Genomic DNA, 504,107 nt, shown 5'->3' on the forward strand with positions numbered 1-504,107 from the left:
GGCCAGTGGTGGTGCAGTGGATAGGGCCTTGACCCGGAATGCTGAGGTTCTACGTTCAAAACCCCAAGGTCACCAACTTGTGGGCAGGCTCCTTGGCTTGAGCATGGGGTCACCAGCTTGACTGTAAGGTTGCCAGCTTGAACACAGGGTTGCCAACTGGAGCGCAGGATCATCAACATGATCTAAAGGTCACTGACTTGAGCTCATACATCGTTGGCTTGAGCCCAAGGTTGCTCAGCTTGAGCCCTCCCAGTCAAAGCATGTATGAGAAGCAATGAACAACTAAAGTGAAGCAACTATGAGTTGATGGCTCTCATCTCTCTCCTCCCTCCCTCCCCCCCAAAAAAGCAAGTGTTCTTATAGAAAGCTTTACTAATTCTCCAAAAGTCTTTTTTTTTTTTTTTTTTTTTTTGTATTTTTCTGAAGCTGGAAACGGGGAGAGACAGACAGACTCCCGCATGCGCCAGACCGGGATCCACCCGGCACGCCCACCAGGGGGCAATGCTCTGCCCCTCTGGGGCTTCGCTCTGCGGGCGACCAGAGCCACTCTAGCGCCTGGGGCAGAGGCCAAGGAGCCTGGGGCAGAGCGCCCGAGCCATCTTTGCTCCAATGGAGCCTCAGCTGCGGGAGGGGAAGAGAGACAGAGAGGAAGGAGGGGGTGGCGGTGGAGAAGCAAATGGGTGCTTCTCCTATGTGCCCTGGCCAGGAATCGAACCCGGGTCCCCCGCACGCCAGGCCGACGCTCTACCGCTGAACCAACCGGCCAGGGCTCCAAAAGTCTTTCTTTTCAGACCACTGTGGACCCTGGCACAGTGTTTGTGTTCTATCTTCCTTTTTTTTTTTAATTTTATTTATTCATTTTTAGAGAGGAGAGAGAGAAACAGAGAGAGAGAAGGGGGGAGGAGCTGGAAGCATCAACTCCCATATCTGCCTTGACCAGGCAAGCCCAGGGTTTCGAACCGGCGACCTCAGCATTTCCAGGTCAACACTTTATCCACTGCGCCACCACAGGTCAGTGTGTTCTATCTTCTAAAAAGTATCTTCTCTGTAGAGTGGCATGGGTACACACAAATCGAACCCACAAATGTATTTATACAATAAATGAGTCTGCTGGCATCTCCCAAAGGAAAGGCACCTACCACCACAAGGAGGCAAACATGAGGGCTGCTTTGTCAGCATAGTAAATTCGGGCATCAGCCTTGGCCAGTTGGCTCAGTGGTAGAGCATCAGCCTGGTATGTGGATGTCCCGGCTTCAATTCCAGTCAGGGTACACAAGAGAAGCAACCATCTGCTTCTCCTCCCCTCCCCCTCCTCCTTCTCTCTCTCTCCTCATCTCGCAGCCATGGCTCTGTTGGCTCACCCCAGCCCCAGGCGCCGAGGATGGCTTTGTGGGCCTCAGGCGCCAAAAATAGCTCGGTTGCGAGCACGGCCCCAGATGGGCAGAGCATCAGCCTAGACGGGGGTTGCTGGGTGGATCCCAGTTAGGGTGCATGCAAGAGTCTGTCTATCTTCCCTTCTCTTACTTGGAAAAGAAGAAAGAAAAAAAAGAAAATTCAGGCATCAGATTGCAGCCAACGTTCCTTTTGCTTGTTTCGTGTTTTCTCTGGTGCCCTATGTACTTAAAGAAATGGACCTCGTGGTCATCAGTGTAAAGGTCACAGGAGGCTCAGCACTTCATATGCTTTAAGTTGCTTCTGGGTGTGTCTCTGAGGGTGTTTCCTAATGAGATGAGCATTTGAACCCATAGATTCAGTAGATAGAGTGCCCTTCCCAGAGCAGGTGAGCATTGTGTAATTCACTGAAGGCATGAATAGGACAGAAGGCAGAGGGAGCAGAAAGTCGCCCTGCTTTCTTCCTACCTGCCTGCTTGAGCTGGGCATTGGTCTTTTCCTGCCGTTGGGCTTAGGTTGACACCAGCTAGCCTGGTCCTGCCTGAGGCCTTCAGTCTCAGAGTAGAATTACCCCACTGGTCAATCCCTGGTCAGGGCACACATGGGAAGCAACCAAAAAAATGCACGACTGAGTGGAACAACAAATGCATTTCTTCCTCTTCCCTTCCTACTCCCTTCCTCTCTCTGTCTGTCTAAAAAAATCAATAAAAATTAAGCCCTGGGCAGATAGCTTGGTTAGTTAGAGTGTCGCCATGGAGGACAGAGGCTGCCAGTTCGATTCCCCAGTCAGGGCACATACAGGATTAGCTCGATGTTCCTTCCTCTTGCTGCCTGCCTCTCTCAAAAACAAACTAACAAACAAACAAAAAAAGAATTAACTACTGGTCCACTGGTTCTCCAGGGTCTTCAGCTTATAGACTTCTCAGCCCCCATGATCATGGATCCTATTCCTCACAGTAAACGTCTCCCTCTCTCCCTCTTCTCTCCCCCATCTCTGTTGGAATATATCACATACAAATATATACAGAGATATATAAGAAAATATAAGGATATAAGGATACACACACATGTATATATTATCTCCTATCGATGCTAATACAGACAGATACTAGATACATATAGAGATAGACCGATATTACCAGACAGCATTTCAAAGCAGACCTGGGCAGCAATAAAAATAATGGTGTAGCAACCATTGACTGAGTGTCTCCCATGTCCAAGCACTTTACATACATGCACTGGGGTTGCAGCTGGGCAGGAGAATGGATATAAAGGTGCTGGCTGTGGAGTTAAAGATTTCACCCTTTGAGAGCCTTCTGGTGCACAAACCAGCCACAGGCTCTTTGCCTGTATGGAGTACCAACTCAGTTTTCCCTGAGCTACATGAGAGAACTGACTCCCTGTCCATAACTTGCATTCAGACATGGGTAATAAACAAGGGTGAGAGCCAAGAGAAGATCCCCACTAAATGAGGAAGAAATATAGGAAAACTAGCTTTCTGGGGACTGTCTGGAAGTCCTGGAAAGGAAGAGTTATGGGGTAAAAATAAAAATAAACCGTGTCACTAAAGCCCAGTGCATGCTCTTGGAAGCACCATGTCCCAAGGAGGTAGTAAGGTGGGTGGTGAAAGCTGCCAGCACTGTGGGTCCTGCTCAGATGAGACAAAAGTGGCAAAAGGTAGTTTTCTCCTGGTTGGAGAGAAGAGTTTGGTGGGAAGATGGCCAGGTGTCTGGAAGAAAGGCACAAAAATAACTGTCATGTCAAAAAACACTACATATTCAGAAGGATGAGATGAGGACAACCTCAGGCCCTGCCAGGGGACCCCAAAATGGCCACAAGAACAGGGAGGCTCAAAAGCCTGCCTAGGTGACATTAGAGGCATCAAGCAGGAAACCCTGTTTCATACTATGCTGGTCAAGCCTGGAACATAAAAGACACATATGTTCTCTGCCCTGGCTTCACTACAAATTCATGAGATAGGTACTCAAACACCCATTTTACAAGCGAGGAAAACTGAGGCACGGAGAGGTTTTCCAAGATAACAGTCTAGAAAGAAAAGTCACAGTGCTGGGATTAGGAGCCAAGACTATGTTTTCAAAGCCTTCTCCTTACCTTGCTTTGCTGCCCAGCCACTTAGCAGCATTTGGATTATCTAGACAAAGGCCCAGACATGCACAGGGAAACAAGTGATGTGTTAGTGTGACCCCCATGCTCTCAGACCTTATTCATGAATAGCAGGGTGGGGTCTGGCATCATGGCCATCCGTGAGCCTTTGTATGAGATATACACCCCACCCTGGGCATGAGACTCTGGCTAGCTGCCTTTTCGTCTCTGAACTGCTCCAGCAAGTTCCTTGGCAGCACTCTTGTTTGACCCTTTCTGAAGAGACTGCCCTATTTATTTGCCCTGCTACCTTGGCCATTGGGTGACTGGATGCAGCTCAGCCTCTAAGCTGGTGTGGACCAATGCCAGCCTCTTTGAGTGGTGGCTGAACCATAAGACCCTCTCTCCTAAAAGGTCTGCAGAAAGGAGTGGTTAGCAGAGGCATGAATGAAGAACGGCATTCAGAGACAATCGAAACAGAGAGGACTCAGAGTGGCCAGGTGTGGGTGGTTGCAGAGAACTCTGTCCACTCTGTGAAGCCCTGATACTGACGAGAGATGAGGGCTCTGCAGCCAGAGTCATGAGGCATCCTGACTGACCTTTTGGGGACTGCACTAGTTTCTAGACTCACGAAGCCTGGTTGCCAGACTGTTCCTGGGTCCCCACCGGCCGGCAACGTGACTGCAATCTGCATCTGTTTGAATCCTCAGAGTGAAGCCACACACTCACAAGTTAGTCTGAGTGAGTCTTCTACTCAAGCAGTTCGCAACCATCAAAAGAATTACACTGTTAAACCAACAACCAACCAGGGTCAGGTTCTATTTCAGTGAAAATATTTTGGAAAGGGTCACTTCTTCCAGTACAACCTTGAGACACAGCAGTGGCAAAGCCGGAAGCAGACGGTAGCTGCAGACAGCATGGTGCGTGGGGAACACGTAGGGCTTGGCTTTTCCATCCATGCTGTCATTGCCCTGTTAGTGTTCCTGGTCCTCATCCTGAATCTCACAAGCACTTCTCTTGAGCTTTCATGTCTCCATCAACTTATTCACACTCCTCACTTTGTTTCTATCTGACAATGAGATTCTGACACTCTTAGGAGCTGGGCAGCAAAAAGCACTGATAGAAGTGTGTCCATCAGCTGAAGCCTTCTGCCACCACCTCTTTCTCGAGAACACTGCAATGTCTTTGTAGCTTGTGTCTACTTCCCTGGGCAAGGCTGTGACTGAACAAAGGCAAGAGTGGTCTGGCCCCCTTTCCAGATGCTATAGAAGATCCCATGCTTGTCAAGGTTTGCCACTGAGTCTTATTGCCTTCTGAATTTAAACAAACACGACTGCACTCCCACCTCCAAGGCACATTGCTGGCCTTAACCAAAAATCGCTCTGTGCTTTTCTCATGCCTGGGACTTTAGATGGCTGTGGGGCTAGGAAAATCTCAGTGAACCCTTAGCCTGGACTCCAAATGCTGCTATTATTAGGAAGACCTGGTCTTGACAATGCCTATTACAGAATCTTAGTGATGAAGGTTTGTAACATACAAACTTGCCTACTCATTAAACCATATAATATCAAGGTTTTATTCATCTCAGTCTCCCCACCACAATGCCTGATTCATGAAAAAGGCTCAGGAATAAATGATGGAGGGAAAGAGAAAAGGAGGAGGAGACATTGTTGAATGAATGAGGGAATCAATCAATCAACCTTAGGACCATACATCTGCACTGCGAATTTCCCAGTATACGCTATTGTGAGCACATCCCCCACCAGGAGACAAGGGGATGAAGAACAGACTGCCTGTCTGCATCATGACTTTTCCTGACCACACAGTCTTCTTTCTGGTCAAATTAACTTGTGAACATGTACATTTTGTGATGTAAAAGATAGACTAACTCATCAAAGTCCTCAGCCTCCAAGCAGAGGACTGACCAGTTTATGTCTATAACAATGTGGCTATTCTCTTCATGTTTTTAAGAAAATGTTTGGAGATGTCACTGGGTTGTGTGGTCTTACTGGGTGTCTTCTTAAATGCCCCCCACTGTGAGTTATTCTAGAAAAAAGCTACTCTGGCTATAATAAGCACATGAATTACTTTTAAGCTAAAATTTGAATGCTAAATTATGTAGCTGAAACTTCTAAAATAAATGACTCTTACTAGCCAAACAAACTCTATTTTAAGAATTGGCAGCATCATTATCTAGTTTTTCCGATGTGGTTGAAAATTTGTACGTACTGCACTTTCAACTCTTTCACTGAAGTTCAAAATCAACATTATTGATGTGCAAAATAAAAGCTAATTTTTATTGAGAAGATTTCCACCGAAGTCAAATGTCTCTGAACTGGGTTTCCAGCAGAAATGACCTTGGCGAGGTGGACTCTAAGAACTTTACTCCTGATAGCTAATAGCAGGATGACATTGTGTAGGTAAAGTCATCTCTGAGTGGGCAGAATGCCGGTGTAATTTACACTGAGAAGGAAACTAATTCTTCACAAGTGAAAGACAAATAGATCACCCTCCTGGAGTTTATGTTATGGAGAGAGGACACAGGAAATAAAATACAAATTTTAAAAATTATCTAATGTGTTGAAAGTTTACAAAATCAGTTAGGAAAAGAAAAATTACTGCAAGATCAAGGATGGGAATTGGGTTGGGAAGAGGAGCACAGAGCAGCTGAGGTCTGGCTTTGTTGAAGAAGTCATAGTTGAGCAAAGATTCGAGGAGATGAGCTTTGAAGACAAGCTGTGAGTTTTTTCATTAAAGGAGTCTTGCCACCATGACCTCAGCATGCAGGATAAACTGGCCCTCGGGATAGCAACGGATACATTGAGGGTAATAACAAAAAGAAAGGCAAACAATCCTAGCATCACTCTGCCCCTCAGCAGGGTGAGATGGGGCCCTGGTTTTGCATCATCTATTTAGCAATGTTCCCAATCACTTCAGAGTTGTCAATGAGAGGATGCAAGCTGATGTTCTAATGACAGTGTTCCTTCTTTCCACTGCGCAGGCTGTCTCTCTAGTACTTTGGGGTCCCTAGCATCATCCTCCATGGACAATTATGAGAGAAACTTTATAGTAGATTCATATGTATTAAATACATTTCTATATTCATATTTGAGATATAGTAATGATGATAAAAATTGATACCAGAACATGTTTCCCTATGCACAAAACTGAACTTTGAGAATTTTACCGTTGAACAGACTTAAATCATATTCACTATTGAAAATGGTAAGTAGATCGAGTGATCACCCAACACTATATACCTTAGTCAGTTTGGGCTACTGTGAGCAATTGCCACAGACTGGGTGGCTTAAACAACAAACACTTATTTCTCACAATTCTGGAAGCTGGGAAGTCAAGATCAAGGAGCTGACAGATCTGGTGTCTGATGAGGGCCCAGTTCCTGATTTGGAGAGGGCACTAATCCAATTAATGAGGGCCCCAGCCTCATGACCTAATCGCCTCCCCAAAACCCCAACTCCTAATAATATCACACAGGAGGTTAGTATTTCAACATATGAATGGGGGTGGTGGACAAACAATCAGTCTATAACACTAAAAAAATCATTTTTAGCCTGGCCTGTGGTGGCACAGTGGATAAAGCATCGACCTGGAATGCTGAGGTCACCAGATTGAAACCCTGGGTTTGCCCGGTCAAGGCACATACGAGAGTTGATGCTTCCTACTCCTCCCCCATTCTCTCTCTCCTCTCTCTCTAAAATAAGTAAGTAAATAAATAAGTAAATCGTTTTTAAAAATTTTGTAAACTTGGATTGACAGCAAGTCTATAAATGTCTATACTTTGGATTTCATTGTATTACACATCGTTTGGACATTGTTTCACTTTTGAATTTTAAAAATCCTCTGTAATGTTCTCCTTTCCCTCTGGATATTCATCAAGGCTACCAGATCTGGCTCACCCTGGCGCAAACCCCACTGCCACGGGCTGGAAGAGCCCAGCCCTCCACTTCTCTCTAGGTGCTCTTGCAGTTTTCTTCCTCTCACTGACCCCCTGATCTCTGTCTGCCCCAGCTGACTTCTTGAACCCATGTGCATTCAGAGCCCAGCCCCGCAGTGAGTGTGTGTGTGTGTGTGTGTTAAAATACACAACATAAAATTTACCATCTTTGTGGGTTTGCCTATTCTAGATATTTCATATAAATGAAATGATACAAAATGTGTCTGGCTTCTTTCACAGAGCATAGTGTTTGAATAGTTCTTCTCTACTGTAAAGCGTAAGAGCGTGTCACTCCTTTCTATGGTTAAATAATATGCCATTGTATGGATGTACCACAGTTTATTTTTCCATTTACCCTCTTACGGACATTTGAGTTATTTCCACATGTTGGCTGCCATGAACAGTGGTGCTACGAACATTTGTGAACAAGTTTTTTGTTTGGACTCCTGCTTTTGATTCTGTTTAACATTAACTTTTTTTTCTTTTTTAAAGCTACTCATTCTAAGCATGATACGAAGTTGGTAAGCTCACTGAATATTGGGGGGGACCGTAAAGAGGAGTGAAGAGGGGTCGCATTACAAAGCAAGCTGACTTCCACTACGTCTCTGGCTCCAGATCCTTGGTCTCCTGCAGGGGGCTACAGACAGATCTCACGTATTTTCACTCAGGTCTGTTCTATTCCCAGTGAGGTCCCTTGAGGTCTCTTCTTTTTCTTTTTTCTTTTTTTTTTTTTTTTATATATCCCAAAAAATTTGTCAAGGAAATTCTTCTGAACAAAACCTCCGTCATGGTGAAAGGAATTCTGCTGAATATAATTTCCTTCATCTAGTTACATAAGGACCTTTGCAAAAGTGGCACAGGGCAATAAGCTGATAAACCCAAGAAGCCAGAAAACACACACCAACATGCTGTCCTGTGATGGGAGAAAGGTGCTCGCTGGCAGCACAGGTAACTGGTTCCTGCCCCTCTGATGGCCAATCAGTTCACTAGGTACTAACAGTCAAAGAAATTAGGACCTACATCTTTTTAAAAGTATCTTTGGGGACTCTGACAAAAATAGAAAGTGACAGAGTATAAAGCTCCCAAACAAATCAAAGCAGTGGGATAGTGAAGCTGTTTTATTTGGGCCTAAGTCACCAGCATATTTCACAAGTAACCTCTCCAGAGGTCCCCAAACTTTTTACACACGGGGCCAGTTCACTGTCCCTCAGGCCGTTGGGGGGCCGCCACAAACAGTGCTCCTCTCACTGACCACCAGTGAAAGAGGCGCCCTTTTCCAGAAGTGCGGTGGGAGCTGTATAAATGGTTTCAGGGGGCCACATGCGGCCCACGGGCCGTAGTTTGGGGACGCCTGCCTGTCCTGTCTTTTCATACAGAACACCAAAAAATAGGCCAGATCACCAGAAAATCTAGGCTCTAGCAAGAATCACAATGGAAGAGTTACTCAGCTACCAGGAAGGAAATGTTCTAGCAATTGTATGTTCAGCTACAGAGGATTTCAGCAGGGGCTATAGCGGCAAGAAAGAGAGGAGAACGATTTTCCTGTTGAGTTTAGTACAATGGACCTGTTGATGCCTACTATATTCTAAACGCTGTGTATGAAGCACTAGGAATACGCTAATGTATCGGACTCGGCCTGTCTCTCAATGGATTCCCGTTTAGTAGAGAAAGAAGGATATTCAAACAAATAATTATAAGGTTATGCGATACCAGACTGAACAGAAGTCAGTGGAGGAGGAAGAGAATAGCAGGGTCGATGAGAGAACAAACACACGATGCCACGTGACACTGGATTATGCATTAGTCTTTGAGTCCATCCCTTCCATCACCTGTTTTTTTGTAGCCTTATTTCAAGTCTGCTCATCTGATCTGAATGTAGTTGCTAAGTGGCCTTCCAGTCTCTTAAGCTCTCTTTCCCACAGGCTCTCTATCCTTCACTCTGTCACCAAGCTTACTTACATAAAATTCAATTTGGATGATAATAACTACTCACTGAGCATTTTCTATGGGTCAGAAATTGGGCTAAGCATTTTGCATACATTATTTCATTTAATTCCTACCTTACAAATGAGGGAAATGAATTATAGAGTTAAATAATTTGCTCAAATTCCCCTAGCTAGTAAAGGTAGTGATAACGTAAGTGAGAGAACTGGGACTCAAACTATTTGTGTCTGAATTCTATTTGTTTGCCCTTTACCACTACCATACACTGTCTCCTCTGTCAGCCAAAATTCTTAGTTGTGCTGAACTGATTTAAATTAAAAAATGAGTTTATTAAAAGACTATTAAGTATAGTTTTGCTTCCACTTAAGATGTAGAAAACTACAAGACACCTTAACATTATGGAAAACTGAATAATTTAGTGTACAAAATTTTTTTTGTTGAGCCTATGAGATGACAAGGGCCCACTAAAAGTAGCAGGCAGAGGACATACAATGAGAAAAGTCCTCCAGCATCCTGAATAACTCATTAAGTATAAGATAACATCAGCCCACCAAGATAGGAATTTGATGGTGTACTGTAGGTAATCATAGAAACAACAAAATTCAAACCCATCTAAACTACTGACTAGATTGACTTAACTCTCAAACAGAATGACCACACAGAGTGAAAAGTGTGCCCATTTCTGATTTATCTCATTCTCTACTGTTCTGTACAGTGTCCAGCATCTAGTAAAACAAAAATTTAAGAGTATTACAAAAAAACAACAGCAACAAGAAAATACAACCCATTTTTGAAATACAAAAGAACAAACAGAACCAGACCTATGAACAAAAAAATGTCAAAAGTATGAGACTAATTTTTAAATAGCTGTAATCATCTATTAAAAGACCTAGTGGAAAAGATGAACAACATGCATAAACAGATGGAGAATTTCAGCAGAAATGGGAATTAATCTTAAAAATGAAATGAAAATTCTAGAAGTAAAAACGTGATACGAGAGATAAAGTATTTCTTTAATAGGTTTATCAGTAGACTAAACACAGCTGAAAAAAAGAATTAGTGAACTTGAAAATAGATAAATAGAAATCATGCCAGCTAAAGCACAAGAGAAAGAAAGAGTGAGGAAAAAAAAGGAGCATTCATGGTATTGTGAAACAATATCAAATAGAAGCAATTAAAGATGCAGAAGGAGAAGAGATAAATAATGGGCAGGAGAAATATTTGAAGGAATATCAGTCATACATTTTCCAAAATTAATGAACCACAAAACTAAAAAGCTCAGAGACTCCCAAAGAGAATTAATACATTTAACACACATACACACACACCCCTTGACACATCCAAGTCAAATTTCTGGAAATCAGTGTTAAAGAGAAAAACTAGATAGCAGCCAGAGAAATAAGAAACCTTTTATAATAAGGATGAATGATAAGATATACAGCAAACTTTCTGTTAGATAATATAAAACCTTGTTCTGTTAGAGGATAACAGAAGTACAATTGTTTGTGCACTGAAAGACAATAAAAAGGTCAGCTCAGAGTGTTATAGTCAGCAGAAACTTTTGAAAATAATTATTAAGACTGTTCAGACTAACAAAAAAACAGAACTCACTGCCTGCTCTGACGCACTGTGACTGTTAAAGGATGTTCAGGCAGAAAGACTGAAACCAGATGGAAATTTAAATTTATGCAAACAATTGAAGAGTCCTGAGGATGGTAAAAATAATTTTTAAAAAGTTTTTCCTTACTGGCCCTGGCCGGTTGGCTCAGCGGTAGAGCGTCGGCCTAGCGTGTGGAGGACCCGGGTTCGATTCACGGCCAGGGCACACAGGAGAAGCGCCCATTTGCTTCTCCACCCCTCCGCCGCGCCTTCCTCTCTGTCTCTCTCTTCCCCCCCCCCCCCCCCCCCCCCCCCGCAGCCAGGGCTCCATTGGAGCAAAGATGGCCCAGGCCCTGGGCATGGCTCTGTGGCCTCTGCCCCAGGCGCTAGAGTGGCTCTGGTCACAACATGGCGACGCCCAGGATGGGCAGAGCATCGCCCCCTGGTGGACAGAGCGTCGCCCCTGGTGGGCGTGCCGGGTGGATCCCGGTGGGGCGCATGCGGGAGTCTGTCTGACTGTCTCTCCCTGTTTCTAGCTTCAGAAAAATGCAAAAAAAAAAAAAAAGTTTTTCCTTACTTTTAGGCCCTGGCCGGTTGGCTCAGTGGTAGAGCGTTGGCCTCGCGTGCAGAAGTCCGGGGTTCGATTCCCAGCCAGAGCACACAGGAGAAGCGCCCATCTGCTTCCCCACCCCTCCCCCTCTCCTTCCTCTCTGTCTCTCTCTTCCCCTCCCGCAGCGAGGCTCCATTGGAGCAAAGATGGGCCGGGCGCTGGGGATGGCTTCTTGGCCTCTGCCCCAGGCGCTAGAGTGGTTCTGGTCGCAAAAGAGCCACGCCCTGGAGGGGCAGAGCATCGCCCCCTGGTGGGCAGAGTGTCGCCCCCTGGTGGGCATGCCAGGTGGATCCCAGTCGGGCGCATGCGGGAGTCTGTCTGACTGTCTCTCCCCGTTTCCAGCTTCAGAAAAAAAAAAGAAAAAAAAGAAAGAAAAAAAAAAGTTTTTCCTTACTTGTAATCTTTTAAAAAGATTATCTAAAGCATAAATAAAAACTAGGTATTAGTTTATTAACACGTGGAGAAGCAAAAAACTAAAACAGTAATGCAAAGGATGAAAGGGAGGAAATTAAAGGTACATTGTATAAGATATATTATTTGAATGTTAAGTTAAATAGTGGAGACAAATAAAGTTATTAAAAATACCCAACAGGCCCTGGCCAGTTTGCTCAGTGGATAGAGTGTCAGCCTGGCATACGGGACGTCCTGGGTTTGATCTCCAGTCAGGGCACACAGGAGAAGCAACCATCTGTTTCTCTTCCCTTCTCTCTCCCCCTTCTCTCTCTCTTCCCCTCTAGCAGCCAGTGGCTCTGTTGGTTTGGGCGTTGGCCCCAGGCACTGAGGATAGCTCAGTTGGTTCTAGAACATCAGCCTCAGGCTCTGAGGATAACTTGGTTGATTTGAGCATCGGCCCAGACAGGGGTTGCCAGGTGAATCCTGGTTGGGGCACATGTGAGAGTCGATCTCTCTATCCCCTCCTTTCACTTAAAAAAAAAAAAACCCCAACAAACTTGAAAGAACGCAGAAAAACATAGTAAAATCAGAAAACAGATGGAATAATTGGGAAACAGCTAGCAAGATGATAGATGTGAGTCCTACCATATCAATGATTTACATAAAATATAAGTGCTCTACCACAATTAAAAGGTAGAAATTGCCAGACTGAAAGAAAAAGCCATCTACAAGGATGACAATTCAAATATAAAGACCTAAATATATTAAAATTAAAAGAGATTCTGGCCAGGTGGCTCAGTGGATAAAGTATCAACCTGGTGTGCCAGAGGTCACAAGTTCCACTGCCAGTCAGGTCACATACCAGAATCAATCAATAAGTACACAATTAAATGGAACAACTAAGCGAAACAATGAGTTGATGCTCTTCTCTCTCCCCTTCCTTCCTGCCTCCCTTCCTCTCAAAGCAATGGAAAAAAAAAAAATAAATGGAAAAGAATGCAAAAGATATACATACTATAGAATGTGAACCTATTCAAAAAGGAGCTAGAAAGGTTATATTAATGTCCTGAAAAGTAGACTTCAGAACTAATACTTCAGAGGTGAGAAGCATCATCTATAGATAAATGGGTCAGTTCATCAAGAATACAGAACATTCCTAAATATCTTCACACCTAATAACAGAACCTTTAGCCCTGGCCAGGTAGCTCAGTTAATTGCCCTATACAACAAGGTTATTGACCCTATACACCAAAGTTACGAGTTTGATCTCCCGTTTGGGCACATACAAAAGTCAACCAATGAACGCATAAATAAGTGAAACAACAAATTCATATTTCTCTCTCCCTCTGTCTCTTTCTCCCTTCCTCTCTCTCTCTCAAGTCAATAAATTAAAAAAAATACTTAGACCCTGGCCGGGTAGTTCAGTCAGAGCATTGTCCTGATATGCCAAGGTTGCAGGTTCTATCCCCAATCAGGGCACATACAAGAATCAACCAATGATGGCTTAATGGGTGGCTTCCTTCCTTCCACACATTCCTTCCTTTCTTCTTTTATTCAGGCATAATTTATTGACAATAAGATGCACCCTATTATAGTTCAATGAGTTTTCACAAGTATATTTAGCTGTGTAAACAATACCACAGATACAAACTAACTCCATTATGCCAATAAGTTTTCTTGTGCCCCTTTGTAATCAAACCTTCTCCCCATTTCCAGCCCTTGATCTGATCTTTTTGTCCATGGAGTTTTGCCTTTTCCAAACACTCACTTCAATGGATCATACATGAGGCTTTGTGTCTATTTTTTCCACTTAGCATACATAAATGTTTTTGAAATTCATCCATGTTGTTGTGTACACCAGTTCATTCCTTTTTATTGGTGAATAATATTCAAATAATATTTGGTTACATCATAATTTGTTTATCCATTCACCAGTTGATGAAAGAAATGGTTTCTTTCCAGTTTTTGGCTACTATGTATAAAGCCTGTGGACATCCATGTGCAAAAGCTTCTGTGGACATATGTTTCCATTTTTCTTAGGTAAATGCCTAATAATGAGATTATTGGATCATATGGTTACAATAAGTTAAACTTTATGAGAATCTGTCAAAGTGTTTTCTAAAGTGACGTGAATACAAAATGTGTAACCAAAGTATGAGTGTTTCAGTTGTTCTGCATCCTCAACAGTACTTGTCAATCATATTCAGTTCAGTCATGAGTAGGTATGTAGTGGTATCTCATGGTAGTTTTAATTTTTTGTTTTATAATGTGCTTGTAAATGTTATTCTTTCAAATTTTCAATTATTTGTGGCTAGTATATACAATTGATTTTTTTATATTAACCTTGAATTGTGCAACCTTGTTAAACTAAACTCACCTATCAGCTCGTGTAGCTTTTTAAAAATAGATTTTTTGGTATTCTCTAAGCAGGTAATCTTGTGAATAAAGATAGTTATGCTTACTCTTTTCTAATTTGATGCTTTTTTACTTCCTTTTTTAAAAATATCTTTCTTTAAAAATTTTATTTGATTTTAGAGAGAAGAGAGAGAGTAAGAGTGGGGGGAGGAGCAGGAAGCATCAACTCATAGCAGTTGCTTCTCTTGTGTGCCTTGACCGGGCAAGCCCAGGGTTTTGAATCAGCGACCTCAGCATTCCAGTTCGATGCTTTATCTGCTATGTCACCACAGGTCAGGCTTTACTTCCTTTTCTTACCTTATTATTGCTCTAGCTAGGGCCTCTACTTGATAGTCATTAAATGGAAGCAGTGAGAACAGACTTAATATTAAAGGAAAGGCAGTTAGTTGGTCTTTCATCAAGTATGATGTTAACTGTAGGTTTTCAGGTGCCTTTTACCAATTTCAAGCATGCTATTTACACTAGTTTGCTGAGAGTTTTTATCATGCATGGATGTGGAATATTGTCAAGTTTTTTTTTTCTTTTCTGCATTTATTGAAATGATCATAGGATTTTTCTTGCTATTTGTTACTGTCAATTATATTGATTGGTTTTCAAACATTGAGCCAATTTTGCATTGACCCTACTTGTTTATGATTTTTTTTTTAAATAGTGCTGAATTCAATTTGCTAATATTTTATTCAGGACTTTTCATAGCTTTCTCTTCGTATAATGGTTTTGGTATCAGGGTAATGCTGGCCTCATGTAATGAACTGGGAAGAGACTGCAGAGAAGTAGTATCATTTCTTCCTTAAATCTTTGGTAGAATTCATCAGTGAAAGCATCTGAGCATGAAGTTTTTTTTGTGTGGAAACTTTTAAAAACTAGTGCTCTGATTTCTTTCATAAACATAGGGGTACTTGGGTTGTCTATTTTTTAAAGTGAGCTTTGGGTAATTTGTATTTTTTAAATAAGTCATCCATCTTATCTAAGTTATCAAAGTTATTGGCCTTCAGTGATTCCTAATTTTTTCTTATTATCCTTTTTAATATCTGTAAGATCCATAGTGACATTTCTTCTTTCATTCTTTATATTAATAATTTGCATATTTCTTCTTTTTTCTAGATCAGTCTCACTAAAGGTTTATTTTATTGTACTTTTCAAAGAACCAGCCTTTAGTTTCATGAATATTTCTTTTTTCTATTTCATTGGTTTCTGCTTTTTACCATTTGCTTCCTTCTGCTTATTTTGATATTATCTGCTTTTATTTTCCTACTTTTTATAAAAACTTAGATCATTGATTTAAGACTTTTCTAATATAATCACTTAATGCTATAAATTTCCTTTTAAGCATTGCTTTAGTTTCAATCAACAAATCTTGATATGCTATATTTTTTGTTTATTTGAAATACTTAATTTCTCACATAATTTCTTCTTTGGCTCAAGGGTTATCTAGGAATGGGTTGTTTAGTTTCCATATCTTTGGGGAATCTTCCAGACATCTTTCTGTTATTGATTTCTCATGAAATTTAAATCTAGGAAGGGAGGAAAGGTGGAAGGAAGGGAGGGAGGGAGGAAGGAACCAAGACTTAAAAATGTCCACTACAGCCTGACCTGTGGTGGCGTAGTGGATAAAGCACGGACCTGGAATGCTGAGGTCGCTGGTTCAAAATCCCGGGCTTGCCTGGTCAAGGCATATAGAAGAAGCAACTACTATGAGTTGATGCTTCTTGCTCTTCCCTCTCTTCTCTCTCTCTCTCTCTCTCTCAAATCAATAAATAAAATATTTAAAATAAATAAAAATGTCCACTATAGCTCTCATATTGCAACTCTCATAAAGAACTGTAGATAACCGCCCCATGCTTCATAAAATCTGAACTCTTGACTTGCATACAAGCCTGACTCTGATGTGTCTTCCTAACTTCAACTCCCATCGTCCCACCACCTGACTGGCTCTGATCTCTCAAATCCTTCTTCTGCATGGCTCTGGGATGCTGCCGCACTGGAAAGGTCATCATTCCCTACCTCCACCCGAGGACTGCCTCCTCATCTCTCAAAGCCCACTTTAGGGAACCCTCACCCAAATCTCTGGCAACATGAAGCAGGCCCTCTCTACACTTTGCTCCACCACAGCAGTTAGTGGACACTAATGCTTGGTGGATAAGAATTGTCCTCCCAAATTGAAAAGAGAAGTACAAACTTTAAAAATAAAATAAAACTTAAAACTCTATGCATATAGTCAAAAGTTAACAAATTTTTTTATGTTATCAAAAATTCCGAACCAATAGATGAACTTTGGCCCAATACCCCTACTCCTCACTGTGTCCTGAAGATTCTCTCAGAACAAGTGAGTCAAGTTAAGACATATCTGAGCATTCTCACTAAGCCAAGAAACACAGAGAAATAAAACACCCTTAGATCCCAAAGGGACCCGAGCCCAGGTCCAGCCTCAGCCTGGGTCTGAGACGGGAACATGGCAGGCAGCTGAAATTTGTTGTGAAATGCTTCTTGCTGATAACTAAATTACTCCCTGCAAAACAAACAAATGAAACATAACTGCTAGATACAGCTGACCTGAAGCTGAAATGACTGCCTTGGTTTTATTTCTGTCCCTTCCGACCACCTGAGCGTGAGGTGGTGAGGCTCAGAGCAGTGCCCTGGAGCTGGCATGGAGGACAGAGCCTGCGGTTCCCACGCCAGGGCCCAGGCGCTGGATTTGTGCTAGGTGAGAATTCAGGACTGACCAGCTCCATTTCCCCTGTTCTCAAGTCAGACTGTCTTCATCTCTTGTTTGGGTATTCTTCCCCTACAAAGGGTCCCTTCACAATAACTTATTCTGCCTTCCTTGTTTAAGATGGCAGTGTGCCCTTTGCTCTCTTTCATCTTTGCTTTTCTCTCGCCAGTAGCCTTCTGAGCACATAAAGTTTTCGAATCTCTTATTCGTGGACTTCCCACTTTTCCGGGTCTCTGGAAGTCTGTAATGGAGCCCCCTAGCGCCCCCAGGACATGCGGCTCGCTTTCCAGGTGGGAAAGCAGTAATGCTAATTTCCACCAACTGACAGGCCCAGTGGAAGCTGATGGCCAAGAAAACAGTAAAGAAAAAGGAAATCAGAGAGAGACATGTGTTCAGCCCAGGTTAACCAAGTCGTGGTGGGCACCCAGAGAGGACCCAGCACAAGGGCAGGAGCTGCAGGACACAGGGAAACCGTGCCACGTCTTGTCCCACCTTCAGCAAAGGCACTCGGGGGGCCTCACTGGACCACCCCACCCATTTTACTCATGGGGCCTGAGAACACCTCTCAGAGGCAAGAGAAGCGGTCCAACTCACCCAGTTCCTAACAACTATTCCTAAGAACATTCAGAACAGACTGTTTAAAAAAAAAAAACAACCTTTTTTTCCACAAGGGAGAAAGGCTGAAGTCATTAGCAAAGGAAAATCCCAAGAGAGATCACTGCTTTCCCAAACAACCTCTCCAGGCTAAGGAGCACGTACCAATACCCATTCTGTACCCAGGGAGAAAAACTTTTTATAACCTTACAAAAAAGTTACATAAACAACACTATCCCCTTTGTTGGTTTCTTTTTTTAAAGGGATTGTTTTGAAAATAGATAATTTTACTGATCCAGGAGCCAAGAATTGTTGCTCTGTCTTGAGGAGCTGTTGGATGCCCCTTCTGGCAAGACTGTTTGTTTGCCTATGATTATGCATGCTTGCTGGGGACACAAAACAGCTCCTCCGGGCACTCAGGATTGGACGGAGCGGCACCTGCCTGGGCTTAAGGCCGGGCTCTCGCTGAGTACCAGCCTGCTCACTCAGCCACTCACCCAGGGTTTCCTCAAATCAAAGCTCTCCCTTATTGAGGGTACAAAGGCGGATGGGACTGAAGGTTGAGAATGTCTTTACAGGCAAGATGACCAAGTAAATGATACACTGCAGGCAAGGGGGAAGAAAAGATGAGAGAAAGGTACACTGCCAGATAAAACACACCAAGATAGAACTAAGTCTCTTGAATGTATTATTTCCAGTAAAATGACATACCAAAAGGAAAGAAAGAAAGAGAAATGGAGAAGTAAAAAGGAGGGAAGTCGGAGGGAGGGAGTAAGGAAGGAAAGGAGGAAGGAAGGAAGGAAGGAAGGAAGGAAGGAAGGAAGGAAGGAAGGAAGGAAGGAAGGAAAAAGGGAAGGAAGGAAGGAAGGAAGGAAGGAAGGAAGGAAGGAAAGAGGGAAGGAAGGAAGGAAGGAAGGAAGGAAGGAAGGAAGGAAGGAAGGAAGGGAGGGAGGGAAAAAGGAGGGAGGGATGGAGGAAGCCCAAGAGAACAGTGGCTTACAGAGGTATACTCCACAGAAACCTGTGAAGTCTGCTTCTACCTTCCCTACTCAATCTCAAAGGAGATGTTGCAGATTATCTTGAGGAAAAGCTTACAGAATCAATGCTGCTCTGAGTCAAGTGACTTTTATGCAAAATAATAGGATACAACATAGCAGGAAGGGACCTTGAAGTAAATAGTTTGTGTATGTAAATTTACTTGAGATAGAACTAAAGAAATGTCTACAAATGTATGCTCCTCAATCCAAAAATATAAAACCAAGTCACTTTAGGGGAGAACCAAAACTCAGCTTCCTCAAATAAGGACGCGTCCCATGCATGTTCTCTGTAAGGTGGGTATCTGAATCCTCCAGCTATAATCACACACCTTGGCAGTTTGAGTTTTCTTCCCTTTAGTTATGGCCACTCAGAATAGTAATTTTGATATTAAATGTTTTTCCCTAACAAAAGGATCTAAAGGAAGTGTTTGAGAAGTTACATATATTGTATAATGCAATAGAACGTTTTTAAACCCACATTTTCAATGTTCAATTTTTTATACACAATACCACTTCAGAAATAGCCAAGTTCTTCCCTTAAATATGGAAGCTTCCCAGAGGGGAGAGACCTGTTCACTGCTCTGACCCCAGGACCAACTCCAGAGCCTGGCTCAGAGTGGCGCTCAATAAATACTGGTTGAATTATCACTAATATGAACAAACATGCCCAAAGTTACAACCACCGACTTCCACCTTCTGGAGAATGCCCTTCCTACAAACACTGTCAGCACAGTAATTTTCTGAGAGGAGAATGTTTTTAAATTGGCACATCAACATTTAAAGAATGAGCTGAGGGTCTGTACTTGTTGATTTACAAAAACACATCAATTTAATTCATTTTGAGCTGAGAATCAGCTTGGCAACATGAGAGGAGGCAGCAATGTGGGCATGTTGATTCTTCAGCGACCCCGCCAGTCAGCAACTCCTGTACCTCAACACAAGTGCATTCTTTGCTATTTTTCTTGGAAAACTATGAGTGTGCAATGAGTGTGTCTTATCAGCTTCCAGGTGTAGGCAGGCCGCCCAGTCACTTCAAACAGGGAAAGGGGCAGGGGGAGGGACCCCAAGTAATGGAACCCAGGATGTGCCTGCTGGGGCAGAGCCTTTTCAGATACAATCCCGGGTTATTTCCATGTCACCTGGGCTTCCCACTGCTTTCCTTGATTTTTTTTTCTTTTTTTGAAGATCCTTAGTAATACACATAATGAAGGGTTTTGTTTACCCTTGGAAAGGAAATAAGTGAATATAAACAAACTGCATTACTTCTCACTCTATCAAACCTATGTTTAACCCTTTGTGATCACAATGATCGAAACAAACAAATAAAAGAGAACCACTGCTCTTCAGTCTAAGCAGATGTGCCTTCTGTGAGGATCTCATACTTACCAGGTGTTGAACAGGCTGTTTTACGTTGATCTGAAAACAGCCACCTCTCCCTTTCTTTTTTTTCTAGTGTTCAGGATTATTGCTCTCTTCCTGGGTCCTGTCCACATGCGGGAAATTGCCTGGGGAAGGAAGGCACGATTCTGACTCTTCCCTGTCCTCTCAGGCTGACTCTGGCCCTTCTTTCTCCATCACCACCACCAATGCACTGGCTCCTCCCCCCACCCCCAAGACGGCTCTTCGGAACGTATTACTTTTCTGACACCTTTTCAGTGGCTGTGCCCTTTCACACAGCAGGACACCTGTTCCTGAGGCCCTTCTCCCCAGCGGCTTCCAAAATCTATGGCAACCTTCTGAAAACAGCAGCTTCCTTGGTAAATCAGTAAGTCGAGTTGACTCTAGCAGCGACTCACATATGCCCTGAATTGGGAGCTGATGATTTCCATGTGTGCTTCTGCGGAATTCTGCTCTTGAGTTCTCAGACCTGCTTTGCTCTTTTCTGCAATGTTGAGAAGGGCAGCCCCCTTTCAACACCAGTTAAATACTCGGAAGACACTGGAATTCATGCTACTTTCCTCTCTAAAAGCCCAGGAAAAAGACTCCTGGATTCGTTTGTCACTACCAGTGGTTGAGAAATATTCTGTAGCTTCAAACTACAAAATAGTTGGGGCCCCATGATCTTTGCTGCAAAACAAGCAGATGGAAGTGGCAAGGAGCAACATCAAGACTATATGAAAATTTCTGACACAATTTGTAGAACTAGACTTTGAGAACAAATTAAATTTGTTAATTTGTTCACACATCTATTCACATACATTTTGAGTGCATGTTCATTGTTCCCATTGTGTTAGGGGCTTCGGGAACAGCTTCTACAATTCACTTGCCACCATGAAGATCTTCCACAGTATTATCTGACTGCATGTGTGAAATTTAGAGTGCTCTAGCTTCAACACAACATTGTGATATACAATGTTTATTGAATAAATGTTATTTCTGGGAAGCACAAGTTTGCACATTTGTAAATACCAGGGCAACAGCTCTCTCCTAAACCCATTGAGATTGTCAACACACCCTAACACTGCCTTGTTTTGTTGACTGTATACAGACTGAAATATAAACAACTAATCCAGACCCATTGGGTGCGTTTACTCGGTAACAAGGACTGAAGCTCAAGGCTGGTGATGGTCACCCTGCACCTAGCTCACGTAAGGACGTGGCCAGCATGCTTTCTGGTAACACAGAGCTAAACGGCATCACTAAACTCTGCTACACAGGCAATACTGTCCAAACACATGGGTCATCCAAGAAATACGAAGCCAAATTAAGAAGGCCAGAATTCCCTTTGAAAGGCCAGCAGACAGCATGGCGCCAACATGACATCAAGCTCCAGACCAACATCAACTATTATAAATCAGTGGGAGCATCTAACCTTGTCGAGTACACACCCACCACAGAAGCCACAACTGACTTCTTCAGCAGTTCTACTAGTGTCCCCTTTCAGCACTTCTGAATATTAAACTACCAGGACAGAACCAAAGTCACTTAAGTCCTGGGATCTGATTAGTCTACCAAAATTGAAACCACATTTATTATAGTGTGAGTCCACCGATTAGACAGCCACCACACCAGATCACACTAGCAGGAACCTCTGGGGAGTTTTTGGATGGGAGAGGGCAGAGGAAGCCTTCTGGGTGGTGGTTACAGATGTGAGACACACACATCAGTGTCCAACTAGTAGAGCATCAACTTTACATTAATTAATTCTTAGAACGAGAACTGGAAAGCTTGGGTTAGCTTTCTCGGTAGATTTGGGGAAGGGTGTGGACAAATCTTAATCTTTTACGGTACTAAATACCATTATTCTACTAAATAACTCCCCATCCTCCTTTATATCTCACTGAAACAGCTGGTGAGTCAAAGCAAACACTGAGCCAAGCCAATAATAACATCAAATCATGTAAACAAGAGTGTAAGAGCATATTTCACCTGTGAATTTTCTTTGTTGAAGTAACTGGAAAATAGTCACCTACTTACAGTAGCAGAGCAAGTGTCCAGGTCTTCACCCAAAGGCTCTTCTGCTAGATAAGGACAAAGAAAAGAGATTCAAACCTAAGCCAGGCTGAACTACTTTACTGAAGGATCCTTCCCAGTGATGCCTGCAACCCGTAACATTTCATCGTAAGCTACAAACTAAGAAATTAAGTACTTTCAGCTCAGTGTTATGGGGGAGTGGAGGCATGCACTAATTAAGATGTGATACTCAATTACATTCAGGTGCTCTATTTAGAAATCACAGTCCTTAATCAAAAAGTGAGGGGGATTTATTTTTTTTTAAATTATCCCAATAGAGTGAAGATCAGTACAGAAAAGAGATGAGGAAAATGTAAAATAAAAAAGTCCCTAAGTTTGGTGCTTTTAACTTATATTGAATTCATAATTTTAAAAAACCAATGCATGACATTTCAATAATAAACCCCCAAAAGATAGCAATGTTAATACATAAGTTCCCAAGAAAAAGTCCAGAGGTAATGATGAGATGTAACTTCCATTAGAGTTCATATAGTTCATCCATCCCAACTGTATAGACGAAAAGAACGAAAGTCCGATCTATGGACGAGTGCAAACCACAGGTAATGTGACCTGTTGTCAAGCAAGCACAGCAACCCTAACACTGCCCCAAACCCCAGGACCTGTGGCACAGCCTCCCCATGCCACTGCTGTTGTCATCTTTCCAAAACTACATCTGATTTGAGGAAGGCTTGAAGATGGTCCAGAGAAGAGAACAAAAGTTCCTGCAAGAATGGAAAGAGGGGCCCTGGCTAGTTGGCTCAGTGTCGGCCTGGCGTGCAGGAGTCCTGGGTTCGATTCCTGGCCAGGGCACACAGGAGAAGCGCCCATCTGCTTCTCCGCCCCTCCCTCTCTTCTTCCTCTCTCTCTATTCCCCTCCCGCAGCCAAGGCTCCATTGGAGCAAAGTTGGCCCGGGCGCTGAGGATGGCTCCATGGCCTCTGCCTCAGGTGTTAGAATGGTTCTGGATGCAACAGAGCAACGCCCCAGATGGGCAGAGCATCGCCCCTGGTGGGCGTGCCTGGTGGATCCCGGTCGGGCGCATGCGGGAGTCTGTCTGACTGCCTCCCTGTTTCCAGCTTAAGGGGGGAAAAAAAAAAGAATGAAAAGAGGGGCCTCAGACAAAGATGAGAAACAAATGCAAGTAGAGCAAAGAACGCTATAGATAATGATACTGGACAACGGTTTCCTTGACACCCTCACAGGGCAAAGGTGGGTCTCTGCGCAGGCAGGGAATGTTGTGACCATCTTCACTATTTGTAAATGTGTGCTTCAGTAGCAGTAAGCGCATTTATATTGTTGAGCAACCATCACTACTATCTATCCACAGAACTCTTTCCATCTTGCAGAATTAAACTCTGTATCCATTAAATCACTACCTCCACCACGTATCCCTCCAGACCGTGGCAACCACCATTTTCCTTTATGTCCTTTGAGTCTGACTACTCCGGGTACCTCACAGAACTGGAATAATCAATTGCAGGTTTGGTTCCAGACCACTGCAATGAAGCAAATTTTCATCTTTTTGCTGGTGGAGAGTCTAGCCTTCAATTTGTAAAAAAAAACAAAAACCAACATTTGTGAAATGCAGTAAAACGAGTTATGCCTGTATCTTTTAAGAAGGCATTTAGTATCAGCTGAAGGTGCTGACCAGCTGTTTTCCTTCTTCCATAAGAACAGAGAGAACAAGTTTACACAGCAAGGGTACGAAAAGCTGTCAGATGCTGGAATAGAAACTCTCTTAAAAAAGAAATTGCCTTTATCACTAACAGAAATGCTATAAACAATGTGTTAACACATATTAAATTGACTTATTTCCTTATGATAAGATCTCTTAAAATATGAAATTAATTCACAAGCTCTAATCAGGCTTCTGACTGTGCTGTGGGAACTATTAAAGAAATTGAACATATTGCCCTTTTCCTTGAAAAACACAATTTACTACCTGACCTGTGGTGGCACAGTAGTAGATAAAGCATCGATCTGGAACGCTAAGGTTGCCAGTTCGAATCCCTGGGCTTGCCTGGTCAAGGCACATATGGGAGTTGATGCTTCCTGCTCTTCCCCCCTTCTCTCTCTCTCTCTCTCTCTCTCTCTCTCTCTCCCCCCCTCCCTCCCCTCTCTAAAATGAACAAATTTTTTAAAAACACATAATTTACTCTAGGAAACAATCAATATTATGTACTTCAAGTTCTTATGGTACTCACCACATTTACCATAAACCAGGGATGGCAAACAGCTCTGAACTCAAGTGTCATCTCTTATAAAATGTTAAGGCTGCCTGAAGCCCTGTGATGAGTTCTGAGCCCAACATTGGGCTCAGAACAGTTACTGTGATTAGTTATTGCTGTTTGTCATGGTCCAGAAGGGACAAGCAAAAGTAAGAGTGTCATATTCAGACCATTCCTGTCAAAACTCTTGTACTTTGTCATGCATTATTGATTCTTAGAACTGATCAATATTTGTTTTGTGCTTGTTTCTGCAGCTAAAATCGGCTTCACAATAGTCATCAGTACTGTAGACTACACTTAGACTAGCACTGTACTAGGAACTGTATAAAGGCACAGTAATACTACAAGGCACAGGGAACGGCTTCCGGGAAGATGGCAGAGTGGAAAGCACTGGGGATGTCCCCCCACCAAAACAACAAGTGCACTGGCAGACTGTCTGATGTAACTATTTTGGAACTCTGGTGTCTGTTGAAGGCTTGCAACATCCAGGGGAAGACTTAGATGGTAAATTGTGGTTAATTTCAATCCTTTCCAGCTCTTGCCCCAGAGGCAATTCCCCACCCCCCACCCTCAGCAAAGTGGTGGGCAGTTGCCCTTGTTCCTGGAGCAGCCTGCCCACAGCCTGCCCACAGCTTGGGCGGCCACAGCTACAGGGGTCTGTGCTCTGATTGCGATTGCTGCTTCTGATGACAGAGGTGCAAAGAGGCAGGAAGCCATTGCCATTGTACCTCCCCATTGTTGCAAAACCCTTTCTGTAGCTGAAGTGATTCCCCTCTAAGTCTAAAGGCTGGTTCCCTTTGCCCCATCTCCAACATTTTTCTCTTTTATTCCTTTTGGGAACCAGACATTACAAACTAAGTTATTCAAAAACAATTGCCTATATAGGGGAAATTAGAAAGCGACTATACATGCCCAGGGAAAGACTCAGAACTGACCCAAGATTATAAGAGAAAAAAAACGGGGCTGAGAGAATAGTTGAAATAATTGCTGAGAACTTCCCAAATTTGATGAAATACATAAATATAAAAATCCAAGAATTTTGATGAACTACAAGTAAAATAAACTCAAAAAGACCTATAGCAAGACACATTATAATCAAACTTTTGAAAGACAAAGAGAGAATCTTGAAAGCAGTAAGAGAGAAGCACTCATCATATACAAGGACCCCTCAATAAGATTATAAGCAGGTTTCTCATAAGAAGCTCTGGAGGCCACAAGACAGTGGGCCTATATATTCATAGTGCTAAAAACAAAAACAAAAACAAAAAAACCTGAACTAAGAATCTTATTATCTGGCAAAACTGTCCTTCAAAAGTGAGGGAGAAATTAGGACATTCCCAGATAAACAAAGGCTGAGAGAGTTCTTTACCACCAGACCTGCCCTGAAAGGCAAGCTCAGCACAGCTCTGCAGGGTGAAATGAAAACCCCAGACAGTAGCTCGAAGCCATAAGGAGTGAAGCTCTTAATAAAAGTAAATCCTGGGTGATTATAAAACCTAGTATGATTATAACAACATTTGTAACTATTTTTTCTTTCCAAAATGATTTAAGAGACTAATATACTTTTTTATTAATTTTAATGGGGTGACATTGATAAATCAGGGTACATATGTTCAGAGAAAACAGCTCTAGGTTATTTTGACATTTGCTTATGCTGCATTCCCATAACTCAAAGTCCAATTGTCTTCCGTCACCTTCTAACTGGTTTTCTTTGTGCCCCTCCCCTCCCCCAGGCCCTCCCTCTCCTCCCCCCCACCCTGTAACCCCCACACTCTTGTCCATGTCTCTGAGTCTCATTTTTATGTCCCACCTATGTATGGAATCATATAGTTCTTACTTTTTCTGATTTACTTATTTCACTCAGTATAATGTTATCAAGGTTCATCCATGTTGTTGTAAATGATCTGATGTCATCATTTCCTATGGCTGAGTAGTATTCCATAGTATATATGTATCAAAGCTTTTTAATCCACTCGTCCTCTGACGGACACTTGGGCTGTTTCCAGATCTTCACTATTGTGAACAATGCTGCCATAAACATGGGGGTGCATTTCTTCTTTTCATACAGTGCTGTGGTGTTCTTGGGATATATTCCTAACAGTGGTATAGCTGGGTCAAAAGGCAGTTTGATTTTTAATTTCTTGAGGAATTTCCATACTGTTTTCCACAGTGGCTGCACCAGCCTGCATTCCCACCAGCAGTGCAGGAGGGTTCCCTTTTCTCCACATCCTCGCCAGCACTTATTCTGTGTTGTTTTGTTGATGAGCGCCATTCTGACTGGTGTGAGGTGATATCTCATTGTGGTTTTAATTTGTATTTCTCTAATGATTAATGATGTTGAGCATTTTTTCATATGCCTATTGGCCATCTGTATGTCCTCTTTGGAGAAGTGTCTATTCATTTCTTTTGCCCATTTTTGGATTGGATCGTTTGTCTTCCTGGTATTAAGTTTTACAAGTTCTTTATAAATTTTGGTTATTAACCCCTTATCAGATGCATTGTTAAATATATTCTCCCATTGTGTAGTTTGTCTTTTTATTCTGTTCTTATTGTCTTTAGCTGTGCAGAAGCTTTTTAGTTTGATATAGTCCCATTTGTTTATCCTGTCTTTTATTTCACTTGCCTGTGGAGACAAATCGGCAAATATATTGCTGTGAGAAATGTCAGAGAGCTTACTGCCTATGTTTTCTTCTAAGGTGCTTATGGTTTCATGGCTTACATTTAAGTCTTTTATCCATTTTGAGTTGATTTTTGTGAATGGTATAAGTTGGTGGTCTAGTTTCATTTTTTGCAGGTAGCTGTCCAATTTTCCCAACACCATTTATTAAAGAGGCTGTCTTTACTCCATTGTATGCTCTTACCTCCTTTGTCAAATATCAGTTGCCCATAAAGGTGTGGGTTTATTTCTGGGTTCTCAGTTCTGTTCCATTGATCTATATGCCTGTTCTTATGCCAGTACCAGGCTGTTTTGAGTACAATGGCCTTATAGTATAACTTGATATCCGGAAGTGTGATACCTCCCACTTTATTCTTCCTTTTCAAGATTGCTGAGGCTATTCGTGTTCTCTTTTGGTTCCATATAAATTTTTGGAATATGTGTTCTATATCTTTGAAGTAAGTCATTGGAATTTTAATCGGTATTGCATTGAATTTATAAATTGCTTTGGGTAATATAGACATTTTAATGATGTTTATTCTTCCTAACCATGCGCACGGTATATGCTTCCACTTGTTTGTATCTTCCCTGATTTCTTTTATCAATGTTTTGTAATTTTCCAAGTATAAGAGACTAATACACCTTTTAAAAACTATTTGTCTAAAAGCTAGTATTACTGTAATTTTGGTTTGTAACTTCACATTTTGTTTTCTACATATTTTAAGAGACTAATGCATTTAAAAGAAATATTAGTTTATGCATTGGGAACACAATGTATAAAGGTGTAATTTTGTGATGTCAACGTAAGTAATGTCCAAACCTGTAAGAATTTTTATGAGTTTATTTGAGCCAAACTGTCGACAATTTCCAGGAAGCAAAGTCTCTACGAATCGAGAAAATGCTCCGGAAAATGGCAGCTTTACCACTTATTTTATACATCAGAACCAAAGGGGAAGATGTAAAGGGTGACATGAAATTGACCCATGACAGATTAGAGTGCTGGGAGAAAGCAAAGCAGGGAATCTCTGGGATTGCATAAAAAGTAAAAATGTATATATTGAAACTTCTTTTACATAGGCAGGCATAAAGTAGTTAACAGTTCATTGATATGATAAAAATAACAATAAGAGAGTTTGTTGGTGCAAAGGCATGTTACCAGGTACCTTATATAGATGTGAAAGACAACAGACAGGCTCAAGTAGGGTGAGCAATGACCTTTGTTAGAGAAAAATACCTCCCTAGGACACAAAGAGCCCCATGAACTGCTTTTAGTTGGAAAGTTTTCATTTTAGACCATCCCGTGTGGTTACTGCAGCTCTCTGAGTCTGTACGGTCACCACGCAGGCCTTCCCTAGGATTGGCAGGTCCAGCACTGCGGCCCCTCTTCGTCCACAGTGATGTCAGCCACTGAATGGAACAGGGACGGCTGCACAGGAGCACACCTTCTGTGTATTATTGAAGTGAAGCTGGTATAAATTCAAATTAGAGTGTTAGAACTTTAGGATATTAAACATAACCCACGTGGAAAACACAAAGAAAATAACTACACAATATACACAGAAGTAAATGAGAAAGGAATTTAAACATTTCATTAAAAATAATTAACTAAACACAAAAGGAGACAGTAATGCAGAAAATGAGGAACAAAAAAGCTCTAGGTATATAGAAAACAAACAGTAAAATGACAAAAGCAACTCCTTTCTTTTTAGGAATTACTTTAAATAGGTTAAACTCTCTAAGCAAAAGGCAGAGATTGGCCACACAGATGAAAATTCATGATCCAACTAATGCTGTGGACAAGAGACTCACTTGAGCTCCGACACAAATAGATTGAAAGTGAAATAATGGAAAAAGATAGTCTATATAAATAGTAACCAAAAGCGAATGGGGTGGTTGTACTAATATCAGGCAAAATAGACTTTAAGTATAAAAAGTTTACAGAGACAAAGAAGGATATTATATCAATATATTAATGAAAGATTCAAGACAGCAAGAGATATAACAATTATTTGACAAGAGAGCCAAAACCATTCAATGGGAAAAGGACATTCTTTTCAACAAATAGTTCTGGGAAAACTGTATCCACATGCAGAGAAATGAAGTTAGACCCTTAAATTGACACCATATTCAAAAAGTTAACCCAATATGGATCAAAATTATTGAGACCTAAAATTATGAACTCTCAGAAGAAAACCTAGGACAAAACTTTAGGATATTGGATTTGGCAATGATTTCTTGGATATAATATCAAAGGCACAGGCAACAAAAGGAAAAACCAAATTGAACTCCATGAAAAGTTTTAGCAGCAAGCAGCCTTTTTTTTTTTTCCCCAGAGACAGAGAGAGAGAGAGTCAGAGAGAGGGATAGACAGGGACAGACAGACAGGAATGGAGAAATGAGAAGCATCGATCATTAGTTTTTCATTGCGCATTGCAACACCTTAGTTGTTCATTGATTGCTTTCTCATATGTGCCTTGACCGCAGGCCTTCAGCAGACCGAGTAACCCCTTGCTCAAGCCAGTGACCTTGGATCCAAGCTGGTGAGCTTTTGCTCAAACCAAATGAGCCTGCGCTCAAGCTGGCGACCTCGGGGTCTCAAACCTGGGTCTTCCGCATCCCAGTCTGATGCTCTATCCACTACACCACCACCTCGTCATGAAAAGTTTTAAATGTTGTATGTCAGAAAAATAAAAAGGCAACCCACAGAATGGGAGAAAATATTTGGAAATCATATATTTGCTAAAGGATTAATATTTAGGATTAACATTACTTCTGAATTAATATTCAGAATATGCAGAATTATAGTGAATGCCTAATATTCAATAACAAAACCAGTTCAAAAATGGACAAAATACTTGAGTGCACATTTGTCCATAGAATATATATAAATGGTCAAAAATCACAGGAAAATATGCTTAATATCACTAATCATTAGGGAAATGTGTCAATTATTAGCAAAATAACAAAAAGACAAATACTGTAAAAATTCCACTTCCATGAGATACTGGGAGTCATCAGAATGATAGACAGACAGTGAAGGGGGCAGCTAAGGGCCAGGAGGAGGAAGAGTAGGAGTTACTGCTTCACAAAATGAAAAGCGTTATGGAGACAGATGGTAGTGAATTATTCATTATGAATGTATTTAATACCACTGCATTGTACAGTTAAAAATGATTATAATAGTACATCTTATGTTACATGTATTTTAACTCAATTTTTAAAAACGGAAGAAAGTCAAAGAAACAGGCACCAAGACAATAACCTCATCCATTACTCATCCATTAACCTGTTCTCTGGATCCCATCCTCCACTGCATCATTTTGGTCCTTGCACCATCAGTATCTCTTTTTAATTTTTAACTTATTTAATTTTTAATTTTTTAATTTAAATATTTTTCATTTTGAGAGTATGTTTATTAAAGCTGGGACAGTAGGCCCTGGCCGGTTGGCTCGGCGGTAGAGCGTCGGCCTGGCGTGCGGGGGGACCCGGGTTCGATTCCCGGCCAGGGCACATAGGAGAGGCGCCCATTTGCTTCTCCACCCCCCCCTTCCTCTCTGTCTCTCTCTTCCCCTCCCGCAGCCAAGGCTCCATTGGAGCAAGGATGGCCCGGGCGCTGGGGATGGCTCCTTGGCTTCTGCCCCAGGCGCTAGAGTGGCTCTGGTCGCGACAGAGCGACACCCTGGAGGGGCAGAGCATCGCCTCCTGGTGGGCAGAGCGTCGCCCCTGGTGGGCGTGCCGGGTGGATCCCGGTCGGGCTCATGCGGGAGTCTGTCTGACTGTCTCTCCCCGTTTCCAGCTTCAGAAAAATACAAAAAAAAAAAAAAAATCTGGGACAGTAAAACTGGGAATTGTTAGGCTAGAGGAAGCAACAGGAGAGATCCTAGACAAGGCTGCTCTGGCTCACTGAGAAGGCAGAGAAAAGGGGGCCACTGCAGACAGGTTAAGGGGCTAGCCCGGGACAAGCTGATACTGCCTGCTGCTCCCCTGGTTGCAAGTCTTGCGGGGTCCCTTAGAGTTTAGGAGAGGTATGCCTGCGGGGGGAAGAGAGGAGGAAGGCAAAGGCAAAGGTGTTGCCATCACGATTTCTTCTCTTCATCCTTCCCTGGTTCGGTAACACTCTCCATAGCGCAGTCTTCGTCTTTTGCACAAGTGAAAAACAACTACCACTCTAGGCTATTTCTTCTCCTGTCCTTCACAGTGAAACAGAGAGAGAGGGGTCTACAATGGCTACCAAGAGGTCCTTTTCTCCCCTCCTCTTCGGAGCTCTGCAGCCTGGGCCTCTTCTTCATGGCACCTCCTGAAACTGTTTTTTGCACTGGCCACCAGTTATTCACTAGTGGGCAAATTCGATGCACTCTTTTCAGCTCTTATATCGGTTGCCTAGATATATCGGTTCCCTAGAATATCAGACGCCCGTAACCTCTCTATCCTTTTTAGAATTATTTCACTTCTTGATTTTGGTTATTACATCCCCATGGTTATTTCTCTTTTCTCTCTGCTTTCTGACCACAGTTTAAATGGCTGTGTCTTTGAGGGTCAGAACCTTTTCTTCTCTCACCATACAGACTCTTTCTGAGCTCTCTCTTCAATAACCGTGATGTATGTCTGATTATCCAACTGCCTTCTGCATAATCCAACCGAAAACCTCATGTACCTTTACCTCTGCACACCCAAAACTGAGCTCATCATCTTTCTTCCCATTGCCCTCCCTCCCCACATCTATTCCTCCACACACACATACCTTATTTCCTACCTTAATATTCAGCACCTTCATCCATGCAGCTGTCCAAGCCAGGAACCTGGGAGCCATCCGGAGTCCTTCCTGTTCTCTTGTTCTCCCCATCAGCCACGCTTCCGCACTGTGAACTCTTCTCCTGGGGTTCCTCCTGTCCTCTCCCCCCTATCCTTGCACACTCTCAGTGTCCCAGCTCGACCTTTACCCCCTCACCCGGACACATGTGACTGACCTATAACTCGTGTCTTCGCCTTTACTCTAATTCCTTCATGCTGCCTTAGAACAGATGTCCTAGCCCACAAATCTTCTCATCTTTCTCCCTGGGTCAGAATTCTTCAGTGGCTTCTCATGGCCTACAGGATAAAACCTAAACGTCTTAGAAGAGCAAGTAAGACCATGATTTGGTCTGCATATCCAGCCTCATCTCCAACCTCTGCCCCTGACTACTTTAGTCCCCACAATAATAAAGTCCTTGCCTTTCCATGAACACACACCTTTCTCACTCACTTCCATGCTCTGTACCTCACACCTGCTCTTCCCTCTGCCTGGACCATGGACCCTTCCTTACTCACCTAGGACACAGCCATTATTCTTCAGATCTCAATGCCTACGAAGTCCTCTACATTACTAAGACTCTTGAAGTGGCAAGTGATAGCAATACATTTAGATTAGCTTAAACTCAAAGGGAATTTACTGGAATATGGAGCTAGGAAGGATCTAGGGAAGATTGCCAATGTGGTTTAGCATTTTTTCAAGCCCATTCCCCAGCCTAGCCACTTAACCCAAAAGATTATTCACTTCATACTCCTTCTTTTTAATTCTGTCTTAATTTTGATTAAGTTAAGATTCTTCTTTTTTATCTTTTTTTTTTTTTAATTCAGTGAGAGGAGGAAAGGCAGAGACAGACTTTCTCATGTGCCCTGCCCAGGATCCACCTGTCAAGCCTACTAGGGGACGATGCTATGCCCATCTGGGGCGTTGCTCCATTGTTCAGCAACTGAGCTTTTCTTAGCACCTAGGCAGAGGCCATGGAGCCATAATTTGGCCCCTGGGGCCAACTCACTCCAGTTGAGCAATGGCTGCAGGAGGGGAAGAGAGAGAGAAAAAGAGAAATGAGAGGGGAAGGGGTGGAGAAGCAGACACCTCTGTGTGCCTTAACCAGAAATTGAAGCCAGGATATCCACATGCCAGGCTGACGCTCTACTACTGAGCCAACCAGCCAGGGCCTAGTTAAGCTTCTTAAAGAGTATTTTTAAGCCCTGGCTTGGTAGTTCAGTTGGCCAGAGCATCATCCCAACACACCAAGGTTGTAGGTTTGGTCCCTGACACATAGAAGAATCAATCAATAAATGCATAAATAAGTGAAACAACAAACTGATGTCTCTGTCTCTCTCCCCCCTTTCTCTCCCTCTAAAATCAATAAACAAATAGTAATTTTTTTTCTAAGAGTATTTTTTTAAAGACAACAGCTATAGCACTCTAACATGGACATGAAGTAGAGGAGACGTTTTCCTTAGCTGGCTGTCCTATTACATCTGTCAATAACTAGTATCATTTCATGGGCTCCTTCACTGTAATAGAGAAGATAAGCACACAAAATTTAAACTGATCAAAACGTACTAATGAAATAATCAAATAAATAGTAGTTCTGTGACCTCAGACTAAACACACACACACACACACACACACACACACACACACACAGACATACTCAATAATGAAAATTGTTCCAAAGGTGAAATTCTGAAATTCTCTTTTAGTTTTAAACACATCAAAGATGCTTTTCTCACAGTAAAAAAATAAAATTTAAAAAAGAAAGGGACAAATAACCCCTGCAAAATCAATCAAATGATCCACCCAGGGTAATAAGCCAAGCCCAATTGTAAAACATCTGTGTAGGAAAAGTATAAAAGCCTCTTCTTTTGTCCAAAGGCACTATAAAAACAGATCTTCCCAAGAATCTCCTCTTTCTTCTACATCAGACAACTGCAAACCAGAGCCTATGGGCCAAATTCAATTCAATGCCTGTTTTTGTAAATAAAGTTTTATTAGGATACAACCATGCCTCATCCTTGGGCCTGTCCACAGGACTGTGTAGCCTAGTTTTAGAAATAATTGTGCCAATCATTTTAGCAAAAATCCCCACTTAATATCTGTTGACCCTCATTATCTGATCAAATTCCCCATCCCAACCGTCCCCCAGGGGATGTCTGGTTACCCTGGCCTGCCTTCAGCAAGAATCCAGTTCTGTTTAGTGAGAAATTCTCCTACGCTTGATGTTTCCTATTAGCATTTTCCATCCACCAATTTCAGCCCCACCCCCAACCACCACAACCTGCTCCTTAGCTAAAAGTCTCCACAAGTCCACTCTGTATTCAAAATTATGCTCAGTTCCATACTAAGTTCTCTTTTCCCTTATTGCAACAGTTCCTGAATAAAAAATGGTTTTATCACTCTAACTACTATTTGGTTCTAGTTTTCTTTAAGAGAAGCCAGTCACAAAAATCACATATTGAGTCCACTTACATGAAATATCTAAAATAGGCAAATCTGCAGAGACAGAAAGTAGATTAGTTATTGCCTAGGGAAAGGGGCCTGGGGGTTCGGGAAGAGCTAATGGAGAGTCTGCTAATAGATACAAAGTTCCCATTCGAGGTGATGAAAATGTTCTAAAATTGTGATGGGTGCATAACTCTCTGAATATATTAAAAGCCATGGAATTATACACTTTAAAATGGGTGAATTGTGTGATATATAAATCATATTTTTTCCTTCTTCTTCTTTTCCAAGTGAGAGGAAGAGAGATTGAGAGACAGACTCCCACGTGCACCCTGACCAGGATCCACCACGCAACCCCCATCTAGGGCTGATGCTCACAAATGAGCTATTTTTAGCACCTGTGGTGGAGTCTCCACAGAGCCATCTTCAGTGCCCAGGGCTGATGCTCTACCACTGAGCCAGCCGGCCAAAGCTAAATCATACCTTAATAAAACTATTTTATGAAGAGTATTGATTATGTTCTTTGGATGATGGAAAAGGATAAAAATTCAACTACTTTATTATGAGCAAGATTTTTAGGATTTTCTAAAACTAAAATAGGATAATATATTACAGTGACAATTATGGTTCCAAAAAGTACTAAGTACGTAGTACTAAAATATATTCTATAGAATTTAACAGTTTACAGAACATTTCCAGATCTTTATATGATTGTGACAACTAGTAATTACAACTTCTGTTTTTGAGCATATACTAGGAACCAGGCAATATGCGGGTGCTTTGCATACATTATCTTTTAGCACAGCCCCGACTCCCAAATCGATACTGATTATTCCTACTTTACACATGAGATCATACTTAGTTTAGGGCTTGACATAAAATGAGCATTCAATAAATGTCAGTCATCAATTGTTGTTGTTGTTTTACTTTTATTAGCACTTATTTTATGCTTAATTACTCCTGCCCATAGGCTTTCGTTTCTTCAGTCTTTCTGGGATATCTTTTTCTTCTGTGTAGCCTCCTCTACTTTAGAAACAATCTGCTCTTTTTCAGTAAGGACCGTCTCTATGGGGCAGGGAGGGCTCATCTAGGGGTTCATCTGCCCGGGAGCTCTGTAAATTCCACACCACATCTTGGGAGCTTGTTCACCTGGATGTGCTGAATGGCCAGAGAACCTACATCTACTCCCTTAAGTTTGGCATTACTATCTGCATTTTTAAGCACGTGCAGCAAAAAATTCAGCACTCTTTTTGGACCACCAACCCCCCATCTAGCCCCACTGTTTGGTACGGGCACACTTATCAACTCCACTATTGTAATGACAGAATGGCAGCGTTGTTTCTCTACAGTGACATCTTTCAGATATTTGGTGGCTTTACAGATTTGCATATCCTTGATGGACTAAGTAGTTTCATGAGTGTTCTTAAAGTGACCACGATGATTTGAAACTCTTGATTTGCATGATTTTATGTTTTTTTCTGGTTCAAGTGAACAGTAAACCATTCACAGAGGGCCCCTCAGCCTGCTTACAAAAAAAGCTATTACATTATTATTCTCCAAATATAATGATCTTGTTTGCCTAATTCATCTTTTATGAAATTTTTGCAGGTTTTGGCACTAGCGATTATCCTTTTTCCCCCCTAAAATTTGCTATTCCCTAGGGTTCCAGAACACAATGCTTTCCTGGTTAGCTTCTTGCCCCTATGACAGTTCCTCAATTTCTTAGGTGCAACACCAAAAGCGTGGTCCATAAAGGGAAAAAATGATAAACTGGACTTTATGTTATAAACATTTGTTCTTCAAAAGATATCATTAAAAGAATGAAAAGGTTGAGAAAACAATGTTTGCATATCCCACATCTCATAAATGATGTACAATCACTATGATGTGTGCATGTGTGTATGTAAACTTACAATGTGATAACATGATGGACAACCTATGACAAATGGGTAAGATATATAAATAGCTAAAAAGTATATGAAAGGTGCTCAACAGCATTTGTCATTAGGAAACCACAACTTAAAAGCACAACAAAGCACTATTACTCACTCACTAGACTGGCTATAAAGAAACAGTAACACGTGTCAGCAATAACAAGGAGAGTGCTCCTCCATCCCTGTAGGAATGCAAAATGGTAAAGCGGTTTTGGAAAAGAGCTTGGCAGTTACTTACAAAGGCAAGGACAAACTCAGTGCTACTCTTAAATTATCTACCCCATAGAAACAAAATCATTCATCTACAGAAGACTTTTACACAATGATCATAGCAGCCCCAAACTAGAAATAATTCAACGCCCATCAACTTGATGAATGAATGAATGAACACTATATGGTGTACAATCAAATAGTATTCAGCAATAAAAAGGATTAAACTGTTGATATTTATACTGATAATGGAACAGCATGGATGAACCTCAAAAACATTGTGTTGAATGAAAGAAGCCAAATGCAAAAGACCACATATTTCATTTATGTAACTTCATTTACATAAAATTTCTAGAAAAGACAAACATAGAGCCAGATAGCAGGTGAGTGGCTGCCTGGGGCAGGAGGCAGGGTGAGGCCTGACTGCAGGGGACTGGAGGCGCTTTTTGAGGCGATGGAAATGTTCTGAAACTGGGTTATGGCAATGGTCCCACAACTATATAAATGTCCTCAATATCACCAAATTGCACATGTACAGTGGGTGAATTTTCCCATCCAAGTACTAACCAGGCCCGACCCTGCTTAGCTTCCGAGATCAGACGAGATCGGGAGCGTTCAGGGTGGTATGGCCGTAGATGAGTGGGTGAATTTTATAGCATGTAAATTATGCCTCAACAAAACTGTTAAAGAATTTATTAACAGTTTTATTAAAAAGTAGTTAGAGCCTGACCTGTGGTGGCGCAGTGGATAAAGCGTCGACCTGGAAATGCTGAGGTTGCCGGTTCGAAACCCTGGGCTTGCCTGGTCAAGGCACATATGGGAGTTGATGCTTCCAGCTCCTCCCCCCTTCTCTCTCTCTCTGTCTCTCTCCTCTCTCTCTCTCTGTCTTTCCCTTTCCTCTCTAAAATGAATAAATAAAAAAAAAAAACCTTTAAAAAAAAAAAAAAAAAAAAAGTAGTTAGAATTTTTTACCATTGTATGGGCATTTTAATTACTAAACTATTTCAAGGACTAAAGTGACCACAGGACTTTTTATTACCTGAAAATAACTAGAAAAGACAGGAAAGAACCTGTGATTATATCTAAGGGACAGGGAAGAACTAGTCCTTCACAAAATATCATTATATTTCAGAACAAGGAGAGAGAAAATGGAGCAGAAGCAACATTTGAAGATATAATGACTGAGACTTTTCCAAACCAACAGAATTTGGGATGTGCAACCAACCCCAAAATACATCTTTATAAAACTTCTGACAAATAAAGAAAATCCTCCAGCCTGACTTTCGACCCAGTGGATATAGTGTCAACCAGGGACAGTGAGGCCCCAGATTAGAAACCCTAAGGTCTCTGGCATGGCTCAAGTCTCGACATGATCCCATGGTTGCTGGCTTGAACAAGGGGTCAGTCGGCTGGAGTCCCCCCTCCCTGGCCAAGGCACATATGAGAAAGCAATCAATGAACAACTAAGGTGCTGCAACTACACACTGATGCTTCTCATCTCTCTCCCTTCCTGTCTCTCTAGCTTTCTCTCTCAGAAAAAAAAAAAATAATAATCCTCTTAAAAGCATCCAGAGATTGCCTGACCTGTGGTGGCGCAGTGGATAAAGCGTTGACCTGGAAATGCTAAGGTCGCCGGTTCGAAACCCTGGGCTTGCCTGGTCAAGGCACATATGGGAGTTGATGCTTCCAGCTCCTTCTTTCTCTCCTCTCTCCCTCTGTCTTTCTCTCTCCTCTCTAAAAATGAATAAATAAAATTAAAAAAAAAAGCATCCAGAGATATAAATTCAACAGGTGACAAAACTTAACTATATTTTTAGTGATGCATACATAGGTAGTGTAACTTTTTTAAAAAGCAAATAATTATTATTTTAAAATTTGAACTGTCATTTCTAGAAAGGACGGTGGGGATGTGATCAGGAAGAGCCACACAGGCTTGTTTGTGCCAGCGGTATTCAACTTCTTCATCTGAAAGATGGTTAACTGAGTTGATGACTTATAATTATTCATTAAGCTGACATGTTGCACAATGTTGTGTGTACTTTTCTGTACTTTATTTTGCACAGTAAAAGGAGAGTATGTTAAGTAGTGCCCTTAAATGTTTTATAAGTGGTGCTGTTGGTTTTTTCCTTGGAGAGATTTTGATGACAAAGAGCACTTTCTTGGGACATGTTTTTCATGTTGGTGGTTTCATTAGCATCATCACAGTTTTGTTTTGACCATAGAAGCTTTTTTCCAAGAATTTAGAAATATCCACTTCTTGCAGATCAGATCACCCAATAAAAAAATTTGACCAAAGACAGTATTTTCAAAACTAAGAGAACAGTTAATTAAAAAATGACTACCAATTATAATTGCAGAACCAATAGAATCATATGTTATATATATGGAATAATATTTTGTGGTGAGTGGGTGGGCGATTTATATATATATATTTTGGCACTTAAATCTGTTAATTAGAGTGTCTGCTTAAGAGCTATTTATTTTTAAAAATCAAAACAGATTTTAATGCATAATACATTTTTGATATTATTTGAGCCTACATAATTAGTCTCCTATTCTTTCTTTCTTAGGCCAGCAGAAAACTGCTTTTGTGTAATATATCTTCACACTCCATATATAAACATCCCATTTGAGCTCGTGCTGTGGTGATCACAGCATAGTTAGTGACTTTTTATTTTACTTCCAAGTCTGATCTGGCTCTGAGCTAGCCCTAATCCTTGAGGTCTGCCCATTTCTGAGTCTGTCCAGTTCATATGGCTTTGGTGATGAAGTCAGGATTCCAATACTCAGTTTTGGTTGGGGCAAACAGAAGGTAGAAAATTATAATATTTCAGAAGCCACAGAGTTAGGGTTGTCTTTATATCAAAACAAGGATAATTGGACCTGGAGAATTATCAGTTTCATGGAATTCTTTTTGGAACTGACTATACCTTGAAATGTCAAGGAATAAATAATCCATGGCTTGCCTCTTAAACATATATGAAATTCAACTACAATTTCATGAAGCAAACTATTATTATTTCTACAGTCTTACTCCTTCCTCAACACTGAGTTCTGCTTTCACTGGGAAGAATATTCCCCAAGCATCCCAAACCACTTGGTTAATTTTAATCTGCCTCCATTGTGTGTATAAGGGTCTACTAAACTTCCTGAAACCACCTCTTTGGTGTTCTGAGGAAAAATATTTTATAGGCAAAACTTGGTTTAAAAAAATAATAACACACCTGTTGGGCAAATGAGTTTGTAAAATTTGTATTTTTTTAGTCTGCTAACTTTTATTGTTAAAAAAAAATGGCACTGGGAGCCACATGTGTGCTTGCCCTCAGAGCAGGGCAGTTGATTGCAAATTGTGGATTGCATTCCTGCTTGGGAAGGGCCATTGTTTTGCTAATGTTTGCTGGAGGAGGGGTCTTTGTGGGTCCAGCTAGAGAGGAGAGAGAGAGAGAGAGAGAGAGAGAGAGAGAGAGAGAGAGAGAAGGTGCACAGATAAGGAACTAGAGCTGAGGGGCTTTTGCGAGCTCTGAGCTCTGCTGAAACTGGTGAGGCCTATGATTCCAGGAGGAACCAGAGCAGATTCTCCTGGTTGTGGAACCGGAGAATATGTCAGGGCTTTGGGAGCCCTGAATGAAAGGGAAGTGTTTTCCTTGCCTGTTTGCTCGTTGGCTGGTGTGAGACTTTAATGAAGGGATGGCCCACCATTCTTTGGCTCCACTGTTTCTTTACCGTCTTATCTGAATTCAATGAGAACCTGCATGGCCATGACGATGGCAGCCACTGGCCATAGAACACCGGATTTACTGAGAGTGTGAGATAGAGGAGACACCACATATATTGTTCCAATGGTTCCCAAGTGCAAGTTCTCAGATCTGCTTTAGTCAGATATTTCTCACAAGTGCAGCCCTTAGAACAAACCATCCTTTATCCTATGATTAGAACCTTCTAAATTTATGTTTAAAAAGGTCTTTTTGATTGAAACCAGAATAAAGGAGAGAAATGGCACTGTGAGGGGTGCTCCCAATACCTCTTCCCAAAATTTCAACAAATTCAACAACTAGAGACAGAAAAAGTCCCAGAAGCATCTGAAATACAAATACACCAAACAAAGTGTTATTAACAAAACCACCCTCAAATGCCATTAAGGAAGAGGAAATCAAATATCATGGATACAAAAGACAGAGATGGAGCACAGATAGATGAGGAAAAATCTATAGAAAAATTTTTAATAGATTGGAAACCTTGGAGTTAAATGAGAGAGAATTTAAAATAGAAATCCTAAAAATACTCAGAGATATACAAGAAAGCACAGAAAGGCAATTTAGGGAGCTCAAGAAACAACTCAACAAATAGAAAGAATATATTACCAAGGAAATTGAAACTATGAAAATGAAACAAAAGAGATAAAAAAAACTCAATTCATTAACTGAAAAATTAGGTAACAAGCTTAGCTAATAGAACAGGCCAGATAGAAGAGAGAATTAGTGACATAGAAGACAGGCACCTAGAGGCACAACAGAGAGAACAGGAGAGAGATTCACAAATTTAAAAAAATGAGAAATCCCTACAGAAATTGTCTGACTCTATCAAAAAGAACAACATAAAAATAATAGGTATATCAGAAGGAAAAGAGAGAGAAAATGGAATGGAGAACATATTCAAAAAAATAATAGACGAGAACTTCCCAAGCCTATGAAAAGAAATAAAACCTCGAATTCAAGAAGCAAACAGAACACTGAGTTATCTTAACCCTAACAAACCTACTCCAAGGCACATCATAATGAAACTGGCACAAACCAACAACAAAGAAAAAATTCTCAAGGCAAGCAGGGAAAAGAAGAATACAACATATAAAGGGAAGGCCTATTAGATTATCATCAGATTTCTCAGCAGGAACTCTACAAGCCAGAAGAGAGTGGACCACAATATTTAAAGTTCTGAAAGAGAGGAACTTCCAGCCAAGAATACTATACCCATTAAAGCTATCCTTCAAATACGAAGGAGAAATAAAAACATTCAGAGATACAGAAAAGATGAGAGAATTTATCACCAGAAAATGCCCACTTCAGGAAATACTAAAGGGGGTTTTCCAAAAAGATACAAAGAACAAAACAAAACAAAAACACAAGTAGGCCCTGGCCGGTTAGCTCAGCGGTAGAGCGTCGGCCTGGTGTGCGGGGGACCCGGGTTCGATTCCCAGCCAGGGCACATAGGAGAAGCGCCTATTTGCTTCTCCACCCCCCCCCTCCTTCCTCTCTTTCTCTCTCTTCCCCTCCCGCAGCCAAGGCTCCATTGGAGCAAAGATGGCCCGGGTGCTGGGGATGGCTCCTTGCCTTCTGCCCCAGGCGCTAGAGTGGCTCTGGTTGTGACAGAGCGATGCCCCGGAGGGGCAGAGCATTGCCCCCTGGTGGGCAGAGCGTTGCCACTGGTGGGCATGCCGGGTGGATCCCGGTTGGGCGCATGTGGGAGTCTGTCTGACTATCTCTCCCCATTTCCAGCTTCAGAAAAAATACAAAAAAAAATACAAAAAAAAAACCACACAAGTAAAAGCTCCACCAAGAACACAATAAAATCAAATTTATACCGTGATGACAAAAATAAAAAAGGGGAGAGGACGAAGATTAACAGTAGCAAAGAAGGATGGAGTGCAGAAGCACTCATGAGACAGTGTACTACAATGAACATGGTAGGTACCCTTTCCATTAGTTAATGGTAACCACCCCTAAAAAAACCACCACAGAAGCACATGACTTGAAAAAGAAGTAACAGAGGAAAGAAGTATAGATTACAACCAAACAAAAACAAATGATAGAAAAACAAAAGAGAAGAATCAAACAAGATACAAAACTAACAGAAAGTATATATATATATATATATATATATATATATATATATATATATGGGCAATAGGAAACCCTTAAGTGTCAATAATTACACTAAATGTAAATGGATTGAACTCACCAATAAAAAGACACAGAGTAGAAGAATGGATGAAAAAATAAAATCTAACTGTATGCTGCCTACAACACATCTAAGCTACAAGGATAAAAATAAATTCAAAGTAAAAGGCTGGAAAATAATACTCCAAGCAAATAACATGCAAAAAAAAAAAGCAGGTGTAACAATACTTATATCTAATAATGCTGACTACAAGACAGCAAAGGTAATCAGAGACAAAAACAGTCATTTCATAATGATTAAGGGAACTTTGAATCAAGAAGACATAATACTTCTTAATATATATGCACCAGACCAAGGAGTGCCAAAATATATAAGAGAGCTACTGACTGACGTAAAAACAAAAACTGACAAAAATACAATCATACTTGGAGACCTCAATACACCGCTGGCTCTAGATCGTTCATCCAAACAGAAAATCAATAAAGAAATATTGGCCTTAAACGAAACACTAGAACAATTGGGTATGATAGACATCTAAAGGACATTTCATCACCAAGTGCCAGAGTATTCATTTTTCTCTAGTGTACATGGAACATTCTCAAGAATTGACCATATGTTGGGCCACAAAATAACATCAGCAAATTCAGAAAAACTAAAATTAAACCAAGCATACTTTCTGATAATAAAGCATTGAAACTAGAATTCAACTGCAAAAAAGAGGTAAACAAACACACAAAAATGTGGAAACTAAACAACATACTTTTAAAAAATGAGTGGGTCAAAGAAGAAATAAAGCCTGACCTGTGGTGGCGCAGTGGGATAAAGCGTCGACCTGGAAAGCTGAGGTTGCCTGTTCGATACCCTGGGCTTGCCTGGTCAAGGCACATATGGGAGTTGATGCTTCCTGCTCCTCCCCTTTCTCTTTCTCTCTCTCTCTCTCTCTCTCTCTCTGTCTCCTCTCTGAAAATTGAATAAATAAAATCTTTAAAATAAATAAATAAATAAAGTCCTTTAGGGAAAAAAAATCCCCCCCCCAAAAAAGAAGAAATAAGCGCAGAGATCAAAAGATACATACAGACACACAAAGATAACAATACAACATATCAGAATCTCAGGGATGCAGCAAAAACAGTAATAAGAGGGAAGTTCATATCACTACAGGCCTATATGAACAAACAAGAGAGAGCCCAAGTAAACCACTTAACTTCACATCTTAAATAACTAGAAAAAGAAGAACAAAGACAACTCAAAACCAGCAGAAGAAAGGAAATAATAAAAATCAGAGCAGAAATAAGCAAAATAGAGAACAGAAAAACTATAGAAAAAATTAATAAAACAAGGAGCTGGTCCTTTGAAAAGATCAACAAAATTGACAAACCCTTGGCAAGACTCACCAAGGAAAAAAGAAAAAGAACTCATATAAACAAAATCCAAAGTGAAAGAGGAGAAATCACTACAGATATCATAGATATACAAAGAATTATTGTAGAATAATATGAAAAACTATATGCCACTAAATTCAACGATCTAGAAGAAATGGATAAATTCCTAGAACAATAAAATCTTCCTGGATTGAGTCATGAAGAAGCAGAAAAGTCTAAATAGATCCATAAGCAGGGAGGAAATAGAAACAACTATCAAAAACCTCCTCAAAAATAAAAGTCCAGGGCCAGATGGCTATACTAGTGAATTCTATCAAACATTCAAAGAAGACTTGGTTCCTATTCTACTCAAAGTCTTCCAAAAAATTGAAGAAGAAGCAATACTTCCAAACACATTTTATGAGGCCAACATAACCCTCATACCGAAACCTGGCAAGGACAACACACAGAAAGAAAACTACAGACCAATATCTTTAATGAATACAGATGCTAAAATACTAAACAAAATACTAGCAAATCGAATACAACAACATATTAAAAAAATAATACATCATGATCAAGTGGAATGCATCCCAGAATCTCAAGGATGGTTCAACATACGTAAAACGGTTAACGTAATACACCATATCAACAAAACAAAGAACAAGAACCACATGATATTATCAATAGATGCAGAAAAGGCATTCAATAAAATATAACACAATTTTATGTTTAAAACACTCAATAAAATGGGTATAGGAGGAAAATATCTCAACATAATAAAGGCCATTTATGATAAACCATCAGCTAACATCATATTAAATGGCATAAAACTGAGGACTTTTCCCCTTAAATCAGAATCAAGAAAGGGATGTCCACTCTCTCCACTCTTATTTAATGTGGTGCTGGAAGTTCTAGCCAGAGCAATCAGACAAAATAAATAAATAAAAGGCGCCCTGGCCGGTTGGCTCAGTGGTAGAGCGTCGGCCTGGCGTGCAGAGATCCCGGGTTTGATTCCCGGCCAGGGCACACAGAAGAAGCACCCATCTGCTTCTCCATCCCTCCCCCTCTCCTTCCTCTCTGTCTCTCTCTTCCCTTCCTGCATCCAAGGCTCCATTAGAGCAAAGATGGCCCGGGCGCTGGGGATGGCTCCTTGGCCTCTGCCCCAGGCGCTAGAGTGGCTCTGGTCACAACAGAGCGACGCCCCAGAAGGGCAGAGCATCGCCCCCTGGTGGGCAGAGTGTCGCCCCTGGTGGGCATGCTGGGTGGATCCCGGTCAGGCGCATGCGGGAGTCTGTCTGACTGTCTCTCCCCGTTTCCAGCTTCAGGAAGAAAAAAAAAAAGAAATAAAAGGCATTCATATTGGAAAAGAAGAAGTAAAGGTTTCACTTTTTGCAGATAATATGATCCTATACATCGAAAACCCCAAAGACTCCACAAAAAGATTACTAGAAACAATGAACCAATACAGTAAGGTTGCAGGATACAAAAATAATATACAAAAGTCCATTGCCTTCCTATATGCCACCAATGAAACATCAGAAAACGAACTCAAAAAGTAATCCCCTTCATGGTTGCAACAAAAAAAATAAAATACCGATGAATAAGCATAACAAAGAATGTAAAGTATCTATATAATGAAAACTACAAAGCATTGTTAAGGGAAATTGAAAAAGATACAATGAAATGAAAAAATATTCCTTTTTCTTGGATAGGAAGAATAAATATAGTCAAAATGACCATATTACCCAAAGCAATATACAAATTCAATGCAATTCCCATCAAAATTCTAATGGCATTTTTTAAAGAACTGAAACAAATAATCACCAGATTTATATGAAACTACAAAAAACTCCAAATAGCCAAAGCAATTCTAAGGAAAAAGAATGAAGCTGGGGGCATTACAATACCTGACTTCAAATTATATTATAGAGCCACAACAATCAAAACAGCATGGCATTGGCAGAAAAATAGACACAGACCAATGGAATAGAATAGAAAGCCCAGAAATAAAACCACATATATATAGTCAAATAATTTTCAATAAAGGGGCCAACAACACACAATGGAGTAAAGAAAGCCTCTTCAACAAATGGTGCTGGGAAAACTGGAAAGCCACATGCAAAAGAATGAAACTCAACTACAGTTTGTCCCCTTGTACTAAAATTAATTCAAAATGGATCAAAAACCTAAATATAAGACCTGAAAGAAGAAAACATAGGTACTGAACTCATGGGCCTTGGTTATAAAGAGCACTTTATGAATTTGACTCCAAAGGCAAGAGAAGTGAAGGCAAAAATAAATGAATGGGACCACATCAAACTAAGAAGTTTTGCACAGCAAGAGAAACTGACAACAAAACAGATAGCCAACTAAATGGGAGATGATATTTTCAAACAACAGCTCAGATAAGGGCCTAATATCCAAAATATACAAAGAACTCATAAAACTCAACAACAAACAAACAAACAATCCAATAAAAAAAATGGGAAGAGGACATGAACAGACACTTCTCCCAGGAAGAAATACAAATGGTCAGCAGATATATGAAAAGATGCTCATCTTTATTAGCTATTAGAGAAAAGCAAATCAAAACTACAATAAGATACCACCTCACGCCTGTTAGATTAGCTATTATCAACAAGACAAGTAATAACAAGTGTGGGAGAGGCTCTGAAGAAAAAGGAACCCTCATCCACTGTTGGATGTTCTTTAAACATCCACTGTTGGTGGGAATGTAAAGTAGTACAACCATTATGGAAGAAAGTATGGTGGTTCCTCAAAAAACTGAAAATAGAACTACCTTATGACCCAGCAATCCCTCTACTGGGTATATACCCCCAAAACGCAAAAATATTCATACGTAAAGACACATGCAGCCCCATGTTCATTGCAGTATTGTTCACAGTGGCCAAGACATGGAAACAACCAAAAAGCTCTTCAATAGATGACTGGATAAAGATGTGGTACATATATACTATGGAATACTACTCAGTCATAAGAAATGATGACATAGGATCATTTAGTGTAGGTAGAGCGCAGAGCACATTCCTAGCAGCTGTGGCTGATGCAATACTGTGAGAACACTCCAGCAGGGTTAAACCCTCCTAGGCACACCCAGGAGGGAGCTCGCCCGCTGTAGGGAAGTGACTTAGCGCCAATCAGGCAGCTCCCTGATCTTTTCAGCCATTGGCTTTGAAGAACACGCTGTAACACCCTATAGGCTGAACCTGTGTATATAAGCTAGCTTACTTTCTGAGTAAAGCGGATCTGCATCACTGAACCTGGTACCTAGAGTCGGGTCTTTGCATCTCCATCGTCCTCACCCCTGGAAGGACTTATCCACAATTTACAACAACATGGATGGACCTTGATAACATTATATTGAGTGAAATAAGTAAATCAGGAAAAACTAAGAACTATATGATTCCATACATAGGTGGGACATAAAAATGAGACTCAGAGACATAGACAAGAGTGTGGTGGTTACCGTGCGGGGGCGGGGGGCGGGGGGCGGGTGAAGGAAGAGAATGAGGGAGTGGGGGGAGGGAGGGGCACAAAGAAAACCAAATAGAACAGTGGTTCTCAACCTTTCTAATGCCATGACCCCGCAATACAGTTCCTCATGTTGCAGTGACCCCAAACCAAAAAATAATTTTGGTGGCTACTTCATAACTGTAATTTTGCTACAGTTATGATTCGGAATGTAAATACTTGATATGCATTATGTATTCTCATTGCTACAAATCAAACATAATTTAAACATAGTGATTAATCACAAAAACAATATTTAATTATATATTGAGAAATATTTATTACTAATGGACCTCCTTACCTAGTGTATTGGGGCTACCTTTCCGTAAATAGCTGCTTAACTAATGGATCTGTTTTTTCCTGATTAGTGGCAAGTTTTATATATAGAACAGTGTGAACTACGTCATAGGATACACTGCAGTTTCTGCACAGCATGGTATCTTTCAGGGCTCTTTCACACTATAAAGCAGCGGTTTCTGCGGTGGAATCCACATCTCATTTATTTCAATAGGAGACCCGTGGATTCCGCAGAAGAGAGATCCCCTGTACGGCAGAAATGCAGTTCCAACACATTTCTTCCTCTCCTATTCAAGTCAATGGGAGGCCGCAGCAGATTCTGCTCAAATATAGAGCATGTTGCTTAATTTTTTCCACGCTAGAACTTTTCCTATAGACTTCTATAGGAGGCAGATCTTTTACACTGCAGAATCCGCACAGCAGATTCCTCAGTGTGAGGCCTCTTTCAGTCTATTGGGCGTGGCGGATTCCACCTTTGGAATTTTTCTGCTCTAGGAAAAGTTCTAGAGTGGAAAAAATTAAGCAACATGCTCTATATTTGAGCGGAATCTGCTGCGGCCTCCCATTGACTTGAATAGGAGAGGAAGAAATGTGTCGGAAACTGTCATTTCTCCGCCTTTTATTGAAATCAAAAGGCGACTGGGCGGATTGTGTGGTAACCCGAGATTCTCAGGAGCTCTCTTCCACAAAATCCGCTGCACTCCCAATGAAATCAATAGGAGGCAGATTCAATGCAGGAAACCGCTGATTTCAGCAGTTTCCTCATTCAGAATATGGGGAAATAGTGGGAGATATGGGAGATAATTATACGTTGGGGAACAGTGTGAACTATATCTTACAGTGGTCTCTTATAGTATAAGACCGATGTAGTTCACACTGTGTAAAATGTATGGTGCTTTGTGTAAGTGAAAGCTGCTTTGTGTACTGTGTAATGATTACTCACAAAGCACCTTACACTTACACAGTATTGTGTGTATGGTGTGTGTACTGTTTTTACATTATTAACCTTTTTTACACAGGCTGTCTCGCAGGCTCTCTTGGCTCTCCACCTCTTGCCTCTCCACCTCCTAGGCTTCTGTCCTCGGGTGCTTGCTGCACCCGCCCCTGATGACGTCAGCAAGCACCAGACACACGTAATGCACCGCTATGGACTGTGGAGCGTCCCCCACCCCCCCACCCCGTAGGCCCTGGACAGATGATGCAATCACGTCTGCGCATGACCGCAGGCATTCAGTTTGGAACACACGTCCATAACAGCGTGCGTTCAAGCTGAATAGCGCTGCTGCAGACGGTAGCGCGGCTTCTCAGCGGCTAAAGCCATCGGAAATATGTATTTTCCGATGGCTTTAGGCGACCCCTGTGTTTTGGTCGTTCAACCCCCACCAGGGTTGCGACCCACAGGTTGAGAACTGCTGAGATAGAAGGTGACGGAAGACAATTTGACTTTGGGTGATGGGTAGGCAACATAATTAAATGTCAAAATAAGCTGGAGATGTCTTCTCTGAACATATGTACCCTGATTTATTAATTTCACCCTATCAAAATTAATAAAAAAATATAAATTATTCAATAAAAAAAGAGCTTATTTTTCCCATGTATGAAAATGAGGTTGATAAGAGATTGGGGTGTTTTGAATGATCTTTTAAAAATACTTAAATATTTTTTGAGATATTGTTGGTCTGTGAAATCTAAAAGCATTTAAACCACACTTTCAAAAAGATCTCTTTTTAAACCTAATGAATTTTGTTTTAAGTCACAGAATATTACAACTATCCAGTGCCAGCTGACATCCTCTTTAATCAACATTATTATATTTAACACATTTAACCATCCTCTTTTTCCTGAAACAACCCTCAATGAACAAGCTTCAGTGGCAAAAAGCAAACAAACCCAAGAAGTTTTTGCTCCTCTAATTGCTCCTTTATTGCTTTCCTTGTTGGTACTTCTATTTCACCAAGTGAAAAGTGGTAAGTCTGGGTACTTGTAAAAACACTGTCTCTCTTCCCCCCACCCCCATTTAATTGTGGTAAGAACACTTAACATGAAATTCACCCTCCTGACACATTTTTAAGTGCACAATCTCTGTTTGCTCTTCTCTTTATTTCTACTCATTCTTATGGGAACTGCTGTCTTCAGACTTTAATTACCATCTCTGTGCTAATGACTTTCCGCACTTTAGATGTGAGAGCTTCCAGCAGTTTACCACAATTCCAACAGTCTAGAAACCATCTGCACTGGGATGGCCCACCATCAAGGCAAAGTTTCCTTCTTCCACAATGAATGCATTTTGTTCTCCACCAAACTAGCTTACCATTGCAAATTTCCAGTTTCCATCAAGTACTTTACTGGCAACCAAAACATCATTGTTCTTTTATTCTTCCTTCTCTTTCATCTTCTAAATACAATCACCCTTCAAGTTGTTTTGATCAAGATTTCAAAATTTCAACACAAACTCTGGAGGAAAGAATACCTAATTTTTTTCCCTCATGTATTCCAGGTATGAACCAGCACAGGCACAGACCAAAAACCGGGCTGGAATAAACAAGGACTTCCTTTGTCCCTGGCTGATATGAGACAAGCACCACCAAACCAGGTGCCACTCTACCCCGGGCAGGGACAAAAAGAGAGCTAAATTTGATTGCATGGTCTGGCACTTATATCTATAAGAACCTTGAATAAATGATTTGATAGACTAAATGTTTATGCTGTCCCACCAAAATTCATATGTTGAAGCCCTAACCCTTAATACAATGGCCTTGGAGATGGGAACTTTGAGAGGTAATTAGGGTTCAATTAGGTCATGAGGGGATTAGTGCCCTTAACAGAAGAGACTCCAGAAAGCTCTTGTCATGTGAGCACATAGTGAGATGGTGGCTGCCTACAAGCCAAGAGAAGAGGCCCCAGAATGAAACCTACCCTGTCTACACCATTATCACGGACCTCCCAGCCACTAGCGCTGTGAGAAATAGTTTTCTATTGTTTAAGCCATTAAGTCTATTGTATTTTGTTATGGTAGCCCAAGCAGACTAAAGCACATACCTACTCTGTACCTTTGTAAAATGTGATCAGTAACACCTACCCTGCTGGAAAATATTAGTTCTTTCTTTCTCCATCTCCATTACTACTGCTCATCCTTGGCCCTCAACTGCTAACTGCTAGACTGTTGAAACAACCCCCTGAGTTCCCTGTTTCCACTCTTCCCTATTCCAGTCTACCCTGCACACCACAGTCAGAATAACATCCAAAGAGATCAAATGAACCATGTCACTTCAATTCTTCAGAGTTGTGAATGGTTTGTCACTTAACTAATGGATAAGATTTAAATTCCTAGACATGGCATTAAAGTATCTCAGAGTACCTTTAATACTATCTATTCAATTTTATAAAAAACAAAACCCTGCTTCACTTCTGCAGGATGGCATTTACCGATCCATTTCAAACCCGGGCGGATAAAGTTTCCTCCATCCAGAAGCCACGTGACCTCGCTCCTGTCCACCTAGATTTGTTCTTCAAGTTATCCCTCCTCCAGCAGATCTCCAGCTGCTCCAGGGATTCTGATTTCCAAGCTTCTACTCCTTGTTTTGATACATCATTACATGCTAACTTTCACAACTTAACTGCTTCAGGTAAGGATGTGTTATTTCAGCTCAGAAGGCAGACTTCTGGGAAGCAAAACTCATGTCTTGCTTGACTTCTCTGTAATCCTGCACACCCAGCACAACAGACACACAGTCAGTTCTCAAGAAGTATTGTTAAATGAATGTGGCATAAATTTGATATACTTGTAACTTACATTCTTTTTGTTTTTTAATTATAAAGTGATCCAAATAATATATCGCAAACTCTAGGGAATGATGAATGTCCTGATTTTTAAAGTTAACATTCTGTTATGTTGACTTCCAAATTTTTAAAGGAGAAATGCTATTGAGGTTACTTTCTGGTCTCATTTTCTCTTTCTGATCCCATTTCCCACCCTCTTGCCCTAGAGCTACCCATTTAGACATGTCTTCACCATCAATGTTTTACTATTTTACTCATATATGTGACCATACATCCTACTTTTATTTTTAAAATTTATATAAATGTTTAAAGCATATTTGTCCATCTACAAGTTGCTCTTTTCAACTCATTGTTAGATTTTGAGAGCTTTCACATAGGTAATGCAAGATCTAGTTTAGTCATTTTACTGTTCCACAATGCCTCATTGTATGACTATACCACCACGTATTTATCTATTCCTTTATTAATGAACACTTAAGTTGTTTGCAATTGTTTGCTGTTGTAAGCAATATTATAATGAAAATTCCTGAGAATGTGATGCAGCCTACTTTCAAAGCAACTAAACCCACACATAAAGTATTTAATTCCTCAACAATGGTTCACATGTGTTCTCTAATTTTAAACTTTCAAATATTCTAATCAGGCCTAAGCTCATTGTTAATATTTCACAGCTGACATAGCATAATGACAAGGACCCAGTCTCCCAGCTGCAGGATAGTTACTTTTTCTTGATGTCCATCAACTCTAAATATTAGTAATTACTATATTTTGCACTCAATATTCCACAGCTAATATCCACCAATAATGTAAAAATAAGTACACTATGCTTAGGTAAGCATTTTTCAACCCAGCCCTAAGCTGGTTAATGTCTGATCAGTCATTATTGAAGAAATATTTATTGACCTCAGTAATGCCAGAAACGGAGAATGAAATGGTGAAGCTAACCCCACAGAGGTTGCATTTTGATAGGAAAAGATAAGGGGGTGGGGGAATGAACAAATAAGTGAGCATAAAATATATCACATAGTGATAAGTACTATAATAAAAATGTAAATGGTGGTATGATAGAATATAATTAGAAAGGTAACAGTTACTGTCCTCACACACACACACAAAAAGGTAATTATGTGACATGCTGAAGGTGTTAGATAACACTATGTGGTAATCATTTTGCAATATATAAGAGTGACAAATCAACATGTTGTACACCTTACACTCTTAAACTTACACAATGTTATTTATCAATTATATCTCAATAAAGCTGGAAAATTAATTAAATTTTGTAAAACTTCATAAGGATAAATTAAATTTTTAAAGAAAGAATGGGAAGGCCTTACCAGTGGTGGTACAGTGGATAGAGCATTGACCTGGGACGCTGAGGTCCCAAGTTCGAAATCCCAAAATCACCAGCTTAAACGCAGGGTTGCCGGCTTTAGCATGGGATCATTGACATAATCCCATGGTTGCTGGCTTGAGTCCAGAGGTTGCCGGCTTGAAGCTCAAGATTGCTGGCTTGAGCCCAAGGTTGCTGGCTTGAGCAAGGGGTCACTTGCTCTGCTGTAGCCCCCCTCATTAAGGCACCTATGAGAAGCAATCAATGAACAACTAAAGTTCCACAACTATAAGTTGATGCTTCTTCTCTTTCTCTAAAAAAAAAAGGGGGAAGAAAGAGAGAAAGGAAGGAAGGGTGGGAGAGTGGGGCTACTCTGGAACCCTGGTGCCCAGCAGAAGTCTCTGCAATGATGGCACAGCTCTCCAGTTGCACCATCCAGTGTGGCAGCCACCAGCCATATTTGAAACATGGCTAGTCCCACTGAGGAGTTATTAATTTTATTTAGTTCTAATTAATATAAACTTAAATGTCAATAACCACATGCGGCTGCTGTCTTGGACAGGATAGCCTTCTTAAGATTACAATACAAGTAAGTGGCAGAGATGAAATTTGAACCCAGGAAGCCTGGCACCAGAGTTTAGATTCACAACCACTGTACATTATTGCCTCTATTCTCTGATAGGAGAGATTCTAAGAGTTTATACTGATTTGTTAGTTTGATAATGGAGGCTGTTTTTATGCTGATGGGAATCAGTCAGTGGAAAGTGAAAACTGATGATGCAGAAGAGAGAGAATGCAGAAGGAGACATCTTGAACACATGAGAGGGATGAGATCCAGACACACTGAAGCAGTTGGCCTTTGATGGGAACAATGAGTTTAATTCTTAGCAACACGGGAGGGCAGAGACTGGGACTGACATGGTGGGGAAATGTGGAGGGAAGATAATAAAGGAGTTTCTGCTCTTTCCTTTTTCAATAAAACATGAGGTAAGATTTTCTTCACTGAGAGCAAAAAAAAAAAATGGAGAGAGAAAAATAGAAGCTTGAGAAAAGAAAGTGTGATAGAGTTAATTTTAAACAGTTATGTGTAGTAGAATGTTGGACAATTTTGAATGCCTATTTGATATTTGTGGTCATAAATTTTTAAATAAAACTACTCAGTATAGTTAGTTGTTTTTCTCCAGCAATTTTAGCTGGTTGGGTGCAGGCATAGAGTAAGCAATTATGTATGAAAGTACACAGATGAGAGAGAGGGACAGCAGAGTTGAGGGTAGTTGCAAGGAAGCCTTTATACATAGAATCCAAGTTGGGTGAGGAAGGAAATGAGGACATGAGAGTGAGTGACAATGAAAATATAGTGAAGGCTGTAATTCCAATCCAAACATGAATGAGGGGTTGTTTGTTTTGTTTCATTTTTATGGAACCTGACAGACTGGTTCTAAAATTTGTATGAATACACAAAGGGTCAAGAAGATGCAGTCAGGGCAGTCCTGAAGAAGCAGGCTGGTGGACTAGTTGTAGATCAGATTTTTTTTCAAGATATAGAAATTTAAGCAATATGGTATTAATCACAGCGACCAATGTAGCGCTGGTCACAGACAGCTAACAGAATAGAGAGCTCAGAAAGAAAGCCATGATTATATGGAAACCTGATTTAAAGCAGAGCTGACATTGCACATAAGGCTAAAAGGACATACAATAAATGAGGCTAGTAAAATAGATTATCCATATTAAACAAATGAAAAGTGATGCTTAGCTCACACCCTACTTATGCATTAATGACTTCAATATGAAAATAAAAACTATAAAACTTTTCAAAGAAAATAAATAATGTACTTATAGCTAGCCTGACCGGTGGTGATGCAGTGGATAGAGCACCAAACCAGGGTGCTGAGGTCCCAGGTTTGAAACCCCAAGGTTGCTGGTTTGAACACTGGCTCACCAGCTTAAACATGGAGTCACCAGCTGGAACATGGGATCACAGACATGATCCCTGGGTCACTGGCTTAAGCACAAAGGTCGCTGGTTTGAGCAAGGAGTAACTAGCTAGGTCAAGGGTCGGAAACCTATGGCTTGCAAGCCAGATGTGGCTCTTTTGATGGCTGCATCTGGCTTGCAGACAAATATTTAATAAAAAAAAATAATAATGTTAAAAATATAAAACATTCTCATGTATTACAATTCATTCATTTCCTACCACTCATGTTCATGGTTGTGGGTGGGTGGAGCCAATCACAGCTGTCCTTCGGGACAACATCAAATTTTTATTGGATAATGCGTAACGTACACAGGTTGTTGTATGGCTCTCATGGAATTACATTTTAAAGTATGTGGTGTTCATGGCTCTCTCAGCCAAAAAGGTTCGCGACCCCTGAGCTAGGCTGTAGCCCCCTGTCAAGGCACATATGAGAGGCAATCAATGAACAACTAAAAGTGCCACAACTACAAGTTAACACTTCTCATCTCTCTCCCTTCTTGTCTCTCCCTCCCTCCCAGCCCCCTTTTTGTATGCGCTAAAAAACATGATGATGTCCAATTTCCCTCCCTTTGAATCTAGGCTGACTTGAGCAGCATAATACAGTGAAAATGAAGCCCCAGGACATCGACAGCTAGGTCATAAAAAGCCTTGCAGCTTCTGCCTTAAACAGTATGCTCTTGGCCCCTTCTTCTTAGAGCCCTGAGCCACCAGGTAGTAAGTCCAGGCCACTCTCCTGAAGAAGTGTGTGGGGGGAGCACTGGGGTACCAGACACTGAGTTGACTAGTCAGCCCAGTCAAGCCTTCAGGTGACTCCGGTGCCAGCCCTGATCTGACACAACTGCATGAGAGATGCTCAGGAGAGAACTGCTCAGATGACACTACATTTTAGGATGTCAGTTACACCAGTGTTTTTCAACCATCAGTCTGCGGACCAGTCCATCAGAAGTTTTGTGCCGATTGGAGAAAGAGTTAACCACTTGATGTTGTATGAATAGACCCAATGATCTTAGTAGAATTTGCTCCCACTCAGGGTGATTTCTATCTCAGTGGTCCCCAAAACAATTCACCTATTTTCACCGGTCCCCAAGCGTAAAAATGTTGAACACCACTGGGTTACACCATGACAAGTAAGCAGACAACATGATTTTGACACCCCCCTTGCCATCCTCTTCATTCTGTTCTAGTCATGTCCTAATTTTTATCATATAAGTTAATGATGTTATAGAAATATATTTCTTTATAATCCAGTCTGCTTTCCAAAGAGCAGGAATCCTATTACTCAGGGGAGTTCCTTGTTTTGACAAGTGCCTCAATGGACTTGAGTATATAGAGTTGGAGGTAGAAAGTAGTCTCAAGTTGAATTGCTCTCCTTTATAAAGGAACTCAAAGTGCCTGGGGGAAATCGAGGGGAGATGAGAAACTAGAAATGATGCTGAGCAGAGAACCAGAAAAAAAGTGAAGAGAAAGAATTCTCAGTGGTGTCATAGCAGCAAAGACAATAACACTCAGGAAAGTCTGATGGAAGGGCTAAGTGGTTAACTTTGGAGTATCTAGTGTAAATCCTCTTCCCTGATAAAACCTTCTGTGAAATATACATCAGTCAATCTCTGATGTCAGTGGATTCTTTAGCAAAATTTAATGAGGTAATACATCATCATGCAAGCATGATAAAAGGGAAGAAGAGAGGCTAGCCAATATCTGGGTTACATTTTAGAAAAATGTTGCCTAAAACAGGTATTCACTCCTGCAACCTGATATTCAAGAACTCCCTGAAACTAGAATTAATCCATTAATAATAATTTTAGGGAAAAGTTGTACAATAATTTTGAATCATTATACTTACTCTTTTTTTTTTTTTTTTGTGACAGAGAGAGAGAGAAAGGGAGAAGGACAGATAGGGACAGACAGCCAGGAAGGGAGGAAGGGAGAGAGATGAGAAGCATCAACTCTTCACCGTGGCACCTTAGTTGTTCATTGATTGCTATCCCATATGTGCCTTGACTGGGCAGCTTTAGCAAACCAAATGTCCCCTTGGTTGAGCCAGCGACCTTGGGTTCAAGCTGGTGAGCTTTGCTCAAACCAGATGAGCCCGCGCTCAAGCTGGCATCCTCGGGGCTTCAAACCTGGGTCCTCTGCATCCCAGTTCAATGCTCTATTCCCCTGCGCTGCCGCCTGGTCAGGCTCATTATATTTACTCTTTTCTAACCTATCTCTCCACATGTTATTTCAGAGATTATCACAGGAAATAGTTATACATTGTGATGAAATCTAGATGCCACATAAATGCCACTCCTCTCTGCCAGTTTAGCATCCCTGTCAGAAAAGAAAAGTAATTAAACTCATCTTACATCATAGGTTCTTATAATTATGCAGCTTCCATATGTGCTTACAAACCCATCCTTTTAATTAGTCATTCTATAATCTTTTTTTTTTTTTTGTATTTTTCTGAAGCTGGAAACGGGGAGAGACAATCAGACAAACTCCCGCATGCACCCGACAGGGATCTACCCGGCACGCCCACCAGGGGGGGGCGCTCTGCCCACCAGGGGGTGATGCTCTGTTCCTCCGGGGCGTCACTCTGTTGCGACCAGAGCCACTCTAGCGCCTGGGGCAGAGGCCAAGGAGCCATCCCTAGTGCCCGGGCCATCTTTGCTCCAATGGAGCCTCACTGCGGGAGGGGAAGAGAGAGACAGAGAGGAAGGAGAGGGGGAGGGGTGGAAAAGCAGATGGGCGCTTCTCCTGTGTGCCCTGGCCGGGAATTGAACCCAGGTCTTCTGCACGCCAGGCCGACGCTCTACCACTGAGCCAACCGGCCAGGGCTGTCATTCTATAATCTTGACAAGAATTAGTATGATACCCACCGCCTTTCAGAAAGTGTTCACTGCTGCCTGAAACCTGGAGTGCTTATTAATGCAACCGGGTTTGGGAGAGAATGTTTGCAAAGCAGGGTGCTCCTGGACTTTCTCTGATGATTCTGGTATACCCCTGTGTATTGTACCATTGGTCATATGTAAAGATACGTGGCTTGAGTTTGCATCTTAGAGGTGTTGCCTCCCTCCAACTCATTGGCTACCTGTAAGGATCCCAAATTCTGATTCTGAATAAGGCAGTGTCCTAAGACTAGGTATCCCTGGGAAACATCTAACCCTTGGATTAGAGAATTAGTGGTTTTGATACCTTTAATGTCAAAGGCTAGATACCCATTACTAGTTTATCCTTGCAAGGTTTTAAGAAAATCATAGTGGTCAATCAGCATTTTTGTTTAAGAGCAGAAAAGGGAAAAGCTAATGTGACAAAGACCGGAGTTTGTTAATAGAGCAGCAGAGTACCAGTTCAGATGTGCGCCAGGAACAAAGGGAGCTTACCAAAGCTGCTGGTCTAAGAAGTTTGACACTGAAATAAAGCTGCAAAGGTTTATTTCTGAATAAAGGTTTATTATAATAAAATAAAGGTTTATTTCTGAAATAAAGCTGCAAAGGATCGGGGCAACTATATTTCTTAATATAAGAATAGATGTCTGGACATGATGACAGGTTTATAAATTCAAATGAAAAGTAAATAGAGGAGCAAAAACTAAAAACGCCTGGCATTAAGGCTAGGAATGTCCCTGCATGTCTGGAACTTCCTTCCTGTTAACACCAGACACTGTTGATCCTTTCCTTACGTCTCTTATTACTTTCTGAGGATAAACTATTTCACACAGTTTGGCTCTGTGAGTGGTAAAGTGAATAAACACGCCTCTCAGCTTTAACAAAGGGATAGGGACTATGGAAAGTAAATTGGAGGTTTAAAAGTTGCACATACTCCAGTATTTATAAAACAATGTATTCTAAGTGGGTTGCTCTGTAACTCTGGAATGACTGCATTTGTTTTAGGTGCTCCTGTGAATCTTTATGAAAGAAGATGTCTCAGAATACACAGGATGGCTCACCTACATCTATCCCCAGCTCCCTTCACTTCTATAGAGGAGGATATTTAAGTTAAATAATATCTTTTCAACTCTCCCTTGCAACAAATGTGTGTTTGTGCATAAACACACATACACATGTGCCATAAACTAAGAACTGGAGCATTCTTCAGTATGTAAGTTGTTGGACAATATACAACAGAGGACACAAATTCTTATTGTTTACTCTTAATGCATTCAACCAGAACTCATTAAACTTTTTAAAATATTACTACATGGTGTCCTGGCCAAGTAGCTCAGTTGGTTAGAGAGCATCATCCCAGTACACCAAGGTTGCAGATCTAACCCCAGTCATGACACATAACAAGAATCAATCAATGAATGCATAAATAAGTGGAACAACAAATCCATGTTTCTCTCTCTCTCTTTCTTCCTCTTTCTCTCTCTCTAAAGTCAATCGATAATTTTTTTAAAATAACAAACTATAGAAATGATCCCTGAAAGTATAGTCTTAATTTTTTAAAGATAAAACATTACTATATGGCAAATGGGGGAGCTCAAATGATGAGCAAGACAAAGTCCCAGCCTCAAGGAACTCATAGTTTATTCTGAAAAACGGAGTTGTGAACGTTAGGATAAAAGCAAGCAGAGAGGACTCTGCTGGGAAGGAGGAAGGAAGGCTTCACAAAGATAATGACAGCTAAGCTGACTCCCGAAAAAGGAATCCAAGTTCACCAGGTGAACAAGAGAGGGTGTGGCTTTTGGAAACACCATAGTCAAGCTGCATTTGCTCAATGAGTAAAACTATTTTTCACTTTTGCTACTTACTGATTTTCACAAACCAGGTTAATATCTCACTGTAGTTCATCACTGGATCATTAATTCCTGCATTATTGCTGCATTTACTCTTATCTACAGAAACTTATATTTGTCTCTTTTACCAAAGACAATATGGTTTGGCCTTCACATATTAACACAACCTTTGGGATGGTTGTCATTGACCTCAGGTTCTTCTGCTTAGGCACAGTAAGAGACACTGACAAAAAAATCATTGGCTAATGAAAAAGAAATATGGAGCCTGACCAGGCAGTGGTGCAGTGGATAGAGTGTCGGACTGGGATGCAGAGGACCCAGGTTTGAAACCTCGACACGGGTTCATACCAACTGGGTGCAGGCATACCAGCTTGAGTGCAGGGTGACTGGCTTAAGCATGGGATCATAGTTATGACCCATGGTAGCTGGTTTGAACCCAAAGGTCACTGGCTTGATGCCCAAGGTTACTGGCTTGAGCAAAAGGTCACTTGCTCTGCTGTAGCCCCCCAATCAAGGCACATATGAGAAAGCAATCAATGAACAACTAAGATGCCACAACAAAGAATTGATGCTACTCATCTCTCTCCCTTCTTGCCCGTCTGTCCCTCTCTCTGACTCTCTCTCTGTCTCTGTCAAAAAATAAAAATAAAAAGAAATATTCTATCATTCCTTTTTCATTCTGTTAGTTCTGAAAAATTCTATAACCAGCCTGTAGCTATATTTAGACAATCATTGTATAGTCTACACAAAAAAAACTAGAATCCTAATTGATCAAAATAACATTTTTCTATAGTGGATATAAAATGCAAACAAGCTAAGTATCTAACAATTTGGTTTAGTAAATTATGGTACATCAACATAACAGAACATTATTCAGGCTCTAAAAATGGCAATTAAGGTAATTATGTATGATATGTGAGAAAAGGAAATGCAAAATATACATATGATTGTACTAATGTTATGCTTGTGAAATGTTACCTGGAAATAACATGAAAAATAATTAAATCAGAAATTGAAGTGATAAATTTTCTGGCAAATTTTCTTTAATGCTACTGATGGGTCATCTTTTTATTTTTACTTTCAGTGTGTGTGCATTTTGATCTGGAGTGGGTCTCTAATAGACAGCATATGCATGGGTCTTGTTTTTTTGTTTGTTTGTTTTAGCAAGAGAAAGACAAAGACAGAGAGAGGAACAGATAGGGACAGACAGGAGAGGAAAGAGATGAGAAGCATCAATTCTTCATTGCAATACCTTAGTTGTTCATTGATTGCTTTCTCATATGTGCCTTGATGGGGTGGGGGAGGGGGCTATAGCTGAGTGAGTGACCCCTTGCTCAAGCCAGCAAAGTTGGGTTCAAGGCAGTGACCTTGGGCATCAAGCCAGCGAACATGGGGTCATATCTATGATTCCATACTCAAGCTGGCGACCCCTCACTCAAGCTGGTGAACCCATGCTCAAACTGGATGAGCTCATGCTCAAGCAGGTGACCTTGGTGTTTCAAACCTGGGTCTTCTGCATCCCAGGCCAACACTCTATATGCTACACCATCACCTGGTCAGGCTCGTAGGTCTTGTTTTTTATCTATTCAGCTAACCTATGTCTTCTGATTGGAGCATTTAATCCATTTACATTTAAAGTGATTGTTAAACCTGACCTGTGGTGGCGCAGTAGATAAAGCATAGACCTGGAATGCTGAGGCCGCCAGTTTGAAATCCTGGGCTTGCTTGGTCAAGGCACATATGGGAGTTGATGCTTTCTGTCCCTCCCCGCTTCTCTCTCTCCGCTTTAAAATGAATAAAATCTAAAAACATAAAAATAAAGTGATTATTGATAGGTGCATAGTTATTACCATTTTATTATTTATATTTATGTTCCTTTTTTCTTCCTAAAGAAGACCCTTTAACATTTCACATAATATTGCTTTGTGGTAATGAACTCCTTTAGCTTTTTCTTGTCTGGGAAGGTCTCTAAATGTCCTTTGGTTCTAAATGAGAACTTTGCTGAGTAGAGTAACCTTGGTTGAAAGTCCTTGCTTTTCATCACTTTGAATATTTTGTGCCAATATTTTCTGCTCTGCAAAGTTTCTGTTGAGAAATTAGCTGACAGTTTTATGGGACCTTCTTTGTAGTAACTAACTGCTTTTCTCTTGCTGCTTTTAAAATTCTCTCTTTGTCTATAATCTTTGGCATTTTAATTATGATGTGTATTGGTGTGATGCCTGTGTTTGGGTTCATCTTTTGGAATTTCTGCACTTCCAGGATTCATATATCTATTTCCCTCATTAGTTTAGGGAAGTTTTCAGTCATTATTTCCCCCAAATAGGTTCTCAATTCCTTGCTCTCTCTCATCTCCTTCTGTCACCCTTATGATGCAGACATTGTTATGCTTCATGTTGTCCCACAGGTCCCTTAAACTATCCTCATTTTTTAAATAATTTTTTCTTTTTTCTTTTCTGATTGGGTGTTTTCTGCTACCTTGCCTTACAAATTGCTGATTTGATCCTCTGCTTCATCTAATCTTATATTGTTTCCTTCTGGTATATTCTTCATTTCTGACTAGTTCTTTTTTTATAGTTTCTATGTCCTTTTTTATGCTGACTGTTTTTAAGTTCTCACTAATTTTATTCATTTTCCCCCTAAGTTCTTTGAGTATCCTCATAATCAGTGGTTTAAATTCTGTATCTGGTTGATTTCTTGCCTCCATTTCATTTAGTTCTTGTCCTAGAGATTTCTCCTAATCTTTCATTTAGGACATTTTTCATTGTCTCCTCATTTTTACTGCTTCTCAGTGTTTGTTTCTATGTATTAGATAGATCTGCTATGTTTCCCAGTCTTGTCAGGGTAGCCTTATGTAGTAGGTGTCCTGTGAGGTCCAGTGACACAGTGTCCTTCACCACCTGAACTGAGTGCACCAAGAGAGTCCCTTGTATAGGTTGTGTGTACACCCCTGTTTTACTTGAGCCTTAATTGCTATTGGCACATCTGTAGGTGGGATTGACTCTCAGGATGACTGGCTGTAAGAATTGGCCACAAACATAGCATATGAGCTGCTGTATGAGGGTTGAGCCCAAAAAGCAAGATTCACCCCAGAGGACTCTGGTGCTTGCTGAGATCTCTGTGCCTGTGCATAAACTCTTCCCATGAAATTTTGCTTATTTTTAAAAAAAAATCAATATTCAGGCCCTGGCCAGTTAGCTCAATGGTAGAGCATTGGCCTGGTATGTGGATGTCCCAGGTTCAATTCCAGGCCAGGGCACACAGGAAACGCGCCCATCCACTTCTCCACTCTTCCCCTCTCCTTTCTCTCTATCTCTCTCTTCCCCTCCCACAGTCAAGGCTCCATTGGAGCAAAGCTGGCCCAAGCACTGACGATGGCTCCATGGCCTCCACCTCAGGTGCTAGAATGGCTCTGGTTGCAACAGAGCAATGCCCCAGATGGGCCTCGTGGGCATGCTGGGTAGATCCTGGCCGGTCACATGCAGGAATCTGTCTCTCTGCCTCCCCACTTCTCACTTCAGAAAAATATAAAATAATAATAATAAATCAATATTCAGATTCTATTAAAGGAATAGAACTTAAAGGAATTATAACTTTAAGAAGTTGCCTGACCTGTGGTGGCGCAGTGGATAAAGCGTCGACCTGGAAATGCTGAGGTCGCCGGTTCGAAACCCTGGGCTTGCCTGGTCAAGGCACATATGGGAGTTGATGCTTCCAGCTCCTCCCCCCCTTCTCTCTCTCTCTGTCTCTCCTCTCTCTCTCTCTCTCTCTCTCTCTCTCTCTCCCTCTCCTCTCTAAAAAAATGAATAAAAAAAATTAAAAATTAAATTTAAAAAAATTAAAAAAAAAAAAGAAGTTATAATGAGAAAATGTTCCTTTGAAGAACTACTGTATTTTTTGCTCCATAAAATGCACTTTTTCCCCCCAAAAGTGGAGGGGGAAATGCCCGTGGGTTTTATAGAGCAAAAAGTATGGTATTTTACTGAATATCACACCATTTGGTTCAGAATATTTTTTTTCTTATTTTTCTCCTTAAAACCCTAGGTGTGCCTTACGGTCAGGTGCATCTTACGAAGCTGTCTCTGTTATTCTCAGGATCATTTTTAAATAATTTTTTGCTTTTCATGTTGTAATAGTACCTCCTGAATTTGACAGTGAGAGAATCATATATAGTCTCTAAGTATTTGAAATATAGTATAAAATAAAAAATTAAAAGAAGCAATAGTCTTTTTCTTTCAGACATAACTTGAATTTTTAAAAAAGCATTTGGTATATAGTATAAAATAAAAAAAAATTAAAATAAGAAATAGTCTTTTTCTTTGAACCTGATAACTTAAATTTTAAAAAGAAAGTGATTGGTAATTTAGATAAAGACCCTGTGAGAGGCTGGTTTTCACCAGTAGTTGTTCTTCAAGATTGGTGGTATCTTTAAAATATGGAAAATAAGCAATGTGAAAGGTAGTTATACAAGATTCTAGCAACTGGAAGTTTCTACCAGCCCGGTACCTCCGTAAACTTCAAGTACAATGATAACTGTTGTTCGTAACAGTCACATGTGTAACTGCAATCCTGAATCACCTCTGAGTAACCTAAGGAATATTGTGTTCAGTACATCATTTTGAATGTGTTATTAATTTTAAAGACTTTAGGTTTTCAAATTATGTGTGGCATATCTGATAATACATTATTAACCAGAATATTTCATTACTCAGAACTATCCGCCCTCCCCCATCTGTGTTGGTTTTGAAAATAGAATTTCCATACTACTCAGCCATAAGAAATGATGACATCGGAACATTTACAGCAAAATGGTGGGATCTTGATAACATGATACAAAGCGAAATAAGTAAATCAGAAAAAAACAGGAACTGTATTATTCCATACGTAGGTGGGACATAATAGTGAAACTAAGAGACATTGATAAGAGTGTGGTGGTTACGGGGGGGAGGGGGGAATGGGAGAGGGATAGGGGGTGGGAGGGGCACAAAGAAAACAAGATAGAAGGTGACAGAGGACAATCTGACTTTGGGTGGTGGGTATGCAACATAATTGAACGACAAGATAACCTGGACTTGTTATCTTTGAATATATGTATCCTGATTTATTGATGTCACCCCATTAAAAAAATAAAATTATAAAAAAAAAAAAAAAAAAAAAGAAAATAGAATTTCCAGACCCAAGGTATAAAATTTAGTCATTGAATATTTGTAGCAGAAAATTGTTAAAACTGATCACTTTAGAAGCAATCATTGAATTTCTATAAGGAATTTTAGAGATTATCTAATTTAACTCAACAAACATTACATTTGAGAAAACTGACACTAAAGAAGGCTAATACATGTAAATAGTAGTGGTAAATGCCCAAACAGAGTACTTTTGCCAAACTAAGGAAAGAAATGGTAGAATTCAGGCCCTGGCTGGGTAGCTTAATTGGTTGGAGCATTACTGCAATATGCCATGGTTGTGGATTCGATTCCTGGTCAGGGTACATACAAGAATCAACCAATGAATGCATAAATAAATTGAACAAAAAGTCCATTCCTCTCTCTTTCAAATCAGTTTAAAACAAGTTTTATTTTAATGATAGAATCCAAAGTAACTGAGGCTCCTGCAAGATGTAGAGCAGGGTCTCAAAGAAAAATGTGCTGAATAGAGAAGGAGCTCAGAAACTTAAATAAGATCCTTGAAGTTAGGGGCCAAATAATAAGCTGTGCATGTTCAGGATGAGATGTCACAAGGTTTAGGCTGAGAAGAAACACCAAGTAAAGAACATCTGGGGAAGAAACAATTACTGGGAACTGAACAAATGCTGGAGCTCACACAGGGCTGGAAGACTCTTAGTCTTGATCAACCAGAGAGCTGAGCCCCCATGGTAAGATGAGTGCTCTTATAAGAAGAAGACCATAGTTTTGCCATGTGAGGACACAGCGAGAAGGTAGTCATTTTCAGGCCAGAAAGAGGACCCTAACCAAGAAACAAATCTGCCAGCACCTTGATCATGGACTTCCCAGTCTCTAGAACTGTAAAAAAATGAATGTCCGTTGTTTAAGCAACCCGTCTATGGTATTTTGTTACAGCAACCTAAGCTAAGTCACCTTGGCTCACTTTTTCTGTCCCCTCTACAACCTCCACCTCCTTGACTTTGAGTTTAAATGTAGAGATCTTCAACTTTCAGTCCTAAACCCATGCTACCACTGTCTCAGCTTTAATCACAACGGCATCCCTCCTGGCCCCCTAGTCATGAAGCTCCCTTCCATCTAATTCAGGGCCTTTGTCATATTGTTCTCTCTGTTAGGAAAGTTCCTTCTTCTTTCTCACCAGCTTAAATAAATACACACACACACTTCTTTACATATTAGTTTAGTCATCACTCCTTCAGGGATGTCTTCTACTTAGCCTAACTAGGTCAAATCCCCCTATCATATGCTTTCATAATACGATGTTATTCTCAAGAGTACTAAACACAATGGTAATTTATGGGGGTTTTTTTAATTTAGTGTCTGTCTGTTATACTAGACTATGAGCTCCTGAGTAAATATTTATAAAATAAATGGATGAATGAATGCCCTCTGCAAATTATCATTTCATAAATTATTTACAACAAATTTTCCTAATGCTCAATAAGTATTTGTTAAAAGAATTAATGAATTGGGCCTGACCTGGCAGTGGTGCAGTAGATAGAGTATCAGCCTGGGATGCTGAGAAACCAGGTTAGAAACCCCAAGGTCACTGGCTTGAGCCTAGGCTGACCAGCTTGAGCCTCAGGTCTCTGACTCAAGCATAGGATCATAGACATGGCCCCATGGTTGCTGGCTTGAGCCCAAAGGCTGCTGGCTTGAAGCCCAAGGTTGCTGGCTTGAGCAAGGGGTCACAGTTTGGCTGGAGGCCCACTGTCAAGGCACATATGAGACAGCAATCAATGAATAACCGAGATGCTGCAACTGAGTTGATGCTTTTTATCTCTCTCCCTTCCTGTTTGTCTATCCCTCTCTCTCTCTCCCTCTTTCTCCTTCTCTCACAAAAAAAAAGAAAAAAGAAAAGAAAAAGAAAGAAAGAAAGAAAAGAATTAATGAATTGGATTTCCAGTCAAGATGGCAGCAGTAGGTAAATGTGGTATTTGAATCATCCTACAACCACATCAAAATTACAACTAAACTTCAGAACAACTGTCATTCAGAACTGCCTAAAATCTGGCTGAATGGAAGTCCTAGATCTAGGGATTTTTTATTTTTTTTTTGTATTTTTCTGAAGCTGGAAACGGGGAGAGACAGTCAGATAGACTCCCGCATGCACCCGACCGGGATCCACCTGGCACGCCCACCAGGGGCGAAGCTCTGCCCACCAGGGGGCGATGCTCTGCCCCTCTGGGGCGTTGCTCTGTTGCGACCAGAGCCACTCTAGTGCCTGGGGCAGAGGCCAAGGAGCCATCCCCAGCGCCCGGGCCATCTTTGCTCCAATGGAGCCTTGGCTGTGGGAGGGGAAGAGAGAGACAGAGAGGAAGGAGGGGGGGGTGAAGAAGCAGATGGGCGCTTCTCCTGTATGCCCTGGCCGGGAATCGAACCCGGGACTTCTACACACCAGGCTGATGCTCTACCACTGAGCCAACCAGCCAGGGCCGATCTAGGGATTTTAAAAAGCCACATCAAAATTGGTTGGAGAGGTGGAGATGCAGAACTAGCGGGTCCTACAACCATGTGCGGCAGTTTAAAATTAGGAGGATCTCTCAGATGGGGAGGTTCCCCTTGAGGAATGAGGGGTACCAGCCTCATGTCAGGCCTCCCAGCCCAGGGTTCCAATGCAAGAAGAGAAGTTCCCATAACTGCTGGCTGTAAAAACAAGTGGAGATCATGACTGAATGAGGCAGAGAGTTTCAGGAGTCCCAGGCAGCTCCTCTTAAAGGGTCCCCACACAGATTTACTCGAACTCATGCCCTCGGAGCTCTAGCACTAGGGCAACAGCTTGCAAGAAACCAAGGACATATGGGAAGGAACTGGATTGTAGGACATCAGGAAAGGAGCTAGGGGCACAGCTTTTTGCCAAACAAAAGTGCTGGCAGAGGCCATTGTTCCCTTTCTGAGACCCCCTCCCCCAACAAAGCCAACAGGTTGGTGCCCTATCTGAGTTTCTATCAACTTGGCTAACACTGTTTGTCCCACCCCATCCAACTTGCAGGCTACTCAGGCCTTTCCAGTGGCTTTTCCATACAAATAGCCTATCTTGGCTAATGCTTTGGACTATCCTAAAATCTCGCAAACAAGCAGCATCTGGCCTCTGCATATGCCATACCTCTTACTAAGTGGCCCCAGGCCTGGCCCTAGCAGCATCGGGCCTTGGTTCCCAGTTTGGCCTCTTCTGAGCACTTCTAAGTCCAGCACAAGGGCAGCCATTGCCACATCACTCTACAGAGTGGCCCTGTAGAATGCCCACTCATGCCAAGTGGCTCCAAGCAGGGCACTGGCAGTGGCTGATTTTGCATCTCCTAGGAGGTCCCTAGCCAGTGTACCTCTTTCATGCTGGAGTACAACCCTATCACCTCTGTGAGCAACACACTTAAGGGGCATGCTTGGTGAGCACCAAAGACCCACTGAAGCAAGTCTTCCTCTGTATGGTTGACTCCTGAACAGCAGCTCCTCTGTTGTAGTCACAGCCAGTCCTCAAAGTTGTACATCTGGAGGTCAATCCCTGCCAGTCATGTGAACAGCAAACAAGGCTCAACTACAATGGGACAGTGCGTACAGCCCACAATGGGGCACCCTTGGAGCACCTAGCTCAGTGACTGGGAAGACTGTGCCACTGGGCCCTATAGGACACCTACTATACAAGGCCACTCTACCAAGTCTGGGAGACATAGCAGCTCTACCTAATAACAGAAACAAACACAGGGAAGCAGACCAAAATCAGAGGCAAAGAAATGTATCTCAAATGAAAGAACAGGAGAAATCTCCAGAAAAAGAACTAAACAAAATGGAGGTAAACAAACTACTAGACACAGAGTTCAAAACAATGGTTATAACAATGCTCAAGAAACTTAGTAATAACTTCAACAAAGAAATAATTAGCATTAAGAAAGACATAGAAATTATAAAATGAAGGGTGCACTAACTGAAATGAAGAATAGTTTACAAGAATCAATAGTAGAATATACATTAAGCCAAGAATCAAATCAGCTATATGGACTATAAGGAAGCAAAAAACACCCATTTAAAACAGAAAAAAAAGAGTCCCCCAAAATGAAGATAGTCTAAGGAGCCTCTGGGACAACTTCAGGCATAACAACATTTGCATCATGCGGGTGCTGGAAGGAGAAGAAAGAGAGCAAGGAATTGAAAACCTATTTGAAAAAATGACAGAAAACTTTCCTAACTTGGTGAAGAAAATAGACATACAAGTAGAAAGCACGGAGAGTTCCAAACAAGATGAACCTAAGAAGGCCCACACCAAGACACATAATAATTAAAATGCAAAAGGTTAAAGACAAAGAGAGAACCTTAAAAGCAGCAAGAAAAAAGCAGTCTGTTACCTACAAGGGAGCTCCCATAAGACTATCAGCTGATTCTCTACAGGCCAGAAGGGAGTGGTAAGAAATACTCAAAGTGATAAAAAAAAAAAGCAAGGACCTACAACCAAGATTATTCTACTCAGCAAAGCTATCATTTAGAATCAAAGGACATATAAAGAGCTTCCCAGACAAGAAAAAGCTAAAGGAGTTCGTCACCATCAAATCAATATTATGTGAAATGTTAAAGGGTCTTCTTTAGGAAGAAAAAAACAAAAATGTGAACAATGAAATGGCAATAAATACATATCTATCAACAACTGAATATAAAAAAATGAATGAATAAATAAACAAGCTGAAGAGAAACAGATTCATAGAAACAGAACAATTTGACAATTGCCTGATGGGAGGGCGGTTGGGGGAATAGGTGAAAAAGGTAAAGTGATTCAGAAGTAGAAATTGGTTGTTACAGAACAGTCATGGGGATGTAAAGTACAGCAGAGGGAGTATAGTCAATAATATTCTAACAACTATGTATGGCGTCAGATGGGTACGATACTTATTAAGATGATCGCTTAGTTATATAATGTCTAATCATTGGCCTGTACAGCTGAAACTAATATAAAATTGTATATCGGCCCTGGCCGGTTGGCTCAGCGGTAGAGCGTCGGCCTAGCATGCGGAGGACCCGGGTTCGATTCCCGGCCAGGGCACACAGGAGAAGCGCCCATTTGCTTCTCCACCCCTCCGCCGCGCTTTCCTCTCTGTCTCTCTCTTCCCCTCCCGCAGCCAAGGCTCCATTGGAGCAAAGATGGCCCGGGCGCTGGGGATGGCTCTGTGGCCTCTACCTCAGGCGCTAGAGTGGCTCTGGTCGCAACATGGCGACGCCCAGGATGGGCAGAGCATCGCCCCCTGGTGGGCAGAGCGTCGCCCCTGGTGGGCGTGCCGGGTGGATCCCGGTCGGGCGCATGCGGGAGTCTGTCTGACTGTCTCTCCCTGTTTCCAGCTTCAGAAAAATGAAAAAAAAAAAAAAAAAAATTGTATATCAATTGCAATTGAAAAGTAAAAAGAAAAGTTTTAAAAGTTCATGAATATCTGCCTGACTTGTGCTGGCACAGTAGATAAAGTGTTGACCTGGAACACTGAGTCTCTGGTTCAAAACCCTGGGCTTGCCAATTCAAGGGACATATAGGAAGCAACTACTACGAGTTGATGCTTCCTTCTTCTCCCCACTCTTTCTCTTTCTCTCTCTCTTCCGTCTCTAAAAGTCAATAAATTAAGAAATCTAAAAATAAATAAATAAATAAAGTTTAAAAGTTAATGAATATTTCTATTCACCCACAGTTTTACCCTTAAAATAGGAGGAGCTCTCCCTGCTTACCATATGAGGTAAAAAAAAATAATTGTTTGAGATTAAAATTTGAAATGGTATCTGTATCATTTTGGACAGGCTAAATAAACTATTAAATTGAATAAATGTGGCTTGAATACAACAGAAGTTTGTTTTTTGTTTATATAATAGTTCAGAATGGGTGTTCAAGCCAGCAGGCAGCCTTTCTCTGTGCATTGATGTAGGAATTGAAATTCCTTCCATTCCATGGCTTCCCTATGATCTTATTATCATTTCCATTCAACTAGTAAAAAACAAATGAAAGAAGAATCCCTATTCTCCTAAAGTCCCAGCCTGAAGAGCAGCACACACAACTTCTATTCATCAGAGAGCTGACTTTAATGCCATTACTGAGGAAGAAAAAATTAAATTTTCAGGCAGCCAGTGGTCTCTGCTACTATCACCCAAATTCAAGGTCTCTTTATTGTTTTAGCTTTGCTGTGCTTTTTGAACATGTGGCAATTACAAGTAATAATACTTTGGGCTGAAACTAGGTCGAAGTGAATAGCAATAAAAACCCTCTCTTACCATTTCCTATTAATGAGAGGCAATGGTACCCCAACTTTGTTCCACAATAATTTGGTGGTCAAAGTTAAATATTTTCTCATTCTCTAGTCTCCAAAGTAAGAAAAGAAAAAGGAATCATTGAGGAACACACACCTGCCGTAATATTTAGTCCCAGGTATTTCATGTAATCTCTTCCAGTGACAGTTTAAAAGTTACTAGGACTAAAGGCTGGCTTACTCTTCCAACATAATCAGTTCTTAATTATTTATTTGCTGGATATCTTCTGTTTGCCCCTCCAGATCTACCCTCTACCCCTTTTTGTTCTTCAAGAGGCTGACTGTTTAAACTGAATGGACTAGTTCCCTTATGCTCTGGCTTCCTGTTGGGTTTAGTTAAAGAAAAGTACCAGCTGGGGATAGAAGCAAAGAAAGGGTCTCCATGAACTAGCCACACCTCCTATCAAGAGGGCCTCCGCATGAGCTCCCCCTCTGCAGGTGCTGGTAATGCTGGTGTCTTCCTGTTGACCAGACCCAGGGTACTGCAGTAACTCTTGTCGTTAGAACTCTAAATTCTACCCACACTTGGTAAATCACTTCATTATTAAAATTGCCTCAGATTACACATCTGTTTCCTGCTCAGATCATGATTTCTCAAGGTGGTTCCTGAAGAACTCTAACTCTAATGATACTACTCAGTCCTAAGAAATGATGACAGGCTAACAAGATGGCACTGGAGTAGGCAGATGTACCAACATCTACCTCCCAGAACCAAATTGGATTACAAACTAATTTTAAGAACTATCATCTAGAAAAACCAACTTTGGACTAAACTAAGAGGACTCTTCAAACAAGGAACACTGAAGAAGCCACAACAAGACTGGTAGGAAAAGCAGAAATGCAGAGGGGGCTGCCCAGCTCCGTGGAGCAAACGGCAGCAGGGAGAGACTCACGTGGTGGGAAGTGAGTTTAGCAGAGGGGGAAGGGTCCTGAGTCCCAGGAACAAAGCCCCAGCCTGCAGCCCCAGAGCCCAGAAGAGGTGTAAGGAGAGTATTTAGCTAGAAACAAGTCAGGATACTGTTTGTGAGAAAGAGTCTGATTTCTCAGACCCAGGATCCTTCTTAAAGGGACAGCGCAGAACATTTCTCTCACAACCAATCACCCGGGGCTCCTGGGGACGGGGGGAGAGGGGAGAGGACCAGAGTAACAGGAAGAGAGTGTAATCTAGGAGGCACAGGGAGAAACATTTTGGAAGAGAGCCACCCTAACCCCTGGGACGAGTCACTCCCCAAAGCTGCAGTGAATATTTCCCCTGGAAACAGCAATACCAGCAAAAAAAAAGCAGGAGAGCAGCCAAACAAGCTCCCCCGCGGCACTCAGAGCAGAGTCACATAGAAGGAGGGAGCTTTTGGCTCTACAGTAGTGAGTCTTAGAGTCCAAGCTGCAACACCCCCACCCACGTGGCTGAGGGCTTGCCGGAGGGCAGGTGGCAGCGGGAGACAAAAGCGCAGTTCCACTGGCAGGGGCGGAAGCCAGCTGGCCATCACTGGGCTCAGGTGTGAGCTCAATCTTGCCTGCTGGAAAGAAGGGGGCATGCAAAAGCAGTCAAGCTCAGCTGCTGGCAGCCTGTAATCCAGCCTGTGGGAGAAGGGTGGGAACCCTGGAAAGGGTGGAGACCAGCCACTGAGCAAGGGCACAGGAGCACAGCCTTGCCCTGCCTGTGCAACCCAGGCTTGCGGTCTGACTTGGTAGCTGGCTCCTCCCATGGGAGTGGAGTCAAAAGCCCAGAAGAGGCGGAGTTCTGCTACTGACCTGAGCTTGGGCACGCAGTCCTGCCCAGGCGGTAGAGCCAAGGCTAGCAGCCGTTCCTTGAGCAGGCTCCTCCTACAAGGGCAGGGTGAGAGCCCGGAACCAGGCAGAGACCCACAGCTGAACAAAGGTGCTCGCCAGTGCCATCAGGACCGAGCATAACATCACACACGGGGGCGGGGCAAAGGCCAAGGCCACTAATGCTTGTACACCTGAGCGCGTGATCACAGCCACTCCATGAAGAGAAAATGCGGAGGCAGAGAAATACAACACAAATAAACCAAGAGAAATCCCCAGAAAAGGACCTAAGTGAATCAGATATAACCAAATTACCAGAGGCAGAGTTTAAAATAACGATTGTTAGGATGCTCAAAGATATTAGAACAACCATAGATGGCCATCACGAAAACCTAAATAAAGAGATAACAAATATAAAAAGAGGACATTGAAATAATAAAAAAGAATCATTCAGAAAAGACAAATACAATATCTGAAATAAAGAATACAATGGATGGAATTAAAAGCAGGATGGACGAAGCAGAGAATCGAATCAGTGAGTTAGAGGACACGATAAATAAAGGCACAAAAGCAGAGCAGAAAAAATCAAAGAGACTCAAAAAGTCTGAGGAAACTCTAAGCTCTGTGACAACATGAACAGAAATAACATCCGCATCATAGGGGTTCCTGAAGAAGAAGAGAAAGAACAAGGGATAGAGACTTTGTTCAAACATATCATAGCGGAAAACTTCCCCCAATTAAGGCAGGAAAACATTTCACATGTTCAGGAAGCACAGAGAACTCCATTAAGGAGAAACCCAAAGAAACCAACACCAAGACACATCATAATTAAAATACCAAAGCTAAATGACAAAGAGAAAATATTAAAAGCTGCTAGAGAAAAAAAGACTATCACCTACAGAGGAGCCCCCATAAGGATGACTTCTGACTTCTCAACAGAAACACTTGAGGCCAGAAGGGAATGGCAAGAAATATTCAAAGTAATGCAGAACAAGAACCTACAACCAGACAATCTGACTTTGGGTGATGGGTATGCAACATAAGTGAATGACAAGATAACCTGGACTTGTTATCTTTGAATATATGTATCCTGATTTATTGATGTCGCCCCATTAAAAAATAAAAATTATTAAAAAAAACCCTACAACCAAGACTACTTTATCCAGCAAGGCTATCATTTAAAATTGAAGGAGAAATAAAAAGCTTTACAGACAAAAAAAACTCAAGGAATTCACTGCAACCAAACTAAGGTTGCAAGAAATGCTAAGGGACCTGTTGTAAACAGATCAAAGGAAAAAAAGAATATAGCAAAAGAGGAATACAGTTTTAAAGAAAAAAATAGCAATAAACAATTACATATCAGTAATAACCTTAAAGGTTAATGGATTAAATGATCCGATCAAGAGACATAGGGTAGCTGCGTGGATAAGAAAACAGGACCCATACATATGCTGTCTACAAGAGACACACCTTAAATCAAAAGATGCACACAGACTGAAGATAAAAGGATGGAAAAAATATTTCATGCAAATGGAAATGAAAAAAAAGCTGGGGTAGCAATACTTATATCGGACAAAATGGACTTTAAAACAAAGACCATAGTTAGAGATAAAGAAGGTCACTACATAATGATAAAGGGAGCAATCCAAAAGGAAGATATAACCATTATAAATATCTACGCACCTAATATAGGAGCACCTAAATATATAAAGCAGACTTTGATGGACTTAAAGGGCAAGATTAACAGCAATACTATAATAGTAGGGGATTTCAATACCCCATTAACATCATTAGATAGATCCTCAAGAAAGAAAATTAACAAAGAAACAGCAGACTAAAAGGACATATTAGATCAACTCAATTTAATAGATATCTTCAGAACCTTTCACCCTAAAACAGCAGAATATACATTCTTTTCAAGCACTCATGGTACATTCTCTAGAATAGACCACATGTTAGGGCACAAAAGTGGTCTCAACAAATTTAAGAAGATTGAAATCATATCGAGCACTTTCTCTGATCACAATGGCATTAAACTAGAAATCAACCACAATAGAAAAATTGAAAAACATTCAAAAACTTGGAAACTAAATAGCATGTTATTAAATAACGAATGGGTTAACATTGAGATCAAAGAAGAAATTTAAAAATTCCTAGAAACAAACGAAAATGAACATACATCAACTCAAAATTTATGGGACACAGCAAAAGCAATCCTGAGAGGGAAGTTTATAGCATTACAGGCATACCTCAAGAAGCTAGAAAAAGCTCAAATAAACAATTTAACCTTGCATCTAAAAGAACTAGGAAAAGAACACAAGTAAAGCCCAGAGCTAGTAGAAGGAAGGAAATAATAAAGATCAGAGCAGACATAAATGACATAGAGGCTAAAGAAACAATACAGAGGATCAATGAAACCAGGAGCTGGTTCTTTGAAAAGGTAAACAAGATAGATGAACCTTTAACAAGACTCACCAAGAAAAAACAAGAGAGGACTCAAATAAATAAAATTAGAAATGAGAGTGGAGAAATAACAACTGACACAACAGAAATACAAAATATTGTAAGAAAATACTATGAAGAACTGTGCGCCAAAAAACTAGACAACCTGGATGAAATGGACAAATTCCTTGAAACATATAATCTTTCAAAAATCATTCTGGAAGAATCAGAAAACCTAAACAGACCAATTACAACAAATGAGATTGAAACAGCTATCAAAAAACTCCCAAAAAAGAAAAGTCCTGGGCCTGATGGCTTCACAAGTGAATTCTACCAAATATTCAAAGAAGAACTAACTCCTATCCTTCTCAAGCTATTTCAAAAAATTCAAGAGGAAGGAAGACTTCCAAACTCCTTTTATGAGGCGAGCATTATTCTGATTCCAAAACCAGGCAAAGACAACACAAAGAAAGAAAATTATAGGCCAACATCCCTGATGAACTTAGATGCAAAAATCCTCAACAAAATATTAGCAAACCGGATCCAGCAATATATGAAAAAAATCATACACCATGATCAAGTGGGATTTATTCTTGGGAGGCAAGACTGGTACAATATTAGCAAATCAATCAATGTGATTCATCACATAAACAAAAGAAAGGAGAAAAACCACATGATAATTTCAATAGATGCAGAAAAAGCATTTGATAAAATCCAGCACCCATTCATGATCAAAACTCTCAGCAAAGTGGGAATACAGGGAACATACCTCAACATGATAAAGGCCATCTATGACAAACCCACAGCCAACATCATACTCAATGGGAAAAAGTTAAAAGCAATCCCCTTAAGATCAGGAACTAGGCAGGAGTGCCCCCTTTCACCACTCTTATTCAACATAGTTCTGGAAGTCCTAGTCACAACAATCAGACAAGAAAAAGAAATAAAAGGTATCCAAATTGGAAAAGAAGAAGTAAAACTATCATTATTTGCAGACGATATGATATTGTATATAGAAAACCCTACAGTCTCAGTCAAAAAACTACTGGAATTGATAAATGAATTCAGCAAGGGGGCAGGATACAAAATTAATACTCAGAAATCAGAGGCATTTTTATACACTAATAATGAACTGTCAGAAAGAGAAATCAAGGAATCAATCCCCTTTACCATGGCAGCCAAAAAAATAAAGTACCTAGGAATAAATCTAACCAAGGAGATTAAAGACTTGTACTCAGAAAATTATAAAACATTGATAAAAGAAATCAAGGAAGATACAAATAAGTGGAGGCATATACCGTGCTCATGGTTAGGAAGAATAAACATCATTAAAATGTCTATATTACCCAAAGCAATTTAGAAATTCAATGCAATACCAATTAAATACCAATGACTTACTTCAAAGATATAGAACACATATTCCAAAAATTTATATGGAACCAAAAGAGAACACGAATAGCCTCAGCAATCTTGAAAAGGAAGAATAAAGTGGGAGGTATCACACTTCCGGATATCAAGTTATACTATAAGGCCATTGTACTCAAAACAGCATGGTACTGGCATAAGAACAGGCACATAGATCAATGGAACAGAACTGAGAACCCAGAAATAAACCCACACTCTATGGACAACTGATATTTGACAAAGGAGGTAAGGAAATACAATGGAGTAAAGACAGCCTCTTCAATAAATGGTGTTGGGAAAATTGGACAGCTACCTGCAAAAAAAGTGAAACTAGACCACCAATTTACACCATTCACAAAAATAAACTCAAAATGGATAAAAGACTTAAATGTAAGCCGTGAAACCATAAGCATCTTAGAAGAAAACATAGGCAGTAAGCTCTCTGAAATCTCTCACAGCAATATATTTGCTGATTTGTCTCCACAGGCAAGTGAAATAAAAGACACGATAAACAAATGGGACTTTATCAAACTAAAAAGTTTCTGCACAGCTAAAGGCAATAAGAACAGAATAAAAAGACAAACTACACAATGGGAGAATATATTTGACAATGCGTCTGATAAGGGGTTAATAACCAAAATTTATAAAGAACTTGTAAAACTTAATACCAGGAAGACAAACAATCCAATCCAAAAATGGGCAAAGGAAATGAATAGACACTTCTCCAAAGAGGACACACAGATGGCCAATAGGCATATGAAAAAATGTTCAACATCACTAATGATTAGAGAAATGCAAATTAAAACCACAATGAGATATCACCTCACACCAGTCAGAATGGCGCTCATCAATAAAACAACACAGAATAAGTGCTGGCCAGGATGTGGAGAAAAGGGAACCCTCCTGCACTGCTGGTGGGAGTGCAGACTGGTGCAGCCACTGTGGAAAACAGTATGGAGATTCCTCAAGAAATTAAACATCGAACTGCCTTTTGACCCAGCTATACCACTGTTAGGAATATACCCCAAGAACACCATAGCACTGTTTGAAAAGAAGAAATGCACCCCCATGTTTATGGCAGCATTGTTCACAATAGCAAAGATCTGGAAACAGCCCAAGTGTCCATCAGAGGACGAGTGGATTAAAAAGCTTTGGTATATAGGCCCTGGCCGGTTGGCTCAGCGGTAGAGCGTCGGCCTAGCGTGCGGAGGACCTGGGTTTGATTCCCGGCCAGGGCACATAGGAGAAGCGCCCATTTGCTTCTCCACCCCTCCGCCGCGCTTTCCCCTCTGTCTCTCTCTTCCCCTCCCGCAGCCGAGGCTCCATGGGAGCAAAGATGGCCCGGGCGCTGGGGATGGCTCTGTGGCCTCTGCCTCAGGCGCTAGAGTGGCTCTGGTCGCAACATGGCGATGCCCAGGATGGGCAGAGCATCGCCCCCTGGTGGGCAGAGCGTCGCCCCATGGTGGGCGTGCCGGGTGGATCCCGGTCGGGCGCATGCGGGAGTCTGTCTGACTGTCTCTCCCTGTTTCCAGCTTCAGAAAAATGAAAAAAAAAAAAAAAAGCTGAAAAAAGCTTTGGTATATATATACTCTGGAATACTACTCAGCCATAAGAAATGATGACATAGGATCTTTTACAACAACATGGATGGGCCTTAATAACATTATACTGAGCGAAAGAAGTAATTCAGAAAAAACTAAGAACTATATGATTCCATACATAGGTGGGACATAAAGGTGAGACTCAGAGACAAGGACAACAGTGTTGGGGGTACAGGGTGGGGGGAGGAGAGGGAGGGGGTTGGGAGAGGGGAGGGGCACAAAGATCATGGCTTTTCAGCATTTGCCATATTCCCCCTTTAATCTATAGACAGACAGCAAATATTTACTTATGGTGTTTCCAGTATAAAGACTGCTGTCTTAGGGACAAATGCTGATGAACTATTTCACCAGTTCCTCCTTCTTCAAAGACTTATATGTCAACATAGAGCTCCATGTTTCATAGGACATACTCAAGCTCACTCCATGCTCCCTGGAGCTTTAACACAAGGGAATGCCCCCTTTTTCTTTTCTCTTTTCTTTTTCTTTTTTTTTTTTTTTTGTTCTATTTTTTCTTTTATTAATTTATTTTTTATATTTTTCTGAAGATGGAAATGGGGAGGTAGTCAGATAGACTCCCGCATGCACCTGACCGGGGTCCACCTGGCATGCCTACCAGGGTGGAATGCTCTGCCCATCTGGGATGTTGCTCTGTTACAACCAGAGCCATTCTAGCGACTGGGGCGGAGTCATGGGGCCATCCTTAGTGCCCGGGCTGGCTTTGCTTCGGTGGAGCCTTGGCTGTGGGAGGGGAAGAGAGAGACGGAGAGGAAGGAGAGGGGGAGGGGTGGAGAAGTAGATGGGCTCTTCTCCTGTGTGCTCTGGCCAGGAATCAAACTCGGGAATCCTGCATACCAGGCCAATGACTCCTACGGGTCTACCATATTATGCTTTTTACTTAAAAAAAAAAAATTTACATTTCTTTTGATTGCTGATGAACAGGAGACACCAAACCTTTTTCACCTGCAAACTACTACCTTCTTTATTAGATCCAGCTAATAACACTGTTTTGTCTTTTTCCAAATAGCTCCAGATATATGGAAAAGATTTATATAGGCGGATGGGGATCCTCAACCCCTCAGTGAGATCTTCTGAGCATGGCTTTTAAGATACCTGGAGGCAGAAAACGCCCAATAGAGATCAGGGGAACTACCAGCTTTTAGGATACACCCTTAAAGGCTCCAACGCCCCAAAGGGGTCTCATAGGATGCCATCTGGGTCCTGCTTCAATAGTGGAAAGGAAGGTCATTGAGCCAAAGCCTGCCAGGCTTACATGCCTCAGCTGTGAGGAAACAGGGACACTGGAAGGTAGGCTTCCCCCTCGCTCCTCTAAGGGAGGGTTCAGTCTCTTCCAGCCCTGCTCCAGCCACCTATGACCTAACCTTGCCCAGAAAGCTGGGGTTTGCCAATGAAGGCTGAAGGTGCCCAGGGCCATCAGCCCCATCTATGACACTGTTGATGAGCCTAGGGTATTTCTTCCAAGAAGCAGGTAAACTGATCTCATTTGCACAAGGGCCACTTAACTATGTTTTGCCTGAATAGTCAGGTTCTTTATTCTTCCCTCAAAGATCTCTGTTGTAGGTGTTGATGGTCCTATTTTCTGCTGCTTTGCTTAATATATGGTGTTTCCTTTGTTTCTCCTACCTCAATGCCCCACTCATATTTCAGGCTGGGACCTACTCCTAATTTAGAGCTCTCTTTCCCCCTTTTGCCAACTGCTATTATGAATCTACCTTTGCCACCCAGCTTAGTGTATCCCAAGGTTCTCTTTACCATGCCACAGTTGCAGAGCTCCAGGGAAGAGCAATCTGGTCTCATCTCTCCAGGCAGAGAAGAACAGAAGCTCCATATCCATGCATGCTGCAAATGGCTTTTCCAGTCTACCTGAATCATTACCAGCTAGAAGCAGCGGTCACAGGACTTGGACATGAGCTGCAAAGTATAGAATGGTGACAACAATTCCAGTGCCATGAGGACTTTTCCTGGATGTGGACTTTTCTGGACTCCTGCTCCCTGTGACAGCTCCTAACAGACTGAACTGTGGTTGGGTTGCATTTTTCAGGGTTTTGGCATGGTGATGGGGCCAACTTGGACTTGGTGAACATGTTAAGGACACTACTCTTTTATGGATTCTTGCTGTATTGGCCAAGAGTTTGCTTAGAGGCTTTTAATCAGTGTAAAAAAAAATAGAAGACTGGATAAAGAAGATGGGGCACATATACACCATGGTATACTATTCAGCTAGAAGAAATGATGACATCAGATCACTTACAGCAGAATGGTGGAATCTTGATAACAGTATGCAGAGTGAAATAAGCGAATCAGAAAAAAACAAGAACTGCAGGATTCCATACATTGGTGGGACATAAAAGCTAGACTAAGAGACATGGACAGGAGTGTGGTGGTTACGGGCGGTGGGGGGAGGGAAAGAGGGAGAGGGGGAGGGGGAGGGGTACAAAAAAACTGGATAGAGGGTGAAAAAAAGAAAAAAAATACATTTTATTGGAATCTCTTAAAAAAAAAAGAAATGATGACATATTGCCATTTACGACAACACAGATGGACTTTGCAAATGAACATTATACTGAGTGAAATAAGTAAATCAGAAAAAGCTAAGTACTATTTGATTTCACCCATAGGTAGGATATAAAATTAAGACTCATGGACTTAGATAAAAGTGAAGCAGTTACCAGGGAGAAGGGTTTGGGGGGAGGGGAGTAAAGAGGGACAAATATATAGTGACCGAAAATTATTTGACTTTCGGTTATGGATACTGTAAAGCCAGTATCTGCGGCCACCATGAAAGCCACCTGGCCAATGCAGGTTCAGGTTTGATTCAGACAGAAGGTAAGGAATCAACAGAGCCGAAAACTGGTGGTCCATTTTTCTTTATTCCAGACTTGCACTCGGAAAGGGAGTAAAAACACACACTGGGCTTCAAAACCCGCTCATTCAGTGCTCACAAGCTACTGACTCATCCCCGATTTCCTAGAATCAAGGGTTTCTACCTCACCAGTCTTATTCACCTCTGTTCCCCATCTTCTTCTCCACAAACCGGCTTTCCTTTCCTCATTCCACCATTTTGGCTGCCTCTTCCACATGGCTTCCCTGCCCTGCACCAGCCTGGGCTCCTCCTCCCTAAAGTAGGTGGCCACTCTCCCCAAATGGCCTCTTAGCTCCACCTTTTAAAACCTTTTGGCATGAAAGCCCGCCCCCAACACATATTAGCATAACCACTCCCCTTCCCAGGCAATTAATATTATCACCTAGGCAACACCCATCCACATGTGCAGTGCCATATTTTTTATTTTTATTTTTTTTTGGCAGTGCCATCTTTAACAAAGTGAGCAAAATATATCTTTTCTGCCCGACAGACACACAACACAATCAATAGTTCAAATGCTATAGAAATATTTACCTGAAACCTGTGTACCCTTATTTATCAATGTCACTCCATTAATTTTAATTTTCTAAATAAAATTATTTAAAAACATACATTAGATTTTTAGTTCACCTATCAAAAAATTTTGAAAACACTAGATGAAACAAAAAATAGGCTGTTTCTTTGTGTAATAGGTTGCATTTCCCAGGCCTGTTTGATCACAAACTTCTTCCTAATTTTAAAAGCATTTGTGGAGACTGGGGCTCCACAGAATATACTTAGGAAAATTCTGCTTTAGACTAATGAAATTAGAGAAGATGCATATAACTCTATACAATTTCTAAGAATGCTCAAAATATGGTCACTCACTCACTTGATGACAGCATGCATACACACTGTCACCCACCCTAGACATGCACACATCCTCCAAACCTGCCCTGAGTCCACTGCTAAGACCCCAGAACTTACCATTCTGACTTCAAAGTCATCAAGCTGGTCACTAAAATAACCCACCAGGGAAGTTTGTCACCAGAGACATGTAGTCTTGAACCACAACAGCTGATCAAGAGCCCCAATGGACAAAGGAAAAATAAATCAACTGTGGACAGTTTATTAGAGGGAAAGAACATGACAGCTACAGAATTGTTGGAATTATTGCATTTCATGATCTGCTCATGTGGTACCTCTACATAGAAAAGACTAATGTCAAATTGAGGATTTCAGAAACACTAAACTTGAAAAACTTGAAAAGTGACTTTTCTCACCTGACCTGTGGTGGTGCGATGGATAAAACGTTGACCTGGAATGCTGAGGTTGCCAGGTTCGAATCCCTGGGCTCTCCGGTCAAGGCACATATAGGAAGCAACTACTGTGAGTTGATGATTCCTGCTTTTCCCCCTTCTTTCTCACAGTCCCTCTCTTTCTTCCTCCCCTCTCTCCAAAAATCAATAAATTTAAAAAAAAAAAGACTTTTCTCACCTTCAAGTTTTCACCTGAATAGGCAGTAAGCCCTCTGACATCTCTCGCAGCAATATATTTGCTGATTTGTCTCCACAGGCAAGTGAAATAAAAGACACGATAAACAAATGGGACTTTATCAAACTAAAAAGCTTCTGCACAGCTAAAGACAATAAGAACAGAATAAAAAGACAAACTACACAATGGGAGAATATATTTAACAATGCGTCTGATAAGGGGTTAATAACCAAAATTTATAAAGAACTTGTAAAGCTTAATACCAGGAAGACAAACAATCCAATCCAAAAATGGGCAAAAGAAATGAATAGACACTTCTCCAAAGAGGACACACAGATGGCCAACAGGCATATTAAAAAATGCTCAACATCACTAATGATTAGAGAAATGCAAATTAAAACCACAATGAGATATCACCTCACACCAGTCAGAATGGCGCTCATCAATAAAACAACACAGAATAAGTGCTGGCCAGGATGTGGAGAAAAGGGAACCCTCCTGCACTGCTGGTGGGAATGCAGACTGGTGCAGCCACTGTGGAAAACAGTATGGAGATTCCTCAAGAAATTAAACATCGAACTGCCTTTTGACCCAGCTATACCACTGTTAGGAATATACCCCAAGAACACCATAGCACTGTTTGAAAAGAAGAAATGCACCCCCATGTTTATGGCAGCATTGTTCACAATAGCAAAGATCTGGAAACAGCCCAAGTGTCCTTCAGAGGACGAGTGGATTAAAAAGCTTTGGTATATATATACTATGGAATACTACTCAGCCATAAGAAATGGTGACATAGGATCTTTTACAACATGGATGGGCCTTGATAACATTATACTGAGCGAAAGAAGTAATTCAGAAAAAACTAAGAACTATATGATTCCATACATAGGTAGGACATAAAGATGAGACTCAGAGACATGGACAACAGTGTTGGGGGTACAGGGTGGGGGAGGGGAGGGGCACAAAGATCATGGCTTTTCAGCATTTGCCATATTCCCCCTTTAATCTATAGACAGACAGCAAATATTTACTTATGGTGTTTCCACTATAAGGACTGCTGTCTTAGGGACAAATGCTGATGAACTATTTCACCAGTTCCTCCTTCTTCAAGGACTTATATGTCAACATAGAGCTCCATGTTTCATAGGACATATTCAAGCTCACTCCATGCTCCCTGGAGCTTTAGCAGAAAGGAATGCCCTTTTTTTTCTTCTTCTTTTCTTTTCTCTCTCTCTCTCTCTTTTTTTTTTTTTGTTGTTGTTGTATTTTTTTCTTTTATTTATTTATTTTTTTGTATTTTTCTGAAGATGGAAATGGGAAGGCAGTCAGACAGATTCCCGCAAGCGCCTGACCGGGATCCACCTGGCATGCCTACCGGGGGGAATGCTCTGCCCATCTGGGGTGTTGCTCTGTTGCAACCAGAGCCATTCTAGTGCCTAAGGCAGAGGCCATGGGGCCATCCTTAGTGCCCGGGGTGGCTTTGCTCCCCGGTGGAGCCTTGGCTGCGGGAGGGGAAGAGAGAGACAGAGAGGAAGGAGAGGGGGAAGGGCGGAGAGGTAGATGGGCGCTTCTTCTGTGTGCTCTGACTGGGAATCGAACCCCGGAATCCTGCACACCAGGCTGATACTCTACCACTGAGCCAACCGGCCAGGGCCTAGGAATGCCCTTGTTGATCAAGCTACCCAAAAGAAAATTATAGGAGCAACCATGACAGACCGAGCAAGTCAGTCTCATGCTGTTCATCACCAGAACACTGCAACCCGGTGTAAACAGTTTCAACTTCTCGGGAAGCAGCATGGCAGATTGGGAAATCCTGTCCAAGGGGTCCTATACTGCCCCTTCATTTGGAGTTAACCCTCAAGGACCCCTACCAGGACAACTTTGGCAGATGGATGTTACTCATATACCTTCATTTGGCAAACAGTCGTATGTCCACATTACAGTAGATACAGATTCCGAATCTATAGTAACCTCTGTCAGAACAGGAGAGGCTGCTAAGCATGTTATAGCTCATTGTCTGTATGGATTGGTCTATTATTGGATTTCCTAAACTGGCTAAACTGAAAATGCTCCGGCATATGGAGCAAAAGCATTTACTGTATTTTGTCATACTTACAATCTTTAAAGTTAAGGTATTATTAAAGTGTACTCAGCAAACATTTTAAGGTCAATTAAAAAAAAATTAAGAGGGAGTAGTCATATCCCGGAACTCCTATGGGTCTACCATATCATGCTTTTTACTTAAAAAAAAAATTTAATTTACATTTTTTTGGAATGCTGATGAACAGGAGACACCAAATCTTTTTTGCCTGCAAACTACTACCTTCTTTATTAGATCCAGCTAATAACACTGTTTTGTCTTTTTCCAAATAGCTCCAGATATATGGAAAAGATTTATATAGGCGGATGGGGATCCTCAAACCCCTCAGCGAGATCTTCTGAGCATGGCTTTTAAGATACCTAGAGGCAGAAAAAGCCCAATAGATCAGGGGAACTACCAGCTTTTAGGATACACCCTTAAAGGCTCCAACGCCCCAAAGGGGTCTCATAGGATGCCATCTGGGTCCTGCTTCAATAGTGGAAAGGAAGGTCATTGAGCCAAAGCCTGCCAGGCTTACATGCCTCAGCTGTGAGGAAACAGGGACACTGGAAGGTAGGCTTCCCCCTCGCTCCTCTAAGGGAGGGTTCGGTCTCTTCCAGCCCTGCTCCAGCCACCTATGACCTAACCTTGCCCAGAAAGCTGGGGTTTGCCAATGAAGGCTGAAGGTGCCCAGGGCCGTCGGCCCCATCTACGACACTGTGGACGAACCTAGGGTATTTCTCCCAAGAAACAGGTAAACTGATCTCATTTACACAAGGGCCACTTAACTATGTTTTGCCTGAATAGTCAGGTTCTTTATTCTTCCCTCAAAGATCTCTGTTGTGGGTGTTGATGGTCCTATTTTCTGCTGCTTTGCTTAATATATGGTGTTTCCTTTGTCCCTCCTACCTCAATGCCCCACTCATATTTCAGGCTGGGACCTACTTCTAATTTAGAGCTCTCTTTCCCCCTTTTGCCAACTTCTATTATGAATCTACCTTTGCCACCCAGCTTAGTGTATCCCAAGGTTCTCTTTACCATGCCACAGTCTCAGTGCTCCAGGGAAGAGCAACCTGGTCTCATCTCTCCAGGCAGAGGAGAACAGAAGCTCCATATCCATGCATGCTGCAAATGGCTTTTCCAGTCTACCTGAACCATTACCAGCTAGAAGCAGCAGTCATTGGGACTTGGACATGAGCTGCAAGGTATAGAATGGTGACAACAATTCCAGTGTCATGCGGACTTTTCCTGTGTGGACTTTTCCTGGACTCCTGCTCCCTGTGACAGCTCCTAACAGACTGAACTGTGGTTGGGTTGCATTTTTCAGGGTTTTGGCACAGTGATGGGGCCATCTTGGACTTGGTGAACATGTTAAGGACACTACTCTTTTATGGACTCTTGCTGTATTGGCCAAGAGTTTGCTTAAAGGCTTTTAATCACTGTAAAAAAAATAGAAGACTGGATAAAGAAGATGGGGCACATATACATCATGGTATACTATTCAGCTAGAAGAAATGATGACATCGGATCACTTACAGCAGAATGGTGGGATCTTGATAACATTATGTGGAGTGAAATAAGTGAATCAGAAAAAAACAAGAACTGCAGGATTCCATACATTGGTGGGACATAAAAGCGAGACTAAGAGACATGGACAGGAGTGTGGTGGTTACGGGGGTGGGGTGGGGGGAGGGAAAGAGGGAGAGGGGGAGGAAGAGGTGGAGGAGGACAAAGAAAACTGGATAGAGGGTGACGGAGGACGATCTCTCCTTGGGTGATGGGTATGCAACAGAACTAAATGACAAGATAACCTGGAAATGTTTTCTTTGAATATATGTACCCTGATTTATTGATGTCACCCCATTAAAATAAAAATTTGTTTATAAAAAAAAAGTCTTCACCTGAGTCATTTCAGTCATCAATAATCTGTTTTTTAAATGTTAAAACTCTAAGCAGACACCAAAAAAACTGCTTTTTCAGGGGGACACATCCAGCGGGCTTGAAAATGGGCACTCCGAGGGGATTCATGGCCGCAATATGGACGAAGCACCAAAAATGTACCTCGTTAATGCATGTGCAGCATGAACAGTTGGAGGCTGTCTTTAGCCACACGATGTTTCCAGATAAAAATCTCCAGAAGGAACTTGCTTTGAAACTCAACCTACCGGAGTCAACAATAAAGACTTGGTTCGGGAACCGACGAGTCAAAATGAAGAAGCAGCAGCAGCAGCAGCAGCTACCATTAAAGCGACCAAATCAGATTCTTCCAGCCAAGAATGTGCCCACCTCACCCACAACATCAACCAGTCCTTACTCTTATTTTCCTATTGTTTCAGATTTCTATAGCTCCCTTCCACCTCAGCCCTTAGGCCCTTCAAGCTTGGCATGGGACTCTGTCATCACTGAGAGTCCCACAAGTGATGTCCACATGCAAGACCCTCAGTTGGAGAGTCTGGTGGCCACAGTTCCTACTTTGTTCCCTGATGCCTATGACATAGAGCAAATCATGGAACTGTACAGTTTTCCTGATGAGGATGAAACCTCCAACTCATTCCACTCTTTAGATCAGTATCTCTCACCCACAGGCCCCAGCTAGAAAGAAAAGGGTTCTTCTCTTAGTATCTTTGCTGATGCAACTTTAGGTTTATCATTTAGGCAAACCTCACTCAGTATGACAAGCTGAGGCCTTTCAGCCTACAGTCTAAGAAACAGCCTGGAGGCCTTGGCTGGGTAGCTCAGTTGGTTGGAGTATTGCCTTGATATGCCAAGGTTACAGGTTTGATTCCTGGTCAGGGCACATACAAGAATCAACTAATGAATGCATAAATAAGCGAAACAAATCAATCGTTCTCTCTCCTTCCTATTCCTCTCTAAAATCAATTTTTAAAAAATTAAGTAACAACCTGGAATTCCAGAACCACTATAGTATGTTAGACTTTGGATTTCTCTGATCAAAGTACTAATAAATACCAAATTGTACCAAAAAAAACCTCTAAGCAGAGCATACTGTTCTTTTCTTTTTTTCTCTCCCTGATTATATCCTCAAAAGCACCTGACACCCTGAACAGTGACTGTTACTGTAACCTTCTGTCTCTTGAAGCAGAGTTTGAAGAAAGAAAGCAGTTTGAAGGAAGAAACTAAGCCTTATTGTTATTAACCAATAACACAGTGTATGTTTAATAAACATTTTTGAGCAAATAGAAAAATACTGACTGCATGACCAAATGTTTCCTGGGTAACCTGTTTCACTATCAATCCTGTCATGAAGTTTTTCTTAATACCAACTTAAATACCATCTTCTGATTATAAAAATCCCTAAACGATACTAGAAGGTACCATTCTGGGCAGTTTAAGTGCATTTTAAAAAATAAACTTTTCCTGGCTTTTGTTCATTGTATTTCTTTTTAATCTTTAATGAAGAAACCTAGAGAACCATTCTTGCTAAGGTATTTCAATTTCACAAATGTTATAGTAAGAAAAACTCCTCCTCCTAGATCAGGGCAAATGTCTACAGGGGGTGGGTGAGCAAAGTCACTCAGTGAAGCTGGTATTTGGGTGGAAGACCCAAAGCTAAGGCCCAACATGTATGCTGCCTTGAGCTCTGGTGAAATCAGGAGGGCCTCACCTGGCCCAGTCAAAAGCCCCCTTCCCACTCTGCTCCCATGGATGAGGAACCCTTGCCAAACCACACTCCTTATCAAACTGACCAGGGACATATCTTGCTTATCCCTGAGTAGAGTTCCAAGTTTCCTGCTGGTTTGCAGAATTATTCAACAAGCCAACCGCATCTTCCCACCAGAACCAGTGGTGGTGCTTCCCTCTGTTTATTCAGTCTGTTCCTAGTGCAGCGCTCAGGTCACCCAGCATGGACTGCAGTGTCCTTGTCCCCTTGGGGCTGTGGGTATATGTGATCAATGCACTGCTGTAGATCTCATCTATCCGGTGTCAGGTGTTGAGTGCTCAGCCATCCCATGACTTTAGGACAGGAATCCTTCCTTCACCAATGGGGTGAATAAGAGGTGATCAGAACAGGTATGGACAGGGTATGGGAAGAGCAGCCGCCAGAGGAAGCACTGTAACAATACTGGCCTTATGAGCTAGGAAGTGGTGGGGACACGGAGGAATGGACAGGACGGTGGGCAGCTGCTATTCACCACTAGCCTGTTCTAGTCAGGCAAGAATGAGGGTTCAGATTGCCAAATTTTTAAGTTTTAAAAAAGCACTAGAAATCTGGATTTTATGTCTAATCTCCCACTTTTTAAAGGTCTTCTTTTCTTTCTTTCTACTTTTTTTCCTTTCTTCCACGGGAACAAAATCTTTTAGAGTGGTTCTGTCATTTTGTGAGGCACCAATTTGTAACATCTGTCCCTACTTCACTACTCAAATCCAACACCTGTGTGACATTCTGCCATTATGCCTTTTAACATCATGTGCTTTTCTCCTAACACATCCTACTAACATTACTAATTCAAGTTAGGTTTACCATACCCTTGATAATAAAAATTTTAGCCATATCTGTCTATAAGTCCCCATTATATATGACAGTATTCTATTTTTCCTCCCAGCAAGTGAACTGCACTGAATTTTATTCTGAGCACATTTCACATTCTTTTAATTACAAGGTCAGTGTTGGATTCTAATAATTCCTTCCAGGTACTTCCCAACCACATTCAGCTTGTGTTGTTCTCTCTATTACATCATTCCAAAGATTCATAAAAATATCAAAAATCATGGCTTAAAAATAAGACCTCTAAAAGACTTGTTATGTCCCTCCCAGATGGACATGACACAAATAATAACTTTCTAATTCCAGGAAATGGAATAAGCACATTCCCCACCCCTCAGGATGTCACTTTTCAAAGACTGGTACATAGTCATTTCAGAAGAATTAATAGAATTATTACGGGAAAAACCAACAGTTCTCCTTAACCATGCCACAAATACTTCTGAAGCATATTCATTCAACAAACTTTAACTGAGCACCTACTATATGCCAGTCACTATTTGAGACACTAGGAATAAATTAGTGACCAAAAAAGAATGAAATTTCCGTTCTCATTGAGTTTACATGCCATAATATTAGGTTAGACTATAAAACAAGTTACACCTATTAATTACAGCTAAGTATAAATATGGAAGCCAATGAACAAAATACCAAAAGAGAATATGTAAAAATTAAAATAGTATTTGGAGGCCCTGGCCAGTTGGCTCAGTGGTAGAGCTTCAGCCCCATGTGTAGAAGTCCTGGGTTCGATTCCCAGCCAGGGCACACAGGAGAAGCACCCATCTGCTTCTCCACCGTTCCCCCTCTCCTTTCTCTCTTTCTCTCTCTTCCTCTCCATTGGAACAAAGTTGGCCCAGGCACTGAGGATGGCTCCTTGGCTTCCACCTCAGGCACTAGAATGACTCTGGTTGCAACAGAACAACTGCCCAGATAGGCAGAGCATCGCCCTCTGTTGGGCATGTCGGGTGGATCCCGATCAGGTGCATGCAGTAGTCTGTCTCTCTGCCTCCCCTCTTCTCACTTCAGAAAAATAAAAATAAAATAGTAGTTGGGTATGTTAGAGGAATTATAGATTATTTCTTTCTCTATTTAATATAAATTTCATGAGTTAATTATGAAAAAAGTAAAAAATAACTCATTGGTCACCTATAAATATTACTAGTATACCAATCATTATTCTGAATATTGGTGAATAAATAAAATGGCCATTGTCTTAGATCATTCAGGCAGCTAAAACAAAATACCACTGACTGGGTAGTTTATAAAGAACAGAAATACATTTTTTAAAGTTCTAGAGGCAGAAGACCAATAAAGAGTACAAATAAGAGCAAATATGGCCCTGGCTGGTAGGTCCGTTGGTTGGGGCATCAGCCTGAAGCGCAGAGGTTGCCCATTGGATCCCGGGTCGGGGCACACACAGGAACAAATCGATGTTCCTGTCTCTCTCTATTTCTCGCTCTCTCCCTTCCTCTCTGGCTAAAATCAATCAATAAATAAAAAATAAAAATAAAAGAGGGGAATGTTTGAATGAAGGCTTTAAAAAAAAAAAGATCATATGTGACACATGCCTCCACATCACTGTAAACAGAGGATACTGTGAACTTCAAACCCTGAAAGCAGAGAAGCAGGAACCATGGGGGTGGACTCCTCTGGCCGCCAGGGGATTCCAGCACGCTCCCACCACCAGCACCAGCCTGCGTGGGCAGAGGCCGTGACACAGGCGGCTTAAGAAACTCTGCAAAGAGCACAACACCGTCAAGGACCTAAACAAAACACAAACAAAATTACCCCTCGAAAAAGAAAGTCCAACGTAAGTGCCAAGATGCTAATATAAAATAATATTGAATGTCAACTGTAATTGCAAGAATTTTTTAAATAATAACTGTTACATATTTGCTTCATGCAGTTTTTTATGTGTTACATATTACAATAAAAACAGTTTTAAAATATTTCAATATTATAAGAATGTGCTTGGAGAAATTCAGCAACTAAAATAAAAGCCAGAGTGATTACTGGCTACAGTAAGTGTTCTTTCACAAACGTATTCCTGCAGTGCTCTGCACTGCGCGGGGGAACTCCGGGAAGGATGGAGAACCAGAGAATCTGTGAAGTTCCTAGAGTTGATCACATTCGATCCAAACCTAGCAAGATCTTTATGTGCTCTTCCTAGCAAAAACTTTAAAGAAATGCCTTTTAAAAAGTTTATTGTTTTAATGTATCTTTCTTGTGGATCTTAGGACTTTGTAATAACTCTTCCTAAAATAAAAGAATGTGTGAGCATATGAACAAGTACATTTAAAATGCTTAATTTCTAAGGACGAAAGTACTATCGCTTTGTTACAATGACTTTAATAATTAACAAGTCAACAATATTACAACATAATTTTAGGAACCCCAAATATCAGAGAGGCGAAAACGGTCAGGGAAGGACACAATGGGAATCTCAGACACGAAGGTCTAGTTACCTCAACTAGACAGGCGTCTGTCTTCTTCCGCAGTACTTCAACTTTGCCTTCTTTTTGTTTTGTTTTAGGGTCTGTATTTGATTAATTTCGTGCCACAACTGATACGTTTGCAAATATATATATATATATTTAGTGGATATTTGAACTCAACAAGCTCTCTTTAACTTTCTGCCATTCTTATAAAATCTTTGAAAAGAAAGCAATAATTAGACTGGCACGTGTGAACGCTCAGTGAAATGAAAAGTAGAAGCCTTGTTAAAGGGAGACTTACGAGGGAAACGAATTCAACCATCTGGTACCAAGACAGGCTGCAGCACTCCGTCCTAAGTTTCAGTCAGATCTGGGCCCAGAAGCCCTCCCGGTTCCAACTCCAAATCACATCAGGAATTTAGGGATCACTTCTCAGTTTCCTGGCAGCAACAGGTTTCTAAAAAATTAGTTCAAAAGTTCTTCCAACAAGTTCTTCAGCTACCATAGCTGCATATGCCTCCCTAACAGCTGCTAACAATTGCTGAACATGCAAAATAGACCCAACTCCATTAAACAAATATTTTTTCTTTATATCAGCGGTTCTCAATTTGTGGGTCGCGACCCCGGCGGGGGTCGCACGACCAAAACACAGGGGTCGCCTAAAGCCATCGGAAAATACATATTTTAGGCGATCCCTGTGTTTTGGTCGTGCGACCCCCGCCGGGGTCGCGACTCACAGGTTGAGAACCGCTGCTTTACATACTTAGATTGTATACACACACATAAACATGCCATAGATAATGACTTAGGACAGTTATGCTGTCACTGTTATAAACGATAATTTTATTTACTGAGCTTTACTACATACCATATTCTATATTAAGGGTTTATATACATTTAAGTAAGATAAATAAAAACAAGCTAATTATTTTTCAAACCACCAGTTCAGGGTCACAGGTGGCCAGAGCCGATCTCAGTAGCTCAGGTTGGTAGGCGGGCACCTACCCTCCTACCCTGGACAAGAATCTCTTTCATCACAGGGCCACTCACACACACACACACACACACACACACACATTTAGACTGGGACCATTTAGACCAGGGGTAGTCAACCTTTTTATACCTACCTCCCACTTTTGTATCTCTGTTAGTAGTAAAATTTCCTAACCACCCACTGGTTCCACAGTAATGGTGATTTATAAAGTAGGGAAGTAACTTTACTTTATAAAGTTTATAAAGCAGAGTTACAGCAAATTAAAGCATATAATAATTACTTATCAAGTGCTTTATGTCAGCTTTTGGCTAAGTTTGGCAGAATAAATCTTTATAAAACAACTTACTATAGTTAAATCTATCTTTTTATTTATACTTTGGTTGTTCCGCTACCGCCCACCATGAAAGCTGGAACGCCCACTAGTGGGCAGTAGGGACCAGGTTGACTACCACTGATTTAGACACTCTAATTCACCTGCCTTGTACATCTTTGGGATTTGGGAAGAGAACCAGAGTCCCCAGAAAAAACCCACGCAGACATGAAGAGAAGGTTCAAACTACACAGACAGGGGCCCCAGCCAGAACCCTTTCCTTTTTTTTTTTTCTGAAGCTAGAAACGGGGAGAGACAGTCAGACTCCCACATGCGCCCAACCCGGATCCACCCGGCACGCCCACCAAGGGACGATGCTCTGCCCACCAGGGGGCGATGCTCTGCCCCTCCGGGGCGTCGCTCTGTTGCAACCTGAGCCACTCTAGCCCTGGGGCAGAGGCCAAGGAGCCATCCCCAGCGCCCGGGCCATCTTTGCTCCAATGGAGCCTTGGCTGCGGGAGGGGAAGAGAGAGACAGAAAGGAAGGAGAGGGGGAGGGGTAGAGAAGCAGATGGGCGCTTCTCCTGTGTGCCCTGGCCGGGAATCGAACCCGGGACTTCTGCACGCTAGGCTGACGCTCTACCACTGAGCAAACCGGCCAGGGCCCCTTTCCTTTTTGTAATAATGTTGATGAGGGGAAAAAAAATTTTTTCGGCCCTGGCCAGTTGGCTCAGCGGTAGAGCGTCAGCCTGGCGTGCGGGGCACCCGGGTTCAATTCCCGGCCAGGGCACATAGGAGAAGCGCCCATTTGCTTCTCCACCCCCACCCCCCTCCTTCCTCTCTGTCTCTCTCTTCCCCTCCCGCAGCCAAGGCTCCATTGGAGCAAAGATGGCCCGGGCGCTGGGGATGGCTCCTTGGCCGCTGCCCCAGGCGCTAGAGTGGCTCTGGTCCCGGCAGAGTGACGCCCCGGAGGAGCAGAGCATCGCCCCCTGGTGGGCAGAGCATCGCCCCTGGTGGGCGTGCCGGGTGGATCCCGGTCGGGCGCATGCGGGAGTCTGTCTGACTGTCTCTCCCTGTTTCCAGCTTCAGAAAAATACAAAAAAAAAAAAAAAATTTTTTTTCATCTATATTTTAGCAAAACATTATTGAGTGACCAGCTATCAATATCAAAAACCAATGAAGACATGCGCATGTTTTAGAAGTCCTCCAAGAGATTCAGATACTTTGGGGCACCAACTCCAAAGCTAAGAACTATTGAACAAGGAATATTAGAAGAGTTTTAGAGAATTTCTTTCACCTGTTTTCCGCAATACTGCATTTTTCTTCTAAACAGGCACTTGACTTGAGTATTGTCTCGTTTGCTGTGATTTCTGTCACTTGGATCCAAACTGTATTTTATCTGGCTGCAATTCCCAAAAGCTCATGGGTTATGTTTAGCATTATTTCTTAGCATGCACACTAAAATATATGAACCACGAATCAAATGCACTGTAAAAAGATGCTGTTGACATTATCAAGAAACAGTATGGTAGGAAAGAATCTGGTAGGCAGCACACCTAAAAATTCCAAATAGTGTTGGTCAAATAAGTTTGTAAAATATGATCTTTATGTTTGCTCGCTTACAATTTGCATTGGGGGCTGGGCAGCACCAGGTATATGTGGATCTGTGAAATTGCAAATTACCTTTCACCTTGGGGAAGGGCTATTGTTTTGCTAATGTTTGCTGGGGGAGAGGTTTTCTAGCCAAAATGTTTTGAAAAGAAGAAGAGGGAGAGAGAAGCCATGTTTTGCAGGGAGAGCAGAAAGAATGCAGAGTGCTGAAGAAGAAGCCAGTCTGTGCAGAGAGAGAGGATGTGCAGATGGAGGACCAGAATTGAGGGGCTTTGGGAGCCCTACTGAGGTTTTGGGGGCCTTTGATTCTACGAGGAACTGGAGAAGATGCTCCTGGTTGTGGAACCAGATAATGCGTCAGGGCTTTGGAAGCCCTGTGTGTTTGCTCGTAGGCCGGTGCAAGACTCTGATAAAGGAATGGCCCACCATTCTTTGGTTCCACTGTTTCTTTACCATCTGCCCGAATCCAGTGAGAACCTGCATGTGCATGGCCACGAAGGCGGCGACTGGCCATACATGGGGGCTAACTGATGGAAAATGTAAACCATTAGACTCTTTTTTGTTTGTTTCTTTTCTAAGAATTGGGTGCCAGTAACATATGGCCCCATTTAGTTCCCTGGTATAAGTAGCTGGCCAGAATCTGGGTCCAGAGTTGGACAAAAAGCAGCATTGTTGCTGAGGCCAGAGAAGTAACTACCAAAAAAAAAAAAAAGTTCGAGAAAACCAGCGGATTTTAAAACTTTATTCAGAATTGGTCATTCTCCTGCTCCACCCCATACTGTGCCACATTGAAGGCACATCCATCTGCTTTAAGCACAGTCTGACCCTGCCTGTAAATTACTTTCTTGCTCCTCAAATATGGCACACAGTTAAAAAGATGTCTTTTATTTTATTTTGTTTTGTGTCTGGTTTTAATTGTTTGTGGCAGAATGTCTAATACAGAACTTAATCGCAAATATCTGGCTATGTGAAGAGGATAGTGCTTAAGTACAAATGGGTGACACGATTTCCTTGAAATAATCACTAAACATAGCCCGCCCTGCAAGGTCCTGGGCTCTAGGCAGCGGAGCAGTTGGGCCGGTGGACCCGGGAGGACTGCAGGGTCCTCTCCCCTTAATCAGTGCATGGAATTAGGATGCCAGTCGTCGTGATCACAGAAGCCCATTCTAGAGCCTTCCCCAGCGCTCTGCACGTGACCTGGCTTGGCATTTCTGAAAGATCAATGACCCCCTAACAGTGAAGTGCTCTACGTGTCTCTTCTGGCCCCTGTGTTTAGGCGAAGGGGCGCACCTACATGGCTTTTTTCAGCTCTTCCTACAGGACTGGTTTATGGACTTCTGTCTTTTTGCAAATGCAAGGGCTCTTAATTGCATTCACAGCTGTGGCTTTCCCCATTCTAGAACACTTTAGGCTGCCAGTAATGCATTCTCTGTCAGAGCCAAGGGAAAAGCCTCTTTTTGCTCCTTTTTATGAAGTGACTTCCAAAAACTCTCAGACTCCGGCAGCACAAGAAATCTGGTTCCTTGGGTATTTTTTCAGTAAAAATAGGAAGGAAAAAACCAAAAAGTTATAGCCCCCAAAAGAACTGTCATTACTAACCAAGGAGAATGGACGATGACCTTGGTGGAGAAATAGAGAACTTACAATGAAACACACCCGTGGCCCCGATTTTAGAGCCCTAGGTTGCCTACCAGAAACCCTTTCTTGGGTGATTCCAAAGATGACGGAAACATTGGATTCTATAGCTTCAGGCATCTGTGAACTCAGATGGTCTGCAAAATGATAAGGACAGTGAAACTCACCTTTGGTGCCGATGTCCCACCCCTGCTCCCTCTCCCACCTCCAGGGAGCCTTCAACACCCACACTCAGTCAGTCAAATTACTCTACCTTTGCAATGTCTCGCTCATCACCTTGACCCAAATGTCTAAGGCTGGTGAAAACAACACTGTCAGGGTTCATAAATGTGCAATGACTGCTCAACTGAAAAGCGATAGTCTGTCACAAGGGAAACAGGGCTTGTCAGAGAAATCATATTAAAATTGAATGGCTCTCAAATTATGGGTTAGAGAACTTTATTTTTAGAGATAAGTTTTATACTTTGTACTATTTCTCAAAACCTAAATTTTAAAAAATGGTACTTCATTTAAAAAACCAGGACTAGACAGGGGCTCCCCCACCCCTCCATTATTGTAGAGGGCCTCTCCCATAAAAAAAAAACACAAAAAAACCAGGACTAGTATTTTACTATTATGTATCCATTAAATTTATATTCATCAATAATTAGAGATAATTTCTATTTTTGAAGAATTTTACTTTTCAGATTCTATTCTACTTACTCTTAAAATTGAATGACAGTTAACTTTTTGTCCTGTAAAACAGTTCATTCTTTTGCCATAGCTAAAAATACACTAATGCATATGTCTTTTCCGTTCAAATACCAGTCACTTAACAGTTGGTGAAATTAGATCCTCATGTTGCCATCAGTAAAGTCAACATTCTCAACATTGTTTAGCTATATCTTTGAATATATGTATGTATATTATAAACATATTTGAATAGCACATATATTCAAATATATGTTTTAATATCTTCAAAAATATGTCTTTGAATACTTGCAGGAGTCCAGTTTCCAAGTTTTCTCTTAGCTTTAATCTTCCTTCATCTCTTCTCTTTTTTGTTCTGTTTCTTCCTGACAACAAAAGGTCTAAGAAAAATAAACTAAGGGTGAAAATATTCACAGGGTGTATGTAATTCAGAGAATTTCCATCCGGGACTCCTACTTGAAAGAGAGTGTAAGATTCGGGACTTTACTAGTTCTGTTCTCCACCTTGCCAGGGGTGGCCGTTCACTGCTTTGTGTGGGAACCTCTGGGCTGCCCCAGGAAGGGGAGAACAATTTGTTTATGAAGACAGGTGGGAACATACGCCCCCAACAGTCTTGCCAAGAAAAGCAGACAGCAGCACCACCCCCTTGATCCCCCCTTTCCCTCTGAATGACACTATTGGATAATGGCTCGAGGGGTGGAGAACTTAGTGGATGCGTCCTGTCCTAGAAGAGGAAACATTTCCACCAAGATCTAATGAAAGGAAGGTCTTGTAGCAATGGGGCCTCCTAGCCTAGAGTGGGGTGTGCGGCAGCCAGCGTCCCACGTTTTAAGTGATTAGTAGTTTTCCGTCAGATGACATGAGGCCACCCTCAAACGCCCCAGCAGTGTTCAGCCCAGTGGCCTGAAAAGTAACAGATTGCAATTCTGTGATTAAAAAGGAAATCAGCACAACTTTCTGGGAACAAAAGACTCCATTACAGAGAAAAGAGAGGGCACCACAAAGACAATAAGAAGAAAGACCAACGGGGTAAAGTTCCAGAGACTTAGAAGGAAAACTGTAAAACTTAAAACTGGGAAAGAACAGAAAACTGTTTACAAGATATGGTCTATGACTTTTTAAAAGAGAAGGTGAAAAAATGAATGTGTTTAGGTCTTCTAAAATTATTTTACATTTTACTCAAAAAAAGATGGCCTACGGTGAAGAGTGAAAGCTTCAGGAGGTTTCAGTGGGAATAGGAGCCAGCTGACAGGAAAGGGTGATAAGCATCAAAATGAGTTATTGAATATTTGTGGAATTTAATTATTTAGAGAAGTATAAAAGATGATTTTTTAACAACCTTTGTTGTACAGCACCCATTCCTTGTTTGGCACTTTAGCTCCCTGCCCTGTCTGCCCTGCGGGGCTTGGACCAGCATCCTGTGAGATAGAATACCTGGACAGGACTGGGAAAGAGCTCTCCCAGTCATTCTGTTCAGTCAGACTTGTTGAATGAATCTCCCCACCCTCAACTGTTTTATAAATGGCTTCTGGTTTAACCCCCACGACAACCTGTGAAGTTGGTAGGAAACATAATCACGTTCTATTTTACACTAAGCCCCCTGGAAGCCAAGACTGCAGTCCTGGGTCACAGAGGTAGACACAAAGATGGTGTGAAGCATCAACTCCCTGTAAAAGCAGTTTTGAAAAATACTAGTACTGGTTTCTACTTCAGAAAATTTATTCAAAATAAGCTCTATTATAATAAGAGTGGGAAAGGAAAGAAACAGAAAAACTCTTTGATCTAGTCCATTTACTTGGAAGAATGTGTATATCTTTTAACATCGTCCTAACGTCCAAGAATCAGAGACACTGACTGTGTTTGGGAATAGGTGCCCAAGTGTTTTCGTATAACCACTCTCAACCCACAGAGCTGATAAACTAAAACGCGCTGTGTTGCATTACATTGAAACAAAAAGCTGCTTCTTCATCGTGACAGATAACTGAAATAAAATATTTTCTGAACAAATATTTTTGGTTTGCTTAGTCACACAGTCAGCTTTCATATTATGCATCAGAACAGACAGTCTCTTCCAAGTTAAAAAAAAAATCACAGCTATTCTGTAAATAAAATATTAGGCAAACATGAACCTGAGTATCTTCTGAAAGGTAGACTTGAGACCAAGCTTTGATGACTGATTCTGAATCTATGCATTACTATTAATAAAGGTAATATCAATAATGTAACTGAAAAATCTTATATAACTGTAAACTCTAGATTATTCACCTTTCAATTATTCAAGCCTATCAAAAACATTTCATCCAAGATCATGAGAGAGGGCAAAGGAAAGCAGTGTTAAATTGTCATGCAGGTAGACTACATCAAGAGTTCTGGATGAAAATGCAGGAAGATAAAGGGAAAAGGAAGCAGAGCGAGGAAGGGCCTGACACTGCTGTGGACCTGACACTTCAGTTCATTTCATCTGCATTAGTTTGTATAGCAGGTAATTTTACCCTTTATTTTAGTGAAATGGAAACTGATTCACAGAGAAATGAACTGATACATCCAAGAAAATAAGAGCAGAAGCCAAGATTGGAACCCAGTTATCTCGAAATTCCAAAGCTCGAATGAGCAGAGGGCCTAAGGTGCGCCCTGCCACTCCCTCTCCCAGCTCAGCGCCTCCCCCACCCACGCACTGCAACTTCAGGTGCTCCCACAGGGCAAGTTCCTTCCTCAGACAACTGACCCGTTTCTTCTCCCGCTTAGAAAACTCTTGTTACCACTTTATCTAGCTGGCTCTTTCTCGTCTTTCAGTTCTCAGCACAAATGTCACTTCCTCAGCAAGTGGTGCCCCAATCCAAAATGTGGTTCCTGGTGTATGTCTTCCTAGCACTCCAGTCTGTACCATTTCATTCGTCGTGTTTTGTAATTACACGTTTAATTGTGTTTCTTTTTTGGATGCTGCCTTTCCCACTAAACTACAAGCTTCTGTCTGCTCTTTATTCTCCATCCAGTGCCCAACACACAGAATATACTCAATAAATATTTTTTAATGAATGGGAAAGTGAGATATGAGAATTGTCTAAAATAATCTAAAGTGTCCCCCAATTCTAGACTGTCTAATATGGTTAAGTCAGCCAAGAGCATTTAGCATTGAGGGTGGTACAGGACTTCTTCAGGTCTTTCCTGGTGTGCCAAAACGGGATACTGACAAAGAGGAAAGAGATCATCTCCCACTTTATCAGAAACCCACTAATCAAAATACACATGAAAAAGCCATGGGAAATCTTACAGCCCTAAAGCCCCTCCCTGTGCTGGGAAGCCTGTATTGTCCTGGGTTTAATAGTCGCTCCCTTGACCAAGGAGCCATGGCTTTTCCTCACTGCTGTCACAGTCATCATAGCATGTCTGTTCTGAGTTCTGAAAAGACTGCCTGATTAAACCACATGCCTAGCCCAATTACCAACTCTTCAACACTAATTACTGCAAACTAACCCAAGCTAATCCTTTCAGGTTTTCTACTTAAAGGTTTTATACTGACAAGTTTGGCCTTCCGATATTGTTCCTGATTTTTATTTTGGGCTAGACTTACCACAAAATTCGCTCAGGTGACTGACTTCCGGTGAGTGGAAAGCTAACGCGTTCTAGTTAAACAAAGATTGAACAGCAAGTCAAAATTCCTCCATTTTCATCCAGTTCTGTTACTGCCTAGCCATGTGCACTTGGAGGCCAAATGATTTTAACCCCTCTAACTTAACTATCTTAACTTACTCAGTTGTAAGAGTATAATCATCAGTCTGATAGACTCATAGCTAGTCTGAGGACTTGGGAGAGTCTCAGAGACATCAGGGTGCCTGACCCTTGCTCTCACATCAGAAATTTCCTAGGCCAGCCTGTGCTAGCCTGGGGAGAGCAAGTACCTTAGAAGAGGCTGTGACGCTGCTTTCCGCAGCACATGTGCTAAAACTGGAAGGATCCAGAGAAGACTAGCATGGCCCCTGTGCAAGGGTGGCACACAAATTTCTGAAGCGGTCCATATTTTTTAAACTAGAAAGAAAAACAGAGTGTGTAAATGCTTGTGCACACTGTATTATACCCGTCTCTGTCGTCATAGGGTGAGCAACAGTACTGATGATCCGATCATAAAGACCCAGCCGGGCCTGGCTGGGGGCGGGGTGGGAATGGTTCTGCCCCTTGCTCAGGGACACTACAAGTCCCAGTGCCACCTCAGTCACTCAGACTTAATCAGACACAGTGATGCTGAAGCCCTCTTTGGGAAGCCCGGAGGTGTATACATTGTGTCTGTCACTGGAGAACACTGCTGATCTCCCTACTGGGAATCCTGATAGCACCTTCTTCCATCGCTATCGTATACACCTTAGCTCATTGCCCAGCTAACATCCGTGTCTGGCCTCTGTATCAGTCAGGCCTGCTGATGGTATTTGTCAACATGGTGGTGACATAGGTTCAAATGGGCTTTGGAAAAATAAAAAGGATTTCAGAAATATGAGTTATTATCACCAACTGCCTACAAAGGTAAATTTTTTGAGCTCTGATTTCTTTTCTGTGAGAAATAGATGCAATTTGGTATTTGCAATTGGCTCAAGTTCAAACTATATTGTCCTTACAGACTGTATCTCTAGAGAAGTAACCATCTCCCAGAACCTGGGTATCTTCCTCTGAAAAACAGAAACTCAGTAATAGTAGTATCTATCTTATAAGGTTGTGTGAGGGTGGAGGGGGCCAAAGTTTGCCACCTTGAAGCTGCCTTTGGGATATTGATTTTATACAGGTTATTAAGAAACAAAAGACTTAGAAGTTTTGGCCTTCCCCACTTTCCTGTCCAAGAGATTTAGATGGAAAGGCCTCTTCCCAAAAGAGACTCTTGAAATGTTCTCCTTAGCCTAATTTGAATTAAGTATGGTAAACAGGAAAGCTTCAGGCCTGTTAGCTACGAAAGTCCTGTTTCCAAGTTGCCTACCAAGAATTTGCCTGCCATCTGTGTTCTGTTCTTCCTCAGTCTTCTGTAAATCGCCCATTCTCACTTCTAAAATCTAAAATCCCGCCCCCTCCTTTTCTCCTTTGTCTAAAATGACCTATAATGCAATGATGCTTCACTGTCTTTGGAATTTTTATGCTTATTTGAATTCCCCAAATACATGAATTAAAATTTTATTTTCACCTGTTAATCTGTCTCCGTTAATTTGAATTACTAGCCCAGCTAGAAGAACTTAGAAGGTAGGAGGAAAAATATTAAATTTTTCTTAGAAAAGATAATACAGGAAATATCCAGTGCTGTCCTAGCACACTGCAAGTGCTAATATTTGAATCTGAAATCAGAAACCCAAAATTTGAGAAAATTAAATGAACTTAAAAGCTCTAAATCTATCAGAATATTTTGTTAAAAATAACAAAATTAAACTCACACTAGCTTAAATAATGATGGGAATTCACTGGCACCCATAGCTGAAACATCCACGGGAAATGTGAGCATCAGGCATTGCACAAGAAGGTCCAGCTTGACTTCTCCGCAGTTCTCCGAGCTTCAGCCCAGTCCTTACGTCACCTCTCTCTCGGCCTGGCTTTCCTCACTGTCGCAAGATGCCTGCCAGCAGTTACCAGGGCAAAACACTTTCTCCTCCACATGAGAAAAGAGAGAGCTTGACTTCTTACAACAAACCTTAGCTTCAGAAACCCTGAACTAGGGTGCCAGGCATCAGTGTGCAGAACTGGGGAGACTGAGCAGAGAGGTTGTACACAACAGGGAAAGGGAAGAGAACCGCAATGTCCACTATTGGAGACAATACATGCTTAGTGGGTGACACTGCATTCCAAAGTTTTTTGGGTTTTTTTGAGAAATAAAATACCAATGAAGGAGATGTTGAATTCTACAATTTCTAGGATCTTAATAAGCCCAGATGGCAGGGAGTGGGAGTGGGGGAAATGCTGGCAGGGACTCTCTGAACTGCCCAACAGAAACCCTAAGGTGTAACCCAGCTCAGGAAGGAAGTCTGCTGTCCCCTAGGGGCACGTGGGAGTTTGAGCATCACCATCTTCAAGGCTGCTCCAAAGCCTCTGGCAGTGAGAATCATGGCATAGTTCTTCCTTTCAAATCCTACAGATCTAAAATCAGCTGAAGAAGCAGAAGAATAACTTCCCAGTGCTGGAGAAGTTTTATTTTGTGTGCTTATTATTTTATTTTATTGATTGATTTGAGAAAGGAGAGAGAGAGAGAAAGGGAGAAGGAGCAACTCATAGTAGTTGCTTCTCATATGTGCCCTGACCGGGCAAGCCCAGGGTTTCAAACCAGTGACCTCACATTCCAAGTTGATGCTTTATCCACTGCGCCACCACAGGTCAGGCTGAAGAAATTTAAATAATGAAAGTTCCTCTCCTTCCTTGTCTACAGAAGACCATGAACACTCTATCATACCACTGGAAAGGCTGAACCGCTGACACAAATGCAATCTCTGCTCCAAAAGAAAAAGCCCAGGACAAACCTCTTAAGATGACTTTTATTTTTTGCCTGACCACGTGGTGGTACAGTGGATAGAGCAGGAGTCGGAAACCTATGGCCCGCCAGCCAGATGTGGATCTTTTGATGGCTGAATCTGGCTCGCAGACAAATCTTTAATAAAAAAAAACACGTTAAAAATATAAAACATTCTCATGTATTACAATCCATTCATTTCCTACCACTCATGTTCATGATTGCGGGTGGCTGGATCACAGCTGTCCTCTGGGACAACATCAGCTTTTTATTGAATAATGCGTAATGTACACGGGTTGTTGTGTGGCTCTCACGAAATTACATTTTAAAATATGTGGCATTCATGGCTCTCTCAGCCAAAAAGATTCCCAACCCTTGATATAGAGTATTGACCTGGGTTTCAAACTCTGAGGTCACTGGCTTGAGCGTGGGATCATAACATGACCCCATGGTCACTGGCTTGAGCCCAAAGGTCACTGGTTTAAAGCCCAAGGTCGCTGGATTAAGCCTAAGGTTGCTGGCTTAAACAAGAGGTCACTGGCTCAGCTGGAGCCCCCCACCCCCATCAAAGCACATATGAGAAAGCAACCAATAAGTAACTAAAGTGCTGCAAATACAAGTTGATGCTTCTCATTTCTCTCCCTTCCTGTCTTTCTGTCTTTTTCTCTCTCTCTCTCTTGCTAAAAAAACAAATGAGTTTCTTTTGCCTCAATGAATCATTTGATTGGGTCTTGGGGCTCCTTTGGTTGTAAGGAATTGAAACCCACCCAAGGTACTTAAGCAAAAAGGGACTTGATTAGATGAAAACCAAGTATTCCCCAGCCAGAAAAGTACAGCTTAGCTGTAAAGTGAATGCTCACTTGTTTTAGTTTTCTAACTGTCACAACCAGCTTTCCTAGCTTAATCTGTCCCTGGGTCAGCCCTGGCTTTACCTTTTCCATGTTCAAGAGCCATTACTATCACGCTGAGTCGCTCCCGTACACCAATTTCAAATTTCTAAGAGAAAGAGCCCGCTGTTGTATGTGTCTGTCCTTGGCCAGTCATCTGTGGCTGGGGGTGGGAAGGGTCATCAGGTTAGGTCTGCTGCACACCAGGACAGGTCGTATTATGGACTCTGAGACAGGGAGTGAGCAGGAAGGTCAAATGATTGATATGCATATGTTAGACATATTAATTCTTTCCTCCTCTATCACACTACAGTCAGTGTTACATGATTTCATGCAAATATAAGAAAAACAGAAACCAGTACAGTATGTTGACTAAGTAAGTCTACATAACTATTCTCTCAGCTTGACCCCATCCTAACACTTTATGTATCCTTTATACAGCACAGTTTCTTAGTGTTGCATCTTTTCCACCTGCCAAATAAAGCTAATTATACTTGTCCTTGCAACTCATAGGATTGTAGAAAAGATAAATAATTAACAGATGTGAGAAAAATTTAAATGATGTTATTTATACTCTGCGTCTCTTCTGAATTCTAAGTCAAACCCCACTGTTTCTATGGAAATACCTGAGTTCAAGGATTTTTTTGTAAAATATCCATTTTGAGTTCATTCTCCTCAGGGAACATGGATCTTATTTATGTCTACCATATAAGCGTGGCAAGTGTCTCACCGCTACATAGCTACACAGCATACACATGGCAGACACGAGAGAGCAGAGCTGCAAAGATTACAGAAAAGCAGAAAAGTAAAAACAAACAAAATAACAACAAAGAAAAAATAAGAACAAAAGCCCCTACCCCAGAGAAAACACAAATAGATAAGCTAATAACAGTCTGCAATGATATGTATTCCTTGTCTGCTAAGGATAAAAAAAAAAAAAAAAGGAAATACGTCGCGAATGTGGGATTTGGAATAGATCTGACAAGAATTCCTGGGAATGAGGGCTGCTAAACCTTCCTTACTAACAAAAGTTTTCGGTTATTCCTTCCCGTGCAACGGATGATGCATTCTTTGATGCACTGTTTGATGGCAGGATCTGTTGCACTCACCACTGATTCCGAAGTCCAGCATGGCACCTGCCCCTGCCGACCCACAGTTAATACTGTTGAGGACGTGGAGGCTCAGACACTGAGAATATAGCGATTGACAGCAGCCAGTCTTGTCTCTTCTCCGAGCAAGAAACAAGTTCCTGGGCACAGTTGAGGAGAAGGGGGACATTTAACCTTCTCTGTTGCAATATAAAATGCAACAATTATGAGAATGTTCTCATTTTTGTGGACTTGGAGGTTATCCCCCAAGAAGCAAGTGTCTCTCTATATTGTTATCTTTTTAGAGTGGCCTAACACAAAAAGGCGACCGTTTACTAAACAGCCTCCTGTGTATGTTTCACACTCTTGACCTGCCCATGAAATGGGGACCCAAATCTATTGAAAATCAGCAGTCCTTAGTGCTGTGAGGAAACCGAGCTTTCTGCACAGTGGGAGGCAGTGAGCCACATTGGAAAGTACCCCAGGGACTCAGGATAGTTCCAATGTTACTAGTAACTTTTCCTGATCTGTTTCCTCCTTTGTAAAATGAGGGAGTTAAAGGAGACACTCTCTCACACCTCAGTTCTGTTGCTGATTTGTTCCCGATGGGTCACTAGAATCTCAGTTACTGTACCTAGAAAAACAGGGAAGATGAAGCCAAGGATGGTATTTCTTGAGTTTTTTTAATTCCATGTTTTCAGCAACTTCTTAGTACATTTAATGTTTGAGTTTTATTTGATGCCTGAGGGAACATGTTTTTATCTCTGAGGGAACTGGTCTAACATCTTCATCTCCATACAAGGAGGCAAAATGGCACCACCAACACACAAATCTTAAAAATAAAAAGCCAACTTCACTACCAGAATGACTGGAAGGAGTCTATGAAAACAACTCAAACTCAAACAAACAAACACCCAACAGCAAAATTTCAGTTTGTCAAATATAGTAATACATGATTAACACATCACTGTGGGATTATTTAAACTCGGGTTCTAGCAGGTCCAAGCAAATAAACATCACTGAGTATGGAAATGACCACCTCAATCAGGCCACAAACCAAAATAATTTTTTAGACAGAGGAAATGTGTTGCTCCAAAAAACAAATCAGAATGGCTGAGAACTTTCTTCACCTTCTGTAGGAATAGATTAGGCTAGCAAATGTCCCTTTAATCTTACATCACTAGAATAATCTACAGCAGCTATTCCAAATCTATTCCTCAAGCCCTAATGTTCTAAAGCACCCATTGTGTATGATGAACCAACTTCTGTCCTTTGCATATAGAAAGGTACTTGGAAGAATTGAGGAAATGGTCTCTCAGATTATTTTCTGAAATCCAGTTCAGAAAGGCTGATTTACAAACTCAATACTCAGCACTTTTCACACTTCATATGCTCACAGTAGTTTGTGACCTCACTGGCCAAAGAAGTGTGCCATGCTGATACAAATGGGGTGAGTATCGGCTTCTATAGATTTATTTATTACATAGTCTTACTTAGCTCACTTAAACTTAGTATTACACACAGATACATATCTTTATTTTATTTGTTATTTGTTTTTTTTTTCTGGGGTGTTTGTTTGCAACTTGTCCAAAAACAGATAAACTTCCATAATGCCCAATGATGGTATCAATCAAAAAATAAATCTTAAATTGTGTATTGAAGTATTATTATTCTAAAATTATTTTCAGGCACTATGGGATATATCAAATTAGTAATTCGAGTAGCATCTTTGAGGTTTTAGGTATGTTTGAAAAACAATAAAGATATAAAGTCAATGAGTTTAGGTAAGTACCCTGTAGCCCTGAGACGGAATCAAAAGTACCCACATAACACCATGAGGTATTTCATAGAAAAAGAATTATCCTACCTAATCCACTAAAAGGCCTAGGAACAATGACCAACCCAGAGTCAATGAGTAGCCTTAGCACCTAGATTATGGTCTCTAAATACAATTTTCCACTAAAAGGAACCAGAATTCCTTAGATAACTAGCTAGTTCCATGTCTTGGGAACATGGAAATTTCCAAGATGAGCCTGAAACATTTTATACCAGAGAGGAAGAAAACTATAAAGACTACTAGAGTCAATGTCAAAGGGACTCAGGAGCCAACTAGAAAAGGTCTCACAGACCAAAAATGAGCCAATTTGAGCAAGAAGGAGGACAATATTTGCAACTGATTAAAATATATCAAATATGCTAACATCCATGAGTTCATAATACTTAAAACAAAAGAGACAAAACTTAACTCAGTCAACTTTGAAAGATGCAAGGGAACCAACCTATTTTCATTTTTATTTTTTTTATTTTTATTTTTTCTGAAGCTGGAAACAGGGAGAGATAGACAGACTCCCGCATGCGCCTGCCCGGGATCCACCCGGCACGCCCACAGGGGCGATGCTCTGCCCACCAGGGGGTGATGCTCTGCCCCTCCAGGGCGTCGCTCTGCCGCGACCAGAGCCACTCTAGCGCCTGGGGCAGAGGCCAAGGAGCCATCCCCAGCGCCCGGGCCATCTTTGCTCCAATGGAGCCTTGGCTGCGGGAGGGGAAGAGAGAGACAGAGAGGAAGGGGGGGTGGAGAAGCAAATGGGCGCCTCTCCTATGTGCCCTGGCCGGGAATCGAACCCGGGTCCCCTGCACGCCAGGCCGACGCTCTACTGCTGAGCCAACCGGCCAGGGCCGGAACCAACCTATTTTTAAATTTCATTGTAGTACTACATACATAACATAAAATTTACCATCTTAAACTTTTTTTTTTTTTTGCATTTTTCCGAAGCTGGAAACAGGGAGGCAGTCAGACAGACTGACCGGGATCCACCCGGCATGCCCACCAGGGGGCAATGCTCTGCCCATCTGGGGCGTCGCTCTGTTGCGACCAGAGCCATTCTAGCACCTGAGGCAGAGGCCACAGAGCCATCCCCAGCGCCTGGGCCATCTTTGCTCCAATGGAACCTCGGCTGCGGGAGGGGAAGAGAGAGACAGAGAGGAAGGAGAGGGGGAGGGGTGGAGAAGCAGATGGGCACTTCTCCTGTGTGCCCCGGCCGGGAATTGAACCTGGGACTCCTGCACGCCAGGCCGACGCTCTACCACCAAGCCAACCGGCCAGGGCTAAACATTTTTAACTGTGTAGTTCAGTGGCATTAAGTATATTCACATTGTTAAAACAACCATCACCACCATCTCCAGAATGTTTTCATCTTCCCAAATCGAAACCCTATACCCATTATTTAACAACATCCCATTCCCCTATCTCCCAAGCCCCTGTCAATCTATTATTTTAAATTGGTTAATAAAGGTTAAAATTGGAACATCCTGCATTTCTTAGATGACTTGTACCTCATGGTAACCAAATAAAGGGATTCTTTTTTTTAGAAGTATTCCAGCTAATAAATGAAGAATGCTAAAATCAAGAATATCTTCATTTGGGGTGGTGAACACAAAATACAGCGTACAGATAATGTGTTGTAATTGTGCACCTGAAACTTTTTAAATTTTTTTAACCAATGCCACCCCAAAAATTAAGAAAAAATTAAGAATGTCACCATTTTTGAACAACAATAAGTTAATCAAGACAATCATTAATAATGGCAACTAACATCACAAAGGAAACTTATACCTCCTGATGCTTCAAAGTACAAACTGTCACCTATAAAGTAGTACACACACACAAACATACACAGAGCAACAACAAAATTACCTGAGTCTGATCAAGCCTCTATAGCTAACTCCCAAATGTATAACAAAGACAGAGGACAGAGGGACATGTTTAATGACACCATCAAGAAACATTTAGGGCCCTGGCCGGTTGGCTCAGTGGTAGAGCGTCAGCCTGGCGTGCAAGGGATCCCGGGTTCGATTCCCAGCCAGGGCACACAGGAGAAGTGTTCATCTGCTTCTCCACCCCTCCCCCTCTCCTTCCTCTCTGTCTCTCTCTTCCCCTCCCGCAGCCAAGGCTCCATTGGAGCAAAGATGGCCCGGGCGCTGGGGATGGCTCCTTGGCCTCTGCCCCAGGCGCTAGAGTGGCTCTGGTAGCGGCAGAGCGACGCCCCGGAGGGGCAGAGCATAGCCCCCTGGTGGCCAGAGCATGGCCCCTGGTGGGCATGCCGGGTGGATCCCGGTCAGGCGCATGTGGGAGTCTGTCTGACTGTCTCTCCCCGTTTCCAGCTTCAGAAAAATACAAAAAAAAAAAGAAGAAACATTTAGGGCCCTGGCCGGTTTGCTCAGTGGTAGAGCGTTGGCCTGGAGTGCAGGAGTCCTGGGTTTGATTCTCGGCCAGGGCACACAGGAGAAGCACCCATCTGCTTCTCCATCCCTCTCCCTCTCCTTCCTCTATGTCTCTCTCTTCCCCTCCCTCAGCCGAGGCTCCATTGGAGCAAAGTTGGCCCGGTTACTGAGGATGGCTCTGTGGCCTCTGCCTCAGGCGCTAGAATGGCCCTGGTTGCAACAGAGCAATGCCCCAAATGGGCAGAGCATCGCCCCCTGGTGGGCATGCTGGGTATATCCCGGTCAGGCACATGCGGGAGTCTGTCTGACTGCCTCCCCGTTTCCAACTTCAGAAAAATACAAAAAAAAAAAAAAAAAGAAAGAAACATTTAGGCCTGACCAGGTGGTGGCGCAGTGGATAGAGCATCGGACTGGGATGCAGAGGACCCAGGTTCAAGGCCCTGAGGTCGCCAGCTTGGTGCGGGCTCATCCAGCTTGAACACAGGCTCACCAGCTTGAATGCAGGGTCACTGGCTTGAGCATGGGATTATAAACATGATCCCATGGTGGCTGGCTTGAGCCCAAGGTCACTGGCCTGAAGCACAAGGTCACTGGCTTGAGCAAGGGGTCACTCGCTCTACTGTAACCCTCTACTCCCATCAAGGCACATATGAGAGAGCAATCAATGAACAAGTAAGGAGACTAAGGAGCCGCAATGAAAAATTGATGCTTCTCATCTCTCCCCCTTCCTGTCAGTCCTTATCTCTCTCTCTCTCTTTCTCTCTGTTTCTGCCACACACTAAAAAGAAAGAAACAAAGAAAAAACTATATATCAAAAGAGACTTGAGACATATCAGATAGTTATAAACCTTATTTTTATTGACAAGTTAAGCAATGTAAACCCTAAGTAGCTATGGCATTAAGGAATTAGTTTTTAGATATGATAATAGTAATATGTGCTTATATTCAGGGTCCTTATCTTGGAGAAAGACCTCTAGAGAGTAAAGATGATAATATCTGAGATTCTTTCAAAATAATTCCTTCAAAAGTAAGGGCATGACAAATATACAAATGGCCATAAATTGATCATTGGTCAAGCTGGGTAATAGATTTAAAAGAGCATTTGCTATAATATTTTGTCTATTTTTTGCTTATGTTTGAAAATTTCCATAGCAATTTTTTAAAAAGGAAGAAAACTAAAACCCAAAATGCAATTCTTGGGTTTAATGTATAATTTGAATTAGATTTGGTCATGTGACAGCTTTTATTACAATTAAAAGACTATTGATCTTAATAGCTCTATCTAAAAACAGCTTACATTTGTGCTTTTCTTCTTCTATTTATGAAAATGACTTTCAGTACCAATTAAATTTCAAATAATTGCGGCTTTTTTGGGTAATATAAAGCTCAGCAAATCTCATTGCTATGTTTGTCATACTGGATGCAGCATTCCTATTAAACATGTTCTTTAGTGTGAAATATTGACTAAGCAATTTACATAAATTTCATTATAAACTTTCTAAAGAGATTGGCCAAATCTTCACTTATACTTTCTGCTTTCAGAGCTTGAAGAAATGGTTAATGAAAATGTCTTCATGTCAGGGAGATCTAAGATGTCAGCAGTTACACTCACCTCCTCCCAGGACCAAACTTCAGTTACAACTAAAATACAGAACAATCAACGTGGGTAACCAACTGAAGACTAGCTGAAGAGAAGTCCTATAACCAAGGATTTACAGAAGAAGCCACATTGAGATTGGTTAAACATACCTAAGACATTTTAATTCCATTGACAAAAAAAAACAAATGAAATTGATAGTATCCTGAAGAGACCTTATGTTACGTGCCAACCATTTTAGAAAACAGAAATGGAAATAATGGCACACTCTATAATGAAGATAGGAATTCAAGCTTTGTCCTTCCTATCACCAGATTATCTCCCCAGAGTATACTTACCTAACCAATTAACATTAGGTGGGTGGATATAAAAATACATTAGTGCCTGACCTGTGGTGGTGCAGTGGATAAAGCATCAACCTGGAAATGCTGAGGTCGCCGGTTCAAAACCCTGGGCTTGCCTGGTCAAGGCACATATGGGAGTTGATGCTTCCAGCTCCTCCCACCTTTCTCTCTCTCTCTCTCTCTCTCTCTCTCTCTCTCTCTCTGTCTCTCCCTCTCCTCTGTAAAATGAATAAATAAATAATTAAAAAAATACATTAGCATATATCTTGTGATTTCAAGAGAATTCTGTTCTTATTTTTTGGCAGCAGATAAAGTTGTGAAAAAATATGTATTCTTAATTTCAAAGGTAAAATAAAATAATTTTTCATTAAGTATATTCTTTTTTTAAATTTTTATTTATTTTTTATAGAGACAGAGTGAGTCAAAGAGAGGGATAGACAGGGACAGACAGACAGGAACAAAGAGAGATGAGAAGCATCAATCATTAGTTTTTCATTGCGTGTTGCAACACCTTAGTTGTTCATTGATTGCTTTCTCATATGTGCCTTGACCGCGGGCCTTCAGCAGACCAAGTAACCCCTTGCTGGAGCCAGCGACCTTGGGTTCAAGCTGGTGAGCTTTTGCTCAAACCAGATGAGCCTGCGCTCAAGTTGGCGACCTCGGGGTCTTGAACCTCGGTCTTCTGCATCCCAGTCCGATGCTCTATCCACTGCACCACCGCCTGGTCAGGCCCATTAAGTATATTCTTGGTCAAAACAAATGTTGCCTGGCCTGTAGTGACACAGTGGAAAGAGTGTCGACCTGGAATGCTGAGGTCACCAATTTGAAACCCTGGTCTTGCCCGGTCAAGGCACATACAACAAGCAAGCAATGAACAACTAAACTGAAGCAACTATGAGTTGATACTTCTCACTATTCCCCTCTTCTCTGTAAAATCAAGAAAATCTTTTTTAAAAACTGCTGTACTCTAATTTTCTTTAGAAGGTTTTATTTTACCCTTCTCTGTAAAAACTGATTTTTATCTTATGTTCTAAATTATAAAAGGTTGTATGTCATTTTGCCTTTTAAAATTTATCAAAAAATATTTTATTCATGTTGAAAAAGGAAAATCTTTCTATGTCTTCTTTAAAAATGTTGTAGACAATGTTTGCAACATTTTCTAGAGTTCTTTATATATGCTCAAATCAGCAATTTTTTTTATAATTCAGCTCCAGAAAATAGTTGGTCTTCCAAGAGGAATAAATCCTTTTAATCATTCAATAAATAGTAAAATGAATTTTCTTTTTTTTCTTTTCTTTTTGTTTAACTTTTCAGGAAACTCAAAGCTAAACGTAACTGCAACTCTGTCTTTTAATGTATTTCTCCTTTCCTCTTACAAGGCTTAAATATTTTTATATGAGCTATTTATTATAAAAAATATATATATCCTTTAGAATTAGTAATAACATATGTCATTTATGCACATTTTATTCATACTTTAACATCTCTGAACATTTAACCTTTATCTTATAATGAGCATAGCTTATCCAGAAGTATTTTTTTATTTAAATTCACATTAGTGTGAGCATTTGAGATCTTGCTTCCCAGCAACTGTCATCAGTTTTGGCTCAAATAAACTCTTATAAAAATTCTCCCCAAAAATTACATTACTAGTAATGTGTCTTATATTTTATTGCAGCTTAGATTTGACAAGATGTGAAAATATCTTCAACAATTATTATGTAATATGAAAATACTACTTCAGCAGAACAGAAAAGCTAAAAAAGGGGGATGAAATTAAGACCTATTAAATGATTCAGTTTATTTATAGCATATTTCAAAGAGCTTTCTCACACGCTCCACAACTTTTTAAAATTAATGTGTAATGAAGGAATTGACCTTTGCTACACAGAATTATTTGGAAACATTTTGCATTCAGCTTATATTCTTTGTTCCAATAGAAAATGTTATGTAAACTTCGCATTTTAGCAACACTATCAATCTATAATTCCCCAGAACCACATACATGTACCAGATATTTTATTATGGCTCAACCAAGCTAACTAAATCATTGACTTCACATAACCACTACCGCCAGTATCATTTGACCAGCACACCACAAATCAAGCACACATCTCCAGAGGAAGAGGAGAATAAATAATCCCTCCATATGTATATTATAAAAGTCACTGCTAGAGTGGACCCCTGGAGGAAAGGGTTTGGGATCAGCACTAATGCCCACTTACCTCACAAATTAACTGAATCACATTAGGCTTTTGCTCCATATAATATACTTTAGAAGTTATTATTTGACCTCAGTTTTAGGAATATGTGAATAGCCTGCTGCATTTGTGTTTAGAGTATATAATCATGTTTTCTAATTATCTGTGTTGACTTATGAACATGTACCTCTCTTGAGGATACACCACCTTATCCTGGTCCACACGTGCCTGGAAGATCTCACCTGCCGTTCCCATTCAGTGATTCATTTTTTTTCTTTTTTCATATTCTCATAGCCCTTGTCATTTTCATCACCTTCTGGCATTTATTTAAACCTTTCTTGTGGCTTTACTTAGGTATTATGAGAAAAAATACAGTACAGCCTGGTGGGTAAGGGCGTGGCTTTAGAGACCTAGGTGTGAATCCTGGCTCTGCTCTTGCTATGTGACTTGGGACATGTCTTTTAATCAATCTTGACATCAGTATCTTCATTTATAATTTAGGATGATATCCACCTTATTATAGGTATGTTATAAAAATTCTATGAGGCCTGACCTGTGGTGGCGCAGTGGATAAAGTGTTGACCTGGAATGCTGAGGTTGCCGGTTCAAAACCCTGGGCTTGCCTGGTCAAGGCACATATGGGAGTTGATGCTTCCTGCTCCTCCCCCTGTTCTCTCTCTATCTATCTCTCTCTCTCTCTCTCTCTCTCTCTCTCTCTCCCCTCTCTAATAAAAATGAATAAATAAAATCTAAAAAAAAAAAAGTATATTAAAAATTCTATGAGAACATGTATGAAGAGTTTGCTTGACACAATGTCAGGATTGCTATTCCTACTGGCATTTTGATTACACCTCGCCATACTAGCCCAAATCTCGCAGTGAGAAAAGAAGGATAGACCATCAGCAGAAAACTCCCAGCACTGAAAGCTATGAGCCATCCTTTTACAGTGGTGACTGAGCATCTACTGTGGACCCCAAAGCACTGCATAAGTCATGGGGAATATAGAGGAGCATACGGAATAGTCTCTGCCTTCAAGGCACTTACAGCCTTTTGGACAAGAATTGCCACATATAAAAAGCAAAACAGTTAACAGATAAATAGGGGAGAAGAGATGAATCTCCCTTGCATAAGAATTCTCAATAATTTATATAGCCACTATGGCCTCAAGAAGGTTGAACATGACCTCCCACTCCTTAAATGTGGGCTGTGCACAGTGATGTCCTTCCAAAGACAGCAGCGTGAAAGGAGAGACAAAGAGTACCTTGACAGTACAGAAAGCTGACAGACACTATCTCAGCCAGGTGACCAAGGTCAACATCAACAGTGATGTCATGTTGGTAGTATGTACCTTTGATATGATGTGATGAGAATGTTACTTCACTTCTTTGATCGTCCTCCCCAAAACTCCTAACCCCAGTCTAATGAAGAGAAAAACATCGGATAAATCCCAATTGAGAAATACCTGATCAACACGTCCAATTAAGGAAAATCTGGGAAAGTGTGGCAGCTGAGTGGACTCTAAGAAGTCATGCTAAATGTCATGTAGTATCCTGGGTACGATCCTGCAACATAGAAAGGACATTAGGCAAAAACTAAGGAAATCTGATTGTATATGTACTTTAGTTGATAATAGTGTATCAGTATTGGGTCACTCATTGTGACAGCTATGCCATACTAATGCAGGGTGTCAATAATAGGGGGAACTGGGTGTGGGGTGGAGAGGGACTACCAATTTTCCCGTAGACTTAAAACTGTTATAAAAGAACAAGGTTTTAAAAATCAATACAAGGTAACAAATGACAAGACAGAATGACTAATTGATTCATTCAACAAATATTTCTTGAGTGTCTATTATGTGCTAGACACCTCACTGGGAACCAGGCACAGAGCATTAAAAGAGAGCAAGATTCTTGACCTTGAGAGCTCACATGGGATGTAAGCTGGGCCTTGTAGAACAAATTTATGGTTTTTGCTTAGGAGGGAAGGCCCAGGGACGTTCCAGTGGCACCCTGACCTTCATTATTTCTTGTTAAAATATGGGACAGATGGGCCAGCCCGTAGTCTGGTGGAGAGAAGTGGATAGACAGGACGGGTGCCAGTGTTCCCAAGGCCTTCCAAATCCCAGGAACGAGTACATCCCTTGAAGCCCAGGAGCATTTTCTCAGTCACAGAATGTGGCCTGTGGAAAGTCCCTGAACTGTGTAGGAGAGGAAACTGAGACCCAGAAAAAGGAAATGGTTGCTAGTGGTCACATGGTTATCTCAGAACCAACTTTTAAAATCTTTACTCCTCAGACGCAGAGAACATTTATTTTGTAGCTAGAAATCATAAAAAACTGAAAGGCTAGCTGTACGCATCTGCTTAATATCAGATGTGAACAATGAAAGAGAATCCAAAAACTAGACCTATATTACACATCACTGTGTGTTAAATAACTTAGGTGATCGGAGTTTCTAAACTCATTGTGCTCTATAACTGATCGTGGAAACTTAGGTAATACTGCAGAAAAAACACACACTTCCTGAAAGAGAACAAATTCACTTTAAGGTCACTGCCATTGAAATAAACCCAGTTACTGGGTATTGCACTAGAGAAGTAACAGCTTGCAGTGGAGCTTAAATGGTATAGGGGGTGGGGATAAGTGATATTCCTTAAAAAACAACAACAGCGTCGGCCTGGCGTGCAGGGGTCCTGGGTTCGATTTCCGGCCAGGGCACACAGGAGAAGCGCCCATCTGCTTCTCCACCCCTCCCCCTCTCCTTCCTCTCTGTCTCTCTCTTCCCCTCCCGCAGCCAAGGCTCCATTGGAGCAAAGATGGCCTGGGCGCTGGGGATGGCTCCTTGGCCTCTGCCCCAGGCGCTAGAGTGGCTCTGGTCGAGACAGAGTGACGCCCCGGAGGGGCAAAGCATCGCCCCCTGGTGGGCAAAGCATCGCCCCTGGTGGGCGTGCCGGGTGGATCCCGGTCCGGCGCATGCGGGAGTCTGTCTGTCTCTCCCCGTTTCCAGCTTCGGAAAAATACAAACAAACAAACAAACAAATAAAAAACACACACACACACAAAACAAAGATCAGCAACAAAAACAAAAATTTCAGTGTAACACTGATTCATACTCAGGTAAAAACAGAAGGGACCCCTAAACTAAGCACTTATCTAGGGAGGTAATGAGCCAAATCCAATCAGATAACCGTGCATTCCAGAGAAAGTGTTGTAGGGCCCTCAGCAGCATCCTGAAGCCTGAAGATGCCACCCAGGCGATCGGTTTTAGAGGCAGCTCACTCCCTTCACAATGCCAGCCCTTTCTGCATGAAGTTAGAAATGTGACCAGATGGCACAGTTCAGGAGAACTTTTTGAAATTGAGTTTTCAACCTTTCTGTTAAAGATTGTTCTAAACAACCAGGTCAGGAGATGCTTCTGTGTTTTATCAGGGAAACACAGTAACATCTTTAAAGGGAAATTTCAAGAGTAGGATGATGAAAGAAAAATTAAAAATTAGCTTAACCTCTAACGTTGAGCTAAATGTTGTGCACCCTGCAGTGCATTAGAATCACCTGGAGAGCTTTAAAATGTTCTAATGCCTCACCTGCATCCCAGACCAATTACATTGGACTCTGGGGCGGGACTCTGGCTGCAGTGCCTCTTAAGGCTCCCCAGGTGACCCTCATTATGACTCCTCTGCTCTGTAGGGGTTAGTCTAAATTTTGAATATCAACTACTCTTAATCAAAACAGGATAAACTAGCCAGGCATCTTAGGAGTACAATACCCTGAAATGTCACCCAATTGAATATAAAACTCTTAATTTTAACAATTTGTCTTTTAAGCCAGACATACCCAGATTTCTTTGATTTTTTTCTCTCTTCAGATATTTCCACAGCAGAAGCAATTACCTCTTAAACTCAGCTATTTTCTTCCCTTCAATACACTTATGCGAGCATGAGGTACAAACTAAGTGAGAATGAGAAGTCTCATCCCTACTCCCCACCCTCCTTGGTTGACCTTTCAGAACAGAAAAATAAATAGAGTCTAACAAAATGTTTCAAAACAAAATATATCTTTGGGTAAATAACCATGAAACTCAATCAGGTATTTCCTGTATTTTTTAACAGTCACAGCTCAGGATCAATCATGGAAAGAGCTGCATAGTTTTGACCCTGCCAAATGGCTCCGTGAGATTACATCACAGGAGGACGGCGCCCTGCGGGAGTTCTGAAGCATCCACCCTCTGCCGTTGGGCACCCACCTGCTGAGCTGTGGAGTGGTAGCTTGTTCTTTTCCAGGACCTGCACTCTCCCTAATTTATATAGCATCATGACAATTTGTCATCCAGCCTAATTGAGGGCATTTATCTCTCCCTGATATTCCATTAAATAAACAATAATAAAAAGTCAGCTTTAATTGTCTTTAACACTTGAAATTTCCTTGAACCCAAGGAAAATACCAGGGATGGTGGCTGGATTACTAGTGAGTATCTAAGAAAAGGGTCACTCAACTCTACCATGAAAGGGATTAAATCTTTTAAAAGATTTTTATTTATTTATTCATTTTAGAGAGGAGAGAGAAAGAAGGGAGGAGCAGGAAGCCTCAACTCCCATATGTGCCTTGATCAGACAGATGCAGGGTTTCAAACAGGTGACCTCAGCGTTCCAGGTTGATGCTTTATCCACTGTGCCACCACAGGTCAGGCCAAGGGATTAAATCTTTAAAGCAGCCATGAAAACAAGAATTAAAAACCTCCCAGCCCACAAATGTTATTTAAGTGTCTTTCTGTCCCAAAGACACTCAGGTAGTAAAGGGAATGAAATCAATACTCCCTGGTTGGCCTGGTGCAAATATTGACTGATTCTAGAATAAGATAACCAGAAGACCACTATAATATTTGTTTTCCAAGTGGCGGTGGTGGTATATTTACTTCCTAATACAAAATGTATGGGCACACAATTCCGCAATGAAAAGGAAGTACTCATACATGCTAAAACATGGATGTACCTCAAAAACATGTGCTCAGTAAATAAAAAGCTATACTGTGTATCGGGCCATTTATATGAAATGGCCGTAAAAGGCAAATCTTTAGAGACCAGAAGTAGATCAGTGTTGCTGGGTGTGGGAAAGCTGACTGACAGCCAGTGGACAGAGGGAGGAGTCTTTTGTGTGGTGATGGAAATGTTCCACATTTGGATTGCAGTATATGTTGTACAACTCTGTAAACGCCTGGAATGGAAAACATTAGCCAAGCTGCCTCACCTGGATCTGGGGATGGTTCCTAAGATGCCTGCAGGTAATTTCTCTGTTACTTATACTCCCGGTGAATTCTGCTTTTTCTCTATTTTTCACCTGTAAAATGTTTTGGGGGAATAGAGAAAGAGAGAGAACCTCTCCAAGAAGCCTCCAAAAATACCTTATCACACTTGCCCAAATTAAGTTCAGATCCATCCTTGTGGTCAAGAAGGCAGGAAATAAATATTTGTACAATATTAATTGTGCCAAAACTTGTGGTCAAGAAGGCAGGATATACATATTTGTATTAATTGTGGAAAACTTGTGACTATGAGATTAGAAGAAAGGAGGAAATGGAAGCTGTGGTCCACCACAATCTGTAAAATATCTAGACCTCTTGCTGTTAAATGCAATATGTGGTTGAGGATGAAGAGTTTGGAGGAGTGGTCCTCTTGGAACGCGATGAAGAATTCAACAGACTAGGTAACTCCAAGGCACATTAGTGTAGTTCAGGGGTCCCCAAACTACGGCCCGCGGGCCACATGCGGCCCCCTGAGGCCATTTATCCGGCCCCCGCTGCACTTCTGGAAGGGGCACCTCTTTCATCCGTGGTCAGTGAGAGGAGCATAGTTCCCATTGAAATACTGGTCAGTTTGTTGATTTATTATAAATTTACTTGTTCTTTATTTTAAATATTGTATTTGTTCCCGTTTTGTTTTTTTACTTTAAAATAAGATATGTACGGCTTGACCTGTGGTGGCGCAGTGGATAAAGCATCGACCTGGAAATGCTGAGGTCGCCGGTTCGAAACCCTGGGCTTGCCTGGTCAAGGCACATATGGGAGTTGATGCTTCCAGCTCCTCCTTCCCTTCTCTCTCTCTGTCTTTCCTTTCTCTCTCTCCCTCTGTCTCTCCCTCTCCTTTCTAAAATGAATAAATAAATAAAAAATAATAAAAAAAGATTAAAAAAAAGATATGTGCAGTGTGCATAGGGATTTGTTCATAGTTTTTTTTATAGTACGGCCCTCCAACAGTCTGAGGGACAGTGAACTGGCCCCCTGTGTAAAAAGTTTGGGGACCCCTGGTGTAGTTGGATGAAGAAAATAAGTTAAATATTCCCAGAGCTGTTTCTTCTTTAGTGGAAAAAAAAAGTTATTATCCTGTTTAGTTGGGGTAATACTCAAACCTGTACTGTATATGCTTCAGAATTACCTTTCAAGCCTCACTCCAAGACTTCCTGAATCATAATGTTCAGAGATGAGGCTCAGGATCTATATGTTTAGTAAGCACTGCAGATGACTCATATAGTCAGATAGAAGGCTTTGGGAATCTATCTAAGGCTCATGCATGCTTATCTTCAGTAATAAACAGCATCACAGCTCTGGTCTGTGACTTCAAAACCAAGGGACAAAATGGCCTGTGGTCTGAGAGTTCAAGCTCTACCAATGTGAATGAAGATAAAAAATGTCAATGCTCCCTGATGGAATATCACTTTCCTAGCATATAATAAATACAGATTCTGAGATTCTATGCAATGACGACACCCGGGTATGAGAATTTGGAAAGGCAATGCAGCAAGAATCCTTCCCGATGCGGAAGAGAAGAAAACGCAAATGTAAAGGAGAGCTCGGGGCCGCCTCCCCGTTACAGTAAAGGGAGCCCGCTGGGGAAAACCCGACTCCAGCAGAAAACAAGTCAAATGTTGGATCCCTAAGGTTCAAAGAGGAACCAATCAGTTGACTGGGTTTCTAACGAACCGGGGCGTGCGTCTACCAAATCCAGGTCGGTTTTACTTTAGAAGTCGGAACTCTGTTTCCACCGGAGCACGAAGTTGGGAAGTTTTGTTCTGAGGCCGCATGGCCCCGGTGGCTCTGGCGGGGCCCAAGGTCTCCGGCCGGGAGCGGCCTTGCGCCACCGCAGCCGCCGTGGCCGCGGCAGAACCGGGTCCCGTGAGAGCCGCCGCTGCCACCCTCCGGGACTGTGCGTGGCGGACCGTCGGTCCCCAGCCCGGGTGAGGCTGTCCGCGCTCGCGGCGCGTCGGGCAGCCTCCCAGCCCCGAGTGCGCGGGTGTCACCCCGCGCGTCCCACACTCGTTCCCGCACCCCTGACGCCGGCTCCGGCGGCCCCAGGACTCTGACCCCGGCCTCTGCGCCTCCCCTGAGTATCGGTGGGGCGTCCAGGTGGCCGAGGCCCGCGCCGCGGGGGGGAGGCGCCTCGACGCGGGCCTCACCCCGGGGCGGGAGGGGTGAGGGTGGAGCTGGACGCCGCCGCCGGGTCCCGGGGGACAGGCTCCCAGCCCCCTCCCCGCGTGCCCCCCGCACAATGCTCATGCGCGCGGCCCAGCCTTTATAGCGGCCGCGGGAGCCGCACTTTCCGCACTCGGGCGCAGCAGGGCGGATCCGACTCAGGTGCCGGGCCCCGGGCGTACAGCGCGGGCGTGCGGGTCCCTGAGTCTGTCTGTGTGTCTCCTTTGTCCGTCTGTCTTCGTATTTCACCCCTAGCCCGGAGCCGGGGTTGCACACCGATTCTGAGTCGGACTCGGTGTGCAGACCGAGAGGGCGGCAGCTCGGGGCAGCGGTCCTGCTCCCTCCCACGTCTCCCCGGCCGCCCCGGGCTTCCGAGGGGCGCGAGGTCTCCGCGGCGGCGGGCGCGGTGGCGGAGCCCCGCTCTCCCACCGCCTCCCTCGCATCCTCCCTCTCTCCCAGGTCCCAGCAGCCCGCTCGACTACCATGGCTGCAGGCTGGATCCCCGTTCTCTGCCTCGGTGGGTACGCGTCCCTGGCCGCCCCCTTCCCCTCGCGCCGCGCCGCGTGGAGGCTGGAGCCGGCCCTCGTGCTGTCCTCTGTTCGCAGGTGTGGGTCTGCTGCTGCTGCCGGAGCCCGCGGGCAGCGAGGGAGCCGGTGAGTGGCGGGCTCCCGGCGGGGAAGCCGGGCTCGGTCCGGCGGCGGGAGGGGCTGCGGGCCGGCAGGTAGGAGCGCGCTCAGGTGGCGCTCCCGGACCGCGCCCCGGGCGGGAGCTGGGGCGGCCGCCTGGCGCATCCCCGTGAGGATCTACAGCCCATCCACGCCGCTTCCCCATTTCTCCCACGCGAGGGGACCCTCGGTCCGAAGGGGACGTTCTTTCCAAGGCGGGGAGAAGGAAGCCTACCCCCAATCCCCGTGCCCCGTTCACACCCACATCCCGGATCCCCTGGGCAAAGCCGAACAGCGACAGCGGAAGGTCAGGGCTGGGGATATTCCTTGATTTCCACGGAAGAGGCGGTTCACTGGTCCCGCGTGTTACGCAGCGTTTGGGGCCAGGGAGAAGCCTTCTAGACCCGACTTCAGATTGTCAGCTGACAGAGACAAAGACGCCTAGGTCGTCGTCCCGCTTTGAGACCATGGCTGTGTTCCTAGGAGTATCCTCTATAAAAAGCAGCATGTGAGAGTCTTTAGAGTTTGTTCCATGTCTAAAACCGAGTATGGGCGTGTGGTTCGGTGTGTGTTCTACAACCTAAAAGGCAAACTCTTTTCCAGAATCTATCCTTTGTTTTCCTTGATAGGAAAAATGAGTGTAAGAATTGCACTGGGCTGTATTCAGATTAAGGCTGTTTGATAACAGGCACGAGGATACTGTTTTTAGTAAGGATTTTCATTTCCCTAGCAACCTCGAGTGTTTCCGAGCTAGGGGGCTGGCAGTGTACCTGGCATCCTGCCCTCCCTTCCGGGGACATGTCCCATGCAGGGTACAGCTCAACACAAAAGGTTCTGAGACCGGGTCCTTGTTGGAGGCCAGCTCCTCGGTTAGGCAATATGACCACAGGGCATTCATTACTGTCTTGGGAAAACTTTTTTTAATTATCATGTTTCAAAAGGTTTGGATAACCATTATTTTCTGTGCTTGGAAAATAGCATTTAATAACATTATTCTAAACTTAATATTTACAGTGAATTGATGACATAACATGCATTATGGTATCTTTTACATGTTGCCAAGGGCTTGTCTGTGCCTGACATCTTATGTAGTAAAAATTTTGATTCCTTATTAGCCGGGTTGACCATGTAAAACTTGAGAGCATTATCAGTGTTTTCTAAAAATGTATTTGCTGCCTGAGATAGCTCTCTGGACAGAGCTGGAACAGATATAACAGGTTCCGTTAAGATAAAAATGCTCTATTCTGAAGGGCTTAGCTTCCCTGTTTCCTATCCTGCAGGAGTTGCTGAATGTCCCTGGAGCTGTGACGTTGGGCACATTTACCTCAACTTCATGGCTTTAATTTCTTCATCTCTGTAAAATGAGTGATTGAACTAAATGACATATAATAAAGTGTAGCATCTTTTTACTGATTTGCTCAAATTGGTATGATTTATTTTATTTTATTTTTTGTGACAGAGAGAGACAGAGAGGGACAAACAGGAAAGCAGAGAGATGAGAAGCATCAATTCTTCATTGTGGCACCTTAGTTGTTCATTGATTGCTTTCTCATATGAGCCTTGACTGGGGTGTGGGGGCCTTCAGCAGACCGAGTGACCCCTTGCTCAAGCCAGAGACCTTGGACTCAAGCTGGTGAGCCTTGCTCAAACCAGATGATCCCACGATCAAGCTGGCGACCTTGGGGTTTTGAATCTGGGTCCTGTGTGTCCCAGTCCAATGTTCTATCCACTGCGCCACCAGCTGGTCAGGATAAATTGGTGTGATTTAAAGGCACTGCATTTGGAGGAGAGCTGGTATAGTGGTCCTCTGAAACCAAAGATGACTCTGAGAAATTTTGTGCATGTGTCTGTGAAAATGTTCCTCACAGGTTCAACTCAGATTTAATATCAGCACCTCAAGCAGCTACACACACAGTTGTCATCAGAAGTAAAATATTTGTTTCTTGAATAAATTAACAAATGGCCAAGGACTGTTATTGTCTAGTTCTGATACAGTTCCAATTATGTATTTTCAAACTGATAACTGAGAAAATTCTCCCATTAGATTATTGGAAAACTGAGTTTTGGCTTGCTAACATCTGGAATGGTGTGGACAGTATATAGTCAAGAAGTATCTAAGTCAGGGAAGTAAAACATCAATGTCATCTAGTTTCCCCACCACCACTCCCCCAAAAATCCTAAGAATGGTTATTACATTCCCTCCTTACTTTTCAGTTCCCATTGCTATCACATGCTTTACCAGAGGCCTGGACATCAGGAAAGAGAAAGTAGATGTCCTCTGCCCAGGGGGCTGCCCTCTTGAGGAATTCTCCGTGTTTGGGAACATAGTGTATGCTTCTGTGTCAAGCATATGCGGTGCCGCTATCCACAGGTAAGTCCAACATGCCCAGAGGAGAGAAACACGAGTGTGATAATTTCCTTTCTCTCTCTAGCCATCTGGACCCTCTACCTTTTCTTTCTTTCGGTGCCACAGAATAGCAATATATATTTAAGGTTTTCCTGAAGTCCCTGAACACCAGCTACACAAGAGAAGCTTTCTGACCGAAGGCAAATTGCATTATTTCTTGATAGCTAGATTTCTGTGATTCTAAGACATTGCTAATCATGTATCACTAGGTTTCTACTACGTGCCATTGTTTTAACTTACATGACAACTCCATCAGTGTACAAGATGGGTACAATTTATTCTATTTTAAAAATGAGAGGACATACTACAAGTGTGTTCTTACCACGCTTAGGCTTGACAGCACAGAACCATTATCCCAGGCAGACTTGTACCTGTGTAAGCAAGTTTTTACAAAGGCTGGCAGCATCCTTAGATGGCTTTCCTGCTAAACTATTTTCTTGATTAATCAGAGTAACAGATGCAACATGGCGCAAGTTAGTCAGATGCCCATGGAAAGTATGGAGAATCTTGGCTGTTACTCTTGTGTTGCAGGGGAGTAATCAGCAGCTCCGGGGGACCTGTGCGAGTCTACAACCTCCCAGGGCGAGAAAACTATTCCTCAGTAGTTGCCAATGGCATCCAGTCTCAAACTCTTTCCAGGTGGTCCGCTTCTTTTACAGTGACAAGTAGGTACACTTATGTTGTTTTTAGTTTTGTGTAAGTTTCTGCTTTGCTCAGCCCAGCCTCTTTGACATTGATGAAAAAACTTGTGATCAAGATTAAAGGGGTCAGCTGTGGGTCAGAGAACCCTAAGGGTCAAGGACCTATTCAAGCCAAATATGGGTGATTGGGGGAAAAATACAGTAATCTTGCTGTCCGAAGATGACCATAGAAACTTGAACGGTCTGTAATCAGAATGCCCTGACATTTACCAAGTAATACTAAATCAAAAAACTAGTGAATGTGGGCCCTGGCCAGTTGGCTCAGCAGTAGAGCATCAGCCTGGTGTGCAGAGGTTCTGGGTTCAATTCCCGGCCAGGGCACACAGGAGAAGCACCCATCTGCTTTCCACCCTTTCCCCTCTCTTTTTTCTCTGTCTCTCTCTTCCCCTCCCACAGCCAAGGCTCCATTGGAGCAAAGTTGGCCCCAGGTGCTGAGGATGGCTTCATGGCCTCCGCCTTAGGTGCTAGAATGGCTGTGGTTGCAGCAGAGCAACGCCCCAGAGGGTCTAAGAATTGCCCCCTGGTGGGCATGCCGGGTGGATCCCAGTCAGGCGCATACCAGAGTCTTGTCTGTCTGCCTCCCCACTGCTTCTCACTTTGGGAAAATAATAATAATAATAATAATAATAATAAAATAAAACTAGTGAATGAATGTGAATTCATTTTTGGTGACCCCTTTAAAACATGACGTGTTGAATAAGAATCCATCTTGGTTCTTTGAAACCAAAATGCAGTAGTTACTCCTGCAGTTGCCACCATTCTATTGCAGTTATCATCCTATAGAACCCTAGATCAAGTTTGTTATACTTTTAAAATTTTTTTCCATTGATTTGGGGTCAGGGGGTGGGGAGAGAGAAAGAAGCATCAACTCGTTGCTCCACTTAGTTGCGCACTCATTGATTGCTTGTTATACATCCTCTGACCGGGGATGAAACCCACGACCTCGGTGCACCGGGGTGACACTTTATCCACTAAGCCACCCAGCCAGGGCCTACATTTGTTATGCTCTGATGAAAACGAAGGAAGAGAAAAAATTGCCTCTTCTTTATTTTAACAGAAGGCAAGAGCGCTGCCCAGGAAGCCACGGGACAAGCGGTGGCCACAGCACAGCCATCAGCAGGTATGAACTATGGAACGTGTAGTGCCTGATGCAGCATTGGGCTTCCCCAGGCCAGAAGATCACAAGGAAATTAATTTTCAACAACAACAACAAAAATGTCTTAAGAATGACACTCCTTGTCATGAGCTTTTCCCTATGTGGGCTTCCAAGTATGGAACTGTCTTCCTTTTGCTAATACCAGATGCTTCCTTTGTTTTAGGTAAACGTCTAAAAAAGACACCCGACAAGAAAGCTGGCAATAAAGGTAAGAGTCCAAAGATCCATTTGGGAAGAAAATATTCTCCCTCCCTCCATCCTCTTGAAACAGCTAATGAAATTACTTGCTTGGGTTTTTCACAGACTGTAAAGCAGATATTGCATTTCTGATTGATGGAAGTTTTAACATTGGACAGCGTCGATTTAATCTACAGAAGAATTTTGTTGGGAAAGTGGCTCTAATGCTGGGAATTGGAACAGAAGGACCACATGTGGGTCTTGTTCAAGCCAGGTACCAACCTTGTTATAATGGGAGGAGATCTGAATGCTGTCTTGAATGACAAATCAGTTCTTTTAGTGGGTACATTTATTTTATTTCAATATAAATTACTGAGTTGTGGATAATCCAGATTCCCTAACTATAAGGTCAGGATTTAAGACTGCCTGAGCAGACTGGGTAGGTTTCAGTGCTTCCTTTTTGAAATAAACAGATTTAGAGAATTATATGCTATTTGAGGACCAGAAGGTAGACCAAAAGGTCTTGTTGCTCATACAAAGTACTTCTGTACATTACTCTGTTGAGTTCCTAATTTCTATTCGCTGATGTCTATTCCTCCTCCCTTCTCTGTTATTCTTTTTAGCTCTTTCCATATTCCCTTGATTGGAGATCTGACCTTTTTATTTTTACTCATTTAAAAATAACATTTATTGATGTGCATTATAAAAAGCTTGAAAAACATACAAAGCAAAACAAAACAAATTTCCCAAATATATCCTCCAGAGACAATCGCTGTAGAATGCTTTATTTCTTTTTAGCATTTTAGGAAAATATTTGATTCTACCTATTTTGGTATTTCTTGATTTTCAAAAGCTCAGACTATGATCATGTCTTTTATCCTGTTTTATTTTCATCCCTGAGTCTTCTGAACATTTTACCATGTCACAAATATTCTTCAGAAAATAATGTTCCATGTTACTTGGCGTGATTATTTACTTAGCCATCTTCTGTTGCTGCCTTACCACTGCACTGACCTATAGTGAACATCCTCATGGCATCTGGGTGTCATCTCTTATTGGTCTAGATTTTTAGGTTTAGGATTGAATCAAAGGGTCTGACATTTTTAAGGATTCTGAAATAAAGTTAAATTGTTTTCTAGAAAGTTGATCCAGTTTAAACAACTATCAGCCATGTGTGTGTCACCAGTACTATTACTGATTTATATTTAATTTGTTCTTATATTATTTTTTACAATTGGTTCTTAATTTAGAATTATTTTGGTGTGAGAATTTAACTTTGTTGTTTTCTACAACTTAACCATTTGTTTTACACCTTAAAAAAAAATGAGCTGCTTATTCCATGGATTTGATATCTGTTTCTTTGATCCATTTGCTACTTCTTATATCTTTTCTCCAATGCTTTGATTATTGTAGCTTTATTATACAGTTTAACATCCTATAAAGCAAATTCCCCACAGTATTATTCTTTTTTTTTTGTTATTTTGATCCAGTTCTTTTTCCAGATGAAAACTACACTACCCTGCAGACTCATACAAAGACTAAATTTTCTATAAACTTCATGGTTTGTAATTTTTTAAAGAACATTAAAATAAACTGTTATCAAGAGTTTCTATTTAAGCAGAATAACAATAAGGATGCAAAAATAAGACTAATTTCATAAATCACAATTTGGATAGCTGAAAAGTGACCATAAAAGGGAAAAAGTTGACAATCCATAAAATCTGATTTTGTGACCCAGCATCCCACCAGGTATAAAGAAACCACAGCAACTAGTGCTGTACTTGTCCCTCAAAAATCTTGACTTAGTAGCAACTGATAATGCTAAGATTTTAGATTTTTACACCTATGAAATACTGAGTTACCTAAAAATTTAACACAACAGCCTGACCTGTGGTGGCGCAGTGGATAAAGCGTTGACCTGGAAATGCTGAGGTCGCCGGTTCGAAACCCTGGGCTTGCCTGGTCAAGGCACATATGGGAGTTGATGCTTCTAGCTCCTCCCCCCTTCTCTCTCCTCTCTCTCTCTCTCCCTCTATCTCTGTCTCTCCCTCTCCTCTCTAAAATGAATAAAAAAAAAACAACACAACAAATGTGCTTTAACTGTTTTTACTCAACATGGTCTCTGATGAACAGAGCGGTTATAAAAGGGAGCTGTAATTCTCTTACTACTAAACATGGAAATCTCAAACCTCTCACCATATGCATAATTTTAAGATTAGCAGATGTCAACATAATTTATTATAAGAAATATTCAATATTGTAATAATACTTTATAATTCATTTCCTTCTAAGTTTTCACATTTTTTAAATGTTGGCCTTAGTGTCATTGAAACTGCCTCTTCTGACTGGAGACCTGGGTTAAGGGACCCAGTCTGTCGGTGCTTCCAGGGTCCCCAGCGCAGCAGACCTCACCTCACACCACGCAGATTTCTACTAAGCCCAGTTCCCTGAGCCAAGCCTGGCTTCAGGTTGGCCTTTGGAGCCAAACAAATCTGAATTTAAAGTTTGGCTGTGTTTTGTTGAGAAAATTAGCTAAATTCTCTGAGCCTGTTTCTTCATTTATATAATAGGGATAGTTTCTACCTTTAGAGTTATAATAAAATGCTATTATACATAATATATAGCATATTACCCAGAATATAGTAAACCCTCGGGGTAGCAATAGTATTTTTTACATTTCTGAAAGATTCCTAAAACTTCAAGTAAGAATGCAATGTCTTAGTTGATGATATAATGTGGGATTAAGAAAAAAACTTGGTCTCTATCCACTTTAAAGACTTTTTTTTAAAGGTATATAATGTATATAATGGTGCTTTACTTTTCCAATTTTCTCTAACAGTTTTTTTCCACTTTTCCACTTAGTGAACATCCCAAAATAGAATTTTACTTGAAAAACTTTACATCAGCCAAAGATGTTTTATTTGCAATAAAGGAAGTAGGTTTCCGAGGGGGTAATTCCAATACAGGTAAGTAGACTTTCGCCTGGGACATAACACAGGAGGGGGTTATAAGTGATCAGATACGTAAAACAGTATTGTGCTACTTTTCTCCCTGACACTGGGATCTTGGCTGGGTGTGCATTTGATAGTCTGAGATCCCCTCCATTTTTATATACTCTCCATTTTTAATGGAAAATATACCAAAGGGTTAATTGATATGGCTTATTTTTAAATATATCCATGAAAAGCATTGTGACTTATAATCCTTATATCAAATGTAGCAGATGTTACTTTAGAGAAGTACATGTTTGGAATGCTAAAAAGGAACAAAGACCGACAGACTTAATGAATGTAGATGTGGTAGAAGGAACTCAAGTAGCACTGTGGCCCCTCAGAAGGAAGACTTCTTGTTGAGTCCTCACAGGTACCAGTCAGTCCCCAGGGGCGAGACAGAGCACAAGTACAGGAGTGGGAGTGTTTTGTGTTCCTGACGATTGATGTAAGGAAAGGAAATGTGAGGCTTTTGGGAGTGATGGGGTAAGTTGTGTGGGTTGTGAAGACAAAAGATAGGCCTGACAGATAATTCACCTTTCCTACCTTGTGCATCTATTAGAGAACCTGGTTCTATATAAGTTAAATTTTTAAACGAGGTGGTATCAAGTTCATATAGGAAAACAGAAATGTCATTTGAGCAGTGGTGCTGTTCCAGTTTTTCTTTTTCAAACCTAGGAAAAGCCCTGAAGCATACCGCTCAGAAATTCTTCACAGCCGACGCTGGAGTGAGAAAGGGGATCCCCAAAGTGGCAGTGGTATTTATTGATGGCTGGCCTTCTGATGACATTGAGGAAGCAGGCATTGTGGCTAGAGAGTTTGGTGTCAATGTGTTCATAGTTTCTGTGGCCAAGCCTCTCCCGGAAGAACTGGGAATGGTTCAGGATGTGGCATTTGTTGATAAGGTAAGGAGGTGAAGGATACCTTCTGTTAAGATAGGAAGGATGCAGTTTTGGACCTTGAGGAATAGTGCTGACTAGCCCATATACGGATTAACTTTGAGCATTTAAGATTTAATGTTTTCATAATTTTTAAGAAGAATGAGTTTTGATCTCTTTAGGTATCTTTTGTCTCCCTCTTCCCCCCACCCCCCCAAAACAGGCCGTCTGTCGGAATAATGGCTTCTTCTCCTACCACATGCCCAACTGGTTTGGCACCACAAAATATGTAAAACCTCTGGTACAGAAGCTCTGCACTCATGAGCAAATGATGTGCAGCAAAACCTGTTATAACTCAGTGAACATTGCCTTTCTAATTGACGGCTCTAGCAGTATTGGAGACAGTAATTTCCGCCTCATGCTTGAATTTGTTTCCAACATAGCCAAGACTTTTGAAATCTCAGACATTGGTGCCAAGATAGCTGCTGTACAGTTTACCTATGATCAGCGCACAGAATTCAGTTTCACGGACTACAGCACCAAAGAGAATGTCCTAGCAGTTATCAGAAACATCCGCTACATGAGCGGTGGAACAGCTACAGGCGATGCCATTTCCTTTACTGTTAGAAATGTGTTTGGTCCCATGAGGGATAGCCCCAACAAGAACTTCCTGGTAATTGTCACAGATGGGCAGTCGTATGATGATGTTCGAGGCCCCGCTGCTGCTGCACATGACACAGGTAAGGTCCTTCCTTGTCCTCTGTCTGGGAAGGGGAATTGAGGAGGGGCTCCCTGAATTTTAGAAATACAAACTTTAGCATTTATTTCTTTGAACAAACACCTGCAGTGCCACAGTCCTGTTCAAAGGCTTTACCCAATATTAACTGGTTTAATTGTCAAGGCAGCTCAACTAATCTTATTCCAGATAAGAAAACTTCCCCCAAATACACAGTACGTGATGAGGCCAGTATTCAAACCCAGGCAGTCTGGCTGAGTGTTGTTGGGGGAAATACTGGAAATGTTACAGGTTCTTACATTTGACTCAGACTTGGAACTTAGCCCCCCCATCACAATTTATCATAGTTTACTATGAATCTATTTATTTATCCTAACCTTCTTTAAGTTTTCAGGTTGGCATGAGTTTTCTAAGATAATAAGGTCACCAATAAAGATTTTAATTCTATTCTATCAACTTCTTTTTTGTGTGTCTTGTTTTTTCTTGATAACACATTGTGATATTATGAGTATAAAAAAGTTTTCTTTCTTGCTTACCCCAACCTTAATATTACTTTTGGCAAAGGCTACTAGTTCCTGAAGATGAGAACACATTGTGATATTATAAGAGTATAATGAGAACACATTATGATAATGAGTTCACATTGATAACAAGAACTCATTTTTTTCTTGATAATGAGAATACATTGTGATATTATAAAAGTATAAAAAAGGTTTTCTTTCTCGCTTACCCCAACCTTAATATTACTTTTGGCAAAAGCTACTAGTTCCTGAAGACATTAGCATGTGTTACTGAGCTCAAACAGGCCAAAAGGCTGAGGTTCCTGTTCCTGGGATGACACTGAATGACGGGAGTCCCAATATTTAAAAAACAAAAATGCCAACTTGGGAGGCGGGGAATTAGCTGTCTTCCATTTTTCTATACTCTTACGCACTCTTCTCTGTTTAATTGCTAATGACCTTATTTTTGTGCATTACCATCTCTGCTAATGCATGTACACATTTTTATAAATATTGATGGAATGAGTTTAAGTAAAACTGTTATATGCAACTTGATACTGGCTTATTTTTATACATCTGGCTTATTTTGTACATCAACAATTAACCTATGTTGAAGACCTGTTTGCTATCATACCCCTTAAGAATGTAGCGTACTGAATAAGTTATGGTTAACAGGATTGGATTCAGGCTGAGTAAAGTGAACTAGATTAAGTCAAATATATTTTCCCTACGTGATTAATTGAACTTCAGGAGGTTGGGCCACACTATTTTCATGAAAATTATCTTGTGATATTGTAGTGAGAGTTAACAAAAGACAGAAAATAGAGTAGGTTTATAACCATTTTTGTATTTCTGTTCTTTTAACTGATTAGGTATTGGGCCTAATGAAGAATTAAGGGGGGGGGGGGATCAAAGTGGGAATAAAATTTTAACGAACTTTTTTTTTGCCCAGCGGAGTGGCTGGATGGTGATAAATTAAAAATTGTTTCAAGTAGTTTTTACATCATCTAAATCTGTTGCCTTTATATTTTAAGCATTCACAACTCTGAGCACCATATACCACTGGAAGCAGGGTAAAGGTAAAACCTTGGACAGGAGGGAGTAGCTATTTCAGAAACTCAAAATGTTACGGGGAATTTTATCTGGAAGATAGATGGTAGTCTACACTAAGAATTCACTAAACCACTTTGAGAACTGGGACTGAGGTGAATCAAACTAAAGTAATAGCTCCCTGACCAAAATGAACAGTTGGAATAAAAGCCGCCTAGTAGCTCAAGTGAATGCAGGAAATTCCAGCTACATAGACATTTCTCCTTGGCTGTTTTTATCACCAGATTTTTGCTTTGGAATTAAAGACTGACAATTTATGACTATTGGTCAGTTTGCCAATGTAGCATGTAAAAACTGAAATGGAATAAAGTTATAATTATGCACACACTAGTCACCATTCCCCCAGACAACGCAGCCTTAGAAACTTGACCCATTTATGTATCTCATCTGTTGTGCCATTCTTTCCTGCTCTCTTTTAATGACTGGACACCAGTATAGTGGTTAAGTGAAGTGACAGCAGGCTTTACTGTTTCATACTAGTCTTGGAGAGAATGTTTTCATTTCGCTAAGTATGTTTGCTGTAGGGTCTTTTGTTGTTTTTTTTTTTAAAGATATTATTGGCCCTGCAGCTCAGGTTGTTGAAGCAGTTTCATAGGACAAGGTTTGATCCCCAGGCAGGGAAAACACACGAGTCACCAATGAATGCATAAATAAGTGGAACAACAAATTGACCTAAAACCAAGAATTATATATATATTATCAGGTTAAGAAAGTTTTAGTCCAGCTATGCAAAATTATTGGATATTAAACTTCAAGTATTTTTTTGTCAGGGGTCATTTACCTGTTAATGTGGTTTATCACACTGATGGTTAAGCTTCTGGTTTTGACCAAACTGTTCAGCTGTTATCACAGTAACTGTTAAATTCTACCTAACAATTGGCTACAGGGGTATAGTTCTTCAGACACTGCTAGCCAGTTTTCTCTGCAACTATGTCCTAATATATGAAAAGTATATACATGTAATTTTATATGTAAATTGGAACTTGGTTTTAATTCACTTAAAAATGTTTCCATTTTAGGTATCACCATCTTCTCTGTTGGTGTGGCCTGGGCACCTCTGGATGACCTGAGAGATATGGCCTCTAAACCAAAGGAGTCACATGCTTTCTTCACAAGAGAATTCACAGGATTAGAGCCAATTGTTTCCGATGTCATCAGGGGCATCTGTAGAGATTTCCTAGAATCCCAGCAATAATGGTGACATTCTGACAACTGAAAGAGTGCAAAGGATATAATGCACCAGTTATATTCTCATAATACTGAAATACTATAGTGCACACTAGGCTCAGACACAAAACTATTAAAGATGCCAACAGCTGTTTCAAGCAAATAAGCATTCATTTAAAGCTACTAGCTTCCAATAACAATTTAGACTTAATTGTTCACTCTGCTGAGGCTTCATAGTCATGACCCTTAGAAACTCAGGAAAGAGTATATATCATGGATTAAAATCTGAAAAGTTCTATTCTAAATGTATAGATATGCAAATTCCATAGTTCAATAAAAGAATCTGATACTTAGAACAAAAGCAACATTCCTTTTATTCTGTATTAAATATATAAGAAAAAATGACATTTAAAAACAGCTTTTAGTTAAAATACCAACTTGACCCCAGTAGATGTTCTCTTAAAACCAGTAATATTTATTTACTAAATTTTAATTACGGATGAGACGAAAGGGAATTAGGTATCAAGCTTATTTCGCAGTGCATTTTCCTAAGTTATAACTGAAAAATCACACTGAAAAAGACAGGACTGCCTAGGATTTTTCTATTTATATCCTTAATTTTTATATGTATAGACATATTTGGCTTATACTCTAAAAGTCATCTATGTACTAAGGAATGTTAAAGTTTTACTTATTTATATCTTAAAACATTTAGTTTTAAAGCACATATTTCAAATAGCAGAACTACAGGAAAAATATCATAGTCTGACTATACTTAAGCAATAAAATTGCTAGCAACTAAGCTGTCTTACTTTATTTTTCTAATGGTAATAATTCTACATTCAATAATTCATGCAGGGCCTGACCTGTGGTGGCGCAGTGGATAAAGCGTCGACCTGGGAATGCTGAGGTCGCCGGTTCGAAACCCTGGGCTTGCCTGGTCAAGGCACATATGGGAGTTGATGCTTCCAGCTCCTCCCCCCTTCTGTCTCTCTCCTCTCTCTCCCTCTCTGTTTCTCTTCTCTAAAAATGAATAAAAAAATAATTCATGCAGGAAGACCTAAATTTTTTTCCTAAAAGCATGCAATAAGATTGTGGCCCTGGCCGGTTGGCTCAGCGGTAGAGCGTCGGCCTAGCGTGCGGAGGACCCGGGTTCGATTCCCGGCCAGGGCACACAGAAGCTCCCATTTGCTTCTCCACCCCTCCGCCGCGCTTTCCTCTCTTCCCCTCCCGCAGCCGCAGCCGAGGCTCCATTGGAGCAAAGACAGCCCGGGCGCTGGGGATGGCTCTGTGGCCTCTGCCTCAGGCGCTAGAGTGGCTCTGGTCGCAACATGGCGACGCCCAGGATGGGCAGAGCATCGCCCCTGGTGGGCGTGCCGGGTGGATCCCGGTCGGGCGCATGCGGGAGTCTGACTGTCTCTCCCTGTTTCCAGCTTCAGAAAAATGAAAAAAAAAAAAAGATTGTGTATGTTTTTTTTCTTTCATTCAATGACTTATTGAATGCCTACTCTTCTAAGCATTATATACAGCCACAACCTAACAGTTAAACAGTACAACATGCATTGGTTACTTGGTTCTACAAAAATGTTTTCTAATTAACATTATTTTTACTTAAACATGTCTGGGAAGTTGGTTCCTAACAAAAGTGATCAGAATTCTGTTAATGTAGTTATCATTACCTCACCGAGAACTCTCCCCTCCCCTCGGGGTGCCGTCATCCCATCCTACCTGTCTTCTCTGAAGGGAGGTCCCATTCTCTCCCTCAGCCCGCGGCGCACCACATCCTGGAACACTCTCTCTGGTCAATCTGAATACATCACAACCAGATGACCAAAAATGGTGTTAACTGGCTGAAATATATGTACCCCAGTTCATCTTTTCAATCTGACAATTTTATAGACTATGTAAGAGGAATGAGGGGCATAACTGAAATGGCCTTTGACACTAGGTAAAATTTTTGATAAAAATAGAATATGGGAAGACAATACCCCACCCCCTTGTAACAAATGGCAAATAGGATAATTCATGTAACAAGATTATCATATAAAATGGGTTTAACATTTTTATAAGTAAACATAAGATAGTTAACAACTAAAAAGAGGATTTTTAAAAAGATGTATTATAATCCAACTTTTGGAGGCATGCCTAAGTTTTGTATATACTAGCCCTTTAAAAGTTTAAGTGTATTAAATGAGACATCTTCAGTGGATAACTTACTTTGAAATATGAGAAAAGTACATGAGTAAATAAACATGAAAAAAAAGCAAATGATTAAATATTAAAAAGCCATTAGTTTGTATATAAAATATTCTTAAATTTTATGTATTAAGTATCATTTAATAGGTTAAATGAATCTACATAATTTCCCATAAGTCACAAATGGAAGCAGACAAATAAAAACATTCTTTTTGTATCTTTTTAGTTTTTTTCCAAATGTTTAATATCTAATATAGAGAAAAATACAACCATAGATAAGAGAAAAATAAACATAGTACTAATTTTTCAGTTTTAATACATTCCAAGAGGTGAATGTTTATGCATTGCGATAATCACATTTCAGTTAAACAGTAATGCACTGATTTAGAATAACTGCCAGAAATGCTAGTAGCTTTGAAAAAGCTTGTTCTTAAATTTTAAAAAATTCAACTTTAATTTGAATCTTCAGTTCAGAAAGCTAAAAAACTAACACTTTAAGAAAATCTGAGAAGTTTTAGTCTTTCACCAGTAATGACTGAAAGTGCCACTTAGATTTTTATGCTAGATGACAAAATTCCTCGAAGCACATACAATGTAATTTTTATTTTTGCAGTAGGCATTAAAATACAATTTTGCTACATAGGTTTTCTAATGTTCTAATTCCATTTGCAATTCCCCTTTAAAAAAAAGGATATTGCCTTGTTGAAGGAAAAGTTTTTAGATATTAATACTTAACGTTATTTTTAAGGACAATCTTTAATTAATGAATAATGCAGTTTATTTTCTTGAACTTTTTTGTGGAAACATGTTAGACAGAATATCAACATTATTAATTGAAATTCAGATTTAATAAAGTAATAGGATGTTTAAAGAAATGATTTAAAACTGAATCTCCGGTGTTTTTTTTTCTTTTAATCTTTTTGAATTATCTAACTTAACAGAAAATTATATTATCCCCAATGGGATGAAATATTTACCAAAGTATCTTTAATAGTGTTAACTGTTAACACTATTTTATTATTAGAGTATCAATAAATAGTACAAAGTTTAAAAGAACAGCATAAAAATGAAGGACTCGCTGAGGAAATCATCTCTATTTCCTTAATGACGGTGAAGAAAGTATTGCACTTTATTATTCAACATAAAATAATGTAGCCAACAGTAACATACAGGTACACAATTTAATATTTATTATATGTATTTTATATACATTATTTTTCAACAGCTGTATGTTTGCTATGTGGTACAATCTTAAAAATTTGCTGATTCATAGTTTGTAAAACAAAAACCTTACAAAACTCGCAAACTGATCAGAAAAATTTTTGGAAGACTAGAAAAAATATTTTATTGTCTTAATCATGCATTACACAAACAAAATCTTTAGTTACACCATAAAATTAAGCACATCTGAAAAAATAAAACAGGGATAACTAGTCCAAACATAGCAGATTTCTGTATCCTGATTCAATAATTTGTATCCTATTTGTAATGCAAATAAAAATTTACTTCAAATATTTTTAAACAAGATAGCTTTGTTTGGAATCATGGTAAACCAAGATATGTATCTGGGAAGAATCACCCTGGTATGTAACTTAAACTATAAAATACTCCATTTTTAGTCTCTTTTAGACTATTCAAAGAGTTCCAAAATAGATATACAGATTCCTTTAGCACATTAATAAAAGGATATAAAGACCAACAAAAAGTGAAATAAATAATAAGCTATTAGCAAGATGGATAATCCTTGATAAATAAACTTGTAAATACAGTAAGATGTACAAAATATCACATAGTGATAGGATGCCAAGATTAGATTTTTAAAAATTTTTTAAGAGTTCATTTGGAGTACTAAACCCCATTGTTTCATTTTAATATACTTAATAGTCCTTGCTTTATGAAAACAATTATGTAATGATGAAGGTGATTTAGCATCTTATGGAAGGACTTAGCTGAGCTGTATTAGGCAAAAGAAAAGAGTGTGGTTACACGGCAGCGGGTCAGTGAGATCTCTGTGTTTTAGGGTTGTACAATGCAGAAAAACTTCAATACAATCTTGAGCACTGTTGTGACAGGCTAAATATATAAAAAGACTTATAAAAACTAGAATTTTATCCAAACATTTTGTGCAACTAATGCTAAAATATTTTAAGTTAAATTTTCTTCTTTTTTTTTTTTTTAAAGCAAAATAAGTTTAAAAGGGAATCTGTGGCATTCAACTGATAAACAGATCACTAAGAGATGAGAAAAAACTACTCTTGGAGCTCACTTCCCCCCAACAAGAGCACCACATTCCTAACCCTAAGGCAGCACACAGAGTCCAAAATAAAAGTCCTTTTGTAAGATCAGACTCCACATTGGCTTAAAGATACCTAAAAAACAGACGCTCAGTTTGTACTCAGTACAGGCCACAAATACTGGAGTCCTTTTTTTTTGTCCCACAAAATACAGTAATTACAATTAAATTAATGAACCTGACATTAAGATGTGGCTTCCACCAATTTACGCCTGCCCTAAGTAGCCTTCGTCAGGCGGCTGACATGTAGTGTCTTATCAGTAACCTTTTTTGATGGCAGTGATGCAGACCCTCTTTCTGTCCAAGCAATCTATTGTTATGATGTGAGTTTCTGTTGATTCACACAAATACTTTAGCAAGGGCATCAGCCCCCGCACTAGCAATATATGCCTTTGATGGATGAAAAGCAACATCATATATTGATTCATCTAATTTCTTCCTATGTGCTGTTATTTCTTGCACACATGTCTTGCTGTCCAAATTCCACAATCTAATAGAGCAATCATGGCCTGTAAAAAAACAAATAAAGTGTTACTAACAATTCTTTTATAAAGTTTGTGCACAGTACAGGACATTCAGACTTACTTCCAGACATCAAATAGATTCCATTAGGATCTACTGCTAGACTTGTAACAGCATCCAAATGAGCTACCATAGAATGGATCATTTTACCTAAAGAAAACATAACAGAGAAGATTAACTTTTCATAAATATTTACTAACTTCAGAGATACTTAAACCATAAAACAGCATTAACATAAAAGAAACAATCACTATAGCAATTTTTTTATTGTGGTAAAATATACCTAACGTAAAAGTTACCATTTTCACCATTTGAGAGGGTACAATTCTGAGACTTTTAGACATTGACAATAATGGGCAATTATCGCCATTATCTATTTCAGAACATTTTCAACATGCAAAAGGAAACTCCATATCCATTCGGCAGTCACTCCTCATCTCTCCCCTTCCCCAAGTCCCTGGTAACCACTAATTTACTTTCTATAGTTTGGACTATTTTGTATGCTTCTTACAAATAAAATCATACAACATGGGGGCTTTTTGCAACTGTTTTCTGTCTCTTACTGTAATGTTTTCAGGGTTCACCCACCATAAATTTTAAAGAGAATTTTAATTCTAATGTAAAACTTTCCCAGTACTTTTAATAAAGACGTATGTGTTACATTCATTTTGACAGCATCTGATAAGACAATGGAAAACATAATGAATACAGGGCTGCATCAAAGACTTCAGATTATGTAAACTGGAATTAAAATGAAAAAAAAAAAGGATCTTTTGAAAACATTTTTTCCCCTCTGGTCTTTATTTGCATTCTCCTGTGAACTATGCCAAACGTACTCAAGAGCAATGTGTTTTTTGTGAAATCTATCCTTTGTGCCATTTCATTTAGATTGTTCTTTGGGTTAATTTGTAGAAACCCTTCGTATATAGATGCAAATATTTGTCCCAATTTATCATCTGTTTCTTGACATCTTAAAATTAAAAAATAATTTTATATTGTATGAAAAAGGAAACATTATTTTATTATACAAGCTTAATTATAAATCACCACAGAATACACTTCTATCTAATGATTCTAGTATCATCAAATTCATTTATCCTTTGAAATGTCAATCATTTTATATATTAGAAACAAGAAAGAGAAGGGGATGAGGGAGCACATCAGAAAAATTATTTCAGATTTCCCCAGACAGGAACAAAAACACTATTCTGGAAAATGTAATTTACTCAATACCTTCACTGAAGATTTGTCAGGCAAATAGGATTCAAGAGCAAGTTTTTTATTTTTTATTTTATTTATTCATTTTTAGAGAGAGAAAGAAAAGAGGGGGGAGGAGCAGGAAGCATCAACTCCCATATGTCCCATGACCAGGCAAGCCCAGGGTTTCGAACTGGTGACATCAGCGTTCCATATCAACGCTTTATCCACTGCGCCACCACAGGTCAGGTGTCAAGAGCAAGTTGAAATTAAAAAGTTATAAACACAAAATTGTGTTGCACATATACTTTGGGGCAAGGGTATCAGCCTCTGCACTGGCAATATATGCCTTTGCTGGATGGAAAGCTACATCATATATTATTGATTTATCCAAGGAGGGAATAAAATAGCAAATACTGATATTTCAAAATTTTCCTTCCCTCTGTTCAGCAAAGAGTATTACTCAAATGCTTAGGTTGTTCCTAATGAGACATGGAGGCCTTCTCCAGAATTCTAGTTACAATTATTTGCTACGTATGCTTCTAGTCCCCTAATGACATGCCATACTGGACCATGCAATAGATTTACTTTTGTTATTAAACATGGGGCTATCGCTGTTGACTTGAATACTATATCAGAACATAATCAAGTGTGTGAAAGTTTCTCTGAAACAAAGTCCTATCACTTTCTGCTAATACAAAACACTTATCAGCTGAAGACAAAATTAAATGATGAGAACATCATTTCAAACCACACTTGTTTCTTCCTCATTAATACTAAGATTAACTAATAAAACAAGTGTCTTCTAGTGTCAGCCTGGCGTGCAGGAGTCCTGGGTTCAATTCCCGGCCAGGGCACACAGGAGAAGCGCCCATCTGCTTCTCCACCCCTCCCCCTCTCCTTCCTCTCTGTCTCTCTCTTCCCCTCCTACAGCCGAGGCTCCACTGGAGCAAAGTTGGCCCGGGCGCTGAGGATGGCTCTGTGGCCTCTGCCTCAGGTGCTAAAATGGCTCTGGTTGCAACAGAGCGACACCCCAGATGGGCAGAGCATCGCCCCCTGGCGGGCGTGCCGGGTGGATCCCGGTCGGGTGTATGCGGGAGTCTGTCTGCCTCCCCGTTTCCAGCTTCGGAAAAAGAAGGAAAAAGAAGGAAAAAAAAAGAGTAAGTGTCTTCTCTGCTATCCTGAGGAACAGAAAAATCACTCAACGTACTATCTTTAACTGCTTAGTCCAACATAATTCATCTATCAATTCTTTTTTTTTTTTATAAATAAATTTTTATTTTAATGGGGTGACATCAATAAATCAGGGTACATACATTCAACATCTATCAATTCTTGAATCCACTTTTTTCAGTATTCCTATTTAAAAAACAAAAAACACTTGACCAGGCAGTGGCACAGTGGATAGAGCATCAGACTAGGACACAGAGGACCCAGTTTCGAAACCCCGAGGTCGCTGGCTCCAGCGCAGGCTTATCTGGTTTGAGCATAGCTCACCAGCTTGAACCCAAGGTCGCTGGCTTTAGCAAGGGGTCGCTTTGTCTGCTGACAATCCCCAGACAAGGCACATGAGAAAGCAATCAATGAACAACTAAGGTGTTGCAATGAAGAATTGATGAGTTTCATCTCTCTCCCTTCCTGTCTATCCCTATCTGTCCCTCTCTCCCTGTCACAAACAAAACAAAACAAAGCAAAAGAAAACCCCGAGTATGAAATGATTGACCTCCAGGACAATAACCTCAAAACATTAGGGGTTAAGTAAGAAGCTCAATTCTCTCCTGAGAATGATCCTGTATGTCCTAAACTTAAGAAGCCTTAAACCAAATAATTTTTTTACCCAAATACAGGTCTACCCATTTCTTTAAGGGTACAATAACTTTCCAAGTTAAACTCCAAATCTCCTGCCTGTGTGTTAAATTAACCTTTACTGATACATTAAGTCAATTTAAAGTCAACCCTTCTTTTCCATCGTCACTTTGAAATGAGTGACTCCCCCTTCAGACTGCACCATGTATAGAGGTGCCCCACTGAACCAACCTGGCTGCTGGGCTTCCACTGGTAACCACAGGGTCACAAAGCTTCTAACCCCTCCCAAGAACTAAGACCCCTCCTTCAGCAACCCTTATTATAATTTCTCACATTTAACCAATTTCACTTTGGCCCATGCTTTGCTACCACCCCTCTTTCTTTACTAAGAGTAACTGTTTCCCCAATAACAGTCACCTATTTCTCTCCTCCCTAGCTCCTTAAGCCCTTCGAATTGGGCAATCAGTATTGTGGGCCTCTATGAACTGAAGAAAGACTGATGTAAAACATGTAGACTCTAGAAGCAAACTGCATAGGTTTGAATCCCAACCCTGCACAAATTATTTAACTTCTTTCTTTTTTAATTTTGTAGGTGAGAGGGAGGGAGACCATGAGGCAGACTCCCACATGCACCCTGACCAGGATCCACCTGGCAACCCCATGTGGGGCCAATGCTCAAGTACTGAGTTATTTTTAGCACCTGAGGCTGATAGTGCTCAGACCAACGGAGCTATCCTTAGCACACGGGCCATACTTGAACCAAATGAGCCACTGGCTGAGGGAGGGGAAAAGGGAGAGAAGGAGGGGAAGCACATAGTCCCTTCTCCTGTGTGCCCTGACCAGGAACTGAACCCAGTATATCAATACACCGAGCCGATGCTCTATACACTGAGCCGATGCTCTATACACTGAGCTACCAGCCAGGGCCATTAACTTTTTTAAGCCTTTTATTTCAACTGTAAATTGGAAATACTAACAGTATTATATATACCTTGAGTTATCAGAAGAGCAAAGATGTTAATACATGTAAATCAAATAGAACAAAGTATCACAGTAAGTAATAGACCATTAAGCTCCAAGAAGACAGGACATTTTATTTACCAAGCACTGAGAACTGTGCAAAGAATATAGCAGATAGTAAATCCTGCTGTTGTTAAAATCTAAGTATTTATTGAACAAAATAAATTGGTAAAGTTATAAATAATTTGAAAGGCTATATATATAGGCTCCTCACTTGTTAAGTAAATTTATTTCAAATTTTTCTTGATTTATGCCAGTAAAACAGTTCTAGAAACTCATGTTTGCTTTTACTACAACTACTAAAATTCTTAAACCTTCCCTTACAAATGCAAATCTTCAGTAATTAATAAAAAGGAATCTCTTTAGAAACACAATAAGGATATACCTATGCTCCTGCAGCAGAGGAAGATCTTCAGGCTTCACAAAATGTTCAAAGAACTGTTTATAAGGTTTTAAGTTGAGAGAGAACATTCAAATAAATATGAAATGGTCTTTTCTGTGAAATATATATTCCCTTCTCAACTGTTCTACTGAGTTAAAAGGAATCTCTTCATGTTTTGTAAACAAAGGGATTTATGTAAAACCTAAAGACTAAAAATTATGACCAGTCCTATATAACCTTCAAAGAAATCTGTCTTCTGATTTGCTATCTTGCTTGATACTTTGTTATCCTGTAACAATGCTGCAATTAAAATTTAAGTTTCTAGATCTGGAAGTCCTCTAATATCCCTGTTTTTTCTTCCCCTCAAAGAAGCTTTTCTAGCTAGAACCTTCCTGGAAAAAAGCCAGATGAAACAGGGGTCCTAAAGAAATCCTATGGCCACATTAATATCTGATTTGACTTCTATTTAAATTATGCTTTCTAATAAAAAATATAAAGAAGATGACAATAAAACACTTCCACTATATCATCATTTCATCTACCGAGAAATAATTTTAAGAACATATGTAAAATACCAACCACCATAAAGACACCTCTTCTGCTATATACTACATCACAACAGAATATGAAAGAAAGAACTTCAAATATATAAATTATAAGCCTGAAACACTAATTCCAAAGAATCTATGCACACCTATGTTCACTGCAGTGTTATTTATAGTAGCCAAGATCTAGAAACAGCCCAAGTGCCCACCAGTAGATGAGTGGATAGAAAAGCTGTGGTATAGTATGGAATACTACATGACCATAAAAAAAGGGAAATCTTACCTTTTGCAACAGCATGGATGGACCTAAAAGATCATATGCTAATTGAAATAAGCCAGTCAGAGAAAAGACAAGTACCATGTAATTTTACTCATATGTGAAATCTACTTTTTTTTTCTTTTTTTCCTGAAGCTGGAAACAGGGAGAGACAGTCAGACAGACTCCCGCATGCGCCCGACCAGGATCCACCCGGCACGCCCACCAGGGGAGAAGCTCTGCCCACCAGGGGGCGATGCTCTGCCCCTCCGGGGCGTCGCTCTGCCGCGACCAGAGCCACTCTAGCGCCTGGGGCAGAGGCCAAGGAGCCATCCTCAGCGCCTGGGCCATCTTTGCTCCAATGGAGCCTTGGCTGCGGGAGGGGAAGAGAGAGACAGAGAGGAAGGAGGGGGGGGGGTGGAGAAGCAAATGGGCGCTTCTCCTATGTGCCCTGGCCGGGAATCGAACTTGAGTCCCCCGCACGCCAGGCCGACACTCTACTGCTGAGCCAACCAGCCAGGGCCTCATATGTGAAATCTAATGAACAAAATGAACTATTGTAATAAGCAAAACAGAGACAGACAGAAAGTAAGGTGTGGGAGGAGGCTGGGAGAAGGTGGTAAAGAAATAGACTAAAAAAGGACAAAAGGAAAAAAACTCATCAACACAGACAACAGTGGGGTGATTGTCAGGAGCAAGTAGGTGGAGGACGGTATGGGGGCATAAATAGTAGTTTAAGAATTCTGTGAAGACTTGAGTTGAGGGCTGGACACATAATACGCTGCACAGAGATGTGCTGTAGAACAACGCACCTGGAACCTGTATAATTATGTTAACTAGTGTACCCAAATAAATTCAAATTAAAAAATATGAAAACAAGACAACCTACTTACCCGTTTTATTGTCAAAAAATTTGATATGTCTATCTTCATGAGCAGTTATTGTAACAGGAAGTGTGGGATGACTTACTACTCTGTTAATGTGAGTATTGGATTGTAAATCTGAAAAATAAAGGAAGATACAGCAATAAAATTCAAACCTTCAGATAGAAGCTGGATGATGATCTTTTGCTAAAAAATAAAATACAAAACTTTGGTATAAAACAAGAATTCTGAGAACTAAAACAAGGGCTCTAGAAATTCAATTTCTTAAAAAAATTATGTTTAAGCTATCATGTCCTATAATATGAATAGTACTAGGCTCAAGTTTAGAAAAAATTACATGGCCCTGGCTGGCGGGGCAGTGGATAGAGCATTGTTCCGGAGCACCAAAGTTGCTGGCTTCAGCCTAGAGTTGCTGGCTCAGCCGTTGGCCACTAGTTTGAACCTCGGTAAAGTCCCATATGAAAAGCAATCAATGGCACAACTAAGTAGAACAATGAAGTTGAGGCTTCTCTCTCCCTCCTTCCCCCCCCTTCCTCTTCCTGTCAAAAAAAAAAAAAAGTATTTAAATGTAGTTGGTTTAGAATTCTTAAAAAACTTATAATGGTTATTACTTTTAATAAACAGCCCATAAAATAATTATAAGTATTTAAGAAAAATTCATATGATAATTAGATGTTTGTAAGAAACAATCCCAGCCTACCCACACTGATAAAAAAATAAACTACTAATTTTCTTAGTCATAAGGTCTTTTTTCTACTGACAAGCTCCTCATTTCTGAGTAGCTATGAAGGAGAACAGAAAAGAATCAAAACAAATGAGAAAATATCAATATTATTAGACTTTAAGTAAATCAATCATTCCACATGAGTATAAGAACTCTCAAATGAACTTAAGACACATTACAAAACCCCCCAAAACCCCGATATAGTAGGGGGAGGTGAAGGAGGTATATGCAATCGAGGGGATAAATGGTGATGGATGCAGACTTGACTTGGGGGGGGGGTGAATACACAATACAATGTTCAGATGGTGTGCTGTGAAACTGTACACCCAAAACCTGTATAATCTTGTTAACCAGTGTCACCCAATAAAGTCAATAAAAAGGAAAAAATAAACCATATATGTGTTTGTATATATGTAATTACCTATGTGAGAGGGAGAGAAACAAATGAAAAAGGCACTGGGAAAGACACTTCTTTGAGTATTTAAATGTTTTATGTAATTATAAAATGATTAAAAAAAAAACAATCGTGACATGAAAAGTATAATTTAAAAAATGAATTTAATTATATATCCAGTTGATGGTATGAGCATAAATAAATGAACTTTCAAGTGAACTTTTAAAGTTTCAAGTGGCTTTAAAGCACAATAGTTAGACTGCTCATCCCTAGTGGAATATACTCAGAGAACAAAATATTTTCAGTAATCAAACTACTGGTGTGGTTTTGGTACTATTATTTTGAGATGACTGTATATGTACTATGAGATAAATAAAACAAAATATTATGATTTTTTTCAGAAAATGAGTTTTTGTATAGTTAAAATGACGGAAAGACATAAAAATTATTAAGAGCCTGCTTGGTGGTGGCGCAGTTGACGGAGTTATCGACCTGGGACACTGAGGACCATGGTTCGAAACCCCAAGGTCGCCGGCTTAAGCGCAGGCACACCATCTTGAGTGTGGAGTGATAGACATGACCCCATGGACACTGAGCCCACGGGGTCACTGGCTTTATCAAGGGGTCAGTGGCTCAGGTGGAGCCCTCCCGTCCCGTCAAGGCACGTATGAGAGGCAATTAATGAAAAACTAAAGTGCTGTAACTACAAGTTGATGCTTCTCATCTCTCTCCCTCTCAAAAAATAAATACATAAAAATCAAGATAAATTTGAACTAGAAGTATTTGCATGTATTTATCAATGTTTTTTCTTTTTAAAAATTGTATTTGTAGCATGATCTGTAGTGGCACAATGGACAGAATGTTGACCTGGAACAGAGTTTGCCAGTTTGAAACCCTGGGCTTACCCAGTTCAAGGCACATATGAGAAGCAACTACTACGAGTTGATGCTTCCCCCTCCTCACCTCCAACCTTCTTCACCCCCCTAAAATCAACAAATAAAATCTTTTAAAAAATCTGTTTGTAGCTCAAAGCTGTGAAAATAATATATTAAGGACCAACCCAATATCCCAGTACCTAGACTATAGTCTCTAAATGCCATTTTCCACTAAAAAAAACCCCCTGGTTTCTCAGAGAAATAGCTGATTCCAGATCTGGGGCACCAATGAACAAGATGAACCTAAACATCTTATTGTATCAGAGAATAAGAAAACTATCAATGTCCAATAACTACCAAGGTAATATCAAAAGGACTCAGGAGCTGAATGCTGAGGTCTCCAGTTCAAAACCCCGGGCTTGCAGAGTCAACCAGTCGAGGCACCATAATCCCTGACCCTTTCTTTCTCTCTGTCTCTCCCCTCTCACAAAAAAAAAAAAAAAAAAAAAAAAAAATCAATCAATATATATATTTTTTTTAAAAAAGGGACTCAAGAGCCAACTTGCATAAACTTCCACTGGCCAAAGATGAAACAATCTGAGTAGGAATAAATATAATATCGACAATGAATTGAAACACATCAAATATATTTATATGCAAGAGATATTATAATGACAGTAAAAACAAATAATATCCAATAGACTCACTGATAACCTATGCAAGGATGCTAGAAGCACCTCATTATTATTATTTGCTGATAAATAAAGGGGCAGAAATCAATAATTTATCTTGACTTTCTTAATCTAGCTCCAGAATAACTAAATTACTGATGAAGGGTATTCCTTTTATAGAAGTATTCTAGCTAATAAATGGAGAATAATAGAATTAGAAAATCACTTTTAAACAGTTAATAAATTAACGGACCCAAGACTGAAAACATAAGAAAAAGATAAACAACCAGACAATATTTACTTCTGGTAAAAGTTCACAAATTACTATGAATTAGTCTTGCCAAAAAACATTAAAAACTTTAAAATGAAGACAAATAAAAGCGCTGTACCTGAATTTGAATACGCCTCTAGATCTATAACCAATTTACGGAAAGTAAAATGTTCGAACAGAGGAGCTTGTTAAACGATACCCCAAGAATGCAACTCGACGGGCAAACTACTCAATTTTTTCAATAAAAAAATACAAGAAAGTACAAAGCATAGGAAACATAGTCAATACTATTGTAATAACTATGTCTGGTGCCAGATGGGCACCTGAAGTATCAGGTGAACACTCTGTCAAGTATCTGATTGTCTAACCACTATAGATGAAACTAATATAGGATAATATTGAATGTTAACTGTAATTTAAAAATAAATAAATAAGCATTTTAAGAATGCAAGGGAAACAAGATGGAAAGGGAACCTACAGACGAAAAGAGATTTGAAAGACCTGTCAATGGCAATACAGAGCTTTATATGAATTCCTATTCAAATTGTAAAACACACACTACATTTTATACTTACAACATTGGTCACTTATAACTTATACTTCTTTATTGGTGCTGCATGGTGAGCTCATCAGGTTTATTATATATTTTCTCTACTTCCACTGAAAATTTAATGATTTCCCTTGCTTTTACCTTTACATTGCTCAACTCACTTCTGTCCTCATATACGTACCCACTCAGGTTTTTTTGGTTTGTTTTTTACAGAGAGAGAGAGAGAGTCAGAGAGAGGGATAGATAAGGACAGACAGATAGGAACTAAGAGAGATGAGAAGCATCAATCATCAGGTTTTCGTTGTGACACCTTAGTTCAGGGGTCCCAAAACTACGGCCCGTGGGCCGCATGCGGCCCCTGAGGCCATTTATCTGGACCCCGCCGCACTTCCAGAAGGGGCATCTCTTTCATTGGTGGTCAGTGAAAGGAGCACACTGACCATCTCATTAGCCAAAAGCAGGCCCATAGTTCTCCTTGAAATACTGGTCAGTTTGTTGACTTAAATTTACTTGTTCTTTATTTTAAATATTGTATTTGTTCCCGTTTTGCTTTTTTTACTTTAAAATAAGATATGTGTGTGTGCATAGGGATTTGTTCATAGTTTTTTTTATAGTCCGGCCCTCCAACAGTCTGAAGGACAGTGAACTGGCCCCCTCTGTAAAAAATTTGGGGACCTCTGCCTTAGTTGTTTATTGATTGCTTTCTCATATATGCCTTGACCACGGGCCTTCAGCAGACCAAGTAACCCCTTGCTCAAGCCAGTGACCTTGGGTCCGAGCTGGTGAGCTTTTTGCTCAAACCAGATGAGCCTGTGCTCAAGCTGGCGACCTCGGGGTCTCGAATCCTCCGCATCCCAGTTCAATACTCTATCTACTGTGCCACCACCTAGTCAGGCCATACCCACTCAGTTTTTAAGTATAATTTGAGAAAACAGCAGAAATAATGTAATTAAGTTCAACTACAACATACTGAAACTATGTTTCCATCCTAAACTCAAATAGTCAAAATGTGAAAATTAAAAGATCAACCTTTACTGTAATTATCCTTTTTAAAGTTTCAAAGAAAGTCACAAAAACTTACCAGACTCTGTCTGTGATGAAAGCATCACCAATGACTGTGATGTTTCTAAATCATAAATTACTGTACTACCAGTGTTGAAAGAGGTCACCATATGAGCTGGATCACAGCCTATAAAGTCAACCGATGTAGGTATTCCATGCTCTGCAAGGGGCCCAAAAAGATACAGTGGAAACACAACAACTGAGAAATCTCTGCTTTGTTAATTAATAAACAGAATTAAAATATTCTTGAAATAATGTTAATAATTTTTTTAAAAGTAACTGTGTTAGGATGGTGAACTATAATAGATAACTTTCAATTATTTATAAAGTTTTAATAACATTTTATTTATCCTAAGAAAAAGATAGCTAGTGGGCTCTTAAAGTGAGTAGATATGTGCTTGCAAATTATATTTCTTACTATAAAATAATTAGCATTCTCACATCACTGTCTTGGGAGACTGTTCACCGGTCTGAAAACTATAAGCTTTATCAAGTAGCTAATACAAGTCAAATTTTCAAATTGTAAAAATAAACTGTGAACTTTGGAATCCACTCATGCAGTACTATCCCCTTAAGTGGCACGAACAGCAATTCCTCTCTTTAACATAATAAATTCAACTGGCCAGATCAATGCACAGCTAGGTGAAATCTGGAGTCAAGCAAGTAATTATCTGGATAAAGTTAGAAACAAATATCTAGATGAATTTCTACCTCAAAAGCTTAGTTAATTAAAAATTAATAGATCCATTAAGATATCTAAAAGATCCAACAAAATTAAACATATACTATTCATCTAAAACATCCTAAAACCAAACATACTTTTTAAAATTAAAGATAAAAGCCTGGGCCCTGGCCAGCTGGTTCAGTGGAGGTAGAGCATCAACCCAGTGTGTGGAAGTCCTGGGTTCAATTCCCAGTCAGGGCACACAGGAGAAGCAACCATCTGCTTCTCCCTTCCCCCTTCTCTCTCTCTCTCTCTCTCTCTCCCTCTCTCTCTCTCTCTCTCTCTCCCCGTCCCACAGCCATGGCTCAATTGATTCGAGTGCGTTGGCCCCAGGTGCTGAGGATGGCTCCATGGAGCCTCCACCTCAGGTGCTAAAAATAGCTCTGTTACGAGCATGGCCCCAGATGGGAGTTACCAGGTGGATCTCAGTTGGGGTGCATGCAGGAATCTTTTATCTCCCCTCCTCTCACTTAAATTAAAAAAAAAGGAAAAAAAAGAAAACAATAAAAAGTCTGATTTTTAAAACGAACTTAATATGACTCAGAAAATAAGGCCAATACAAGTGTACAAATATATGATTGTAAATAAATGTCACAAAATAAACTGGTTAAAACCTTCTTTGACAGAATAAGCTTTGAAATCATGCATGTAACTTAGTCTTTCCCAGTTCAGGGTGCTAGTTCAATGATAACACTGTATTTCTCAACCTGTGTGCTCATACATGGTTTATAGGTATGCTTGAGACTGTGACCCCTTCGCTTTCTGTGGGCACTATCTGGAGCAGGCCGGGAGCCTTGTGTTATCCCTATTAGAAGCCACATTTGTCTACTACACTATTACACAGAATAGTTTTATTTTTTAAATAGGACATGTCCTGAAAGGTTAAAAAAACCCACAACTACAGGGAATACTTGCAAACCATCTTTCTTGTTTATAAAAAGTGACAAGGTGGCTCTGGTTGGGTAGGTCAATTGGCTAGAGCAACATCCCAATACACCAAGGTTGAGGGTTTGATCCACAGTCAGGGCACAAATACGAATCAACCAATGAGTGTATAAACAAGTGGAACAAGAAATCCATGTTTCTATCTCACTCTCTTCATTCCTCTCTAAAATTAATAAATTAAAAAGAAAATTTTAATTTTAATGACAAAGTAAAAAGATTACCACAAGCTTTAAATGCTTTCAATATATGTAGCAGTAGCAAAGAAACAGTTTATCAATTGTCTGTCCTTTCTATCGTCCAAATTTTTTAAAAAATTAGTTTTTCAGAAACAGTATTTACTTACCCTTGTCTCCATTATAAGTGCAAATACATGGCAATTTTTCTTGTGGATTCCATAATCTAACAGTGCCATCTGCTGAACAAGACAGTAACTGATTTTTTATGCCACTATAAGCGAGACCCCAGACAGCGTCTGTATGAGCAACTAAAGTGCCAGCTAGAACATTTGGCTCTGGGAAGGGAAAAACAAATAAGAAAACAAAAATTATACAAAATAAGTATATAAAGATAACTTACCATATAATTAAGTATAAGACTACACATACCAGCTTTGAGAAAATAAACAGAAGAGTGTTATACAATGGATATATCTCTTCTAAGTAGTGAATTTATTTATTTACTTACTTACTTTTTACAGAGACAGAGAGAGAGAGGGACGGACAGACAGACAGGAACGGAGAGAGATGAGAAGCATCAATCATCAGTTTTTCATTGCGACACCTGAGTTGCTCATTGATTGCTTTCTCATATGTGCCCTGACCGTGGGCCTTCAGCAGACTGAGTAACCCCTTGCTCGAGCCAGCAACCTTGGGTCCAAGCTGGTGAGTTTTACTCAAACCAGATGAGCCCACGCTCAAGCTGGTGACTTCAGGGTTTCGAATCTGGTCCTCCGCATCCCAGTCCGACACTCTATCCACTGCGTCACCGCCTGGTCAGGCTAAGTTGTACATTTATAGGTTATTTTTACCCATCCCTCCCAACACATTCTTGCATTTTGCAATTTTCTGTGAAGAATTTAGGTTCTTTAAAAATAACAGCTTCATTGAGCTTTAATTCCCATTCCATACAACTCACAAACTTAAAGTGTACAATTCAGTGGTTTTAGTACATTCACATGGTTGTGCAATCACCATCACACCAATATCACTCACTAGCCACTTCACTCCAATTCTTTTTCCCTGCCCTTCGGCAGTCCTGCATTTCACTCAGCTACTTTGTTTCTACAACTCTGCCTATTCTGGACATTTCAAACAAGTGGAATTTTGTGACTGGCTTTTCTCACTTAGCATACTGTTTCCAAGGTTCAATCACGTTGTAGCATGTATCAGCACTTCATTTATTTTAAGTGTCCATTAACCAGTCTGACCAGGTGGTGGCACGGTGAATGGAGTATCAAACTGAGACATGGAGGACCCAGGTTCAAAACCCCAAAGTTGCGGGCTTGAGCACAGGCTCACAAGCTTGAGCTAGGGGTCACAGACATGACCTCATGGTCACTGGCTTTAGCCCAAAGGTCACTGGCTTGAGCCTAAAGTTGCTGGCTTGAGCAAGGGGCCACTTGCTCAGCTGAAGCACCCCAGTCAAGGCACATATGAAAAGGTAATCACTGAACAACTAAAGAGCTGCAATGAAGAATTGATTCTTCTCATCTCTCTCCCTTCCTGTCTGTCTGTCCCTATCTCTCTTTCAATAATAAAAAAAAAAAGTTGATTAACTGAATTTGATAAAGTGTTTCTGTTTTTGATGATTTGTTTTTCTCATCACATTGATTTTCATCCTGAGTGTGCTTTGACAGGTCACCCAGAGGCCTCTTTACCTTCTGGGGTTAGCCCTAGCATCCCTTTCTTTGTCAGCCCAAGATGTGGGTGAGCTACTATAAGAAGGAACCTTCCTATCCTCAATACTATTAGACCTCTTTCTTAGCAACATTTGAAAGTGCAAACTGCTTCCTTCTCCTCAACTGGTTTCTTCTTTCAGCATGTTTCCACAATTCCATACTCTCCCACACTCCCACCAATCTCAGGGGCTAGTCCGTTCCCAGTTTCCTTTTTGGCCTCTCTTGCTCTTGCCATCTTCCAGTGTCCGAGTTCCTTCTCTTACCTTACACATACAACACACCCTCCCTGTGTTACACCATCCATTCTCACATCCTGATATTAATATTACCTATTTGGTACTGCCATTTCTTAACATGTCTAAAAACCAAATTTCCCATCTTTTATCTTCTCACACCTCTTCTGCCCTCACTTCAATAAATGCTAGTCAAGTGCGCATATCAAACAGTGGTGATGAATTATTCTGAATTAGATAATGGTAATAGTTGTATAATCCTGTGAATTCAGTAAAAATTACTGAACCATATACTTCAAAAGGGGAAATTTTATTATATGTGAATTATATCTCCAAAAAGCTATTAATGAAATAAACAACAAAATCAAGAATCACTCATCTATTACTTCACCCACTCATTCCATTTATCAATAGATTCTGTTTATCCTATCCTAACCTCCTCAGTATTTAAGTCCGTTTTTCTCCAACTGCTTTGCTATCAACTGCTTGACCATCAATCTATCACCTGGTGTGCTGGTGAAACAGCTTTACCTACATTACATTTGTATTCCTCTATCCATTCTTCCCCCAGGCCCTTGCAACAGCCGGTCACCTTCTTAAGCCCAAAGTTTATAGGTCACTTCCTAGCTTAAATCTCTTTACAGTAGTCCCACCTTATCCATGAGGGATACATTCTAAGACCCTCAGTGGATGTCTGAAACCACAGACAGTACCAAACCCCATACATACAGTTTCCCTGTATATACTACTTATGATAAAGTTTAACTTATAAATTAGGCACACTAAGAGATGAACAATAACTAATAATATAGAACAATTATAACAATATACTTTTAGTTATGCAAATATGGGCTCTCAGCAAAATAGCACAATTTTTTTTTGGTAGGTTGCAGATTTATTATGCAAGGGAACTCACAAAAAAGACTTGTTTTGAGAGGTGGCAAAACAAGCAGACTCTTAAATAGACATGGAAACCTTAACTGAGTTCAGTAATGTATTAGTCCAGCTGCTCTCAACAATGCCTTACTCTCTTAAGGCTACATCCTTGAAAATGACTTCTACTATAGGAACAGTAGGCAAAGCATACACTGGAAGAACAGAGGAGAGGGTGAGGCACCTCCAATTGCCAGCTCAAGGTGAACTGTTATATTCCTGAGTCTCCTGTTATTAGAGGTCATTGAGAAGCCTCCCATTGCCTGGTACAGCTCAAACACAACTTTTTCCTTCTTTGCAATTTCATGGATAGAAAATTTGTTCTCATTTTTGTAACCACAGCATGTGACTTTTTTTCTTTTCCTGTTAAGTCAAAACCTTTCACCTTTTTACTTAAAAGAAGCTCTTTATAGGTTCTCTTTGTCATATACAAATTGCCAACATCACATACTCTTGTGCTTCAGGGCCATTACATAAAATAAGGTTATTGCAACATCAGCACTGCCATACAGAGCGAGATGATAGTCGAGGTGGCTACCAAATACCTAATGGGCAAGGAGTGTATACAGCGTGGATATGCTGGACAATGGGATGACTCACTTCGAGGGCAGAATGAAGCAAGATGGCGCTCGATATCATCACACTACTCAGAACAGTGTGCAACGTAAAACTTAGGAACTTATTATTTCTGGAATTTTCCATTTAACGTTTTTGGACTGCAGATGACCTCAGGTAACTGAAGTCGTGGAAAGCAAAACAGGTTCCGCCTGTTATTCTCTCAGAGTACTATATCTTCATAGCATTTACCACAATTTATAACCAAAGACTCCACTCCCTTGCTTATTTTTAATGTCCACTGTTTCCATTAGACTAATTCTTGTTTCTTGATGTAGTCCTTAACACTAAACCTGGCAAAGTTAAGCACCAAGTGTATACTGGTCACAAAAATTAGGGGATATTTCAAAATGAGTATGAATCAATAAAATATCCCCTAATTTTTGTGACCAGTGTAAAAAACACCAAACCAGATCTAGTTCTTTTTAAATGAACCAACCATTAAGTAGACCATTGTTTATTTAACCAGTCTCATATATAAAAATATATGCATATGTATAAAATATATATGTGTGTATATATACATGTTAATTAAATATACATATATATGTATATATATTTAAATACAAGTACAGGTACTTCTGTAGGACAGAGACTAAAAGTGGCATCTGTAAGTTTTCATTTTAATTAAGGAATTTTTTGTCCCCTGAAAAGTTGTACTGATACATGCCCTTACTGTCCCTATTTCTTTCTACCATCTTCAGCCAAATACTTTTGAACTACATAAGCTATTTCTTAAGTTTAAAAGATTGTTCCTTAAATTAATTTTTTTCTCTTTTTTGTAACTAGTACTGCAAATAATATTTTAATTAATAACAATTTTTTATTTTTGGACACCATAAGGACATTCATAGGCTTAAATATTCATGGCATATTTCTTAATTTTTCTCTTTAATAAAGCAATTATTAGTAAATGGAATAACTAAACGAGGGGACTAATACATGTTTAAACAAGCTTATACTGAGCTATTTACTTTTGCCAGTGTTCTGAACCTTTTACTCACCGTATGTGTCATATGGATCCACACTGGGGCTAGGCATATTCCACCACTGGATGGTTGCGTCCATACCACCACTAAAGCACTGCTCTCCACTAGAACTAATAGCTAATGATAGAACAGGGCCACTATTATAGGAAAGAAAAAAAAAAGTTACCTATAAAGCCTAAAAAACAATTCACATCCACATCCCCAACCTCTGAATTTGTGTGATATCTAAAAACTGTTTAAGGTAAACATGTGCACTTGAATTGTACTGATTATATTCTAATACAATTATTAATCAAATAAAGTATTATTCAACTATTGCCTTTTCTAATATAAACAAATATTATTACAATTTTACAAGGTTTTGTGGATTGATAAATAATAGTTAACAATAACTATGGTTGTTAATTAAATACTAATTCAATAAAACTTACATGTGGGCCCTAAATGTGTAGATAGGCTCTACGTCTAAAGAGGCACTCCTAAAGGGGGTGGGAAAAGGTGGGGAAAGAGAAAGGCAGTTAAATAATCATAAATCACTGGCTGATATTCAATAGTCATTAGGTACAATCAAATGAGTGCATAAAAGATACAAGTACATAAAGAAGAATAATTACTTACAATTATTGACAAATTTGAAAGAAAAAAACACAAGCTAATATTAAAATATTTACTTTTTGGCAGGAACTGTCTTTTGCAAGTTCCAAAGTTTCAGAGTATGGTCCTCAGAGGCAGTAACCAGCACAGGTTCTACAGGATGGAAAGCTAAGGCCCGTATTCCATCAAAATGGCTACGTAGTGTATATTTGGGGTTCCATGTCTTTCGAAAGGCATCTTTATTGGCAGGCAACTAAAAAAGAAAGAGTACAATATTTAGTGGTAAAAGTAGTACACTGATAGGTATGTGGAATTTTTGTTTGTTTTGATGTATTTCAAACATATATTTAAAACTGCTTTGCTAAAATGTCCAGTATAAATTTAATATACCTTAAAAACTTTATAATAAATTTTTATCATTTAATAAGAATAATAATTTCATTAGCTTTTAAATACCTAGGATTAATTGGAGTCCCTTAATTTGTTTTACCTAATCATCAGGCTAAACCCAAAGGTCCTATTAAATGTCAGATGAAAACAACAAAAAAATTACCATGCTATAATACCTTACATAAAATTCATAAATTCCTACCAAAAATCCAACAGTATAATATTAACAGTACAGTTGTCATTTAGAAAATTAGCAATGTGAAGTTTTTTAAAGGCAGCAAGTTACGGTACTTTCCATAAGTCTGAACTAAAGACACTTTAAGAATATTTTCATCATTATTATTGACATTGATAAGAGGTTAATCTTTCTATCTTCATTTCTCCAACTGTAAAGATAGGCTATAAAACCTTTTCCAGAGTAGTCAAAAGTTTACTAGAATTTAGTTCCTTATGTACTTTAAAAATATTAATAAGAATAATCCAGCCCACTGAGGCTGTTATGTCTAAAAAGCAGGCTAACAAAAGTATAAAATGTAGAAAAAAATAAGTTCATTAAAAAAGAAAAAATTAATTTCCTGGAAAACTATAAATTCAATAATACAATATATAAACAAGTATAGTTAACTCTCAATTGAAGTTTTATTGTCTATATTTCACACAAGACTAGTTTCATCTCTAACACTGTCTTCCCCATCTCCCCTCCATTACTTCCCCATCCCTCAAATGAAGGACTAAAAATCAAGAAATGGCAACAAGCTAACTTTAACATTATCCTTAAAAATAAATAAATAAAAGTTCATAAATAAAATGTGCTTTTAAAGAAGTGTCCTGAAGGCAAATAAGTGATTCAGGTTATCTATTTTTTTCTTGTTAACACCAAAATTAGTTTAATTTGAGTAAATAATTGAGAGTTGACTACCCAAGACAGATATTATTGATTAGTATTTTATGATAATCAATCATCCCAAACTCCTAATCCACCACAATACCTTAGAAAAAATTTAAACACCACAAAGAAACTAGTCATAAAAAAAATACATCACTTCAAACCCACATATGAACACACTTATCTTTTCCATGCACCTTGACATTAATTCTTTTTATATGTGTTTCCAAAAATAAGGATCCTTCTATTAAATTATTAAAAAATTAAAAATAAAACTGCACTTACATCATAACTATAGTCTGCATCATTTGTTACCGTCAAGTCTGCAAGGTCTCCAAGGCCCAGTACACTTAACAAAACATCATCAGAACCCATAATAAATGACTTGCCTCCTCCAGATGGAAACGTTATTGGTTCAGCTATAAAGAACAAAACCGCTTCTTAAATGCTGAAAAATCATACAGTACAAGACAATATTGGGGGGAAATGTAAGCACTTAACAGTTACAATACAGTAATATAATATTTATTTTCCCATTTCCCTCATTTCTTCTACTCAAAAAATCCTATTTCTGAGTAGTAATAGGTAAATGTTTATTTAGACACTGCAACATACCCTAAATCAAATAATTATATATACTATACTATTCCAGGATGGAATGTGGGGCACAAAAGCTTTGTTTCTTTAAATCATTTATCACTTCAATACAATTATAACTATAGTATTTTTATATGTTATAAATTGTTTAGTCCTTTTGCTTTGCATCATATATCTGCTTAAAAGTGGTAGGTATTCTAGTCCCTGCTAAAAATAGCATTCAAATCAAAACAATTTCCATCTGTCATACAGTGTATCAGTTTACTGAAATAAAGCCTAAAATTGCTCAGATTCCTCCAGTAACAGAAATGGTTGAGAAAGAGGGTAGTACCAACAACATCAATTTCCTTTCTATAAAAAGTTAATCCATGTGATATTCTGAATGCCTGCTAGTTTTCAAGCTTTGACTATAATTGTTTTAACTTTCCTTTTATTTAATATTATACTTTTAAAATAAAATAATCTATACTGACCAAGGATAAAATTTTAAATGAAATATTTACTGCTTTGAGCAATTAAAATCAAACACTACCAAAATTAGAAATACTATACTAATATACATACACACTGCTCACAAAAATTAGGGGATATTTTTATAGCTTCATATTCATTTTGAAATACCCCTAATTTTTGTGAGTAGTATATATTTTGCTCTAACAGTTATAGAATAAGCAATAATTCTCAATATCATTTCAAACATGCTTTGAAAGCAAAACTTTAATCTTAAAATGTAAGGAGAAAGTACACAAGTCACTGTAATACAAAACAACAACATATCAAAACACATTAAAAATTTAAAAGGGAAACATTATTTAAAAACTCAAGCTAATTATCAATTTTGAAAAATTCCTATGAATAATGATATAAATAATAAACTACAGGGTATATAACAGGTTAATAAAACTAGTCAGTCATCATTAATACTACTGAAAATAACTGAGAATACACAAGTCAACTTTTCCTAGATATTTACTATACTAAAAGTAAAATTCATCTATATTTAGAGTATCTTATTTCATTATTTATCAAAATATGGTATATAATTTTATTCAAATCAGGTCCTACATGACACTGCTAAAATGAAGTTGCGATCAACCAGCAACCCATCTAGAGTAAATTTGATAGCAAATATACATAGGGATACTAGTAGTATTTAAACTTTCAATCATCATTCTTACTGGATCTGAATATGTAGCACTGATCCTACCAATATATAGTATGCAGTTATTGATAATATCAAAACATTTAAGAACAATAAATCAATAGTTTAAAATTATGTTTAAGAACAGTTATGTAAAATTCATTAGGTAATACTTAAAGCATTTTTAGCTATTATAAGGACCTATTTTTCTTTTAAGCTCATAATGTTTATAAGACAAGTTAGAACAAAAGCCACAATTTCTCCCACTCACAATTATAAATTCAGTAACACAAATCTTGATAAAAGCCCAGTAGAATAACTTTAACATAATAAATTATTTTCCATTATTACATATTTTCTTTTTTTTAATTTTTTATTTATTTTTATTTTTTTGTATTTTTCTGAAGCTGGAAACGGGGAGAGACAGTCAGACAGACTCCCGCATGCGCCCGACCGGGATCCACCCGGCACGCCCACCAGGGGCGAAGCTCTGCCCACCAGGGGGCGATGCTCTGCCCCTCCGGGGCATCGCTCTGCCGAGACCAGAGCCACTCCAGCGCCTGGGGCAGAGGCCAAGGAGCCATCCCCAGCGCCCGGGCCATCTTTGCTCCAATGGAGCCTTGGCTGCGGGAGGGGAAGAGAGAGACAGAGAGGAAGGGGGGGGGTGGAGAAGCAAATGGGCGCCTCTCCTGTGTGCCCTGGCCGGGAATCGAACCCGGGTCCCCTGCACGCCAGGCCGACACTCTACCGCTGAGCCAACCGGCCAGGGCCACATACTCTTTTCTACAGAGATATTTCTGATTAGTTGTTGAACAATTTAGGAGCATGTCTAGGAAAGTGCCTGAACTATATTGGCTAGTCTTACTGGAGTTTTAGATTAATTGTATTAAACAAAAAGTCAATATTTATACCCATTTCTAATTAGGCATATGACTACATTTCTCTATATATACACATACACATAAAATTATTTCTATATAGCAAGCTATGCTGTTCACTCAGCATTTATTACACACACACACACAATATATATATATAGAGAGAGAGAAAAGGCAGGCAGACAGACAGACATAAAAGGAGAGGTGAGAAGCATCAACTTATAGTTGCAGCAACTTAGTTGTTTGTTGATTGCTTTCTCAAATGTACCTTGACTGGGGGAGGAGGGGCCTCCAGCCGAGACATTGTCCCCTTGCTCAAGCCAGAGACCTTAGGCTCAAGCCAGCGACCATGGGGTCATGTCAACAACCCCACGCTCAGGCCAGCAACCTCCGGGTTTCAAACCTGTGTCCTCAGCGTCTCAGGCTGACACTCTAGTCACTGCACCACCACCTGGTCAGGCTGAAAAAACTCTTTTAAGCTACATTTCTACTTTCCATAATCACCCATCACCACTGTGGATGTGATAATCACAGTAAATACTGAATTCATTCCCTCTGTTTCCTTGTAGAGGAAATTAATTTGTATTCTATAAACTCATATTATTAATAATAATGTCATCACAATTCAAAGAAAAATAAAATTATTACAAGAACCAGTTTTTAATGATGGAAATTAATGATACTTTTTATTAATAGCCTAAGAGATTTCATCAAGCAATTTAAGAATACTATTATCATATTATCATTTCCCATATGGAAATGTTAGGGTCTGTAAAATAGGGATCTTACAAGGTCCTTTCCATACTTTTAAAAGTAATCTTCCTTTTTATGGAAACAAATGACCAAGGAAACCTGCAGCTCACATAGCAAACTCCTCCTTTCTCTTTCAATTTTATCAACCTAAAGAACACAGCCCAATAACGGACTCAATTATTCCAATGTTGACATGGTATATCTTAAGTCTTTACTAAAAATAGTATGAAGAGTTATAATATAGAACTTTCTCTCTTCGTAATCAGGTATTTTTTTCTTCATAAAATGAGGTATAACATGGACTTCCACAGGAAAGCATAAAGTTGGAGGCTGCCACTAAGAATAAGAGATCATGAACTCTATGTTCCCTTCTTAGCTCTATGTAGCTGAATTTGCATCTTTTAAAATAAATTCTAAAATTTACCCTTTGAAAAGTACAATGAAGTTTGTGCTTATCTCCCTATCTCCTCCTCCTTTCATCATTTTGCATTAGATCACTGACTTACATATTTTCTTTATAAAGCACACACTCATAAGCACACAGAGTTCTAAATTGATTAAGTGCAACATCTGCAGTGTAAGTGTACAACATTAACTATAAAAATTTTAGCAAGTTTTGCTATGCATTACAGACCAAAAGCTAAAGAAGCTAAACCAACTGAAATGCATAAATGAAAAATAATGACCTGACCAGTGGTGGCACAGTGGGTTAAACATCGACCAGGAGGTCGCTGACTTGAAGCTCCAAAGTTACTGGCTCTAAGCAACAGGCATGTCAGTGAGCCCAGGGTCACAGGCGGCTTATGTGGGGAACTGTCATCCATTCCAAAGCTTGCCAGATTGATCCCAAATGTTGTTGGCTTGAATAATGGGACACTGGCTCAGCCCGGTCAAGACACTATGAGAAGCAATCAATGCACACTACAGTGAAAGCAACTGCGATTGGTGCTTCTCATACCTCTCATCCCTTGGCAGAAATCAATGCATGACTAAAGAGAAAGCAACCACAACTTGATGCTTCTCACCCACTCTGTCCTTTCCTGCCTTTCTCTCTCTCTCTCTCTCTCTCTCTCTCAAAAGAAAAAAAAGGATTAAAGGGGAAAAAAAGATAGATAGAAAATAGAATTGGTCTGTGCATTTTAGAAAATACTTTCTGATGCAAAAGAGAAAAATAGCTCAGTAGTAGAAAAGAGATCTGGAAAAATCAGACTAGTTTACTTTTCATGCTTTGTAACAGGTTTTGTTTTAGCTTTATTTTTTCTTACCATAATCTATAATTCTCATCTCTGCATGAAGATATGACTCAGAAAAAATACAAAATTATTTAACTTTAACTGTAAGAATAATATGCTACTAGAGAACTCTTAAAAGAAAACAAGATATATTTGAAAATGTTTGACTGGAGCACAAACAAATTTTATTACCTAGTGAAAGCAGAAACATCAATGAAATTCAATCTATATGCCAAATTATAAGATAATGAATTATCTTATACATATCTTATATATCACAATAATCCTTCGCTAAGAATTCAACATCACTACTTAGAATAACTATCTGGACATAGAATTATAAATTACTCAAGTATATCTACATACTGTATTTCCCAAAAAATAAGACAGTGTCTTATATTAATTTTTGCTCCTAATGATGCACTAGGTCTTATTTTCAGGAGATGTCTTATTTTTCTATGAACAAGAATTCACATTTATTGTTGAACAAAAAATCAACTTATTAATATACTATAGTCATGTCATCACAAACATCAGCATAACCAGCCAAACTCTGAATTCCATCAAGAATTTCTTGTGACTCTATTTCCATGTACAACAAACTACCCTGTTTCCCTGAAAATAAGACAGTGTCTTATTTTAATTTCTGCTCCTAAAAATGCGCTAGGTCTTATTTTCAGGGGAGGCCTTATATTTCTAAGCTTGAAAAAAATTACACTAAGTCTTATTTTCAGAGGATGTCTTATTTTTGGGGAAACAGGGTATCTTTAGCTAAAATCAATTTTGGAAAAGAAATACCTAGGTAGTACCTTCATTTAGTGTGCATTTCTAGTTTCATTACCAAGTAGTATACTGATACCAAGTTAAAGAATAATAATATTGTCTTACTCTAAAATGGCTTTTAAACTGCCATTTTACTGCTACTAGATCAGTAAGCTAAAGTTAGATTTCAGAGAGGTACTCTGATCCCTGTGATAAAACAACTCCATCTAACATTAAAAATAAAAACAAGCCTGACCGAGCGGTGGTGCAGTGGATAGAGCGTTGGACTGGGATGCCGAGGACCCAGGTTCGAGACCCCGAGGTCGCCGGCTTGAGCGTGGGCTCATCTGGCTTGAGCAAATAAAAATGTTCACCAGCTTGGACCCAAGGTTGCTGGCTCAAGCAAGGGGTTACTCGGTCTGCTGAAGGCCCGCAGTCAAGGCACATATAAGAGAGCAATCAATGAACAACTAAGGTGTCGCAACGCGCAATGAAAAACTAATGATTGATGCTTCTCATCTCTCTCCATTCCTGTCTGTCTGTCCCTATCTATCCCTCTCTCTGACTCTCTCTCTCTGTCCCTGTAAATAAATAAAACAACAACAACAAAAAAAACCCATTTAAAAAATAAAAACAAAACATAAAGGCATACAAGCCCCAAACTTCAAAAATCCCTAGGACAATTACACAAAGAGTTTGCCCAATACATTCTCTGAAGATCACTAAAGATGATCTTCAGCATCTTAAAACAGTAGCAAGTTTATAATATTAAGGAGATGTACCCTGAATTAACCTCTTCTGCACTGTAAATAAAATGGTAGCTAAATTTTGTACCTTCCTCTGCTCTTGTACCTTCATGATCAGTCATTCTAGTAGAGGCTGACCTAGACTGAGTAATGATTCCTGAAGGGATGTGGGGCAGCTCATCCTATCCCAAATTAGCTATGATGTGGTAGAGCTTTTTCTTGTTGACCCCTGTAAATTAATGTCACCAGCAGAGGTTCACTTAATGGCTACTGCTTACCTGCTCATAGCCTTTAAAACCAATTCACTAATAAAGCAGGATTTTTAAGAAGTTCCAATTATAAAAATCTCAGATAATTGAAGACATCTTCAATTTTCCAGGTCATTTCCAAAATATTAAAATGATTTAAATTTTAAGACATCCATTATTTCTGTGAATGTATAAAATATTTATCTCCACTGTTATATATACACATGTAATTGAGCCTTCTGTCACTCAACCAAAGTTCTGAAAGTTCACAAACACAGAAGTTACCATTAAAACAATAAGAATTTTTGCCTGACCAGGTGGTAGCACAGTGAGTGTTGGACTGGGATGCAGAGGACCAAGGTTCAAAACCCTGAGGTCACTGGCTTGAGCGTGGGATCATAGACATGACCCCATGGTTGCTGGCTTGAGCAAGGGATTACTCAATCTGCTGTAGCTCCCCCTCCCCCCATCAAGGCACACAGAAGAAAGCAATCAATGAACAACAAAGGAGCCACGACGAAGAACTGATGCTTCTCATCTCCCTTCCTGCCTGCCTGAGCGTTGGCCTGGGATGCAGAGAACCCAGGCTCAAAACCCCGAGGTGGCTGGCTTGAGCAAAGGGTCATTGGCTCAGCTGGAGACCCCCCCCCCCCCAGTCAAAGCACATTAAGAAAGCAATCAATGAACTAAGGTGCCGAAACAAAGAATTGATGCTTTTCATTTCTCTCCTTTCCTGTCTGTCCCTGTCTGTCCATCTCTCTGTCTCTCATGCAAAAAAAATAAAAAAAATAGGTGTTTAAAGTTAATATTTAACAATGTAAAGAATAAAATGAGGTTTTCCAACTTAATTCATTATTTTGAAAAGACAACAAAGAAATAAGTACAAATGATTTTTTTAAGCGGGTGCAACGAACATCTTTCCCTGGTGTTAATGTAGATATTTTCCTGCCACATTCACACAAATTTGTCATTAACAAACTAACCCCAATTATTCTCAAAATGGTTTTTCACTTTTCCCCAATTTGAAAAACCTGAAGCTCTACAATTTTCTCATTACAGTATGAAAAGTCAACACTCACAGGCCCTGAATGTAAAGGGAGATTTCAGCTGCTGCCTGGATAATTCGGGTCAAAGTAGAACTCAAAAGCACCTGCAGTATTGTGAAATCTCTTTAACTTTGAACTTTAAAAATGACAAGATCATCATTTCTTTTATGTATTTGGGAAGAAAATAGTTTTAAGAATGTTAGAAAAAAGCTCTGGCCAGATAGCTCAGTTGGTTAAAGCACCATTCTGAAGTGTGGGGTTGCTGGTTCAATCCCTAGTCAGGGCACATACAGAAAACAGGTTGATCTCTCTCTCTCCCCATCAGTGTCTCCTTCCCCTCTCTCTTAAGTCAATAAAATAAACATTAAAAAGGAAAAGAGAATATCAGAAAAAAATAGGATAAATAAAATGGTTTATAGTCAATATAAGTTAAAAAAAATTAAAATAGGCCAATCTAAGGTAACATTATAAAATTACTATATATTTACTAATGTCAATATTAATGAACTAATTATAGTGCTATGTAATTATTAATTTTTTAAAATTACTTGAGGATTTTTCCTCCAACAATGAAGTAACTGTAAACAAATTCTCTAATAAAAACTGCCAACTAGATATCTAACCATTAGTTAAATCCTACAATAAAGAAAATAAACGTTATCCTTTCTCACAAAATAGCTCTCCTTTATAACTTTCCCACTTATAAGTATTGCCACCACTGGTTTTCTGTTCTTAAAATTGTGCAACCACATATCAACAATTTCTCTTCAACTTGTAAAATGAGAAGAAGGACTGTTTAAAAAAAAAAATCCTCCCTTAAATTATCTTCAGATTAATTTCTTTCTAGTGATTATATTCTAATCAAAGCTTTCATTCTTATCAATGCAACAGATTCCTTAATTAGTTTTTCTATCTCTCAGTTCCATTTGTCTCCAACCAAATTTGAGTATCTCATTTCTTATGCTTCCCCTACTTCAACACTCTGTAAATTAAGGCTAACTAAAACCCTGTCCTAACCTTGTATGTGCTTCACAATCTAATCATTTTCCTATCAATCTCACCTTTTAATAGTCCAAAATAAAAATCTCCCTAATTTTCTAATCAAAGCAGTTTTTTCCCCATAGTATCAACATTCACCAAGGTTATTTCTACCATATTGTGTCATATCTGTCCTCACCTATTCCTTAGAACGGTGGGAATACTTCTTACATGTGCACACACAAACATATCAATTCCCACCCTCTAACATGCATTTTGGCCTATCACAATTTTACCTGATCCTCTAAACCAGTTCCATTTCCTCTGTAAAGCCTTTGTTGATCTTTTCCTGCTCATTCTTATCCTTGTGTGTACCATAAAATTTGACTTTATTAGATATTATCCTATAAATAAGTTCATCATATGGTAATTAATATCAATTACAATACAGATAAGAATTATTTTGTCATAAGCCCTGGCCAGCTGGCTCAGTGGTAGAGTGTTGGCCCTGCATGTGGAAGTCCCGGGTTTGATTCCTGGCCAGGGCACACAGGAGAAGCGCCCATCTGCTTCTCCACCCTTCCCCCTCTCCTTCCTCTCTGACTCTCTCTTCCTCTCCCGCAGCCATGGCTCCACTGAAGCAAAGCTGGCCCGGGCACTGAGGATGGCTCCATGGCCTCTGCCACAGGTGCTAAAATGGCTCCGGTTGCAACGGAGCAATGCCCTGGATGGGCAAAGCATCACCCCCTAGTGGGTTTGCTGGGTAGATCTGGGTCCTGTACATGCAGGAGTCTGTCTTTCTGCCTCCCTGCTTCTCATTTCAGAAAAAAAAAAAATAGTTTTGTCATTAAAGATAATGTGAGGTTATATTCTTCATGATGTGGACAGGAGAGATGCAAGGAAAGAAAAGCCAGAGACAACATGAAAGCTACTGTTCAAACTGAGGATCCCAAATTATGTAATTATAATAATTACTTTTGCTACAACCAAATATTAGCCTATATAAAATATAATAATATCAATTTTAAAAAGATGGAAATTTCCTGCTTTAATTCTAGTTTATCAAAAACTGCTAAAGGATTAAAGCAAATTTAATAACAAGATAAAACAGTCTTATCTAGCACCTTTTAACTGTAAATTTTTTTTTTCTTTTTCTTTTTTTTTTTCAGAGACAGAGAGAGGGATAGATAGGGACAGACAGACAGGAACGGAGAGGTGAGAAGCACCAATCATTAGTTTTTCGTTGTGCATTGCGACACCTTAGTTGTTCATTGATTGCTTTCTCATATGTGCCTTGACCGTGGGCCTTCAGCAGACTGAGTAACCCCTTGCTCGAGCCAGCGACCTTGGGTCCAAGCTGGTGAGTTTTTGCTCAAACCAGATGAGCCCGCACTCAAGTTGGTGAACTCGGGGTCTCGAACCTGGGTCTTCTGCATCCCAGTCAGACACTCTATTCACTGCGCCACTGCCTGGTCAGGCTTAACTGTAAATTTAATATATCTGCATTTTCTTTCTAAGTGTATCTAAACTCTGGCCCATTGGCTCAGCAGTAGAGTGTTGGCCCCATGTGTGGAAGTCCCAGGTTTGATTCCCAGCTAGGGTACACAGGAGAAGCGCCTATCTGCTTCTCCACCCTTCACATTCTTCTTTCTATCTCTCTTCCCCCGCCTCATCCAAGGCTCCACTGGAGCAAAGTTGGCCCAGGCGCTGAGGATGGCTCCAACTGCAGCAGAGCAATACCCCAGAGGAGCCAAGCATTGCCCCCGGTGGATATGCCAAGTGGATCCTGGTCGGGTGCATGCATGCGGGAGTCTGTCTGCCTCCCCTTGCCCCCCTTCTCACTTCAGAAAAATACAAAAACAAACAAAATAAATGAATCCAATACCCTATATAAATGTAACAAAAATAAAAAGTTTGAAGTGTTGTTAGCAATAAGAAAATTGTAATGGTATAATTGTAATAAATTATAAAAACATCAAAGGGCATAGCTGAAGACAAACATTAATTAAATAAAAGATAAATTACAACACCTGAGTAAAATAGAATAAATTAATACTGAATTGTATCTATAATCCAAGGCAAGGTTGTCACTTTTAAGTCACTTTCTTTTGCCTCAGGTAGAAAAAAAGAAGGGTGGAGTAGAATGAACAGTTAGAAGATAGATAAATGGTAGCTGCTTAGCTCTTGATTTTAGAAGACTTTCTATTTAAGAGTCAAATCATGGCTAAGTCTTTACAAAGTTAAAAAATTGACACTCTGACCACTTTTTTCTCTCCATTAAAAACCGGGCATTTAGAATGAATTATATCTGTTAGTTCCTCATGGTAAAGCTAGCAAGTAATTTTCTTTCCTCTAAGAAGCTGGAAAAAAAAAATCTATGAAACTCAAGTGTTACGGTTCATTACCTTTTGAAATAAAGAAAAAAGAAAATCAAAAGGCTATACAGTTTATGAATTATTCTAATTTATACAAAGCTACATCTGGGAAAATATTAGAATAATGACACAAAGATAAATAAAAATGCTAAGAAAATTTATGAATTATCTTTTCATGTGAAACTGTGAATTAAAACAATTTGAAGTTTATAATCCATCAACTAATTTTTTTAAATTTCCTTAAGTTTTATCTCTGTATCAGAAATTCAAAGCTAATATTTTCTTACTAAACTATATTCAAGTGGAAAAAGTTTTTATTTATCTAAACTCACAAAGACAGTGTAAAAAAAAAGTATATTATTTCCTAATTCATTCCTGAGACATTTTGCTGGAAATTTCATGTTTTTTTTTTGGGGGGGGGGATTTCATCTTTATATCTATGTAAACAAGTAACCTTAAGACACTGATGTTTAGAAAAAGATTAAATATGAGAAATAGTCTAAAGATTTAATGGATGCTCGGCTGTATCAACAAAATGCAATGCTATGTAACCACTAAAATTGTATTTTATTTAAGATAAATATAAAATTTAAAAATGAGTGAAAAATATTTTTGTTGAAAAAAATTAAAAAGGTTTATGTATAAGCACACTTAGAAAAAACAAGAAGGATATATATCATGTCAAATACTAATCTCTAAGTAGTAAAACTACAAGAGATTTTGACTTTTTCTTTATGTTTCTATGTATTTCTTGCATTGTCTGAATAACAAGTATATGTTATCTTTATGATTATATTAAGCAAAGTCGGTTAATGTTTTGGAAAAACATACAAAATCAGAATTACAGAGGGCAGGCTGAACAATATAGTACACATCTGGGTAATAAAATCATACCGACACACGAGAGCCTCAGAGTATGGCACCTCAGTTTCCCAGCTCCTGACTTAATCACAGCAATTCTCTTTGACCCATTTCATAGATTATATTCTAATACTGTGTTTGACAACTAGGTAGCTTCTTTAAAAGACATCTGAAAACATTATACAGAGGAACATTTATTTACATTAAAATAATGCTTCCTTAATCTGTTAACTAAGTAGGCCAATAACAAAACTTTATATATTATATATAATCCTATAAAGGAAAATTAATTAAATTAAAATTTTATAAGAATTTTCTATTTAGTTTAGTTTATCTGTTTCTAGTATTTCTTAAACAGGTATGTTTTTTTAATAAAAAAATTCTTTAGGAAACTTTAAAACCTACAACAAAAATACTTTAAGTTGACATATATCTTATTCCTAAACTTCACAAAGGCAAAGATTTAATTATAGTCTATCAGGAAATAAGGGGGTATTTTAAATAAAAAGCAACATTATCTAATATTTTCTAAAGAAACCTTCAGCATGTAAGTCAGTTTATGAATAATACATAAAATAAAAAATGTATTATTAAATAAACAACTTCAGCCCTGGCCGGTTGGTTCAGTGGTAGAGCATCAGCCTTGTATGTGGATGTCCCTGATTCCATTCCTGGTCAGGGGACACAGGAGAAGCAACCATTTGTTTCTCCACCTTCTCCCGCCATGATGGTTCAGTTGGTTTGAGTGCATCCGCCCAGGCACTGAGGATGGCTAGGTGGAGCCTCTACCTCAGGCACTAAAAATAGCTCAACTGCGAGCATGGCTGGAGATGAGCCGAGCATCAGCCCCAGGAAGGGGTCGCTGGGTAGATCCCGGTCGGGGGGACACGGGGGAGTCTGTCTATCTTCCCTCCTCTAACTTGGAAAAAGTAGAAAAAAAATTACTTCATTTCTTTCAGAAAAGTCTTAAACCCTAGAATTTTAATGCCACTGTATCTATACTAAAATGGTGAATCATGCAAAAGTACTTTTATACTCAACATGCATAAAATTTAAGTGATGTTAAGCTGAACACAACCCCTGCCCAGCACTAAATGTTTTAAAATAAGCAGTTCACAGTTCACCATAAAGTCTGAAATTTCTTAGAGAATAATTTACATGCAACAATATAAATTAGCAAGAAGTTATGAAAGACAAAAAAAAAACATATAAATCCCCAAAACTCCACTTATGAGCTTCCACTATAAATTAAACCACTGAGAAAATGCTTTACTGAAGGATATTTACAACATTTTCCATTACACCTGCCATTTTACTAATTTATCATTAAAGAAATGAATATGAAAGTCTATATGGCTTTTGCCTTTGTCATCCACTGTTTTCTCCTTGTTAGTTAAAAAAAAATTATACTAGCAGGAAAAAAAAATTATACTAGCAGGAATCAACAGTCAGTTTAAAATAAAGATTCCCCAAAATAAGCTTCAAGTTTCTCATTTAATATACACAAGTCTGAATATATTTTTCATGTGGCAGTTTTTAAATATGAGTCACAAAATGAAAATAAATTACTTCTTTGAGAGGTATTATGGTTAAACTTAGACTTTTACAATACAGTAGTCAGGATACACAAATTGAAAAACCCATCAAGGCAACAAAAGACACTCGGCTATTAACCAAACAAATCCTACTGCGACCATTACTCTCTCCTCCCTCTAGCCTTCTACAACCAGAGGAGCCACAAAATACCACCCCAAAGATATCTTTTATTTTAGCTGTTGTTTGTGGTTCAATTAAGGCCAGGAAGCAGAAATTATAGAAAGGGTTTTCTTATTCACTGTATTTCAGGATTCCCAAACTAAGAAATGTAGCCTGGCTACAAGTTTGTCATAGTTATAATCCCTATGTAACAAAAGTAAAGAAATTTGTACTTTCTCCATTTTGAACAGATTTCTATTAAATTTCAAGGCTATTGTGTTACAATTTGGTAAAAACTTTAAAACTTACACAAACAAAACAAAACAAAAATACCCTTGAAATCTTTCCTTTATCCTTATCCACATATTTAAAATGATTTTTCACTTGATCAATAACACATCCTAAATTATACTCAAATAAATTTCAATTATACAACAAAATTTAAAGTTAGTTGTCCCCTTTATGAAACAGAAAAAGTACACACACACACACACACACACACACAAAATTGAAGATACTTTTCCTCAGAGACTGGTATACAAAAATTATAACAGATTCTCACTTACTCTTCACCCCCCTTTTCCCCTCTTGTACTGTTTCTTCACCTTATTTTTATTAGTCCCTAGTCTACATCCCAAACCTCGGTAGCTGGGAAGAAGTCATCTTTATCTACATTCAACATATTAAAAGAAAAAAAATCAGCAGTTGGCAGTAAACTTTTATAGCTTTATATAATCATAATAAAAATGTACTAACAGCATATACTCAAAATACTTTAAAGGTGCAGTCTCAGTTTTGGTATTCATAGCTCAAACTCTAAATGCCCAACTCAAAATTTCTAAACATTTAAGACTAGTAACAATTACATGGTGTTTTATTTTTATGAATCACAAATTGAAGGTTTTCTTTCAATAACTGATATTCTTTCTATGAACTGATATTAGAACTCTAATGTTACAAAAAACAGATCATGGCATTTTTATAAAAATGTTAATAAAAATTATTCAGCTGGCATCATAAAAGCAAATGAATGAATTACATGCGAACTACTCCAAAGAGCAAGCTGGAAAAGTCAGTGTCATTTTACTGGTGAAAATATTCATGCATTTTTCTGTCACACTGATTCTGCAATGCACAAGATAATTGTACTAATGGAGAGGCATTCTAGTCCAATAAATACTTATATATAGTTCCAAAATACAGTGTCTCAAATAATCCCTAAAAGGCATACAGAGAATTGCTACCTCTACCCCACACTGTTCAACATCTCATTACCTTCTTTCATTGATCTACAAACAAAACCCTTGAATTCCACTGAACAATTTTTTATAGCTGATTTTTTTAGGGTAAATAAAAGCAGCAACAAGCATGAAAAGTGAAAATACATGTTGCTGTGCATCTGCTAAAGCGGACACATAAGCTATTACAGCTAAATATAACAAATCCATATTTATTTTAGGTAAAGACTTATGCATGGATAAAATTTACTCTATAGCAAACCAGAGGAAAACATAAAAAAGCAGTATAAAAATAAGTCTATTAGAACTACTTTAGGTATTAAGAGTTCTCCTTCCTCTACTTTTAAAACAGTCATGTTATTAGGAAGTTTAACATCCTGTTACAGAATAACAACTTGCAGTGTATATAACCCTGTTATTAAATAAAAATGATACCAAAATACATAGGTTAAGTAAATCAATAAGACTGACAGGACAGTGAGATTTTGGGGGAAATTTATTTGTTAAATTTTCAATAATTCATTATATTCTAGTTTGTAAGTCTTAAAAAAACCCCTAGGCCACACTAACTTAAGCTATACAGTACACATATATTTTTTAATAAAGCCATTTTTCCTTACAGACTGCTATACATAGTAAACTTAAGACACTCTCATATATATATATATATACACACACACATATGTGTGTATATATATATATATTTTTTTTTAATTTTTTTTTTCATTTTTCCGAAGCTGGAAACGGGGAGGTAGTCAGACAGACTTCCGCATGCGCCCAACCGGGATCCACCCGGCACATCCACCAGGGGGCGTCACTCTGTTGCATCCAGAGCCATCCTAGCGCCTGAGGCAGAGGCCACAGAGCCATCCTCAGTGCCTGGGCCATCTTTGCTCCAATGGAGCCCTGGCTGCAGGAGGGGAAGAGAGAGACAGGGAGGAAGGAGAGGGGGGAGGGGTGGAGAGGCAGATGGGCGCCTCTCCTGTGTGCCCTGGCCGGGAATCAAACCCGGGACTCCTGCACGCCAGGCCAATGCTCTACCACTGAGCCAACCGGCCAGGGCCCACTCTCATATATATATATTTTTTTTCTGAAGCTGGAAATGGGGAGAGACAGACTCCCGCATGCGCCTGACCGGGATTCACCCAGCACGCCCACCAGGGGCGACGCTCTGCCCACTAGGGGGCGATGCTCTGCCGCAACCAGAGCCACTCTAGCGCCTGGGGCAGAGGCCAAGGAGCCATCCCCAGCGCCGGGGCCATCTTTGCTCCAATGGAGCCTTGGCTGCAGGAGGGGAAGAGAGAGAGAGGAAGGAGGGGGGGGGTAGAGAAGCAAATGGGCGCTTCTCCTATGTGCCCTGGCCAGGAATCGAACCCGGGTCCCCCGCACGCCACGCCGACGCTCTACCGCTGAGCCAACCGGCCAGGGCCCCACTCTCATATTTTTAATGGCATATAGAAATTAAACTGTTACTGTACCCTTGAGTCTTTCCTACTACAACTGCTTAATACTTTTCCCTTATAGATATACCTATAATTTTAAGGTAGTCAGTATGTAAAAAGCCAAGTACAAAGCTTTAAATTAATCTTCCAACCTGAATTACTTGAAATGAGATTGTTGAGGACTGAAATTTATTTGTAAGATTGTCAAACCTACAAATTATAATACTATTTGTAATACATTATAATACTGAGGTAAAGAGAAATTTCATTTTCCATGTATCTAATCAAGAAATTTCCTGAAAACTATGCTATATCAGAAATCAGTATCAACTTATTAAATACTTAAGAAAAAAAATGTGATCTAAAGACTTAATCATTTGCACTCCTATTAAAGCTAACAATCCTTTTTTAGAAATATTTTAATTTTATTTTTCAATTATAGTTTACACTCACTATTATTTTGTATTAGTTTCAGATGTACAGCAGTTTAGACGAGATTGGGCGCGTTCAGGGTGGTATGGCCGTAGACGCCTCCCGATGTACAGCAGTTTAGAAAATCATAGTTTACAAAGCCCCCCTCACCCCCCAATATTTCCAGTACCCACCATAAATAGTTATTACAATATTATTGACTATATTTTTATGCTGTACTCTCCATCTCCATGACTATTTTGTAACTACCAATCAGTACTTCTTAATCCCTTCACCTTTTTTACCAGACTCCCAATCCCCTAACCCGTATCCCTTCTGGTAATCAAGCTAATAATTCTTACTTTTAAGTGACTACTTAAAGCAAGAGAACTGGGTACATTTTCAGCAAATACTTTATAAAACTAAAAAAAAATCAATTTAAAAAACAAAGTGTGATATACTTTATATAGGAAATTAGGAGAGAAAAATTTAATAAGATAGCCAAAGAGTTTTTAAAAAGATCTTTGTAGAAAAAATAAAGCTGTGAATGGTTCTAACTAGAGCAGCAAAATATAGCAGTGTTAAAAAGCAAAAGAACAAAAAAAGATGAGCTTAAAGACAAAAAAAAAAAATCTATAGGAAAAAAAAAATACCAAGAAATGAGGCTGAAGCAGTAATGGCAACATTTTTGTTTAAAAGGAAACACAAATCACAAAAAAATGGACACATGGCAACTCAAAACCTGCTAGGGTAATTCTAACTATGAAAACAGATGAATTATATAAGTCTACTTAATGTAGCATAAATTTGGAACTAGTATTACTTTATGCAAATATTTAGTACTTATATTTAAATACAGATGTTAATAAGGTGGATCCAAGATAGCAATGGAGTGGGTGGAAGTTACATTCACCTCCTCCCAGGACCAAAATGGACTTACAACTAAATTATAGAACAGTCATCCTGAATAATCAACTGATTATTGTGGCCATTCATCCTGGGCTCCAGCAGAGGAAGGGCAGAGCAGTCTCAAGTCACAGGAGGAGAGTTTGGGCTTGCGCCTCTGGAAAGAGAGCTAAGGAACAGCCCCCAGGATCCCTGAGCTGACTCACTCTCCCACACTATCTTTCTTGAGTGGAGCACTCCCCCTACTGAGAGAGCATCAGCCTGTGGAAATACAACAGCCCAGCCTCAGACTGAACTGTGTGGCTCTGAAACAAGAGCCATTTTACCTCATACAACAAACAGGTGCGAGCCCTCCCATCACATAGTCAAATCTTGGTCTGTTTGGGCCTCATAAACTCTTCTTGCCTTACTTTGATGACTCCCTGAGATCCTGCCCTACCACAAAGGTGTGCAAACACCAAGCAGAAAGCAACTATACTTGGCACACTCTGGGACATTTGCTAAATGGCCTCAAAGCCAGCACTGGCATCGAGTTTGAACCATTATCAATCTGGTGAACATCACTTGCCCTTACCCGGTGACTCAATGGAAACCTACCTCAAGCAACCTGAGTACCACCCGGAGGATCTTTCAGTGACTAAGTCTAATAGGCACCCAGCAGGAGGAGACAGGGCACAGGCTACCTTGGGACTTTAGCTGTCCCCGTGCCGATAAAAGTTGGCCTTGGCGTGCAGCTTGGCCCTTCTTTTATGTACCCAGCCCCAGCAGAGGCAGCCATAATATGTGGATTGCTCTGTAGCTAGCTACAAGCAGGTTGCTCAGGGCCAGTCACAGGCAGTGTCTGACATCAACCTGCAGTATAGTCCCTCCTCCCAAGAGGCTGCAGAACCAAGACCCGGTGGTCAACTTCAGACAACATCAGAGCACGATCCAATTAGCTTCACAAGCGGCAAAACCAAAGGGAGACTTCAACAAGCACCAGACCCTGCTGGGGCAAACTCCATTTTGTGAGGTCAGCACCTGCACAGGATTCCGTATCTGTGGCTGGGGTTGATCCTCACAGTCAGCCACCCTGGGAGTCGACACCATGCATGTACAGGCCATATCAATCAAGACTCAATTATAACAGGAGGGCCCACATAACCCACACAAGGGACATTCCTGGTGCCAACTCAGATGATCAAGGAGACTGTGCCACTGCACCCCACTACATAAAGCCACCCTACCACAAATGAGAAATATAGCAGATCTACCTAATACACAGGATACAAACACAAAGAGGCGGCCAAAATGTGAAGACAAAGAAACATGCCCAAAATGAAAGAAAAGGAGAAATCTCCAGAAAAACAGCTAAATGAAATTGGAGGCAATTTATTAGTTATAGAGTTAAAAAAAAAAAAAGATTATAAGGATACTACTCAAGAAGCTTAGTGAGAACTACAACAGCATGATAAAAGACAAAGAAACCATAATAAAAGACTAATCAGAAATGAAGAATAAGTTTCTGACATAAAAAATATATTGCAAAAAATAAACAGTAGGTTGGATGAAGCAGAGGATCAAATCAGTGATATGGAAGACAAGGTAGCAGAAAACACCCAATCAGCATCAAAAAAGCAAAAGAATTTTTAAAAAATGAGAATACTTTAAGGAACCTTTGGGAAAACATGACAACATCTGCACTATATACAGGAGTACCAGAAGAAGAGAGAGAGCAAGGGATTGAGAACCTATTTGAAGAAATAATGACTGAAAACTTCCCTAGCCTGGTGAAGGAAAAAGGCATACAAGTCCAGGAATTCTGTGTAGAGTCCCAAACCAGATGGACCCAAAAAGGCCCACACCAAGACACATCATATTTAAAATAGGAAAGGTTAGAGGCCCTGGCTGGTTGGCTCAGTGGTAGAGCGTTGGCCTGGCGTGCAGGAGTCCCAGGTTCGATTCCCAGCCAGGGCACACAGGAGAAGCGCCTATCTGCTTCTCTACCCCTCCCCCTCTCCTTCCTCTCTGTCTCTCTCTTCCCCTCCCACAGCCAAGGCTCCATTGGAGCAAAGTTTGCCCAGGCACTGAGGATGGCTCTGTGGCCTCTGCCTCAGGCGCTAGAATGGCTCTGGTTGCGGCAGAGCATCGCCCCCTGGTGGGCATGCCGGGATCGGGCGCATGTGGGAGTCTGACTGCCTCCCCATTTCCAACCTCAGAAAAAAAAAATTAAAAAAATAAATAAATAAATTAAATAAAATGGGAAAGGTTAGAGACAAAGAGAAATTTTTTTCCCCTTCTTTTCCTTGCAACACCCTAGTTGTTCATTGATTGCTTTCTCATATGTACCTTGACCGCGGGCCTTCAGCAGACCAAGTAACCCCTTGCTCAAGCCAGCGACCTTGGGTCCAAGCTGGTGAGCCTTGCTCAAACCAGATGAGCTCACGCTCAAGCTGATGACCTCGGGGTCTTGAACCTGGGTCCTCCGCATCCCAGTCCGACACTCTATCCACTGCCCCACTGCCCAGCCAGTTTTCCCCTTCTTTTCCAAGTGCAAAGAGGGGAAATAGACTCCCACATGCGCTCCAACCAGGATCTACCCAGCAAGCCCAGTCTGGGGCTGATGCTCTGCCCATCTGGGGCCATGTTCACAATCGAGGAGGTATTTTTTACCACCTGAGGCAGAGGCTCCACAAGCCAGCACCTGGGGATGATGCATTCGAACCAACTGAACCATGGATGCAGGAGGAGAAGAGAGAGAGAATGCAGAAGGGAAAGAGGAGAGGTGGAGAAGCAGATAGGCACTCCTCTGTGTGCCCTAACTGGAATCGATCCCAGGATATCCACAAGCCAGGTGGATGCTCTACCACTGTGCCAACCAGCCAGGGCCTACAGAGAAAATCTTACAAGCAGTTAGCTACCTACAAAGAAGCTCCCATAAGGCTATCAGATGATATCTTAACAGAAAAATTTCAGGCCAGAAGGGATTGGCGTGAAATATCAAAGTGATGAAGAGCCAAGAACCTATAACCATGACTATCTTACCTAGCAAGGCTATCATTTAAAATTGAAGGTGAAATAAAGAGCTTTCAGACAAGAAAATTCTAAAGAAATTTGTTACTACCAAACTATTATTACAAGAAATGCTAAAGGGTCTTTGAGAAGGAGAAGAAAAAAACAGGAACATAGTTAAAAAAATAAAATGGCAATAAATACATACCTATCAATAATCACTTTATAAATGGCTTAAGAGCTCCAATTAAAAGATACAGGGATGGATAAGCTGAATGAATAAAAAAACAAGACCCATATATATGAGGTCTACAAGAGACCTACCTCAGAATGAAAGAAACACAGAGCCTAAAAAAAACGGATGGAAAAAATATTGCATGCAAATGGAAAGGAAATGCTGGGGGTAGCAATAATTACATCTGACAAGATAAGACTTTAAAACAAGGGCTACAGTAAGAGACAACAGAAGACACTATATGATGACGAAACAATTCAACAAGATCATAAAACCTGTCAGAATGGGTATCATCAATAAATAAACAACAAGTATTGACAAGGATGTGGAGAAAAGGGAACTCTTGTATACTACTGATAGGAATGCAGACTGGTGCAGCCACGGTGGAAAACAGAATAGAGTTTCCTCAAAAATTAAAAATGGACATGCCTTATGACCCAGCAATTCTACTTTTGGAATATATCCAAAGAAACCCAAAACACTAATTGAAAAGAATATTTGCACCCCTATGTTCACTGCAGTGTTATTTACAAGAGCCAAGATTTGGAAGCAGTCCAAGTACTCATCAATAGATGAGTAGATAAAAAAAAAGCTGTGGTACATTTATACAATGGAATACTACTCAGCCATAAAGAAGAAGGAAATCTTACCTTATGTGACAGCATGGATGGACCTGGAGAGTATTATGCTAAGTGAAATAAGCCAATCAGAGAAAGACAAGTACATATGATTTCACTTGTATGTGGAATCTAATAAACAAAGTAAACTAATAAAACAGATAAAGAGAACACACTGACAGCTGTCAGAGGGGATGAGATTAAACAAAGAAAAAACCTCACAGACACAGACAACAATATAGTGATTACCAGAGGGAAAGGGGAGTGGGGGGAGGTAGAAGAGGGTAAAGGGGGGATAAATGGAGATGGAAGGAGACTTGACTTGGGGTGGTGAACACACAAGACAATATACAGAAGATGGATTATAGAATTGTAGACCTGAAACCTATATAATTTTATTAACCAATGTCAACTCAATGAATTCAACTAAAAAATATATAAATAAACAAATACAATTATAAGGTACTAATTGCATTTTGTAGTTCTATAAATTTCCACAAATCAGTTTAATAGTGTAGAAGAAAATAACCAAATGTCCTTAAAAATGTCTAGTCTTCATGACAGAAATAGTAAAATTAGAAATGTCCACCAATATTTCTGACTGTGAGAAAAACTATAAAAACCACTAAAATGAAATTTAGACTACCTGACACAGATTACAAAGAAAAGCAGGATTCAAAAACTTTCTAAGTCTTACCAGTGGTGGCACAGTGGATAGAGCATCAACCTGGGACACTGAAGTCCCAGGTTCAAAACTCCAAGATCACTGGCTTGAGCACAGGCTCATGTGGCTTGAACATATAGGCTCACTGGCTTGAGCATGGGATCACCAACATAATGCCATGGTCACTGGCTTGAAGCCCAAAGTCTCTGGCTTGAGCAAGGAGTCACCCACTCAGCTAGAATCCCCAGTTCAGGCACATATGAGAAGCAATCATTGAACTAAAAAGTGACTCAACTATAATTTAATGCTTCTCATCTCTCTCCTTTCCTGTTTCTCTCTAAAAAAAAGCTTCTAAAAAGCAATGTTTCATAGGATAAAAGAGTTCAAAACTAGAGCTAGTATCCTCTACCCAATAACTTAAACCTGAAAACTACCATCTTTCAATTTATAAGTAAATTCAAACTTTAAGTAAATGAATTAAATATAAAGGAGTGCTTGTATATTCATCCACGTTGTTTTGCAAAAACAAAATATGACACTTGAGTAGAAATGATAAATTTAAAACCAATATATAGATTTTATGACAGTTTTCAGTTCTTAAGGAAAGAAACCAGTTGAACCATTTTGTTCTTAAGAGTCCTCTTTATCAAGAATTTTAAGTGCTTTAAAGGGGTTTCAGTCTCATCTGGGAGGAAGAGACTTTGTCAGTTACTTCCACTTCCAAGAGATTCAGGTCACTCTCAAATATTATTAGTAAAAGTAAATAATGTATTGACATTTGTCATTCATTAATTAGGTCCTCTCTTAGCTCTGCTCTAAAGTCATAAAGTCTTTGGACAGAACAACCAATCAATTGTACACAACATGTAGTACTTTTATTTAAAAAACAAATGCCATTTAAAGTGAAAGCAACTACAAGTTGATGCTTCTTACTCCCTCTCCCCTCTTCTGTCTCTCAAAAAAAAAAAAATTCCTAAAATTTTTGTATATTCTTTTGACTGGCAGTTAAACTTCCAGAAATTTGAGGCAAAAGAAACTGGAATGGATATGTGTCAAGACTTAGCTATACAAATGTTCAAAAACTGCTTTTGATCATTTTTAAAAATAAAAATAATCTAAATGTATATCAGCAAAGCCCTGGTTAAATATATTGACAGAACATTATACATCGATTACAAAAATGATTCTACAGAAGAACAGCATGTTAAGTGAAAAATGTGGGCTAAAAATCAGCACATAGCAAAATCCTTTGTTAAATAAATATACATGTTTATATATAAATGTTATTTATGGTTCTCTCTACATAGTAGCATTATAGATGATTTTTAATTTTCTTCATCACATGTAGATATAGGTTCTAAATCTAAAACATACATAGGTTTCAGAATAATTATATATTTATATAATTTAAATATATTTATATAATTACGATATTAATCAAAAAACCACAAACAATAGTATAGAAAGTATTAAAAAAATTATTTCCAACATTCAGTGGATTGCACAGAAAGCCTAGATACTTCTATAGTTTCTCCTGATCAAAGCTAATTCTTAGTAAGAGTAAATTTCTAGAATTATAGCCATTTTCAAATAAGTACAAAATGTATATTCAAGTCTAGAAGGTAACTTGAGTTTTTTCATATTTTCAATTAATGTGTCTCTTTTTGTCCCTCCACTTAAAAGTGAAGGTCTAAAGACAATACTTAAGGATCATAAGTAATGAGAAAGCTGGTAACAAAATTCAGATCTTGTTTTGTATTTTTTCTGAAGTGAGAATCGGGGAGGCAGAGACAGACTCCTGCATGTGCCCAACCAGGATCCACCCGGCACGCCCAACAGGGGGTGATGCTCTGTCCATCTGGGGCTAATGCTCCGCTGCAACTGGAGTCATTCTAGCGCCTGAGGCAGAGGCCATGGAGCCATCCTCAGCACCTGGGCCAACTTTGCTCCAATGGAGCCTTGGCTGTGGGAGGGGGGGAGAGAGAGTAAGAAGAAGGAGAAGGGTGGAAGATTGCCCTGACCAGGAATCGAACCTGGGACATCCACACACCAGGCCGACGCTCTACCACTGAGCCAACAGGCCAGGGCAAAATTCAGATCTTTTAAGTACTCAATTTGTATTAGGATTGTCAATAAATCTATTACTTAGGTTTTGTCTCTTCTATTAACAATATTCAGTTTCAATACATAAATGAGGCACTGTAAAAATCCAAATACGTTTCCTATCACCAAACTAGTGTTTAGAAATCCTGTGATTATTCCTTTCTCGTTATTAAGCAAGTTTGGTCTCCATGTGAAATATGTTAAGGTCCTTAATAACCTTCTCTAATTAAAGCTGTGTAAACGCAATTAGAGTTCCAAATATCAGATAACATTATATTAAAATATGATTAAATGAATATATTTAATAGGAACAACATAGTGGTCCTCAGCTAGTCTCTTAAAATATTTTTTATACTTTTATTTGATTTCTAATGGGGTTTTTAACACTATATAAACAGAACTGTGTTTTCTCCCTTTCTCCCTGGATTATTTATTAGTATTAGGTATCACTTCCAAAGTCTAGGCCCTAATATTTGCACACTGAATATTATAAGCAATAAACTTTAATACCTTCACTAAATCTTGTTGAACATAGAGCTGTAATTCAAGATTAGTAGCTTTATTACTTCCTAGAAATAAGTCAGATAACACTATATAGGCAAACTGAAAGAGTTAAGTCTTCTTGAAACTTATACCAAATTAAATAATGGGAATTTTAATAACTGTATATACATGCTTCTGCTTTTAAATCTGCTAAGAGAAAGAAATTGAATGTCTAAGTTTGCTAATGTTTCAACTTTAAATCAAGACAAATTTCAAAAATCAAAATCCACCAAAAGCCATATATATGAAAGTTTAGCCACCTAATCTAAATAAATTGTGGCAAATCATTCAATCCACTTCCCCTTGCTCTTAGTTTAACTGCCACTACCTTACATTCAGATTCACACATTTCACATATAATATTTAATAGTAATATATCCCCCATAGTTTCTCTCACCCCCATAATTTTTTATGACCTTACCCCATTCGGTGCCATCCCCTGAACTCCGTGCTTCTCCTGCTCCTTCACCATCTTCAGCAGTCACTAAAAAATCAAATTCTTTCAGTGCTTCCTCAGTATCGGGATCATCAGTTAGGTCAGCAGCTAAACCTTCATTACCTATCTGTAAAGGAACATAAGCCATGATTTATTTTAAAAGGTTCATGTTTTCACAAAATTATCTTTACATTTGCACTCCCATTTTTAAATCACCTAGGTACAAAATATTAGATTTTCCATGTAGTTCATCAATCCCAGATTATACCCTTGATAAATGGTTTTGAATAGTGCTGTGTGAAGACCACTGTAAGACCTGATGCAAGTAATGTTGTAGTAAAAATGATTAAAATGTTAATGATCAAGGGCCCTGGCCAGTTGGCTCAGCGGTAGAGCACTGGCCAGGTGTGTGGAAGTTCCAGGTTTAATTTCCAGCCAGGGCACACAGGAGAATCACCCATCCCCAGCTCCTTCCTGGCTTCTCTCTCTTCCCTTCCTGCAGCCAAGGCTCCATTGGAGCAAAGCTGCCTTGGGCGCTGAGGATGGCTCCATGGCCTCCACCTCAGGTGCTAGAGTGGCTCCGACTGCAGTGGAGTAACGCCCCAGATGGGCAGAGCATCGCCCCCTGGTGGGCATGCTGTGTGGATCCCGGTCGAGCACATGTAGGAGTCTGACTGCCTCCCCACTTCTAACTTTGGAAAAAAAGTAAAAAAAAAAAAAAATTAATGACCAAGAATAGTAACCCTATAATATATTCTCAGGTACCCTTTTAAAGACTCATTCACTCTCTTTGAACTGTGTATGTAGTCCATGACTTATATATAAAAGGTGTGCAGCTAAAAAGTATATTAACTAATATAAATCAATAGCTATGGTAATTATCATAGTGCTTTATCTCCAAGAACAAAGAACCAAAAACAATAACCAAAAAAAACCCCCCCAAAACGAGTCTATTCGCTCATATCACATATACTGAATATGTTACAGATATAAAATGTGACAAAAAAGGTTAAAAGTGCTTTTATACACTCAAAACTTTTGAGGAACACTGGCATTTTACCCATATCACTGTAACATCCCAAAGAACTACAACTGAATCTATCCACTTTTTTTATACATACTTGATTGAAATACTGTACACTACTACAATAATTCACAAATGGATTGCCCAAATTACTTTTGCTCTTATAGCTAATCCACATCACCACTAAAACAGATAAATGGCCTCACCTGTGGTGGCACAGTGGATAAAGCACTGACCTGGAACACTGAGGTCACTGGTTCAAAACCTGGGCTTGCTGGGTCAAAGTACATAGGAGAAGCAACTATGAGTTGATGCTTCCCACTCCTCCCTCCCCCTTTCTCTCTCTCCCTATCCCCTCCCAAAAACCAATAAATAAAATCTTTTTTTTTTTAAAAAAAAAAACCTGTTTGTTAGGTTATGAGCATAAGTAAATTATTAGTCCTTACCAAAGAATGAAATGTTGACAAATTTATAGTTTACTCCCTCACCCAAGGTGGGAGTATACCCACTGAAGCTTCAGTTAATTTATCACCTCTTTACTCTACATAAAGACAAAAACTACAGTAGTGATTCTTAGTTGTGGGAGAAGTAAAGAGAGCGCTGATTTTTAAAAAAATGTTTCAAACTACTGGACTAGCTTATAGAAACAAACCTTTCTTGCCATTTTAGTGGCCAATGCAGTGAGCGAGTTCTATATGTGGGTAACTCAGTAAGAACTGATATATAAAATTTTCAAGTGTCATGTCAAAATACTTAATGATTACTCCCAATTTAACTTAAGACATCCTAAAATTTTCTATTTGAAATACATGAGAATATATATTTTAGCTAATAAGAAAACCGAGTTCCTACTTTGTGTTTATTTATCCGATGTTTGTCTTTTCCCTCTGGGATGCCTTCAATCATGTCATTTTCCTCTTCTTCATCACTGTCATCAGCATTTTCTAAGAAATTGAATGTCTCAAGAACATCACCAGAAGGCCTATAAGAGGGTAAAAGATGAATCCAAATATTCCAGTGGTTATTTCTAATACTTCTTTCTAGTTTCTATCTTAAAACAGTACTTAAAGGTAGTGAGGAAATGACAATCTATTTACAATTTATTGCCTAAATACTTTACTCAAGAAAATAAAAAGTGATTGGTCTCTGTTGAGTTTCTCCAATGTTTATTGTCTAAAATATTTTAATTACCGTGTCAAAATAAAATCCTGCATCACTAGACATTCAAATGTGCTATTATTTCTCAAAATAAAGCCATCATAAGCAAGCAACTAATCCAGTACATTGTTCAAGGACCTGTATAAAAATTTAATTGAAAAAGAGGTGGTGTTTCCAAATGCAAATTAGTAAAAACAAACACAAACCTACCACAACAATGAGACACACACTTTTCAGCTCAGCATTTATGAAATGTTTAATATTTGGGGATTAAATGAAAAGCAAATGAAATATTTGACAACAAAAAATAGAATATACAGTAGTAAGTCCTCACTTGATGTCACTGACAGTTTCTTTGACTTTAAAGGATTAAAAGTATGAAACCAGAGAAATCAATTCTGTCAAAGGTGAATTGATAAAAACAAGAGCTAAGTTTCTACAGCCATCACATCAACGTTATACCAAAACAACACTGAAGAAAATGACATTATTTCAGAAATTGCTGTAGTGAACTTTGATAAATTAAGTGCTGCTATCCCTAGGGTAGAAACTTCTGTTTCTGAAGTGAGAACTCACATTTTAGGTTTTAAAATTGTATTTCATCACAGAAATACATGTTTATGGTTTTAAAAGTCAAACAGAGCACAATCCATAAAATACAGAATTAATGAATCAGACTTCCAAAATTAAAAAGTTGCTCTTTGAAAGACAATGTTAGAGAATTTTAAAAGAGGCCACAGATTGGGAGAACATATCTGAAAGTCACATATTTGATGATGGACTTGTGTCCAGAATATATAACACTTAAATCTCAACTATAACAAATAAAACAATAAAAACAGGGAAATTATTCAAGTGGACACTACCAAAAGATATGTATGTAGATGGCATAAACAGATACTGGACATCACTGGTCTTTAGAAAAATAAAAATTAAAGCAACCATAGACTGTGATGGGCCTGAAACTTGATTCTACTTGCATGCTAACACACCATTTCTTTTGAGATGTTTCCTTTTTCATGTTCATGATGATGGACTTTGTATGGATTTTTTTCCCCATTAATTTTATAATGAACTTGGGGAAAATTCTTTCTATACAGAAAAAAAAAAAATCCTTGGAAAAACAGTCCGTAAATATATTCCAGAAAACTTTCTTTATTACTACCTTAATAATCTTTTCAATACTTTTTTACAATACTTCTTTTTGAAACTCCTAAGCTGACGCTGGCTCTCTTGGAGTAATCTTTGAAATTTCCTAGTTTTTCAGTCCTATTTTCTCTTTTCCCGTTTTCTGGGAGAGTCCTTCAACCTTATCTTCCAAGTTTTACAAAGAAACTGCTTCTATCACATTCTTTAATTTCTATTAGCTCTTTTTTTTATCCGATTCAACCTTTTAAAATAACATTCTATTTGTTTTGTGGATGTATTATCTTCTCTCTGTACTCTCAAAGACTAATTACCATTTTTAAGGTCTCTGCTTCTTGTTTTTCTGAGTTCCTTCTTTTTTTTGGTTCCTCAGGTCACTGATTTTCGTATTAAAGTCTTTCCTTGAGTGTTCATACTTCAGAGGCACTAAAAAAGATAACTAATGTACTGTGCACATGAATGAGGCTTGTCAAGCACCTGGCTTTCCTCTTCCTGGTAAGACAGAGGCCTAATCATTTCACTGGCAGATCCCAACTGTCAGTTTCATTAAGTCTCTCCTATTAATCTATTCAATTTCAACATCCTCCTGCCTGGAAGAGATATTAAGACCAGCTGCCAAGATTATCAGAAGCCGAACAGCGGAATAAGGGATCTCACTGATCAGCTGGAAATGTTCATGTAATCCTGTTTTCAGTACAGTAACTGGCCCTACAGTTGTTTGATTTCTTAAGAAAGCAGCAATCACTGGTTCAACTTCACCAGAAAATATACCACCAGTCTTTGGGATAGGGAAGGGGTGCTCAACTGGCTGCATGGCATAAAAGAGGGATTTGAGATTCTAACTGCCTCTTACATAAACTTTAAACCAATTCCCTATTATTAGCCCCATTTAAGGCTGACTCCAGATGATACCTCCAATTCTTCAGGAGCTTTTTTGGCATTTTGGGACTCAAATTGGCTTGTTTATTCTCTTTTTCATGTTGTTCCAAATTGCATTTATATCTTTTTTTAATTTAGAAAATTAAATTTAATGCAATGACATTGATCAATATGAGTACACAGGTCTCAGGTAAACATACTGATTGTGTTGTGTGCCCCTTACTCAAAAATCAAATCATTTCCCATCACCGTATTATTTGTCCCTCTTAACTTCCGTCCCTCCCTGTAACCACTTAACTTTTACCTATGTCCATGAGTCTAATTTTATATCCCATTTATGTGTGAAAATCGTACAGTTCCTAGCTTTTTCTGATTTCACTCAGTATAATGTTATCAAGGTTTATCCATGTTACTGTAAATGGCAATATGTCACCATTTCTTATGGCTGAGTATTCCATAAGATATTTGTACCACATCTTTATCCAATCATCTATTGAGGGACACTTTGGTTGTTTCCATGTCTTGGCCACTGTAAATAACTAATTGCATTTAGATTAAAAGTTCAGTTGACAAAAATTCCTCCATTTTCTTTCAAGCTTTCAAAATTATTAAATTCACTCTATCTGATGTATAGTATCTTCATTCTCTATATATTCAATTTTTGGTCGTGTTAATGAATCCTAAAATGTCTTTAACTGTCATTTTAGCTGAGGTTCCAGAAGGCACACAAGTTAAAACATGCCTTTAAAAAGATTTTATTTACTGATTTTACAGAGTGGGGAGGAGCAAGAAGTATCAGAGTATCAACCCATAGTTGGTTCACTTTAGTTGTTCATTGCTTGTTGCTTGTTGAATGTGCCTTGACCAGGAAAGTAGAGGGTTTTAACTGGAGACCTTGGTTTTTCAGGTCAATGCTCCATCCACTGTGCCACCATAGGCCAGCCAAAAATATGCCTTTAATTCATCATGCTTAAGTGGAATTCTCCATCTATGATACATCATAATTTTTTCCTTTGTCAACTATTTACTATCCTCTGTCATTTCAAAAAGGCAATAAACAAACAACAAAAAAAGGCAATAAACAGAAATAAAATATTAATATATTCAGATGAAGAAAAAACAAAATAAACACAAGACTAAGATTGCTAAGTAAAAGGCTAAAAGGATCAGTGCATTTTCTTCAGGCAGGGTTGGGGGTGGAGGTGAGGAACCCACAAATGTGGCAAGATTCCAAATAGAGTAAGAAGAAAAAGGGAGAAACTGCTGGAGGTTCACAGGTAAATCAGACCAATGACTAAGAAGCAAAACAGCTTTTCCCAGTTATAAGATCTAAGCCAACTCTATCCCCAAAGGAATCTGCATAAAGTAGATACTTTGTGATATGATGTACTGTGTACTCACAATATCCCCCTACAATAAACAAAAGATACAGTAGTGACAATTACTCATCAGAATCTAGAAAACCAGCATTAAAACATATAATACCTGACTATTTATTTAGTCAGGGGCACTGACATCTTTTTCCTTTAGATCAGGGGTCTCAAACTCACGGCCCGCCGAACAATTTTGTGCGGCCCGCAGACTAATCCACGAAGTTCAAAATATTTTGGATAAAATTAAGTAAGCCCGTGGATTAGTCTGCAGGCCGCACAAAATTGTTTGGCGGGCCGCGAGTTTGAGACCCGTGCTTTAGATTGTCAAATTAAAAACTGCCAACAGGCCCTGGCCGGTTGGATAAGTGGTAGAGCATCGGCCTGGCGTGCAGAAGTCCCGGGTTCAATTCCCGGCCAGGGCACACAGAAGCGCCCATCTGCTTCTCCACCCCTCCCCCTTTCCTTCCTCTCTGTCTCTCTCTTCCCCTCCCGCAGCAAGGCTCCATTGGAGCAAAGATGGCCCGGGCACTGGGGATGGCTCCTTGGCCTCTGCCCCAGGCACTAGAGTGGCTCTGGTCGTGACAGAGCGATGCCCCGGAGGGGCAGAGCATAGCCCCCTGGTGGGCAGAGTGTCACCCCCTGGTGGGCGTGCTGGGTGGATCCGGTCGGGCGCATGCGGGAGTCTGTCTGTCTCTCCCCATTTCCAGCTTCAGAAAAATACAAAAAAAATAAAAATAAAAATAAATAAATAAAAACTGCCAACAGCCAACATAGTAATAGCCGTCTGGTGTGAACGAATAAAATTATACCTATATTTTTTGTCACGCTGGCAAAAAATATGATTTTTGGTGTGTTACAAAATTTTATCTTTAAAGATTTTATTTCATTGATTTTACAGAGCATAGGGAGAGAAAGAAGTATCGACTCATACTTGCTTCATTTTAGTTGTTCATTGCTTGCTTGTTGCTTATTACATGTTTTGTGACCAGGCAAGCCGAGGGATTTGAATTGGCGACCTCAGCATTCCAGGTCGACACTCTATCCACTGTATCACCACAGGTCAGGCTCATAAAATTTTAGTAATTAGTTTTTGTGTGCCACAAGATGAAAAAGGTTGAAATCAGTATAGTAAACATTCCTCTTGGTGGCATTACATTTCAACTGGATACACAATATTTAACCACAGTTAACACTATTTGCCCTACATTGTTCTATATGCTGACATAATTTCTTCTTCACATCAACCCCATCATCACCATTATACAAATGAGTAAAGTGAAGAAAAGGTTAAGTACCTTGCCCAAAGTCACAGCTAATAAGGGGTAAAGTCAGAATTCAAACACAGTCTGTCTTCAGAATTCACATTCTAAACCATTAAGCATAAGCCTCTACTAACATGATCTAAAATATATGATACCATTATTCTCCTGTTGAACATTAAGACTGCTTAGAATTTTTTATTATGGTATTATATATAAAAATGTAATCAATATCTTTTGCTGAAATTTCTATGAAAGTGTCATATCATTTCTTATTTCTAGGGGTTTTCAAAGGCCCTGATATAGCTAAAACATATACACCATCAGTGCAGACTCAGAATATATAAGTATATTCATTAAAAAGGAAATCAGAGAGATAGAGGGAAAACGGCAACAGAGTAGACGGACGTTACAGCTACCACCTCCCAGAACCAAAGTGGATTACAACTTAAGAATGATCATCTTGAAAAACAAACTTTGGACTAAACTAAGAGGAATCTATAATGAAGAATCACCGAAGAAACCACACTGAGCTGGTAGGAAGGGCGGAGACGCAGAAAGGGCGGCCCCACTCCCAGGAGCGAAAGGTAGCAAGGCAGCCCAGTGGATCTCTCATAGCGGGGTGGGCTGCCATGAGAGTTGTGGGTCCTCAGCCACAGAACCGGAGCCCCAGAGACTAGAGTAGGAGTATGGACAGTATTTAGCTGAAAGAAGAGCTGGGTTACTGTTTGTGAGAGGAAGACAGAACTCTCCAACCCAGGCATCATCTTAATGGGACCACACAGAAAACCTCGTTCACAGTCACTTACCTGGGGCTCCGGGAATGGGAAGTGCCAAGAAGACTGGAGTAGCGAGAGGAGAGAGTCTTTCCAGGGCACATGGAGAGACTGGGTGACAGCCACCCTGACCCCTGTACTGGGTCACTCCCCAAACCTAAAGTAAGCATAATTCCTGGGAGAACCAAGACAGGAAAGGAAGCATTTACCCCACCCACCAGAGGCTCTCCTGCTCCAGTCAGTGCAAAGAGACGCTTAGAAGCAGGGGGCACATCGAGGACACAGGTTTTGAGTACTGAGGTCTGGGCTATACAACCACCCCAAATTGCTGAGTACCTTCTGATGGGCAGGCAGGCCCAGTTGTGGCAGTGGCAGCAACGCGTGGGAGGCACAGCAGCGGGGGGGGGGGGGGGGGGGGGGGGGGGGGGGGGCAGTGCAGAGCCCAGCAAGGCAGCCTGCACAGGGGAGGCAAGGGGCAGAGCCAGAGAGGCCTCCCGTGCGGCACTGCGGAGTGCAGAGCCTGGAGAGGTGGGGAGTCCTCCGCACCTGCAGGGCAGTCTGAGTTCCAGCCTGCAAGCCTGCACGCCTGGCAGTGCTGGTGCCTAAGCGCCCAAGGAGGCAGGGCAGCAGGGGATCAGTAGAAAGACCACACCCCAGGAATAGAGAGGCCACACACACTGGCCAAGAGCAGACAAAAGCCAGCCTAGGAGTGCAGATGATATGTACAACAGCATCAGGGCCCAGCAGAGGCAGCCATATATTTTGGATCACCTGTAGCTCTTTGGTTGCTAAGGGCCATTCATTAGCAGTGACCTCACTGGTAAGTAGCCCACAGCGGATTACAAACAACAGCTGAGGCCAACCTAAGAATATCTAGAAACAACACAAATGAAATCTAGAAGCAGACAACACCAACCCTATACTCAGCTAGCTACACAAACAACACACCCAAAGGAGCAGTCTATACAAAGACAAAATGGGAAGACAGAGAAATGCAATTCAAATAAATCAACAAAAGAAATCCCCAGAAAAAGAACGGAATGAGATGGAAATAAGATACCAGATGCAGAGTTTAGAATAATGATTGTTAGGATGCTCAAGCACCATAGAGCAACAATAGATGGACATAATAAGCACCTAAACAAAGAGATAACAAGCATCAAAAAGGACACTGAAATCATAGAAAGAATCAGCCAGATATGACAAACACAATATCAGAAATGAAGACTACACTAGAAGGAATTAAAAGCAGGCTGATGAAACAGAGGATCGAGTCAGCGATTTAGAGGACAAGATTAACAAAAGCATGGAAGCAGAGCAGCGAAAAGAAAAGAGGCCTAAACAGTCTGATGAAACTCTAAGAGAGCTCTGTGACAACATGAAGAGAAACAACATCCACATCATAGGAGTTCCTGAAGGAGCAGAGAAAGAACAAGTGATAGAGAACATGATTGAAAAAATCATAGCTGGAAACTTCCCTAAATTGATGAAGGAAAAAGTCATAGAAGTTCAAGAAGCACAGGGAGTACCAATAAAGAGGAACCCAAGGAGGCCTACACCATGGCACATCATAATTAAAATACCAAAGCTAAGAGATAAAGAAAGAATACTAAAACCTGCAAGAGAAAAGCAGTAAATAACCTACAAAGGAGCCCCCATAAGGATGACATTGACTTTTCAACAGAAACACTTGAGGCCAGAAGGGAATGGCAAGAAATATTCAAAGTAAAGCAAAACAAGAGCCTACAACCAAGACTTCATTATCCAGCAAGGCTATTGTTTAAAATCAAAGGAGAAATAAAAAGCTTCCCAGACAAAAAAAACAACAACAAAAAAACCAAAAAGAAAAACAACTCAAGGAATTCATTACAACCAAACCAATGCTGCAAGAAATGTTAAGGGGCTTGTTGTAGACAGAACAAAGGGGGGGGGGGGGAAATCTAGTAAAATAGGAATGTAGATTTAAAGAACAAAATGGCAAAATACAACTACATATCTATAATAACCCTAAATGTAAATGGATTAAATGATCCAATCAAAAGACAGGGTAGCTGCATGGATAAGAAAACAGGACTTGTATATATGCTGCCTACAAGATACCCACCTCAAAACAAAAGATATACATAGACTAAAAGTAAAGGGCTATAAGAAATATTTCTTGCAAGTAGAAATGAAAAAAAAAAGCTGGGGTAGCAATACTTTTATCTGACAAAATAGACTTTAAAACAAAAGCTACCGTAAGGGATAAAGAAGGTCACTATATAATGATAAAGGGAGCAATCCAACAGGAAGATATAACCATTATAAATATCTATGTGCCTAATATAGGGGCACCTAAATATATAAAACAGACTTTGATGGACATAAGGGCGAGATCAAAAGCAATACTATAATAGCAGGGGATTTCAATACCCCACTAACATCAATGGATAGATCCTCAAGAAAGAAAATTAACAAAGAAACAGCAGCCTTAAAGGACACACTAGATCAACTGGATTTAATAGATATCTTCAGAACCTTTCATCCTAAAGCAGCATAATATAAATTCTTTTCAAGTGCTCATGGTACATTCTCTAGGATAGATCACATGTTAGGAGACAAAACAAGTCTCAATAAATTTAAGAAGACTGAAATCATATCAAGCGTCTTCTCTGATCACAACGGCATGAAACTAGAAATTAACTAAAATAGAACAACTGAAAACCATTCACACACTTGGAAACGAAATAGAATGTTATTAAATAATGAATGGGTTAACAATGAGATCAAGGAAGAAATAAAAAATTCCCTTGAAACAAATGAAAATAAACACACAATAACTCAAAATTTATGGGGCACAGCAAAAGCAGTCCTGAAAGGGAAGTTCACAGCATTACATGCCTACCTTAAGAAGCTTGAAAAAGCTCAAATAAACAACTTAACCCTGCACCTAAAAGAACTAAAAAGAGAACAGCAAGTAAAACCCAGAGGAAATAGAAGGAAGAAAATAATAAAGATCAGAGCGGAAATAAACGACACAAAAGCTAAAAAAACAATATAGAGGATCAATGAAACCAAGAGCTGGTTCTCTGAAAAGGTAAACAAGATTGATGAACCTTTAACCAGACTCACCAAGAAAAAAAAGAGAGAGGACTCAAATAAAATTAGAAATGAGAGTGGAGAGGTAACAACTGACACAGCAGAAATACAAAGAATTGTTAAGAAGATACTATGACGAACTGTATGCCAAAAAATTAGACAACCTAGGTGCAATGGACAAATTCCTTGAAACATACAATCTTTCAAAATTCAATCAGGAAGAATCAGAAAACCTAAACAGACTAATTACAACAAATGAGATCAAAACAGTTATCAAAAAACTCCCAAAAAACAAAAGCCCTGGGCCAGATGGCTTCATAGGCGAATTCTACTGAATATTCAAAGAAGAACTCCTATACTTCTCAAACTATTTCAAAAAATTCAAGAGAAGGGAAGACTTCCAAGCTCCTTTCATGAGGCAAGCATAATTCTCATTCCAAAACCAGACAAATATAATACAAAGAAAGAAAATTATAGGCCGATATCCCTGATGAATTTAGATACTTAAATTCTCAACAAAGTATTAGCAAACCGGATCCAGCATTACATGAAAAAAATCATACGTCATGATCAAGTGGGATTTATTCTGGGGAGGCAAGGCTGGTACAATATTTGCAAATCAATCAATGTGATTCATCACATAAACAAAAGGAAGGAGAAAAACCACATGATAATTTCAATAGATGCAGAATCCAGCACCCATTCATGATCAAAACTCTCAACAAAGTGGGAATACAGGGAACATACCTCAACATGATAAAAGCCATCTATGACAAACCCACAGCCAACATCATACTCAATGTGAAAAAATTAAAAGCAATCCCCTTAAGATCAGGAACAAGGCAGGGATGCTCCCTTTCACAATCTTATTCAACATAGTCCTGAAAGTCCTAGCCACAGCAAATAGACAAGAAGAAGAAATAAAAGGCATTCAAGTTGGAAAAAAAGAAGTAAAACTATCGTTATTTGCAGGTGATATGATATTGTATATAGAAAACCCTAAAGTCTCAAGTCAAAAAACTACTGGACCTGATAAATGAAATCAGCAAAGTGGCAGGATATAAAATTAATTCTCAGAAATCAGAGGCATTTTTATACACCAACAATGAACGGTCAGAAAGAGAAATTAAGGAAACAATCCCCTTCACTATTACAATAAAAAAATAAAGTACCTAGGAGTAAATTTAACCAAGGAGACTAAAGACTTGTACTCAGAAAATTATAAAACATTGATAAAAGAAATCAAGGAAGATACAAAAAAGTGGAAGCATATACCGTGTTCATGGATAGGAAGAATAAACATCATTAAAATGTCTATATTACTTAAAGCAATTTAGAAATTAAATGCATTTCCTATTAAAATACCAATGACATACTTCAAAGATATAGAACACATATTCTAAAAATTTATAAGGAACTAAAATGAACACGAATAGCCTCAGCAATCTTGAAAAAGAAGAATAAAGTGGGTGGTATCACACTTTCTGATATCAAGTTATACTACAAGGCCATTGTACTCAAATCAGCTTGGTACTGGCATAAGGACAGGCATATAGATCAATGGAACAGAACAGAGAACCCAGATATAAACCCACACCTTTATGGACAAAGGAGGTAAGAGGATACAATGGAGTAAAGACAGTCTCTTTAACAAACAGTGTTGGGAAAATTGGACAGCTACCTGCAGAAAAATGAAGCTAGACCACCAACTCACACCATTCACAAAAATCAACTCTAAATGAATAAAAGACTTAAATGTAAGTCGTGAAACCATAATCATCTTAGAAGAAAACATAGGCAGTAAGCTCTCAGACATCTCTCGCAGCAATATATTTGCTGATTTATCTCTGCGGGCAAGTGAAATAAAAGACAGTATAAACAAATGGGACTATATCAAACTAAAAAGCTTTTGCACAGCTAAAGACAATATGAACAGAATAAAAAGACAAACCACACAACGGGAGAATATATTCAACAATTGTCTGATAAGAGGTTAATAACCAAAATTATAAAGAACTTATAAAACTCAACACCAGGAAGGTAAACAATCCAATCAAAAAATGGGCAAAAAAAAAAAGAATACACTTCTCCAAATAGGACATACAGATGGCCAATAGGCATGAAAAAATGCTCAACATCACTAATCATTAGAGAAATGCAAATTAAAACCACAATGAGATATCACCTCACACCAGTCAGAATGGCGCTCATCAACAAAACAACACAGAGTAAGTGCTGGCGAGGATGTGGAGAAAAGGGAACCCTCCTGCACTGCTGGTGGGAATGCAGACTGGTGCTGCCACTGTGGAAAGCAGTATGGAGATTCCTCAAAAAATTAAAAATGGAACTGCTTTTGACCCAGCCATCCCACTTTTAGGAATATATCCTAAGAATACCAAATCAATGATTCAAAAGAAGAAATGCACCTCCATGTTTATTGCAGCATTTTTACAATAGCCAAGATCTGGAAACAGCCCAAGTGTCCTTCAGTGAACGAGTGGATTAAAAAGCTGTGGTACATATATACAATGGAATACTACGCAGCCGCAAAATGAAGGAAATTTTACCTTTTGTGACAACATGGATGGACCTGGAAACTATTATGTTAAGTGAAATAACCCAGGCAGAGAAAGAAAAATATCATATGACCTCACTCATTTGAGGAATCCAATGAACAATGTGAACTGAAGAACGGAATAGAGCAGGGGTCTCAAACTCGCGGCCCGTGGGCCGCGTGCAGCCCGCAGACTAATCCATGAAGTTCAAAATATTTTGGATAAAATTAAGTAAGCCTAGGGGCCTACTTGTATTTTTCATTTCTCTAGCATCCTAGCTAGATATTAGCTTAGTTAACAGCAGTTGTGATGCAAACTACAGTTTCTGGTCGTTTTGTGACACTGAGTAAACTGCATGTACGATTGTGCTTGTTGTACTGATTTTTTTTTGTTTTCAACTGCAGTGAGAAAAGTGTTGCGTAACAGTTGCCTTTTGTAGACCTAGTGCGGCCCGCCAAACAGCTGTGATCTTGCTCTGCGGCCCACATTCTGAGTTGAGTTTGAGACCCCTGGAATAGAGGCAGAGGCAGGATCAAAGGGACCAGAGGGAAAGCAGGCAGAGGGAAAGGAGATGAGAGGATGGAATTCGAGTAGGGAAAGATATTGGTGAAATATATGTACATACATAACACAGCATTATAGAGAGCAGGAAAGCAAATCCTGGAGGGAAAGGGGAGGGAGGCAAGGGACATGTTGAGGGGAACATAGGGGGGGGGGATATATTCAATTGGGACACTTGGATCTATGTAAAAACAATAAATTAAAATCAATAAAAAAAGGAAATCAGCCTTGATTTAAAAATAACTATTATCTAAACATCTGTGGATGAATAAATAGATAAAGAGAATGTGTGTGTGTGCATGCACACAAACACACACCCCAGAACATTACTCAGCCATAAAAAAAACATGGAAATTCTGTTATCTGCTACAATACTAATGAATCTTCAGGACAGTATGCTATGTGAAATAAGCCAGTCACTCAAGGACAAATACTCCATAATATACAATTCTATTTAATGAGGTATTAAAAGTAGTTACTCACAGAGACAGAAAGTTGAATGGTGGAGGAAAACAGGAAGGTGCTATTCAATCAGTACAGTTTTAGTCACTCAAGATAAAGTTCTAGAGATGTGACCTACAACATTTTACTTATAATTAACAATACTGCACTATATACTTGAAATACTTATTTAGAAGTTAGACCTCAGGTTATCTGTTTTCTTTTTTACTACAGTAGAAAAAAAACTTATTAAAGCCTTAATCTTGCAAAAGCAAGTAGCTTTACAAGAAGATATAGTCTGGCCTGACCGGGTGGTCTCTCAGTGGAGTGTCAGACTGGGACGCAGAAGACCTAGTTTCAAAACCTCAAGGACGCCGGCTTGAGCGCAGGCGCACCAGCTTGATTGTGGGGTGCTAACTTGAGCAGGGGGTCCTAGACATGACCCCATGATCGCTGGCTTGAAGCCCACAGTCACTGGCTTGAGCAAGGGGTCACTGGCTCTGCTGGATCCCCCTGGTTAAGGCACATATGAGAAAGCAATCAATGAACAACTATGGTGCTGCAACAAAGAACTGATGCTTCTCATCTCTCTCTCTGTCCTTATCTGTTCCTCTCTCTGACTCTCTGTCTCTGCCAAGGAAAAAGAAAAAAAAAAGTCTGTTAGGATCTTTATTTCGTATTTACATGTGGTACAGTACACTCACTGCACTATTCTAAAATAATTATAAATCCTATGAACTACTGATCTTGGTTAGGTAGTTACTTTAATTAAAATTTCATAATACTTTTCCTTTTTCTCTTATGATACAAAAACACTATACTTCTTGAAATCCAGAGTAAAGAAATAAGGGCTCTATTAGATGTTAAATTGTTTTTATTAGAGACCTTATTTCTCAAAAATAAAAAGCCTAAAGAAAAAGCTTATGTTAACTTGAAAGTTATAGAATATATTTTAAATAATTGCATGCCATAAAATATATCTAATATATAAAATACTAATTTATAAACTGTACATATTCATTTCTTAAGCTGTAAGTAAACTCAATGTACTTGCTTGATTTTCCCAACCTCTTTTTCTTTTCTTTGTTCTTGCAACCTATGTTATTCAAAGTAATAACTAATGATAAAAAAAAAAAATGAGAAAGGGCCTAACCAGGAGGTAGCACAGTGGATAGTGTTGGACTGGAACACTGAGGACTCAGGTTCGAAACACCAAGGTCGCTGGCTTGATTGAGGGCTCATCTGGTTTGAGCAAGGCTCACCAGCTTGAGCCCACGGTTGATGACTTGAGCAAGGGGTCATTCGGTCTGCTGTAGCCCCCCGGTCAAGGCACATATGAGAAAGCAGTCAATGAACAACTAAGGTTCTGCAACAATGAACTGATGCTTCTCATCTCTCTCCCTTCCTGTCTGTGTATCCCTATCTATCCTTCTCTGTTTCTGTCACCCCCCCCAAAAAAAAGGAAAGAAAAAAGATTCTACCTGCTTTACTCCTTGCATTTACCAGATTAACCAAAAGTATAAATGGGAGATAATAAACAGCAAGTATTGACAAAGACATAGAGAAATCAGAACTCATAAATTTTTGATGGGAATGTAAAATAGTTCAGCCACTTGTGTAAAGATTTGAAAATTTCTCAAAAAGGTAATCAGAGTTCTATATGATCCAGCAATTCCACTTCTAAATATAGACCCAAGAGAAGTGAAAACATGTCCACACTTGTACAACAATATTCAAAGTAGCATTATTCATTATTCCAAAATGTGGGATAAACCCACATGCCCATCAACTGAACAAGGAATGAATGGATGAACAAAATGTAGTATATACACAGTAAAGAATATTATTTGGCAATAAAAATAAATAAATTACTGACGTGCTGTAACATGGATAATCCTTAAAAATATTATGTTAAAAAAATTATGTTAAATGAAAGAAGCCACTAATAAAATAACCATTTATATAAAATGTCCAGAATAGGCAAATCATTAGAGATGGAAAGATTAGTAAAGATGCCTAGGGTCAGCGGGATGAGGAGAACATAGGAGTATGAATATGGGGTTTCTTTTTTAGGGTGACAAAAATTTTTACAACTTAAGACTGTGGTGATGGCTGAACAACTCAGTAAATGTTCTAAAAACCATTAAACTATATATATTTTAAATGAAATGTATGGTATGTGAATTATATCTCAATAGAGACATTAAATTAAAAACAAACATTTGGTAGTTTTCTGAGTTCAAACACAAGGCAAACCCTTGTTCCTTTCACACTAGTGTCTAAATAACTATTGCTATTCTGGTTATAGAGTAGCATTATAATTTACTGAATATACTCCAGCAAAAATTTTAAAAATCAGGATGTTAAAATAACTTTGAACTATATGAATCATCCCCAAATTTTAGTTTTGCCCCTATTTCAGAACAACCGCCACTCTCTTGGCATCAAGCTTTAAGATAGATAAATCTAAAAAGCAGCTAAATGTAAATTTTATTTACCCATGGTACTACTTAAGGGTTAAATATGAACTCTAACTGCCTTAAAAATTGTTAACAGTAGTAACACAAAGCTAAAGAGATTCAGCATGACTAGTGGTGGCGTAGTGGATAGAGCTGAAAGCTGAGGTCCCTAGTTCAAAACCCCGAGGTCGCCAGCTTGAGTGTGGGCTTGCCAGCTTGAAAGCAGGGTCACTGGCTTGAGTGTGGGATTATCAACATGATCCCAAAGTCACTGGCTCACCTTGAGCTCCTTCCCCACCCGTCAAGGCACATATAAGAAGCAATCAATGAATAAGTGAAGCGGCTAAGAGTAGAGGCTTCTCATTTCTCTTTCCCTTCATCTCTGTCTCTCTCAAATCAATAAAAAAAACAAAACAAAAACAGAAGCTAAAGAGATTCACAATAACCATTATAAATAACCAATGTTAACCTACAAGTATAGACCATACCTTTTGATTTCTTGTCCTTTTTGCTTAGGAGATTCACCTCCATTCAGGATCTGTTCTAAATTCTTTGTTTCTACTGATCCATTTGGCTCTGAATTGGATAGTCCAAGTAATGACCTCACCCGCTGAGACCGTACATCTAATATTGTATCTGTGTAACCTACTTCCTGAAGATATCTATAAAAGAAAATTAAAAGTATTAAACCTTACATATTGTTAACACCTTCAAACTTAACTCAAAATTACAGCAAAGGATTTTAGAAAAACCCGTAATTCTTAAAATATACTTTTTGCCTCAATAACTATCTTCTCTATCGACTAGGTCAGTTTTAAGAGAAAAAGGCCAATTATAAACCAAAATTTAATTAAGAAAGCAAAGAGTATAGCTAATACTAAAAAGGGCCAAGGATTGAAACTTAAAAAGCCCTACTACTTTAAAAGGCTTTTAGAAGTTAATTATATAACCCAGATTTTTTTCAAGGACCAGAAAGTGGTAAGGAATGAGTAGAGCTAAACTTCAGAATAGTGATGTGCTAATTTTAAACCTGGTAGATGGACAGGTCAGTTCTCCTTCAGATCTAGTATCTCATTGCATTCCTATCATCCCTTGGTCTTTAAAATTTCTGTGTATCTCAACCAGAATACTTAATCCAGGATCCAGGATGACAACGCAAAAGAAGAAAGGGACCAGATTATGACACAAATATAAATGGCTTTGTGAGATAAGTTTTAAAATATCTTCCTAAAGTATTTGATGTGCTGAGGAATACTAAAAAGGAGCCTTATAAATTGCTGGCAGAAGAACTACAAATTTTTAGGTGAAAGCTAAGACAGGGAGACTAGACTGGTTAAGATACTAACACAGCAAGAAGTAAAACTAGAAAAGAGAAAAATAAATGCAAAGAAAATAAGCAAAATATAATCTTACTGACTTGGTGCACTAACAAATATGACAGTAGAATAAAAGAAGATATAAGAATTTTAAAATTTTTCAGGTTTCTAGCTTGGATAGTTGGATAGTGGTTCTATTCAATGAAATGAAGAATAAAGGGTCAGAATGTGGTTTATAGAATACTGATCAGATAATCATGTGGTGTCTATGAAAGTGACAATGTTTATTAGGCACAATGAAAAGAAAGGCCAAAATCTCAAAAGACATTGGACTGGGTATATAGATTTGGGAATCAGTAGTATTTGGTGGTATTTGAAGCCATGAATCTAAATGAAGTTAGCCAGAGAAAAAGCTTATATTAAGAATAGAAAGCCCAGATACACAAATATCTAATAGGCTAAGAGAATAAGAAAAACTCTTGAGAAAATTAAAAGAAAGTACTTGAGAAAATGGGGGATGGAGGGTATGATGGCAGAGAGTGGTATCATAAAAGAAAAAAAGTTCCAAAATAGAATGGACAATAAATGTTGAATGCTTCCAAAAGATCAAATATGAACAAAAATGTTTGTGACAGTAGCTTCAGTGGAACATGAAGGTGGAAAACAGACTCGACAGTTGAGGAATGAACGAATGAACAAGGAAGATTACATATATAAACTACTCTTATAGAAGGGTGAGAAGAAACAGAATGCAAATCTAGGCAATGGAATTAGGCATTTATGAGAGAAGGACTATGAAACTGATTTCACTAGAGTTGTAGCACTCTTCTAAAAAATGCAATCCTGTTTTGGGGATACATGCAATCCTGTTTTGGGGATACATCTTCCACTCTACCATGTGGTCTTAGTGAGCAGCCAAGATGTTACACAATCCAGGTAAAAATAACTGACATACAGGCGGTTATTTGATCAAGTCAAGCCAATTACAATCTGCAGAAATTATTCTGACTAAAATACATGGTGGTGGTGGTGGGGGTGATTTTCAGTAGCAAAGAATAAAACTGAAACACAGAGGAGCAGAAAACCAGAGAGTAAGAGTAGGTCCTGGGTGTTTCCAGTCCTTGGGAAATTCTCAGTGCTACTCCAGCTCGTTTTCCTGACACTCAGCTATTCAGCACTTCCCTCAATACTGCTAGCTACCCCATCAGCCTTCCAAACAATATAATCTTACTAAAACTACTTTGTTTTAGTCAAAAAACTCAGCGACTAAAACTCAACTACTTTGAGTACCAGTCACTGAAAGTTCATTCACATTGATAAATACGTCTTTGAATGAAACATTAGTAACTGAGATGATGAATATGAGCTTTAAATACATTTACAGAAAGGAAAGCAAAAAGTTAAGGGAGTTCTCACCTGACAGTCTTCCTATTTTCAGTGAAGTGGAACCTACGGTGCCCTGAGGGCAGTAAGGGAGGATGGGCCACGGTGTGGTAAAAGTTCAGAGCATTGCGTGAGGGCAATGGGAGGGGGAGAGCAGGATTTTGGAGAAAGGATCTCTGCAATATTTGGACATGAAACCATAAATATGCAGTGGCATTCATGATTCTGTAATTTTTTCCTAAGAATTATTTAAAAGTAGCAGCACAACAGACTGATCTAGGGCTGGGGATATAACAAGTAGGTATAGGAAAATGACTGGACGGAGCAAGTGGGCAACAAGAAAGCAAGGGGTACTACTACAGAAGGGGGATAGATCATGGCATCTAAGCTGGAGCTAGAGAACTAAAAACAAAAAAGCCCCATAACAACAAAAAATAATATGAAACCAACCACAGGTAGAAAGGACCTAAGGTGGAAAATAGAGCAGTCAGTCTAAAAATCAAGGTAAAGTCAGAAGGCAAAAACACAGGAATTGAAGAAAGAAGGAGAATATAAGATGACTCTCAGATCTTGGAAGACTCCAGAGGTAGGGTAGTTTAGGAAATAATAAGGGCAAGGGTCTGACCATACTTCACTGGGTTACTGAAAGATGTCTAGTTGAGAAGGCTGAATAATTGCAAGTTACCCAGGATAATGGGAGTACACAAATACCAAAGTTTTCAAAACATAAGGGAGAAGAACAATAGATGAAAGATTTGCCACGGAAAGACTTCTAATACAATAAAGTATTCAAACTTCAAAAAGGTATCTCAGAAATTCAAGGAGGTGTAGGACTTTGCAAACCACTTCTTTAGTTTCAGGTAACCAATTAAACTCTCTCTCTAAACTAGTGTCACTTAAAACCAAATATGTTAGCCCTGGCCAGTTCGCTCTGTGGATAGAGCACTGGTACGGCGTATGGATGTCCAGGGTTCAATTCCCAGTCAGTGCACACAAGAGAAGTGACCATCTGCTTCTCACCCCCTTCCTCTCTTCCTTCTTTCCCTCTTCCCCTCCCGCAGCTGGCTGGCTTGATTGGTTTGATTAGCGCCGGCCCCCAGTGCTGGGATAGCTCGGTTAGTCCGAGTGTTAGCCCCAGACAGGTTGCTGGATGGATCTCGATCGGGCACATGCGGGAATCTATGTCTCCTCACCTCACTTAAAAGTAAAAAAAAAAAAAGAATACATAAATTTTGCAGTGATGAAAACAGGACTGTCTATAAGTATGAACTCTATATTGTTTTTGCTCTGGCCTTCAAGGCACCCAGTTTTTACAACATTCTAACCCCCTCCCCCAAAGAAAGCATCATCCTGAGGAACATTCAGAGGAAGTAAACCTTAAAAAGACCCCAGCATCTAACAAAGCATTTAAAAAGCAATATAAAGCTATATCCCATTATCATTAAATAATTCTTCACTTGAAAAGTGACTGAATATAAACACTTCCTATTTAGATCCATAAAGCTGAAAAGGAGACATTACTCACTGTCTTAACAGCTGTCTGCCTTGCTTCCACGTTAACTGGCTATTCTGAGGCGCTGTAGGAGCCTCTGTGTCTTTGGTTTCTTCTAAAAATTAACAACAAAAAAAGACAAGAGTCATACATGTTATTCCAACTAGTGAAAATACTACTCAAGTTCTATAAGGAGCAAATTCCCACAAAAAATACACCTAAATGCTTTATTAAAAAAAAAAAAGAATAAGAAAATTAACTTTTATGGAGTACTTACTGTGGATCACACTCATTTGCAATGGTGTCCCAATAACCCAAATACTTAGGTACTACCCTCTCCTTGTTTTAAAATTGAGAAAAGCAATGTGTACATTAACTATAACTACCATGGATTCAAAAATCAAAAGCCCAGGTTTTTATACATAAAATTATTACAATTACTTTTATTTATTTATTTATTTATTTACAGAGACAGAGTGAGTCAGAGAGAGGGATAGATAGGGACAGACAGACAGGAACGGAGAGAGATGAGAAACATCAATCATCAGTTTTTTTCGTTGAGACACCTTAGTTGTTCATTGATTGCTTTCTCATATGTGCCTTGACCGCGGGCCTTCAGCAGACCGAGTACCCCTTGCTCGAGCCAGCGACCTTGGGTCCAAGCTGGTGAGCTTTTTTGCTCAAGCCAGATGAGCCCACACTCAAGCTGGCGACCTCGGGGTCTCGAACCTGGGTCCTCCGCATCCCAGTCTGACACTCTATCCACTGCGCCACCAGCACCTGGTCAGGCACAATTACTTTTTTAACTACCAGAATTCTGTTGTGTTGAAAACTAAAAAGCTATACTTAATAATTACATTAGATATTCAAAAGCAACACCACTAAGAAATTAGGTATATATAAAAATTAGGTAGATAGGCCCTGGCCGGTTGGCTCAGTGGTAGAGTGTCAGCCTGGCGTGCAGGAGTCCCGGGTTGGATTCCCAGCCAGGGCACAGAGGAGAAGCACCCATCTGCTTCTCTACCCCTCCCCCTCTCCTTCCTCTCTGTCTCTCTCTTCCCCTCCCACAGCCAAGGCTCCATTGGAGCAAAGTTGGCCCGGGCGCTGAGGATGGCTCCATGGCCTCTGCCTCAGGCGCTAGAATGGCCCTGGTTGCAACAGAGCAACGCCCCAGATGAGCAGAGCACTGCCCCCTGGTGGGCGTGCCGGGTGGATCCCAGTCAGGCGCATGTGGGAGTCTGTCTGACTGCCTCCCTGTTTCCAGCTTCAGAAAAATACAAAAAAAAAAAAAATTTAGGTATATATAATAATAATTTTGAGTTGGTATCAGTGGACTCTAAGTCTGTATCACAAGACTTTATATAGTCAATTTTATTTTTAGAACTAAAAGTTAAATTAGAAAAGTTTACTATAGATTAGAAATTGTTTTTTATTCTCATGTAACAAAGCATACATGTATTTAAAAAAAGTTTAATAAATAATATAATTTCAGGTCAGTTAAGCTCTGAATAAGTATCCTTAGACCGAAATTTAAAACTATCTCTTAACATGATTTTTCCATAAATCCCCATTATAAAAATAAAGATAAAGCAGAGAGGGCCATTAAAGACCAGTTCTTAAAGAATGTTGAGAACTTAGAATGGGTCACAGTTGTTAGGCTCCTAGACTCCACAGTCACATGAACAAATACTGGTAGTAATTCAAATATTCTCTACTGGTATTACTTCTCTAACCCTAAAACCCCATTTTTAATACCTTCTCATTCTTCCCCTGGACATAAGAATTTCTATAATTTCTGAAAATAATTATTTCACTCTAATATTCCAATTTTTATATTTATCATTTTATTTATACCATTTTATTTTTAAATCACACATAACACAATCAGAAAAAATATATTAAAAAAAGAATGTCCAAAATTCTATCCTCATAAATTAGCATTTAAGGCCTTACATTTCATATTTTCCATGTGAAAATACCCACATAAGCTTCTCCTCTCCTTTAAAAAAAAAGAGGTGGGGGACAATTGTGTGTATTGCACTATAAGCTGCTAATGATACAATGTATCTTAAACATTCTCTTTATAGCAATAAATATAAATTAACATCATATAAAGTGATTACATAATATTACATAGGAAGTATATACCTATTTAATTTAACCAGACCCTTAATGTTGAAATTAGTTTCCACTATTCACTATTATAAATAATGTTGCTAAGGATATCCTTGAAGTACCTCATAAGGATACAGTTCCATGAATTTTTGAACACACCCATGTAACCAATACCTAACCTAAATGAAGAAACAAAACATTGCCCACATCCAAAAAGCTTTGCTTCTGCCCTTTTCCATTCACTAGATACTTCCAAAAGAGCATCAACACTATCCTGAATTCTAAAAACTACATTTACTTCTAATTTAATAACATTAAATCAATTATATCAATTTGTAATTTTATGTGATTCATCTACTTTGTCAGGCTTATTTACAGTTTAACTTTTGTTGCTAAATAGCATTCTACAACGCTAAAATATCACAATATATTTTTGCATTCTAGTGCTGAAGAACATTTGAGTTGTTTCCAGTTATTTACCATTCAAAATGATACTATGGACTGACCAGGCGATGGCGCAGTGGGTAGAACGTCGAACTGGGATGCAGAAGACCCAGGTTCAAAACCCTGAGGTCGCTGGCTTGAGAGTGGGCTCATCTGGCTTGAGCGCAGGCTCACTAGCTTGAGAGTGGGATCATAGACATGACCCCATGGTCGCTGGGGTCACTCACTCTGCTGCAGCTGCCCTCCCCCATCAAGGCAATATGAGAAAGCAATCAATGAACAACTAAGGAGACTAAGGAGCCGCAACAAAGAATTGATGCTTCTCATTTCTCTCCTTTCCTGTCTGTCTGATCTGTCCCTCTCTCTGTCACAAAAAAGACACATACAAAAAATGAAACTATGAACATTCTTCTACAAGCCTGTGATAAACATATGTATGCATTTTAAGAAGTAAAACACCTAGGAAGGGAATAACTGAGTCACAGGGTATGCTATGTTCCCTCTAGTAATATATACTACTGATAAACCACTTCCAGAGGAGTTGTATCAATTTATAATCCCAACACTAGGTCTACAAACTCTTGTGTTCCACATCCTCAACATTTGGCCTTTTCTCTTTTTCATTTTCACCATTCTGGTAGGTATGTAATTACCGTTTTTCCACATGTATAAGACACATTTTTTTTTTAATTTGGGGTCTAAAAACTGGGTGTGTCTTATACAGTAGTTGTAGATATTTTTACTTGCATTTCCCGCAATATATGAAGACAGTGATTCGTCATCAAGATACAGATGAGGACAAGGTAATGGATGGGAGTTTTGACAGTGATGAGGAGTTGTATGAATTTTATGATGAATAAAACTTGAGTTCAGTAACTTTATGTAACACTTTTTTCTTTTTCAAATTTCAGGCCCCAAAATTAAGGTGCATCTTATACATGGGGAAATACAGTATACTGCATTGTGGTTTTAGGTTGTATTTCTTCAGTAACTGATAAAATTGATCATTATTTCATATACTTCTTAGCCATTTGGAAATCCTACTTTATCGGATGCCTTTTAAAGTCTTCTGCCCATTTTTCTAGTATTATAGATTTTAAAAATCTAAATGTAAGGGGAAAAGGAGCTCTTCACATATTTGGGTACAACCCCTTTTGTAGGGTTAGGTTTTCATTATATATATTGGTATTACTGAGACGGGTATAAAAACATGCATTACCTTGTACTTCACCAAGTAAAGATTCTGCACACACACACACACACACACACACACACCGTATCTCCCCATGTATAAGATGCTCCCATGTGTAAGATGCACCTTGGTTTTGCGGCGCGAGAATGAAAAAAAAGTATTACATACAGTTATTGAACTCAGGTTTTATTCATCATAGAATTCATATAACTCCTCATCACTGTCAAAACTCCTACTTATTAGCTTGTCCTCATCTGTGTCTGATGACCAATCACTGTCTTTAATAATGAGCACAAAAACAAGTGCAAAAAAGCAGGAAATGAAAGTAAAAAAAAATCTACAACCACTGTATAAGACACATCCAGTTTTTAGACCCCAAATTTTTTGAAAAAAGGTGCACCTTATACATGGGGAAATATGGTACATTTTGCTTTATTTGGGGCATAGAAAAAGCGATACTAACTCAATGTTTATACTTTTATGTAAGTGATTTTACCCCACCTTGTTTGCATGGTGTGTTTCTGACCATTCCTTTTTGTTTGGTTTTTCCCACTAAACAACCTGAATAGTTTTTCTACCTCTAAAAACAATCTACTTTGTTATTAATAGTGTGTCCTATAAATAAAATACTTGTATGTTATTTTATTCCTCAATCTGAGGAAGTTTTAATAGTGAAGTTTCAAACAAGTTTAAAAACAAATTTGCTTTTATCTGACTTCAGTTGGGCATGAGAGATTTACCTGCTAAATGATTTTGCTTTATACTAACTGTTACAATGAGACCAGCTCTGACTCTGGTTTCAGGCACAATGTGGCTACAACTATCCTTCCTCACATTTACACAGACCAAGCCAGAGGACAGCTTTTGAGTACTAGAAAGTGATAGATTATTTTCTGAACATATTGGCCACATTAGAAAGTGGAGAAGACCCCAATATAAATCAAATGCTGGTTATATGTATAAAATGTTTCTGCCTAGTGTAAGTATTTAATATCAAACTAAAAAATCAACTAACTAAATTAGTAAAACTTGCTGTAATACTTAACTTAAGAAAAAATCCACACGTACATTTTGCTGTACCAGATATGCTGACTCTTTAGATATGGAAACAACTATAAAAAATTGTATATCCAAAAAAACTTTTTCTTGTCTTAGTAACCAATACCCAATAACAGCAAAGAATTTAATCTGTATTATCAAAATGTATATATAAATAGGTTCTAAATATACCTGAGAAAGTGCTAGTAATATTTCCAAATATTGTATAATATAAATGAAAATGTAGTATACCTAATTAGACTTTTATACTACTCAAATTGTAATATATAGAACCCTAAAATTAACACTAAACTGTTAGCTCTTTCCTATATCCTGCTCTCCCTTATCTGCATAATTGTTCATCAAATACTACTCTTAGACTCACTATTCACTATCTGTTTAGAAAACAGCAAGGACAATTAGAGATAATTTTTTTTCTTCTATCCTTATTTGGCTGCCTCTGCAGTTTCCAAATTCAATCAAATTTCCAGTTTCTTTAGAACTAAATTGAGTTAATAATAAAAAGGTAATAAAGTTTAATAATAAAAAAGTAAGCTTATATAGAATGGGACAAAAATTACCTACAGGTGGAGAAAGTTATTATTTCATCACCTTCCACCTCTAATGACTACCAAGAATGCACCCACGGTTTTACATAGGTTTCAATGTAACAAAAACAGGACAACCTTAGGACTAAGATATAAATGAAACTACTTACTTTTATTCATTTATTATTTTCCTCAAAATTCTAGACAGTGGTACAACAGTCAACCATTTAACTAACTGATGCTTTCAAGGAAAAAGGGGAAATAAAACACGTCTGTTAAATATAAATAAGCTTAAACCAATTATTCTTGGGGGGATGGGAAGGGTGCAGACAGAAGAACAGTTTACCTGATTCAAAGGTTGGCATTTTCAAATCACCTTGGTTCAGTTCTGTGCCATATTTTAATTTGTGATATTTTGCCCTGAAAATTTAATAATACATTGTTGAAAGAAAAATTTTTTTCCCTTTTCTACACAGTTAAGTAACTACTGGTAGGTTTCTCTAATAACAAAACACAATATAAATGTGTTTCTTTCGATTTTACTTGCAAAGGAAGTTAGAAAAAAAATTTACTGCCCTAAAAGAATAAATGGTAAATTACCCAGCTGAAATATACACCCAAGTAGAAAATTTCCTGATCTTAAAAAAAAAAAAATCCAGCACTTAGATTCTGTAACAAAAGATACTTCAATTTAAAGATTTTAAACCTCTTTCTTTTCTCATATAACAAGCAAATCAACTATCAAAGTTTTGTATCTTTTAAAAAGCTTTCAAATACCTTGTACAATGGTATAAAAGAGAATAATGATCTAATTTATTTCACATATAATAAAATGAGACACACATACCTTTCTTGTTTTAATGCATACTCTAACATCTTTATTCTTCTTACTAAATCCTTCTTCAAGTTTTCTTGACCTTTTCTTTCTCCTTGCAAAAACGCTATTCGGGCCTAAAAAACAAATGGTCTGTTTATTTTCATTTTTTCTTAACTTCACATAAGAACAAAAAAAGGGAAAAGAATAAATGTAAACTTCTGCACTTTTATTTATGACAGTAAGACTTAAAATTCACAGAAGTTGACCAAAGTTTCCCTGTTAGATAACATAATCACTTTGTAAAGATAATTACAAATTAACTACTTGCTTATAATTAATTGGTGGTTTGGCTTATAAAGTCACCAATATTAATTTTACATAACCTTGAAAGAAAATTTTATACAAAAAATTATATCTAATTCCTAAAGTATGTTACAAGAAAGTAAAAAATATTTTATTGACAAGTAGGTATTTTCCCCAAAATGATATATAGTTTTAAAGACCAGTAATAAATGTCCAGTCATCAAAATAAGCTCTTTCCTATTATTCTTTTTACAAAATATTACAGCCTGACCAGGTGGTGGCACAGTGGATGAAGTGTTGGCCTGGGACTCAGAGGACCCAGGTTCAAAACCCTGAGGTTGCTGGCTTAAAGCCCAAGGTTGCTGGCTTGAGCCCAAGGTCGCAGGGGTCACTAGCTCAGCTGGTGTCCCCCAGTCAGTGCACATATGAGAAAGCAACCAATGAACAGCCAAGGTGCTGCAACTATCAGCTGATTCTTCTCAACTCTCTCCCTTCTTGTCTGTCCCTGTCTCTCCCTCGCTCACTTAAAAAAATCACCTACAACTTCATAATACCTAAGAAATTATAGGCAGCTACATAATATTTCAGCCACATAACACTCCTAAATACAAGTTTCAAAACAAATTAAAGGTGTAGGAGGAATGGCAAAAATTCAGAACCTAATATAGGATGGTACAAACATCAACTTGTACCTGAGTCACTTAAGTTGTTCACTGATTGCTTCTCATATGTCATATGTGCCTTGACCAGAGGGCTCAATTTGAGCCAGTGACACCTTGCTCAAACCAGCGACCTTGGGATCCTGTCAATGACCCCATGCTCAAAGACAGCACATTAGGGTTTTGAACCTGGGACCTCAGTGTTCCAGGTTGATGGTGTGCACTATACCACCAGTAATCAGGCTAGCACAAATTTTTTAAAGTATTTGGGCTCCTAAACATAACTCCTATGAGCTCCCCAAAATGACACACCACTTTTTTTAAAAAGCCTGATGGAGCCTGACCTGTGGTGGCGCAGTGGGTAAAGCATGGACCTGGAATGCTGAGGTTGCTGGTTCAAAACCCTGGGCTTGCCTAGTCAAGGCACATATGGGAGTTGAAGCTTCCTGCTCCTCCCCCACTTCTCTCTCTCTCTCTCTCTCCCCCCTCTAAAAAAATGAATAAATAAAAGTAATTAAAAAAAAAAGTAACAGAACTCTGTTCTTAAAAAAAAAAAAAAGCCTGATGGAAATACTGTAAAAAGTTGCTATCAGATCACAAGATACCAAAATGGCCAATCAAGATATGAATCAGTTCCCAACCTCAATAGTTTTCAGAGAAATATAAATTAAAAATACAAAAAAGTAACAAATATCAGCTTGACTAAATTTTTAAAAAACTAACTGTACTATTTGATGAGGAAGGTATCAATCAACAGATACTCTCATAAACAACTTAAGAAACCATAAAGTGGATTAGGCACTTTGAAAAAAGTTTTACATCATCTATTAAAGTTGAAGCTATAAATACAATGAAACTAAAACATCTCTAGATATATATCCAAAAGAAACATATGTATATATGTGCATAATAGGAAACCTATAAAAAATATTCCCAGGACCATTTTTTATAATAGCCAAAGACTGCAAATAATCTCTCCATCAACTAGAAAACAGATAGTGGCATATTAGTACAACAAAATACCATAGAACAAGGAAATAAACTATAGCTACACACAACTCAGATGAATCAACATAATGTTAAGGAAAAAAGCAAGACACAAAAAACAATGTTCTACATGATTCCATTTATAGAAAGTTCACTGTCAGGCAAAACTAAACTAATGTGCAATGCACACTTAGATAACACATAAAGGTAACATACAAAGAACATCAAGGAAACAATTCTACAAAAAGTCAGGATCGTAGTTACCCTTATGTGGGAAGGAGGCAGTACTGATTTAGAAGGTACGGGTTGTGAGGCTTCTGAGGTGCTGCTCATAATGCTCTATTTCCTTGACCTCTCCATGACTGATATCATGGCTGTTCTCTTTATAATTACTGGTTAAACTGTATGATGTTTCATACACTTTTCTGTATTCAAATGATGTTTCACAATTCTAATGTTTTAAAATTAATCTCATTCTTGCCTGACCAGGTAGTGGCGCAGTGGGTAGAGCACTGGGCTGGGACGCAGAGGACCTAATTCAAAACCCCAAGGTAGCCAGCTCGAGCGCGGGCTCATCCAGCTTGAGCACAGGCTCACCAGCTTGAGTGCGGAGTCGCTGCCTTGAGCGTGGGATCATGGACACAACCCGATGGTCGCTGGCTTGAGCAAGAGGTCACTCGTTCTACTGTAGTCCCCCAGTCAAGGAACATATGAGAAAGCAGTCTATGAACAACTAAGGTGCCACAATGAAGATTTGATGCTTCTCATCTCTCTCCCTTCCTATCTGTCTGTTCCTATCAGTCCCTCTCTCTGTCTCTAGCACACACACAAAAATTAATCTCACTCTTAAGGGTTAGATTTAAGAAGTGTATTTTTATTGTAAACATAAGGTCCAAGATCTAGGTCAAAGGAGTTCTACAGTAAAAACATGTAGTAAAACTTTAAATGGACCTTTTTAGGTACAATAAATTTTCATTTTTTATTTTCCAAACTCAACTTTTTGATTTTTTTTTTTTTTAGAAAGAGGAAGGGAGACATAGCAACAGACAGAAACGTCTATTTCTGAATGTGTCCTGACCCCCAGGACATTCCCCAAACTGGCAACCTTTCTGTATCAGGACAATGGTCTAACCAATTGAGCCATCTGAGCCACTCGGCCAGGGCAAACTCACTAATTTTAATGTTTCTAATTATTTGACTTCAGGAGTGTAAGAGCAAATAAGTAACTTGAAATTCATTACTACAAGCATACTGTACAGGCAAAAATGAACTTCTATAAATGTGTTTCCATATCCAATCAATCTCAGTTAATTTGGAGTAACAAATCTTATTAATTTTAAAAATTTATTTATTGAGAAGAGACAGAGAGAAACATCAATTTGTTGTTCATTATTGTGCATTCACTGGTTGCTTCTTGTATGTACCCTGACCAGGGATTGAATTCATAACCTTTGCTTATAGGGACAATGTTCTAATTTAAAGCTACCTAACCAAGGCTCGTTATTAATTTTAAAAAATTTTAAGTTTTCTTCCTTTAAATATAGGTAAAAACAAGCACAATAAAGCAGGAAATGCAAGTAAAAAAAAAATCTATGACCACTATATAAGACGCACCTAGTTTTTAGACCCCAAATTTTTCGAGGGGTGGGGGTGGATGCATCTTATATATGGGGAAATATGGTACTTGATATTGACAGATCACTTTTAACTGCAAGACCACTAGAGTGGTCACCAGTGCAAAATGATCAATATACCCAGCTAATACCAGCCTCATGTTATTTCACAATTACTGTAGTTTGTCCAAAGTTTCTAAAAATTATCTTGTTTAAAACAAATAAATTAACAAACTTTGTTTCACCTTCAACAAAATTTAAAATAAACTCAAACACTAGATATAGGCAAATTTTATTTTATTTAATGATTTTAAGACCTTCTTTAGAACTGATTGGAAACCTGACAAATATTTAGAAACACCATCACTATTAAGGAACAAACTTTAAGATCCAAGGAATAAACAAAAAATAAGTTAAATACTTTAGATTTGAAAACATATTAAAGACAAAATCAGGTTACATTAACTAATAAATTCTTAACTTCACTATATAAAATACTAGGCCATCAATAAACGTTAGCACCCTCTCCCCCTAATGGTCAATTAAAATTATGCATCTGGTTCTATTCCAAGCACTTCAATATTTTGGGTTAAGCAATAAGTCAGCTGTAAAAAATTTAAGCTATAAGTACAAATAGTCAGTTGGCCCACAGACATTTTACATGAAACAAAATACAAAAAATTCTTATCATACAAAGGTTTCAAAACCTAGCTAATTAATAGAATCATCAAGGAGCTTAAATTGTAAAAATTCATGCATTGCCATCTGACCAGGGCCATATCATTTCACTTATACATGGAGTCTAGTGAACAAAATAAACTAATATACAGAATAGAAACAGACTCAGATACAAAGACTGACAGCTGTCAGAGGGAAATGGGCTGGGGCTGGGTGAAAAAGGTGAAGAGATTGAGCAAATGACACTCCCAGACACAGAAAATAGGCACAGTGATTATAAGAGAGAAAGGGGCAGATAGAAGAGAATAAAGGGGGAATAAATGGTGATGGAAGGAGACTTGACTTAGAGTGGTAAACACAATACAATATACAGATGATGTGTTATAGAACTGTACACTTGAAATGTATATAATTCTATTAACTGATGTCATACCACTAATTCAATAAAAAAGGCAACATAATAAAATGGCACCTGACACCCACTAGGGTAGCAATTATCCAAAAAATGGAAATAACTGTTGACAAGGACATGGAGAAACTGAAACCCTCCTGCCACAATAGTAGAAATGTAAAATGATACAGCCACTATAGAAAAATCTGACATGTCCTCAAAAACATTAAACATTAAAAAAAAGAAACAAAATATTTGCTCGTAATAGCTTATAAAAGTTTTCACTTCCCCAATTTTACAGCTAGCTAATATCAGGAAAAGAGGAACACTAACAAAATACTAAGGTTTCTGGACGCAAATAAAACGTGTATTTTACTTTTCTTTCTTCCATTTATAACAAAAAATAAGACAAAATTTAACAAAAATACCAGCATCACCCTCTAAAATCCAAATGTCATTTTACATGACAATAATTGATTTATGTCTACACTAAGAATAAATGTACTCTGCTACTCCTAAAGTATTTTATTATTATGTTTCTCTGAAAAGAGGATGAAAGTATTTTTAGAATATAGGTGAGCACAAATTTTTTAAAAAACTAAATCGTAAAGGCCTCTACACAAGTGACTTTCAGCTTTTGTTTTGGTTTTTTCTGCTGACAAGATTGATTCTTTGCTGAAGCCAATGAGGAAGAATGTTAACTAAATGAAATAGTACATTATCAAGAATAATGCCTGATGCGGTGGTGGCACAGTGGCTACAGCATTGACCTGGGACGTTGAGGACCGAGTTTGAAACGTCTAGGTTCAACTTGTGCATGGACTCATCTGGCCTGAGCACGGGCTCACCAGCTTGAGCACGGGGTCACTGGGTCTGCTGAAGTCCCCAGTCAAGGCACATAAGGGGAGCAATCAATGAACAGTTAAAGTGCTGCAACTATAAGATGATGCTTCTCATTTGTTTGTTTCTCTCTTGCTAAAAAAAAATAAATAAATAAATTTTAAATAACTAAATAAATAAAACATGGTTTTTACAGAACTTTACAATTAGAAGGGGGAAAAACCACCTTTCTTGTTATTGGAGGGCAGACTTACATTCTTAAGACTGATATGTTTTGCCTGACCAGGCGGTGGCAAAGTGGATAGAGCATTGGACTGGGATGCAGAGGACCCAGGTTCGAGACCCCGAGGTCGCCAGATTGAGCGTGGGCTCATCTGGTTTGAGCAAAAAGCCCACCAGCTTGAACCCAAGGTCGCTGGCTCCAGCAAGGGTTACTCGGTCTGCTGAAGGCCCGCGGTCAAGGCACATATGAGAAGGCAATCAATGAACAACTAAAGTGTTGCAACACGCAACAAAACACTAATGATTGATGCTTCTTATCTCTCTCTCCGTTCCTGTCTGTCTGTCCCTGTCTATCCCTCTCTCTCTCTGAAAAAAAAAAAAGACTGATATGTTTCTTGAAACCATTTCGTAAACACCCAAGAGATAGTACAAACTTTATAATAAAAATAAACTACCAATAAAAAATAATTTTACAAGCACATTTTCAATAACAGCTTAAACTTACTACTCTCTCTTAAAACTCAAAGCATTTTTACTTTGAGGCAATTACTAGTCAGGTAAGCTATATATTTAAAATTACAAATCCTGATATTATTATTTTTTTAAATTTTATTTATTTATTTATATTTTTTACAGAAACAGGGAGTGAGTCAGAGAGAGGGATAGACAGGGACAGACAGACAGGAACGGAGAGAGATGAGAAGCATCAATCATTAGTTTTTCGTTGCGCGTTGCAACACCTTAGTTGTTCATTGATTGCTTTCTCATATGTGCCTTGACCGCGGGCCTTCAGAAGACCGAGTAACCCCTTGCTGGAGCCAGCGACCTTGGGTTCAAGCTGGTGGGCTTTGCTCAAACCAGATGAGCTCGCGCTCAAGCTGGCGACCTTTGGGTCTCGAACCTGAATCCTCTGCATCCCAGTCCGATGTTCTCGCCACTGCGCCACTGCCTGGTCAGGCAAATCCTGATATTATTAACATGAGAAAAAGACAGACTTAGCTATATAGTATGATTTTCATTAGTAGAGGACTACATTCCTTTACCAGATGTGTTCTGGAAATTATTAGTAAAGTGTACATATCACATTTTACAAAATATCTCATCCAATGCAAACCGTGGCAGCAAAAAAATCAAACAAACCTGAGTTTTCAGCAAATGGGATAAAAACAATTAATAGTCTCATGTCACTGTAGGTATGGTTTCTGCCATCAAATGGTTAACAAAAACCAGAGTATCTTCTCCTATTTGCCAAACTATAAAGCTGCTCAAAAGAATAGGGAGAGAGGCCCTGGCTGGTTGGCTAAGTGGTAGAGCGTTGGCCTGGCGTGCGGGAGTCTCGGGTTTGATTCCCGGCCAGGGCACACAGGAGAGGCGCCCATATGCTTCTCCACCCCTCACCCTCTCCTTCCTCTCTGTCTCTCTCTTCTCTTCCCGCAGCCGAGGCTCCACTGGAGCAAAGTTGGCCCAGGCGCTGAAGATGGCTCCATGGCCTCTGCCTCAAGCGCTAGAATGGCTCTGGTTGCAACAGAGCATCACCCCCTGGTGGGCATGCCGAGTGGATCCCGGTCAGGCGCATGCAGGAGTCTGACTGCCTCCCCGTTTCCAACTTCAGAAAAAAAATAAAATAAAATAAAAAAAAGAATAGGGAGAGAAAAATCAACTAGAGAGGTAAGGGTACGGTTAATAATCTCAGGATACTCCCAGTTCCCCTCCCAAACCCAAAGCAGGCATCAATAACTTTGTCTGAGTTAGAAAAGAATTAACATAACGTAGGCTCCAGACAACCATAACAAAACTATCTGAATTGGCAAGCAGGATGGAAAATATCTGCCAGCCCAATTTCATGCTAAAAATATTGGAATACTAAACCAAATCAATTGTCTGTTTTGCCACTAATTAGACAAATGCTACTAAAATGTAGTCCCATAAATATTTGTCTTGTTTACTGATATATTACTATTATCTAGAACAGTATTTGGCATATGTAAAAACTTACTGCTTCTTAATGAATGAAGTAATAATTACACAGTTTTTTAGCTTTCTCAATTGTAAAATGTTAATGACTATGTATGTCCAATCTCTTGATGAATCTAAAACCCAAAATTACTTAATTCAACTATGATAAATGATGTTCTTTTAAAAAATGCAGAGGTTTTTCACATACATAAAAGAAAATGTCATTTTGGTACAATAAGTATGTTTGTAATTCCAGAAGTTTTGTTTATCTAGTCTACATTAATTCAGTACATTAATGATCAAAATTAAGAAAAGATTTAAGACATTTAAGAAACTAAGCATGAATAAGCAAAAGAATCCTAATTCAATCCCTAATATATAATTAACCTTGAGAAAGTCAATAAAGAAAACAATGTTTTTTGGAAGTGTCCTTTAATAGTTCAGGTAGACACTATTACTGAACAAAAGTTTCTCCCCAAAATAGGACGTCTTTGATTTGGCAGAGCTACCACAGCCCATCAGTATGGCAACATTCCTTGAACTTTTTAGTTCCCTAGAATTCAGTAACATCTTCTCACAAGTAAGGCCTATAAAGATTTCAAATTTATTCCTCTTCATGAAAAATCCTTGATAAGAATTAAAACTTAATTGTTAATAAGTCACTTAATTATCTTTTCAAGAAAAATGGCTTTTAAATATCTGGGGGGAAATTATTCACATTTCTTATTAGCTCTCATTAAAACCATTCATAAATATAACAATTAAATGAAGTACACACTGCTCATGCAATTCTGAAACTAGGAATCTAATTGCTTAATGTCTTTTACAAAATATATCTCTTATATGTCATATATAGATATAGTGTGCGTGTGTCTGTAAGATCCTTTAGATCTGTAGTGATGTTAGATAGCATTTATCTTGTTAGTTAAGGAACAGTTAAACTGAATTTTACTCTTAATTCAATCGATTTAAAGCAGAATAGAATTGAATAGAATCATATAAGAGGTTGCACAACCTGTAAACATGAATCTGACTATTCTTTTTTCAAGAAATAAATAACTATGCTTTCCATAGGTAACTGTTGTACCCTTTAAAAGTAATAGATACTTAGTGATATGAATAGATGAGATCTAAACATAGAAATTCGTATAATTTATTTTTTATGGAATTATCATAAACTTTAAAATTTGAACTCAATTTAGGGCAACTCTTGTTTATTATTTATAAAACATAAGAAACTTGATCTTTAGTACTGGCTGTTAAGTTTCATACATGCTTCTTTTACAGAAAAGTACACCATTAAAGAGAATTTTTCTTTAAGATCCTTACAAAGACATGTAATGATGATCCATATTTTGACTTATGTTTATTTATAATTCTACCATAAGACATACAATACAATATGAAACTTGATAATTATTCCACAAGTTGGACTTGGGACAGGACAAGACTATAAATTAAGAAGAGAGTTTATGTATCTTGTATATATTTTCCAAAAAAAAAATTCCAAACGCAACAACCCAAGGAGCTAAACAGAAGTTAAGGGACAGCAAATCAGAGTACTCTAGCAGGGTCTTCTGGGGTGCTATGACTCTTAACAGATTATCACATACTTGATTTTCTTTTTCCTTAAAGAACCTTCCTTAACTTGTATATATAAGTACCAGAAAATGTGATCCTGTCCCTAAAACTGGACTCTGCATAATTTCTCCTGTGATAGTACCGAAAAGAAAAAGAATTGGGAATAAGATAATTATGATTTATCTTACCTGACTAATATGAGAAAAGACACTACAATCTAATCAACTACTTCAGGCTTAAATTAGTAGTCCTAGGCCCTATTTCAACAGCCTTTCACCAGATAGGATCATATCATTTAGCCTTGTTAAAATAAACAAGGTCATCAGCCTGACCAATGGTGGCACAGATAAAGCACTAACCCTGAACACTGAAGTCCTTGGTTCAAAACCCTAAATTTGCTGGCTCTGAGCGCAGGCTCGTCAGCATGGAGTCACTGACTTGAACAGGGGATCATTCATACTATTCCAGAGCTTACCAGCTTGAGCCCAAAGGTTGATGGAGTGAAAAGCCCAGGGTTGCCGAGCAACGGGACACTGGCACAGACCTGATGAAGGCACATATGAGAAGCAAACAATGCACAATTAAAGTGAAATCAACTATGAGTCGATGCTTCCATGCGAAGGAAGGAAGGAAGGAAGGAAGGAAGGAAGGAAGGAAGGAAGGAAGGAAGGAAGGAAGGAAGGAAGGAAGGAAGGAAGGAAGGAAGGAAGGAGAGAGGGAGGAGGGAGGGAGGGAGGGAGGGAGGGAGGGAAGAAATGGGGGAGGGAAGGAGGAAGGGGCAAGGGAATGGGGGAGGGAGGGGGGAGATAGGGGAGGGGGAGGCGGGAGGGAAGGAAAAAAGAAAAAGAAGCCACTAGACTGAGTTGGCTTTAATGCCTTAAGAGCCTACAGAAGCAAACCTAAACCTCAGTCAGCATGTAATGCCTCAAGGTTAACAGATCAAAACGTAAGGACAGACTGACCAGTGGTGGTACAGTGGATAGAGCGTTGACCTGAAATGCAGAGGACCCAGATTCAAAGCCCCAAGTTCGCAGGCCTGAGTATGGAATCATAAACACAAGGTCGCTGGCTTAAGCCCACGGTCACTAGCTCAGCTGAAGCCCTCTGGTCAATATTAGAAAGCAATCAATGAATTAAGATGCCACAACTACAGTTGATGCTTCTTATCTCTCTCTCTCCCTCCCTCCCTCTCTCCCTCCCTCCCTCCTTCCCTCCCTCCCTCCCTCCCTTCCTTCCCGTCTGTCTCTTTCACATAAAACAAATAAAAATCCCTGGGACAAGCAATTATATAGACAACTAGGCTTTTCCAAAATAATGCAAACTGCGTAAGCCAGTGGTTCTCAAACTTTTTGAAGTCAAGGAGTATTTAAAACCCTACAAACTGTAGGCGCACTATATACAAATTTCTGAGAAATATGTTATAATAATTAAGTCAAATATTAAAGAAAAAAAATATAAAGTCCAAGCGTGCTTTTATGGTAATTAAACGAAATAAGTACAACAAAATTAAATTTATTCTGACATTAAAAAACAATTTTGTTACATTTTTTGAGTTATGCTTTTTAGAATTCGTAAAAAAGAGGAGTTAAAAAATAAAAAAGCGACAAAAATGTTATCTTTTTATATATATAGATACTTCTTAGTAAGATTTAGTAAATTCGGCAGGTCCCAGCACGAATGTGGCAAGTTTTTTCATTCTTGGGTTTATGAGAAAGAAACATGAGCCTGATGTGTCCTAGCGATTTCTTCAATGTTTGGGAATATATTTGAAATGCAAACTCTCATTTCCTCGTCAATACATTGAAGAATTCCTCTCTTTTTACTCTTAATTGTGTTGAGGGTAGAAAATCCTAATTCACATAACATAAATAGGATGTTGAAAACTGTAGTAAAGTGTTCAAAGCTTTTTTAGATATTGCCACATATTCTTCTTTTCTAGAAATCCAAAATCATCAATCCACCATCAGTGGATATAGCTGCCAGTTCTTCTTCTTCTGTTAATGTTAAACCAAAATCACTTGAAGCTTCCATGAATGGGTTTCTAATGCAATCGTATTGTTCAGTGTTAAGTGATGAAAAATGCTATAAATTAAATTCTGCCCTTCAGCCTTCAAGTCCTATTTTATTTACACTTAACTTTTACTCACTTCCAGAATTGAGTTCTTCAATATCACGCTTCTTTTTGAAAAATCGACCCATTTTATTTGGGAGTACTTATCTAAAAATAATATAATGATGTGTTAATAATAAATATAATAATGATATGTTAACAAAAAGAGCAGTATTTCCATAATGAAATAGTATAATAGAGTAACTATATTCATTTTTATATCTGGGCACATGCCACGAACCAGTGCAGCTAGTAATTCCAGGTCCCAAATGGGAATGGTGTGGAATTAGGAAAATAAGTGAAATTAAGAAAAAAAGGAGTCCTGAAGGCTCTGTAATTACTGCTGGCAAGAACAAAGCACACCTAAAAACCGTACCTTGCTTTATTTATAGGGCAAAATGAGGCCATTAGCAAATTAATGGTCTCTGATCACATTTCCAAGGCAACCCAAGAATTTTACCAAGTGCAGAAAACCCTCACCATACATATCATCTTTTCTTTTCTTTCTTTTTTTTTTTTTACACAGAGAGAATCAGAGAGAGGGATAGATGGGGACAGAAAGATGGGAATGGAGAGAGATGAGAAGCATCAATCATCAGTTTTTCATTGTTCATTGATTGCTTTCTCGTATGTGCCTTGACCATGAGCCTTCAGCAGACCGTGGGTCCAAGCTGGTGAGCTTTTGCTCAAACCAGATGAGCCTGTACTCAAACTGGCGACCTTGGGGTCTCGTACCTGGGTCTTCCGCATCCCAGTCCAACGCTCTATCCACTGCGCCACCGCCTGGTCAGGCCATACATATCATCTTAACTTTACATCAAACAAAGGATAGAAAAAACTTGCCTCCAGTCTTTCTGGGGAACATAGGGGGTAGTATAAACAATCCAGCACCACAGCCTGACCAGGCAGTGGCGCAGTGGATAAAGCATCAGACTGGGATGCGGAGAACTCAGGTTCGAGACCCCAAGGTTGCCAGCTTGAGAGCAGGCTCATCTGGTTTGATCAAAGCTCACCAGCTTGGACCCAAGGTCGCTGGCTTGAGCAAGGGGTTACTTGGTCTGCTGTAGCCACCCTCCCCCACCCCCCGTCAAGGCACATATGAGAAAGCAATCAATGAACTAAGGTGTTGCAACGAAAAACTAATGATTAAAAATAAATAAATAAAAATAAAAACTAATGATTGATGCTTCTCATCTCTCTCCATTCCTGTCTGTCTGTCCATATCTATCCCTCTCTGACTCTCTCTCTGTCTCTGTAAAAAAAAACAAAAACAAAACAAAAAACCATCCAGCACCACAGATTAACAGCCCTTTGCAACCTAATCAGGCAAGTGAGGTGGTGGGGGGTGGGGAGAGGGGTTGGGCATACTGTCAGCTTACAGCCAATTCCCCACACCTCTGTTCCCCTAAACTCTAAACTCCAAAAACTCTATTGATTTTTGGTCCCCAATAGGCACATATTTCTCTGGAATACCATAGGGCAGTGGTCCCCAACCCCCGGGCCATGGACTGGTACCGGTCCACAGAGAAAGAATAAATAACTTACATTATTTCTGTTTTATTTATATTTAAGTTTGAACAATGTTTTATTTTTAAAAAATGACCAGATTCCGTCTGTTACATCCGTCTAAGACTCACTCTTGACGCTTGTCTTGTAAGTTTGACAATTATATTTAAAAATACCACAGGTTTTTACGCCAGTCACATAATTTTATTTTGTGCATTTATCCGTCCACCCTAAAGGCCGGTCCATGAAAATATTTTCTGACATTAAACCGGTCCGTGGTCCAAAAAAGGTTGGGGACTACTGCCATAGGGCACACCTGGAAATCTTCTAGGGTGCACCAGTGCGCCTTGGTGCACACTTTGAGAACCGCTGGCTTAAGCTACAGCCAATTAAGTACCATGCTTTGCCTCTACCTGTTCTCTATACGTCTTTCCCATCGCCGGTCTGTGGAAGGCTGCTAACAAGTTCTGGTTTGTTGCTCAACTTGTTGAGCAAGTTGAAATCAAATTTTGCTCAAATAACTTCTTAAAAATTTCAATATACTTTGGTTTATCTTTTAACAGCCTGCAGTTCTCACTATTAAAAGGTAATATAGGCCTGACCTGTGGTGGCGCAGTGGATAAAGCGTCGACCTGGAAATGCTGAGGTCACTGGTTCAAAACCCTGGGCTTGCCTGGTCAAGGCACATATGGGAGTTGATGCTTCCAGCTCCTCCCCCCTTCTCTCTCTCTGTCTCTCTCTCCTCTCTCTCCCTCTCTGTTTCTCTCTCCTCTCTAAAAATGAATAAGAAATAAATAAATAAACCTTTAAAAAAAAAAGTAATATAGAATAGGACAAAGTACAAGGAAACCCCTCTCTCCTCCATTAGATTTTAAACTGCCTGAATAAAAGAACCATTGCAAGGCATTTGGTCCTGTCCAAAACATCCATGCTTTTAAGATGTCTTCTCCTGGGTTATATGCATTTATTTCTACTTCTGTTTAGCAGGTTAATATATTAAAACCACTCACATGTTTTATTGTCCAATAATTGTGCTGTGGCTATACTGTCAATAGTCAGTTCTTGCTTAGGTAACCTAGCTGGCAATGGCACATGGGATTCGGTATATGGGTCAGTATTCAAATTCTGCAAGATTGTAGAGCAGGATTTATGCTAACTATGGAGCAAATGTCTCCACGAACATTTTGGACAGGACCAACAGAAAGGACTTTTTGGTGAGCACCAAATGTTCTTGTGGGTATTTGGGATAAGATCAAATGTACTTGTATTTCACTTTGTATCACTCTGAGTACACTGCACATATTAAAAATTTGTTGAGTATGACTGGGACACTGAGGTCACCAACTTGAGCATGGGCTCATACAGCTTGAGTACAGGGTTGCCAGCTTGAGCATGGGTTCATCAACATGATTCCATGGTCACTGGCTTGAGCAAGGGGTCACTGGTAGACTGGAGCCCCCACCCCAACCACACCTCCATCAAGGCACATATGAGAAAACAATCAGTGAACAACTAAGGTGCTGCAATGAAGAACTGATGCTTCTCATCTCTCTCCCATCGGTCTATCTGTCCCTATCTGTTCCTCTCACTTGGGAGATTTTTTTTTTAAAAAGCACATTTACTGTAGCATGAGAAAAAAGACTGAAATGATCAAAACTTCCTGCTGGTAGTTGGTGGTTGATGGCAACAAACACTTTATTCAAAAGAAACCTACCTTCTATTATTATAACTTAAAATAGTCTCTCTCTGGAGAGAAACTTCCTTTTCCTCCTCCCTTGCCCACATACACAAACAAATATGACTGGCACATTCATTATAACTTTCATATACTGTAAGTGGGTACACCTTCAGGTGATCTAACACCAATCCCTTTAACTTGGAACTCTGGTGACATGATTCTCAAATTTTAGTAATAAAAGAGAAATATTTCTACAGTTTCTAATATTTACACAAATTTTTATCCCAACAATACTCAAACCTATGCAAACATAAACCTTTAAGTAAACTCTTTATGTGTACCAATCTTTCATAAAATATAAAGTCAAGTAAATTAAAATTAAATATAAATCTTCTAAACAAAATTCAATTCGCTTGACCAGGCGGTGGCACAGTGGATAGAGCGTCAAACTGGGATGAAGAAGACCCAGGTTCGAGACCCTGAGGTCGCCAGATTGAGCCAAGCTCATCTGGTTTGAGCAAAAGCTCACCAGCTTGCCTGACCAGGTGGTGGCGCAGTGGATAGAGCGTCGGACTGGGATGCAGAAGGACCCAGGTTCAAGACCCCAAGGTCACCAGCTTGAGCGCGGGCTCATCTGGCTTGAGCAAAAAGCTCACCAGCTTGGACTCAAGGTTGTTGGCCCTAGCAAGGGGTTACTCAGTCCGCTGAAGGCCCGCGGTCAAGGCACATATGAGAAAGCAATCAATGAACAACTAAGGTGTCACAATGCGCAACGGAAAACTAATGATTGATGCTTCTCATTTCTCCATTCCTGTCGGTCTGTCCCTGTCTATCCCTCTGTCTCTGTAAAAAAAAAAAAAAAAAAAAAGGCTCACCAGCTTGAGCCCAAGGTCACTGGCTCGAGCAACAGGTTACTCAGCCTGGTGAAGGCCAGCGGTCAAGGCACATATGAGAAAGCAATCAATGAACAACTAAGGTGCCACAACGAAAAACTGATGACTGATGCTTCTCATCTCTCTGTGTTCCTATCTGTCTGTCCCTATCATCCCTCTCTCTGTCTCTATAAATAAATAAATACCTCGGCTCACAACATAAAAACAGTACTTAACTGCACCACCATAAGCTTCCTCTAAGTTTGGAATGCCTGTACTACTAGCTGGTAAATGCCTCATGTTGAAGCATGTAAAGTTTTCTCAGTTTCACATTATTATGAAACATTAATTCCACATGCTAGAAAATCATCTGGTCTTCATTTAACTCAAAAGCATCTTATTCATTAAAATTACCTCAAATTTCTTCCTTAATATTAGTTCCCAATGATCAAAACAGGAAATACTTAGCACCACCAAAAATAAATACAATTTTTTTTTTAAGTGAAAGAAGGGAAGATACATAGACAGAGACTCCCTCTGCATGTGTCACAACTGGGATCCACTCTGCAAACCCTATCTGGGAAGGCTGCAACAGAGCTATTTTTAGTGCCTGCAGCAGACACTTTATAGAACCATCTTCAGCACCTGGGGCCAACATGCTGGAATCAATTGAGCCAGGCTGTGGGAGAGGGAGAGGAGAAGAGAGAAGAGAGGAAGAGAGGAAGAGAGGTGGGGGGAGGAGTGAAAGATGAAGAGAGGGGTAGAGGGGGAGAGAGAGGGAGAGAGGGAGAGAGAGGGAGGGAGGAGAAAGGGAAAGAGAAGGAGAGAGGGAAAGGGAGAGAGAGGGAGAGAGAGGGAGAGAGAGGGAGAGAGAGGGAGAGATAGGAACTGAAGGAGAAAGAGGGAGAGAACGGGGAAGAGGGGAGCAGATGGACACTTCTCCTGGGTGCCCTGACTGGGAATCGAGCCTGGGACTTCCACACAAGTCGATGCTCTACCACTGAGCCAATTGGCCAGAGCCACAAATTCTAACTTAAGTCAGGTGATATATTCAATTACAATTCAGACAATCCAAAACATGTTTAAGATAATCTACCCATTGAAAATAAAATACTAAAATTGTAAATTCTAGAGCACTTTCAGCCATTGTTCAAAAATCATGTTCTTTATATAATCCTGTCAGCAAATAAATAGTAGTAAAGAAGTTTCTAGTCAGCTAAATCGGTGAGAGCACCTGACCATGTTGGTGCAGTGGATAAAGCGTCAACCTGGAATGCTGAGGTCACTGGTTCAAAACTCTGGCCTTGCCCGGTCAAGGTACATATGGGAGTTGATGCTTCCTGCTTCTCCCCCCTTCTTTCTCTCCTCTCTCTAAAATGAATAAAAAAAATAAAATAAATCGGAGAGAGCATAATCTAAAACACCAAAGTTGAGGTTCGATCCATAGTCAGGGCACAGGAAGGGGTCAATGAATGCACAACTAAGTGGAACAACAAATGAATGCTTCTCTCTCTCACTCAAATAAATCAATCAATAAAAATAAATAAAAAATCAGATTCTTCTATCCAAAATATTATCAGGGGTGATGAAAATGGTGAACTCCATTAGTTGACTTTATTATTGTTGTTGTTGTTGTTATTGAAGCATACATATACTGTTTAACACTATTCCAAGGAGCAACTAGATAATTTTAAAGGCCATAAAAAACTCTTCCTCAGTTTCAGAACCCTAATACTCTCTTCTTAGAAATGATTATTAGGAAACTGAGTTAAGGAATGTTGGTAAGAGCACATCAACATGGGAATTTGGAAATCTACATTTAATCCTTACTTGTCACAAACTAGTTCTGTATCCTTTATCTCTTGTTCTCAGCCTCCTCATTTGTCAAATAAGAGGGCTGAATTTGATGTCTTTTAAAGATCTGTTAGGTGTAAATTTCAATTCCTGTGATGAGCATTTGCAGGATTCTATAATGACATTTCTGATATTGAAACGGCTAATTATAATTACTTCTGCACACACAAAAACTAAAACAGTTCAGTTTGCCTTAGGAAGAACTTTATGCAGCTTGAGAGTATTTAACAGCTTTCTCATGAGAAAAACTGATTCATTAAAGAAGAAAATCACATTTTAAAAAAAATTTTAAGAAGAAAATTATAATTAAAAAAACTCAAAGTTCTATGTAGCAGACAATGATATGCTACCCAGACCCCCTTCAGAAATGATAGATTATTGTCCAGCTGCTAGGAGTGTTGTAGGAAAACAGCCTTCACCTGTCAGAACTTTTCATGAATTGCCTCAGCTGAAGACAGCTGCCTGCCCAAGTGGCCTTCACCAAGTGACTGATCAAAAAAGGGCCATAAGGGCCCAGAAACTTTTCACAACTCTGAACGTTATCTCAGCTTCAGAGTTCCCCATGAAGTCAACTGTGGCTTTTGCTGAATAATACATTACAATTACAGCCCAATTCATCCTTCTGCTTCCTTTCCATTCCTTCTACAGATGTTGACCTTAAGAACATTCCCTAACAAACTTCTTTTGCTAATCGCCATCTCAGCTAGCCCAAGGAGACCAACTAGCGGCCACTGGTGATGGGAATACTTCAAGAAAGTAGACTAATATAAAGTTTTAGAGTTGGGTCACTATCCACCTAGCCACCCAACTGACAGAGAATCCCAACACTGGCGGTGAGTAGAACAGAAAGCCCTATCACAAAGTGCCAAGGCAACTGTTAGAACTTTCATTATTGGTAAACTGGGTAGTTTTGCAGTAGAAGGGAATACACAAGTTGGCAAACTTCTTTAAAGGGCCAGACAGTATTTCATATTATTCTTTGTTATTTTTGTTTCTTTTACAACTCTTTAAAAATGGGGCATTACAAAAACAGGCAGGCCTGGGACTGGATTTGGCCTGCAAACCATAGTTTGCTGACTCCTGCACTAGAAAGTCCAATGTATCTGGTACTTGAGAAATATAAGGACCATAACATTGGGTTGCTGTTGCCAAAACTGGCCCTTTAAAAAATATATAACAAGGCCCTGGCCGGTTGGCTCAGTGGTAGAGCGTCGGCCCAGCGTGCAGAAGTCCCGGGTTCAATTCCCGGCCAGGGCACACAGGAGAAGCGCCCATCTACTTCTCCACCCCCTCTTCTTCCTCTCTGTCTCTCTTTTCCCCTCCCACAGCCGAGGCTCCATTGGAGCAAAGATGGCCCGGGCACTGGGGATGGTTTCTTGGCCTTTGCCCCAGGTGCTAGAGTGGCTCTGGTCGCAACAGAGCCACGCCCCGGATCCCCTGGTGGGTGTGCCGAGTGGATCCCGGTCGGGCGCATGTGAGACTCTGTCTGACTGTCTCTCCCCGTTTCCAGCTTCAGAAAAATACAAAATATATATATATATATATATGTATGTATGTATGTATATATATCAAGGTAAAAGTGAGTAATTATAGTGAAAAATTAGCAGCCACTAGAGGGAACAGAAAGAACAAGGTCGGAGCTCCTTAAAAGTCCCATTCCCAGAAAATTGTCATTATTTGCAATGTCTGGTGGCTCCCTGAAAAACTCTAGTACCAAAGCTGTCTTTATTTTACCTGACTCTGAGCTCATCCAGTGCAAACCACCTTTTCTCTGCATGAAAAACAATCGTGAAAAATAATCAGAGGCAATTGTCAAACACTTTGACTGCCTGAGGTGATGAACAATATTTGGTGCAAACACTACAATAAAAAAGCTAAAAAGGAAAAGCTAGAGCCTGACCAGTGGTGTTGCAGTGGATAAAGCATCAACCTGGAATGCTGAGGTCATGCATTCAAAACCCCGGGCTTGCCAGGTCAAGGCACATACAAGAAGCAACTATTACGAGTTGATGCTTCCCACTCTGCCCCTCCTTCCCAGCCTCCTCCCTCTCTCCCTTCTCTTAAAAAAAAAAAAAAAAAAGAAAAGAGGCCCTGGCCAGTTGGCTCAGTGGAAGAGCGTCGGCCTGGTGTGCAGGAGTCCTGGGTTCAATTCCGGCCAGGGCACACAGGAGAGTGCCCATCTGCTTCTCCACCCCTCCCCCTCTCCTTCCTCTCTGTCTTTCTCTTCCCCTCCTGCAGCCAAGGCTCCATTGGAGCAAAGACTGCCCGGGCGCTGAGGATGGCTCTGTGGCCTCTGCCTCAGGCACTAGAATGGCTCTGGTTGCAACAGAGCAACGCCCCAGATAGGCAGAGCATCGCCCCCTGATGGGCGTGCCAGATGGATCCTGGTCGGGCGCATGCAGGAGTCTGTCTGACTGCCTCCCCATTTCCAACTTCAGAAAAATACACACACAAAAAAAAAAAAAAAAAGAAAAGGAAAGGAAAAGCTGGAGAAGGAGATGTCCATGGAGACTCTGGAAAGCTCTAACATAACCCTGGAATCTAAAAGGCCATGTGCAGGCATAATCTATAGACATGCTGAGACAAGACCTAAGAAGGCCCTGCACTCTCACTTCTGGCTTTAAGGCTCTGAAAAAGAAGAAAAAGAGAGCTAAGACAGAGTGCTGCACTGTCTGGCTGTATCCTGAAGGCATGCCTAACACACACAGAGACCCCCCTTAGCAAAGACTGGAAGACTTACATGTTCTAGGTAACCAAAGAAATCTGACTATCCATTAGCTTAAACTAACTAAACAGAAACTTCAGTAATCATATAAAACAACAATAAAACAGACTTTATAGTATTAGTTCCAAAAAGTCACTAAACAAATAACAAATAGCAACAATAATCCTAGGGAGAAGGGAGAATCTAATTTCTAGAATTGCTGCATTCTTTAAAATAACCAGTTTTGAACAAAAAGTTTTTTGTTGTTTTTTTACAGAGACAGAGAGAGAGGAATAGATAGGGACAGACAGACAGGAACAGAGAGAGATGAGAAGCATCAATCATCAGGCTTTTCGTTGCGACGCCTTAGTTGTTCATTGACTGCTTTCTCATATGTGCCTTGACCGGGGCCTTCAGCAGACCAAGTAACTCCTTGCTGAAGCCAGCGACCTTGGGTCCAAGCTGGTAAGCTTTGCTCAAACCAGATGAGCCCACGCTCAAGCTGGCGACATAGGTATCGAACCTGAGTCCTCCGCATCCCAGTCCGATGCTCTATCCACTGCGCCACCGCCTGGTCAGGCTGAATAAAAAGTTTTGAAGCATGAAAAGAAAATATGGTTTATATAGGTGTCAATATGAACTATCTCTGAGGCAGCCCAATACTGACTGAACTTACTAGACTTTAAATCAACTATTTCAATATGTTAAAATAAGTGCAGAAAACCATGTTTAAAGAACTAATGGAGAGTAGCCTGACCAGGCGGTGGCACAGTGGATAGAGCCTCGGACTGGGATGCGGAAGGACCCAGGTTCGAGACCCTGAGGTCGCCAGCTTGAGAGCGGGCTCATCTGGTTTGAGCAAAAGCTCACCGGATTGGACCCAAGGTCACTGGCTCAAGCAAGGGGTTGCTTGGTCTGCTGAAGGCCCACGGTCAAGGCACATATGAGAAAGCAATCAATGAACAACTAAGGTGTCTCAAAGCACAACGAAAAACTAATGATTGATGCTTCCCATCTCTCCACTCCTGTCTGTCTGTCCCTGTTTATCCCTCTGTCTGTTAAAAATAAAAAAAAAGAACTAACGGAGAGGATGAGAACGATGTCTGCCCTGGCTGGCTGGCTCAGTGGTAGAGTGTCATCCCATTGTGTGGATGTCCCAGGTTCAATTCCCAGTCAGGGCACACAAGAGAAGTGCCTATCTGCTTCTCTCTTTTTCTCTCCCTCTCTCACCCCCCTCCTGCAGCCATGGCTAATTTGGAGCAAGTTGGCCCCAGGCACTGAATGGCTCTGCCTCAGGTGCTAAAAGAACTCAGTTGCTAAACAACGGAGCATCACCCAAGGTGGGCAGAACATCGCCCCCTAGTGGGCTTGACAAGTGGATCCCAGTCAGGGAGCATGTGGGAATCTGTCTCTGCCTCCCCTCCTCTCACTGAATTAAAAAAAAAATAAAATGAAAAAAGAGAGAATGATGTCTAACCAAAGTGAGAATATCAGTACAGATGAAAATTATTTTTTAAAAGATGAAACAGGCCTGACCTGTGGTGGCACAGTGGATAGAGTGTTGACCTGGAAATGCTGAGGTTGCCAGTTCAAAACCCTGGGCTTGCCTGGTCAAGGCACATATGGGAGTTGATGCTTCCAGCTCCTCTCCACCTTCTCTCTCTGTCTCTCTCTCTCTCTCTCCCTTTCTCTCTCCTCTCTAAAATGAATAAATAAAATTTAAAAAAAAAAAAGATGAAACTGGCCGGTTGGCTCAGTGGTAGAGCATCGGCCTGGTGTGCAGAAGTCCCAGGTTCGATTCCCGGCCAGGGCACACAGGAGAGGTGCCCATCTGCTTCTCCACCCCTCCCCCTCTCCTTCCTCTCTGTCTCTCTCTTCCCCTCCCGCAGCCAAGGCTCCATTGGAGCAAAGTTGGCCCGGGCGCTGGGGATGGCTCTGTGGCCTCTGCCCCAGGCGCTAGAATGGCTCTGGTTGCAACAGAGCGACACCCTGGATGGGCAGAGCATCGCCCCCTGGTGGGCGTGCCGGGTGGATCCTGGTCGGGTGCATGCAGGAGTCTGTCTGACTACCTCCCAGTTTCCAGCTTCAGAAAAAAAAAAAAAATGAAACAGAAATTACAGAATTTGAGAAATATAGTAACTAAAATGAAAAATACAATAAAGGGACACAACAGTAACTATACAGACAGAAAAAAAACAATCAGCAAATCTAGAGATAGGTTGACTGAGATTAGCCAGTCAGAGAAAAAGAAAGAATAAGAAATGAAGAAAAATAGAGTGTCAGAAACCTGTTGGTCACAATTAAGAATACCAACATACACATAATAGATAGGAGAGGGGAAAAAAGGATAGAATTATTTGAAAAACACTGATATACACATCCAAGATGTTCAACAAAATTTAAGCAAGGTAAACTCAAAGAAATTCACACCAATACATATTATCAATATAACCAAATTATCAAAAGCCAATGAAAAAGAGAATTATCTCAAAAAGATTAACAAAGTGCCTAGTGGTAAGACAATGGATAGAGTGTCAATCATATATGCTGAGGATCCCAGTTCAAAACCCCAAGGTCTCTGGCTTGAATATGGGCTTGTCAGCTTGAAACAAGCTTGCCAGCTCAAGTGTGAGGTCATTGGCTTGAGCGTGGGATCATCAATATGGTCCCAGGGTTGCTGGCTTGAGCACAGGTCACTAGATTGAACAAAGGAACACTGGCTTGGCTTGAGCCTCCTGGTCAAGGCACATACTGAGGAACAATCTATGAACAACTAAAGTAAAACAACTACAAATTGATGCTTCTCGCCTTTCTCCTTCCCCTCTTCTACCTCTCTCTCTCTCTCTCTCTAATCAATAATAATAATAAAAAGTGATTTATCACAAAGAATCCTCCAGATTAACAGCTGACTTCTCATCAGGAACCATGGAAGAAGTGGGATGATGCACATTTAAGTGATGAAAGAAACCCTGTCAACCAAGAATTCTATACCCATTCCTCTCCCCTCCTTTCTCTCTCTCTCTCAAATCAATATCTAAAATCTTTTTAAAAATTTGTAGAAAAAGTCAGATATAGCATTTTATATGTAATAAAGCAGCATAAATGACATACCATTAGTTTTCTTTTCTTGTTTTTATTTTTTGTGAGAGAGATACAGGAAAGGAGGGAGACCAGACACATCAATTCATAGTTTGTTGCCTTAGTTGTTCATTGATTGCTTGTCATATGTGCTTAGTCAGGAATGGGGGGGGGGGGCTCCAGCCAAGCCAGCGACCTTTGGCTCAAGCCAGAGAGAGACCATGGGATCATGCTGATGATCCCATGCTCAAGCAAGTGACCTCGGAGTTTTGAACCGGGGACCTCAGCATCCCAAGTCGATGCTCTATCCCAGGCATGGCCAACATACGGCCCACGGGCTGGATATGGCCCACATAATGAGTTTATGTGGCCCATAATCAAATTTTTAATGTTCTCTGCTTCTTTAAAATCTCAGCTACTCAGAAGTGGAAGCGTCTTTGATGACTGGAAATCAAGATATTTAAGAAGATAGTAATACGCGGAAAAGAATTCTATGTGTGACTAATCTAGGGTTAACTTCCAATAATTGGTCGAATGGATCTGCAATGCTTCATTTTTTTAAAAAAATTCTATTATAAAGATTTATAACTTTTGTATTCGTCTGTACTCGATATGAACTGTTTGACGTTTAGCTGTGATGTGAAACCCACATTCTTTTGGGTGGAGTTTGCCAGTGCACACCCAGGGTCAAACAATTCATTATTTTTGTGGTCAAGTGTGCTGAATCAAGTGACATTGTAGCATAGACAATAGCTGCAGTTGATAACTGAAAACATGTCCAGCCTGTTTGTAAAACAAAATAAATTTTTTTTTTTTTGTATTTTTCTGAAGCTGGAAACGGGGAGGCAGTCAGACTCCCGCATGTGCCCGACCGGGATCCACCTGGCACGCCCACCAGGGGGCAATGCTCTGCCCATCTGGGGCGTCGCTCTGTCGTGACCAGAGCCATTCTAGTGCCTGAGGCAGAGGCCACAGAGCCATCCTCAGCGCCCGGGCAAACTTTTGCTCCAATCCAATGGAGCCTCGGTTGCGGGAGGGGAAGAGAGAGAGGAAGGAGAGGGGGAGGGGTGGAGAAGCAGATGGGTGCTTCTCCTGTGTGCCCTGGCCGGGAATCGAACCCGGGACTTCCGCACGCCAGGCCAACACTCTACTGCTGAGCCAACCGGCTAGGGCCAAAATAATTGTTTTATATGCGATATAACCCCTTCAAGCTCATTCTATTAATTAAATATTGTTTCGACTGATTGTGATTAGTTTGGATATTTATATGTATGTAACTATTTTTATTAAAATACTGTACATTAAAATTTTTTTCACTCACATTTATTCATAAACAAATTACATAACAAAATTTTGTTTACTTAAATGAATCGTTTTTGTATTTAACATTTTTTAATTTTAATATTTAGTCCGACCCATAAAAAAAAGTTTTCTTTCTAATCTGGCCCGGGGGGCAAAAACTGTTGGCCACACCTTCTCTATCCACTGTGCTACCCCCAGTCAGGCAGACATAACCATTACTTTCAAAGGGAGGAAAAAAAAACTCTCTTTAGAGATTGAATTTAAATAAAAATAAACTTGTGCCATATGCCATATATTTGTTTGTACCAGGTAGCACAACAGCATCTAAAGGTCTGCAATACACACTGGCTTAGGGAAGGAGAATTTAAAAATATTGAACCTGGTTTACAAAACTAGGATTTAAGGATACTAGAAAAGGTGAAGACATCAGCACAGGAACACAAGGACACTATGCAAAACATAGAGTATGACAAAAGGAACAACTAAAGGAAAGTTAAGGACCTAAAGTTTATAAGTATGGCAAGATGAAAATAAGAATCTAGGGAGAAAGTAACCTTATACTAATGGGAAATATAAGAGAATTGTGGAAAGAACTGACTTGAAGAAAACCAGACTCCAAATAGTTCAGCAAGATAGAATATTATCCTGCAGGTAAGCTCTAGTAAAATCACAACACAAAGATGATAAATTATTTTTATGTAACTTTTTTTTTAACTTACACTGACACTGAGGACATCTGAGACCAACAGAATTCTACACAGGTAGTTATCTGGAGACTCAGAGAATTATAAGCTAAAAGAACCAATTATACACAATTTAATGGAAATAAAAAATGAGTTTTAAGAAAAGGGATAAAAAAGCTCATAACTACCAAAAAACAGTCAATGATCATCAAATATCGAAGAAAACATTAGGTAAGAAAGAAGAGAACCAAAACTAAAAAAAAATTTGGAGGAAACTGACAATTCAGAGAAAGAAAACTTCAACAACTTCACTATGCTCAAAAATAAAATCCAAAAGATTAACTTTAAAAAATTCAAACTAGCCTGACCTGTGGTGGCGCAGTGGATAAAGCATCAACATGGAAATGCTGAGGTCGCCGGTTCGAAACCCTGGGCTTGCCTGGTCAAGGCACATATGGGAGTTGATGCTTCCAGCTCCTCCCCCCCTTCTCTCTCTCTGTCTCTCCTCTCTCTCTCTCTGTCTCGCCCTGTCCTCTCTAAAATGAATAAATAAATAAATAAAAAATTCAAACTAGAAAATGCTTTTACAAATTTAATAGGATTTAAATATATGGTTGAAGAAAATAACTCAGAAAATAAACCAAAAAGAGAAAACAAAACAAAACAGGAGACTGAAGAAAAACTTTGTATTAGCATTTCTATCATCAATTGAACAAAAAAAAAAAAAAGCCCTAAAAACTTGGGAGGACAATAATGCTTCTCAAGAAAGATTAGTACTGCCTTCCCCTAGGGGTGTTTAGAAATGTATGGACATTTGTAGATGTTCCAATAACCAGTGACTTACACTGGCATTTAGTGCCCAGGAGCCAGGGTACTAAAAGCCCTGCACACACAATCAAGTCCAACGAAAAATGGTACAGTACTACCTAAAAGCCTATGGTGCCCTCTATTGAGAAATACTGGACTATGAAGTAAAAGAATTCTCTTGGTGCCTAATACAATATGCATTTTCATAAAATTTAATAAAACCAGGATAAACAAGACACCAAAACAAATCACACATACAAAAAGGATAAAAAATCAGTACCGCTTCAAACCCTTCAAATCCAATATTGAAAGTTCAAAGACAAGAGAAATGCCTTTGAAATGTTGATGAAAATTTATTTCCAGCCAACCTACCAAACAAGGGAGAGAATAAAATAGGCATTTTTAAAAGAGTCAGGGTCCCAAAATTTACCTCCTATGTAACTTTTTTCAAGAAACGATTAGACAACATATTGTATTTCAGCAAAACGAAGGACTAAGCCAAGAACGAATAAAGAATAAAATCCAGTAAAAAATTAACAAAAACAAAATTTTAAAAAAATGGAGGAGAGATTCCAGCTGAAGAACAGCAGACAAAGGTTTCAGAGCAGTAACTCTACAGCAAACAGAACGACAGAGGGTTCAGAATAATAACAGCTCTGAAAGGCAAGTTCTTCCCATTCCACTCTACGCCCTCCACACAAGAGGCTGAACCAGTAGGTGATTTGCTCACTTGTGAGTTTGAAAACCTTGATGGATTTTAGGACCTTTTAGAAAAATAGCAATAAATGCACATAAAACTAATAATCAAATAAAAAGGAGGTAACTCTAAGGAAAACAAAAAATGTATAGCAAAGGGCAAGTATTCACAGTATACTTTTTGACTCCAAATTATTATTTCCATGGTCATAATAATGCAAAATTTGTCTTATTATCTATACTGGAATATGGTGAAAAGAAATGTAAGAAGTATGATAAATCCTCAATTGCCATAACTGGCAGATTAAGGTAATGTTAATACTGCCAAAGAAAATATTATGCTATTATTTAATAAAATATTATGCTATTATTTAATAAGGATGAAAATAGTGGAAGAAAGATTTGAAAGTGATTGCTTCTGAAAAGCTGAACTAAAAGGACAAGATGGGTAGGGCAACAAGCTATTTTGACCATAAGCATTCTAGTATTTGGGTACATGATTTCTGAGCGAAATTAATTTGACAAATAATAATAGGATTTCATAAACCTAACACTATAACAACATTAAAAAAAAATTAGGTAGACCTAGCCAGGTCACTCAGTTGGTGAAGCATTGTCCTGATATGCCCGCCAAGGTTGCAGGTTCAATTACTGGTAAGGGGACAAGCAAGGATCAACCAATGAATGCACAAATAAGTGGAAAAACAAATCGATGTTTCTCTCTCTCTCTCCCCCTTTCCTTTCTCTGAAATCAATTTAAAAACAAAATTTAAATGAGGGAGATTTATATATTTTGAAATGGAAAAGTATTTAAAACAAATTATAGTGAGAGCTTATTTTATTAATATATTCACTCAACCATTACATATTTACTGCCATAATTATATTACTGCCGGGCATTTTTTCTAGGTATTGGACATAATGGATATGAGATAATCTATACAAAGACACACAGAGATGAACAACACAGCATTTGGGGACATCAAATCCTGCGCAGCCCAAAATCCCCATGTAACTTCTGACTCACCAAAAATTTCAGTCATCCCTCAGTATTAGAATTGATTCCAGGACCCTTGTGGATACCAAAATCCATGGATGCTCAAGTCCCTTATATAAAATGACGTAGAGCCTGACCAGGTGGTGGCACAGTGGATAGAGCGTTGGACTGGGACGCAGAGGACCCAGGTTCGAGACCCCGAGCTCGCCAGCTGGAGTGCGGGCTCATCTGGTTTGAGCAAAGCTCACCAGCTTGGACTCCAGGTTGCTGGCTCGAGCAAGGGGTCACTTGGTCTGCTGTAGCCCCACGGTCAAGGCACATATGAGAAAGCAATCAATGAACAACTAAAGTGCCACAACAAAAAAATGATGATTGATGCTTCTCATCTCTCTCTGTTCCTGTCTGTCTGTCCCTATCTGTCCCTCTCTCTGACATCTCTCTCTCTGTAAAAATAAATAAATAAATAAATAAATTAAAATGACGTAGAAAAATGTATACAGCCAGCCCTCTGCATTCACGGATGGAAAATACTGTTGGTTAAATCCAAAGATGCAAAAGCCAGGGAGACAGAAGGCCAACTGTATACTGCTGAAAAAAAAAAGCCATGGATACGGGGATCAGCGCAGTTCAGGACTGTGTTGTTCAAGAATCAACTGTAGTTACCATTGGGGTCGCTAATCTCAGCACTACTATACACTTTGGACTAGATAATATTTTTATTTAAGGGTTGAGGTGGGGGAGGAGTCCTGTCCTGTGCCTGTTTAACAGCATCTCTGAACCTCTGACTTCTATCTACTAGCTGTCAGTAGTACCACCCTCTGGTTGGAAAAACCTAATAGATCTCCAGACACTGTAAAATGTCCCATGGGAGCAAAATTGCCCCCAGTTGAGAATCACTGCTGTGTATGTGTAAATATATACACCCAAAAGACAACAGTAATTGTTCCTGGAAGATTAAGATTACCACAAAAGTCACTATTTTTGACATTCCTATGACTTAATTTTCATATAAATATATTAACTTAATAATAAAGATATCAAAAACTAAAATAAAAACTTACAAAATAGCCTGACCAGGCGGTGGCACAGTGGATAGAGCGTAGAACTGGGATGCGGAGGACCCAGGTTCGAGACCCTGAGGTCGCCAGTTTGAGTGCAGGCTAATCTGGTTTGAGCAAAGCTCACCAGCTTGGACCCAAGGTCGCTGGCTCGAGCAAGGGGTTACTCGTTCTGCTGAAGGACCACGGTCAAGGCACATATGAGAAAGCAATCAATGAACAACTAAGGTGTTGCAACAAAAAACTGATGATTGATGCTTCTCATCTCTCTTTGTTCCTGCCTGTCTGTCCCTCTGACTCTCTCTCTGTGTCTCTGTAAAAAAAAAAAAAAAAAAAAAAAAAAAAAAAAAAACCTTCCAAAATAAAAGTAACTAAATGTCACTAAAAAACAAAAATTTAAAGCATTATAAAGTAAAATCTTTATAACTAATAAAGTACAGCATTTGGGAGGTTTTTTTTTTTTTTTTTTTTTACAGAGACAGAGAGAGAGGGATAAATAGGGACAGACACACAGGAACGGAGAGAGATGAGAAGCACTAATCATCAGTCCCTCGCTGTGATACCTCAGCTGCCCATTGATTGCCCTCTCACATGTGCCCCGACCGTGGACCCTCAGCAGACCGAGCAAGCCCCCGCCCAAGCCAGCGATCCCGGGTCCAAGTTTTGCTCAAACCAGATGAGCCCACACTCAAGCTGGCAACCTTGGGGTCTCGAATCTGGGTCCTCCACATCCCAATCTGATGCTCTATCCACTGCGCCACCACCTGGCCAGGCAGCATTTGGAAGTTTTTAAAGAAATTAGTAAAAAAAAAAAAGAGAGAGAAATGGGGCAAAGATAAACTATCATATAAATTTATTAAAAGTACTAATAAGTTCGCCCTGGCTATGTAGCTCAATTAGTTAGAGCATCGTCTAGAAGTGCAAAGGTTGCCAGTTCAATCCCCAGTCAGGGCACATATAGGAACAGATCTATATTCTTGTCTCTTTCTCTCTCTCCCCCTTCCTCTCACTAAAATCAATAATTTTTTTTCAAATACTATGAAGTTCAATTGCTGTTTAATAATTATTTTCAACAATAACCATGTTTATATATGCATAAAAACAATCCAATTCTGAAACACCAATTGTAATTACAGAAGATACCAACTTTGTAGTCTTTATGGTGGCAGCTTTTTGTTTTGTTTTGTTTTGTTTTGAGAGAGAGAGAGAGAGAGAGAGAAGGCAGGAAGGGAGAGAGATGAGAAGCATCAACTCATAATTGCATCACTTTAGTTGTTCATTGATTATTTCTCATCCAGGGCTCCAGCTGAGCCAATGACCCCTTGCTCAAGCCAGAGACCTTGGGCTCAAGCCAACGACCTCAGGCTTCAGGCCAGTGTCCTTTGGGCTCAAGCTGGTGACCTTGAAGTTTCAAACTAGGAACCTCAGCATCCCAGGCCGACTCTCTATCCCAGGGGTCCCCAAACTTTTTACACAGGGGGCCAGGTCACTGTCCCTCAGACGTTGGAGGGCTGAACTATAAAAAAACTATGAACAAATCCCTATGCACACTGCACATATCTTATTTTAAAGTATAAAAACAAAACGGGAACAAATACAATATTTAAAATAAAAAACAAGTAAATTTAAATCAACAAACTAACCATTATTTCAATGAGAACTATGGGCCTGCTTTTAGCTAATGAGCTGGTCAATGTGCTCCTCTCACTGACCACCAATGAAAAAGGTGCCCCTTCTGGAAGTGCGGCAGGGGCCGGATAAATGGCCTCAGAGGGCCGTATGTGGCCCGCGGGCCGTAGTTTGGGGACCCCTGCTCTATCCACTGCACCACCACTGGTCAGGTACGGCAGTTTGGTTTTTTTAAAAGAAAAACAGAATTCCTCAAAAACTTGGACAAGACCCAGCAATTGCAGTCCTAGGTAGATAGATACCCAGGAGAACTGAAAACACATGTTCAAACAAACTTGTACACAAAGGTTAACAGCATGTCATAATAGCCCAAAAGCAGAAACACCCAAATGTCCATCAACTGATGGACAAATTGTAGTATTATCCACACAATAGAATACTATTCAACCATAACATTATTATGAATACTATTTAGAAATAATGTGCTGTTACATGCTTCAGCAAGGATGAACCCTGAAAACATTTTCTTAAGTTAAAGAAACCAGTCACAACAATGTGTAATTCCATTTATATGAAATGTCCAGAAAAAGCAAATTCATAGAGACAGAAAGTTGTGCTTAACAAGGAATGGGGAGAATTGGGACTAACTGCCTTTAGGTGCCAGGTTCCTGTGTGGGGTAATAATGAAAGTGTTCTGAAATTGGACAGTGATGTTAAACTATAAAACATAGTGACTATAGCCTGACCTGTGGTGGCGCAGTGGATAAAGTGTTAACCTGGAAACGCTGAGATTGCCGGTTCAAAACCCTGGCCTTGCCTGGTCAAGGCACATATGGGAGTTGATGCTTTCTGCTCCTCCCTCCTTCTCTCTCTCCCCTCTCTATAATGAATAAATAAAATCATTTTTAAAAAAACAACAATGTGCCCTGGCCGGTTGGCTCAGCGGTAGAGCGTCGGCCTAGCGTGCGGAGGACCCGGGTTCGATTCCCGGCCAGGGCACATAGGAGAAGCGTTGCTTCTCCACCCCTCCGCCGCGCTTTCCTCTCTGTCTCTCTCTTCCCCTCCCGCAGCCAAGGCTCCATTGGAGCAAAGATGGCCCGGGCGCTGGGCATGGTTCTGTGGCCTCTGCCTCAGGCGCTAGAGTGGCTCTGGTCGCAATATGGCGACGCCCAGGATGGGCAGAGCATCGCCCCCTGGGGGGCAGAGCACCGCCCCTGGTGGGCGTGCCGGGTGGATCCCGGTCGGACGCATGCGGGAGTCTGTCTGTCTCTCCCTGCTTCCAGCTTCAGAAAAAAATGAAGAAAAAAACAAAACAAAACAAAACAAAAAACAACAATGTGAATATACTAAAAATTGCAGAAATGTGCACTTTAAGTGGGTGCATTTTAGATTATAAGAATTATATCTCAATTTCTTAATAAGTTTTTTAAAATCTAAGGGTGGCCCTAAAGAATGAATGTTCCAGCCTGACCAGGCGGTGGCGCAGTGGACAAAGCATCGGACTGGGATGCGGAGGACTCAGGTTCGAGACCCCGAGCTCGCCAGCTTGAGCGTGGGCTCATCTGGTTTGAGCAAAGCTCACCAGCTTGGACCCAAAGTCGCTGGCTCCAGCAAGGGGTTCCTCGGTCTGCTGAAGGTCCAGTCAAGGCACATACGAGAAAGCAATCAATGAACAACTAAGGTGTTGCAATGAAAAAATGATGATTGATGCTTCTCATCTCTCTCCATTCCTGTCTGTCTGTCCCTATCTATCCTTCTGATTCTCTCTCTGTCTCTGTATAAAAAAAAAAACAAGGCCCTGGCCGGTTGGCTCAGCGGTGAGAGCGTCGGCCTTGTGTGCGGGGGACCCAGGTTCGATTCCCGGCCAGGGCACATAGGAGAAGCGCCCATTTGCTTCTCTACCCCCCCCCTTCCTCTCTGTCTCTTTCTTCCCCTCCCACAGCCAAGGCTCCATTGGAGCAAGGATGGCCCGGGCGCTGGGGATGGCTCCTTGGCCTCTGCCCCAGGCGCTAGAGTGGCTCTGGTCACGGCAGAGCAACGCCCCGGAGGGCAGAGCATCGCCCCTGGTGGGCGTGCCGGGGGTCGGGCACATGCTGGAGTCTATCTGACTGTCTCTTCCGGTTTCCAGCTTCAGAATAAAAAAAAGAAAAAAAAAAGAATGAACATTCCAAAGCCCTAACATCAACAGCTGCTAACACCACAGAAGACAAATTGCTGCGTACCTTCTGATGGAAGACATCATCACTACCTGTGAAGTAGTCTCGCTCTTCCCTTCCCAACTCAAAAAAGAAAACAAACCAATTCTGAACAAACCCTTAGATTCAACTAATCAATAAGGAAAAACAAAAGAACATGTTAAAGTATACTTCAAGGCAGCATTCTGCAAAACATAGACTCTGGCTGGGAATCTTTAGAGGAACAAAGACCTGATTTCTTCAACAAAAAATGGCAAGGAGGCCCTGGCTGGTTGGCTCAGTGGTAGAGCGTCGGCCTGGCGTGCAAGGGGTCCCGGGTTCGATTCCCGGCCAGGGCACACAGGAGAAGCACCATCTGCTTCTCCACCCCTCCCCCTCTCCTTCCTCTCTGTCTCTCTCTTCCCCTCCCGCAGGGAGGCTCCATTGGAGCAAGGATGGCCCGGGCGCTGGGGATGGCTCCTTGGCCTCTGCCCCAGGCGCTAGAGTGGCTCTGGTCGCAACAGAGCGACGCCCCGGAGGGGCAGAGCGTCGCCCCTGGTGGGCGTGCCGGGTGGATCCCAGTCGGGCGCATGCGGGAGTCTGTCTGACTGTCTCTCCCCGTTTCCAGCTTCGGAAAAATACAAAAAAAAAAAAAAAGGCAAGGAAAAGAAAAAAACAATGGAGGGTTCTAATCACTTGTTATTTGAATCCTGAGTTTAATGAACAAGCTGTTCAAAGATAAATGAGAAGGCCTGACCTGTGGTGGTGCAGTGGATAAAGCGTCGACCTGGAAATGCTGAGGTCGCCGGTTCGAAACCCTGGGCTTGCCTGGTCAAGGCACATATGGGAGTTGATGCCACATGTGGGAGTTGATGCTTCCAGCTCCTCCCCTCTGTCTTTCTCTCTCTTTGTCTCTCTATCTCCCTCTCTCTCTCCTCTCTAAAATGAATAAATAAAAAATAAAAAAAATTATGAAAAAAAAAAGATAAATGAGAAAATTAAATATTTAATCAGTGGATATTTGATAATACTAAAAATTATTTTTCTTAACAATTCATTATATATTACAATAATGGTATTTGTCTTTTAAAGTCCTTAACTTTCATCAAATATGTACTGAAATATTCATGGATAAAATTACATGATTCTGGGATTTGCTTCAAAATAATTTGAGATTGTGAGGTATGGACAGAAGTATATAAGTAAAATAAGACTAGTCATGACTGTTACTGTTTAAGATGAGTGACAAGTTTGTGAAAGGTCACAGACACTATATTATTTTTGTATACTTTTAAAATTCTCCAAAATAAAATATTAAAACAAGGGTACACGGAATACAATCATATTTACAATGTAATATAAACTATTAAGAGAGGGGTGTCGGGAGAGGGAAATTTTTAGATGACTCCAAAGAATTCATGCAAGAGGAGTAACCTAAACTAAGAGAGTGGTAGTAAAGAAATGAAAACCACAGATTAAATCTGGATTATTTTCTTTGTTCAGTGGTTAGGCTGTAGGGCCATTCTAGGCAAAGTTTTCTCCTCACCACTGAGGTAAGATATATATTAAGAGCTTAAAATAATTCTTGGCATTCAATTAGTAAACACTCAAATTTTAGCTGATGTAAATAATAAAAGTCCATTATTGACAACGGTTTCCCATTACCATTTATTTTCTTGGCATTCTGTTAATTTCTGGTTTATCATATTAACATACTGCTCACAAAAATTAGGGGTTTTTTATAGCTTCATATTCATTTTGAAACATCCCCTAATTTATGTGAGCAGTGTATTTCTACAGTACATGCTCCATGCCAGCAAGGTTCTTGCTTCAAACATCATGACGTACCAATGGCCTAGCATAAAGTAGCACTCAAATACATTTACTGAATAATTATACTAAATGAAAAAATTCAGACTCAACATATATAAGGGGGATCTCTATAGACGCTAATATGGGAAGGATGATTATAAACATTAACAATAACAGAATAAAGGGGAATGAGCAAGTTTAGTGTGTTATGTAAGGGGAAACAGTAGGTATGTGAGATGAACTGAATAATTCACATATTGAATTTGAAAAAGAAAAGTTAAAATACGTCTGAGGTACCCAGAAACCAAGGATACTGAAGGGGTTAAGAACATGGCGTTAGTCCTGGCCAGTTAGCTCAGTGGCAGAGCATCAGCCCTGCATGTGGAAGTCCCGGGTTCAATTCCCAGCCCGGGCACACAGGAGAAGCGCCCATCTGCTTCTCCACCCTTCATTCTCTTCTTTCTCTCTATCTCTTCCCCTCCCACAGCCAAGGCTCAATGGGAGCAAAGTTGGCCCAAGCGCTGAGGATGGCTCCATGGCCTCCACCTCATGTGCTAGAATGGCTCCAGTTGCCCCTGGTGGGCATACTGGGTGGATCCCTGTTGGGCACATGCGGGAGACTGTCTGTCTGCCCCACCCCAACCCGTTTCTCATTTCGGTAATTTTAAAAAAACAAAACAAAACAAAAAAGAACATGGCCTTGCCTGACCTGTGGTGGTGCAGTGAGTGAATAAAGTGTCAACCTGGAACGCTGAAGTCACCAGTTCAAAACCATGGGATTGCCTGGTCAAGGTACCTATGAGAGTTGATGCTTCTTGCTCCTTAATCTTCTCTTTCTCTTTCTCTCTCTCTCTCCCCTAAGAATGAATAAATAAAATCTTAAAAAAAAAAAGAAAAGAACATGGCCTCTAGCCTGACCAGGCAGTGGCGCATGGAGCATAGTGGTAGATAGAGCATCTGACTGGGACACAGAGGACCCAGGTTCAAAACCCCGAGGTCGCCGGCTTGAGCACGGGCTCATCTGGTTTGAGCACAGCTCACCAACTTGAACCCAAGGTCGCGGGCTTGAGCAAGGGATCACTCGGTCTCCTGTAGGCCCCCCCCTCCCCATCAAGGCACATATGAGAAATCAATCAATGAACTAAGTGCCGCAAGGAAGAATTTAAGCTTCTCATCTCTCTCTTCCTGTCTATCCCTATCTATCCCTCTGTCTTAAAAAAAACGGGGGGGGGGGGAGGACCATGGCCTCTAGAGGCAGTCTGTCCAGGTTTAAATTTCACTTCTGTTGCCTCCTAGTTGCAACATCTTGGAAAGATGATTTACTTAACCTGGCATGTGGATGTCCCCAATATTCTAGTATCCCCTCCCCCAAAAAAGTACCCAACAACAAAGAAACCAATTGTGCCAGCATTTCTGGGTTGTTGTTTTTTTTAGGTTTAAATGAGTAAAAACAGGCATTTAAGTAACACTTGGCAAATGGTAAATAATAAATTTTAGGTATTAAGATGGCAAGTGATACCTGAAAATCTAAAAGAAAACATGTGAAGAAAGTGCTAAGTGGACCAAAGGAAAAACAGAATTAAAAGTGAAAGCCAAAGAAAAGGATTTTTTTGTGTGTATTTTTCTTAAGTCAGAAGTGGGAGGCAAAGAGACAGACTCCTACATGTGCCTGACTGGGATCCACCCAGCAAGCCCACTAGAAGGCGATGTTCTGCCTATCTGGGGCGTTGCTCCATTGCAACCAGAGCCATTCTAGTGCCTGAGGCAAAGGCCATGGAGCCATGGCTGGGGAAGGGGGAGAGAGAGAGAGAGAGAGAGAGAGAGAGATATTGAGAGAGAGAGAGAGAGAGAGAGAAAGTAGAGGGGAAAAGATAGAGGCAGATAGTTGCTTCTCCTTTGTGCCCTGACAGGGAATCAAACCCAAACCTGGGACATCCACATGCCAGGTTGACGCTCTACTACTGAGCCAACTAGCCAGGGCCAAAGAAATGAATTTTAATGAAGAAATAGTCAACAGCAGAAAATGTTGGTTAGGCCCTGGCTGGGTAGTCCATTGGTTAGCACATTATCCCTCTATGACAAGGTTAGGGGTTCAATCCCTGGTCAGGGCACATACAAGAATCAACCAATGGCCCTGGCCGGTTGGCTCAGTGGTAGAGCGTCGGCCTGGCGTGCAGAAGTCCCGGGTTCGATTCCCGGCCAGGGCACACAGGAGAAGCGCCCATCTGCTTCTCCACCCCTCCCCCTCTCCTTCCTCTCTGTCTCTCTCTTCCCCTCCCGCATCTGCATCCGAGGCTCCATTGGAGCAAAGATGGCCCGGGCCCTGGGGATGGCTCCTTGGCCTCTGCCCCAGGCGCTAGAGTGGCTCTGGTCACAACAGAGCGACGCCCCCTGGTGGGCAGAGCGTCGCCCCCTGGTGGGCGTGCCGGGTGGATCCTGGTCGGGCACATGCGGGAGTCTGTCTGACTGTCTCTCCCGGTTTCTAGCTTCAGAAAAATACAAAAAAAAAATAAAAGAAAAGAATCAACCAATGAATGCATGAGTAAGAGGAACAATAAGTTGATGCGTATCTCTCTCTCTCTCCCCCCAAATCAATTAATGAAAAGAAAATGTTGGTTAGGTGAATATGGTCTTTAAGGCCACAGGATTTGGCAATTTGTGAGTAAACCATCAACAGAAAAAACAGCATTCTACAAAGTATTCAGATGAGCATTAAGAGTTAAGTAGAGCAAAAAGGCAGACTATAAAGCAGGGTGAAAGGGTCAACAGCCGAGGGAAATATTCTAGATTAGTGGCCCCTACCTACACCAGCCATTTTTCAACCCTTTTCATCTCGTAGCACACAAACTAATTAATACAATTCTGCAGCATAAACAACAACAACAACAAAAAATGTATTTTCTGCCCATCTGTAAAACAACAACAAAAATACCACAAAAAAACCCATATAATTTTGTCTTATTCACATCTGACGGCTATTGTTGTGCTGGCTGTTGTCATTTTTTTAATTTGACAATCTAAGGGAAAAGAGGTCAGCACCCCTGACTAAATAGTCAGGTATTGCATGTTTTACAAATTCTTGCAGCATACCAGTTAAAAATTGCTGCCTATACTTTTGGCTTTCAAAAGAAAACAAGGAAAATGATATAAGGCTGTGGACTCTTAATCCTATCAAATAAAATACTTTTTACTCTATTGTCACCATCATTTGAAACAGAAAACTACCTAACAGCAAAATTTATGAAGGATAAACTTCTCAGAATAAAGGAAGCGCCTTTATGAAAAATCACTATACAGTTCTTCTTTTTTGTAATTTTGTATTGGAATCATAAAAATCTTGTAATAGAAAATGCACCATAACTTGCAAACCATCACTCTTGATTACCTGAAGAAAATGTTAAAAAGGAAAGAGTGCAAAAAACCACAAAGTTCTCTCCCCATAAAAATGAATAAATTGAGTTACATTTGAGTAAAACATCTCCTATAAAGTAAAACTGTTAGGTAGCAGTATTTGCTGTGGTATGACAAATCTGTATGCCAGAGTATGCAAACACAAACACTAATTAAAATTTGCATATCTGCTGAAGAATTAGTAGTTTTAGAACAGAAATTCCTGAACTATATTTTCTATGTATTATCTATGTCATATTTTTCTATGTAGCAAAAACAGCATTTTGTAGATATCATAAGTGCATTTTTATTACATACCAACTACAGAAAAAAATATAAGGACATGTTTGCAATATAAATGAACTACACTTGATCAATCACAGGGGCTCAAAAAAACTTTGAAATGTACGAAAGTGATATATGCCACATAATGGAAGGAAGACAAAGAATTACAGGACAGATTCCATTTCTATGAAAAATGCTAAGATGACCATATAACACAGTGGTTAAAAGACTGGTAATAAGCCTGACCTGTGGTGGCGCAGTGGATAAAGCATCGACCTGGAAATGCTGAGGTCGCCGGTTCGAAACCCTGGGCTTGCCTGGTCAAGGCACATGTGGGAGTTGATGCCACATGTGGGAGTTGATGCTTCCAGCTCCTCCCCCCTTCTCTCTCTTTCTCTCTCTCTCTCTCTGTCTCTCCCTCTCCTCTCTAAAATGAATAAATAAAGAATAAAAAATATATATATATATATATATATATATATATATAAAAAAAAAAAAGAGTGGTAATAAGAACATAGCCTTTAACTGCCAACACCACCGTTGTTGTGACCACTGCCCTGCCCCAGTCTCGGTACAGGCAGTGGCCACCCTGGGGGATAGCTGTGCTACTTAGCACCTCCAGGTAGCAGGTTGGAAATTGTAGATAACAATACATATCCAGTCCTTGCCAAATATATCCTGTTGTCCACACATCCAGTGTGAGGTCCCTCCAGGCACAAGGTGGGCACCATGACTGAAAAGTCTGACTACTACTACTGCAGGGACCCCCTGAAGGGGAAGAAGTATGTGGAGAAGGATGGCTATCAGTGCTGCCTGAAGTGCTCTGACAAGCTCTACACCAACTCCTGTGTGGAATCCCGCAAGTCCATTGGTGTGGACTCCAAGGAGGTGCACTACAAGAACCTCCGCTGGTACAACACTTGCTTTTCTGTGACAAGTGCCTGCATCTCTTGGCCAATGAGACCTTTGTGTCGACAAGACCCTGTGCAACAAGTGCTCCAGGCGGGAGGACTCCCCCAAGTACAAGGGCTGCTCAAGCCATTTGTGGCAGGAGCTCAGAACATGGAGTACAAAGAAACTGTCTGGCACAAGAGTTTCACCTGCAGCAACTGCAAGCAAAGCATCAGGACTGGAAGCTTTTTCCCTAAATGGGAGGGCTGCTACTATGTGAGCTGCTATGAGGCCAAATTTGCCAAGTACTGCATGAAGTGCAGAAAGGGTTTGGTAAAGGGTCCAGTGTGGTGGCGTATGAAAGACCATCCTGGCATGACTACTGCTTCCACTGCAAAAAATGCTTCGCGAACACAGCTAACAAGAGCTATGTTTTCCATCAGGAGCAAGAGGATTGCCTCAACTGTGCCAAAATGTTGTAAAGTGAGAGGGTCTCCTGTCCTGTAAAATGGAATTGAGTCTTGTTGCTTTTGTGTCCTCACCCTTTGCCCTACATCATCCATAGGGAAAGAGTGCTCTTTTACCTTTTCAAAGTTGTTCCTTCTGTTTTCTCTCTCGTTTTATGGTATTACTAAAATATGGGCACACAGCGATCATACTAGGATTTAGCTAAAAGCAACTCCACAGCAAAGTTAATTGTGCAATGGCCGCAGTTAAAATCATACACTTAGATAGACTAACTCTTCTGCATGTTTATCATAAAGCAGAAAAATGCTAACCATTTAGCTGTTTAGTGATGTAAGCAAGAAGTCAAAAAGATAAAGCTCCCACTAAGATGCCCTTTGTGACTCAGCTGGGACCCACTGTGTCATCATACAACACACAAGAGTTGTTCCAACTCACTACTGACCCTGTATTCTGTAAGCAGAAAGAGATCTTATTGAAATACATTGTTTAACTTCCTTGTCAAACCTTACTTCTGTTCCTTTGATTGACTAATAAGAATTTCTAGAAAATTAACATTTGAACTTAGCTGTGTTTCTAAACTGACCTTTTACCTGTGCTAACATTTGAATTCCCCATGTGCCATGTTTTCTGAATGTTCCTATTTTCAAGCATGGAAAATGCAGGTGATTTGGAAAGTGTAGACTGATCTGAGAAAAGGAACCTGTTTCAGAGGAACAATGTCACAGTGACTACCTCTGGAAGCTTAACAACACCACTAACCTAGCTGTCAGGTTTTTGCTTAATTAATAGCAACATAGCAACAATTCTCTGATTTCGAGAATTGCATGAAAACATTTTAGCCCCCTCAAGTGTTGTTGCAGTTCTGAAATCAGTAGCCATAAAACTCTAGAAGGGCAGCTGGGCAGAAGCCAGGACTATTACTGACATGGAAGTGACATTTCCAAACAGGCTGAATCCCTTATAACATAGTAGTTTGTTTGCTCTTTGTGTATAAGTTGAAGAGGTCTACCAATGTCCCTTCTCTTGTGATTCTTAGGGCTGTTCCTTAAGAGCTTAGCTGGATATCTGAGGGAGTAGGGAGGTTACCATCCTCATAGGCAGATTTTCATGTAGTGCTTACCTGAGGTGGAAAATCACCTAAGTTACTGTAGTCTATCTAAATTGTTATATTACATAGTAGAATGAGAGATATCAAAGTGAACATGTAATGACAATATATATTAACATTCTTACAGCAGTGGTTAGAGAAGTCAATGGCTCATTTTACATTTTGTCACTAGCTATTATCATCTAACGTTTTATTGTATCCTCACAGAAGTAAAGCAGTATTAAAAAAGAAGAACACAGGCTTTGATTTCAGACAAACCCAGGTTCAAGTATCAGCTACAATACTACATAGCTGGGTGACGTTGGCAAAGTTATCTAACCTAAATTTGTCTCCCCATATATAAAATAGAAATGATACCTACATAAGGTTGTAATGTGAATTAAATGGCATTTACAATTTTTATATAATATGAATTGCCAAAATCCTACAAAGCCCATTTTTTCCAAGTCCTAGACTAAATCTCTGGAGGATGAGGCAGAGTCCTACAAAAGTTTGAAGTTTTACAGGTGATTCTGACTAGCATTCTCATTCAGGTTATCACTGTCTTAGTGCCTTACTAACAAATACCTTAGTCCAAGGTAAGAAACCCATAAGACAAGATCCTTTGATTAGTTCCAAGTTTCTAAAACAGATCTTTACCCCAAATTTCTTTTAGAGAAAAAAACCATACTGCAGGGTTCTAATTTAAAATCCTTTCCAAAGCCAGGGAACACATGAGTCTATTATTAAAAATTTACATCAAAATTAGGTACACCTTAGCCTCTTTGTATTTATTATTAGTTTTATATGTATAGATAAACAGTGTACCCAAGACTGTACATATTATGTAAGCTGTCTTATTTATCTTTCTTAAAAATAAGTTAACAGGCCCTGGCTGGTTGGCTCAGCGGTAGAGCGTGGGCCTGGCGTGCGGGGGACCCAGGTTCGATTCCCGGCCAGGGCACATAGGAGAAGCGCCCATTTGCTTCTCCACCCCCCCCCCTTCCTCTCTGTCTCTCGCTTCCCCTCCAGCAGCCAAGGCTCCATTGGAGCAAAGATGGCCCGGGCGCTGGAGATGGCTCCTTGGCCTCTGCCCCAGGCGCTAGAGTGGCTCTGGTCGCAGCAGAGCGACACCCCGGAGGGGCAGAGCATCGCCCCCCTGGTGGGCAGAGCGTCGCCCCTGGTGGGCATGCCGGGTAGATCCTGGTCGGGCGCATGTGGGAGTCTGTCTGACTGTCTCTCCCCGTTTCCAGCTTCAGAAAAATACAAAAAAAAAAAAAAAAAAAAGTTAACAGCCCTGAACGGTCGGCCTGGCATGCAGGAGTCCCGAGTTCAATTCCCAGCCAGGGCACACAGGAGAAGCGCCCATTTGCTTCTCCACCCCTCCCCCTCTCCTTCCTCTCTGTCTCTCTCTTCCCCTCCCGCAGCCAAGGCTCCATTGGAGCAAAGTTGGCCTGGGTGCTGAGGATGTCTCTGTGGCCTCTGCCTCAGGTGCTAGAATGGCTCTGGTCGCAACAGAGCAACGCCCCCTGGTGGGCATGCCAGGTGGATCCCGGTCAGGCGCATGCAGGAGTCTGACTGCCTCCCCGTTTCCAGCTTCGGAAAAATGCAAAAAAAATCGACATGATTTATCTTAAAAAAATAATAATAATAACAGCTTGACCAAGCAGTGGCACAGTGGCACAGTGGACAGAGTGTTGGACTGGGATGTGGAGGACCCAGGTTCAAGACCCCGAGGTCTCGCCAGCTTGAGCATGGGCTCATCAAGTTTGAGCAAGGCTCACCAGTTTGAACCCAAGGTCACTGGCTCCAGCAAGGGTCACTCAGTCTGCTGTAGCCTACCTCCCCCACCCCCATCAAAGCACAAGCACATATGAGAAATCAATGAACAACTAAAGAACCATAACGAAGAAGCAATGTTTCTCATCCCTCTCCCTTCCTGTCTGTCTGTCCCTATCTGTCCCTCTCTCTGCTCTCTGTCTCTGCCACAAAAGAAAAAAAAAAGTTAACAGTTTAAATTAATTGATGTATCGCTTAAAGCCTCCCAATAAATTTTTATTCATCATTAATTTTAAAATGTGCAGTCTTACTAAAGATTGAACACATTTAAGCAAATTCAACACTGCAGAAGCAAACCTAAAACCCTATTAAGTAACCCAATAAAACATTTTAGACAAATGTATAAAACAATGGCATACAGCATATAAACAATCATGAACATTTTACACAAAAAAAATCAGTATGAATAACGAAAATCTCGCCTGACCTGTGGTGGCGCAGTGGATAAAGCATCAACCTGGAAACGCTGAGGATGCTGGTTCAAAACCCTGGGCTTGCCTGGTCAAGGCACATATGGGAGTTGATGCTTCCTGTTCCTCCCCGCTTCTCTATCTCTCTCTCTCTCCCCCCTCTCTATAATGAATAAATAAAATCTTTAAAAAAAATAATGAAAATCCCTGGGAAAAATTAGAGTCTAGAAATACTACAGAACTCCTTCAAAGTAAGCAAAACAAACAAACAAAAAAGGCAGCCTAGAATGACTATATCATAACTGATATGTCAAAGTAGATCAACTGAAACCAAACAAGCAAAGGGAATCTCCCTTTAAAGACCTTTCTGTTACTGTCAAGTAGAGGAGTGAAGAGAAAGCAAGGACTAGGATAGACAATATAGACCTCCATAATGTATATGTATCTATTTCACTAATTTAGACAAAAGACATCTGTCAGCTACTTACATTACTGAAGCTTATGAATGACTAACGCAAAAACGAATACAAATTTTTGTACAAAAGTGCAAAGGTCATCAACGCTATTCAGACTGGTGAAGTACTATTTGATGATCCCAAGTCTCAATGAATCTGAAAATGCAATCTTTAAAAATAAATGCCTTACTAAAACAACAACAAAAACGCCTTACTATCTTCACTCACACAGAATATTAAGTTCACAACATGGTATGGCAGAAAGTTGTATATCAACAGAACTCTATCAAATCCCAAGTATTTTAAAGCAGACAGTTTATGCACAAGTTACAAGAAACAATTTTGACTTAAGCTTTTTGAAAGTTATTTTAAAAAACCTGACAATATAGCAAAGCACAATTCTGAAACACTGAATTGACTAACAGGTGTTAATTTATAATTAATTTTCTCAAAGCTTGAGGAAGTGTCAAAATATACGCCTATTCTTATTTTAAGTTTAACTTTACCCACTTTGTAGAATCAAATAAAAATTTATTAGTTCAAAATCAAACTGCAGAAATATATATTTCTAAGTTAATCCAAAATTCTTTCTTTAAACACATTTTCCTTACTAACTATTCACCATAGGCATAAATGACCTGTCAGCAAACAATACTGCTGACATTCTAAATATATGTAATCAATCTGAAGAACAGGTGCAGTACTTAGATGAATGCTTTTTTTCTTCTAAGCCTAAATTTGACCTGGAAAGGATTTTAAAATAAACACAAATACCTCAAAATACTGAACATTTAAAAAAGATGAAGCCATTCTGAAATCCAAGACATGAGCCCTTAAACTACTCACATCTTCCATAAGTTAGGTAAAGCAGCCCATCCAAGTTTCACCTTAACAGGACAAGTCAAAGTTTAATTATGAAGGATCCTGAGGATATTTAACTTTGCTTCATCTCTGTTAGTGAGACAAGAACATTTTACATTCAGCTAATATTAAATCTTTTCTCAGTAGTTTTACAAAGACACACACTATGATAGTCTGGTTTAGCTTTTTATGGGTTAGGAAGAAGGGACTGGAGGCGGGGGAGGCCCGGTTGAAGGGCCCCCTAAAAGAAACCATTACAGGGCGTTACATTGCGCTTCGCTTTATTGTACTTCACAGATGTGTGTTTTTTACAAATTGAAGGCAAGACTGTCCCCGGCAAAAATACTGCCACTCGCTTCATTACAGTGGTCTGGGACCGAGCCCGCAATATCCCCGAGGTATGTCTTTACGGGAAAGCCTTGATGAGTCAGTCCCCAAAGTAAGAAAGAACTGAAGGGGAATCTAAGTGCATAAGGTAGCATCCCAAGTAAGAAGGTACTTCAAGTTGGCGGTAGAAAATGAAAACTTCACAAGCCAGTGGCAAGCCATTGTGCATGGTAGCAGCCCTGGAAAGTAGCGTGGCTGTCAAGGGGCAAGTGCGTACCAACTCCTGGGGAGGGGGTCAGACCTGCCAAATCGGAAAGGGGGGGTGATCCGGAAAAAAAGGTGGTAAAAAGCCCATCCCAGTCCCTCTCCTTGGGCTCCCCATCTCAAGAGGCACAAACAGGAGCCAGCTCAGTGTTCAGCAGCCCCACACCGCACTCTCCCACAGAGCGGAGTGCAGCCCCAAGCCCGGGAGGCCCGGGCAGGCCGCCTCCAGAGGAGCCCCCGCAGACGCCATACTAAAAGCCAAAATGGCTGCCCCAAGGCAACCCGCACCGCGCCGCTAGTGAGGACTGGGAACACGCTTCTGCGGGAAAGGGGGAGGAGGACTCTCGGAAGAGCAGCGGCCAGGACCAACGCTCCCCAAGCCGCACAGGTAGGTTCCTCCGGTCTTCCCCGGGCCGCGGGCTCCCCCTGAGGGAAGTCCCGTCCCCACCCCCCACCGGGAACCCCGCCGCGGCAGCCGTCCCGCACATCGACCCAGCGAGGTACCTGCAGTTCGGCCCGCTCCACTTCCCAGTGCGCCCGCTCCATCTCGAACCGAGCCCACTCGTGCTGGATGTAGTGCAGGATCCCCGGGATAGTGTACTGCTGTGGCCGGGACAGCTCGGGGCCTGCCGTGGGACCCGCTCCCTCGGCGGCAGGAGGACCCCCGCTCCCCGCTGCTCCATTCCCCCCTGGCGATAGGCTCATGTTCCCCCCAGGTCCCTGCTGCTGCCGTGGAGGGGCCGCCATCCCCGGGCCGCCACCACCGCCTCCGGCGAGCTCGTCCATTGTGTGTGGGGCCCCAGTCGGGGCGCAGGGCGAGACGCCGACAGCTGAAGGAAGGGCCGGGGAAGGTGGCCCCGCGCTGGCGGCGGGGCGGAGGCCGGCTGGGAGTGGGGCTGGGAGGGATGGTTGCTGTAAGCTTGCCGTGGGTCAGAGCAGGGAGCTGCCGGCCGCCGCCATTACAGTCCCTCCTCCATCTGCCTGTCTCACTCACTCACTTTAGGAAAAGGGGGGGGCCCGGAGGGAGGGGGTTGGGGGGCAGGGTTGGGAAAGGGATGGGCGTAGGGCCATCGCTCCCGCGCAGCATGCCGGGAAAGAACGCCGCCACCGCCGCACGTCGAGTAACCAAATAGAGGCCGGCTTCATCCTGCGCAGGCGCACTGAGGACGCAGTCTGCTTGCGGTTCGAGTCGTCCTGGCCCCGCCCCTATACCCGCCCCCAGGCTCACTCTGGAAGTCCCACGGTGGACACTGGGCTGGGTGGGGGCTACAGACTCCGATTTTCGGGATTCCTTAGTCAGTTTCCCTCGTGCAGTCAATCCCCAGGCGCCGTTCCCCACTGGCTTGCCTTTGGAGTGCAGTTTTAACCTTGGCGGTCGCTGTGGCCGACCGCAGCCGGTCCCGGATTCCTGACGTTTCTTTTGCATTCCTTGCGTGTTTCAGGTAGTCCCAGAGGGTCGGGCCTCTGCCTGTCGCTCGCTCTTTCTCGGGTTCTTAGCACTAGTAATGTCAGTTTCCGGGCTTTAGGGACGTTGTCTTTTGGCAGATAGCCCAGATCCTTCCAGACGTAGTGAATGATTCCCCGTTAGCATTTCGAGTCCCCGGCTTTGGTCCCAATTCTGTGCTCCCAGTCGCCCATCGCAGTTTGTTCCACTTTGCTTCCCTTCTTTCCTATGCTGGGGCGGGATGTGTTTGGGGCGGAGAGCAGGAGAGATTGTGTTGTTTCCTTGAGAAATGGGAGGTAATGAAAAAGTTTAGCTCTTGCGCAAACTCCATCACTAACTGCATGATGTTGCAGAAGTGAAGGGAACCAGGTGTCCTAAAGTTACTGTGGTGTTAAAAATATATTAGGCTCAAAGCTCCTGAGGTGGTCCATTCTCTCCTAGTACAGTGTTAAAAAAAAAAAGTTTAAACCTTAGATAGTGGGTAGAAGGAGGACGATAACTTTGAAGGAGACTGGAGACTAAAATTGAATGTTTAGAAGCATGGCTTACATGTATTTTATTCAGACCAGAACCTTTTTATGGAAATAAAAAAAAAAAGAATCGTGAATACGACTTAGAATCCTAGATAAATGGCTAAAGATGTTTTCTTGGGTCATCAAATGTTGTTTTAGTGAATAAGGTGCATCCCCAAAATATACACATAAAAGACAAAGTTAATCTTTTAAGTATCACAGTGTGTTTTCTATGTGATTAGGGTGCCAGGAAACATCCTTAATGAACTAATAAATTTGTAAACATTAATATAACTAATAACCATTTGGGTGAAAAATAGACAAGCCCTGGCCTGATAGCTCAGTTGGCTGGAGCACTGTCCAGAAGCACAGAGGTTGCTGGTTCCATGCCTGATCAGGGCACATACAGGAACAGATGGATGTTCCAGTCTCTCTCTGTCTCACTCTCCTTCCCTCTCTCTCTCTAAAATCAATAAAATAAACATTAAAAAATAGGATAGAAATAATATTTAACAACATAATAAGGAAAAGAGGCTTAGTAATTACAGCTTTGCAGGAAAATTGCTTATACAATTGATTGTATTAAAATTTTTTTTCTTCACTACTACAAATAAAAATTTCACTATGGGATATATACAACCACTCAGGGTGTGATTTCTTTTTCTTTTTTTTTTTTTTACATTTTTATAAGAGTTTATTTGAGCCAAGCTGACAACATATGCTGGGGAGTAAGATCTCAAAGGCTCATCATACTCAGAGTATAATTTCAAAGAGATAAAGTAATACATCTTATTCTATCATATCTGCTCTCCTGTTAATTATAGTTTAATGGAAAGCAGATTGGACTTGTTACCCATGCTTCCCTGTGTTATTTATATACGAAATGAGGTCTTAGTTTACAGTACTATTATTATTTTTTTAAATGTATTGACTTTGGAGTATAGTAGTTGCTTCTTATATGTACCTTGAACTGGGCAAGCCCAGGGTTTCGAACCTGCAACCTCAGCATTCCAGGTCAACTGAAATATGTTTTATCCACTGCACCACCACAGATCAGGCTTTTCCTTTTCTTTTCTTTTTTTTTTAACAAAAACAATCCCACAGCATTTATTGTCATCTGGTAATAACATGAGGATAATCAAAGCAACAGGAATAAATGTGTAAAAAACAGTAATCCCAACAAAGAACACCTAAAAGACAACTAACTGTGTTGCTATCCAACAATTTCTCGCTTCATTAGTCACTGCTAGTTGGAGAGACTTTGGAATAGAGTAATATCTCCTTTTAGCATGATCCGACCCAGCTGTTTTCTTGACTTTGTTTACAGTGAATCTCTTTTGCATTGTCTAATACGAGATCCATGTACTTATCAAAACCAATGCTACAGCTCCCTATTCACGTATTCACTTGCTCATAAATCCTCACCTGAATCTGAGATCTACTTTGCAAGTATCTGAAGATGGGGTTGATGGGCTGCACTATCACCTTTTGCACTTGCCCTAGCCACAGTAAGCCATGGCAGAAGCTGACAAACACTAAGCCACATGCTACCTCAAAAGCACCATTTCTCCTTTTAACAATGACTAACATTCTACCAGTTTATAAGGCCCCCTGTTCCTTTTTGAAGGGCCTAAAAGTACACAAAAGTTCAGAAATCCCATGCTGCTCAAAGACCTATATACAACAAGAAACTTTTGTGAGAAAGTGTGATTGGCTTCCATGATGTCGGCATCAAATGAAGCAGAACTTATATACTTATATTTCCCACCAGCACCTCAAAATCAAGTAAGGACTATGTTTATAATTGTTTTCTTCCTTCCTGTTCACTTTCAGAAAACCAAAAAACTCCTATTATCTACCTTATGAAGTGACACTACATCCGAACCTGAGGTCTGGCAGTCATTCCAGTACCTTTCTTTCACTCAGCGGCACATCCCATCTCTTTCACAGTAGCATCTTTCATATCTATTCCATTATCTTTATTCATGTCTTAGTTTAAGCCTTCCCACCTCTGTTCTTTCCCCTACCTCCCATTACCACCACTGATGCCTGAGTGACCTTTAAAAGGCAGATCTGATCCTGCCATTCTCTATTTAAAATCTTTCAGTCTGACAAGGCGGTGGCGCAGTAGCTAGAGCGTCGGACTGGGATACAGAGGACCCAGGTTCGAGACCCCGATGTCACCAGCTTGAGTGCAGGCTCATCTGGCTTGAGCAAAGCTCACCAGCTTGGACCCAAGGTCACTGGCTCAAGCAAGGGGTTGCTCGGTCTGCTGTAGCCCCACAGTCAAGGCACATATGAGAAAGCAATCAATGAACAACTAAGGTGTCGCAGCAGAAAACTGATGATTGATGCTTCTCATCTCTCTCCGTTCCTGTCTGTCTGCCCCTATCTATCCCTCTCTCTGACTCTCTCTCTGTTCCTGTAAAAAATTAAAAAAAAAATCTTTCAGTGATCGCCAGATTTAAAATAAAGCCCAAATTTTAGCACAGCATATAAAAGTCCTGCAAATTCTAGAGGCTCCTATCGCCTAATCCACCATCACACCATCATGGCACACCATTCTCTCCAGCTACATTGCACTGCTTTGGTTCCTCAAATGTGTAATGATGTTTCATTCCACAAGAATTTAACACACTCTGTGCCCCGGTGCCTTTCTTCCTTCCTGTTCACTTTCAGAAAACCAAAAAACTCCTATTATCTACCTTATGAAGTGACACTACATCCGAACCTGAGGTCTGGTTTACATTCTCCCTTCAAAACTCAGCTCAACTATTCCTCTAAGAAGCTTTCCAAATCTCTAAATTATTTAGAGACCCCATCCTCTTTCAGTCCTTGAGGGTCCACTGTGAACCAAGGAGACATAATCTCTGCCCTCATTGTCCTCATAGACTTTCCAGTCTGGTTTTTTGTTTTGTTTTTGTGGCAGAGACAGAGAGAGTCAGAGAGAGGGACAGACAGACAGGAAGGGAGAGAGATGATGAGAAACATCAATTCTTCGTTGCGGCTCCTTAGTTGTTCATTGATTGATTACTCATATGTGCCTTGACCGTGGGGCTACAGCAGACCGAGTGACCTCTTGCTCGAGCCAGATGAGCCTGCGCTCAAGCTGGCGACCTCGGGGTCTCAAACCTGGGTCCTCCACACCCCAGTCCGACGCTCTATCTACCTACTGTGCCACCACCTGGTCAGGCTCTAGTCTGGTTTTAAGCAAATAACCACCCTGCCTTCCTGAATATCTGTCCGTATCTGTTTTAAAACTGTCTCTTTTAGGCCCTGGCCTAAAAGACCAGGTATCTTGGTTGAAGCATCATCTCGATATGCGAAGGTTGCAGGTTCAATCCCCAATCAGAGCACATACAAGAGGCAACCAATGTGTGTGAATAAGTAGAGCAACAAATAGATGTTCCTCTCTCTTTTTCCCTTCCTTGAGCCCTAAAATCAATAAATTAAAACAAAACTGTCTCTGCCTGACTGGTGGTGGCACAATGGATAGAACGTCGACTTGGGACACTGAAGTCCCAGGTTTGATACCCTGAGGGCACCGGCTTGACTACAGGCTCACCAGTTTGAGCTCAGGGTTGCTGGCTTGAGCGTTAGATGATAGATATGACCCCATAGGCATTGGCTTGAGCCCAAGGTCACTGGCTTGTAGCCCAAGGTCATTGACTTGAGCAACGGGTCACTGGCTCAGTTGGAGCCTCTGGACAAGGCATGTATGAGAAAGCAATCAATGAACAACTAAAGTGCCACAACTATGAGCTGATGCTTCTCTCTCCCTCCCTCTCTTTCTCTCTCTTGCACTAAAAACAAAACAAACAAAAAAACTGTCTCTTAACATTTCAACTGTACTCTCTATTTGAAGAATTCCTCTTGTCCACATCTACGTTCACTTATGTGTTTTTTTGTTTTTTCCAGGGACAGAGAGAGAGTCAGAGAGAGGGATAGACAGGGACAGACAGACAGGAATGGAGAGATGAGAAGCATCAATCATTAGTTTTTCCTTGCGCATTGCAACACTTTAGTTGTTCATTGATTGCCCTCTCATATGTGCCTTGACCGCAGGCCTTCAGCAGACCGAGTAACCCCTTGCTTGAGTCAGCAACCCTGGGTCGAAGCTGGTGAGCTTTTGCTCAAAGCAGATGAGCCTGCACTCAAGATGGCGACCTCGGGGTCTCGAACCTGGGTCCTCGGCATCCCAGTCCGACGCTCTATCCACTGCACCACCGCCTGGTCAGGCTCACTTATGTTTTTATTAATGTCAATGCAAGCCTTGGCCGTGTTTTTCCCAGATCATAGTCATTTATCTGCGGAGGGGCAGGACCCATGCCCCTCTTGTTCCTCCAGTGTCTGGGACAGTAAGATACCCAATAAATGTTTAAGTGACTTAAATTTAGACTAAATTAATATAAATATTTTTTCTTCCTCTCAATTATTTTTTATTCATTTTTGCTATCATTGTACCAGTTATCTCTTACAGTTCAATGACTACAATTGCCTTGAGTATTAAAAGTAAAGGACACTGCCTGACCAGGCGGTGGCGCAGTGGATAGAGTGTCGGACTGGGATACGGAGGACCCAGGTTCGAGACCCCAAGGCCGCCAGTTTGAGCGCAGGCTCATCTGCTTTGAGCAAAGCTCACCAGCTTGGACCCAAGGTCGCTGGCTCCAGCAAGGAGTTACTCGGTCTGCTGAAGGCCCACAGTCAAGGCACATATGAGAAAGCAATCAAAGGTGTCGTAACGAAAAACTGATGATTGATGCTTCTCATCTCTCTCTGTTCCTGTCTGTCTGTCCCTATCTATCCCTCTCTCTGACTCTCTCTTTCTGTCTCTGTAAAAAAAAAAAAAAAAAAAAAAAAAAAAAAAAAAAACAGAAAAAGGTAAAGGACACCAAAATTTTCTTCTCTGTTGAGAGAATGTTTTTTACACTATTGACTTTGTGGTTTGTGTTCATGACTCCTGAGGACATGCCTTAGTGAGCTCCTAGAATCTTGTCTAATGTAGGTAATGAGCTTTCCCAGGCATATTATCACCTACAACTCACCTAACTGGAACTCCCTCCCTATACTGTAGCTGAGTCATTTCCTCTCTTTAATGTCATCCTTGAAACTTCCTATTTGTTCTGTCCTTACTTCAGTGTGCTTATCCCTCCTCCACTCCCATTTAATCTCTGTTTCAGTATTATACTGATGAGCTTCACAAATGCCCATTTGTGTTTTTTTATTAGCTAATCTTAAAGACACCTGTGTGCATATTCTGTCTGATCAAAAAGGGACTTGTGCCTGACCAGGCGGTGGCACAGTGGATAAAGTGTCGGACTGGGATGCAGAGGACCCAGGTTCGAGACCCCGAGGTCGCCAGCTTGAGTACAGGCTCATCTGGTTTGAGCAAAGCTCACCAGCATGGACCCAAGGTTACTGGCTTGGGCAAGGGGTCACTCAGTCTGCTGAGGTCTTGTGGTCAAGGCACACATAATGAGAAAGCAATCAATGAATAACTAAGGTGTCGCAACGAAAAACTGATGATTGATGCTTCTCATCTCTCTCCATTCCCGTCTGTCTGTCCCTGTCTATCCTTCTCTCTGACTCTCTCTCTGTCTCTGTAAAGAAAGAAAAATAGAAAAGAAGAAAACAAAAAGGGACTTTGTATATATCATGTACATATATTATGTTAGCAGAAGTATATTAAAGTAGTCCAGGCTTTTAAGTAAGTTCAGAGTGGTTAACACTCAAATGCCGTCTTTCCAATTGTTATAAAACTTGATGTACAAAGAGTTTTGACCTGCATTTGAGAACTATATAATGCCCTGTAATTACTTACCTGAACATCCCTCTATGTACCTGACATCCTTCCAACAAAGAGCTCAAACTGGTTTGCAAACACTTAATCTAGTCATCTTTTTGCATCATCTGAAAAAGTGGTGACAATATTCTTACCTCCATGGGGAAGAGAGAAAGCTGAGATCAGAGCTCTGGGTCACTTCCACAGTCCCTTAGAACAGGGAGTGGTTTTCACTCTTACATCAGTAAGTGTGTATGTGTATTAAGAAACAAAAAATAAAGTCTCCCTTCACTATTCTGCCTCCTGTTGTCCTATCAATGGGCTCAATATTGCTGTCTCTGGTTCCCAAATTATGTGTACTTTTTCTTGTTTGATTTGTCTTTCTTTAATTTATTTTTAATTGTTGACGTACAATATTATATATTAGTTTCAGGTGTACAGCACAGTGATTAGACATTTATACACCTTATACAGTGATCACCACATCATTTGTACTTTTGAAGTCCCTTTTAGGTAGTTTGAGGTGATTCAGTCACTTGGGGAAATTATGTAGTGTTTACATTTATAAATATAGGGAACAAATGAATATTAGAGCCCAGAGGAAGATCTTTGAGAAGAGCTGGCGTGTGTTCAAAAACCAAAGAAGCAAATTGTATAATGCAGATGGAACAGAAAAGGAGTCAGCTTTGACCAGCACCATGGTTTGACCTGCCAAATGAGATCAAATATCCACTTCTCATTACCGTAGTTGCCGGTGGCTAAGAAAATTGCAGAACTACATTGCAAGGCACTTGAACTGTTCAAATAATATATTGTGTGGTAAAGACAAGGGAAAATATCTTCACAGATTTTAGACAAACAGGCACCAAAACCTTTAGGAAACTCGGCATGCTATACAAAGTTCTAGTCCAAGTTCCTTCCTGAATTGTCTCCTGGGTACTGTGAGTCATAAAGCAGAAGGTTGCGATAATATTGTATAAAAGCTAACTCACATACATGTCAAAATTGAAGGAAATATAACAAATAACTGCCTGGGGCTGAATCCTGGACATTGGCTAAAAGTAAACGACTAGCTCTAGAAACATGAGAACCAAATGACTGGAAAATATGACTGAATGGGAAATTGCCAAAACTTTCCTAGGTAATAATTTAACAATCTTGGAAATGTGGTTTGTCTCCTGTTGGAGCAGCAAGTGTGACTGTTCAAAAGAATGATACCAGACATGAACACCTTTCTTGGGAAATCTGTATTTCAGTGAGTTTTCTCTTTGGAAATGTTTTAAATATGGCAAGAATTCACAAAAGCTTATTATTTTTATGACAACACATTTTTAAACAATGGTAACCTTTAGTTTTCTCTTCCTATTAATAGACTAACCTAAGGTACATGACAATTACCCCCCCCTCAAAATAAAAGATTGAAGAATTTTATTATTTTTTTGTATTTTTCGGAAATGAGAATCAGGGAGGCAGAGAGACAACCTCCCACATGCACCCAACTGGGATCCACCTGGCATACCCACTAGGGGGCGATGCTCTGCCCATCTGGGCAGTTGCTCTGTTGCAACCAGAGCCATTCTAGCACCTGAGGCAGAGGCCATGGAGCCATCCCCAGCGCCCGGGCCAACTTTGCTCCAATGGAGCCTTGGCTGTGGGAGGGGAAGGCAGAGAGAGAGAGAGGGAGAGAGAGAGAGGGAGAGAAAGAGAGAGGGAAAGAGAGAGAGAGGGGGAGGGAGAGAGAGAGAGAGAGAGAGAGAGAAGGAGAGAGAGAGAGAGAGAGAAAGAGAAGAGTGGGAAGGATGGAGAAGCAGTTGGGTGCTTCCCCTGTGTGCCCTGGCTGGGAATCAAATCCCAGACTTCCACACACAGGGTTGACGTGCTACCACTGAACCAACTGGCCAGGGAGATTGAAGAATTTTTAAGAGCATTTAAAAATAACTCCATTATCCTTTGCTTCTTGTTTTATAGATTTTAATATAGTGATTCTGTATTTTAAATTGTGCATAGACTTTTAAAACTTTTAGTTTGAAATTTTTTGGTCATGCAAAAATAAAAAATGTCTGCATTAATAGCAATTATCAAGATTTTGCCATTTTTATTTCATCTGTCCCACTCCTCTTCTTTGAGAATTTTTTTGACTGACACAAAAGAATGTTTAACAAAAGTTTGATATGAAATTGTAATAAAAATAAGATTTAAAAAAGTAAAAAAAAAAGAGAAATATGCAGACTGCAAAAAAAAAATTGTATGTGGTCCATTTTTATTTATTTATTTATTTATTTATTTATTTATTTATTTATTTTTGTATTTTTCCGAAGTTGGAAACGGGGAGGCAGTCAGACAGACTCCCACATGCGCCTGACTGGGATCCACCCGGCACGCCCACCAGGGGCGATGCTTTGCCCATCTGGGGCTTCGCTCCACCGCAATCAGAGCCATTCTAGCGCCTGAGGCAGAGGCCACAGAGCCTTCCTCAGCGCCCGGGCAAACTTTGCTCCAATGGAGCCTTGGCTGCGGGAGGGGAAGAGAGAGACAGAGAGGAAGGAGAGGGGGAGGGGTGGAGAAGCAGATGGGTGCCTCTCCTGTGTGCCCTGTCTGGGAATCGAACCCAGGACTCCTGCACGCCAGGCCAATGCTCTACCAGTGAGCCAACCGGCCAGGACCTATTTATTTTTTTATTTAGACAGATTTAACAGGGTGACATTGGTCGACCAGAGTACATAGATTTAGAGAATGCATCTCCACATCATTTGAACAGTCAATTATGCTGTATATCCATGACCCAAAGTCATATCATCCTCTGTCACCCTATATTTTGTTTCTCTTTATGCCCCTCCCTCTCCCCCCATCCCCCTCTTTTCCCTCTCCTCCAGTAACCACTGCACTCTTTTCTATGTCTCTGAGTCTTAATTTTGTATCCCACCTATGTATAGAATCATATAGTTCTTAGCTTTTTCTGATTTACTTATTTCACTCAGTATAATGTTTTTAAGGTCCGTCTATGTTGGCGTAAATGATACTATGTCATTGTTTCTTATGGCTGAGTAGTAAGTACTCCATTGTATATATGTACCACATCTTCTTTATCCAATCATCTATTGAAGGGCTTTTTGGTTGTTTCCATCTCTTGGCCACTGTGAACAATGCTGCAATGAACATGGGGCTGCATGTGTCTTTACATACCAGTGTTTCTGACTTTTGGGGATATATACCCAGTAGAGGGATTGCTGGGTCATAAGGTAGTTCTAATTTCAGTTTTTTGAGGAACCACCATACTTTCTTCCATAATGGTTGTACTACTTTATATTTCCACTAACAGTGAATGATGGTTTCTTTTTCTCCACAGCCTCTCCAACATTTATTATTACCTGTCTTATTGATAATATCTAATCTAACAGGTGTGAAGTGGTATCTCATTGTAGTTTTGATTTACATTTCTCTAATAGCTAGTGAAGATGAGCATCTTTTCGTATATCTATTGGTGGCCCATTTTTACGTCATAGCAAAACAGGCCCTTTGGAGAGGAGGCATATGGAAGCAGTTGATTTTTCTGGTGAACACAGCCTTTGTTTATACTCATTCCAAGGCTTCTAACACGATGATGCTATTTCTTCAAATCACCACCATTCCAGTATTGTTCTTTTTGTGTGTGTGTGGGGGGGTTTATTTTATTTTATTTATTCATTTCAGAGAAGAGAGAGAGAAGGTGGAGAGGAACAGGAAGCATCAACTCCCATATGTGCCTTGACCAGGCAAGCCCAGGGTTTCAAACTGGCAACCTCAGCATTCCAGGTTAAAGCTTTATCCACTGCGCCATCACAGGTCAGGCTCCAGTATTGTTCTTTTGCCCACTATTTGCCATCATCCCACATTGATCTATCACAAGATTCAAAAAGGGATCAAATTCTCACAGTATTTCTTGGACATTTCTGGCACCATTTAATTTCAATGATAACTTCTTGTCCATAAATTTTCAACTCTGGAGGGGAAGCTATGGTCCACCTACTTGATAAGTTCAAAGATAACTTGAAACAGAATTAGTGGCCTCCCTCGCAGGCCTCAGGAAAATTTTAAAGTAAATCTCAGACATTATGTTATTATATTGGTATATGCTTCTCTAAGTATCTTTAATAGAGTAGGACCATTTTTTCTTTTTAAATAAGTACCACAATACCACTATCACACCTATAAAAATAGTAATTCCTTTATACAGTCTAATACTCAGTCCATGTTCAGTTTCCTCTGATTATCTAAAAAGGGTGATTTTGTTTATTATTTTTTTTACAAAAAGAGTTGCCTGACCATGTGGTGGTGCAGTGGATAGAGCGTTGAACTGGGATGGGGAGGACCCAGGTTCGAAACCCCGAGGTCACCAACTTGAGCGCAGGCTCATCTGGTTTGAGGACAGCTCACCAGCTTGAGCCCAAAGTTGCTGGCTTGAGCAAGGAGTCACTCGGTCTGCTGTAGCCCCCAGTCAAGTCACATATGAGAAAGCAATCAATGAGCAACTAAGGTGCCGCAACGAAGAATTGATGCTTCTCATCTCTCTCCCTTCTTGTCTGTCTGTTCCTATCTATCCCTCTCTCTGTCTCTCTCTGTTTCTGTCACAAAAAAAAGAGTTGATGACTTCAGATCAGGATCCAAATGAAATCTACAAATTTCATTTAGCTGACATATCTTTAGTTTTTATTATTATTATTATTATTATTACTATTGTTATTATTGATTTTTACAGAGACAGAAAGAGGGAAGAAGAGAGAGATAAGCATTCTTTTGTTGTTCCACTTAGTTGTGTATTCATTGGTCACTTCCTATATGTGCGCTCAACAGGGGTCCTGCCCACAACCTTGATATTTCAGGACAACACACAAATGTCAGTGGTTTCCATCCTTTTTATGCTTGGGACCAGTGAAAATAGGAGAATTATTTTGGGGACTGGTAAGGCAGAAATCACCCTGAGCATAAGCAAATTCAGTGAAGATCATTGGGTCTGTAATCTTCATACAACATCAGGGCGGTTAACTCTTTTGCGGACTAGCACAAAATTTGGCCCCACGGTTGAAAACACTGCTAACTGACTGAACTAACCGACCAAGGCTTTTTCATTCTTCTTCAATTTGCCTTCTTCTCACTCCTCATCATCATGCTATTTGTTGAAGAGACAAGGTTAATTTTTCCTGTAGAATTTCCCACATTTGGCTGATTGCATTTTTCTGGTATTATTTAGCATATTCCTTTCCCTTCCATATATTTTATTAACTAGAAGTTAGGTGTAGAGGCTAAGTTTGATACAGGTTTTAAGTTTTTTGGCAAAAATATCTCTCTGTTGGGGTTGCAGTGTACTTCCTGATGTATCATACCAGGCAGCACATAATGTCTAGTTGTCTAAATATTAGCAATGTATAAAACTTGATCACCTGATCTAGCTATTATCAGCCTTAGCTGCTAACTAGCTGTCAGCCTTAGCTGCTAACAAGCTGTCTTGTAATACATGTATTGTGTTGTGCCCTCAACAATTTCTTCCCATGTGGGGTCTGTCCTTCCATAAAAGAGGTTCTGCGGGGTGTTTCCAGGCCGTCAGGGCTGGAGCCAGAACTTTCGTTGCACTCAGTGGCAAAAGGGACCCTGCCGGGCATCTCTCCGTTCCCACTGTAGTTCTTAAATTCACTCACGGGGTTCTCACTTCAAGGGTGGGAAGCTTTCTTTGGATGATGACTTGGTGATATCTGGGATATTTGGCTCTTTTTTGTTTGTTTTTGTTTTTGTGTTTTTGTATTTTTCTGAAGCTGGAAACGGGGAGGCAGTCAGACAGACTCCCGCATGCGCCCGACCGGGATCCACCCGGCATGCCCACCAGGGGGCGATGCTCTGCCCATCTGGGGCGTTGCTCTGTTGTGACCAGAGCCATTCTAGCTCCTGAGGCAGAGGCCACAGAGCCATCCTCAGCACCTGGGCCATCTTTGCTCCAATGGAGCCTTGGCTGTGGGAGGGGAAGAGAGAGACAGGAAGGAGAGGGGGAGGGGTGGAGAAGCAGATGAGCGCTTCTCCTATATGCCTTGGCCAGGAATTGAACCCGGGACTTCCACATGCCAGGCCGATGCTCTACCACTGAGCCAACTGGCCAGGGCCAATTTGGCTTTTATTTTATTTTATTTTATTTTACAGAGACAGAGAGAGAGTCAGAGAGAGGGATAGACAGGGACAGACAGACAGGAATGGAGAGAGTTAAGAAGCATCAATCATTAGTTTTTCATTGTGTGCTGCAACACCTTAGTTGATCATTGATTGCTTTCTCATATGTGCCTTGACCACGGGCCTTCAGCAGACCGAGTAACCCCTTGCTGGAGCCAGCGATCTTGGGTTCAAGCTGGTGGACTTTTGCTCAAACCAGATGAGCCTGCGCTCAAGCTGGCGACCTTGGGGTCTCGAACCTGGGTCCTCTGCATCCCAGTCTGACATTCTGTCCACTGCGCCAGCACCTGGTCAAACTATTTGGCTTTTTTGACCATTAGAATCCCACTTTTTCAAACTGTCTCTGTCAGCACAGTTGTGGTCACCCCCTTCTTGTTGCTAAGGGTAGTTTGATCCGACCCATTAGTGTTCTAGGTCACCGATTTTCAACCTTTTTCATCTTGTGTCACACATTGACTAACTACTAAAATTCTGCAGCACACCAAAAAATATGTTTTGCCAATCTGCCAAGAAAGTATGTATTAGTTTTATTTGTTCACACTAGACGGCTATTGTTGTATTGGCTATTGTCATATTTTTATTTGACAACCTAAGGGGAAAAGAGGTCAGTGCCTATGACTAAATAGTCAGGTAGTGCATGTTTAAAAAATTTTTTTTTAATTTAATTTTATTTTTTTTAAGATTTTATTTATTCATTATAGAGAGGGGGGGGGAGAGAGAGAGAGAGAAGGGGGGAGGAGCAGGAAGCATCAACTCCCATATGTGCCTTGACCAGGCAAGCCCAGGACCGGCAACCTCAGCGTTTCCAGGTTGACGCTTTATCTACTGCGCCACCACAGGTCAGGCAGGTAGTGCATGTTATAAAAGTTCTTGAGACACACTAATGTGCCTCCCGCTGTAAATTGGTTGAAAATCACTGTTCCAGGAGATGCTTTTCACCTAGATTTTTGGTAAAGATGTTGCCTGTAGAATTTTTCTTTTTCTATTCCCACCGTTTTCATGAGGGGATTCTGAGAGGTCACAAACTCTCTGCTGCCTTGCCTCTGCACACTCTCGGCGTTTTAGAGTTTAAATTGCCAGCTATTTAGCCTTAAGTTATTTATTATAGCCTTGCTGTTGAAGACTTTATTTGACCACTACTAAAGTAATTGTGACATTTTTGCTATTCAAAGATTGTGAGATATGAATGAGTGTAAGTTTAAGTAGGAATATCCTGTGGGCAGCAGTTAGGCAGGCTCTTGACCTCCCACTTACAATTTCAATGGGAGCTGTAACATGTTGCTCCACTTTATTGTGAAATTGAGAAAAGCAAAAAGGCTTCTAGCAAAGGGCAGCCAAGCAGGCCACCTGAAAGGCTCTACATTTACCCTGACATCTGATCTGAGAGAGAATGATACTAAATTCAGATATGTGTCTGCACACTTGCCTTGGACATTTGCGGGGTATGTTTTATTTACTGGAACTAGAAAGGGACATTAGCTGAGCTCACTAAGAGAGCAAATCAGGCACAAGAATTATGGACGTGGCCTGACCTGTGGTGGCACAGTGGATAAAGCATCGACCTGGAAATGCTGAGGTCGCCAGTTCGAAACCCTGGGCTTGCCTGGTCAAGGCACATATGGGAGTTGATGCTTCCTGCTCCTCCCCCCTTCTCTCTCTCTCTCTCCTTTCTAAAAAATGAATAAAAAAAAAAAAAAAAAAAAAAAAAAAGGCCGGACCTGTGGTGGCACAGTGGATAAAGTGTCGACCTGGAACGCTGAAGTCGCTGGTTCAAAACCCCGGGCTTGCCTGGTCAAGGCACATATGGGAGCTGATGCTTCCTGCTCCTTACCTCCCCCCTTCTCTCCTCTCTCTCTAAAAATGAAGAAATAAAAAAAAAATCTAAAAAAAAAAAAAAAGAATTATGGACGTTTAGGTCTAATCACAAATGTTAACACGCTGTGGCAAATATGGTGGTACGAGCTGTACTGTCCTAAATTTTCACATTTTCTGATTGAGCCACTTCTGAAGCATTTTGGACTTCGTTGAGATCAACTAAAAGTAAATAATGTCTTAGAATTGCGCCTTTTGTAATAAGGTCCAGAGTCAAGACTGAAACTGCCAAAATATCCATATTAGCCAGTAAACGCTTTTGTGTAGAGAGGGTCAGAGCGAGGTTTACACTGTCGAATGGGCAGCGAAGTGTGCATCTGCGTTATTACAGCCATCACGGAATTACTGGAGCCCTGAAGCAACCTGGAGACAAAGAGCAGTGGTCAGAGCAGAGCCAGAGCCGGGACAACAGGAACTGGGTCCTTCCGCCACCATTTTAGTGAATGGCCTTTAGCAAGTGACTAAGTTTCACATCCGTAAAGTGGAGATAAAAACAGCCTCTGGACTTAATGCATACAAATCAAGTGTTCAAAACAGCACCTAGTGGCCTGACCTGTGGTGGCGCAGTGGGTAAAGCATCGATCTGAAACACTGAGGTGATCAGTTTGAAACTCTGGGCTTGCCTGGTTAAGGCACATGTGGGAGTTGATGCTTCCTGCTCCTCCCCCTTTTCTCTCACCCTCCTCTTTCTCTTAAAATGAATAAATAAAACTGAAAACAAAAACAGCACTTGGCTGTTTAGTAAGCACTCTGTGTTTTCTACTGTTCTTATCTCTCTTCATGAAGTTGGTTTGTTGTGTCATATTCACACATACTGCAGAGTGAATAATACCTTCCAGTTTATAGCGGTGGAAGTCTTTCACAACCACCATCAGATATCAGGAGCATTAATTACTCACTTGAATTAGAGTTCATGCGGCCATGTCACTAACAAAAAAGATAGATCCTGTTCGGTAAATAAACTGATCCCCAAACTGAGGGGTTTTTTTCTTTTCTTTTTTTTTTGTATTTTTTTTTTGTATTTTTTCCGAAGCTGGAAACGGGGAGGCAGTCAGACGGACTCCCACATGCGCCCGACCGGGATCCACCTGGCACCCAAACTGAGGTTTAATAATGTAATTTTTATGTTTCATTGCTTCTTTCAGAGTGATGATCTGAAAAGAGAATTTGTCATTGGAACCATAATTTTCTAAGTGATATTTTCAGGCTTCAAAAACATTAATGTATGTATGTGCCTGACCAGGTGGTGGTGCAGTGGATAGAGAGTCGGACTAGGATGCAGAGGACCCAGGTTCAAAACCCCAAAGTCACGGGCTTGAGCACAGGCTTACCAACTTGAGTGTGGGGTCGCTGGCTTGAGCGTGGAATCATAGACATGACCCCATGGTCGCTGGCTTGAGCCCAAGGTCGCTGGCTTGAGCAAGGGGTCACTTGCTCTGCTGTAGTGCCCCCCACCCCCTATGAGGGCACATATGAGAAAGCAATCAATGAACAACTAGGAGCCACAACGAAGAACTGATGCTTCTCATCTCTTTCTTCCTGTCTGTCTGTCTCTCTCTCTCTCTGTCACAACAAAAACAAACATTAATGTAGCTTTTAATAGTGCTTGATTTTTAACTCAGGATACACTTTAATTAGGAAGATCTTAAACAATACTTTTAATACATAGCTCTTCTTTCATAGTGTTATGTTCTTGCATGGTTTGCAGGGGGAGGATCACTCACTAGTAGAAAAGAAAAAGGAAAAAAAATATAAGAAAAACCTATCTTTGTATTTCATAGTTTTTATGGCAAATCAGATGTCCAACAAGAATTAACAAAATCTAAATTAAGAAATATGCAAGTTAGGAATATGGAAGGCAGTGGCATGGTGGATAGTTTGTTGACCTGTGATGCTGAGGACTCAGGTTCAAAACCCCAAGGTCGCCAGCTTGAGTACAGGCTCATCCGGCTTGAGCATGGGGTGACTGGTTTGAGTGTGGGATCATAGACATGACCCCATGGTCTCTGGCTTGAGCCTATAGGTCACTGGCTTAAGCAAGGAGTTGCTGGCTCGACTGGAGCCCCTTGGTCAAGGCACATATGAGAAAGCAATGAACAACTAAGGAACCGCAACGATAAATTGATACTTCTCATCTCTCTCCCTTCCTGTCTGTCCATGTCGCTCTCTCTCTTTCTCTCTTTCTCTCTCTCTCTCTATGTCTCTCACTTAAAAAAAAAAAGAAGAAAAAAGTAATATGGAAGTTAAAATCATCAGAATCCAGGCCCTGGATGCTTAAAGCAACATCCCCATAGGCCAAGGTTGCAGGTTTAATCCTGGTCAGGGCCCATACATGAATCAACAGATGAAATACATAAATAGGTGGAATAACAAATTGGATGTTTTTCTGTCTCCCTCTCCCTCTCTCCCTCTCTTCCTCTCTCTCTCTCTAAAATCAATGAATCAATAAGAAGTTATCTATAAAAAATGAATCCAGAACATCTGGTTTGATGTATGTTTCTAATTTGAGGGGGAAACTTGATTTACCTTTTTATAGGAACAAGAAGTATTATACAGTACAGTAATCCTGGTTCTCTGCTGGAGTCCTCCTTATTGACACATAACATCACAACATCAAATCCTGGAGGAGTCCAGCCAGGAGATTTCTAAATGTTTGATACCTATTGCTTCTTTAAAACTAAAATACTGGGTATCATTTTAATCCAGAAATTTAAATTATTTATTTATTTATTCATTTTTAGAGAGGAGAGGGAGAGACAGAGAGAGAAGAGACAGAGAAAGAGAAGGAGGGGAGGAGCTGGAAGCATCAACTCCCAAATGTGCCTTGACTAGGCAAGCCCAGGGTTTCGAACCGGCGAACTCAGCATTTCCAGGTCGACGCTTTATCCACTGCGCCACCACAGGCCAGGCTAATCCAGAAATTTAATGAAGATTTTAGTCATTAAGCACAAATATTTAATTTGTGTGGCTAATTTTAACTGAACAATTTAGAATAAAATTACCCACACAGGGCTGTTTCTTCTCGATTTGTCCCCAATGCCCACATTGTGTCAGAGTAAAAATTTAGTTCCCTATTTTAAATTTCAAAATAAATTATTTGATAATAAAACCAAATAAAAAATAAAAATTAAAAAAATTGTTTCCATTGATGAGAGAGAAGCATCAACTCAACTGTTCCACTTAGTTGTGCATTCATTGGCTGCTTTTTTTTTTTTTTTCTGAAGTGAGAAGCAGGAAGGCAGAGAGACTTCCACATGCACACAACCAGGACCCACGTGGCATGCTCACTAGGGGGCAATGCTTTGCCCATCTGGGGCGTTGCTTCATTGCAACCAGAGCCATTCTAGCACCTGAGCCAGAGTCCATGGAGCCATCCTCAGTGCCCGGGCCAACTTTTTTGGTCCAGTGGAGCCTTTGTTGTGGGAGGGGAAGTGAGAAAGAGAGAGAGAAAGGAGAGGGGGAAAGGTGGAGAAGCAGATGGGCACTTCTTCTGTGTGCTTTTGCCAGGAATCGAACCCTGGACTTCAACACGCCAGGCCGATGCTCTACCACTGAGCCAGGGCTCATTGGCTGCTTCTTATATGTGCCCTGACTGAGGATGAAACCCGCAACCATGGCGTGCTCCAGGAGAACACTCTATCCACTGAGTTGCCCAGCCAGGGACAAAGGAAAATAGTTTTTGGAGAAAAATTTTATTTTGATTCTGAAAAATAACTGGCATCTCCATTGTGTTTGGAAGGTTGAGTCCAGTTGCTTGCCCACAAGCAGCTTTTCTCTCGTCAGAAGAGTAGAAAGTGAGATATCAACAAGAACAGGCTCGTGTGAACCCAGCCGTTAATGGTTTATAACTTTAAACTGTGCACCTCCCGCCGCCACCAGATCTGATAGTTAATAGTTCTCTGGCAAATGACTGGTGGACAGTCTATTCTCAATCCCTCCACCCCCCACTCTACACACACACAGATGACTAATGAATAAAAAGAAAACAAGTACTTTCAAGTAGAAAATGTAATGGTTTATTTATAGTATATAAATTCTTCATCCTCAGTTTTTGAAATATCATTTTTCTCCTGCCTTAATTATGTTTCTGTAAAGACTTTAAAAATTCTTTCATTCACCCCCCTAATTTAGGATAGATGATACTTGAACATCTCCAAAAATACATTATCTACCCTTTTCAGTAAAACTTCCAGCTTGCCTCTGCTTTATTTATGTTTTAAAGTTACAAATAACCATACTTATTCAGACTTAAATTGTGTTTTAGAACAGAATTTAATGAGACTTTTTAATAAACTGATCAATATGGCTTTAGATCAAGATCAGTGAGAGATACTGTATGTGTAGGTTCAGAAATTTTTCAGTTATTCTATAAGAAAAACGGTAGCCCAAACCACTAAGATTTATTCTCAAAGTGTTTTCCTAATTTTTCTGCAGAACTGATAACTTCAAGATTTCCACAAGTCTTGAATTTGGTTGGAATTTAACATTTTAAAGTGTATTAGCTATTTAAAAACTATTTGTGTAAAAATAATAGAAAACAGCATATATATAAATGTGTGGGGTTTTTTTTAATTTATTGATTTTTAGACTGACAGAGAGAGGAAAGGGGGAGAGAAAGAGGGAAAGAGAGAGAAGCATTCATTTTTCCGCTTAATTGTGCATTCATTGATTGTTTTCCTATATTTGCCCTGACCAGGGATTGAACCTGCAATCGTGTTGTTTCCAGATGATGCTCTTAACTGGCCAGAGGCTGTATATTTGTGTTTAATGCCAGTTTAATCAAATGTTGTTGAAATATTTCTTGAGTGACCCAGAGATTTGACAAATAAAAATCTCAACTGAAGCTACTGAAATTGTATCCTGAATCATACAGGAGATGTTTAGAGAGATGGGGGAGAGGGGGGACAAGGGGCAGGACAGGAGAATAGATAAAAAGAAAGGCAAAATTGTCTGACCTGTGGTGGCGCAGTGGATAAAGCGTTGACCTGGAACACTGAGGTCACCAGTTCAAACCCTGGGCTTGCTTGGTCAAGGCACATGTGGGAGTTGATGCTTCTTATTCCTCCCCTCCTCTCTCTCTCTCTCTCTCTCTCTCTCTCTCTCTCTTTCTCTCTCTCTCTCCTTATAAAAATGAATAAATTAAAAAATCTTAAAAGAAAAAGGCAGAATGGGTGACAGATTTCTTGAAGTCAAATTTCTGTAGAACTGCAATGGGAAGAATGTGTTAGGAAGAAATTCTAACTTATCCTGGGGAGGATGAGGAGAGAAGAGTAGGACTCTGTTGAGGGCTTTACATTTCCTTTACCTCTTTTAGTCCTCACAGTACGTCTGTGAGGCAGCTGCTAGTAGTCCCAGTTGACAGGTGAGAAAACTGAATCATTGTAGGATTCCAGTAAATTCTGAAGTAAAGAAACAAACTGTTTCAGTGTCTAAAAGAAGATGATATATTATAAACTCTGAGGGAAGTGCTCTAAATTAGATGAAAATCTGTTACTGATCTGTAAGTACAGTTTCCTCTCATTGAAGCATGGCTTTGAGGCCTATGGAGTGAATTGATATGGTGTGGCAAATAGAACCTAGAGTTGCTATTTCCATGGTTCCTGTGTTTAGTCCGTACTAATTAATGGTAGATACTCTCAGCACATCCATTTTGAAAAACAGTACATATTTTAAAGAAATGGGGCATTTTGCCCTGGCCGGATACCTCAGTTAGTTGAAACATCATCCTGATAGGCAGAAGTTGTGGGTTTGATCCCTGGTCATGGCACATACAGGAACAGATTGATGTCTCTGTCTGTCTTTCTCTCTCCCTTCATCTCTCTAAAATCAATAAGTAAAATTTTTTAAAAAAAGAAGGAAAAGAAACGGCATTTAGAAATGCCTCAGTAAGTGACCCTATACCTTCTTTATTCAGAGTAAACATTATTAGGTTGAATAATTTTGCAAAATTATATAATGCACAGGCCCTGGCCGGTTGGCTCAGCGGTAGAGCATCAGCCTGGCGTGCGGGGGACCCGGGTTCGATTCCCCGCCAGGGCACATAGGAGAAGTGCCCATTTGCTTCTCCAACCCCCCCCTCCTTCCTCTCTGTCTCTCTCTTCCCCTCCCGCAGCCAAGGCTCCATTGGAGCAAAGATGGCCCGGGCGCTGGGGATGGCTCCTTGGCCTCTGCCCCAGGTGCTAGAGTGGCTCTGCCCTCCCCCCGAGGGGCAGAGCATCGCCCCCTGGTGGGCAGAGCGTCGCCCCTGGTGGGCGTGCCGGTTGGATCCCAGTCAGGCGCATGCGGGAGTCTGTCTGACTGTCTCTCCCCATTTCCAGCTTCAGAAATAAAATAAAAAAAATTTTTTTAAATTATATAATGCACAAATTAAACATTTGTGTGTGTAACAAAAGGTAACACACCTCTTAAAATTTGGGAAATAAAGTAAGGATTGAGAATAAAAATTTCCCCTAATCCTACCACCATCTGGATTTAAGCAAAATGCAATTTTGATACAGTTCCTTCCATTTTTGCTTATTATTTCATGGTAGCTGTGAATTTCATACAATGCACATGTATAATGATTTTTAGTAAATTTACACAGTTGTACAACTATTACCACAATGTAGTGTTAAAAGATTGGTGTCATCTCAAAAGGAAATCCCACCCCCATTTTGCCCCAAACCTTCCTCTCCTGGCCTTAGGTGACCACTAATACAGTTTCTATCTATAGATTTGCCTTTTCTGGATATTTCATATTAACGGAATTACACAATAGGTAGAATTTTGCAACTGGCTTCTTCCACTTAATAATGTTTTCAAGATTCCTCCATTTTTGTAACATGGAGCTGTATTTTGTTCCCCTGTATTGCTTGCGGTTTTCCAGTGTGTGTAGATATACCATATTTTATCTTTTCATTAGCTGGTGGACATTTGGGTTGTTTCCATTCTTGGGCTATTATTCATGTACACATCTTTTTTTGTGTACATATGCTTTTAATTCTCAGGTATGTATTTAAAAGTAGAATTTCTGAATAAGGGTAAATTTGTGTTTAACTTTTTAACAAACTGCCATATTTTTCCAAGGTAACTTTAACATTTACATTCCCACCAGCAGTCTGTGGGGGTTCCACTGAGTCCACATCCTGGCAACAGTTGTTTTCTGCCTTTTTGATTCTAGCCATGCAAGTGGGTGGGAGGTGGTATATTCTTGTAGTTTTATTTTACATTTTTCTAAAGATTAATGGTGTTGACGTCTCAACTGTATCCATTTGTATTTTTAGATCCATTTTTTTTTTATTTATTCATTTTAGAGAGGAGAGGGAGAGACAGAGAGAAGGGGGGAGGAGCTGGAAGCATCAACTCCCATATGTGCCTTGACCAGGCAAGCCCAGGGTTTTGAACCCACGACCTCAGCATTTCCAGGTCAATGCTTTATCCACTGCGCCACCACAGGTCAGGCTAGATCCATTTTTTATTTGTGTTGTTTGTCTTCCTGTGTAGGATACTAATTCGGTATGTTATTTATTTTTTTTTCTTTTTTTTTTTTTAATTTTCTGAAGCTGGAAACGGGGAGAGACAGACTCCCACGTGAGCCCGACCGGGATCCACCCTGCACGCCCACCAGGGGCGATGCTCTGCCCACCAGGGGGCGATGCTCTGCCCCTCCGGGCATCGCTCTGCCGCGACCAGAGCCACTCTAGCGCCTGGGGCAGAGGCCAAGGAGCCATCCCCAGCGCCCGGGCCATCTTTGCTCCAATGGAGCCTCGCCTGCGGGAGGGGAAGAGAGAGACAGAGGGGAAGGAGGGGGTGGGTGTGGAGAAGCAAATGGGCGCTTCTCCTGTGTGCCCTGGCCGGGAATCGAACCCGGGTCCCCCGCCCACCAGGCCGACGCTCTACCGCTGAGCCAACCGGCCAGGACCTTTTAAATTTATTATTTTTTTTAATTTATTCATTTTAATTTTTTCTTTTTTTTTCTTTTTTTTTTTCTGAAGCTGGAAACGGGGAGAGACAGTCAGACAGACTCCCGCATGCGCCCGACAGGGATCCACCCCGCACGCCCACCAGGGGCGACGCTCTGCCCACCAGGGGGCGATGCTCTGCCCCTCCGGGGCGTCGCTCTGCAGCGACCAGAGCCACTCTAGCGCCTGGGGCAGAGGCCAAGGAGCCATCCCCAGCGCCCGGGCCATCTTTGCTTCAATGGAGCCTTGGCTGCAGGAGGGGAAGAGAGAGACAGAGAGGAAGAAGGGGGCGGGGGTGGAGAAGCAAATGGGCACTTCTCCTATGTGCCCTGGCCGGGAATCGAACCCAGGTCCCCCGCACGCCAGGCCGACGCTCTACCGCTGAGCCAACCGGCCAGGGCCTAATTTATTCATTTTAGAAAGGAGAGAGAGAGACAGAGAGAGAAGGGGGAGGAGCAGGAAGCATCAACTCCCATATGTGCCTTGACCAGGCAAGCCCAGGGTTTCAAACCGGCGACCTCAGCATTTCCAGGTCGACGCTTTATCCACTGCGCCACCACAGGTCAGGCCCGGTATGTTATTTGTTTAGATAATTCGAGCTTGGCCATTGGGAGCTCTTTCTGATTGTCTGGTCTATCTATCTCTTTTTAAAACAACTTTATTAAGATATAATTTACATACTATGCAAATCATCCATTCAAAGTCTATATAATTTAATGGCTTTTATATACTCACATATCTGTGCAGTCATCACCAAAACCCTAAACCTCTTAAAGCCTCACCCTTTGATCCCCTATCTCCTGGTAACCTTTTTTTAAAAAATTGATTTTAGAGAGAGAAAGAGGGTAGAAAAAACAAAAAACATCAATTTATTGTTCCACTTATTTATGCATTCATTGGTTGATTCTTGTAACTGCCCTGACCAGGAATCAAACCTACTTTATTATTATTATTCTTGGGGGTTTTTTAGAAAGAGAGAAAGGTAGAGAGACAGGGACAGACAGACAAGAAGGGAGAGAGATGAAAAGGGTCAGTTCTTCATTGCAGCACCTTCGTTGTTCACTGATTGCTTTCTCATATGTGCCTTGACCAGGGCAGGGTGGGGTGGCTACAGGAGAGTGAGTGACCCCTTACTCAAGCCAGTGACCTTGGGGTCATGTCTGTGATCCCACACTCAATCCAGTGACCCCACGCTCAAGACCTGGGTCCTCTGCATCCCAGTCCAATGCTCTATCCACTGCTTCACTGCCTGGTCAGGCATGATCAGGCTAATCTTTAGCAATTTAGATGTTTCTTCTACATAATTGTAATCCATGTGAGTATAAAATTTGGTGTTCTGTATTTGTGACTTAATATTATTTTATCTACATTTTCCTTTTTTATTTACATTTTTTCTATTCTTCTGCATAGTCTGCTTATTTAATTAGTAGAGAAAAGAAATCAAATTCATTTAAATCAGCTTTGGCAGCTCTTCCACGTTTTGTTTGTTTGTTTGAGACAGAGAGAGGGACAGATAGGAACAGACAGACAGGAAAGGAGAGAGGAAATGAGAAGCATCAATTCTTCATTGCTGCACCTTAGTTGTTCATTGATTACTTTCTCATATGTGCCTTGACCAAGGGGCTGCAGCAGAGCGAGTGACCCCTTGCTCAAGCCAACAACCTTGGGTTCAAGCTGGTGAGCTTTGCTAAAAGCAGATAAGCCCACACTCAAGCTGGCAACCTCGGGGTTTCGAACCTGAGTCCTCCACGTCCCAATCCAATGTTCTGTTCACTGTGCCACCGCCTGGTCAGGCTCCACAGTTGTTTTGGGTTTTTTTTTAAGATTTTACTTAATTATTTTAGAGAGAGGGAGGGAGCAAGATAATAATTGTTTCACTTTAATTGTTCATTGATTGCTTGTTGTATGTGCCTTGACCAGGCAAGCACAGGTTTTTGAACCAGTGATCTCAGCATTCCAGGTCAGTGCTCTATCCACTGCGCCACCACAGCCCATACAAATTAGTGTTCATTTAAGTTAGTTCTCATTTTAAGTATCTGGCTAGTTTCATTTTTTTACTAGTATAAATAATATTGCTATGAACATTTTTATGCATATGGATTTCTTTTTAAATTTTCCCATTGATTTAGCAGAAAGATAGAGGAAAGGAGAAGGGGGAAGGGAGAAAGAAAAGCATCAATTTTCCATTTCACTTAGTTGTTTCATTTAGTTGTGCACTCATTGATCATTTCTCATAGGTGCCCTGACGGGGGTTGGAACCCACAACCTCTGGTGCACCAGGTTGAGGCTTTATCCACCAACTCACCCAGCCTAGGCCAAGTATGTATTTTTAACTATATGTTAGGATAGATTCCCAGGATTGAAATGCTTGAGTTAAAAGATAGAATCATTTTCATGATCTTTTTGTTGCATTCTACCAGGTTACACTGTAGAAATTTGTAACAATTTAAGGGACCACATGTTATGTATGTATGTGTATTATATATGAGGTATGTATATATAGTTTTATATAACATATAAATTTATATATAATTATATATGAATTTTATGAATATGAATAGATATGAATTTCAAAGTGAATTCCGACATACCACATAGATTTCTACCATTAACATTTTATTATACTTACTTTATCATATATCTAACCATATATCTATCTGTCCATCAATTTATCTTAGTTTTTAGTGCATTTCAAAGTAAGTGATCTGTGGTGGCACAGTGGATAAAGCAACGACCTGGACCGTCACCGGTTCAAAACCCTGGGCTTGCCTGGTCAAGGCACATATGGGAGTTGATGCTTCTTGCTCCTCCCCCCTTCTCTCTCTCTCCTCTCTAAAATGAATAAATAAATAAATAAAAATTTTAAGTAAGTTATAGATATCAATACACTTCCCACAAATACCTCAACATTTATATTATTCACTAGAGTATTAGTTTCTTTTTATGAAATTTTTTTTAAATTTTTATTTATTCATTTTAGAGAGGAGAGAGAGAGAGAGACAAGAGAGAGGAGAGAGAGACGGGGGGAGGAGCTGGAAGCATCAACTCCCATATGTGCCTTGACCAGGCAAGCCCATGGTTTCGAACCAGCGACCTCAGCATTTCCAGGTCGACGCTTTATCCACTGCGCCACCACAGGTCAGGCTTTTTTTTTTTTTTTTTTGAAATTTACATATAATAAGTGCATGTATCTTTTTTTTTTTTTTTTTACAAAGACAGAGTCAGAGAAAGAGATAGACAGGAACGGAGAGATGAGAAGCATCAATCATTAGTTTTTTGTTGCACATTGCGACACCTTATTTGTTCACTGATTGCTTTCTCTTATGTGCCTTGACCGTGGGCCTTCAGCAGACCGAGCCAGCGACCTTGGGTCCAAGCTGGTGAGCTTTGCTCAAACTAGATGAGCCCACGCTCAAGCTGGCGACCTCTGGGTCTTGAACCTGGGCCCTCTGCAACGCTCTATCTACTGCGCCACCGCCTGGTCAGGCAAGTGCATGTATCTTTAAAGTACATTTGCTGAGTTTTGAAAAATCTGCACATCTGTGTAAACCAAATCCCTCACAGGTGCAGTTTTTACAAAATAAAATGTCAACGAAAATAAAGAGTGCAGTATGTATGGTATGGGTATGCATTGTTTTATGAAATTTTGTTTCAGATACGTATGTACCTATATGTGGGGTCACAGTGTAAAAGATCTCTTTGTCCATTAACAATAAAAAAAGTGAAAATCACTGGTCTGGTAGGAGAGCTCAGGATGTAATCAAATAATATTACGTAGATCAATGACTTACAACCTTTTTCATCTCATGGCACACACAAACTAATTACTGAAATTCTGCAGCACACCAAAAAGATATGTTTTTTTGCTGATCTGACAAAAAATAGATATAATTTTGATTCATTCACACCAGATGGCTATTGTATTGTCATTTTTTTGACAATCTAAAGGGAAAGAGGTCAGTGTTCCTGACTAAACAATCAGGTATTGCATGTTTTAAACATTCTTGCAGCATACCGGTTGAAAAGCGCGAATATAGGGTTACAGGTTTTGTATGTATGATACAGTGATAAGCTCAAAGAAAGGATAACCAGCTCTTTGGGGTAAGGAAGAGGGGATTGTCACAAGCAGGTAAGACCTCACTGAGGAAAAGGTGTTATATTATCATAATGACATTGGCCAATGCTCATCTATATAGTGCTCAGTTTCTGAAAAAATTGCATATAATCCTTACAACCCAGAAGGTAATTACTATTATTTTTCCCATAGTTCCTAAGACGAAGTACAAGAAGGTTAAATAACTTGCCTAGAATCACAAAGCTAGGAAGTAGTAGAGCCAGTCAAGCTCCAGTTCATGCTTTTGACTAATGATACATTGTCTTGGTGGAAATTTGCTACATTCTCTTGGTGGAAATTTGCTTTTTAACATGGGGATTTTAGCTCAATCATTTTTATGGAGTGAGTAAAATGTGTGTTACAATTCTGGGGCACCTAGAAATCATTTAGAGTTAGAAAGGATGTTAGCCATCCTTGAATGCCACTTTTATTTCTAGAAACTTCATACTCTACTATTTTCATGCAGTGAATTGTTTGGTATTTCCCTAATTGGTTGTGCAGTGGCATTAGAAAAAGAGAACATTGACTTGATCATTCCCAAAGCTGCCTGGCATTGATGTTTATTAAGCTTGAATGAACATTTAATGACACTGAATGCACTGAATGAGGCAGAGGTGATGTGGTAAATTCAACCCAGCATTATGTTATGAGTCAGCCAAAGAATTCAGGACTTCACTCAACGTCTCAGATGGTCGGTTTTCCCATCTGCAAAAGGAGGGGTGTGCACATCAGGGCTGACAGGAGGTGCTTATGTGGCCACACCCTGCTTTCTAACCTTACTAATCACTCATGGCATTCTTTTCTCTCGAACCTGAAAATGGCTCCAGAATATTTCCCAGCACGGTGCCCAACGCGGCGAGCACTATTAGTCACAGTTGGCACCCAACTTGAAATCTGTTTGTCATTTTTGATATGACAGTCTCTAAAGCCTCTTCCAGTTCTAATGCCCAGAAATGTACACCATTAGAAATTTGAAAACGGTGCTCACTTCAATATGTACTTCAGTCTTCCCAGACTCTCTGTAGGCATTGAGTTTACATCATATAGGATCCTGGGGCACTGATGTGTGCACATCCCACCATGGATCTGCCAGACTTCCTAGTGTTGGCCTTTAGGTGTCCTGGTCCCTTTGTGTAAGAATGCTTTCCCCGGTGTAATTTCCTTTTTCTTCTATGCACATTCACATGAGCTCTTGGGTGTGGAGTCTAACTTCCTGGCTATCAAAACATCTTCCCCAACCTCATGTGTTATTGGATGCAGAGTTCATAAAGAGAGGAATCTCAGACCTGCCCCTGACCACTCCCTGCACTTGTCTGAGCTTATTCCTTATGGCCCTACCTCAGTTTCATAATTATTTGATCTCCCTCCTTCCTCATGATTACTAAGCAGGATAGGTGCTTAAGGCATTCTTCTTCAGCTCTCAGACATGTACTTGTCTCTGAGTCTCTGCATTGTACATTTTGGCATTATTTTATAACACAAATAGCTACCAATTTTGCATGTTCATTTTCTTACCACTGTGCAATTCTACAGTTATATGCTGTGTAATTGCTTAGGAGCATACAAAAAAAAAAGTGTTTAGATGCCTTCAGCTACTATATCAAGACTTGCACCCTAATGAGTATCGATTCAACACAACCTTCTTTGTCACCCTCACTCTTGATGTCAGCAGGAAGGAATGCTGGGTTTCTAAGGTAGAAAACAATTTGATCCCTTGGTATAACATCTCAATGGGATCACTTTACATGTTATTTTACCACTTAATGCAAGCAGGACATTTAAAGGCAAAAGTTTAGCTATGAGTTCCTTTGAGACAATTTATTTTTTCTTTTACCTTGCAGTCAGAATCAGGGGATAGGGTTGTAATTTCTAACTTTCATAAAGATGCCTTAATAATAATGCTGCTGAAAGGGAATAAAAGAAAGGATGATAATCTTAATTTACTAGTCACTTGCCATAATTTACTGGCAATAACTTGTAAAGAGAATAAAAGCAGCACATGATACCAGATGATTGAACAACATGGAGTATGTTGCAATCCCACCTACGGCGGTGAGTTTATCTTCCTGGGAAAGGGAGCAGATGGCCACAGAACTTCCCCTGGACTGCTGTCACCTCGCTGCTGAGCTGGTCTAGACAACATCCTGTTCTACACACTGAGGGAACACAGCAACCCAGGCATTGCCGACCGGGCCTGGCTCTTTCTGGCTCTTAATGTTTGGAATTGTTATGACACAATCACCTGTCTGACATAGTTTAGGAAATGAGAGATGAGCTGGGAAGGCAAAAAAAAAAAAAGTTCCAATAATTCATTGAAACTTTTTGGTAAAATTATTCTAAATTTTATTTATTTATTTGTGGGAGAGACAGAGAGAGTCAGAGAGAGGGGCAGATAGGGACAGACAGACAGGAAGGGAGAGAGATGAGAAGCATCAATTCTTCATTGTGGTTCCTTACTTATTCATTGATTGCTTTCTCATATGTGCCTTGACCGTGGGCCTTCAGCAGACCAAGTAACCCCTTGCTGGAGCCAGTGACCTTGGGTTCAAGCTGGTGGGCTTTTTTTGCTCAAACCAGATGAGCCCGCGCTCAAGCTGGCGACCTCGGGGTCTCAAACCTGGGTCCTCCACATCCCAGTCCGACGCTCTACCCACTGCACCACTGCCTGGTCAGGCAAATTATTAAGCAGAGCCTGGAGCTCGCAGTGCCCACTGCCCACAGCCATGCCCTCCTACACCGTCACCTTGGCCACCGGCAGCCAGTGGTTCGCCGCACTGATGACTACATCTACCTCAGCTCCGCGGGCTGCAGCGAGAAGCACCTGCTGGACAAGCCCTTTTACAACGACTTGGAGCGCGGCGCGGTTGATTCTTATGAAGTGTCTGTGGAAGAAGAACTGGGTGACATCCAGCTGGTCAAAATCAAGTAGTGCAAGTGCTGGCTCCCTGACGACTGGTACCTGAAGTATGTCACACTGAAAACGCCCCACGGGGACTACATCGAGTTCCCCTGCTACCGCTGGATTGCGGGCGAGGGTGAGGTTGTCCTGCGAGATGGACAAGCAAAGTTGCCCTGCGATGAGCAAATCCACATCCTCAAGCAGCACAGACGTAAAGAACGGGAAACTCGGCAAAAGCAGTACAGATGGATGGAATGGAACCCCAGATTCCCCTTGAGCATCGATGCCAACTGTCACAAGGATTTACCTCGTGACATCCAATTTGACAGTGAGAAGGGAGTGTACTTCGTGCTGAACTACTCTAAGGCGATGGAGAACCTGTTCATCAATTGCTTCATGCACATGTTCCAGTCTTCCTGGAGTGACTTTGCCGATTTTGAAAAACTCTTCGTCAAGATCAGCAACACTATTTTTGAGCGGGTCATGAACCACTGGCAGGAAGACCTCATGTTCGGGTCCCAGTTCCTGAATGGCTGCAACCCTGTGCTGATCCAGCGCTGCAGCAAGTTGCCCAAGAAGCTCTGGGTGACCACGGAGATGGTGGAGTGCAGCCTGGAGCGGCAGCTCACCTTGGAGCAGGAGTTCGAGCAAGGGAACATCTTCATCGTGGACTTTGAGCTGCTGGATGGCATCGACGCCAACAAAACAGACCCCTGCACACTGCAGTTTCTAGCTGCACCCATCTGCTTGCTGTACAAGAACTTGGCCAAGAAGATGGTCCCCATTGCCATCCAGTGTGTCCGTAAAGTCATGGCACACTTTTGATTGGTCACAGGAAAGCAACAAAAGACGACAGAAATGTGAAATCTGTACCTAATAAAAAGAAAACCCTTGCCTGACCAGGCGGTGGTGCAGTGGATAGAGCGTCGGACTGGGATGCAGAGGACCTGGGTTCGAGACCCTGAGGTCGTCAGCTTGAGCGCGGGCTCATCTGGTTTGAGCAAAAAAAGCCCACCAGCTTGAACCCAAGGTCACTGGCTCCAGCAAGGGGTTACTCAGTCTGCTGTAGCCCCCTGGTCAAGGCACATATGAGAAATCAATCAATGAACAACTAAGGTGTTGCAACGCGCAATGAAAAACTAATGATTGATGCTTCTCATCTCTCTTCGTTCCTGTCTGTCTGTCCCTGTCTATCCTTCTCTCTGACTCACTCTCTGTCTCTGTAAAAAATAAATAAATAAATAAAATTTAAAAAAATTTATTCTAAATTTTAAAAGTTTATTGAAGAGTTATTGTTAACCTTGGTCTTTGCACTGATTTTTCACAGATATTATGGAATGTGAAAATGATACTGTCCCATGAGCCAGTGAGGCAGCTCTGATGCTCATGTTAAAAAAAGACTGGCCCTGGCCGGTTGGCTCAGTGGTAGAGCGTCGGCCTGGCATGCAGAAGTCCCGGGTTCGATTCCTGGCCAGGGCACACAGGAGAAGCGCCCATCTGCTTCTCCACCCCTACCCCTCTCCTTCCTCTCTGTCTCTCTCTTTTCCTCCCGCAGCGAGGCTCCATTGGAGCAAAGATGGCCCGGGCGCTGGGGATGGCTCCTTGGCCTCTGCTCCAGGCGCTGGAGTGGCTCTGGTCGAGACAGAGCGACGCCCCGGAGGGGCAGAGCGTCGCCCCCTGGTGGGCGTGCCGGGTGGATCCCAGTCTGGCGCATGCGGGAGTCTGCTGTCTATCCTCGTTTCCAGCTTCAGAAAAATACAAAAAAAAAAGAAAGACTGGCCATCGGTCAATATTGTGCTTTTCTGCCTTATTTTCAAATCTACACTAAGTAGGAGAGGAACCAACAGGTGCTACAATACAGCTGGGTGAGAAGTAATACTTCAAGCAGGAACTCCGAAGCGATGAGGATGAGTGTAGGGGCCCCTGGATCCATGCACATGCTTGTCCTCTAAGCCTCTAAGATTTTCAACCTTTTTAATCTCATAGCACATATAAACTAATTACTAAAATCCTTTGGCTAACAGACAAAACAAACAAACAAACAAAAAACAGGTATAATTTTGATTAATTTACACTAGACACCTATTGTTGTTTTAACTGTTGTCATTTTTTACTTGACAATCTAAGGGGAAAGAGGTCAGTGTCCCTGAGTAAGCAATCAGGTATTGCATGCTTTAAAAGGTCTTGCGGCACACCAGTTGAAAATTGCTGCTGTAAGCTACATCCCTAAACTTCAACTTCCTTGTCTTAAAAATGGGGATAACAGAAGTACCTACCTCAGAGAGCTGTGAAAATTAAATAATATACACAACCTGCTTGGTTTAGGACCTTACAGGACTTGTGATAGGGCCTTGTTATAGGACTTGGACAGATAGTAGCTATTATGATGACTGTTTCCAATACTAAGGGAAAAGAGCTTCACTATAGATCTTATAAGATCTCTATTGTCCATAAAATAAAGTTCATATTCCTTAGCATGACTTCTAAAGCCAATTTCATCTTATGTGAGCAGCTTAGTTTCCTGTGACTGTTCTTTCTGCCCCTAAACCACAGCCATAGTGAGCTTTCCAGAGCCTTTATACCCATTTTCTCTGCTTCCGAGCTGCTTCCTTGAAATCATTGTTCAAAGACTTTTTAAGGACCCTTCTTTGGAAAGTCATTTCCAACTCTCCTGTGATGTTCCTTGTCCCTCCGTTCTGTGTACCAGTTACATCTCACAGCCTGGTACTGCTGTAATTTGTTTACCTGTCCAGCACTGTTGCCAGGTGTGAAGATAAGAGATCAGTACTCTGTCATCTCCACGTTCTTCAGTGCTGGACGCATAGTTGGCGTCCAACAAGACTGATGAATCGATGGACCAAACATGAGTTGTAGTACTGTGTATACTCAAAAATGTTTTGGAAAGTAACTAATGAACATTTATGTTTAGTTATTTATTAAAACCTCATTTAGTTCATAGTGGTAAAGACCAGTAATAGCAGAAGACATTTATCTCCTGTTGGTTCATCTAAACAACACACTTAATATGATTCTTTGAGAAATTTGACCTTACCCTTCTATTTTTTCATCCTTCAGGTTTGTTACAGCCACCCCTTGCCATAACTTTTGACCTATATTTGGAAAAATACTGGCCAGAAAAAAATGATAAAATTTTTCCTCATGGTGAATAAACAAGGACAGACCCGTCTTTCTAAGTACTATGAACATGTGGAAATTAATAAGCGTACACTTCTGGAAACCGAAGTCATAAAGAGCTGTCTCTCTCGATCCATCGAACAAGTAAGTTTCTGATTCTCTCTTTTATCTCTGCATTCAGCCCAGCAGTGGCACAGCTGTTGCTGCTGTGTCTCAAGGGCCATCCTTTTCTTTGAACTACATTCTTTCAACAGCTATTAGGGAAAATAAATGAAGTGAAGACTGAAGCACAGCTCTCCTTACATCCCCTTAAGGAAAATAAAAACCAAATCAGTAAAAGTCTTAGATTCGTATTTAGGTCAGCATATGTGTTTCAATGCACTGTGGAAGTGGCAGCTCAAATTCATTCCTGCCTGACCTGTGGTGGCGCAGTGGATAAAGCGTTGATCTGGAAATGCTGAGGTCACCGGATCGAAACCCTGGGCTTGCCTGGTCAAGGCACATATGGGAGTTGATGCTTCCAGCTCCTCCCCCCTTCTCTCTCTCTGTCTCTCTCTCCCTCTCTCTGTCCTCTCTAAAAATGAATAAATAAAATTAAATAAAAAAAAAAAAAAAAAAAATTCATTCCTGCTGACGGACATTTCTTTTTTCGTTCATATGCATTCAGCTCTTGGAACTCTTTGAGTACCTGAAGTAGGTGACTTTCTTTGAGTCAAAAGTTGAAGGTCAGGTGTCCAGTATAGAAGTGAACACTTAAGACCCAATTTTTGCCAGAGGATAATAATATGATTCTCATGTGGCATGCAGCTTTTTCTGCTTATCATACTGGCATTAGTGATTTAAAAACAAACTTGATTTGAACGTGCCTTATTTTATTACGTAGATAGGAGAAACGAAGTAAAAAAAAAAATGAGACAACCAATTCATTCATTCTGCCAAAATTGAAGTTAAATCATTAAAATAAAAGGAATTTTTAAACCAAGTTTATTTTTACAAAGAACTTTAATTGGAGGATTACTTACTCCAGGTCCTAAACTTTGAATCAATTGGAAATCACTGAACAAAGTGAGGCAAGCAAAATCAGAAAGCTTGTTTAAGACACCTGTTCATTTTGCCAGTTCTCCATTTTACTACCTGTGTGGAAAGGCGGCCTGTGGGAACCGCTGCTGAGTCATAAAATATTAAGCTACATCAGTGCTTCAGTAGTTAACGTGTTAGAACCATGTTTCCCTTGGCTTCTAAATTGATTTTCCAGTCGGAACATCTCAAGAGTCCTCTTTGAATTACTGCTTGGGGCCGCCATGGCACACTGCTTCGTGTGGTTGTCAGAGGAAACAAACGATTAAAGGGCTGTGTTAACAGCCCCATACCTGTAAAGGTAAACACGCTCCAGAAGCATTCATGTTTGAATCTTCCTATAATATCAGCTCCACAATTTCAAACATCTTTTCACTGATAGGTTCCCCTTTGAAATATGTGCTTTGGAAAGAATATACTGTTAGATATTTTTGAAACATTCTAAATTATTTTAGACTTTAGTAGGAACCCACTGAACTTTTGGCATAATGAGACACCAAAGTAGCACAATTTCAGTTTAGTTTTTATTTTATCCACAAAGGTGCTTTGATACTTCGTTTTATTTTTATTTATTTTATTTTATTTTATTTATTCATTTTAGAGAGGAGAGAGAGAGAGAGAGAAGGGGGGAGGAGCTGGAAGCATCAACTCCCATATGTGCCTTGGAGAGAGAGAGAAGGGGGGAGGAGCTGGAAGCATCAACTCCCATATGTGCCTTGACCAGGCAAGCCCAGGGTTTTGAACCGGTGACCTCAGCATTTTCAGGTCGATGCTTTATCCACTGCGCCACCACAGGTCAGGCCTTGATACTTCATTTTAAATGTCAGAAACTCCTGAGAAGCTTTGAAAAATGTTCCTCAGTTTGTTCAGGTAGTCAATTTTTCTTGAAAGACCCAACTGAGTAGAAGTCACACTCGATCTGCAGTAAGCCAAAAGCTGCTGAATGGTCTGTGCTTCTTACCTTTGTCTAATTTAATTTTATATTTTTTTAATTGATTGATTCTAGAGAGACAGAGAGAGGAAGGGAGAAAGCTGGAGGGGAGGTATGGGGGCTGGGGGAGAAGGAAGCATTCATTTGTTGTTCCACGTAATTGTATGTTCATGGGTGGCTTCCCGTGTGTGCCCTGACCAGGGTTTGAACCTACAACCTTGGTGTTTCGGGACAGCGCTCTAACCAACTGAGCTACATGTCCAGGGCTTACCTTTATCCTAATTTTAAATAAAAGCCTCACATCCCTCCATTGTATACTTTGTCAAGTGACTTTCCCATGGAAGAAATTCCATGGTCAAAACTTGCAGCTTCAGTCCCAGGTGAGTCTGGGCACCCAAGCACAACATATCTAGTGCAGAGAGTGAGTATAGCCTGCTTTCGGTACAAGGGATACTGTCACATTTGGTCAGGCACACCCAAAAATCCAAAGGAGGCCAGCACTGCCTTCAGTCTGATTCCCAGTTCCTGTCTGCCGTGCCTTCCCCTTACCTTCACACAGTGACTGTAGGAGAGGGATAAATGGGACAGCAGGCGTTTTATCCACACGTCCGTGGGGGTAAGCTGGTTATTAACTCATATGAAGCAATGTTCATACTGAGAGATTTTTGTCTAGCATCTGCTACACAAAAGCCATCTTTAATTTATAAGAGTCTACATTGATTCTTTCTACGGGTCTAGGAAAAAGAAAGTGAGGGGTTTTTGGTTTGGTTTGGCTTGGTTTGGTTTGGTTTGGGGTTTTTTTGCACATGTGTATGCTGGATATATTTGGCTGTTCCGTGACTATTATATACTACAAAACTGTATCTAATTACTGCCAAAGGAGCCAAGGGTCAGTGGGAAGAAGAAAATCTTCTTTATCATGGTGTTGGCTTATTTTGACATTGGAGGCAGTTTAAAATGCTGATTGTGCGGTAGCTTGGCCTGCTGAGTTCCACACAGTGCCAAGCAAAGGAATAAGAAGCAGCACAGGTGGAAACCCATGTGAACACTCAGACTTCTTTTTTATTTTTCTTTAGATTTTATTTATTCACTTTGAGAGAGAGAGAGAAAGAGAGAGAGAGAGAGAGAGAGAAGGGGGAGGAGCAGGAAGCATCAACTCCCATATATGCCTTGACCAGGCAAGCCTAGGGTTTCAAGCTGGTAGGTCAATACTTTATCCACTGCGCCACCACAAGTCAGGCTCAGACTTTTTTCTAAACCATTCTTCACATCCCAGTAGAGATGTTTCCAAGTAGCCCCCTGAATACTGTGAGCCTGGTCTGTGGTGGCATAGTGGATAAGAACTTCGACCTGGAATGCTGAGGTTGATGGTTCAAAACCCTGGGCTTGCCTGATCAAGGCACATAGGACAAGCAATCAGTGAACAACTAAAGTGAAGCAACTATGAGCTGATACTTCTTGCCCCTCTGAAAAATCAATAATTAAAATCTTAAAAAAAGAATATTGTGAGAAGGCACGGCCAACAAAGATGTGTAATATTTTGACATTGTATATTTCTAAGAATGTGTTGACAGATATTCAAATCAGAACATAAAAATTTTGCACGCCGCTTTGAAAAAACTCCTTTCAACTACAGGAATTAATATCTAATTGTGTTTTGTCTAGTGCTCTTTCATTGAATACAAGGATTTTAAGCTGATATATCGGCAGTATGCAGCCCTCTTCATTGTGGTGGGAGTTAATGACACTGAGGTAAGACAATAGGAGAGCCTATGGAAGATGCAAGAAAATTAGGCATAACAGTCTGATTTTTATTCCTCCTTGTGCTGCCATTTTCTTCCCTATTTGCCTCCCTAAGAATTATTATTTTTTATTTTATTTTATTTTATTTTTTTTACAGAGACAGAGAGAGAGTCAGAGTGAGGGATAGACAGGGACAGACAGACAGGAACAGAGAGATGAGAAGCATCAATTATTAGTTTTTCGTTGCGCATTGCGACACCTTAGTTGTTCATTGATTGCTTTCTCAAATGTGCCTTGACCGCGGGCCTTCAGCAGACCAAGTAACCCCTTGCTTGAGCCAGCGACCTTGGGTCCAAGCTGGTGAGCTTTTGCTTAAACCAGATGAGCCCACACTCAAGCTGGCGACCTCGGGGTCTCGAACCTGTCTTCCGCATCCCAGTCTGACGCTTTATCCACTGCGCCACTGCCTGATCAGGCTCCCTAAGAATTATTTTGACTCTTGAAGGATCATGGTTTCTACCAAGGCTATGGAAAGCTGTGTGGAAGAGAAATAACTAGGATTTTTATTGGATTAGTGAGCAGCTTGTAGGGAAGCACAGAACTCCACAGAATACCTTCCTTGACCCTAAGCAATACTGGTGTCCTGCCCTTGTTCTGTGTGGCACAGTGGGGCAGCTTAGACAAGGGTAGTGGCCAGTCTGTTGTGGCATTAAAGTATAGGCTAACACCTGACCAGGCGGCGGCGCAGTGGATAGAGCATCAGACTGGGATGCAGAGGACCCAGGTTTGAGACCCCGAGGTCGCCAGCTTGAGCATGGGCTCATCTGGTTCGAGCAAGGCTCACCAGCTTGAGCCCAAGGTCACTAGCTCGAGCAAGGGGTCACTCGGTTTGCTGGAGCCCCCCGGTCAAGACATGTATGAGAAAGCAATCAATGAACAACTAAGGAGCTGCAAGGAAGAATTGATACTTCTCATCTCTCTCCCTTCCTGTCTGTCCCTATCTGACTCTCTCTGTCTCTGTCACAAAAAAAATTTTAAAAAAATAGAAAAATATAAAGTATAGGCTAACATATCAGAAGGCAGAGCAAACTGTAAATATGATTGGTTTGTGATTTTTTTCTCCTTAGATTTTCATTCACCTTTTCAGAAATGTTAGTCCTAGATCTACAGTACCTGTGGCCATGGAATCTCTGGGAGAGTGTTTAAGATCTAAAATATTTTGAAATCCCAGTTTTTTATCTGTGAACCAGACTTTGAAGTGGCTTTCCCATCTTCGCAGACTGGAAAGTGATGGCATGAAGAACCTGAAATAGGCCCTGGCCGGTTGGCTCAGCGGTAGAGCGTCGGCCTGGCGTGCGGGGGACCCGGGTTTGATTCCCGGCCAGGGCACACAGGAGAGGCGCCCATTTGCTTCTCCGCCCCCCCCCCCCTCCTTCCTCTCTGTCTCTCTCTTCCCCTCCCGCAGCCAAGGCTCCATTGGAGCAAAGATGGCCCGGGCGCTGGGGATGGCTCCTCTGCCTCTGCCCCAGGCGCTAGAGTGGCTCTGGTCGCAGCAGAGCGACGCCCCGGAGGGGCAGAGCATCGCCCCCTGGTGGGCATGCCTGGTGGATCCCTGTCGGGCGCATGCGGGAGTCTGTCTGACTGTCTCTCCCCGTTTCCAGCTTCAGAAAAATACAAAAAAAAAAACACCTGAAATATTTATTGCTTCAACAGTTGATGAAGTCAGGGAGCCGAGTTCAGAATTCTAAACACTAGACTTAGTCTGGTTTCAATCCCACTAGATGCATCATGAGCACTGAAAAAAAATCTTAGAGGTTAAGGTTTTCTACATTTCTCCTCTTAATAAACTTCTTTTAAACAAGTGAGTCATAAAAGTATTCTGAATATCTGTCTGTGGGAAGCTACTTTGCTCACAGTATCTGTGTACCAAGTCGTGTGCTCTGAAACCCGGTTGCTGACCGGGCTTCTCCGTGTCTGAGGTACACATGGGCCATACGAAACCTAATTGCACCCTTCCTTTTTATTTCAGAACGAGATGGCAATTTATGAATTCATCCACAACTTTGTAGAAGTTTTAGATGAGTACTTCAGCCGAGTGGTAAGTCTAATGACTAAAAAATGATTTTTGTCCTCAGGCCAATTTCCCAGAAATGGATCTATATCAAGAACATGTGGCACTGGCTGGGTGGCTCAGTTGGTTAGAGCATCATCCCAGTACACCAAGATAGCAGGTTCCATCCCCGTTCAGGGCACATACAAGGATCAACCAAGGAATGCATGAATAAGTAGAACAACAAGTTGATGATTCTCTCTCTCCTCTTTCTCTTTCTCCCTTTCTCCCTCTCCCCATCTCTCCCTTTCTCCCTCTCCCTTCCAATCTCTCTAAAATCAATAAATAAAAAATTAAAAAAGAGCATGTGTTAATATAAAGCTTTAATATGTGAAAGTGAAAATTCAAATGATGGCAGATTTTCTTTACCTTTTCTTCTGACTCATGCTTCTTTACCTTACCTTACACATAAGGTACACCTATGTGTATCTTAGTCCTTTATAATGAACCATTTCTACAAGACTTAAGAATCTCTTCTGTCTTTCTCTCAAGAGATTTTGCTATCCAATTTGTTCTCTCTTCTTTCTTCTGCTTCCCCTAGTAAAATCTAGAACCCTTTTTAATTTAAGTCATCTCCATCCACAGCCTTGCTTTGATGGTCAAAACCAACTCCTCTTAAGGCATACTTGAGTTCCTATCCAACAGTCTTACTTTTTTAAAAAGCTGTATTGAAATATAACTTAAATACCATACAAATCACACACTTAAAAATATACAGTTTTTAGTACTTGTATGATATACAGATTAGTACAACCATTAGCACAATCAATTTTAGGATGTTTTATCACCCCCAAAGGAAATACCACACCCATTAGCATTTCCCTCCTAATTATCCATCTCCACCTGGGCCAGTCCCTAGGTGATCACTAATCTACCTTGTGTCTCTACAAGTAGTTTGCCTGTTCTAGACATTTTATATAAGTAGAATTGTACAATTTGTGGTATTTTGTAACTGGCTGTTTTTACTTAGCATAATGTTTTCAAGATCCATCACTGCTGTAGCATGTATCAGTAATTCTTTTCTTTTTCTTTTTTTTCTTTTTGTATTTTTTTTCTGAATCTGGAAACGAGGAGGCAGTCAGACAGACTCCCGCATGTGCCTAACCGGGACCCACCCGGCACACCCACCAGGGGGCGATGCTCTGCCCATCCGGGGCGTCGCTCTGTTGCCACCTGAGCCACTCCAGCGCCTGAGGCAGAGGCCATGGAGCCATCCTCAGCACCCGGGCCATCTTTGCTCCAATGGAGCCTTGGCTGCGGGAGGGGAAGAGAAAGACAGAGAGGAAGAAGAGGGGGAAGGGTGGAGAAGCAGATGGGCGCTTCTCCTGTGTGCCCTGGCCAGGAATCGAGGCTGGGAATCGAACCCGGGACTTCCGCATGCCAGGCCGATGCTGTACCACTGAGCCAACTGGCCAGGGCCTCTTTCCTTTTTCTTGCCAAATAATATTTCACTGTATGAATATACCACATTTTGTCTCTCCATTTATCAGATCATGGGCATTTGGGTTATTTATTTATTTATACTTTTTTGACTATTATGAATAATGTTGCTGTGAACATTTGTGAATACATTTCTGTGTGGAATCATGTTTTTAGTTCTCTTGGGTGTATACCTAGAAGTGGAATTGCTGAGTGATAGAGTAACTCCATATTGAATATTTTGAATTGGTTTAGCCACTATGAAAAACAGTATGACTGTTCCTCAAAAAATTTTAAAAAGAACTATCATATGACCCAGCAATCTCACTTCTGGGTATTTGTCCGAAGAAATTCAAAACATCAATTCAAAAAGATATATGCTGCCCTGTGTTCATTGCAGCATTTTAATAATAACCAAGATATGGAAGCAACATAACTGTCCATTAATAGGTGAATGGATAAAGCAGATGTGGTGCATATATACAATGAAATACTCAGCCATAAAAAAGAATGAAAGTTTATCATTTGCAAACATATATAGAACTAGAGGGTGTTATGCTAAGTGAAATAAGACAAAGAAAGAAAAATACCATATGATTTTACTTATATGTGGGATCTAAAAAACAAAATAAATGAACAAACAAAACAGATACAGTCTCATTGATACAGAGAACAATCTGATGGTTGCCAGAAAGGGAGGGCGTTGGGGGACTGGGTGGAAAAGGTGAAGCGATTGAGAAATACAAATTTGTAGTTATGAAATAGACATGGAGATATGAATACAGCATAAGAAATAGTCAGTAATTTGTAATAACTATATATGGTGTCAGGTGGGTACTAGATTTATCAGGGTGATCACTTTCTAAGTTATATAAATGTCTAACCACTATGCTATATACCTGAAACTAATATAATATTGACTGTCAAACTATAATTGAATAAAATTTTTAATTTTTTTGAAAACCATTTTGATGAACTGCCAAACTTTTCCAAAGTGCCTGCATAATTTATATTCCCATCAGCAGTGTATGAAAGTTCTAATTTCTCCACATCCTCACCAATGTTTGTTATTAATCTGTCTTTTTTATTGTAGCCACCCTTTTGGGTAAAGTGGTATAGAGGCCAATCAATTGAGATTTTGATTTTTGTTTCACTAATGGATAACAATGTTGAGCATCTTTTCATATGTTATTGGCCATCTGTGTATCTTTGAATTGATGTCTGTTCAAATTTTTTGCCCATTTTTCAGTTGCATTGTCTTTTTCTTATTGGGTTGTAAGAGTTCTTTGCTGAATACAAATCTTCTATCAGATATGATTTGGAAATATATTCTCCCATATAGTGGCTTTCTTTTTACTTTCTTGATGGTATCCTTCGAAGCACAATAATTTCTATTGTGATGATGTTGAGTTACTTTATTTTTTGTTGTTGTTGCTTGTGTTTTTGGTGTCATGTCTAGAAAGCCTTTGCATAACCTGAAGTTATGAAGCTTTACTCCTAGGTTTTTTTCTTAGAGTTTTATGGTTTTAGCTCTTATTTGGGTATTTGATCCATTATCAGTAATTTTTATATATGTGTGAGGTAGGGGTCTGACTTCATTCTTTTGCATGTAGGTATCCACATGTCCCAATACCATTTGTTGAAAAGACTGTTCTTTTCCTCCACTGAATTGTCTTGGCACCCTTGTCGAAAATCAACTGGCCATAAATATAAGGGTTTATTTCTGGACATTCAGTTCTGTTAAAATGCCCTGTATGTTTATCCTTCTACAGGTACCATAGTTTCCTGCTGACTGTAGCTTTGTAGTTAGTTTGAAATCAATAGTCTTTTTTTTAAATTAACTAATTGACTTTTTTAGAGAGAGAGGAAGGGAGTGTGAGCAAGAGAGAAACAGGAGCATCAGTCTGTTCCTGTGTGTGCCCTGACCAGGGATTGTACCAGTCACCTCTGTGCTTCAGGATGATGCTGTAATCAACTGTGTTATCCAGCCAGGGCTGAAATCAGTAGTCTTTTAAAAAGCATCATTGAAGATGTTTTATTCTGCTCCCGTAGACCTTCCTCTGCCCTGGCCAGACATTCTTGAGAAGTGTAGTAGTGGCACAAGGTGGTTTTGAAGAGTTGTTTTGTTTATTTCATTTTGCTTTTAAATAAAATGATTAGGAAGGAATTGTTTCCAACCTGATTCTTCCTGATACAATGAATTGAATCTGTAGTTAGTAATATCCAGTGCACTAAAGCCTGCTAAGGGCAACACTCATGTTAAGAAGTTATATCTTGCCTGACCTGTGGTGGCGCAGCAGATAAAGTGTCGTCCTGGAGGGCAGAAGTTGCTGGTTTGATCTCCGATTAGGGTAAATACAGGAACAGATTGATGTTCCCGTCTCTCTCTTTCTCCCTTCTTCTCTCACTGAAATCAATTTTAAAAATTTAAAAAAAACCCCACAAAAACACAAAACTTATATCTTCAGTCTAACTCCTCATGCCACAAGTAACTTTTGGCAGACCAAAACTTGTATCTTCAGTCTAACTCCTCATGCCACAAGTAACTTTTGGCAAACTCCTTCATGGGACAGTAACTAGCCTGTCCTCATTGCCTTAGTGCAGAGCTTCTCAGTCTGTGTTCCTGGACGAGCAGCATTAGCATCACCTGGAAACGTAAGAAATAAAAATTCTGGACCTAGCCTAGCTCATTGACTCAAACTCTGGGTTGAAGCCCAGCAATCAGTTTGTGTTTTAGTATCTATCTAGGTGATTCTGATGCATGCTGAAGTTTGAGAACCACCGCCTTACGCATGAGGCTTCCTGTTGCAAACATAACAGATGGGAGGCTGCCTCGCGGCCTGCAGCATGGCGAAGCGTCTAACTAGGAAGGGATTGGTGCCCTCCAAAACTGGAAGAGGGCGAGAGGTTGGGCTATCTCAGAGACTGGCTTTGTGGGGACAGACAGCATTAAGGCTGGCTGTAAAACCCATCTTTGTATTGATTGCTTGGAGAGAGCACCACCAACCAGTAATATCCAAAAGAACTTTTCAGCAGTCATAGAAATGTTCTGTATCTGTGTCGTCCAGTGCAGGGGACACTGCCACATGTGGCTCTTGAACAAGTAAAATATGATTAGTGTAAATGCGGAATTTTAACTTTATTGAGTTTTGGGGTTTTTGTATGTGTTTTTGTTTTGTTTTTTACAGGGACAAACAGAGAGAGAGAGTCAGAGAGAGGGATAGACAGGGACAGACAGACAGGAACAAAGAGAGATGAGAAGCATCAATCATCAGTTTTTTGTTGCGAGACCTTAGTTGTTCATTGATTGCTTTCTCATATGTGCCTTGACCACAGGCCTTCAGTCCAAGCTGGTGAGCTTTTTTTTTTTTTTCTTGCTCAAGCCAGATGAGCCCGTGCTCAAGCTGGCGACCTCAGGGTCTCGAACCTGGGTCCTCCGCATCCCAGTCTGACGCTCTATCCACTGCGCCACTGCCTGGTCAGGCAACTTTGTTGAGTTTTAATGAATTTAAATCACCACATGAGGCTGGTGGCTACCATATTGGGCAGCATAACTCTAGCTCCTGCTTACCTCGGGATGACCACTCTGTTAAGGCAGACTGGTTGCAAATCAGGGTCTGTGATTCAGGGCTGGCCATGACTAGCCACTTTAAGGGAACACCTAAAAGAAGAATATAATTTCTCAAATTGGCAATGTTTTAACCCTAGGAGAGTAAAGAGTGAGTGTAAGCACTATCATTGCTAAGGTTTTTTAAAAATTATTATTATATTCAGTAACTGAGCATAAATAGCATGTTGCTAAATTCTAGCTGTAATTCCAGGGAGAGTCAGTGACCACATAAACCACAGAAGTAAAGAGTAGAATTTAATTTAAGCCTGGTGATTATACAGGGTTGGGCGGACTGGGTTTAGGATGAAAGTAGTAGCAAGAAGAAGAAAAAGAGGTGGGAAAAGAGTACTATGGGAGAGAAAATAGCAGCTGTCCTGCTCGTGGAGAATGCCTTGTCGTCTAAAATTTATTTTTAGGTTTCTGAATTTTAAACATTCTTTCTGGAACTATTTTTAGTCTTAGAGTTTCCAAATCTTAAATTTGGAGATGAGTCTCATGCTGCTGTCTGGGCTGGAAGAAGCGTCTCAGCATCACGTTTCAAAACAGAAGGCCAGCCCGGTTAGCTCTGAGGGAGGCAGCTTTGCGAGAGCTCGGGCTGTTGATGTTGAGGAAGTGGGGTCAGGGCCGGCAGAGCTACATTTGACAAACTTAAGTCCTTTCGAATATGAATTTTTTAAAAATTGATTTTAGTAAGAGAGGTAGGTAGGTAGAGAGAGAGAGACAGGAATATCTGTTCCTGTCTGTGCCCTGACCAGGGATTGAACTGCAACCTCTGTGATACGGGACTGTGCTCTCTAACCAACTAAGCTATCCGGCCAGGGCTGAATATGGATTTAACTGTTTACATATTCTCTCCCTCTATGACTTTTTCATGATACGGACAGAGGTGGATTTAACAGCATGTGCACTGGGCGCACATCCTGGTACCTGACTTCTGAAGAGCCCCACAAAACTCCAACTACTCTTTTTTCTAATGTAAGGGGCCCAATATTTTCTTCTGTGCCTGGAGCATCAACTGACCTTAATCTGCTTCTGGTATGGATATCCATGTTCATTGAAAAAAAATTAAAAATACATATAAGCAAAAAGGAAGGGAAGATCAGACTTATTGATAATAAGCCCAGACTTATTGATACATGCTGTTACATCCACTTCCTTTCAGGCTTTATATGTGTCTGTCTCCAACCGTATCTATAGCTATCTCTATGGATACACATATACACAGGATAATGCTGTATATATCATTGTATAACTTGCTTTTTTACTCAATAGTACATCAGTACTTATATATCTACATCATCATTTGTGGATCTGCTCTAATACTTGTAACTAGTTCCCTTCGTTTTCAACAATTTGCTATTATATAAACATAATATAAAATACTACTATAAAATAACTTGCCATATAAAAATGGTTGTACCATTATCTAATTTTTTCTTAAGATAAACTTCTAGGAGTAAAATTTAAATTAATGGATTCAAAGTGTATATAAATTATTAAAGTTTTTTATAAACCTATCAACACAAATTACCTATTGTCTGTAAAGGTAAAGTTAGTTTATTCCCTCTGTGTTCTAAAGATCATGGTTCTGGCCCATACAATTCCTGTAAACTGCAGCCTAAATTTTTTTTATGACAATCCCAAACTCGGGGCCTTCCTGCTCACTCTGCGGAGTGTCCCAGGGTCTCGTTCTCATCCTTGCTCTCTTTTCTCTCTTCCAGAGTGAATTAGATGTATCCTTTCTCAATGCTGTGAGCCAGGTTTTCCTAAGTACCTGGCAAACCACATGCTAGCCTTTATCAGGTAAGTGCCACAGGCAGGAAAACAATTCAGCAGCATCTAGAATCCATAGTGCTGATCATCAACAACTTGAACAAGACAGCCAGAGGTACAGGGGCTTTGCTGAAACACCCCACCTTTTCTTTACAAAGACAATTTTTAAGATTTTTCTATTTTTCAGACAGGGCAATAATATGATAGTAGTTGATAATAACTGTCATTAACTGTTATATATTAACTTCCTTACATGGAAGAGACCTTTTTTAGAATTTCAATAATGCAGGCAGAAAGGGTTTGGTCCTTGCAGAGAAATGGATTTTCATGGCTTGAGAGAGAAAGAAATCTCCAGAAATTCTCCACATGATCAGAATAAGGCCTTTGGGATGATAAACTAGAGGGTTAAAGAAATTGCCTGGCTTATATTCATCTCCTTTTATAGCAGAGAATGCTCTGTTACTCTTCTCCCTTTTAAATCAAAGCATCCAAAGGGCCCCAACAATAAGCATGACTGGCTTAGAATACTGCAGTCTGCAGATTTGGCAGAAGCCACTGGATTTTGTGTGAGCGTTCTGGAGGTATTCTTTCAGAGAGAGGGATAGACAGACAGGAAAGGAGAGATGAGAAGCATCAATCATCAGTTTTTTATTGAGACACCTTAGTTGTTTATTGATTGCTTTCTCATATGTGCCTTGACCGTGGGCCTTCAGCAGACCGAGTAACCCCTTGCTCAAGCCAGCGACATTGGGTCCAAGCTGGTGAGCTTTGCTCAAACCAGATGAGCTCGCACTCAAGCTGGTGACCTCGAGGTCTTGAACCTGGGTCCTCTGCATCCCAGTCTGATGGTCTATGCACTGCGCCACCGCCTGGTTAGATGGTGTTTTGACTTTTTTTTTTTTTTTTTATCAGGAAAGCAACTTTTTCCTTTTCTTTTTATTTATTCATTTTAGAGAGGAAAGGGAGAGACAGAGAGAGAGAAGAGAGACAGAGAAGGGGGGGAGGAGCTGGAAGCATCAACTCCCATATGTGCCTTGCCCAGGCAAGCCCAGGGTTTTGAACCGGCGACCTCAGCATTTCCAGGTCAACGCTTTATCCACTGCGCCACCACAGGTCAGGCAGTGTTTTGACTTTTAAGTTAACTTTTACTTCCAAAATTTGCTTACCACTTGAAAGCAATAAATGAGTCCTTTGAGAAGACATTAGGCTTGAATCTAAAATAGTATCATTATCACAAATATATATTAATTATGACCTGTCTCAGTATATGTATATAGACATACATTTAGACACCTATGCCCAGAGTCAGTATATTCTGGAGAAATGGTCATTTACCTTTTCCTACAAATAGAAAGTGTCAGTCATCACTTTGACAAACTTCATTTGCCGGCTGTATTTAGAAACCTCTCTAAATTAACTGGAAAAATCTGAGTGCCCTCTAATGGTGAGTGACCTAAATCTAGGATCCCTTTGACCTATTAGGTGACTGAAGACCAGACTGGATATCAGCACGTAACATTCCATTTTAACTAAGCCCTTTAAAGCAACTCAGAATCCATCTCTCCGTCCTTGTCCAGGGGAATAAGAAAATGCCTTTTGATTCAGAGAGTCATCAGGAAGATAGTGAATGCCGATAGACACTGCCCTGGGAATTAGAACCCAAGTTCCGCGTTGGGTCCCACCACCAACTGTCTGTGTGTTGGACAGGACACAAACTCTCACCTCAGAAGACTAGAAGAGTTTTAAAACCCTCTCAGCCTTAATATTTGATGTTAGCACAACTCTAGGTAACTGAGCTGAGTTACCTTATACCTAGAACAGGAGGTGAGAGACTTACAAGTTTAGATATTAAGAGAATTAAAGTGAATCAGATGTAATAGGATATGCAGTGCAGTTGGACTAGTTGTGTTGATGTGTCTAACAAATTGACTAGATGTTTATTAGAGGTAGATTTGGGTCTGTCTTTGTATCCATCTGGCCTATAGCATAGGTCCATGTCATGAGCTCCAGCATTCTTATTTGAATTTCATTTCCACACCGAGACCCACAGTTTGTACAATTCCCCTCATTTTACTTAATTTCATTTTTGCCTTCTCTTCTTCTCTGACCAACTTATTTATTTACTGTCCTAAGGAATTACTTAGCCATATCCACCTGTTACATTAGGAATTCTGCATCTTTCAGAGAAAGGAACTAATCTCTCTGCTCTGGGGGCTGTGTGCCTGTGTTCCGGGTGTGACTTCAGAGGAGCCTCCTGTGGTCTGAAAGTGGAGTGGGTAGCTGGCCAGGCAGGCCCGGGACACTGCTCTTCTGTTAACATTCTTAAAAGGTGTTCACCCTCAGCCATCTGAAAAAAATCCAAATGAAAAACCCAACTCTACTCTGCCTGCCATGCACAGGGAGTGCATCTACACCGCACTTTTGTAACAGTAAGACCAGGGAGCCTGTTAGAGGCGCACCCTGTGTCCTTCTCTCTGTGCTGGCCACAGACAACCTGCATCTCTGCTCTGGGAGCAGGTGACCAAGAACCCAGCCGGCCGTTAGCACTGTTGATATAGGTTCTGCCAGGTACACCTCCTCAGGCCTTCAAGGGTCAAAAACAGACAACTGATATCATTACAGCCTGGATGTGGTTCTTCCAACACTCGGAGCACATACTCTGTGCATGCTCAGGCTTAAAGCCTTCTTGTCAGCCCATATGGAACAGGCACAGTTTAAGGCTCAGCTTGGGTGCAGCGGCAGGAGAGTGGAAGTCAGAACCTCAGGGCATCCCCAGAAAGTCCTCTGCTTGCCGGCTTTCTGCAGGCGCTTTCCCACTGTGCAGCCTTGTAGGGATGGGGCAGTTTTCCACGGTCTGCATTTAGTTTGAAATATAAAATGCACCATTTACATTCTCCTTACTATGGGCTTGTTCCATTTCACAGAGCAAGACAGATGGGATTTTAAAAAGGAATGACCTAAGCACAAAAATCAGGACAGAAATTCTGACTTGTTGAAAACCTCCCACTAGGTAGAAACTCTGCAGCCATGCCTGGTGAGGCAGACTGCACCCTGGGGGCCGAGCCTGGCGGTGACCTAAATCATCCAGGTGCCGTGAGCAAACTCCTGGTCCCTCTTCACATCCCACTCCACCCACTGGGCTGAGATGCGGCCTGAGGACTCAGGGCCCTGCTTCCGTAGAAAGTGCTTCCTGTTACAGACTTTGGTGGACTTCTTTAAGACTTCAAATTCCATGAGTTAAGATCAGTTTTAGTTCATTTAAAAATAATACTTAAAAAAATAAAATTTAAAGAAAGAGAACCATGGTTTTTAGGAACCAACTGATGAGCTTCCCAAAATGTGTTCCACCTGGAGCCCAGGTGTGAATTCTTCAGACAACTTATAATTCGAAGGGCTGTCTCTACCCCTTTCTGCTGGACAATCGGGATGGTGCCAGCAAGTGGTGCTGTGTGGGAAACGTCCAGCTCCTCAATCCCTGCACTCCTCCTAGAGTGGAAATACAGACAACCATAGCAGCCTTTCTGGCATTCGGTGCCTGTAAGGAGGCTCACAGACTTGGCTTACTGTGGCTGGAGTGGGATGCAGCAGAATGGCCTTCGATCTGGACAGCTCGGGGTCTTTCCTGGACCCCTTCGCTGTCCTTCGGCAGCTCCCCTCTCCCAGGGCTGCAGGTGCTTACCGAGAGCCTGCAGGAGCCCCCATCCATTTCTGGATCATCATCCAACTGCCTGGGCCCCGAATTTGCTGGGTGCCCAGACATCCCAGAACCTGCTGCCAGGGCCCATGCAGCCTCCCCCCATCCCAGGACTGGGGGCAGGAATGACAGTAGCTGGGACGGTAACTGGTAACCCACACCTGCACATAGGGAGAAGAGCAGGGAGCAAGCTGGGGTCCCTATTTATATTCTTGTGCCCCCTCCCCCAAAAATATAGGGTACGCCTAGAATCCAGAATGTTTTAATTCAGAAATATCTAAAGAAAAATCTTAAGAACATTCTGTTATTTTATAAGTCCTTAGAGTCCAAAAGCCTGAGCAGTTTATTCTAGAACCTTAAAGCTCCTGTGAGTAATGTGAAAGTCCCCTGATTCATGATCTTTCTATTGCAGTGAGGGTGGGGGACTAGGAGGGTCTGGGTCCTGCTTGGACTTGCTGTGACTCAGTTACCTGACCCTGGTTCCCTGCGAGGACAGATGCGCATGGAACGGTCATCAGCACCACCGAGATTGGAGATTCACATCAAACCCTGATACTGCCCCCCGTGGGGCATCACATCCCTTTTGAAGATATCTTTGTTTTTAAGATTTTATTTATTTATTTTAGAGAGGAGGGAGGGAGAGAGAGAGAGAGAGAGAGAAAGAAACAGAGAGAAGGGGGGGAGGAGCAGGAAGTATCACTCCCATATGTGCCTTGACCAGGCAGGCCCAGGGTTTCAAACCTGCGACCTCAGCATTCCTCTCAGGACCTCACTTTTTAGATGAAGAAGCTGAGGTCCTGAGAGGTTCTGTGACATGTCCCAATCCATAGAGCTACTTTAGGGCAGAGCTGGTATTCGGGTTTCCAGGGCTATAAATTAAATATATGGTTAAATTTGACATATTCTTTTTTTTTAATTATTTTTATTTATTCATTTTAGAGAAGAGAGACACACACACACACACACAGAGAGAGAGAGAGAGAGAGAGAAGGTGGGGAGGAACAGGAAGCATCAACTCCCATATGTGCCTTGACCAGGCAAGCCCAGGGTTTTGAACCAGCGACCTCAGCATTCCAGATTGATGCTTGATCCACTGTGCCACCACATATCAGGCAAATTTGACATATTCTTTTTTTTTTTTTTGTATTTTTCTGAAGTTGGAAACGGGGAGAGACAGTCAGACAGACTCCCGCATGCACCTGACCGGGATCCACCCGGCACGCCCACCAGGGGGCGATGCTCTGCCCCTCCGGGGCGTCGCTCTGCCGCGACCAGAGCCACTCTAGCGCCTGGGGCAGAGGCCAAGGAGCCATCCCCAGCGCCCGGGCCATCTTTGCTCCAATGGAGCCTTGGCTGCGGGAGGGGAAGAGAGAGACAGAGAGGAAGGAGGGGGTGGGGGTGGAGAAGCAAATGGGCGCTTCTCCTATGTGCCCTGGCCGGGAATTGAACCTGGGTCCCCCACACGCCAGACCGACGCTCTACCGCTGAGCCAACCGGCCAGGGCCTTGACATATTCTTTAAAAATTCATAATTATCAGTAGATTGTGGCAATTTAGTTGCTAACATTTTAAAGTTTCTGTCACCATTCTAGTTTGTTGTCAAAGCTTTTCCCCAAATTAGAGAAGTTCTAGAGAAACTGTAGTCTTTGGGAGGAGTCAGAAATAAAGTAAAATCTTGAGAATATCTTGATAAGAGCATGCGCTCCACAAGTGAGGTTCACATTCAGAGGCTGGTAACACCTCTTTTTCCTTTTGCAAATATGCGAACAGAAAGCACGACTGGGAAGGGTGGGGGATGTGCCAGGCTGGGAAGGGTGGGGGATGTGCCAGGCCGGCGTTAGGAGGGCGGTGCTGAGGGGCCAGGCGCAGGAGGCTCCAGTCAGTGTGTGGAGTGAGGAGTCTCAGAACTACCAACAGTCCCCAGGAGTCAGCCTTCAGCTTCGGAGAGGGATGGACTGTTGCAGATTAAACAGTTCTGCCTTCTAGGGTTTTTGGCTCTCACTAGCCTTAGCCATCTATTACCTTTCAGTGTGTTCTGAGTCCTTTAGGTGCCACGCCCATCTGCTGCTGTTCCTCCCCAGGTCCTTCTGTCTTACCCTACTCCTCTGTTCCATGCTTCTAGGTTCTGTTTTACTCAGGAATAGTGACAGCAAGTTATGAAAAGCAACAGGAAAAATGCAAGAGAAATGACAGGCTTTTTTGACCAATTGCTGTCTTTTCTATTTTTACCCAAACCTACATAAACTTTTTTTTAAAATTACACCTTGATATTTTGTTGCTCTATGAGTATGAATGGGTCTTTAAGGAAAACCGACTTTAAAATAAAGATACAGCCTGACCAGGCAGTGGCGCAGTGGATAGAGCGTCAGACTGGGATGCAGAGGACCCAGCTTCAAGACCCTGAGGTCGCCAGCTTGAGCGTGGGCTCATGGTTTGAACAACAACAAAAAAGCCCACCAGCTTGAACCCAAGGTCGCTGGCTCCAGCAAGGGGTTACTCGGTCTGCTGAAGGCCTGCGGTCAAGGCACATATGAGAAAGCAATCAATGAACAACTAAGGTGTTGCAATGCGCAATGAAAAACTGATGATTGATGCTTCTCATCTCTCTCCTTTCCTGTCTGTCTGTCCCTATCTATCCCTCTCTCTGACTCACTCTGTCTCTGTAAAAAAAAAATAAATAAAAATTAAAAAATAAAATAAATAAAGATACATTCCTGTTCAGTGGCACACTTAAGGAGAGGCAATTCTAAGCCTGTAAGAGCACAGAAGACTGGATCACAAGGAGGGCACCCAGGATGAGTCTCCCTGACGGGCATCTGTGCAGCAGTCGTTGATTTTCTGTGGGGAATGTGGACACCCTGGCCTTTTGCAGCTTATCTAATTTCATGGGAAATTGTATTAAAATATAAATAATGAGAGCAAGTTTTTTCCTACCCTTGTGTATTAAAGGACTTGGCTTAACTAAGATCTTATTTTAAAAAATCAAAACAAATGATTGAGACCAAAGTCTAGTTAGAAATTCAATTTCTAGCCTGGGCTCTGCCTTGGAAGTTTCCATGGGCCCATTTGAATATATGCTGCTCGGTTTCTGTTATGAAAGGATAATCAGGCCAACACAGTGGTGTTAAAATACCTTGTTGAAAGAGTTTTATGCCTGACCTGTGGTGGCACAGTGGATAGAGCATGGACCTGGAACACAGGTCGCTGGTTCCAAGTTCCGGGCTTGCCTGGTTAAGGCACATATGACAAGCAGTCGATGAACAACTAAAGTGAAGCAGCTATGAGTTCATACTCTTTGCTCCCCTGCCCTTCTCTCTTTTCTCTGTAAAATCAGCAAATAAAATATTTTAAAAAATAAAGTTTTATGATCCATAGATCAAAATTCCAGTGTAGAAACCACAAGCAGTTCAATCACTTTAATTAAAATACCTATTTAAGGTGGCACTAATATTAGTGGAGTCTCAAGATGTCCAACTCCTATCTACATTACAGAGAAATTCAGAAAGGCTTCCAGGTTTCAGGGTGAGGAGAAAGTGGGGCTTTATGAATCTGATCCTTGGGAGGCTGTCTGTAGTTCATGTCAGCTCCAACTGTAGGGTGCCTTTGAAGGGAAACAAGTTGCCTTAACCTGTAAGTCAGTCAGGTTTAGTATAGCCTGAAGGTAGGGCCTTCTTGAAATAGTAATTTTCAGTTCACCACATTAGTAGACCAGCTGCATAGGCCTTTCTTGCTTTGTCTTATTCCTAATGTCAGGGTTGAAATATGTGTGTCCATTTATTGCCATGGGACTTGGCAGATCAAATATTTTTTGGTCCCTGCCTACCTGGCATATAGCCCAAATGCCATTACTCTTGGCCTCACCCGTGTGCACAAGTTGCTCATAAACCAAATCAAGATGTGACCAACAGCTGGATTCCTTTTTTAAAGGAGTCACATGATTCCAGGGGAGAATCCACTTTCAGGCTTCTGCCTCACATTGGATTTGGTCTGTGGTTTCCCTATATAGTGCCAGAAAGCTGCATGATTGTGAGAGCTTTGAGCCAGATACTCAGATAGACAGTCACATGCCCACAGTACAGATGACCTCACTGAGCAACTCATGTTTCCAGAATGTTGGGAAATTCAGGCTAGTTGAAGAACCATGTCCTCGCAATGTGAGGTATCAATGGTTGATATGATTCAGCAGTAAATTCTAACGTGAATTTCAAAATAGTTGGTCAGCTGCTCAAGGGAACATCTGAATTGCTGATCATCTGGTTGCCAAAGCTAGAACAGTCTTCAGAGCAGCTTGATCCCTGGACCCATTCAATTCAAACAGATTAAAATTAGATCTCCTGCCTGACCAGGCGGTGGTGCAGTGGATAGAACGTCAGACTGGGATGCGGCGAACCCAGGTTCGAGACCCGAGGTCGCCAGCTTGAGCATATCTGGTTTGAGCAAGGCTCACCTCAAGCAAGGGGTTACTCGGTCTGCTGAAGGCCCATGGTCAAAGCACATATGAGAGAGCAATCAATGAACAACTAAGGTGTCGCAAGGAAAAACTGATGATTGATGCTTCTCATCTCCATTCCTGTCTGTCTGTCCCTATCTGTCTTCTCTCTCTCACTAAAAATAAATAAATTTTTAAAAAAGATTATATTTTGGCCCTGGCCAGTTGGCTCAGCGGTAGAGTGTCGGCCTGGCGTGCAGGAGTCCCGGGTTCGATTCCCGGCATGGGCACACAGGAGAAGCGCCCATCTGCTTCTCCACCCCTCCCCCTCTCCTTCCTCTTTCTCTCTTCCCCTCCCGCAGCCGAGGCTGCATTGGAGCAAAGATTGCCCAGGCGCTGAGGATGGCTCTGTGGCCTCTGCCTCAGGCGCTAGAATGGCTCTGGATGCAACAGAGTGACGCCCCAGAGGGGCAGAGCATCACCTCCTGGTGGGCATGCCAGGTGGATCCCGGTCGGGCACATGTGGGAGTCTGTCTGCCTCCCCATTTCCAGCTTTGGAAAAATGAAAAAAAAAAAAATATATTTAAAAAAAATAAAATTAGATTTCCTGTCTCAAAGAAAATCATTTTGGATGAGCCGACATTCTCAAAGACAGGAAGGTTTTCACTGCCCTTCAGTGATTATACAGGGGGATTCTACAGGCCATTTTCCATGCAGACACCTGTGCTCCCAATTCTGCCTGCCTCTGTACCTGACTGGGTCTGGTGAACAGCACTGAGTCAAGGGCCTAATATTTCAGTCCCAATTTGGCCATGGACAAAGCAATCATCTATATAATTGGAAGATATTAACAGGTATATCAAAATAAAGCATTTTTTTTCTGGGTCACTTAAGGACAGTTCCCATGGGCTCCTGAAAAAGTTTATTCTGCTGAAGGACTGTGTGCACAGAGCTAAATGAGGCATCACTGCAGAGCCTAACAGAAACTTAAGTCATCCAGAGGGCTGCCTCACTCTCTACAGATGTACTTTACTAAACGTATACAGTAGTAGACGTGACATCTGAAATTACTGAAACTCAGGTAGTAATGATTCACTTTACAAAGATTCACTATTGAGTATGACCTCCCGTGGTGCGTTTAATAACTCATTTATTGAATGAAGTTTATTTGAAACAACCTGTTAGCTGTTTGATTTTTTTTAACACACCAGGATAATACTCTTTAGAGATGGAAACTTAGAATTCATAAACACTCAACGATCATCATCTCATTCCAGTTCTCCTTTTTTTTTTTTCATTTTTTTCATTTATTTTTTATTTTTATTTTTTACAGAGACAGAGAGTGAGTCAGAGAGAGGGATAGACAGGAACGGAGAGAGATGAGAAGCATCAATTATTAGTTTTTCATTGCGCGTTGCAACACTTTAGTTCATTGCTTGCTTTCTCATATGTGCCTTGACCGCGGGCCTTCAGCAGACCGAGTAACCCCTTGCTGGAGCCAGTGACCTTGGGTTCAAGCTGGTGGGCTTTTGCTCAAACCAGATGAGCCCGCGCTCAAGCTGGCAACCTCGGGGTCTCGAACCTGGGTCCTTGCATCCCAGTTCGACGCTCTATCCACTGCACCACCGCCTGGTCAGACTAGTTCTCCTTTTTTTAAAAAAAGGTTTTATTTATGGAGTTTTACAGAGGTGGGGGGAGAGAAGTGAGGTGGGGGGTAGAGCAGGAAGCATCAACTTGTAGTGGTTGCCTCTTGTATTTGCCTTGGGGTTTCAAACTGGCAACCTCAGTGTTCTAGGTCGATGCTTGACCCACTGCGCCACCACAGGCCAGACCCTTCTTCTTTCACAAAAGGAAAGTTAGGTACTCGAAGGGTTTCCTGGTGAAAGAATTCGGCTCCAATTAGGCAGACATCATAGACTACCAGTATTTCCTCTTCCCCCATGCCCTGGACTAACTATCCAGTAAGAGCCATCAGTAAACTAAAGTGGCTCCATAATTCTCAAAGGAGTATTTTTAGAACTTCCATTTATAAGAGGTACTATCTTGAAATTCAGAGTCTTTACCTACTTGGGAATTGAGTCAGCTTGCCTACCCTTCATCATTCATTTCTCCTTGTAGTTATTTTTTCTTCAGGTTGTCTGACATAGAAGATAGCTTAAGATGCAAGTTGTAGAGGCATTTGTTTTGGGGTGGAGGTTTGAGTACCAAATGAGGGTGTATACTCAGAAGCCACAGGCCCCTCCTAAGAAATCTGGAAGGAGAGCAGTCAAGGCCAAACTTTGGGCTGAAAGTCCAGTTACTGGCAATTACTAATGATGTGACCTTGGACAATGACTTGAGCCGGTTAGCTTCTGTGTAAAATGAAGATAACATGCAACATGTTGTAAAGAAGACTGAAATAACATGTAAAGCCTCCAGTATACTGTATTCAATAAATCTTGGCTATTTGTTATTGTCTGGGAAAACAACATTGTTCTTGAGGCCAGGTCATGCTCTTGCCAAATGTCAATTGCCATGTTCTCTAGCTCTACGTAGATTTCCTTCTCTCTCTGGCTAAAAGGTGTAGCTGTTTCATTTCTACGCCTGCTGTCTAGTTAGCTTAATCTAAGTGAAACTAGGAGTATGTGAAGGTAATAATTTAAAATAGGGACACTTAAATTTTATCTCAATTCTGTTAAAAAGAAAAAAAATATGATCTTCATACTTAGACTAATTTACACTGGAAAAATTTCAGGCTGAGCTCTACGTTATTACTTATTTCATGTAAACATTTTTACAACTAATTTCCTTAATGCGACCCTAGATAATGTTTAATTTGGATAAAGTACACATCATTTTGGATGAGATGGTGTTAAATGGCTGCATTGTAGAAACAAATCGGGCAAGAATTCTTGCCCCTTTACTAATTCTTGACAAGATGTCAGAAAGCTGAATGACGGAAGCTGTGCTGGGCATCTCTGTCAACATGGGAAATGAGAACCCCGGACGTCTCTGCATCTGTAGCCCAAGAGAATCTGCAAGAGGACACCATTGCAAAATGAGGCATCCTTCCTCCCAAAGACATTTCAAACAGATGTTTTTCACAGTTCCTAAATGGAAAACAAAACAATTTTAAAATACAACGTACGAAGAAAATTTTTTCTGTAAGAGATGTTTTATTTTCTAACCATTAGCACCCCTACACACTCTTGTTTAAATTTTGTTAAATAAATTTAAAACTGACTTAAACACACATAGCACTTTGTCTTCTGAATATGACTGTCTAACGACTATGCTGTACACCTGAAAGTGCCGTAATTGAAAAATACAATTTCAAAAAAGTCAAACCTTTACCTATTGCGTGCCTGATGAAAAGAGCAGAATTAAATTTTATTTGCCAGTTTCTAAAAGCCTGAGATCAATTTTTTTTTTAATTTTTTTTTAATTTATTCATTTTAGAAAGGAGAGAGAGGGGGAGAGAGAGAGAGGAGAGAGAGAAGGGGGGAGGAGCAGGAAGCATCAACTCCCATATGTGCCTTGACCAGGCAAGCCCGGGGTCTTGAACCGGCGACCTCAGCATTTCCAGGTCGACGCTTTATCCACTGCGCCACCACAGGTCAGGCCGCCTGAGATCAATTTTATGGGCACTTGGCAATTACCATGCCACCATGTACTTAATTATAGAGAATGTTACTACCAAATAATAAATGGTTGAACATTAATAGAGAGCCCTTACCTCCCAGGGCACTGGGCCCTCAGGCTACTGCCAGGGGTTTGCCCTGCCACCTGGATGCCCAAGAGGAAGGAAGGGCAGCGGAGGAGCCCACGAAGAGACTGGAGAGCTGGTCAGCTAAATCTGTTCCTGCAAAAAGGGGAAACAAATCCAAAAAAGGCAGCAGGAAAGGATAAACCTGCAGACAAAAACATGCAAACAAAAGGGAAAAGGGGAGCACAGGGAAAACAGGCCAAAGTGGCTGCCTAGGCCCCTAAAGAAGCTCTACCCTCGGAAAACAAACTAAAAATGAATTGAGTCCAGTCTCAGGTGAAGCAGGAGGAAGGGAGCCAAGTCTAATTAATGTCGTCTCATGTTTTATCAGCTGTCCCTCTCTCCCCTCTTGTACAATCCAGAGGAATATTTCATCAACTATTTTGTAAATGCAAGTTTTTAGTAGTTCTAGAAACATTTTGAAGGAGAGAATTCCACTTATCCCATTTTTTAAAGTGTAAATTAAATGCTTTTTTAAAGAGGTAAAATAACTTGCTGGCTGTCAATTTTTTGGTACAACCAGAAAATAATGGGATGTTGAATATGGGAGGTTTCGACTGTCTTGGGTGTCAGCTTAACACTCCATGGATGGGGGGGGGTAGTTTTTATATCCTCTAATACAAAGCATACTACATGGCAATTTGGAATGTCTTTTACAGGAAGGGAGGGCGAGGGTGGACAGATGAGAAGCATCAACTCATAGTTGCGTTATTTTAGTTGTTCATTGATGGAATCTCATATGTGCCTTGACCAGGGGCTCAAGCTGAGCCAGTGACCCCTTGTTCAAGCCAGCAGTCTTTGGGTTCAAGCCAGCAAGCCACGCTCAAGCCAGTGATTTCGAGGTTTCAAATCTAGGACCTCAGCATCCCAGGCTGACACTCTAGCCACTGCACCACCACTTGTCAGGCTAGTATGTATTTTAAATTACTTCTAGTCCCATGTTTTTGATAAAATTGTTTCCTAAAGAAAACCACTCCTTGAACTTGGCTCTCCTTGTCAGAATACTGTGCACTCTGTAACATCTTTGGTGTGGCAGTTCAGTGTTCCTGCATTGTTAATGTGCTACAAAAGACTGAAAATTTGATTGTGAATTGGTGGGACTTTGATCTAACAGTGTGTCAACATTTGAAGATACTGGTACTTGATGTTCTCTTAAGGAAAATAAGCTTCCAAACTTTAAGCTGGAAAGTCCCTGGAATAACTATTTAGACTAGAATCACAACTACATGACAGCATTTTTGGGACATATGTTAAGAATTGTGTAAAAATTGAAACACCTGTGTACTTATCCTCAAAATAGCCAATACAGTATCAATTATGAAAGAAAAAGAGAGCCCTTACAACTATCCTTTATGCATATTATAAAGTTTGTCTTATTAGAAAACTTATTTTTTGGCCCTGGCCGGTTGGCTCAGTGGTAGAGCACTGGCCTGGTGTGCAGAAGTCCCGGGTTCAATTCCGGCCAGGGCACACAGGAGAAGCGCCCATCTGCTTCTCCACCCCTCCCCCCCCCCTTCCTCTCTGTCTCTCTCTTCTCCTTCCGCAGCGAGGCTCCATTGGAGCAAAGATGGCCTGGGCACTGGGGATGGCTCCTTGGCCTCTGCCCCAGGCGCTGGAGTGGCTCTGGTCGCAACAGAGCGATGCCCCGGAGGAGCAGAGCATCGCCCCCTGGTGGGCAGAGCGTTGCCCCCTGGTGGGCATGCCGGGTGGATCCCGGTCGGGCGCATGCGGGAGTCTGTCTGACTGTCTCTCCCCGTTTCTGGCTTCAGAAAAATACAGAAAAAACAAAACAAAAAACAACTTATTTTTTGTAAAAGAAATTTAGTTCAAAGTTTAAAAATAGAATGCAATAAAAGGGTATCTCTGTTTAGGATGGTATGAAATGAACCCCGCCCCCCAACTTATTCCTTCTACTCCTTCTGGAACTTTCTGAAGCAAAGAAAACTGCTACAGCCTGACCTGCAGTGGCGCAGTGGATATAGCGTTGACCTGGAGTGCTGAGGTTGTCGGTTTAGACCCTGGGCTTGCCTGGTCAAGGCACACACAAGAAGCAATCAATGAACTAAAGTGAAGCAACTATGAATTGATAATTCTCGTCCGTCCCCCCCTACCCCCCCCCCCGGTAAAATGAATGCATTTTTAAAAAAAATCTTAAAGAAAAAAGAAAAGACAACTGCTACATAGCTATAAAAGAGCAATGCCCCAGTCCCCCAGCCCCGACCTTTTTATATGTTTTTGCTGCTCAGTCAAAAGTAGGACATAGAGAACTGTCCGAGTTAAAAAGAAAGAAAAAGCGCACAAGTTTATGTGCATGTAAGCACAGGGGGGCAGGTGGGATGAAGAAATAGAAATAGTCTTGGTATATTAAATTACGGTGCCAGCCAATGGAATTCCAAGAGCTCTTTCATCTACAATACTCCCCAGCAAAACATAAACATTCTAGGGTACTAATAATTCATTCAGTAGTTTTTTTCTTTTCTCGTGTGAGTGGAAAGGGGAATTTTAAATTCTTGATCTGTTTACATATTTCAAAGTTTGTATCTGTAAAGACCCAGACATCAAGTCGATGATAGACTCCAGGTATCAACCTGAGTTGTTTTGGACTCATTCAGTAAGGCAGAGTAAACACTTCTGACCTTCAGGACCGGTGAGTGGTGTGGGTGTGGGTGTGTGGGTGTGTGTGTGTAGATTTACCTTTGCATTAAGTAGCCACGGTCTGGGGAAAGCCCAGCCTAGATCACAGTGCTGTAGAGGTCTTTTGGAGACATATTAGCTGGGAAACACTGTCCTAGTTGGTAGGCACTTAAGGTAACTGCTGAAACTGGTACACCAGAAGTAACTAGGGAGTGAACAAAATTAATTTTTGGGTCACACCAAAATAGCATTTGAATAACATCTTGGCACAGATTTAAGTACCTTGAGAGAATAACAATTAAAAAATATATACTAAGTAGATACTAGAGGAAAAAATACTCAAGTACCTGGTATATATATGTGGAGACCCCAGCAGATGGCTGGTAGCACCTGACAATGGAAAGTGAACTGCAATGTGACTCTGTCCAGGCTGTATCATCATCTCACAAGGTTAATGCTGAATTGTGACTACCAGCGTTCAGTGATTTTCACACTCACGAATTCATGTCCCAGACTGGTCAGCTTTACCTTGTTTCTGCACTTTCCTTTCTACAGGAAGACTCCTGACATTTCACACAGTTACTGACTTTGTAAGACTGTCAATTTTATGTGCTGTGGCAATGTGCTAGCCCACGATTCAGCAAATTTTTCTGTAAAGGATAATAGTAACTATCTTAGGCTTTCTGGGTCATATTGGTCTCTGTTGTGCCAATCAATGTTGTACACAAGCAGCTGTTGATAATACATAAATAAGCTTGGCTGTGTTCTAATAAAACTTTATTTATGGATACTGAAGTTTGAATTCATAAAAATTTCACATCATAAAAATATCCTTTTGATCTTTTTTTGGAATCACTTAAAAAAATTAAAGCTATGCTTAGCTTCTCTAGACTATATAAAAACAAGCAGCAGGCATAGTTTGCTAATCTAGGCTATTGACAGACATTTTAGAGACTTAAATAATGGCAATACTATGCACAGATACCAGAGTGTAATTCTAATACTAGTATCAAGCTTTAGTCATGCATCCACGACTTTATTGAAACAATCACCAATCACTGTTTTTTGGATTAAAGCATTGGTCATACATTTAAATATTGCTATTATGTTTTATTTTAACTTTTATTCTCACAGAGAACTGTGAAGCTAACAATAAGGTAAATTACTTAAATGCTGCCTCCGATTACATAGTCACAACATTCCCATGCAGAGAATTAAAAACAGTACTCAAATGACTGACTATGGGGGGAGATATCTCTTCTAATGTAGAAAGGGAACATACCTTTTAAACAGGTAAATAATGGGCAATTCCAAACAATGCTTTTCACTCCTAAAAAAGCCATTTGGCTACATCAAACCTAGCAACATTTCTTTCACCTAAATGCACAGGTGTGAATAATCAGTTGAGTTTGGAAAATGGAAATAGAGCTCCTTCTTTAAAACCAGAAAATAGCAGTATCCTGGTTTCTTTTCAAGCTAATACAACACTCAGCAATCATTCTTACATCTTAGATTTACATATCCCTGCAGATACAATGGTAAGCAGCAGATCTGGTATTTTAATATTAACACAAACAAATTGGCCACTTTTAGCTGAAGAATACTGTAAGACAACACAACAATTAAATCACAATTAAGCATGTGAGCATATTTCTAACTCCAGTTTCAGTAAGTGTATTTATGTGGAAAAATACATTTCTTCATGTATTAATTTCAAAAAACTAAATCTTAATGATTCAAAATGAAAAGTATCTACTTAAGCTCTTAGGTCTGGTGGTTGCAGTGAAATATAGTCACATAACACAGTTTTGTACGCTGCAAACATTTTAATGGTTATTATTGAGCATACATTTTGGAAATTTTTTACTTCAAACTGCAACAAGTTAAATAAATGTTTATAATATACAAAGAAAATACAACCAAAAGTAAAACTCGCTTTAAGTGTGCCTTGCATCTAGACCAGTGTTTCTTTCCTTTTCCCCTTCATATATCTTTATTTTTGAACTGCACCAACACACTTAAGAATTTGATCTTTATAGTATGGCATTTAGGAAATAAAAATATACTCCCACCTCAAAGAAATAAAAGGTTGTGCATGATTATATGCCAAACAAAGAAAGAACACTAGAATACTCTGATAGTGCAGGCATCATTAAAAAGAGAGGTTGGGGGCTTGAGATGCTCATAACTCTCTATGTTTTAAGGAAGCAGGATTTTTGACCAAGTAGCCTAAAAGCCAGCAAAACAGGGATCAGTGACAGCAAGTGTAGTGTATGAAGTATGAAATGACAAATTTTACACAAATACACTGTTAGAAATTTATGAGTGAACACTGAAGATCTGAGAAGCTGCTCTTTGGAACAGTCAAGTAGGACCACCTTATTCCAGTCACATAAGCCCTTGCAGCAACACAGTGTTCTGTGTTATATACTTGCTGGCTGGGTAGTTAAAGGATTTGTTTTGTCATTAGCAGCTAACAAACTTATTCCACATGTTCTTAAAGCCTTAATGGTGGAAAAAGGGCAAGTGTCATTAGTGTGGAGGATCACAGACTTCTCTTCACACAAACACAAGAGGCTTCACTAGTATTTTAAAAGTCTCTGATGTCTTCCATTACTCTCAAAAGCTCAATTGAGATGAAAGCCTTTTTCCATTGTAGCAGCTAGCAGGCGCTCTCTCATGATTTCCTCCGAAGAATACTCCGGCAACTTTAGATAATGAACACATGTATTCACTGATGGATAGCTTGCATCAGTAGCATCAACCTAGAGACAGAAAAGTGAAAATAACAGAGGACCATGGCTTTAAATATTTACTTCTTGCCATCCTTAAGTAATAAGTTGGATTCCCCATTAGCGAGGGTCTGTACCTTGCGTACAACTGTGAGTCTGGGGTGCAGATTAGCCAGTCCACCTGGAGGCAGAGTTGAACAACCTGTGGTAAACTGCAGGAATGCTTTCCTTTCATCTGAAGACATGCTACATAAAACCCTCACAAACCGCAGGAAACCAGGGCTAGAAGAAGAAAAATACACTTTTATTGACAGCTGATTTAAATGAAAAATACCACCACTACTTTGTAAGCCAGCAATAACCCACCCCCCAAAAAAGTATCTACATGTCAGAATTAACAGCAATGTCTATAGTCTCTTAGGTAAGTATGAAATGAGCTGACACAAATAAGCCTAACCAGGCAGTGGCACAGTGGATAGAGAGTCGAACTGGGATGCAGATGACCCAGGTTCAAAACCCCAAGGTTGCAAGCTTGAGCACGGGCTCATCTGGTTTGAGCAAGGCTCACCAGCTTGAGCCCAAGGTCGCTGGCTTGAGCCAAGGGGTCACTTGGTCTGCTGTAGGCCCTCTGGTCAAGGCACATATGAGAAAGCAATCAATGAGAAACTAAGGTACCGCAATAAAGAACTGATGCTTCTCATCTCTCTCCCTTCCGGTCTGTCTGTCCCTCTCTCCTCTGTCTCTCTCTCTCTCTCACACACACACACACACACACACACACACACACACACACACACAAACTCCTTCAAGACTCTCATGTACTCAGTAAGAATTGAAACACTGATGGAATATAGGGATCAAACATGCAATAAAGTCAGCAAACCTCAAAATACACTTACATAATTTATCCAAATATACCTAAAATTATCAAAGGGGATCTGAAATAATCCACTTTGCAACAGTGAAATAAACTACCACTATATGCCAAAACAAGGAAGAATTTCATTTATTACAAGCAGAATCAATCAATAGGAACAGTGCTTTAATGACTAGAAAATAATATGATGGGGAAGGGGACTTGTGGAGTTATTTCTTATTCTGGGTACCAATTATACAGTTGTGTTCATTTTGTTAAAATTCTCTAAGCTATCCATGCAATTTGTGCACTTATCTGTTACACTGCAATAAAAACTTTACTTTAAAAAAATGCTATATACCAATGTCATTTAAGTTTAAAATAATTCATAACATTTTCTCATTTATATTAGTTTGGGAACTTTTTTAAAAAAGTAACATATAGGGCTTGTAGTTTTAACCCTTTAAGTAGTGAGTTTTTTCATGCTTGCTAACCCCTGGGAGTAAGTGTTTTTTCAAAAAATGAAATTAATTCCAATTAGAGTTTTAGTAACTTAAAATTGTTTGATAACCAATTTATGGAAACAAGAGGAACATAATTTTGCCTTTATTTAATGTTACCTTACACATTTTCAAAATAAAAATTTTTGTACGATCGTACTCTGGACGGTCAGGAAGCATGAGGACATACATGAACATTTGTACTACTCAAAGGGTTAAATGTCAGAGATACGGAAAAATTAGTTGAGAGACTGTTTCAGATTAAAAACATTACAACAGCTCTGGCTGGGTAGCACATTTAATTACAGAATTCTCCCAAGAAGCCAAGGCTGCGGGTTCGATTTCCAGTCAGGGCACATACAGGAATCAACCAATGAATGCATAAACAAGTGTAACAACACATCAATGTTTCTCTACTCTCCCTTCCTCTCTCTAAAATCAGTAATATATATATATATCACAACAAAATACAGTTTCCTGATACAGAAGATACAGGACTTGTCAGAAGTGTTATTAAAGACATCACTACTAGAATAGGGAGGACAGATTAGTTACTAGTATAGCATCATGAATTTGCTAGCTAATGTGCATACATGGGAGAATATCCACCTCAGGAAACGTACACTAAAGTGTTTTGTTTTTTAACAGAGACAGAGAGAGTCAGAGAGAGGGATAGACAGGGACAGACAGACATGAGTGGAGAGATGAGAAGCATCAATCATTATTTTTTCGTTGTGCACTGTTACACCTTAGTTGTTCATTGATTGCTTTTTCATATGTGCCTTGACCGCGGGCCTTCAGCAGACCGAGTAACCCCTTGCTCGAGCCAGCGACCTTGGGTCCAAGCTGGTGAGCTTTTGCTCAAACCAGATGAGCCCGCACTCAAGCTGGTGACCTTGGGGTCTCGAACCTGGGTCCTCTGCATCCCAGTCCGACACTCTATCGACTGCGCCACCGCCTGGTCAGGCTGTTTGTTTGTTTTTAATTGAGAGGAGGGGAGATAGGGAGACAGACTCCTGCATGTGCCCTGACAGGGATCCATTGAGCAACCCCCGTCTGGGGCCAATGCTCGAATCAACTGAGCTCTCCTCAGCACCCTGGGCTGACGCTTAAACCAGTCGAACCACTGGCTGCAAGAGTGGAAGAGAAGCAGATGGTCGCTTCTCATGTGTGCCCTGACCAGGGATCAAACCTGGGACATCCACCAGCAGGCCAATGCTCTATCCATTTAGCAAACTGGCCAGGATCACTAAAGTATAAAAGAATGAAGGGACATGATATATGCAACATTTTCAAATGGTTCAGAAATAATAATGCACTTGTGTGTCTACACATACATATACATTTATTATGTGTTGGTAGGTGTGTGTGTGTATAAAGACAATATAAAGAAATACAGCAAAATATTAAAATATAGTTGGAGTCTGGATAAGGAGAATTCTTTCAACTATTTTTTTTTTAATTTATTTTTTATTTATTCATTTTAGAGAGGAGAGGGAGAGACAGAGAAAGAGAGAGGAGAGATAGAGAGAGAGAAGGGGGAGGAGCTGGAAGCATCAACTCCCATATGTGCCTTGACCAGGCAAGCCCAGGGTTTCGAACCGGCGACCTCAGCATTTCCAGGTCGACGCTTTATCCACTGCGCCACCACAGGTCAGGCTCTTTCAACTATTCTTAAACTTTTCTATAAGTTTGAAATTATTTGAAAATAAAAGTCAATATATAAGCAATAAAGCCTAAGGGTTTACAGTTGACCCAGTTCTTAAAATAATGAATTAAAACAGTGAGAAAAGGAATCTTAATATTAGCCAACACCCAGTTGTCTTTTTGTGTAAACTTAGTCTTATTAATGGATATGCATCTTGGTAATGGTGAGTCTTAACTGCTTTCTCACTTTATAAATGTAATTCACTGGCCAGGCCTGTGGTGGCATAGCAGATAGAGCATCGACCTGGAATGCTGAGGATGCCAGTTTGAAACTCTAAACATGCCCAGTCAAGGCACATACGACAAGCAACAAGCAATCAGCAAACAACTAAAGTGAAGCAACAATGAGTCGATACTTCTCATTCCCCCATTCCTCTCTTTAAAATCAATCAATAAAAAATACTTGAAGAGGCCCTGGCCAGTTGGCTCAGTGGTAGAGCGTCGGCCTGGCGTGTAGAAGTCCCGGGTTCGATTCCCGGCCAGGGCACACAGGAGAAACGCCCATCTGCTTCTCCACCCCTCCCCCTCTCCTTCCTCTCTGTCTCTCTCTTCCCCTCCCGCAGCCGAGGCTCCATTGGAGCAAAGATGGCCCGGGCGCTGGGAATGGCTCCTTGGCCTCTGCCCCAGGCGCTAGAGTGGCTCTGGTCGCGGCAGAGCAACGCCCCGGAGGGGCAGAGCGTCGCCCCCTGGTGGGCATGCCAGGTGGATCCCGGTTGGGTGCATGCGGAAGTCTGTCTGACTGTCTCTCCTCGTTTATAGCTTCAGAAAAAAAAAAAAAAAAAAAAAACCTTGAAGAAAAAATTTTTAAATGTAATTCACTGAGTCAAATTCTTTAGATATCATCGACCATTTGATTTGGAGACAAATTTTATAAAATAATGAACACATACCTGTCACGTGTATAACCCAACTTAGGTTCAGTATAATTGATAATATCCTCTGCTGCCCAGGATGGTGACTGGTTTCCACAAAGTATCATTTGGACTTCTTCATGGCTGAAGGAACTTAATTTCTCCATTGGGAAAACTTTATTAAATCCATCTACATTATGTAAACAGCAAAAAGACCACGCACAACTCAGTTTCTAAATCACAATTTTAAAATGCCAAATTTAAAATAAAAATATTAATAAATCTTTTGAATATATATATATAAATTAAAACAACTAGGAAAAACTGTTATCAAAAATGTGAAAAGAGAAAATATTCAGTCACTATGGTCAGTGACCAAATTCTAATAATTTCCCATTCTGTCATATAAGCCAGCCAAAGCTATGTTCTCATTTTCAAAACCAGTAAGTTTGGAAACAGTCTAATATATTTTGTTTCAATCTTCACCAGAAGAACTTAGGTTCTACCATGGTTTCATTCATCCTCATCATGTACTGTGGAAAGAATGCAACCTTACAACCACTAACAAAGGAAGAAATGGAGCCAAAAGCAGGTCCCTTGTTACTCAGAAGGATTGAGTTGAGGGTATGCTACAGCTTGCAAATGTTCCAACCTATTCTAAGTACTATGCAGGACCTAATATCTGGAAGATAAAAAACTAGAAGGCAAATATAGAGATTACAAGCAATTCTTGACCATAGCAGTGCCTTAATTTCAACTGTCTCAAAGTAAAAGGAGAGAGATTAAGTTAAAGAGACTTAAAAATCACCTCTAAAGGCTTCCATCTGTTTCTGAATACCCGTATGCATACAAAAATCAAACATCAAATCCACATATTCTTCTGCATTATCCATTGTTATCATCTGCAAAGGAAAATTTGCCAACATTATTTTTAGTATCTAGGGATATTTCAGTAGTGACTAATAACTGGTTTCAGTAAGAGGACGATTCCAGAACTTAAAGCTCTATGAAAAGCAAAATTTTTACCTCATCTTCACCACTTGGCTTGAGATCCACAGCTGTAAAACCATATATTCTTGAAGAAGGGCAAAACTGAAAATTTAAACTGGAAGAACAAAACAGGATTTAGATTAACATTTGGCTACCACTGGTATTTAACTTTTATAATATTGCTGCCCAAACCATATCCCCCCCCACTTCAACATCAGTGTACTAGCTTAGATATTAAGTATGAGGCTTTTTTTTAAAATGCAAACGGCAAACATAAAAACTATTAGGCCAAACCTGTTTACCAAACCTGGCTTTTCAAAGACTGCATGAAACCATTACCTTTCCATATTTCATTTCCCCCTATGGCACAAAAATGAATAAATGAAAGATTTTTGCAATGAATTATAGTAGCAATGTGTTTACAAGGTTTTTTTTGTTTGTTTGCTTGCTTCACTAAAGTTAATTGTGCCACCCTCCCATCAACCCCTGAATATAAGGAAGGGAGAGAAACTGGGAGGGAGGGAAAACAAGCCTTATTATAGTCAACCCAAAACCAGAGTAAAACATACCAAGGCTATAATAATTACATGTATATAAATTAACAGAATTTTATCATAGACTTGCAGCATTTGAGTTAGTTAATGTAGCCACTGAAGCCCTGGCCAGATAGCTCGGTTGGTTAGAGCACAATCCCAAAGCACAGAGGTTGCCGGTTCAATTCCCTGGTCAGGGCACATATAGGAACAGATCTATGTGCCTGTGTGTGTCTCTCCTCTCTCTCCCCCTCCCTTCCTATTCTCACTAAAATAAAAAAATTTATAAAAATTTTAAATGCAGCCATTGGGAATAAGGCTTACTTACAAAGCAAGCTTTGCTAAGTAGGCTATGTATTTAATTACCTAATAAACTTATCAAAATATTTTTGGCTTTGGACTTTTTCACACAAGATATATACATTACATTTGACAAATCAATAATCTTTCAGAGGTTTGCTGACTAATAAACTATACTCTGGTACTCTGTCTTTGTATTACTAGCAAATCAAAGGTTCAAATCAATAATCAATGTTTCCTATAGCATATTATTGGTCTTAATAGCTTTTTTTACTCATATATTGTAAATTAGTGGGGACAAAGAAACAAAACTATTAGAACCTATTCATCTATGAGGTTGAAGAATGTTTATATAAAAAGCTTACCCTAAATCCTCTATGCTAAGTGGAGGCCCAGATCCTGATGGATTCTTCAGCACTAATTCCTGTAATTTTGTGTTTTTCTCATCTTCAGAAAGACCTTTGTTGCTTAAAATATGACGCCTCTTGATAGCAAGGTCTTTTATTTCCTTTAAAAATCTGGCTCTATGTGGGTTTACTAGTTCAAAGTCTTCCCAAGTTAAAATTCCATTAAACCAAGCTGGAGGCTTTGGTTTGGGGGGATCCAGAATAAACTCTGACTTTGAATCCTCTTCAAAGCTTCCCACTGAGAGTGAATCATGACCTTCTTCTGTAGATGCTTCAGACTGACTTTCAGTACAGTGTAAGTCTCTGTCACCTCGTGACTCATAAATCAGTTTACTGATATTGCTTTTAATGTCACCCATACACATAAGTTTAAAGAAAGGCTTAGAAATAGGTAAGTCCACAAGTCTATTGTCTTGAATACATTTGGCCAAGAAAATTCCAAGGAAATGAAAGAGTTTTGTGATCCTTTCAAGTTCATCACTATCTTGTGGAAATGGTGCCGTGAACAGTCCACATGACCTCTGCACATAGTATCCAGGAGGTTTCAACCCACCTCCGAGGTCAACCTAATTTTTTAGAGGGAAAATTTAAGTAAAATTAAAAATCCATAAACATTAAACATCTTCAATGTAGTCATCTAAAAGTACTTACATATACAGTAAATTACCAAGTTACAAACATCTGGCTTAAGTACAACTCATATTTACAAATGGAGCACCATAAGGGCTATTGGTATTCAACTGCAGTTGGGCATCAGTGAAAACAATATCGTAAGAGTTACTTGACTCCCGCGGCAAAGAACTAGCCAATAGTTCTTTGGTAATGAAGACCTTATGGAACTAGAGCAACAAATGCTATAGCATTTAGGGAAGAAAACAGGGACCTAGAGACTCCAGAACCAAGAAAGTTTTCTGCAAAAGAGTTAGCTTATGCTTTTTGTCTCACTGAAGCAGGAATGGCAAAGATAGAGAAGCAATATCCTGATACAGAGAGGTTCATCAAAGTTAACCATACAGTTACTAAAGGCCTGAGATGCTACAGGGCCATTTACAATGAGGAAAGGGAAAGCTCTGTGCAAACCTCCCTGAGGCCTACTTCAAGAAACTGACTCCAGCAGACTCAGACCCTGACTTTCTAACACCAGTCTGGTCCTCTCCAAGTCCATCATTTCTGCATCATCAAAAATTGTTTAAGGTTGTATTTGAAAATGTTTAAGTATTTATATGCAGAGAAAAGTAAAAATAAAGACTATGTTACAATAAACATCTAACTTGCATTTAATAGGTAAATGTACCTGTTTCAACTTACAAATTCAACTTAAGAACAAATCTACAGAACCTAGCTCGTTCATAACCCAAGGACTTCCTATATACATTTTATTAAATTATTTTTTGTGACCCTAGCTGGTTGGTTCAGCAGTAGAGCACTGACCCAGTGTGTGGAAGTCCCAAATTCAATTTCCATCAGGGAACACAGGAAAAGTGACCATCTGCTTCTTCCCCCCTTCCTCTCCCTCTCTTTTCTCTTTTTCTCTTCCCCTCCCACAGCCATTGCTCGATTGATTTAAGCACACTGGCCCAGGCACTGAGGATGGCTCTGTCAAGCCTCCACCTCAGGTACTAAACAGCTCGGTTGTGAGCATGGCCCCAGATGGATGTTGCCAGGTGGATCCTGGTCAGAGCACATGCAGGAATCTGTGTCTGTATCTGCCCTCCTCTCACTTCAAAAATATATGTATATATTTTTTGTGACTAATATTGTCCTTTAAAAACATTTTAATATTAAGATTACTGAATAATAAATTAAGATTCAAAAAACCTGGCTTGTATTCTAAAAGCATCACTTTTTTTTTAATACTTTCCAAAAGCAAAATCACAAATCAAATCATTTAATGGAAAACAAATCTTACATGACGAGACTCATCATCTGGAAAGTTATCATCACAAAGCCAAGCTCCCAAGTCAGTTCTCTGGAATTCTGCTGCCACAAGAGCATAAAACTCTAATGTGGGTCCCAAGCCAGTTCCTTCTTCTCCCAAAAATTCAACCTAAAATATTAATGAGTAAATTATAGGAAGAAATTAGCTTAAATGATCCCATTCTTGTCAAAATTAGTCACATCCAATTCAGTGACAAAGCTCTTTTATAGTAGCAGTATAATATATACAAACAACATGGAAGTTTTTTCATGTTTTTTGTATACTATTACATGTTTAAACACTATGATAAGCATTATTCAAAAGTTACTTCTCCCAACAATCCTACAAAATAGACTGCAATACTTTCTCTTTATCCATGAAAGATATGTTCCAAGATTCCAAGCGGATGCCTAAAACCATGAATAGTACCAAACCCTATATATACTCTATTTTTTTATAAGTACCTATGAAAAGTTTAATTTATAAGTTAGGCACAACAGGAGAGTAACAATAATAATTAAATATAACACTATACTTAATGAAAGTTATGTGAATGTGGTCTCTCTCATATATCTGATAACTGAGACACCTAATAAGTGCCTAACAGGTGTTTATTTCTGAAAATTTTCATTTAATATTTATTGTTGGACCAGTGTTGCTTGAAAGTAACTGAAACCACAGAAAATGAAACAATAAATATGGGCAGACTACATCTTCTCTTTTTTACACCACAGGAAACCAAATTTCAGAAAGAAGGACAATCATTTGTTTGAGGAAAATGATGGTGTACAGATTTGCATGTGTCTATGCAACACCAAAACCTAAACTCTTCCACTTATTTCTGACTTCAGGCTTTCACTTTAAAGGTTCTTATCCATACTCTACCTGTTCAAAAAACAATTTGCAGCAGCTTAGAAAAATACATAATGAGGCCCTGGCCAGTTGGCTCAGTGGATAGAGCATTGGCCTAGGGTGTGGACGTCCCACATTTGATCCCCGGTCAGAGCACACATGAAAAGTGACCACCTGCTTCTCTTCTCCTCCCTCTCCCTCTTCTCTTTCTCTTGCCCTGTCGCAGCCAGTGGCTCAATTGGTTCGAGTGTTGGCCTCAGGCACTGAGAATAGCTCATTTGACTCAAGCATTGGCCCCGGCAGGGATTGCAGGGTTGATCCCAGTCGGGGTACATGCAGTTGTCTGTCTCTCTGTCTCCTCTCCTCTCAAAAAAACCCCCCACACAGTGCATAGTAAAACTAAATAAACAAATAGTTGAAGATTATCTAGGTTAGAGGAATACATGGGTAGAAAGAATAGGCTTTATACATTTTCTAGAGATAAAGTTGTCATGATCAATCTGTAATCCAAAAGATGAGCCTGCTGAATGGTTTAAATCTGTTGACAGGAGAGAGAGTTCGTCCATTATCCCTCAGATAAGAAATAAGATATATAAAATATATAATCAATTATGTCTAGAATACATCTCTATTGTAAATATACTGAATTTCATACTGCCATTTATTACATCTGTCAACACAGACTAATTATAATACCAAGCACAATTTAAGTGAAACAATATTATAAAAATGTGCTCCAAAAATGTGTGTCTAATAGCATAGCTTAATATAAACATAACATTTAAGAGTATCAAAAGGAATCCTTTGTACTATTATTTGGTCCAGGCTTTGTTAAGAAATGGAGCCCTGGCCATTTGGCTTAGCGGTAGAGTGTTGGCCCAGTGTGTGGAAGTCCTGGGTTTGATTCCTGACCAGGGCACACAGGAGAAGTGCCATTCTGCTTGTCCACCCTTCCCCCTCTCCTTTCCCTCTATCTCTCTCTTCCCCTCCCACAGCCAAGGCTCCACTGGAGCAAAGTTGGCCGGGGCACTGAGGATGGCTTCATGGCCTCTATCTCAGGCGCTAGAATAGCTCCAGTTGCAACAAAGCAATGGCCCAGATGGGCAGAGCATTACCCCCTGGTGGGCATGCCGGGTGGTTCCAGATTGGGCACATGCAGGAGTCTGTCTGCCTCCCTGCTTCTCACTTCAGAAAAATACAAAAAAAAGAAATGAAGAAATGGTAGTATCCTTCCAAGAGATCAAGCACTTGCCCATCTCAAGAGTAAAGACATTCTTTGATGCTCATGAAATCTCAAGATCCTGATCCCTGAGGTGAGCTAACACCCTCTTATAAAAGACGTTCTGCAAGAGGAGGCCTTGCAAAGAAGGTAGAGAAATACCTCCACTATCTAATGCAGTTTTTATGCTGTGGAATACACAGACTGGTTGCTTCTGTTTTCCTATATACAAACACATTTTATATGAGGCACCTCAAGAACTGATTTCCGATCTGCATGTATTTGCATGACGTTCTCAGCCCATTCCATCAGTGATTCACCACGTGGAACTTTCACTCTTTCATGCTTGAGACGACCAACTCGAAACTCTCCCGGATCATCTCGCCTTACACTACTTGTGGTCCTTGTTCTCTCCACAGTGGCTTCACGTCGGTTTTGTAACCACACTATTGCTCTGGAATAGAAAAATATCTATGTAGCTGCAGCAAACAGCAAAAATTTAATGAACTACAAAATTAGTATATAAAAATATAAACAAACATTTCCTAATTAGAAAAACTAAAAAATGGTTAAGCTATCTTTATTACTTTGATACAAACTGAAAGCCACTGTTAAAATGGTATTTTGATTTTGAGAGCATTTTTTCAGTCTGTTGAGATCTCAATCCCAGGTATATCCTGTTTGGCTCAAATAAATTCTAATAATAAACTTATTAAAAAAAATTTTAAATAGTAGTGTGATTTTAAAACATTTTCTTTTTAGCAACACAGAGCTAACCCATCTAGGGTTGGTTAAACTAGGAATAAGATGAAAGATCCACTCTCATGTATACATGTTACAATTTTTTGGTAATCTCAACTCAAGTAAGTACTTTGAGAATCAATTTGCTCATCTATAAAACAGCAATCATAAATAAATGCCATTTATCACACCAGGACTATAGTTCTATGTACACAAATGTTTTATAAACGGTACAAAATGATATAACATAACTTATTCAGGAAAACAAATAGTTCTATTTTAAATTATAACTTTTTAAAATCTAACTCTGAACAAAACACCCAAAAAAGTCCTGCCCTCATGAAAGTTTTATTTAGTAGAGACAGAAAAATAAAAATAAGTAAAAGATGTAGTATATTAGATGACCAGTGGGGAGATATATTTGCAAGCGTTTAATTGGATATTCCTAGGAACTTTAGCAACTAATTTATGTAAGCTAATCAAGAACTGTACAGTAAATGCTAGCTGACAGAAAACAATCTTGTCTGACCTGTGGTGATGCAGTGGATAAATTATCAACCTGGAACGCTGAGGTCTGCAGTTTGAAACCCCAGGCTTGCCCAGTCAAGGCACATGTGAGAAGCAACTACTACGAGTTTGATGCTTTCTGCTCCTACAACCCTTTCTCTGTCTCTCCTCTCTCTAAAATCAATCAATAAATATTTTTTAAAAAGGAAAGAAAACAGTCTAGTTGGCCCTCTGTACCCACAAATGTGGAACCCACGAATACAGAGGGCTAAGGGACTTGAGCAACTGCAGGCTTTGATCCTCAGAGGAGGTCCTGAAACCAACCTCCCACAGATGCCGAGGAATGACTGTACTCCAACCTACACTATTCCAAGAGAGCATATTTCCAACTGGAAACAAAATATTTCAATTTTTACAAAAACAACAACTAAACATATTCCCTTCATCAGTCTTGATATAAAGTATATTTGTATATTCTGAGCATATCTAACATTAAAAAAATTCTAAAAATATAAAGGATACACCTCCTACCTTGATGCACCAAATGCAGTACATGTGAAATAAAGCTGTCTAGTTTCAAACGGTATTAGAAAAGGACACTTGCTGGTTAACTGTTCACACCAATCTGGCAGAGCACCACTTGCCAATGCCAATGGTTCCTGAAAAATAACAATGTCTTAAGGCAATTATTTAAAAAGACAAAAGGAAGCTAATTCTTAAATGTACTGTAATTAAAACTATTGCAAAGTACTATATTGTACAAATCACTGAATCAGAGGAACACGAGAGATGATGGGAGGCAGTAAAGGAAGGAGAGGCAATACTTTGAAAATCCAACAATTAGAGATTGAAGAGTTTATCTGATTTTATTACCTCAATCTGCTGCAAAATTTTTGTTGTGATTTTTTTGCTAGTGAATTCATCTGGTGGGAAAGTAAACTGAGGCTGCTCATCACCTTCTGTAAAATTAACAAAATAAATAAAAAAATAAACTGACTTGCTTTTTAAAATGCTATGGAAATGAAATAGGCTTCTTACACACCTTCTTGGGATATTCTTGAATAAGGGTCACTTGCAACTATATACAAAATGCGCAGAAGCTGAAGGACATCTTCTACTCCACAGGAATTCTGTCCATTGCCTGCTTTGGCCTGAGGTTGTTCTTTTGTCAGATTAAGAATATCACTACTTTGAAGAGTAGAAATGGCCCCCTGGTTTATGCCAGACTTTGTTCCATGCTCACAAAAATCCTGAGGAAACAATTAGCCAAACTAGCCATTAGTTACATTTTCAAGAAAAGCAATATATCATATAATTATTATTACGTTAAAAAGGTTGGAATTTAAGAACTGCCTTGTTTTTAAATAAAAAGGATATTACTCCAGTAGAAAATTAATAGGTTCTAAACCATTAAAATTCCCAAATAAAGTAAAACTACTATAAAGCACAGTTAAAATTACGCACTAGATTCCAATGCCATAAACCATATTTGAAATTTTAGCACTGGCATATTAATGTTAAATCTACCTCTTTTTTTTAGTATTAGATTCCAATAAAACTCTTCCTTAAGAATCTTTGAAAGGTGCAAAAATAAAGCACAAAGCCATTCCCAATGAAAAGTGTTTTAATGCCAGTATATACCTTATATGCAGCTATGAGCTGAGAACAATTTCTGTTTTTCCTAATACTTTTATTAGTGCCAGTTAATTTCCAATGGCGAAGGAAAGCGGCGTCGGCATTCTTCTGCAGGTAGGTTATCAAGTCATTCTTTGGTAATTCATCAGTGCCAAGGTACTGTTCCACATGCTCTATAGACCAACAGCCCTAAAACAGGGAAAACCAAATGTTGGCCTTTCCTGATCATAAAGTCTATCCTAGTTCACATGCATTACGGAAGGTAGCTTTAAGATCATGCATTTAACCTGATTTAAAGAATTCCATGTTAGTGATTTTTCCCTCAACTGTTCAACTGACAGTGTTTTTCTTTTTTTTCCTAAATAGTTAAAAATAAGAGCCATTTAAAAAAATAACTTACCATTTTTTCATTTTCCTTTTCTTTGTCAGAATCCTTCATCTCTCTGTACATGATTCTAAACATGAAGATATAACTCAAGTTAATTCATAAATCAAATGATCTGTGGTTATTCGCAGTAAGACTTTAGTTTTTTAAAAAAACAAACAAATGATGCCATTCATTAACCATATGCTTATATTAAACACTAAACTCAGGGAGAATTTATGAGAAAAAATATTAATTTGTTAAATAGTAGAAAATAGCACAAATCATATTCCTGAAAGTTATGCTTTATAAATTCAGCATTATTACAAATAAAACATACATCAAAGCCTGAATTTATAAAGATATAAAGTAACATGTAAGGCAGTTGAGATTAAATTTTAAACTCTAATAAAAATTGAAGGACGACTGGCATAATGACCTTCTGTTCTTTCTCAAAAGGACCTAGATTACTTCATTTTATAGGTAATATTGAGCACTTTCTACATCACAAAGAGTACTGAACATTTCACATTTATTAATTCACTGATTTCTCACAACCACTCTCATTTTACAGATTAGGAAAGTAAGATAATAAAATGTTAAATAAATTTGCCCAAGGTTACTGATCATCATTTGCTGGCTGAATGAATGGATGAACGAACGAACAAAGAGAGGTAAGCTTAACTCACAGACCCCAAAACAAGTAACAAAGAGAAAATATTTAGTATTTCAAACACAACCCCAATCAAAGAGTTCAACAATTATTACATAGAAATTAGTTTTAACTATTTCTAAAGTTACTTTCAGTTGTAAACCTTAACCTTCCTACATCAGGAGTCAAAATGATTTTATCTGTCCCTGTAAAACCAACAAAACAAACACTAAATCTTTTCTGTTCCTCCTATAATCCAAATATAAAAACACAATGCTTCTTGGCCATATACTATAAAAATATCTACTTTAAAAAATTAAATTAAAATCTCTTACGTGTATGTTGGCTCCCAAATACGCCTAAGTTTATCTGATTTCACATTGCCATTACAGGATAATTGAAGCAATTTTTGTACATAATAAAAGATGGTTGATCTAAAATTAGTGAGTGGTAATTCAACCTCACGAGTTGTTCCAAGACCCGTTACTTTCAAAGTAAGGGCTAATCGAGGTGATGGAGTACATTCAACTTCTTCTAAGAGTTCTGAATGAGGTGTTCCTAAAAATATGAAACATGCGAAAAGCAATCACACTAAAAGAAGCAGTCCAGAAAGAACACTATCCTCAGAGACGATGCTAGAGAAATGCAAACCGTTTTTGCCATACATTAGCCAACAGTGTCAGCTACTTAACTCCACTGACCTCAACATTTTTTTTTTCAAATGGGAATAATATACCTAGGTTACTTAAAGACAGAGTATAGAGTAGAACTTATGCATATGATATGAATCATTTTTATTAGGAAACATGCTAACATATTTTGCAAACATTTTACTTTTATGAATAAGAAAACTAAAATTATTCATATTTCTACATCCTGAGAAAAACCACATACTTTGGTCAATGACCTGTCAACCTTTTGCTTGTATTGAAAGAGTGGATTGTGAGGTACACACACACACACATGTAGGTTTCATATTTGGTGTGTACTCTCCTCCTCTTTATTAGTGCAGAAATCTTTTCCTAATATCATTAGATAGGTTTTCAAAGTATTTTATTCACTGCATGACATCCCATTATATCTTTAGTCAAATCTTGTTCTCTGACTCTGACCCTCCTGTCTCTCTCTTATTAGGACACAGGTGATTACACTGGGCTCAACCAGATAATCCCAGATCATCTCCGCATCTCAAAATCTTTATTTAATCACATCTGTAAAATCTCTTTGTCATGTTAAAGGTAAAATATGAACAAGCTCTAAAGGTTAGAATCCACATTATCATTGGGGGGCTATTAGTGTACCAACCACACGCAAAATACAGTTGTAAGAGATGGCCTGACTGGCTTGGCCTGTGGTGGCAGGGTGGATAGAGCACTGGCCTGGAATACTGAGGTCTCAGGTTCAAAACCTCAAGGTCACCATCTCGGGTGCGGGCTCATCTGACTTGAGCATTAACATGATATCATGGTCACTGGCTTGAAGCCCAAGGTCACTGGCTCAGCTTGAGTCCCCACCCTGGTCAAGGCATGAAATGAGAAGCAATCAATGAAGAACTAAAGTGATGCAACTATGAGTTGATGCTTCTCACCTCTCTACCTTCCTGTCTCTTTCCCTCTCTCTCACGCTAAAATAGAGTTAGAAGAGAGGGAGCTGCCACCGAGGCTGACTGACTCCAGAGGTTCTAACTGAAAGCTTTGTACAGCTTTTCAAAATAAGAGATAAAGAAGAGTAATCCTTAGCAATTTTGATCCAGTAGAAAATAGAATATAAGTTATCCAACTTTAAATGAAGCCTTGCTTTTAAAATCACACAAATACAAAACAATGTTTTTACAAGACTATATAGCTCCCTCTTAAAAATATGTATTTTTTAAGAACTATGGCTAATGTATTTTCCTACAAACTTTTACTTATAACCAGCATATTACTTTTCTAATTGTCTATAACTATCTTATTTGGTTTTTTTTTTTTTTGTATTTTTCTGAAGCTGGAAACAGGGAGGCAGTCAGACAGACTCCCGCATGCACCTGACCGGGATCCACCCGGCACGCCCACCAGGGGGCGATGCTCTGCCCATCTGGGGCATCACTCTGTCACGACCAGAGCCACTCTAGCGCCTGAGGCAGAGGCCATGGAGCCATCCCCAGCGCCCGGGCCAACTTTGCTCCAATGGAGCCTTTGCTGCCGGAGGGGAAGAGAGAGACAGAGAGGAAGGAGAGGGGGAGGGGTGGAGAAGCAGATGGGCGCCTCTCCTGTGTGCCCTGGCTGGGAATCGAACCCGGGACTTCCGCACGCCAGGCCGACGCTCTACCACTGAGCCAACCGGCTAGGGCCTCTTTTTTTTTTTTTTTTAAAGAGAGAAACAGACAGATGGGCACAGACAGGAAGGGAGATGAGAAGCATCAATTCATAGTTGCAGCACCTTAGTTGTTCACTGATTGCTTTCTCCTATGTACCTTGACAGAGGGGCTCCAGCAGAGCAAGTGACCCCTTGTTCAAGCCAGTGATCTTGAGCTTCTAGCCAGTGACTTTTGGGCTCAAGACTGCAACCATGGGGTCATGTCTATGATCCAACACTTAAGCCAGCAACTCCACGCTCAAGCCGGTGACCTCAGGGTTTCAAACCTGGGTCCTCAGCATCCTAGGCCAATGCTCTATCCACTGCGCCACCACCTGGTCAGGCTTCGTATCTATTAAAATTAACTCATGGCCTAGCTGTTTTGCTCAATGGTAAAGCATTGGCCTGGCATGTGGATATCCCAGGTTCGACTGCCAGTCAGGGCACACAGGAGAAGCGACCATCTGCTTCTCTACCCCTTTTCCTCCTCCTCCTTACTCTCTCTTCCCCTCCTGCAGCCATGGCTCAATTGCTTTGAGTACACTGGCCCTGGGCACTGAGGATGGCTCCACGGGGCCTCCACCTCAACCTAAAAATAGCTTGGTTGTGAGCATGGCCCCAGATAGACAGAGCAGCAGCCCAAGACAGAGGTTACCAAGTAGATCCCGGTTGGGGCACATGCAGGAGTCTGTCTCTCTATCTCCCCTCCTCTCACTTGGGAAAGAAGAAAAAATAAATAAATTAACTTACAGAAACTAAAAAAACACTGTACCTGGAGGTGGAATTTCTAAATCAGTTGTCTGTTGGACATTAGTCCGACCTGGTCTAGGATCGAAAGCAGGAACCAAAGCGGAAAACTGCCGCTTTAGCACATAATCATCATCCCATGTTCTCCGGCGTCCTCCTTTAGTTTCATACTCTTCTTCTTCCTATTAAATAAAATATATGTTTAAGTTCTCTATAGCTATTACACCTCCTTAGTTAGCTGTATTTCTTAAAAACAAAGTGAGCCAACATAAACATATATATAGGTACCTATATTGATTTTTTTTTTTTAAGAGAGAGAAAGAAAGGGAGTATGAGCAGGAAGCATCAACACATAGTACGTAGTTGCTTTTTTATATGTGCGTTGACCAGGCAAGCCAAGGGTTTCAAACTGGCGACCTCAGCATTCCAGGTCAACGCTTCATCCACCGTGCCACCAGAGGTCAGGTCATACATTTCTTACGTTTATCAAATGTAAATTGTATTAGTGGTACGTACACAAATCTACACGAGATAAAATGACAAAGAACCATATACATACAGTGTACCAATGTCAATTTCCCGGTTTTCAAGTTGTACTCTAATTGTGTAAGATTATAACCACTGGAATAAATTGGGCAATGGGCACATAAGACTGCTCTATACCATCTTTATGTCTTTCAAAGAACACATAATTATTTTTAAATTGGTGCTTTTTAAAAAATGTAAATTGCATTATATACTGAATTACATAGAAAATACATATAATACTTAGGAGCTGCCTCAAATTACTATGGGGCAAACAGATCAAAAAGGTTTGACATCTTCTTTAGCTATTAGAGAAATGCAAATCAAAACTGCAATGAGATACCACCTCACACCTGTTCGATTAGCTATTATTAGCAAGACAGGTAATAGCAAATGTTGGAGAGGCTGTGGAGAAAAAGGAACCCTCATACACTGTTGGTGGGAATGTAAAGTAGTACAACCATTATGGAAGGAAGTATGGTGGTTCCTCAAAAAACTGAAAATAGAACTACCTTATGACTCAGCAATCCCTCTACTGGGTATATACCCCAAAAACTCAGAAACATTGATACGTAAAGACACATGCAGCCCCATGTTTATTGCAGCATTGTTCACAGTGGCCAGGACATGGAAACAACCAAAAAGCCCGTCAATAGATGACTGGATAAAGAAGATGTGGCACATATACACTATGGAATACTACTCAGCCATAAGAAATGATGACATCGGAACATTTACAGCAAAATGGTGGGATCTTGATAACATGATACGAAGCGAAATAAGTAAATCAGAAAAAACCAGGAACTGCATTATTCCATACGTAGGTGGGACATAAAAGTAGAAACTAAGAGACATTGATAAGAGTGTGGTGGTTACGGAGAGAGGGGGGAATGGGAGAGGGAAAGGGGGAGGGGCACAAAGAAAACAAGATAGAAGGTGACAGAGGACAATCTGACTTTGGGTGATGGGTATGCAACATAATTGAACGACAAGATAACCTGGACTTGTTATCTTTGAATATATGTATCCTGATTTATTGATGTCACCCCATTAAAAAAATAAAATTACTAAAAAAAAAAAAAAAAGTTTGACAAAGTGTTGAAAACTGTTAAAGTCAAATGATAGGTTGGGATGCGTCGTACTACTAGTTTTTTTGAGGAACATTATCTCCTCACCTCTTTTAGTATCAACAAAAAGGAGATCAATGAATTGTAAATATTGTAAATGTCTGATGTAATAATTTTAAATAATTATGTATGTACGTGCACACACACACACAGCCCATTTTGAACATATCATTGAAATTAACTTTCATAACAAATCAAACTAACATTTGACAGCTCTATGGCCAGAATGTCTGGGCTTTCATCCTGGATCCAATTCTTCTGTCTGACCTCTAAAATCATCATCTAAAAATTGGGACTAATAATTGTCAAAGGGTTATTGAAATGACTAGGTTAGTTAATACATATAAAGTATTGGGGGGAAATGCCTGTAACTTAATTAATAATCAATAATTGTTAGTTAATAGATTGATATTACTACCTCTACTACTACTATGAAAACTGTAAGTCTTAGATAATAACTATTAACCATTTTAGTATATGTTTACTGCAATGGCAAAGGGTAACAGATTTCAAGTAAGAAATTCCTGTATACATTATATACCAAAGCAATCTGAACTCTGTCTGGAAAATGGAATCCAAGCAGTTGGGAAAATTTCTTTTTGTTAACCCTATTTTTTCATTCTATCTCCTTCCCCCATATGTTTTTCTAGGCATTTTGGCTGGTACTTCACTGTGAAAGGGGAAAAGACACACTGCAGGAAGACAGACATGAAGATAGTACCTGCTCCCCAATGGGTCGGCCACCTGCCCCCGACGGAACCTGTGGCAGCTGCGACGTGACAGCATGGTGCGCTACATCAGAGCGGGAGCCGGCTCGTCGCTGCAGGGATGGGCGTCGGAGAATCTGAATTTTAAAAGTGTGTAAAGATATAGCTAATCATTTGATCCATATATATCCTCATTCAACCTTGACCTGAAACTATCATATCAACCCATATTATCAAAACAATTGTCAAAAAACTTTATATTCATTAGCCATCTTCAGGAAAGTTATAAAATGAATGTTTTAAATTCACCATGCATCATATACTAACCTTCCCAGGAAATATACTAATGTACTACTTCCTAAGCAACATATACTAAAAGCATTTGAGTTTTTCACTCTATTTAAACTCAACTTATACAGGTTTTTTAAACCTAGTAACATATTATAGAAAGAAATAAAAAGACCCGACAGGTTCTATCACCAATCGGGGCACACATGAGAAGCAACCAATAAGTACACACTAAATGGAACTAAGTGAAACAAGAAGTTGATGCTTCTCTCTCTCTCTCTCTCTCATGGAAAAATTAAAAAATATATTACAATAACAAGTGTTTTAAGGAAGACGTTCAATTCAATCATAGTGTTTAAACACTGGAATTCTGGATCATACTGCCCAAACCTGGACCCCCACTTTTCCACTTAACCTTTATTAAGGAAAATTACTTTTTGTGTGCCAGTACCTCATAGCTCTCTGTAAGTACTGATGAGAACATAGATCCTGTTTTCAAAAACAGTAGATACCAAAAAATTCTATGTATAATTATTGCCAGAGAACCATGAAAATTATATTCTTTAGGATTAATGTGTATCATTGTAGTATTTTAAATATATAACCAACAAACTTATTTCCTGTTACAAGAGAATCATAAATGCTCAGATTAAAAGCATTTTCCTAATTAACCATATTTTTTTAAAACTGGAAAAATACTTTCTTGCTTCAGTTTAACCAGGGCCTGGCCTATGGTGGTACAGTGGATAGTGTTGACCTGGAACTCTAAGGTTGCTGGTTCAAAACCCTGGGCTCACCTGGTCAAGGCACGTATAACAAGCAAGCCATAAACAACCAAAGTCAAGCAACTATGAGTTGGTACTTCTTGCTTCCCCACTCCCCATAAAAATCAATAAACAAAATCTTTTTTTTTTTTCTTTTAGCAAAGAGAGAGAGAGAGAAACAGACAGAGTCAGACAAGAAGGAAGAAAGATGAGAAGCATCAACTCATAGTTGCAGCACTTTAGTTGTTCATTGATTGCTTTCTCATACATGCTTTGATTGGGGGACTCCAGCCCAGCCAGTGACCCCTTGCTCAAGCCAGCAACCTTGGGCTCAAACCAGCAACCTTTGAGCTCAAGCCAGCAACCACAGGGTCATGTCTATGATCCCACACTCAAGCCAGTGACCCTGCACTCAAGCTGGTGAACCCACAGTCAAGCCAGAGGAGCCTGTGCTCAAACCAGTGACCTCAAGATTTCAAAGTTGGGTCTTCCATATCCCAGGTCAATGCTCTATCCACTGTGTCACTGCCTTCTTTAAAAAAAGGTTTAACTAAGACTTTGCTTTTCCTGTATTCATTTCAATTATTAATATCCTATCTGAGTTAAGAGAATAGGGAACTCTCTCTCTACCATAACCTCCTCGTATTCTTGGTCCTCCTGATTGTCATCTTCATTTTCATCATCTTCCTCATCTGGCTCAGGCAAGTCCTCATCATCATCTAATTCAGCCAACAGAGTACTAGCACGGCAGCTGTCAAGGAAATCTAGAAAACAAAACCAACAACTTTACTCTCAATACAATTAATATAGCATAACAAAATTACTATGTGTTTTGGTTTATCAAAACAAAGGTAAAATTCAAAAGGGACAAGTATAAAGAGCAGAACACTCAGAGTGATGCCACCCTTCTTCTACCACACATACAGGATGACTAACTTTGTTAACTGTCACAAGTATAGCAGAAATCAACATGGCATAAAGAATAATTATAAAGTAAACCCAAACCTACAGTATTATAATAGGAAAGAGCAATATAGATTATGTTAAAAAATAATCAAATTATCAATCTCTGTATGAATCTCATTTAGCATAATATGGTGAAAAGAGAACTCTCTGGAGTCATTTCATTCACTATCAAATATCTACTGAGTACCTACTATAGACCAAGAATCGTGTTAGTTATGAGATATACGTACAGTCATACATTACAGTCAATCTTTTCTGATGACAGATTTTTATTTTACCTGTAATAATGATATAAAGTAGTTTTTCATACAGTATGTTTTTTGGTCGTTGGGATCGGCGGGTACTTGTGTTTTTAGGGCCTTGACCATTGAAATGGTTGTAATGAATTTTATTTGGAGCAAATATATATAAAGTTCATGTCTTCATTTCCAGTTAATGTACTGGAACATCCCAAAGATATTTCCAGATTCTAGATCTTGGAGGGAACATAGCCCACTCACTTGTGTGTTCATGTCATTACCCAAGCATGTATGCTCTCTCTCTCTCTCTCTCTGTAGTATATGTATAACTTCTATAGCTATACAGCCATGCACAGCATAACATTTTGGTCAATGACAGACCACATATCTGATGGTTCCATAAGATTATAATAAAGCTGAAAAATTCCTATCACCTAATGAAGCAGCTTTTGTAATACTGTAGCACAATGCAGTACAGTACTCGTGTGTTTGTAGTGATACTGGTGTCAAGAAAACCTACTGTACTGCCAGTATAACACACATAATAACTTGATAATGATAATAAATGACTACATTACTGATTATGTATTTACTTACCATATACTTTTTATCATTATTGTAAAGTATACGCTTTCTACTTAAAAATACATAGTTTGTGCCTGACCTGTGGTGGAGCAGTGGATAAAGCATTGACCTGGAAAGCTGAGGTCGCCAGCTGGAAGCCCTGGACTTGCCCCACCATGGCACATACAACAAACAACCAATAAGTAACTGAAGTGAAGCAACTAGGAGTTGGTACTTCTCAATGTACCCACCCTCTCTCTGTAAAATCAATAAATAAAATCTTTCAAAAACAATAAAAAGTTTGCTATAAAACAGTAGTATGTCATGTTATGCCAACAGCAATATCATATATCCCATGTTTACCACATCTCTTAAGTGACCATTTTCTGTTGTGCTTTAATCTCATGTTTTATGAGTTCAGTGTAATAACCCAAGTGTACCGTGTTTATAAAGTCTACAGTAGTGAACAGTAATGTCATAGGCCTTCAAAGTCAGTCACCACTCACTCAGTGACTCACTCGGCGCAATTTCCGGTCCTGCAGGTTCCATTCACAGTAACTGCTCTATACAACTGTACAATTTTTTTCTTTCTTCCTTTTTTTTTTATGAAGTTGGAAACGGGGAGGCAGTTAGACTCCCGCATGCACCCGACCAGGATCCACCCGGCATGCCCACCAGGGGGGGATACTCTGCCCATCTTGGGGTGTCGCTCTGCCGCAATCACGGCCATTCTAGCGCCTGGGGCAGAGGCCAAGGAGCCATCCCCAGCGCCCGGGTCATCTTTGCTCCAATGGAGCCTCGGCTGGAGGAGGGGAAGAGAGAGACAGAGAGGAAGGAGAGGGGGTGAAAAAGCAGATGGGCGCCTCTCCTGTGTGCCCTGGCCTGGAATTGAACCCGGGACTTCTGCACGCCAGGCCGACGCTCTACCACTGAGCAAACCGGCCAGGGCCATATGTGGTAGAGCGTCGGCCTGGCGTGCGGGAGTCCCGGGTTCAATTCCAGGCCAGGGCACACGGGAGAAGCGCCCATCTGCTTCTCCACCCCTCCCCCTCTCCTTCCTCTCTGTCTCTGTCTTCCCACCGAGGCTCCATTGGAGCAAGGAGAATTAACAAAAGTAATTTTTTAAAAAGAGGCGGCAATCTGATCTAAGATCTGTAGTAAAAGATATTCCAAAACAATAATAATGAAAGTCTAATTACACAAAAATATAGTTCAAAGATACTCACTAATAGCAATGTTTATAGTAATATAAAATTGTTTAACTTACATATCCAAAATGGAGAAATTATTAAATAAAGATCATACAATCAAACAGTGGAATATTTGACAGCCATTTCAAAAATAAGAAATCCACTGAAAAATGTGAAATTATCTCCACAATGTATTATTGAATGAAAGAGCTTTCTAGAAAGGATATAATATTTTTTTGTTTAAAAAAAAAAAGAGAACAGCGGCCCTGGCTGGTTGGCTCAGTGGTAGAGCGTCGGCCTGGTGTGCAGAAGTCCCGGGTTCAATTCCCGGCCAGGGCACACAGGAGAAGCGCCCATTTGCTTCTCCACCCCTCCCCCTCTCCTTCCTCTCTGTCTCTCTCTTCCCCTCCCGCAGCCAAAGCTCCATTGGAGCAAAGATGGCCTGGGTGCTGGGGATGGCTCCACGGCCTCTGCTGCAGGCGCTAGAGTGGCTCTGGTCTCAAAAGAGCGACGCCCGGGATGGGCAGAGCATCGCCCCCTGGTGGGCAGAGCGTTGCCCCCTGGTGGGCGTGCCGGGTGGATCCTGGTCTGGCGCATGCGGGAGTCTGTCTGACTGCCTCCCAGTTTCCAGCTTCAGAAAAATACAAAAAAAAAAAACAAAGAAAAAAGAAAAAAAAAAAAGAGAACAGCCCTGGTCTGGTAGCTCAGGTGGTTAGAGTATTGTCCCAATACACCAAGATTGAGGGTTCAAATCACCAGTCAGGGCACAAACAAGAATCAAGCAATGAATGCATAAATGAGTGGAACAACAAATTGATGTTTCTCTCTCCTCTCTAAAATCAATAATGAAATTTATTCAAAAAGAGAAAGAGGCCCTGGCCAGTTGGCTCAGCGGTAGAGCATCGGCCTGGCGTGCGGGGGACCCGGGTTCGATTCCCGGCCAGGGCACATAGGAGAGGCGCCCATTTGCTTCTCCACCACCCCCCCTCCTTCCTCTCTGTCTCTCTCTTCCCCTCCTGCAGCCAAGGCTCCATTGGAGCAAGGATGGCCCGGGCGCTGGGGATGGCTCCTTGGCCTCTACCCCGGGCGCTGGAGTGGCTCTGGTCTCGGCAGAGCGACGCCCCGGAGGGGCAGAGCATCGCCCCCTGGTGGGCAGAGCGTCGCCCCTGGTGGGCGTGCCGGGTGGATCCCGGTCGGGCGCATGCGGGAGTCTGTCTGACTGTCTCTCCCTGTTTCCAGCTTCAGAGAAATACAAAAAAGGAAAAAAAAAAAAAAAAAAAGAGAAAGAGAACATAACACCACAAATGGTATGTATCAAATAAGTTATTATTTTCTAAAAGGTGAGGATTGGATGATTTTTATTTTCATTTATATTTACTCTCTATAAAATGTTTTACTTGTCTAATAAGATAAGATGATTAGAAATATATTCTAATATAATCAAATAGTTCTATCACTGAATACAGCATGGAAGCCATGGTAATGTAATTATAGAACTTTCTAGGCAAAAATTAATTTGAAAAATTCAAATGTTACCTAATTAAGGAATTATTTCCAAAAGGCCTTGATAATAGCTGTGATATATTTGGTCTCTCTTCCAAGCACTGAGTTCCTAAAACATTTGAAATTCCCTAAATGATAATATTACAGGTGTCTTTTGTTTTCTAGCCAAAGTTGTTTTTATGAGCAGACTTTTAGAAAACCACTACTTAATCTAAAAATGGATGCTGGTTGTCAATGGAACCAATCATATCTAATTATTATTAACACTCTAATGTGTTAGAACTTCCACCCCATTCTCCAGACCGCTGGGAAAGGAACAGGGGCCAAAGATTGAATTCAATCAGCAATGGCTAATGATTTAATTGTGCCTAAATTATAAAGTGAGCCTCCAAAAACCCCAAAGGATAAGGTTTCAGAGAGCTTCCAGGATGGATGGCAAAACACAAGCAAGGTGGGTCTGGGACAGTCCCCAAATTCCAAGAGGGCAGAAGTGTCTGTGCTTAGGATCCTTTCAGACCTCACCCTGTGGATCACTTCTGTTTCCTGAATTATATCCTTTTTATAATAAACTGGTAATCTACATAAAGTATTTTCTCAAATCCTGAAAGGCACTTTAGCAAATCAATCCAACCTGAGGAGGGGGTCGTGGAGACCTCCAATTTATAACCAGTTGGTCAGAGACACAGATATAAGGGGCTTACAATTAACTTCTGAAAAAAGGGGTAATGGGTGGGGAGGGGAATGTTGTAGAACTGAGCCTTTTAACCTGTAGAATCTCACACTACGTCAGGTAAGTAGACAGTGTCAACATGGAGCTGACCTGTAGGACACCCCAGATGGTGGTGTTTCAGAACTGCTTGGTATGGAAAAACTTCACAAACATTTGGTAGTCAGAAGTGTCAGAAGTGAAGTATTCTGTATTGAGTAGAAGAAATGCACAGGAGTATTTTTCCTGTTACATTACAGTGTACAAGAAATATCACTTTAATCAAGTTTATTAATCTATTACACTTCTATTCTCTGATAAAGGTGTCAAATATCTTTTATGGTTCTTCTAATACAACTTCATTAGTGACAAAAGACAAAAAAGGATGACACACAAAAGTTCATAGATGTCTTTTTATAATCCGGTAATATCTTTTCTTTTTTAATCCAGCAATTTCTTAATAGTCCCTCATAGTATGTAACTCTTTTCATCTTATATGAAGATGGCGCATTTGTTAAGAGAATAATTCTTTCCTAATCAAAATTAAAAATCCCAGCAGAAAATAAAAGTATCACTATACAAATATCTAAATAGTTTAAACTATAACTTACCATATAAGGAATACTCTGCCTCCTGACCTGTGTCACTCTCACTGGAGGTTGATGTGAGGCTGGTGGTTAAAGTATTACTTAATGACTGACCAACTGATAAAACTGTTGTTGCTGTAGCTACGTTGCTGCTGCTAGTAACACTGGATGTTGACATAGTCACTGTTGATGTAGTACCAGGTGTGGTCAAATTAGGAAAACTCTGAGCACCCATAAGAGGAGAAGCTAAAGATAAAAATGAAGCAAATCAGTACAAATAGGTAGGATTGTATAAACTTTAGAAAAACTAGGTTGTATTTTAGCAAAAAGAATGAGGTCATGAAAACACTAAATTATTAAATGTCTGAAAAGCAACAACTTTGGGAACCCAACTGAAATCCAACTACAAATTCTTATTTTTATAACACTATTAGGTGTTTAAAAATTAAGCCTAGCTTTTAAAAAAGTGAAATAAGCTATAGAATAATTCCCACTAATAATTTCCAAGGGAACTACTTTGACCCATTAGTAGCTTAAATTAAAATCAAATAACTTTCTGCAGTTAATAACAATTTAGGACCTAAGTAAAAGTTATACCAGTGTGATGCTGTGATTTCAACTGACTATGATGATATTTAATAGTCATCTATTTCCTCATGCAACTGCTCTTAATGATTTTTCATAGAGTGAAAAACAGAAGTGTTATTGTTTTATCCTTTCACAATAAGAGGCTCTTTATCACACCTGACCTGAATTCTTTAAATATGGTTCTACAGATCTTAACTTCATATTCCTTAAGTACTATAAATTTGATGAAGTTGCATCTAACATGGTTAATGACCTAGTTAAAGACTGAAGCCAGAACCCACTGAACAAGAAACTTGACTTTGCATCCCTCAGAGTGGAAAAGGCATTGGGTTCCATAAGGTAAAGCTCACTTACTTGCTGTGCTCATCACATTCCTCCCCAAAGTATTAGTGTTGTTATCACTGCTGCTTCGGCTTAGATTCATGTTGTTCGTGGCATTAGTCCGTGCTATGTTTGCCACTCTCCTTACAAAACTCTCCAAACTAGATGTTTCTCTTGAGGATAGGTTAGGTACACTTGCACTAGAGCTCATAGGGGCCCCAGCAGCCAACAGAGAACTCACTGACAGTCTGTTACTTGCTGAGGAACTAAGGGGTCGTTGTGAAACTGCTTCTTTATTCGTTAACTCAGATACTGAACTAACGTCAGGAGAACTAACACTAACAATTCCCATGGATATTGCACTAGACTCCCCAGCAGTACGAACAGAACTATCAGGGCCTAACTTTCTTTCAGCATTTTCACTTCCCGTTTCCGCTGTTAAGGTACTGGTGCTCGCACTGGAAGATGACCCTACTTCTGTTTGAGGGACGTTTTCAGCAGATGAAAGAACAACAATTGGTTCATGGACATCAACTCCTGAAACTATACTGTGTTCCATTACAATTTCTGATCTCCGTTCCGTTTTGGTCGAACCCAAGCTGATGTCGCTGCTACTGGCCACGCTACACACAGAACTGCTGCTTCCTTTTCTACTTGAGGAGCCTGCAGCAGCAGATGTCTTGTCTGGACAGTTGTTTTTCACCAAGCTGCTCCATGATTGCGTTGTGCCTGAAACAGTGGATGAAACAGGTTTGGGTGATGCCACTGTATCAGGGTCGTACCCTGGTGCAAGCTTGAGGTCAAATTTTCCTTCTGCGCCCATACGGTAAGAGTTTGAGCCACCAGCATCCCAGGTGACATCAATCCAGCCTGGAAAGGGACAGGAGTTTGTGAGACCCAGCAGAAAGCAGATAGGAGCGTGTCAGACAGTAGCTCCACAATATGGGATCAGCTTTTCATCAGTGTTGTAGTACTTCTCTGAATTTCTATAGTCATTTAAGATCTGCCAACTAAAATTAAATTCTTCCTATTTTTCCTATTATTTCTGAACTGTTCACTTTGGTGATATTTAAAAACAATGGAGGGTCATATTTATGTCTATTGGGGTATCTTTTAAGTGGAAGAATTGTTAAAAATCGTAAAAAAGAACTGATACAGATGGTAAAATACTTGTGCAACTTCAACAATATAGATGAAATCTAGGTAAAATGGTTTTTTTAGTTGCTAAAGACAATGTGGTCACATGTTCTTTACAGAAAAACGTGCTGGCTTACCATTAATTTCTGAATTTGGGCTAAGTCCAATAATTGACAGACAAAATATATATCACTGTAGAAATTTTAAGTCACTAGCTCAAATATCACTAAGTTAGCATTTCGGTTGTGTTCTCAAAGTTCAGTGGTTACTTGGTACTCTTATGATTAAGTTTAGTAAATTTGAACAAGCAGAAAATTCTAAAAATAAAAATTTAAAAGTATGCTAAGCTCTTTTATTAAACCTATATGCTAAAGCTAAAAACATTTAAGAACTTATTAGCACAATGATATTCAATCTATATCTACTTGTACTTGGAAAATGATGTGTTTTTTTTTAAGCAACTAACCTCCAAAAGCAATAAAGTACCTATTAGAAAGGACACTAGTAGAAATTTTACAATCTTATTTTAGTGTTATAAACTAATTACACTTCATTGAAAAACACATAAGATGTTTACTTTAAAGTATGAAAAGTATTTATAAAGTTTAAAGTCCTTTAACCATACACGCATGTACCCCATGCATGTACATGTACACACTCATACATACAGTCACACACCAAATTCATCTACGTGCATGATGAGGTTCGAGGGGTACAAACAGTATTGAATTACCTGTGGGGATTTTCTGCATATGAGTTCTTTGAGAAGAAAAATATCCCAAATCTACATAATCTAGTTTACAGCAGATTTAACTGTCTCAATTTATTCTTTATGCTGAAAAAAACTCTAAAGAACCAACAATTAACTATCTCCTCTGCAATATGGAAAAGTATAAAAAAAGTAAAGGTTCACAAACATATCTCAACCCCAAATAAAAAATAACATTTTCATTTTATTAATTGGTCTAAAAATAAACTGGTAATTTCACAGCACTTATATCAAAATATGTAACTATATGTTTATCTGTTTCACCCAGAAGGTAGAGAATCATGCTTTGTTGTTGACCATTGTATATCTGAAGTCTCACAAAGTACCTTTACATGGCAGGTATTCATACTTTTGGAATAAATAAAAATTATTATCTATGTGTTGGTTGAATAGCCCTACCAACACAGATTCTTTAGGGGAAAAAAAATGGAGAAAAATAATTTTAAAATGTAAGCCATTCATATTAGGCTTCAGAATGTGTTTAAACTGATATCTAAAGGTATTGAGAGGGTACATACATACTTTTCATTAAGTGTATAGATATAAAACTTTATAAACTCCTCCCATGCCCCCAAATAGATAAAAAGATAGCATCAGTAATAACTAGTCATTATTAGAAATGGTCAGCTTAAGTATTTGAAAGCTAAGAACCCTCTCTGATGCAAAGGTTTTAAGATATGACTAATAGGAAATGGCCATCCTAGTGAGCCAAAACTCTCTACGTTTGTCAAATCAGAAAAAAAAATAGCCTTTCCTATATGCTAAATTCTGAAATTATTAGATTCCAATTTTCCTATGCAGTTGCTTCAGTTGATTCCAGCCCTAATAAAATGAACTATAGTCACACATCCCTAACTAGCCCAAACACTTAAAGGCCAAAACAAACAATTTAGGAGAACTGGAATATTCACAAAGTATCACTAAGATACCTAAAAACAGGAACATTTAAAATTTCTGAGTTGAATGATACTATAATTATCTCAACTATTACTGGCTTTTATTTTGGCACATACATGCTTACTCACTGTTAACCTGCTATGATGACAATGCTTTGCTATTAAGGCATGACTATAAAGAACTCTATTTGGTAGTAATATAATTCAAGAAACAGAATCTTGCCCTGGCTGGGTAGCTCAGTTGGTTACAGCATCATCCCAATACACCAAGGTTTGTGGTGTATTTGTATCCCAATACACCAAGGTTTGTGACCCCCCCCCCCCCCGTCAGGGCACAAACAAGAATCAATTAATAGATGCATAAATAAGTGGAACAACAAATCGATGTTTTTCTCTCTCTCTAAAAATCAATCAACAAAAATTTTTTAAAAGCAACAAAATTAAAGAGTTTATAGGCTTTATCATACAGAACATGAATATATTAGAATATTAAATTGTAGTCATTCTCCTAAGAATCATCACTTTTCCTAAGAACCTACCACTGGTTTGGCAAATTAGCCACTAATAAATCAGCCTTGTAAGTTATAAAAAAAAAATTGTCATAGTATTTGCTTCTGGGAGTTAATAGCAATTTATTAAATGGGTATGGACTTTCCTAAAATATACAGCATCAAAGGTTAAAAATTATTTTGACTTAAACAATAACCATTACGAAACAAAACTTTAAAATCCCAAAGAAAAAAGATGGTAGTTTGAGAAACACTGTGAAAAATCTTTTACTTACTAAATGAAAAAGCTATGATTCTTGTTCTATGCTTTATTAAAAAACATTCACTAAAAATGCTAATTCATTTTCTTCTCCATGACTTATAATAGAGTAAAAAAGTACTGCCTGATTCCTGTTGGGCTAATAAGATAGAAAAGCATCAGAAATTAAGATAAAGATCAATGAAAGTTCATGAATAATAAAAAAGTTTTTAAAAAAAGCAGAAAATGTACCTTGAGAGGATTCAACTTATACTACCTGATTAATCACTTCAAAATATTAGCAGTAAGTTTTAAGTCAAAACCTAGGAATTTAAATTTTTCCTATATTTCTAAATACATAATATTTTCCCCACTTTTTATGTGAAATACATCAGTTCTTCACATAATACAGAGATATTGATACAATTTATAAATTATCCCAAAATAGAAAAAGAAGAATATTTTGTTATTTAAGTACTTGATTTCTACAGCACAAATGTTAAGCACCTACTCACCATTATGAAGTTCTCCAGTGACAGTACCTTCTCCCTGTGGGCTGCCATCCTGATCTCGCCATTTCCAATCAAGGCCTCTGATCACACGAGCCCCTGGAACCATGTATTTCAGAACCTGGGAGCGTACTAGACGTCTCTGTCTTCTAAGATTAGCTTCTGCTTCCTTAGCTGCTTTTCCTGTAAAGTAAAAATTAGAAAAATGTAAGTAAAATCACTTTAGATCAATTTAACTGTTTCAGTAAGTTAGGAAAACCCACTATCATCTCTTTACCGAGCTGATCTTCACATACTCCATTTACAGTGCCATAAAGTTCGAATCCAGACAGTGAGAGGTAGTGAGTCTGACCACTAGCATTCTTCCCCATCTGTTTAATTCTCACATGTCGCCACCCTTGTTTCTCATCCTTGGGTGGATCAAGAGGCCAGGTTGCTGTTGACCTATGAATGTGTTAAAGAAAAAATTGTGTAAAGTTTTAAAACAAATAAGATATTTAATGTGCAGAAGATTTCTTTTTATATAATAGAAAACTATAGAAAAATAAACACACTTATACTCAGTCAATAGTTTGTTACATAGGAATGAAGAAATCAAAGGAATCATCTTGATACATTAACATTGAGGGTTCAATCCCTGGTAAGGGCACATATAAGAAGCAAATAATGAATGCATAAATAAGTTGAACAATAAGTCGATTATTTGTTTCTCTCTCAAATCAATAAATAATTTTTTTAAAAAGCAATCAAAGGGAGAAATATAGTAAGAAAGAAAATAAGTTAAATACGAAATGTTTAAATGTATACTATTAATTTGACTTATAACAATATACTTGATCTTAGCCAAAAGGCCGAGAAGTGATTGATTCATAACACTAAGTGATTTATGATTAATAAAATCCAAAGAAATAAGAAATTTTATTAGTAACAAATATGCTTATATGATAAAATATTTTTAAATTCTTGCAAAGTTTTAAATAACATGCCTAATAAACTTGGAAATATTATCTAGGCCCTGGCCGGATAGCTCAGTTAGTTAGAGCATTGTTCCGGTCCGCCAAGGTTGCAGCTTGATCCCCAGTCAGGGCACATACAAGCATCAACCAATGCATGCACAGATAAATGGAACGAGAAATCAATGTTTCTATCTCCCTTTCTCTCTCTAAAATCACTAAATTTTTAAAAATATACATTACCTAATGATCCTATTTAAAATGCTCCTTCCATACTACATCAAATACAGAAAGTAAATTTAACTCCACACTATTTATTCCTCTAAATGTGCTACAATGTATAATTAAAACTTATTATAACTAAAATTTTGGAAATGTAATACTGACCTTCTGTCTTTAAAATTTTGTATGTGATCACCATATAAAATGTAGGAAAAAAATACAAAAAAGTAATAAAAATTCAAAAGTCATCCATACTCAATAACCAGCAATAAGCCATTGTTAATTTGTTGAACATTTACAAGTATTATGTGAACATAAAGGAGAGTTTAGTAAAAAGATAATTCTGTTGCTATGTATCAATTTCTTTTTAAGTAAATATGCTTAGCTTTATACTGTTTAACTTAAAGCTTTTGACAAAGTTTAAAGTCAGCATTTCAAGTTCTAATACCTAAACTGTATTTATCAAGTGATATTTTTAGAAAGAAAATCTTACTTCAATATCTCAGAGAACCCTAAAGATACACAATATCTCAGAGAGTCCTAAAGATACATAATTATAAACATAGCTCTTATTGATTTTTCCAATTCACAAAGACTCCTCAACTAACCCTGGTTCATTGAGACTGCAGTCATCAACATGGGTATACAAAGAAGTCCAGTTCTGTCCATCTTTGGATACCTGGAAAACCCAATTTCTCAGTGCAGACCTTCCATAACCACGAGCATGACGAAGTGTATATGCTGATGGTATCACCCAGAGACCCAGATCTATCGCAAACCAGGCATTCTTATCATCATTGCTATGACAATTTAAAGCTGAATTATCACGACTTAATATGTCTTCTAAGCGGCCATAAGGTAGATTTCTTCCTTCTGATGATGTTACTACTACAAGTCCATAAGCAGCTGGATTTACCCATTCATATGCAGTTCTATAAGAAAAAAATGAGCAGTTAACTATTAAAATAACTGCATTTGTTCATTTTAGCTTTTTTTCTACATAAAATTATATCAATTTTTAAAATGCTACAATAATTAAACATTTTTATTCATAAAAATTAATTTAGATAGTCTTAAATTTAACCTATTAGACAAAATTCCTTAAATTACAGGATACTAAAATTTTATCCTACTACCAGGAATTCTTATTCCAGGTGAATGTTTCCAATCCACATTAAAGAGAATGACCTACTTGGCATTTGTCCCAATCCAGTAAATGATTCCATTTTCATCAAAATCATGCTGGTGCCGAAAGACAAAATTTTGACCTTCTCTTAATTTTCGAACAAAAACAAATGAAGATCGGTCAAAATCATACCACTGCTTTGCTACCTAAACCATAGAAAATACAAAAGTCACTTTAATAATGCTATTGTAAAACATATTGCCACTCTTTTCCTATCCCTTTAATGAGTTATTTTAGTATAACAAATACTAATATAAAATTTAAAAAAAATAAAAATTTCCACAAAGTACTCCTCTATTAATATCATAGATTATTTCTTTAGTTTATTATTTCAACAGCTAAAGTAAAACAGTCTTGATTATATAATACAAAAACATTTTTCTCATCAGTTTTTATATATTTTTATCACTATATAATATAGTATTCAAATTAATGGAAACAATTATTAATTTGATATTTATTTACTGACTTGCATTAATAGTGCATTAAAGGTTTATGCAATATTATAGTACTGCAAATAACTGTAATAAACATTTTTATGAAGGAACTATTTATAATGTATAAAGATTATTTTCTTAGAATAAATTCCTAGAAGTATTAGATCAAACTATATTACTCTAAACTGGATGCATACTTCCCAAATTACTTTTCTAAGGAGCTAAACCACAGTAGAGAATGATGATTTCACCCTGCTTTTGAAAGTGCTCACCATTTTTAAGAGGTACTGTTCCAGAGATTCAACTGTAGCTAAGGGTTCCATCTTCAACATCCTGCCAGTCCTGTCTATCAATGCAGTTTCACCAGGCGCACGCTCCAAACGAAACCTTAACCTTCTTGTAAGTATCTACACAGAAATGAACAAAAAGCCTCAGAAAATACATTGCATTTTTTTTCTTCTCTTTTAAGTGAGAGGAGGGGAGAAAGACAGATTCCTATATGCACCCCGACCAGGATCTACCTGGCTCCATCTAGGTCTGATGCTCTGCCTATCTGGGGCTCATGCTTGCAATTGAGCTATTTTTAGTGCCTAATGTGGAACCTCCACAGAGCCATCCTCAGTGCCTGGGGCCAATAAGCTTGAACTAATCCAGTCTTGGCTGTGGGATGGGCGGGGGGGGGGGGGGGGGGGGGGGTTGCACAAAAAGAAAGAAAGAGAGAGAAGGGGAAGAGGTTGAGATGGTTGCTTCTCCTGTATGCACTGACTGGGAATCGAACCCAGGACCTCCACACGCCAGGCCAATATGCCAACCAGCAGGGGCGTATTTTTTGTAAAATTGTAAAAATGAGACTATTTTATGAACACAGTAATTCAAGTTTAGAAAATATAACCATAAGTGAAGGATCAATCAATGTCTGTTTCCTAGTAAACATTTAAAAAAAAATCCACTGGGTCCTGACCAGTTGGCTCAGTGGTAGAGCATAGGCCTGGCATGTGAAAGTCCTGGGTTTGATTCCCAGACAGGGCACACAGGAGAAGCACCCATCTGCTTCTCTACCCTTCCCCCTCTCCTTTCTCTCTATCTCTTTCCCTCTCACAGCCAAGGCTCCACTGGAGCAAAGTTGGCCTGGGTGCTGAGGATGGCTCAGGTTGCAACGGAGCAACACCCCAGATGGGCTGAGCATCGCCCCCTGGTGGGCATGCTGGGTGGATCCCAGTTGGGTGCATGCAGGAGTCTGTCTCCCCGCTTCTCACTTCGGAAAAAGCCAAAAAAAAAAAAAAAAAAAAAAAAAGTCTACTGAACAAGTGATATTGGCTTACAAGAAACAAAGTTACGGCCCTGGCCGGTTGGCTCAGCGGTGGAGCGTCGGCCTGGCGTGCGGGGGACCTGGGTTCGATTCCCAGCCAGGGCACACAGAGAGGCGCCCATTTGCTTCTCCACCCCCCCCCCTTCATTCCTCTCTGTCTCTCTCTTCCCCTCCCGCAGCCGAGGCTCCATTGGAGCAGGGATGGCCCGGGCGCTGGGGATGGCTCCTTGGCCTCTGCCCCGGGCGCTGGAGTGGCTCTGGTCGCGGCAGAGCGACGCCCAGGAGGGGCAGAGCATCGCCCCCTGGTGGGCAGAGCGTTGCCCCTGGTGGGCGTGCCGGGTGGATCCCGGTCAGGCGCATGCGGGAGTCTGTCTGACTGTCTCTCCCCGTTTCCAGCTTCAGAAAAATACAAAAAACGAAAAAACAAACAAACAAAAAAACCCAAAGTTACCTTCTTAAAATTTCTAAACAACTTCAAATATACCTAGCATAAATAAAATTATTATAAAACATGTTATTACATCTTTAATTTATAACTTGTATTTTCCCAAGTAAGTTATGAAAAGTACTAATTAGCTTATTCCCTTTAAACGAAAATATATTAATCAATGGCTCATAAACTGTTAAAAATACAAGATAGCTTCCACTCCAATACATTTTAGTAAGCAACAAGTAGGAGACTAGCAATTTGAGGAAGCTTCATTTCTGTAAGTAAATCTTAACTAATTCCTATAAACACATATTTAAATATTTCTATGTGTGTATGGATAGCATTTTTAGACTGCAAAATTACCAGGGGGCACATTCCTACCCTTCCTGTCTTTGTATCTTGTAGTCTCCTAAAATGAGCATAATAAAAGACACTGGTGCTATTAGGACTGCATAAGCAAGGGAAAGTTTCAGTCTTTGAGACTTATCTCTATTTCACTCACAAAAGCCATAAAAAGGAATAGACCACAAAATCCCCTTGCTCTTCTATATTATTCTGTCTGAAATAAAACAACATCTTGTTTAATACATACACAATGTAAGGTACACTAACTAACTTCCTGGACAAATGCTCTATTCTTGGTGTCTACTGGCTTTGGTAACATTATCAGGTTCTTGGGGGTTTGGCAAGTGAGTAGGCACTGCTTTGGCAAAGATAGATTCTTGGTCACCTATTAAAGGCTGTATTTAAAAGAAACCATTCCAGTTTGACTTGTGGTGATGTAGTGGATAAAGCACTGAACTAGAATGCTGAGGCTGCTTGATGAAAACTCCAGGCTCGCCATGTCAAGGTACATACGAGAAACAACTATGAGTTCATTCTTCCCATTCCTTCCCACCTTTTTCTCTCTCTCTCTCTCTTCCCTCTATAAATCAATTTTAAAAACCTAAAAAAAGGCGGAGGGAGGGAGGGAGAGACAGAGGGAAATACCATGTAGTGGAATGCAGGATAAAATGGGCAAAGGCAAGATTCAAGTCCAAAAGACGTGCTAGGAAATACTAAAGTAACCCACAGAAGAAATGATGGACACATTAACGTAAAAATACTTTTTTTGTCTGTTCATACCTGGATCACAGTTGCTAACAAAAGAATACCTAGGCCTGACCTGTGGTGGCGCAGTGGATAAAGCGTCGACCTGGAAATGCTGAGGTCGCCGGTTCGAAACCCTGGGCTTGCCTGGTCAAGGCACATATGGGAGTTGATGCTTCCAGCTCCTCCCCCTCTACTCTCTCTCTCTGTCTCTCTCTCTCCTCTCTAAAATACATAAATTTAAAAAAAAAAAAAATTAAAAAAATAAAATAAAGTTAAAAAAATAATAAATTTACTTGTTAAAAAAAAAAAAAAAGAATACCTACATGAATAAATAAGTGTAAACCAAATAACATCTAAGAAGAAACAGGCTTTTATAAATGCCTATGATAAATTTATGAAAAGGATCAATAGAAATAGCTAAGGAGGCCACCTAACTCTAGCTAATCACATAGAGAAAGCAAGAAAAAAATTACACTTAAAATATTTTCACATTTTGCCCTGGCCAGTTGGCTCAGTGGTAGAGCATTGGCCTGGGGTGCAGGAGTCCCGGGTTCGATTTCTGGCCAGGGCACACAGGAGAAGCGCCCATCTGCTTTTCCACCCTTCCCCCTCTCCTTCCTCTCTGTCTCTGTCTTCCCCTCCCGCAGCCAAGGCTCCATTGGAGCAAAGTTGACCCAGGCACTGAGGATGGCTCTGTGGCCTCTGCCTCAGGTGCTAGAATGGCTCTGGTTGCAGCAGAGCGACGCTCCACATGGGCAGAGCATCGCCCCCTGGTGGGCGTGCCGGGTGGATCCCAGTCGGGTGCATGCGGGAGTCTGTCTGACTGCCTCCCCGTTTCCGGCTTCAGAAAAATAAAAAATAAAAATAAAAAAAAATTTCACATTTTCTTTTATGTTGACACAGGGAGACTAAGTTATAATTCTAAAACAAAAGGATAATTTTTTCTGCTTTCTCATAGATAAAGGATCTTTTTTCACTTATTACTTATAATAAACATTTTATTGAAAATTCATAACTTGATTAAACAAAATAAAATACATTCAAGTCATTAAAAAGTTCAAATGGCATTAGGGTTAAAGTTTTAACAGTTAAGCAGAATCATTTTTATTTTTCATTATTTTTTAAATTTATTGATTTTAGTGAGAAGAGAGAGAGACAAGAACAGTGATACGTTCTGCATGTGCCTGACTGGGGATCGAAACAGCAACCACTGTACTTTGGGACGACGCTCTAACCAACCAAGCTACATGGCCAGGGCATTATTTATTTATTTTTTATTGAATGATTCAGGTGCAGGGAGGGGGACACATTGATTTGCTGTTTTACTTTTTCATGCTTTCATTGCTTAATTCTTGTATGTGCCCTTACTGGAGATTGAACCCACAACCTTGGCCTATTGGGATGACCCTCTAACCAACTTACCTACCCTGCCAGGGCCAGAATCCTTATTTAATACAATGTGAAAGGAAAGTTTTTGGATTTTTGTTTTGTTTTAAAAGTGTAAGACTGTTTCTAAAAGCATTCAGCAGTAATAGTGACTGCATTTTTCATGATTACCTGGAGGTTGTATGTAGATCCTGGTGTATCATACAAATGGAGAGGTAGACGTTCAATAGATTCTAGGACAGCTATTAATTTTCGAATTAATGCAACGGCTGGTCGACTGTAAAGAAAAAAATAATTATGTGTTTTAATAGAATTTCATGCAAAAATTCATACAGAAGCTATAAAAGCCAATCTCATACAATCCCTCCTTTTTTATGAGAGCAAAAAGAAGTTTAATTTTGTATTAACTAAGCAAATATACACAATTTCTATCACTTAATAAAATATTGGATTTTACTTGTAAAACTTTTATATATTCTATTCAAAGTAGGTGTGTAATTAATTTTTTTAAGTTTAAATACTTTGACTATATTTGATGCATATAAAGAATACATAAAACAGCAAAATTTTGGAAATGATCTTATTTGTTGGCAAGGCAACACTGGTGTAATGTTTCTGGAAAATATTTTGAGTTTGCATCAATAAACTTTAGAAATCATCTACAACCTTTAACTTGGAAATAACACTTAAAGAAATTAATTCATTAATTTTATTTTAAAAAACTTTAAAAAAATTTACAGAATGTTTCCATGGAGATAAGTATTTATTAATATTAAAATACTCTGCAGAGCTAAAATTTTTAATGTAATAATGTTTAAATTATTATAAATCCATAAAAGGTAATATGCACTCATTTAAAATGGTATTTATATAAATCCAGTGCAATTGCAATTATCGTAAAATTTCAATCATTCAAAAGTAAATAAAATAGTAAAACAAACCATCAACCCATGACCCCGCTTCAACTATTATCTACTAATAATCAATTGATTTCTATCAGCCACCCATTTCTCTCCTTCCCATAAATTTTGAAGAACATGCCAGAGAACATATTTTGTCTAGACATATTTCGAGCATATATTTCCATAAAAGAAGAATTCTTAGAAAACAAAACTCATCACATCTAAAAAGTAATGAATAATACTTAATACCATCAAATATTTAATCAGTGTTCAAATTTCTGTTGTAACTTAAGAACTAAACTTAGTGGTCAACTGCATTCAAAGCAAGTATGTAATTTTCTTTTTATTCCATTAAATTAAAACATACATTAAAAATCATTTATTATACATTTATAATATCAGCTACTTTACCGTTGAATAAAAAGTTCCTATTTTCTACATAAACACTGTATACATTCTATTTTAAAGCCAGTAAATTCTAAACACTGCAAATATCAAATGAAAAGAAATGTGGGCATTTACCTTTCATCATCTTCATTTTCACTAAAGGCTGTTTTAAAAACATTTATTCTTTCTACCAGTTGACTACAATCTTGTTTCACATCTAATTCCATGCTCTAAAGAAAACAAAAAAAAGAAAAGTTTTAAGGCTGTTACTAAAATTATCAAAAACATATCTACAGAGGTGAATATTAATATTTAAAAATAATCAATACACACCAATTGAAATCATTATTTGCTTTCCATTAAAATTTTTACTGCATGACTAGGAGACCATAGCTAACAAATACATTTTTTTTTATTCCTTCTTTAATGGTATAATGGAGTCGCAATTACACTGTTGAGTCGATTGCCTCGAAGTATAGTATGCAGGATTATTTCAGTATTACTTTAATTAATATTTTGTATTTTAACAGTACTATTTATTTTTACTACTATTAGAAAAAATAACTGCTTTATAAAAACAATGACTTCATAGACATTACTAGGATGAGATAATATACCAACATAATTTTAATAAATGGGAATAAAGGTAAATGATAAAATTAATAAAAAGTCAAAGCAAATACTTAGAGAGTATCACCATATACAATGATTAAGCCTAAGTAATTTAAATGGCCAACAGAACTAAAATAAGGAGAAAACTTTCACCTTTCATCGTTCTCTTAAAATTTGTTACAATAAGTATATAATGATGTTTATTATAATAAAAAAAGATTTTTATCACAAAAAATTATAGGTACAAGAAACTAAAGTGAAATATAAGGTTATTAAACAAAATACTTGTCAAACATTCAGATAAACTTTCTAAACTATCAATGCTCACAAAATTAATTTTGTGCAAATAATTTAAGTATTTAAGAAGGTCTATATTGCCTGATCAGGCAGTGGCACAGTGGATAGAGCGTTGGTCTGGGATGCGGAGGACCCAGGTTCAAAACCTCATGGTCGCCGGCTTGAGTGCAGACTCATCTGGCTTGAGCAGAAGTTCACCAGCTTGAGCATGGGTTCATAGACGTGACCCCATGCTTGCTGACTTAAGCCCAAAGGTCGCTGGCTTGAAGCCCAAGGTCACTGGCTTGAGAAAGGGGTCACTTGCTCTGCTGGAGCCCCCCCAGTCAAGGCACATTATGAGAAAGCAATCAATGAATAACTAAGGTGCCGCAACAAAGAATCAAATCCTCTCATCTCTCTCCTTTCCTGTCTGTCCCCATCTGTCCCTCTTTCTCTCTCTCTGTCTGTGTCAAAAAAAAACAGGTCTATAGACTAACGCTTTTTTATAAGGAAATCAGATCACATTGTTCAATCTTTGGCTAACATTTTATTCAACAAAATCTTAAACATATTATAATCACATAATGCAAGTATCTAAATAAATAAAACTAAATTACTTAATTCAAGTGGCTCAAATTAATACAACTTAAAGGCTCGAGAAATTATAAATATTAATATTTATTTCTCAGCTTTTAACATTCATTTCTTTTTTTTATAGAGACAGAGAGACAGGAAAGAAGAGAAAGGAGAAGCATCAACTTGTAGTTGTGTCACTTGTTTATTTATTGCTTCTCATACGTGCCTTGTTGGGGGGTCAAAAGGGTGGCAGTGGCGCTCCAGCAGAGCCAATAACCTCTTGACTCAAGCCAGTGACCTTGGGATCATGTCGATGATCCCACACTCAAGCAGGTGACCCACGCTCAAGCTGGTGAACCTGTGCTCAAGCGGGCAACCTCAGGGTTTGGAACCTGGGATGTCAGCATCCCAGGTCGATACTCTCCACTGTGCCACCACCAGTCAGGCATTATTTCTTTTCTTTTTTTTTTTTTTAATTTTATTTTATTTATTCATTTTTAGAGAGGAGAGAGAGAGGGAGAGAGGAGAGGGGTGGAGCTGGAAGCATCAACTCCCATATGTGCCTTGACCAGGCAAGCCCAGGGTTTCGAACCAGCGACCTCAGCATTTCCAGGTCGACGCTTTATCCACTGCGCCACCACAGGTCAGGCCCAGGCATTATTTCTTGACAAAACAAAGTAATTATCACTCTATCAAAAGGGTAGCTACAAATAACTTTTAAAACTATGTACTTTATTCTGTACTACTTCATAAACTTACATTGTTTAAAACAGTGAGAAGTGCTTGCACCAAGCCACTACTGCACATTTCATATGGTGAAATTGTGTTTTCATCCTTCAAAAGTACAATTAGATTTTCTAAAGCTGTCTTCATCAAATCTCTCCAAGTGTTCTCACTCTCAATACACTAAAAGAAAAACAATTTTTAATAAAGACAATAAAAACATTAAACAGATCTTAATATCAAAAACCAATTACCATAAAAATAAATATTCAGATTAAAAAGTTCAAATTATTAATGCAAATTGTCTCTACCAGAGTTGGCAAACTTTTTGTAAGGGGCTCACAGCAAATACTTTACCATGTGGTCTCTATCACACCTATTCAACTTGGTAGCCACCAAAGCAGTCAGACAATACACAAGTAAACAAAAGTAGGTTTATAGTTGTGAGTACACGAAACACAATTTATTCTTGTATTATTAATTATTGTATTATTTGTATTATAATTGTAAACCTACTTTTGCCCACCTTGTATGTAAATGAATAAGCATGGTGTGAACAATGAAACTATTTATGGACACTTGACATTAGTCTCATAATTTTCACGTATTAATAAATATTCTTATTTTTGTTTTTAGTCATATGTAAAAACCATTCTTATTGCACAAAGCCATATAAAAATAGGTGCTAGAACAAATTTAGCTCATGAGTGATAATTTGCTGATCCCTAATCAATACCTATAATATAAAGGAGAAAAACTAAACCAAGATCACTGCATGTCGTAAAATTTATAGGCTAACATACTTGTCTATTTGTATGAAGTTCCCAAGATGACTCTAGTTGAGTTGCTATGTTTCTGAGTGTTACCACTACTCCACGAGGCATGCTTTCTACAGCTTTAAAGTGGTCGTCGTATAAATCTCGAGCCATAGTTCGTACCTATCAAAATTAAAATAGTAAATGTGAATTTTCACTAAAATTAATACTCCTAAATATTCCCATTTATATATATGTGTGTGCAACTTTTATAATTAATATATTTGTGCCATTATCAACTTCCAAAATGTAGTACAATCTTTATTTATACAAGCAAAAGGTTGAAAATGTACTCTTAAAGATTTTAGCAGTGTCAAATAAAAGAACTCATTAGGATAGCGTCAGACTGGGATGCGGAGGACCCAGGTTCAAGACCCCGAGGTCGCCAGTTTGAGCACGGGCTCATCTGGTTTGAGCAAAAGCTCACCAGTATCCAAGGTCACTGGCTTGAGCAAGGGGTGGCCCCATGGTCAAGGCACATATGAGAAAGCAATCAATGAACAATTAAGGTGTCACAACAAAAAACTAATGATTGATGCTTCTCATCTCTCCGTTCCTGTCTGTGTGTCCCTATCTATCCCTCTCTGACTCTGTCTCTATAAGAAAAAAATAATAAAATAAAAAGAGACAGGGAAAATAAAAATGCATGTTAACCATATTAAAAAAAAAAAGAACTCATTATTTTCATTTTTGGTTTTTTAAACATTTTATTCAAGATACCAGAAAGAAGCTATTTCATTTGAATCAAATTTAATTACCTGTAAAAAAATTAACTTTGCTTTTCTTAAAAATAAATAAAAGTAAATGTTTACAGTGATCCATTTAGAAAAGTCAGAAAAACAAAAACAAGCCACCTGTAATTCCATCAACCAAAACTGAACTTTTTAAAATTCTGGGGTATACTGTAGGTTATGTCTTTTCTTTTTTTCTATGTATATTATTCACACAATGTACTATTTATATCATTCTCATATATTTACACATTTAAATGAAATTAATATTATTTGAGAACAACCCATACATGTCCTCAGATTGGATTCTGTAAAATTCAGTACCTAACACACTTTAAAAATATACGCTTAACTAACATAAATTATAGGCTTTATGCAATTTTTTTTACTGTGCTTTTTTAAAAATATTTTTATTTATTCATTTTAGAGAGGAGAATGAGAATGAGAGAGAAAGAGAGAGAGAAGAGGAAGGAAAGGAGAAGGAAGCATCAACTCCCATATGTGCCTTGACCAGACAAGTGCAGTTTTAAACAGGCGACCTCAGCGTTCCAGGTTGACGCTTTATCCACTGTGCCACCACAGGTCAGGCTAGGCTTTATGCAATTTAATTTAAATCATAAACTAAACTTGCACAGCCCTAATGTAACAGAAAAATATTTGCTCCCTAAATAAATAGGCAATATTGTTCTATTCTATTTTGGTATGCCTTTCAGAATTAAAAGATAAGTTCTTGATATTAGATTAAAGAAGCTATTCCTTTATAGAAAGCTATTAATAATTAAAATCTAAAATTAAAACTAAGCATTAAAATTATTTTTCCCTAAAATTAGTGTATTTTAATACATACTGCTTTCATATACAAAAGAATAGCCACATGGTCACTAAATTACTGCTAATTTCAAGAAAATAAGTAATTGTATTATTTTAAGAAAATGAAAATACAGGACTAAGACAATGTTCTCATTATTTTTTCTTTCTTTCTTTCTTTTTTTTTGTATTTTTCTGAAGCTGGAAATGGGGAGAGACAGTCAGACAGACTCCTGCATGCGACCCACCGGGATCCACCCGGCACGCCCCCCAGGGGCGAAGCTCTGCCCACCAGGGGCGTCGCTCTGCCACGACCAGAGCCACTATAGCGCCTGGGGCAGAGGCCAAGGAGCCATCCCCAGCACCCGGGCCATCTTTGCTCCAATGGAGCCTTGGCTGCGGGAGGGGAAGAGAGAGACAGAGAGGAAGGAGAATCAAATGGGTGCTTCTCCTATGTGCCCTGGCCAGGAATCAAACCCGGGTCCCCCACACGCCAGGCCGACGCTCTACCGCTGAGCCAACTGGCCAGGGCCTATTTTTTCTTTTATATTGTGAAATTTCAGTTCCCTTTGAGTTAAGACAATCTAGATCTGATATATTAATTTCACATATCAGATATTCCAAGAAACTCCCGAGATAGCTGAGTGGTAGCTTTTTAATTACAGTTAATCCTCATTATTTGAGAATTCCATATTTCTGAATTTACTCACTAAAATTTTATTTGTAATCCCCAAAACAATACTTGCACTTTCAGTCACTTCTGGGCATGCACAAAGCATGTTCTTAGCTGAGGTCAAACAAGGTGACACCTGACATCTTGTTTTGGCTCTAATACCATAAACAAGTATCCTTTTCAGTATACTTTGTGCCACATTTTTGTTGATTTCATTTTCATTTTTTATTTATTTATTTATTTATTTATTTATTTATTGAAAGACAGTGAAAGAGTCAGAGGGACAGACAGACAGGATGAGAGAGAGATGAGAAGCATCAATTCTTCGCTACAGCACCTTAGTTGTTCATTGATTGCTTTCTCATATGTGCCTTGACCCAGGCGCTCCAGCAGAGTGAGTTACCCTTTGCTCAAGCCAGCTACCTTGGGCTCAAGCCAGCAACCTTGGGCTTCAAGTCAGCGACCTTTGGTCTCATGTCTATGACCCCACACTCAAGCCAGCGATCCCACACTCAAGCTGGTGAGCCCACGCTCAAGTCGGATGAGCCCGCGCTCAAGCTGGCGACCTTGGGGTTTCAAACCTGGGTCCTCTGCTTCCCAGTGCAACACTCTATGCACTGCGCCACCGCCTAATCAGGTAGGGATTTCACGTTACAATGGCCTCCAAATACAGTGCTAAACTGCAGTCTAGTGTTCTTAAGTGCAAGAAGGCACAGAGCCCTTATGGAGAAAATACCTATGTTAAATAAGCTTCACTCAGCCATGCTAGTGCTGTTCACAACAAGCTCAATGCTAGTGAGTCATATATAAATATTGTGTCTAAACAGAAACACATGTAAAACAAGGATATGTATGCATCAGATGACAACAATGGGATCAGAGCCTCAGAGAAATCTAACTCTTTATTTACCCTAGGAACAATGACTCATTATTCACAGCAACTTTACAGAACAAAACTACTGTGAATAATAAAAAACAATTGTTTAGCTCAAATTCCTTTTAGCATCTAATAGCTATCTTTAATTGAGATCATATCTTCTTTAAATGTCCTTGACATACTGAATTAGAAAAAAATCTCTGGTCTTACATTCTCTTTAGAAAACACAGACGCAATCATGAATATATGAAATGATATATACACTCATGTACCACTTAACGACAAAGATACACTCTGAGAAATGTGTTAGGCAATTCTGTCATGCCATCATCAAAGAGCATACTCACACAAACCTAGACAGTATAGCCTACTCCTAGGTTATATGGTATAGCCTACTGCTCCTAGCCTACTAACCTGTACAATGTGTTATTATATAAAACAACATGAGTTGAATCAAGTACAAGAGAAAATGATGCAATCAACAGATGCAATAAACACAAGATGTATGAAGCTGCTTACTGCTGGCTTAATATGGCATACTGTTTTATAGGAAACTGATTTTTTTGCGTAAAGTAGAAAGAGTACACACTAAAATAATGATAAAAAGTATAGTAAGTAAATACATAAACCAGTAATATAGTCATTTATTATCAAGTATTACATACTGCATCTAATTGTACATTATACTTTTATACAATTGACAACACAGGTCTGTTTATACCAGCATCACCACAAACACGAGAAATGTGTTGTGCTACAACATTACAACAACTACTTCTCAAGGCAACAGGAATATTCCAGCTTCATTGTAATCTTCATGGGACATCAGATACATGATCTGTTGTTGGCGAAAACACTGTTATGCTTTACATGACTATGTTGCTATACCAGTTTGAGATAGAGAGATTGTGCAAGTGCTCAAGCTAGCAGACTAAGTTCCTTCCAAGGTCTAGCATCTGGAAATAGCTTTGGAATGGCTCATACATTAACAACTGGAAATGAAGACAAGAACACCATTTCTTTGTTTTAATACTGCTAGTTAGTGAACAACATGATTTTGAACTGCATGGGTCCACTTACAAACAAATTTTTTTTAAATATATGGTTAGATTCTCCATATCCCCAAGTTTCTAATCCACAAATCCAACCAACTGCAGACTGAAAACATTAGTTCAGTCCATGGTTGAAATCCATGAAATCCACTGAAATCTGTCCATGCCAAGTGCTAATGTAAGAACTATTCTACTCCGTATTACGTAAGTGATGAGCATCCTGGGCCATGAAGCCAATACCCCAGACACTGAGGGACAACTCAGTTCTAGGGAGTCAAAAGTTACACATGATTTTCAACTGTGTAAGGGGTCAGGAGCTCACCCCCATGTTGTTCAACAGTCTACCACAGAAAAATTTATAAGAAAATATATAAATTTTGTACAAAAAAAAGAAAATATATAAATTTTGCAGAAGATAAAACAACAAGCACAGAAAAAAGAAAACTGAAACTTTAGAGTAGCTTGAACCATATTACAATGGTTCAATTTTTTAAATGCTTAGAATCTACCACTAAAACCTTAATATGACAGTATAAGAGTTAAAAAAAAATAGCAACTCTCACAAATATACCTTTTGCTTTGTTTTTTCTAACTTAGATTTCAGTTTTCTGCCTCTTTTGCCAGTCCAGCCAGTCACAAATTCTGAACCTTAAAAAAAAAAAGGAAATATTTCACAGAACATTTTTTATTGTAATTTAACATACTTATTTACTCTAATCTGCTAAACTTACAGACCTATATACTTACCCAGAGAAGTTTCTGCAGTAAATGAATGTTTGGTTCCCCTATTAGATTCAAATACAAAACCAGGTAAATCTTCTTTCAATATTGTTGCTTGCTGACCATCTGAGTTATGAATAGCTATTTCTCCTTCTTTTAAACATGTGAGTGACCAATTCCCTACAGTGAGTTTTGTGGGTCCTGGTGCTGAGAGGATAGGTTGACTTGAAGTAGATGGCTTTACCTGACCTCGAGCTCTCTGTAATTTCTCTAAGAATTCACTTCTGCTTTCTATAAAGAAAAAATGATTGTTTTAAAACCTCACTCCTTTCAAATATTCCTTTATTTTAAAGCAATAACTACTTAAAGACTTTTAAGAAAGTTTTAATTTGAGACAGCATCACTCAAGTGTAATTCATCATTACAAGACAAAAGGTAGCTTTACCTAAAAGACTGGAGATTAGAAACAGATACAGTACTATTCCTTCTCATATAATAAAAAGCCATTTATGAAATGCTTTTATGATACAATTCTTTCTTTTTGATATAAAAGAATATGCTGTTCCTATGACATGGGCAGCAAAAATATGAGCAGGAAGACAAATTATCAAAATTACAGAAACTAGTAAAATATTTTAATAGAAACAAAATATTACCTGAACTATCCGATCCACCTTCAGGACTACCACTTGAATACATGGTGGCAAGTTTCCCATCCAAGATAAATCTGAACCATCCATTACTGCCATTAGATAATTCCAAGGCTGCTGCATCACTCCATATATATAAGCAGTCCCTTCCCCTAATGATTGACCAGTCTCTCCAATGATATGGTTTGCCTTGCTGCAATTCTTTAGCATCTTCCTGTGGTTCATCTTCCTAAATGTGTAAAATTTTCAATGAAACAAGAAAAATAATTTCTATTCCAAATATTCATAAGTATTTTTAAAACACAAATATGAGCCCCAGCTGGGTAGCTCAGCTAGTTAGAGCATCGTCTGGACATGCCAAGGGTGTGAGTTCAATCCCTAGTCAGGGCACATACAGAAGCAACCAAAGAAAGCATAAATAAGTGGAAAACCAAATCAATGCTTCTCTCTCTCTCAAATCAAATAAATAAAAATTTAAATAAAATACAAACGTGGATCTAATTTAGAATTAAAGCATCCTAAAGATAATATTCAGTTGCCTGTTTACTATGTATTCTAATTAACTAATTACCTATACCTAAATCTTCCATTCAAGTCCTAAAAATGTTAAGAAATTTATATAAATAATGACTTATGTTATAAAATTTCCAGATGCAGTGGTAAAGACCAGTGGGTTAGGTTTACCCCACATATCTTGGCCTTATTGATTATCTGTAAAAAGTACATGTTTAGGCTAGGTCAATGGTACCCAAAGCTGGCAGAATCACCAGAGAAGCTTCTAAGAATGAATCGTATGAACCAAAAGTAAATCTAATGTACTGGATTATTCCTATGATCATAAAAATCTTTTAACTAGAGCATGTTACAAAAAACTTGTAATTATTATTTTTTTAGCCTGGCACCCTAAAAACATTTTATTTTGTTGACATTTAAATATTTAGAATATTCATCATAAACATATATGAACTCGATGTACATGCATGCATGCATATATGGGTATAGTACTTTTAAACTTCATAAAGACGTATACTTCTAAAAAGAAATATATTATGCATTCTATTCCCTGAAGTAGCTAGCTTGTAACACTAAAATAAGATTATAAAATATGGATAATTTTTCTAAACATAAGTTTTTATACCAGAGGCCATGATAGGTCAATAAGGACCAATGCTAGCTCACCCACTGTAAACAAGAAAAATTAGACAAAATAGATGAAAGTGCTTTCAAACACTGAACAACACAGAACTATGAGTCTCCAGAAAATGGAAGCAAAAAGGTAAGTTCCTTAGAACCAGATACAATTTTCTGGCTAAGTGCTTCAGAAGAGGGAACACAAGGTTGAGCAGTATGAGTTGAAGAAATGGAGATCTGTGTTTGAAGTGGCTAGGGCAAATGGAATATGGGAAGAGTAAGTTTAGGATGAGGGAGTCAAGCAAAAAGACCTCTAGATGCAAAGTGGTCATTATAAGTATCTACTGAGTAACAGACCACTCACATACAGGGTTGAACAAAGTACAGCTGTTAAAGTATAAGCTGAACAATTCCCAGAGATTACACAAGGTAGTCAGATATTTACATTCCAAACAGCCAGAGTGGAAAATCCTCGTACTAATGGTGAAGTTTCCAAATTTGACAAAAACCATAAGCCCACCAATCAAAGAAACTAAACAATCCTGAGCTGGGATGGACACATATGTCCGCACATACACAAACACAGCAAAGCATATCAAACTCAAATTGCTAAAATAACAATGATAAAATCTTTTGCAAAGCCAGAGGATAAAAAATTAAGTTATATACCAGGGGTCAGGAACCTTTTTGGCTGAGAGAGCCATGAACGCCACATATTTTAAAATGTAATTCCGTGAGAGCCATACAACGACCCCTGTACGTTATGCATTATCCAATAAAAATTTGGTGTTGTCCCGGAGGACAGCTGTGATTGGCTCCAACCACCTGCAACCATGAACATGAGCTGAACATGAGCTGTAGAAAATGAATGGATTATAATACATGAGAATGTTATATATTTTTAACGTTATTACTTTTTAAGTTATTTTTTCTTTTTTATTTTTTCTTTACAGGGAGAGAGAGAGAAAGAGAGAGAAAGAGAGAGAGGGATAGATAGGGACAGACAGACAGGAATGGTGAGAGATGAGAAGCATCAATCATCAGTTTTTCGTTGCAACACCTTAGTTGTTCATTGATTGCTTTCTCATATGTGCCTTCACCGTGGGCCTTTAGCAGACCGAGTAACCCCCCGCCTGAGCCAGCGACCTTAGGTCTAAACTGGTGAGCATTTTTTATTTTGCTCAAGCCAGATGAGCCCGCACTCAAGCTGGTGACCTCGGGGTCTCAAACTTGGGTCCTCGGCATCCCGGTCCAATGCTCTATCCACTGCACCACCACCTGGTCAGGCAATGTTATTATTTTTTTAATTAAAGATTTGTCTGCGAGCCAGATGCAGCCATCAAAAGAGCCACATCTGGCTTGTGAGCCATAGGTTCCCAACCCCTGTTATATACAAAGGAACTATTATAGCAAATTTCTCACTAAGGACTATGCATATCAAGTGACACTGGAACATCTCTTAAAGTTCTAGAAAATGATAATCCATGAGTCCTCTTGGCACTGAAAACATTCATCAAAATGAAGGCCAAAATAAAATATTTCAGACCAAAAAAATCTGCAAAAACTTTCTGGTATATCTTTTTCTTTTCTAAACATTTTGAAGAACAAAAGTTTAATTTTGATGAAGTGCAATTTATTGATTTTGTGTATGTGTTCCTTATAGTAGAATCTTTTTTTTTTTAATTTTTTATTTATTCATTTTAGAGAGGAGAGACAGAGAGAGAGAAGGGGGAGGAGCTGGAAGCATCAACTCCCATATGTGCCTTGACCAGGCAAGCCCAGGGTTTCGAACCAGGGACCTCAGCATTTCCAGGTCGACGCTCTATCCACTGTGCCACCACAGGTCAGGCAGTAGAATCTTTTAATGTCCTATATAAGAAATCTTTGTCCGGCTCAAGGTTATTAGGATTTTCTTCTTTTTCCTCTATGTTTTACAACTTTAGCCCATTCAGTTCAGTCAATTATTTATTTTCTGTTAATTTTTGTTTACAGTACATATGATAGGGGCCCAGACTTCATTTTCCTATATGCTTGTTCAAGCATTATTTTTTTAATTGAATTTATTGGGGAAGCTGGTTAAAAAAATTATATAGCCTGACCTGTGGTGACACACATCAACATGGAATGCTGCAGTTACCAGCTCAAAACCCTAGTCTTGCCTAGTCAAGGCACATACGAAAAGCAACTACTACAGGTTGGTGATTCTCCCTCCTCACATCCCTTTCCCTCTCTCTCTCTCTTTCCTCTAATAGTGAATAAATAAAAAAATCTTTATAATTATATAGGTTTCAGGTGTACAAGTCTATAACACATGATCTGTATATGGCATTGTGTTCACTACTCAAATCCAAGTCTTCTTCCAGTCTCCTTCTGTCACCATTTATCCCCTTTACCCCCTTCTAACTAGTCCCCAACCCCCTTTCTACTGGTAATCACTGTACCATTGTCTGTATCTATGAGTTTTGGGGGGAGGTGGGGTTGGGTTTTTTTTTTTTTGCTTAATCCTTTCCTTTTCACCTATCCCCCATTCAAGTATTATTTTTTCAAAAGATGATCCTTTCCTGATTGAATTGCCTTAGCACTTTGGCTGAAAATCACGTGACCATATATACAGGGGTGGCCAAAGAAGGTTTACAGTTATATGTGAAAGTTTATTCTGTTTTATTATTATTTTTAAGTGAGAGGAGGGGAGATAGACAGATTCATGCATGTGCCCCGACCGGGATCCACCCAGCAATCCCTGTGCTGATGTTAGAATCAACCAAGCTATCCTTAGCACTTGAGGCCTACACTTGGACCAACCAAGTTATCCTCAGCTCCCGGGGCCGATGCTCAAACTAATTGAGCTACTGGCTGCAAGAAGGAAAGAGAGAAAAAAGGGGGAGAGGTAGGGGAGGAAAAGCAGATGGTCGCTTCTCATGTGTGCCCTGACCAGGGATTGAACCCAGAACGTTGGCATGCCAGGCTGACGTTTTGTCCACTGAGCCAACCAGCCAGGGTGAAAGTTTATTCTTGTATTATTATTTATTATTGTATTATTTTCCATACTCACAAGCATAAGCCTACTTTTGCCCATCCCTGTACGTGAGTCATTAATCTTAAACCATTACCACAATAGCAAATTTGAATATTATCTCTGGTATAGTTTTATATAAATATATATTAAATTTCCAGATTTTGATAACTAAACTAGCACTGTATAAGAGTATGTCCTGGTTTATAGGTGAAGTTTTTAGGTGTAAAAGGGCACTTTGTACCAGCTTCTGTCAAATTTTTTAATTTTTTTTATTACACTTTTTTTTTTTTTACAGAAACAGAGAGTGAGTCAGAGAGAGGGATAGACAGGGATAGACAGACAGGAACGGAGAGAGATGAGAAGCATCAATCACCAGTTTTTCATTGCGTGTTGCAACACCTTAGTTGTTCATTGATTGCTTTCTCATATGTGCCTTGACTGTGGGCCTTCAGCAGACCAAGTAACCCCTTGCTGGAGCCAGCGACCTTGGGTCCAAGCTGGTGAGCTTTTGCTCAAACCAGACGAGCCCGCGCTCAAGCTGGCGACCTCGAGGTCTCGAACCCGGGTCCTCCGCATTCCAGTCCGACGCTCAATCCACTGCGCCACCGCCTGGTCAGGCTCTGTCAAATTTTTTAAACGAACACACACAAACACACAAATATCTATGCAAATTATAAAGCAAATGGACAAAATGTCAGTAATTAGTGGATCTGCATAGAGGATATTCTAATATTCTTTATTTGTAACTTTTCTATGTTTTAAATATTATCACTGTTTTTTACACTGACCAAATTTTTAAAAATATAGTACTATTCATATTTCCATTATTTTGTCAAAACCCACTGTAAACTGGAACTAGATTTCTTTAAAAGAAACCTTATTCCTGATATCACTGCAATTAAAAACACTCACTTTTTCTGGTTTTGATTCCTCTTCATTCTCATCATCTGAGGAAGGACCTGCCAAAGTTGACACTTTGCTAATTACACCAAGTCTGGCTAGCTGATCCAAAAAAATATCACCACCTTTATCTACTAAGTCCCTTATGATCTGCAAAGCCAACAAGTGGCCATCATCATCATCCTGGGGGGAAAAAAGGAGAAAATTAAAAAAAAAAATCTAAAACGTTCAGTTGCATAGAGTAGACAAATGCAATAATTCACACAAGCAAAAGGATTTACTGAAACTAGGACAAAAGTTAAATTATTTTACTGACCATTACCTAAAAGAAATATACAGAGTTTCACAAAAAGTAGAAAAACTAACCTCTTGATCAAGGACAGTTGCAGTGATTTCCACAAGTATTGTAGGCAAATTGTGACCAACATCAGAATCGCAAACTTCTTTTAACAATGCTTCAGAACAAAAATGAATCATTTTTCGAATCAGAGCAAGACTTGCTTTCCTTGAAAAACAAAAGAATTTGAGGAAGTCATAAGGTGCTAAAATAAAACAAAATGAAACTGGACATTTATGAAAACTAAAACATCCAATATTAGGCTTTATAAACTCTGCTAAAAAGTACTATTAAAATACAAAAAATTAAGACAGTAGCAATACTAATGCTAGTTTATGCTCACTTTTAAGGTAATTTCATTTATTTCCTAATATTAATATACTAAGCTCATCAAAACAAATTATTTTTATAATCCTTCCATAATACATATGTATGTATAGCAAACCACCAAGATATACAGTTTATATATCTCATAATTTTATATCAATTATAACTCAGTGAGGCTAGAGAGAGAAAAGGCTGTTAGTAGCTTAAATCACCATTAACTACAGATACTATAATATTTTTACATTTTTCTTTTTCTTTTTTAAGATTTTATTTATTGATTTTACAGAGAGAGGCAGGGGTGGGGAGTAAGAAGTATCAACTCATAGTTGCTTTACTTTAGATGCTCATTGTTTGGTTGGCCAAACAAGCCCTGGGCCAAACAAGCCCAGGAATGCTGGCAACCTCAGCATTCCAGGTAGACATTCCATCCTCTGCACCACCACAGGCCAGGCAATGTTGTTACTTCTTTTAAAAGTTTCTTAAATGTCAGCCTGGCCTGTGATGGCAAAGTGAATACAGCATCTACCTGAAATGTTGAGGTCGCCCGCTTGCCTGGTCAAGGCATCTAAAGACAAACAACCAATGAACAAATAAAGTTGATACTTCTTGCCCTCCCTCCCCATCTCTCCTCTCTCTGTAAAATCAGTAAATAAAATCCTTAAAAAAATAAATAAGTAAAAGCCCTGGTCGGATGCTCTGTTGGTTAGGGCATCGTCAGGAAGCACATAGCTTGCCGGTTCAGTCTCCGGTCAGAGTACTTACAGGGACAGAATTGATGTTTCTGTCTCTGCCTCTCTCCCCCCTTCTATTATTTACTTGTTTTCAATCTTTTGAAAGATTTTATTTATTGATTTTACAGAGAAAGGTGGGGGAGAAAGTGAGAAGTATCAACTCATAGTTGCTTTACTTTAGTTGTTCATTGATTGCTTGTCTTATGTCCCTTGACCAGGGAAGGCCAGGGTTTCAAACCAGTGACCCCAGCGTTCCTGGTCAATGCTTTATCCACTGTGCCACCACAGACCCCTTTCTCTCTCTCTAAAATCAATAAATATTTTTTTAAAAATTTTTAAATCAAGTAAAACAAGTTTTTAAAAAATAAATTAAATTAAAAAAAATTTAAGTTTCTTAAATGTCTAATGGGTGAATATAACATCAAATTTTAGGTTTTTTTTGTTTTTTTTTTTTTATTTTTTTAAACAGAGACAGAGAGAGAGAGGGATAGAGACAGACAGACAGGAACAGAGAGAGATGAGAAGCATCAATCATCAGTTTTTCGTGGGGACACCTTAGTTGTTCATTGATTGCTTTCTCATATGTGCCTTGACCGCAGGCCTTCAGCAGACCGAGTAACCCCTTGCTCAAGCCAGCGATCTTGGGTCCAAGCTGGTGAGCTTTGCTCAAACCAGATGAGCCTGCGCTCAAGCTGGCGACCTCGGGGTCTTGAACCTGGATCCTTCCGCATCTCAGTCGGATGCTCTATCCACTGCGCCACCGCCTGGTCAGGCTCAAATTTTATTTTTTTAATGTCTTGTTTTTTACTAGTATGGAAAAACATTTTTCCATGTTAGTTTTTTACTATGTTCTCCCTTGAGCACTATGCCATAATGCCATTGGCTAGTTTATTTAAATGAGTTCCCATTTTTACCAAAATTTGTATGTGCTTTTTGTACAATAAAGATATAGTCTCCCTTAATCATACAGTCTAACAAATACCAATATCTGCAGGTATATTTTTGTGGATTAACAGTTAATATTTATGATACTTTTATGGCTGTGAATAATATTGTTTCTGATATGTAGGTTTACGTTTTTACATAAAACAATTTAAAAATGACAAAACTAACACAAACAAGCTTTTTTCAATTTATTTACTGATTTTATAAAGAGTGGAAGGGAGAAAAACAGATAGAAACACTGATCTGTTCCTGTATATGCCCTGACCAGGGATCAAATCCACAATCTCTGCGTATCAAGATGATGCTCTAACCCAGTGGTCAGCAAACTCATTAGTCAACAGAGCCAAATATCAACAGTACAGCGATTGAAATTTCTTTTGAGAGCCAAAATTTTTAAACTTAAACTATATAGGTAGGTACATTCCTACACTTGATCTTAGCCAAAAGGCCAAGAAGCAATGGGTAGGTACATTCCTTATCGAGGCAGCATCCGCATGTGGTATTTTGTGGAAGAGCCACACTCAAGGGGCCAAAGAGGTGCATGTGGCTCACAAGCAGCCGTTGCCAACCACTGCTAACCAACTGATTCATCCAACCAGGGCTTGAACAAGTTTTGGAAGTCATACTTGATTCTGGCCAGCCAGTTCAGTGGTAGAGCACTGACCTGGTGGGTGGATGTCCTGAGTTCAATTCCCAGTCAGGGCACACAGAAGAAGTGACCATCTGTTTATATACCTCTCCCCCCGCCCCACTCTTCTCCTGCAGCCATGGCTGGATTGATTCAAGCAAGTTGGCCTCAGGCGCTAGGCATGGCTCCGTGGAGCCTCCACCTCAGGCACTAAAAATAGCTGGGTTGGGTTGCCAAGCAGTGTCCCCAGATGGGCAGAGCACTGCCCTGTAGGAGGCTTGCCGGTGGATCCCAGTCAGGGCGCATGCAGGAGTCTGTCTCTCTGTCTGTCTCCCCTCCTCTCAATTAAAAAAGAAAGAAAGTCATTCTTCCTATCAAATTATGATGAACATCTTAAGATTATTTTCTTTTTGTTTTCCTAAGTTTTAATTTTTTAAATTTTAACCCATTCAGAATTTGTTATAAAATGTAACAAACTAAGCTGATTTTTTTTTTAACAGAAACAGAGAGAGTCACAGAGAGGGATAGACAGGGACAGACAGACAGTCAGAGAGAGGGATAGACAGGGACAGACAGACAGGGAGAGATGAGAAGCATCAATCATTAGTTCTTCGTTGTGCTTTGCGACACTTGGTTGTTCATTGATTGCTTTATCATATGTGCCTTGACCGCGGGCCTTCAGCAGACAGAGTAACTTAACCCCTTGCTCGAGTCCAATCTGGTGAGTTTTTGCTCAAACCAGATGAGCCTGCGCTCAAGCTGGCGACCTTGGGGTCTCGAACCTGGGTCCTTCCGCATCCCAGTCCGAGGCTCTGTCCACTGTGCCACCGCCTGGTCAGGCCTAGGCTGATTTTTAAAAAATCAAACCACAAGGCAGGTATCCCATTACCATTTATTAAATAATGCTATCCCTCTCAAATGTGCTATGAAACTTCCAATATAATACACTCATTTACTATCTATAATTGTCTCTATGTGGGGAAATATTCTATTCATAAACTCTTATGCCAGTTATCATAAAGATTTAATTACTGAAAATTTACACTTGCTATTCAGACTTTTCTCCAAAAATCTCACATTTTTTCTTCAGATGAACTTTAAGATCTGTCAAGTTCTAAACCAAATTCTATAGTTATTTTCTTTAGAACTGAATAATCTATCAATCAATTTTGAAAAAATTTATAAATATTCTGATCCAAGATAAACTTCCCCTTATATTCAAATAAGTCTAATTTTCTATGAAATTGTAAAAACATATTTTTTGAGAGAGACAGGAAGGGAGAGAGACAATGAGAAGCATCAACTCTTAGTTGCTTTCACTTTAGTTGTACATTGAGCTTTTCATTTGTGTCTTGATGGGGGCCCTGCCGGTGTCCCCTTGCTCAAGCCAGCAACCTTGGGCTTTTCATGCCAGTGACCTTTGGGCTCATTTGGATAAGCCCTCTCCACCACCACCCACTCAAGCCAGCAACCCTGCACTCAGAGCCAGTGACCTTGGGGCTTCAAACTGGCAATCTCACCATTCCAGGTTGACACTTTACCCATTGTAACCACTAGTCAGACTCCATTTTATTTATAATATTGCTAAAAGTCTTCCTGCACTTTAATGTCAACTCAAATGCTGATATTTAAAACTTAAAATGACCAAAATCAAATTCTCAATCACTCAGTCAAAACTTTGGCTGGCATTCTTCACCACTTCCTTTCCTTCCACCCTCACAGCCTTCACTTCTTTAGTCCCTACAGAAGCCATCTCCCAACCTCTTGAATTTGTTTCTACAAAACTAGTTTCCTGGCAACTCTCTGAAGTTCATATTGCAACGAATACTTAAATAGTCTGTTTTCAAACTTTTCTCCAGTCCCCTTTTCCACCAGGCTGCCAAAGTAATCTTTATAAATCACAAATCTGGCCTGACCTGTGGTGGCGCAGTGGATAAAGTGTCGACCTGGAAATGCTGAGGTCGCCGGTTCGAAACCCTGGGCTTGCCTGGTCAAGGCACATATGGGAGTTGATGCTTCCAGCTCCTCCCCCCTGTCTCTCTCTTCTCTCTCTGTCTCTCTCTCTCCTCTCTAAAATGAATAAATAAAATTAAAAAAATATATATATATATATAAATCACAAATCTGACTTTAAAAATTTCCTCACAAATCTTTACTGACCCTTCTTTAACTGTGGTGTTCAAGTCCACACTCATTGTCATGGACCACAAAGGTCTTCGTTGGTCACAAAGACTCCTGTTTACCTTTTCAATATTATTCACTGACTACCCAAGCATTCCCATATTCCATTAATATCAAACCATTTGCAACTACAATTAAAACACACTCATTTAATTATTCAGTAAATATCTACTGAAGACATTCTAAATACCAACCCTGTTCTAAACACCCTTGTCTTTGTGGGAATACAGCAGTACACAAGGCCAACTCTCATGGAGCTTACTTTAGAGAACAGACAGACAATAAAGCAAATAAAAACACTCAAAAGAACAAGATTTCAGACAGTGCAAGCTCTGTAAAGACAGTAAAACATTACAATTAATGTCAAAGGTGTCCTAGGCGTAAATTTAAATTAGTTTAGACATAAGTCAATGGATGTAACATTTGAACTGAGAAATGAATGATATGAAGCAACCAACGACTCAAAAGACTGGGTAACAAAGTTTCTAGCGAAGGGAAATAAGTGCAAAAGCCCTAAAGTAAAAATGTACCTGGAATCTTCCAAAAATAGAAAGAAGGCTAGAGTACTGTAAGTGTGATGCTCTAGAGCAGTGCTGGTCAACCTGGTCCCTCCCGCCCACTAGTGGGCATTCCCGCTTTCATGGTGGGCGGTAGCAGAGCAACCAAAGTATAAATTAAAATATAGATTTAACTATAGTAAGTTGTTTTATAAAGATTTATTCTGCCAAACTTAGCCAAAATCCGACATAAAGTACTTGGTAAGTAATTATTATTATATGCTTTAACTTGCTGTAACTCTGCTTTATAAATTTTATAAAGTAAAGTTACTTCCCTACTTCATAAATCACCATTACTGTGGAACCAGTGGGCGGTTAGAAAATTTTACTATTAACAGAGATACAAAAGTGGGAGGTAGGTATAAAAAAGTTGACTACCCCTGCTCTAGAGGTTAGATAGTAGTAAATAAGGTCAGAGAGCTGGGTGGGACTTAGAACTAAGACCTTGCAAGCCTGAGAGTTCAGGAGTTAGGTTTTAGTTAAAGTCAACTGGAAGCTACTAAACGGTTTGAACCAGAAAGTGGTATGACATAACTGGGATTTTAAAAATAATTCATCCCTGTTCATAGAAACAGACTGTAAAGGGGCAAGAGAGAAAAACAGGAGAAAAAATTAGCTTAGTCCAAATACATACTATGATACTATAGAGCAGAGAATTAGCCGCAGATAGACAGTAGACTATAAACAGACACACTGTAGAGGAAGGGCCACCAGGAATTGCACCAGGACGGACTCATACCTCCATGCCTCTGCACGATGTTCAATGATGCTTCCAAATCTTTCCACCTAGAAAACTCCCAAGTATTCTTTAAAACCCAATTTAAATCTCACTTCTACATAGTATCTCCAATTTGCCCAGCCCAATTAGTTATTAAATAACTTCTATTACCGCCTGACCTGTGGTGGCACAGTGGGTAAGGCGTCAACCTGGAAACGCTGAGGTTGCCGGTTCAAAACCCTGGGCTTGCCTGGTCAAGGCACATATGGGAGTTGATGCTTCCTGCTCCTCCCCCCTTCTTTCACTCTCTCTCTCTCCCCCCTCTCTATAATGAATAAATAAAAAATCTTTAAAAAAAAAAAAATAAATAACTTCTATTACCAGAGAGCTCCGATTGTATGTCTGCTCTATCAATCACCACTCTGTATTATTACACACCTTTTTCACAAGTGTGCAAGGGGTACAGTAAGCAAAAGCAAAGCTTCATTTCTTTGGGCAACTCCTCCAAAGACCATCTCACACTGACTCTTCCAAAACAGCCTCCATAAAGCTCAATAAGTGTTTGGTTACTTATCACAATTTCCCTAGAGGTGACATTCAGAGAGCTACAAAAACGGTGTTAGAAACCTTGTCTTCTAAATAATCTGAACAATCTCTCTTAAGTCAGATCAGACAAAAAGATTTAACTCTCCAATCTAATTTTTATTCTTACCATAACACTGCAGTATTAAAATAAACCTAGAATCCTTATGGAAAAGAGAGATACATAAATCTATACAATTTGCATAATTTAATCAGTAATTGCAAAGAGTCTAAAAAACTACCTTATTGAAGGCAGCATAGTTTGTTGAAATGTTTGTGCAAACACTGGCAATAACCTTTTCAAGTATATGGGTGCCATTTCTGGATCTCCTTTTGGCTCATTACAGTCTTCTTCATCTTTGTTTGTATCTTTCTTTTTCTTATCATCTCCTTTATTAACTGGGCACATCCAATCACCTGAAGACAAATACTATTCAGTAAATCAATTTTTTGAAAAATTTCTTTTCAATGAAAAAATATTAAAATGGAACCCAACTCCAAACTATAATCATCCCTGTTACAACAATTAAATTGAAATTAAGATGATATATCTATCAAAGGTGCTTTTAAGAATACTAAAAAACATTAATACCTCCAATGAGCTAAACCACAACTTAAGGAGATTAATTTTAGATATTTCACATAATCCTAAAACTTATTTCACAGAGGCTCTATGTTCATCTACTTTGTGAAAACTTAAAAATTTAGTCAAAGAAGTTCATCTACACAATACCCAACTCTTTATCACATTCACACCCCCTTAAACTTTTGATTTGGTCTCTCTGAAATCATACAGCCATAGTCTCAAAGAACACAGGAATGTACACTGTCAAAGCTTTATCAAATATAAGGATTTATATATGGAATTATTTGACTTCATAGAAATAGTTTATTTACATAATGTAAACATGTCTACAAAAAGCTACTTTTATGGAAAGTAAAGCTGAAAGTAACAGTAGATGGCTTAAAAGATTTTACCACTCACCTGGAGACTGAAGAATAACCACCACTTCACTATGGCCCCTTTCCCGAGCTTTATCTAACGGAGTTTTCCCATCTTCATCTCTCAGATCTGGATTCGCACCGTGCCGTAATAGAGTCTAAAAAAAAGGGCATTTAATTTGAAGATAACAATTAACACTTTATTGCTTTACTATCCAACTCTGTAATCATTAGATTGCACCCATACACTTTATTTTTTATATATATTTTTAATTTTTCCAGTGGTTGGAGAAGAGAGAGGGAGAGAAGTAAAAAGGGAGAAGGCAAGGGAGAGAAGAGGGAGAGAAGAGAGGGAGAATGGAAGAGGAAGAAAGAGAAAAGGGGAGAGGAGGAGAGGGAGAAAGGGAGAAAGGGAGGGGAAGAAGGGGAGAGGGAGAAAGGGAGAAGGGGAGAGGGTGAAGGGGAGAAGGGGAGAGGGAGAAGGGGAGAGGGAGAAGGGGAGAAAGGGAAAAGGGAAAGGGAGAAAAGGAGAAGGGAGGAGAAAGGGGAGAAAGGGAGAGGGAGAAGGGGAGAGGGAGAAGGGGAGAAGGGGAGAGGGAGAAGGGGAGAAGGGGAGAGGGAGAAGGGGAGAGGGAGAAGGGGAGGGGAAGAAGGGGAGAGGGAGAAGGGGAGAAGGGGAGAGGAAGAAGGGGAGAAGGGGAGAGGGAGAAGGGGAGAGGGAGAAGGGGAGAGGGAGAAAGGGAGGGGAAGAAGGGGAGAGGGAGAAGGGGAGAGGAAGAAGGGGAGAAGGGGAGAGGGAGAAGGGGAGAAGGGGAGAAGGGGAGAGGGAGAAGGGGAGAAGGGGAGAGGGAGAAGGGGAGAAGGGGAGAAGGGGAGAGGAAGAAGGGGAGAAGGGGAGAGGGAGAAGGGGAGAGGGAGAAAGGGAGGGGAAGAAGGAGAGGGAGAAGGGGAGAGGGAGAAGGGGAGAGGGAGAAAGGGAGGGGAAGAAGGGGAGAGGGAGAAGGGGAGAGGAAGAAGGGGAGAAGGGGAGAGGGAGAAGGGGAGAAGGGGAGAAGGGGAGAGGGAGAAGGGGAGAAGGGGAGAGGGAGAAGGGGAGAAAGGGAAAAGGGAAAGGGAGAAAAGGAGAAGGGAGGAGAAAGGGGAGAAAGGGAGAGGGAGAAGGGGAGAGGGAGAAGGGGAGAAGGGGAGAGGGAGAAGGGGAGAAGGGGAGAGGGAGAAGGGGAGAAGGGGAGAGGGAGAAGGGGAGAGGGAGAAGGGGAGGGGAAGAAGGGGAGAGGGAGAAGGGGAGAAGGGGAGAGGAAGAAGGGGAGAAGGGGAGAGGGAGAAGGGGAGAGGGAGAAGGGGAGAGGGAGAAAGGGAGGGGAAGAAGGGGAGAGGGAGAAGGGGAGAGGAAGAAGGGGAGAAGGGGAGAGGGAGAAGGGGAGAAGGGGAGAAGGGGAGAGGGAGAAGGGGAGAAGGGGAGAGGGAGAAGGGGAGAAGGGGAGAAGGGGAGAGGAAGAAGGGGAGAAGGGGAGAGGGAGAAGGGGAGAGGGAGAAAGGGAGGGGAAGAAGGAGAGGGAGAAGGGGAGAGGAAGAAGGGGAGAAGGGGAGAGGGAGAAGGGGAGAAGGGGAGAGGGAGAAGGGAAGAAGGGGAGAGGGAGAAGGGGAGAAAGGGAGAGAGAGAAGGGGAGAAGGGGAGGGAGAAGGGGAGAGGGAGAAGGGGAGAAGGGGAGAGGGAGAAGGGGAGAAAGGGAGAGGGAGAGGGGGAGAGGGAGAAGGGGAGAAGGGGAGAGGGAGAAGGGGAGAAAGGGAGAGGGAGAAGGGGAGAGGGAGAAGGGGAGAGGGAGAAAGGGAGAAGGGGAGAAGGAGAAGGGGAGAAGGAGAAGGGGAGAAGGGGAGAGGGAGAAGGGGAGAAGGGGAGAGGGAGAAGGGGAGAGGAAGAAAGGGAGAAGGGGAGAGAAGGGGGAGAAAGGGAGAAAGGGAGAGAGAGAAGGGGGAGAAAGGGAGAAGGGAGAGGGAGAAAGGGAGAAGGGGAGAGGGGGAGAGGGAGGAAGGGAGAAGGGGAGAGGGAGAAGGGGAGAAAGGGAGAGGGAGAAGGGGAGAGGGGGGAGAGGGAGGAGAGGGAGAAGGGGAGAAGGGGAGAGGGAGAAGGGGAGAAAGGGAGAGGGAGAAGGGGAGAGGGAGAAGGGGAGAGGGAGAAGGGGAGAGGGAGAAGGGGAGAGGGAGAAGGGGAGAGGGAGAAAGGGAGAAGGGGAGAGGGAGAAGGGGAGAAGGGGAGGGGGAGAAGGGGAGAAGGGGAGGGGGAGAAGGGGAGAGGGAGAAGGGGAGAGGGAGAAGGGGAGAGGAAGAAAGGGAGAAGGGGGGAGAAAGGGAGAAGGGGAGAGAGAGAAGGGGAAGAAAGGGAGAAGGGAGAGGGAGAAAGGGAGAAGGGGAGAGGGGGAGAGGGAGGAAGGGAGAAGGGGAGAGGGAGAAGGGGAGAGGGAGAGAAGCACTGACTCATTCCACTTTAGCTGTAGATTCACTAGTTGTTTCTCATATGATCACAAAACCTTGCACACTGGAACAATGCTCTATCTACTGAGTCACCCAACCAGGGCCTATACCCATATACTTCATATTTTTAAATAAATTTCTAAAACCTATTTTATTGATTTTAGAAAGAGAGGAAGGGTGAGTGAGATAGACAGAAACATCAATCTGTTCCTGTATGTGCCCTAACTGGGGATCAAACAAGCAACTTCTGCATATCTGGAATAACCAACCAAGCTATCCAGCCAGGGCTGCACCAATATACTTTAGATTACAAATACAGAATGACTTAATCAAGCAGATATCAATTCAGATCTCTGTCTTTCCATACATCACCATAAACACTGTCTATTTATAACTTGAAAAAATTATAAATTAATTTCACTTGGCTATTAACCACTCAAATTAAGTATATTCATGTCTTAACCTGTCATCTTCCCTATCAAACTGCTCCCTCCCAATTTCTGAGCTACTATGATTCAATTTGTGATGTGGTAATCATCTTCATGATTTCCTACATATTGCCAATTAAACCAAATTAAATAAATTCTTCTACAATACACCTCAAAATTTAGGTCTTAAATACCAATCGCGCCTAACCAGGTGGTGGCACAGTGGATAGAGCATCGGACTGGAATGTGGAGGAACCAGGCTTGAGACCCCAAGGTTGCCAGCTTGAGCGCAGGCTTCATCTGGTTTGAGCAAAGCTCACCAGCTTGGACCCAAGGTCACTGGCTCAAGCAAGGGGGTTACTCAGTCTGCTGTAGCCCCATGGTCAAGGCACATATGAGAAAGCAATCAATGAACAACTAAGGTGTCGCAACGAAAAACTAATAATCGATGCTTCTCATCTCTCTCCATTCCTGTCTGTCTGTCCCTGTCTATCCCTCTCTCTGTCTCTGTAAAAAAAAATATATATATATATATGTCAGTATATATACATACACACACACACACACACACACACACACAAACCAATCACACTGTTCACTAATTTATTTTTTTTCACTAATTTTTAATGGACTCTTGCCCTAGCAGTAAGCTCTTTTGAACAGAGAACACATCCCACACTTTTTCTATCAGCCTTAGTTTTTAACTTTTTTAATGATGTAATAAATAGGTAGATCTGACAAATAAGCGCAGTACTGGCTAAAAATTTCAAACTGCTGATTTAAATCACAATACTTCCGGATTTCATTACATCTAAGTTGCCACAGTTCATTCAATATATTATGTACCACTAAGAAAGAAAAAACACTGCCAATTAAACTTAGCAACAATGCTTTTTTTTGCTTTAAACTTTTTTTTTAATTTATTGACAGAAATTTTATTTTTTTGACAGAGTCAGAAACAGGAACAGATAGGGACAGACAGACAGGAAGGGAGAGAGATGAGAAGCATCAATTCTTCGTTGCGGCACCTTAGTTGTTCACTGATTGATTTCTCATATGTGCCTTGACCGGAGGGCTACAGCAGAGCAAGTGACCTCTTGCTCAAGCCAGCAACCTTGGGCTTCAAGCCAGTGACCTTTGGGCTGAAGCTAGTGACCATGGGGTCACGTCTATGACCCCACACTCAAGCTGGTGAGCCCATGCTAAAGCCGGATAAGCCCATGCTCAAGCCAGTGACCTCGGGGTTTCAGACCTGGGTCCTCCGTGTCTCAGTCCAACACTCTATCCACTGCGCCACCACTTGGTCAAACAACAGAATTTTTTTTTTTTTTTTTTTTTTTAGTGAGAAGAGGGGAGTCAGACACCTGCATGAGCCCCAACCAGAATCCACCTGGGAACCCTCATCTGAGACAGATGCTTGAATCAACTGAGCTATCCTCAGCACCTGAGGCCAATGCTCAGATCAACCAACCGAGTTATCCTCAGGGATGGGGCCAATACTCGAACAAATTGAGTCACTGGCTGTGAGAGAAGAAGAGAGAGAGAGAAGGGGGAGAGGAAGGGGAAGAGAAGCAGATGGTTCATTTTCATGTGTGCCCTGACCAGGGACCAAACCTAGGATGACCACAGGCTGGGTAGACAACTCTATCCACTGAGCCAACCAGGCAGGGCCAACAGAATTTTTTTAAATTTAGATATTTTTACATATTACTTGAACAATAAATTGGAAAATACAAATAAAATAGTTTCTGTAACTTCACATTATAAGCACAATTATTCATAATTACTCTGTGATTCAGAATCACCAATATTTGTGTTTCTACACAAAATGCTGTCATCTGTGTGATAAAAAGAATTAATGATATAGCACTCTGAGAGTACTCTTCATTGAAGTTACTGAAATCCACTTCACAATTTTTGTTGCATAAACAGGAAATTATAACTATGCTGTAATTTTCATCTGTCCAACAGCAATTACAAGACATTTTCCTATTTAAGAGATGCTAAAATGTGTATGAGGGAGGGGGAAGAATAATAGAGGTTTATCTTAGAATCAATTACAAACAAAAGAACCTGCAAAAATTAAAATGGTAAATGCTGGTTGCCACAGAATTAAAGTAGCTAGTAAGTCCACTAGTAGTAACAGCAGCTATGTAGCTCACTGTGGGCTGACATATATTCAATATAGGTTAGGATTAGATATAATTCATTTGGCTTCTTCTCTCCCACTCAGCCACTTAAAATTACAAAACAGTACGGGTCAAAAGAAAATGGCTCATTAAAATTTTTATCACCCTTAGAAGCCACATTCTCCCTAAAAACTAATTCAAACGAACAGAAATTGAGCTTGAAGAGACCACCTTTCCAAGCTAAGAAAGCTAAACTGACATAAAAAATTTTCTAAAAATGAGCCTGACCAGGCGGTGGTGCAGTGGATAGAGTGTCAGACTGGGATACGGAAGACCCAGATTCGAGACCCCGAGGTCACCAGCTTGAGCGCAGGCTCATCTGGTTTGAGCAAAGCTCACCAGCTTGGACCCAAGGTTGCTGGCTTGAGCAAGAGGTTACTCGGTCTGCTGAATGCCCCAGGTCAAGGCACACATGAGAAAGCAATCAATGAACAACTAAGGTGTTGCAACGAAAAACTGATGATTGATACTTTTCATCTCTCTCCGTTCCTGTCTGTCCCTCTCTCTGACTCTCTGTCACTGAAAAAAAAAAATGACACAAGCAGCTACTATTTGAGCATCTACGATGTGCCAACTACTATATTAAGTGCTTTGCATGGGTTTTTTTCTAATTATTAAAATAATCATGCTAGGAATATATACTGCTCACAAAAATTAGGGGATATTTCAAAATGAATATGAAGTGACAAAAAGAAGCATTTGATTTTTTTATTAAACAAAAACATAAGAAAAGTAAACGCAAGTCAAAGAAAGTTGTTTCATTATGCAAATTAGATGCAAAACCAACTTTTATTTCATTGGTGAAAATGCACTATACAAAATGCTGAAAAGTACTGGAGTATCTGTACGTTCCCTGATCCCCTAATTTTTGTGAGCAGTGTATACTCATTTTATTGATAAAATTGCAAGTCAAACTTAAGAAACTTTCCCAGGGCTACACACAGCCTTTTTTGTTAATAAGCTAAGACTTGAATCCAGGTGTGCCTGACTTCAAAGCTGACTAACATTGCACTATGCCAAGCTACTTCACAATAAAAAGATTCTAGAGACCCAGATAATACATTTGGTTCAAACCTCACCGTTTGACCACTCTCTGAACTTCAGTTTCTCCTAATTGTATAAAGAACTGTCCAAATTATCTTGGCAAACTAAAAGTCAACAATAGCATGATTCTTCTGCAAACAAAATATTTGATTTATTATTAAGTAGAAACAACATGAAAATGTACAGGAATACCTCCTTTTATTGCACTTTGCTTTATTTTGCTGCACAAATACTGCATTTTTTACAAATGGAAGGCAAGACTTTCCATCAGCAAAAGAATTGATTCATTTTGTTGTAATACAGTGTGTCCGTAAAGTCATGGTGCACTTTTGACTGGTCACAGGGAAGCAACAAAAGACGATAGAAATGTGAAATCTGCACCAAATAAAAGGAAAACTCTCCCAGTTTCATACCTATTCAGTGCAGTTCGATGTGAGCTCATGTACAGATTTTTTACGGCTCCTTTAGGTAGCTATCCCGTATAGCCTCCACAGACTCGTCACTGACTGATGGCCTACCAGAACGAGGTTTCTCCACCAAACTGCCGGTTTCCTTCAACTGCTTATCCCACCGAGTAATGTTATTCCTATGTGGTGGCACCTCATTATAAATGCACCAATATTCACGTTGCACTTTGGTCACGGATTCAAATTTAGCGAGCCACAGAACACACTGAACATTCCTCTGTACCATCCACATCTCGAATGGCATGGCCGTGGGCTGCTCCGCTGTATACACGGTGTTATGTCATTATCTGCACATGCGCGCATGCTGCCACATCATCCTACAGAAACTGGGAGGGTTTTCCTTTTATTTGGTGCAGATTTCACATTTCTATCGTCTTTTGTTGCTTTCCTGTGACCAGTCAAAAGTGCACCATGACTTTACAGACATACTGTAGGTGTGCTTTATTGCAATATCTCCGAGGCATGCCTGTACAGTTATTCATTGCTAAGAGTAAAAAACTGGAAACAATCAAGTGTTTAGCAATAAGTGACTAGCTGAATAAATTTGCAGCACATCCACACAGGGTAAGTACACAGATGTAAAAAAGCTTTACAACTACATACATAAAAGATCTTCAATCCATATTATTAAGGAAAAAAGGCAAAGTATATATCAGTGTATATATGTTACATTTTTTATAAGAAAAGGAGGTGCACTGGCTAGATAGCTGGACTGGTTAGCATCACCCCAAAGTGCAGAAATTGCTGGTTCTATCCCCAGTTAAGGAACAGACTGATGTTCCTGTCTGTCTCTCTCCCCTTTCCTCTCTCTTTAAAATCAATCAACAATTTTTTTAAAAAAGAAAAAGAAAAGGTAATAAAGCACACGTTATTTACTTTTGCTTATATCTGTATTAAAAAATGTTAAAAAGAGCCTGACCAATGTTGGCCCATAGATACAGCATTAACCCAAGAGGCTGAGGTCCACGGTTTGAAAGCCTGAGGCTGCCGGCTTGAGCACAGGCTCATCCAACTTTAGCATGGGGTCATTGGCTTGATCAAGTGGAATCACTGGCTTGGCTGGAAACCCCCCTACCCCATCCCCAGTAAAGGCATATAAGAGAAGCAATCAATGATCAACTAAGGTGCCTCAACTATGAGTTGATGCTTCTCCTTACCCTCCCTTCTTATCTCTCTTTCTCTGTCTCTCTGTCTTTCTCTCAAAAACAAAATTAAAATTAAAAAATCATGCTTACCTATAGTGGGCAAGGGGAAATAGAGTAAATGAAGATAGCATGAAAGCATGACTTAGCAGAATAAAAGTTTTTATATCATTCCAAGTCTGGAACCATGTAAATGTCAATTATTAAATTAATAATTTAAAAAGCTGTACTTTACCTTTGCTACTTGAGGTCTTCCAAAACATGCAGCATAATGCAATGATGATGATCGTTGACCTCTATTAACATCAGCACCTCTTTCACAAAGAAATTCTACCTGTAAAATGATGAAAAATCATAAAATTGCCTTTTTAATATATCTACCTTTAATTTAAAGCACAAGCTTTTATTTATTAGCTTACCATTTCCTGCGTTCCAAAAGCAGAGGCCCAGTTTAATAGAGTCTGACCCACATCATCCATAAAATTTACTTCAAAGGCTAAAAGTTTGAAGGAAAAAAAATTTTTTTTCAAAAGTCAACAAAATAATATTGAACGTTTCTAAATGGGAGAATGGGAGCCATTTAAAGACCAGCATTGATAACTCTAAATACAGAGCCAATTTTAACATTTAGGTCCACTATAAAATAGTGAATAATAAGCAAACAAAATTCTGCTATGAAAAAGTACTCTAAAATTTTTAAACCCACTGAAGATTCACAAGAATTTAACGCTTAAAAATAAAACAAGAAAGGCAAAAACTAAATGTATAACACAACTCAACAGAGTACTAACTGCTTTATGCCACAACTATAGAAAAGACATCCCCATCTACAATGAAAAGAACACAAAGACAAGTCTGATGATCCAGAAGCATCTTCTACCAAATTATATTTTTTTCTTCACCTCATGAAGCAATCTAAGAAAATGTACCATATATTACAACAACTACTTTGTGTCAATTCCTTTAACTTAGAATACAACAGCCCTAAATTCAATCTGCAATTCACCTTAGAATTGGCATGGTCTTGTTCTAGCGATAAAATAGGTAAGCTTCATTTACTCATTCAGCCAGCAGTTACTCAAATCTTAACATGCCCCAGCTGAAAACGATATACATGAGGAGAAGGGAGTTTATGGAAGGGGCTGGCCATTTTGTTATCTGGCATAATTGCTAAAAATACTGTCCAAAATCCAGAAACTAGATAATAGCTATATAATTCCTTATCGTAGTTTTCTTTTTACATTAAAAAAAAATATTTTCCAACCTCCTGTGTCAATTGCATCTATAAGGGCATCAGTATCTTTACTTCGAATACAGTCTATAAGCTGCCGATGTGAGCGCTCTCCAGAACTATCCAATCTCCGGAGTCCTGGGATTCTGCCTGTAGATCCAGCACTAGACTTTGGCAAAGCCTTTCGTCCTTCAAATAATAGCACCAAGAGAAGGTCAACCAAACGCATGGTATCAAGCACACATCTTTCATCACCCTGCAATGCACTTTCAATTGAATCAGGAAGCTCTGACCTCAGGAGATCCTAGAAAGAGAATGGAGGGGGGGTAGAATTTAATAAAATAACATTATACAAATACACTTTTTCTAAAATATTAAAAGTCAAAGATTCAAAAGCATTCTTACATGTGTTACTACTGGAGAGCCTCTGCAAAGTGTTGAGAGTAGACTTACAATTGTTGACACCTGGTTACTCAATTTGGAATCTGCAGCTGTGGAGGGTGCACCTGTAGTACTGCGACCTGGTTTGCAAGCTGATGATGGCCCCGATATGGTACCGCCAGCAGCTGCCATTCGAGATAACAGCTCCTCAGTTAATCCATGCTTGGCTAATGGAGCTGGGTCAACACCACGGCGGGTAAATCGGTCAGCTAGTGATGCAAAACATCGCAGAGCTCCATCTGAAACCTAATGACATAAAAAATATGGATATGGATAAAATCCACCTACATAAAAAGGGCTAACCCTGGCCAGTTTGCTCAGTCAAAAAATGTTTCTCTTTCTCTCTCGCTCTCTACCTCCCTTCTGCTTCGTCTCTCGAAAATCAATAAATAAAATGCAGTAAACATACCAAAACAACAAAAATTTCTTTTAATAAAAAAGCTTACTTCTGCTTATTTCAATACTGACACTGTAAGAAAGATAGATGTAGCAAAGAGATTAAAGTTTACAATCTGGCCTGACCTGTGGTGGCGCGGTGGATAAAGTGTCGACCTGGAAATGCTGAGGTTGCCGGTTCGAAACCCTGGGCTTGCCTGGTCAAGGCACATATGAGAGTTGATGCTTCCAGCTCCTCCCCCCCTTCTCTCTCTGTCTCTCTTCTCTCTCTCTCCCTGTCTCTCCCTCTCCTCTCCAAAAATGAATAAAAACAAAATAAAAAAAAAGTTTACAATCTGTTTAAACTTTAATCCTGGCTCCACATTCTAAATGTATGACCTGAGGATGTTACTTAACCACTCAAGGCCTGAGTTAGCACATCTGTAAAATGGGAATTATGGTACCTATAATTCACTAAGCTTAATGATATGACTTATGTAAAGAACCTGGATGAACAATAGAAGATCCATATTAACTATTATTATATATAACTTGGCCAAGATAATCTATGAATATAAAGTAAAAGTCAACATTTGATTTTTTTATTTATTGAGAAAGAAAAAGAGAAACATCCATTTACTGTTCCAATTATGCACTCATTGCCTGATTCCCGTATGTGCCCTAACCAGGGATCAAACTCACAACACTGGTGTATCAGGATGATGCTTTAGCTTACTGAGCTACCCAGTCAAGGCTATATGTGAATATTTAAAAAGCATCAAAAGTCAAGTTTTATTTTCTCAAATATGCTAATTCGACAAAAGTTGTTTTTTTTTATATTTTATGTATTGATTTTTAGAGAGAGAGGAGAGAGAAAGAGATAGAGAGAGAAGGGGGAGGAGCAGGAAGCATCAACTCCCATATGTGCCTTGACCATGCAAGCCCAAGGTTTCAAACCGGCGACCTCAGTGTTCCAGGTCGAAGCTTTATTCCACTGTGCCACCACAGGTCAGGCATCAACAAAAGTTTATACATATAAGATTTAAATACTGCGTTTTTCTATCTCAGTGAGAACAATTGTTAAGTCAACAAATTTGTGCTGAGTTAACAAATTATGAGTACAAATGTAGTTTTAAAATTTTTATATTTCGCCCTGGCCAGTTGGCTCAGCAGTAGAGCGTCAGCCTGGCGTGCAGAAGTCCCGGGTTTGATTCCCGGCCAGGACACACAGAAGAAGCGCCCATCTGCTTCTCCACCCCTCCCCCTCTCCTTCCTCTCTGTCTCTCTCTTCCCCTCCCGCAGCCAAGGCTCCATTGGAGCAAAGATGGCCCGGGCACTGGGGATGGCTCCTTGACCTCTGCCCCAGGCGCTAGAGTGGCTCTGGTCGCAATAGAGCGACGCCCCAGAGGGGCAGAGCGTCGCCCCCTGGTGGGCGTGCGGTGGATCCCGGTCGGGCGCATGCGGGAGTCTGACTGTCTCTCCCCGTTTCTAGCTTCAGAAAAGTACAAAAAAATAAAATAAAATAAAATAAAATTTTTATATTTCCAGCCAGACCAAGCGGTGGCACAGGGGACAGAGCATCGGACTGGGATGCGGATGACTCGAGTTCAAAACCCAGAAGTCGTCGGCTTGAGCAAGGGCTCACCAGCTTGAGCACAGGGTTACTGGCTTGACCATGGGATCATAGACAAGGCCCTCTGGTCACTGGCGTGAGCCCAAGGTCGCTCGCTGGCTTGAGCAAGGGGTTCCTCGCTCTGCTGGAGCCCCCCAGTCAAGGCACATATGAGAAAGCAATCAATCAACAACTAAGGTGCCACAATGAAGAACTGATGCTCCTCATCTCTCTCCCTTTGTCTGTCTATCCCTATCAGTCCCTCTCTCTGACACACACACACACACACACACACACACAAATTTAATATTTCTAAAACATTTCAATTTTAAAAATAAATGCATATCACTTTTATTTCTTTTATTTATTTTTTTGTATTTTTCCGAAGCTGGAAACGGGGAGAGACAGTCAGACAGACTCCTGCATGCGCCCGACCAGGATCCACCCGGCACACCCACCAGGGGCGATGCTCTGCCCACCAGGGGGCAATGCTCTGCGCCTCCGGGGCGTTGCTCTCTTTCGACCAGAGCCACTCTAGCGCCTGGGGCAGAGGTCAAGGAGCCATCCCCAGTGCCCGGGCCATCTTTGCTCCAATGGAGCCTTGGCTGCGGGAGGGGAAGAGAGAGACAGAGAGGAAGGAGAGGGGGAGGGGTGGAGAAGCAGATGGGCGCTTCTCCTGTGTGCCCTGGCCGGGAATCGAACCCGGGACTTCTGCACGCCAGGCTGACGCTCTATCACTGAGCCAACCGGCCAGGACCCATATCACTTTTATTTTTTAAAAATGCTAACATAGTGGCCTGACCTGTGGTGGCACAGTGGGATAAAGCATCAACACCTGGAACACTGAGGTTGCTGGTTCGAAACCTTGAGCTTGCCTGGTCAAGGCGCATATGGGAGTTGATGCTTCCTGCTCCTCCCCTTCTCTCTGTCTCTCTCTTTCTCTCTCACTCCTCTCTCTCTAAAAATCAATAAATAAAATATTTAAAAAAAAAATACTAACATAGTGTACTTTCTGCTTAATATTGAAAATTACTTCATTTTCCGCCTGACCTGAGGTGGTGCAGTGGATAAAAGCATTGACCTAGAATGCAGATATTGCCGGTTCGAAACTCTGGGCTTGCCTGATCAAGGAACATATGGGAGTTAATGCTTCCTGCACCTCCCCCCTTGCCCACTCTCTCCTTCTCTCTCTCTCCCCTCTCTAAAATGATTAAGTAAAATTTTTTTTCAAAATTAGGTGGAAAAAAAGAAAATTACTTCATTTTCATTATTGTTGTTGCTCTTGAATTCATAGGATCGGCTGATAAGGGTGGATGCCATTCTGATACCCAAAATGGGTGCTAACAAAGTAGGTCTTTTCCATAGATCTTGCCCAGACTCTCAATGAGCAGTGGTTCCAGACAATAACCCACCCACCCTGTCATTCCCACCTCCAGTCTTGTTCAGGCAATTCGCTGTGAGCAACCTTTCACTTATCCCTTCTTTTCTTCAACACTTCGTACTAGCCCTACTCCTCTGTGAGCTCAATTTTTCAATACATTAAAAACTTTCAGCCTGAGCAGGCGGTGGCGCAATGGATAGAGCATCAGACTGGGATGCCGAGGACCCAGGTTCGAGACCCCGAGGTCACCAGTTTGAGCGCAGGCTCATCTGGTTTGAGCAAAAGCTCATCAGCTTTGATCCAAGGTCACTGGCTCGAGCAAGGAGTTACTCGGTCTGCCGAAGGCCCGCAGTCAAGGCACATATGAGAAAGCAATCAATGAACTAAGGTGTCGCAATGCAAAAACAAAAAACTAATGATTGATGCTTCTCATCTCTCCATTCCTGTCTGACTGTCCTTGTCTATCCCTTTCTCTGACTCTGTCTCTGTAAAAAAAAAAAATTTCAAAGGAAAAAGAATGAGAATTAGCATTTGTTTTATGTCAAGCACTGTTATCTTGAGGTATAGCATCTCACAAAGCAAGAACACATTTCCAAATAAATCTTGTTTATTTTTTGCCTGACCAGGTGGTTCTTAGTGGTTGAAGTATCAACCTAGGAAGCTGAGGACCCAGACTCAAAACCCCAAAGTTGCCAGCTTTAGCATGAGCTCATCCAGGTTGAACGTGGCATCAAAGACAGTACCCCATGATGACTGGCTTGAGCAAGGGGTCAATGGCTTGGCTGGAGCTCCCTAGTCACGGCACATATGAGAAACCATTCAATGAACAACTAAAGTGCTACAACTACAAGTTAATGCTTCTCTCTCTCCCTCCCTTTCAATCTCTCTCTCTCTCCCTCTCTCGATCCCCCGCCCAAAAAATCTTCCTAAGCATATCTTTTAATAGCTGCAATAATCATTGAGTATTAGCCTCAGTTGAGTTTATCTATGTTCTTATATAAAGAATCAAGCCTGACCAGGCGCTGGCACAGTGGATAAAGCATTGGACTGAGATGTAGAGAACCCAGGTTCGAGACCCCAAGGTCGCCAGCTTGAGCAGGGGTTCATCTGGTTTGAGCAAGGCTCACCAGCTTGGACCCAAGGTTGCTGGCTCAAGCAAGGGGTCACTTGGTCTACTGTAGCCTCCGGTCAAGGCTCGTATGAGAAATCAATCAATGAACAACTAAGGAACCACAATGAAGAATTGATGTTTCTCATCTCTCTCCCTTCCTGTCTGTCTGTCCCTCTCTGACTCTCTCTGTCTCTGCCACATAAAAAAAAAAGTTTCAAAAGAAAGACTTATTTAGATTTATTTATTTATTTATTTATTTATTTTAGTGAGAGAGACAGAGACACAGAGAGACATGGAGGACAGACAGGGACAGACAGGCAGGAAAGGAGAGAGATGAGAAGCATCAATTCTTCACTGCAGCACCTTAGTTGTTCACTGATTGCTTTCTCACACGTGCCTCGACCAGGAGGCTCTAGCCAAGCCCATGACCCCTGGATCAAGCCAACAACCTGTGGGCTCAGGCCATTGATCATGGGGTCATGTCCATGATCCCATCCTAATCCAGTGACCCTGCGTTCAAGTTAATGAGCCCACACTCAAGCCAGACGAACCCAAGCTCAAGCTGGCGACCTCAGGGTTTCAAACCTGTGTCCTCTGCGTCCCAGGCTGACACTCTATCCACTGTGCCACTGCCTGGTCAAGCATGACTCATTCAGATTTATAAAGCCCACTTCCAATAATGAATAAAAAAAAACTGTCAACAGTAATATAAAAAACAGAAACATTCCTGATTTGTGATGCACAGTGGATAAAGCAGGGGTCGGGAACCTACGGCTCGTGAGCCAGCTGTGGCTCTTTTGATGGCTGCATCTGGCTTGCAGATAAATCTTTAATAAAAATATAATAACGTGGCCCTGGCCGGTTGACTCAGCGGTGGAGCGTCGGCCTGGCGTGCGGGGGACCCGGGTTTGATTCCCGGCCAGGGCACATAGGAGAAGCGCCCATTTGCTTCTGCACGCCCCCCTCCTTCCTCTCTGTCTCTCTCTTCCCCTCCCGCAGCCAAGGCTCCATTGGAGCAAAGATGGCCCGGGCACTGGGGATGGCTCCTTGGCCTCTGCCCCAGGTGCTAGAGTGGCTCTGGTCTCGGCAGAGTGACGCCCCAGAGGGGCAGAGCATCGCCCCCTGGTGGGCAGAGCTTCGCCCCTGGTGGGCGTGCTGGGTGGATCCCGGTCAGGCGCATGCGGGAGTCTGTCTGACTGTCTCTCCCGTTTCCAGCTTCAGGGGGGAAAAAAAAAAAAAAATATATATATATATATATATATATATATATATATATATAAACATTAAAAATATAAAACATTCTCATGTATTACAATCCATTCATTTCCTACTGCGCATGTTCGTGGATGCAGATGGCTGGAGCCAATCACAGCTGTCCTCCGGGACACCACCAAATTTTTATTGGATAATGCATAACATACACGAGTCGGTGTATGGCTCTCACAGAATTATATTTTAAAATATGTGGCGTTTATGGCTCTCTCAGCCAAAAAGGTTCCCGACCCCTGGGATAAAGCACTGACCTGGACCACTGAAGTTGCAGATTCAAAATCCTGGGCTTGCCTGACTGGGCAGTGGCACAGTGGATAGAGCGTCGGACTGGGATGTGGAAGACCCAAGTTCGAGACCCCAAGGTTGCCAGCTTGAGGGAGGGCTCATCTGGTTTGAGCAAAGCTCACCAACTTGAGCCCAAGGTCGCTGGCTCGAGCAAGGGATTACTTGGTCTGCTGAAGGCCCGCAGTCAAGGCACGTATGAGAAAGCAATCAATGAACAACTAAGATGTCGCAACGAAAAACTAATGATTGATGCTTCTCATCTCTCTGTCCCTGTCTATCCCTCTCGCTGACTCTATCTCTGTAAAAAAAAAAAAAAAAAAAAAAAAAAAAATCCTGGACTTACCCGGTGTCAAGGCACATACAACAAGCAATCAATGAATAACTAAAGTGAAGTAACTATGACTTCATACTTCTCACTCTCCCCCCTCTTCTCCCTGTAAATCAATAAAAATCTTAAAAAAAAAAAACCTAAAACACAGAAATAGTAATTTAGAGTATGGAAAGTGAGTTCTATGGTAAGTAGCATATCACTTTTATTTTATTTTGTTTCACTGCCAAACAAAAAATGATTACCACATAGAGACATAAAGTGAGAGAGAAGATGACAGAACCTCTACAGTGTACCACAGTTACAAATAGAGGACACTATAAAATCACTTTTGAAATGAAAATATACTGCTCACAAAAATTAGGGGATATTTATCACTTCATACTCGTTTTTGAAATATCCCCTAATTTTTGTGAGCAGTATACACAACAGTAATTTACTTACCTGATGGTCTTCATGCTTTAATAAACTAGACAGAGATTCCACACAAATTTCTAAAGAAGAATCTTGAGGTTCCATTTTGCCACAGAGTCTTGATACCACAGCCATGGCAGAGTGCAAGGTATCTTTATGAACCAGGTGTCCACTGTCACGAATGAAGGTAAGCACACAATTCAAACCACCAGCCTCAAAGACTGCTCCTGACTCACGAGTGCATATCAGTTCTAGCACCTGTAATAGTAAAACAAAATTAACAAAAGAATACAGTACACCTGACCTGTGGTGGCGTGGTGCATAGTGTCAACCTAGAACGCTGAGGTCTCCGTTTCAAAACCTTGGGCTTGCCTGGTCAAGGCATATGTGGGAGTAGATGCTTCCTGCTCCCCCCGCTAAAATGAATAAAGTTTAAAAAAAAACTATAGTAAGTTCAATTTTAATTTTCTAGAATCACAGAAAACATAGCGCCCTCCACATCAGTAGCCACATTTTAAAAAGTCAAGAAAATCAAAAGAAATTAATTGTATTTTTATTTAGTCCAATATATCCATGCATAATTTCAACATATAATATAAAAACTATAATACATTTTACATTCTCTTATGTATTAAATCTTCAAAACTAGATGTACATTTTATACTTACAACACATCTTAATTTGATGTAGCCACATTTAAAGTGTTTTGTTTTGTTTTGACAGAGACAGAGAGAGAGAGTCAGAGAGAGGAATAGATAGGGACAGACATACAGGAACGGAGAGAGATGAAAAGCATCAATCATCAGTTTTTCGTTGCAACACCTTAGTTGTTCACATATGATTGCTTTCTCATATGTGCCTTGACCGTGGGCCTTCAGCAGACTGCATAACCCCTTGCTAGGGCCAGCGATCTTGGGTCCAAGCTGGTAAGCTTTTTGCTCAAGCCAGATGAGCCTGCGCTCAAGCTGGCGACCTCGGGGTCTCGAACTTGGGTCCTCCGCATCCCAGTCCGATGCTCTATCCACTGCGCCACTGCCTGGTCTGGCTGAAGTGTTCAATACTCATATGACTACCATATTGGAAAGTGTAGGGTTAGATGCTGAAACATACATGGCATGCTAAAAAAAACAGCAATTTGCCTGACCAGTGGTGGCACAGCTGATAAAGCATTGACCCAAGACACTGAGGTTGCTAGTTTGAAACCCCAAGGTTACTCGCTCTGAGCGTAGGCTCCTCAGCGCAGAGTCGCTGGCTTGAGTGAGGGATCATCCACACAATCCCAAAGCTTGCCAGCTTTAGCCCAAAGGTCACTAGCATAAAAACCCAAGGTTGCTGGCTTGAGCAAGGGGACATTGGCACAGATCTGACCAAGGCACATATGAGAAGCAATCAATGCACAACTAAAGTGAAAGCAACTCTGAGTTGATGCTTTTCACCCTCTCTCCCCCTTCCTATCTCTCTCTCTCTCATCTCACTCTTTCCCCTTCCTCTGTCAAATCAATTAAAATAGTAAAAAAAAACAAAAAAACTACAAGTAATTTAGCTAAAGTTTGTAAAGATTCTAAACATTAAAAAAAAGTTTTCTGCCTGACCTGTGGTGACACAGTGGATAAAGCACTGACCTGGAGTCTACGACCATACCACCCTGAATGCGCCCGATCTGGTCATAAAGCACTGACCTGGAGTCTACGACCATACCACCCTGAATGCGCCCGATCTGGTCATAAAGCACTGACCTGGAGTCTACGACCATACCACCCTGAATGCGCCCGATCTGGTCATAAAGCACTGACCTGGAGTCTACGACCATACCACCCTGAATGCGCCCGATCTGGTCATAAAGCACTGACCTGGAGTCTACGACCATACCACCCTGAATGCGCCCGATCTGGTCATAAAGCATTGACCTGGAATGCTGAGATCACTGGTTCAAACAAAACCCGGCTTACCTGGTCAAGGGATATATAACAAGCAACTACTATGAGTTGATGTTTCCCAATCCACCCCCCCCCCCTTCTCTTTCTTTCTCTCCGCTCTCTAAAATCAATAGATAAAATCATTAAAAAAAAAAAAGGCCTGACTGGCTAGGCTTGAACACTACCCCCCCCCAGTCAAACACATGTGAGAAGCAATCACTGAACAACTAAAGTGACCCAACTACAAGTTGATGCTTCTCATCTCTCTTTCTTCTTATCTCTCTCTCACACAAAAAGTTTTTTTCAGTAATGATCATCCTCACTCTTACTCTGAACATCAAAACATTAAAAATCAACTTTTATTTCTAAATTATGTTAATGTTTAAGGTTTCTGATAGAACTAGAGTTAAAAGGGTTCATACATCATACCAAAAATTTAGACTTTATCCTGAAAGCAAGAAAAATGTTTTTGTTTCTTTTATTTTTATTTTTTTTAAGATTTTATTTATTCATTTAAGAGAGGAGGGGAGGAGAGAGGGAGGGGGAGGGAGGGAGGGAGGGAGGGAGAGAGAGAGAAAGAGAGAGAGAGAGAGAGAGAGAGAGAGAGAGAGAGAGAGAGAGAGAAGGGAGACACAAGGGGGGAAGAGCAAGAAGTATCAACTCCCATATGTGCCTTGACCGAGTAAGCCCAGGGTTTTGAACGGGCAACCTCAGCATTCCAGGTCGACGCTTTATCCACTGAGCCACCACAGGTCAGGCCTTTTTTTGTTTCTTTTTAAATTTTCTATTTTTCTGAAGTGAGATGCGGGAAAGCAGAGAAACAGACCCCACATGCATCCAACCAAGATCCACCCAGCATGCTCACTAGGGGGCAATGCTCTGCCCATCTGGGGTGTTGCTCTGTTACAACTGGGGCCATTCCTGTGCCTGAGGTGGAGGCCATGGAGCCATCCTCAGTGCCTGGGCCAACTTTGCTCCAATGGAGCCCTGGCTGCAGGAGGGGAAGGGAGAGATAAAGAGAAAGGAGAGAGGGAATGGTAGAGAAGTAGATGGGCATTTCTTCTGTGTGCCCTGGCTGGGTATCAAACTCAGGACTTCCAGGCCAACGTTTTACCACTGAGCCAACCAGCCAGGGCAAGAAAAATGTTTTAAGCAGGGAAATAATATGATCAAATTTTGTTAATAACTGTGGGAAATGGGAGTATGAGGAGACTTTAGACGCAAATGTAAAACTTTAAGCATTAACATTCAACAGAGGATGAAGGTTTAACTAACGCAGTACCAGCACTGACAAACAGAAGGGAATAAACTACAAAAGAAAATACAGGTCAATGAATAAGCAGGAGAATAAAATCCCAGCACTGGAAGAAATATGAAGTAATGTGATCAAGAGTATAAGAGGGGAACAAAAGCTCTGAACAAGAAAATTAATATTTCTTCCTCTGAGTCTAGAGACAGAAATAAATCTACAGATATAGAGGCAGAAAGTCCAGATAATAACAACTACAAACAGCGGCTCTCAAAGTGTGAGGAAGACATTTTTAGGGATCGTTTAAGTCAAAATTTTTTCATAATAATAATATAATTGATTTTATATAATTATATAAAATAATAAATTTTATATAATTAATAATATAACTGTCTTTTTCATTCTCATTCTCTAAGGAGTATAGAATTTTCCAGAAGCTATGTGAAGTGTGATACAGTAATCAAATAAATGCCGAAGCAAGTATGAGGATTTGGCTGTCTTTGATTAAGTCAGACATTTTTAAAGAGACTTGCAAAATACTTTACAATACTACTGTTCTCACTACTTTTTCATTAGTTTTGGACATGGTAATTTTTATTAAAAATTTAATGCATATATTATGAGTTTATTTTCAGATAAATATTTTTAATTTATCAGTTTTAATATCTAATATGGTAAATAAAAAGATAAACCTATATAACAAAGGCTCGGCAGGTGTCCTCAGTAAGACCTGTAAAGGAATCCTGAGATAGAAAGTTTACAAATTAGTGACCCAAAACAGCAAGAATCATACAAAAAACAGGAATCATAAGAGAATCATGTAAAATCTAAATGTGTTCACAAGTAGTTCCAATAAACTAATGACCCAGTAAGGATACTTTTAGAGTCACATACAGTTTATAATTAACCCCACCAAGAATAAAGAAAAACAACTAATTCTGAAAGAATATAGCAAAATAGCCTGACCAGGTGGTGGTGCAGTGGATAGAGCGTCAACCTGGGGCGCAGAGGACCCAGGTTAGAAACCCAGAGGTCCTGGCTAGAGTGCAGGCTCATCCGGCTTGAGCACGGGTTTACCAGCTGGAGCACAGATTCATAGACATGACCCTATAGTCACTGGCTTGAAGCCCAAGGTCACTGGCTTAAGCCCAAGGTCGCTGTTTTGAGCAAGGTGTCCCTCGATCTGCTGTACCCCTCCCCCTCTCAAGGCACATATGAGAAGCAATCAATGAACAGCTAAAGTGCCACAACTATGAATTGATAATTGTTATTTCTCTCCCTTCCTCTCTCTCTCTCTCTCCCTCTCTTTTTCTAAAAGAAAATAAATAAAAGAACATAGCAAAATAGCTAAATTGACACGCCTCAGAACCAGATTTCCTAATCTTCAAATTCGTAATCTTCAAATCTTGGCTCTGCAGCTACTTGGATCACTCCGAGCTAGTCACTTAATCTCGGTATGCTTGAATTTTTTTTCACGTCAAAGTAGAAATGATATGATATTAGTGGCACTTACCACATACAAAACTGTCATTAAGCTTAAATAAATTAAATAAAGATGTATACCTGAAATTTATGTGATGTAATTAACCAAAATTATCTCAAAAAAATGTTTTAGCCTACTAAATGAGTTAATACATATGAAGTATTTAGTATACTAGCGGTCTGTGTTAGTTGCTGTGTTGGTGGTTTTTACTATTTTCACACAAAAATCACTTTGGCTGAGAATAGAGACAATCTCTCTCTAAAGTGTTAGTGCCTACCAGAACTGAGGAGCACTGAGGCAGCAAAGAGCATTATCAGTGACCTCCAATTTTCCTTCAAAGGTAGTATTTCTTTTCCCAACCCATATGGAATCTCTTCTGGTGCCACAAGGACTGTGGCTTCCACTGTTCTCAATCACTCTCAATAAAATAAGACTGGTAATGGAAAGAATTATACATTTTTTATACTTAAGGAGATCTTCAGGCCCTGGCCGGTTGGCTCAGCAGTAGAGCATCAGCCTGGCGTGTGGAAGTCCCGGGTTCAATTCCCATTCAGGGCACACAGGAGAAGGGCCCATCTGCTTCTCCACCCTTCCCCATCTCCTTCCTCTGCCCCCCCCCCCCCGCAGCCAGGGTTCCACTGGAGCAAAGTTGGACCGGGCGCTGAGGTTGGCTCCATGGCCTCTGCCTCAGGAGCTAGAATGGCTCTGGCTACAATAGAGGGACGCCCCAGATGGGCAGAGCATCGCCCCTTAGTAGGCATGCTGGGTGGATCACAGTCAGGCACATGCGGGAGTCTGACTGCCTCCCTGCTTTTCACTTTGTAAAAATACAAAAAGAAAAAAAACCCCAAAGAGTGATTTTCAAATAGGCCAATAAATAATTAAGACTTACCTTTACACATTGCTCAGCTAAGTCTCTGCTGGTCCTGTTGTTAAGTTCAACCACAACCAAACGATTACAAAGTGCTTTTATAGCTCCATCTACCCCAACAATTCTTCGGGTGCACTCTGCTGATACATCCAGGTAGTATGTTATGGCACGAGCCGTTACCTCTAACACATTGTCTGGAGCACTTTCATCAAGAAAAATTTTGCAGAGGGCTGGTAAGAAAGTGCGAGGAGGACATCTGTAGTAAAAGAAATCATGTTATACTTAAAATTACTAAATTCTTAACATCAAAATAGTAATAAAACAATAGGTAAAACTATAAAATAATATATCATATTCAATACTGGGTCACATGTACAGTAGGAAATACTTCATACATTGCTTTTAATTCTATAATAATGCTCACATGCTAATTTCATCATTGCTAGAAATATCCCTTATAAACAGTTTAAAGTAGAAGCATTAACTTAAAACCCTGTTAAAAATATTCCTATTCAATACTAGGCTAGAACATCAACTGCTCTGTGAAATTATTCCTAACCACCTCAAATCATTAAGTGCTACTTTCATGTTCTTAAAGCCTGATAAAATTTTCACTTTATTTCCTTATTTGCATTAAGAGCTCCTGAAGGCCAGGGATATTCTTTAATTCGTATTTTATGGGAAAAAATGTTGATTTGGGGTTTAACAGACCAGGGTAAAACACAGAACATAATAGCTATGTAACTTTTCTGGTCCTGTTTCCTCATTTGTAAATCAAAGATATATCTAAACAATATCTACTTTATTATATAGATATTATGAAGATTAAATGAAAGTATATACGTACATGAAACAGTATCTTACAACCATATTAAACTAATTAACTTTCACTCCCCTTCCCTTCTATGAACAGTCTAACACATGCTATATAAACCTATATAAGACAGTTTTATCAAAGCAGAATTTTTGAGTTATCAATAATATCCCCTATGTTTTAAACAATATTTAAAATATTAAAGACTACTTCTTACCTGTGGTGACACAGTGATAAAGCGCCGACCTGGGACACTGAGGTTACCATTTCAAACCCTGGGCTTGCCCAGTCAAGGCACATATGAGAAGCAACTACTAAAGGATGAGGCTTCCTGCTCCTCCCCTACCCTCTTCTCTCTCTCCCCTCTCCTCTCTAAAATCAATTAATAAAATCTTAAAAAAAAGAAAGAAAGAAAAAGAAGGGAAAACTCCTTTAAAAAATCTAATGTCATTTTTTTTAAAGAAATAGAATAAAAAATCACCAGGTTTGTATGGAACCATAAAAAAACCCCGAATAGGCAAAGCAATTCTGAGGAAAAAGAAGGAAGCCAGCAGTATCACACTACCTGACTTCAAATTATACTACAGAGCCACGATCATCAAAACAGTATGGTACTGGCAGAAAAACAACATACAGACCAATGGAACAGAATTGAGAGCCCAAAATTAAAACCACATATATATGGACAAATAATCTATGACAAGGGAGCCAAAAACACACAAGGGAGAAAAGAAAGCCTCACCAATAAATAGTGCTGGGAAAACTGGAAAGCCACATGCAAAATAATGAAACCTGACTACAGATTGTCCCCCTGCACAAAAATTAATTCAAAATGGATCAAAGACCTAAATATAAAATCTGAAACAATAAATTACATAGAAGAAAACATAGGTACTAAACTCATGGACCTTGACTGTAGAAAACAATTTATGAATTTGACCCCAAAGGCAAGGGAAGTAAAGGCAACAATAAATGAATGGGACTATATCAAACTAAAAAGCTTCTGCATAGCAAAAGAAATTAACAACAAAACAAACAGGCAGCCAACCAAATAGGAAATGATATTTGGCAACAACAGCTCCAATAAGGAGTTAATATCCAAAATATATATAAAACTCCCAGAGCTCTCTACCCAAACAAGAAGCAATCCAATTAAAAAATGGGTAGAGGACCTGAACAGACATTTCTCCCAAGAGGACATCCAAGTAGCCAACAGATATATGAAAAAATGCTCATTTTCACTAGCTATTCAAGAAATACAAATCAAAACTACAATGAGATACCACCTCACACCTATTAGATTGGCTATTATCAATAAGACAGGTAATAACAACTGTTGGAGAGGCTGTGGAGAAAAAAGAACCCTCATCCACTGCTGGTGGATATGAAAATTAGTGTAACCATTATGGAAGAAAGTATGGTGGTTCCTCAAAAAATTAACCCTTTGAGTAGTATGAATGTTCATGTACTTCCTCACTCAAAGGGTTAACAAAAAACTCACTACTCAAAGGGTTAAGAATAGAACTATCATATGATCCAGCATCCCTCTATTGGGCATTTACCCCAAAAACTCAAAAACACTGGTACGTCAAGACACATGTACCCCCTTGATCATGGCAGCATTATTCACAGTGGCTAAGACATGGAAACAACCAAAATGTCCTTCCATAGAGGACTGGATAAAGAAGATGGGGTACATATATATATACAATCGAATACTACTCGACCATAAGAAATGATGACATATTGCCATTTACGACAACATGGATGGGACCTTGAGAACATATATACAGAATTGAGTGAAATAAGTAAATCAGAAAAAGCTAAGAACCGTATGATTTCACACATAGGTGGGATGTAAAACTGAGACTCGTAGAGCAGACATAGATAAAAGTGAAGTGGTTGCCAGGGGGAGGAGGATATGGGGGAGGGAGTGTGGGGAAAGGTTGGGGGAAAGGTGTAAAAAGGGCAAATATAAAGTGACAGAAAATGATTTGACTTTGGGTGATGCGTATATAATATAATCAACAGTTCAAATGCTATAGAAATGTTTACCTGAAACCTATGTACTTTTATTTTTATTGATCAATGTCACCCTGTTAAATTTAATTTTCTAGTATGACCAGGCCCAGTGGTGCAGTGGATAGAGCATCAGACTGGAACATGGAGGACCCAGGTTTGAAACCCTGAGGTCCCCAGCTTGAACGTGGGCTCATCTGGCTTGAGCACTGGCTCACCAGCTTGAGTGCAGGATCTCTGGCTTGAGCTTGGGATCATAGACATGACCCCATGGTCACTGGCTTGCGCCCAAAGGTTGCTGGCTTGAAGCCCAGGGTTGCTGGCTTGAACCCAAGGTTACTGGCTTGAACAAGGAGTCCCTCGTTCTGCTGTAGTCCCCCAGTCAAGGCACATATGAGAACGCAATCAATGAACAACTATGGTGCTGCAATGAAGAATTGATGCTTCTCATCTCTCTCCCTTCCTGTCTGTCTCTCTCTCTGTCCTCTCTCTGTCTCTCTCTATCTCTGTCACACACACACACACAAAAATTAATTTTCTAAATAAATTTTTTTAAAAGTTATTAAAGACTATAATTTAAATTCAGTTAAAATCTCAGTTATATAACATCAGGTACATCATTCCACATCTTTGTATACAGGCTAAAAGTAACACAAAATATTACTCCCCATGGTTTGGTGAGATTATTTTTCCTCCAATTTTTAGTGTGTGCGTGCATATCTTTAACAGCTTTTAAAAAATATCCATATGAACTTTAAAGTAACTCTACTCTTTGATATCTGCTTAGATGATTTTAACTTAAGAGATACAGCATCAGGAATTTACCACAAAGATTTTAGAAGTTCTCTTGCATTCAACGTTTGACCAGCCACTGATTAAACACGAGCAGTTTTATTAACCAGCAACACTTTTTTAATTCTCATTTTCTTTTTTTTTTTTAATTTTTTTTTTATTTATTCATTTTAGAGAGGAGAAAGGGGGGGGGAGAGAGAGAGAGAGAGAGAGAGAGAAGGGGGCAGGAGCAGGAAGCATCAACTCCCATATGTGCCTTGACCAGGCAAGCCCAGGGTTTCGAACCGGCGACCTCAGCATTTCCAGGTCGACGCTTTATCCACTGCGCCACCACAGGTCAGGCTTAATTCTCATTTTCTATTGAAGAAAATAAAACTTACGCTGCAGAGGCGGTGGTACCTCAGCATGACAATTTAGCCGATGGGTCCCACCATAAAGGGAGGACCAGCCTGACCAAGCGGTGGTGCAGTGGATAGAGTGTAGGTCTGAGATGCGGAGGACCCAGGTTTGAGACCCCAAGGTCGCCAGCTTGAGCACGGGCTCATCTGGTTTGAGCAAAAGCTCACCAGCTTGGACCCAAGGTCACTGACTCGAGCAAGGGATTACTCGGTCTGCTGAAGGCCCGCGGTCAAGGCACATATGAGAAAGTAATGAATGAACAACTAAGGTGTTGCAACACGCAACGAAAAACTAATGACTGATGCTTCTCACCTCTTCATTCCTGTCTGTTCCTATCTATCCTTCTCTCTGACTCTCTCTCTGTCTCTGTGTAAAAAAAAAACTGGGGGGGGGGGACCAAAATCACAAAGAGAGCAGGAGGTAGCAAACATTCCCAACACCCAGTACAAATTATTTCCATTTGCAGAGAGCTTGGCCATAGATTGTAGAAATAGGGACCCATTACAGAGTGTCATCTCAGGCTACCAAATCCATCCAAAACTAACATGTAGTCTCAGTTTGGAGTTCCTTCTCTTTGACCTGAAGATCCAGGCCATCAGAAGTCACTTGTAATTTTTCTGGGGAGGAAATGCTTTGTGACCAAGAAATAGTCCCTTTCTGAGGTAAGATCAGAAGACTGACTAGCATATCAGAATCTTAAAGCATTTCTGTTGCTTTCAATATATGCATACGTAATAAACTGAAGAGATGAAGAGAGATTGTAAAAGTGTCATATTACACAGTCTAAAAAAGTAATTTATTTTCTTTAGAAAATAGCTTTTCAATAGTGAATAAAATGTTGAAGTTGACAGTCCTTGAATCAAATAAGAATGAATCTACAATATACATTATATTAAAAGTAAAAGTATTCATCCACATTTCTTAACCAGGACAAAAACTGCAATACAAAAAAGAATTTTTTTTTAAGAAAAACATAGGCTGTGCCCAGTTGGCTCAATAGTAGAGCGTTGGCCCTGTGTGTGTAAGTCCCGGGTTCGATTTCCAGTCAGGGCACACAGGAGAAGCACCCATCCGCTTCTCTACCCCTCATCTTCACCCCCTTACCCTTCTCACTATCTCTCTTCCCCTCCTGCAGCCATGGTTCAACTGCTTTGAGCAAAGTTGGCCCTGGATACTAAGGATGGCTCCATGACCTCACCTCAGTTGCTAAAATAGCTCGGTTGCCAAGCAACAGAGCAATAGCCCCAGATGGGCTGAGCATTGCCCCCTAGAGGGCTTGCTGGGTGGATCCCAGTCAGGGCACATACAGGAGCCTGTCTCTCTGCCTCCCTGCCTCTCAATTAAAAAAAAAAAACTAAGAAAACCACTTAGTGTACCTATTTACCCATGTATAAGACACTCCCATGTATAAGATGCACCTTAATTTTGGGGCCCAAAATTTGAAAAAAATTGTATTACATAAAGGTATTGAACTCGTTTAATTCATCATAAAATTCATACAACTCCTCATCACTGTCAAAACTCTCATCCAAGGCCCTGGCCAGTTGGCTCAGTGGTAGAGCGTCGGCCTGGCGTGCAGAAGTCCTGGGTTCGATTCCCGGCCAGGGCACACAGGAGAAGCGCCCATCTGCTTCTCCACCCCTCCCCCTCTCCTTCCTCTCCGTCTCTCTCTTCCCCTCCCGCAGCGAGGCTCCACTGGAGCAAAGATGGCTGGGCGCTGATGATGGCTCCTTGGCCACTGCCCCAGGCGCTAGAGTGGCTCTGGTCACGACAGAGCAACGCCCCGGAGGGGCAGAGCGTCGCCCCCCCACCCCCCGTGGGCGTGCCAGGTGGATCCCGGTCGGGCGCATGCGGGAGTCTGTCTGTCTATCCCCATTTCTAGCTTCAGAAAAATACAAAAAAACAACAACACTCTCATCCATTAGCTTGTCCTCATCTGCGTCTAATGACAAATCACTGTCTTCAACAATAAGCACAAAAACAAGTGCGAAAAAGAGGGAAATGCAAGTAAAAAAAAATCTACGACCACTATATAAGATGCACCCAGTTTTCAGACCCCAAATTTTTAGAAAAGGAGTGCATGTTATACATGGGGAATACAATAACTTAGTTTAGATATTTCATGGGAATGTCGTCCATATTCACAAATCTGGGGAAAGAATGTTCCTGCTGTGATGAATTTCCTGAATAAGTATAATTAAAGGATCAATTTTTTTTAAACGTTCTAAACATAGGTTCTCAGATTTTAACTGTGATTAATTTTATTTCTAAGAGAAAAATAAAGCTGGTCTGCACACATAAAAGCTTCTTTCATGTCAGCCATAATGAAACCTGCTTTGTGAACTTTTTAAATGAACAGTATAAAATATCTGTTTTATTTATGGCTATTGGAGGGGGGGAATTTTTCTTAGCTCCTCAGTTACTTTTCAACAATGAGAAGATATTTAAGCTTGTTCATATATACATACACACACACACACACACTCATATATATATATATAAATAACTAATTTTCAACCTAGTACCAAGTTACAAAATCTCAACAATGCAAATTAACTGTAAACTGAACAAAGAGATAAGGAAAAACATGCCAATATTAATAAATTCTAAAAAATACAGAATATTAAAATAACTATAGTTATATTACTTGAAAATTCATACTGAAACTAAGACAAATTACTAACAAGTATGTCCTAACATACTCTGGTAGATACCCTGCTTTAATATAGCCATTATAATATAAACATATAAGACTTTAAAACTATCTTACATGTTTAGGGAATTTCTTACTATTTCCAAAGAAACCCCTGGATCAAAGACAACTAAACTCAGTCTTTGCATTCAGTTTGAGCTTTATGTTTATTCACAAAGCACTTGATCACTTTCCATGAGCAAGCCCCTCAAGTCCCTTACCTTTTCCCTGGGCTACAACCATGACCGTCCCTGGGTCTGAATCTAAGTCAATAGGGATTAACTAAAACACAATGTTTATATAATCAAGAAATCTGATCTCACTAGAAATTTGTAATTACCAACCTTAAATGAACATAATGTCCAATAATTCTGATGCATTTCTTCCACTGACTGCAATAAGTATTCCATACTTTTTTTGAATTTTCTCAACTTTATGACCCCCTTGGTTTTCCACTGTAGCTTCAGTACTAACACTCCTTTCTTTTCTCTCTGGTTGATCTCATCTATTCCAAACTTAGCTCATACACCGTGGATATAAATATTATCACACAGTATGAAAATTCTCAAACTGTTATCTCCACCCCAGACCAACTGATTCATATCACTATCTCCATTTAGAATTACCACAGGCGCCTGACTTGTGGTGGCACAGTGAACTGAGCATCAACCTGGAGCAAGGAGGTCATGAGTTCAAAACCCTGAGTCAAGGAACATTATGACAGGCAAGCAATGAACAGCTAAAGTGAAGCATCTATGAGTTAATACTTCTCGCTCCTCCTCCCCCTGTAAAATCAATAAACAAAATCTAAAAAAAAAAAAAAAAAGAATTATGGGCTTAAAATGAGCCCGCTTACAAAACGTGGAGTGTCTCCACTCCCAAATCACCACTTTGTATTTAAATGTCTCGATCATCCAGAAAGACAGAAACTTGAGATCACCCTTAATTTTTTCCATTTTCTTCACATTAACATCTAATCCATCAGTTAAATCCCACCAAATTTCCTCTAAGATATACTGCTCACAAAAATTAGGAGATATTTTAGAAAAAAAATTTTTTTTAAATTAGGAGAGCTTTTATAGGTTCAGATTCGTATTCTATTGATAAATTTGTCCACTTTTCTTGACATCCTTTTACAACCCTCACCTACGCCAACTTCAAAGCATGTTTGGAGTACTGAAATCACCACTTAGACATCTACATAAGAGACCTGTCTAGCACTAGTACAGAGAAAGGAGAAGGTCAGTCTGGCATAAAGTATCAAAGCAGAAGCAAGGTGAAGAGTGCATCTGTGCAGGGCAATGCCCCAGTAATGGCAACTGATACATATAAGGGAAATGATCAAATAAATAAATATATTTAGGATAACAGGAGCCAGGTTTCTCACTGTAGAATAGAGTTGCAAATCTAAAAAGAGAAAAACAGAATGAACCCTGTGGTGTTATATTAAAACTGAAGGTATTGGTTTTCAATCAATAGACAGACAGAGCCTGGCCTGTGGTGGCGCAGTGGGATAAAAGTGCTGGCCTGGAACACTGAGGTCGCTGGTTCGATGCCCTGGGCTTGCCTGGTCAAGGCACGTATGGGAGTTGATGCTTCCTGCTCCTCCCCCTTTCTCTCTCCCTCTCTCTCTTCTCTCCAGAATGAATAAATAAAGTTAAAAGAAAAAATAACCTTTAAAAAAAAAGAGAGACAGACAAAAAATGAAAAGATTTTTTTTTTTAATTTTTTTATTTATTTATTAATTTTAGAAAGGGGGGGGGGGGAGAGAGACAGAGAGAGAAGGGGTGGAGGAGCAGGAAGCATCAACTCCATAATGTGCCTTGACCAGGCAAGCCCAGGATTTCGAACAGGCAACCTCAGCATTTCCAGGTTGAGGTTTTATCCACTGCACCACCACAGGTCAGGCAAAAAATGAAAAGATTTTAATGTGTACGCCGATCCTTCTGCCTAAAATGCTTTCTCCCAACTCTTTCCATAGCTGCCTCTTTGTCATCCTTCCTGTCTCAGCCTGTCACTTCCTCAGTTTTCAGACTTACCTTTCCTAACTACTCAGAACAGGACTCCTGTTATTTTGTCTTAATTTACTTTACAATTTATATTTTATTTTCTGTTATCCATTGTTACTCTCCTAAAAACCTATAACTCATTAGGAATAGGGATTTATTTCCTACAGCACCCAGCAGGGTTTCTTTGCACACAGGGGACACTCAAGTTCTGCTGAATATCCATCCCCCTCATGAACTCCTCAGCCTCCCACCTTCCTACAACACAGAAAAAGTGAACCTAGTTCCATCTTTTCAAACATAGTATCACAAAATGCCAAGTCTAGACTTTAGTCCAAACCACACGTCTAAATCCCAGAACTGCAGACCCAACTGCTGACTCATCTGTCAACAGTTATCTGGAGATGTTTCGGAACCATTAAACACAACCTGCCCCAAACAGAAGAGACTCCCTGCCAAAAACCAAACTACTTATTCTCTAACCTACCATCTACTTGGTCACTCAAATAAAATTAAAAAATCTCTCCAAACTTCTGTTTCTAAATGTAAAATACAATACCTAACCTTGATGGTTTTACCTCCTAAATCTGTTCAGTATCTGTTTCTACCCTTGAATTCCAACCCTCATTATTTTTTACCTGAATTAAGGCAACAGCTTCCTAATTAGAATCTCTTAGCCTAGCCAAATGGCTCAGTGGGTAAAGCATCAACCCTGAGCCCCAGATGTCGCGGTTCAACCTCCAGTCAGGGCAGATGAAAAAAGCAATCAGACCTGGCTGGTGGCTCAGTGAATAGAGCATCGGCCCCGCATATGGTAGTCCTGGGTTCAATTCCCAGTCAGGGCACAGAGGTCTTCCCCCTTCTCTCTTTCTTTATCTCCCACAGCCAGTTTGAGCATGGCCCCAGGCTCTGAGAATAGCTCAGCTGGTTGAGCAAGCTCTCATCAGCCTCTGGTGCTAAAAATATCTCGGTACTAGATCATCCACTCCACACACTGGGGCCAGGTAGATGGTGGGGGGGCACATGCAGGAGACTGTCTCACTATTTCCCCTCCTCTCACATTAAAAAAAGAAGCAATCAATGAATACACAATTAAGTATATTAATGGAACAACTAAGTGAAACAAATTGATGTTTCTCTTATTTCCCCTGCTTCATCTCTCTTTCTCAAATCGATTGGGGGGGATTTTTTTTTTCTATTTTAAAAAAGAAGAATCTCTCACTAGTCTTTCCAGTCCATTCACCAGTCTATCACCAAGTTATTTTTCTAAAACACAAATCTGATACTGTCATATCGGCTTAATTCCTCTTCAGTTCTGTAATACCTTCAGAAAAATATCAAAATCATCAGGATTACAGATCTGCCTGTGATCTGCCTCATTCATTGCTCCTCTCCACCCCTTCACATACAAATACTCCACTCCTGCTTTACCAAACAGAACTACTCAAAATTCCCACCCTTCTCTAAAGGTGCCAGATCTTCATGCCCTTGCACATGTCCCCTCTATAAAAAACACTCCTCACCTTTCTCCTCTTTTTCACTTGTATTCCATTTCAAGGCAACTTATAAAATTAAATTTAAAAAAATTTTAAGAATTAAATCAGAAAGTATCTTCTCCAAAAAAAACCTGCCTTAGACCAACTTCAAAGGCTTCAGTGAATCCCATCTATCAAAAGCATCCATCAGGCCTGACCTGTGGTGGCGCAGTGGATAAAGCGTCAACCTGGAATGCTGAGGTTGCAGGTTCAGAACCCTGGGCTTGCCTCCAATATATGGGAGTTGATGTTTCCTGCCCTCCCCCCGCCCCCGTTCTCTCTCTCTCTCTCTCTCTCTCTCTCCCCTCTCTAAAAATGAACTAAAAAAAAAAAAAAAGCATCCATCAACCTGACCAGGTGCTACCGCCATGGATAGAGCGTCGACCTGGGACACTGAGGACTCCAGTTTAAAACCCAAAGATCACTGGCCTGAGCACAGGCTCACCAGCTTAAGTGCAGAGTTACCAGCTTGAGCATTGGGATCATAGACATGACCCCATGGTCACTGGCTTGAAGCCCAAGGTCACTGGCTTGAGCAAGGGGACAGTGGTTCAGCTGGAGCCCTCCGGTCAAGGCACATAAGAGAAAGCAATCAATGAACAACTAAACTGCCACAACTATGAGTTGATGCTTTTCATCTCTCTCCCTTCCTATATCTGTCTATTTAAAAAAAAAATCATCCAACAAACTATATTTTCCTATTTACCTGTCTCCCCAATGAAAACATGAGTTCCTTGACAACAGGGTCTGTACTTACCTGCTTTCCTACAACCAAGCCCAGTAATTATTACCTAGTAGATACTCAAATATTTGATATATGAAAATAATCCCTGTCTCAAGAAATTTAGTTTAGCCGTGGCCAGATAGCTCAGTTGGTAGAGCATTGTCCTGAAGCACAGATGTTTCTGGTTAGACCTCTAATCAGGGCACATACAGGAACAGCTCTAAGTTCCTATCTCTCTCTATCTCTCCCCTCCACTTCCTCTCTCTCTAAAAAAGTCAAAAGATTTTGTAAAAGTGAGTGGTAGACTTAAATCAATATTTTAAGACTATAACTCTGGCCCTGGTTCAGTAGCTCATAGCTCAGTTGGTTCTAGTCTTTTTTTTTTTTTTTTTTTTTTTTTACAGGGACAGAGAGAGAGTCAGATAGAGGGATAGATAGGGACAGACAGACAGGAACGAAGAGAGATGAGAAGCATCAATCATCAGTTTTGTGTTGCGACACCGTAGTTGTTCATTGATTGCTTTCTCATATGTGCCATGACCATGGGCCTTCAGCAGACTGAGTAACCCCCCGCTCGAGCCAGTGACCTTGGGTCCATGCTAGTGAGCTTTTTGCTCAAGACAGATGAGCCCACGCTCAAGCTGGCTATCCTGGGGTCCCGAACCTGGGTCCTTGCGCATCCCAGTCTGACGCTCTATCCACTGCGCCACCGCCTGGTCAGGCCCGAGTATAGTCTTGATGTGGCAAAACCGTGGGTTTGATCCCATCAGGGTACATATAAGAATCATCCAAAGAGGACCAACAAATCAGTTGTTTCTCTCTCTCCCTTCCTCTCTCTTTAAAAATCAATCAATAAATAATTAAAAAAAAAAAGACTATTACTCTGGGTATAATTAGCTTAGAACCAAGAATATCTGGTTGTTGTTTTTTTTGTGGCAAAGATAGGGAGAGTCAGAGAGAGGGACAGACAGACAGACAGGAAGGGAGAGAGATGAGAAACATCAATTCTTCGTTGCGGTTTCTTAGTTGTTCATTGGTTGATTTCTCTTATGTGCCTTGAGGGGGGGGGGTGTCACAGTAGACCCAGTGATCCTTTGCCCGAGCCAGCGATCTTGGGCTCAAGCTGGTGACCTCAGGGTCTCAAACCTGGTTTCTCTACATCCCAGTCCAATGCTCTATCCTCTGCGCCACCTCCTGGTCAGGCAGGAATATCTGTATCTGTTTTGAAGCTAGTAGCACTATCTGAGCATAATCATTTCCCCATACCGATCTTAGGTATTATTCTTTTTAAAAACTCCTACTTTAGCCTGACCAGAGGTGGCACAGTAGACAGAGCGCTGACCCAGAACACTTAAGTCCCTGGTTCAAAACCCCAATGTCACCACCTGTAGCGCAGCATTGCTGGCTTGAATGCATGCGGGATCATCAACATGATCCCAAGGTCAGTGGCTTGAGCAAGGGATCCACTGGCTCAGCTTGAGGCTTGAGACCCCTGGTCAAGGCAGTATAAGAAGCAATCAATGAAAACTAAAGTGAAGCAACCATAAGTTTATGCTTTTCATCTCTCTCCTCCATCTCTCTCTCCCTTCCTACCCCCTCAAATCAATTAAAATAATAATAAATAAAATCTCCTATTTCAAGAAAAAACTAGATGTCAGACAGAAATCTCTTCAACTTTTTATGATCAAACCTAAAACATCTGCATCTAACCTCTTCACCCTCCTGGTTTTACAAGAAACACACTACCTAAAACATCTCTCTATCGACCTGGGACACTGATGACCCAGGTTCTAAACCCCAAGGTCACCAACTTGAGAACAGGCTCACCAGCTTGAGCATGGGATCACAGACATGACTCCATAGTTGCTGGCTTGAGCAAGTGATCAATGGCTCAGCTGGAGCCCCTACTCTCCCCCCATAAAGGTACATATGAGAAAACAATCAATGAACAACTAAGGTGCCGCAACTGTGAGTTGATGCTTCTCATCTCTCTCCTTCTCCCTTTCCCACGCTAAAAAAAATAGCCCTGGCCGGTTGGCACAGCGGTAGAGCGTCGGCCTAGCGTGCGGAGGACCCGGGTCCGATTCCCGGCCAGGGCACACAGGAGAAGCACCCATTTGCTTCCCCACCCCTCCGCCGCGCCTTCCTCTCTGTCTCTCTCTTCCCCTCCCGCAGCCAAGGCTCCATTGGAGCAAAGATGGCCTGGGCACTGGGGATGGCTCTGTGGCCTCTGCCTCAGGCGCTAGAGTGGCTCTGGTCGCAACATGGCGACACCCAGGATGGGCAGAGCATCGCCCCCTGGTGGGCAGAGCGTAGCCCCATGGTGGGCGTGCCGGGTGGATCCCGGTCGGGCGCATGTGGGAGTCTGTCTGACTGTCTCTCCCTGTTTCCAGCTTCAGAAAAATGCAAAATAATAATAATAATAATAATAAAATAAAAAATCTTATCTCTCAGTCAGTGGGTCAGAACTTTGCTATACAATATAAGATTTTTTAACCAACAGCTGGGAGAACATGAGGAATGCAGATTAGGCACCATACCAGATCAACTGAATCATGATTTACAGCTTAACAAGATCCTCAGGTAATTCACATTATGCACATTAAACTTTTAATTCTCTCCCCTTTCTCAGAATTCTTTTTTTTTAAGATTTTATTTATTTATTATAGAGAGGGGAGAGAGAGAGAGAAGGGGGGAGGAGCAGGAAGCATCAACTCCCATATGTGCCCTGACCAGGCAAGCCCAGGGTTTTGAACCGGCAACCTCAGTGTTTCCAGGTTGACGCTTTATTCACTGCGCCACCACAGGTCAGGCTTTCTCAGAATTCTTAACACTATGGATTATCCATTCTTTCTCCTATCACTTTGACTTTTAAAAGAAAAGCCCATACCCCCAAATTCCAATCCAACTTCTCAAAAAAGTTTTCTGAACTAAGGTGTCATGACGAAAAACTAATGATTGATGCTTCTCATCTCTCCGTTCCTGTCTGTCCCTGTCTATCCCTCTCTCTGTCTCTAAAAAAAAAAAAAAGTTTTCTGTAGTCTCCATTTCTTCACTCCGTACTTACTTCTCAACCCACTTGTATATGACCCTCATCACCACTCTAGTGAGCTCTCATTAAGATCAATGACCCTGAGAATGTTATTAAATCCAAAGGACACCTTAGTCTCCCACCCTACTTGACCTCTCTTGCTATATTCAACTCAACTGTCCTTTCTCTTCTTGAATCACTTTCTTTCCTGCGTTGACGTGTAAATTAATGATGTAAAAGCAATGGTGGATAAAACTGTTGGTGCTTTAGTATAAATCAAGGTGGAGGCACTAAACTGTATTACTTACTAATCTGTACTACCAAACTCTGGCGTTAAAGATTTTTAAAATACCAGTTCCGCCCTGGCTGGTTAGCTCAGTTGGTTAGAGACTAATCCCAAAACTCCAAGGTTGCTAGTTTGATCACTGGTAAGGGCAGATATAAAAATCAACCAATGAGCCTGACCAGGCGGTGGCGCAGTGGATGAAGCGTCAGACTGGGATGCGGAGGACCCAGGTTTGAGACCCCAAGGTCGCCAGCTCGAGTGTGGGCTCATCCGGTTTAAGCAAAAGTTCACCAGCTTGGACCCAAGGTCGCTGGCTCAAGCAAGGGGTTACTCAGTCTGCTGAAGGCCCGTAGTCAAGGCACGTAAGAGAAAGCAATCAATGAACAACTAAGGTGTCGCAGTACGCAACGAAAAACTAATGGCTGATGCTTCTCATCTCTCTCCGTTCCTGTCTGTCTGTCCCTGTCTATCCCTCTGACTCTCTCTCTGTCTCTGTTAAAAAAAAAAAAAATCAACCAATGAATGTTTATGCCCCATTCCCCCTTTCATCTGCAAAATCAATCAACCAATAAAAATAAATTTAAATTTAAATTTTTTCAAAAACCAGTGTCATTACAGAATAACCTTGATGAAGCAAAAGTCACTAGTTTTACTAATGTTTTTAATATTCTACTTAAGGAAATGGGAAAAAAGCATAAAGTACCTCTGCATACCAAAGAATGATAGCTGTGTCAAAAAAAAAATACTTCTATAACCTTTAGAGAGCTTAACTAGCCACTTTTTTCATACAACACATTTTTACTTGAAGGAACTTCAGACAAACTGTGGTTATTCAGATTTGGATATCTGGTGAACATTTTCTGACAAATTAACAAAGTAGCTCTAGTTGATGGCACAATGGACAGAGCATCATGCTAGAGCGCTGAGGTCACCAATTCGATCCGAGGGTCGCCAGCTGGATCCCAAGAGAGCTGGCTTGACCCTGAGGTCGCCAATCCAAGTACTGGTCAGGGCACATATGAGAAGCAATCAATGGGGTATACAACTAAGTAGAATAAGTTGATGCTTCTCTATCCCCCACCCCTGTCTAAAAAATAATAATGAAGTAAGGCCCTAGCCAGGTGGTTCAGTGGATAGTGTCTTCCTGGCATGGCTAGGTCTGGTTCAACCCCCAGTCAGGGTACATGGAGAAGCAAGCAATGAGTACACAACTAAATGACAACAAAGTAAGACAACCAGCTGATGCCTTCTCTCTCTCCCTGAAATCAAAAGGGAAAAAAATTAATGAAGTAAGCCTTCAACTTCAAGGAAAACAATTTGACAGTATTTGCTGCAATTGATAAAATTCAAGTTTTCAAGCAAAGACTACAATTTTGGAAAACTTTGTGTCTGCTACCATGAAAGTGACAGCTTCCCTTCCCAATATTTAAAGATTGAAGAAATCAGTAGTCACATTAGCAAATGTGTTTTTGAGATTGTAGAATGACATGTCAATTTAGAATATCTGTATAACTCATTAGAGCAGTATTTTTCACAAGACCGATATATGACTTTACTAACTTAAACATGGGTTAAAAATTCACTCAATGTACAAGAAAGACCAAAAGATTTTAATACAACACTACGAAAAGTTCACTGATATGATTTCAGAATCCACATTCTAATCCTTAAGAAACTATCCTTTCCCCAGTTTTGGTATGGTATCAAAGGAGAATATCTATTGTTATACAAAAATCACTATAACATTCCTCCCATTTTCTAACTACATCTATGGAGGGTGGGGTGTTTTTCCATATATTTCAATCAAAACAACATAATGTAACAGAATGAATGCAGAAGCAGATATGAGAATCCAGCAAAATCTAAACCCACAATCCCAGCCACTTTTGGTGTTCTCTTTCACTGAATGGTATCATCATCCATTGTAACCTAAGTCATCCATGATATCTCCTCCTTTCTCTCTCATACCCATTCAATCATTCACCAAGTCCTATTTTGCCTCCTAAATGTGTCTCAAATCGATCCATTTATTTCTGTTTATTACAACAATCCTCTCTCTGGATCGTAATCTACTACATCTGCAAGCATTAGTTCTCAATTATTCTCCATAAAGCAGACGTTTTTAAAAGAAAATTTTAATCACATCACTCTTTCACTTCACTTCAATACCTTCCCGTTGCTTTTATGATAAAACTAAAAGTTTTACTTAGCATACACAAGACTTCCATCTGACCGTGACCCAGCTCTCAAGCAACTTTTCCTTGCCCAGGTTCCTGAATCATGCCATACTTAATCCCACTTCAAATTTATCACACTGCCTTCCTTTTGAACATTGTTCTACCCCACCTCCTCATACTTCATCTCATAAACTCTTACATACCTTTCATAACTATAAGAAAAAACACTCAAGACAGCCATTCTAACCATCCTCACCCCTTCAGGTCATGTCGCTGCTATATGCCATCACAGAACCCCAAATTTTTCCTTCATAGCACTGATCACAATGTATACGCACAATTTTATAATTACTAATATGTCTTCCCTACTTGACTACTAGGAACCATAAGGGCAGAGACTGTACCTGTTTTGTTCATCACTGTATCTCTAACCTAACATAAAATAAGACAATTAAAAAGGTTTAAAAAAAAAGCCTTGTCTTGTTGTACTATTTATCTTTTACTGTAAATATACAACAGGAGGTTTTACCTCTTGATTCAACAACTTTGGAATCCAGACTCAAGGCAGTCTTCCTTGGGGTCTCTCTCATAGGTATACAGTATGAAAATGACTAATTGTGGCTATTCTAGTGAAGTGAACTGATTAGCCAGCAGACAGCAAAGGGAGAGACTTACTTTTTCTTTTAATTTTTTTTTAATTTATTTATTCATTTTAGATAGGAGAGAGAGAGAGAAGGGGGGAGGAGCTGGAAGCATCAACTCCCATATGTGCCTTGACCAGGCAAGCCCAGGGTTTTGAACCGGCGACCTCAGCATTTTCAGGTCAACGCTTTATCCACTGCGCCACCACAGGTCAGGCCGAGACTTACTTTTTACTGTATATCCTTTTGTGCCCTCATAATTAAGCAAAATTATTATTTTTAAATAGAATGAATCTTCTAGTACCTAAAAGCATTATCCTTAATATTCCATTTTCTAGATTTTCTGGGGAGATCTTACATTCTTCCCAGAAGAAATACTTCATTTATCTATTTATGACAATATACATATGATGATTGTCCATTTTAACGTGAATGCAAGAGTCCTCATCTTTTACATTAAATTTAAAACATATTAAACTTAACTCAGTGACATATCACAGATGAAAGTAAAAACTAATCCGGAACCTGCTGGCGTGTGGTAGCGCAGTGATTGCAGTTTCAATCTGGAACACTGAGGCCACAGGTTTGAGGCTCTCGGCTTGCCTGGTCAAGGCACATACCACAAGCAATCAATGCACAACTAAAGTGAAGCAACTATGCGTTGATGCTTCTCACTCTCTCTCCCCTCTCTCTCCTCTTTCTATAAAATCAGTGAATAAAATCTTAAAAAAAATTTTTTAAAACCTAACCCCGAACCTGATTTTTACTTTCTAGAGCACTACACCTCAGGTTCAAGAATTAATAAGAAGCATCCCAGCTTCACAGAAAATGTATATTCCTTAACCTCAAAAAGACTAGCAGCCTGACCAGGCGGAGGCGCAGTGGATAGAGCATCGGACTGGGATGCAGAGGACCCAGGTTCGAGACCCCGAGGTCGCCAGCTTGAGTGCAGGCTCATCTAATTTGAGGAAAAGCCCACTAGTTTGAACCCAAGGTCGCTGGCTCCAGCAAGCGGTTACTCAGTCTGCTGAAGGCCCGCGGTCAAGGCACATAAGAGAAAGCAATCAATGAACAACTAAGGTGTTGCAACGCGCAATGAAAAAATGATTGATGCTTCTCATCTCTCTCCGTTCCTGTCTGTCTGTCCCTGTCTATCCCTCTCTCTGACTCTCTCTGTCTCTGTAAAAAATAAATAAATAAAATAAATAATTTAAAAAAAAAGTCACAGCCTGGCCCGTGGTGGCACAGTGGCTAAAGCATACACCTGGAATGCTGGGGTCTCAGGTTTGAAACACTGTGCTTGCCTGGTCAAGGTACATACAACAAGCAAGCAATGAACAACTAAAGTGAAGCAACTATGAGTTGATACTTCTCACTTTCCCCCTCTTGCTGTAAAATCAATAAGTAAAATATTTTCTAAAAAAGCACAAATTTAATCAAATGTCTATTTTTTTGATAAATTATTGATATGATACATGAGAGAGCTGAAAATTCCAATTTGAAATACTCTTATACCTTAACTTCACAAATAAAAAATATAAATCACATGATTTTAATTTCCTTTCTTATAATGATATTATATCAAGTATGAATAAAGCCTAGAAGGGAAAATAGAAAGAATAATGTCATTAGGATGGTAGGATTCTTTATATAAAGATGAGTTTTACGTTTTAAAAATGTCCTTTAAAAATTTTAATATAGTAACACATTTTTTAAAATAAATATATTATTTATTGATTTTAGAGAGAGAAGAGAGAAATGGGGGGAAGCATCAACTCGCAGTAGTAGTTGCTTCTCGTATATACCTTGACTCGGCAAGGCCAGGGTTTCCAACAGGCAATCTCAGCACTCTAGGAGGTCAATGTTTGATCCACTCCACCACCACAGGTCAGGCTGTAGTAATGCTTATAACTAATACCATTACAAATACCTCTACTACTCCCTAGCTGGGTAGCTTGGTTAGAGTATCATCCCAATAGACTAAAGTTAAGGGTTCAATCCCTGGTCAGGGCACATACAAGAATCAACCAATGAATGCATAAATAATTGAAACAACAAATTGATCTCTCTCTCTCTCTCTCCCTTCTTCTCTCTCTAAAAATCAATCAATAATTTTTTTTTTTCATATTTCTGAAGCTGGAAACAGGGAGAGACAGTCAGACAGACTCCCACATGCGCCCGACCGGGATCCACCCGGCACGCCCACCATGGGGCTACGCTCTGCCCACCAGGGGGCGATGCTCTGCCCATCCTGGGCATCGCCATGTTGCGACCAGAGCCACTCTAGCGCCTGAGGCAAAGGCCACAGAGCCATCCCCAGCGCCCGGGCCATCTTTGCTCCAATGGAGCCTTGGCTGCGGGAGGGGAAGAGAGAGACAGAGAGGAAAGCGCGGCGGAGGGGTGGAGAAGCAAATGGGCGCTTCTCCTGTGTGCCCTGGCCGGGAATCGAACCCGGGTCCTCCGCACGCTAGGCCGACACTCTACCGCTGAGCCAACCGGCCAGGGCTCAATCAATAATTTTTTTTAATGTCTCTACTGGACTGACTTGTGGTGGCACAGAGGACCTGGACTGTTGAGGTCACCAGTTTGAAACTCCAGGCTTGCCTGGTCAAGGCACATATGAAAAGCAACTAGTATGAGTTGATACTTCCCACTCTTCCACCCCTTACCTTTCAATTTCTCTTTCTCCTCTCTCTAAAATTCAATAAATAAAATCTTTTTCTTTTTTGGCTTCGATTTTAAAATCTTTAAAAACATACTTCTATTATATGTTAGTACTTAACCGAAGATAAAAAATGATAGTGATTTGACTTATTTTTTTAAAATACCAAAAGTAATTTTCAGGTTAATGAGATGCTCTAATGAAACTTGTGAATACTCAAAAATCTACTTCACTTTTCTACAAATCCTGCTAAAGCAAGTTTCAAGGAAGTACTCAAAGTTTGTCACTACAAAAGCTAGTTGATATAAGTGGGCCACTAACAGACTGTGATTCAGAATCTTTGTATGTAAGCATTTTTATTATAAGAGTATACTGCTTTAATGAGATTTACAACTAAGAAGTATTAATAATTTAGGCCCTAGCTGGTTGGCTCAGTGGTAGAGCATCGGCCTGGCATGCAGGAGTCCCGGGTTCGATTCCCGGCCAGGGCACACAGGAGAAGCACCCACCTGCTTCTCCACCCCTCCCCTTCTCCTTCCCCTCTGTCTCTCTCTTCCCCTCCCGCAGCCAAGGCTCCATTGGAGCAAAGTTGGCCCGAGCGCTGAGGATGGCTCTATGGCCTCTGCCTCAGGCACTAGAATGGCTCTGGTTGCAACAGAGCAACGCCCCAGATGGGCAGAGCATCGCCCCCTGGTGGGTGTGCCGGGTGGATCCCGGTCGGGTGCATGTGGGAGTCTGTCTGACTGTGTCCCCGTTTCCAACTTCAGAAAAATACAAAAATAAAAAAATTTATTAATTCATCTTTAATAATTCATTCAAAATTAAGACAATTAAAAATACTTTATCAATTTAGTAATATAGCCTTTATTCCCACCTCAAAGAAATTGAGATTAACACCAAAATTTTTTTTTTAGATTTACACCAAATTTTATGTCAACATCTCAAACATTTTCTATTAACTACCTTAAAGTGGTATTAATACAGATAAAGAAATACTTGAGTTTTCATTTACTTATTGGAATTCAAAATTGTAAATAGATATATAAAATAAACAGTAAAAGCAAATTATGTTCAGCATTCAGAAGAATGGTTACTAGGCAAGTATCACATGAGAAAAAACATGGCATTAATGGCTAACCAGTAATAAATTCTCTCTTATACTTCTGCACAAATTCTACATTTTAAACTCTGAATAAAACTGTTTAAAGCCTCCAAACTTCAAAATCTGTTTCTATTATTCCAAAAGTATGTCATATACGTAACATCCAATTTATACCCTCCAAACTGAAATTACAAACCAATGATTCACTCTAACAAAAGTAGAATGTCATGACCTAATACCTATGAAAAAATGGGCAGTTATAAACATATGTTCATTATCATCTATATTTCCACATCAATTTCAAGTCAATTTCTTGGTACAGAAATAGCTACCTTTAAGAAAGATAAGTATCCATATTTTCCCAGTTCAAAATATATTTTGAAAATAAATCAAGCTATAGGTTAAAATTGTATTCCCTACTAATGCCTATTCATTCAACAAACACATATCTGTGTCATCACAATTATCATTACTCAACTGACTTTGCAAAAAACTGTAAATGCAGAACTGCAAACTTTTTTTAATAAATAAATTTTTATTAATGTTAATAGGGTAACATCATTAAATCAGGGTACATATATTCAAAGAAAACATGTCCAGGTTATCTTGTCATTCAATTATGTTGCATACCCAGCACCCTACAGAAACTTTTTAAAGATAGCTTTAAAAGTCTCTAAAGAAAATTCTACACAAGCTGAATTCAGAAAATGGCTGAAAACAGATAGATGTCACTACAGCAATCCCAAAGGAAGATGAATAAGTGTACTTACGTTTCAAAACAACGATCCACGTTGTCAGACATCAAAAGCAGCATGCATAGCTGTTCAAGGGCTATTAGTTGCATGTCCCTTTCATCTCCCTGTCCCATCTGTAGCCATTCCAGCAATGTATCTGGATCCACATCTGCCATGTTTTTTTTTAAAGACTCTTTGCTTAAATTTATAAAGTAAAGAAGAAAACTTCCTTTAAATGTCCCGATCTGATCAGCTTGGGTTTAATTTTTTTTTTTTCTTTACATAGGCTGGAACCAAATTTTTGTGATGTCCTCCTAGGAATTAGAAAAGACTCGTTAATCATTAAGTATGTTTTTGGATATAGTGCTTAATGTAGTTTTCCAATTTTCCCTATGCCTTGGGTTTAACGTTCATGTATCATAGTAAATAAAACCAGTTTTGCACAAGAGTATAAGCTGATTAGGTTGCTGCTTAACTGGAAACCAGAGCTCTCTGTCAAAGACAGTCAAACAAGCTTCGGATGCCACCACTGCTATCACTAACGTCCCTGCCAAAAGGCAAAGAACACCTTACTTACTAAAGCTTCTTTTTTTCCAGCAAACTCTTCTCCTACTCCTCCCCCCAAAACTGATCTTCAGATTAAGGTTAGATTCAGACTTTTAGCACTTCGATCCAACAGCCCTCCAAATTAAGTTTCTGCTTTAAATTTATCTCTAAAATTCACAAATTTTGCTGACTTCTCAATTTATTTACTGCCATTCTTAAGATGTCCAAAGACAAAACGATAATTAGATACAACATCTATCTACGAATAAAGACTTGGTTACGAATTTTGGCAGTCTTTTCAATTGTTCTTAAAAGTTTAAAAAGAAATGCTAAAAGCAAATGCAATGGACTAAAACGTCACGGATCAGAATATAGGCCAATCTCATGCCCTCGTTCCCCATCCCCACAGAACGGAGCAGTTGGTTTAAAAACATATTATAAAATAAACACAAAACAGAGAACTAGCTCCAACAGGCAAGTAGCCTGTAAGGGCCTGATGGGAGGTCAGCTCTGGGTCCCACGGAACCCCGACGCAGGTGTCAGAACCCAGAGTCGGGCCCGGCAGGCAGCCAACGGCGGGGACCAGCAGGGATGGCCCAACATGCCGGCCGGCCGAGCCCCGCGCTCCGGTTTCCTGGCACCCAACCCCGCTAAGTTGGCTACCTGTGACCCGGAGGAGGGGGAGTTTCAGGAGAAGCAGCAGCAAGGACCGCGTGCCAGACAGGAGGCCGCCGGACAGGCCGGGGTCTCTGGGGAGCGGCGCCCGGAGCTCCCGAGCCCCGGCGGGTCGACCCTGGCCTGGCCGCGCAGCGAACCCTTCTGAAGGGCAAGAGGAACCGCCCTGGGCTCCGGCTCGGGCAAGCCGGGCCCCGCCGCGGGAGGGAAACAAAGGGGCCAAGCGGTGAGTCGGCAGCAGCCTCGCCGACCTCACCAGGGGCCCAGGTCTCGCTCCGGCCCGCTGCCCGGCCTCTGGATCTCGGCCGCCAGGCCTGGCCCTTCTGACCACGCAGAGCTCCCTGCTTCCCTTTCCCTCAAGCTTTTACCCGGTCCAGTCGTCCCGAATCGCTCCGGTCCAGCTCCAAGCAGGCCGCGGGCAGAGCCAGGCCCGGCCGCGGCCCTCGAGTTCCCAGGAAGCCGCAGGCCGCACAGGTCGAGCCGGGCAGGCGGTACAGGAAAAGCCGCGCCGCGCCCCTCCCCTTCCTCCGCGGGGTCCTGGTGACAGAGAAACGAGTGTCCCCCGACCGGCGAAAGCCAGCGCTCGTCCCGGCCCCGGCACGCGGCTCCTCCGGCCCGGCAACTCAGAGGCCTGCGCGGTGCTGCCGGCGGCGGCGGGGGGAGGCCGCGTCCATCGCGATCGCGGAGGGGGAAGGGAGGAGAGTCGGCCGAGAGCTGGGCGGAGAGGCTGAGGAGGGCAGGCCAGCTCCGCGGGGCGGGGCGGAGCAAACCGGCTCTCCCTGCGGCCACCCGGCGGTCCGCCACGTGGGGCGCTGCGGAGACCAGCCGGCCAGCCGCGCAGGGGCGCCCGCCGGCCGGAGGTGTCGCTGCCCGGCCGGAGCGCTCAGGCCTCCAGGGCCTCGGACTCCCGGGCCCGGTCTGCTGTCGCTTTTCTATTGTACGTCCTGACGCCTGTACGCTTCGCTGTCAATGCGAGCGCGCTCCCAGCAACGCGCACACTGGTGCACGCGTGCCCCGCTGGCTTTGCACGGCGCTTACTCACTTAGCGTGCCCCCAGCCGGAGGCTCCACGCTGCACGCCAAAGCTTCGGCCCTCCGGCCCGGGTCACCCGACCATCCGGACACCCGGCCACCCGTACCTCGCCACGGCTTCACCCCCTCCCCGCTGGTCGCGTCTCCTCGTGCGCGGAAGTGCGTCGCGGGAGGAAAGTGTCCCCCTTCGGTCCCTGGAGGCAAGCCGCCCCTCAGACTAGGAGAAACAAATCCTTTCACCACAACCTTGGGAAGTAAATACCGAGTATTATCTCCATCGTACAGATGTGAAAACTGCCGCTCCAAAAAGCATAAATTCAGGTCCTGTGGTGTCCCCGGGAAGCGACAGCACCCGGAGTGCGCTTTTGAGTCTTTCCTGCGATTGTGGTCTCAAATATAACCGTGGCCATTCTCCTCAAACATTATCTTTCACACACATTAAAAATAAAACATGTCTGCTTATAAGACGTACTTGGAGATAGTTACGACATAATGAACTGGTAATGTGAATATAGCTATCTCGATTTGAAAGATAAACCCATGCCCCAGACCCTCTTACTGTATATTTCATCCTTTAAACAAACAAACAAAAATGAATATTATATGATAGTATTTGAGATATGCTCCTTTAAGAAATCAGAGAAACTGCTTCCTAAATTTGAAGAACCAGTATATTGGAAATTACAGATTTTCATTTCAGATATGTTGAAGCACACGTCCCCCTATCACAGGTAATGGTTAGATCAAGAGAAAAGGGTATTCCACTATCTTGTCCCAACTACAAAACATGAGAATATTATTTGAGAGCTATGCATGTGACTTGGAGCTGCCAGGAAAATCTTCAAGGAGGAAGTGGCATTCTTTCTGGACCTTGAAGAATGGGTAGAATGTGGACACAGCAAGGGAAGGAAAACATTACAACCAAAAGTTGTATGTTCTGAGATGAAGAGAACCTGTTCCCCAAGCAAAGAAGTCACATTAAGCAAAAAGAAGTAGAGAGGGTAAGGGCTAAAGTTCACGGGGCATGCAAAATTTAGGCTGAAGTAACTAACAAGTTCTGTACTAGAACATTGACTGGAAAACTTAGAGTCTTAGAAAGAATGATTATAGAGCAAGAGTGTTCAGAATGGCTAAAAGGAGCTACCTAGACAAGAAGATTAGCTGGAAAGGTGTTGAAGTCCTCCAGCATTGTAGAAATAAGGGCCTAGGTATTGGCAATAAAGAATAGGGAAGAAGCAAGTGAGGGTGGGGGGGGTCGTAGGTGTGGTAAAGGAAGGATAAATGGTGATGGGAGGAAAGTTAGCTTGGGGTGATGAACACACAACACGATATAGAGATGATGTATTATAGAATCGTACCCCTGAAACCTAAATAATTTTAACCAGTCACCCCAATATATTAAATTTAAAAAAAAAAGAATAAAGAAGAAGTAAATCTTTAAAATATATATATATATTTTTTTAAATAAATTAGAATGGCCCTGGCTAGATAGCTCAGTTGGTAAGGGTGTTGTCCTGGTATACCAGAGCAGGAAAGGGTACCTTTAAAATTAACTTATAAACACATACAGAGCTTACCAGCTGCAGAAACCCTTTTAAATGCTTTACAATCACTAATTAATTTAATCTTTTTTAACAACCCTACAAGGCAGATAATTTATTGTCTCCTATTTACAGATGAGGAAATTAAGACCTACAGCGATTAAGTAACATGTACAAGGTCACACAGCTGGTAAACAACTGAGGTGGGCTTTGAATCTAAAAAACCTGACTTCAGAACCTCCTAGCCTTATCCTCTGCTATCTCTCTGTGTTAAATGATTTTCCCCCTGATGATAAAAAGTAAAACTTTGTGTGTGTATGTCAGAGACAGAAAGAGAGACAGTGCTTTCTCATATGTGCCTTGGCTTGGAGGCTACAGCAGAGTGAATGATCCCTTCCTCAAGCCAGCAACCTTGGGCTTCAAGCCAGTGACCATAGAGTCTTGTCTACGATCCCACTCTCAAGTCCCACATCCAAGATGGTGAGCCCACACTCAAGCCGGTGACCTTGGGGTTTCAAACCTGGGTCACTGCATCCCAGTCAGACATTCTATCTACCCACTGCTCCACTGCCTGGTCAGGCAAAAGAGAAAAACATTTTGAGGGATCTAGTCTACAGAAATGATAGTATGAGGGCAGAAAAATAAATACACTAGGATGTGTATTGCATATTTCTTTGTATTTATTAAATATTGGAAACAGCCTACATGTCCCATCAATAACAAATGAACAAATCTGCACAGATTCATCTACTCTGTGTAGATGTTAAAAAAAAGAGTGAAGGCCCTGGCCGTTTGGCTCAGTGGTAGAGCATCGGCCTGGCGTGCAGAAGTCCCGGGTTCGATTCCCGGCCAGGGCACACAGGAGAAGCACCCATCTGCTTCTCCACCCCTCCCCCTCTCCTTCCTCTCTGTCTCTCTCTTCCCCTCCCGCAGCCAAGGCTCCATTGGAGCAAAGATGGCCCAGGCGCTGGAGATGGCTCCTTGGCCTCTGCCCCAGGTGCTAGAGTGGCTCTGGTCGCGACAGAGCGACGTCCAGGAGGGGCAGAGCATCGCCCCTTGGTGGGCAGAGCGTCGCCCCCTGGTGGGTGTGCCGGGTGGATCCCGGTCGGGCGCATGCGGGAGTCTGTCTGGCTGTCTCTCCCTGTCTCCAGCTTCAGAAAAATACAAAAAAAGAAGAAGAAGAAGAAGAAGAAGAAGAAGAAGAAGAAGAAGAGGAAGAGGAAGAGGAAGAGGAAGAGGAAGAGGAAGAAGAAGAGTGAGAAAAGGCAAAAGATTTATACGATATGAAGAGTGGTGGTGCAGTGGATAAAGCATCGACCTAGAAATGCTGAGGTCGTCAGTTCGAAACCCTGGGCTTGCCTGGTCAAGGCACATAATGGGAGTTGATGCTTCCAGCTCCTCCCTCCCTTCTCTCTTTCTGTCTCTCCTCTCTCTCTCTCTCTCTCTCTCTCTCTCTCGTCTCTCTCTTTCCTCTCTAAAAAATGAATAAATAAATAAAAAATAAAAATTAAAAAAAAAAAGAAGAGTGACTTAGCCTAACTGGGTATTGCACAGAGGATAGAGCATTTACCTGGTACGCTGAAGACCCAGGTTTGAAACCTCGAGGTCACTGGCTTGAGCACTGGCTCATCTGGCTTGAGGGCGGGCTCACCAGTTTGAGTGTAGGGTCACTGGCTTGAGTGGAGTATCATAAACATGATCCCATTGTCGCTGGCTTGAAGTCAAAAGTTGCTTGTTTGAAGGCCAAGGTCTCTGGCTTGAACTCAAGGTTACTGGCTTGAGCAAGGAGTCACTAGGTGGGCTGGGGCCCCCCACCCACAGTCAAGTCACGAATGAGAAGCAATCAATGAACAACTAAAGTGACACAATTACAAGCTGAAGCTTCTCATCTCTTTCCCTTCCTGTTTCTGTCTGTCTCTCTCAAAAAAAAAGGGGGGGGGGCCTGACCTGTGGTGGCGCAGTGGATAAAGCGTTGACCTGGAACACTGAGGTCACCGGTTCAAAACCCTAGGCTTGCCTGGTCAAGGCATATATGGGAGTTGATGCTTCCTGCTCCTCCCCCCCTTTCTCTCTCTCTCTCTCTCTCTCATTCTAACTCTCTCTCCTCTCTAAATAAAAATTTTTAAAAATCTTTAAAAAAAAAGGAAAAAAAACATCATACATATTCTAGATTGTGATCATATTATTCAACAATATGAAGTTAATATAACAGTAAACAAATCTTAGGCCCTTTTCTTGGACTCCTTGGCCTCCTTAGATCACCAGAGTCCAAAATTCATCTACCTGACACCACCCAAACTCATGTGTTATTCAAGGAGTTGTTTTTTATGCTTTTTATTAGCTAACTAAAGAAGCCTCAGGGCCAGGCTTTTATGACCTGAACCAGGAAAAGTAGCTGTTTTACTTCAGCTCTGAAGATCAGAGATCAGTGTGTCTGGCATAGCAGGGTTAAACAGGCAAGAGGTTATTCTAGTAAAGCTTCTTAGAAAAAGAATCCATTTAGGTCAATCAAAACCAAAATTATCTTTTACTTCCCTGGAGGTCATTTGTCATAGATTATCTTAGTTCTTGTTTATAAGACCTAGGAAGGTAAATCAGATTTTAATATAAACTTGGAGCCCAGGGAATAGTATTTGATTGACTAGATAAATGCCAAAGATTTCCTAACACCAGCTGATTTACATGTGCTTTATTAATGTGGGGATGTGGATACTGTGAGGCATTCTAGAGATTAAGAAAGAAAGCTTCTTTTTTGTTTTTTGTTTGTTTTGAGAGAAAGAGAGAGAGAGAGAGGGGCAGACAGGAAGGGAGAGAGATGAGAAGCATCTCATCTCATATGTGCCTTAACCAGGGGCTCCAACGAGCCAGTTCCCCCTTGCTCAAGCCAGCAACCTTGGGCTCAAGCCAGGGATCTTGGACTTTAAGCCAGCGACCCTGGGGTCATGTCTATGATCCTGTGCTCAAGCTGGATGAGCCCATGCTCAAGCCTGTGGCCTCAGGGTTTCCAACCTAGGTCCTCAGAATCCCAGGTAGACGCTTTATTCATTGCACCATCACCTAGTCAGGCAGAAAACTTCTTGACTAAGGAAATTAACCACCTAACTTTCTAGGAAATGTTATCTGTACTAGCTTTTCTGTGATAGCCATTATAATTATTTGATCTCATGTTTTTTATACAGTTTCTTTAGGTTTATATTCAATTTTATTTTTTAAAAATAAATTTTTATTTATTGATTGATTTTAGAGAGAGAAACATCTATTTGTTCTTCCATTTACTAACACAGTCATTCATTGATTCTCTTCTGTGCCTGACCAGAGATCAAACCGGCAGTGTGGTACATCAGGTAGATGCTCCAACCAACAGAACTACCTGGTCAGGGCAATATTCAATCTTTTGTTGTGTACATCATATATTATATATGCATATATATATAGTTTACATACATAAATGTGTGTACATTATAGATATAAACTTTTTAAATTTTTATTGATTGATTTGAGAGAGAGAGAAACATCTATGTGTTGTTCCACTTATTTATGCATTTGTTGGTTGATTCTTGTATGTGCCCTGACTGAGAATCGAACCCACAACCTTGGTATATTGGAACGATGCTGTACCTAGCTGATCTGCCTGGCCAGGGCAGTATATATAAAAGTTTTTTTCTTATGTTTAACTTTTTTCCTTTTTTTTTTTTTTTTTTTTTTTGTGTGTGTGTGTGTGTGTGTGTGTGTGTGTGATAGAGACAGAGAGGGAGACAGAGAGAAGGACAGATAAGGACAGACAGACAGACAGGAAGGTAGAGAGATGAGAATCACTAATTCTTTGTTGTAGCTCCTTAGTTTCCTTAATTGTTCACTGATTGCTTTCTCATGTGTGCCTTGACCGGGGAGGCTGCAGCAGAGTGAGTGACCCCTTGCTCAAGCCAGCGACCGACCGTTGTGCTCAAGCCAGCAACCATGGGGTCATCGACCGGCACCAAAGCTGGTGAGCCTGTGCTCAAACTGGCGACCTCAGGATTTCAAACCTGGGTCCTCCGCGTCCCAGTCTGACGCTCTACCCATTGCACCACCACCTGGTCAGGCTAACTTTTTTCTTAATGATTGATTTTAGAGAGACAGGGAGAGGGAGGAAGGAGAGAAAGAAAAGCACTCATTGGTTGTTCCACTCAGTTGTTCATTCATTGGTTGCTTCCCGTATGTGTCATGAATTTGGTGTCTCAGAAAGATGCTCTGACTGAACTAACCAGCCAGGTCTATATACTTTATTATTATTATTATTATTATTATTATTTAGAAAGAGGAGAGAGAGGTGGAAGCAGGAGTGGGGTAGAGTGGGAAGCATCAACTCATAGTAATGCTTCTTGTATGTGCTTTGAGTTGGCAAGCCTAGGGGTTTCAAACTGGCAACTCAGAATTCCAGATTGACACTTTATCTACTGCACCACCACAGGTCAGGCTTTTTAAAAATATAATTTGCATACCATGAAATTTACTCTTTTAAAGTGTTCGGTTCAGTGATTTGTAGTATATTTACGATGTTGTGTGTCAGTTACCATTATGTAATTCCATAACATTTTCATCATCCCAAAAAATAAACCCATACCCATTAGCAGATACTCCATATTCTCTCCAAGCCCCAGTTCCTGAACACCGCTATCTCTATAGATTTGCCTACACCTGATATAAGTGGTATAATATAAATATTATCATATAATATGTAGCTTTTTATATCTGGTTTCTTTCATTTAGCATTATGTGTTAAAGGTCCACACATATTGTAACATGTATAGAACCTCATTCTTTTTATGGCTGAATAACATTCCATTATATAGATATATCACCTTTTCTTTGTCTCTCCATCAGTTTATGAACATTTGGGTTATTTCCAGTTATTGGCTATCATGACTAATGCTGCTATGAACATCCATCTACAAACTCTTTGATAGATATATGTTTTCAATTCTCAGCTAGTAATTGTCCAGGTCCTGAATGAGAATGGTGTGGAATAAAGAAATAGACTCACAGAGAAAAAGGATGGGATTAGGAGGCCTCTGCAAGCTGATGGCAAGCCAGAGACAGAGCCCCTGATCTGCTTTATTATATAGTGTAGAGAATTAAAGCCTTTAAACCATATGCAAATAAGGAAGATACTATTACAAAGTCACTCATCTGAGGCATAAACGGGAATCCTCATAAGAGTGCACCACACCCCACCATGCAACAGTCAAGGGTATGGGGAAAAGCTTAGTCTTAAAAAAGAGTATTTGAGCCTGACCAGGCAGTGGCGCAGTGGATAGAGTGTCAGACTGGGATGCCAAGGATCCAGGTTTGAGACGCCGAGATCACCAGCTTGAGCACGGGCTCATCTGGTTTGAGCAAGTCTCACCAGCTTGAGCCCAAGGTCACTGGCTCGAGCAAGGGTTCACTCAGTCTGCTGTAGCACCCTGGTTCAGGCACATATGAGAAATCAATCAATGAACAACTAAGGACCCACAATGAAAAATTGATGTTTCTTGCCCTGGTCGTTTGGCTCAGTGGTAGAGCATCCACCTAGCGTGAGGGAGTCCCGGGTTCGATTCCCTGCCAGGGCTCACAGGAGAAGCACCCATCTGCTTCTCCACCCATCCCCCTCTCCTTCCTCTCTGTCTCTCTCTTCCCCTTCTGCAGCCAAAGCTCCACCGGAGCAGGTTGGCCCGGGCGCTGAGGATGGCTCTGTGGCCTCTGCCTCAGGCGCTAGAATGGCTCTGGTTACAACAGAGTAACACCTCAGATGGGCGGAGCATCGCCCCCTGGTGGGCATGCTGGGTGGATCCTGGTCTGGCGCATGCGGGAGTCTGTCTGATCGCCTCCCCATTTCCAACTTCAGAAAAATACAAAAACAAAAAAATTGATGTTTCTCATCTCTCTCCCTTCCTGTCCCTATCTGTCCCTCTCTCTGACTCTCTGTCTCTGCCAAAAAATATAAATAAATAAATAAATAAGGGTGTTTGAGCCTGACTAGGTGGTGGCACAATAGATAGAACGTCGGACTGGAATGCAAAACACCCAGGTTCAAGACGCCGAGGTCACCAGCTTGAGTGTGTATGAAGGTTCTACTTCGTTATAATCTGTTTTTTATGATACCCGTCCTACAATGCTCTATCCACTGCACCACCACCAATCCGGCATTTATTTATTTATTTATTTATAGGCAGGGAGAGAGACGGGAACATTGAGCTGCTCCTGTATGCACCCTGACCAGAGAATTGAACTGACAACCTCCATGCTCCGGGATGATACTCCAACCAAGCTATCTGGCCAGGGCTTATTATTTATTCTCATTGAATTTAGAAAGAGAGAGAAAAAGAGATAAACATAAATTTGTTGTTCCACTTATTTATGTATTCATTGGCTGATTCTGTATGTGCCCTGACTGGGGATTAAACCCAAAACTTTGATGTATCATGATGACGCTCTAACCAACTGAGCTACCCAGCTAGACCCTATTAAGTTTTTCTTTTATCTCTCAGTGATATTTTGAAGTTTTCAGTGTACAAGTCTCATGCTTCTTTTGTTAAATCATGAAGACATTTTCATGTGTACTTGAGGAGAATGTTCATTCTGTTTTGCTGGGTAAATGTTTATTACATGTAGTTGCTTTAAAGTATTGTTCAAGTCTTCTACTTCATTGTTGCTCATCTGTCTGATTATTCTAGCCATCACTGAAAGTAGAATATTGGCTTGGCTGGTGGTGGCACAGTGAATAGACCTTCAACCTATAACATTGAGGTTGCCGCTTCAAAACCCTGGGCTTGCCCAGTCAAGGCACATGCAACAAGCAAGCAACAACTAAAGTGAAGCAACTATGAGTTGATACTTCTCACTCTGCCTCTCCACTCTCCTCTCTGCAAAATCAATAAATTAAAATCTTTAAAAAAATATAAGAAAAGAAAAAGAAAGTAGAATATTTTTATCCAACTATTATTGTTGAATTGTCTATTTCTCCTTTAATTTTATTAGTGTTTGTTGGGCAGATAAAATATATTATGCTCACTTTGTTAAAGATAGCGCTGCCCATGTGGAAGCACATCGCCCAGGTGATATTAATGTGTGTTGGGGGTGGACTGTGGGCAGGCAGGATCCTTGTAGCCTGGGGCTTGATTTTAGGACTAAGCCTTTCCTACCCTTTTTGATGTGGGGTGGTGCAATCCCATCATGCCTCAGATAAGTGACTTTGTATTAGAGACTTCCCTATTTTGTATATTGGATTAAAGGTTTTGATTTCTGCACTATAAAGTGGGGCAGACCAGGAGATTTCTCTCTCTCAGTTCCTGAGATTAGCATTAGAGGAGAGAGCAGAGAGGAGAGCAGAGAGAGGCTAAGTGGAGGAGGGCAGGAGAAGCAGCCAAAATGGCGGAGTGCTGAAGGAGAAGCCACTTTGTGCAGAGTTTGTGCAGAGAGAAGGAGATGGGGAACAGAGGTGAATAAGGCTGATGAGGTACAAACCTTTGATTCTAGGAAACTCAGATAAGTCAGTAGCTTTGTCAGCACTGAATGAGTGGGTTTTGGAGCCCAGTGTGTGGTTTTTTTTTAAAGATTTATTTATTTATTTATTCATTCATTTATTTATTTATTTATTTATTATAGAGAGGGGAGAGAGAGAGAGAGAAGGGGGGAGGAGCAGAAAGCATCAACTCCCATATGTGCCTTGACCAGGCAAGCCCAGGATTTTGAACAGGTAACCTCAGTGTTTCCAGGTTGACACTTTATCCACTGCGCCACCACAGGTCAGACCCAGTGTGTGTTTTTACTTGCCCGCCAGGAGCAAGCTAGGATAAAAGGTAATGGCCCACCAGTTCGTGGCTCTGTTGTTTCATTATCATCTGTCCGAAACCAATGCAAATCAGCATGGGCCAGGCGGCTGTGAGGGTGGCTGTGCCTACTGGCCACACATTTGGTGTAGTCTGTGGCAGGATTCGATACAGATCGGCATGGAGCCACCACCACTTTTGAGTGGTGGAGTAGAGGACTGGCTGCTGTTATGGTTCCCCATGGCTGTCCTTTTGGGGGCCGTAGGCTGGCTGACTTTTACAGCCATGTGTGAGGAAACCGAGAGCCCTGAGAGCTCTGTGGAAGAGACTGCCCAAGACCTGCAAACCGAGCAGTGGAAGGAACTGGAGCAAACGTGGGAGAAATCGATGCTGACCCTGGAGCTGAAGGATGCGCTGGAGTAGAAGGCAGACCAGGTTCGTGAGATTCGCCTGGAAATGGAGCAGATGCTGGAGAAGAAATTAGAGGTTTGTGAGCTGCAGCTTGCCCTGGACCTTGAGGAGAACCAGAAGCGGCAGGAGGCAGGGGCTGAGGCCGGGGCCAGAGCTGCAAGGTCTGTGGAGCAGAAGGCGGCGGCTCCCCAGGGCTCAAGTCCAGCAGCAGGAGCTGGCATTTCCAGCTCCTATCCGGAAGATGAGGAGAATCGGGCTGGAGTTGCAATCCAAAGTCTCCAAAGGTGAGAGCCCAGCAGTAATGAGTGTCTACGCCCCTGGTAGGTCTGCAATTTTGAAAAATAGGGGTGGATGCCATCATGCTCTCCGAGCAGAGATGGAAATGCTGACTGCCATTGCCACGTGCTCCTCCTTGGGACAGTGTAAGACCTGCCAGGACGGCAGGGATGAGGGGGGTGGCTGATGTCACATGTGCATGGACTGATATCCTGGACTATGACTGGAGTAGGCACTGGCTCCTTTGTTGGATGGACTTATGGATTTTGGACAATGTGAAATACCCTGATGGGAGTGGGGGGCGGCTTTGCTGGAAGCACTCCTCTACCCCAGGAAGCTTTTCCCATGGCTAGAAAGAAGGCCGAGGACATTTTGTGCTTTGGGCTAAGTGCTCAGAGACTGGTGAAATGTACCTTTGTAATTGTTGAAACTGTATGATTTGTGCTGTTGTAATTTGTGTAATGTGCCTAATTTCCTTGCACAGGGATGCCGGTGGTGTAGATTGTGGGTAGTAAAGTGAGCATAGGAGTGGATTGTTGGGCAGATAAATTATATTATGCTCACTTTGTTAAAGATGGCGCTGCCCATGTGGAAGCCCGTTACCCAGGTGATATTAATGTGTGTTGGGGGTGGGCTGTGGGCAGGCAGGATCCTTGTAGCCTGGGGTTTGATTTTAGGACTAAGCCTTTCCCACTCTTTTTGATGTGGAGTGGTGCAATCCCATCATGCCTCAGACAAGTGACTTTGTATTAGAGACTTCCCTATTTTGTATATTGGATTAAAGGTTTTGATTTCTGCACTATAAAGTGGGGCAGACCAGGAGATTTCCCTCTCTCAGTTTCTGAGATTAGCACTAGAAGGGAGAGCAGAGAGGAGAGCAGAGAGAGGCTAAGTGGAGGAGGGCAGGAGAAGCAGCCAAGATGGCGGAGTGCTGAAGGAGAAGCCACTTTGTGCAGAGTTTGTGCAGAGAGAAGGAGATGAGGAACAGAGGTGAATAAGGCTGGTGAGCTAGAAACCTTTGATTCTGGGAAACTCGGATAAGTCAGTAGCTTTGTCAGCACTGAATGAGTGGGTTTTGGAGCCCAATGTGTGTTTTTACTTGCCCGCTGGGTGCAAGCTAGGATTAAAGGTAATGGCCCACCAGTTCATGGCTCTGTTTTTTCATTACCATTTGTTCGAATCTAAGATGAACCTGCATGGGCCAGGCGGCTGTGATGGTGGCCATGGATACTGGCTTTACAATGTTTTATGCCTTAAATTTATGAGTAATTTTATTAGGTTTTTCTCTTGTATTTTTCTGAAATGAGAAGTGGGGAGGCAGAGAGATAGACTCCCACATGCGCCAGACTGGGATCCACCCAGCATGCCCAATAGGGGGCAATGCTCTGCCCATCTGGGGCATTGCTCCATTGCTAACAGAGCCATTCCAGCGCCTGAGGCAGAGGCCATGGAGCCATCCTCAGCACTCAGGCCAACTTTGCTCCAATGAAGCCTTGGCTGCAGGAGAGGAAGAGAGACACAGAGAGAAAGAAGAAAGGGAAGGGTGGAGAAGCTGATGGGTGCTTCTTCTGTGTGTCCTGGCCAGGAATCGAACCCAGGACATCCACACTCCAGGCCGACGCTCTACCACTGAGCCAAAGGGCCAGGGCCTTATTAGTTTGTACTTCATTTATTTTAGGGTTTTTTTGTTAGGTGTGTATATATTTATAGTGTTATGTTTTCCTGACAAATTGACCCTTTTATCATTATGATATATCTTTCTTTGGCTCTAGAAACAATTTTTCCCTTAAAATCTATTTTGTCTGATATTACTATAAATACTAGTTGAAAGGCAGAAACTGAGGGCTGAACCAAAAGAGGCTAATGTGTTCCAAAAGGAAAGTTTATTTTAAAAACACCTGGGTGCAGGCGGGCTGAGACCAGCAAAGGGTGTCAGCCCCGAGGGAGGGATGGGACAGGGGTTATTTGGATTTGTCAAAGGGCCTTGGGCAAAATCAGCTGCAAAATTGCTTCTTCTGTTTGTCCTTGGGAGTGGCGCCACAGTTCCTCATAATTGTCTGCACCAAATTCCAATTGTCCCTTATTAGCATCCAGCTGCAAAGGAGGTCTGAGTTGGATTACTGAGTAGCAAGTCCTTCTTCCTCCTTCAGGTCTGCATTGTTCTTAAGAAAGATGTTGGCTGAGTAGTCATTTTATCTATCACTTGTCTCTCTTTTGAGTACTGTTTTATGTTACATATTTTTTCATTCTTTTTCTTTCAATTTATTTGTGTCTTTGAATTCATAATTTATCTTTTCTAGACAGCATATCATTGGGTCACTTTTTTTCATCCATTCTGCAAAAAAATTTTTCAAATTATAAAAAAAAGTTTACTTAGAAACTTACAGAGGTAGTAGAAGTGAGCCAGCTGGGCTGTGTAAACTCATGAAACAATTTAAAGAGGCAAAATGAGTGCTCTGGGAGCTTAGAGGAGAGAAAGGCAAAGGTAACTTGCCTGGGGGAAATAAGCTGGGGAAGGCTTATTTCTCTCTTGTACAAATCTTTGCTTTTTGATGTGAGGGTTTACTCCAATTACAATTAATGCAATATTTGGTACTTTTTACACCTGACATTTTGCTATTTGTTTTCTGTGTCTTAGGTCTATTTTGTTCTTCTAATTCTCTTTTACTATTTTATTTTGTGTTAAATAGTTATTTTCTGGTATATCATTTAAGATTTTTGTCATTTCTTTTACTATATGTGTTTTAGTTCTTTCCTTAGCAATAATCATACTTCAAATAAACCTCATTGACTACAACACTACAACTGCACTGTAAAGCCAGTAGCCATGGCCACCACCAGAGCCACCTGGCCTGTGCAGGTTTGCGTTGGATTCGGACAGATGGTAATGAAACAACAGAGCCACAAACTGGTGGGCCATTATCTTTAATCCTAGCTTGAACACGGCGGGCAAATAAAAACACACACTGGGTTCCAAAACCCACACATTCAGCGCTCATGAAGCTACTGACTTATCCAAGTTTCCTAGAATCAAAGGTTTCTAGCTCACTAGCCTCATTCTCCTTTGTTCCCTATCTCCTTCTCTCTGCACAAACTGGCTTCTCTTTCAGCACTCCACCATCTTGGCTGCCTCGCCTCCTCGTAGCCTTTCTCAGCTCTCCTTTCTCTGCTCTCTCCTCTAATGCTAATCTTAGGAACCAAGGGAGAGCAAGCTCCCAGTCTGCCCCATTTTATAGTGTAGAAATCAAAACCTTTAATCCAATATACAAATAAGGAAGTCTCTGATAAAAAGTCACTTAGGGTGGGAAAAGCTTAGTCTTAAAACTAAGGCTTACGGTATAACAACCCTGCCTGCTTACAGCCTGTCCCCCACACCCAAACTATAAGCCAAGGGTCCCCAAAGTTTTTACACTGGGGGCCAGTTCACTGTCCCTCAGACCGTTGGAGGGCCAGACTATAAAAAACCTATGAACAAATCCCTATGCACACTGCACATATCTTATTTTAAAGTAAAAAAACAGAACGGGAACAAATACAAACAAGTAAATTTAAATCAACAAACTGACCAGTATTTCAATGGGAACTATGGGTCTGCTTTTGGCTAATGAGATGGTCAATGTGCTCCTCTCACTGACCACCAATGAAAGAGGTGCCCCTTCTGGAAGTGCAGTGGAGGCCGGATAAACGGCCTCAGGGTGCTGCATGTGGTCCGCGGGCCGTAGTTTGGGGACCTCTGCTATAAGCGAGCAAACCTATATATTATATTTACAAACATATTTGACCAATATTTCACCCCTTTTGCTCGCTTCACAATCTAAAGCACAGGTATTCCTGCACAAGGAAATTAAGCACATTACACAAATTACAACAACATGACAAATCATACAATTTCAACAATTACAAAGGTACATTTCACCAGTCTCTGAGCACTTTGCCAAAAACACAAAATGTCCTCAGCCTTCTTTCTAGCCATTAGGATTCTCAGGGCAGAAGAAGGGCCTCCAGCAAAACTGTCCTCCACCCCCATCAGGGTATTTCACATTGTCCAAAATGCATAAGTTCATCCAAAAAGGAGCCAGTGCTCACTCCAGTCATAGTTCAGGAAACAGTCTAAGCACATGGGGCCTCAGCCACCCCCCTCATCCCTGCCGTCCTGGAAGATTTTACACTGTCCTAAGGAGGAGCACGTGGCAATGGCAGTCAGCATTTCCATCTCTGCTCCAGAGAGCCTGATGGCATATACCCCTATGTCCCAAAATCGTAGACGTACCAGGGGCATAGCAGGTACTCCTTGCTGCTGGGCTCTCACCTTCTGGAGATTGTGGATCGCAACTCCAGCCTGATTCTCTTCATCCTCCAAGGAAGAACTGAAAACATCAGCTCCTGCTGTCAGCCTAGCAGCCACAAGCCCGGCCTCAGCCCCAGCCTCCCAACACTGCTGGCTCTCCACAGCATCCAGCGCAAGCTGCAACTCACAAACTTGTGATTCCTTCTCCAGCGGCTGCTCCATTTCCAAGCGAATCTCACAAACTTGGTCAGCCTCCTTCTCCAGCGCTCCTCCAGCTCCAGGGTCAGCATCTGTTTCTCCCACTTTTGCTCCAGCTCCTTCCACTGCTCGGTTTGCAGGTCCCAGGAAGCCTCTTCCACAGAGCTCTCGGTTTCCTCACACATGGCTGTAAAAGTCAGCCAGTCTGTGGCCCCCAAAAGGACAGCCATGGGGAACCATAACAGCAGCCAGTCCTCTACTCCACTGCTCAAAGGTGGTGGTGGCTCCTTGCCGATCTGTATCGAATCCTGCCACAGACTACGCCAAATGTGTGGCCAGTAGCCATGGCCACCATCACAGCCACCTGGACCATGCAGGTTCGCATTGGATTCGGACAGACACTAATGAAACAACAGAGCCATGAACTGGTGGGCCATTACCTTTAATCCTAGCTTGCACCCAGCAGGCAAGTAAAAACACACACTGGGCTCCAAAACCCACTCACATTCAATGCTCACAAAGCTACTGACTTATCCGAGTTTCCTAGAATCAAAAGTGTTTACCTCACCAGCCTCATTTTCCTTTGTTCCCCATCTCCTTCTCTCTGTACAAACTCTGCACAAACTGGCTTCTCCCTCAGCACTCCACCACCTTGGCTGCTGCTCCTCTCTTCCACGTGGCCTTTCTCAGCTCTCCTTTCTCTGCTCTCTCCTCTAATGATAATCTCAGGAACTGAGAGAGTAAGCTCCCGGTCTGCCCCATTTTATAGTGTAGAAATCAAAACCTTTAATCCAATGTACAAACAAGGAAGTCTCTGATACAAAGTCACTTGGGGGGGGGACTTAGTCTTTTTTTTTTTTTTTTTAATTCATTTTAGAGAGGAGAGGGAGAGACAAAGAGAGAGAAGGAGGGAAGGAGCTGGAAGCATCAACTCCCATATGTGCCTTGACCAGGCAAGCCCAGGGTTTCGAACCGGTGACCTCAGCATTTCCAGGTCGACTCTTTATCCACTGCACCGAAAAAACTTAGTCTTAAAACTAAGCCTTAGGGTATAACAGGGGTCCCCAAACTATGGCCCGTGGGCCACATGCGGCCCCCTGAGGCCATTTATCCAGGCCCCGCTGCACTTCTGGAAGGGCACCTCTTTCATTGGTGGTCAGTGAGAGGAGCATAGTTCCCATTGAAATATGGGTCAGTTTGTTGATTTAAATTTACTTGTTCTTTATTTTAAATATTGTATTTGTTCCCGTTTTGTTTTTTTACGTTAAAATAAGATATGCGCAGTGTGCATAGGAATTTGTTCATAGTTTTTTTTTTATAGTCCGGCCCTCCAACGGTCTGAGAGGGACAGTGAACTGGCCCCCTGTGTAAAAAGTTTGGGGACCCCTGGGGTATAATGACCCTGCCTGCTTACAGCCTGTCCCCTACACCCAATGAAAATTATAAGCAAGCAAACATATATCATATTTACAAACTTATTTGACCAACATGCATGAAGCTTGAGTTCTTTTGTTAGTGCTTGTCCTGGGAATTACAATTAATAACTTAAAAAAAATCAAGTTTGAAAAAAATGTCGAGTTGGATTAATGCCAACTTAATTGCAATTGTATAAAAAATTTTACTTCAATGTAGCTCTATTTCCTACCTCATCTTTTATGCTATTATTGACACATAAAATACATTACTTTATTATTGATTGATTTTTAGAGAGGAAAAAAACATCAATTCAAAAAAAAAAAGTGCATAGGTTTTAGGAGAACATCTCTATAGCATTTGAACTATCGATTGTGTTGTGGGCCCATCACCTAAAGTCAAATCATTTTCCATCACAGTATGTTTGTCCCTTTTTACTTCCCTCCTTCCCCCTCCCTTTAGGAACCACTTCACTTTTTTCATCTATGTCTATAAATCTTGGTTTTATATTCCACCTATGTGTGAGATCATATAATTAGATACATATATATGAAGAAAATATAACTAAAAGAGCATGATCTCATGAATTCTCCCAAAAATATAAATACCTATTCCTCAGCTAAATTAATTTTTATTTTATTTTATTTATTATTATTTTTTTCATTTTTCTGAAGCTGGAAACAGGGAGAGACAGTCAGACAGACTCCCACATGCGCCCGACTGGGATCCACCCGGCACGCCCACCAGGGGCGAAGCTCTGCCCACCAAGGGGCGATGCTCTGCCCATCCTGGGCATCGCCATGTTGCGACCAGAGCCACTCTAGCGCCTGAGGCAGAGGCCACAGAGCCATCCCCAGCGCCCGGGCCATCTTTGCTCCAATGGAGCCTTGGCTGCGGGAGGGGAAGAGAGAGACAGAGAGGAAAGCGTGGCGGAGGGGTGGAGAAGCAAATGGGCGCTTCTCCTGTGTGCCCTGGCCGGGAATCAAACCTGGGTCCTCCGCACGCTAGGCCGATGCTCTACCGCTGAGCCAACCGGCCAGGGCAGCTAAATTAATTTTTAAAAATCTAGTCATAGTCAAGCATAGGAATCAAGAATGCCAGAGTTAACCAGCAATTCCTGCTCCACTTCCTTCTCCATCTCCTCTCTAAAATAAATAAATAAAATCTTTTTGAAAATGAGGTGGAAAATTATTACTGTATACCTAGGGGCCAGGTATGAAATTCTGTATCATAGACATTAAATTTAAGAATTGAATTTTAGCAGGGATACCTAGGTCAACAAGCTAATTGTTGATGATTCATTAAACAGAAGGTGAGTTTTGGCTTTTGACTCTTGCTGGAAACAAGTACACTTTGGAAACACCTTCCTCACGGGTTTTATTGGTTGATGAGTTTCTGACCATAGTGATTTCTGAATATTAATGAAAGAACAAGTCAAAGTAGATGATCGGGTTAGTATTTATTGGTATGATTCAGACCTATTACACAAAGATACTCATTCTAAGGAACTTAATTTGTCTTCAATCTTGAGGAAGAGATTGACTACAATCGCTCTGATAATTGCATAACTTTTCATATGATCATACTTTATCAAGTATGCCTTTGTCTTATTCTCTTACACACTTTTTGTAATCAAATAAAAATGAAATATATTTTGCTCTTCTTTCACACTCAAAAGAAGTTTTAGCCTGACCAGGCAGTGGCGCAGTGGATAGAGCATCAGACTGGGATGCCGAAGACTCAGGTTCAAGACCCCGAGGTCGCCAGCTTGAGCGCGGGCTCATCTGGTTTGAGCAAAAGCTCACCAGCTTGGCTCGAGCAAGGGGTCGCTGGCTCGAGCAAGGGGTTACTCGGTCTGCTGAAGGCCGGCGGTCAAGGCACATATGAGAAAGCAATCAATGAATAACTAAGGTGTTGCAATGTGCAACGAAAAACTAATGATTGATGCTTCTCATCTCTCTGTTCCTGTCTATCCCTCTCCCTGACTCTCTCTCTCTGTCTCTGTAAAAAAAGAAAAAAAAAGAGGTTTTAGGTGGATAGTCTTTTTTCCTTTAGGTAATGCTATGTTCTTCCATTACTGGCCTGGAATTTTATTAGCATTAATGTCACACTGTGTACACCAGAGATGAAAGGCTCTAAAAATAACTAATCTAGCTTCAGTAAATGGACCGAATTATATATACTGAATGATCTCACAGATTTAATGATCTAGGTAAGATAATATTTACTCTTAGAACAAATCACAATTGAAATCCTTATTCTCTTCTCATTCAGGGTTTTTTCCCTTTCTCCCTAACCTGGGTATGCCTGCAGCGTTTTTTGTTTTGTTTCTTTGTTTGTTTGTTCCTTTGTTTGCTTTTAGGTGAGAGGAGGGGAAATAGTGAGGCAGACTGCTGCATGCTCTCTGACTAGGATCTACCTGGCAATCCCTGTTTGGGGCCAAGAGCCATTTTTAGCATCTGAGGCTGAGGTGCTTGGACCAACCGAGCTATCCTCAGCATCTGAAGCTCATGTGCTCGGATCAACTAACCTATCCTCAGTACCCAGGGCCATGCTCAATCCAATTGAGCCACTGGCTGTGGAGGGGAAGAGGAAAGAAGGGGAAAAGAAAGGAAAAGAGAAGCAGATGGTTGCTTCTCCTGTGTGCCCTGACTGGGGATCCAACCTGGGACATCCACAGGCTAGGCCAACACTTTATCCACTGAGCCAGCAGCCAGGGCCATTGTTTTTTTGTGTGTTATTTTGTTTTTAGCGAGAGAGAGAGACAGACAGAGAGGGAGGAAGGGAGAGAAAGATGGGAAGCATCAATTCTTTGTTGCGGCATCTTAGTTGTTCATATGTGCCTTGACTGGGAGGGCTCCTGCCGAGCCAGTGACACCTTGCTCAAGCCAGTGACCTTGGACTCAAGCCAACGACTTTGGGCTTCAAGCCAGCAACATTTGGGATCAAGCCAGTGACTATGGGATCATGTCTATGATATCATGCTCAAGCTAGCAACCCAGTGCTCAAGCAGGTGAGCTCGTGCTCAAACTGGCAACCTTAGGGTTTCGAACCTGGGTCCTCAGTATCCCAGGCTGATGCTCTACCCACTGCACCATCTGGTCAAGGCCATTGTTTGTTTTTTTTAAAGTTGCAACTTGCAGACCCTGGCCAGGTAGCTCAGTTAGTTAGAGCATCATCCCCATATACCAACGTTGCAGGTTTAATGAGTCTGACCTGTGGTGGTGCAGTGGATAGAGCATCAACCCAGAACACTGAGGTCACCAGTTGGAAACCCTAAGCTTGCCTGCTTAAAGTACATAAGACAAGCAATTAATGGATGATTAAAGTGAAGCAACTACACAGTGTGTCCGTAAAGTCATGGTGCACTTTTGACCAGTCACAGGAAAGCAACAAAAGATGATAGAAATGTGAAATCTGCATCAAATAAAAGGAAAACTCTCTCAGTTTCATACCTATTCAGTGCAGTTTGATGTGGGCTCCATTTGTTGCTGCAATTTGTACCCCGTAAAACAGAGACATTTCTTTAACACCTTATGAACTTAGGTGTTGCTTAGGTGTAATTGTTGAGCACACGCATGCATAGATTTTTTAGGGCTCCTTAGGTAGCCATCCCGTAAAGCCTCTACAAACTCGTCACTGACTGATGGCCTACCAGAACGGGGTTTCTCCACCAAACTGCCGGTTTCCTTCAACTGCTTATCCCACCGAGTAATGTTATTCCTTTGTGGTGGCGCTTCGTTGTAAACACGCTGATATTCACGTTGCACTTTGGTCACGGATTCAAATTTAGTGAGCCACAGAACACACTGAACTTTCCTCTGTACCATCCACACCTCGACTGGCATGGCCGTGGGCTGCTCTGCTGTCTACACGGTGTTATGTCATTATCTGCGCATGCACACATGCTGCCACATCATCCTACAGAAACTGAGAGCGTTTTTCTTTTATTTGGTGCAGATTTCACATTTATATCATTTTTGTTGCCTTTCCTGTCAAAAGTGCACCATGACTTTACGAACACACTGTATAAGTTGATACTTTTTGTTTCTCTTCCTGTAAATCAATAAATAAAATCTTTAAAAAATATCAACCAATGAATACATAAATAAGTGAAACAACAAATTGATGTTTCTTTCTCTCACTTTCCCTTCCTTTCTCTCTAGAATCAACAAAAAAATAAAAATAAAAAGCACTTTTTAAAAAGAGGTAGCTTTCAGTTTCAAGAATCAAACACAGAACTTTCTTTTCATATTGGTTTCTTCCATCAAGCACATTCTGCATTGTGACATTGATGAAATTACAACAGAGCTTTTAATAATAGAACAATAGCTTTTCACCACTTGACCTGTTTTAACCACTAAAAAAATATTCCTGCCTTACATATTTACTTATTTTTATTGATTGATTGATTTTAGAGAGACCAACAGAGGGAGGGAGGAAAAGAGAGGAAGAGAGAGAGAGGCTTCCGTTTGTTGGTCCACTCAGCTGTGCACGCACTGGCTGCCCCTTGGTTTCTCGGCAGGGTGCTCTGACTGACGGAGCAAACTGGCCAGGGCCAGGCTTACTTACTTTTTTTTAACGGACTGATAGAAACATAGTAAGAATATTAATTCGTGGCAGCTCTTTCTTGTAGTAGCCACTCTCTGTCATACTGCTTCACTAATAAACTTTCTTTCACTTTATTTTTTTTTATTGAATTTATTGGGGTGACTTTGGTTAACTTTCACTTTAAAAAAATGAATAAATGAAGTGATTTTAAAAAGGATGTTAATTTATGTGCTTGTTCTAGTTCTTAAATTCTAAATCTCAAGAATAATTTAATTGTAGCTACAGCCTATAGGTGTCTATCTTGTATTTATTTATTTATTTATTATTTTAATTTATTGTGTTAACATTGATTCGCCTTTTTAGTTCTTTCAGACACAAAGCAAGATGTGTTTAGTATCCCTGTCTGCTTCTGATTCTTTCTTATAGGTGTGCCCCCCCCCACACACACACACGATGTTACACAACATTAGGGAGCCTGGAACATAATGTCAGTGTCTTTGTAAAGGCAGTGGGAGATGTTGACACGCTTAAGCTGCTGGTGCTGACAAGGTGACTGGAGTCGAATGTAAACCATGACGCTTATCTCTTTCAGTCAAATACATTGTGCAATGGGAAGCAGTGGGCACTGTGCGAAAGGTTGCCTAATAAGCCAACCCAGCATTAGTCAGCTTCTTGCAGTGAGGTGTGTGTGACCAAGATACTAGATGTCGTTGGCAATGGAAAGGCAGGCTGGCCAATGACAGAAACCAAAAGGGGAAATTCACTCTTGGCGTACAATTGAATCTGAGTACAAGGCGTTTGTTCTCTGAGGTGCAGAGGTTGAGAGGCTACTGAGAAACATCTGAGTGGAAGATGTTGTTTTCTGACTTTTCATGGTTTTACATGAAAGCTTAGAAACCAATGCAGTTTCTGGCCATGTTAATTTATGGTGGAACCAAAAAATGCTTTCTGGGGAAATCTATTTTTTTTCTGTAATAAAAGGTTTAGGTATTAAAAACAGCATAACCACACTAAAGAAAATTAGAAAAACACAGCAAGGGTGAAAACATTCATTCATAATCCTTTGGCAAAAAAAATCATGATATTATAGTAGCATACATTCTTATTCTCTGAACTGTTTTAAATGGTTGTAACCACACAGAAGATTGTCATGTTAGTTTTGGTAACTAATTAAAGGCTTTCTTTCCTGTAGTGCTACATAACCATCTTTTATTTATTTATTTTTATTCTTTTTTTTTTTTTTTAGAGAGGAGAGAGGGAGAGAGACAGAGAGGAGAGAAAGACAGAGAGAGAGAGAAGGGGGGAGGAGCTGAAGCATCAACTCCCATATGTGCCTTGACCAGGCAAGCCCAGGGTTTCGAACTGGTGACCTCAGCATTTCCAGATTGACACTTTATCCACTGCGCCACCACAGGTCAGGCCATAACCATCTTTTATTTATTTTATTTTTATTTTTTATTTTTTGTATTTTTCTGAAGCTGGAAACGAGGAGGCAGTCAGACAGACTCCCGCATGCGCCCGACCGGGATCCACCCGGCACGCCCACCAGGGGTGATGCTCTGCCCACCAGGGGGACGATGCTCTGCCCATCTTGGGGCATCGCTCTGTTGCGACCAGAGCCACTCTAGTGCCTGAGGCAGAGGCCACGGAGCCATCCCCAGCTCCCGGGCCATCTTTGCTCCAATGGAGGAGGGGAACAGAGAGACAGAGAGGAAGGAGAGGGGGGGTGGAGAAGCAGATGGGCGCTTCTCCTGTGTGCCCTGGCCGGGAATCAAACCCGGGACTCCTGCACACCAGGCTGACGCTCTACCACTGAGCCAACTGGCCAGGACCACCATCTTTAAGTAACTGAATGAAATTATGTTCAGCATGTGGTTGAATCAATGTTCACTTAACTATTCCATTTTATACTGTTGCTACTGTAAGCAGCACTGAAATAAATAGAAATTAAAGTAGGCTTTTTAGGTATAAAATTTTTTTAAACTGAAGGTGATTTATATGAATACAAAACATGTTTTACAATAATGAACAGTTTAAAGGTTAACCCTTTGAGCATACGAAAGTTCATGTATGTCTTTGTGTCTCCTGACCATCCAGAGTACGATTGATTTATTTTAAAAATATGTAAGACAACATTAAAAAAAGGCAAATGTATGTTCTTCTTGTTTCCATAAATTGGTTATCTAACAAATATGATTTTAAGTTAATATAACTGTAACTGGAACTAATTTCATTTTTTTAAAACAAACTCATTCCTGGAGGTCAGCGAGCGTGAAAAAAACTCACTACTCAAAGGGTTAATAGTAAAATGAACAGCCGAGTAGCCACTTGGAATTTAAGAAGTAATTCATTTTCTGTAATTAAAAAGCCTGACTCTTTGCTTCTCTCTGGTCACATCTGCTCTCTTCCGCCCCCATGAATAATCACTAGTCTAAATGTTTTGTTCCATATATTTTTTTTCTTTAGGATAAATATTTTATAGGAGAATTTAATAATTATGGCAAGTGGGTTGCATGTATATTGGGGCTAGTTTCTGATGTCACTGGAAAACATTGGCTTACTTTTTCCTTCAGAAATTATCAGGCTTTACACACTGGAGTGGGCAAGGCGGGTCGACAGACCAGAGGAAAACCTGCCGCATAAGGAGGTGCACCCTGTGACAGCTCTCAGCCGTGTGAAGATATTAAGGGTTAGTACTGAGAACCTTTATTATAGAGAAAGATGTTTCTTGTTTACTTATATAATGGATACACTTTCTTCTCCTGGTCCTCAGTTCTTTTTCCACTCCCTAGTTATTTTGTTTTTGACTTGTTAGTCGTATGTTGTTATTTTAATCACTTGTTTATTTAAAATAAGCAGTTCCTTTTATTCAATATATTGGTGTCTCTCTTCTGGGATAAATGCCAACAATAATCATGTTCAACTTAACCTAGGTCCAAGGAATTAGATTGGTCAGATTTATTTTTTCAGTTTTGAAAATGGAGAAACTAGCCTGACCAGGTGTGGCACAATAGATAGAACTATAGACTGGGACACGACTGGGACACAGAAGACCCAGGTTCAAAACCCCGAGGTCGCCGGCTTGAGCGTGGGATCATAGACATGACCCCATGGTTGCTGGTTTGAGCCCAAAGGTCACTAGCTTGAAGCCCAAGGTCATTGGCTTGAGCTTAAGGTCGCTGGCTTGAGCAAGGGGTCACTTGCTCTACTGTAGCCACTGCCCCCCATCAAAGCACATATGAGAAAGCAAACAATGAACAACTAAGGTGCTGTGACAAAGACTGATGCTTCTCATCCTTCTCCTTTCCTGTCTGTCCCTCTCTCTGTTGAAAGAAGAAAGAAAAAAAGAAAGAAAGAAAGAAAGAAAGAAAGAAAGAAAAAATGAAGAAACTAAAACAATTTAAAAATAATTGGTCAGTAGTAGTTAGTTAGAGCATTGTCCCTATACTATACACCAGGGGTCCCCAAACTTTTTACACAGGGGGCCAGTTCACTGTCCCTCAGACCATTGGAGGGCCGGACTATAAAAAAACTATGAACAAATCCCTATGCACACTGCACATATCTTATTTTAAAGTAAAAAAACAAAACAAAACGGGAACAAATACAATATTTAAAATAAAGAACAAGTAAATTTAAATCAACAAACTGACCAGTATTTCAATGGGAACTATGCTCCTCTCACTGACCACCAATGAAAGAGGTGCCCCTTCCAGAAGTGCGGCGGGGGCCGGATAAATGGCCTCAGGGGGCCGCATGCGGCCCGCGGGCCGTAGTTTGGGGACCCCTGCTATACACCAAGGTTGCAGGTTTGATCCCCAGTCAGAGCTCATACAAGAATCAACCAATGGGCCCTGGCCGGTTGGCTCAGCGGTAGAGTGTCGGCCTGGCGTGTGGGGGACCCGGGTTTGATTCCCGGCCAGGGCACATAGGAGAAGCGCCCATTTGCTTCTCCAACCCCCCCCCTCCTTCCTCTCTGTCTCTCTCTTCCCCTCCTGCAGCCAAGGCTCCATTGGAGCAAAGATAGCCCGGTCGCGCTGGGAATGGCTTCTTGGCCTCTGCCCCAGGCGTTAGAGTGGCTCTGGTCGCGGCAGAGCAACGCCCCCTGGTGGGCAGAGCATCGCCCCTGGTGGGCGTGCCGGGTGGATCCCGGTCGGGCGCATGTGGGAGTCTGTCTGACTGTCTCTCCCTGTTTCCAGCTTCAGAAAAATACAAAAAAAAAAAAAAAAAGACTCAACTAATGAATGCATAAATAAGTGGAACAACAAATTGATGTTTCTCTTTCTCTCTTCCTCTATCTCTAAAATTTAAAAAAAAGAAAGAAAAAAGAGTCTTGGTACAACACCATAGATGGGCAAGAGAAAGTTCCTAGAATGGCCCAATTTGGCAGAATAGGGGCCAGATTAGAGGTCAAGTTGAATTATAACTATTTTTTTTCTTTTTTTTTCCCATTGATTTTAGAAAGAAGGGGGAGAGAGAAAGAGAGAAGCATCAACTTGTTGTTCCACTTAGTTACGCACCCATTAATTGCTTTTCATACATGCCTTGACCAAAGCTCGAACACATGACCTTGGGTTGAGCTGGCACCCTCAGGATCAAGTTGGTGACCTCGGGATTGAACCGGTGACCTCAGCGCTCTGGGACAATGCTCTATTCACTGTACCACTGGCCAGGGCTCAGAATTATAACTATTTTTAAATATTCTTTTTTTTTTAATTGAGGTGACTATTTATTTATTTGTTTCAAATTTCAGAGCAGAGATAGAGAGAAAGGCGGTGGGTGGGGGAGGAGTGGGTATGTACCTTGACTGGGCACCCAGGGTTTTGAACCAGCAACCTCGTGTTCCAAATCAATGCTTTGTCCATTGCGTCACCACAGGTCAGGCAACTATTACTTCTTACAACTGAGTTTGTAGAGCTATGTTTACTAACTCTCTACATGCATCATCTTGTTTAGTCTTTGACGATCTTATAAGGTTCCCATTTTATAGATGGGGAAGCTGAGAGGATAAATGATTTGCTTTATGTAGAACCAGGATTGGAACTATCTACCTGACCTGTAGTGCTCCAGTGGATAAAGCATCGACCTGGAATGCTGAGGTCACCAGTATGGTGGGCAGTAGCAGAGCAGCCAAATGGCGCTGTGATTGGCCCACCATGAAAGCTGGAATGCCCACTAGTGGGTGAAAGGGACCAGGTTGACCAGCACTGCAAAAGTGGGCGGTTTTTATAAAAAGGTTTGCCATCAGGGCTTTAGGATGTTGCTTTGGCCTAATTTGAATTGATTATGATAAATAGGATGGCTTCTGTAGGTGACTTGTTAGCTAGATAAGCCCTGTGTCCCACTGTTTCTGAGTCACCTAGCAAGGATTTTCCTGCTACTCACCCATTCTCACTTTTGACATCTAATATCCTAGTTTCTTCCACCCCCAACCCCCGCCTTCTTCCTTGTCCAAAAATGTCTTATATACCCAATGTTGCCACACTATCTATGTGAATTCCCCATGCATATGTATTTAACTTTGATCTTCTCTTGTTAATCTCTGTTATTAGTCCATCCTAGAACTAACAAAGTGGGAGGAAAAGTATTAATATCTTTTTAGCCCCCACACTACTAACTTCCCTGGTTACAGGATTAGGGAGAGAGAAAATATGATGCTTAGTTGACTGGTATTGGCCCAGTTGTTTCTGGGCTATGAAATGACCTAGTCGCCCTGGACAGACAGCTCAGTTGGTTAGCATTGTCCCAAAGCGCAGAAAGTTTGATCCCTGGTCAAGGTGCATACAGGAGCAGATCGATGTTCCTGTCTGTATGGCCAGTAGTAGCAGCCGTCGCTGCCATGTACATGCAGGTTCACATTGGATTCAGGCAGACGATAAAGAAACAGTGGAGGCCCTGGCCGGTTGGCTCAGCGGTAGAGCGTCGGCCTGGCGTGCGGGGGACCCGGGTTCGATTCCCGGCCAGGGCACATAGGAGAAGCGCCCATTTGCTTCTCCACCCCACCCCCTCCTTCCTCTCTGTCTCTCTCTTCCCCTCCCGCAGCCAAGGCTCCATTGGAGCAAAGATGGCCCGGGCGCTGGGGATGGCTCCTTGGCCTCTGCCCCAGGCGCTAGAGTGGCTCGGGTCGAGGCAGAGCGATGCCCCGGAGGGGCAGAGTATCGCCCCCTGGTGGGCAGAGCATCTCCCCTGGTGGGCGTGCCGGGTGGATCCCGGTCGGGCGCATGCGGGAGCCTGTCTGACTGTCTCTCCCCGTTTCCAGCTTCAGAAAAATGCAAAAAAAAAAAAAAAAAGAAACAGTGGAGCCAAAAAATGTTGGGCCATTTTTTTAGTAAAGTCTCGCACCAACCGACAAGCAAGCACACAGGGAAAACACTTCCCTCCAGTTCCACAACCAGGAGAATCTTCCCCAGTTCTTCCTAGAATCAAAGGCCCCCACCAGTCTTAGCAGAGCTCACAAAGTCCCTCAGCTCTGGTTCTTCATCAGCACTCCTTCTCTCTCTCTGCACAAATTGGATTCTTCCTTAGCTCTCTACATTCTCTCCTCTCTCACTCTGCAAACATTGGATTCTTCCTTAGCTCTCTACATTCTCTCCTCTCTCACTCTGCAAACATGGCTTCTCTCTCCTTCTTCTCCTTCTCCACGCTCCTCTCAAAACTTTCTGGGGCAAAAACCTCTCCTCCAGCAAACAGTAGCAAAACTAGGGCCCTTCCCAAGCAGGAAGGTAATTTGCAATTTCACAGATCACATATACCTGGTGCTGCCCAGCCCCCAATGCAAACTATAAGCGAGCAAACATAAAAATCATATTTTACAAACTTATTTGACCAACACTATCTCTCTCCCTTCCTCTCTAACTCTAATCAATAAATAAAAATTTTAAAAAGAAAGAAAAAAAAAGAAATGACCTAGCAGATTCCTGGATTCCTGTTTGGAATAATCCCCAGAAGGAAGAATGGTAGATGTTTAATGAAGATGGTAAGTGCTGGTAGGACTACAGGTTTATATATGGTTCCTCTCCCAACTCTCTGAGCCTCGGACCTGACAGGAAGAGATCAAGAGATGGAGGCTTGGACAGCTTTAAGGAAGGGGTAATCAGACCCAGTGAATAAAGAATCAAAGATATAGCCCTGTCAAAATGAAGTGAATGTGTTTCCTGCCTGGTTTTCCTTAATTATAGAAACACAGTACCCCTAACTTGCATACTCCAAATAGTCCAAGGCACTCCAGAACAAGACAATGGTGGTTTTGAAACAAGTCTACAAATCATGTTCTTTGACACTCTTCCCATCAAGAGTTGGATTCTAATCCCCATTCTCTGTAATATGGGCTGGCCTTAGTGACTTAACTCCATGGAATTGAGCATGACAGAGTAATGGCTCAGTTAGAAAGGCAATGCAGCTTCTGCCTGGTTCTCTCTGAGGACACTCATCTTTGGAACTCAGCTTTTATGTTGTGAGGAAGCCCAGGTCATGTGAAAAACCATGTGTATGTGTTCTGGCCAATAGCCCTACTGAGGTTCAGCTGACGGACATTATCAACTGTATCAGTTGCCAGGTATATGAGAGAAGTCTTCTAGAAGACTACTGCCCTAGTCCCATTTGACTTCAACTGCACAAGAGAACCCAAGTAAGAACCTCTTTTTTTTTTTTTAATTATTTATTTATTTATTTATTCATTTTAGAGAGAGAGAGAGGGAGAGAGAGAGAGAAGTGGGGGAGGAGCAGAAAGCATCAACTCCCATATGTGCCTTGACCGGGCAAGCCCAGGGTTCCGAACCGGCGACCTCAGCATTCCAGGTCGACGCTTTATCCACTGCGCCACCACAGGTCAGGCCCCAAGTAAGAACCTCTTAATTGAACCCAGCCAGCAACTAGAACCATGAGAAATAATACTAAGTGATTTATGCTATTTTACAACACAAATTTTGGGACAGTTTGGTTAGTAGCTGGAAAACTCAAACTTCTTTCTTGATTGCTCTTTATGCAGTTAGTTGCCATTCATTAATTCAATAAATATGTAGTTTCCCTGGCTGAGTAGCTCAGTTGGTTAGAACATCATCTTAATATGCCAAGGTTGAGGGTTCGATCCCCAGTCAGGCCACATATAAGAATCAACCAACAAATACATAAATAAGTAGAACAACAAACTGATGTTTTTCTCTCTCCCTCCCTCCCTTACTCTTTCTAAAATTTAAAAAAATATATATTTTTTAAATTTAAAAAATATATATATTTAAATTTTAAAAATATATATAAATATATATATGTTGTTGCAGAGTGTCTTCCAATCGCCAGCTACAGAGCAAGCAGGGACTGGAATGGGTACCTCTGCCAGGCTTGCTTTCCCTCCCATCTCCAAAGCTGGCAGAATATTAGCCACTCTCTAGATGTGATCCTGGGAGGTTTAAATAAATAAATTTTAATAAATATTTATAGAGTAACATCTCTGTGCCTTGCTACTCCCACCGTGTTCCTATTCCCTTCCTTAATGCCAATGATTTTGTTCTGAGGCTCAAGAATGGAGTTGTCAATGTAAGAAAGGCCCAAACCTGTAGAGAATTTTTATGAGTTTATTTGAGCCAAACAGATGACAATTTCTGGGAAGCAAAATCTCAATGGATTGAGAAAATGCTCCAGAAGATAGCAGCTTTGCACCTTATTATACACATTACAATCAAGGGAGGAGGGCCAGCAATAGGGGTTTACAGGAAATTCACTGGTGATAGGTTAGGGAAGCAAAAGAAAGCAAAGTGGGGGAAATATCTGGGATCAGATAAAAAGTAAAATGGCCTGACCAGGTGGTGGCACAGTGGATAGAGAGTCGGACTAAGATGCGGAGGACCCAGTTTTGAGACCCCAAGGTCCTAGCTTGAGCGTGGACTCATCTGGTTTGAGCAAAGCTCACCAGCGTGGACCCAAGGTCGCTGGCTTGAGAAAGGGGTTACTCGGTCTGCTGAAGTTCCCACGGTCAAGGCACACATGAGAAAGCAATCAATGAACAACTAAGATGTTGCAAGGAAAAACTGATGATTGACGCTTCTCATCTCTCTCCGTTCCTGTCTGTCTGTCCCTATCTATCCCTTTCTCTGACTCTGACTCTCTCTCTCTGTCTCTGTTAAAAAAAAAAAGAAGTAAAATGAATAGACACATACTTCTTGTTCATAGGTGAGTATAGGATAACAACAGTTAACAATTAATACAATAACAATAACAATGAGTGGTTCTGTGGTCTCCTGCTCCCCTGGGGGATTGTGCCCTGAGGGGTCTGCGCAAAGGAAATTACTTGGACATTATAAAGGTATGTTGTTGGTAGATACAAAAGGATAAGAGATAGGGTTAGTTAAGGTAAAGATTGACCCTTGTCAAGTAGGATAGGCTCTGACTCAGTGGTTCAGTAGATAGAGTTCCGTCCCAGCTCATTGAAGTTGTAAATTTGATCTCAGTCAGGGCACTTACAAGAGAAATCATTGAGTGCACAACTAAATGAACAACTGAGTGGAACAATGAGTTGATGCTTCTCTCTTTCAAATCAATGAAAAACTTAAAACAAAACAAAAAAAAAACTACCTGGTGGTGGCATAGTGAATAGATTATCATCCAGGGATGCTGAGATCCCAGGTTCAGAACCCCAAGGTCACTGACATGAGGGCAGGCTCACTGGGCTTGAGTATAGCCATCAACATGATCCCAAGGTCAATGGCTTGAAGCCTAAGGTCGTTGGCTTGAGTCCAAGGTTGCTGGCTTGAGCAAGAGGTCGCTAGTTCAACTTGAGCCCCTCCCCCCCAGTGAAGGCACATATGAGAAGCAATCAGTGAACAACTAAAGTGATGCAGCCATGAGTTGATGCTTCTCATCTTTCTTCCTTCCTCTCTCTCTCTCTCTTTTTCTCTCATCCTGTCTCACAAAGAAAAAAAGGAAGATACTGGGTAAGGACATGACTATATATCATGACTTGCTTTTAGTTAGGAAGTTCTGTTTTTTTTTTTTATTATTGATTAGAGAGAGAGGAAGGGGGAGAAAGGGAGAGAGGGAGAGAGGGGGGAAAAAACCATCCAGTTGTTGTGCCACTTAGTTATGCATTCATTGGTTAATACTTGTACGTGCCCTGACTGGGGATCAAACCTACAACCTTGGTGTATCAGAATAGCACACTAACAAACTGAGCTTGTTATAAAGTAGTTGTATAGCCAGTAGCCGTGGACACCATCACAGCTGCCTGGCCCATGCAGGTTCACATTTGATTCAGACAGATGGTAATGAAACAATGGAACCAAGAACTGGTGGGCCATTACCTTTAATCTAGCTTGTACGTAGTGGGCAAGAAATACACACAGTGGGAAAACACTTCCCTTTCCATTCAGGGCTCCCAAAGCCACTGACTTATCCAAGTTTCCTAGAATCAAAGTTTTCTACCTCTCTAGCCTTATTCACCTCTGTTCCCCATCTCCTTCTCTCTGCACAAACTGGCTTCTCCTTCAGCACTCTGCCATCTTGGCTGCTTCTCCTCTCCTCCACGTGGCCTTTCTCTGCTCTCCTGTAGCATGGGCTCCTCATAGAACATAATTACTCTTCCTCAGAACAACATGATCTTTTTTAAAACCTTTTGGCGTGAAAGCCCTCCCCCAACACACATTAATATAATCACGCCCATCCCAAGCAAGAAGAGCAACTAATATCACCTGGGCAACGAGCTTGCATGTGGGCAGCGCCATCTTTAACAAAGTGAGCATAATATAGTTTATCTGCCCAACATATATCAAAGACATTCCTAAATCTACAGTTTATAACCTATCCTTTTCAACACAATAGTGGGAAATGAAATGTTTAGTTTAAGATAAGAAGAGAAGCTAAATGAAATTACCTTTGCTAAGAGTGTTTGGGCTAGCTTATTAGTAACCGCTTGCTTAGTTTACAAGTTTTATACATATAAAGAATTTCAAAAGGGATGATTATTAGAAAACATAAAATGTTACAGGCCTGACCTGTGGTGGCACAGTGGATAAAGCGTTGACCTGGAACACTGAGGTTGCCGGTTCAAAACCCTGCACTTATCTGGTCAAGGCACATATGGGAGTTGATGCTTCCTGCTCCTCCCCCCATTCTCTCTCTCTCTCTCTCTCTTATTCTCTCTCCTCTCTAAAATGAATAAATATAAAAAAAAACACAAAACAACAACAACAACAAAAATATTACAGAATACAGGTTTTTCAAGCAAGGGGAGTGGGCTCATGATCCCTTTGTCTGGAGCAGAGGTAGTCAACCAGGTCCCTACTGCCCCCTAGTGGGCGTTCCAGCTTTCATGGTGGGTGGTAGCAGAGCAACCAAAGTATAAAGAAAAAAGATAGATTTATTTTTTTTTTTAATATATTTTATTTACTGATTTTTAGAGAGAGGGGAGAGAGAGAGAAGGGGGAGGAACAGGAAGCATCAACTCCCATATGTGCCTTGACCAGGCAAGCCCAGGGTTTTGAACCAGCAACCTCAGCGTTTCCAGGTTGATGCTTTATCCCACTGCGCCACCACAGGTCAGGTGAAAAAAGATAGATTTAACTGTAGTAAGTTGTTTTAAAAAGATTTATTCTGTCAAACTTAGCAAAAATCCGACATAAAGTACTTGGTAAGTAATTATGATTATATGCTTTAACTTGCTGTAACTCTGCTTTATAAATTTTCCTTCTTTATAAATCATCATTACTGTGGAACCAGTGGGTAGTTAGAAAATTTTACTACTAACAGAGATACAAAAGTGGGTGGTAGGTATAAAAAGGTTAACTACCCCTGGTCTAGAGGTATGCATTACTCTCATGACTTTAGGGTGAGTTCCAGTATAGGAATCTTGATTAAGCAGGGGTCCCCAAACTATGGCCCGCGGGCCACATGCGGCCCCCTGAGGCCATTTATCCAGCCTCCGCTGCACCTCCGATAGGGGCACCTCTTTCATTGGTGGTCAGTGAGAGGAGCACAAGATCCATCCTCATCCTGTGCTCCAGGAGTACTGTATGTGGCGGCGCCACAAAGCGCAGCATGGCTCACGTACAGTACTACTTCTGGTGACGTGGGATGCATGCATCACGGCTCTGGAAGTGCGTCATATCACCTGTTACGGCTAGCAGTGACAAATATGGAACCGGACATTGACCATCTCATTAGCCAAAAGCAGGCACATAGTTCCCATTGAAATACTGGTCAGTTTGTTGATTTAAATTTACTTGTTCTTTATTTTAAATATTGTATTTGTTCCCTTTTTTTTTTTACTTTAAAATAAGATATGTGCAGTGTGCGTAGGGATTTGTTCATAGTTTTTTTTATAGTCTGGCCCTCCAATGGTCTGAGGGACAGTGAACTGGCCCCCTGTGTAAAAAGTTTGGGGACCCCTGTTGATTAAGGTACATAAACATTGTTTTCTAACGTTTTCAGATAAGTTATATCTTCTTTGCTCTGTGTGGCAAGTGGCCCCAGGCATCCTTTCAGAGAATTCTAGGAATCAGCTAAACTATGACTAGATGACCCAGCTGCCCTTGTAAGCTAGGAAGCTCCTCCATTCTTCTCTTTCCTTTCTTCCTCAGAAAGGAGGGGGTAAGAGGCCTGATTTTTCCTTTTAAAATGGCATTGCTAATGCTAAGTTTTACAGTTCCTTGCCACCTTATCACAAGCTGCCCAGCCAGGGCTTAGTTTGGAAGTTTTAATTTCAGACCATCCTATGTGGTTACATTAGGTCTCTGAGTTTGTAAGCCTTGCCGTGCAGGTCTCCCCTGAGCTTGGCAGGTTTAGTATGGGGTCCCATTTCATCCAAAGAGTCAAATCCTTGGAAACAAATACTCGGCCCTGGCTGATTGGTTCAGTGAATAGGGATTCCACCTGGGGTATAGAAGTCCTGGGTTTGATTCCAGGTCAGGGCACATTTCTGCTTTTCCACTTCTTCACCTCCCCCTTCTTTCTCTCTTCCCCTCTTGCAATCAGTGAATCAATTGGTTTGAGTGTCAGCCCCAGGATAGCTCCTTGGTCAGAGCATCATTCTCAGGGACTAAAAATAGCTCAGCTGATTCAAGCATCAACCCCAGACAGGGTTGCTGGGTGGATCCTGGTCAGGGTGCATGTGGGAGTTTGTCTCACTATCTCCCTTCTTCTTACTTAATAAGAAACAAAACAAACAGAAACAAATACTCTAGTCCTTGTGGTGTCCCCAGACTCACAATTATTCAGGAGCTCAAAAGTGAGTCTCTTACACATTTAGGCCAAGTTTTATCTGGTGTTGTTGAGGCATTGTGCTACCAATGATGGTGTGTCTCCAGCCAAGGAAACAATTTGATTAAGAAGCTGAACTGGGTTAGTTGAAATCATGATGGCCCAAGCTGCAGCAATGGCTTTGGGTGTGTGTGAAGCTCTTTATAGCTTGTCATGTCTACAGTGGTTTCTACGGGAAATGGGAAAAGAATAGACATATGAGAAAAGAAAGAAGAATAGGAGAATTTATGGCAACGGAAGAGGAGGGAAACGAGTAAAAAGAAGCCTACGGGAGAGGGAAGGGGTGAGAGAGGAGAAGGGGTTATGGTAGCAAAAGAAGCTAATGAGAAAGAGAACTGCTGTATTTTAAAACATGCAAACACTGGGCCTCACCTGTGGTGGCACAGTGGGATAAAGCGTCGACCTGGAACACTGAGGTTGCCAGTTCGAAACCCTGGGCTTGCCTGGTCAAGGCACATATGGCAGTTGATGCTTCCTGCTCCTCCCCCTTCTCTCTCTCTCTCTCTCTCTCTCTCTCTCTCTCTCTCTCTCCACCCTCTCTAAAAAAAAAATCAATAAGTAAAATAAATAAATAAATAAAACATGCAAACACTGGAAGAGAAGCTCTTAATAAGTAAGAACTAAAATATATTGTGCACTTATGATGTGCTATTGTTTTGCTTTAAATATAATCTCATTTAATCTCTTCCACATCCCTAAAAAGTAGGTACTATTATTATCAGCACCCCCATTTTTCAAGCAGGGAAACTCAGAGAAAAAGAAGTTAAGAAATTTGCCTGAGTGAATGGCAGAGCAGTCTTGTTCCAATATCTGTGTTCTTAAAGACTGAACATTTTTTTCTCTTTGTATGCAATGTTTTTGAGGCTGCCCCATGAACATAAAGGCATATTTGTTCTTTCACAAAAAAATGAGGATGGAAGAAAATGGAAGAGCGGTGGAAGTAAGCAAGGTAAGACCAGAGAAGAAAGAAACAAGACTCATAAAAGTGTAAAATAAATCAGAGACAAAAGAGAAACAAAAGTCACAGGACAGAATGTATAATATAAATCTATTTATAAATTAAAAAACATATTTTTTAGAGGAAAAGGAAATATTTTAGACTCACTGGTTTTCTGAACTGTCTGATTAGTTTTTGTTTGTTGTTACCTTTATGTTTCAGAATACTATTTATATCAACAGTGGTGAGAATGTTGTTCCTTGAGAAAGAAAAAAAATCCTAAATTTCCTAACTCAAAATTGAACAGCTTTGAAGGATGTTGTGAGTGTCTAGAGCTAGTCAGGAGGCCAGAGAGACAAACTTTTTGCAAGAACTTCCTCTCTGAATCTTCAGTGTGTACTTAAGACTCAGATCCTTGCATACTAGAAAGAACAGGATATCCTGACTTCAATAATAAAGGCAGCAATGTGAGACCTCCAGATGAGGGTCCCAACTGCTTTTCCTGTTACCCAATTTAGCATTTCTATTCAAAAACAAGATCTAGGCTGAGATTCTCTGTTGTCCTCAAAAGATAGGTACAAAAATATGCGCTGATGGGAAGAGAGTGACCCAGTGCCTTCTTCGAGCCTGAAGCAAAGGGGCCTGGCTTTTCACCATGGTTCACTGGGCTCCATGGACAAGAGAGTGATTTTGTCTGTAAGGCCAGGAGCCGCCATTGTGGCCATTCACATGCAGGTTCCCACTGGATTTGGGCAGATGGTAAAGAAATGGCGGAGTTGGAGTGCTGCGGACCAGCGCAGCTCCAAATAACGGTGCGGAATTAAGGAAACACACTTTGTCAGAACAAAACTGATGGGACCGGGAGGACTCCTCAAACTGCCTGGCAGTATCTGAGTGCCCCAAAGCCCCAGTTCGCTTTATTATATACACCTATGCAAATCAAGGACCCTGATACAAAGTTGCACATCAAAGGCTAAGACAGGAACTCTCCCAAGGCAAAAACAGGATACATTAGTGAAATTTACAAACATCTGAAATAAACAAAGAGTCAGAGGAAGGGCATGTATATTGCTTCCTGCAACCCAAGGAAACAAGTGGAGTGGGTGCAAACACTCAGCATCAAAGCCAAATATGGAGATGGAGGGGCGAGAACTTAGCCCCCTGCCAAGCCTTGAATCTATAATGGTTTTTTGCCATTAATAGTCCACAACATCGGAGGATGGTGGAACATTCTATTTATTGGCAAGCCACAAGAGAAGAAAGGGTAAAGCAGAAAACCTGCTTTTCCCATGAAGGGCAAGGGGTCAGGGAGGTTCCTGCAATGATGATAGCAGGAACCGAGAGAGAGCAAGCTCTCGGTCTGCCCCACTTTATAGTATAGAAATCAAAACCTTTAGTCCAATATACAAACAAGGAAGTCTCTGATACTAAGTCACTTATCTGAGGCATAATGGGATTCCTCATGAGAGTGTACCACCCCACATCAAAAAGGGTGGGAAAGGCTTAGTCCCAAAAACCAAGCCCTAGGCTACAAGGATCCTGCCTGCCCACAGCCCACCCCCAACACACATTAATGTAATCATGTCCATCCTAAGCAAGAAAGGCAACCAATTCCATCACCTAGGTGATGGGCTTCCACGTGGGCAGCGCCATCTTTAACAAAATGAGCATGAGCCTGACTAGGTGGTGGTGCAGTGGATAGAGCATTGGACTGTGATGTGGAGGGTCCAGGTTCAAGACCCTGAGGTCGCCAGTTTGAGCGCGGGCTCATCTGGCTTGAGCAAAAAGCTCACCAGCTTGGACCCAAGGTCGCTGGCTCAAGCAAGGGGTTAGTCAGTCTGCTGAAGGCCCACGGTCAAGGAACATATGAGAAAGCAATCAATGAACAACTAAAGTATTGCAACAAAAAACTGATGATTGATGCTTCTCATTTCTCTCCATTCCTGTCTGTCTGTCCCTATCTATCCCTCTTTCTGACTCTCTCTCTGTCCCTGTAAAAAACAAACAAACAAACAAAATAAAACAACAGAAAAACAAAGTGAGCATAATACATTTTATCTGTCCAACATTGTCTCATGTAATAGTGGGGCTTTGACCACCAACCTCCAGGATATGAGGTAGGGCAAGAGCTAGCTGCCTGTGCTCCCTCACCCTAACTGTGTTGCTGTTGGCTGTGAGTGTATGTTTCTTAGCTCTCTAATGTCAGTCATTATTCTTATGGAAGAAAAATGGGTCACGTACTGAACCTGACAAGCTCACAGGGGGCCTGCATGGGGGCCTTGAGAACTCAGAGACCTCAAATAACCACACAGGATGGTCTGAAAGTAAAACTTTCTAAATAAAAGCAGTTCATTAGAGGTAATCATGTCCTAGGATGGTATTTTCCCCTAATGAAGGTCAATGTTTACTTTGTGCCTGTCGTCTTTTTTTTTTTTTTTTTTGCATCTACAATAACATACTTGATAACATGCCTTTGAAATGTAAGAGAAATCTTTTCCAGACCCCTCAGGGAACAGCCACCACACTAAAGCAGAACCCACAAATCCCTTCATTGTTATTATTATCACATTAGTTGTTAACTATTAACTATCCTGTGTAAAAGAAGTATAAATCTCCTTGATCAGGCTGTGGTCCAGTGAATAGAGCACTGGCCTGAGACTCTCCTCAGAGCTCAAAACCCCAAGTCGCTGGCTTGAGCATGGGATCATTGATATGACCCCAAGTTTGCCGGCTTGAGCCTAAGGTCGCTGGCTTGAGCAAGGGGTCACTGGCTTAGCTGGAGCCCCCTGGTCAAGGCACATATGAGAAAGCAATCAATGAACAACTAAGGTGCCACAATGAAGAATTGATGCTTCTCATTTTTCTCCCTATCTGTCTGTCCCTGTCTGTCCCTCTCTCTCTGTCTCTCTAAACTAACTAACTAAATGAATGAATGAATAAATATAAAGCTGTATGTTTTACTTTTTATCCAATTCCAAAGATTCACTCCCCTGCAACTTTGCTCTCTCCCGCCTCCCTAATCTATCACCAATGGATTTTCATGTAACTCCCTTACCTCTTCCCCTTTGATTATGATGTATAAAATAAGTGATGAAACTGCCACTTTTTTCTGGAGCATTTTCTCAATCTGTTGAAATTTTGTTTCCCAGCAAATGTTGACAGTTCGGCTCAAATAAATTCACAAAAGTTCTTACAGGTGTAGATGTTTCTTATATTGGCACTCTCTAAAGACACAAGCCTGGCTGCTACTGAGCCTGAGCTTGTGTTCATCAGCAGCTGGAGGACAAAGTGTGGACCTCTTCCCCTGAGAAATTGATGCCTTAAAAATGAGAAGATGCTGCCTGACCAGGCAGTGGTGCAGTGGATAGAGTGTCAGACTGGAATGTGGAAAGACCCAGGTTCGAGACCCCCGAGGTCACCAGTTTGAGCATGGGCTCATCTGGTTTGAGCAAAAAGCTCACCAGCGAGGACCCAAGATTGCTGGCTTGAGCAAAGGGTTACTCGGTCTGCTGAAGGCCCATGGTCAAGGCACATATAAGAAAGCAATCAATGAACAACTAAGGTGTTGCAACAAAAAACTGATGATTGATGCTTCTCATCTCCCTCCATTCCTGTCTGTCTGTCCCTATCTATCCCTCTCTCTGACTCTCTCTGTCTCTGTTAAAAAAAAAAAGAGAAGATACATTTAAAAGGGGTCAATAAAACAGTAAAAAGCCCCCAGTCCTTTTAATTCTCTCAGCCTTTCAGTGGCTAGCTGAAAGGCAGATGGGGTAATTAGAAGACTGTGTAGTCACCATAGAACTTACCAACCCTACTTCCTATAAGAAACAGAAAACCAGGGCCCTGCCCTGGCCAGGTAGTTCAGTTGGTTAGAATGCCATTCCAACATGCCGAGGTGCGGGTTTGGTCCCTGGTCAGGGCACATATAAGAATAAACCAAGGATACCTGACCTGTGGTGGCACAGTGGATAAAGTGTCGACCTGGAACACTGAGGTTTCTGGTTCGAAATCCCAGGCTTGCCTGGTCAAGGCACATATTGTTGTAAAGTAGCATTCTGTCGGGTTTACATAGAGACACCAAAGCATGATACAGAAAATTATTTTAGGAGGTTTATTGAGCCGGCTGCATATAACCAACATGGGGTATAGCTGACCCAAATCATGTGTGCATGAAATAGCCTTGCAGCTCGTTACATAGACTTGATCACATACAGGTTTGCGGGAAGGGAAAAACGACACAATAATCAATTCATTAACAAGCTTATAACATTTGTCTTTAGAATTTATAAAAAACATTCCTACATATTAAAACCTATAAGGCAACACAATAGTGATGTCATTTTACATATCAAAGATATTCACAAATCTTCTAGTGTCTACTTCCCATCCCTTTGTCCAGAGGTATATGTTACTCTCAGGACTCCAGGAAGGGAGGAAGAGTTAAAATCAGTGTAGGGTATGTAAATTTTGCATCTTATTGAAAAGGAAACATTCTTCAAATAACCTTTATTCTATAGTTAAAACTAAATGACCCAGTCATCCTTGCTAGCCAGAAGGCTTCTGCATTTTTCTCCCTCCTTTCTTTAGAGAAAGGACAGGCAAGAAGCCTGACTTTTTCTCATAAAATATTAATATTAATTTTTGCAATTCTTTGGTACTGTTGGTCAAATAAGTTTTTAAATATGATGCATATGTTTGCTCTCTTATAGTTTGTATTGGGTGGGGGTGGGGGACAGGCTGTAAGCAGGTCAGGTCATTATAGCCTAAGGCTTAGTTTTTAATTTTTTATTTATTTACTTTTTTAGATTTTATTTATTCATTTTTCTTATTAGAGAGAGAGGGGAGAGAGAGAGGAAGAGATAGAGAGAAAGAGATAGAGAGAGAACAGGGGGAGGAGCAGGAAGCATCAACTCCCATATGTGCCTTGACCAGGCAAGCCCAGGGTTTTGAACCGGCGACCTCAGCATTCCAGGTCGACATCGACGCTTTATCCACTGTGCCACCACAGGTCAGGCCAAGGCTTAGTTTTTAGACTAAGCTTTTCCCCACACCCTTTACTGTTGCATGATGTGGGGTGGTGCACTCTAATGAGGAATCCCATCATGCCTCAGATAAGTGACTTTGTATTAGAGACTTCCTTATTTGTATATTGGATTAAAGGTTTTGATTTCTACACTATAAAGTGGGGCAGACCGGGAGCTTGCTCTCTCTCAGTTCCTGAGATTAGCATTAGAGGAGAGAGCAAAGAAAGGAGAGCAGAGTAAGGCCATGTGGAGGAGAGGAGAGGCAGCCAAGATGATGGAGTGCTAAAGGAGAAGCCAGTTAGTGCAGAGTTGGTGCAGAGAGAAGGAGATGGGGAACAGAGGTGAATAAGGCTAGTGAGCTAGAAACCTTTGATTCTAGGAAACCCGGATAAGTCAGTAGCTTTGTGAGCACTAAATGAGTGGGTTTTGGAGCCCATTGTGTGTTTTTACTTGCCCGTCAGGTGCAAGCTAGGATTAAAGGTAAATAGCCCACCAGTTATTGGCTTCGTTGTTTCATTACCATCTGTCTGAATCTAATGAGAACCTGCATGAGCCAGGTGGCTGTGATGGTGCCATGGCTACTGGCTTTACAGGAACCTTACCACATAGTGGGATTTGATGCTTCCTACTGCTCCCCCCTTCTTTTCTCTTTCTTTCTATCTCTCTCTCTGTCCCCTCTCTAAAATAAATAAATAAAATCTTTTTAAAAAACCAATCAAACAGGGATGGCATGAATACCACATTTCTCCATGTATAAAATGCATCTTTAATTTTCAGGACCAAAATTTGAAAAAAAAAAATGTATTCCATAAAGTTACTGAACTCAAGTTTTATTCATCATAAAATTCATACAACTCCTCATCACTGTCAAAACTCCCAATCAATCTCAGGCCATTTTGCTGACCTGCCTGTCATGGCCTTCTTCTGCCGTGGTATTTTCAGTAGGGTTTCTTCTTCCTGTAGCCAGTCTCAGATTGATTTCTCAGTTGGAAGAGTACCAATCTTACATTCAGCAGCACGATTTTCATTCACTTTTGCAAACTGGATCACTTTCAACTTGAATTCAGCACTGTATGAAAATCTTTTCTGAGCCATTTCTGGGCAGAATGTGGCAAAATGTAACCTACAGTAATATACTGACAACAAGTGCAAAACGAAGAGGGCAAAGACAAGCGCGAAAAAGCGGGAAATACAAGTAAAAAAACTACAACCACTGTATAAGATGCGTCCAGTTTTTAGACCCAAATTTTTTTGAAAAATAGTGTGTGTTGGGCAGATAAAATATATTAAAGATGGCGCTGTCCACGTGGAAGCCCATCGCCCAGGTGATATTAATGTGTGTTGGGGGTGGGCTGTGGGTAGGATGCTTGTAGCCTGGGGCTTGGTTTTAGGACTAAGCCATTCCTACCCTTTTTTTTTTTTTTTTTATTTATTCATTTTAGAGAGGAGAGGAAGAGACAGAGAGAGAGAAGGGAGGGAGGAGCTGGAAGCATCAACTCCCATATGTGCCTTGACCAGGCAAGCTCAGGGTTTTGAACCGGCGACCTCAGCACTTCCAGGTCAATGCTTTATCCCACTGCGCCACCACAGGTCAGGCAATTCCTACCCTTTTTGATGTGGGGTGGTACAATCCCCTCATGCCTCAGATAAGTGACTTTGTATTAGAAACTTTCCTATTTTGTATACTGGATTAAAGGTTTTGATTTCTACACTATAAAGTGGGGCAGACAAGGTGCTTGCTCTCTCTTGGTTCCTGAGATTAGCATTAGATGAGAGAGCAGAGAAAGGAAAGCAGAGAGAGGCCATGTGGAGGAGGCCAGGAGAAGCAGCCAAGATGGCAGAGTGCTGAAGGAAAAGCCAGTTTGTGCAGAGTTTGTGCAGGAAGAAGGAAGGAGATGAGGAACAGAAGTGAATAAGGCTGGTGAGCTAGAAACCTTTGATTCTAGGAAACTCTGATAAGTCAGTAGCTTTGTGAGCACTGAATGAGTGGGTTTTGGAGCCCAGTGTGTGTTTTCACTTGCCTGCTGGGTGCAAGCTAGGATTAAAGATGATGGTGATAGATACATGAATTACAACTTCCCTTTTGCTGTTCTGCTTGGCTGCCTGATCCCACCCTTAATTACTGGACAATCACCCCTGGGACAAAGAAATTCCAGGAAGCTGGTTAATCACCCCAAAGAGGAGTATTCCAGAAAGCCGAACATACCAGCACACCCTTGCTCGAGGCTATCCCTAACCCTATAAAGTTTTACCTCAGTCTGTTTTGGGGGCCCTTCTTTTGGAGAAGTACCCCAGCAGGTCTTTCTCCTCTAATAAAGCCTGAACACCTGGAGTTCGAGTGCCGTCTCATTCTTACATCTGGTGCCAAAACCTGGGACAGGGCACTGACTACCTGGATGATCCCCTTGCCAGCCGAACTTACAACAGGGAAGCAGTGGACAGCGGCAGCTCATCCGGACTAACTCCCTGATTCTGTTTGGCTGTGTGAGCACAGTTGAGTGGCCAGCAGTCCAACCCTGTCCTGAACCCTGACAGACCAGGACGGTAAGGAGTTTTTCCCTCCCCTTCCCCAGTTGGCCTCCAAATTTCTGTCTAAAAAAACATCCCTTCCTGGTAGAACAGTTTTGACTTTGGACCCCATTTCTACAAGTGGTCTGCCTCTACTACTTTATGGACTTCTATGAAAGTCTAGGTGCACCTAGCCAGGCCCCTCTCCTACGTCCCTGGATCTCAGCCTTGGGGTGACGATCTCTTGTCTGAAACCTTCTTTCTATGGAGATTTTCTCCTCTCAGAACTGTGACTGAAGGCAGGGATGCCCCCTTCTCTTGCCAGTCTCCTCTACTGTGGGCTCTTCTCAGTCCAAACCGTCCAGCCAGTCTCCCCTCAGAACATGGGCTCCTCCCAATCTCAGGCCTCAGAGACGACTCCTCTACTCCTTCAGGACTCCTCTACTCCTTCAGGATTCCTCTACTCCTTTGGGACTACTCCTTCAGGACTACTCCTTCAGGATGCTCACTCTACTCTCTGGGGTTCACAGTTTGGGAGGTTTCTTCTCCAAGCGGCTAGCTTCTACGCGCCTAGCCAGGTTGCTTTCTACTACCATTACAATATCCTAAGAGATCTTGACAACTTTTGCCACCAGACAGGGAAGGCATCAGAGATTCCTATGTACAAGCCTTTCTTCTCCCTTCTCTCCTGTCCTTAATTTCTGTACTGCTTGTTCTACATGCTGGTCATTTTTGGCCAGAGGAACCTCACCTAAAACGTCTGCTCCTAATCTTTCCTTCTCCGCAGACTCCCAACTCTCTCCCCCTCCTGCCTGTCCCCCAGGGGCACTCCTTTATCGGATCCCTCTCTAGTTCCTCTGCAAATCTCTTTCGCTCCAGTCTCTTCCCTCCAAAAAAAACCCCAGCCGCTCTCTTCGCTGAATCTTCTTTCTTATTCACTTGCTAATACCAGTCTCTCTTTCTTCTCCTCTGCTGACCAGGGGCCCCTCCTTTCTCCACTGTGTTCTTTGTCCTCTCCTCCCTCCTTAGAAACTGTGGCTTCAGCTGCAGTGCCTGTCTCTCTTCTTTGACCCCTCTCCAACGGCTCTGGTGGTGCCTGTCTCTCCTTCACCCCAAACCCCTCCTCACAAACTCTGCTTCTTTCTTCTTCGACCCCTCCTCCCTCTTTACAGGTTTACTTTCTGTTTACCTTTATTTAAACTGACCTGGACACTAATGCAGCCCAGCAACTTACATGGACTGTCTTACCCCAGGGGATCAAAAACAGCCCACACCTGTTTGGGCAAGCACTAGCTCAGGATTTAGCAGCATGCAATCTCAAAACTAGTACTCTCTTACAATATGTAAATAACCTACTCCTCTGCAGTCCCTCCCTGCCTGCCTCAAGGAGACACACCACCACCCTTCTTAACTTCCTCACTGTGAAGAAATATCATGTCTTCTCAACTGCTAAGGCTCAACTTCACTCTCAGCCCGTAGTCTATCTAGGCATTGCCTTAACCTCCACCACCTGAAGTCTCACCCTAGATCAAACTCAGACCCTCTGCAGTCTCCAATCACGTACCACCACAGATAAAATCTTTTTTCTCCACAGTCTAATAGGCTTCTTTAAATACTGGATTCCCAAATTTACTCTCATAGTCAAGTCCCTCAGTGAGATCTTCTGAGCATAGCTTTTAAGATCTATAATGACCAAGGAAGTAACAGAAAAGGCAAATAAGGCCCAAAAGAAGTCAAGAAATACCAGCTTTTAGCTCCAGTGCCCTAAAGGGCTTCATAGGATTCTATCAGGGCCCTACTTCAAGAGTAGAAAGAAAAGTCATTGAACTGAAGCCTGCCAGGCTTCCCGATCCCACCAGTTGACATGTCTGTTCTGTGGAAAGAAGGATACGAGAAGATAAGCTTCCCCCTTGCTCCATGGAGGGAGGGTTCAGTCTCTTCTAGCCCTGCTCCAGCTACCTGTGACCTGACCTTGCCCAGCATGCGGGGAATTGCCACTGAAGGCCCAAGGACATCGTTCATGAGCCTAAGGTATTTCTTCCAAGTAGCAGATAAGCTGATCTCATTTCTTGTGAACACAAGAGCCATTTACTATACCTTGCCTAAATATTTAAATTTTATTTATCCCTCAAAGATCTCTACTGTGGGTACTGACAGTCTGAATTTGTTACTTTACTTAATGTATAGTATCTTCTTTATTCCTCTTGTCTCAATGCCCCAAGCCTATTGTAGGCTGGGACCTGCTGCTAATTCCAACTAAAAGCAGTGGCCACTAGGATTTAAACCCTAACTGCAAAGTGTAGAAATGTAACCACCCTTTCCCTAAGTACTTGCAGGATTTACAGGTTACTCAGAAAACCGTTCAAAGACTATCCAAGAGACGCTTCCAGCATTACATCATCCAAGGACTGACTTTCACGTGGACAGGTCCACACACCATGATCCTGACAACTCCCACTGCTGCTAAGGGTGACTCTTTCCTCCACTCTGACCATCTGGAGCTCAGAAACAGAGAAACAAAACCAACCCCTTGTCCTTCCATTCTCTATTCACCTCTCAGCCTGCCTCACCCAATCAGGTGCTTTCTACTTGTGTGGGACCAACACCTATCTGTGTCTCCATACTAATTAGACAGAAACCTGTACCCTAATCTATCTCACCCCAAATAGCAACCTAATCCCACCCCATGAGCCTCTTCCAGTTCCTAATACACTACCCATCAATTTAAGGACCAAATGAGCTGAACAGGTAATCTCTCTTCTTGTTGCTTTAGGAATTTCTATAAAAATAGGTCTGGGGCAGGGGGACTGGCCACTACCCTGTCTTATTCCCACTCTCTCTGTCTCTGAAGCCCAGTGAATTCGTAAAAAACAAATAAGTCATGGAATCAGTGGTTTCACACAAACTGGGCATCTTGACTAGTGCCTTTCATTGATCCACTCACTCTCCTATTTATTTTTCTAACTTTTGAACCCTGCCTCTTATGTTTGTTCAGTAGTTTCTTACAGAACTGCATGCAGACCTTTGCCAATCAGAAAATTGGAAAAATCTACCTAACCCTACACATGAACCCTGAAACCTGCCCTTGTGAAACCGAAAAAATCTGAAACCTTATAAATACACCCCTACTCCCGACCTTTCTCATGGCTAGGACTCATCAAGCAAGACATCCAAGTTCTCAACCTCACTTCTGTATATAACACTTCTCACTGCTCTCTCTGTGCCTTTTTTAAACAAGCCTTCCAAAACCACGGTTCCTTTACCCTACCCACTCAACACCACCAAAAATCCAGACCCTTTTACTCTTTCTGGAGTTCCTCTCTTCCAAGAAGACCCCACCTCAACCTTCTCAATTTGCTACACCAATCATCCTACCCCGTTATGTAATAAGGCTATCCCAATCAAAACTTCTCTAACCAGCCCTAACGGAACTCATTTCTGGTGCAATGGAACCATTCTAAAAACCTTCAACACCTCTTCCCCCCTCCCTTGTGTCCCAGTAATAGTTGCACCACAACTAACATATTATGGAGAGGAAGAATTTTCAAACCAACTGAGGACAGGTAGAAATAAACGGGCTGCCCTCCTCCTGGTCCTCCTTGGCCTTACCCTTGCCACCTCTATAGCGGCTATAGGGATAGGCGGGGCTGGCTTAGGCCATAGTATATGGACTACTAACCAACTAAAGGCAGACCTAGAAGCCTGACTTGTGGTGGTGCAGTGGATAAAGCATCGACCTGGAAATGCTGAGGTCGCTGGTTCGAAACCCTGGGCTTGCCTGGTCAAGGCACAGTTGATGCTTCCAGCTCCTCCCCCTCTTCTCTTTCTCTCTCTCTCTCCTCTCTCTCTCTTCTCTCTCTCTCTCTCTCTCTCTCTCTCTGTCTCTCCCTCTCCTCTCTAAAGTGAATAATAAAAAAAAGGCAGACCTAGAACAGGCCCTTGATAATTCAGCTACCTCTCTAGCCTCCCTCCAGAGACAACTGACCTCTCTAGCTCAGGTCGCCCCACAAAACCGGAGGGCTTTAGATCTACTAACAGCAGAGAAGGGCAGTACTTGCCTCTTTTTACAGGAACAGTGTTGCTACTACATTAACGAGTCTGGCCTGGTCGAGGAGAATATCAACACATTCCGAAAACTTCAAGAACGAATCCGCAGTGGCCGGGCCGGTACTGACCCCTACTCCAAACAATGGTGGAAAAACCCCTTGTTCTCAATGCTAGCACCAATTATAGGACCAATCATAATTCTGTGCCTAATTTTAATGCTTGCCCCCTTCTTTATCAAGTTCCTACAGGCCAGGATGAGAGAAATCTCTAGGATTACCTACAATCAAATGCTCCTACACTCCTATTCCCCCATACCCCAAGGAGAACTTCACGAGGGCAATATCAAATAGGTAGGGATGACAGCAGGAAGAAGCCGCCCCTCAGCCTGAGAAGTTCTTTCCTGAATGTTCTCCAAACCCCCTTCCTTTTAACCACACATACTCAGTTCTTCTAAAACTTACACCAACAGGTTCCCTGTCTCTAAAAATCTCCACATGTCCTCCCATTTGAGAGGAACCAGACCAGCACGTCTCATGAGGCTCATCCTGGAGACCACGTATCACTATGTCACTCTAACCACTCAGCACTTGCAGCAAGCAATTCACAATTATTACCTCACAAAATTTTTTTATTTCCTCACTCAGGTTTTTGAAGACAACGCCTGGTTCAGACCACACAGCACGGAAATTGATGACCTCCTTAACTGGATGGGGGACTTGTCTTGGCAAGGTTCGCTTCTTGAGTTCTCTCCAGAAGAAACAATAATTTTTTATTTTTTTCTCCTCTGTCTCCTTGTCACCCCTCACCATATATTATAAAATTAATAACTGCTTTTCTTTTATATGTAACCACAGAGTTGAGAAATGATAGATACATGAATTACAACTGCCCTTTTGCTGTTCTGCTTGGCTGCCTGACCCACCCTTAATTACCGGACAATCACCTCTGGGACAGAGGGGTTCCAGGAAGCTGGTCAATCACCCCAAAGAGGAGTATTCCAGAAAGCCGAGTATACCAGCACACCCTTGCTCGAGGCTATCCCCAACCCTATAAAGTTTTGCCTCAGTCTGTTTTGGGGGCCCTTCTTTCAGAGAAGCACTCTGGCAGGTCTTTTGGCTCTAATAAAGCCTGCACACCTGGAGTTCAAGTGCTGTCTCATTCTTACAGATTGCCCATCAGGTCTTGGCTCTGTTGTTTCTTTACTGACTGTCCGAATCCAATGGGAACCTGCATGGGCCGGCGGCTGTGATGGTGGCCATGGATATTGGCTTTACAGTGGGTCTTATACATGGGGAAATATGGCAAACATAATTACAAATCAATGTTTCTCTGTCTCTCTCCCTTCCTCTCTCTAAAATTCAATTTAAAAAATTAAAAAAGAAAAAAAATGGAAAACCAGTGCCCTGACAGAGTAGCTTGGTTGGTTAGATGAGTATCTTCCAAATATGCCAGGGTTGCGGGTTCAATCCCCCATTAGAGCACATACAGGAATCAATCCATGAACGCCTAAATGAGCAGAACAACAAATTGATGTTTTTTCCTTGCTGTCTTTCTTCCTCTCTCTCTCTAAAATCAATCAATAAATTTTTTTTTTTTTTTAAACAAATCATTTTTTAAATTATTTTATTTTTATTTATTTTTTTATTCATTTTAGAGAGGAGAGAGAGACAGAGAGAGAGGAGAGAGAGACGGGGAGAGGAGCTGGAAGCATCAACTCCCATATGTGCCTTGACCAGGCAAGCCCAGGGTTTTGAACCGGTGACCTCAGCATTTCCAGGTCGACGCTTTATCCACTGCGCCACCACAGGTCAGGCCAATCAATAAATTTTTAAAAAGAGAGGAAAAGCCTGACCAGGCGGTGGCGCAGTGAATAGAATGTCGGACTGGGATGCGGAGGACCCAGGTTCGAGACCCCAAGGTCGTCAGCTTGAGCGCAGGCTCATCTGGTTTGAGCAAAGCTCACCAGCTTGGACCCAAGGTCGCTGGCTTGAGCAAGGGGTTACTCGGTCTGCCGAAGGCCCATGGTCAAGGCACATATGAGAAAGCAATCAATGAACAACTAAGGTGTTGCAATGAAAAACTGATAATTGATGCTTCTCATCTCTCTTCATTCCTGTCTGTCTGTCTCTGTCTATCCCTCTCTCCGACTATCTCTCTGTCTCTATAAAAAATAAAAATTAAATAAATAAATAAATAAAAAGAGAGGAAAAGAAAGAAACAAACAAAGAAAAACAGAAGGATCTTGGTTGCCTCATGGGAAAGGCCTTAAAAACATCTAAACTAAAATAAACAGTGTGTGTATTGGAGTATGTATGGTGAATTATAACAGCGCCCTAGACACACCCTCATTTCCAGGAAAGAAGATTATAGGATTCCTTCAAATATAGAAGCTATAGAAAGGATTAATTTACTAATGCTTTTCATTGGGGATTCAGGAGCCTGAATGACTAAAGGAAATTCAAAAGCTGCCATCAAAATGCTAAAGTTTGTTAAGTACAGATCCAACTCTGAAATTCTTGATTTTCAACAATTAGAAAAGTTGATACATTTCCAGAGTGGTAATAAAAGGTAGTTTCTTAAACACATTTAACAAAAAAATTTTTTTAATAAAAATAAAAGAACAACTGTTTTTCTGTTTGTCAGTATTTTAAATGACAAACTTTGTGCTCATGTAAGAAAATTGAACAACCATCCTGACTAGGCAGTGGCGCAGGGGATAGAGTGTTGGACTGGGATGCAGAGGACCCAGGTTCGAGACCCTGAGGTTGCCAGCTTGAACGTGGGCTCATTTAGTTTGAGCAAAAAGCTCACCAGCTTGGACTCAAGGTCACTGGCTCGAGCAAGGGGTTACTCGGTCTGCCGAAGGCCCATGGTCAAGGCACATATGAGAAAGCAATCAATGAACAACTAAGGTCTTGCAACGAAAAACTAATGATTGATGCTTCTCATTTCTCTGTTCCTGTTTGTCTGTCCCTGTTTGTCCCTTTCTCTGACTCTCTCTCTGTCCTTGTAAAAAAAAAAAAAGATAAAGAAAGAAAATTGAACAACAACAGCCTGACTGGCAGTGCCACGGTGGATAGAGTGTCAGACTGGGTGTGAACCTGGAGTGAACCTGGGACACAGAGGACCCAGGTTCAAAACCCTGAGGTCACTGGCTCGAGCGTGGACTCATCTGATTTGAGCATGGCTCACCAGCTTGAACCCAAAGTTGCTGGCTTAAACAGGTGTCACTCAGTCTGCTGTAGCCCCCAGTCAAGGCACATATGAGAAAGCAATCAATGAACAACTAAAGCACCGCAATGAAGAATTGATGCTACTCATCTCTCTCTTTCTGTCTGTCCCTCCCTATCTGTCCCTCTCTCTGTCTCTGTCCCAAAAAGAAAAGAAAAAGAAAATTAAACAACAGAGAATGCTATAAGGTGATTTCTGTATCCCAGTCCTTAGTCAACACTAAGAGTTTCTTATCCTCTGCCTAATTGGTGGTGGCACAGTGGATAGGCTGTGGACCTAGAATGCTGAGATCCCAGGTTTGAAATCCTGAATTCGCTGGCATGAAGGCAGGCTCATCTGGCTTGAGATCACTGGCTTGAGTGTGGGATCATCGACATGATCCCAACATGATCTCATGGTTGCTGGCTTGAGCACAAAGGATACTGCCTTGAAGCCCAAGGTCACTGGCTTGAGCCCGAGGTGTTTGGCTTGAGCAAGGGGTCATTGGCTTGGCTTGAGCCCCCTTACCCCTAGTCAAGACGCCTATGAAAAGCAATCAGTGAACAGCTAAAGTTATGCAACCATGAGTTGATGCTTCTTTCTCCCTTTCTTTCTTTCCCCCCACTCATTTTGCAAAAAAAAAGTAGTTTCTTATCTTTCTAGAAAATTCCTATGCTTATAGAAGAATGTATGAGTGCATACACATATGCTACAACAAATATACAAATTTGTATATAAACAATCTATTTATAAAATCATAAATAGGCACATCATATGCATTCTATTCTGTGCCTTTTTAAAAGCAAGTGTATATTATGTATAATTGTTCTGTTGCATCTAAAAATAGTTTCATATAATTTCAATATTACTATGCTTTTTTAAAAAGATTTTTTAAAATTGATTTGAGAGAAAGAGAGAGAGAGAGAGAGAGAAGGGTGGGGGGAGGAGCAGAAAGCATCAACTTATAGTAGTAGCTTTTTGTATGACTGGGCAAGCCCAGGGTTTCAATCCGGCAACCTCAGCATTCCAAGCTGATGCTGTATCCACTGAACTACTACAGGTCAGGCCCAATATTACTATGCTTTAACTGGAATCTTGGCAATGAACATTTAAATTGCTCATAGTTTTTAAAATAAATTTAAGTAGGTATTACTTAATTGGCCTTCAGTATGTTGCACCAGTTGACACTCCCACCAATGGTATATGTGCATGCCTATTTCTGAACACCCCAATGTCACTGAGGCTTACCAAAAGTTTTCTAAGTAGATTTTAATTTTTTCTTCTAAGTCAGTCCTTTGCCATGGAAATTCATGAAGTAAGCACGCTAGCCTGAGGAAACAAACTGTAGATTATTGGGTCAGTGTAAGAGTAAAGGTATAAAGAATCACTGATTTGTGATTCTCTGCTTTATTCTCTGCAGATTTGGGACTTGGGAATGGTTTTCTCACACAATGCTCTACGTGGTGAGCGGGTTTATAGGCTAGTTCATAGGCTGGACGGCGATGTTGTGCTAAGCCTCTGTTTTGTTTCCAGGGTACTTGCACTTATCATCCCCTAAGTTTAAGCTTACACAGGTAGTTTTGTTACAGGGGGAGCAACGAGAGCTTGGTTCTTGTCTTCCTGAGAGAAAGAAGTTCATCAAGAGACAAAGTGCAGCAACCAGAGGAGGAACTTACTAGCAGTGCAGGAAGAATGTTAAAGAAAAGGGGGCCTTGGAGACAGGTTCAGGGTGTTAGCCTGGGACAAGCTGCTGCTGCCCCTGGTTGCAAATCTCACGGAGTCCTTTAGAGCAGTGGTCCCCAACCTTTTTTGGGCCACGGACCGGTTTAATGTCAGAAAATATTTTCACGGACCAGCCTTTAAGGTGGGATGGATAAATGTATCACGTGACAGAGACAAGCATCAAGAGTGAGTCTTAGACGATGTTACAGAGGAAATCTGGTCATTTTTAAAAAATAAAACATCGTTCAGACTTAAATATAAATAAAATAGAAATAATGTAAGTTATTTATTCTTTTTCTGTGGACCGGTACCAAATGGCCCACAGACCGGTACCGGTCTGCGGCCCGGGGGTTGGGGACCACTGCTTCAGCGCTTAGAAGGAACAGAGAGTCAAGGAAAATGTGCCTGGGGGCAGGAGGAGGAGGAAAGTGTGTGAGTTCTCCCAGAAAAGAAAATGCCCTGGACCGCAGTTGTAAAGGATTAGATGAGGATCCCAGGGGAGGATCTCCATAGAATATTCATCAGCCCTCCAGGTTTGTCTTTTAGGGTTATGGTCTTCACTGATTAACTGGTGCCAAGGCAGGAGGGTCATCACCAATGCAGCTGGTCCTGAGATCAGCCATGACTTTCCTTTGTCTGCTGTTGCTGCTTTTCTGGGCCCATAGCTGAAACACAATTGAAGCCTAGATGTTATATCTAGAGGTTAATGCTTAAGCCAGTGGTTCTCAAAGTGTGCGCCCTAGATTTACAGGTGCGCCCTATGGTATTCCAGAGAAATATGTTCCTGATGAGGATCAAAAAACCAACAGGGTTTTTGGAGTTTAGATTTTTGGAGGACAGAGGTATGGGGAATTGGCTATAAGCTGACAGTCTGCCCAATCCCCCACCTCACTTGCCTGATTAGGTTGCTATGGGTCAAATAAGTTTGCAAATATGATGAATATGTTTGCTCACTTATAGTTTGCACTGCGTGTGCTGTAAGCAGGCAGGGTCCTTATAGTCTAAGGCAGGGGTCCCCAAACTTTTTACACAGGGGGCCAGTTCACTGTCCCTCAGACCGTTGGAGGGCTAGACTATAAAAAAAACTATGGGCCCTGGCCGGTTGGCTCAGCGGTAGAGTGTCGGCCTGGCGTGTGGGGGACCCGGGTTCGATTCCTGGCCAGGGCACATAGGAGAAGCGCCCATCTGCTTCTCCACCCCCCCCTTCCTCTCTGTCTCTCTCTTCCCCTCCCGCAGCCAAGGCTCCATTGGAGCAAGGATGGCCCGGGCGCTGGGGATGGCTCCTTGGCCTCTGCCCCAGGCGCTAGAGTGGCTCTGGTCGCAGCAGAGCGACGCCCCGGAGGGGCAGAGCATTGCCCCCTGGTGGGCAGAGCTTCGCCCCTGGTGGGCGTGCCGGGTGGATCCCGGTCGGGTGCATGCGGGAGTCTGTCTGACTGTCTCTCCCCATTTCCAGCTTCAGAAAAATACAAAAACAAAACAACAACAACAAAAAACTATGAACAAATCCCTATGCACACTGCACATATCTTATTTTAAAGTAAAAAAACAAAATGAGAACAAATACAATATTTAAAATAAAGAACAAGTAAATTTAAATCAACAAACTGACCAGTTTTTCAATGGGAACTATGCTCCTCTCACCAACCACCAATGAAAGAGGTGCCCCTTCGGGAAGTGCGGTGGGGGCTGGATAAATGGCCTCAGGGGGCCGCATGCGGCCCACGGGCCATAGTTTGGGGACCCCTGGTCTAAGGCTTAGCTTTAAGACTAAGCCTTTGTAAGGTATTTTCCACTGAGGAAGAAAGAAGGATGTAGCCACCAAGTGTGGACAAGCAAAAGCTTTATTTAGAGTGCTTCTGGGCGAGGTTCACTGGTTCGTAAGACAGGGGCCATGGAAGTCGTGCAGCTTCTCCCGCCTGGGGGAGGAGGCGGTAATTTATAGCCTTGGTAGGGTGGTGGTGGTGGTGTGATAGGTCGTGGTGAAATTTCATTGGCTGACAGAAAATTGTTCTTTTTCAAAATCCTCCTGGGCCATTTCTTTTGGTGGGCATGGGCATCTATGGTTCCTCATGTGACTTTCCCCCATTGCCAACTGTTGGGCAGATAAAATATATTATGCTCCCTTTGTTAAAGATGGCGCTGCCCACGTGGAGGCCATCACCCAGGTGATATTAATGTGTGTTGAGGGCAGGCTATGGACAGGCAGGATCCTTGTAGCCTGACACTTGGTTTTGGGACTAAGCCTTTCCCACCATTTTTGACGTGGGGTGGTGCACTCTCATGAGGAATCTCATTATGCCTCAGATAAGTGACTTAGTATCAGAGACTTCCTTGTTTGTATATTGGATTAAAGGTTTGGATTTCTACACTATAAAATGGGGTCAGACCGGGAACTTGCTCTCTCAGTTCCTGAGATTAGCATTAGAGTGGAGAGCAGAGAGAGGCCATGTGGAGGAGGCCAGGAGAAGCAGCCAAGATGGTGGAGTGTTGAAAGAGAAGCCAGTTTGTGCAGAGAGAAGGAGATGGGGAATAGAGGTGAATAAGGCTAGTGAGCTAGAAACCTTTGATTCTAGAAAACTCGGATAAGTCAGTAGCTTTGTGAGCACTGAATGAGTGGGTTTTGGAGCCCACTGTGTGTATTTCTTGCCCACCGGGTGCAAACTAGGATTAAAGATAATAGCCCACCAGTTCTTGGCTCCATTGTTTCATTACCATCTGTCCAAATCTAATGCAAACATGTATGTGAATGGCCACAATGGCGGCTCCTGGCTTTACATCAACTGACCTCACATTCCGACCTTTATATATATATATATATATATATATATATATATATATATATGAAACGCTTCACGAATTTGCATGTCATCCTTGCGCAGGGGCCATGCTAATCTTCTCTGTATTGTTCCAATTTTAGTATATGTGCTGCCGAAGTGAGCACAACATTCCGACCTTTTATGTAAGAAAGGGGCACCACTATTCATCTGGCTACTTCCTGCTGGTTAGGGGCGTCATGGGGAAGGGAGGTCTTAAGGTGGTGGCTCTGAGGGGAGTCATATATATGGGTGTAGGAGCATCTGGTTGACTGTAACTCGAGAAAACTTGTGTATGTGGCCCTATAAGAATCTACGAAAAATAGGAGCAAACATGAGTAATATGCTGATAATTAGAAGAGGACCTAGGATAGGGGCAGCCCAGGTGAGGATGGGTGGCTGCCACCAGGAGTTAAGTGGGTTGTAGGAAGAGAGGTCCTTGTGCAGTCTCTCTTGCAGATGGCTGAGGACATTGATGTTTTCTTCCATCAGGCCAGTCTCATTGATATAGTAACAGCATTGCTCCCTGTTTTAATTCACTCTGGTGGCAGGTTCCCGGTGGGAGGGACAGGAATAACAGGAGGATCTGCAGGGCCCAACCTTTTGGTGAGCCGAAAATGGGTGGGGCCCAGTGGTTCCAACTGCCAGCGGTCCTTCATTGGGGCAAGCTTGAGGCGAGAGACATGGTACCAAGGTGTTTGCCCTAAGAGCTTGGCTGCAGTAGGAGTAGTCAATATTATTGTATGGGGTCCTGTCCATTCGAATCCCATAGGGAGCCAGGCTGGAGCTCCCTCAGAAGAACCCTGTCTCCTGGCTGGAGGGGGACCACTGGGTGTGCTTCATGTGGACCCCCTATAGGAGGAAGGGTCTGGTCCACATGTTCTCTGAGAAGATGGAGGAGTAAGGATAGAAAGGGGAGGTATGTGGCAAGAGGAAGGCAGTTGACAGGTAAATTGTGATTGATTAGGAATGGTCTACCATAAACCAGCTCAAAGGGGCTGAGTCCTGTGGGGTTTCTCAGAGTTGCTCTGATTCTGAGTGCCAAGGGGAGGAGGTTTGGCCAGGGGAGTCTGGTCTCAATGGAAAGTTTGGTTAGCTGACCCTTCAGGATTCCATGGGCCCATTCCACTTTACCCAATGATTCAGGATGATAGGGTATGTAGAGTCTCCATGTAATGTTGAGAGAAGTGGTGTAAAGCCAGTAGTGACGGCCACCATCACAGCCACCTGGCCCATGCAGGTTTGCATTAGATTTGGACAGACGGTAATGAAACAACGGAGCCAAGAACTGGTGGGCCATCATCTTTAATCCTAGCTTGCACACGGCAGGCAAGTAAAAACACACACTGGGCTCCAAAACCCACTCATTCAGTGCTCACAAAGCTACTGACTTATCCGAGTTTCCTAGAATCAATGGTTTTCTGCTCACCAGCCTCATTCTCCTCTGTTTCTCATCTCCCTCTCTCTCTACACAAACTCTGCACAAACTGGCTTCTTCCTCAACACTCCACCATCTTGGCTGCTTCTCCTGGCCTCCTCCGCGTGGCCTTTCTCTGCTCTTCACTCTAATGGTAATCTCAGGAACCGAGAGAAAGCAAGCTCCCGGTCTGCCCCACTTTATAGTGTAGATTTAAAACCTTTAATCCAATATACAAACAAGGAAGTCTCTGATACAAAGTCACTTATCTGAGGTATAATAGAATTCCTCATGAGAGTGCACCGCCCTACGTCAAAAAGGGTGGAAAAGGCTTAGTCTTAAAACTAAACTTTGGGCCTGACCAGGCAGTGGCGCAGTGGATAGAGCGTCGGACTGGGATGCAGAGGACCCAGGTTTGAGACCCCGAGGTTGCCAGCTTGAGCGCAGGCTCATCTGGTTTGAGCAAGAGCCCACCAGCTTGAACCCAAAGTCACTGGCTCCAGCAAGGAGTTACTTGATCGGCTGAAGGCCCGTGGTCAAGGCACATATGAGAAAGCAATCAATGAACAACTAAGGTGTTGCAACGCACAATGAAAAACTAATGATTGATGCTTCTCATCTCTCTCTGTTCCTGTCTGTCTATCCCTCTCTCTGACTCTCTCTGTCTCTGTAAAAAAAAAACACACACACACACACACAAAAACTAAACTTTGGGCTATAACGACTCTGCCTGGTTACAGCCTGTCCCGCACACACATTAATATAATCATGTCCATCTCAAGCAATAAGGGCAACTAATATCACCCGGGAGACGGGCTTCCACGTGGGCAGCGCCATCTTTAACAAAGTGAGCATAATATATTTTATCTGCCCAACAGGTGGCAACCTGCTGGACTATTTGGGCAGTGAAGTCCAGGCCGTTGTCTGACTGGACGGTAGTTGACACTCCAAATCGTGGGATAATACATTCAACGAGAATGGAGGCAACGGTGTCTGCCGTTTCTCAAGAGGTGGGAAAGCCTTCTACCCACCCTGAAAAGGTATCGAGAAAAGTTAAGAGATAACGGAGTTTTTTTGTGAGGGGGCATGTGAGTAAAGCCAATTTGCCAATCTTGGCCCAGTAAGCGCCCCCTCAGCTAATGAGTAGGGAAGCGGGGGTGAAGACCCCCTTGCGTAGAGGTTTTGGAACAGATAGTGCATGCTTTGTGTACCTTTTCGATAGTCTGCTGGAGGCCTGGGAAGAAAAAGAGTGGTTGCAAGAACCGATAGAGAGCTTTGGCCCTATGTGTAAGGAACAGTGGATATCAGAAAGGAGAGTTTCAGCCTGTCCTTTTGGTAAGGCAATTCTATCTTCGAGAAATATCCATCCCTGGTTGCACACGTCTCCACCTTTTCTGAGGAGGGCCTGTTCTTCCTCAGGAGGATAAGGAGGTTTCAAGGAGGTGGAGAGAAACATGAGAGGAGTGGGGGAGGCTCCCAGGGTGAGGTTTCAAGCTGCCACATTGGCCTGAGCATTTCCTAAGGCCACCGGGTTCTGAGAGGTTTGATGGCCCCTACAATGTACCACGGCCACCTCAGTGGGAAGCTGTAATGCCTGCAAAAGTTTAGAAATGAGGGTAGCATTGATTATGGGGGAGCCCTTGGTAGTAAGGAAGCCCCTTTCCTTTCAGAGGGCAGAGTGGCTGGTAAGAAAAGCATATTTAGAGTCAGTATATATGGTTATACATTTTCCCTGGGCCAGAGTGAGTACCCGTATGAGGGCAACTAGCTCTGCTTTCTGGGAGGTGGTGCCCTCTGGCAGCTGTTGGGCATCTAGGCTGGAGGAGGTGGTAACCACCGCATAGGCCGTCTGCCATCGTCCATCGGGTCCCTGTACAGAGCTCCCATCTACAAAGAGTATTAGATCTGGATCTTTTAGAGGGGAATCAGATAATACATCTCAGGGTCTGTTGAGGAAATCTATTAGCTCTGTTCAAGAGTGGGTGGTTTCCGGAAGTGTCGTTGGAGTTGGCAGTAGAGTGGCTGGGTTGAGTTGGGGAGAGGGCAAAAGGTAACTGAAGAGTTTTCGATGAACAAGAGATAAAATTCTTTTCTTTTTTTTTAACAGAGACAGAGAGAGATGAGAGCATCAATCATTAGTTTTTTGTTGCGATACCTTAGTTGTTCATTGATTGCTTTCTCATATGTGCCTTGACTGTGGGCCTTCAGCAGACCAAGTAACTCCTTACTCGAACCAGCGACCTTGGGTCCAAGCTGGTGAGCTTTGCTCAAACCAGATGAGCCTGAGCTCAAGCTGGTGACCTTGGGGTCTCGAACCTGGGTCCTCCGCAGCCCAGTCCGACGCTCTATCCACGCGCCACGGCCTGGTCAGGCAAGAGATGAAATTCTTGTAAGCGGGAAGGACCTAACAGAGAGAGAGACTTATATGAAAGGAGGTCAGGGGGTCGGTGGGAGGAAAAGACAGTGATGGGTTGAGAAAGGGTGAGCTTAATAGCCTCCTTGGTGAGTTAGGCTGCCACACCCAGTGCCTGGAGGCAGGGCCGCCAGCCTGTGACAGTGTTTCCAATTGTTAAGAGAGGTATGCTATGGGAAGGTATATAGGCCCCACAGGTTGAGTTAACACGCCAACAGCATTGCCGTGTTTTTCATCAGTAAAAAGGTGGAAGTGGCATCTCGGGTCAGGTTAAACAAGAGGGGGAGAGGAGATGAGGGGTCTTGAAGGGTAGAGAAAGCTCTTTTAATAATGTTGGGGGAATGTGAGAGGTCCCGTGGGAGTCTCTTTTGCAAGCCCGTATTGGGGTTTGGCTGAGAGAGAAAAATTGGGAATCCAGTGTCAAAAGAAGCCTATTAGACCAAGAAAAGAAAGAATTTGATCTGCAGTAGTAGGTGGTTGAAGACTGTAGAGGGTCTGCGTTCGATCCAGAGTGAGACTTTGGGTGGTGAGGGTTAAGGCGATGCCCAGATAGACTACAGACTGAGAGTGAAGTTGAGCCTTAGTAGAGGAGACACGATATCTCTTCACCCTTAACTTCAGCGAGGAAGTTAAGAAGGGTGGCGGTGTGTTTCCTTGAGGCGGACAGGGAGGGGCTGCAGAGGAGTAGGTCATCTACCTATTGCAAGAGGGTACTTGTCTCAAGATCGCATGCAGCCAGATCTCGAGCTAGTACCTGCCCAAACAGGTGTGGGCTGTCCCTGAATCCCTGGGGCAGGACGGTCTACATAAGTTGTTGGGCTGCGTTAGTGTCCGTGTCCGTCCAGGTGAAGACAAACAGAAAGTTAGAGTCAGGGTGTAGAGGAGGTAGAGGTAAAGAAGGCATCCTTGAGGTCTAAGACCATGAAGTGAGTGGTGTCAGGGGGAATGTGTGAAAGTAACATGTATGGATTAAGGACCACCAGATGGAGGGGGACAACTGCCTTGTTAATTAAGTGTAAGTCTTGTATGAAGTGATAAGCCTCTGAGAGTTTTCGCACAGGAAGAATGGGGGTATTACAGGAAGAGTTTGTGGGGATGAGTAAGCCTTGGTTCAAGAGGCAGGTAATTATTGGTTTAAGGCCCCCGTGGTGACTTGCTGAAATAGGGAATTGGGATCTAGATGGGAATTGGGAGAGATCCTTCAAACGGATGTGTAACAGGTGGGTGGTGGGTCGCTACCACTGGGGTTGAAGTGTCCCAAATTTGGGGGTTGACAACATCTGGTGGAATAGGGGGTGTGATCAGGTTAGGGTGATCTGTAGTCATGGGAGAGCCTCATCCAGGAGTGGTAGGAGTAAGTGAGAAGATGTTGTCAGCTGCATAGTGGCTCCGAGACTTTGTAGAATGTCCCGACCCAGAAGTACAGGGCATGATGACATAACTAAGAAGGAGTGCGAAAACAGGAATCCATCCACACTGCATGTCAGGGGTGGCGTGCGAAGGGGAAAAGAAGGGGTCCTATCCACTCCCATAACCGAGACCCGTGAGGAAACTAAAGGTCCAGAGTGTGATGGCAAAACAGAGAAGGTAGCCCCATGTCCACAAGAAATGAGATGGACACACCCACTACCTGCAGTATTACCCTGGGCTCAGTGAGGGTGATGAAGGTCTTCGAGTCTGGGTCACGTCAGTCATCCATGAGACCCAGAAGTTCTAGCAATGGGCCTGCCTGGCTGGCCTGGCCTCCCATATGGGTGGCTTGTTCTTCACGTGGGGACGCCGAGAAAGAGCCTGTTACCCAAAGGGGGCAATCGCTCTGCCAGTGACCGGGCTGCTTGCAGTCAGGGCAGGGTTTAGTGGGTGGCCTCGAACAAGAAACTGCTGGGCCCAGTGACCCTCTTTGCTGCATTTAAAGCAAGCTCCCAGTGGGGTTCCTCTTTGTGGGCCCTGACTTGGGTCGGGCACCTCCTGTGCCTTGCCCCTGTTGCTCTGCCGGCCTCAGGGCTGCCACAAGAGCCTGGGTTTGGAGCATCACCTTCTGCTGCATGTGGGCCTGGCGAGCAGCCTCAGCCTTTTCCTCTTGACCATTGAAAACTTTAAATGCCATGTTCATCAGGTCTCAGGGGTTTTGGGGCCCTCTTCTGCCTTTTTAAGTTTCTTCAGAATGTCCGGGGCTGATTGGGAAATAAAGTGAGTAGCTAATACAGTGGCCCCAGCATTGGAGGCAGGGTCTAGACGGGTATGGAGGACCATAGCGTCAGTGAGGCAGTTCAAAAAGAGGGCCAGGTTTGCCTCAGGCCCTTAAGTGATTTCTCTTAATTTATGATAGTTAGCCACCTTTTGTGCTGCGCTTTGCATGCCAGCTATGGGACATTCAATCATTTGGTCCTGTCGTCTCCTACCTGTTTGTCCCGTCTGGTAATCCCAGTTGGGGTCTATTGGGCAGATAAAATATATTATGCTCACTTTGTTAAAGATGGTGATGCCACGTGGAAGCTCGTTGCCCAGGTGATTGCTTGGGATGGGCGTGATTATATTAATATGTGTTGGGGAGGGCTTTTGCACCAAAAGGTTTTATTTTATTATTATTATTATTATTATTATTTCTTTTTTGTATTTTTCTGAAGCTGGAAATGGGGACGCAGTCAGACAGACTCCCACATGCGCCCGACCGGGATCCACCCGGCATGCCCACCAGAGGGCGATGCTCTGCCCATCTGGGGTGTCGCTCTGCCGCAATCAGAGCCATTCTAGCGCCTGAGGCAGAGGCCATGGAGCCATCCCCAGCGCCCAGGCAAACTGCTCCAATGGAGCCTTGGCTCTGGGAGGGGAAGAGAGAGACAGAGAGGAAGGAGAGGGGGAAGGGTGGAGAAGCAGATGGCTGCTTTTCCTGTGTGCCCTGGCTGGGAATCGAACCTGGGACTCCTGCACACCAGGCCGACGCTCTACCACTGAGCCAACCAGCCAGGGCCACCAAAAGGTTTTAAATCACATTGTTCCAGAAAAGCAGAGCAGAGCAGAGAAAGGCCACGTGGAGGAGTAGAAGCAGCCAAGATGGTGGAGCGCTGAAGGAGAAGGGAGTTTGTGCAGTTTCTATAGAGAGATGGAGATGGGAAACAGAGGTGAATAAGACTGGTGAGGCAGAAACCTTTGATTTTAGGAAACTCCGATAAGTCAGTGGTTTTGGGAGCCTTGAATGGAAAGGGAAGTGTTTTCCCACTGTGTGTATTTTTTGCCCACTGGGTGCAAGCTAGGATTAAAGGTAATGGCCCACCAGTTCTTGGCTCCATTGTTTCATTACCGTCTGTTTGAATCCAATGCAAAACTGCATGGGCCAGGTGGCTGTGATGGTGGCCATGGCTACTGGCTTTACAGGGATCCTGTTGGGGACCGCCTGTACCCCAAATGGCATTTGGTCGTTTGTGAGGTAAACCTGATCAGCATGAGTCTGTGCCACCGCTTGGATCCAGTCCCATTCATCGGGGGTAAGGATAGAAGACATAATAACAAAGAGATCATGCCAAGTGAGGTCATATGCCTGAGTGAGATATTGAAATTCCTTGGTATAGGTGGTAGGATTAGAAGAGTAGGAGCCTAACACTTTCTGATTGCACACAGATCGGAGAGGGAAAAAGGAACATGAACTCGAACAATTCCTTCCCCCTTGGCCACCTCGCGGAGAGGGCAGAGAAGGTTGCCTCCCTCTTGTGGCTCGGAGTGAGATCTGGTGTGAGCACTGACAGGAGAGGAGAGAGAGGGACTGGTATCTGCAGGCAGATGAGAAACAGGATCGGGTAAAGGGAGAGGAGGACCCTGATAGGATGGAGGGGGTCGTGCAAGAGGGGGAGAAAGTTCCTCAAGGGGGTCAGTGAAGCAGGAAAGATCAGGAGTGGAGGGTTTAGCTGAGGTTTCTCTGGCCAAAAGGACCTGTGCCATAGAGCAGATGGCACAGAGATTAGGACGGGAGCGCATATACCAGAAGTCCTGAATTTAAGGCATCTCTGACCATTTCCCAGTTCTCTGGCAACAGTTCTGTAAATCGGTGTGGGTGTTAAAGTCAAAAGTCCCTTCAGGAGCCACCTGGTCTGGTTATCCAGTGGATATCGTGGCCAGGCCACAGTGGAGAAGAAGATCAGTTTCTTCTTCTTTAGGGAAGGATCTATGTTTGAGAGATTCCAGATAAGGCACCCTAGGGGTGTTTTTGAGCCAGGTTTAGATTCCTGTGCCCCCATGGCCGCCCTCAGCCGTGGGGTGATCAGAGATGAGAATTGGTGTCCTGCAACTCAATCTCTGTCCACCAGACGATCAGGCAGAGTGGAAGTGTCCAGGATGTCCCCACGGGCACACACGCACTCAGAATGGGTAGGAGGTTCCTGAGGCAGCTGCGATTATGGACAGGGAGTCTCTGAGTCAGAAAGAACTGAGGGGAGGCCGGAGGCAGGGGACTTACCGCACCATGTGCTGAAGTGGGTGGGAGGTCGGATGTCCTGGTCTTCCTTGGAAGGGAAGGGGAGAGAAGCAGCCCTTTTGGACTCAAGCTCCTCCTGGGTTTTGGCATCAAATGTAAGGTATTTTCTGCTGAGGAAGAAAGAAGGACGTAGCCACCAAGTGTGAACAAGCCAAAAGCTTTATTTAGAGTGCTCCCAGACGAGGTTCACTGGTCCGCAAACAGGGGCCAGGGAAGTCGCGCAGCTTCATCTGCCCCGGGGGGTAATTTATAGCGTTGATAGTGTGGTGGTGGGTGGCAAAGTTTCATTGGCTGACAGATAGTTATTCTTTTTCAAAATGCTCCTGGGCCGTTTCTTTTGGCTGTCATGCGCATGTGTGGTTCCTCAGGTGACCTTCCCCCATTGCCAACCGACCTCACAGCCTTTTCCTCCCTTTTAATACTAAGATCTTTTCAACAATAAGCTTTTCCCCACATCCTTGACTGTTGCATGATGTGGGATGGTGCACTTTTATGAGAAATCTCATTTATGCATCAGATAAGTGGCTTTGTATCAGAGACTTTCTTATTTAAAGGCTTTAATTTTTCTGCACTATAAAATAAGGGAGGCCAAGGGCTCTCTCTTGGCTCCTGCATTGCAGAGGCCTCCCTGATCCCTTTCCCTCTATAGGAAAAGCAGGCTTTCTGCTTTTTCCTTGGCTTCTCTTGTGGCTTGCTTGTCTTGGTGAGAAACCAATAAACAGAATGGCCCACCATCCTCTGACTCCGCCATTTCTTTACAGTCTGTCCAAATCAAATGTGAACCTGCACAGGTGAGGCGGTTATGATGGTGGCTGTGGCTACTGGCTTTACAGTTGCAAAATGCTGTTAAGCTGTGGTGCTGGATTGTTTATACTACCCCCCATGTTCCCCAGAAAGACTGGAGGCAAGTTTCTTTTATCCTTTGTTTGGTGTAAAGTTAAGATGATATGTATGGTGGGGGTTTTGGATTAATGATTAAACATAGGGAATTGTCTCTTGAAGTCTTTTGGATTTCTATAAAAGAAGAATATGTGGCAATATCTAAAAAAGCTTTGAACATTTTACTATAATTTTCAACATCCTATTTATGTGAATTAGGATTTTCTACCCTCAACACAATTAAGAGTAAAAAGAGAGGAATTCTTCAATGTATTGACGAGGAAATGAGAGTTTGCCTTTCAAATATATATATGCCCAAATAGACCTGTGGTGGTGCAGTGGGTAAAGCGTCAACCTGAAACAATGAGGTTACCAGTTCAAAACCCTGGGCTTGCCTGGTCAAATATATGCCCAAACATGGAAGAAATTGCTAGGACACAGGCTCATATTTCTCATAAACACAAGAATGAAAAAACTTAACACATTTGTGCTGGGACCTGCCGAATTTACTAAATCTTACTAAGAATATATCTATATATATAAAAAGATAACTTTTTTGTTGTTTTTTAAAAATTTTTAACCCCTCTTTTTTATGAATTCTAAAAAGCATAACTCAAAAAATGTAGCATAAAACTTTTTTAATGTCAGAATAAATTTAATTTTGTCATATTTATTTCACTTAATTACCATAAAAGCACACTTGGACTTTGATATTTGATTTAATTATTATAACATATTTCTCAGAAATTTGTATATAGTGCGCCTACAATTATTTGTAGGATTTTAAACGCGCCCCGAGTTCAAAAAGTTTGAGAACTACTGGCTTAAGCTCTTGTTTGTTCCTCTTCTAAAACTACATTACTAGTGATATGCAGGGGAGGAAAGATAAGGCAAGGGTTCAAATCTTAGGACCAGTGATATGAAACCTTGAGCTCTAAACCTCATGATCAACTATGGGAAGAAATGTCACTCTAGGAGCAAGGTCCTTATTTCCCAGCTTTGCCCATTGTTAGGCATCTGGGGCTTTCTGCCCTGGTGGCCTTCTATGCCTGGCTTATATAGTCTTGCTCTGCTCATGTCTATCTAACTGCCTACCACAGCTTGAGATGCTAATCATTATGTTTAAACATGTTTTTTGGTTTTTGTCTGTGTGTGAAAAGACATGTAGACATCTAACTTGGGAGGCCAGAACACACTTCCCCTCTGCTATAGTGAAATGAGGCGTACCTACCATCTCTCACCTCTTCTACCTGCCTCACACTGGGAAACCATTTTCTCCATGAAACTAGAAACATCAGAGTTTGTGCTGCCTGTCACCAAGTCAGCCAAAAGGGAAGAGATAGAGACGGAGATTCAATTTTTATGGGAGCTTTATTCAGATGGTTGGCAATCTGGGGAGATGGAGGTTACATTCCCAAATCATCTCAGCCCTCTCTCCTAAGTCAACCTTTTTATAAGAAAAAGAAAAGGGTAAGGGCTTTGAAATTTCAACAGAAAGTTAATGAAATCATAGTCAGCAGGCAGTCAGTCCTTAGCACAAAGATTTTGCTCGCAGTCCTCTGGAGCAAAGGTGGGTCACTCGCAGATCTCATCAAGTCATGTAGGCCTATTCAGGTATTCCAAATCCTGGAACAAAGCTTTTAGTTCCATTAAGCATTATGTCTGTTGGGCAGATAAAATATATTATGCTCACTTTGTTAAAGATGGTGCTGCCCACGTGGAGGCCGTCACCCAGGTGATATTAATGTGTGTTGGGGGTGGGCTGTGGGCAGGCAGAATCCTTGTAGCCTGAGGCTTGGTTTTGGGATTAAGCCTTTCCCACCCTTTTTGATGTGGGGTGGTACAATCCCATCATGCCCCAGATAAGTGACTTTGTATGATATTAGACACTTCCCTATTTTGTATATTGGATTAAAGGTTTGGACTTCTATACTATAAAATGGGGCAGAACGGGAGCTTGCTCTCTCTTGGTTCTTGAGATTAACATTAAAGAGCAGAGAAAGGCCACGTGGAGGAGGCCAGGAGAAGCAGCCAAGATGGTGGAGTGTTGAGTGAGAAGCCAGTTTGTGCAGTTTGTGCAGGGAGAAAGAAGGAGATGGGGAACAGAGGTGAATAAGTCTGGTGAGCTAGAAACCTTTGATTCTAGGAAACTCAAATAAGTCAGTAGCTTTTTGAGCACTGAATGTGAGTGGGTTTTGGAGCCCAGTGTGTTTTTACTTGCCTGCCGGGTGAAAGCTAGGATTAAAGATGGTGGCTGTAAACCAGAAGCCAGGGCCACTATCACAGCAGCCTCCTGGCCCATGCAGGTTCGCATTGGATTCGGACAGTCAGTAAAGAAACAACGGAGCCACAAACTGGTGGGCCATCATTTTTAATTCTAGCTTGCACCCAGCGGGCAAGTAAAAACATACACTGAGCTCCAAAACCCACTTACATTCAGTGCTCACAAAGCCACTGACTTACCCAAGTTTCCTAGAATCAAAGGTTTCTAGCTCACCAGCCTTATTCTTCTCAGTTCCCCATCTCCTTCCTTCTCCCAGATACAAACTCTGTATAAAATGGCTTCTCACTCAGCACTCCGCCATCTTGGCTGCTTCTCCTGGCCACATGGCCTCTTTCTGCTCTCTGCTCTGCTCCCTCTGCTCTCTCATGCTAATCATCCCAGGAACCAAGAGAGCAAGCTCCTATTCTGCCCCTATTTTATAGTGTAGCTTCACAACCTTTATCCAATATACAAAATAGGGAAGCCTCTAATACAAAGTCACTTCTCTGAAGCATGATGGGATTGTACCAACCCACATCGAAAAGGGTGGGAAGGCTTAATCCCAAAACCAAGCCACAGGCTATAAGGATTCTGCCTGCCTTTAGCCCATATTAATATCACCTGGGCACCTCCATGTGGGCAGCGTTATCTTTTACAAAGTGAGCATAATACATTTTATCCGCCTAACAGTGGCCCACCAGTTTTTGGCTTCATTGTTTCTTTACCGACTGTCTGAATCCAATGCAAACCTGCATGGGCCAGGTGGCTGTGATGGTGGCCCTGGCTTTACAATGTCCCCTGACTATAACCAAAGCCACCATTACTCAAGCTGAAGTTTTAACTCTTAAATTCCCCCTACTGTTACCAGAACAAGCTGGGGTTCATGTTGCCCGTCGCCCTTCTAGCCAATTCATGAGAGTCAGGGACCGAGTAGGTATACGAGTGTCTTTAACCTGGTCTATGGTGGCACGAGGATGGGGTGTTGACCCGGAGTGCCGAGATTACCAATTCAGAACTCTGGGCTTGCCCAGTCGGGGCATGTATGAGAAGTAGTGAGCAACTAAGGTCAGGCAACTGTGGGTCGATGCTTCTTGCTTCTTCTTTCCTCTTTCTTCTCCCTCTGTGAAATCAGTAAATAATTTTTTTTTTTAAGTGAGAGGAGGAGAGATAGTGAGATAGATTCCCGCATGTGCCCCAACCAGGATCCAGCTGGCAACCCTCATCTGGGGGTTTTTAGGCTGAGGTGCTCAGACCAACCAAGCTATCCTCAGTGCCTGGGGCCAATACTTGAACCAATCAAACCACTGGTGGCAAGAGGGAAGAGGGAGAGAAGGGGGAGAGGGAGGGGAAGAGAAGTAGATGGTTGCTTCTCCTGTGTGCCCTGACCAGGGATTGAACCCAAAATGTCCACATGCGGGGCTGAAGCTCCAACCACTGAGCCAATCTGCCAGGGTTAATAAAATCTTCAAAAAAAAAAAAGAGTGTCTTTAATTCAAATTGCCAGCAACTTGAAAATGCAGAGGACTCAGGTCTGAAAAACTGCCTTAACAGTCTTGATTGGCTAATTTATATATCTTTGGGGAGGTTAGTGATTTATTACTGGACATATAGATAGTGGCACAGTAGAGTACAGGTGGTTGGGATCTGTTGTTCAAGAATGTCCTCCAGCCTGACCTGTGGTGGCGCAGTGGATAAAGCGTCGACCTGGAAATGCTGAGGTCGCCGGTTCGAAACCCTGGGCTTGCCTGGTCAAGGCACATATGGGAGTTGATGCTTCCAGCTCCTCCCCCCCTTCTCTCTCTCTGTCTCTCCCTCTCCTCTCTAAAAATGAATAAATAAATTTTAAAAAAAAGAGCCTCCTAAAAAAAAAAAAAAAAAAAAAAGAATGTCCTCCAGGACACTTGCTTGATATCAGCAATGGCCTTATAGGTGTTCTTTAACTCTGCTTTCAGGGCACTGGCATCTTGAGTCCTTGGGAACCTACCTGCAAAACAGCTTCCTAGATTCCTTAAAACAGGGGTCGAGAACGTTTTTGGCTGAGAGAGCCATGAACGCCACATATTTTAAAATGTAATTTAAAATGTAATTCCATGAGAGCCATACAATGTACATTATGCATTATCCAATAAAAATTTGGTGTTGTCCCGGAGGACAGCTGTGATTGGCTCTAGCCACCCGCAACCATGAACATGAGCAGTAGGAAATGAATGGATTGTAATACATGAGAATGTTTTATATTTTTAATGTTATTATTATTTTTATTAAAGATTTGTCTGCAAGCCAGATGCAGCCATCAAAAGAACCACATCTGGCTCGCGAGCCATAGGTCCCTGACCCCTGCCTTAGAAGGACAAAGCAAAGTTTATATTGTTCATGAGACAGGCTATTTAGTTCTTGCTAAGAATTATTACTCCTGAACCCTTTAATCCCTTACACTATCACCCAGAGTTTTGTATCTTGGCAAGAGGCCACTTTACCTTACTTCCTAATCCTTGCTGAATAAAAGACAAACTGAGAAGTAGAAACTATTGAATGGGAAAGGGGAAAGCTGAGGGGGAAGGTAGGTACCTCTCCCCCCTTTGACTATGGAGGACAGGCAAGGGTTTCAGTTTCCTTGTCGACAAGGCAGAGATGGGATGGAGGCCCAGTAACAGACTCAAAATAGTGATCTTGGCAGGGCACGTGAGACTTCTGAGACTGATCAGAAAAGCTGCCAGCTCATGAGCTGTCCAATGTCTTTTATCAATCAGCAACTAAAATGTTAAAGAAAGGCATTTTTTTTTTAGTTCTTGATGAACCTGCCACCAACCAGCAATTTCTTTAGACCTCTTGAAATGAGAAATCAGTTTTCTCCTATGTTGAGGGAAAGGAACCTATTTTCTGGAAATAATTCTGCCATATTACACCAGAAATGCCTGCAAAATAGCCTCATTGCGTATATTTTACAAGGCTCCAATGATGTTCTATGTTCCCAGAAGGAAGAAACAAGTAAACACAAATCTGCTCCAGCAGGGGTCGGGAACCTATGGCTCGCGAGCCAGATGTGGCTCTTTTGATGGCTGCTTCTGGCTCACAGACAAATCTTTAATAAAAAAAATAATGTTAAAAATATAAAACATTCTCATGTATTACAATCTATTCATTTCCTACCGCTCATGTTCATGGTTGCGGGTGACTGGAGCCAATCACAGCTGTCCTCCGGGACAACACCAAATTTTTATTGGATAATGCATAAGGTACATGGGTCATTGTATGGCTCTCACGAAATTACATTTTAAAATATGTGGCGTTCATGGCTCTCTCAGCCAAAAAGGTTCCCGACCCCTGTGCTTCAGCATTGTCCTGGGGGCACAGGACAGTATATGTACTCTTACCTCTATACCCACCACAGTGTTTGTTTCTGGCACTGAGAAACATTTAATAAACATAGAAACACTTGGGTATTTTGGTTTTTTGTTTGTTTGTTGTTTGGTAAAATGGTTATTAACTTTTGGTTTGGTTTTTACTAATCCTTACCTTAAAACCTTAAAATGCCTATCAGTTGGTTTTGAAATATTTATTTATTTATCTATTTTTGCTCTAAGTTACTTGTATTTATTTGCATAACCACCAAAGTTTAATCCAGGCCAGCCTTTGTCCTTGTCCGGCCAGCACAGTCCCTGCTTCCCTCCTTGCCCTCCAACTGGCACTGTGCCTAAGCACACACTTGAGTCTGCAGGGCTGCTGTTGGGCACCTAGGGCCACAGGGTACTTGGAGAACATGCGAATGAATGGGGTGAATGTGTGGTACCAAACGAGAGAGAGAAGAGCTAGTTTGTTGGTAAACTGATTATATTGCCTTGGGTTTATGAAGCACTAGATGCCCTTTAAACTAACCAATCAGCTTCCTAATATTTTAAATTTTAAATTTATTTTTATTTATTTATTCATTTTAGAGAGAAGAGGGAGAGACAAAGAGAGAGAGAGAGAGGAGAGACGGAGAGAGAGAAGGGGGGAGGAGCTGGAAGCATCAACTCCCATATGTGCCTTGACCAGGCAGGCTCAGGGTTTCGAACAGGCAACCTCAGCATTCCAGGTCGACGCTTTATCCACTGCGCCACCACAGGTCAGCCTTTTGTGGGCTTCTGAAGGTTCCTCCCCCTGACCAATCCATTTCCTGGATTTTCCGAGATTCTGTGCCCCTTATCCAATCTGATCCTTTTAGGCACTGGCTGGTTGCTCAGTGGATAGAACCTTGGCCTGGCATGCAGATGTCCTGGGTTTGAACTCCAGTCAGGGCACACATGAAGCAACCATCTGTTTCTTTTCCTCTCCTTCTCCCTTTCTCTCTCTCTTCTCCTGTCACATCCAGTGGCTCAATTGGTTTGAGCATCAGCCCTGCTGAGGTAGCTCAGTTGGTCCTAGCGTCAGCCCCAGACGAGTTGCAGGGTAGATCCCGGTTGGGACACATGCAGAGTCTGTCTCTCTATCTCTCCTCTCACTTAAAACACAAACAAACAGCTTGAATAGGTGGTGGCGCAGTGAATAGAGCGTCGGACTGGGATGCGGAGGACCCAGGTTCGAAACCCCGAGGTTGCCAGCTTGAGTGTGGGCTCATCCAGTTTGAGCAAAAGCTCACCAGCTTGGACCCAAAGTTGCTGGCTTGAGCAAGGGGTTACTTGGTCCGCTGTAGCCCCACGGACAAGGCACATATGAGAAAGCAATCAGTGAACAACTAAGGTGTTACAACAAAAAACTAAATCTCTCTCCGTTCCTGTCTATCTGTCCCTATCTATCCCTCTCTCTGATTCTCTTTCTGTCTCTGTAAAGAAAAACAAACAAAAAACACAAACAAACAAACAAACAAAATAAACCAATCTGATCCTTTTCCCTGGCTAGACAGACAGGCCTCTACAGTAGCCGCCTTGGTTCCTACTGCACATGCCTCATAGTAGAAGACCTCCCCATATGACATCTTTATTTCTACTGCATATGTGCCCAGCAGAGGAATTTATCCTGCTGTTTTTATCCCTCCCTCCCCCACTTAATGACCTGTAAGGATCCTGCCGTCTTGGGGGAATTAGGTCCCAATGCAGGGGAGGGTGCCCTGGGGAGTGTGTGAAGCTGTAACTTCTAGTGAAGCAAGCAGGCGTTTAAATGTCTGATTCCCTTTGCTCCCTTCCCTTATTAATATCTAGCTACTTATCCTAATATTGCTAGAAGAGGGAAGATAATTTTCTGTCTGACCTACTGAATTGTTAGTCAAGACCTTTGAATAAAAGACAGATTAACAAGAGAAAAACAAATAGAAGTTTATTAACATGTATACCTATGTATATATAGAAGATGACTAGAGAAAAAGGAGTTACTCTCTTGTGTGTCTTAAAATTCAGGGTCAAATGCCAGCTTACTAGGGAAAAGGAGAGGGAAACTAAATCTCATAGGGGATATCAAAACATTTTTAGGAACAACGAATGGGTCCTTGGAAGAATAGAGGGGAGGTATGATAGTTTGTGACACAGTTTGTCTGAGTGTGATGTAGATTTCAGGTCTCCTCTCCTGTGATTGGTGTCAATCTTCTCTGGTTGTGAAACTCCTAGGGAGGGTATTTATAACAATTAAGTTTCTTTTGGAGGATTTGTTTTTAGGCAAATAAGGGGAACACAGAGAAAGCCTCTCCCTACATCTGTTGTTTTACAAGTGAATACAGGTCAAAATTCAAAATACCAAAGCGACATCATGTTTCAAGGTGGCATGTTCTGAAATCCTGCAGTCATATTTGGGGTTGGCATTATTCTGCTACCTTTCATGATATAAGGGAAAAGTTTTAGTAGTTTATTTTATCAGATTCTACATGCAATATAAGTTCTTTGAAGATGACTCAAAGTGTTGAGCACATGAAAAAAAATGTTATGAACTTTTGTCAATTTTTTATTTTTGGTTGTCCAATTTTCTACTCTTCCTATATGAGAGAAATCCTTTCTTGTTAACCATGTAGGTGAGATGTAATGCTTTGTTTCCTCTGATGATAGCTTAGAACCTTTCTGTAGCCAGTGAGGTATATGTCTTAACTCAGTCAATGAGAGGATAAGATGCTCGTGCCTGGACTTGAATCTAGACAGAGGTCGTGATGGTCTGGCTGTGCTGGCTGTGGTGATGTTCAGTGGGGGCCGGGTCCTGTTGTTTCCCTCTTCTTGGTCTTCCAGAACTGCCTTGGTTCCTGCACATCTTCTAAGTTTGGTGTTCAGTAAATTCTCTTTTTTTTTGTTTATTTAAAAAAAACACGAGTAAAGAAGGACAAACATATGGTGACAGAAAATGATTTGACTTTGGGTGATGGGCACATAACACTATTAACAGTTTAAATGCTATAGAATTGTTTACCTGAAACCTATGTACTTTTATTGATCAATGTCACCCCATTGAATTTAATTTTATAAAAAACAAAAAAGCAAAAAGACCCCCAAAACGTTAAGGCCCTGGCCTGTTAGCTCTGTCGGTTAGAGCAGTGGTCCCTAACCCCCGGGCCACGGACTGGTACCGGTCCGTGGGCCATTTGGTACCGGTCTGCAAAGAAAGAATAAATAACTTACATTATTTCTGTTTTATTTATATTTAGGTCTGAACGATGATTTATTTTTTAAAAATGAGCAGATTCCCTCTAAGACTCACTCTTGATGCTTGTCTCAGTCACGTGATACATTTATCCATCCCACCCTAAAGGCCGGTCCGTGAAAATATTTTCTGACATTAAACCGGTCTGTGGCCCAAAAAAGGTTGGGGACCACTGGGTTAGAGCATCCTCCCAAGACGCAAAGGCTGGGGATTCAGTCTCAGGTCAGGGCACATACGGGAAGCAACCAGTGAGTGTACAATTAAGTGGAACAACAAACAAAGCAAATGCTTCTCTCTCTCTCTCTCTTAGTCTCTGTCTCTCTAAAAACAATAAAAAATAAAATAAAAAAAATTAAGATAGTTTTGTGTTGTATGCAATTCAGAACTTTGACTTATCTTTTTTCTACTACCCACAAACAATCCTGTTAATATTTTATTATATTTCTTTCCATATTTTACTTTTCATTTTTTTATATAATGAAGATACACTCTTGTATTTGTTATCTAGCTTAACCTGTGCAAATACATTATTTTAAATGCTGTGTAATTAAGTTTATTTATATTATTATTATTATTATTTTAATTTTGTATTTATTTTAGTGAGAGGAGAAGAGGCATAGGGACAGACTCCCGCATGTGTCCCCCATCAGGATCCACCCAACAAGCCCACTAGGGGGCAATATTCTGCCCATCTGAGACCACTGCTCCGTTGCAACTGGAGCCATTTTTTTAGCTCCTGAGGTGGAGGCCATGGAGCCATCATCAGCACCCAAGGCCAACTCACTCCAATTGAGCCATGGCTGTAGAAAGAGAAGAGAGAGAAAGAGAGAGAGAGAGAGAGAGAGAGAGAGAGAAGTAGGGAGGAAGGGAGGGAGAAAGGAAAAAGGGGGGTGTGGAGAAGCAGATGGTTGCTTTTCCTGTGTGCTCTGACCAGAACTCAAACCTGGACATCCACATGCCAAGCCAACACTCTACCACTCAGCCAACTGGCCAGGACAATAAGTTTATTTTTAAATATTTATTTTATTGATTTTAGAGAGAGAGGCAGGGAGAGAGAGACAGAAACATCAATCTGTTCTTGTACGTGCCCCAACCAGGGATTGAACTGGCAACCTTTGCTCTTCAGGATGATGCTCTCAACAACTAAACTATTGGGCCAGGGCATTTTTTATATAAACATCAATTTATTTTTCTACTTATTTATGCATTTGTTGGTTGACTCCTGTATGTGCCCGACCAGGGATTAAACCTACACCCTAGCACATCAGGATGGTGCTCCAACTGAGTCACCTGGCCAGAACTGTTAATAATTTTAAAGTTTACATAATTTTCTAGAATTTGCACCACGATTTCCTCAGTTATAATCCTATTGGATACTTGAGTTTTTTCAAATAAATCATTGTGTATATTTATCTCAGTTGTTTGAAATATTTCCTTAGAATAATAAGAGTAGCACTCAGAAGTGGATTTAATGGTGGACATACCGGGTGTGCGCCCTGGGCCTCGACTTCTGAAGGGCCCCGCAAAACCCCAACTTGACACTTCTTTCTAATGACACCAAGTTTGGTTTCATATGTGAAATTTTAACATTAATAGTACATAATATTTTTTAAATGTATTTATTGATTTGAGAGAGACTGAGAGAGAGAGGTTGATCTATTTTTGTATGTGCCCTGACCAGGGATCAAACCCATGACCTTTGCATATCAGGACGATGCTCTAACCAACTGAGCCATCCAGCCAGGGCAATATTTTTTATTTATTTAAAAATATGGTTAACATATATTTTTATTTCCCCTGTCTCTCTCATATTTTAAGGGGCCCAATATTTTATTCTGTGCCCAGGGCCTCAGCCGACCTCAATCTGCCTCTGGTAGCATTAGTATACCCAAAAGTAGGAGTCTTTTTTGTTGTTGTTGGTATTTTTCTGAAGTTGGAAACGGGGAGGCAGTCAGACAGACTCCCGCATACGCCCGACCGGGATCCACCCGGCATGCCACCAGGGGACGATGCTCTGCCCATCTGGGGTGTTGCTCTGTTGCAACCAGAGCCATTCTAGCGCCTGAGGCAGAGGCCACAGAGCCATCCTCAGCACCCGGGCCAACTTTGCTCCAATGGAGCCTTGGCTGCGAGAGGGGAAGAGAGAGACAGAGAGGAAGGAGAGGGGGAGGGGTGGAGAAGCAGATGGGCGCTTCTGCTGTGTGCCCTGGCCAGGAATTGAACCCAGGACTCCTGCACACCAGGCCGACGCTCTACCACTGAGCCAATCTGCCAGGGCCAAAAGTAGGAGTCTTAAGTTTAAGATTGTGATGAATTAAAAAAAAAATGCATGGGAACAGAGAATGGAGAAAAGGCACTAGTCATTATAATCATGAAAAAAATGTATTGAGCACTAACTAGACATATGGCCACATCAGTCACTAAAACATGATCCTTTTTATACAATTGAAAAAAAATTTTTCTTATCATCTAACTTTCAAGTAAGGTATGCCAACATATAATCTACTTAAACAAAGAGAGTGCTGTGTACAAACAGGGCATAGCACTAGAATATGCTGTGATAAGAGACATAGAATATTAGTTCTAGAAGTTTAGTGACTTTTATAGAATAAATATAGGAAAGTACAGCAACAGAACTGAAAATTTTTACCTGACCAGCACAGTGGATAGAGTGTCAATGTGAGATGCTGAGATCCCATATTCAAAACCCCAAGGTCGTTGGCTTGTACGCAGGCTCACCAGCTTGAGCATGGGGTAATCGGCCTGAGTGTGGGATCATAGACATGACCCCAAGGTCGCTGGCTTGAGCAAGGGGTCACTGGCTCAGTGTGAACCCTCAGTGAAGACACATATGCGAAGCAATCAATGAACAACTGAAGTCTACAACTATGAGTTGATATACTGCTCACAAAAATTAGGAGAGCCTGACCTGTGGTGGTGCAGTGGGTAAAGTGTCGACCTGGAATGCTGAGGTTGCCGGTTTGAATCCCTAGGCTTGCCTGGTCAAGGTACATACAGGAAGCAACTACTATGAGTAGATGCTTCCTGCTTCTCCCCCCTCTTTCTCACTCTCCTTTTCTATATCTCTCTCTTTCCTCTCCCTCTCCAAAAATCAATAAATAAAATCTAAAAAAGAAAAAAATTAGGAGGTATTTAAAAATGAATATGAAGTGATAAAGTATCCCTTAATTTTTGTGAGCAGAATTAGGGGATATTTCTAAATAAATATGAAGCTATAAAATATTCCCTAATTTTTGTGGGCAGTGTACTTCTCTTTCCCTTTTCTCTCTCCCTCACTTAAAAAAAGAAAAGAAACGAAGGTTTTCTAGGTTTATAATTATGAAGTTTTAACAAATAAGTAAATGAACTTAAGTACACTACTTTAGGTCCAAATAAACTTTAAAAAAAATTTTTTAGTTATAGATTGATTCAACGTAAAACAATCTCCTCTAACATGATTTGGCTGACCAAAGTCACAATCATATCTGCCCCTACCCTGGAATCTGGTTGCTGACACAGCAGTTTGCTGTTAGGTATCTCTGTTAGCTTCCCTTGGATGACTCTTTTTTTGTTGTTGTTGTTGTGATGACACAAAATTCTTTATGCATGTGTGTGTGTGTATTATTTTTTTTTTTTACAGAGACTGAGAGTGAGTCAGAGAGAGGGATAGACAGGGACAGACAGACAGGAATGGAGATCATTAATTTTTTTCATTGCGTGTTGCAACACCTTAGTTGTTCATTGATTGCTTTCTCATATGTGCCTTGACCGTGGGCCTTCAGCAGACCAAGTAACCCCTTGCTGGAGCCAGCGACCTTGGGTTTAAGCTGGTGGGCTTTTGCTCAAACCAGATGAGCCCGTGCTCAAGCTGGCGACCTCGGGGTCTCGAACCTGGGTTCTCTGCATCCCAGTCCGACGTTCTATCCACTGTGCCACCGCCTGGTTAGGCCCTTGGGTGACTCTTTCAGGTCGCTTGCACTTCAGACCTTTCAGCTGGTTTTCTGGTCTCAGGATGTCTGTGGCAAAGGTGGCAGGCACGATCTCAGGGGGCAGATAGTGGTAATCATGGAGATGGTAGGTCTATTGTTGGTAAGGTACCAGTAGAAATTGTCTTCAGCCAAACCATTCTTCTCCTCTCTGTGATGTGAGAGATTGCAAGGCCTTCATGACATGAAGGTTGGGCGCATTCTTGTCTGGCAGCTTGGGGTGCTTTGACATGTTGACATCCTTCTTGGCCACCATCACTCCTTCTTTAAAAAGGAGTTTATAAATGGCAATATAGTTCTTTTTGGGCATCAAGTTCATCTGGGCCCAGGGCTGGAAAACCAAGATACCCTATTAAACTTATTCCTCTATAATAAAAATTCAGACAGTCTGCATCTTAGGATCAGAAGGAACTGCTGGAGGAGGATTCAATTTTTTTTTCATATAGGGCTATTCCCAGATAATTCTCTTATTTTTTAATTTTTAATTTTTAATTCATTGTGTTAATATTATATTAAGTGTACCACCCAATATAACACCCTCCATGCCCCACATTGTGCACCCCCATGTCCCATGCAAAGTCTCTTTCCTCCCTCATTTTCCCCCATTTGTCTCCCCTCCCCTTATACCCACCCCCCATGAGATTTTTAAAATTTATCTATTGATCCTGTAGAGAGAGGGGGTGGGCATTGATCTGATGTACACCTATCTATGCACTCACTGGTCAATTCTATTTTTTTTTTTTTATTTTAGTGAGAGAGAAAGGGAGGGAGAGAGATGAGAGAGAGAGAGAGGAACATCTATCTGTTCCTCTATGTGCCCTGTCCAGGGATTGAAATGGCAACCTTGGCATATCAGGATGATGCTCTAACCAACTGAGCTACCTGGCCAGGGCTCCTAGAGAATTCTTAAAGAGTTCAAATTCTTGGAAAAAATGAGATACTTGAGAATAAGTGTACATATTACTAAAAAAAGAATAAAACTATCTTTTTTAAAGTTTTATTTAATTTATGCTTATCCCCCCAAATGGAAAGGGCCTAATGATCAATCTTTTTTTTTTTTTTTTAAGTGAGAGGAGAGGAGATAGTGAGGCAGACTCCTGCATGCACCCCAACTGGGATTCATCTGGTGATCCCTGTCTTGGGCTGATGCTTGAATCAACCTAGCTATTTTTAGTGCCTAAGGCTGATATGCTCAGACCACCCAAGATATCCTCAGTGCCCCGGGCTGACACTTGAACCAAACAAGCCACTGGCTATGGAAGGGGAAGAGGGAGAAAAGGGGTGAGAGAAGGGAAGTAGATGGTTGTTTCTCTTGTGTGCCCTGACCAGGAATTGAACTAGGAAGTCCACATACCAGGCTGACACTCTAGCCACTGAGCCACCAAAGCCATGATCAATCTTTTTATTTTTTCTCCGAAGTGAGAAGCGGTGGGAGGCAGACAGACTCCTACATGTGCCCGACTGGGTTCCACCTGGCATGCCCACCAGGGGGTGATACTCTGTCCATCTGGGGCATTGCTCTGCTGCAACCGAAATCACTCTAGCACCTGAGGTGGAGGCCATGGAGCCATCCTCAGCACCTGGGCCAACTTTGCTCCAGTGGAGCCTTGACTGCAGGAGGGGAAGAGAGAGACAAAGGAGAGGGGGAAGGATGGAGAAGCAGATGGGCACTTCTCTTGTGTGCCCTGGCCAGGAATTGAACCCGGGACTTCCACACGTCCGGCTGATGCTCTACCGCTGAGCCAACCGGCCAGGGCCATGATCAGTCTTTATAAATCCCTAATCAGTCATTTTTGCTTAATTGCTAAACCTCACCTTTGTATTTACCAATTGTTTCAACATCCAAAGGCAGTCAGATATTTCTTTTTTCCCCTACAGAGACAGAGAGAGTCAGAGAGAAGGATAGATAGGGACAGACAGACAGGAACGGAGAGAGATGAGAAGCACTAATCATCAGTTTTTCGTTGTGACACCTTAGTTGTTCATTGATTGCTTTCTCATATGTGCTTTGACCATGGGACTTCAGCAGACCGAGTAACCCCTTGCTTGAGCCAGCGACCTTGGGTCCAAGCTGGTGAGCCCCGCTCAAACCAGATGAGCCCGCGCTCAAGCTGGTGACCTCAGGATCTTGAACCTGGGTTCTCCGTATCCCAGTCTGATGCTCTATCCACTGCGCCACTACCTGGTCAGGCAGTCAGAGATTTTTTTTTAGTCTGCCAGAGGAAATAAGAATTTATGAGACTTTTAAACCCAACAGGCTAAATCATAAACTCTCCATCTTACAGGGAAAACAAAAACAAAAACAAAACATGGGTAGAGATTTGTGTGCCTTCTCAGCTGAATGTCCCAGCACACGTAGGTGCCCACAGGTTGTTTCCTGACAAGGAGACACTGACATCTGGGTAGAGCACCTGACCATGAGTTGACTAATCCTGATACACACTCAGAGCTAAATCAGGCTTTGATTGGACATATTTGGTCCAATTTGATCTTTAGTCAGAAATTCCTTACTACATAGGTTTTTAAAAATTTAAAAGCTCTCTCTCACCCATCCCCCAGATGAGTTAACAAACTCAAAGGCCAGAGAACAGGCAGGTAGCCCAAATTGCCAATTATGAGAACTTTGGCTACTGAGCAGGGTATACAAAGTAAACCAGCACACATCTTTGAATTTCTTCACAGTCCATTAGGTAACCTATAATACTCTTCAGTGAAAGAATTTAAAGTCATATGCTTAGGGCCTTCTTATTTATCTGGTCTCTCTCATGTTGAGGCTCTACGGCTGAGCCAACCAGCCAGGGCCATGATCAGTCTTTATAACTCCCTAATCAGTCGTTTTTGCTTAATTGCTAAACTTCACCTTTGTATTGACCAATTGCTTCAACATCCAAAGGCAGTCAGAGATTACCAAAAATATTACCAAAAATATCTTCTGTAGATATTCATGTTACTTAATCCCTTTGCTACTATCTTGGTTATGTGTAAACAGGAATTGTCATTTGAGTCATAATTAGTCTTCAGATAATTAACTCATGAACTGTGGCTAAAAGTCTACTTTGTTAATATAGCCTTAGATTCCACAGAAGTAGAGCTCACAGAAAGAGGAGAGGTGCAAATTTGATTGGGGAAACTGCTCTTTGGCACATTCTTCTTAAACCAGTTCAGCTTGATTTCACTGTATTCTTGATTGGTCAAGGGTGGGTACGAGACTTTACATAACTGCTGTTTTAATTTGCTGAGTTAGAGAAGTTCCTAGATTTGTTATTTAGTTCCTGAAATAGCTTGTGTAAATCCAGCTCTTTTGACTTCTCCATGAACATTCACTCTACCACCACTCAATATTTATATGGAGCTGTATTTTGGATCCAGCTGTTTAATAAGAATGACTACGAAGAAAATTAGGCCAAAGTTATTCTATGAGGTGAGATCAAAAGAGGAGTTGGTCTTAAGCTGACAGCCAAAATGAAATCAAGCACACAGAAAGTTTACAAGGTGATTATGAAGTTTACTTCTAAATTAAATGTGAATCGGCAGCAAGCGGCCTCTCGTTCCGGAGTCAGCTCAGGGCCAGCGGTAGCCTCTGCAGTCCTTGGTAGTATAGCACATCCGTGCAAGACCTTGAATTCAGCTGTCTTCCCTCTTGATTCAAATCATCCAAGGATCTTTTTCTTGGAAGTTATGAAAATAGGATAACAGATTCAGCTGTCAACAGCAGCTGTGTCAGTTACTCCTTGCTTTTTTTTTTTTTTTAAGCCTTTATTAGAAAGTTGATTTTATATGATCTCATGCGGGAATATGTCTAATACGTGAGGATGCTAAAAGCCTTATACTGCAAAGCCAGTTTTGAATACAGTCTACACTGGGAGTAGAGGAACCTTCATTGGGATGATGGCCAAGAAGCCAGTCAGTTTTAGATGTAGCTTAAAAGGTCATTGGTTCACTTGCAAGAATGCTGGCAGCCTCAACATTTGCTACAAATTCCTCTCATTAGTCAATTGTTTTTGAGTTTCATTCCACTGGG

At 40.9% G+C, this 504,107-nt stretch overlaps 4 protein-coding genes, 7 non-coding genes and 7 pseudogenes across 14 annotated transcripts; 9 read left to right on the forward strand and 9 right to left on the reverse strand.

Moving 5' to 3' along the window:
• Positions 1-35,307: 35,307 nt before the first annotated feature.
• Positions 35,308-35,828, reverse strand: LOC136335511 (large ribosomal subunit protein uL22 pseudogene; annotated as a pseudogene).
• Positions 35,829-50,040: 14,212 nt separating this feature from the next.
• LOC136336686 (small nucleolar RNA SNORA48) lies at positions 50,041-50,175 on the reverse strand. The gene has a single exon (XR_010731517.1). It is a non-coding gene; the product is annotated as a small nucleolar RNA SNORA48 (small nucleolar RNA).
• An 8,714-nt stretch (positions 50,176-58,889) lies between these two features.
• Positions 58,890-59,067, reverse strand: LOC136336847 (small nucleolar RNA U3; annotated as a pseudogene).
• A 27,402-nt stretch (positions 59,068-86,469) lies between these two features.
• Positions 86,470-87,147, forward strand: LOC136335512 (arginine-fifty homeobox-like; annotated as a pseudogene).
• Positions 87,148-89,657: 2,510 nt separating this feature from the next.
• On the forward strand, positions 89,658-89,733 carry TRNAM-CAU (transfer RNA methionine (anticodon CAU)). Its single transcript has one exon. It is a non-coding gene; the product is annotated as a tRNA-Met (tRNA).
• A 10,827-nt stretch (positions 89,734-100,560) lies between these two features.
• On the forward strand, positions 100,561-100,664 carry LOC136336973 (U6 spliceosomal RNA). Its single transcript, XR_010731705.1, has one exon. It is a non-coding gene; the product is annotated as a U6 spliceosomal RNA (small nuclear RNA).
• A 19,651-nt stretch (positions 100,665-120,315) lies between these two features.
• COCH (cochlin) lies at positions 120,316-134,436 on the forward strand. 2 transcript variants are annotated; one of them, XM_066277655.1, is made up of 12 exons: positions 120,316-120,445; positions 121,369-121,426; positions 121,515-121,562; positions 123,789-123,945; positions 124,513-124,646; positions 125,740-125,802; positions 126,002-126,046; positions 126,142-126,289; positions 128,878-128,981; positions 129,684-129,910; positions 130,107-130,623; positions 133,249-134,436. In XM_066277655.1, exons 2-12 carry the CDS (start codon positions 121,393-121,395, stop codon positions 133,422-133,424), a joined length of 1,653 nt encoding a protein of 550 aa, XP_066133752.1. In that variant the 5' UTR covers positions 120,316-120,445; positions 121,369-121,392; the 3' UTR covers positions 133,425-134,436. The 2 variants fall into 2 exon arrangements, with proteins under 2 accessions (XP_066133752.1, XP_066133751.1); XM_066277654.1 differs by lacking the exon at positions 120,316-120,445 and adding an exon at positions 120,949-121,071.
• A 2,991-nt stretch (positions 134,437-137,427) lies between these two features.
• Positions 137,428-254,680, reverse strand: STRN3 (striatin 3). The gene is made up of 16 exons (XM_066277665.1): positions 254,174-254,680; positions 209,233-209,336; positions 208,732-208,805; positions 203,082-203,163; positions 199,346-199,519; positions 184,025-184,154; positions 182,134-182,275; positions 157,536-157,669; positions 156,052-156,227; positions 155,812-155,859; positions 155,396-155,517; positions 151,057-151,224; positions 149,064-149,204; positions 144,507-144,614; positions 138,471-138,557; positions 137,428-138,394 (listed from the first exon to the last, which is right to left on the reverse strand). The coding sequence occupies exons 1-16, from the start codon at positions 254,453-254,455 to the stop codon at positions 138,225-138,227; spliced, it is 2,142 nt and encodes a 713-aa protein (XP_066133762.1). The 5' UTR covers positions 254,456-254,680; the 3' UTR covers positions 137,428-138,224.
• On the forward strand, positions 241,202-241,278 carry TRNAT-UGU (transfer RNA threonine (anticodon UGU)). Its single transcript has one exon. It is a non-coding gene; the product is annotated as a tRNA-Thr (tRNA).
• Positions 247,755-248,440, forward strand: LOC136335198 (four and a half LIM domains protein 1 pseudogene; annotated as a pseudogene).
• AP4S1 (adaptor related protein complex 4 subunit sigma 1) lies at positions 253,407-311,578 on the forward strand. Its single transcript, XM_066277666.1, has 7 exons — positions 253,407-253,476; positions 253,851-254,057; positions 287,500-287,703; positions 291,233-291,319; positions 293,340-293,408; positions 300,171-300,182; positions 311,148-311,578. The coding sequence occupies exons 3-7, from the start codon at positions 287,566-287,568 to the stop codon at positions 311,274-311,276; spliced, it is 435 nt and encodes a 144-aa protein (XP_066133763.1). The 5' UTR covers positions 253,407-253,476; positions 253,851-254,057; positions 287,500-287,565; the 3' UTR covers positions 311,277-311,578.
• On the forward strand, positions 255,432-255,561 carry LOC136337060 (small nucleolar RNA SNORA66). The gene has a single exon (XR_010731775.1). It is a non-coding gene; the product is annotated as a small nucleolar RNA SNORA66 (small nucleolar RNA).
• LOC136335513 (small nuclear ribonucleoprotein G pseudogene) lies at positions 264,984-265,374 on the reverse strand (annotated as a pseudogene).
• LOC136335515 (polyunsaturated fatty acid 5-lipoxygenase pseudogene) lies at positions 284,249-285,249 on the forward strand (annotated as a pseudogene).
• A 4,240-nt stretch (positions 311,579-315,818) lies between the features above and the next one.
• HECTD1 (HECT domain E3 ubiquitin protein ligase 1) lies at positions 315,819-423,735 on the reverse strand. Of its 3 annotated transcripts, none has more exons than XM_066277662.1 (43): positions 423,430-423,735; positions 421,877-422,154; positions 400,248-400,482; positions 394,738-394,965; positions 387,894-388,175; positions 387,522-387,792; positions 386,677-386,753; positions 386,493-386,591; positions 378,559-378,673; positions 377,816-377,990; positions 370,934-371,072; positions 370,580-370,750; positions 365,527-365,749; positions 364,898-365,161; positions 364,722-364,798; positions 359,999-360,133; positions 359,232-359,378; positions 357,144-357,238; positions 355,891-355,996; positions 351,775-351,909; positions 351,072-351,211; positions 350,488-350,811; positions 348,982-349,148; positions 348,711-348,887; positions 344,680-345,516; positions 343,762-343,983; positions 338,613-338,746; positions 336,945-337,067; positions 334,597-334,753; positions 331,823-332,045; positions 330,872-330,926; positions 330,478-330,660; positions 329,879-330,086; positions 329,710-329,795; positions 329,368-329,495; positions 327,841-328,042; positions 325,509-325,646; positions 323,558-324,165; positions 322,396-322,474; positions 322,178-322,271; positions 321,409-321,559; positions 317,593-317,737; positions 315,819-317,488 (listed from the first exon to the last, which is right to left on the reverse strand). In XM_066277662.1, exons 2-43 carry the CDS (start codon positions 422,014-422,016, stop codon positions 317,351-317,353), a joined length of 7,833 nt encoding a protein of 2,610 aa, XP_066133759.1. In that variant the 5' UTR covers positions 422,017-422,154; positions 423,430-423,735; the 3' UTR covers positions 315,819-317,350. The 3 variants fall into 3 exon arrangements, with proteins under 3 accessions (XP_066133759.1, XP_066133760.1, XP_066133761.1); XM_066277663.1 differs by having other exon boundaries at positions 344,680-345,375; positions 423,430-423,734; XM_066277664.1 differs by lacking the exon at positions 344,680-345,516 and having other exon boundaries at positions 423,430-423,734.
• Positions 373,204-373,367, reverse strand: LOC136336826 (U2 spliceosomal RNA; annotated as a pseudogene).
• A 29,090-nt stretch (positions 423,736-452,825) lies between the features above and the next one.
• Positions 452,826-452,965, reverse strand: LOC136336652 (small nucleolar RNA SNORA7). Its single transcript, XR_010731488.1, has one exon. It is a non-coding gene; the product is annotated as a small nucleolar RNA SNORA7 (small nucleolar RNA).
• Positions 452,966-478,087: 25,122 nt separating this feature from the next.
• LOC136336907 (U6 spliceosomal RNA) lies at positions 478,088-478,194 on the reverse strand. Its single transcript, XR_010731642.1, has one exon. It is a non-coding gene; the product is annotated as a U6 spliceosomal RNA (small nuclear RNA).
• Positions 478,195-504,107: the final 25,913 nt, after the last annotated feature.

The sequence above is a fragment of the Saccopteryx bilineata genome, chromosome 4 (assembly GCF_036850765.1).
Source record: "Saccopteryx bilineata isolate mSacBil1 chromosome 4, mSacBil1_pri_phased_curated, whole genome shotgun sequence".
NCBI classification, from domain to species: Eukaryota; Metazoa; Chordata; class Mammalia; order Chiroptera; family Emballonuridae; genus Saccopteryx; species Saccopteryx bilineata.

Coding starts and splice junctions, on each gene's coding strand:
- COCH (XM_066277655.1), top strand. CDS start 121,393: ATGGCTGCAGGCTGGATCCCCGTTCTCTGCCTCG. Junction 121,563..123,788: donor CGCGGGCAGCGAGGGAGCCG/GTGAGTGGCGGG, acceptor CTTACTTTTCAG/TTCCCATTGCTATCACATGC. Junction 126,047..126,141: donor CAAGAAAGCTGGCAATAAAG/GTAAGAGTCCAA, acceptor GGTTTTTCACAG/ACTGTAAAGCAGATATTGCA.
- STRN3 (XM_066277665.1), bottom strand. CDS start 254,455: ATGGACGAGCTCGCCGGAGGCGGTGGTGGCGGCCCGGGGATGGCGGCC. Junction 208,806..209,232: donor TATGCATTAAAACAAGAAAG/GTATGTGTGTCT, acceptor TTAAATTTTCAG/GGCAAAATATCACAAATTAA. Junction 151,225..155,395: donor GGATCCATATGACACATACG/GTGAGTAAAAGG, acceptor TTCCCTTCCCAG/AGCCAAATGTTCTAGCTGGC.
- AP4S1 (XM_066277666.1), top strand. CDS start 287,566: ATGATAAAATTTTTCCTCATGGTGAATAAACAAGGACAGACCCGTCTT. Junction 287,704..291,232: donor TCTCTCGATCCATCGAACAA/GTAAGTTTCTGA, acceptor TGTTTTGTCTAG/TGCTCTTTCATTGAATACAA. Junction 291,320..293,339: donor TGGGAGTTAATGACACTGAG/GTAAGACAATAG, acceptor TTTTTATTTCAG/AACGAGATGGCAATTTATGA.
- HECTD1 (XM_066277662.1), bottom strand. CDS start 422,016: ATGGCAGATGTGGATCCAGATACATTGCTGGAATGGCTACAGATGGGA. Junction 394,966..400,247: donor TAGCTGAGCAATGTGTAAAG/GTAAGTCTTAAT, acceptor TTACTATTACAG/GTGCTAGAACTGATATGCAC. Junction 360,134..364,721: donor TAGAAAAAACAAAGCAAAAG/GTATATTTGTGA, acceptor TAATTTTGATAG/GTACGAACTATGGCTCGAGA.